This window comes from Mobula birostris, chromosome 6 (genome assembly GCF_030028105.1).
Source record: "Mobula birostris isolate sMobBir1 chromosome 6, sMobBir1.hap1, whole genome shotgun sequence".
Taxonomy (NCBI): Eukaryota; Metazoa; Chordata; class Chondrichthyes; order Myliobatiformes; family Myliobatidae; genus Mobula; species Mobula birostris.
In genome coordinates, this window is record NC_092375.1 from 45,986,550 (window position 1) to 46,563,265 (window position 576,716).

The following is a 576,716-nucleotide window of genomic DNA, read 5'->3' on the forward strand; positions in this document are numbered from 1 at the left end:
AAGTCCCCAGGGGCTGACGGAATATTCCCCAGGCTGCTCCAAGAGGTGAGGGAAGAGATTGCTAAGCCTCTGGCTAGGATCTTTATGTCCTCATTGTCCACGGGAATGGTACCGGAGGATTGGAGGGAGGTGAATGTTATCCCCTTGTTCAAAAAAGGTAGTAGGGATAGTCCAGGTAATTATAGAGCAGTGAGCCTTACGTCTGTGGTGGGAAAGCTGTTGGAAAAGATTCTTAGAGATAGGATCTCTGGGCATTTAGAGGATCATGGTCTAATCAGGGACAGTCAGCATGGCTTTGTGAAGGGCAGATTGTGTCTAACAAGCCTGATAGTGTTCTTTGAGGAGGTGACCAGGCATATAGATGAGGGTAGTGCAGTGGATGTGATCTATATGGATTTTCTTAAGGCATTTGACAAGGTTGCACATGGTAGGCTTATTCAGAAAGTCAGAAGGCATGAGATCCAGGGAAGTTTGGCCAGATGGATTCAGAATTGGCTTGCCTTCAGAAGGCAGAGGGTCATGGTGGAGGGAGTACATTCAGATTGGAGGATTGTGACTAGTGGTGTCCCACAAGGATCTGTTCTGGGGCCTCTACTTTTCGTGATTTTTATTAACAGCCTGGATGTTGGGGTAGAAGGGTGGGTTAGCAAGTTTGCAGATGACACAAAGGTTGGTGGTGTTGTAGATAGTGTAGAGGATTGTCAAAGATTGCAGAGAGACATTGATAGGATGCAGAAGTGGGCTGAGAAGTGGCAGATGGAGTTCAACCCGGAGAAGTGTGAGGTGGTACACTTTGGAAGGACAAACTCCAAGGCAGAGTACAAAGTAAACGACAGGATACTTGGTAGTGTGGAGGAGCAGAGGGATCTAGGGGTACATGTCCACAGATCCCTGAAAGTTGCCTCACAGGTGGATAGGGTAGTTAAGAAAGCTTATGGGGTGTTAGCTTTCATAAGTCAAGGGATAGAGTTTAGGAGTCGCGATGTAATGATGCAGCTCTATAAAACTCTGGTTAGGCCACACTTGGAGTACTGTGTCCAGTTCTGGTCGCCTCGCTATAGGAAGGATGTGGAAGCATTGGAAAGGGTACAGAGGAGATTTACCAGGATGCTGCCTGGTTTAGAGAGTATGCATTATGATCAGAGATTAAGGGAGCTAGGGTTTTACTCTTTGGAGAAAAGGAGGATGAGAGGAGACATAATATAGGTGTGCAAGATAATAAGAGGAATAGATAGAGTAGATAGCCAGCGCCTCTTCCCCAGGGCACCACTGCTCAATACAAGAGGACATGGCTTTAAGGTAAGGGGTGGGAAGTTCAAGGGGGATATTAGAGGAAGGTTTTTTACTCAGAGAGTGGTTGGTGCGTGGAATGCACTGCCTGAGTCAGTGGTGGGGGCAGATACACTAGTGAAGTTTAAGAGACTACTAGACAGGTATATGGAGGAATTTAAGGTGGGAGCTTATATGGGAGGCAGGGTTTGAGGGTCGGCACAACATTGTGGGCTGAAGGGCCTGTACTGCGCTGTACTATTCTATGTTCTATGTTTATGAAAGACATTGACCAAGCATTTTTTCAGGAGGAAGTACAAAATGGACAGGGCACCACAGGTTACTCCTAAATAACTATACCATCAGAACCAGTTCATTTGACTCATCCTGAGTTGTTCCAAGAATTAAGTGGAGATAACAAATTCACTAGGTTGGCTATAATGCTGATTTTAAAAAAACAATCCATCCGATTACTGCTCTATAAGTCTATCAACAAATAGATGGAAATATCTTTGAGCAGGGACGCCCTAACCATGTTCAATATCAACAGCACACAATGATTATGGGTAAAGATTGGACCAGACCATGCAGACCTGGAGCTGTTTCCTCATGCATCATCCTAAATCTCAGTCAGCTTTCCCATTTCTTTAATTTACATGATGTCCAAAAATATATTGATTGTAGTCTTGAATATGCCTTCCGAAAAGAACATCTTAAGGTAAATAATAACAAAGTGTACAACTTTACTTCATGTAAAGAAATTTCTTAATGGCTGATCATTAAACAGTTGACTCCTATCCAGCATATAGCCATTTTGCTTTAGTATCCAGTCTGGGGAAAGTAACTTCTAGCAATTAAATTTCCAATCCTCTTCAGAAGCTTATGCTTCAAATTGTTAAACTTGGCAAAAGGTCCCATTTAAATCAGATTAGCAATCTGCAGAGAGCTACTGAATATTGCCAGACAGGTGGATTTAAACATTGTACCATTTCATCATTGGCAGCAGAAAGCAGAGATAAAAGCAGCAATTTTCAGAAGGAGGTTGTTCAGAAGTGAGTATTATTTAAAAGGGATAAGTATTGGGAGAGTGGAAGCAATTGTGAAAAATTAGGTAATCAATAAGGAAGCACGAAAGGGTGAAAGAGAAGATAGAGAAAAGAAGTCAATCAGGAACAAGGGAGACAGTACAGTGGGTACCATATAAGTGGTGATGATGTCTCATGAACCAATGTGAATTTGATTATCTGGTGGCACAGGACATTGTCAACCATGAATAGATAGCACTGTTTTTTTTTCCTAACATGTATGATTATTAGAAACCCTAAAGGATAGATGAAGGCTTGGAAAGAAATGCTAATATTTAATTAACGCAACACACATCAAAGTTGCTGGTGAACGCAGCAGGCCAGGCAGCATCTGTAGGAAGAGGTGCAGTCGACGTTTCAGGCCGAGACCCTTCGTCAGGACTAACTGAAGGAAGAGTGAGTAAGGGATTTGAAAGTTGGAGGGGGATATTTAATTCTAGTTTTTATAAGACCATAAGACCATAAGATACAGGGGCAGAAGAAGGCCATTTGGCCCATCGAGTCTGCTCCGCCATTCAATCTTGGGCTGATCCAATTCTTCCAGTCATCCCCACTCCCCTGCCTTCTCCCCATACCTTTTGATGCCCTGGCTAATGAAAAACCTATCTATCTCTGCCTTAAGTGCACCCAATAACTTGGCCTCCACAGCCACTCATGGCAACAAATTCCACCCTCTGACTAAAGTAATTTCTCTGCATCTCTGTTCTAAATGGACGTCCTCCAATCCTGAAGTCATGCTCTCTTGTTCTAGATTCCCCTACCATGGGAAATAACTTTGCCATATCTAACCTGTTCAGGCCTTTTAACATTCGGAATGTTTCTATGAGTGCCCCCCTCCTTCTCCTGAACTGCACGGAATACAGCCCAAGAGCTGACGCACGTTCCTCATACGGTAACTCTTCCATTCCTGGAATCATTCTTGTAGATCTTCTCTGAACCCTCTCCAATGTCAGTATATCCTTTCTAAAATAAGGAGCCCAAAACTGCACATAATACTCCAAGTGTGGTCTCATGAGTGCCTTATTGAGTGTCAACATCACATCCCTGCTCTTATATTCATACCTCTATGCCCACATTGCATTTGCCTTATTCACCACCTACTCAACCTGGAGGTTAACATTTAGGGTATCTTGCACAAGGGCTCTCAAGACCCTTTGCATCTCTGCATTTTGAATTCTCTCCCAATCTAAATAATAGTCTGCCCGTTTATTTCATCCACCGAAGTGGATGACCATACACTTTCCAACATTGTATTTCATTCTTTGCCTATTCCCCTAAACTATTCCTATTCTCTGTTTTCTGCCAATCAGCCAATGCTCCACCCATGCTAGTAACTTCCCTGTAATTCCATGGGGTCTTACCTTGCTAAGCAGCCTCATGTGCGGCACCATATCAACGGCCTGAAAATCCAAGTACACCACATCTACTACATCTCCTTTGTCTACCCTGCTTGTAATTTCCTCAAAAAACTGCAGCAGGTTAGTCAGGCAGGATTCTCCTTTCAGGAAAACATACTGGCTTTGGCCTATCTTGTCATGTGCCTCCAGGTACTCCATAATCTCATCCCTAACAATCGATTCCAACAACTTCCCAACCAGTGATCTCAGGCTAACAGGTCTATAATTTCCTTTCTGCTGTCTCCCACCCTTCTTAAATAGTGGAGTAACATTTGCAATGTTCCAGTCATCCAGTACGACGCCAGAATCTATCGATTCTTGAAAGATCATTGTTAATGCCTCCGCAATCTCTCCAGCTACTTCCTTCAGAACCCAAGGGTACATTCCATCAGTTCCAGGAGATCTATCCACCCTCAGACCATTAAGCTTCCTGAGCACCTTCTCAGTCGTAATTTTCACTGCACGTACTTCACTTCCCTGGCGCTCTTGAATGTCTGGTATACTACAGATGTCTTTCACTGTGAAGACTGATGAAAAATATACATTCAGTTCCTCTGCCATCTCTGCGTCTCTCATTACAATATCTCCAGCGTCATTTTCTATTGGTCCTATATCTACCCTCAACTCTCTTTTACCCTTGGTATACTTAAAAAAGCTTTTAGTATCTTCTTTTGTATTAGTCACCAGCTTTTTTCATAATTCATCTTTTCCTTCCTAATGATGTTCTTAGTTTCCTTTCCGTAAGTTTTAAAAAGTTCCCAATCCTCTATCTTCCCACTAGCTTTGGCTTTCTTGTATGACCTCTCCTTTGTTTTTACTTTGGCTCTGACTTCACTTGTCAGCCATGGTAGTGTCCTTCTTCCACTTGAAAATTTCTTCTTATTTGGAATTTAATTTGTCTTCCACTTTGCTCATTTTTTTGCAGAAGCTCCCACCATTGCTGTTCTGCTGTCCTTCCTGCTAGTGTCCCTTTCCAGTCAACTTTAGCCAGTTCCCCTTTCATGCCATTGTAATTTCCTTTATTCCACTGAAATACCGACACATTGGAATTTAGTTTCTCTTTCTCAAGTTTCAAAAGTGAACTCAGTCATATTGTGATCACTGTTCCCTAAGGGTTCCTTAACCTTAAGCTCTATTATCACCTCTGGATCATTGCACAACACCCAATCCAGCACAGCCAATCCCCTAGTAGGCTTAACACCAAGCTGTTCTAAAAAGCCATCCATTAGACATTCTACAAATTCTCTCGAGGTCCAGTACTGACCTAGTTTTCCCAATCCATTCTCATGTCAAAATCCCCAATGATTATCATGACATTGCCCTTCTGATATGCCTTTTCTATCTCCTGCTGTAATTTGTAATCCACATCCCGGCTGCTGTTTGTATACAACTGCCATTAGGGTCCTTTTACCCTTGCCATTTCTTAACTCAACCCATAGAGAATCTACACCTTTCAATCCTATGTCATCACTTTCTAATGATTTAATATTGTTTCTTATACACAGAGCCACACCACCCCCTCAGCCTACTGACCTATCTTTCTGATACACTGTATATCCTTGGGCATTCCACTCACAATGGCAGCCATCCTTTAGCCAAGTTTCAGAGATGTCCACAATGTCATACTTGCTGATCTGTAGCTGAATTTCAAGATAGTCCATTTTATTTCTTATGCTGCATGCATTCAAATATAACTTCAGTCCAGTATTTGTTGCTTTCTGTTTTAACTGCGCCACGCCTCTATTGCCCTGTAAATCATCCCACTGGCTGTGATTATGCCTCATCTCCTGCCTGTCCTTTCTATTATCTCTGTTGCACACTGTCTTTGATTATTTCTGTTTCCTGCTTCTTCAGCCCTATCACTCTGGTTCCCATCCCCCTGCCAAATTAGTTTAAACCCTCCCTAACATCTCTATTAAACCTGCCTTCTAAGATATCGGACCCGTTTGGGTTCAGATGTAACCCATCCTTTTTGTACAGGTCGTATCTCCCCCAGAAGAGGCCCCAATGATCCAGGAACCTGAAGCCCTGCCCCCTACAACAGTCTCTCAGCCATGCATTAATATGCCTGATCATGCTATTCTTGCACTTGTTAGCACACGGCACAGTCAGCAATCCTGAGATTACTACCCTGGAGGTCCTGCTTTTCAGTTTCCTACCCAATTCCCTGAATTCTCTCTTCAGGACCTCCTCCCTTTTTCTATCTATGTCATTGGTACCAACATGTACCAAGACTTCTGGCTGTTCACCCTCTCCCTTCAGAATACTCTGCACCCGATCCGATACATCCCATACCCTGGCACCTGGGAGGCAACACACCATACGGGTATCTTCATCAGGCTGACAGAACCTCCTGCCTGTTCCTCTAACTGTGGAATCCACTATGACTACCGCATTCCTCATCATCTTCTCTCCATTCTGCACCATGGAACCAGACTCAGTGCTAGAGATCTGCTCACTGTAGTCATCCTCCGTCATGTCACCCCCCCCCCCCAACAGCATCCAAAACAAGATAATGATTACTGAAGGGGAAGGCTACAGCAGTGCTCTCTACTATCTGAGCTCTTCTCTTCCCTTCCTTGACTGTCACCCACTTATCTAACTCCTGCAGCCTCAGGGTGACCAACTCCCAGTAGCTCCTATCTACCTCCTGCTCGCTTTCCCTAGTAAGCTATAGGTCATCAAGCCACAGCTCCACACCCCTAACACAGTCTCTCAGAAGCTGCATCTCAGCGCACCTGGGGCAGATGTGGCCATCTGGAAGACTGGAAGATTCCCAGGATTCCCCCATTTTACACCCAGAACAAAGTACTAACCCTACAGACATGCTCTCTATTCCTCAAAAAATGCAAGGAACACATGAAGTCCACTTACCCACTTATCTCACTGAAGCCCAAATGAGCCAAAGCCCTACCACTCTGACTCAGACCACTCCAACGATGACGCTACTTTGACAACAGCTCAGCTAGGCAGTGTCTCCCTTTTATGCCTGAACCTTCCCTGCTCTCCAATACATGATTGGTGCTCCAGTTATAGCCGAGTTCCCACAAAGCATTCCCCTTTTAAACTTTGCTCCCAGACCTCTGCACTGCCTCTTCTCTCATAGCTCTCCGATTCATGATTGGTGCACCAGTTATAGCCATTGCTTTGTTGCTTCGACAGTCTTGTGGTCAATAAGTACACAAAGGCAAAAACAGATCTGTTCCAATTTGGTAAGAGAGGGTTAAAATGGGGGAAATTTGAATTTAGGTTTGTTAACTAGCAAGAAATAAAATCAGGTCAAATGTAAAATTACTTTTGGAAACCTAATTAACTCCAGACAATATCTTGAAGTGAAGTCCTGAAGTGTTTAAGATCTGGAAGGGAGCTGAAACCCATTATCTCCTGATTGAGAGAAAAGTGGAATCCTCGAGCTTAGGTAGCATTTAATTCATTGACTAAAAAAAAAGGACAAATTACATCTGAAGGTGGTCCAGCAAACTATTCTGTATATAAATGGGATGCGAGCCTTCCATAATTCTGGTTTTAGACTTTTATCTTAAAAAGGTTAACCACACTGAAACTGAATTGCAAAATTAACACTGCTTACAAATCAGATGGTCCTAAATGGAAGTAAGTTGCATTAAGATTTGGAATTCACTAAGATCACCGGCCCTGGATCCTAAATGAATGCACATAGAGAGGAGTGTCCTTCTGATTTAGAGAAGAAATGCATTGTCATTGCCGGAACTTTGATTCAGTTGTGCAGACTTACGTTTCTTCAGTTGGAAATATGAGACTACACAATCTCTCTTTATCAATGCAAAATCTGAATCAGATTTAATATCACTGGCATATGTCATGAAATCTGTTGCTTTACAACAGCAGTGCATTGCAATACATAATAAATATTATGAATTACATTAAGTATATATAAAAAGAAAATTAAATTAAATACATAATGCAAAAATAGAGGGAAAAAATTTGAGGGAGTATTCATAGGTTCATTTCCCCTTCAGAAATCTGATGGTGGAGGGGAAGAATCTGTTCCTGAAATGTTGAATGTGTGCCTTCAGGCTCCTGTACCTCCTCGTTGATAGTAGCAATGAGAAGAGGGCATGTCCTGGGTGATGGGGATCCCTGATGTTGGATAACACCATTTTGAGGCATTGCCTTTTGAAGGTGTCTTGGATGAATGCTCATAGAGAGGAGTGTCCTTCTGATTTAGAAAAGAAATGCTGGGGAGGCTAGTGCCCATGGTGGAACTGGCTGAGTTTACAACTTCTGCAGGTTCTTCAGATCCTGTGCAGTGGCTGCCCCTCACCGGACAGTGATGCAACCAGTTTGAATGCTCTCCACGGTACGTCTGTAGAAATTTTCAAGTGACATATCTCCCCAAACTCCTAATGAAATATAGCCGCTTTTGTGCCTTCTTTGTAATTGTATGAATAAGTTGGGCCCTCAGAGCTGTTAACACCCAGGAACCTGAAACTGCCCACCTTTTCCACAGCTGATCCCTCGATGAGGACTGGTATGTGTTCCCTCAACTTCTCCTTCCTGAAATCCACAATCAATTCCTTGGTCTTACTGACATTGAGTGTAAGCTTCCTGCTGCAACACCACTCAACCGGCTGATCTATCTCACTCCCGTATGTCTCCTCATCACCATCTGAAATTCTGCCAACAATAGTTATGTCATCAGCAAATTTATAGAATGTATAATATATAAAATGCTGTTATGATTTTGATATATACATAGAAAGAGTAACAGACAGAATGTTGGTGGAACTCAGTGGGTCAGGCAGCATCTAGGAAATGGACAGTTGGCATTTTGTACTGTAACTCTCCATCAGGACTGGAAAGAAAGAAGGTAGATAGCCAGTTTAAAAGAGAAGGGAAAGGAAGTGGGGCAAGAAGTGTCAGCTGATAGGTGAATCCAGGTCAGGTGGGGGCGTGGGAGAATGGGAATAATGGAAGAAGCTGGGAGGTGATGGGTGCAAGTGACAATGGAAGATGGAATCTGATAGGAGAGAATAGTGGACCTTGGAATATAGGGAACGAGGTGAGGAGTGGAACTGGAGTGAGGAATGTGTGGGTGACGGGCAAATTGAAAGGTCATGGAGAGAAGAGAGAGGGATAAAGAAAAACAAAGAGAGACAGAGGACAGTGGTTACCAGAAGTTAGAGAAATCAATGTTGGAGACTACCAAGGTGCAATATGAGGTTCTCTTCCTCTAATTTGCATCTAACCTCAGTTTGGCAGCAGAGGAAGCTATAGACAGACAAGTCTGTGTGGGAATGGGAAGTAGAATTAAAATGGATGTTGCGGCAGACAAAGCAAAGGTGCTTAATGAAATGATCTGTCAATCTGTATCGGGTCTCAAGAGTGTAGAGGAGGCCGCTCCAGGAGCACTGGATGCAATAAATGGGTTCACAGGTGAAGGACTGCCTCACCTCGATGGGCTCTTTAGGTCCCTGAATGGTGGTGAGGGTGCATCCAGTGCTCCCCGTGCTGCCAATCCATTGGTGTCATTTACCAGATTTCTATCTCCTATCAGACTCCATCTTTTTCGCCCTTTTTGGCTTCCACCTGTCACCTCACAGCTTCTTACTTCATTCCCACTAGTCTCTCCCCCACCTGTTTACCTTCTCCCTCTCACCTGGATTCACCTGTCACCTACCAGCTCTTGCTTCACTTTCCCCTGCCCTTTCATACTGGCTATCGCCCCTCTTTCTTTTCAGTTCTGATGAAGCCTCTTAGCCCAAGACATTGACTGTCCGTTTCTCTCCATAACTGCTGCCTGGCCTGCTGAGTTCTTCAGCATTTTGTGATTGCTCCAAATTTCCAGCACCTGCAGTCTTTCTTGAGTTTACATATAAAGAGTGACTACGTGTTTGAATCAGGACCAGGTCGAGCTTAGTACCGAGCAATTAAGACAATTGATGTGACCCCAGCACTATACACTAGGGGTGCATATGGGACAAGTAAAGAAACATAGACCACGGTGCAAGGCTGGAGCATGACGATGCTGCAGTTTGCACTGCTGCCTCAAAGTGCTAGGTGTCCTGGTTCAGTCTTGATTTTCAATATCGTCCCTCTGAACACATGGGTTCCCTCCATATGTTCTCATTTGCTCCCACATCCTAAGATCTGCTCATTTGTACATTAAAAGACCATTGCAAATTGCTCTTAATGTACTATAAGTGAGTGCGAGGTTTATTGGGAGAAGTTGTTGCAGAAGTGATAGAGAATGTGTTACCAAGAAGTAACTAGGAGAATGCTCTGAAAACAGACGTAGACATGAAAGACCAAGTGGATTCCTTTTATGCACTAAGAAAAGGGAATGAGATGTAATTATTTTCCTTTATTGCCATTTGTTGCACGATATCCCAGAAACATTGTTGAGGTCAGAGGACGTAGCATAAGACATCAACTTTTTCAGTGTTGCTCGATATCCTTGAAACAGAACTAACCTGAGAGAAGGTAGCAAATGAAAGCAGTGAGGAGATGAGAACTACTTCAGTTAGTTACACATTGCTTTTGGAGATCCAACTTCGGTACTGTGCAAAAGTCTTAGGCACACGTATTTATTAGTTTAGGTGCCTAAGATCTTTGTACAGTACTGCATTTATCAATGTGGAGCAAACAGTGAGTTTGTAAATCTGGCGAGAACAAAGGATGTTAGGAATGGTGAGGGTGGAGCACCACAGGAGGAATGTGGGACAGGTGGCAGACAGGGAGTCCCAGGGGTGGGGGTGGTGGCGCCTGGGCAGAGACACCCAGTCCTGAAACACCAGGCAAGGTCACTTCATTCCAAACAATTTGCCTATTGATCATTACAGAATGTCTCTCTGGTGCTTCCTGTTCCCTCCCTATGACTCCCCTCTCCCTAAACCCTTCCCACTCTCAGTCCACAATAGAGACCCATATCAGAATCAGGTTTATCATCACTCACATGTCATGAAATTTGTGTTTTTTTTTTGTGGCAGCTGTAGGGTGTAATACATAAAATTATCACACTACTGTGCAAAGGTCTTAAGCAGCCTAGCTCTATGTGCCTAAGACTTCTGCACAATACTGTACAAGAGGTCCTACCAAAAACATGCCTGCTGTGAAAATACAGGACAATTTATAATAAAAAGAGTGGTGCTACAGCAGCAAGAATGAAGATGGCAGAGTGTGCTGATTTATTTTTCTTAGTACATACTGGCAACAGGAGCCTCACCATTCAACAGCACTTATCAGAAAACGTAATGCATGGTGCCCGGATGAAAAATTACTGTTTCTGGTGATAGTCCCTGTTGCCAATGTCTGGCTTGGATTGAGTGAGAAGGAAATGTGTTGAGCCATGCACTATTTCCATCGAAATGTGTTGATGGGGAATCTGATTTTAAAATGTTGCTTTAATTATTTTATACAACTACAAACTTTGAATACTATCACAAGAGGGAGAAGGTGTGGCGTGTGGCCGATTGGTTAGAGCATTGGGCTCACGATCTGAAGGACATGGGTTCGAGTCTCGGCCAAGGCAGCGTGTTGTGTCTTTAAGCAAGGCACTTAACCACACACTGCTCCAGTCTACTCAGCTGAAAATGGGTACCGGCAAATGCTGGGGGTTAACCTCGTGATAGACTGGCGTCCTATCCGGGGGGGAAGTCTCGTACTCTCAGTTGCTTCACGCCACAGAAACTGGCATAAGCACTGGACTGATGGGCCACAAGGCTCGGGACAGGCTTTAACTTTTAACAAGAGGGGGAAGGCAATGAATTCTGTCAATTCCTGTTTTTTCCTTAATGCATGGGAATGCTCATGTTGCCCTGTGAAATTGCCACATCAGCATGCTCATTCTGCTAAAATCATCAAATGTCAATTATACAATTTTTTTAATTTGGAATATTATATTTGCACATACATGTCAAAAGTCAATATTGGCCTAAGCATTTCACTGATCTACATCTCTCATATTTCTCTTTCCAATGCAAATCCTTTCTTATTTGTTTTCAAGTTAAGGCAAAATAGAACAACAGACTCACTAAACCTGTGCCATTTGTTTCATTCTAAACACATCACCATCAAGATTATGGTTTTAGGTGCAAATGAGCCAGGAGGAAAGTGAATGAAGTTGAAGATGTCAGTGCTTTTGCCAAACTATATCCAGTTCCGGGCTCTCACCAAAGCAACGTATCTTCCCTACTTTGATAGTGTATCCTCTGTTGATGTGAGTATCTCCACATCACCCGTCACTTATGACATAAACTTTCATGAACATCTCTCCTCACATGTTTTATGGTGACTTTATATGAATGTGCAGCCTTCAATTAAGATGGCGTAGGTAGGTGGCGACACTTTGAGTGCAGCTTCAATGGGAGTCCTCAAATATTCCTGTTAGGACTATGACAGCTGAAATCCACAGTTACAGCCATGGGTACTTCAGTAAGCAACATTGTTTTAAGATGTTTTAAAAATCTATCGATGCTCAAAATTGACAAATCCCAGTCTGCAGATTCAGGTCATGAGTGCAGTTCACCTTTAAGAAAATGGAAGTGGAAACGCTGGTTTACAAGTACGACAGAAATGCAGAGGTCTTAGATTCCCACTTCCGACTATCTTGCTGGCAAACGTACAGCCCCTGGAAAATAAAATTGAAGACCTCAGAGCAAGATCGCTGTACTGGATGGACACCAGGGACTGCTTAATGGAAACGTGTCTCGCACCCACAATTTCAGACACAGTGCTGCAGCCCGATGTTTTCACCAACCTCGCAAAGACAAGAAAGCTCAGTCTTTTAAAGGCAGAGAAGGCTAGAGTATGTTTTATCATGGTGCACAGAAGTAGCAGTTCTGTCACAGTCCTGCTCACTGGACCTGGAACATCTAGTGGTCAAATGTCATCCTTTTTATCTGCTGAGGGAGTTTTCCACCATCATCCTGGTAGTGGTGTACATTCCACCTCAGGCCAATGTCAGGCAGCCACTGGAGTAGCTGGGCATCATAATCAGCAGGCACGAAACAGCATACCCTATCATTGCAGGTGATTTCAACCAGGCCAGCTTGAAGAAGTATCTGAATTACCACCAACATATCTCCTGTAGAACCAGAGGAGCCAACATACTTGGCCACTGTTATACCACCATCAAAAATGCTTGCTGTGCCATACCACACCTATGCTTTGGAAAGTCCGATCACTTGGCTATACTTATTTCCCCCCCAATTGGTACAGGCAGAGACTTAAGACCGCTGCATCAATGGTGAGAACTAAGAAAGTATGGTCAAGGCGGGGTGGAGGAGTGCCTACAGGATTGCTTTGAGTTGATGGACTGGACAATATTCAGAGATTTATCTTCAAATCTGAATGAATACACTAGGGTTCTCATCGACTTTATCAAGACCTGTGTGGATGAATGCATACCTTCGAGAACATTCCAGACATATCCAAACCACAAGCCTTTGATGAACCAGGAGACTCATAGTCTGCTGAGGGCTAGATCTGTGGCATTCAGATCCAGTCATCCAGAACTATACAGAAGGCACTTCAAGAGCAAATAAACAATTCTGATTGAGGTCATAGACAGAATCGGATGCATGTCAGCTCTGGCAGGAGTTGCAGTCCATTACTTTCTACAAAGCGAAACCTACAGTAACATCATGAATGGATGTGATTCTTCACTCACAGATGAGCTCAACATCTTTTCTGCACGCCTTGAAAGGGAAAATAAAACCACACGTGTGTGAACCCCTGCAGTATCCGGGTGATTTTAGGATCTCTGACCCAGAGGTCGACAAAAGAACATCTTTCAAGAGGGTGAACCCTCGCAAGGCGTCAGACCCTGATGGTGTACCAGGCCGGGGGCTGAAAACCCGTGCCAGCCAACTGGTGGGAGTGGTCAAGGACATCTTCAATCTCTCACTGCTGCAGTTGGAGCTCCCAAGTGCTTCAGAAGTGTGGCAATCATACCAAACCCAAGGAGACCGGGGTGGACTGCTTCAGCAACTATCACCCAGTGGCACTCACATCTAATGTACGGAGGTGCTTTGACTGGTTGGTCATGGCCAGAATCAACTCTTCCCTAAGCAAGGTCCTGGACTTGCTGCAATTTGCCTATCTCCACAGTAGACCTATAGCAGATGCAATCTCGCTGGCTCATCACTCAGCCTTGGATTACCTGGACAATAGTAATACCTACATCAGGCTGCTTTCTATTGATTTCAGACAGCTGTGTTTAACACCATCATACCCTCAGAACTAATCAACAAGCTCCAAAACCTGGGCCTCTGTACCTCCCTCTGTAACTGGATCCTTGATCTCCTCACCAGGACACCACAGCTTGTGCAGATCGAAAATAACGTCTGGTGAAAGCTCCTCTAGTGCATCCCAAGGATGTGTGATGAGCCCACTGCTCTACTCTCTCTACACCCACACCTGTGTGGCTAGGCACAGCTAAAACACCATCTATAAATTTGATGATAACACACTACTGTTGGCAGAATTTCAGATGATGCTGAGGAGGCATACAGGAGTGAGGTAGGTCAGCTGGTCGAGTGGTGTCACAACAAAATCCTTACACTCAATGACTATAAGACCAAGGAATTGATTGTGGACTTCAGAAGGGAAGTTGATAGAACACACACCAGTCCTCATCGAGGGATCAACTGTGTAAAGGCTGAGCAGTTTCAAGTTCCTGGGTGTCAACATCTGTTACCATCCAGGAAGCAGTACTACAGCATAAAAGCCAGGACCAACAAGCTCCGGGACAGCTTCTTCCACCAGGCCATCAGACTGATGAACTCACACTGATTTGAGTGTACTCTATATTACATTGACTGTTCTATTTATTATAAATTTTTATAAACCATCCCATGAAAAGAACGGAAAAGTAAGAAGAAATGGATAACTGAAGATATAATACAATTGATGCAACAAAAGCAGACCATCAAACTAAGAGACAATGAAGAATACAAACAACTTGATAAGACAATAAAAAGAAAATGCAGAGAAGCTAAAGACAGATGGCTAAATGAGAAATGCTCAGAGATAGAAATGCTACAAACCCATAACCCTGGAACAAAGTTGATTCACAATGAGAGTAAAGAACCAACAGGGAAATTACCTTGCTCAGCAAGTGGATGCATCAAGGCAAAAGATGGCAGCTTAATTATGAACAAAAAGGAAATCCTAAACAGATGGACAGAATATATAAAAGAACTTTTTGAAGACCAAAGAGGAGAAAAACCGAACATAAGGAAGAATCTTGAAGGACTTAGCATTCTAAAATCAGAAATTTGAGCAGCCGTAAATAAAAGAAAACATAACAGAGCAACTGGTCCAGACAACATCGCTGTTGAAATGATACTGGCCTTAGAAGATTTTGGAATAGAGAAAATAACAGAAATAGCAAATGAAATCTATGATCATGGGAGATACCTGATGATTTAAGTAAATCAGTGTTCATCACACTTCCAAAGAAAGAGGGAGCAACAGAATGTGAATTACATTGTACAATAAGCCCTGATGAGCCACGTGGCAAAAATTATTCTCAGAGTAATCATGATGACAGCAAAACGCTGTATAAAACCAGAAATCAGTAAAGAACAATGCGGCTTTGTGGAAAACACTGGAACCAGAAATGCAATTTTCATGCTACGGATGATCTGTGAACAAGCCATCCAGGTACAAAAAGACATCTACCAATGTCTTATTGACAATACAAAAGCTTTTGACACTGTCAGACAGCAAGATCTTCTGGAAATGCCTTAAGATCTTGACATAGATGGGAAAGATATATGTATCTTAAGAAACTTATACTGGGACCAGACAGCATCCATCAGAATAGAAGGAGAAGTGAGTGAGTATGTGAATATCGTGAGAGGAGTCAGGCAAGGTTGTGTCTTTTCGCCAGACTTATTCAACCTTTATAGTGAAAATATCTTGGGAAGTATCAAAGACATCAAAGGATTCACAATTGGAGGCCATAATATAAATAACGTCAGATATGCTGATGACATCGTACTAATAGCTGACTCAGAAACAAAACTTCAAGAACTACTCACTGTAGTGGCAGCAGAAAGTAATCACAGAGGCCTCTCAATCAACACCAACAAGACAGAAAGCATGGCTATCTCCAGAAAGACAAACATCCCACAATGTGTGATCAAGATCGGAAATACAAACATCAAACAAGTCAACAAATTCAAATATCTTGGCAGCCTAATAACAAGTAATGGCAGGTGCGACACAGATATCAAATACAGAATAGGAATGGCGAAAGAAGCTTTCCAAAAAATGAAGACCATATTAACAGACAGAAAGATGATCACGCACACTAAAAACAGAATACTGCAGTGCTACATTTATTCTATCCTGACTTATCGAAGTGAATGCTGGACCATTTCTCCAGCAATGGAAAAGAGACCAGAAGCAGCTGAATTATGGTTCTGCAGGAGAATGTTAAAAATATCATGGACCACACACACATCAAGTGAAGAAGTTCTCAGAAGAGCCCAAGCAGTTCGATCACTCATACCAACAATAAGAGAAAGACAACTCAGATTCCTAGGACACGTCATGCAGAAAGATGAACTAGAAAAACTCATACTCTCTGGAAAGATTGATGAGAGTAAACCTAGAGGAAGACCTCAGCTTATGTACATCAAAGGATAGCCAAGTGGCTACACATCGAGGAAATGGAAGTCATCCAAAAAACGAAGGATGGATCTATATGGAAAACCATGGTCACCAACTAGGGTATGGTACCTAGACAGACAGATTATAAATTACGATGATTGCACATGACACATTTAGATGGAGACGTAACATAAGGATTTTTACTCCTCATGTTTGTAAAGGATGTAAAAAATAAAGTCAATTCAATGTACCTCAAAGAGTATTCTAATTAGTTGTACCACCTTCTATTACGGAGGGGCCACTGAACAGGATCGGAAAAAGCTGCAGAGGGTTGTAAACTCAGCCAGTCCATCATGGGCACTTGCCTACCCAGCATTAAGGACACCTACGAAAGGTGATGTCTCAGAAAATCAGCATCTGTCGTTAAGTACCCCCATCACCCAGAACGTGCACACTTTCTCCTTGCTGCCATCAAGGAGGTACAGGAGCCAGAAGACACACAGTCAATGTTTCTGAAACAGCTTCTTCCTCTCTGCCATCAGATTTCTGAATGGACAATGAATCCATGAACACCACCTCACTATTTTTTCCTCTCTTTTTGCACTCCTTATTTCATTATTTTTGTAAATATTTCTTATTGTAATTTATAACTTATTATGATGTATTGCAGTATACTGCCGCTGCAAAACAGCAAATTTCAAAACATATACCAGTGATAGTAAACCCGATTCTGAGCCTCTTCATACTCTTCCCGACCAGATAAAATACAGTCTATCTAAGTGCTTCATGATTTTTAAATATCTTATATCTTATATTAATCTTTTTTCTCCACTTTTTTATGTCCAGTGGAAAAAATTCAGAAACTCAAATCTCTTCCTTTACCAATAGCTTGTTTTTTTCTGGAATCATTTGGTAATTTATGCCTTATATTCTCCCTGGCTTTTTTCCAGTTCGCCAGTACTGCCTGGTCAGATTCACGCCAGCAGATTTCGGGAAGGGGAAGTTTCAGTATCCACCATAATCTTATGACATCACCTCCCATAATAGATTCTGAGGTATTGTGTTGGCTCTAGTTATTGTCCTGCATTCAACATAATGTCATCTATCCTGGGACCTGGGTGTGCTCAGTGGGATCAATGAGATTAGGGGATCTGCATATAGTGTTACTCATGTCCATTTTATACTGCCGCAGATGTAAATACAGGCAGGAAAATCTAATTTAACAAGAGCAGATAAACAATTATAGTCAAAGCAGCTTATGAACGTTCTTCAGGAGTCAACATTTTTTCAACTTGGTATCAGCAATATTTACCAGGAGAATCGGAAAAGCATCCGAGAGACGTTCTCGTTACTTTTTTTTGGTTAGAAGGCAAAAGACCTGCCAAGCACGAACAAAGCTCGTGTTTGGGGGTCATAGATTGAAATGGATCACCCAAGACAAGCAAATCAAACAACTGCTATTCTGATCCTAGAAAAAGCTGTATATTGCTTTTATTGAAAAATTCATTCTAAACAAATTATTTCAACATCTTGACTTGCATTGCTGCCAGTCCAAGCAAAGAAACACGTGCCTTAAATGTACCAATATATTGAAAGATCATTACATGCAAAATGTAAATCTTAAGCATTCTTACCTTCTATACAAATGAAATTAAGAATTAAGAACAAAGTTAAGCCATTCAGTTCTTGAGTCTGCTCTGCCATTTAATAAGATCATAGCTGGTAATTGTACATGCAATTGTGCATTCTCATTTACTCACAATAACCTTTCATCCTCCTGATTATCAACAACTCATCTACCTCTGCCTTAAAAATATTCAAAAGCGATTCCACCTCCTTTGAAGAAGAAATTTTGAAAGATTCATGAAAGTCAGAGAGGAAATTTGTGCATTAAGCAAGCGATCCATGATTTTCAAACATTGACCCAAATTTCTAGATTCTCTCACAAGAGAAAACATCCTTTCTACATTCTTAACACACTGGAGGAACTCAGCAGATCGGGCAGCATCCGTGGAAAAAGATCAGTTGACGTTTCGGGCCGGAACCCTTCGTCAGGACGTTCTGGCCCAAAACGTCGACCGATCTTTTTCCACGGATGCTGCCCGACCTGTTGAGTTCCTCCAGCGTGTTGTGAGTGTTGCTTTGACCCCAGCATCTGCAGATTATTTTGTGTTTACTTTCTACATTCTTTCAGGATGTTATATGTTTCAATCAAGTTGCCTCTCACTCTTCTAAACTTCAGGAGATATAAATTTTCCTAATAAGACCACCTGCCCATTCTATTTATTACTCTAGTAAACCTGATCTGAACTGTTGTGTATGTGGCCTGGTTACACAACATTGCTATTAATAAAAATGCTGGAGGCGGGAACTAAGGTTCATGGTTCTTTACTGGCAGAAACCGAACTCGGCACACACGTACAGATCAATACGTGCCTAATAGTGCATGCTCAATATGCACCTAATAGCGCATTCAATGACGTGTTACTAAAACATAAAGTAGTCCCTTATTATACTGTAGGCTATATGGTACACTCCTCCCCTTTTATTTTAATAGTGTATCAACTGTTTTTTTTTAACTGGGGCACTATGCTAAACAAATATGTTTACCCTTAACATACAAACGCCTACCATTTACTTACTTAGTAACTTAGTAATATCAAATTATAACAAGCCTTTTTTTTTAACTTTTGGTCTAAGACCCATTTATAACTCAAGTCTCTGGGGGGGGGGGGTCTTCTCTGCCTCTCCGGGTAATGTCTGTCAATAAACTTGTTTGTTTTAATACAGATTTCCATATAAAAGTCATTAAAAGTTGACCTCTGAGCATAGGGAGTCAAGAGGATGTGCGCCTCCAACTTGCTAAGAGTTCTAGGCAGCAGATCACCTTCGCATAATGAAGACTCCTCTGTGCAGCTGTCCTAGATACATACGCATCTTTGTGCCATCACTTGTCTTCCTTACCCATACCTCATTTGTTCCAACTGAGCAAATTACACAGCCAGTCTTCGTATTCTCCTTAGATTCCAGATAGATAGCCTGACCTTGATGACACCATCTCTTATCGTAATATAACTTTCCATCTTCTATTCATGCTTCATACCTTTGTGCTGGTGATTCTGCAGGAGTACTGGGAAGATGCTCAGGAGAAGACAGAGATGCTGGTCTTTTCGGAGACTTAAGCTTATTGAGAGTTCACAGATCTTCCATTATCTGTTCATTTGTTAACAAATAATTTAACTCTGTAGGTGTAGGTTTTCGTCTTTTGTCTGTAATTGGAATGAGGTCCTCAGTTTCCTAGTCATTATTGGCTTTACCTCCTTAGAATCTCCTATGTTAGCCTCTCATTCTCAATCATCTTTTTCTTTTCTTCTAACTCAATCTTTTTATCTTCAAATTCCTTCACTGCTACTTTCTTCTCTTTAATTCCTTTCCACTTGTTCTGTCTCCATTTGCAGAAAAAGCTCTGCATTTCATATTCTTTCCTTGTATTGTTGATCTAGTTTCTTCATCCTTTTCTGATACTCCTGCAAAGTGCCTTCCTGTAACTGCTGTAGCTGTCTTTTGAGAGATGTCAATTTCTCCTAGTACATCTGCTCTTTTACTTCCAGGTAGTCTTCATCATCCTGCTTATTGGCAATATCTGTCTCCCTTGCATCCTCTGTATCTTCATCCCAGTCGCAGCCACGGATACTGCGTCCGTCCTCATCGTCGACACTGTCTAGCTCCTTCTCATCATTGGAATAGTCGACAATGGGTGAGAGGAGAGCTGCGGACATCTTCCTCACCGAGCTGCCCTCCCTTGTTGACACATCTAGTGCCTTGATGGAGTTTCCTGAGCCATTCCCATCCCAGCAAAGGTGGTCCTCCATTTTTCAGTACATAGAGGTTCAGTCACTGTGTTTTATCTCCATAGGTCACTGACACTTTAATTTTGCCTTCAGGATGCACTTTCTGTCCTGTGTAAGTCTTTAGTAGAAGTTTAGTTCATTTCAGAGGTATGTGCAAAAACAGTCGTTTGTAGTCGCATACAGAGATCACTGTTAAAGCTGAGCCTATGTCCAACTCCATTTTCAGTCTCACACCTGCAACTTGTGGAGCGATCCATATTATTCTTCGATCTCTTTGTCTACCATAAGCCTACGGACTCTCACAGCTACCTGGACTGTTCCTCTTCTCACCCTGTCTCTTGCAAAAATGCCATCCCCTTCTCGTAATTCCTCCGTCTCCACCGCATCTGCTCTCAGGATGAGGCTTTTCATTCCAGGACGAAGGAGATGTCTTCCTTTTTTAAAGAAAGGGGCTTCCCTTCCTCCACCATCAACTCTGCTCTCAAACACATCTCTCCCATTTCAGGCACATCTGTTCTCACCCCATCCTTCTGCCACCCCACTAGGAATAGGGTTCCCCTTGCCCTCACCTACCACCCCACCAGCCTCCAGGTCCAACATATAATTCTCCATAACTTCCGCCACCTCCAACGGGATCCTACCACTAAGCACATCTTTCCCTCCCCCACCTTCCTGCTTTCCACAGGGATTGCTCCCTACGCAACTTCTTTGTCCATTCGTCCCCCCCATCCCTCCCCACTGATCTCCCTCCTGGCACTTATCCTTGTAAGCGGAACAAGTGCTACACATGCCCTTACACTTCCTCCCTCATCACCATTCAGTGCCACAGACAGTCCTTCCAGGTGAGGCGACACTTCACCTGTGAGTCAGCTGGGGTGATATACTGTGTCTGGTGCTCCCGATGTGGCCTTCTATATATTGGCGAGACCCGACGCAGGCTGGGAGACCATTTTGCTGAACACCTACGCTCTGTCCACCAGAGAAAGCAGGATCTCCCAGTGGCCACATATTTTAATTTCATATCTCATTCCCATTCTGATATGTCTATCCACGGCCTCCTCCACTGTCAAGATGAAGTCACACTCAGGTTGGAGGAACAACACTTTATATTCCATCTGGGTATCCTCCAACCTGATGGCATGAACATTGACTTCTCTAACTTCTGTTAATGCCCCTCCTTCCCTTCTTACCCCATCCCTTATTTATTTATTTTTATTTTTTCCCTTTTTTTCTCTCTCTCTCTTTTTTCTCCCTCTGTCCCTCTCACTATAACTCCTTGCCTGCTCTCCATCTTCCTCTGGGCTCCCCTCCCCCTTTCTGTCTCCCTGGGCCTCCCATCCCATGATCCTCTCATATTCCTTTTGCCAATCAACTGTCCAGCTCTGGGCTCCATCCCTCCCTCTCCTGTCTTCTCCTATCATTTTGGATCTCCCCCTCCCCCTCCCACTTTCAAATCTCTTACTATCTCTTCTTTCAGTTAGTCTTGATGAAGGGTCTCGGCCCGAAACATCGATTGTACCTCTTCCTAGAGATGCTGCCTGGCTTGTTGCGTTTCACCAGCATTTTGTGTGTGTTGCTTTCTCTTCGATCATCTGTCTCTTTCACGCTGTGAAGTTGCTAACAAGATAATTCACCTTCATCGGAGTTGTTTTCACCAAAACTGCTTTCATCAGAACTCTCTTCTTTCATTTTGTGTACCTTGTTGTATTGTCCTTTCTGGGGCTTCTTGTTTCTCTGTATTTTGCCCTTTTTCTGCTGTTGACTAGCTTTGCATACTCTGCCAGTGTGGCCCTGTTTGCCACAGTTTCTGCATTCTTTGTCTTTAAACCAACAGTCATCTGGGTCATGTGACCTGTTTCCACATTGGTGACATTTCTTTCCTTCATTCCTGTTCGGTGACATTTCATTTGTGGCATATTCCAGAGATTTTTGTTGTATCTCGGAAGCACCCCATGCCGCTGTTTCTGTTGACATTGCAATGTTTAGAGCTTTCTCGAATGTAAGGTCTCCTTCACACAGAAGCTTCTGTGTGGTTTCACAGTGCATGCTACACACTAACCTGTCCCTCAATGTGTCTGATAGACCAGCTCCAAATTGACAATGTTCTGATAATTTGCGCAATTCAGCGCAATATTCAGAAATGCTTTCATTTTTGCTCTGATTCCGATTGTGAAATTTAAATCTTTCAGCAATGACCAGTGGTTTGGGGTTTAAATGCTGTTGGAGAGTGTCTACTGTTTGCTTAAACGTTTTGTCAGCTGGCTTTTCAGGGGTTAACAAGCTCCGTAGCAGCCCGTATGTTTTTGCTCCCATAATACTGAGTAAGACGCTGGCTTTCTTTTCATCATTAACAACGTTAGCATCACAATATAACTCCACTCTCTCAATGTAAGTTGCCCAGTCTTCAATGCCACTATCAAATGCTGTAATGGTTACAATCATCACCATCTTTGTTATGTTAATTTAGCCCCGTTTTCCCCTTGTTTTCTTTTTGACTCACGTGTCCTTTTTGCTAACGCCACGAGTGCACTCCGTCGAGATGCGTGTGTCGTTCCTGTTTATCTCCCTTCTGGGGCAGGCAAACCCTCAGCCCCTGGGGGTCAGCGCCAGCTGTGGTCTCGGCTGGACGTGCTGCGGCTCCGACTGTGTCTCTTGGTCTCCCGACGTTCCCGACCCCGGCTGCGCTCCTGCTTCCTTTCGGACTCGCAGCCTCACTCTGCCTCCTTCTCCCACTCCTTGGCTCATTCCTTGCGCTCTTCCTCCGAGTGTCATTATCAACTAAAACACGGTGTTTCCATAGGATGTAGGTTCATTAACCTCGTCGACAATTTGTTGTGTATGTGGCCTGGTTACACAACAATGCTATTAATAAAAACACTGGAGACAGGAGCTAAGGTTCATGGTTCTTTACTGGCAGAAACTGAACTCGGTACACACGTACAGATCAGTATGTGCCTAATAGCACGTGCTCAATATGTGCCTAAATTCTGCTACTAATAAATAATAACATCCAGTTAATCTTTTAACTACTTATTGTATCTGCACACTAACCTTTTATGAATCTTGCTCCAAGACATCCAGATCTCTCTGCATCAGAACTCTGCAATCTCTCACTATTGAGACAATGTAATTTTTTCTGCCAAAATGGACCACTTTACATTTTCCCATATTACACTTTATTTACCAAATCTTCAGCACTCCCTTCAACCCCTACATTTCCCTTTGAAGCTTCAGGGTGTTCTTTACACATCTTATTTTCTGTGTCATTAGTAAGTTTATCAAACATAGTTTTCGTGCCTTCATTCAAGTCACATACATGAATTATAAAATGTTGATGCCCTACCTGTGGTACACTGTACATTACATCCTGGCAACTAGAAATACGCCCACTTATGCCTACTACAAAGTGCTAATTCATGTTTTTAATCTTTCATAGGTTCTTTACCCACATGGTAGGACAGTGGAGCAATAAAAAAGACTCCAAGACTACCCTGAGGTGACATCATCACAGGATTGCTGAGTTGGTTAAGACAGATGGTGGGGGGGGGGGGGGGGTGTTTTCTCTTGGACTTTGATTTACCAGAAGTGAGCAAAAGCAAACGATAGAGTCAGGAGTAGCAGTAGTTGTCCTCCTCAGAGGACACTGGTCTCTCCAAGTCCTGCTTATCCTCAGACAGCAGGATACTTCTGGATCAGTAGCTAATGTGTAAGGTGTCCAAGCAAGCAGCACTGTGGTCTAGAGAAAAGTTTAGAGAAATTTGTCTGATACTTGAGAGACATTGCATTACAGGCCTATATAGTGCCATATTCATGGAGCAAAAGCTGTAAACCACTAAATGTAGATAGACTGTTGCCAAGAGGTGTTTCCTACAATTATTCATTGACAGGTACCCTGACCATGACTTATCAGCCATGCACAGACCTGCAACATGTTCAGGGTAGAGTAGGAGGTCATTAGAGGGATCATGGTAGTAGGTGGATAGAAGTGGAGACCCTGGTCAAAGTGTCTTCCTCTCTTACCTGTTGCCACTGTGACAAGGTTGAAATCTGTTCAATTTAGTTATAAATAATTGTTCCAATAATTTTTAAATGAGTTAAAATAATTTATTTAATGTGAATATCATTTCACATTGAGAAAAAAAGGGATATTATTTTTAAAATATCCAGATGTGTTTAATTGAAAATTCAGAGAATCTGCGTGCAAGGTATTCTTTTGTGGTATTGAGCACTGAATCTGCAATTGACTTGTAAGGGCTTGCACTCAATCTTAAGCATGCAATTGATTGCTCATGCCTGCCCGACTGCCTGAGGAGGAGCAGTACATGTTGTACTCATTCACCGTAAAGTGACCAGTGCATGAACATTACAGCATTTGTTTCATTTGTCTCCTCCTTTCAAGGGTACTACAAAATTTTGGAGGCACCGCAGGAATGGGTGAGCAAGTGGACCATCTCCTTGCCAGATTGGGTTCATCCAAGCCACACCCAGCCTATTCTTAGTTGCCTAGAGCAGCAGCAGAGTGAGGCAGTTGACTGAGACAAGGATGAGGCCAAGAGCTGATGGAGCAGTGCATGTACTTGAGGCACAGTGATTGCTTGAGGCTGTAGAATCCAGTCAGCATCAGGTAATCTTACAGTCACCACAATAACCCGCACCACTGCCAAGGGGGAAAGAAAATGGATGTGCTTAGGAATCTCCAGGAGGAAATTAGTGAGAAAGTGCTTGAATTACCTAACGACAAACTGGTGGAACTCTGTAGCTTCCTTCAGCTCCCAGGAGAGGACATTGCCAAGAAAACACATTTGTCTCGTGACCATCTGGGAAGAGAGGAGCTGGGAAACCTGGAGGACTGTGGCACGTCTGAACTTCTGCAGGTTAGAGACAAGTTAAATGAGTTAGTGATTGCTACAACTGCTGTGGCTGATGAAACAGAGAAAGAAAACAGAGAAATTGCAGCAACCCGTAGTTCGATATAAAGGTCAGCTCCTAACAGGATGAACTTGAATGGTCCACAGCGATTAGTTCAGAGGGAGATTGTCCCACCAGCATGGTGCAAAGACTTTAAAGTATGTGGTCAGGTGGTGAGCCCGGTCAGAAAGACAAGTTGTCATTTCCTAGCCTTGTTCGCCAGATAGAAAGCACCCTAAATAAAGGCCATCCAGAGGAGATAATTGATGCAGTGACCAGAGCAATTCTGCCTGGGCTCCAGTAGCGCAGTTATCCTGAGGGTAAGTCACACCTGAACTTGCCCACCCTTGGACGGATCCTTCGCTCACATTATCAGGAAAAAGGGGCAACTGAACTGTGTAAGCAGCTGACAGCAGAAGCCCAACACAGTACAGAGACGCCACAAGGTTTCTCAATACGTGTTCTTGATCTGAAGCAGAAGGTACTGTTTGCCTCACAGGAAGGGGAGCCTGGTCTGAAATATGATCCAGTATTAGCGCAGAGTATGTTTTTACAAACTGTACTCACCGGTTTACAAAGTGATCGTATTCCAGACATACCTTTTAGATCCCAAAACCTCAGATGAGGAACTATTAGAGAAGTTAAACGTTGCATGTGCAAACGAAGCGTTGAAAAAGAATAAACGGCAGCCATCTGGGTCAGCCCACACTGCCGCTGTCCACCCTGCACAGTCAGAGGAACACCCGGTTAAGTACAAATGTCGGGTGGAAAGGACTCATATAGACTTGGTGAAGACATTGCACAGGTCAAGGAGCAACTTCAATAGCCCTTACCTCTACGTCAACAATGCTTTTCAGTTTCAATTAAAAAACTGGTGAGAGCAGCTTCTCAGCCACAGGACTTCGCACAGAGTTACCAGCAACCACTAGAGAGGCCTGAGCAGTCCGCGGGGCAAAACGTTGTCAGGTCTGAACTCCAGAAAAGGCCAAGCATTGAACAAAAACAGCGGAGGGAAAGGCAAAAGCAGTTAATTGAACTGGGTCTGCCTGAACCATAAGTTTCCCCCATTTCAGCAGTATGCAACAGTATCACATGCATTGCCGTCTGAGGCTCAGCAGTCATGTCACGCAGCTCCACACAATTATTCACTTTTATCACAGCAGCATGGAGTTGCACAACAGCATCCAGTCCCAATATGTCCTTATCCGGGCCTGCCTCAGCAGAGTTGTTCACCGTGAACTAGAAAATGTTTCTACTGTCAGCAGAGAGGGCGTGAGGAACTTTGCACCCATTGTTGCAACTGTGGTAACGGCGAGTTCTACTTAGCAGGATGTAAAGAACCAGAAATAAGACCAGCGTTTTAGCTGCACAGTCTCAAATCAATCAACATTTGTCTGTAACTTCACAGGTGGGCAGACAGTGCCTCGTAGATTGCTGCTTACAGGGACGTCAAAGTGAAGCGATATGGGACACAGAGCAGTGGGAAACTAGGCATTTACCTGGAGTCAAACTGAGGGATGTTTCGGAGGCAGTAGAGACACCTGAGGCATTACAGTTGGTGGCAGCCAATGGTGCACGCATGCCATTTGTAGGATGGGTTGAGAGCACTTTCAAATTAGCTTCGCCTGGTACAAAAGAATTGATCATACCAGTTCTGGTTGTGAAAGAGGATGGGACCTCTACCCCATCCTATCATTGGATTCAATGTGATTGAACAGATTATAAAGGAAAGTGGCGAAAGAAGACCTAAAGACAGGAAGGGAAGACTTTTGTATGAAACTGTAAGAGCTGCATTCCTAGTCTTAAGAGAAGCAAAATCAAGGCGTTCATCAATCTGATTAGCTCTGAGAATCCCTGTGAGTATTGAATAAAGTCAACAAATGAGAGAGTAAACATATCAGAACATATAACGCAGGTTCAATGCTATATACAGTCTCCACTTGTGAGAGAAGACAAAATAATGCTCCTTGAGCTGTGTGAAACACTCGTAACACTCCAGAGGGGTGCACGTCCATGCATTGTTATTGATGTGCACAACAGAACAGACCACGACAGCATGCTTGCTGAGAAGACAGTGCGCAGGACGTTGCAACCAGTTAGGTCCATGTTCCCTGTCACTGCACAAGAAGGTGCCGTATTCGACCCAGCCACTAAACAACAAATAGAGGATGACGTGGATGAACTCAATTCTGACTTATGGGATCTCTCAGTCAATGTGAGGCCCCTAAATATACAACAGCAACAGACTGTGAAGCAGATGCTACAAGAAGAATGTCCCTCCTTTTCAAAATCAGACAATGACATTGGACGTATCAAAGGTTTACAGCTGAGAATCTCTCTCAAAGATGATGAACTGGGTGCCCACTCTTATATTTCAGTTGCAAAACCCCTCTACAGCAAAACGAAGGATTACTTGCATGATCTAATTGTCCACAAGTAGATCAAGAAATCTAACTCCCTTTACTCCTTGCTAGTTGTGCGTGTCAGAAAGAAAGACGGAAGCCTTTGTCTCTGTATTGGTTATAGGGACCTGAATAAGAAAATTATTCCTGACCACCAGCCCATTCCACAAGTGCAGAACATTATGGACAGCTCTGAGGGTAATGCTTGATTCTCATGACTTGATCAAGGGAAAGCTGACCACTCACAGCCTTCATATCCCCCTGGGGCTTGTATGAGTGGGTTTGAATTCCATTTGGACTCATGAATGCGCCCACAGCCCACCAACATTTCTTGGAGGAGTGCCTTGAAGGGTTAATAGACAAAGTCTGTGTACCATACCTGAATGACATGCTGGTGTTCACTAAGAGCTTCAACGAGCATGTTGATGCGGTGAGAAAAGTGATACAGTGAAGGCGGGAGCATGGAGTGAAACTTAAACCCAGCAAGTGTGAGTTCTTCAGGGCTGAGGTTTGCTGCCCGGGGAGAATCGTGTCGGCAGAGGGAAATCGGATGGATCCTGCGGCAGTAACAGCGCCAAAAGGGAGGAGGCCAGGCACACTGGGAGAACTGAGAAAGATACTATCAGCAGTACATTAAAGATTTCTTTCGAATCACAACCTCCCTCTATGACCTGTTAAAAAGCAGAGGTAACAGTGACCAAAATCAACTCAGTAGGGGTAGTGTTAGAAAGACAAATAAGAAGAGGAACTGTGTGCCCTCTTGCAAACCGATCACCTGGACAGAGACATATCAAGAAACTTTGGAGAAGCTGATTGACTGCCTAGTACAGCCACCTGTGCTGGGATCCCCAGGCTTTGCACAGCCATTCATTCTCCACATTGATACATCCAACCAGGGATTGGGAGCAGTCCTGGATCAAAAGCAAGCTGGCCAACTTGAGAGTAATAGCCTATGGTTCACGAACATTGATTAATGCAGGAAAAGTCTACCACCTACACAACAGCAAATTGGAATTCCTTACTGTGAATTGGCAATTACTGCAATTTTTTGGGATTAGCTGTACTATGCCCTGACATTCACAGTTTACAGTGATACCAACCACCTCATGTATCTTCTGTCTTCAGCAAAGTTGAATGCAACCGGATATAGATGGGTTTCTACTTCTCTATCCGTTATCACCCAGGAAAAGAAAATGTCGATGCTGCCTCCTCGTCCCGAATGCCAGCAGCCATCGAAATGACTATGAGTGAGCGCATGGAAGAAATCTCATCCCGTTCGTGGGAGCCACGGTCCAGGCCATTGAAGTGCAGACATACGCTGGTCCCTGGCAGTGTCTGTACAGTTAGACACAGTAAACGTCAACTTGGTGAATACGTCCATTCCACCACTGTCCAGGAGAGAGATTCCGCAAGCACAGGAGGAGTATGGTGACATCAAAATGGTAATCGACCTTGTACGCTCAGGTTCAAAACCTACTTTTCAACAAAGACAGACATTAAGTAAGCAAGTCAAGTGCTTTCTGCGAGAGTGGGATAAATTAGTATCGGATGAGGATGGCATCCTTCCTGGGAAAACTACCCAATGGACACAACTAGTGCTACCTGAGTTCATGTGTACAGTCCCGAAAGAGCTACACGATAAAATGGGGCACTATGGTGTGATCGCACAACAGCTCTGATGGGACCCCAATGTGTCACAACATACAGACTGTACACATCAGTATCAGGCCTTGCCTTAAAATTGGGTAACATCAATGACTTCATGGCTACCTGTGCCTCAACTCCATTTGCCTACTAGAAACCAAAGGAATGTTTCATACAAGGAAAGTAGTGATTGCAAGACGACATCTACTTTTGAGGGGGAGTGCGTGACAAGGTTAAAATCTGTTCAATTTAGTTATAAATAATTGTTCAAGTAATTTTAAAATGAGTTGAAATAATTTATTTACTGTGAATCTTCTGAGAAAAATGTATATTACTTTAAAACATGCAAATATATTTAATTGAAAATTCTGAGAATCTGTGTGCAAGGTATTCTTATATAGTACTGAGCACTGAATCTGCCATTGACTTGTAAAGGGTCGCATTCAATCCTAAGCATGCAATTGATTGCTTATGCCTGTCAGAATGCCTAGGAAGGGACAATACACATTGTACTCATTCACCATAAAGTGACAGATGCACCAACATTACAGTGTTTATGTTTCATCTGTCTCCCACCACATTAGGATAGAACCATACTTATTATCTCGTTCCCCAATGGCCAAGTCTACTCTCCAAAGGTTCTGGTAGAATAACACAATGGCTTCAAGACCAAAGAACATTGGCCAAAGCATCTCAGTCACAAAATAGAGACTCAAGTCTCATGCCTTTGCATGAATAATATACACAGAGAGGAAGTGGGGAGACGTGAATGGGACAAGGATAAGTTCTTTCTTAAGGATGACGGAGTTTCTGGATTGCTGACTCAGACTCACACTTAAGGGAGGGAGGAGAAGATGGCGGCACGACGCAGCACGTGCAGCTGTTCCGAATGAATGTCGATATGTGTAACTAGGGGTGCCGTGCACAATCCGGATTTGATGGGGACAGCCATGAGAAGCGCAGAGGAACATCTGGAGTAACTTCTGAAATGCCTGCTTCGCTGCCGCTGCTACTGTGCGATCGAGAATCTCCAGATTCTCGCCTGTTGCCGGGGCTGGGGTTGAAACGCTCGGCAGAGATGGTGCTCGGTGCTCGGTGTCAAAGAGGTGGTCGGAGGCTCGGAGTTTTCAGACAGTCTCAGAGTCGGACGCTTCCGGGATGCTGCATCGGCAAGTTGGCGGCACTGGAGGTTTACTGTCTGCGTGAGATGATGGGACTTTCGAGAGACCTTGAGACTTTTACTGTGCCGTGGTCTGTTCTTATCAAATTATGGTATTGCTTTGCACTGTTGTAACTATATGTTATAATTATGTGGTTTTCATTAGTTTTTAAGTCTGTTTGTCATGTGTTTTCATGATATCATTTTGGAAAAACATTTTTATCATTTCTTAATGCATGCATTACTAAATGACAATAAAAGGGGACTGCGTGGCCTCATAATTATAATCATAAATCCAGATGATGCTGGGCTTTTGTTGGGTTTTTGACCCAATTGACTTTTTTTTAGATATAATCAGACCTGCTACAAAACAAAACCCTCTTGGGGGATAAATTACTTACCGATATATATGGATTACAAGCTTGGAGAAGTACCTCATATTCCATTAGAGTAAATTTGATCAAATCCCAACAGTATTGCAGAGGCCTCTCTGAGTGACTCCAACATAACATTGCCTCAGTATCAAAAGGTGGTAAAGTTCATGTAGGAGGTGGTGCTTGGTAGGGTATTTCACAATTTTGATTTAATGGCAATAAAGTAACAGTGATATACAATATGCCTGTGCTTATATGGTAAACACTACAGTTGGTATACCGGTTCAAAGGTTTATTTTAATATCAGAGAATGTACAACCTGAAGTTCTTGCTCTTCACAGACATTCACGAAACAAGAACCTCATAGAATGAATGATAGAAACATCAGAACCCTGAAACCACGCCTCTCCCCTCCAAGTGGTGAAAGATTTGGATTTTGATCTTATGGGAAAAAATGTCCTTTAGTCAGACTGCCTTTGTTTCAAAACGTTAACTTTGCTGAAGATGGAACTGAGTTAACAATGTTACTGCAAATTGATGATGTTGAAATGGCTGTCATCATTTTAGATGTTTTTTTCCTAAACTAGTAGCCTGCTTCATCTTCTTTTAAAATGCAACAGTAGCTTCCCCAACGCGAGATGAAAACTCAGATGATCTAGTCATCCCACTTCTACCTGTAAGGAGTTTGTATGTTCTTCCCGTGACCACATGGGTTTCCTCTGGGTGCTTTGGTTTCCTCCCTCAATCCAAAGAGGTATTGGTTGCTCATCTAATTAGTCATTGTAAGTTGTCCCATGATTGGTCTGGGGTTTTATCAGAAGTTGCTTGGCAGCACGGCTCACAGGGCCAGAACAGCCTACTCCGTGCTGTATCTCAATAAATAAATAAATAAATAAATAAAAATATCTTGCACGTGGAAACTCCCAAAACCACCAGTCTGCAGCCTGACCCACCACTGAAAATGTATAATGACATGTTTGAAGGCAGCCCCATAACTGTGTTTAACTAGGCAGATCCTTTATCCTAGTAAAGTACCCTAGTACTGCTGGTGGTATTCGATCCAAGTGCAAGGACATCATAATGGGTGAAAAGATGGACAATCCACCTATCATAATGGAATTATACAACCAAATACTGGAGCAGAAATGTATTACTCTACTTGCATGACATTTAAGTCGTCTGCCTTTCAGTAGCTCGTTGTCCCAGTGCATCTAGTTCACTGGTATGCAGATTATTTATTTTGCCTTCCATATCTATTTCATGTCATCAGTGAACTTCCAGGCCACTGAATTGTGGCCATCGTCCCAGTCATTAATAAAGGTAGTCCAAACCAACTCAGCTGATGTTGATTTTGGTAAAAAGCAACTGATTCCCGAACGCAGATCAGTGACATTTAAAATCCGTCCTCTGAAAGCAACTATTTACACATCCAGCACACTTACCATTTGCATAATTGACTACATTATTTAACATTTTATGTGAAACTTATCAAAGACCTTTAGAAAACCAGGCTATCCAGCATAACACCCTTTAATATTTTTAAATGTACTTCAAGAAATTTAGTCTTGAGTGAGATAGGCCTTGCTATAATTACATAATAACCTCTGTTCTTCCTAACTGCATCACTAGTAGTGTTTTACAGTGGGGTTCAAATCCATACCTCCCTGAAAGTGGCAACACAGGCAGTAAAGAAGGGTACGGCATACTTGCCTTAATCAGTCAGGACTTTCAATATAGGCTCAAGAAATCATATTGCAGCAAAATAAAACTTAGGTTAGACCAATTTGGAATACTGCATGTCTGGTTGCCCCATTCCAGGAAGGATACAGAAGATTTGAAAAGGGTGCAAAAGAGGTTCGCCAGGATGCTGCCTGGATTAGAAAGTACTAGCTACAGAGAAAGGCAAGTCTAAAAGTATATTCAACACCAAATCACACGTGGGAATCACTCAAATCTACAAAATTATTCCCAAATTTTGCTTAATTCATTAACTGTGTGCATTGATATATTACCTGTATCTCAGTGTTGCTTTAAACAGACAAGGGGGCAGTGTGTAAAGTACCTCTAAGCAAGGAACATGATGTTTTTTCTTTAAAAAAGAGTGGAAACTGAAACAGGCTGGAATCACCCTGAACAAAAAGAAATGTGAATTTTCAAAGTTGGAGTTGAAATTCTTCGGACTGCAACTGTTTTCAGAGGAAGTGCAACTAGATTCAGATAAAGTGGCAGGAGTTCTGAACAAGGAACATCCTATGAACGTATCAGAGATCTACAGTTTCCTTGGCATGGTAAACCAGATGGGAAAGTTCACTGCAGATTTGGCAGGGAAAACAAAGCCACTATGTGACCTCCTATCAGAGAAATGCTTGGACCTGGACACACCATAGAAGTCATTCTCATCACTTAAAGTAGAGCTTATCTCCTCACCAACATTAGCATTCATTGATCTGAACAAATCAACCAAGATCTCAGCAGACGCCTCTTCCTTTGGCCTGGAGGGAGTGCTCATGCAACACTGCAGTGGTGTATGGAAACTGATGGCATATGCATCAAGAGCACTGACTCCTACTGAACAGCATTACGCCCAAATCGAAAAGGAAATGCTGGCTCTCATGTGGGCTTGTGAACGCCTCAGCTGCTATTTGATAGGCACTAGATTCCTATTTGAAACAACCATAAGCCACTTGGCAGCCTCCTCGGCTCGAAGCACTTGGATGACTTACCTCCACACCTGCTAAGATTCAGAATGAGTCCTATGCGATACTGTCATGACATTGAACTTGTACCTGGCAAAACTTTCACACCACTAGTCACTCTGTCGAGGATAGCATACAAAAGTGAGTGAACGGAAGCTGACTCTGCCCTCATGGAAGATATCAGCATCTACTTAGCTCAGGTACATGAAAGCTTTCCTGCATCACAGAGTGAACAGGATAAAGTTCATGCTGAGTTGCAAAAGGACCAAATCTACAGCAAGATCATGCAATACTGCAGGCATGGATGGCCAACTGTTTCAAAAGGAGCTCGTGAACTCAGACCTTACTGGTTTGAAAGAGACCCACTCACCATCCTTGATAGTTAGCTGCTAAAGGGCTCCAGACTCATCATTCCTGTTTCTATGCACACCAAAATCATCAGTCAGATCCACCAAAGACATCAAGATACCAACAAATATTGTCATGAGCAAGGCAATCCATGTGGTGGCCTGATCTGAGCACACAGGTGGGAGATTATTAAAGCAATGTGAAGCTTGCAGAAAACTGCACAAAAATTATGCTTAACCTCTCTGTCCCATAGAATTTCCAGACTTTCCGTGGCAAATTGCAGACACAGACATCTTCGAGCTGAAAGTAGACAAATATCTCCTCAGTGTGGATTATACTGACAGAATGTTGAGGTGTCCAAGCTGTCCTCTACATCCTCAGCAGCAGTTATACAGCATCTGAGAGCTGTATTCACTCATCAAGGAATACCTGACACTTGTGTCAGACAATGCTCCACAATTCAGCTGTTCAGAATTCAAAGCCTTTGCTGGGGACTATGAGGTCAAACACTAGACAAGTGGTCCACAGTAGCCACAGGCAAATGGAGAAGCAGAAGGAGCAATGCAAACTGTCAGGAGCCTCCTACTGAAGTCAAAAGACCTGTCCAAAGCACTGCAGCTTATCACTCCACACTTCTTGCGAATGGCTACAGTCCATCAGAGCTGTCAACGGGCCAGAGACTGAGAACAAACTTGCCCGATCTTCCTTCCCTTCTTCAATCTCACTTACCGGACTTAGACAAAGTGAGAAATTTTGAGACAACACAGCGTGAGAAAACGAAGAGCATGCATGATATCAGACATGGAGCAAGATCTTTGTTATCTCACCGCTCGGGAGTGGTGAAGCTGTTTGGGTTTCAGACCAATTCACCAAAGGAACAATCGTCCACCAGCAGCATCACGATCGATTGTGATCAGAACGTCACAAGGTGAAATCAGGCAGAACAGGCATGTGCTTATGTGTTTTCAAAGTCCACAAAAAGTTGAGAAAAAGATAGAGTGTCCTGATCCTTATGACGAGGACCACTTACCCGAGGTGATTGTGCCCATTCAAGAATCTTCAGCCATTCCAACACATCCAGGAACCTACACCATATTGGGTCATTTATCTGTTCCACCACAAACCAATCTGTCCATTGGTTTGCATTTAACTACAAATTTTGAAATACTGTAGGTTTGAAGTGTTAAACCACCCAAAATGACTACGAAGATTCTGTGCCGCTATCCCTCTTAGCCAAATTCCACCCAAACAAGTAAAAAAAACTAACCACAAATATTTAGTACGATGATATAAGTGGCAGTAAAAGCTATAGGAAGGTGTCAAGACACACACTATTTTAAGAATGAATTTTTTATGATGTTACTGAAGGTTGGTATTGGCTCACTTGCAAAATGTAGATTTTGTGTGCAGTTTTAATTCTAACTTTCTCAGCTCTAGAAATTACTGCAATGCTCCTTAATCAAGAATCATGAATGGGAATTTCTCTAAACTTTTGCTGCAGTGATATCCTTTTGATATGTAAAAGGGTAGATGGGATATTCTTAGACCATCCTCTTGCTACCCTATTTGGCTGTATAATAATTCTTACAGTTATTCCTCTTGAGGAAACAGATTTTGTATTCTGCCTTAAATTGGGTGTACAGTACTCATTGAGGTCAATTTTGCCAGGCTGCTCACAGTGAATAGCATTGCTAAACAGAGGCAAAGTGAAAGATGTTTGAAAACACGGACTTAACCCCAATTCTCTATCTGCATCCCATCAAGCAAAACTTCGTATAACATACTGTGTTTTTCAGTTTTATATGCACTCAGTGTGCTCTTTATTAGGTACACCTGAACACCTGCTCGTTAATGCAAATATCTAATCAGGCAGTCATATGGCAGTAACTCAACACATAAAAACATGCAGACGTGGTCAAGAGGTTCATTTGTTAATCAGACCAAGCATCAGAATGGAGAAGAAATGTGATCTAAGTGACCTTGACCGTGGAATGATTGTTCAAATAGTTTATTTTATTATCAGAGGATGTATACGGTATACAACCTGAAATACTTGGTCTTCGCAGACATCCACGAGAAACTGACGAACCCCAAAAGAACGAATGACAGAAAAGCATTAGAACCCCAAAGCTCCCTCTACCCCCATGAGCAGCAGCAAGCACCAATGCATCAGCCACCCCCTCCACCCCTGCCCGTTTCAGCAAAAAGCATCAGCCCCCACCACCAACCAAGCACTAGCAAAGCCCCCAAAGAGAGACCATCATCTGCAGTCAACAAAAACTATTGTTTACTGGACAGTTTGACATGCTACAGGCTCTCTCTCTCTCACTAACAAGGGACAGAGACAGAGAGATGTCACTTATTTCACAGTGAAGGGGGAGATTGACTGTCACAATATTACAGTCTGATGTGTTGCACTTTATTCCAAGGTTCTGCAACTCAAGATTCGGCAGCAAACTCTTCTCACCATCGAGAGGAAAGGAGACAGAGTGCGGTCGCTGGACTACAGAGACCTCTGTCCATACATCCACTGCAGCGAAATCCTGATGCTCCATCTCCTGCAGCGCCTCAGCTGGCAACACCAACCTGGAATCGTTTGTACACAGAGGTGCCACCTTCCAAGCCGTGCCTGGAGAATATCGGAAAATGGTAGCTCCAGGAACGGGAACTCGTCTGCCGTAAAAAAAAACACAGCTCGAGTGCCGTTGCAGATCAGGGCCTCAATAGAACCCCAACCACCTTGAAGAGGAGAAAAGTAGGGACATTAAAGAGAGGAATTTAAGCTGTTTCAGCGGATGAGCTTGAAGAGGCAGCCAGTTGGCAACATCTTAACTCCAATTGTTGATGCAGATGGGGTGGTTAGAGTATCTCAGAAGCTGCTGATCTCCTGGGATTTTCACACACAACAGTTCTCAAAAGCTAACAGAGAATGGTGCACAAAACAGAAACAGCCAGTGAGTGGTAGTTACATGGGCAAAAATGCGCCCTTGCTAATGAGAGAGGTCAGTGGAGAATGGACAGATTGTTTCAAGCTGACAGAAGGCAACAGTAACTCAAATAGCAACGCGTTACATCAGTGATCTGCAGAAGAGCACCTCTGAACACACAACACGTCAAACCTTGAAGTGGATGGGCTACATCAGCAGAAGACCACAAACGTACACTCAATGGCCACTTTATTAAGTACAGGAGATACCTAATATAGTGACCACTGAATGTATTTCCTGATTTCTTGATTTTGGCTTGTTGTAAGTCAAATTAGCAGGCACAAATCTGAGGGAAAGAAAATGATGTCAGAGATATATATTGACAGGTTACATTCTCTTACCGCTATTTATATTGTACATTAACTATGGCTTTATATGCACATAACAAAACCCACAACTGTAGACCATGGTGGGAACACACATTTCCAGTGACAATGCTCCAAATCCTAAAGTCTACTTAGATGAAAGGGCCTAAGACCAAGCCAAAAATAACACAATAGTAAGTAGACATATTTTGAAAGCTCTCAATGAGAACAGTAGCCGAATGAATTTTACAGTAGCCAGAGACCAGCTCCCTTCCCATTTCCACCCCACCACCTATGTTTTACTATCAGATGGTAACCCATGCCAGAGATGCACCCGACTTATTAAAATGATCCAAGAGACTAAAATAGGGCACAGAGGTGTCTTGAACGTGTAAATGACATTTGAGCACTCTCAGTTGGGAAGCAACTGGTCGCAGACCAAAAGGAAAATTGATCCTCTAGTGGTATTGGGTTCATTTAAAAGACAAAAAGGCAATCTAAGAGTAAATTTAATGATTTTTCACAGAGCTTCATGCAACAGAAGTGCACATCAGGAACTCGGGCATAAAGGTCAGCATGCCTGATTGATGGCCTATACAATTTTCCATCAATTAATTTCACTCATCAGACTATATTAGGTGCATTATTTTCAGGGATACAGATCATCTGATCACTATAGTGTTTAGGACAGTTGAATGGGCAGAGAAGAATTGGAAGAATACAGGAACCTGTATTTTGGGATAGGTAGATGGAGGGACAGACAACTCTAAACAAATGGATATCATTGTCGACAAGGAAAAAAAGAAAGATTATGAATAAATGATAAAATGACACAGACACTTTGATTGATTAACATACAACTAGATAGACAACAAACAAATATAAATATAGATAGACAAACATGAGAACAGTCAGAAAGTTAAACAGATAGATATTGACAAATAGACGGACATATAATCAATTAGATTACATTACATTTGATTGCATTAGATTAGATTTGATTATATTGTATTAAAGTAAATAATTCTTTAGTATAATGACATAACATTTTATGTAATATTTTCTAGCTAAGATCGAGGGAGATTCTATCTTTTTAAATTTTTTGTGAGATTTTTTTCTTGTCCTGGGGGAGGGAGCCAGGTGTTTCTCCATCCGAGCGAATGTAACTAAATTACACGCCGTCTGTCATCTCCTCTGGGAGAGAGGGAATGTTAAATCAGTAAAATACAGCCCTAAGAAATTCAGCAGCATTCACTCTGCAAAGGGATCACAAGGAGGAATGAAAACAGGCACCCCGTCCAACATTCACCAAGTTTGCTCTCTGTAACTGCTCTGCTACCGTGGGGTAGTGTTAGTGTAGCAGTGAGCATAGTGCTATTACAGCTCGGGGCGGTGCAATTCAGAGAGCAATTCTGCCATCCTCTATAAGCAAGTCTGTAACGTTCTTTCATGTGAGCACGTGGGTTTCCTCTGGGTGCTCTGGTTTCCTCCCACAGTCCAAAGGTGCACTGGTTAGCAGCTTAATTGTAGTGTGCCTCAGGGATCTTTACTGGGTCCAATGTTGTTTGTCATATACATTAATGATCTGGATGATGGGGTGGTAAATTGGATTAGTAAGTATGCAGATGATACTAAAATAGGTGGATTGTGGATAATGAAGTAGGTTTTCAAAGCTTGCAGAGAGATTTAAACCACTTAGAAGAGTGGGCTGAAAGATGGCAGATGGAGTTTAATGCTGATAAGTATGAGGTGCTACATTTTGGTAGGACTAATCAAAATGGGACATACATGGTAAATGGTAGGGCATTGAGGAATGCAGTAGAACAGAGGGATCTAGGAATAATGGTGCATAGTTCCCTGAAGGTGGAATCTCATGTGGATAGGGTGGTGAAGAAAGCTTTTGGTATGCTGGCCTTTATAAATCAGAACATTGAGTATAGGAGTTGGGATGTAATGTTAAAATTGTACAAGGCATTGGTGAAGCCAAATTTGGAGTATTGTGTACAGTTCTGATCACTGAATTATAGGAAAGATGTCAGCAAAATAGAGAGAGTACAGAGGAGATTTACTAGAATGTTACCTAGGCTTCAGCACCTAAGTTACAGAGAAAGGTTGAACAAGTTGGGTCTTTATTCTTTGGAGCGTAGAAGGTTAAGGGGGAACTTGATAGAGGTATTTAAAATTATGAAGGAGATAGATAGAGTTGATGTGGATAGGCTTTTTTCCAAAGAGAGTAGGGTAGGGGACATTCAAACAAGAGGACATGATTTGAGAGTTAAGGGGCAAAAGTTTAGGAGTAACACAAGGGGGATCTTCTTTCCTCAGAGAGAGGTAGCTGTGTGGAACGAGCTTCCAGTAGAAGTGGTAGAGGCAGGTTCGATTTTGTCATTTAAAGAAAAATTGGATAGGTATATGGACAGGAAAGGAATGGAGGGTTATGGGCTGAGTGCAGGTAGATGGGACTAGGTGAGAGTAAGTGTTCTGCAGGGACTAGAAGGGCCGAGATGGCCTGTTTCCATGCTGTAATTGTTATATGGTTATATGGTTAATTGGTCATTGTAAATTGCCCACGATTAGGCTTGGGTTGTTGGGCAGTGCAGCTCAAAGGCTGGAAGGAAGGGCCTATTCTGCTCTGTATCTCCAAATAAAAGATAATAAATAAATACATTGCAATTAGAAACTTTGGGCATTTGTTTTCCTAGGAAAATCCCAACAGCTGAGAAAACACTCCCCAGTTCGTATCTATACATGGGGATGCTGATGGTGTACAGCCTTTACCAATTTACCATCACAAAATAACTTCATTGTAGTTTTACACACAAAATGATGTTGGAACTCAGCAGGTTAAGCAGCATCCATGGAAATGAATAAACTGTCAATGACTTGGGCTGACACCCTTCTTCAGGACTGGAGAGGAAGGGGGAAGATGCCAGAATAAGAAAGTGGGAGAGGGGAAGGAGGATAGCTAGAAGACTATAGGTGAAGCCTGGTTGGCAGGAAAGGTAGAGGGCTGGGGAGGAAAGTATCTAATACAAGAGAAAAGTGGACCATGGGAGAAAGGGAAGAAGAAGGAGCAACGGGGGAGGTGATAGGCAGGTGAGAAGAGGTAAGAGGCCAAGGTGGGAAATAGAAGAAGAGGGGATGGGGAGTGAAGATTCCTTTACTGGATAGAAAAATTGACGTTCATGCCATCAGGTTGGAAGCTACCCAGACAGAACACGAGGTGTTGCTCCTCCATCCTGAGAATGGCTTCATCATGGCACAAGAGGAAGCCATGGACCAAAATTTTACAACGGGAATGGGCATAGAAATTAAAATGGTTGGCCACCAGGAAATTCTGCTTTTGGTGGTTGGAATGGACGTGCTTGACAAAACATCCCCCTGTTTACGACTGATCTCACCAATGTAGAGGAGACCATATCAGGACCATTGGACACAATAGACGACCCCAACAGATTCATAGGTGAAGTGTTGCCTCACCTGTAAGGACTGTTTGGGGCCCTGAATGGAGGTGAGGGAGAAAGTGAATGGAAAGTGCAGCACTTTAGCTGCTTGCAGGGATAAGTGCCAGAAGGGAGATTAGTGGGGAGGGATGGATGGACAAATCACGGAGGGAAGAATCCCTATGGAAAGCAGAGAGTGGGTAAAGATGTGTTTGGTGGTAGGATCCCTTTGGACACTGCAGGCATTGTGGAGAATGGTGTGTTGGATGCGGAGGTTCATGGGGTGGTAGGGTAGGACAAGAGGAACTCTATCCCTGTTAAGGCAGCGGGAAGATGGGGTGAGGGCGGGTGTCCGGGAAATGGAGGAGATGTAGTTGAGGGCAGCATCAATGATAGATACATTTTTCAATTTATCCTGTGTCTTCCCCCTTCCTTTCCAATCATGAAGAAGGTTCTCAACCTGAAACGTGACTGTTTATTCTTTTCCGAGATGCTACTTGACCTGCTGAGTTCCTCCAGCATTTTGGGTCTGGTGCTTTGGATTTCCAACATCTGTAGAATGGCTTGTGTTTATTATAGTTATGCCAGGTAAAGCCCAAAAGCTTCAGGGTATGCCAATGCACCTGATAACTTACATTTCTTTTGCAAAAGACTTGAAATGAACAGCAGCACTAAAAATATTGGGTTGTTGCACAATTCTGTTTTCCACAATTGTGTTTTTAATATTCAAAATGCTAACAACGTAATTGTGTTTATTAATGTAAATTCTATATTATCACTCTGAATTCAAAATTCACAAACTTGCTTTTAAGCCTCAGAACATATCCCATCACATCAATGAATCAGTTTAAGAGCTAAAACCACTCTTGAAATGCTTAAGATATTCATAGCTAGGAAATTTAGAAATGAAATTCTACTCTTACTGTGCATTTATTTGATTAGGAAAGAAATGGAAATTTTAAAACACATTTAAATATTAAGCTTTGCCTTAACAGGCATATTAATACCTGGAAGTAATTTCCCTTGATAGTGGCATTGCATCAATAGTTCTTTTGGATCTAAATTATTTTTAATTATTTTAAAAATGAATCATTAAACTAACATTAAATGTAAGCCACACTGCAGAATTTCGTGTATCCAAGCATCAGATGTAGTGCAATTATTCCTGAACAGCAAACATGTCATCCTCATTGCATAATTTCAGATCAGGGTAGGCCCAGTCAGATTTTCCATTGGTCTTCTAAACCTCTCAAAGTCATTTTCAGACGTCAGGTATATTTTTATAAAGTAGATCTAACTAGAAAACTTAGATTGAATTATTTTCTGATAACATTGCTATCTATTTCGCTATTTAACCTCATTTTTCCATTGAGCCAATATTATACCATATGAGGATATACGAAAGTGAAAATATTCAAAGGTTTCAAAGATACATTTAATGTCGGAGAAATGTATACAATAGACATCCTGAAGTTCTTTTTCTTTGCAACCATTCACGAAAACAAAGGAATGTCCCAAAGAATGAATGACAGCTAAATGTTAGAATCCCAAAGCACCCCCAGCTCCCCCTCCCACATGTGACAGCAGCAAAGCAACGATCCCCCCTCCCCCACCAGCAAAAAAAAGCATCTGCACCCCCCCCCCCCCACCGAGCACTCAAGGGTGCAGCAAAGCGTCAGTGTCAGTGTTTACTCCCAAAGCCTTCCCCATGAGTGGGTACAGCCACAAGGCAACAGAGCTTTGAGATCCAAGTTTTCCTTCTACTAAATGAGCTGACAAGCCCTATTAGCCAAAAGCGACTGGTTTTAAGGCACCAGTAACCCGCCTTTGCCCTTTCTCCTATCAGTAGAAACAATTCCACTGGGCTTGGTAGCTAAAGCCAAGAGTTGGACCTAGTTGTCAGAGGCTATTTGAGATCACACCATTGGGAGCACTTAACAGGTAGTGGGAGCTTATCTCAGCTACCACCCCCAGCTATACCATTGTTTCTTTTTGGATGCTAGTTAATCAGCTACATTTCTGCTTTTACTTCAGATCTGCCTGGTCTACATTTTTTTCTTCACCAATGTAAGTTCTTCAATGGTGTTTAGCTCAGGGAAAGGGGTGAAATATTTCAGTCCCTATTTGTTAATCCTTTCCCTTATGAAGTTCAGCAATTGTTCGGGACATCCATCATATAATCACAGGTAACAACATTGACTTGTGAGTGTGTTGCGAGTGTTCATCGCAGTTGCTCAAATAGGCTACCTTTACCACATTACCAAACCCACGGCCAAGCCACAGGGGCATGGGAACATTATTGCCTGCAGGTTCCCTTCCAGGTCAGCTATTTATACTGAGAACCTCTGGGTGGAGCTTAGGAGGACGAAGGCGCCTAACGACAATTCCTTTGCTTGCATCTTCGTGAACAGCTCTATTTCTATTCAGGGCTGTTTTTGAAGACCCTGACCTGGATTTACACGCTGACCTTGGTTATTTGCGCTAATAGGATCTGCTCTCAGGGTCTCACAACCGGCCACTATTCAACATATCAAGGACGCAGCCTAAAAGTCTAGCGTGCCTTCAGGGTTCCGGGTTTTCGTGGCTCTGGAGGTGGGTGGATTCGAGGTCGGTTCCTCTGCAGGAAATCGGTGTGTTGTGGGAGGCAGAAAATCCAAAGCAGCAAGCTGGCTGCTGGCTGTGTGCCCAGAGACCTGAGTTCTTTGGGCACAGACCTCAGAAAGAGCGACACAACAAACTTTTAACATTGCAAATCAGCGAGTTGTTTGTTATGTCTCTCCTCTCACTGTGAAACAGGTACACCTCTTTTTCCCTTATTAGGGAGAGAGAGAGCGCCTATGGTATGTCGAATTACGAGGTGAACAAGTAGACTTTAGGGTACCGTAAGTCTGTGTCTTAATTAATGCTTTGTTGCACACTTGAGTGCTCGGTGGTGGGTGCCGATGGGTTTTTTTACTGGTGGGGGAGGGAGGATTGTTGCTTTGCTGCTCCTTACACATGGGAGGGGAGAGCTGGGGGGGCTTTGGTGTTCTAACATTTAACTGTCATTCATTCTTTGGCGGCATTCCTTTTGTGGATGGTTGCAAAGAAAAAGAACTATAGAATGTTTATGGTATACATTTCTCTGACATTAAATGTACCTTTGAAATTGAAAATTGCTGTTACTTCTTCATCACTGGGTCTAAATGGCAGAACTCCTTACCCAAGAACATTATCGTTCAAGAAGGTGGTTCATCACGACATTCTCCAGGTCTGTTGTAAGTGTGCAGTAAACACCAGCCAGTGACACATCCTAAAAAACAAAGAAACAAAAAGGCTTTCAAAGGTGACTGAGCAGAGGGTAAAACTATAAATAGTAGGTGGTATTGATCAGGATATTTACATATAATCTCCCAATGAATTCAATAATACATTGGAGAAAAAATCAGAAAGCAAAAAACTTAACCTAAATTAACATAAGTGAATAATAATACGGTACATATTTTTCAATTTGGACTTGTTGAGGATTGTTTTTAAGATGAATGTTGGCTATTAGCTCTTATGTAGGAAATACAAGTATTTAAGTCTTTCTACAATGGTGCCCTCTAAAATAAACTGAAATGATAAAGTATTATTTGTTGTCATGAACTTTTTTAAAAGCTTGAAGCAGCAATGCAATGATATTAAGCACCCTGCTTCAGGGTTCATGAAGGAATGGAAGCATGTTTTCACATTCATAACACAATACAAGGCAATCCAAGGCAAGAATATTAGATAGCCAGAATATTAGCAGAGGATCTTAACATATACTCGACGTGGAGAAAGATATTATGATCTTCTAATTAAGAAAGAACAGGGAAACCAGGGCAGATAAATTTGAAGAATGTACTGCATGGTATTAATCACAAGTCCACAATGATGTTCAACCCACAACTTCCCAATATGCAGATGATACTAAGATAGGTGGCATTGTGGATAATGAAGTAGGTTTTCAAAGCTTGCAGAGAGACTTAGACCACTTAGAAGAGTGGGCTGAAAGATGGCAGATGGAATTTAATGCTGATAAATGTGAGGTGCTACATTTTGGTAGGACTAATCAAAATAGGACATACATGGTAAATGGTAGGGCATTGAAGAATGCTGTAGAACAGAGGGATCTAGGAATAATGGTGCATAGTTCCCTGAAGGCGGAATCTCATGTGGATAGGGTGGTGAAGAAAGTTTTTGGTATGCTGGCCTTTATAAATCAGAGCATTGAGTATAGGAGTTGGGATGTAATATTGAAATTATATAAGGCATTGGTGAGGCCAAATTTGGAGTATTGTGTACAGTTCTTGTCACCAAATTATAGGAAAGATGTCAATAAAATTGAGAGAGTACAGAGGAGATTTACTAGAATGTTGCCTGGGTTTCATCTCCTAAGTTACAGAGAAAGGTTGAACAAGTTGGGTCTTTATTCTCTGGAGCATAGAAGGTTGAGGGGGGGACTTGATAGAGGTATTTAAAATTATGAGGAGGATAGACAGAGTTGACGTGGATAGGCCTTTTCCATTGAGAGTGGGGGAGATTCAAACAAGAGGACATGAGTTGAGAGTTAAAGGGCAAAAGTTTAGGGGTAACATGAGGGGGAACTTCTTTACTCAGACTGGAAGTTGAGTGGAACAAGCTTCCAGCAGAAGTGGTTGAGGCAGGTTCGATGTTGTCATTTTAAGTTAAATTGGATAGATATATGGACAGGAAAGGAATGGAGGGTTATGGGCTGAGTGCAGGTCGGTGGGACTAGGTGAGAGTAAGAGTTCAGCACGGACTTGAAGGGCCGAGATGGCCTGTTTCCATGCTGTAATTGTTATATGGTTATTATTGGGCTGTTAATATTCGACAACTATGCTTTTGGTTATATTGGCTCGATAAGAGCCAAAAACCAGCTTGGATTGATTTAGAATTAAAAGCTATTAAACAATTTCATTTAACTTCATTATTAGGAGCTCCATTACCTTTACAACTTGCTAAAATTCCCAATTTAAATCTCTACCCTGTTATTAAACAGTCCTTACAGATTTGGTTTTAGTTTTGCAACTCTTTTAATTTTAAACAATTCAAATTGTCTAGCCCTGTGTTTCAAAATTTGCTATTTAAACCTTCAATTACTGATCCCATATTTCTTTTATGGAGAAATAAGGGGATCTGTTCTTTTGCAGATTTGTTTAGCGATGGTCGATTGATGACTTTTGAAGAGTTAATTAGCAAATATTCTCTCTCTCATACACATTTCTTGCAATATTTTCAGGTTAGACATTTCTTACAAAAATATGTTTCTACGTTTCCATATATGCAAGAATCTGATTTGTTGGATACTATTTCGAATATGAATCCTTTAGTGAGAAGTTCCATTGGTAGAATTTATAATTTATTTTTACTACAAAAAGATAACCTATCACTAAAAATTAAACAAGATTGGGAGAGAGAACTTAATATGACTTTTGTTAATGAAGATTGGTTGCGAGTTCTGAAAATGGTTAATTCTTCTTCGATATGTGCCAATCACTATTTAATTAAATTTAAAATTGTTCACCGTTATTATTTAACAAAGGAGAGGTTATCCAAAATATCTCCTAATATAGACAACTATTGTGATAGGTGTAAAAATGAAGTAGCTACTTTGTCACATATGTTTTGGTCATGTTCCTCATTGAAATCTTTTTGGAAATCTTTATTTTCTACAATTTCTAAAGCTTTGAAATTTAATTTACAAACTAATACATTGACTGTTCTATTTGGAATAGTTCCACATCATATTCAGGGTATTTCATTTTCAAACCAACATGTAATTGCATTTGTTACATTGTTGGCAAGAAGGGTTATTTTATTGAAGTGGAAAGATACTTCTGCTCCTGCACTAATTCAATGGTTTTCCCAAGTAATGTTATGCTTTAGTTTGGAAAAAATTAGAAGTAGAACTTCTGATCCCCGATTCGATTTTGAGAGAAAGTGGGGCTCTTTTGCCAAATATTACCATTTAATTTGAATTAAGTTATATGGTTTCCTTCCAATTTTGTTATATAAATGTGATTTGGCCGTTGTTGTTTTTTCTTCTTTTATATATATAGATGACTGTAAGACGTATTGATCCTGGAGTTAGTTCCTAATGGGGTTTTTTTCTTTTGTAGTTGGTGGGTTTTTTTAGTTAGTTGGGGTTATCTTTTTTTCCTTCTTTTTCTTATATAACTTTTTTTTTCATTAGCATATATAAGTTTTTTTCTTCAGCTTTATTAATTATATATACTAATTTGTTGAACTTTTGTATTTCATAGCTGTAGAAGATTATATATCAATAAAAAGATTTTAAAAATGAAATGAAATGGTTATATGTTATATGGTTACTACTACCTTAAAGCGTTTGACCTGACCTTTATCAATGACCATCAGGTACATTGATGCCCCTTACACCGAGAGCTTTATCTTGGAGTTCTCCACATAAAATCCCGGTGGGGAAGGACCACAGTATAGGTTTCTCCACCCGTGGGAGTGGGAGGGGTCGGTGGGCGAGGAGTATACCCCTCAACAATGAGATGCTAAGCTGAACTACTGGAGTGCCACGTGGGTGGCTATAAACACGGGTATTTTACTGAGTATAATGGAAACGTATGTAAAGGATGAAAAGTTATTGAATGGTTTATTGTATATATTTATTTTTGAATAAAGTATATTTTGAAATAAAAAAAAAAAAAAAATCTAGCTATGCTCTTTGGCAACTGGCCCGACCGATCCAGCGTCCCCTTCACCATCAGGTCTGACCACGTGAAGGTGTTGGGGATCTGGTTCGGAGGGGCTGAGGCGTGCAACAAGAACTGGCAGGAGCGGACTGCCAAGGTGAAACAGAAACTGGGACTGTGGGGAGGGCGCTCCCTGTCGATAACGGGCAAGAACCTGGTCATCAGGTGTGAGGTGCTCTCAGGGCTGCTGTACTTGGCGCAGGTCTGGCCCGTCCCCCGTTCCTACAGCTCGGAAATCACCCAAGCTGTCTTCAGATTCGTCTGGGGATCCAAGATGGAGCGGGTGAGACGGACCGCCATGCACAAGTCCCTGGACAACGGGGGCAAGAACGTCCCCAATGTCGCCCTCACCCTGATGGCCAGCTTCGTATGTGGCTGCATCAGGTTGTGTGTAGAGCCCAGGTATGTGGGCACCAAGTACCACTATGTGCCCAGGTTCTACTTGTCGCCCTGGCTACGAAGGATGGGTCTGGCCCCACTCCCGCGCAACGCCCCAGTCAGCTGGTCGTTGCCGGCATACCTATCCCACGTAGCAAAGTTCTTCCAGGAGAACGCCTTTGACCACAAGGCCATCAGGCAGTGGTCGGCACGAAGTGTCCTGCAGGCACTGCAGGAGAAGGACGTGATGGACACAGTGGGGTGGTTCCCTGAGCAGACTGTCCAGTTCATCTGGCAAAATGCCTCATCGCCAGATCTCACCAACAGGCACCAAGACCTCGCCTGGCTGGCGGTGAGAGGGGCCCTCCCAGTCAGAGCCCTCCTGTACGCCCGGAACGTCGTCTCCGCACCCCACTGCCCACGGGAGGACTGCAGTGAGGAGGAGTCTGTGACCCACCTCTTTGCACACTGCCAGTTCGCAAAGAGGGTGTGGAGGAGGATGGACGGGCTAGTGTCACGTTTCATCCCCAGCAGCTGCGTGACAGAGGACTCTCTGATCTACGGGCTGTTCCCGGGGACGCACACGGAGACCAACATCCGGTGCTGCTGGCAGATCATCAACTCGGTGAAAGACGCTCTTTGGTCAGCCCGAAACTTGATGATCTACCAGCACATGGAGATGTCCGTGGGAGAATGCTGCCGACTGGCACACTCTCGGCTGCAGGAGTACGTGCTGAGGGACGCACTGAAACTTGGTGCAGCCACCGCAAGGGCCCGGTGGGGAAGGACCACAGTATAGGTTTCTCCACCCGTGGGAGTGGGAGGGGTCGGTGGGCGAGGAGTATACCCCTCAACAATGAGATGCTAAGCTGAACTACTGGAGTGCCACGTGGGTGGCTATAAACACGGGTATTTTACTGAGTATAATGGAAACGTATGTAAAGGATGAAGAGTTATTGAATGGTTTATTGTATATATTTATTTTTGAATAAAGTATATTTTGAAATAAAATAAAAAAAAAAAAATCTTTGCAAATACCTAACTTCTCTTGTGCTCCCATTATTGGGCCTCAGATTGGGCCAACATAGCATGACATGAAACTAGTATAGCATTGACCAAATATGGTAAACTGATTGGGCCTGCCTTATTTACTCTCTTAAATGGGAGAAATCTCATCAAAATATCCAGCATAATATTTCTTGGAAACAGTGAAAAATAGCCATGACAAAGATTGCAAAGTAGTTTTATATAAATCTTTTCTGACCCCGATTTCCTTATGGTGTCATTGCTCGGAAATGTAATCATACTGCACATAAATTTTAAACCCAGAACTATATACATCACTTGCTGTAATGTGCACATATTGGAGAAAGCCTCTGTTGCTATCTCCACCTTTCCCTCCCCATCTTTACTCCATCTGCTTGGCAACTCTTCCTCACCTAGACCAATTATTTGTCAGCCTTGCCTCACCCTCACCACTCACCACTTTATACTGGCTATCTCCCCTTTCCACTGTGAATCCTAATGTAGGGTGTTGGCCTGAAACATCTGACCACCCCTTTGCCTCCACGGATGCTGTCTGGCCCGATGAGCTCCTTCAGCAGCTTACTGAAGCAGACTCATTCTAATTTTCAACTGTTCTTATGGAGGTCAACTTTCCCCACTTTACCAATATCACCAAAAGATCAGATCATTTATTTAACCTATGAATGCTACAAATTTACGTGCATTATAAAAAAAAATTGACCTTATCGGATACTTATGAATGCACATTTTCTGATCAGTTAAGAAAACATCCAAGAATAACTAACAAAAAGACTTCTTGATCAGTGGTTGAGTATTTGAAAAGAGTTTCCAACCAATTTTTTCACCTAATGGTGTTCAGCTCAGTATTTCCGTTTTAGTGATAAATCATTTATTCAGAAGTCTGGAAGAGACTGTAAATCTTTCTGAACTACGTGCCATTTGAAACGAACACTGTGCTAACAACACTTCCAACCACTGCTTCCTACTGTGATTGCTTGTTTCGAAAGTGATCGTGAGAAAACCTGTACTGAACATGCAAACATGTTAGAACTGCACTCCATTTTAAAATTGAATAAAACACCGATATGACAAATAAAACAACAGTACAATGCACTGATGTTGGAGAAACATGAACTCACATGCAGTTGATCAATTGTCTTATATGGGTAGGTTTAATAATAATAGTGCCATCACTCTCCAGGGGAGTTTATTTGTTTTATTTGTTCTTCTATTTGTTAACTTTTGTTGATTTATCTGCTTGATCTTTGCCTGTTACTTTATTTAATCGCAATCATTTATAAATGTCCCTTTATCCACATCTTCTTCCCTCTTTTTCACTAACTGCTGCTTATATCTCTTTCTCCATCAAATTCCTTGTGCAGCACCTCTCCTTGTTTTACTCCTGCTCACTGTCAGATTTTGTTCTACACAATCTCCAGGGTCTTTCTTCAGCAATGAGACAGAGTCCATTAAGAGCCCTATAATCCCAGCCAGTGACTGTGTGTGGCTGAATATCATTCTGTAAGACTGTATATTAATGGGGACTGATGTCTATAGCGGTGTATTGATGTGTATGGAGTCTATTGGCTTTCCACTTTCTGTTGTCTGTTAGTGGGGTGTGGTGAAATGCTGGTCCAGGATGGAGTTCATTAGGAAGCGCCTCTTGAGCAGCAGGGACCCAGCCCTCTGTCACTCTCAGCCTTTTGTTTGCACAGATGTTGCCGATTAGCAGAGAAAAAGAGAATCAGTCTCTTCTCATGCACTCTCTATCAGACAGTGAATGCAGGAGTATGTGGCCATCTGTACCCAGTCTGCAGAGAGTCAGAGAGACAGACAGTCAGATCATACAAAGAATGAGGAAAAGCGTAAGGCAAAGAGAACATGAACAGGTGATGCAGAAATAGAAAGGAAGAGACAGCAAGAGCTTTTACAGTGATGTAAAGCCAAAAATAGGAACTCAGATTAACATGGCCATCAACAGAAGAGTTAGGATCAAAGTTCCTGGCAAGGACAGAGATTAATTCACGCATAGTTAGAAAATGTCAGGGAGCAGAGAGTCGATGGACGGCCAAAGAAATATGGTTATTGGCATGTTAGTCTCCGGCTTATCTTTAAACTTACAGCTGGTATGCAGATCTAACCTTTAGAGTTTTTAGAAGTACTGATAATATCCAGAATACTTTTCATTTAATCTGGGTGATACAATGGTTGGCGGGAAATGCAGCCATCTGCAAGGTCTTGAGAATAAGAGGCAGAACTAGAGTGACAAAAAGGGAAGTGAGAGCAGGAGTATGTGGGCAATGGGTAAAAGCTTTAGAGAAATAAATGAGCTATCTGTTTTTAAAATCAGATCTGGTCAAAAAGATGTGGTATGAAAGCACATGCATGAGACTAGAAGTTGGATTAATAAAGATGAGCTCACTATGACAAAATAATGAGAGGAACACACACAAAATGCTGGAGGAACTTAGCAGGACAGGCAGCATCAATGGAAGTCAATAGATAGTTGACATTTCAGACTGAGACCCTTCTTCAGGACTGAGAAGGAAGGGGGAAGATGCCAGAATAAAAAGGTGGGTAGAGGGGAAGGAGGCTATCTGGAAGCTGATAGGTGAAGCCAGCTGAGTGGGAAAGGTCAAGGACTGGAGAGGAAGGAGTCTGCAGAATTTGTGGTGAACATGGAATTTCAAACTGAAGTAGAGTTATATCCCCAAGCTTTGCACTCCAGACTGCAAATAAAGTAGTGGAATCCAGGTCTTAACTCTAAAGTTTCAGCTTAGATTAACTGAAGGAAATCAGAAATATCAGGAACAAGTAGCATATTCTAAATGTTTTGATTGTATTTTCTATTATTGTGGATATGAAAAGAATCACTTTGTTTCGAGTTACAAAAATTGAAAAGGGGATAAAATTAAAGTGCTGAGGAACATTATATTACAATATTGCAGAATATGATGTTAATGAGGTCAATAAAAATAACCATTTAGATTGTATATTACTCTATCCACCACTTTTATGCTGATATTGTCCTAAATATAAATAAAACTATTTTGATGTTGATATCTGCTGTTTTCTAATTAGTCTTATTTTTCACTTTACTAGCACTATATTATTGTTTATCATGTAGATTTTCATATTTTTGTGAAAATGGAAATTAATGGTCTCAGCCTGAAACAACATTACAGGAAGTTCTCTGAGATCATTATGATGGATAATATACTTATATGATGTATGATTTGATACTTACCTCTGTGGAGAGGATGTTTCTTCTTGTGCAAGAATAGAATGAATGTGGGTACCTTGTTTAAAATTAAGAGGCCATCCCTTTAGGACAGAGTTGAGCGGATTCAGAATCAGAATCCGAATCCAAATCAGGTTTAATATCACTGGCATATTTTGTGAAATTTGTTGTTCTGCCGCAGCAATACATTGTAATACATAATAAAAACATTATAAATTACAATAAGGAATATACTTTTTTGAAAATAAATTAAATAAATAATGCAAAAAGGGAGCAAAAAGAATTATTAGGTAGTGTACATGGGTTCATTGCCCATTCAGAAATCTAATGGTGGAGGGGGAAAATCTGTTCCTAAAGCATTGAGTGTGTGTCTTCAGGCTCCTGTACCACCTCCTTGATGGTAATAATGAGAAGAGGACATGTCTTGAGTGATGGGCGTCCTGATTGATGGATGCCAGCTTTGTGAAGCATCACCTTTTGAAGATGCCCTTGATGCTAGGGAGGCTAGTGCCCATGATGGAGCTGGCTGAGCTCACAACTTCTTGCGGCTTTTTTTGATCCTGTGCAGTAGCCCCTCCCCCTCACCCCCATCCCAGATGATGATGCAACCAATTAGAATACTCTCCAAAGTACATCTATAGAAATTTGCAACTGTCTTTGGTACATATCAAATCTCCTCAAACTCCTAATGAAATATAGCCACTGTCAGGCCTTCTTTGTAACTGCATCGATATGTTGGACCCCAGGATAGATCTTCAGAGATGTTGACACCCAGGAACTTGAAACTGCTCACCCTTTCCACTGTTAATTGGGCCAAAGTCACCTCAGCCATAAGTTCTAGAAACCCACCGTGAACATCTTCAGCTCTCTTTCTTTAAGATGCTCCTTTGCCTAAGATTTTGCTCATCAGACTGTACTCTGTTGCTATGGCTCAAAGTCAATTTTTTGTTTCCTAACACTTTGATAAAGTGTCTGGGTCAGCCATCATCTGAGTAGCAGTATACATTCCACCTCAGGTCCGTGTTGAATAGGGTCTAGACAAAATGAGTGGCATAATCAATAGGTATGAAACAGCGTACCCTGATGTCTTCCCATTCATTTTCTGGTATTTTAACCAGGCCAGATGGAAAAAGTGTCTAATTAATTCTTACCAACATATCATTTGTGGAACTAGAGGAAAAAACACATTGGACCACTGTTATATCACCATCAAGAACTCTTACCATACCATCCCACATCCACACTTTGGAAAGTCTGGGTCACCTGGCTGTACTTCTACTTCCAGAGTACAGGCAGAGACTGAGGACCAGGAAGGCATGGACAAGGGAGGCAAAGTAGCTCTTACAAGACTGCTTTGAGTCAGTGAACTGGACAGTGTTCAGGGATTCATCTTTGAGTCTGAATGAATACACCATTGTTGTCAAGGATTCATTAAAACCTGTGTGCTTATGAGAACATACCATTCATACCTAAATCAAAAGCCATGGATAAAGTAGAAGATTCATGGTCTGCTGAGGGCTAGATCGGTGGCATTCAAATCTGGTGGTCCAGGACTTATGGAAGCCTATCCCAAAAGCAAAAGAACAACTCTAATTGATTTTAGAGGCAGAATTGGATACACATCAACTCTGTCAAGGTTTGTGGGCCATTACTTCCTACAAAGCGAAACCTAACATCATGAATGGCAGTGATGCTTCACGTTCAACACCTTTTATGCTCACTTTGAAAGGGAGAATAAAACTACAGCTATGAGGATCCCTGCAGCACCGGTGACCCTGTGACCTCTGTCTCGGAGGCTAACATCACAACATCTTTCAAGAGGGTGAACCCTCACAAGGTTATGGGCTCCGATGGTGTACCTGTTAGGGCTCTGAAAGCCTGCGCCACCCAACTGGCGGGTGCATTCAAAGACATTTTCAACCTCTCACCCGCTTCAAAAGGGCAACAATCATACCAGTGCCCAAGAAGAGCGGAGTGAGTGGTCTTAATGACCATCATCCAGTAGCACTCACATCTGTGGTTTATCGCTTGAATCAACTACTGCCTAAGCAAGGACCTGGACCCACTGCAATTTGCCTATCACCACAATAGATCTATAGTGGGTGAATCTCATTGGCTCTTCATACAGCCTTGGATCACCTGGATGATACCAATACTACGTCAGTTAGTTAGTTAGTTACTGCCTGTTACACTGCTGGCCTTTAGGACACTAATGAAGGTCCTTCATCTCTGTCTGTCCTTGGCCATCTTCTCTATTGTACCCCAGGTGTGGTTCATGGTCCTTATTTCTGCCTCTACGGTATGGCACAAAGTTGTCTTTGGTCTCCCACGTTCCCTCCCCCCTGCAGGGGTCCAATCAAATGCTGTCTTCATGATGAAGTTGGCCTTTCTTCTCATCACATGCCCAATTCATCTCCAATGCTTCCTCATCATGACTGTGGCCATGTTCTCTCGGTACCTCTGAAAGAGCAAGGCGTGGTTGGAGATCTTCCTTGGCCAGAGAATACAGAGGATCTTCCGTAGGGTAATGGTGTGGAATGATGACAGCATGGCAAGGTTGTCCTCTGTCATGTGCCAGCATTCTGACCCATACAAGAGTGTGGACAGAACGCAGCCCTAGTACAACTTCACCTTGGTGTGGATGCTGTATTTGGTTGATCCCCATATGTTGCTCATTGATCTGAAGACATTCCTAGTTCTGCTGAGTCTCCACTGGATGTTGTCCTTGGTCCCACCATCCTGCCAAGTGATGCGGCCCAAGTAGGTGAATCTGCAGGTGCTGGGTAAGGTGATGCCATATGCCTTGACAGGGGGAGGAGACTCTACGTTGAGGGTCATGGTCTCAGTCTTCCTCTGGCTGATTCTGAGTCCAACCTGTCCAGCAAAGGTACACAGGTGCTGAGTTTTCTCTTGCATGTTCTGGTGTGTACGTGATAGTAGTGTGAGGTCATCCACAGTCAAAGTCTTCCAGAGTAGAGAATAGAGTCCACCTAATGCCTCTCTGCTTATCTTTCATTGTTTGCCTCATAACTCAGTCAATCACCAGGTTAAACGATATCACTGACATCACACAGACTTGCCTGACTCCTGCCTTGACTTCAAATCTCAAATTTCCTTCCTCAACTGTGCAGGTGAAGTTAGCACAGAAACTCTGGATAAGCTGGACAGTTTTGGAAGGGATCCTGCATGATCTGAGAATTCACCAGAGGCTCTTCCTGTGGATGCTATCAAATGCCTCTTCAAAGAACACAGAATCACGTACAGTTGCCTCTGCCACTCTGTGCACTGTTCTATGATGTTACTCAGTGTGAAGATCTGGTCGACACAGCCTCTGTTTCTCCTGAAGCCAGCTTGCTCCTTCCTCAAGCACATATCGGCAGCACCTGTAATGACTTTGGCAAGAACCTTGCTGGGCACTGACAGAAGTGTAATGCTACACCAGTTGTTGCGATCACTTCAGCTCCTTTCTTGGGGATCCTAACAGTAACACATTGTGTCGATCCTGTCCACTGAGACATCCTTGTCAAGGTCTTGCAAGGCCTGGAATCTGTTCTTCAGCTGAATGGTGAAAGCAGACTTCACACGGGTGGCCTTGAGCTTTTCAGCAACAAATTATCTTTGTACATGTGTTCTTGTCCCAGCACTTCTTAGCTTGAGTTTCATCAGTGCTGCAACAAGGTGGTGATGACTTCCTGAATCTGCTCCTCTCTTCACCTTTACATCCTTCAAGGATCGTCTCCACATCCCATTGATCATTAAAAAGGTTAGTGACATGGTGCTCACTCTTGTCATATCCAGAGTGAGCACCATGTCAATTTGTTGGCTTTACACCATGGAATGAGGGTCCCTGCTATGACCAGATCATTCATGGCACAGAATTCAACCAGATTTTCCCCACTGTTATTTGTCATCCCGCATCCATGCATACTCCTGACTCTAGAGAAATGTGAGTTGTTATGCAATCACAAACAAGAGAAAATCTGCAGATGCTGTAAATCCAAGCAACACACACAAAATGTTGGAGGAAAAACTCAGTAGGCCAGGCAGTATCTATGCAAAAGAGTACAGTCAATGTTTTGGACCGAAACCTTCAACAGGACTGGAGAAAAAAAGTTGAGAAGTAGATTTAAAGGTGGGTGGAGGGGAGAGAGAAACACGAGGTGATAGGTGAAACCTGAAGGGGGAGGGATGAAGTAAAGAGCTGGGAAGATGATTGGTGAAAGAGATACAGGGCTGGAGAAGGGGGAGTTTGATAGAAGAGGACAGAAAGCCATGGAAGAAAGAAAAGGGGGAAGAAGCACCAGAGGGAGGTAACAGGCAGGCAAGGAGATAAAGTGAGAGAGGGAAAAGGTACGGGGCATGGTGAAGTTGGAGGGGAGGGGGAGGCATTACCACAAGTCCAAGAAATCGATGTTCATGCCATCAGGTTGGAGGCTACCCAGATGCAATTTAAGGTGTTATTCCTCCAACCTGAGCATGGCCTCATCACGACAGTGGAGGAGTCCATGGATGGACATATTGGAATGGGAATGGGAAGTGGAATTAAAATGGGTGGCCATTGGGAGATCCTGTTTTTTCTTACTGTAATTTACAGTTTTTATTTTTATATTTTGCAATGTATTGCTGCCACATAACAAACTTCCTGTCATATGCCAGTAATATTAAACCTGATTCTGATCTCTGAGTTAAAGGTACTGCATAAATTCACATTGTTAATATTTCAGTGCAGGGCTTGAGTTAGTGTCAATGGAGCAGGTGTGTGTTCTATTCAACTGGATTGGGAGTTGAAATAATGGGAAAAGAAAATAATTCTGTCATTGTCATGGCCACAACTAAAATAACTGGGACATAAGCAGAAATATAAAGTTTGGAAAAGGATATTGAAATGCACCCTTAATAAGCTTATTTTGAACTTCTGTCTCAAAAACGTAACTTTTATTGCCTATTCATCTCTTGGCTGCTGCTGCTGGCAGAATTCCATGCAATGTAACTGACAAACAATTAATGCACTTCCACAAATAATTCAATTAAACATCCAGCTACCTTCATGAAGTAAGTAATGGACAAGCTGTAACCTAATTTACTCAAGATGGGCAGCAAGGTGAAGAATCTTCATTGAGATCTACAGTGAACGCCATTTAACTGGGACACATCAGGACCAGTACATTTTGAGCCAATTAAGCAGCTGCCCCAATTAACCAAAGTTTCACGGAAATAGTTAAAGGTAAAAAAAAACTACTGTTTAACTGTAACAAATTATGTATTTGAATTAAACACTAGCAAAATTACTAAAGTATCATAAAACTGTGTATTGGTTCATAATAGTTATCAAAAGAGGAATTCATTCAGTGTACACTGATGTGTTCTTTGGATTGACTGTAAATGAACAAAATTAGTGAAGGCACCTAGATCAGATAGTGGACTGCCTTCAAACAGTGCTTTCGATGATTACAATTTCCAAATCATTTTAATTGTAATATTTAAGATGATTGTCAATACCTTCAAATTCTTCATAGTACCTAAATTGTTGAAGTAGAAAATCATTTCATTTTCACTTCTGGCTGTTTCTGGCATCTCCAAGCCTGAATGTTTGAAACCACAGTGTGTTTATTACTTGCCAACTACCAATGACAAAAATTGTTGCTTTTTGAACAGAAACACACAAGTGATGCTATTTTAAAACTGGTCACTCCAAGCACTGTGTAATGTTTGGTAATTGTTCCAAATAAATGAACGGGATCCCAGCTATGTTGTTGATTTGCTTTTGTTCTTTAAAACTTGCCCCAAATAAGTGGCTTCTGTAAGATGGTGCCAGTGACCAACAGCGACATCTTGCCAACAGCTTACAACACTACTGAATACTCTTATTCTAAATATACTACTTCTTCTGAACTGGGACTGATGCAGCCTGTAATTTCCCTGTTAAAAATGTATTTTTGGGTTGACTGAACGATCTGGCACTTCTGCGATCTCCTGGAGGATTTGGCATGGAGTGCAGCTATGGCCATTGCTGGGGGTATAAGCTGCACCAATTCCTAATGGTGGAATACAAACCTGTAGTTGGCTCCATTATTCCGTGTTGATTAAAGTAGCGTGCAAGATTAAAATCGACGAGGATGTAAATGGAAAATGAACGGGTGTTCATTGTCATCTGCCTGCATTTGACAAGTTTCCCTCTTGCTGCTGCCGGCGGAAGGTGCAGGAGTCTTGGTTCCCACATTGCAATGTTCAAATGTTTCAGCAGCTCGTGGTTTGTGGCTGTGGATTCCCTCTTGGCTGCAGTTTCATGTTTAATGTCCTCACACTGAATGCTTTACTACTTCCGCGATTTGATCAGGGTGATTCAGCGTGCAACTGGATCTGTGACTGTGGTCTGCAGCCATTGACACAGTGCTGATCTGACTGACGTGGTGACTACGGCTACGGCCACGGCCATTGGCTTTACTAGCCTTGGCAGCTCGTGACTGTAGACTCACTTCTGGGAACTCTATGGTTTGTTTAATGTTTTGTGTGATATTTGTTCACTTTTTGCTGTTTGCATGGTTTGTTCTTTTTTTTTTGCACATCTGATGGTCTTGTTGTGTGGGGTTTTACTTAAACGGGTTCTATGGCGTTTCTTTGTTTTTTGGCTGTCTGCAAGACAACGAATCACAAGGCTGTTTACTGTATACACACTTTGATAATAAATGTACTTTGAACCAGAATCCACTGTAATTAATGTATCAGGATTAGATGGCACAATAAAAGACAGAAATATGTTTTTAAGGTGATAAAGTGGCACCTTTCTCTGAAGCTACTTGGGTTATTAACAAGGCAACTTTAGTCAGTCTAAGCCTTGCATGCAACAAATTGAGTTTCCATCACGTGCCTATTTGTAAATGAGTGCTAAATCACATCCTTCATTCAAACATCCTGAACAAGGGAAACTGGCATCATGATCAGCGCAGATGTCATGGGCTGAAGCAACTGCTCCTGTGCTGTCCAGTTCTATGTTCTAAGGTGTTCTCGTGTGCCAGAAGCAGAGAAAGTGAGGGTTTAATTCATTATTATGCATTGATGAAGCTTAAGTATGCTGTCCTAGCTGTTGCTATGGGTGTCATGGTGGTGCAGTTAGAGCTGCTCTATAGCTCCAGTGACCTGGGTTCAATCCTGATCTGGAGTACCATTACATGCAGTGTGCATGTCTTCCATGTGACCTTGTTGGCTTCCCCTGGCTGACCAGATTCCGCTCACATCCCATAGGCAGGCTACGAAGTTAACTTGCAGCCGAATATTACCAATTAATACAAGTGAATGGCAAAAGATTCAACAGGGAATTGATGACTATGCGAGATAGATTAAGTTCAGGACTAGAAAGGAAATAAGGAGAGATCAAATGGAACCATGGGATTGTTCTGCTAGGAGCCAGTATAGAACCAAAGCACTGAATGGCCTTTGTCAGTTGCTTAATAAGAAAGTTAAACTATTAAAATTGTATGGACAAGCAACAATGAATGTTATTAGACCTCCTGCTGCTTGATCAATTAAGGGCAACACCACTGGGCTGTAGCTGATGGGAAAGTATCCCAGTCTATTGTCCTTCCAGGTCACATTAATGAGTGATTTAAACTAGCTGTTTTATCACCAACGATGGCCTAGTTTACTAGAGACTGTTATATTCACACATAGGCTTGCCGAGTTTCCAACTGAAAGATCCCATTATTTTAATCTTCATGTTATCATGAAACTAACTTGATTTCAAAGAGGCCTTAATTACATCTATCCCCACAATAATAACTGGGTGATCATTAGATAATTTAGAAATGTTGGTTTCAGTCCTCATGGATGCCATCAGACAATCTTGATCAGAAACACAATTTACCATAAAATGTGAACTACAAGGAATTCTGCAGGTGCTGGAAATCTTGAGCAACACACACAAAATGCAGGAGGAAGCGTCTCGGCCCAAAACGTTGACTGTTTATTTCCTTCCATATTGCACGTGTTACTATAAAATATGTTTTAACACCATAATTCTGACTAAATTTGTAGCACACAATACCTAATCAAATAGTGTATCCACCCCCAGCTGATGGAGATCTACTCGCCTCAATACAACCAATGATGGTGATCACTGAAACCCTGAACATGAAATTGAAATACTGTAAATGTGATGTTTCTACTAAGTATATTATGCAGTTCAGCATTACAGTAATTCATTCTTGGTTATCATGTACTGTATCCAAAAATTAGAAATATATTCTTACTGACACAAAGATAACAGTGTAATAATGGATCTCTCACTAGATGTACTGGATACAGGAATCTCACTCATGACCCCAAGTGTGTTTTTAATATTTTCCAAGGAGGAAGACTAATCAGCATTGTAGAGTGTAAAGCATTATGATGGCTAAATCAAGAATACAAAACTATTTTATGAAAAAGTGATTGATCAAAAGTTATTTTCTTTGTAGATCAATGCATTTTCTATAGCTTCCTACAAATAGAAATATTATACAAACTTTTCTCTTTTTATAAACAATCTCACCTTGTGACCAATTTTTACTGAACTAATTAATGATAGCTTTAGTTGATCTCTTTGCCCTGCTTAAGGCTGCAAATCCATAATTTGTTCCTAATTGACTAACTTTCACTGAAGGAAAATGGAAAGAGGCTAAATTTCAAAATGTCCCCTTCCCCGGCACTCTGAGGATCAGTTAATTCAGCTGATCAAAGTTGAAACCTTAGCTCATAAACATACACTTCTTACTTTAAGAACCATAGCAACAAAATTCCCAGTCATAGTATTGGATTTATTTAATTTATTAATGAATGAAACAAATCCAACATTATAGTTACAAACCTTTTTGAAATTAGCTGGCAATCACCCTGATTGCCTCAAATAGATATGGTATCATAAGATAAACAATTTTATTAACTGCTGTATTTGGACTTGCAATTGAACCAGGGCAATTGTGTCTAAATAGAAGTTAACCCTTTGGAGACCAAGTTCAATTTCTTGAACTATGATCTTTTCTAGGCCAAATAGGAAAGAAGTCATGAAATGTGACAGTAAACGTGCCTCAATCAGACCTCTGACAATCAGTGAGCCAAACAATGTTTATTCACCAGTTACACGATAAACATATAAAACTTCAATATGGAGAGAAACAGAAGACTGGCAACCTGTTTAGCTTGTCAAATGCTGTATCAAGGGTTATTTTAATCTAATTTACCTAACAGGAATCCTGCAGAAATGGGTGGAATACTGGTTTTACACTCTACCAAATGTTGCCACTCATTTGCTTTCCATGAAAAGTTGGGAACTTTCCAATCCCAAATCTAAACCTGATCCAGTCAGTTTCCTGATGGGGAATTAAGACAAAATTGCATATATCTTAGCCTTTTATTCTTTTTTCACTGGGTACATCCAAAGGTCAAAACTAATTTTCTAATGTTAATGTTGTTTCTCCAACTGTGTGTTTCCCTCTTTTTTTGTTTATTCTATTTTACCTCTTTTATTAAGTCAAGCTCTTAATCATTGCTCTTGAAGATCATATTTTGATTGCTTTACATACCACTTATGATCTTGTTCTCATTGTAATCCTGGGTCAGAAGCTCCTGGGCTAAATTCACCTTCACATACCTGGGGCAGATATGGAGGGTCTAGCTCACTGACCCTTTGCAGTCTAGAATCCATTGTTGGTCTGGTTGATGTATAGTCTTGCTCCCTGATGTCCCTTGACATTGAGAAACCTGGGATCAGTTATTTACTAACTATGAAAATACTGAATGATTTGAATAGCTTTCAAATGACTCTGACATACAAGTCATAAAAAGCTATTAAAATTGAAGTGGTAAAAATATTAGGAGGTATCTTATAAAGGTATTTTATGAAAACAAAAATCACAAATAAACAGACATAGCATACTTATAGATAACTAAAAACATTAAACTAAACCAAAGTATTTTTAGTAAGTAATTCGTCATTTTCTTTGCTTTGTCTTAGAATTCCTATTGAACTCTTAAGGTCTTGAATCCAGCACCAGGTTCCCACAAATGACAGTGTAGGATCTGTATGGTGATTCCCCTAGCATAAGGCTGGACATTTCTGCTGATTTCCACAGGGAGCCCAGTTATAGAGTGAAGTGACAGGTTTGGCCTTCCAAACCCTATGTATTTTTATCTGCCACTTTATATTTTTAAAATGTGACTCCTTGACTTTTGCATTTCATAGTCCAAGCACAAAAATTCGGGATCTTTGGCCTTCTAAGTCGCCGAGCTCACAATGATCCTGTTGATTTAATTTGAACCTCTGAAATGTCTTAAACAGTGCTCCATTCATACTCATTTTCATTTGCATTTATTTTCCTATTTGTTCTCTTTATCCTGACCAATGCAGACTCAGAATCAGCTCTCAAAAAACATGTGTTATTTGTTTCAGGTTCCCTTGCCATGATATTGAAGTTAATGAAATTATGATCACTCATGCTTAAGTGTTCCCTGGCATATGATCATTCCAATGTACAATGAATAGGTTTGTATAATGATATTAAATTATTTATATATATTTTTTGTTTGTTTGGATTTCTTTTTAGTTGTTTAACTGACAGAAGATGACTTTTTGGTCTAAGAAACCTTTTTGTAGTTTTAGAAAATGACTTTTGCTATCTGTAGCCTTGGCATTGATATGTACATAAATTTGAATTGATTATCAAAAGAGTCTGCTCTTGCATATGTCTGGTTGAGTAGCAGCTTTTCTTTTGCGACTTTTGAATACCAACTAGATAAGAGCTCTAAACCAAATTCAAGACTAGAAGAGAGCAAAACAAGTTTTGTTTAGAATCAGATATGTTAATACTGCAATGGATGAATAATGTTAATCATGCAACCATTCATAGCTTGCATTTCTAAAAGTTTGAAAAAACTGGAAACAATGGAAATGAACTGCATGTTATTCACAATGTGAAAGTTTTGACGCCAAAAAAATTATGATTCTAAAAAAAAAGGCCAAATATCAAAAGGGTCTTTGACCAGAAATGTTTATTCCACTTGTCTTTTCACAAATAATGACTGTCCTGCTGGGTGTTTCCAGCATTTAGTTTTCAGTTCAGATTTCCAGTATTTATCTCCATTTTCACACGATGATATTATGATGCTAATAGAGATATAAAATTACAAGTGTAAATAGAAATGTGAAAAGTATTTTTCACTACAGTCCAGCTAGTTATAAGATGACCAGATAGAAATTTTCTAAGTATTGAAACATTATCATGAGATAATCAATCATTAGTAATCAAAGATTAATAACATGAAATGAGTGAAAAAGGGGTTAAAATTTGGAATTCTTTTCCACAAGCTAACACTGAAGAAGAGTTAAAAATTTTAATGAAATGATAACCTGTCTTTCTCTATTAGAGACTGACTGACTTGATATGTTTTCCAGCAATTTTTGTTTTCCCAACAGATTTACAGCATTCAGTTTTCAATTTAATTTTTCTATGTAAAAGTTGAAGCTTTCTGTACATTTTTAGTTTATGTACTTATAGCTGCAATATATATGGCCTGAGGCTGACTCATTAAATGGCACCAAACTATTCTCTATGTGTGAGATGATGTAACCCGTAGGATATTTAAATCTTGTTTGATACAATCTGACTTTAACACCCGGCTCAACTGTATGGGAGATTCCGGGCATCAAAAGTGGAGACAGGATTGAGGGTGGAGAGATAGGATAGGTGGTTGACATTAAGTATCTGTATTGAAGGCTAAAAATGGGCTTCGTTACAGGAAGCTGGACTAAGCAGGTAGAGCCATGCTGCTGCATTCATTAATGATTTTGTCATTTCTGATAAAGTCAGGCCATTGATGATTCTCTGAGTATCATAAATTGTGCGTCTTAAAAATATCTAGTCTGCAGCTGATTAATTTAGATATTGGCTGGCTGTCACTACCATATAGTAGGATGCACCAGAATTATACACTTATAATTTAATAATCCTTGAGTTTAATACATAGAGAAAAATGGCTTGGAAAGCCAATGCATGGACCCCAGTGTCTGGTTGATGAGTGCTGTTTTGGAAAGCACACTTTCTACAGACTAGGCAAAACAAATCCATTGAAAATGGTTCAATCAGCATCATCCTCTCACTATCTGGTTCGACCTATCACTTGCCAGCCTCTGCCCACCCCTCCCCCCGGTGCTATCTGCTGGCAATCTTTCCTCTTCCCTCATCGACTTGATGCGGGGTCTCAACCTGAAAGGGTTTACATTTCTGATTCCAGAAATGCTGCTTGACCTGCTGAATCATTCCAGTTTTGCTTTTTATGTTCCTTCGAAAATGTGACTGCATATTTGGTATTTTTTAAACTTTCTCCTGCGCAGATCCTTCTGATGGTTAGCTGCTCAGCTTATTTTGGTTCTGCAATTAACTTCTTGCTCAATTGTCACTATGTACTTCAATGATATATCAACAATTGAACAAAGAGAAGTTAGCCACAGAACATAACTCTATATTTTGAGAAAAAAAATAACCTGCTTCTATTGTTGAGCCCAGATTCAGTTTGTACGGACACTGTATATCCCAGCTAGAAAATTCATCATTGGCCTGAATTTGTTACTTAGATATACTTTTCAATACACTGAATGAGTTACCCATCTTGCCTCTGTAGCCAGTTTACCCACCTGCCTCATTCGACGATTCCAAGAGAAAATTCCAGGATAGCTAGGAGGAGGGAAATCACAGGTGAGTCAAAATCAATTTGGATTGTTGCCAAACCTGGATAAGCGCCCTTTCTCCTCTTGGTTCCATTTTAAAAAACTAATTTTGGCTTCAATTCCTTGATTAGCTCCCAATGCATCACCTTAAATACTCCCTACACCCCTGACACAAGTACTGCTTCTCCAAAGTGCACTGTTGTAATTCACACCACAAAGCCAAGAATTTTTGTTATCTAGAAAGGCAAGAGCAACTGGTGCATGAGAACATCACCACCTACTGGTTCCCCTCCTGACTTGGAAGTAAATTACTCGTCCTTCATCACCACTGTTTCAAAATCCTGGAACTTTCAACCACCCCTTTTCCAAACAGACCAGAAATTCAGAAAGCTGCTTCACAAGGACATCTTCAATTGAGCCTCAAACGTTAATCTAGCCAGTGTAATCCACACCCAGGAAGGAACGTAGCCCACAATTTTGGAAAAGAACAAAATTAGGCATTTGGAATCTCATAGGCCCATTGTATTTGGTAATGCCTGGGGGAAAAAAATCTTCCTATGACACAACAACCATGGCTTTCAACAGTACTCTGGGATCATTGAGAACGATGAGTAATCCTGGAGAATATTTCAAATCTGCCCTTGTTTTCTCTGTTGTAAGCAGGCATAACAATTAATCATTTTACTCTTTAGAATTTGCCACCACTTGGTGCAGGCACCAATAATCAAATTTACAAAGCCTAAGGCAATCAACAAAACTGTTGTTCACTAGACTTTGTCATTAATCAAAATATATACACATACAACTTATTGTATTATAAAATTGAAGATTATAAATTCTAATGGGAAGTGAAGATGATGATCTTATCTGGAGCCAAGGCACATAAACATTTACAGGAATCTAGCTACTCATCATTTCATTAGTTCTGCCTAAGAAATTATACATTAATTTAAGCTGACCTTAAGTTAACCTCAGTAGCGTAGAAGATTGAGGGGATATACAGCATTGACATTTCATCTAATCAGGTAACATGCAATGGTGTGTGCACATGACAAGTTTAACTGTACGTAGAACCATACAGTGAAAATTATAATAGGATCAGTGGGTTACCACAAGTCTGTCAATCAGTTATTGCATTCCTGTCGTTGGATATTCTTTCAGAATGATTTGAGACAGGAGGTGTACTCATGAATGAATAAACAGTGCTTTGCATGATTTGATTATTTCAATGGAGTTAGTTTACACACTACATTTTTAACTGCATTTGAGAAGAATCTCTAAATAAACAAAAAAAATTTGTATGAAAATCTGCTAAATTCTCTTTTATGAGATCTAACCTATACTGCACTTAAACTGGAGATGGGTCATGTTAAAATGTTAAGTCATGAAGTAGGGAAAAACTTCAACAGATCGGCAAAGATCAAATGTGGTAAAAAGCACAAATGTGGAGACTGAAAGATAAATGTACTGACTAGACTGCTTTGATATCAAGCTTGGCAAAAATGGTGAATGGAAATTTCCCATCCTGGTTCAACATAAGCTGCATTGTTAAGACTTTGTCTTCCCTCCATTTGTAAGATGGCCTTCCTCTGACCGATATATTCCATAATGCCTGTTCTGCACTGTATCCTTTGCCTGAATTTGACTCTGACATCAATTGAATGCAATACATATAGGAGAAAACCTGAACAAAGCTCTGTAAAAACTGACCCTAATACAGGCAAAGAAGATGAAAGCTGCAATTTAATATAGAGGACTAAATTTTTATTTAAAGATGAGCTCCTGTGGATTATTTAAAGGCATACAAAATTATCATTGTGATAAACAAATAATTTTAGCTATGAATAAAAACTTTAATAGAATCTATTGACTGTTAACACTCAGGAACATATGCCACTTAGATTGCTCAATCAAATTCATTAATCCCCTTTCATTCCTATTCCATGGAAAAGAAAATTAAATGTAGTTTAAAATTACAGGGGAGTTACTAGCATGGGTAGAGCATTAGCTGAACGGCAGAAAACAGAGAGTGGGAATAAAGGGATCATATTCCGGCTGGCTTCCAGTTACCAGTGGAGTTCCACAGGGGTTGGTGTTGGGATCGCTGCTTTTTACGATGTATGTCAATGATTTGGACTATGGGATTAATGGATTTGTGGCTAAATTTGCTGATGATACAAAGATAGGTGGAGGAGTGGGTAGTGTTGAGGACACAGAGAGTCTGCAGAGAGACCATAGAACACTACAGCACAGAAAACAGGCCATTCGGCCCTTCTAGTCTGTGCCAAAACTTTATTCCGCTAGTCCCATTGACCTGCACCCAGTCCATAACCCTCCAGACCTCTCCCATCCACGTATCTATCCAATCTATTCTTAAGAGTGAGCCCGCATTTACCACGTCAGATGGCAGCTTATTCCACACTCCCACCACTCTCTAAGTGAAGTTCCCCCTAATGTTCCCCTAAACCTTTTCCCTTTCACCCTAAAGCCATTTCCTCTCATATTTATCTCCCCTAATCCAAGTAGAAAGAGCCTACTTGCATTTACTCTGTCTATAACCCTCATAATTTTGTAAACCTCTATCAAATCTCCCCTTATTCTTCTACGCTCCAAGGAATAAAGTCCTAACCTGTTCAATCTTTCCCTGTAACTCAACTCCTGAAGACCTGGCAACATCCTAGTAAATATTCCCTGCACTCTTTCAATCTTACTGATATCCTTCCTATAGTTAGGTGACCACAACTGCACACAATACTCCAAATTTGGCCTCACCAATGTCTTATACAACCTCACCACAACATCCCAACTCCTATACTCAGTACTTTGATTTATGAATGCCAGGATGCCAAAAGCCTTCTTTACGACCTTGTCTACCTGTGACGCCACTTTCAAAGAATTATGTATCTGAATTCCCAGATCCCTTTGTTCCTCCGCACTCCTCAGTGCCCTACCATTTACTGTGTAAGTCCTACTTTGATTTGTCCTTCCAAAATGCAACACCTCACACTTGTCTGCATTAAATTCCATCTGCCATTTTCTGGCCCATTTTTCCAGTTGGTCCAGGTCCCTCTGCAAGCTTTGAAAGCCTTCCTCGCTGTCTACAACGCCTCCAATCTTAGTGTCATGAGCAAACTTGCTGATCCAATTTACCACATTATCATCTAGATCATTGATGTAGACAACAAACAACAATGGTCCCAGCACAGATCCCTGAGGCACACCACTAGTCACAGGCTGCCAGTCTGAGAAGCAACCATCCACTACCACTCTCTGTCTTCTCCCACACAGCCAATTTCGAAACCAATTTACAACCTCTCCATGGATACCTAGTGCTTGAACCTTCCGAACTAACCTTCCATGTGGAACCTTGTCAAAGGCCTTACTAAAGTCCATGTAGACAACATCCACAGCCTTTCCTTCATCTACTTTCTTGGTAACCTCCTCGAAAAACTCTACAAGATTCATTAAACACGATCTACCATGCACAAAGCCATGCTGACTATCCTTAATCAGCCCTTGGCTGTCCAAATACTTGATTATCCGATCTCTGAGAACACCTTCCAATAATTTACCTACTACTGATGTCAGGCTCACCCGCCTGTAATTACCTGGTTTACTTTTGGAGCCTTCTTAAACAACGGAACAACATGAGCTACCCTCCAATCCTCCAGCACCGCACCCGTGGCTAAGGACATTTTAAATATTTCTGCTAGGGCCCCTGCAATTTCTACACTAGCCTCTCTCAAGGTCCGAGGAACTATCATGTCAGGCCCGGGGGATTTATCTACCTTTATTCGCTGTAAGGCAGCAAGCACCTCCTCCTCTTTAATCTCTATATGTTACATGACACTACTGCTTGTTTCCCTTCCTTCCATATATGCTATGCCAGTTTCCTGAGTAAAAACTGATGCAAAAAAACTATTTAAGATCTCCCCCATCTCGTGAGGCTCCACACATAGACGACCACTCTGATCTTCTAGGGTACCAATTTTGTCCCTTACGATCCTTTTACTCTTAATATACTTGTAGAAACCCTTCGGGTTTACCTTCACATTATATGCCAAAGCAACCTCATGTCTTCTTTTTGCCTTCCTGATTTCCTTCTTTAGTATTTTCTTACATTTTCTATACTCTTCAAGTACCTCATTTGTTCCTTGTTGCCTATACCTTCTATACACCTCCCTCTTTTTCTTTACCAGGTCGCCAATATCCCTTGAAAACCAAGGTTCCCTATGCCTGTTGACTTTGCCTTTAATCTTGGCAGGAACATGCAAACTCTGCACTCTCAAAATTTCGCCTTTGAAGGCCTTTCACTTACTGAACACATCCTTGCCAGAAAACAACTTATCCCGATCCACTCTTCCTTGATCCTTTCCCATTTCCACAAAATTTGCCCTTCTCCAATTTAGAACCTCAACTCGAGGACCAGACCTATCCTCATCCATAATTAACTTGAAACTAATGACATTATGGTCGCCTACACATACTTCTGTCACCTGATCTGTCTGGTTCCCTAATAGATCAAGTATTGCATCCTCTCTCATTGGTACCTCTATATATTGATTTAAAAAACTTTCCTGAACACATTTTACAAACTCCAAGCCATCCAGCCCTTTCACAGTGTGGGAGTCCCAGTCAATATATGGAAAGTTAAAATCCCCTACTATTACAACTTTCTGTTTCTCACATCAGTCTGCTATCTCTCTACAGATTTGCTCCTCCAATTCTCTCTGACTATTGGGCAGTCTATAATACAACCCTATTAGTGTGGTCACACCTTTCCCGTTCCTCAGCTCCACCCATATGGCCTCTGTAGACAAGCCCTCCGGGTTGTCCTGCCTACGCACAGCTGTGATATTTTCCCTGACTAGTAATGCCACTCCTCCCCCTTTCATCCCTCCCCCTCTATCACTTCTGAAACAACAGAACCCCAGAACATTAAGCTGCCAGTCCTGCCCCTCCTGCAACCAAGTCTCACTAATAGCAATAATGTCATAATCCCATGTGCCAATCCACGCCCTAAACTCATCTGCCTTACCTACAATACTCCTTGCCTTGAAATAGATGCACCTGAGAACATTTCTATCACGTACAAACCCTTGATTTCTGTCTGTACATGCAATCCTTGCATGACCTTTATCCTCCTCCACCTCATTATCTGCTCTAACACTCTGGCTCTCCTCTCCCTGCAAATCTAGTTTAAACCCCCTGGAGCAGCACTAGCAAATCTACCCGCAAGGATGTTAGTCCCCCTCCAGTTCAGGTGCAGATTGTCCCATTGGAATAGGTCCCATCTTCCCTGGAACAAAGCCCAATTGTACAGAAACATGAAGCCCTCCCTCCTGCATCATCTCCTTAGCCACGTATTTAGCTGCATTATCTTCCTATTTCTCGCCTCAATAGCACGTGGCACGGGTAGCAATCCTGAGATTGCAACCCTGGAGGTCCTGTCCCTAAACTCCTAACTCCCTAAACTCTCTTTGCAGGACCTCCTCCTCCTCCTTCCTATCCACGTCATTGGTCCCTACATGGACCACGACATCTGGCTGCTCACCTTCCCTCCTGAAAATACCGAGAACTTGATCCAAGATATCGTGAACTTTGGCACCAGCGAGGCAACAGACCATCCGGGATTCTCAATCTCTCCCACAGAACCTCTTATCTGTCCCCCTAACTATCGAATCCCCTATCACTACTGCTCTCCTCTTTTCCCTCCTTCCTTTCCAAGCTGAGTCTCAGAGCCAGAGATGCAACCATTACAACTTGTCCCTGGTAGGTTGTCCCCACCAACAGTATCCTTATTGTTGATGGGAACAGCCACAGGGGTGCTCTGCTCATTCTGTCTATTCCCCTTCCCTCTCCTGACAGTCATCCAGCTACCTGCCTCCTGACTTTTAGGGGTGACTATCTCCCTGAAATCCCTGTCTGTTTCTGCCTCTGCCTCACAAATGATCCAAAATTCATCCAGCTCCAGCTCCCTAACTCAGTTTGTCAGGAGCTGCAGCTGGATGCACCTTTTACAGCTGTAGTCATCAGGGACAATTGTGCTGTCCCTGACTTCCCACATACTGCATATGGAGCACTCAACTGCCGCCTCCATTACCTACTCTTAAGTTCATTAAATTAGTTAAAGGAACTTACCCAGCCTTACCTCATTGGGAGCAAGCTCGTCCTCAGACTCTGCTCACTGAAGCCTCTCGAGCCAAAGCCTGAAAGCTCCACCCCTACCCTCTCATACACAGGCCGCTCCTCTTTAGTTACCCCTCCTTTTATTTGTCTCTGACAATTATCTCAAGTACTCACTCCCTCTAATCAACACTCTGTTTAACCCTTCAGTTGCCCTCCACACTCCTTTTAAAGCACACTCACCACAGTTCCTCAGCTGCTTCCCAGCACTCAGCACTCTCCCAAGCCCCTCGCTCCTCCCCCTGCTGCGATGGTCCCACGATCACACTGTCCCGAGTTGCCGCTCCACGCTCCTTTTAAAGCACGCTCACCACAGCTCCTCAGCTGCTTCCCAACACTCAGCGCTCTCCCGAGCCCCTCGCTCCTCCCCCTGCTGCGACAGTCCCGCGATCACACTTAGATAGTTTAGGGGAATGGCCAAAGAAGTGGCAAATGAAATACAATGTTGGAAAGTGTATGGTCATGCACTTTGGTGAAAGAAATAAATGGGCAGACTATTATTTAGATGGGAACAGAATTCAAAATGCAGAGATGCAAAGGGACTTGGGAGTCCTTGTGCAAGATACCATAAAGGTTAACCTCCAGGTTGAGTCAGTGGTGAAGAAGGCAAATGCAATGTTGGCATTCATTTATAGAGGTATAGAATATAAGAGCAGGGATGTGATGTTGAGGCTCTAGAAGGGACTCGTAAGACCACAATTGGAGTATTGTGTGCAGTTTTGGGGTCCTTATTTTAGAAAGGATCTACTGACATTGGAGAGGGTTCAGAGAAGATTCATGAGAATGATTCCAGGAATGAAAGGGTTACTTTATGAGGAACGTCTGGCAGCTCTTGGGCTGTATTCCCTGGAGTTCAAGAGAATGAGGGAGGATCTCATAGAAACATTCCAAGTATGGAAAGGCCTGAACAGATTAGATATGGCAAAGTTATTTCCTATGGTAGGAGAGTCTAGGACAAGAAGGCATGACTTCAGGATTAAAAGACGTCCATTTAGAACAGGGATGCAGAGAAATTGCTGCATTCAGAGGGTGGTAAATCTGTAGAATTTGTTGCCACAAGTGGCTGTGGAAGCCAAGTCACTGGGTGTATTTAAGGCAGAGATAGATAGGTTATTGATTAGCCAGGGAATCAAGGGGTATGGGGAGAAGGCAGAGAGTGGGGATGACTGGAGAAGAATTGGATCAGCCCATGACTGAATGGCAGAGCAGACTCGATGGGCCAAATAGCCTACTTCTGCTCCTATATCTTATGGTCTTAAAAGAGACAGGATGTTTGTAAGTAGCCCATTTTACACTTCTGGACATTGACAAATCTCATTCCTTTCATCCTCTTGGAATGTTTGAAGATAATTTTCCCTGTAATTTAGCCAACATTATTGCTTCCATGAAAAAGGATCATTTAGGCAGTTATTTGCATTCTATGAATGAATTATGTATTTCAATATTTCAGTTCTAGCAAAGATATTCAATTAGCAGGACATATTTTTGTCTACATTGCAAAGTACATATTACATTTTAACACAACATTTTGTTCCATTTGTGAAGATAACAAAAAGATTAATGACTCACTTTTAGAACCTTCAGTTCCTATCAATCATCCTTTTTTACTTGTACCTTTTTATGCATTCAAAGGAGGTGGGTGGTGCAGGCAAAATAAGCACTTGTTGCCTATTTCTATTTGTGCCTGAATTTAGTATCTTGCTTGACCACTTCAGAGAGCAGTCAGTAATACTTATTTGTCTAGTCATATGTAGGCCATCCTGGTAAGGATAGCGGATTTCCTTCCCGAAAAGATTCCTAATGGTTCCCTAAATTAATGAAGCAGATGTACTTTCACAAGATCTCTTGGGTTTGCCTGTAACTGATGATGCTTCCAAATTGAGAAGGGTATCATAGGGCAACTCACCCTGCTGTTGCACACCCCCTGGTGGACAGGAATCAACTGCCACTGAGGAAAACATCGGAAGTACTACAGTATCATTAGACTTTCAATGTGAATGAACTTATTTTGTAGAACCAAAAGCCAGAGAGAAACATAATGAACAATCAAATTCTTTCCACTGTATAAAAAACTTGGCAATTACATACTTGATTTCAAATTTTTCAATGAGGATTTTATAGGTCAATAGTATTTCACTGCATTTCTTTTGATACACATACACAAAGCAGTACTTATTTTTTTATTTGTTTTAGTTGTTGTGTTATGCTTGTAAGAAATTTGTGCCAGAAGTGGTAATTAGGAACGTCATGGATCCTGAATGATCCACAGAAGGGTACTATTAACTTATGGTGCTGAAAAATGAGCACTGACAAATAATATTTCATTGCAGTTTACCAAAATTATGTTCAGTCAAAACTTATTAAAACATATATTAACATGCTGAATAACTGAATGTCAATTCGAGACTTCATTTCCTATAATGGGTTTTATTTCAATTTTCTTTCGTTAAGTTGGAAAATGTTGAATAATATTGAAATACCATGACAGAAGAAGTAAGTTGAATACTTTCTTCATATTGTCCTATGCACTATGTTTGTATAGTTTCTTCCTGCGTAAATAACCTGCAAATGAAAAACAGGACTAAATGTGACAGCAAGAGAATTAATTTTAACTTAATTCAAAATAAAAGAATGGTACAACAGATTTGTTCCTATCATACTTGCAGGTTATGCAATCTTTCTCAGTAATTGAATAAGAATTGAGATCATACTCCCTGTCATTGATTATCCTTTCAGCTGAACAGCAGCTGTGTCTCTTTCTGTCTCCAATGTTGAGCTCATACATCATCATCCTCTGACACCACCCCACCTGCTGGCAATCGTTTGATAATGCAATTTCCTATCCGTCAAATGATTGAATAAACAACTTGCAGTATACGTAATCTTAGAATACCTTATAGCTTCACAATCCATAAATCACCTCTTAAGTGAAAGCATTCGCTTTACTTTCCAAGTTGCAGAGTCTTTACAAACCCAAGAGGAGACAAAGGCCAAAGGTCTGCTTTTGGCAACGTTTAGCACACGGGAATGTTGGCCAGGTATCAACATTTATTTTTCTTCTTTGAATGACAGGATATTTTTTTCATTTACCTGAACGTGCAGATGGGGCCATGGTTTAATGGTATATTTCTAATAATGCAGCATCTCCCAACAATCAACTGTAATGTTATGTGGATACGATCTGTTGTGGACTTGAATCATAAACTTCTTGTTTTAAGGCTTCAAGAGAATGACAACAATCTGAGTACATAAATTAAGAAATGGAAATATGTTATGTAACCTCTCCTGATGAATATTTACTTGGCTGTTCCCTTTTGAATTCTAGCAAACAAACAGATATATGGTAATCAGTACAGGGTATGGGGACTTACTGATTTACTTGCTGGACGAATGATCTGGAGAAATGAGCTCAAACTCCACCATAGCATTTAGGGAATGGAAATTCAATTAAGTAAATAAATCTATAATATAGTAAGAATTGTGAAGATTTACTGTTGTGAAAACCCACCTGGTTTAATAATGTCCTTCAAAAGAGAAGAAACCTGTGTACAAATCTGATCTCACCTAAATGGGCATGTAGGCTAATATACTGTTGTTGACACATAATTGGATAAGACCCAGAACCCATTTAACATAGAATAGTACAGCACAGTACAGGCTCTTCGGCCCACAATGTTGTGCCGACCCTCAAACCCTGCCTCCCATATAAGCCCCCACCTTAAATTCCTCCATATACCTGTCTAGTAGTCTCTTAAACTTCACTAGTGTATCTGCCTCCACCACTGACTCAGGCATTATTTAATTCCACTATAGTAAAAAAACAATAAAAGAAGTTACATAAAAAGAATCCTTGGCTGGAACTAGGTGGATTCCTCAAGGACTGGAGAGGCTCATCAACTGGGCAAGGTTGGGATACCAGCACAGCATCCTACTGGGATGGCCATTGCGAGTATATGAAGTTCTAATTTCCACTGTCGAGAACCTAGAGAGAAAGATCAGCGGTTTTCTCCAGAGGCGGCTGGGACTCTCGGCAGCATTGCCCTCTACGGAAAGAGCACCAAGCTGCAGGTGCCCTTGAAATCCTTGGAGGAAGAGTTCAAGGTGACAAGAGTTAGAGAGGTGATGCAGTATAGGGAGTCCAGCCACCCAAAGGTAGCCCAGGCACGGGCCATTGTGAAGGCTGGGAGGAAGTGAAGAGTGGAAGAGGCTGTGCAGCAGGCTGAATCTCAGCTATGCCACAATGTCCTGGTGGGAGCAGTGGCCCAAGCAAGAGCTGGCCTGGAAAGCTTCCCAGTTCCCAGGTATGACACAGCTAAGGGGTGGGAGAAGCACAAGCTCATCCAGGAGGAAGTGAGAGCAGCTTTGGATGAAGAGAGATCTACAAAAGCAGCGGGCATGAAGCAGCAGGTAGCTTAGACCAAGTGGGAGCAGGCCCTGGAAAGGAGAGTGACAAGGACTGATGGCTGGCAAGCTCAAGTTCCACACCAAATCAAGTTCCTTGTCCAGGTGGTGTATGACATCTTGCCCAGTCCATCCAACCAGCATAGCTGGGGGAAGGTTGATGCCTCAGGCAGTCTGCTGTGTTCCAGGAGAGGAACCTTGGAGCACATCCTGAGCTGCCGCCCAAAAGCTCTTGGAAAAGGCTGATACCACTGGAGACATGACCAGGTATTGAAGACCCTTGCAGAAGCAATCTTCTTAAGAATCAGTACCAGCAAATTCAAGAAACTTTTGAAGTGTTTTACAAAACTCTATATTCCAAAGTTCCAGGGGGAAGCATAAACCAAACTGACACCTTCCTGAATTCTCTAGAGTTACCCACTTTAAGCGAAGAACAAAATAGAACGATGACTGCCAATATAACTGAAGTTGAGCTAAAAGCTGCAATTAGTAGGCTTAAATTAAGCAAGTCACCAGGATCAGATGGGTATATGGCAGAGTGGTACAAAGAATTTAAAAATGAGTTAATTCCTGTCTTACTCCCCACACTGAACTGGGCTCTTAAAAAAGCACAAATGCCACCCAGCTGGAAGGAAGCGATAATCTCAGCTATACCAAAAGAAGGCAAGGATAAAACGGACTGTTGGTCATTTAGACCAATATCCATTCTTAATTTAGATTATAGATGATTTACCTCCATCATGGCCAAACAATTAGAAGAGTTTCTACCCATACTGATACATAAGGATCAGACAGATTTTCTACAACAACGCCAAACACAAAACAATATACGAAGGACACTTCACATTCTGGATCATATACAAAAAAATTAAATTGAAGCAATAGTGAGAAGCATGGACCCTGAAAAGGCATTTAATTTGGTTAATTGGAATTTTCTTTGCAGAGTTTTACATAGATTTGGTTTCCATGACACAATTATTAAAACTATACAGGCACTATATGACAACCCTATTGCTAGGATTAAAATCAATGGATATTTATCAAATAGTTTTCCCCTAGAAAGGAGCACGAGACAGGGTTGTGCATGGTCACTGCTACTCTTCACATTATATCTGGAACCATTAGCTCAATACATCAGACAAAATGAAGATATCAGGGGAATTACTATTAAAGGGACAGAGCATAAATTGGCCTGTTACACGGATGCCATTTTGATCTATCTAGGGCAACCAACATACTCTTTACCTAAATTGATGCAATCCTTTGAACAATATGGTCAATTATCAGGATACAAGATCAACATAGATAAAACCCAATTACTTTCATATAACTATAGCCCACCAAGAGAAATTGAAAGTAGATATCCCTAGGCATGGCAAACAGAGTCCGTCAAATATTTGGGCATCATTATGCCAAAAGATTTGGCAAGATTATCAGAATGCAATTATCAGCCTATATATAAAAAAATTAAGGAAGATATAACAAGGTGGAACCTAATTCCTTTTTTTTTAGTCTATTGAATCTATTAAAATGAATATACTGCCCACACTATTATAGCTCTTTCAGACCCTACCAATAGAGATTAAACAAAATCAATTCAATGAATGGAACAAAATGTTATCACTAGACAATAGACAATAGGTGCAGGGGTAGGCTATTCGGCCCTTCGAGTCAGCGCCGCCATTCACTGTGATCACGGCTGATCATTCACAATCAGTACCCTGTTCCTGCCTTCTCCCCATATATCTTGACTCCACTATCACTAAGAGCTCTATCTAACTCTTTCTTGAAATAATCCAGAGAATTGGCCTCCACTGCCTTCTGAGGCAGAGCATTCCACAGAACCACAACCCTCTGTGTGAAAAAGTTTTTCCTCAACTCAGTTCTAAATGGTCTACCCCTTATTCTTAAACTGTGGCCTCTGGTTCTGGAATCCCCCAACATCGGGAACATGTTTCCTGCCTCTAGCGCGTCCAATCCCTTAATAATCTTCTATGTTTCAATCAGATCCCCTCTCATCCTTCTAAATTCCAGTGTATACAAGCCCAGTCGCTCCAATCTTTCAACATATAACATTCCTGCCATCCCTAGAATTAACCCGGTGAACCTACGCTGCACTCCCTCCATAGCAAGAACGCCCTTCCTCAAATTTGGAGACCAAAACTGCACACAATACTCCAGGTGGGGTCTCACCAGGGCCCTGTACAACTGCAGAAGAACCTCTTTGCTCCTATACTCAACTCCCCTTGTTATGAAGGCCAACATGCCATTAGCTTTCTTCACTGCCTGCTGTACCTGCATGCTTACTTTCAGTGACTGATGAACAAGGACACCCAGATCTCGTTATATTTCCCCTTTTCCTAACTTGCACCATTCAGGATATATATGGCAAGGTAAAAGGCCTAGCATTCGTATCAAAACTTTGCAATTAGCCAAGGGAAAGGGGGGACGGAGCCTACCTTCTCTTAGAGATTATTATTTTGCAACACAGTTGAGAGCTGTGATATGTTGGTGCAACTCATCATATGACGCTCAATGGAAAAACATTGAGGAGGAGATACTTTCCATCCCCATACAGGCAATTTTGACTGATAACAACCTACAAAGGTACATAAATACTATTGATAACCCATGGGTGAAATGGACTCTTAAAATATGGAAAACTATTATAAAAGAATATAAACTAGAGGGAGATATTGCAATTCTTAAATGGTGTGCATATGACTTGGATTTTACGCTGAATAAACTGGATGCTAGATTTAAGGACTGGACAGCTAAAGGAATAACAGTTCTTTGCAATATAATGAAAGAAGGAACACTGTTCAGTTTTGAAATGCTTAAAGAGAAACTCTTATTAGAAAAACAAGACTTTAATCGGTATTTACAGATGCAACAGTATGTTAATAGGATGGTTAAAAATGTAACCAAGGCAGGTACGTGTTTGATAGAGTTATTTAGAAAAGCATAAAATTCAGATAACGGTAGTAGAATCATTTCAAGTGTGTATAAGGGTTTGTCAAATCTTAAAACACATTTGACTTCATACATTAAAACAAAATGGGAGAAGGAAGGAGGGATAATTATATCTGAGGAAGAATGGACAATGATATGGAGGTATCAATGGAAGTGTACCAGTTCACAGAAATGGAAGAGTTTGGATGGAAAAACTTGATAAGATATTTTATTACACCCTCTCAGAAATCCCATTATGATAGTAACCTCCATGTTTGCTGGAGAAATTGTGGAAATCAAAATGAAAACTATTATCATATTTTCTGGGAATGCCCCGTTATCAAAGACTATTAGAGTGGGATACACAATGTCCTACAAGACATCTTTAAGTGTGAAATACCCTTACAGAGTAAGACCATATATTTTGGGTATATACCTCAAGAATGGTTGAAAAGAGATAAACATTTAATGAACATACTGCTGGTGGCTGATAAAAAGACTCTTACCAGGAAATGGTTATAAGAGGAGAGCCCAGCTTTAAATATATGGATGGAAATTACAATGGACATTTACAAAATGGAAAAGATAACAGCATCTGTTAATCATGTTGGAACAATTTGATTCATACTGGGAAAAATGGTTTAACTACATAACACCTAATAGCCCTGATTTTATTCTCACAAATCAATGGGTATATTGTAAAAAAATCACTCGCTACTTGTACATAGTTTTCTCCTTTTCCTTGTTCTTTCTTTTCTCTCTTTTCTATAAGTGTATACCTCAGATAAATATTACGTGGAGATTTGTGGCAAATATGTCTATATGATATGTATGTACAATACCTGAAATACATCTTATGGAAATGTTTGTTTAATGATGAACTTCAATAAAAAATAAATTACAAAAGGAAAAAATCAGTAACAGCAAACAAGCTCAACAGTACAGTTGAACCATCACCTTTTGAGAGCAGGAGAGCAATCAGAAGCAAGAGTAAAGCCATCCACAGGGATTCTGGCACCTGTTCACGACTGGTAGCTCATGACTGACTTGGAGAAACAACTAAAGTTCCCACAGCACATCGTCAAGACCACCGTGAGACTAGATATCCTCCTGGTCTCAGAAGCAGCAAAATACATTATCTGGCTACAGCTGACAGTGCTGTAGGAGAAGAGTCTGGAGGAGGCCCATGAGAGGAAGCTTGCCAGATATGAGGAGCTGGTCAAATACCCATCAGCAATATCAACAAGATGGCTCTGAATGAAGAGAACAAATCCATGGGGATTGACAGTATATGCTACCTGAACACGAGCCGTGGCTTGATGAACCATGGCTGAGGCGCCTGGGTGAGAGTGTTTGATGTTGAAAGACCTGGAACACCCATTGACCCCAGGTTACATCACTGATGATGTGTTCAGATTATCGTGAGATGTATTCTTCATCATTGCTTTATTTTTGTGACATCTTATACAAATATTTTCTTCACACTGTAGTTTATTTTCTGATCCCATGTAATTTATTCAGATAATAATAGTTAAATAGCAAATGTTCTGTTTTTATACAGGTATTTTCCACATAAAGAATAGCAGGAACCTATTTTCCCTGCATGTTTAATCCAGAAATTGAGGTTAAGCATGCAAAAGTTATAGCAGCTGCAACAATGAAGAAGTCAGACATACAGACAACTAAAAACCTATATGTCAGAAAAATCGCAGATGTGCCACTGTGTATGAACAAATGAATGACTCTCTTTTCTGTCTGACTGAAAGTGAGCAGCTTTCCTTCCTGTGTACATATACTGCTATATTAACTATACTTGAGCAAATAGGTCACAGGTGCAGAGAGTGCCTCAGTTACCCCTGGAGTCCCTGATAGTACAGCAATAGGAGATTTTTGTGCAAATTAAAAATAATCTGATGCCCTTTTTGCTTGAAAATATTAACTTTTAACAAACTGAAAGTAGCTGACACAGTCCATTTGTGATAATTAATTTCCTTGTGTTGACTTGCCATTGTTAGCTTTGGATGCTGTAATACACAAAGCAGAGAGTTTTAAAGAAATTGCTCAATGTAAGTTCACTATTTCTGGCAGGAAATGTTCAATTACCTCATAACAATAACTTAAGCTTATAGAAACATACAAAATGCTGGAAGAACTCAGCAGGTAGGAAAGCATCTATGGTAAGAAATAGAGTCAATCAGGACTCACTAATGAAAAATCTCATCTCGAAATGTTGAGATATTATTCCTTTCCATTGATGTTGTACAGCCTTTAAGGTTCTCCAGCTTCTTGTTTGTGTTACTTTGGATTTCCAGAATCTCTTGTGTTTATAACATGTTTATGGTGTGCATTGACATAACAAATGTCCCAAAGTGCATCACGGAAGGAAAGAAGGTCAAGATAAAGAGAATGGACCTTAAAACAAGGGTATTGGTGGAGAGAAAGTTTGTGAGGTTGAGATAATAATTGAATGTATTATTTTCTTTATTATCCTTCGCTGCCAAATAGAAATGCAATTTGCCAGGTATGGGGAGTACTTAGGTCTGAGTTAACCAATAGATGATTGCTTACAGTGAGCTTTCCTATAATATTTAGTTTCATTGTAATCTCTGTTGACTGTAAGTCGAAGCTTGAGTAGAGTGACCCCTGAGCACCATGGATGGATTCCACATGTTGTTTCAGTTCCATGGTGTTTCACTGCACAAAGAGGTAAGACAAAATAAGGCAGCAGCTGCCATAGCTGCCTATGTTTCAAGTCCCTGGTTTGGAAATTGCTTTAGATTGCTTTAATTTGCAGACTGCTTTAGAGAACATCTTCTATAAAAAGAGTGTAACTAATGCAATTTGATCAGCTGAAGAGTGATTACAGAATCCCAAAATTTACAACTGCCAGTAGCAGTATGTAATATAAAGGAGACTCCTACTCACCTCATCAACCCTCAATTCCAAACAACACGCACAAAATGCTGGAAGAACTCGGCAAGCCAGGCAGCATCTATGAATAAGAGTGAACAGTTGATGTTTTGGCCGAGACCCTTCATCAAGACAGGGAAAAAAAAAGTGAGAAGTTAGAGCAAGAAGATAGAGGGAGGGAAGGACAAGTACAAGGTGGTAGGTGATAGGTGAAACCAGGGGAGGGGGAGGGAAAGGTGAAAAGCTGGAAAGTTGATAGGTGAAAGAGATAAAGGACAGGAGAAGGAAGAATATGCAGTCAATTGAATGCCAGTACCAGATGTCCTCAGAGGGTCCAAATCAAGAAGCTAGTAAACTGATCTGGAAGCCATGTGGCACAGACATGTTCCCAGGAAGGATACATGGCCATGGTAGCAGGTTTGGTAGCGCACATGGTCAACCCCTCAATTCCAGCAATTTTGCGATGACCTACTATTGCTAAACCAAATTAATGACCCTCAGTTAAGAGGGTAAAACACTTTTCTGCTTAGCCAACTCAAGCCAACAGTTGTAGTAGTTAATAAACACACTGGTTTATCTTTATCTATGGCCTACAAAGCAGTTATAAACCTATATATTTAATGCAAGACTGTAACATATTCACACATTTCTCTTAATCTCCACCACCGTCACTAGATAATAATTCAGAAATAGTAGTACATAAGTTTTATGGTAGAAAATAATTTGAGCTATTCTTTGAGTAACTTGATTTTCACCTAATTGCAAAGATCATTGACAATCCACTGTCTTTTCTCATAAATTGCCATCATAACATTGTGTTGTGTGTTTAGCGATCATACTCATACTCTATCAAAATATTGTGAACTCAAGTCTCACACCAAAATTTTAAGCACAGTTGTTTAGTTTCATTTTCCATCTTCTTAGGCAGTTGCTCGGGATTGAGGATGATTTACTTTCACTCTGGTTTTGGGGTTTGTGCAGAAGCTAATGAGGCAAATGAGGGAGCCACAAACTTTCACAGATAGGGCAGTAGTGATCGTTTACACGGAGGGTAGGAGACTGTTATGAAAGCCATTGATACAATTGAGGTTTGTAATTCCATCCTGAATGCTCTTTCTCTTCTTTGAGTGGTCATGGGCCAGAGATTCCCTGGAATCAGTGGAGATGTTGCACTTTGTTAAGTACACTTTGAACACATCCTTGAACTTCTTTCCCTTTATTTTCCACCTGATAATGTCTTCCCATCATAGAGTTCAGTACAGGATGTCTGTTTTTAAAGCCAGGCATTTGGAATATGAATAACACGGCCTGCCCAGTAAAACTAAAGGTGTTTAACTAGGGACTTAATACTAGGCATGTTGGCCTGGAGGAGGAGGTTATTGGCTAAGACAGCACCGGCTCTCCAGAAGAAGTAATGCACTTTAAAAAGCTCTATCCTTTGGGTGGGATGCTAAACCGAGCTGCCCTCTGACCCTTGAGATGCACATAAAATATAAAACATGAAACATAAACATCACACAAAACATTCAAAGCATAAAAGTGGAGTGAACGTCTGACCAACCGATATATTCCTCAGTCAATATCAATAATACAGTGCCTATAAAAAGTATTCATCCCTCCCCCCCACCCCGTAAGTTTTCATGTTTTACAACATTGAACCACAGTAGATTTAATCTGGCTTTTTTGACACTGATCAACAGAAAAGATTCCTTTGTGTCAAAGTGAAAACAAATTTTTACTAATTAGTCTAAATTTATTACAATTATTAAACACAAAATAATTGATTGTTTAATTACTCACTCCCTTCAAGTCAGTATTTAGTAGATGCACTTTTGGCAGCAATTACAACCTTGAATCTGTGTGGCGAGGTCTCTACCTGCTTTGCAGATCTGGACACTGCAACTTTTCCCCATTCTTCTTTACAAAACTGTTCAGTGTGCATGGGGATCATGAGTGAACAGCCCTTTTCAAATCCAGCCACAAATTCCCAATTGTATTGAGGTCTGGACTCTCAATTGGCCACTCCAGGAAATTAATTTTGTTGTTTTTAAGCCATTCCTGTGTAGCTTTGACTTTATGTTTGAGATCATTGTCTTTGTGGAAAACAAATCTTCTCCCAAGTCATAGTTCTCTTGCAGACTGCATCAGGTTTTCCCCCAGGATTTCCCTGTATCTTGCTGCATTCATTTTACCTTCCATCTTCACAAACCTTCCAAGGCCTGCTGCAGTGAAGCATCCTCACAGCATGATGCAGCCACCACCATGTTTCATAATAGGGGATGGTGTGTTTTTGATGATGTACAGTGTTGGCACATGGCCAAGTGGCTAAGGCGTTGATCTGAAGGTTGTTGGTTCGAGCCTTGGCTGAGGCAGCGTATTGTGTCCTTGAGCAAGGCACTTAACCACACATTGCTCTGCGACGAAACCGGTGCCAAGCTGTATGGGTCCTAGTGCCCTTCCCTTGGACAACATCGGTGGCATGGAGAGGGGAGATTTGCAGCATGGGCAACGGCTGGTCTTCCATGGTAACCTTTTAAGGCGCAAATCCATGGTCTCACGAGACTAACGGATGCCTATAAAAACAGTGCTTGGCAAACACCAAACATAGCATTTAGTCTAATAGCCAAAAAGCTCAATTTTGGTTTCATCAGACTATAGAACCATCTAGCTGACTTCAGAGTCTCCTACATGCCTTCTGACAAAGATTTCTAGCCAAGATTTCATGGGAGCTTTTTTTCCTACAGTGGCTTTCTCTTTGCCACTTTCCCATAAAGCTGCAATTGGTAAAGCAACTGGGCAACAGTTGTTGTATGTGCAGTTTCTTCCATCTCAGCCACTGAAATTTCTAACTCCGCCGGAGTTGTCATAGGTCTCTTGGTAGCTTCCCTCACTAGTCCCCTTCTTGCACGGTCACTCGGTTTTTGAGGACGGCCTGCTCTAGGCAGATTTACAGCTGTGCCATATTCTTTCCATTTCTTGATGATTGACTTCACCGTACTCCAAAGGATATTCAATGACTTGGAAATTTTCTTGTATCCATCTCCTGACTTGTGCTTTTCAATAACCTTTTCACAGAGTTGCCTGGAGTGTTCTTTTATCTTCTTGGTGTAGTTTATGCAGGATACTGACTCACCAGCAGTTGGACCTTCCAGATACAGGTGTATTTTTACTACAATCAATTGGAACACCTTGACTGCACATAGGTCTCCAAAAACATATCTCCACTTAACTAAATATCTGACTTCTAAAACTAATTGGCTGCACCAGTGTGTCATATTAAAAAGGGAGAGGTGAATACCTATGCACAAAATAATCTGCAGATGCTGTGATCAAAGCAACACTTTCAGTACACTGGATGAACTCAGCAGGTCGGGCAGCATCAGTTAGAAATGCTGAGTCGACATTTCAGGCCGGAACCCTTCGTCAGGACTGAAGAATGAAAGATGGGGAAGGATCTGAAAAATGTTTGTAGCTTCAGTTGAAAGACCAGTAATTTGAAAGACAAAGGGGTGGGGAGGGGAAGCATTGACGTCATAGCCTTTGAAAACAATGGGTGGTAGAAGAAGGAGGCGGAACCATGAGGGAGCTGGGGGAGGGGGTAGAGTGAATAGGGATAGAGGAAGGGAGGGGGAGGGAATTACCGGAAGTTGGAGAATTCTATGTTCATACCAAGGGGCTGGAGACTACCTAGACGGTATATGAAGTGTTGCTCCTCCAACCTGAGTTTAGCCTCATCATGGCAGTAGAGGGGGCCATGTATGGACATATCTGAATGGGAATGGGAGCAGAGTTGAAGTGGGTGGCTATCGGGAGATCATGTCTATTGTGGTGGACGGAGTGGAGGTGCTCGACGAAGCGGTCCCCCAATCTGCGTCGGGTTTCACCAATGTAGAGGTTGCAGCACCGGGAGCACCGGATGCAATGGATGACCCCAACAGACTCACAAGTGAAGTGTTGTCTCACCTGGAAGGACTGTTTAGGGCCCCGAATGGTTGCAAGAGAAGAAGCGTAGGGACAGGTGTAGCACTTACGCTTACAGGGATAAGTGCCAGGTGGGAGATCAGTGGGGATGGACGTGCGGATAAGGGAGTTGTGGAGGGACCGATCCCTACGGAAAGCAGAGAGGGGTGGAAAGGGAAAGATGTGCTTAGTGGTGGGGTTCTGTTGAAGGTGGCGGAAGTTGCGGAGGATGATGTGCTGGATCCGGAGGCTGGTGGGGTGGTAGGTAAGGACAAGGGGAACTCTGTCCCTGTTGTGGTTGCGGGAGGATGGGGTGAGGACCAAAGTGCGGGAAATGGAGGAGATGCGGGTGAGGGCATCATTGATGACGGTAGAAGGGAAACCATGATCCTTAAAGAAAGAGGACATTTGAGATGTCCTGCAACGGAAAGCCTCATCCTCAGAGCAGATGCGGCGGAGACGGAGGAACTGGGAATAGGGAATGGTACTTTTACATGTGGCGGGGTGGGAAGAGGTATAGTCGAGGTAGTTATGAGAGTCAGTGGGCTTGTAGAAGATCTCAGTGGACAGTCTATCTCCGGAGATGGAGACCGAGACATCGGGAAAGGGGAGAGAAGTGTCCGAGATAGAGGGAGTGAATTTGAGGGCTGGGTGGAAGTTTTAAGTAAAGTCGATGAAATTGACGAGCTCAGCATGGGTGCAGGAAGCAGCACCAATGTAGTTGTCAATGTACCGAAGGAAAAGTTGGGGAGCAGTACCAGAATAGGCGGGCACGGAACTCACTGAGGTGTGGACGGAGGGGGACAAAAGTGAGGCCCTAGCTAAGGACAGAATGTTCTGCCTCAGAGAGAATACCTATGCAACCAATTATTTAGTGTTCTATATTTGTAATTAATTTTGATCACTTTGTAGAGTTCTGTTGTCACTTTGACACAAAAAAGTATTTTTCTGTTGACCAGTGTCAGAAAAGCCAAATTAAATCTACTGTGATTCAATGTTGTAAAACAATAAAACATGAAAACATCCAAGGGGAGGGGGTGAATACTTCTTACAGGCACTGTAGATAGTTGGCTCTTGTTACTTGGGAGACCAACTGACAGTTACATCTCTTAAAACAGTGAAGGCTTTTAAAGATAAACTCAACTGCAATTATTTAGCTTTAACAGACTTGGAAATATCCGAAAGTAATGGAACACACTTTCTTTGTTTGCTCATTTCAACAATGACCATATTTTTAAGAACAAAAGGTATTGCAGTGTACTTTGTTAGCAGTTACATAGAATGAAATAGAATGTACAGAACAATACAGGACAGGATATTGGACCCAGTCTGGCCAAATAAGTGATTCAGCTTCTGATTAATTATTTTATCACATGTACATCAAAACATACAGTGAAATGAGTTGTTTGCATTAACAACCAACAAAGCCTAAGATTGTACTGGGTGCAGACTGCATGGTGTCGCCAAATATATTGATGCCAATATAGCATGACCACAATGCTCAGCAGAATCAGAATCAGGTTTATCATCACCTACATGTGACGTGAAATTTGTTAACTTATCAGCAGCGGCTCAATGCAATATATAATCTAGCAGGAAAAAATAATAAATAAAATAATAATAAATAAACAAGTATTACAATTACAGTATACATATATTGAATGGATTTTTTTTAATGTGCAAAAATAGAAATACCATATATTAAAAAAGAGTGAGGTAGTGTCCAAAGATTCAATGTCCATTTTGGAATCAGATGGCAGATGGGAGGAAGCTGTTCCTGAATCGCTGAGTGTGTGCCCCCAGGCTTCTGTATCTCCTCCCTGATGATCACAGTGAGAAAAGGGCATGCCCTGGGTGCTGGAGGTCCTTAATAATGGACACTGCCTTTCTGAGACACCACTCCCTGAAGATGTCCTGGGTACTTTGTAGGCTAGTACCCAAGATGGTGCTGACTAGATTTACAACCTTGTGCAGCTTTTTTCGGTCCTGTGCAATAGCCCCTCTATACCAGACAGTGATGCAGCCTGTCAGAATGCTCCCACGGTACAACTATATAAGTTTTTGCATGTATTTGTTGACATGCCAAATCAAAACACTATACAACTAGCAAAAAAATCAACAGTAAAACAAGCGTTGTCCCCCTTCCCACCCACCCATTGACACACACACACACACAGTTCTCCAACCCCAAGACAGTTCACCTCCAGCCTCCAGTGGTCTTGCAGATTCACAAACATTCAGCTTCAACTTTCTCAGTGGGCTCAGAGACTCAGCACTCCAGTCATCAGGCCTCAAATTCCAGACTTCTGAATGACCTTCAGGCTTTGGTCTTCAGAATCTAATGATAATGCATGAGGACTTTAGTTGAAGATCATGAACTCCAGGCTTCAAATTGCAGTATTACCGAAGATGGAAACCCAAACACCAGGCCTTGAACTCCGGTCTTGTCAATTTGCACACCTTGGGGGGGGGGGGTCACCAGCCCTCGTACCCCTTGCCCACATAGAACTCCAATCATGGAACCTGCCAATAGCTCACTGACTGGGGTGGGAGCAGTACCAGCCCTTATCCTCATTGGTCTACTGACCCAACAAACGACTATGGATCCTATTTTCATGATGCTGACTCCAGTGTGACCTCTAACTCCTCCACATCCCTGTCCCTAATCTGTCCCTGACTCCCCTCTCTGTCCTCAAAACTATCCCTACAAACCTAAAAAACAATTAAGTCACAACCTCGAGGGAGTGGGCTGCTTTCAAACCCCCTTCAATCTTTCCATATCTAAATCTACCAACCTTAACCTTTACTCTCGCTCTCATATGCTTATCTCAGGTAGAGGAACAGTCTTGCAAATAAAAATCTACTTGAATTATTATCCTTCTTAATATATGTTGGAGATTAAATTATTTTATTTTCATTTAGCGATACAGCGTGGAATCAGCCTTTCAAGCTGCGCCACCAGCAACCTTGATTTAACCTTGCCTAGTCATGGGATAATTTATAATGACCAATTAACCTACTAACCAGTACATCTTTGGACTGTGGGAGGAAACTGGAGCGTCCGGAGAAAACCTACTCATTCCACAGGGAAGAAGTACAAACTCCTTACAGAGGATGCTGGGATAGAACTCTGAACTCCGACGACCCGAGCTGGAATAGCATTATGCTGACCACTACGCTATCTGAGGAAGGATTGATTACACCCAAAACATTAACACTTCACTGTTCCACATGATAGTTAACCTGTTCTCCATTTCTAATATGTCCTTTTATATATTTGCCTTTTAAAGATTTTAAGACTTTTGAGATTTAAAGATCATAATGCAGAATTAATGTGTGCTGCACATAAAAAGAAAAAACATGTGACCTAAAACAAGATATATGTAATTTTTAATCAACACTTAAATCACTCCCCTAATAACAAAAGACTTTTTCAAGTCATAAACAGATACAGACATGAAATGAATAATGAAAAAATAGACTTGACAAAGTGCAAGAGGTTCAATCAGCTTAACAGGGGGATATTGAATTACAAATGAAGAAAAATGCCAAGTATAAAGTGAATTGTATATGTCAAAAAAATAGAGTTTGTGTTAAAAGCACTGTAATACCATCTGGATTCAAGTAACACACTAACTTTGCATTATCCTGAAACATTAAATGTTTTTATCAAAATGACAAATGAAAACAATTCATCTAGATCTCCAGGGAGATTGAACAACTAGACAAAGCACCCAAAATAACAATCACATCTGCCACATGTTACTCATTGGGAGTAGTATTCACTTACTCAATTATTGTAATCAATTAAAACTAAACAATTCCACTTTTTAAATACTTGCAATTTGCCTTATACTCTGAGATAATATACTTTGCTCATATCTCCTCAATGTTTACATAGTCAAATTAATCCAGAAGCCTTTAAAATAGTTGACTGGGTCCTTTACTAACCACCATTATCTCACATTAGCCTTACCGTGGCTTTAAAAACTCAGAAAGAATATTTTCCTCTATCTTCTTCCAAGGAGTCTGAATGCAAATGGTTTGTCACATTTTTAATTTGCCATATGCTTTAGAAACAAGGCCTGTTTACCCCTTCACTTTTGCTATATTTGGCTAACAGACTCAGACTTTATAGCTAGTAATAATTTGTAGCTGAGGAACAGAACTAAATTTGCATTCCTTGTATTAGTGTTAATAACACATGCTCTAGATATGCTGCTTATCACCTGCCCAGAATAAAATAATGAATGGCCAATACTATGATATTTCATAACAAAAAACAGATATGAAGTCAAGAGTAGTGAAATGACATTGGAAGAACCAAAAAAAACACATTTCTTATTTCACCCTGCTTAGTGTTTATACTTCTCTGAAGAAAAATAATGAAAGCATTCACTAAACATGTTAAGATCCTTAATGAACCTTTATACAACTACAGACTCAAATTAAAAAAAGTTAAGTTTTACTTCAGGTTAGATTTCACTTGTATACATTGAGAACTGCATACATGTGCTCCTTCATGGAGATGTTGCCATCGCTCAGGAAGGAAAAGGGAGGAAAGGTTGATATAACATCACAGGAAACACCATCCCAAACAGTGAATGTGCAACAATCCAATCAAATCTGGGGATGGCAAAGGTGGTGAATGAAGAACCTCTTGTGTGACCAGTGCGAACTATTGGTTGTGAAAGCTCGTCTGCCGTACTGGTGATAGTCACCAGTACCTTGAACTTAACACTATCAAGTGGATTCCAGATCACTAAATGGACAACAAACATTGGCAATTTAACACTGGATAGTAATACTTCCATGTTCTCACCCGCTTCTCAAACAGATTTCACTGAGTAAACTTTACAGTCTTCTGAAGTGAATTGTGGCCAAGGATTTCTTCTGAATACACTCTGCCACTATAACTTCACTGGAAATATGGCAAAAATCCTGCTAACACATATGGCAATATTACATCAATGAAGCAGGAACAGCTCCAAGGAAATTCCAATCTGTAATACATTCTGCAGTGCCAATTGTAGATATAGTAGGCTGGAAAACATCTAAATTCTGCACTGCTTTCCACCCACAGAAAAATCACGAGTGCAACTGAGCTAACAGGATTCACGCTTCACTGGGATACTACCAACATGATAGGTCTGTTGCGTACAGCTGGCAGGTTTAATGAATCCTTCTCTATTTCATTGCTTCTGATTTTGAAATGATCCCAAAAAGCACTGAAGTAGATGTAGATAACTAACAAAGCTGACTAACAACTTCAATGAAAGTTGGCACAATTTCCAAATACTAACTGCTCAAGAATGGGCGCTGACTTTAAGCTTCTGATATCTCAAAACAAATAGTTGCATGGGCTTTGAAACTTAAGCTGTGATTAATATGAAAGCATAAGTACATAAAAGCCTAAAAGGGAAAATCCAAGTGTGAAGAGTCCAACATTATATTTCCCACACAAGCATGTTTCTATACATTAACATCTTGCATCTGGGGTCATTTGCTCACTTTTTTGTTTGATAGATTTTTAAGGCAAACAAATCAAACTATTATTGAGTGCAGTTTTGGAGAAGTAGTCTCTTTTCAAGTCCACATTCCAAACCAGTTCATGAGATACAGTAAACATTAACTTCTGAACTTCACAGAAACACAATACTCCTGCAGTTCAAGCTGGCATTTTTCTTCCCTCTCTCCAAACCTCTCATATACTGGTAGTTCTTTCTACCCCGTATTCAAGTTATATACCCATTCATCTTTGTTCAACTGGCACATTCTTCTACAGACCATCCCATTTGACAAGGCACTGTTCAAAATGAAATAGTCACAAACCTTTGGCAACTAACGCTAGCTGTTATTGCAGGTGCTTTTTTCATCTACAGGTAAAGCTCATATCTACCTTCACTCCTCATCTTCCCATTAAAGAAGTATCTTCAGCACCAGTCTCCTACCCTCACTCATTCTTCCCCTCTCTGCCTCCAATTTCTGAATGGACATTGAACCCATGAACAGTACCTCACTGTCTTTTTTAATTTCCTATTTTTTGCATTACTGATTTAATTTAACCATTTTATATATATTTCATGTAATTCACAGTTTTCTTTTTCTCTCTATTATCATGTCTTGCATTGTACTGGTACTGTAAAGTTAACAAATTTCACAGTACATACCGGTGAAATAAAGCCTAATACTGATTCATTGACCACCATCCATTTCTGCCAGTCCTTTTCCCACAATTACTGACACCTATCTGTTCAAGCCACCACACCACTTCTCTCCCCCCTACCCCACTTCTCATTTCTAAAATAAACCCACCCTTGCAGACCCCCTAACAAGGTGTCCTACTCAACTCCTCCTCTGTTCCTGTGAGCTGTTGGGCATGGGAGGGGGTGTGGTTTAGAGAGTTGCCGATTGTTGGCTGACAAAAATGGCAGAGCAGGAGAGGAAAAAGCAAGATGCTTTTGAAGATAACTTTGGGGAACGATCAGTAGCTCAAGTAATATATTAATTGACTTGCATAACACACGTTTCATTTTATAGAAAGACAGCATGATATTCCTGCACACACCTCCCCAACCCAGCACTCTGTCCAAAATGTTCAAAGAAGCTATGGCCTTAATATCTATTACATACACAAGGCTTATTTTTGTAAAGTATGTAAATAATCCTTATTAAATAAAACAATTACTTAAAAATCCAAAAATCTTTCCAATGAGAGCAACACCAAGATACCTAAAAAAAAGTTCTATATTGCAGCTGCTGAAAGAGTAACATAGGGCTACACGTGTAGACATCAAAAATAGGAGCAATAGGTAGAGTTAAGTCATTCCACAACCCCAATAAATCAGATCAAGTCTCCCACACCAAGTCTTAAAGGGCAGTGGACAATTAAACATCTAGCAGAAAGAGAAATCAGTGATGGCAAAGCCAAACATGATTGCTGAACACATGGCCGAACTCTCCAATGCGTCAGAGAAAGCAATCCAAGTAAGTCTAGCCTCTCCTTATAATTAATAGCTAATGTAGCTAGTGAAATGACCACAAATGAGACATTTCACTGTATGCTTCGATGTACATGTGACTAATAAACCTAATCTAAATACAAACATATTCTCTGATCCAATCAACATCCTGGGAAACTGCCTTTGTACCATCTCTTAAGACTCAATATCCTTATTTGGCAACCAAAACCGCATGTAACTCCAAATGTGGTATAACCGAAGTTTTATACCCAGGTTTTGTTCTCTGTCTGTTTACACATATTGACAACCATTAGGAAGCCTTAATCATACTTTCAGTTGACACCAATCATACATTTTCTCCGATCTCCATCCAACTATAATCCATCGTTTTGCTCTCAACACCTTCTCTACAACTTAAAACACTTTTTCTAAAAGTTTCTAGTTGCCTATAATGGTAACTATTTCCCTCTCTCCACAGATGTTGTTCATTTTTTGTAGTTATATTTAATTCCAACAATTGTAATTGTTTAATTTTCGAACATAACATGTAGGCTTTGTGTTGTCTGATTAAATCACCATCAAAGAGAAAGGAGTTGACAAGAAACCTCGGACAACGGGTAGAAAATTCTCACTATCTAGTTGGAGGACATTTTTTTTGCCCGGTCAGAGCAAAACAAAGCACTACAGGTGACTGTGAGCTTGAGATCTGGTGAAAGCTTTGTGCTCGGTGTACTTCCTTACAGAAAGTCTCTGCAGCCTGAAGAGTTCCACCGGTCGGGGGCAGCGACCCATCACCTGCACTGCTTAGGGACAACAGCGGCCAATGGCGCCGCGCTGCCAGGGAAACGCCGAGCGTGTCACGTGACGCGCGCTGGTAATCGGAGCGGCTCGCTCGTCGTGCGCATGCGCGAGTGGTGTACGGCGGCCTGAGTGGGCTGTCGCGTTTTCTCGGGATTGAATTTTTTCCCCGGTGGATGTGTTTCCATCTCGACGCCCCTCTCTGCCCCTCCCCCACTGAATCCGGGTTTTTTTGTGATTGCGAGCGTTCAGCAGCGAGATCGTTTCCACAGGACGCCAGGTCCAGGTCAGTGAGGCTGTAAAGCACTGTTTTTTTTTTCGCGATCCGGTTAAGGGAAGTACTCGGGCTTGGGAATTGTGAAGCGGTCTCTGGAATTAGTCTGCTGGGAGAGAAAGGAGAAGCGGTGGACGCTGCGGCCTAGTTCGCAGGCTCTTGATTTCCTTTCCCATTAGCAGGCCTTGCTTGCATTCCCATGCACAAGTGTAGGGACGGAAAAGAGCCGGTGCTACCGCCTGCACTGTTGTAGACCTGAGAAAGGACGCGCCAACGCCTGGCCTCCGTATCAGGGGCGGACACACAACAGGCGGAGAAGCAACCCTGGGCCCGCATCGCCACCAGCTCGACGCTTACATTGGTCCCGTGAAACAATGACGTTAAATCAAGGGAATGTTTCAAATTCGGCAAATCATACAAAATCTCGGGGGTTGGGAGGTAGACAACGATTTCCCAATGGGGATGGTGAAATGTGATGAATGATATTCCGGAGTAGAAGGAAGGAGTGGATGGAAGATGAAAGCAGGACGAATATGTCCCGGGCAAGGGTGGGGGGGGGGGTGGAATGGAAAGAGTGTTGCATTAGATCTTCATTTAGGAATTGAAAGCAAGTCACTCTTGGGGAGAGAAAGTGACAGAATGGATGTGATGGTTGGTGAATGATACATATCTGTATGTATATTGAGGTTGGAAAAGCAAGGTCCTCATGGTGATCGGCAGATGGAAATATACTGCTCAGTGTGGATGATTGATGGAGAGGAATATAAGAAGTTATCTTCTATCTTCTGTATATAGGCTAACGAGGTAGACAGATCAAAAACTATTGTTTGGTTGCATATACACAGATCGTGTTGAAAATTATTGTAAACTATGTAAGATGCTGTGGTACACAACTTTAATGCAAAGCTTATGTCACTTAAATTTTAATTTACTAATTTCTGAAATAGTGCCATCGCACTCCACTACATCAGGATTAAGTGTGTAAGCACAGGGCATTCTGCAGAAACGTGTATATCTCACTGATGGATTGTGCCATGAATTGGAAATTGTCTTGAATTTGAACTATTGCACACTCCATTACTATAATAAGTGTCTAATTAGTGGGTTGTCAATTCATTGTAGAGTAAAATAATAATCATGGGGGTTCATCAGTAGTGTTCAACCTACTATTGGCAAACATTTAAAAATGAATTGCCCTACCTCCTAGTTGAATTTGCATGCCATGCATAATTCAATTTCAAAGGAAAAATGAGCTTTTAAGAAGTGAGGTTAACAACATAAATACTTGAAAATTTTTGTGAATAATCTAAAGTAAAAGCAGCAAGAACCCAGTGGGTCAGACAGTACCTATGCTGATAAATTGATTCTGCTGCTTTTAAAGATTTTACACTGGCAAATAGTGTAAAAAAAAATTAGTGATGTAGAGCAGAAAGACACCCTGTGAAATTATAAGTGCGATTTATTTGTTCACACTGCTTAAAATTTCCAGTTCCGTTTGAAATATTGTCTTAATTTTTATTCTCCTTTGATTTAGGAAGCTTTTTGTTGGTTATTGTTTGCATTTTAGATGTAGCATATTTTTTGTTGAATGTAGAGAGGTTTTCCATGTTTACTCAGTTTTAAAAAATTGTTATTTAAGCAAGCAGTTGTCAAAAAAAGTTATGAACAATTTTTAAATTTTCTTATTACTTTCGAGTGAATCTTTATAAAAATGTAAATTGGTATTTTCAGATAATTATAACTCAAACTTGTAATTGAATGTTAACCTTGCATAATGGATATCATACATCAACTAAGTGGATTGAACATGATAACAAATTATTGGTGCCTGAACATTCCATTTATTTTTCAGACCTAAAATAAAATCAATTCCATAACTTGTATGGTGATTTTTTTTTAAATTGACTATGATGTCATGACTTGAGCTAAAATATCTTCATTTTGCTTCACTCCTGTAATTCTCATTGCTGGAATTTAGGAAAATGAGGAGGATGAGAGGTGACTTAAGGTGTACCAGGTGATTATGCATAGGTCAAAAGTATCGCCAAAGAGTTTTTCCCAGGGTGGAAATAGATTTTAAAAGTGACATAATTTTAAGGTGTTTGGAGGAAAATGTAGCGGTTATCAGAGGGAAGTTTCTTTTGAGAGTAGTGGATGTAGATAGGCATATTGATATATAGTCCCCCAATATTCTAATATATGTAGAAACATGTAGGAGGGAAAGGTTAGATTAGGCTAAAAGGTTGGCACATTATCATGGGATGAAGGGCCTGTACTGTGCTGTAATGTTCTCTAAGCTGCAAAACTTTGGTTAGGTAGTACCTGTAGTGACAAGAAACATGAAAAGTTTAAAATGTTGGGAAAGTGACTTGTCATGTATTATCAATGAGGTGTGTCTGTTGCACACATCCACTGTTTTAAGATGACAGTGTAGCAGTTGCTAGGACGCTATTACAACTGGGGCATCAAGGTGTTCAATTCCAGCACTATCTGTAAGGAGTCTGTACTGCATGGGTTTTCTCTGGGTGCTGTGGTTTCCTCCAACAGTCCTAAGATGTACTGGGGCTCAAAAGACCTGTTCCATGCTGTTATTCTAAAGAAATAAAAATATAGCTAAATATTTTGTTTTGCGCTGATCAATTACATACTATTCTTTAGTTGAAGTGATAATTATGTAGCACATAATTTTCTTATGACTGCAGGCGACCTTAATACTCTGTTCACAGATTGTATTTGGTATCAAAACTCGAAAGCCCCATAAAAGTGGTCATAATGTCAGAAAGTTTAAATTCTGTCATTTTATCTGAATGTATCTGACTTTAGAATCAGAAATACAATTTCTAATTTTGTGGATGGTACTAAATTTGTGATGAAGAGCCAATTCAGAGTAGAAATACAGTAGTTATCAAAGGAGGACCTTCGTAATAATGAAAGGTAGATCTTACTGGATGGACATTTGTTCTTTATGTTTGTTTATTGCTTTATATTGAAGTGGCTACTACTGACATGCTGTCCTTTGAATTTCTGGATTTGCTTTGAAGTGAAAGATTCAAGATATATGATCATAGTAAGCAAGGTGGGCTTGATTTTAAATTATAGTGATAATCATGTTAAAGCAATTAATCAAATGTGTAAAATGGTATTGTATGAGAGGCAGACTTCTGACATACTGTACCTTGGCTACATTAGAAATAACAAAAGATGGTTCTGTTTATAATGTTAACCATTGGCAGAGATCTGAATAGCTTGGGAAGGTACACTCGAGTGTCAGATAGCAATTACATTGTCAAATAATGGATCAAATGGAGGGAAGTCACAACGTGAGCTAAATGGCTCTGAATAATGCAAATAAATTTGGAAATATGTGGTAAGTGAGGTTGATACTAATGTCACAGATTTCTGAATGGAAATGACATTTAGTAACATTGGTGTTGATTTATTGGCATTGAATGTCTTTTGGGAGCACTTTGCAATGGATTTTTTTTGAAAAAATGATGGCTTTTGTAAAAGTGTTCATGGAAACCTCACTGAAAACAATAGCACAGTGTGCAGCAGCAGAAGGAAAACTCAGTGTATGCTGGAATAAAAACAATTTTGGTCACCGAATTACATTGAGAGTTTAAAAGCATAAAGGCAGAACAGAAAATTCAGTAGTTAGCTTTTAGCTCAAGAACCAAACTATCAAGAGAGTGAAGAGTGTTATTCTTGATACTAAAGGGAAAAGTTAAGGGAAATAATTAAATTTCTTGAGGGGATGGAAAATACAATCATAATGTATTGAGTTATAAATTATTTAGCAAGATCTTATTTTCATTGTCATAAACTGTGTAATCAGGAGAAATGGCTGATCTCCTGGAAGTTACAAAGTAAGTATGAGAAGGGTGAATATATAAAATGTATTGTATAAGGAGGTAGAGGGAGAAGATACTGAAGAAATTTTGAGGGGAGAATATCTAGGATAACTATTTTATGCGAATACATTACTACTTGTCATGTACTTTCCTGCATTTCTAAACCAAGCTGCATTTCTGAATCAGAACTGTTTATTTACAAAATGAGTAATTCCCCGAAATTCATGAAACTTGTTAAAAGGGTAGATTTAATTGATAATTACTCTATTGGTCCAAAAATATAGTGTAAAATTTTGCCAAGATTATTTTTGAAGCACTGCTCTTTATTTTGTATTATCTTTGGTGTTGTTTAAGTACAAGCAAAGCTTTCATGCAAATGCTAATCAGCTTCAATCCTTGAGTGAAGTAGTATAATTTTCATCAAAATCTGAATTTATCATTTAAACTGAATTTTTGAAACTACAAGAGATTTCCTGTTGTGTAAAACCTCGCAGTGAGGCTTGAATACTAAATTTCTAATCATCTTTCCAGTGCAGCCTGCAGATGATTAAGAAATTTGTTCCCTTTATTGAATTTATGAACAGCTTTTATTTAAGAGAAATCTGGGTTCCAAAGCAGATTCCTCCAAGGATGGGAATAGTAAATATTATTTTCAACAATTTTCAGCTCCAAATCTACAGCCAAAATAACAAATGTGGTCCGTTACTTTTTAAGCCAAAAGTGGGTCAGTAATACTCAAGCTAGGTAAATTGTTAGGCTTACTCAACAGAGGGAAAATACCACATAATGCTATTATCTTATTGGACAGAATAATTTTGTAGTGAATTGTAACATATTTAAGCATACAGAACAGAAAATCTGTCTACAAACATTTGTATAATGTGATTCCATCATTAGTTCTGATGAACCTTTATGGTTCATTGACTTCCACAATATGTGCCACAGTGAGATTAAATGCCAAAGTCTACCTCTGTAATGTTCTTTCTTTAGAGTATAAGTTAAGAATTTGTTGAGTTATTGTCTTCATAATGCAATGTAGAAACTAACTTATTTATAATTTTTATATCATTAATTATTTGTGGAAAAAATTGTTAATTGAATGCATGTGACACCATTAAAATTTGGTTGATTTGAAAATCCATTCCAGAGTTTAAAGTTGAACAATGAAGGTCATAATTCAAGAGGTCGATCCTACAGTCAGTCTTTGTCTATTGTGCTGATGCTCTAATAGTATAGCTATTATCAGGAGTCTTAAATAGAGCCTTCACAGATTTGGATTTCCCCCATATCTGAAACAACACATGGAAAGTTTTTTTGCAGTTCAAAATACATTTAATGTACAAAATGCCAACAAGCACAACTGTTGCTTTTGTGGCATAATATGGAAAGCATCTTTGACAAAAGCTTTATTGAACTTAAAGGCAAGCCCTCCCATCTCAGTTACCCCAGCTACAAATTCGAATGAGTAAGATTGAAGAGAATGTGCTAAATGAGGTTGTTGCTAATGCTACAGGCCTTTGAATGGAAATAAAGTTTAACAGTATTGGCCAAATTAGCCACCAGATTTCTTTTTGGAGATCATTGCAATGGATGCCTTAATATTCAATAACTTCTGTAAATTGTTTTTTGGATGTGAAGAAATGAAAGATTGCACAGAAATTAATGCAGCAAGTTTTCTGATGTCTACAGCGTAGCAACCAAAAGCTATTCCCATTATAAATGCTCCTTTGCACAGCTCTGTATTGAAGTGTTGGCTGTGTATTGATCATGGATAATACCAGAAATGTCGCAAGCACATTGGTTTTGTGATAACTCAATCCAGCAAGAATAGTACTGTCCTCCAATTGTATTTTTGAGGGGTTTTTTTTTGGTAATTTGATTATCTTGTGGCATAGGGCAGATGTGAAATAATTCGCTTCTTACAAAATTCTTATTAAGCTATTTCAGAACTTATTGGTACTCAGTCTATCATAGTTCACGTTATTCACAAAGAAATTACATTACATAGCATTAACAATAATGCCCAGCCAACAATCAGATATTGACTTGGGAAATGTTAGCAGAGACACTGGCACAAAATGAAGCAGTCTTTGAAGTTGGAACTCCTAAACTTTGTCTCCCATGAGGCTGAAATAGGGTCTGGAGGGAAAACTAGCTTTTGGAGCAATTAAAGTCAGAAGAGTAACAGCCCACTTAAGTGACAAGATTCACTTCTAATCTCCATGCATATTGACTGGCTTTGCATCTTCCTAAAATAAGAACAGCGACAGTTTGCATTGAAGCATCATGGGTTGAGATGATGCAATTTGATATCATTAGAATGGACATACAGCAATACAACATGGGTACAGATTCTTTGACCCAGTAAGTCTACACTGACCACGGTGCCTACCCATCTGGCCGGAATTTCCAGTGTTGAGCCTGCTCCCTCTAATCCTGACCCCCTGCGTGTATCTGTACAAGTGCTTCTTAAGTATTATAGTACCTGCCTCAGTCACTTCCACTGGTAGCTCATTCCAAATACTCACCATCCTTTGTGTGGAAAAAGTACCCTCAGGTCCCTTTTAAATCTTTTCCCTCCTGCCCTAAATCTATGCTGCCTAATTTTGAACTCCTGTACCCTGGGACAAAGACTGTTACCAGCCATCTTATCTATGCCCTCCTGATTTTATAAACCTCTATATGATAATCCCTCATTTTCCTGCATAGCAAGGAATAAAAAGCTAGCCTGGGCTACCTCTCCTCATAACTCAGACCTTTAATCCTGACAATATTCGCAAATCTTTTATTGTATTCTTTCCAATTTAATCACCCAACAAGATGACCAAAACTATACACAGTACTCCAAGTGCAGCCTCAGCAATGACTTGTACAACTGCAACATGATGTCCCAACTCCTATATTCAATGCCATGTCTGATGACGTGTTACAAATGCATTTTTCGCCACCTGTCTATCCGTGATGCTACTTTCAATGAGCTATGAATTGTATTGACTTTACTTGCATCCTACATATACACGAGGAGTAAAAATCTTTACGTTATGTCTTTGTTCAATTGTGCAATTATTGTAATTTATAATAAATATTATGTACAACAGGATAGTCAATATAACATAGAAATACAGTTGAGTCAGCATGAATTAAGCAGTCTGATGGCCTGGTGGAAGAAGCTGTCCCGGAGCCTGTAAGTCCTGGCTTTTATACTGCAGTACCACTTCCTGGATGGTAGCAGCTGGCACAGTTTGTGGTTGGGGTGACCCGGGTCCCTAATGATCCTTCGGGCCCTTTTTACATACCGGTCTTTGTAAATATCCTGAATCATGGGAAGTTCACATCTACAGATGCGCTGGGCTGTCCGCACCACTCTGTGCAGAATCCTGCAATTGAGGGAAGTACAGTTCCCATACCAGGCAGTGATGCAGCCAGTCAGGATGCTCTCAATTGTGCCCCTATAGAAAGTTCTAAGAATTTGGGGGGCCATACCAAACCTCTTCAACCGTTCGTGAGGTAAAGAAGGCGCTGTTGTGCCTTTTTCACCACAGAGCCGGTATGTACAGACCATGTGAGATCCTCGGTGATGTTTATGCCGAGGAACTTAACTTGTACTCTGTGCTCCCTCTGTTCCATTACACTCCCTTGTGCCTACGTAGCATAGTACAAGTCCTACACTGGTTTGACTTCTCATACTTACCTGTATTGAAATTCATTTGCCATTCCTCAGCTCAGGTGACAAGATTCATTTGTAACCTACAATAATCTTTGCTATCAGCAACCTCTAATTTTGTCATTTGCAAATTTACTGATCAAGTCTTGTGCATTCAGATCCAACCACTTATCTAAATTTCAAAGGTCCCTGTGGCACATCACTAGTCACAACTAGTCTCCATTCCAGAAAGCAACCTTCAACAACCACCATCAACTCTAGCCAATTTTGAGTTCACCTTAATGAGTGCTCCCTGGATTCCATGGGACCTAACCTTCCAGACCAGCCTATCATGTGGGAGCTTGTTGAAGACCTCATTTGTCAAAGTGGACAACATATATTGCCCTTATCTACCACTTTTGTTACTACTTCAAATCAAAAACCTGCTGAATTCTGAAGGGGTATACTCTCTCCTTAGCCATTCTTTTACTCTTAATATAGCTATAGAATCTCTTGGGATTTTCCTTAATCTTACCTGCTAGGTACAGTGGCATGCAAAAGTCTGGGCACCCTGGTCAAAATTTCTGTTACTGTGAATAGTTAGTGAGTAGAAGATGAACTGATCTCCAAAAGTCATAAAGTTAAAGATGAAGCATTCTTTTCAACATTTTAGCCAAGATTAGTGTATTATTTTTGTTTTGTACAATTTTAGAGTGAGAAAAAGGAAAGGAGCACCATGCAGAAATTTGGGCACCCCAAGAGATTTGAGCTCTCAGATTACTTTTACCAAGGTCTTAGACCTTAATTAGCTTGTTAGGGCTATGGCTTGTTCACAGTCATCATTAGGAAAGGCCAGGTGATGCAAATCTCAAAGCTTTATAAATGCCCTGACTCCTCGAACCTTGTCCCAACAATCAGCAGCCATGGGCTCCTCTAAGCCTGGCACTCTAAAAATTAAAATAAATGATGCCCACAAAACAGGAGAAGGCTATATGAAGATAGCAAAGTGTTTTCATGTAGCCGTTTCCTCAGTTCGTAATGTAAGAAATGGCAGTTAACAGGAACAGTGGAGGTCAAGTTGAGGTCGGGAAGACCAAGAAAACTTTCCAAGAGAACTGCTCGTAAGATTGCTAGAAAGGCAAATCAAAACCCCCGTTTAACTGCAAAAGATCTTCAGGAAGATTTAGCAGATTCTGGAGTGGTGGTGCACTGTTCTACTGTGCAGCAACACCTGCACAAATATGACCTTCATGGAAGAGTCATCAGAAGAAAACCTTCCCTGCGTCTTCACCACAAAATTCAGCATCAGAAGTTTACAAAGGAACATCTAAACAAGCCTGATGCATTTTGGAAACAAGTCCTGTGGACTGAAAAAATAGAGCTTTTTGGCCGCAATGAGCAAAGGTATGTTTGGAGAAAAAAGGGTGCAGAATTTCATGAAAAGAACATCTCTCCAACTGTTAAGCATGGGGGTGGATTGATCATGCTTTGGGCTTGTGTTGCAGCCAGTGACACGGGGAACATTTCACTGGTAGAGGGAAGAATGAATTCAGTTAAATACCAGCAAATTCTGGAAGCAAACATCACACCGTCTGTAAAAAAGCTGAAGCTGAAAAAAGGATGCGTTCTACAACAGGATAATGATCCTAAACACACCACAAAATCCACAATGGACTACCTCAAGAGGCTCAAGCTGAAGGTTTTGCCCTCACAGTCCCCCGACCTAAACATCATTGAAAGTCTGTGGATAGACCTCAAGAGCAGTGCATGTATATCAGCCCAAGAATCTCACAGAACTAGAAGCCTTTTGCAAGGAGGAATGGGCGAAAATTCCCCAAACAAGAATTGAAAGACTCTTAGCTGGCTACAGAAAGCGTTTGCAAGCTGTGATACTTGCCAAAGGGGGTGTTACTAAGTACTGCCATGCAGGGTGCCCAAACTTTTGCTTCATGCCCTTTTCCTTTTTTGTTATTTTGAAACTGTAAAAGATGGAAATAAAGAAGTAATCTTGCTTAAAATATTAAAGAAATGTGTCATCTTTAACTTTTTACCTTTTGGAAATCAGTTAATCTTTTACTCGCTTAGCTATTCACAGTAACAGAAATTTTGACCATGGGTATCCAAACATTTGCATGCCATTGTACATCTCAAACCCTCTCTTTCCCCTTAAGAGTATTCCTATTTATAGTCAAAGGATTCAATCATCCCTGATCTTCTGAACCAATGTATGCTTTTATTTTGACCAGAGTCTCAATTCCTTTCATCAGCCAAGGTTCTATAAACTTGACAGGTTTACACTTAACCCTAGCAGGAATATGCTGCTCCTGGTCTTCTGATATTGCACTCTTTTAAAAACTTCCCACTTGCCTATTGTTCCTTTCCCTTCAAACAGGCTGACCCATTTGACTTCTGCTAGATCCTGTCCAATTCCTCCATAATTAGCTTGCTTCTTTTTATTACCCTAACCTATGGATCTGCCCTATCCTTTTTTATCAGGGCCTTAAAACCAACAGAATTATGGTTGCTTGATTGAAGGTGCTCCCTTATTGCCACTTCAGTTACTTGCCCTGCCTTGTTTCTCCTAAGAAATGGTGCATATTGTACCCTCCTGAATTGACTCAGGAAACTTTATTGGACACATCTCAAAAATTCCACCCTTCCAGACCTTTAACATTCTGGATAGTTCAATTAATACTGGGGAATCTCTGAGTACTGCTGTTATGTTTTCCCTGATCAAAAAGGCAACATTTCCTCCTCGCTTATTTATACTTCAGTCAGGACTATAGCATTTGAATCCTGGAATACTGAGCTGCCACTCCTGCCCTTCTATTAACCATGGTTTTCTTGTGGCTGTAAAGTCCCAGTCTTCAAAGTGAATGCACACTAAGTTCATCCACCTTTGCCATTTTAAGCAAATGCAGCTTAACTAGGAATTCATTTTCCTGCTTTTACTGTGTCCCTGGCAATCCTGATTACTAAACTTGATCTTGCCAGATACTGGTTTATTCTTTGCCAATTTAATTTAAACCCTCACATGAAGCTTTAGCAAATTTCCACTGAAAGTTATTGGTCCCTTTCTCCTTCAAATGCAGTCCGCTGCTCTTGTACAAGTTGCCTCTACCCCAGAAGAGATCCCAGTGGTCCAAGAACCTGAATCACTGCCCCTGGCATCGGCTCCTCAGTCACAAATTCATCGTTCTTATCTTTATTTCTAGAAAGTATCGTATGTGTTAACTAGGGGGTCATGCGCAATCCTGATATGATGGAGACAGCCGTGAGAAGCACAGAGGAACACCTGGAGAAACTTCTGAAATGCCCGCTTCGCTGCTGCTGCTACTGTGCGATCGAGAATCTCTGGAGGGAAGGCCCCAAATCCTCGGCATTGCCTGTTGCTGGGGCCGGGGTCGAAGCGCTCGGCAGAGATGGTGCTCGGTGTCGGAGAGCTGGTCGGAGGCTCGGAGTTTTCGGATGGACTCTGAGTCAGACTGTGGTCGGATACTTCCAGGATGCTTCATCGGCAAGTTTGCGGCACTGGAGGTTCACCGTCTGCGTGAGATGATGGGACTTTGAGAGACTTTGAGACTTTTTACCGTGCCCATGGTCTGTTCCTTATCAAACTACGGTATTGCTTTGCACTGTTGTAACTATATGTTATAATTACGTGGTTTTTGTCAGTTTTTCAGTCAGTTTGTCATGTGTTTCTGTGATATCATTCTGGAGAAACATTATATCATTTCTTAATGCATGCACTATTAAATAACAATAAAAGAGGACTGCGTGTCCTCATAATCTAATAATCTAAATCTTTTGCCTATGACTAGATAGCTAAGAATGGAGTGAGGCAAGTAACATTAATCTGAACATGAACAAGCTGCAATTACTGTATCAAGGCATGGAAGTGCCCTCACCAGGACTGTAGCATTTCAAGAACACTGCTTACCAGTACCTTCTCAAGGGCAATAAGGGATGGGCCTGCCAGCAAAACTTAAGATCATGGAAAATGATTTATTAAAAAAGGCTACTAATCACAGACTACTAATACTACTACTACATCGACTCAGGCCTAGGGGGATGGCGTCGGGCACGATGACGGACTCTCCACTTCTCCCTCTCCCTCATCAGTGTGTTCAGTTCATCTACATTATCCGCGCCGCTGTCTTCTAGGAGCGTGTTGACCATAGTCTTGGGAAGGCGCCCAGGGTTCATCTTCCCATGCTTGGGCTTCCATATGATGACTAGGCTGGCAGGTAGCTCGGGGTGGCGTAGATAGTGCCCCGCTAGTTGCAGTCTTCTCGCCTCGATTTTAGTAGTGAGCATCGGTAGGTTGTTATACAGCTCGACGTTCATCATGTGCTGTTGCCAACTCACGTCAAGAGCCATCCGGAGCATTCGTGTATAGCAACCATCTAGAGACTTTCGCATAGTCTTGGTGAGTGTCCACATCTCGCATCTGTATATGAGAATGGACTCTTATGACTGCTGTGAAGATCGTCTTTTTAAACCTTCTGGTCAGGTTCGACTTCCAGATTTCCTTCATGTCGTTCATAGTCCTTCACGCCAGCGCCTTCCGTATCTTTATGTCCTTCTCCAAACTCATCATTCTTGACCTGAGGTACGTGTAGTCAAAGACTTCCTTAATGGTATCATTGTCTACAGTCTTGAGAGTACCTTCATCACAGTTAAATGCCATGTACGCTGTATTTTTAGCGTTTAGGTGAAGTCCAACTTTATTGCATTCAATTTCTACTTTTGTCAGTCGCTGCTGTGCTTCCTCCATCTGGTCAGAGAGCAGGACTATGTCATCTGCAAAATCGAGATCTATGAGCGTAACTGGTCTGACCCTTTTGGTTCGCCCTGGTCTTATAGTAAAACCAAGCTTGTCATGATCTTTGGTAGCTTGACGCAGAGCGTAATCAAGGACGATTATAAAGATGTAGGGTGCCAGAGTGTCTCCTTGCAGCACACCAGCTGGGAGCTCGAACACTGCTGTTTCTCCGTCTGGTAATACAGCTTTCGCCATGGTTTTGGTATAGCTGGACTCTATTGCTCTCAGTAGATGGTCTGACACTCCGTAAGCTTTCACGATCTTCAGCGTTTTACCTCGGTGAATGGAGTCAAAAGCTTTGCGGAAATTGATGTAAGTAAGCACGGCTGGTAGGTTGTTCTTCTTGACTTCCTCGATGATCCTATGGAGAGCAAGTATTTGCATTACTGTTGTGCGCTTCTGCCAAAAACCATTCTGATTGAATCTTAGCTTAGGGTCAATGGCAGTGCAAATCCTGTTCAAGATCATCCGATTGTATAATTTTGCTAAGATGCAGGTCAAGCTGATACTGCGGTATCACTAATCACAGAAGAGAAACAAAATTTGACATTCTAAAGTTAGGAGCTCTTGCAGTGAGGAACTTTGTATATCTGAATTATTGGTGGTGATGGGAGGAGAGATGGACACCATTAGTCGGAACATTTTTAAAAGTACTTCATTGTTTTGTGTGTACAGTGCAAGATAGGTGCAGAGGAAAGTTGAGGATATTGCCATGGCTGAGAGACAGGATAAGGTGGTGGTGTTTTCTTTGGAACAAAAGAGACAGGCAGTTTAATTTTTTTTCTAATGGTTACGATGGAATTACACAATAAAAAGCACTTTAGCGGAGAAGCCAGTAGTTAAATGAGCGTAGATCTAAATTAGTTGCTATGAGGAACTAATCTAGTCTCTTGAAAGAAAATTATTTTGTTCCGTGAACACCGTGGATCTGGAGTTCAATTGCCTGAAATTGTGGAGGCAGAAATGCGGACTTTTTTCCTAAAATAAATGTACTCATTAAGCACCTGAAGAGCTGTGGATCCAGAGCTCAAAGGTGAGATGAACCTGAAGTGCATTTCATGGGCTCTGATGCTGCAGATTTCAATGGTTCTGTAACACTTCCAACATACTTCATTGACTTGGCACCTCCTTGATCTGGTTGTGATCAGAAGTAAATTAATCAACTATTATAACAAAATCTTTGCAGTTAAATATTTCCCTGCATTATGTGTCTGATCACTTAATGTTTAGAGCTTATTTGGTAACTAAATGGCAAAATTGTCCAGTAAAGTGTGTTAAAATGAAAAATTTTGTGCAATTAACTGTAAAGACCATAAGTTCAATACATGCTTACAAATTCAATTTTGCTATTATTTTGGTTTTAGAGTGCTTAATTTGTAGAACTTTGCCGGGTCATCTAATATGGTCTTGTGCAATGTTTGTATTTTTTATAACAGAACTTCCTAACCATATGTACATGGAGTATGTAGAATGTATCATTTTTCCCATGCTTGTGTATTAATAGTGTGCTTTAAAATGTTTAAAGTGAATGAGTATCTAGGGAATTTGAGGAATTTCTAGTTAAAATCCCATAAACATATTTTTGTAAGCATTTTAAAAAAGTTACATAGACTCTTAAATAGCCACTTGTTTTGACAGTTTGTCTTCATTGTTTAATAGAGAAAAAACTGTTCATACTTATGAAACAAGAGTACCAAGTTATTGGTACTTAAGAAACCCATTAGGCTCACAGTAATTCTTCTGATGTCAAAGAAGAGCTGCCTTGAAAGATTAAGCAACTTGTGCACAACTTGAAATAACTAACAATATAATGTTGATTTAAATATAAATGCAGATTGCAATGTATCATTTTTTTTTAAACTATCAAGATTCTGGGTAGATAAGTTAATTTATTATCAAAGTACATATATGTCACCATATGCTACTTTGAGATGCATTTTCTTGAAGGCGTTCATGGTAGAACAAAGAAATAATAGAATACACAGACTGACAAACAACCACGTGAAAAAGACAGACTCTGCAAATACAAAAAAGTAACAATTAGTAAATAATGCTGAGAATGAGTTGTAGAGTCCATAGGTTGTGGAATCGGCACAAAGTTGAGGTTATTATCCTTCTACCATTAGGCTCCTGAACCAGTGTAATAACTGTTGCTGAATCTGGTGGCGTAGGATCCAAAGTTCCTGTATCCTTCCGACTGCAGCAGCGAGGAGAGGGCATGGCCTAAATGGTGGAGTTAAATATTAAAGAAGTGAATATGGTTGTATATTAATTTGCTATTTTGCTGAAGACTGTATTAATGATGCATGTTCATGATTACCCTCAGTGATAGTTTGCATATAATAGCATTGGCCTTATTGGAAAGCATTTTATACTTTGCAACAATTCCTTTACTTTTCAATCTTTTTATTAATTTCATAAAATGAAAACATAACATAGCAATAATACAAATAGTAGGAGATACATTGTTGTACTTAAAATGAGTAATTGTAAGACCAAATAGTATAAATTGACAAAAACTCCCAATCGTGTAGGAATAACAATGAATAATACAGGACAAAAAAAAAACTGAAGAAAAACCATGAAAAAGAAAAAAAATGAAAAGAAAAACAAACCCCATCCTAAAAAAAAAACTAAACTAAACAGAATTAGTCAATTAAACTAAAAGACTTGGGCAATTCTAGCAACTTAAAAATGGGGAAGATGAAAACCTTAGTGTCGATGACTCCATTCCTCTCAACCAACAGTACAGAGAAATAAAATAAGTTTGGAAATGGTCAAATTACATCATATGAAAATGCTGAATGAATGGCCTCCAGGTTTTTTCAAATTTAATGGAAGGGTCATAAACGGCACTTCTAATTTTTTCCAAATTCAAACACACCTTAGTTTGTGAAAACCAATGAAATACAGTAGGAGGGTTAATCTCTTTCCAATTCAGCAAAATAGATCTTTTAGCCATTAAAGTAAGAAATGCAATCATCTGGCGTGCTGAAGAGATTAAATAACTTGAATCTATCATTGGTAATCCAAAGATAGCAGTAATTGGATGAGGTTGTAAGTCTATATTCAAAACGGTTGAAATAATGTCAAAAATATCTTTCCAATATTTTTCCAACAAAGGACATGACCAAAACATGTGAGTTAAAGAAGCTATCTCGAAATGACATCTGTCACATATAGGATTAATATAAGAATAATAACGAGATAGTTCCTAATGCTCTATACTAATGTAACCCTCTTTGGAAGAGAATGTCCCAAATGTAGATATATTGTATGCAGTCCAACTCTGGCATGGTTTAAACTTACACAATTCAGTGAATTCCCAAATATATTTTGAACTGAAACTTGTATTTTAATCAAAATTTAGGTTAATGTAAATGTTTTAAATATTTTCATTTTAATCTCCATGTGAAAATCTGTAAATGCAAGAAAGCATGTGTCTAACCATGTTCACCCTTCTGTTGAATAGTCAATTATCAATCTAGTGATGTAATTGGGAGGTTGCCCCACTGGAAATAACTGTGCGAATGTTACTCCAATCCCTTGTGATTAAGTGAAAGCAGCATTTAATGGAAACAACCATTGAATCAAATCTTGTCAAGCGTGCTTATGCTTCATGTATGTAAAACATAATATATAAAACATAGGAGTGGACATAATGTGGACTGTTGGCATAGGCAATATAAATTCAGTCCATCGGTTTTCTGGTTTATATTCTGGTTGGGGAACATTTCCTCTTGTGCTTTTTGGATATTTTTTAATAGCTGGGTTTAAAGCTTCAATTTACAGAGGTAATGCGGTGGTTTCCTTGTGGCTGTTTGGAACAATGTATTGTAATTATGTTAGTGGGCCACCTGAGTGTAGTAACCATTAGATGTGTTGTTGTCTCTAAAATGTACTTCAGGGATATCTATTTATCTTTTATTGCTGCAGGTTAATGTTTCTTCACAAGAGGCCCCCGATTTGCTTCCAAAATAGACCATTTAAAGAGCCATGCTGCCAGCCTACTGACCATCCCATCTGGCTTGGACAAGAGCATTCACAAACCCCTGTTTGGCCCCCAGAAAACCAGAACAAAATCCATTAACTGTTGGAAATCTGCCTACCTTCCTATCAGCAAGGAAGCTGCAACAATGGACACAGAATCCACGTACTCGGGATATTCCTACTATTCGGGCCGCTCCAAGAGTTCTCACAGACATGGGTTGGTATTGTTTCTTTTAGAGTAGTTTTTAATGTTGGCAATATAATTAGGCTTCCATAGTAACTAAAGCAGACCTTTATATAAGCTCCTCTTGAAAAGAATTGGAGGAAGTTCTTTGGAACACTGCTGACTTTGTTTAACATTAAACAATAAGTAATTCTGTTACAAAGGAAATTTACACCCAGTTAAAATGATCACAAATTTAGGAAAGCAATCTTTTGGCCCACTGAACAACAAGTTTGTTTTTGTGAATTTCTTTATGAAGAAATTCTTATGCGGAATCAACAAATTAGAATATACACTAAAGTTATTAGAGCCACTGCAATCACCTTATGAACAGCCTTAATGAACAGTGCAGCTCTTAACACATTAATCACCTTAATCTTCAGGCTATGTTCTGTGGGAATTGTGGGAATGCTTGATGCAACAGCAAAAAAAATCATGATTTCCTATATAATTTTGGTATACAATTGTAGCCTTTTCTACCTTGCTGAGTGCAAACTGCACCATGCCTCCTTCATTATATAATCTAACAGGAGTTTAACTAAGCATTTGACATCCAGACACATTAGCCATATGTATTTCTATTGGACAATGTTGCGTATTACATTAATTTAGGAGTAATTGCATATTAGCATGGTAAATTAGCTTATCTTTTCCAGAGTTGGCTTTAGTACCACCATTAATGGTAGTTGATTGGCAGTGGTTTTGTCTATATTCTAATTTGCTTTTTTTCTTTAAAATATAAACTAAAGCATTCCAAGTGGCACAGTAAATTAGATCATCACAGTTCTGTGATGGTAAAATTTAGGTGCATCCAATAATTGCCGTTGTTAAGGATTCAGTCCACATGAGATGACCACAATAAAAATGTGGAAGAAAGGGGAGGTGAAATGCTTAAATGAGAGTGCTGTTTTGTCAGCTGATTACAAACCAGCTTTTCTGGGGGGCTAAAAAACTGATTTCCTCTGTATTCCTGTAGATGTTAGCGAGAAATAGGAGTTAGTACAGTGGATTCGAGTTAATTGAGCCATCAGTTGATTGGGGCAGCCCTGTACTGGGAACAACTCAATGAACAAAAACTAATTGAGAAAATAACTAGGATTCCCTTTGTTTATTTGGGACACCATGGCACTTAATTGGGACAGAAGACTGTTGCCAAACAGTTTCTGACTAACGTCATTTACATGCATTTAGACTTGACAATTGTTAAGACCCAAGAGTCTTTAAATAGTGTCAGTGCGTGTACTTGTGTTCAAAATCTAGTGATTTTTGTCAGTTGATAGTTGGCGATAAACTAGCAGCAAGACAATTCCAAACTGTTTTGCTCACTGTAGTTTCAGGCATTCAGTCTTGGAGATACCAGAAATGGCCTTTAGACATTGTGGAGCGAGCAATTTTTAAGTTGCGTGTGCTTTTGTTATGTTATCCATTTGGGTAATAAACACCAGTTCCAAAAGCAGTGATTTTTTTTTTGATAATTTTGTTTCTATTTCGACTTATGCAGGAAGGCAATGAAGGTTGTCTGCAACACACATCAAAGTTGCTGGTGAACACAGCAGGCCAGGCAGCATCTCTAAGAAGAGGTACAGTAAGGGTTTTGGCCCGAAACATCGACTGTACCGCTTCCTAGAGATGCTGCCTGGCCTGCTGTGTTCACCAGCAACTTTGATGTGTGTTGAATGAAGGTTGTCTATTATTTGCACTAGGTGATTGTGTTGATTTTGTTCATTTACAGCCAAGCAAAAAGAACACAGCAGCAATAATTATTAGGAACTGATACAGTTTTATATGATACAGTTTTATAATATTGTAGGAGTATTGGTAGTGCTCTAATTTGTTCTGTATTTCATTTAAGTACATGATTTGTTACCCAGTTAAACGGTAGCTTGTCTTTGGAATGCCTTTTAACTATTTCCATAAAATATCGGCTAACTGGAGCAGTCACGTCACTTGATTGGGCTAAAATGTACTGATCCTGGTGTGTCCCAATTAACCAGAGCCCACTGTAAGTCATTTAGGATTAACTTTGTACAATAATTCTTACTATCCATTAAGACATTTTGATTCTTCTCTTCCTCCCCCACCCCACACTGTTCTATTCCAATTATTTACATTTTCATTTATCCTTTGAAATGTTCCTAATTCATATATCTAAACATTCTGTTATGTTACATTTGAGGGAGTTTTTGAGTGAAGTTTGCTAGAGTTCATTCTGTTAAAATGAGAGAAGGGCTCAATGTCTGAGCATATTTGAGCTAAGCATGATACTATAAAATCAGGTTGGAAGGGCACAATTATTACTTTTGTGTAGTTAATGTTGAATTGTGGTATTCTGCTTTAAATTGCGGTATCGCTTTGTCGAGTATTAACTCTTGTGAGAGTTTAAATCCCTGCTTTTGCTTCATCAGTGAAAGGAATCGGGACCGGCAAAAATCCAGGAACAAAGATGGCAGTCGGTCTGAGAAATCTGTTACCATCCAGACACCTCCAGCAGAGCCACTACTGGGCAATGAGTCAACACGTGGAGATGAGACTGTACAGGTAAGAGGCTAAACATGTTTCAAAATTATGGCTGTGCGTGTAAAAGCTACTAAGATTTTGCTGCAGCTCTTTGAGTTGCTATATTGAAATGGGCATTGGCAATTATATATATATTTTGTGGTTTCAGAGTAAATTTATTAAAGTATATTATGTTACATGTACTACCCTGATATTTATTTTTTGCAGTCATTCATAGTAAACAGAAAGAAACACAATACAATCAATGAAAAACTACACATGGCAGAGATCGACAAATTATGCAAAAAACCAACTGTACAAATACATAAAAGATAAATGAACAATATATATTGAGAACATGAGTTGTACAGTCCTTAAAAGTGAATCCTTGGGTTGTGGAATCAATTCAATGTTGGGGTGATTGAAGTTACACCCTCTGGTTCAAAAGCCTGATGGTTAAGGGGTATTAACTATTCCTGAACCTGGTGATGTGGGATATGGAGCTTGTCTGCATTCTTGATGATGGATGCAGCTTTCCTGTGACATTGCTTCCTATAAATCTGCTCAATAGTGGGAGCACGTTTTGTCATGTTTTTCTATTCAAGGGCATTGATGTTCCCACATCAAGACGTAATACATATAGTCAGTATACTCCAAACCGCGCATCTGTAGAAGTTTACGCAAATTTTAGATGTCATGCCAAATCTGTGCAAAGTAGAGATGTGCTGTGCTGCCTTTGTAAAGCCTGTTACGTGTTGGACTCAGACAGATCCTCTGAAGTGATAGCACCGAGGCATTTAAAGTTGCTGACCCTCTCCATCTCTGAGGACTGGCTCATGGACCTCTGGTTTCTTTTTCCTGCAGTCACTCAGCTCTTTGATTAGAGTGAGAGGTTATTGCAACACTATTCAGCCAGATTCTTAATCTGACTCTTATGTGCTGACTCATCACCGCCTTTGATTCAGCCACAACAGTGGTGTCAGCAAACTTAAATATGGCATTGGAACTATACTTAGCCTCACAGTCACAAGTATATAGGGGGCTAGGCGCAGTCTTGCGGTGCACCTATATAGATGGTGCTTGTGGAGGAGATGTTGTTGCCAGTCCAAACTGACTGGGTCTGTAAGTGAGGAAATCAAGGATCCAGTTGCACAAGGAAGCATTGAGGCTTATTGATTAGTTTTGAGGGGATGATAGTATTGAATGCAAAGCTATAGTCAATGAAGAACATCCAAATGTATGCATCTTCATTGTTCAGTGTTAGAGAGCTGAGTGAAGAGCCAATGAAATGTCATCTGATGTTGACCTGTTGTGAAGGTAGGCAATTTGAAGCAGAACCAAGTTGTTTCAGTGGCAAGAGTCAGTGTACTTAGTCACGAACTTCTCAAAGCACTTCATCACTGTAGCTGTAAGTGCTACTGAACAATAGTCTTTGAGGCAGGTTACCACGTTCTTTTAGGGCGCCAGTATAATAGGAAGCCTGCTTGAAGCAGGTGGATAGATAGCTTAGATTGCTGAAGTGAGAGGTTAAAGATATCAGTAATCACACCAGCCAGTTGAATAGTACGGGTCTTTAATACTTGGCCAGGTACCCCGTCTGGGCCAGATGCTTTCCAAGGGTTCACCCTCCTGAAGAATGCTCTCACATCGGCCTCAGAGACTGAAGTCACAGGGTCATCAGCAGCTGTGGGAGTTGATGAAGGTGCCTCCATGTTTTGATGGTCAAAGAGAGCATACTTATTATCCCTTAATTTCCTTCATTGGATAGGTGTACAAACATAAACATCTCAATAAGTTAACTGGCCACCTTCCTTGAAATTTGTTTCACTTTTCTCTTCTTTGAGTTGCCTCCCATTTTTCTCTTTTTTGCGTTGCCCCTATCTCTGGAGGAAACTGAGGTGAATTGTTTCCAAATTTTCTATAATAATAAAATGTGTTTTCGGTCATGCGTGGGATAGTTGCACAAAAGTTTTGGCATTTTATTTTGTGACAAAATATCCCATGATACATTTTTATAATCGCTCTGTGGCTTTTTATCCTATTGACCCAGCAACCATTCTGGAGAGGATTCCAGGATTTCTTCACATATGCTTCTTGATTTCTCTCCCACTTTGACCCCACTACGCTATCCACACCTCCACAAATCCTTCTCTCAGTCCTAAGACTAAGGTGGGTTCTGAAGTCGCACAGCCTGGTTACCTAAACAAACTGATTGGTTTGGCTTGTATACTACTATGTAAAATATAAGTCACAGCAGTGTTATGCATTGTGCAACTATTATGGCGTGCTTAATAGCTTCAATATTCTCAATGGATAAAATTGTGGTTGCCCATTCATCTTGTGCTTGATGACTTGCCCATAATTTGCATTAACTTTTAACGAATGTTTACCATTTCAAATCTGTAAGTGATCTTGCACTCCCTTTTTTTTTAGTAATTTCCTTTTCCCTTTCTAATGCCCCTTTTAGATCTTCCATCTTATTGCCCTTCTGTGAATTACCTACTGGGAATTCAGCTGTATATGGCAAGCTATAATCAGTGAACTCAAATTTTCCTTTAAATTCCTCCATCCAAGTCTTTGATTGCCTGGTATCAATGCATACTGTGTTAACTGATCTTAAATAATTTTCCTTCCCTCTATTTAGACCGTGTCCTGAGATTTTCTAGATTACCAACCCACAGGTGGTTTGTATCAGTTGTCAAAGCAGGGTTTGTCAGGACAATCTGTTTATATTTGTACTGGAGGCTTGACTAATCTTTCCAACACCCAGTAATTATTTAGAATTTGTATTTGTTCAGTTTTATCAAATATCAGAGGATACCAAAAGTTTTTTTTCCAGATATACATAGAATAAAAGAAAAATGAAAGTAGGTAACGCACCACTGAAAAATGATGCTGGCAGGGTAATCATTTGGGACAAGGAAATGACGGACAAACTGAATAAGTATTTTGCATAAGTCTTCACTGTGGAAGACACTAGCAGTATGCTGGAGGTTCAATAGTGACAGAGCAGAAGTGAGTGTAGTTGCTACTACTATGGAGTGGGTGATTGGGAAAACTGAAAGTTCTAAAGGTAGTTAAGTTAACTGAACCAGGTGGACTACACCTTTGAGTCCTGAAAGAGGTAGCTGAAGAGACTGTAGAAGCATCTTTCAAGATACTAGATTCTGGCATGGTTCTGGAAAATTGCAAATGTCACACCACTCTTCAAGAAAGGAAGGAGGCAGAAGAAAGGAAATTATAGACCAGTTAGCCTGACCTCATTGGTTGGGAAGATATTGGATTTAATTGTTAAGGATGTGGTTTTGGGTACTTGGAAGCACGTGATAAAATAGTCTGTAATCAGCATGATTTCCAAGGGAAAATATTGCTTGACAAATCTGTTGGAATTCTTTGTAGAAATAACAAGCAGGATAGACAAAGGAGAATTGGTAGATGTTGTGTACTTGGATTTTCAGAAGGCTTTTGACAAGGTGCCACACATAAAGTAGATTAACAAGGTAAGAGCCCATGGTATTACAGGAAATATACTAGCATGGATATAGCATTTGCAGGAGGTAAAGAGTGGGAATAAAGGGAGCCTTTTCTTATTGGCTTCTAATGACTAGTGGTGTTCTGCAAGGTCACTTGTTTTTAATGTTGTATGTCAATGATTTGGATGACAGAATTGATGGCTTTGTGGCCAAGTATGCAGATGATACGAAGATCGGTGGAGGGGCAGGTAGTGTTGAGGAAGCAGGGACTTGGATAGATGGGGGAGTGGACAAAGAAGTGGCAGATGGAATACAGTGTTGGAAAGTGTATGGTCATGCATATTGGTAGAAGGAATAAACGTGTAGAGTATTTTCTAAATGGGGTTTAAAATTCAGATATCCAGTGTGCAAAGAGACTTGGGAGTCCTAAAGGTTAATTTGCAGGTTGAATAAGTGGTGAGGAAGGTAAGTGCAATGGTAGCATTCATTTCAAGAGGACTAGAATGTAAAAGCAAGGATGTAATTCTGAGGCTTTATAAGGCACTGGTGAGGCATCATTTGGAGTCTTGTGAGCAGTTTTGGGTCCTTTGAGAAAGCATGGGCTGAGATCGGAGAAGGTTCGCAGGGGGTTCAAGGAATGATTCCACGAATGAAAGGCCTATTGCATGAGGAGCGATTGCTGGCTCTGGGCCTTTAGTCGCTGGAATTTAGAATGAGGGAGTTCTCATTGAAATTAACGAAGATTGAAAGGCCTAGATAGAGTGGATATGGAGAGGATGCTTACCATGGTGGGACAGCCTCAGATGAGAATATCTTTAGAACAGAGATGAGGAATTTCTTCATTCAGAATGTGGTGAATCTGTGGAATTCCTTGCCGCAGGTGGCTGTGGAGGCCAGGTCATTGGATGTATTTAAGGTGGAGGTTGATGGGTTCTTCATTAGTCTGGTGTGAAAGGTTGCAGGAAGAAGGCAGGAGAATGGGGTTGAGAGGGAAGTAGATCAGCCATAATGAAATAGTGGAGCAGTCTCAATAGGCCAAATGGCCTAATTCTGGTCCTATTTTTGATTTGTGGGTGTTCATTTGGAATTGGAAATCATTTCTTAAAGTACATGGATTTTTAATTTTATTTTTAAAAATTGTTCTAGGTAAATGCAAGTGTTGAGCTTGTGTAATTTTTCTCAATGAATAACTAACAAAATACCCAACTGAAGTTGAATAATTTTTGTCTATTTGAAGAACATTAAAGTTGCTCCACCTACAGTAAATTGCACACCTCTTATATCACTGAACACTTGAAGTTCAATAAGCTGCATCCAATATCATACCAAACAATGCATTTTGGATGGGCATTTGAGGGTAGTTTGCTGTTGACTTAGAATGTAGATGTTTCCCAACGGTTTGCTCAAGAAAGTTTTTGTTAATATCTTGTGGGCAAGAGCTTTAGTGATTTTTTTTTTCCCCCCCAAGACAGGAAATGTGCTAGTGGAATGGTAGAATTTTTAATAAATGGATTAGACAGGATCCAGATCATCACTGCTGAAACTAAAGCATCCTTTTCATCTGTTTTGCATGATTTCCAACCACATGAGTAAAATAACTCTACAAGTTCAGGGACAGATGGCAGAGATTAAGTTCATAAGAAAGTTTTAGGTGCTCTTGCCGCATCACACAGAGGGCTTAAAATATTTCCAAAGGTTAAATGTAAATTATTAAGTTGCTTGCAGAGGCATTTGTGTTCAAGACCATCTGAGGAAAACAGTATTAAAAGTGGAAGTGTCCGAAGTGAAAGTTGTTGGAGTGGGGCAATGTTAGTGGTCGGGGTTTTGGCTCAACAGGCTTGGTCAAGCACAGATGCGGACTCGCTTAAGTGCTTTTTTTCTGTTAGTGCATAACTAGTATGCTCAGAAGGGACCCAGAGTTGGTGGTATATTCCTTGTATGAGATGTCCAATCTCCCTGGTAACTACATCTGCACAGTGCACCGAGATACACCTCCTTGGAGACCATGTTGAAGATCTGGAGCTGAAGATTGATGACCTTCAGCTCATGCAGGAGAATGACGAGGTGATTGATAGGAGTTAAAAGGAGATAGTCACCCTATGTTGCAGGAGGGAAGTAACTGGGTGACTGTCAGGAGAGGGAAAGGATACAAAGCAAAGTACCTCTGGGCCGTTCCCTCAATAATAAGTAACCACTTTGGATATTGTGGATGTGGGGAAACCTACCAAGGAGAAGCCACAATAAGCAGATCTCTGGAACTGAGTCTGGTTCTTGAGGCTCAGAAGGGAAGGAAGAAGCAGCAAGCTAATGGGGGAAATTCGTTGCTAGGGGAACAGAAAGGAGGTTCTGTGACAAGATTCCTGGGTGATTTCTTTTCTCCTGGATGCCAGGGCCGGGGACATCTTGGATCGAGTCCACAGCATTCTTAAATGGGAGGGTGAACAGCCAGAGGTCGTAGCTACGTTGGTGCCAATGACATGGGTAGGATAGGTGATGAGGTCCTGTAAAGTGAGTTCAGGGAGTTAGGTGCTAACTTAATGGACAGGACCTCCAGGATTGTGATCTTAGGATTGCATCCCATGTGACGTGCTAGTGAGTCCAAACAGGAAGATCATACAATTTAACGCTTGGATATGGAGTTGGTGCGGGAGGCAGGGCTTCAGATTTTTGGATCATTGGGTTCTTCCAGTGAAGGTAGAACTTGTATAGAAGGGACTGTTTGCATCCGAACCTGAGGAGGCTAGTATCCTATTGGGAACTATTGGTGTTGCATGGAGGAGTTAAACCAGAGTTGCAGGGATGTGGGAACCAGAGTACCAAAACAGATAGTAGAGTGATTTTGGAGAAAGATATTATTAAGCCTACATACAAGGTCAGAATTTATATGGTTGAGCATGGTGTAATTAATGCTCTCAGCTGCATATATTTCATTACAGGAGTATCGTAGGAAAGGCTGATGAGCTTAGGACACGGGTCAGCGTGTGGAATTATGATATTGTAGCCATTAATGAGACTTGTTTGCAGAAGGGGTAAGACTGGCAGCTCAGTGTTTTGAGGTTCTGTTGTTTTAGGCGTAATAGAGCAGGAGGGGTTGAAGAGGGAGGGGTGGCATAACTAGTCAGGGGAAAAATCACAGCAGTACTCAGAAGACAGACAGAAGAGCTTGTCCAGTGAGTCTTTATGGATAAGAAAGGTATGACCACATTAATGATATATTATGGACCACCCAACAATCCACAGGAATTAGAATAGCAAATTTGTAGAGAGATTGCAAATTTGTAGCATGAAACAAGGTTGTAATAGTAGATGATTTTCACTTTCCACATGTTGACTGGGACTCCCATAGTGTAGAAGGGCTGGATGGGAAAGAGTTTGTCAAATGTATTCAGGAACGTTTCCTTAATAGAAGTCCCAACTAGAGAGTGTGATACTAGACTCTTGTTAGGGAATGAGACAGCAGGTAACAAAAGTTTCTGTAAGGGAACACTTTGCGTCTAGTGATCATAATGCCTTTATGGAAGAAGGTAAGTCTAGTCCTCAAGTTGAGATTTTAAATTGGAGTTAGGCCAATTTTGGTATCAGAAAGGATCTGGCAAATGTGCATTGGGATAGGTTGTTTTCTGGCAAAGGTGAACTTAGTAAATGGGAGGCTTAAAAAAGTGAAATTTTACTATGGAGGCCAAACAGAAATTGGAAGAACATCTCGTATTCTGCCTGGATAGCATGCAACTTAAAGATTTAAATATTGAATTTTTCAATTCAGGTGACACACAGTCCCAATGCTTTCCTCCCACACATCCACAAGGGTCAGCAAATTTGAAGTCCTCGGTGTTATAATTTGAGAGGATTTGTCCTGCGTCCTGATGAAGAAAGCATGGTAGCACCTTTACTTCCTTTGAAGTTTGCGAAAATTCAACATGTCATCTAACAAAATTTCTCAAAGTTTTAGGTGTAGTGGAGAGTTTTCTGATTGGTTGCATCACGGCCTGGTACGGAAACATCAGTGTTCTTGAAAGCAAAATCCTGTTTTAAAAAAAAAAGTAGTAGATATGATCCAATCCATCACGGGTAAAGCCCTCCCTATCATTGAGTATCCACCATCAAGGACCCCCACCACCCAGGCCATGCTCTCTTCTCCCTGCTGCCATAAAGAAGAAAGTTCAGGAGTCTCAGGACATACACCACCAGGTTCAGGAACAGTTATTACACCTCAACCATCAGGCTCTTGAACCAGAGGGGATAACTTCACTCAGCCCATCAAATAAATTGTTCCCACAACCTACTCACTTAAAAGGATTCTTCATCTCATGTTCTTGATATTTATTACTTCTTTATTTTTATTTTTTCTCAGCTCAAGCTAGTAACACCTGAGGTACATGCATAGCCAAGCACTCTCATTCCTCAATGGCTAGGAACTTCCAGACTATTCTAGTCGTGTATAGTATTGTGGCTTTCTGTAGATTTGCATAAATATTGCTATATAGGCCTAACTGTTTAATGCTGTTGTATAGTGTCTTAGGGATGATACCAGCTGTAGATATTACTATCAGGACAATGTGTACTCTGTTCGTGTTCTATAGTCTTTCAATTTCCTTTTTTAATTCAGCATATTTCTGGTGTTTGTCACTTATTGATTCCTCTGTTATTTGTGTTTGGAATGGCTATATCTATTAAGTAGATGGTTAATATGGATTGTCGTACCTATAATAATGGATCAGTCATAATTTATAGGACTCTGACTGTAAAACTGGTTCAGGCTTGCATTTATAGTAAGGTGTGGTGTCTTTTGGGTTTGTATTTTAAAGCAAGATTTTGATGACTGTTTGCCACTTGATTGTGCCTGTATAAGAAATCAGATTTATTATTATTTATTTTTCCTTTATTTGCACAGTTTGTGTTTTTTTTGCACATTGGTTGTTTGTCCTGTTGGGTATGATCTTTCATTGGTTCTATTGTTTCTTGTATTTACTGTGTTTGCCCACAAGAAGTGGAATCTCAAGGTTGTATATGATGACATACTTTGATCATAAATTTACATTGAACTTATTTTTCTACTTTTGTCTGCTTTTCTCATTTCTGCCCCTACCTGGCTACATCAGTCCATCAATCCCTCCCCACTTAGTTACATGTATCACCTACCAGCCTGTACCAATATATTATGACATATTGGCAATTTATGCTGTGCTCTCTCTGTACTAATGCAAGGTCTCAACTCAAAATGTCAACTTGTACCTCGTTTTGCTCCCACAGGTTTTGCTTGAGCTTGTCCATCATTCTGTTGTTTTATAAAATATCCATTTACTTATAGTACATACTGAATTTTTTTTTGGGTGATTCTGTTCTTCATAATTCAGAACTGTACACCTAGTGCTGCTTTCAGGGGCTGTTTTTAAGATTTGTCACTTTAATGTGTGTCTACTGCAATATTTTTTTGTATATATTGGGGCAGTTTGGCCTATACTGTATCATTCTATGGCAGGTTATAAACAATGAGATTACTGAGTTTCTGGTTTTACTTGCAGAATTTCTGTAAGTTTATCAAATTAAAACTGATCATTGAAATTTATCTTGCAGGATGATAACTGGGGTGAAACCACAACAGCCATCACAGGGACTTCAGAGCACAGTATATCACAAGAAGACATTGCAAGGATCACAAAGGATGTGGATGATAGTGGGCTGGACTGCACTCGACATTTAGGGATAGCCATCGCTGCTGTGCTTGGGATACTGGTCTTTTTGTCTCCCATTGCCTTTATGGTGCTGCCTCAAGTACTGTGGCGGGAAAAGCTTGACCCATGTGGTACTGTATGTGAAGGGCTGTTCATCTCTGTCGCCTTCAAGCTACTCATCCTTCTCATCGGAACCTGGGCACTCTTCTTCCGCAAACCAAAGGCACAGATGCCACGGGTTTTTGTGTTCCGTGCACTCCTAATGGTGCTGATTTTTGTGTTTGTGGTTTCTTATTGGCTATTCTATGGTGTACGCATTCTGGATTCAAGAGATCCAAATTATCAGGGAATTGTTCAGTATGCAGTTTCACTGGTAGATGCCCTCTTGTTTATCCACTATCTGGCAATTGTGCTACTGGAATTGCGTCAACTGCAGCCTATGTTTACTGTGAAAGTCACTCGGTCAACTGATGGAGAATCCCACTTTTACAGTGTGGGCCTACTGAGGTACGTAATGGAAATGGCTCAAAGGAACTTTTTTTTTGTTGCCAGTAAAGTTTTACCCTTGCTGATTTTTTTCCCTTCAGTTGTACTTGCTTTTCAATGTGCCCAATAAGGCTATTTAAGAGCTTGAGTTAAAATTTAAATCCTCAAGTAAAAGTTAACATTGGACTGTTGTGTGAATCATAAGTTAATGTGTAAATGAATATTGAATATGGGTTTGTAATTGGTTGTTCAGTGTAAATATTATTAGTTAATACTTTTAACATGCTAAAATATAGTATAGTACTCTAAAGTTAGTGAGAATAGCATATTGAAGCGCTGCAACTAATTGGGGATTACCAAAGAAAGAAGAGGAAAAGAAAAATCATATTTCATAGAGACCACACAGCTGCCATGAATGGTTGAAAAGTTTGCATTGTTGACCTATAGATCCTCTTTTACGAATTTGATGAATGGTGTGCTGAAAATGGCAGTTTGCTTTTTTTCACTTTGCAGTAGATGCCAGTGTTAATTATCTGTGTTAAATCTCAGGAGTTTATTACTTTAGATTTATGGTCAAATTATAATAAAGTTAATAATCTTTAGACAATTGCTAGTTTTAAAAGGTTGTTTTGGAGTTTAACTATTCATGAATTTCTGCATTGTCCTCTTTGTAATCAGCATATATGAATTGTATCCCATTTCTACTTCCTTCACCTGCTAAATGAAAGTTGTTATAAATTGGAGCGACTGGGCTTGTATAGTCTGGAATTTAGAAGGCTGAGAGGGGATCTTATTGAAACATATAAGATTATTAAGGGATTGGACAGGCTGGAGGCAGGGAGCATGTTCCCGCTGATGGGTGAGTCCAGAACCAGAGGCCACAGTTTAAGAATAAGGGGTAGGCCATTTAGAATGGAGTTGAGGAAAAACTTTTTCACCCAGAGAGTGGTGGATATATGGAATGCTCTGCCCCAGAAGGCTGTGGAGGCCAAGTCTCTGGGTGCTTTCAAGAAGGAGATGGATAGAGCTCTTAAAGATAGCAGAATCAGAGGTTATGGGGATAAGGCAGGAACTGGATACTGATTGTGGATGATCAGCCATGATCACAGTGAATGGCGGTGCTGGCTCCAAGGGCCGAATAGCCTACTCCTGCACCTATTGTCTATTGTCTTTGTCTATAAATTATAGACTAATTTGGCATTATTTGATAGAATCAATCGTGTTAGCCATCAAAAAAGGAAGGGTAATGTAATCCTCTCCCTGAATGACTGACAGAGTAGTGCAACTGTATCAGAAGTAGAACCTGAATCCATTTTATTACCTTTATTTAATATTCCCAATTTCATTAACAAACTAGTTGAAATGTGATCTTTTCAGCTTTTACCTCCCCATTCTGTGATTGCTTTCTTAGTTTGTATAACTAAAGTGAATTCTTTTTCTTTAACTGCACACCCTACCACCAATTTACAAAATACAGAGAAAGTTGAATTAAATCTAGTAGTGATTATCTAATCTTTAATATAAAAACTGGAAGGTGTTAGGAAGACCATAATCATTCATAGTACTACATTGCATTTTTTTTAGATAGCAGTTCGCTATAAGGTAACCTATTGCAATTATACTTAGATTCCCAAGTCTTACTTCAGCACTGTCCCAGATATGATCGTTTAATAGCAATCTAATAACTTTCTTTTTCTGTCTAACTTAATGTACCAAGTGCTGAAAAGGTCTGAGGACATTAGAAATAGGTGCAGGAATAAGTTATTTGGCCCTTCAGACTTGTTCTACCAGTTCTCTTGTACTTCCATAATTTAGCATTATCTTCAGATCCTTTGAGTCCCTTATCAATAGATTTCTGGATGTTATCTGTTTCTATATTATTTCTTCTATCAGACTTCTGGGCTATTGGAACCTGCTTCCTCTTGCATGTTTATTATGCATCTCTTTAATTGTTCAGGTTTATGCCTTCCGTTTATTTGTTTTAGCAGCTTGTCTCCTTCTGGTCTCGTTTTCAGAAAGTTTTTCCATTTTTTTTGTTCCTTTATGAATGTTTATCAATAATATGTTCCATTCTTGATAGTTCTGAAGCATGGACTGGCTTCATTCTGCTTTTGGTTTCCAATGCATATACATTAGTTTCATGGAGATGAGAGAAAACACAGATGCTGGAACCTGGAGCAATATTCTGCTAAAGGATCAAGTAGTATCAATCTTGATGCAGAATTTCGGCCTGAATGATCAACAATTCCTTTTCCCCCACAAATGCTACTCAAAGCAGCCCCAAACCATGAAGTTCCTTCCTCCATACTTCACAGTTGGGATGAGATATTACTGTTCATGTTCAGTGCCCTTTTTTCCTCCAAACATGGTGGTGTGCATTTCTGCCAGAAAGTTCAATTTTTGTTTCATCTGTCCACAGAACATTGTCCCAGAAGCATCGTGAACATCTAGGTGGTCTTTTGCAAGCTTAAGACAGGCAGCAATGTTGTTGTTTTTTTTTGGAGAGCAGTAGTTTCCTCCCTGGTGTCCTTCCATGAATACCATTTTGTTCAGTGTTTTTCTTATAGTGGACATGTGAACAGAGACTTTAGCAAGTTGTATAGATTTTTGCAGGTCTTTTGCTGTTACCCTTTCTGTGTCTTTTTAAGGCATCTCAACAACTCACACCTCCAATCTATCTCATTGATTGGACCACATGACTCCAAATAACTTCTGTTGGATGGCATTATCCCAGAGGTTCAGATACTTTTTTGAACCTAGACTGTGAATGTTTAAATGGTGTACTTAGTAATGATGAGAAGTAGCACAATTGTTTGTGTGTTGTTAGTTTAGGCAGATTGTGTTTGTCTATTATTGTGACTTGGATGAAGATCAAACCACATTTTATGGGTAATGAATGCAGAAAACCAGAAAATTATAAAGGGTCCACAAACTTCCTTGCAACTGTAGGAGCAGAATTAGGCCATTAGTCCCATCGCGTCTGCTCTGCCATTCCATCATGTCCGATTTATTATCCCCCTCACCCCTCTTCTCAAGCCTTCTGTCTGTAACCTTTGATAAGCAACAGCCTATCCACCTCCACTTTAAATATATCCAAAGACTTGGCCTCCACAGATGTCTATGGCAATGAATTCCACAGATTCACTACCCTCTGTTGAAAGAAATTCCTTCTCTGTTCTAAATGGACATCCCTCTATTCTGAGGCTGTGCCTTCTGGTCCTCCACTACCGGAAGCATTCTCTTCACGTCCACTCTAGCCTTTCAATATTCAATATATTTCTACGAGAACGACCCCCTACCCCCTGCCCAATCTTCTAAAGTTCAGTGAATACAGGCCTGGAGCCATCAAATTCTTCTCGTATGTTAACCCTTTCAATCCCGGAATCATTCCCATGAACCTCCTGGAGCTTCTCCAAGGCCAGCGCATCTTTCCTTAGATGAGGGCCTAAAACTGCTCTCAATACTCAAGTGTGGTCTGATCAATGCCGTATAAAGCATTGCATCCTTGCTTTTATGTTCTAGTTCTTGTAATGAATGCTATCATTGCATTTGCATTCCTTGCACCAATTCAACCTACAAGTTAACCTTAGGAAATCCTGCACAAAGTCTCCCAAGTCCCTTTGCACCTGTAACTTTTTAGAATTTTTTTCCCCTTTTAGAAAATAGTCCACACCTTTATTCCTTCTACCAAAGTGCATGATCATATACTTCCCTATGCTATATTTAATCTGCCACTTCTTTACCCATTCTCCTAAGTCTTTCTGCAAAGTCACTACTTTCTCAACCCTACCTGCCCCTCCACCTATCTTCGTATCATCCGCAAACTTGGCCTCAAAGTCATCAATTCCGTTATCCAAACATTAACATTTAACATGAAAAACAGCAGCAATAGAATGGTTCTTATCTTGTTAAACTGCTTTATGTGTGGCATCTTGTCAAAGCCTTCTGAAAATCCAAGTAAGCAACACTGACTGACTCCTTGTCTATCCTACTTGTTATTTCTTCAAAGAACTCCGAACTAATTTGTCAGGCATGATTTCCACTATGCTGACCTTGGCTTATTTTATTATGTGCTTCCAAAATACCTCAGCATCTTCCCAACCACTGAAGTCGGTCTAGCTGGCTTATAATTTCCTTTTTCTGTTCCTTCCCTCCTTATAAGATTTTTCAGTCTTCCGGAACCATTCCAGAATGTAGTGATTCTTGGGAAATCACTACTAATGCCTCTTCAATCTTATCAGCTACCTCTTTCAAAACCCTGAGGTGTCTTCCATTTGGTCCAGTTGACTTGTCTATCTTCATATCTTTCAGCTTCCCAAATACCACCTTCTTAGTACTTAATACATATTAAGCTTGTCTGCCATTCCCACGTTACTACTTCTCCAACTTAATTTTCCAGTGGTCTGATATCCACTTCTGCCTCTTTTACTCTGTGTATACATCTGGGGAAAAAAACTTCATATATCCTCTTAGTGGCTAGCTTACCTTCAAATTTCATCTTATGACTTTTTATAAGAAAGAACAGACAGGTGAGCAGAGGGGGTGGGGTGGCTCTGTTGGTGAGGAATGAAATTCAGTCCCTTGTGAGGGGCGACATAGAATCAGGAGATGTAGAGTCAGTATGGATAGAACTGAGAAATTGTAAGGGCAAAAAGACCCTAATGGGAGTTATCTACAGGCCCCCAAACAGTAGCCTGGATATAGGGTGCAAGTTGAATCAAGAGTTAAAATTGGCATGTCGCAGAGGGAATGCTATGGTTGTTATGGGAAATTTCAACATGCAGGTAGACTGGGAAAATCAGGTTGGTACTGGACCCCAAGAAGGGGAGTTTGTGGGGTGCCTCCGAGTTGAATTTTTAGAGCAGCTTGTACTGGAACCTACCAGGGAGAAGGCAATTCTGGTTTTAGTGTTGTGTAATGAACCGGATTTGATCAGGGAACTCGAGGTAAAGGAGCCATTAGGAGGTAATGACCATAATATGATTAATCTACAATTTGAGAGGGAGAAGGGAAAATCAGAAGTGTCAGTATTGCAGTTGAACAGAGGGGACTATGGAGCCATGAGGGAGGAGCTGGCCAAAGTTGACTGGAAAGATACCCTAGCAGGGATGACAGTGGAGGAACAGCAATGGCAGGTATTTCTGGGAATAATATGGAAGGCGCAGGATCAGTTCATTCCAAAGAGGAAGAAAGATTCTAAGGGGAGTAAGAGGCGACCTTGGCTGACAAGGGAAGTCCAGGATAGTTTAAAAATAAAAGAAAAGAAGTATGACATAGTAAAGATGAGCAGGAAGCCAGAGGATTGGGAAACTTTTAAAGAGCAACAGAGGATAACTAAAAAGGCAATACAGAGAGAAAAGATGAGAGATGAAGGCAAGCTAGCCAAGAACATAAAGGAGGATAGTAAAAGCTTCTTTAGGTATGTGAAGAGGAAGAAATTAGTTAAGACCAAAGTTGGGCCCTTGAAGACAGAAATGGGTGAATTTATTATGGGGAATCAAGGAAATGGCAGATGAGTTGAACAGGTACTTTGGATCTGTCTTCACTAGGGAAGATACAAACAATCCCCCAGATGTAATAGTGGCCAGAGGACCAAGGGTAACGGAGGAACTGAAAGAGATTCACATTAGGCAGAAAATGGTGTTGGATAGACTGATGGGACTGAAGCCTGATAAATCCCCAGGGCCTGATGGTCTGCACCCCAGGGTACTTAAGGAGGTGGCTCTAGAAATCGTGGACGCATTGGTAATCATTTTCCAATGTTCTATAGATTCAGGATCAGTTCCTGAGAACTGGAGGGTAGCTAATATTATCCCACTTTTTAAGAAAGGAGGGAGAGAGAAAACGGAATTATAGATCAGTTAGCCTGACATCAGTGGTGGGGAAAATGCTGGAGTCAATTATAAAGGATGAAATAGCAGCACATTTGGATAGCAGTAACAGTATCGGTCCGAGTCAGCATGGATTTATGAAGGGTAAATCATGCTTGGCATTCTGGAATTTTTTGAGGATGTGACTACGAAAATGGACAAGGGAGAGCCAGTGGGTGTAGTGTACCTGGACTTTCAGAAAGCCTTTGATAAGGTCCCACATAGGAGATTAGTGGGGAAAATTAGAGCACATGGTATTGGGGGTAGGGTACTGAAATGGATAGAAAATTGGTTGGCAGACAGAAAATGAGTCCCTTTCAGAATGGCAGGCGGTGACTAGTGGGGTACTGCAAGGCTCGGTGCTGGGACCGCTGCTATTTACAATATACAGTAATGATTTAGATGAAGGGATTAAAAGTAACATTAGCAAATTGGCAAATGACACAAAGCTGGGTGGCAGTGTGAAATGTGCGGAGGATGTTGAGATAATGCAGGATGACTTGGACAGGTTGGGTGAGTGGGCAGATGCAGTTTAATGTGGATAAATGTGAGGTTATCCACTTTGGTGGCAAGAACAGGAACACAGATTACTATTTGAATGGTGTCAAGTTAGAAAAAGGAAGTACAATGAGATCTAGGTGTCCTTGTTCATCAGTCACTGAAAGTAAGCATGCAGGTACAGCAGGCAGTGAAGAAAGCTAATGGCATGTTGGCCTTCATAACAAGGGGAGTTGAGTATAGGAGCAAAGAGGTCCTTCTGCAGTTGTACAGGGCGCTGGTGAGACCACACCTGGAGTATTGTGTACAGTTTTGGTCTCCAAATTTGAGGAAGGACATTCTTGCTAGAGGGAGTGCAGCGGAGGTTCACGAGGTTAATTCCTGGGATGGCGGGACTGTCATATGTTGAAAGATTGGGGCGACTGGGCTTGTATACACTGGAATTTAGAAGGATGAGAGGGGATCTGATTGAAACATATAAGATTATTAAGGGATTGGACACGCTAGAGGCAGGAAACATGTTCCCGATGTTGGGGGAGTCCAGAACCAGAGGCCACAGTTTAAGAATAAGGGGTAGGCCATTTAGAATGGAGTTGAGGAAAAACTTTTTCACACAGGGAATTATGGATCTGTGGAATGTTCTGCATCAGAAGGCAGTGGAGGCCAATTCTCTGGATGCTTTCAAGAAAGAGTTAGATAGAGCTCTTAATGATAGCAGAGTCAAGGGATATGGGGAGAAGGTGGGAACGGGGTACTGATTGTGGATGATCAGCCATGATCCCAGTGAATGGCGGTGCTGGCTCGAAGGGCCGAATGGCCTACTCCTGCACCTATTGTCTATTGTCTATTTCCCAATCGTCTAACATCTCACTAGTTTTTGCAATATATGCCCTTGCTTTTGGTTTTATGCTCTTTGACTTCCCTTGTCAGCCATGGTTGCCTCAGTCTCCCTTTAGAATATTACTTGATCTTTGGGGTGTTTCTATCCAGCGTGTTTTGAATCACTCCCAGAAACTGTTCTATTACTCCTGCTAGTGCCCCCTTCCAATCAGTTTTGGACAGCTGTTCTCTCATGCCTCAGTATTCCCCTTTACTCCACTGTAATACTGATACATCTGACTTTATCTTCTCTCTCTCAAACTGCAAGGTGAATGCTATCATATTACGATCACTGCCTGCAAATGATTTTTTTTATCTTAAGCTCCCTTATCAAACCTGATTCATTACACAACACCCAATCTAGAACTGCCTGTTCCCTGGTGGGCTCGATCACAAACTGCTCTAAAAAGCCATCTCACAAGCTTCCTACAAATTCCCTTTCTTAAGATCCAGCACCAACCTGATTTTCCCAATCTACCTGCATATTGGCCATGAGTATCCCAACATTGTCCTTTTGATATGCCTTTTCTCTCTCCCATTGTAAGTTGTATCCCACATCCTGTCCACTGTTCAGAGACCTTTAACTCCCATTAGTGTGCTTTTTTACCCTTGCCATTTCTTAACTCTACCCACTAGGATTCTACATCTTCTGATCCTATGTCATCTCTTTCTAAGGATTTAACTTCATTTTTCACCTCTTGCCCACCTGCTTGACCTTTCAATACAATGTGTACCCTTGGATATTAAGCTCCTAACTATGATCTTCTTTCAGGGACAACTCACCAATGCCCACAATTTCATGCCTGTCGATCTTTACTGCACTTTAAGGTCACTACCTTATTTCATGTACTGCATGCATTCAAATATACTACCTTCAGTCTTGTATACATCACCCTTTTTGATTTGCCCCCATATTACACTCTGTCCCATCCCACTGATTGCAATTTTTATCATCTGCCTGTCCACCCTCACTGTCTCACTAGACATTGCATCTACTTGTATACCAACTGCTCCATCCTTAGCCCTATCACTTCAGCTCTTATCCGCCTGTTAAATTAGTTTAAACTGTCCCCAACAGCTCGAGCAATCCTGCCCACAAGGATATTGGTGCCCCAGAAGTTCAGGTGTAATCTGTCCTTTTTGTACAGATCATACCTTCCCCAGAAGAGATCCCAATGATCTAGAAATCTGCAACCCTGTCTCCTGCACCAGTTCTTCAGTCGCACTTTCATCTGCTAAATAATCCTATTCTTGCCCTCACTGGCATTTGGCACAGGCAGCAATCCACAGGTTACTGTGGAGGTCCTGCTTTTCAGCTTTCTACTTAACTCCCTATGTTCTCCCTTCAGTACCTCATCCCTTTTCCTGCCTATGTCATGGTACCAATATGAGCCATGACTTCCAGCCATTCACACTCCCCCTTGAAAATGCTGTGGATACGATTTGAGAGGCAGCATGCCAACTGGATGTCTGTCACATCCACAGAATCTCCTGTCTGCTCCTCTAATTCCCTGTCGCTATTGTACTTCTCCTCCCCCCGCCCCCGCCTCCTCTTTTGAGCCAGACTCAGTGCCAGAGACATGGTCACTGCGGCTTCTCCCTGGTAGATTGTTTTCTCTCCCCTCACCCACCTAATAATACTCAAAGTGGTATACTTATTAGTAAGGGGAGTGGCCACAGGGGTACTCTACACTGCTTGTCTATTCAATTTCCCTCTGACAGACAGTCACCCGGCTACCTGCCTCCTGCAACTTGGGTTAGCAACTTTCTGTAGTTCCTATCTGCTCCCTGTAGCTCCTGTCTGTTGCCTCTTCATTCTCCTATATGCACCGAAGGTAATTGAGCTGCAGCTCCAGTTCCTTAACATGGTCTCTAAGGAGCTGCAGCTTGATGTACCTCATGCAGATTTAGTTATCAAGGAGACTGGTGTTCTCCCTGAGTTCCTACATCTTGTACAAAGAACATACCACTAACTCTGGATCCATTCTTAGTGCGCTAGCTATGTACTGATATTCAAAGAGGGGAAGGTTACTTAAAACCACCTGTTTTCGCTGAAGCCTGTTGAGCCAAAGCCTCTCACTGTGACATACATCAGTCTTAAAGCTATACTGGTTTTAAGATGCAAAGGAGGCGGAGAGAGGAAAACTTACAAGCATAAGTTCATATGGAATAAATTGTGTATGTGAAAATGGTAAAAGTAATGATGCGAGGTGAAATGGTATACAAGCACCAGAACATGAGGTCTAGAGGATGTGTAAAGTCAAGCAACACTTACCTAAAATTGTAAAAGGAAAGATTTTAGAAATAAAGAAATAATGGAGTTGTTAAAGTCAAGCAGCATCCACAAATTTTGATTTTCATTTATTGCGAATGTTAAAAATCTGAAATCAAAACAAAATATTGCAAATGCTTAAGATGTGAAACTGTTGAATTGTATTCAGTCCAGATGTTGTGTGCTTAATTGGGATGAGATTTTACTCAAGTTTAGATTGAGCTTCATTAATATAGAATCAGGGAGTGATGAAGTGACACAGGGGAATTTATGTTCAGCAGCCAAGATGAAAAGCTGTCGTCTGACCTGGGTTTCACCTTTCCAGTGTAGAAAAGACATCACGAGCAGAATATACATGTACTAGGTTGAAAATAATACAAATAAACTCCTGCTTTGCCCAGGAAGAGTGCCTTGAGTCCCATATGATGGGAATGAAGGAGAGAAAGAGAGCAAGTATTCCCCCACACTTGCATGGACTGGTGCACTGGGAAAGGGAGTGTTTGGTGGTGGAGGACATGTGACTTAGAATTCCATGAAGAGAATTGTCTGGAATGCAGGAGGGAGGGGTTGGAGGTGGCTGTTGATTGAGAAGGCTGGGGATTGGAAAGTAAGGACAAGGGAAGCGTGGCTTCTGGGGAGAAGAGAGAAGGCATGAAAACAAAATTACAGGATATTGGGTATGGTGGAGAGCTTGACAACTCAGTGTGGGGGAATCATCCACTGGGGGAAATAGAAGGCAAATCAGAAGCAGTAGTGTTGGACACAAGGTGAAATCACGTGTATTTGAAAAATGGAGAGACGGGGATCATAATGATCTTCATAGAAGAAGATGAGCCACCTATATTGTGTTGGAATTGTAGTAGCTGAGGAAGGTGAGAAAAAGATAGAAATTGGCTGTATAAGTACTGGTGAGAACTGAAAGCTGCAACAATACAGTCATCGATGTACCATGGAAAAGGGGTAAGTGAAGGTAATGTAGGGTATTTTACCTATCTTCAAAGAAATTGAAAAGCTTTAGGCCCACATAGTTTCCAAATCAATGCCATTTATTTGGAAGAATAGTGTGGATCAGATTTTTCATTGTGACTAGTTCGGATATGTGGAGGAGGCAATGGAAAGGACCTACCTACAGGTCTTCAGGAACTGGTTAGCTTCTGTTATCTGTTTGACATCTTCAGGACTAAAGATTAAATGCTGGAAGGTGGATTTGGGGAAGGTAATTCATTTCTGTCAGTCATGATGGATCAAATGGCCTTGTCATAAATGTTTTGATTCTATAGGATAGGAAATTTAACACAGATTACACCAGCTGTTTGAGGTGGAAAAGAGCCAGATGGGGTTATAATTGGATGGATCCATATCGTCAGGAATGCTGAACGAGAGGAATGACTGAATTATGGCCCAAATAGTGGCTACATATTGTATGTTATTGAAAGACTTCAAAATTTGAAATTTAAAAAAAAACAAATATTAAAATACAGCTGTTTGGGCTGCATCTGTTAGAGGGGTTCCAGCCACCTCTTCAACCTGGGTGTTAACTTCTTCTCTTCCTATGTGTGTTGCCTGAGCTGGTGAATATTTACAGTATTTGCTGATCCTGCTGTAGATATACTGCATTTGTAGGTTATTTTCAGTGTCCTGTATTTAAGTAGTTGACTGGGGGCATCTGCTGGAAAAAATTCATCATTGCAGTGTTGTGGCAAATCGTATTTTAAAACCCAGGCATTGTAATACTGGTTCTCTCCAGGTTACAGCACAGTCTCATTCCTGTGAACTGTTTATAATCTGGACAGTTTGCAATATGAAATGGGGCTGTGAGCAAAGTCCCTGAGCAGCAGAAGGTACATGGAGCTTTGCAGCAGGTGGCCAATCCAGACTGTCAGTGCCCCAAAACATTGGTCTGTATGTACAGGATGCCCAAAAGATCATAAGATATAGGATCTCAATTAGGTCACTTGGCCCATCAAGCCTGCTCCACCATTCCATCATGGCTGATTTATTAGCCTTCTCAACCCCATTCTTCTGCCTTCTCCCTATAAGCTTTTACTCCCTGACTAATCAAGACCCTGTCGACCTCTGTCTTAAATATACCCTATTACTTAGCCTTCATAGCCAACTATGAAGGCTAACCTTTCAACTTCCCAAGAACCTTCTGCTTGGTAGTAGTAACAACACTCACTTCTGCCCCCTGACATCCTTGCATCTCTGGCATTCTGATGGTGTCTTCCACAGTGAAGAATGATGCAAAATACTTATTAAGTTCATCTGCTATTTCTTTGTCCCCCATTACTTCCTCTCCAGTGTCATTTTCCAATAGTCTAACATCCACTCTTGTTTCTCTTTTACTCTTCATATATCTGAGGAAAAAACCCTTTTGTACCCTTTTATACTATTGGCTAGCTTACCTTCATATTTCTCTGTTTCTCTCTTTATGGCTTTTTAAAATTGCCTTCTGATGGTTTTTAAATGCGTCCCAATCCTCTACTTCCCAGATAAGTGGTACATTCATAACCTGGGGAGGATCTGTACTATTGAGTGTTTCACTCAGTGGTAGACTAAAGCTATGGAATATCTATCAGAATCAGGTTTATTAGCACCGGGATGTGACCTGAAATTTGTTAACTTAGCAGCAGTTCAATGCAATATATAATCTAGCAGAGAAAACAAAATAATAATAATAAATTAAATAATAAATAAACAAGTAAATCAATTACGTATATTGAATAGATTTTTAAACAATGTGCAAAAACAGAGATACTGTATATTTAAAATAAAGTGAGGTAGTGTCCAAAGATTCAATGTCCATTTAGGAATCAGATGGCAGAGGAGAAGAAGCTGTTTCTGAGTCACTGAGTGTGTGCCTTCAGGCTTCTGTACCTCCTACCTGATGGAGGTCATGCCCTGGGTGCTGCAGGTCCTTAGTAATGGACGCTGTCTTTCTGAGACACCACTCATTGAAGATATTCTAGGTACTTTGTAGGTTAGTACCCAAAATGGAGCTGACTAGATTTACAACTTTATGAAGCCTGTCAGAATGCTCTCCACGGTATAACTAAAGAAATTTTTGAGTGTACTAGATTATAGAACTAGTGGCTAAAAACGTTTATTAAATCACTTCATTGTCCAACGTGGAATTAATTCCAAGTTTAATAAGAACAACAGATTTAATTTTGAGATTCCCATGATGTGACAAGATTTGGCCAGAAAATTGAAGCTATGAATTAGCATTTTGTATAAGTTTAATTATAGGAACATAGAAAATAGGTGCAGGAGTAGGCCATTTGGCCCTTTGAGCCTGCACCGCCATTCAGTATGATCATGGCTGATCATCCAACTCAGAACCCTGTACCAGCCTTCCCTCCATACCCCCGATCCCTTTAGCCACAAGGGCCATATCTAACTCCCTCTTAAATATAGCCAATGATTAATGAAGACATCTGATGTAAAACAATAATGCATCATCAGTGGGGATGGGAGAGGTTCCGGAGCATTGGAGCTACAGATGTTGTTCCCTTATTCAAGAAAGGGAGTAGAGATAGCCCAGGAAATTATAGACCAGCGAGTCTTACTTCAGTGGTTGGCAAGTTGATGGAGAAGATCCTGAGAGGCAGGAATTATGAACATTTGGAAAGGCATAATATGATTAGGAATAGTCAGCATGGCTTTGCCAAAGGCAGGTCGTGCCTTACAACACACATCAAAGTTGCTGGTGAACGCAGAAGGCCAGGCAGCATCTCTAGGAAGAGGTACAGTCAACGTTTCAGGCTGAGACCCTTCATCAGGGCTCCTCTTCCTAGAGATGCTGCCTGGCCTGCTGCATTCACCAGCAACTTTGATGTGTGTTGCTTGAATTTCCAGCATCTGCAGAATTCCTCGTGTTGTGCCTTACAAGCCTGATTAAATTTTTGAGGATGTGACTAAACACATTGATGAAGGTAGAACAGTAGATGTAGTGTATATGGATTTCAGCAAGCCATTTGATAAGGTACCCCATGCAAGGCTTATTGAGAAAGTAAGGAGGCATGGGGTCCAAGGGGACCTTGATTTGTGGACCCAGAACTAGTTTGCACACAGAAGGCAAAGAGTGGTTGTAGGCGGGTCATATTCTGCATGGAGGTTGGTGACCAGTTGTGTGCCTCAGGGATCTGTTCTAGGACCCCTTCTCCTCTTGATTTTTATAAATGATCTGGATGAGGAAGTGGAGGGATGGGTTAGTAAACTCGCTGATGACACAAAGGTTGAGGGTGTTGTGGACAGTGTGGAGGGATGTCAGTAGGATGCAAAACTGGGCTGAGAAGTGGCAGATGGAGTTCAACCCAGGTAAGTGTGAGGTGGTTCATTTTGGTAGGTCAAATATGGCAGAATATAGTATTAATGGTAAGACTCTTGGCAGTGTGGAGGATCAGAGGGATCTCGGGGTCCGAGTCCATAGGACACTCAAAGCTGCTGCACAGGTTGACTCTGGTTAAGAAGGCATATGGTGTTTTGGCCTTCTTCACCCATGGGATTGAGTTCAAGAACTGAGAGGTGAATGCTACAGCTATATAGGACCCTGTTCAGACCCCACTTGGAGTACTGTGCTCAGTTCTGATCACCTCACTACAGGAAGGATATGGAAACTATAGAAAGGGTGGAGAGGAGATTTACAAGGATGTTGCCTGGATTGGCGAGCATACCTTATGAGAATAAGTTGAGTGAACTTGGCCTTTTCTCATTGGAGCAATGGAGGATGAGAGGTGACCTAATTGAGGTATATAAGATGGTGAAAGGCATTGATCATGTGGATAGTCAGAGTCTTTTTCCCAGGGCTGAAATGGCTAACATCAGAGGACACAGTTTTAAGGTACTTGGAATTAGATACAGAGGAGATGTCAAGGGTAAGTTTGTTATGCAGAGAGTGGTGAGTGTGTGGAATGGGCGGGCTGCCGGCGATGGTGGTGGAGGTGGATACAATAGGGCCTTTTAAGAGGCTCCTGGATAGGTACATGGAGCTTAGAAAAATAGAGGGCTAAGGGTAACGAGAGGTAATTTCTAAAGTAGGTAAGTGCGTGTTCGGCACAGCTTGTAGGTTTTCTATGTCCTATTTTCTAAATATTAACCAGCAACTAAAAGCAGAAGCAACACACAAGATGCTGGAGGAACTCAGCAAGCCAGGCAGTATTAATGGAAAAAAAGTACAATTGATGTTTCGACCCGATGCTTAAACTGCTACCACTAGACAGGCTGATAGCAAACTTGGATCTTATCCATTTTTTGTGCCTGCCTGGTCACTGCTGCTGAGGATATTATAAACATGTTGGTGTCCCATCTGACTTTTGCACAGAACCTTCTAGTGGGAATTGTTTGATTGCAATCAGAAGCAAAGCTCTAACCCCAGAGAATCAAAGCAAATTGTTATACCTGTGGCGAGAATCTAGCATGTAATCTCGGGCTCTACATTTGAATTATTAACCATTGGCTTTTTTTTTACCTTTTTTTGTTTAAACATTACATTGTATTTCTTTATGGTCATTGTATGTCAATAACATGTAACATATCTTTATAATGGAACTTCTTCCAGATCCATGCTTATGTGTTTTTTTCTTTCTTTTTATATCTTTTTATTGAATAAGTATACAAAGGGTGAATCATAAAGGCACTAATACACTGTTAGAAATTACAGGAGATATTAATAAGAAAAAATTGATACAAACAGTGCAATTTAAACAAAAAATAATATGGTAAAATAATAGTATACTAATTTTTTTATATATCAATAGAGAAAAGGAAAAAACCCCGAAAAAAAAAAAACCCACCATGAAACTAAACTAAAAGCAAAGCAAAGCAATGGGCTAACCTGGAAACAGGTAGAGTTAAAGAACTTAAAATCACATCCTCAAACCCGACCTCCATTAAGAACAGTTTAAAAAAAAGCAAGAAGGGAATATGGAACAAAAAAGAAAAATATGGAACAAAAGAGAAAAAAAAATTACATTAAATGAAAATATTGAATAAGAGATCCCCAGGTCTGTTCAAATTTAAGTGAGGAATCATAAAGATTACTTCTAATTTTTTCCAAAATTAAGCATAATATCATCTGAGAAAACTAAAAAAAGGTAGTTGGAGCATTAGGCTCTTTCCAATGTTGTAAGATACATCTTTTCGCCATTAAAGTAAGAAATGCAAGCAGTCTATGGGCTGAAGGGGAAAGATTACTGGAAATTTTAGGTAATCCAAAGATAGCAGTAATAGGATGAGGAGAGATATCTATATTCAATACCTTTGAGATAATATTAAAAATGTCTCTCCAAAAAGTTTCCAGAGTAGGACAAGACCAAAACATATGAGTTAAAGAGGCTATCTGCCCCAAACATCTATCACAAAAAGGATTAATATGAGAATAAAAATGAGCTAATTTATCTTTGGACATATGTGCTCTATGAACAACTTTAAATTGAATTTGGGAATGTTTAGCACAGATAGAGGAAGTATTGACTAATTGTAAAATCTGCCCCCAGTCATCCACGGAAATAATAGAACCCAATTCTTGTTCCCAATCTGACCTAATCTTATCAAATGGAGCTTTCCTAAGTTTCATAATAATATTATAAATAATAACCGTTGCACCCTTCTGACATAGATTAAGGTTAATTATAGTATCTAAAATATTTGTAGGAGGAAGCATTGGAAAGGAAGAAAGTATAGTACTTAGGAAATTTCTAACTTGAAGATATCTAAAAAAATATATTCTTGGTAAATTATATTTATTAGATAATTGTTCAAAAGACATAAGGGAGCCATCTAAAAATAAATCCAAAAACCATGAAATACCCTTAGTCTTCCAAACTTGAAACACACGATCCGTGAAAGAGGGAGGAAAAAATATGTTACCTAAAATAGGGATCGCTAGCCCAAATTGGTTGAGATCAAAAAATTTTCTGAATTGAAACCAAATACGCAAGGTATATTTAACTATCGGGTTAGAGACCAGTTTGAGGCGTTTCAAATCAAAAGGAAGAGAGGAACCTAAAATAGAGCCAAGTGCATAGCCCTAAGCAGGTTGTAATTCCAATACTACCCATTTAGGAATGGATAGTGTATCTTGGTCAAGTAACCAAAATTTCGTATGTCGAATATTAATTGCCCAATAATAGAATCTAAAGTTAGGTAATGCTAGACCTCCATCTCTCTTGGCTTTCTGTAAATGTATTTTACCCAATCTCAGGTTTTTATTTTGCCAAATAAATGAAGAAATTTTAGAGTCAACTTTATCAAAAAAAGGATTTTGGAACAAAAATCGGTAATGCCTGAAATATTTATAAAAATTTTGGCAGAATAAACATCTTAACTGCATTAATACGACCAATCAAAGTTTAAATATAATGGAAACCATTTAGATGAAAGTTGAGTAATATGATCAATTAAGGGTAAAAAATTAGTCTTAAATAAATCTTTGTGTTTACAAGTAATTTTAATCCCAAGATACGAGAAATAATTATTAATCAATTTAAACGGAAAGTTATGATACAAGGAAAGTTGTTTATTAATCGGAAAAAGTTCACTCTTACTAAGATTTAATTTATAACCTGAAAAAAGACTAAATTGTGCTAATAAATCTAAAGCAGCAGGGATAGATTTTTGAGGATTAGAAATATATAAAAGTAAGTCATCAGCATAGAGTGATATTTTATGGGACTTTAAGCCCCGAGTTATCCCAATAATATTTGGAGATTCTCGAATGGCAATTGCAAGAGGTTCTAATGCAATATCAAATAATAAAGGACTAAGAGGACAACCTTGTCGAGTACCTCGAAAAAGAGGGAAAAAAGGTGAGCTTAAAGAGTTACTACGGACCGAGGCCATAGGAGAATGATATAACAGTTTGATCCAGGATGTAAATTTCGAACTAAAATTAAACATTTCAAGCACCTTAAATAAGTAAGGCCATTCTACTCTATCAAAGGCTTTTTCAGCATCTAAAGAGATAACGCACTCAGGAACATTTTGTGAGGGGGTATAAACAATATTTAACAGTGTGCGAATGTTATAGAAAGAGTAACGACCTTTGATAAAACCCGTTTGGTCTTCCAAAATAATAAAAGGGAGTACTTTTTCTAATCTGTTTGCTAATAATTTAGAAAAAATTTTAGAATCAACATTTAATAAAGATATTGGTCTATAAGATGCACATTGAGCAGGATCTTTATCCTTTAATATTAGAGAGATTGACGCTCTATAAAAGGACTCAGGAAGTTTACCAATTTTTAGTGAAGCCTCCAAAACCCTACAGAACCAAGGGATTAATGAAGGTGCAAAAAACTTATAAAATTCCACGGTAAACCCATCAGGGCCAGGCGCTTTCCCCAGGTTCATAGAGGAAATAACATTCTTAATCTCATCAGTAGTAATGGGAGTATCAAGCATAGAAGACATATCCTGTGAAATCTCAGGGAAATCTAGGTTATCTAAAAAGTCATTCATATATTTAGAGTCTCGTAAAGACTCAGATTGATATAAGGAAGAATAAAAATCAAAGAAGGTTTGATTAATCTCCGCATGATCAAGTATCAGTCGATCATTTTGATTATAAATCTGATTAATTTGAGATTTAGTATAATTAGATTTCAATTGGTTAGCCAACAGTTTACCAACTTTGTCACTGTGTACATAAAATTCACTTCTTGTTTTCTTTAATTGGTTTACAATCGAGGACAAAAGTAATAAACTGTGTTCCATTTGAAGTTCAGTTCTTTGTTTATACAACTCCTCAGAGGGAGCTGTAACATATTTCTTATCAATTTCCTTAATCTTGTCCACAATTACCAACTCCTCCTGCTTCAACTTCTTCCTCAAAGCAGCAGAATACGAGATAATCTGACCACGAATATAAGCTTTAAAAGTATCCCAAAGAATGTTCACAGAAATATTCTCTGTGTAGTTGATTGTAAAAAAGAGATCAATCTGTTCATTCATAAAGTTAACAAAATCCGAGTCCTGAAGCAGCAACGAGTTAAATCGTCATTGTCTATTACTTTGTGTATTAACCTGGATTTTAATAGAAAGCTTGAGTGGAGCATGGTCCGAAATGGTTATAGAATCATAATCACATTTAATAACTGAAGAGATAAGCCGAGAGTCAATAAAAAAATAATCAATTCTTGAATAGGAATGGTGAACATGTGGGGAAAAAAAGAAAAATCTTTTTCCCGAGGATGCAAAAAACGTCAAATTTCCGTTGACCCAGAATCAGAGAGGAATGAGTTAATCAAAGTTGCAGATTTATTGGGTAAGGTCCGTAGAGGAGCTGAATGGTCCAAAACTGGAGATAAGCAAGTATTAAAATCTCCGCCCCAGATCAATGAAAACTCATTCAAATTCGGGAACCGATTAAATAATGATTTATAAAATTCTGGACAGTCCATATTGGGAGCATAAACATTAACCAAAACTACCTTTTTATTGAATAGTAGACCACTAACCAGTAGAAATCTACCATTCGGATCAGAGATAATATCATGTTGTATAAAAGTAACTGAGGAGTCTATAAAAATAGAGACGCCTCAAATCTTAGCGTTAGAATTCGAATGAAACTGTTTACCCTTCCAGAATTTAAAGAAACGAAGTCTGTCCCCCCTTCGCACATCGGTCTCTTGTAAAAATAGAACATGTGCTTTAAGTCTCCGGAATACTTTAAAAACTTTTTTCCTTTTGATAGGATGATTAAGACCATTAGTATTCCAGGAGACAAAATTAATAATAGACTCCATAAACCCTAAAGTCAACCCGCAAAAAAGAGGATTGACGATAGGTTCGACCCACGAACCAGGAAAGGGAACAGAACAAACCAGAGATAACGGGAAGGAGAACGCAACCAATACTTCAGTAATGTAAATAGCCCAAGAAGAAAAAAACTAAAACGTGAAGCCCCTCCCACCACCCCCCACCCCATGACCCCAAGGCTAAATCTAAAGCAGACCTGCCAGAAAGAAGCAAGCACTAAAACTACCCCCATGACTTCCAATAGACGCTCCCTAAAAATAGTGTAAATATAAAAAAGATCAGCTGGTTATAAAACAGTAAAAGAATAAAAAAAGATCAGTTAAGACAAACACAATATAAAACAGAGAAAAAACAGAAAATATAAAGAAAACCGTAACAAACCACAGACCCTATTATAACCAAAAAAAGGAACGAAATTATTAATATAAACTAGTTAAGAAAACCTACAGAGAAGAGTACGATTAAAGACTACGAAACTTAAGGCCTCAAAGGAAATACACGAAATGATGCTGAGGGAATAACCACCCAGAATCCCCAAGGAAAAAGAAAGGGATGACGCAGTTAGAAAGAAAGTTTGGCAACCATATTAATTAATCAAAAATAAACTTTTCTGCCCATATAAAGCAACGAAAAATTAAACCCGACAGATTCACAACCTCCGATCAAACGGAGATAATTAAAAATTACAATTAAGATGTTGAAGGTGAAAATTGATCCAAATAACTCTGGGCATCCGATGGAGATTCAAAAAAACGGAGAGCTCCGTCAGGCATGCGGATCCTTAAACGCGCAGGGTAGAGCAGCGCTGGTTTTAAATCCATCTTGTAGAGTTCCGACATCACAGATCTGTAACGAACCCGTTGATCCCGAATCTGTTTGCTGAAGTCCTCCGCGAATCAGAACTGAAGATCCAAAAAATCAATGTAACCTTTAGATCGAACAAATCGAAGCAGTTTCTCCTTGTCTTGAAAGTAATGAAAACGTAAAATGACATGCCGAGGTTTATCTGACTTAGACGAATATGATGGAACTCTGTGAGCCCGATCCAATAACGGTGGTTGGTCAGGAAATACGGTAGGGAATACATCTTTTAAAAGTTGAGAAAAAACTTTATAGGGTTGTCAGATTCAACAGCTTCACGAACACCAATAATTCGAATATTCTGCTGTCGCATTCTGGATTCTAAGTCAGAGTTTTTAAAAGTCAGAAAGTCCAGTTTTTTCTTCATTGTAGTAATTGTTTCTTCAATTTTCTCCATCTTGAGTTCATTTTGTTGCGTGGATTTTGGAAGATTAGATATAGCCGACTGATGTTCCGTGATAGATGTTTGCATTTTATCGATTGAATCGGCAATTTTCTGGAAATTAATTGAAATTTCCGCACGAATCAGCTCCGTTATAGAGGTTGAAATTTCCCTTTGAATTAGATCCGAAATAGCTTTCAGAGTCAACGGCGGTTCAGTCGGAGGGAGATCGGTACCTTTCAGTCTAACCGGAGGTTTGCCGTCTTTCCCATTTTTTCCGTTCTTGGACATAGCGGACCTTAAAAGCATCCGAATATCAAAAGGCCCAATTTGTTTCAGATTATTGTAAAAGTCGATGCCTTAATGGTTAGTTAAAATATAGCTGATCATAGGGAAAAAAACTCAGAGGTAATGGTGCAAGTCAAGAGCACGACTTCACTCCATGAGCTCTACCGGAAGTCCCCCCATTTTATCTATGATTTTAAACCTCAAGTGTCTTTACTGAATGATCTTAACGAAAATTACAGATAATATTCTCTTTGACTGGCAATGGTATACTTTCTCTGTACCTTTCCTTTACTGTCTCCTGTGATGCTAACATGTCTGTTTACACCAAGCTCCTTCAGTGCCTCTCTCCATTATATATTTCATTGCGGTTGTACTCTGTTTGTTCTTAGTGTACCCGAACATTCCTGGCCAACATACATTAAATGGCAGTTTTTGAGTTCTGTGACATCTCAGGAAAACTTCAGCAATTTCCTCTTGTTTTCTTGGTCACCATCCCTAACATATCTTAATCAATATCCAACTCTTTCATGTTTCTCCCTCCCTAGGCTGTCTGCACTGTCAAGCTATGTCAAATCTCTAGCCTTTATTCTGTCAACCATTGCTGTACTAACCAGCGCAGGTTCTCTACCCAGCCACTGATTGTACACCTCAAATTGCTGTTCTTTTAGTTCAAAGTGCATTTATTATCAAAGTATGCATGCAGTATGCAACCCTGAAATTCGTTTTCCCCACAGATAGTCACGAAACAAAGAACCGTGGAACCAACCCATTCAAAGAAAAATATCAAACATCAAAACCCTGTCCCATGCCCTCCACGCAAAAAGAATTTGCACGAACGGCAACAAAAAAGATCAAAAGCACAGAATACAAAACACAAAAGTCATATTTCAGTACGGTTCAGCTCAGTGTTCATTATCTGCAGACCACCAGATTCAAAAAAAACTCACCCAATAGTAACAAAAAAAGCAACTAGAAATGGAACACATCATAGAAACTGAGTTAGAGTCCAAATCTACAATCTGCATTGATTTAAGGCCCATCCACTATCAAGGGAGAGGGATCGCTCAAACTGAAAGACCTTCCCTCAGGAGCAAAGAGACTGCTATGTGCAGACACCTTCGCAGCAGCGAACAAGAGGCCAGTAGGCAGCGCTGAGCACTTGGTCACCTTCCGCACTCACGTCTGATTTCAGTCTTCCTCAGTACTTTGATCGGCAAGAGATGGAGTCGGTCACTGGCCTGTCTCCTGGCTTCTTGGCCACCATGCAGCACACCTTGGTCACAGCCTCGTGGAACCCTCTCAGAGGCAGCAAAGCATCAGGTCAACCCAAAATCATACTGCTAGAATGAAGATTACAGGCTCCAACAGTAGCAGAACCATATCTAGTAAAAAGAACCTGTAAAAGAAGTGAAGAGAATTGCTTCATGGCCCATCTTGTAGACTACCTTTGGTAGTGTTCGCTGGTGCCGTCTTCTTCTGGTCCTTTACCTTGCTTTAGCTTCATCACCTCCATCACCTTACTTATCTATAACTTTGGTCATAAACGTTCCTTAAAAATTCTCCTCTGCCATGAGCCTGGACCATTACATACCATGTGTACCATTTTCTTGACGTGGCATTTGCAGAGGCACTGGCATTTTGGAAATCGTGCAGTATCCCTTAACTTCTCCAGACCTCCTGTTCCTATAACCCAGCTCTTCATCAAACTTTAGGTCTTCCTCACAGTAATGCAGTTTTATTTTTGGCACTAATAAGCACTGTTGATAATTCTAAATTAAATGCATTATCTGACTGTGATTTTGATGAAGGGTCTTCAATCGTAACAAAATGAATTCTTGCAGAATTTATTTTTGTTTCTGATTCCACCAAATGCAGTTCAGTTTGCTTTCAGACCATTAATCGTTTCCATCATATCAAGAAATAGGAGTTTAGATCAGTGATCCCCAACCTCTGGGCCGCGGACCGATACATTGCCGCGAAGAATGCAGTGGTACTGCAGTAGTCGGAACGCACCCAACACATCTTTAAGAAAAAAGCCGAAATAAACAAGCTAATTAATTAGGGCACATACTGGTTCACATACTGAAACAAAATTCCAGCACATTTAGGAACAAGCAGTAGCTGCCGCATTATATAGCAGTCTAATTATATTACTTAGCTTGTTTATTTCGGCTTTTTTCTTAAAGATGTGCTGGGTGCGTCCTGACTACCGCTGCACCACTGCATTCTTCACAGCGATGTAATTGTCTGTGGCCCGGAGATTGGGGACCACTGGTTTAGATGAAGGGTCATTGACCTGAATCATTAATTGTACTTGTCTCCATAGAAACTGCCTGACCTGCTGAATATTTCTATTGTATGCTGTTTTTATATCAGTAATCCCTAGCTGCTCAGTTACTGAAACAATTGCATTTGTCTGTCTTGGATTGGAGTAGAAAGTTGGCAGATAGAGCATGAGTAGTGGAGGGTCAGAATGCCAAGAATACTAAGTTTTAATATTTATCGTTGAACTAGAAATTAACAACAGCACTGATGCTTAAAAATGCAAATCTACCAAGCCTACCAATCATCCTCACAGATTTACGCAGAATAATTTGACTGCTGGTTGAGAAATTTGATTCCAAGCATCCTATCCAAGCTAATTGTATCCCAATGATGTCGTTTTAAACATTCATTTTAAATGCATTCAAGATAGAGCAGAGCATTACGCATAACTAAACCTCTATATAATGCGGCAGCTACTGCTTGTTACTAAAAGTTCTGGAATTTTATTTCAGTATGTGAACCATTTTCATCATTGGTTTATCATGACTGAAATTGAACTCCAGGCAAGTGCCTGGCATTCTTAATGTTCAAATTTCCTCTATGATCCATCAAAATGTTTTGCCATGTTTACTCTGAAATTCTCAAAAGGTGCTGAATCCATTCATCATGATTTAAGCTAAGTGCTTGGCAATGTAAGAACAAATTCTAAAATATTATGGTTACAGAATATTCTGTGTCTAAGGTAGGAACTAGTTAGTTGCTTGTGGGTTCTACATACTTCAGCTGCATCATCTTGTGTCTGCAGTATCCAGCGGGCCGCACTTGTCATACTGGAGAACTACTACAAGGATTTCACTGTCCATAACCCAGCACTCTTAACTGCTGCGAAGTCTCGTGCTGCCAAGCACATGGCAGGACTGAAAGTCTACAACGTGGATGGTAAGTCAGTACAGAAGTAATCCAACCAGAAAGTGACACTTGGCTTTAAAAGGACAGAAGCAGAAGTGGGCCATTCAGTTTCTTGTTTCTCTTGTGGCAATATGATTACGGCCATTCTTTTATCTCAGACACTTGGCTTAACTCTATATCTCACAATTTCTTACAAGCTCCAGATTTGGTTTCATCAGGACTCTATAAAATTGCACAGGAATTCCCTACTCTTATCGTCTTGTAATTAAGATAATATACAGTGCACTGTCCGAATTGCCTATTTTACCTGCATGCTCATTTTGAATATTCTTGCAGAAGACATACAGGTTGGTCTAAACACCAAAACTTCCAAACTCTCACAAGTTTTCAAAAAAAATTTTTTATTGAACTGAAAGAACTTTCTTTTCCTGAAAGAACCTTGCATTTCATTAATGGTCTTGCCTACTGTTATCTTCAGTAGACTGCTACTGATCAATATTAATGCTTAAGGATGGCCTGAATACGCAGAATTTATTTTATCCTGAGCAACTTAACTATTTCTAGGTCCAGGAAACAATGCCGCTGGGCAATCTCGTGCAATGATAGCTGCTGCAGCAAGGAGGCGCGATTCGAGTCATAATGAGCTGTACTATGAGGAAGCAGAACATGATCGGAGAGTGAGGAAGCGACGTGCAAGGTAATGTCAAAATTTTAGGCCATTTAGTCACTTGAACCTGTTCTATCATTTAGTGAGATCTAGTTTGACCTGACTTAATATTTGTCTTTGCCTCGTGTCTCAATAACTTTTAACAAAAAAAAATCAATTTCAATGGCCAGAGAAAGGAAGCCTAAATGAAAGGTGTGATTGGAGAAAGGCAAAGTCTTATAGGTTAAATCTGAAAATATTCCATCAATTTGATCTGAAGAACTAGAAAATGCAGCATCTTTTAGCCAGTATAACCTCTGTTACTTGGTACACCCAATACACTGGGTATAATGATGCCATTCTGTTAGCCAGAGCATGACGTAATCCATGCATGTGGTCCTTCTCAATCTCCCAGTTTCTATTGAGCTTCTACTTCCAGATTTTCAGTTTTGAATGTACCCATATCAAATTCCATTTGCCACAACTTTGCCCAATAATAACTCTTTCAATTAAGAGACTTCTGTCTATATTGCTTTGTGATATCAAGAAATGTGATTCTGTTTCTTTCTAACATATGTGTTCTGAAATTGTCAAAGGAGAGCTGAAAGGATACCCTGTGAGCTAGTTTTATGTTTTTTTCTATAAAGACCTAATCTGGTTCCCTTTTTATGTTACTTGCCTGTTTAAAACTTAGCCATTACTGATAATTACACTGTAACAAGTAAAGTTCAGTCTCATTGGGTAAATTAAAACAAGTACCAATGGATCAGAAGCCAGTGTGCAAACCGCATATTTCTTCACATCTATTTTACAACCTTGTCAGCATTAAGTGTTCACCCTCAAGAATCTCTTTCATTCTCATTATGGCTTCAAGGTAATTTTGATCACTGTTACAAACAATTACAATCAAAATGCTGCTTTAAGGAGGAAGGTTTGTAATTTTTCTGGAAAGATTTGGAATTGTATTCAAATTAACCAGTCTCGATGGGATCCAGTATTGCAGAATGATTTTATTTTTGCCTACAAGAGGTTACAAATCATTTAACTAAAAATATTTGTAAAATGCTTTTATTGTTTCTTTACCTGTTCATTACTGAGCAGCATGTAGCTGCTTATTTTAGCCAACATTCCTTTCAATCAGCCTGACATTCTGGTCATAATTTCTGATGCAAATATGGAAATTGCAGTATTGAAAATTGCTATTTGAAACAAACTGTGGAAGGAGAGAAACTTTGGAAAAACTAATTCTTGTTTTGCTAATGGTAATTCTTCAGGCTGGTGGTAGCAGTTGAAGAGGCTTTTACTCACATCAGGAGACTTCAGGATGATGAGCAACAGAAAGCTCCTGGAGAAGTGATGGATCCCTTGAATGCTGCACAGTCCATCTTTCCTTCGATGGCAAGAGCATTACAGAAATATCTACGTACTACGAGACAGCAGCACTACCACACCATGGAGAGCATCCTGCAGCATCTGGCATTTTGTGTTACCAACAACATGACTCCAAAGGTATGCTTCATGCAAGTGATTTGCTGATCTGCACAAAATCAGCATACTCTGAGCACTTTCCTTAAAATGTATACTGCTTAGTCAAAATTAGTATTTTCAGCACAGCTTAATTTAACTTTGTCAGAGCTGTCTGGATTTGACTCTGATTCATAGCTATAGTTAAGAACTGGGATTAGAGTGATGGGGAGAGTCCATCTAGTGAAAGATGAAAGGAGAAAGCACCTATTTGAAAACTTAATGTTTGTCTCATTTGCTGGAAATGTCAGGATATGAAAAGGATGACATTAAAAGTACAGACTTTAACATAAATTGATCTAAAACAATTACTTTGATATGTGAAGCTTCCCTCATCTAGAGACTAAGTAAGATATAGGAGCAGAAAGTTACCAGAATTAGTGTGAAAGAATTATCTGCTCATTTAAATTTGGTTTTTGCTGAAGCACGAAGCGCATGCTTCACATTTTATCTGATATATTCTTTACACTTTTTGTGTATTTCAGAACTTTCCTCACTGTTTTGTTTAACTTGTAGGCCTTTTTGGAGCGTTACCTGAACCCTGGACCCACCCTCCAGTACGATAAGAACAGATGGTTGGCCAGTCAGTGGACATTGAGTAGTGAAGAGGCGGTGACCAATGGGCTAAAGGATGGCTTGATTTTCACACTGAAATGTCTTGACTTCAGTCTGATAGTCGTAGTGAAAAAAATTCCTTTCATCAAACTCTCTGAGGAGTTCATCGACCCAAAATCTCATAAGTTTGTGTTGCGTCTTCAGTCTGAGACATCAGTGTAAGCTGTTAATGCCAAGGACACATGGCAGATCGGTCAGATAATCCAACTGCACTTTGGATGGGGAAGGGTGTTTATCTTTTGACCATGTTTAGATTTTTTTTTTCCTAAATACAGGACACGTATACTTTCCGGTCTAAATCTTCAAGAAAATGTGCTTCACCTATCACGGGCTTGCCTATTTTGCCCCAATTGATGAGAACTGTATCAGCCTGCTTCCAGACACCAGCATAATAGTAGTGGACCTCTAGAAACCTGAACATTTTCCACTTTGAGAAAAGTGCACTGTCTTTCCACTTGTTTCTAGAGAAACCTTTTTTTTTCCATATAGACCATCTCACCCTCTAGAGAAAGTACTTTGGAAATCCTAAGTGTGTGTTTCTTGAGATTTGGACCTTTCTTTTAGAAGATTGGTTACAATAGCTGTTAATGGCGAACTGTTCTGCAAATGAAGATGTAGATAGATTCCATCTATCGAGTCCTAGTGTTCTAGAGAACCAGCTTTTCCCAGATAATGTACTTGGAAAATTTGGTTCAGGAATGTAGACTTGCACAGTGTAAGCATTGTTACAGAGTAGATAGTGTTTTATCCAATACGTGGAGTTTTTGTAGATGTATTGCCTTAGGCAGGTAATGTAAAGATAGGGGAAAAATTTCCAGACCCACGATCAACCCTCCCCAATCTAAAATAAAAATTGGAAGTAATTTCAGCTAAATTGCTTTAAGAGGGCTTGAGAAGTGCTTGAGGAAGGAAACACTAAGACACATCCATCTGGGACACAAGAGCACACTTGTACAGCAAAGAACAAGCATTAATTTTGTCTTTTGTGTATCTTTAAATCATGCACACTAAAATCAGTGTCACATATTTCCAAAATTTTGAGGCATGTAAAATACTCCAAATTTAATTTTGTTTGATATCCTGGAATCTGCCCAGTTGGAACTGCATTCTTTAACCGAGGACTCTTAATCATTTTCTTCACACTTTTACCTCTTGTAGTGCAATGCAGAATGTGCCCTGCTGGCTCACCTCTTGCCCACAATGCACTGCACACCCACTTAAGGAATTTTTATACAGAAATGTTTGCTGTCTGAATTCTGTTTGAGAAATGATTTACTTTTTACTTTTTTTTAAATGGTTGTGGCCTTTGAATTTTCTATTTTATTTTTTAACAAAACTTTGTTTTTACCAATTTTTAAATTGACATTTCTTGTGTATAAAGAATGTTTTATCAGATCAGGAGCAGAGTACAGTATTTGGTCAACGTGTATATCAGATCGAGCCAAGCAACCATCTAAACATTTGTCAAATTACTGTTTGCAACAGAAAATGATTTTGGCTTGTTTTTCCCAAAGTCAAATATCATCTGACAATGAATTTACTAATTGATCTTACAGCAAGGCTTGATTTGTGGTTTCAATTTTAATATCCTTTTGATTTTGCCCTAAAGTTAAATTTTCATTAGAAGGCTTCACATATTGATTGATGGGATGTGTCAAGATATCTTTCTGTCTTCTTGTTCAGTTTACTTTAATGGTTTTAATTGACAAGTAATGCATAATGGCAATGGGTAGGGTAAATCCCACCAGAGCGGTAGCCCAGCAGCTCAAAGTGCACTCTCTAGCTTGAAGATATCAAAGCTGCCTAGCAATCTAAATGGTTCCTTTTGGTCGACCTGTGTCAGCTTGCAGTTTGACTGTTGGATGAAGTATCACGTAAAAGCTTGCTCCCTTTAGTTGGAAATGAGAACTGACAGGAACCAATTCATACTTCTATCATGTAGTTAACAACACAGTACTATTGAGAGTGCCCTTGGTGCGCATTTGGGGTACCAGTACATTGCTACTTTTATTCCAGTTGTGTCATGTACAGTGATGAAAAGACCTGAGCAAATGGACTAAGAAGTTAATGACTGTGAATTTCTTGTCTATGAAATATTATTGGATAATGTATATTTAAAAAGAATAAATTCTCTAGGGAGCTAGACATATTGACAAGGAAACAGGAACTGGCTAAACATAGAATAGCAGGAAAGGATTTGCCACCTAGATGTAGCCTTAATAGGTTGCTGAATAAGCTTTGGTTCTCTCTAATAGAAAACAATGACCGGAAGAACATTTGGATAGAGGTTCTTAACATTCTTTAAATACAGAAGTGGTATAATTATTGCCTCTTGAGTAGCTGCTTTAATACCATGCAGATGGAAAATACTTTCCTTTATGCATAATCTCTACTGTCACTACCTCAAATTTAATTACATTCCTTTAAACAAAAATATCAGAGATGCAAGGAAACTAACAACTAATGCTAGCTAAACATTTAATGCAAAAACTTTGGGTCCAATTATTTGAATTAAACTTTTCTTTTTCCCATATGTGTTTAAAGAGCATAAGCTTTAGTATTTAGATTCATGTGGTAAAATGTCCCTTGTTTCTGCTGGAAGTATTGAGGCATGCAGGTCCCGCTCTGAGCACTGTAAGTCCAGTGTATTCCCTGAGGGAACATGCCCATAGTACAGTCTGTGATGCCTGTGCCATGTTTTTCCCTTTTTGTTTCTGGTTTCGATATTCATATACTATTCATGGCTTCACCTCCTAAGAATTCTAGGGTGTCACTTGCTCAGAAACCACTGTACCATTGCCAAAGATAGTCCTACTGCATCCCACCCTTTGAATTAATGGTGAGGAGAGGTCATAATCTGATGATTTATTTCATTTCGAGAGATCTTATGAACAGAATATTTAATGGAAACACCCACTAAGATTTCTTGACAGTTTTAAGAGGAAGACGTCTATAGGAGTTTCCATCCTATTTAGTCTTCCTTTGAAAGTAAATGTCAATTTTGCATAGGAGTTTATTGACATTTCCGGATAGTTGGGTGAGCTCACCAGGGTTTTTCATTCTATGTCATATGAAGCTATTGCAATTAGATGATGTTACAGTTCTCTATTCTGTTTATAATCTGCAAGGGTCAGAATGTTTTAACCCTGTGTGGATGGCCTTGATGAACAGGGACATCACCACAAATGTTCATTTATATTATGCAACTTGATTCCATTGTGGTCTCAATATGAATGTAAAATGTATCAAGTACAGTTGTCACTGTAAAGCAAAAAAGAATTGTTGGCCACCATTTTTGGCAGCCAAAGTCATTGCTGTAAGATTGATTGGTAACTCACTTGAGATTTCTAGTCTTGTGAAAGTGTTATTGAATTGTCACTGTGTAACTACTGTTCACACCTAATTTTATACAAGAACTGATTTTTACACAATTTCTATTGTATATCCAAGGACTATAACTACAAGCTTCTGCACCTTGTACTGGAACAGAATTTGTGGATTTTAGGGACAATATTTGGAATTACAGAATTTTTAATCCAATTGAATAGGTGCATGATAGACACTAACAATTGTGTGTGTATTTAGCCTTAGTAATTTATTTCTTTTTGGAATCATTCTCTAAATTTTACATTTTTGTAACAAATTGCAAAATGTTTTTTCCACACCAGGTTTTGTACATGGAGTCTCCTGAAAATAAAGAGGAAAGCTAGAGCTGTTCTGCTTGGTTGTTGAATATAGTTTTTTTTTCTTTAACTTGTCCTTGGGTGTTGGCAATACTCTTGGGACACTGTTTCAAGCTGCATTTAAAGTCAATATATAATTGCCCTCAAAGTGCCTGTAATAGTTAAATAGTTGTGCAATAATGACAGTAAGCATTAACAAAAGGAATTAAAACAGTGGAGCATTGGTGTTCTAGTGCTTAATAATGTAATACATTGCTGGTCTGTCATGATTCTTAGCTAGTGAAACTTGAAATTCATGTTATCTTTGAAAGGTAACATCAAGCAAAGGTGAGATTTCCTCAGGATCCAATGTCCAGGGACAATTAAGCCAACTTCCTGATACAGCACTTTATTTTATAAATAGGGCTTGTAACTTATTGTATTCACATGCCTAGGAAAATATCAAGAATAATTCATGGTATGTGAAGTATAGTAATATGAAATGAAATTAAGTGATATGAAAGTAAAAGAGCAATACTGCAGCTTCACAGAAGAGGACAAATTTTGAAAATTACGATCCATTCTGACGCTGATATAATTAAAGGAATAATCTGTTATTTTAACACTATATGTTTCCCATAGAACTTCAATGCATTTTTATGCCTTTTGTTTAACAAAAGTCCATGCACAATAGTGAACTTGAAATTACAGCTATTTATTCAGTTTCTTGAACTGTTAGTAAGCCAGGAAGTTTTTCTGTCTTAGGAACTTTGAAACCTATATTTGTAAATTCACTTGCTAGCCTGAAAGTGAAGTTGTAATTGAGTCACAAACCTTTTTAAATTAGATCATCAAATGCACAATTCTTCTGTGGGGAAGTTGTTGGGAATGGGAGTGGAAACAAAATTTGCATGTGCTAGATGTTCATAACAAAGCGTGAGTCTAAGTTTAATTGGAGCTTATCCAGTCATAACTGATCAGTGAACTTTCAAACCCAGAGTAACATGCATTAAATCTATTTGAATAGCCACTCCATTTGAAAGAGTTTTAGATATGATCAGTAACAAATTGATTTCAAATTCACTATTTTATTTTATCATCTGCCTTATAGTATAATTTGGCTGTGACTCAATCATTGATGTGATTCTCCCATACAACTGAAGCCTCAATCCTGCTCTAGCAGCCAATCCTGACGTGAAACTAGAAACGCTTGGCCTCAAGGATTGGTTAAGGAATAGGCTGCATTTAAATAGGGAGCTTTTCTAATCCCCGTCTCAAAAGGTTTTATACAAGCACAACAGATTGGTTGTTGCTTTTTTTTGGGGGGGGGGAATGGGGGTGGAAATTCAACCTCTTTAATTATAGCACACGATACTGAACTGTCTGTAGATATGGAACAAGGATACAGAAGTTTGTGATGCATCAATAAATTTGGAAGCTTGATGCTATTATATGATCTGCCAGTTGCTCCTAAACATTTTCTGTTTAGAGAACTTCACTGGTATGGGAAAAGTTCCAAATTTTCAGAAGTGTGCAGTTGAATATTTGAACCTGTATGTAAACATCAGACTGCAGATGCTGGAGTTGGAGTGGGGGGGGTGTTGGTGATAAATACAGGTGGGGCAAGGTGTTGTCCCAGTGTTTCCTGCACTTGTGTAGAATTTGTCAATTTTCCCACCGTTAGTTACTACTCTCCATCCTGCTCATCTGGACTGTTGATGATCCTCTGTTTTCTGGATCTCTGTCTCGAGCTCAGGAGACAGACATCTGCTATAAACCTACAGGCTCCCACAGATATCTCAACCACAAGTGTAAGGATGCAATCCCATTCAGTTTCTCATTCTCCAGATGAGGCTTTTGACTCTAAGGCAACCAATATTTTCTATATATTCTTACCACTCATCCTTGCCAGACAAGAGTTCCCTGGTCCTCACATTTCACCCCACTAACTTCTGTATCCAGTATATCAACCTTCTATTTCTGCGAGGACCAACAGGACCCAGCCTCCTGCTTTCTGTGGTGGCTGAGCTCCATAATTCCTGCCCGCTGTTGGCTCCCCAGCTACTCCCAATACTGGACAATTCAGTGCAATAATTGTCCAATCTAAAGATCAAAACAATTCCTGCTACAGAACAACCCTGGACTGGAGCCATAAAAAAAGTTGTACTTCTGTAACTCTGGACATAAATTATCTGATTTTTCTGCTGTTTTTTTTCTTGTGTAACTGTGGCAGGAACCAGATTTCAATAAGGTTAGCGCTATTTCAACAAATAAATCATGACCTTGAATTATGTTTGCTGTTTTCATCTGCACCTCCCAATACTATTTTTCAAGCAGATGTGCTCAACACTACTAACTTGTGCACATTGCTTCTCCAAGTTCAGAAGAAGTTGGAAGGGTCGTAATTGTTGGCAATTCAATCAGTCCTCCCATATGTTATTGGGAGGGACTTATTTTTAGGGGCAACACCTTGTCCCACCTGTATTTATCACCAACACCCCCCCCCCTCAACTTTTAGGAAATGGAATTGCAATTTAATTCCATGTCATAATGTAATGACATTAGGATGTCTTTTGGCTTCTGCAATAATTTTATTGGGTCTAGCATGTTCATACACAGTACACTACAATTGTTAATACTATAGATAATCATCTTGGAACATGCTAAGAACAGTTAAAGCATCCTGCCATTGAGAGGGTAACAGTATAAATGGCAGGACATGCTGATATTGTAAAGCACAACATACAGTTGCAAGAAAAAGTTTGTAAACCGGCTGCCATTACCTGGTTTTCTGCATTAAATACTCATAAAATGTGATCTGATCTTCATCCAAGTCACAATAATAGACAAACACAATCTGCCTAAGCTACACACAAACAATTGTGCTACTTCTCATCATTACTAAGTACACAATTTAAACAATCCCAGTCTAGGGTCAAAACAGTATGTGAACCTCTGCGGTAATTGTGGGCCGAAGGACCTTTAGCGTGCTGTAAATTTCTATTTCTATGTAATGCCTTCTACAAAAGCCATTTGGATTCAGGTGTCCCAATCAATGAGATGAGATTGGAGATATGGGTTGTTGAGGTGTCCTGCCCTATTTTTAAAAAAACACAAAAAATCAGGATACTGACAGAGCCTGCTCTTTTCAAGAAAGATCTGTTTTTGTGCACCATGCCTCACTCAAGCAACTTAGAGGACCTTAGAAGAAGAATTGTAAAGATGCATGAAGCTGGAAAAGGCTGCAAAAGCATTTCTAAAGACTTGAGTGTTCATCAGACCACAATGAAAGAAATTGTCTACAATTGGAAATTCAGTACTGTTGCTACTCTCTCTAGGAATGGGTATCGTGCAAAGATCACATCAAGAGCACAAAATGCAATGCTGAAAGAGCTGAAAAAGAATCCAAGCATAACAGCAAAAGACCTGCAGAAATCTCTAGAACTTGCTGAAGTCTCTGTTCATATATCCACTATAAGAAAAACACTGAACAAGAATGGTCATGGAAGGACACCATGGAGGAAACCACTGCTCTCTAACAAAACATTGCTGCATGTCTCAAGCTTGCAAAAGACAACCTGGATGTTCTACAATGCTTCTGAGACAATGTTCTGTGGACAGTTAGGAGAAAAGTTGAACGTTTTGGTAGAAATCCACTACATTTGGAGGGAAAAGGGTACTGCACACCAACACCAAAATCTTATCCCAACTGTGAAGCATGGTGGAAGGAGTATCATGGTTTGGGGCTGTTCTGCTGCCTCAGGCCCTAGAGAGTTTGCAATCATTGAAGGAACAATGAATTCAAAATTGTATCGAGACATTTTACAGGGGATTGTCAGGGTAGCGGTCCATCACCTGAAGCTTAATAAAAGTTGGATGATTCAACAAGAGAATGATCCAAAGCACAAGGGTAAATCAAAAACAAAATGGATTAAGAGTAAGAAAATTTGTGCTTTAGAATGGTCCAGTCAAAATCCAGACCTTAACCCACAGATGCTGTGGCATGACCCAAAGAGGGCTGTTCGTGCAAGGTATCCCAGAAATATTGATGAACTGAAACAGTGTGGGGGAATGGTCTAACATTCCTTCTCGCCATTGTACAAGTCTGATCAGCAGCCACAAGAAATGTTTGGTGGAGGTTATTGCTAATAAAGGAAGTTCTACCAATTATTAAATACAAGGGTTCACATATTCTTCCAACAACACACATCAAAGTTGCTGGTGAACACAACAGGCCAGGCAGCATCTTTGGGAAGAGGTACAGTCGACGTTCCGGGCTGAGACCCTTCGTCAGGACTAACTGAAAGAAGAGCTAGTAAGAGATTTGGGAGGGGGAGGGATGGAGCCAAGAGTTGGACAGTTGATTGGCAAAAGGGATATGATAGGATCAATCTGATAGCCTCCAACCTGATGGCATGAACATTGACTTCTCAAACTTCTACTAATGCCCCACCTCCCCCTCGTAACCCATCCGTTATTTATTTATATACACACATTCTTTTTCTCTCTCTCCTTTTTCTCCCTCTGTCCCTCTCACTATACCCCTTGCCCATCCTTTGGGTTTCCCCCCCTCCCCCTTTTCTTTCTCCCTGGGCGTCCTGTCCCATGATCCTTTCATATCCCTTTTGCCAATCACCTGTCCAGCTCTTGGCTCCATCCCTCCCCCTCCTGTCTTCTCCTATCATTTTGGATCTCCCCCTCCCCCTCCCACTTTCAAATCTCTTGCTAGCTCTTCTTTCAGTTAGTCCTGACGAAGGGTCTCGGTCCGAAACATCGACTGTACCTCTTCCTAGAGATGCTGCCTGGCCTGCCGCGTTCACCAGCAACTTTCATGTGTGTTGCTTGAATTTCCAGCATCTGCAGGATTCCTAGTGTTTACATACTTCTTCCAGCCTGGACTGTGAATGTGAGAAAACAATGTAGTCAATAAAGATATGAAAAGTACATTTGTTTGTGTTATTAGTTTAAGCAAATTGTGTTTGTCTATTATTGTAACTTAGTTGAAGATCAGACCACATGTTATGAGTAATTAATGCAGAAACCCAGGGAATTGCAATGGGTTCACAAACCTTTTCTTGCAACTGTATAGAAGCGAGTGAAATTCCTAGATATATATTGTCATTCCTTTACATTTAACGTTGGCATAATAAAGTGGGCTTGAATAATCATCGAAGATATCTATGATAAACATATACATGCCCATATGTGTACTCGATGTCAGAATCAGGTTTATTACAGCACGGAAACAGGCCATCTTGGCTCTTCTAGTCCATGCCGAACGCTTACTCTCACCTAGTCCCACCGACCTGCACTCAGCCCATAACCCTCCATTCCTTTCCTGTCCATATAGCTATCCAATTTAACTTTAAATGACAACATCGAACCTGCCTCAACCACTTCTGCTGGAAGCTCGTTCCACACAGCTACCACTCTCTGAGTAAAAAAGTCCCCCCCCCATGTTACCCCTAAACTTTTGCCCCTAACTCTCAACTCATGTCTTCTTGTTTGAATCTCCTCTACTCTCAATAGAAAAAGCCTATCCGCGTCAACTCTATCTATCCCCCTCATAATTTTAAATACCTCTATCAAGTCCCCCCTCAACCTTCTACGCTCCAAAGAATGGAGACCCAACTTGTTCAACCTTTCTCTGTAACTTAGGAGATGAAACCCAGGTAACATTCTAGTAAATCTTCCCTGTACTCTCTCTATTTTGTTGACATCTTTCCTATAATTCGGTGACCAGAACTGTACACAATACTCCAAATTTGGCCTTACCAATTCCTTCTACAATTTTAACATTACATCCCAACTCCTATACTCAATGCTCTGATTTATAAAGGCCAGCATACCAAAAGCCTCCTTCACCACTCTATCCACATGAGATTCCACCTTCAGGGAACTATGCACCATTATTCCTAGATCCCTCTGTTCTACTGCATTCTTCAATGCCCTACCATTTACCATGTATGTCCCATTTTGATTAGACCTACTAAAATGTAGCACCTCAAATTTATCAGCATTAAACTTCATCTGCCATCTTCCAGCCCACTCTTCTAACTGGCCTAAATCTCTCTGCAAGCTTTGAAAATCTACTTCATTATCCACAACGCCACCTATCTTTAGTATCATCTGCAGACTTACTCATCCAATTTACCACCCCATCATCCAGATCATTAATGTATATGACAAACAACATTGGACCCAGTACAGATCCCTGAGGCACACCACTAGTCACCAGCCTCCAATCTGACAAACAGTTATCCACCACTGCTCTCTGGCGTCTCCCAACCAGCCACTGCTGAATCCATTTTACTACTTCAATATTAATACCTAACGATTGAACCTTCCTAACTAACCTTCCGTGTGGAACCTTGTCAAAGGCCTTACTGAAGTCCATATAGACAACATCCACCACTTTACCCTCGTCAACATTCCTAGTAACCTCATCAAAAAATTCAATAAGATCTGTCAAACATGACCTTCCACACACAAATCCATGTTGACTGTTCCTAATCAGACCCTGTCTATCCAGATAATTATATATACCATCTCTAAGAATACTTTCCATCAATTTACCCACCACTGACATCAAACTCACAGGCCGATAATTGCTAGGTTTGCTCTTAGAACCCTTTTTAAACAATGGAACAACATGATTAGATTAAAAATTGTGCAAAAAACCAGAAATAATATATATTTAAAAAGTGAGGTAGCGTTCACAGGTTCAATGTCCATTTAGGAATCAGATGGCAGAGGGAAAGAAGCTGTTCCTGAATCGCTGAGTGTGCGCCTTTAGGCTTCTGTACCTCCTACCTGATGGTAACAGTGAGAAAAGGGCATGCCTTGGCTGTTGGAGGTCCTTAATAATAGATGCTGCCTTTCTGACACACCGCTCCTGAAGGCGTCCTGGGTACTTTGTAGGCTAGTATCCAAGATGGAGCCGACTAAATTTGCAACCCTCTGCTGCTTCCTTCGGTCCTGTGCAGTAGTTCCCCCCACCCCATACCAGAGAGTGATGTAACCCATCAGAATGCTCTCCACGGTACATCCATAGAAGTTTTTGAGTGTATTTATTGAAACTCCTAATGAAGTATAGTCGCTCTTAAAACTCCTAATGAAGTATAGTCGGTCCAACAATTACAGTTAAATTTGTACTTTTATGCATATTCCGGCATTCAGGAAATATATCCACTTTATTTTTAAAATATGAGTATTATTTGATTCTAAGAACCACTACATAAAGAGTTTTTAATCATTTAATTTCATTTAGAATTCATTAGATGCAAAAGCTTATAAGAAGAGGAGAAATAGCGTTTCAGTTTAAAATGTAAATACTTGTTTCAGGAAGTGACTTCCAGTTATTCTTTGATTTCTTTTTCTGTATGTTACGTACCCCGTAACTGGGTTGCCAAACCAGCAGAAATGGAACGCTCGTTGGAGTCTGTGATTACCAGGAACTAATAAAGTTTTATTAAAGAAATAAGTAATACAGTACACTAATTGCAAGGATATAAATGTAACAGGTTAGCAATGATAATACACACATATACACAGAAATAGGGTAATAGGAATCAACTAAGCTCTATCGCAGTCTAGGGGTAAAATGATCAGTCTTAAGTGAAACAGAGTTCAGTTCAGTTTAGTGCAGTTCGAAGTAATCGCTGTTGTTTTACCGTTGGGGGAGAGAGAGAGAGAGTGAGAGATGCAGTTGGTTTCGGGCAGACCTTTTGATGTCTTCTGATTCCACTGCGGTGACCGACTGTGACCCCTCCATTCCGGATACGACAGTTCTTCCGCGGTGAACCTGGCACCCAGGCAAGGGCGGACACACACCCAAAGTTCCCACCGATCATACCCTTACACCCTGTGAGCCTCTGATCGATTCCCGCGAACCGGTCCTCCAAACTCACACCAACTTGTGGGGCACACTGCTCTTTCCAGGGTCCCGTGGCATGTCATGCCTTAGCAAACCCGCTCTTTTTATCTCCCTGCTGGGGTATCACCTGTCCATCAAACTTCAAACAGTTCAGGTTCAAAGCAAACGGTCTGTCAATATCTGAATTGTGTTGCTTTCTCGTTAATCTCTCTCTTCTCTCTTATTAGCATTTTGAATGTTTCTCCATTGTCTTCTGTTATCTCTCTCATTAGCATCATCCGTCCAGTAGCTTTGCTTGCCATCACACATGACATGTATTTCAGAACTTTCCTTACTGTGTCTTGTACAATAATGCTTCTATTTTTTTCCTTTGAATGTTATAGCACACTTTCAGTTTTTATAGAAAGTTGCTTAACTCTCAGTCAATCTTGAATAATTATTTTTTGCTAAAATAATTTAATGCTTTGTTTTTGCATTGCACTAGGTTATCATTTACTGGCAATGTACATAGTTCAATGGTTTGTGTTGGCTGGCATCCTGGTGGAAAGTAAAACAATGCCTATCATATAGAACTAATGTGGAAAAAGAATGTATGCCTAATGTTTAAAATTAAAATTATACACTTATCATATTTGAGATTAGAACTGCCCCCTAAAGTCAAAAATCTGACTATAGCAAATGTAGATTTTAGGTTTGCAGCTTTTAGTGGAGAATTGTCAGGCATTTAGGCTATTATCAAATAAACATTTGGTGGATTTGCGTTGGGAGCATTGAGCCGAACTTCTGTTTTACACAGTGTGGTACCAATATGCAAATCATCATATGTCATGTAATGTTGAACAGAAGTTGTCAGTCAAGTGTTGTGTGATATTGGACTGTGTCTACAAATTGAATATAGATAAGATTAAGTTGGTATTGGTTAAATGAGTGCAGTATCCACTGGAACAAATTAATCTTTATATGCTTGTCTTTTTATTCAACTAAAGAAAATACCTGAAATGTAATTTGCAGAGTCTGCCTCAGTTAAAAGGCAGAACGTTTATCTCTGAGGTAGAAGGATAAGTTTTATAACATGAGCACATAACTAGACTGATCCTTCCTGTGCAGTACCAAAAGAATGTTGGATAGTCATATGCACCCACTGAATATAAAAGTCTGTTTGTAAAAAGTTGATCATGTGACTTCAGGTTGACTACCACTTATCCAAGGTGGGAAGGTGGGAAGATGTGCCTGGAGGCTGTGGAAGTGAGCGAGGTCCTCAATGAATACTTCTCTTCCGTATTCACCAATGAGAAGGAACTTGATGACGGTGAGGACAATATGAGTGAGGGTGATGTTCTGGAGCATGTTGATATTAAGGCAGAGGAGGTGTTGGGAGTTGTTAAAATACATTAGGATGGATAAGTCCCCAGGGCCTGTCGGAATATTCTCCAGGCTGCTCCACGAGGCGAAGGAAGAGATTGCTGAGCTTCTGGCTAGGATCTTTATGTCCTCGTTGTCCACGGGAATGGTACCAGAGGATTGGAGGGAGGCGAATGTTGTCCCCTTGTTCAACAAAGGTAGTAGGGACAGTCCAGGTAATTATAGACCAATGAGCCTTACATCTGTGGTGGGAAAGCTGTTGGAAAAGATTCTTAGAGATAGGATCTATGGGTATTTAGAGAATCGTGGTCTGATCAGGGACAGTCAGCATAGCTTTGTGGATGGCAGATTGTGTCTAACAAGCCTGATAGAGTTCTTTGAGGAGGTGACAAGGCATATAGATGAGGGTAGTGCAGTGGATGTGATCTATATGGATTTTAGTAAGGCATTTGACAAGGTTCCACAAGGTAGGCTTATTCAGAAAGTCAGAAGGCATAGGGTCCAGGGAAGTTTGGCCAGGTGGATTCAGAATTGACTTGCCTGCAGAAGGCAGAGGGTCATGGTGAAGGGAGTGACTAGTGGTGTCCCACAGGGATCTGTTCTAGGACCTCTACTTTTTGTGATTTTTATTAACCACCTGGATATGGGGGTAGAAGGGTGGGTTGGCAAGTTTGCAGATGACACAAAGGTTGGTGGTGTTGTAGGTAGTGTAGAGGATTGTCGAAGATTGCAGAGAGACATTGATAGGATGCAGGAGTGGGCTGAGAAGTGGCAGATGGAGTTCAACCCGGAGAAGTGTGAGGTGGTACACTTTGGAAGGACAGACTCCAAGGCAGAGTACAAAGTAAATAGCAGGATAGCTGGTAGTGTGGAGGAGCAGAGGGATCTGGGGGTACATGTCCACAGATCCCTGAAAGTTGCCTCACAGGTAGATAGGGTAGTTAAGAAAGCTTATGGGGAATTGGCTTTCATAAGTTGAGGGATAGAGTTTAAGAGCTGCGATGTAATGATGCAGCTCTATAAAACTCTGGTTAGGCCACACTTGGAGTACTGTGTTCAGTTCTGGTTGTCTCACTATAGGAAGGATGTGGAAGCATTGGAAAGGGTACAGAGGAGATTTACCAGGATGCTGCCTGGTTTAGAGAGTATGCATTATGATCAGAGATTAAGGGAGCTAGGGCTTTACTCTTTGGAGAGAAGGAGGATGAGAGGAGACATAATAGAGGTGTACAAGATAATAAGAGGAATAGATAGAGTGGATAGCCAGTGCCTCTTCCCCATGGCACCACTGCTCAATACAAGAGGACATGGCTTTAAGGTAAGGGGTGGAAAGTTCAAGGGGGATATTAGAGGAAGGTTTTTTACTCAGAGAGTGGTTGGTGTGTGGAATGCACTGCCTGAGTCAGTGGTGGAGGCAGATACACTAGTGAAATTTAAGACACTACTAGACAGGTATATGGAGGAATTTAAGGTGGGGGATTATATGGGAGGCAGGGTTTGAGGGTTGGCACAACATTGTGGGCCGAAGGGCCTGTAATGTGCTGTATTATTCTATGTTCTATGTTCAAAAGGCTTGGGTCTGGAAGTGTTTCTGATTTTGGAATATATAATGAGGTAGCTTGGGATCGTCATCAGTTCAGACCCTGAAATCTTTGTCTTACACTTGTTCATCACACATATGTACTTAACAGTAAAAATTATTACATACTATTAATGTGATGAGAATATAATGTGCGCAGGGTAACAAAAGCAACACAACAGGATTAGGAAAATAACTGAATCAGCTGTTGAACAACAACAAACAACAGCAGGCTTTCAGTCTCCACTTACGATGCTGAGTTTTGATTAAAAGGTCACAGTTCACTGTATTTGTATTTTACTTTAGGTTTTATGACAGGTTTAAAACTAATCAGCATGTTAGACGTTCTGATGTTAGATTTTCATTAGCAGATGTTTTATCTTTAAAATATTTTTAAATCTTAAAAAATTTAAGGCCATGCATCTTCTGAAATATGAGGAACCAGCCTGCTGAATGTTCACACTTACAGTCAATTTCCAGTTCATCATGATAGACCTTGCTTGTTTCATGGTCAGCGTACCATTAAGCAGCGAATGTTCACTCTGCCAGCAACAGATCTACCCTTTCAATCCACAATTGAGATCTTCACTTTTTGCTTTATGCAGTGTTTTATCTATTTTTCATTAACTTCTGTTCATTACATATGTGAGATCACTTCTCAGAACCGTCTGTGGAGCGCAAAGACCTGTGCATCGCCTGGGGACCTTCCCAGTACCTTGTGGAATTTTCTATTTGTGATGTCATGTCAGCGCTCAAAAATATTTTGGATTTTGGAGTTCTTCAGATTTTGATTTTTTGGATTTATGGATAAGGGGCACTCAACCTGTATTACCTCAACTGTTTGTAGATTGTATGCAATTAGACTGACCTGTGACTTCCATATTACAATAACATTTAAATTATATTTCATTAACTGTAAAGAATGTCTAGTTGATCTTAGGTGCTGAAAGCCACGATGGAAATGATGAAACTTAGAATAAAAAAAGTCAACAGAGTAAGATTTATAAATCAGTAGCTTTTCATTTTAAAATCTGATCTTTTACTTTGATTGCTATGAGAATTTGAAGTTATTTCAAATATTTGTCTCAAATTACAAATACTGTCTTTTTGAAATACCTTTAAACATTTAGAATGATTTTATTCAAATTGTCGCTAATTGCTAATAAATGAAAAACATTAGTCATTGTCATCATCGTCATCATCGCCATCATCATCATCGTCGTCATCATCGTCGTCATCATCGTCATCATCATCGTCGTCATCATCATCATCATCATCATCATCTTCTGTATTAACTTTTCCTGAGAGAACGTCAAGAAGCCATTCTTCTAGTTCATCAGGTGATGGTAGATCATCATCGTCTTTAATGTCCATCCAAACACTGTCAGCCTTAAGGCACAAGATATTAACATCACAGTGTTAATACACAACTCATGGTGTATTGATAGCGCGTGTTACAAACTATCAGCTTCTTGTAACATGATAATGCTTCTAAATCAGCCAATGCATAAATCCACCAGATAAACTCATTACCAGAAGACAAAGTAATCTTGAAGTAATTCAGCAAAAGCCATTTTTTTTAACTAAAGTCACTGAATCCAACTAGAAAAAAAAACTGCCCAAATACTCAGGACTATTATTCCCTATTGCATCAGTGTAATAATATTTCTGCACCTACGTAGCACAGTTAAAGGCACCTTCTACATCATTGATGCAGAATGGCAAACCATCCATCTATTTTGTATTTCTCTGTGATAATAAACTCAAACTTCTTTGAACTGAGAAAAACTGAGTTAGAGAAGGTTAATACATCAGATACAGGTGTGAAAAATAAGGAGGAGCATTCATATATAACAAGCTGCTTACAATGGGAAGAAATCTGGCCAGCACATTAATGGTAATTAGCAAAACAACCAGAAAGAATCAGAGAAAATATATAATAGGTAGAAAGGTGAAACAGGATCTAACAGCAAGTTATTACTATTTGGAGTGTAAATGTATTTGTAGCAGATTTTGGTAATGGGACTGATACTTAAAGCGGCAAGATTTACAGGGCTGTTGTGGGGCGGGAGGAGTGTCCTTCAGAAAGTTAGCACAGACCTGGTAAGCCCCCTGGTTTCTTTCTCAGTCTCACATCATTCTTTCATTATATTACCTCTTTAGGAAGATGATTAATAACAAAATGCTCCTACGTCTTATGGTCTATGGTCTAAAATAATATTACACTTATCATTTTTAATAAAACATCCATGATGTTCTTCCTCCAAAGTGTCCCACAAATTCAAAACTTCTCTGACTGGGTTGTAAGAGAAGTCATATCCAAGACTCTAAATCAGCACATATGCTTAACTGTATATTTAAATTATTGTATCTACACAGGAATTGATTAAGGTCACACACATAATCAAATAGAGACTCACATATAACCGTAAGTGAATTTGTAGTAATGATCAAACGCAAACATGTTGCTATATAAAATCACAGTCAAATCTACCTGTGAACATGTACCCTAATCCACAGATCATGGCAAAATGTCAGTGTTAACAAAAGATTGGAAGAGAACTCTTAGAAGTTGATGGTTCAACTTACATCAGTGACGTTCACCACTCCAATCTGAGGTCTGTGAAGGTTGATCTTGAAGGTTTTCTCCCAGTAAGTAAACAACTAAAATAGTCAGAGAAGCTCAAATTACTGCCACAAAGCACTTGTTACATAATTTGTGTGAATACTGTATGACATTGGTACTCACCAGAGGGAAGTCATCAGGGTCGATCCACACAATGCTTAGGTCTGGATTGTTCGTGTTTTCTCTTGCTACTTCTTTCAAAATTGATAGAAATTCATAACCGTCTGTGAAGCCATAGAAATTTCCCAATTATCCTCATGGAAGAAACCTAGATTTTTTTTTAATAAAACAAATAGACCATGGAGACACAAGCCTGCTAATGCCAGAATCAGGAGCAGAAAGCCAGGTGCTAGAGAAACTCAGTGGGTCAGGCAGCATCAGTGGAGGAAAATGGACAATTTGTTGTTTTGGGTCAAGGCCCTTTATCTGGACTGCAAATTAGAGGGGGAAGTGCCAGTATAGAAAGTTGAGGGAAGGGGTGAAGCAGTAGTTGGATCCAGGTGAGAAGAGCTGATAGGCAGACAGAGGGAAGTTCCCACCTGATAGCAAAGCCACAAATTTTGTGGAGACAAGCACCAGCTTTGTGCTACGAACTTTGCACCTTATAATAAGTATTTTTAATATGATATTAATACATTTGCACTGCAGAGCAGGGCAGCACGGCCCTACAGAGCCAGGTCCATCCTGATGTCAGGTGCTGACTGAAGTTTGCACGCTCTCCCCGTGTCTGCTTTGGTTCTCCCATGTGTTCCAGGTGGTTAACTGGCTCTCTAAGCTGCCCTGAGTGGGGCATGTGAGGGAGAATGGGATATAAGGAATTAAGTGAGGGAATGGGTCTGACTGGAATGCTCTGAGAGCCCGTATGTGCTTGATGAGTTGAGTGGTTTCCTTATCTGTCTTAAGAAACATGAAAAAATATAAAATTCTGCTATATGAATTGCACACATGCATACATTCAGCCTTTCAACTCCTTTAACCTATAGATAACTGCTAATTTTTGGTTTGAACCTTATTTAACTGCCATTGATAGTGTACCCTTATTCAATAAAAAAACCTGTTGACCTTTGCCTTGTAAATTAACCCAATATCTATAGCCTTCTGTGGGAAGGGTTACTCTAAGTTAATTTTGCCTGCTGCCGATTCACCCATAACAGAGTACTTTTTACCACTGTAAGCTATTTTGTCAATACTATTATTCCTCCTCAATTCCCATTTTCTGTCCTTTCTGATCTTTTAACCATCGAACCACATCTAGCATTTTAATGTACAGAGACATGTCAAGGTACATATATCATGCATTCATGTTAAGACCAGCAGTTTTAAGGATACTGTGTAATAGAAGCCCAGATTCCCTCCCGCACAGCACCAAATTTGATGATCCTAACCTGGTAGAGGCTGAGGGAGTGAGATTTTTTTTTGTGTGGGGTGAAGGGGATAAGAGATGGGAGATAACAACCATCTATGATTCGACACATGACCCACTCCTGCTCTGTTTTCTTATGTTCTTATTACTTCGCTTGTGAATCTTTGGTATTTTCTGTTCTGTCACCAAGTATATTCAAGAAAGGGACAATTTTCCTTATGTTCGGTGGAAACAAACGATACAGGGGTTTGTGCAAGAAAGTGGTGCCAAGATAAAAGATTAGGCCTAATTCCCACTCCTAAACCTGATAAACCGGATTCTGATTCTTCTAATTGGTTTGCTCAAAGCGCAAACTATAAAGTTGAAACATTTCCATGTGTTTTGTGACTCATAGAAAAATCCTCTAGTATCATAAAGATAAGCTTTATTTGTCACATGTACTTTGAAACATATAGTGAAATACGTAGATTTGCATCGACAACTAACACAGTTCAAGGATTGCGATGGGGCGGCCTGCAGGTATTGCCATGGTTCCAGCACCATAACTGCATGCCCATGTTCCACCAACCGTAACTGTACGTCTTTGGAATGTGGCAGGAAACAGGAGCACCTAGAGGGAACCCAAGCAGTCAAGGGGAGAACGTGGGAATTCCTTACAGATGGTGGTGGGAATTGAACCCCAGTTGATGCTTGCAGGCACGGTAGAGCGATTGCACTATCTGCTATCTGTGCTACCACATCACCTCATTGAGTTAAATAGGGTAGATGGATTCTGATTATTTTTAACTTGGGTAAGATGTCATGTTTTTGAAATAGGGAATATGGTAACTCAGACTAGCAGACAGAATGATGCACAACCATAGATCATGAGAAATACAAGAAACAGAAGCAGAAATTTGTATTCAGATCCTCAGACTTGATATGCCATTGAGTAAAATCTGGCCAGAATTTTAATCTCAGCACCACTTTCCTGCACTAGCCTCCATCTTCAGCAAAGGGCAAACTGAGAGAAAATTATATGCAAGGCCAAACTTTGAATTAAGTTTATCAGAATCTAATGGACAGTTTGCTACTTGGGAGGATCCATGTGGTGAAATGTCCCCTTTCTTTCAACCTGCTGCTCTCAGCCACATCCAGTCAATTCAGAGCATGGCAGCTGAATGCCAAAGCACTTTTAAAACATTTTAAAACATACTGTGCAAAGAGAAATTCAATTATTACCCTTCCTTGTAGGAATAACAATATTTTTCAATTACTCCACAGAGCTGTTTGCCTGCGATACAATAGTGTTCTGTGGAACTCCTGCAGAAAATACCTTGGGTAATATGTTCCCCTCTTTAGTTCACTATTTGAATGTGTACTCTATTCTTAGATGAAAACATTCAACACCTGATTTTAAACTCTGGCAGAATGTCCCACAGTGAGATGCAGGAAGACAGCTGAACAACTCTCAGCCAGAATTTTCTCTGCCTGCCTGCCTGCCTGCTCCTGATCAAATTCGGAAAGGACAACAGTTCTTTTGCACAAATATGGATGTCCTTGGCATATTTAGTTAACCATTCAACACAGGAAGTGACTAAAGAGACAGTTCTGACAAAAAGTCTCAGACCTGAAATTTTAATTCTGTTTCCCTTTCCTACAGATGCTGCCTGACTTTACAGGTGTCTCCAGGATTTTCAGTTTTTATTTCAAATATCCAGCATCTGCACCATTTATCTTTAAAATTTTAACGTAACAGGTTTTTGGACTTCAAAGTAACGATTGAGATTGAAACATTTTGAGATATTTCAATATCATAAGTATACCTACCAGAATTTAAGAGGCCAAATGCACTAATGATCTGATCATTCACACCACTGCTTGAACTTTAAAGATATAGTAAATGTCAACCATCAATAACCACTAACTGTTGGCATAGCGTTTAACAGAGACAGAAGCAGACATTGTGGGAAAGTAGTTAATTGATGGAGGGCAAATTATGATGTTATTAGGAAGGAACATGTTAGTGTAAATTGGATACAGATGTTCTCAAGGAAATGTACTACGGAAATGTGGAGGTTGTTTAGGAAGCACTAGCATGAGGTTCCGATTGGTTTGTCCCATTGGAGCCGGGAAAGGATAGTAGAGTGAAGGAAGCAAGGTTGACAAGAGATGTGGAACGTTTAGTCAAGAGGAAGAAAGAAGCATACTTAAGATTTAGGAATCAAGGATCATTCAGGGCTCTTGAGACTTACAAGGTAGCAAGAAGAAGCTTAAGAAGAGACTTAGGAGATCTAGAAGGTGTCATGAGAAGACCTTGATGAATAGGATTAAGGAAAACCCCAAGGTTTCTTCCTGTACAGGAAGAAGGGGAGGATGACTAGAGTAAGGGCAAGATCAATCAGGGATAAAAGAGGAAATATACCTGGAGTCAGAGGAGGTAGGGAAGGTCCTTAAGGAATACTTTGCTATTCACTCATAACAGGGATCCAGATGAATATAAGGGCAATGTAGAACAGGCTAATACGCTGGAACACATCGATGTTAAGAAAGAGAATGTGCTGTAACTTTTGGAAAACATTAGCATAGATAAATCCCCAGGGCCGGTTGTGATCCACTCCAGGTTACTATGGGAAGCAAGGGAAGGCATTGCTGCAGTTTTGGTGATGATCTTTGTGTCCTCACTAGCCACAGGAGTAGTATCAGAAGACTGGAGAGTGGCAAATGTAATTCTTGTGTTCAAGAAAGGAATAGGGGTAATTCTGGGAATTATAGACCAGTGTGTCTTACATCAGTGGTGAGCAAACTATAGGAGATGATGCTTAGAGACAGAATCTATGAGCAGTTGGAAAAGCATAGTCTGATTTGGTGTAGTCAGCATGGCTTTCTGAGGTGCAGGCCATGCCTCGCAAACCTGCCCAAATTTTTTGAGGAAGTGATGAAATAAACACTCCAATCAAGAAGTGACCAAACCAGTTGTCCTTCCAGACATTCGAAGTACCTCGGAAATGACAGCCCAACTGCTCCAAGAACATTGAATTTCGGTCACACATAAACCGACAGCAACATTGAATACTTTGCAGACCTAAAGAACGAGCCAAGCTATTGGACATGACCAATGTGGTCTACAAATCCAATGCGGGGACTACAGCAAATATTACGTCAGCCAAACTGAGAAGAGAACTACCCACAAGGATCCATGAACATCAACTGGCTGTAAGGTGACAAGACCAACTCACCGTAGTCTCTATCCATGGAGATCGAGAGGAGCACAAATTCGACTGGGCTTCAATAAAAGTCATGGCGCAAGCAAACATGGGCATGCAAGAGAATTCCTAGAAGCATGGTTTTGCACAAACAATTCTGTATCAGACATGTAGACCTCCATCCCATTTATAAGCCAATGCGGGCAACATTCCAGAAGATGCAGAGTTTATCATGCAACCTATCACGTTACAATTGAGTGTCTGTAAATGACAACCAATCAACTGATTGATAAGTATATAAAGATCAAGCATTCAGAGAACACAAGTGATTGGTGCACTGATGATGTCTACTCACACGGTGACAAAACGTTTGCAAATGGATTGCCAAGATCGGAAAACAACTTAACTCAACTGAAAAAATAAATTGATGAAGATAGAGAGATAGATACTTTATTGATCGCAAAGGAAACTACAGTGACACGGTAGCATTACAAGTGCACAGATATTGGCAACAGGCTTTGGCTCATTCAGGCTTCAGCGAGGTAAGTGAACTTCGTTTTTGGTTTTTCTTTGCATTTTTTTTAAAGGAATAGAGAGCATGTCTGTAGAGTTAGTATTTTGCTCTGGGTGTCGGGTGTGGGAATCCTGGGAGACCTCCAGTCTCCCAGATGGCCAGTTCTGCGCCAGGTGCACCGAGATGCAGCTCCTGAGAGACTGTGTCATCTGGAGCTGCGGCTTGATGACCTACAGCTTATTAGGGAAAGTGAGCAAGAGATAGATAGGAGCTACAGGGAGTTAGTCACCCAGAGGCTGCAGGAGTTAGATAAGTGGGTGACAGTCACGGAAGGGAAGGGAAGAGTTCAGATAGTAGAGAGCACCCCTGTGGCCATCTCCCTCAGTAATCGTTAATTCATTTTGGTTGCGGTTGAGGGGGATGACCTGACAGAGGCTGACCACAGTGATCGGGTCTCTGGCACTGAGCCTGGATCCGTGGTGCAGAAGGGAAAGAGGAAGATGAGGAATGCGGTAGGCATAGGGGATTTCATAGTGAGGGGAACAGACAGGAGGTTCTGTCAGCCTGATAGAGATACATGAATGGTGTGTTGCCTCCCAAATGCTAGGGTACGGGATGTATCAGATCGGGTGCAGAGTATTCTGAAGGGAGACGGTGAACATTCAGAAGTCTTGGTACCTATTGGTACCAATGATATAGATAGGAAAAGGGAGGAGGTTCCTGAAGAGAGAACTCAGGGAGTTGGGTAGAAAGCTGAAAAGCAGGACCTCTAGGATAGTAATCTCAGGATTGCTGCCTGTGCCACGTGTTAGCAAGTGCAAGAATAGGATGATCAGGCATATTAATGTGTGGCTGAGAGACTGGTGCAGGGAGCAGGGCTTCAGATTCCTGGATCATTGGGCCCTCTTCTGGGGGAGGTATGACCTGTACAACCTGTTACACCTGAACCCAAAAGGGTTCAATATCCTAGTGGGCACATTTAATAGCGCTGTTAGGGAGGGTTTAAACTAATTTGGCAGGGGGATGGGAACTGGAGTGATAGGGTTGAGGAAGGGGAAAACAGAAATGAATCAAAGATAGCATGCAACAGAGATTACATAAAGAACAGGCAGGAGATGAGGCTTAATCAAAGCCAGTGGCATGAATTACAGGGCAATAGAGGCATGGTGCAGTTAAAACAGAAAGCAACAAATACTGGACTGAAAGTGTTATATTTGAATACACGCAGCATAAGGAATAAAATGGATGATCTTGAAATTGGTCTGCAGATTGACAAAATGACGTTGTGGCCATCTCTGAAACTTGACTAAAGGATAGCTGCCATTGGGAGCTGAACATCCAAAAATATACGGTGTATCGAAAAGATAGGTTAGTAGGCAGAGGGGGTGCTGTGGCTCTGTGTATAAGAAATAATATTGAATCATTAGAAAGAGATGACATAGGATTGAAGAAATGGTAAGTGTAAAAGGATTCTAATGGCAGTTGTATACAGGCCTCCAAACAGCAGCTGGGATGTGGATTACAAATTACAGCAGGAGATAGAAAATGCGTGTCAGAAAGGCAATGTCATGATAATCATTGGGGATTTTAACATGAAAGTGGATTGGGAAAACCAGGTCAGAACCAGACATCAAGAGAGAGAATTTGTAGATTGTCAAATGGATGGCATTTTAGAACAGCTTGTTGTTGAGCCCACGAGGGGAATCGGCTGTGCTGGATTGGGTGTTGTGCAATGATCCGGAGGTGATAAGAGAACTTAAGGTTAAGGAACCCTTAGGGAACAGTGATCACAATATGATCGAGTTCACATTGAAATTTGAGAGGGAAAAAATAAAATCCAATGTGTCGGTATTTCAGTGGAATAAAGGAAATTACAATGGTATGAGAGGGGAACTGGCCAAAGTTGACTGGAAAGGGACACTTGCAGGAAGGGCAGCAGAGCAGCAATGGCTGGAGTTTCTGCAAAAACATGAAGGAAGTGCAAGACAGATATATTTCAAATAAGAAGAAATTTTCGACTGGAAGAAGGACACTACCATGGCTGACAAGTGAAGTCAGAGCCAAAGTAAAAGCAAAAGAGAGGGCATACAAGGAAGCCAAAGCTAGTGGGAAGATAGAGGATTGGGAAGCTTTTAAAACTTTGCAGAAGGAAACTAAGAAGGTCATTAGGAAGGAAAAGGTGGGTTATGGAAGGAAGCTGGTGACTAATATCAAAGAAGCTACTAAAAGCTTTTTTAAGTATATAAAGGGTAAAAGAGAGTCGAGGTTAGAAACAGGACCAATACGAAATGATGCTGGAGATATTGTGATGAGAAATGCAGAGATGGCAGAGGAACTGGATGTGTATTTTGCATCAGTCTTCATAGTGAAAGATGTCTGGAGTATACTGGACATTCAAGAGCGACAGGGAAGTGAAGTATGTGCAATGAAAATTATCACTGAGAAAGTGCTCAGGAAGTTTAATGGTCTGAGGGTGAATAAATCTCCTGGACCCGATGGAATGCACCCTTGGGTTCAGAAGGAAGTAGCTGGAGAGATTGTGGAGGCATTAACGATGATCTTTCAAGAATCAATAGATTCTGGCATTTTACCAAATGACCAGAAAATTGTAAATGTTACTCTGCTATTTAAGAAGGGTGGGAGGCAGCAGAAAGGAAACTTTAGACCTGTTAGCCTGACATCAGTGTTTGGGAAGTTGTTGGAATCGATTGTTAGGGATGAGATTACGGGGTACCTGGAGGCACATGACAAGATAGGCCAAAGCCAGCATGGTTTCCTGAAAGGAAAATCCTCCCTGACAAACCTACTACAAGCAAGGTAGACAAAGGAGATGCAGTAGACGTGGTGTACTTGGATTTTCAGAAGGCATTTGACAAGGTGCTGCACATGAGGCTGCTTAGCAAGATAAGAGCCCATGGAATTACAGGGAAGTTACTAGCATGGGTGGAGCATTGGCTGGTCGGCAGAAAACAGAGAGTGGGAATAAAGGGATCCTATTCTGGCTGGCTGCTGGTTACCTGTGGAGTTCCACAGAGGTCGGTGTTCAGACTGCTGCTTTTTACTATGTATGTCAATGATTTGGACTATGGTATTAATGGATTTGTAGCTAAATTTGCCGATGATACAAAGATAGATGGAGCAGCAGGTAGTGTTGAGGAAACAAAGAGCCTGCAGAGAGACTTAGATAGTTTAGGGGAATGGGCTAAGAAGGGGCAAATGAAATACAATGTTGGAAAGTGTATGGTTATGCACTTTGGTGAAAGAAATAAACGGACAGACTATTATTTAGATGGGGAGAGAATTCAAAATGCAGGGATGCAAAGGGACTTGGGAGTCCTTGTGCAAGATACCATAAAGGTTAACCTCCAGTTTGAGTCGGTTGTGAAGAAGGCGAACGCAATGTTGGCACCCATTTCTAGAGATATAGAATATAAGAGCAGGGATGTGATGTTGAGGCTCTATAAGGCACTCATGAGACCACACTTGGAGTATTGTGTGCAGTTTTGGGCTCCTTATTTTAGAAAGGATATACTGACATTGGAGAGGGTTCAGAGAAGATTCATAAGAATGATTCCAGGAATGAAAGGGTTACTGTATGAGGAACATCTGGCAGCTCTTGGGCTGTATTCCCTGGAGTTCAGGAGAATAAGAGGGGATCTCATAGAAACATTCCAAATGTAAAAAGGCCTGAACAGATTAGATATGGCAAAGTTATTTCCCATGGTAGGGGATTCTAGGAAAAGAGGGCATGAATTCAGGATTGAAGGGCGTCCATTTAGAACAGAGATGCAAAATATTACCTCAGTCAGAGGTTGATAAATCTGTGGAATTTGTTGCTATGAGTAGCTGTGGAGGCCAAGTCATTGGGTGCATTTAAGGCAGAGATAGATAGGTTCTTCATTAGCCAGAGCATCAAAGGGTATGGGGAGAAGGCAGGGGAGTGGGGTTGACTGGAAGAATTGAATCAGCCCATGATTGAATGGTGGAGCAGACTCAATGGGCTGGATGGCCTGCTTCTGTTCCTATATCTTATGGTCTTATATACAAATATTAGAAGAGGTCTCTGGCCCTTCTTGTACACAGCCTCTGTGTTGGTGCTCCACTCAAGTCTGTCATCCAGGTGCACCACCAGGTACCTGTAGGTCCTCACCACATCCACGTCCTCAACATCAGTAGCAACAGGGAACAGTACAGGCTTAGACTTCCTAAAGTCCATCACCCTCTCCTTTGTCTTTCCGATGCTAAGCTGCAGATGATTCAGCTTGCATCATTTGAATAATTCTTCCACCAGGGCCCTGTATTCATCCTCTTGCCCTCCCTTTATACACCCAACTAATGCAGATGACATGACATAGAGCAGTGGATGTGGTGTATGTGTATTAGTAAGGCGTTCCCTATGGTAGACTCATTCAGAAAGTTAGGAGGCATGGGATCCAGGGAAATATGGCATAATGTACTGGTTGGGCACAGGAGTACATTCAGCCAGAGACTCATTCCACCGAGATGCAACACAGAGCATCATAGGAAGTCATTCCTGCCTGTGGCCATCAAACTTTACAACTCCTCCCTTGGAGGGTCAGACACCCTGAGCCAATAGGCTGGTCCTGGACTTATTTCCTGGCATAATTTACATATTAAATTATGTATTAATTTATTTAATTATGTGTGGTTTTATTACTATTTAATTATTTAACTGTAACGAAAACCAATTTCCCCCGGGATCAATAAAGTATGACTATGACTATGATTATGACTATGAATGCAGAGCTGGGCTGAGAGGTGTACATTTTGGAAGGCTAATCTTGAAGGCAGAGTGGAAGGATAATGACAGGATTCTTAGCAGTGTGAAGGAACAGAGTGATCTTGGGGTCCATATCACAAAGTTGCCACACAAGTAGATAGGATTGTTAAGAAGCCGTACAGTGTGTTGGTTTTCATCAGTCCAAGGATTGAGGTCAAGAGCCACAAGGTATTTTGCAACTCTATAAAACTCTTGTTAGACAATATTTGGAGTACTTTTTTCAGTTATGGTCGCCTCATTATAGGAGGAATGTGGAAGTTTTAGATAGAATGCAGAAGAGATTCATCAGATTGCTGGCTGGATTAGGGAGCATGTCTTATGAGGAAAGGTTGAACAAGCTAGAAATTTTCTATTTGAAGTAAAGCAAGATGAGAGGTGACTTGATAGAGGTGTATAAGATGATAAGAAGCATTGATAGAGCGTGCAGCCAGTGTCTTTTCCCAGGGCAGTAATGGTTAATATGAAAGTGCACAATTTTAAGGTGATTGGTGGAAAATATAGGAGGGATGTCAGAGGAAGTGGTAAGAACTTGGCATGCTCTGTTGGGGGTGATGGTAGAGACAGATACACTAGGGTCAGTTAAGGGACTCTTACATAACCACCTGGATGAAAGAAAAATGATGGCGATGCAGGAGGGAAGCTTCAGATTGATCTGGGAGTAGATTAAAAGGTCGGCACAAGAAGGGCTGCACTGTACTGTGCTATACTATTCTACAGTATGTTCCATGTTCGAATTAACTCGACTAGTCTTAAAACCAACTTCACGTACTTCATCAGCAACTTGCCTGGTACCTGTTAATAATGAAATACATATCATTCACCGAAATGACTGGTATGATTCTTTTTAAGGTTTGTGCCTTAAAAAGTCAAATAATTTATCATAATCTAGGTATCTAAATGACATATTTATTTATCTTGAGACACAGTATAGAACAGCCACACTGCCCAATAACCTAACTATTGAACACCTGCCTAATCACAGGACACTTTACAATGACCAATTAATCTACTAACTGGTACACCTCTGGACCGTGAGAGGAACCCGGAGCATCCGGAGAAGACCCACGTGGTCACGAGGAGAACGCACAGATGATGCTGGAATTGAACTTGAAGCTTCGGAATACCCTGAGCTGTAACAGCATCACACTAACTGCTACCCTACTATGGTGCACATGTCTTAAAACTATCTACATATGTAAAGATATCTTTATAAGTGTAGGTAGATTTAAGACATGTTTAATATGTATAGATTTTTTAAAAATATGCTATAGATTACACATATTTCAGTTTGTTAAACTGCTCTCATCTTTTTTTGAGTTGCTTTGAGTTCAGTTATGAGCGGAATGCATACCTATATATACATACTGCAATAATTACTTTGTATCTACTTGCTAATTCAGCAGAAAAATGAAAGGGAAAGTCAGAGAAAGTATTTATATAGATTGTAAATTAATTATTTATGTAGATTATAAATTATTAATAATTTATATGTATATTTATACGTTATAAATTATCAAACTGCAGAGGATTGCCAAGAGTAGTGGGAAACTGGAAGACTGGGGAAACTTTTAAAAAGTAACAAAGAACCACTAAGCAAGTGATAAAGAAAGAACGATTATGAAAGTAAGCTAGCACAAAATATAAAAACACTAAAAGTTTCTATAATTATATGAAGCAGAAGAAGGTGGCTAAAATGTAGGTCACTTGGAAGACGAGAATGGGGAATTAATATTGGGTAATGTGCAAATGGCCAAGGTCTTAAATGACTTTTTGTGTCAGTCTTCACAGTGGAAGAGACGTCTAACATGCTAAAGAGAGCCGTTATGGATGCAGGTCCTGGATACAATTGTTATCGTTAAAGAGTTGCTGCTGAGCAAACCGATGGGGCTAAAGGTAGGCAAGTCCCCTGGTTCCGACGGAAAGTATCAGGGATGGAAAGCATCCCAGGGTACTGAAAGAAATAGATATATTTCTAAGATATAGTAATGAGGCTTCTGTGACTGCAACTGTCATGCCACTGTTTAAAAATGGATGTAGGCAGAAGGCAGGTGACAATAGGCCTGTTAGCTTAACATCTATAGTTAGAAAATGCTTAAAGCTATCATTGAGGAAGAAATAGTGAGACATCTGGAAATAAATGGTTCCATCAGACAGACACAGCATGGATCTGCAGAATTCCTGTTGTTTATGAATCCATGAAGGGCAGGTCCCATCTGACAAACTTACTTTGAGGATATAATGAGTGCAGTGGATAAGGGGGAACAGCTAGCTGTTGTGCATTTTAATTTCCATAAAACATTCAAGAAGGTGCTGGATAAAAAGCTTATGTATAAGATAAGGATGCATTGATTTGGGGAGTAGTTTATTAGCACGAATAGGGAATTGGTTAACCAGCAGAAGATACAGAGTTGGGATAAATGCTTGTTTCTCTAGTTGGCAGTCAGTGTTGAACAGAGTACCACAGGGATCGATGCTGGGCTCACAACTAGTTGTAATATACATTAATGATTTGGAAGAAGGGGCTGAGTGTAGCTTATTTAAGTTTGCTGACGATCGGAATTGAATGGAAAAGCAAACACAAAATACTCTGCAGATGCTGGGGTCAAAGCAACACGCACAATGCGCTGGAGGAACTCCGCAGGTCGGGAAGCATCCATGGAAACGAACAGTCAACGTTTCGGGCTGAGACCCTTTGTCAGGTCCTGACGAAGGGTCTCGGCCCGAAACGTTGACTGTTCTTTTCCACGGATGCTGCCCGACCTGCTGAGTTCCTCCAGCATGTTGTGCGTGTTGAATGGAAAAGCAAAGTGCACAATGATGCAGTGAGTCTGCAGAGAGATACAGATAGGTTAAGAGAGTGGGCAAGTCTGTCTGGCACATTGAGTGCAATGTTGGTAAATGTGAGGTCATCTACCTTGGAAGGGAAAAAATAGAAGATCATGTTATTACTTTGAAGGTGAAGGTTGCAGCATGCTATTGTTCCAAGAGATTGGGAGTGATGGTGTATTAATTGTTAAAGTTTGGTTTGCAGGTGCAACAGGTTATCAAGAAGGTAAATAGCTTTCATTGCTAGACGGACTGAATTTAATAACAGGGAAGTTATGCTGTAACTATACAGGGTACTGGTGAGGCCACAACTGGAGTACTGAGTGCTAATCTGGTCTCCTTACTTGAAGAAAGATATACTGGCTATGGAGGTGGTGCAGAAGAGATTCACCAGGTTGATTCTAGAGATGACAGGCTTAGCACATGAGGTAAGATTTAGTCACCTAGGAATATATTCACTGGAATGAGAATCAGAAGAATGAGAGGGGACAAGAAACATATAAAATTATGAAACGGATAGATAAGATAAAGCTAGGAAGGTTGTTTCCACTGGTAATTGAGACTAGAATTAAGGGTCATAGCTGCAAGGTTCAGGAGAGTAGGTTCAGGATGGAGATGAGGAGGAACTGTTTTTCTCAGCGAGTTATGAATCTGTGGAATTCTCTGCTCAGGAAAGCAGTAGTGGCTACCCTATTAAATATATTTAAAACATAATTAGATAGATTTTGCATAGTGAGGGAAATAAGGGTTAAGGAGAAAAAGGAGACAGGTGGAGTTGAGTCCACAGGCAGGTCAGCCATGGTTTTATTGAATGACTGAGCCAGATGGTCTACTCCTGTTCCCCTCTCCTAAATGATAAAGCATATGGCAAACAGGCAGAGGCAAGGTGAGATTAAATCAAGAGTGTTGATGTCAGGAGAAAATATGCATTGGGGTAACCAGCCTTTACACATGCTAAGATTTTATTTTCAGCTTTCAATAAATTTACCTGGATCTTCTTCTTCAGCAAAAGCAACAATTTGGATTCCATCCATGTCATCCTCCTAAACATGAAATAAACCAAAAACAAAATGTTGTGCTGTATTTCCAATAAATTGCTCCAGTCTGTCTCTTCTATTTTCATCTACTTAATCTTATTTGTTGCCACTGCCAGTTTATTCCTCAGTGCACCTTGTGCCTGTTATTCTTCTCTTAAGATTTTTCTCTCAAACAAAATGAATTGAACTCTATTTATTTACTGAGATACAACGTGAAACGAGATCTTCCGGCCCTTCAAGCTACGCCACCCAGCAACCCCCGATTTAACCCCAGCCTAATCATGGGACAGTTTACAATGACCAGTTAACGTACTAGCCGGTATGTCTTTGGACTGTGGGAGGAAACCGGAGCACCCAGAGAAAGCCCACAGGAAAGATGTACAGACTCCATACGGATGACATCAGAATTGAACTCTGAACTCTGATGCCCCCAGCTGTACTGGCATCGCACTAACTGCTGCACTACCTTGGCATCCACATTTAGTTTCACACCTTTACTAATTACTAGAAAATCATTAGTTTCACAATTGCCTTACCCATGTCTCAAATACATCTTCTGGACGTAGTTTCCTGAGAGTTGATCTAAAAACAGAACAATTGCACTTTCAAAGACGGTTACTATGTTTCAGCGTTACTAATTGGTGAGGCAACATGTCCTTGTTTCTATTAGCAAGGATGGAGCTTCACCTGGTCTTGTTCATACACTACCTCAGCAATGCAGAATATAAGACTTCCAGTCAGTTAGAAAACAAATCCATTGTCAAATTGGGAACGCCTAGTTCTTCAGAACTACCTGAGAAGGACATTTATAAGCCCCACCAGAAGTAAACACTCCACTCCTGGCACGGTTGTCTTTAAGTGAAATTGCACACTGCAGCTTCTCAAATATCTACCTTTTATGCTCTTGGATAAACTCCACAATTTCTTCCTCTGAACAGGGTTTATCAGGAATAGTGACTGAGTCACCCATGAAAGGCTCGTAAAAATCCACCTCATTCATCTTCAGTGAAAGTTTCTTCGCAACCTACCCGGGAGAACACAACAAACAGATTAATGAGCTTAAATAAAAACCACATGAACAGATACTAAGCATCATGTTGACATAATGTAAGTGACAAAGGATTTCATAGGTCACCTAAGTAGAATCCCAAAGATACAAAGTACAATGTAAAATTATTTCACTTCTTCAAGAAGCAGCAGGTGTTTTGATTTCTTATATTTTGAAGTACTTCCAAGCAGAAGCATTCTTCAGAGAAAATGACTGTAAATTCACTACATTTATAAATACAAAATATGCTGAATAGACAGACTGTGGTTGTAAATCACTGTGTTGTAGACGGTTAAAATCACACAGTGAGATGCAAAAAGAACATTTTACAGCTGCTTTGGGGAAATTTTGGAAGATCTAATTATTACGTCAGTTGCACTTAATAATAATAGACGCTGCAACAGCATCCTCTGCTGTTATTATCTATGATTTCAGTCTCTGACGCCAACATGCAAGCTGTCTTCGGAGTGTGATGAACCCACAAAAAGCATCTGGCCTGGGAGGGGTACCTGGCCACAGACTAAAGATCTGCACTGGTCAACTGGCTGGTGTGTTCGTCAAGATCTTTAACCCCTCACTTTGGCAGTGTGTGTACCCACCCGCCTTAAGCAGACTTCAATTATACCAGTGCCCAAGAACAGCATAATGACCCATTAATGACCTCGCTATTACCCAGTAGCACTTACGTCCACTGTGATGAAGTGTTTGAGAGGTTGGAGATGAAACATATCAACTCCTGCCTGAAAAGCAACTTAGATCCGCTCCAATTTGCCTACCAAGTAACAGGTCCACAGCAGATGCCATCTCATTGGCTCTTCACACAACACTGGAACATCTGGACAGCAAAAGTATCTACATCAGGATGCTCTTTATTGATTACAGCTCAGCACTTAATACCATTATACCCTCAAAACTAATCAATAAGCTCCAAGACTTTGGCCTCAATACCTCCTTGTGTAATTGGATCCTAGGTTTCCTCACTTGCAGACCCCAGTCAGTTTGGATCGGCAACAACATCTCCTCCACAATCTCCATCATCACCAGTGCACCACAAGGCACTCATGAACGTGTGGCTAAGCGCAGCTGCAACGCCATATTCAAGTTTGTTGACAACACCATTGTCATAGGCCGAATCAAACGTGGTGGTGTAGAACCAGCCTATAGGAAGGAGATTGAAAATCTGGCTGAGTGGTGTCATCACAGCAACCTGTCACTCAGCGTCAGCAAGACCAAGGAGCTGATCATAGACTTCAGGGGAAGGAAATCAGAAGTCTATCAGCTTGTTCTCATTGGAGGATCAGAAATGGAGAGGGTTATTAACTTTATTATTTCAGAAGACCCGTCCTGGACCCAGCACCTAGATGCAATTACAAAGAAAGCACAGCAGCACTTCTACTTCCTTAGGAGCTTGCGGACATTTGGCATGGCATCTAAAACTTTGACAAACTTCTATAGATGTGTAGTGGAGGGTGTATTGACTGACTGCATCACTGCCCGGTATGGAAGCACCAATGCCCTTGAATGGAAAATTCTACAAAAAGTAGTGGATATGGTCAGTCCATCATGGTTAAAGTTCACCCAACCATTGAGCATATCTACATGAAACGCAGTCACAAGAAAGCAGCGTCCATTATCAGGGACACCTACCACTAGGATATGCTCACCTCCTGCTGCTGCCATCAAAAGAAAGTACAGGGGCCTCAGGACTCACACCACCACGTTCAGGAGGAGTTAACCATCAACCATCAGGCTCTTGAACAAAGGGGATAACTTCACTCAATTTCAGTTGCCCCACCAGTGAAATGTCGATATTTATTGTTTATTTATTTATATTATGTTTTTTCTTTTTGCATTTGCACAGTTTGTTGTCTACTGCACTCTGGTTAAATGCCCTGGCTGAACGGTCTTTCACTGATTCTGTTATAATTACTATTGTATGGATTTGCTGAGTTTGCCCACAGGAAAGTGAATCTCAGGGTTGAATATGGTGACATATATATACTCATTAAATGTTGAAACCGAACCCGCATCCACCACTTCTGCTTGCAGCTTCCCACACTCTCACCATTCTCTGAATGAAGAGGCTCCCCCTCATGTTCCCTTTAAATATTTCATCTTTCACCCTTAACTCATGACCTCTAGTTCCAGTCTCACCCAATCTCAGTGGAACGAGCCTGCTTGCATTTACCCTATCAATACCCTTCATAACTTTACAAACCTCTATCAAATCTCCCCTCATTCTCCTAGCTCCAGGGAATAAAGTACTAACCTATTCAACCTTTCCTATAACTCAGGTCCTCAAGTCCCAGAAACATTCTTGTAAATGTTCTCTGTACTCCTTCAATCTTCTTGATATTGTTCCTGTAGGTAGGTAATGAGAACTGTACACAATTGTCCAAATTAGGCTTCACCAACATTTTATACAACTTCAACATAATATCCCAACTCCTGTACTCAGTACGTTGATTTATGAAGGCCAACGTGCCTAAAGTTCTATCTACCTGTGATGCCACTTTCAAGGAATTATGGACCTGTATTCCCAGATCCCTCTGTTCTACAGCACTCCTCAACACCGACTGTTCACTGTGTAAGCTTTGCCCTGGTTTGTTATCCCAAGTGCAACAATTCACACATGTCGGCATTAAATTCCATCTGCCATTTTTCATCAGATTTTTCCAGCTGGTCCAGCTCCTGCTGCAGGCTTTGATAGCCTTTCTTGCTGTCCATTACATCCCCAATCCTGATGTCATCCACAAATTCGCTGATACAGTTTACCAAATTAACATCCAGATTGTTGATATCGATGACAAACAGAGGACCCAGCGCCACTCCCTGCGGCACTCCACTAGTCACAGGCCTCCAGTCAGAGATGCAACCATCCGCTCCCACTCTCTGGCTTCTCCTGTGAAGTAAATGTCTCATCCAATTTACTACTCTAACCCTAATGTCAAGCAATTGAACCTTCTTGACCAACATGCAGGACCTGGTCAAAAGCGTTGCTAAAATCTGTGCAGACAACATCCACTGCTTTTTCTTCATCAACTTTCCTAGCGACTTCCTCAGAAAATTCTATACCATTGGTTGGGCATTTAAGAGGCATTTGGATAAGTGCATGGGGGGCCGGGGCTTGGAGTGTTATGGGCTATACGCAGGGTCAGTTGTGCCAAAGGGCTTGTTTGCTCCGACCCTAATCAAATCTCATCAATGTTTGTAAATTAAATTTATCCTTATAAGTTAACTCTTAGAGCTCTTGTGAAAATCTGGCAAAAAATTGCCTTCCTCCTCACCAGCACATAATGTGCATTACTTGGGAATGTGCGCAGTAGAGCAGATGTGTTTTAACAACTCATTTGTACAGGGGTAGGAAAACTTCCTCTCTTACATCTTAGCCTCCTAGATAGATAGGCTAGCATCCTATTTGATTTTTTAAACTTAAATACATTGAACCTTAAACTTCTATGCATCTACACCATTCCTAACTTTTCACAATTTTAAAAGAATACTATTGTTTCTTTTGGCATAACATGAATGACCTCATCCTTAATTATGTTGAAATCCATCTGCCACAGTTTCAGCCATTCACCTAATCTATCAATGGGCCTTTGTAATGTTATGCTCCAGTCTGAGCTCCTCATTGTGACACCAATCTCTGTTTCACTGGTACATTTGGATATATGGCCCTCTATTGTGTTGTCTAAGTCATTAATAAATATAGTGAATAGTTGAAGCCCCAGTATATATTCTTGTGATACCTACTGAACCGCTTCCTTCTGTTTTGAATGCATATTCATTATCCTTGCTTCCTGACTTTCACTACTTGAAAAAATTCTGAACCAGGTCAATAATTTCCTCCTGTTCCACAAGCTTTTATTTTAAGTTTAATTACTCACCCCTTTATTGAAAGTTGCAAAGAACTTAATATAGGGATGGAAGTGTTCTGCTGCATCTTCAAAGGCTTTGTAATCTGCATGAGAAAGAGGAGAGGAACATGAGAAAAAGGAAAAGGCGAAGATGGAAACAAAAAATAGAAAATTTAAAATATTATCTGAAAAGATGTCATTATCAAAAACATCATTGCTCCAAATTTCCATGATGGGGAGTCAGGAAAATTTGAGAAAATTTGTACAAGTTCTGGAATAAACTTTTAAAAGAGCTCTGCTAATGAACAGATAACCATTCTTTGAGTCCCAGGTCATGATCCTGGCTTCTCCTTACACTAGGAAAGTGGAACTTCTCATGTGAGAATCCACAGCAGCCTATTCTCTTTTCCTTCAATAGCTGCTCTAAGGCAAGACAAAGGTTCCACTAGCTTCAGAACAGCACAGGAGACCAAAACTTTGAGTATTTCATTCTGACTACAGATTTACTGTTGGGAGTGGTCATCTGCTGAACTTACATATCGAGAAAGGCAAAAATGTGAAAATGCAGAGAATGTGCACTAATCATTTATGTTACAGTGCACCACTTTAAATGAGACATTAATCTGATTAATGTCTCAACTCTACTTTTAAAACAAGTCCAAATAATTTGTACAATTCTTTTTGTACAATCACTCCATCTCATCATTAACTGAATGCACTATATTAGCTCTTGCTAATTACAGTCCTCTTCTAGTTTAAAGATGTTTTGAATTTTGCTTGCATAAGAATTTTATGGAAGCCTACAGTGAGTTTTCTTGCGAATTTGAATATATTTGTACCCTTTGTATCCACTTGACGTGTGTATATTGTAATTCGTCATGTCCACTTCAATGCTTCCAGAATATGGTTTACAAGATTAACACAAGCTCAAGTATTATTAACGTAATGCAAACAATGGATAAATCTTTTATATTTGTTTATGGATATCTACTCTTAAATTGAAATAACAATGGCAAAGTCATATATTACAAACAAACTTACAAAGTATTAAAACAAGTACATTCTCAGTAACCAAACCAATTACCCAAACTAATATTACAAATTAAAAATTGTTGCTATTCTTTTCTGTTTCCATAAATAGAGAATGATATAAACCATGGCAGCTACAACTCTGCTGTCAGTGGATCTCCCTCTGTAACACAGGCTGATAATGGATGAAAGGTTGCACGCAATTAAAAGACAAGCTATCGTGTAACTTACAGCTGCTTAAAATATCGCTAGGGAATATTTCACCAATTTCAAGAATCCAAACAATGAGATTTTGGTTATAACTATTTTAAAATCAGGCAACCAGTCAAACCAGTACCTTTCCAGAACCTTCTTCCAAACTAAGAGATGTTGATTCTAGTTTTGAGATTGTTTTGTAGAGGTGTGAAAAGAGGCCCTAATGTTCCTTTTTAAAAATAAAGTTGTATTTGTTCTCTATATATTATGTTTTTGAAATGATCAAGTAGAAAACAAAATTGTACAGAGCTGTACACATTACAAAGCACTAGATCCTTTTTTGACTTATTTTAAAAGAATTGACACATTAATCAGATTAGTGTCTCAGTTAAAGCACTCTAATACAAATGATTAATGCACACTTCATGTCTCATTGTTACTGAATGCAGTAGATACGCCTTTTTAATTGCAGTTCTCTTTGAGTTTAAAGACGTTTCAAATTTTGCACAAAGAACAAGCTTATATACAGCACAGATTCAGCAGTCTCATGATTAGTTTTCTTATGAATGTTAATACATTCCCCGTACTCTGACAACCATCACTTTGTTTTTCTTTTCCAGAACTCAACATTTTGTATGAGTAACGTTAGAGAAGTTGGTGTTACAATGAAGCATTTTGTTTCAGGGCTCCGAGCACTGAAATCCTATCACACAGGTAAGGTGTCATCTGTGCAATGGACATGCTTTGTACACATCATTGTATAAACAAAGCTACTTCCTCCACTGGCTCTGCAACTGAGGCTGCAGTCACTGTGGTGACAAGATACAGATGGAACCAAAGCAGAAAGAGGGAGGGTACACCGGTACATAGAGCTTAGGTCAGGAGCTGGGAGTTGCATTATTGGTAAGAAACAGGAGCCTGCCAGGAGGTAGGTCACAAATGGGATTTTGAGTCTCGGTGTGTGATGGGGGTGGGCTCTTTGGACTCTAGTGGTGAGACTGATAGTAATGACTAGGGATCACAAGAGTGTCGGTAGTGAAAATCAGCTCATGCAAAATATTGTGGGGGTGAGCTATGTGAAAGAAGACCGCAGAGTCCTGAGCAGAGAGCCAAGTACACTTAGAACCTGTTCCACTATCAACAAGGCATGTCCCAGCTCTCCCATTAAGGCCTTCTGCATTCCTGGACCAAAGAGGCACTCAGGAATTTGTGCAAGTAATGTTTGCCGTTTGATATCAAGGTGTGAACCCAATGCTCTACTTTGACTTTGCCCGATGCGCCAGAACAAATTCCTGGAAATGAGCATTTTAAAGTGAAGCATTGCCACCCAAATTTACACTGGCACCACAGATCCAAGGGAAAGAGAAATGGTGTTGCTAACTCACGTTCAGAAGCTTCACTTTTAAAGTATCCAATCAATTTAATAACTTCATCTGTTCTTTCAAAAGAGCGAACCTCTCCGCGGGTCTCAATGATCTCCACAGGATCTTCAGTCACCTGTTGACAAAAGCCAGCTCTGTTTGGATTTCAGTGTTAAAACATCACATTGCCTGTATAAATTGAAGTGTATTATCATTATACTTGAGAAATTCTGAACAAAACATAGCTGTATGTCAATATGATCACCTTAATGCTGGATTTTATTACATCAGGGTATTGAGAATAAACAAGTGTTTATTTCCCATTATGAAAAAATACATCATTGGGAAGATTTCCAGCCTTAGTTAACTACCTGGTGGATTGTGATGTGAGAGCTTCTTCCATGGCCAATAACATCTTTATACCTGACAATGGGGTAGCTTGTTGATCTTTCATGAGGGAACCCATATGACCGAAAGGCCATGGCACCATAAGAGGCAGAATTAGGCCATTTGGTCTATCGACTGTGGCCGATTTATTTTCACTCTCAACCCCACTCTCCTGCCTTCTCCCTGTGATTTTTAACACCCTTACTAATCAAGAGCCAATGAACCTCTGCTTTAAATATACCCAATGACTTGGCCTCCACAACTGACAGTGGCAACAAATTCCACAGATTCACCACCCTTTGGCTCAAGAAATCCTGTTCTAAGGGATGTCCTTCTATTTTGAGGCTGTGCCCTCTGGTCCTACACGCTCCCATTATTGGAAACATCCTGCCCACGTCCAGGCCTTTCAATATTCAGTGACTAGATGGAATTTTTTTTGCTGGGCCACTAGTTCCAGCCTCGGCTTGGAAGAGGATTAAACCTCTTTGCTGAAGGAGGGCAAAGACTTTGCACGTGCCACAGTAAAGAGTCCCTAACTCAGAATCTGCCAGTCCTAACAGCTGCCTTGGAAATGCTTGTTCTGACACTAATGAAGAAAATATTTAACTCCTTGGTACGGACTACAGTACCGATTTAATTAACCATAATTAAAACAAAAAAGCATTACAAAGCAAAACAATATAAAATCAATTTTAAAAATATGTAGTATTAACACTGAAGTGCAACTTTACACAAAGGCCAGGGAAAATCTGTGACAATAATAGATTACAAATGTATACATATGGATATTGTGTAGGTCAAAAGTGGTAAATATATTTGGACAACACACAAAATGCTGGAGGAACTCACAACGTCAGCAGCATTTATAGGGGGAAATGAGCAATCGTCGACGTTTTGGGCTGAAACCTTTTCTCAGGACTAGAAAGGAAAGTGACAGGAGCCCAGAATTTAAAAAAAAACTAGTGGGAGGGGGAGGAGCACAAGCTGGCAGGAATTGGTGAGTTCAGGTGAGAGAGGGAAGGTAAGTAGGTGGGGAGCAGGATGAAGCTAGGGAGTGAAAGGTGGAAGAGGCAAAGGGCTGTTCATTTCCATCCATAAATGCTGTCTATCCTTCTGAGTTCTTCCAGTACTTCGTGTGCGTTTGCGTTGCTCAAGGTTGGCAGCATCTGCAGACTCTCCTGTATCTCTGGTTGTATCTTCAGCTGTACATTTGATTACCAATCTAATTGTTTATCACAACACAATGGGCAGAAGGGTCTGTTCCTGGACTGGACTGTTCTATAAATATAAACGCTTGCTCTTTTGGCTTTATAATATTTCCCCAACATAAATAATAAACACAATATTCTGATTCATCTGTAAATGTGTTCAGGTAAATCCCATGCTTATGCACCAGGGCATAAAGCACACTTATCCACTGAGCATAAAATCCAGTGCTGCAATGCTCAGTGAAATGTGAGCTTCTGGAGAAATTGTTCCCAGTGACACAACAGGCCAACATGTGAACAACATTGCTGTTCTGCTGAGGAAGGAGAGATGCTTCTGCAGGACGTCCTGGTGAAAGTGAAGATGAAAGGCATCTTCATCTAGAAGATGAATAAAAACAGTTTTTAAACCAACCAGACATTTGCTGGCTTCTAAAGGAAAGAAGGTTTGTATGTTCCTTGTTTTCCCCAAACATAAGGCAGCAAGCAGACAAGGTGTGAAAGTAAAGGGTGCTGTTCACAATCATTAGTTTCAGACACGTTCTCTTCCACTATGCTGGTAAGGACTCATAACTGAAGGTGACAGTAATGGATACCATATCTGAAGCATTCCTACATTTTTTAGGGTTTTTTCCCCACTTGTCAGATTAATTAAAGTTAGGCTGTTCACCTAACAGCCAGCCCATGTTGTTAATTGTGTATCTGTCTGGTGAAGGTAGAGGAGTGTCATATTTATTAACAAAATCACAGTCTTTAATCAGTAGGACAGAGATGAGTGAATTGAGGCATTTGTGGAGCTCAGTGGGAAATATAATAGCATCAAAATTGGGAGCCAGTCCAGCTATTCAATGTGATTATGATTGATCTTGAATTTCAATGCATTATCCCTGCTCTCTCCCTGTATCCTTTGATGTCTCTAAATCTATCTACCTCCTTAATAACATGTCGAACAGTACAGCACAGAAACAGGCCCTTCAGCCCAGTGTCGCAGCAAACTAATTAAATTAGTAATCAAATGTCCAACTAAAGTAACCACTCTGCCTGCACAATGTCCATATCCTTTCATTCCCTGCACTTCCATGTGCCTGTGTAAGAGCCTTGTGAATGTCTATATTGTATTTGAATGCACCACCTCCACAGACAGAGCATTTCAGGCACTTGCCCCACATATCTCCTTTGCACTCACCCCTCTCACCTTAAATATTAAACATTTCAATCCTTGGAGAGAAGTATTAGCTCTCTATGCCTTTCATAAATCTTAAAAACCTCTATCAGATCTCCTTCAACCTCTGCCACGCCAGAGAAGGCAAGCCAAGTTCACCCACCCTCTCATTGTACCACATGCTCTCTAATCCAGGCAGCATTCTGGAAAACTTCTGCATCGTCTCCAAAGCCTCAGCCCTATACGGGGGTGACAGGAACTAAATGCAGTACTCAATATGTGGCCTAACTAAAGTTTTATAAAGCTGCAACGTAATTTCCCAACTCTTGGACTCAATTCCTCAACTAATAAAGGCAAGCATGCCGTATGCCTTCTTAACCACCCTATCGACCTGAGTGTCCACTTGCAGGGAACTCTGAAGCCGGACCCCAAGATCCCTCTGTACATCAATACTGTTAAGGGTCTTGTCATTAACATTGTAACAGAGTGCTGTCTGCTTACATTTGAGCTCCCACAGTGTAACATTTTGTACTTGGCCGGGTTAAGATCTACCTGCCATTTCTCCGCCCATACCTGCAACTGATCTATATCCCACTGTATACTTTGCCAATCTTTTACACTATCCACTACACCTGCAATGTCATCTGCAAACCTACTAACCTACCCGTCTACATCTTACTAACCCACCCATCTACATTTTCATCTAGATACATACCACAAATAGCAGAAATCCCAGTACGGATCCCTGCGGAACACCGCTAGTCACAGAGCTCCATCTAGAATAAGTTCTATTGACCACTACCCTGTATGGACAAGCCAGCTCCGAAGTCAAATAGCCTATTCACTGTGGATCCCAAGTATCTTAATCATCTGGATGAGCCTTCCATGAGGGACCTTGTCAAACACCTATAACCCATGTAGATAAGTCCACAACTCTAACATCATCAAAAATCTCAATTAAGTTAGTAAGATACAACTCCCCCCACAAAAACAATGCTGACTGTCCCTAATTAGGCCGTGGTTTTTCAAATGCTCATAAATCGTATGGTTAAGAATCCTTTCCAGTAAGTAATCCTCCCCTACACTAATGAGAGATTCACTGGTTCTGTTTCCAGGGTTATTCCTGTTGCCTTCTTGAATAATAGAACTACATTAGCTACTTGCCAGTCTACTTGCAGAACCTCGCCTGTAGCTAGAGAGGACATACTGATATTGGTCAAGCCCGCAGAAATCTAATCTCTCGCCTCTCTGGGGAACTTATCCACCTTAATGGTCTTTAAGAGACACCCACATTACCTCCTTCTTTATCACAAAGTGCCCTAAAAATTAGCATGCTCCACACGAACTCCCTCTCCTCTAGATCCTTCTCCTTTGTAAATACTGATGCCATGTACTCATTTAGGACCTCACCTACATCCTCCACCTCCAAGTACATTCCCTCTTTTATCCTTGAGTGTTCCTATTCTCTCCTTGATTTGGTCTTCACCATCTTCTGTGACAGATGATTCCCCAAGCTCATTCTCTGTCTCTTTTGTCTCTCACAATCGTCCCCTCATCCCAAAAGTAAATGTCTTACCCCACATCTTGGAAGTGTGACCCTAAATACTATATTCTCCCCAACCAGTCTGTGGTTGCATGAGTGGCATGCTTCAAAAGCAATCAGAAAATTGAAATTAAAGAAAGGAGGAGTGAACTTGGAGGAACAATATTAGTTATTGGGGAAATGAGGTGGGAGCCCAGGAGAGTGAGAGTGATTGGAGAGACCGCAGTTGAGATGGAGATCACCAAGAGACAAAATTGCTTGGCCACATTTAGAATTGGCCTGATGCCTCAGGGGACACCAAACAAGACACCAGTGATGTGATGAGGGTCCTCAAGCAGGTATTAATCATCCCTTATTTTAAAGATAAACCATTTAGGGCCTGAATATATTTGGATCCTCTAATCTTATGTTGTGCAGCCTTGGTATTATAATCTTGGACATTGTAATCTGTTCTTTAATCGTAATTCCCAATGTAATTTGTAACCACAAATTCATCAAGCTCTTTTTAGCACAGGGTATTAATTGATTTATTGCAATGTCCGGCCATGAATCTAAGTGTAGATGCTTTTTTGGGAAGGCTGAACAGGTGCAAAGAGGCCAGTCCCATGCCTGATGTCCCTGAACCTTATTTCAATGATGCAATTTGTTTATAAAATGACTAGATAATCTGCTGATTTTTTCCTTCCACTTGTTTGTGCAACAAAAGATAGTAATATAAAATATGGCTGAAAACAGAGCTATCTCCATCTGCGTAGATAAAAAAAGGAACATATGCTAGCATTAAAGTTTCCATTGCAGATAGCAGAGTTCTTTTCAAAATGCTGGCAAGAAATGCTGCTTCTACGGAGTACTAAGACTCCGATTTTCGTGAATGGGGGAGTTTGCTGCATTGAGGGGAAGGGAGGTCATTGGAACAACATTCTTTCAGTTGTGACAATAATTCGAGTATAGTTAGCAAGACTTATGGAATGAGGAGGATATAAAAAAGGAGAAAAGGCTAAACTTTAGGATAAGGCTGATTTCATATTACTTTAGAGAAATGATTAGCAAAAGCAGACCGGCAACAGGTAGAAGGCAGCAAAAACAGAAAAGGACAGAAGTAACCAGCAGTTCAGACTGATCCTGAAACATCTCAGGCCAAAGACCCTTCATTAGATCTGCAGTTTTTTGCTTCATTTGTTAGGTAAATCAGTCTCAGAGAAGTTGGATGTAAATAAAGAGATTCAAGTGGTTCAGGGTACAGTAAATGCTTTTTCAATAAAGGAAGAGGTTGGGATGACCATAACTAGAGCTCAGAACAACAAGACAGGCAGAGGGTGGAAGAAGGCAAAAAGGGCAGTTTATGTCAGACACTGTCAGCTTAATATAAGAAGAGCGGGGGGTGAAACTGAAAGGGCAATTAAGGAAGTAAAGAAGGGCGTGAAAAAATGCCAGCAAGTAAAATCAAGAAATATATAATGATATTTCCTAGTGTAAGGGTTCAAAAATGTACCCAATGTCTAGTAGAGGCAGAAATCCTCACCATTATATAACCAGTATTTGGATTTGAGGGGCTGTGACCAGGTGGGCTCTGTCCAAATTCTAGAGGGTGATAGTTTTTCTTTCAGCAACACAAACACAATCAACTAAATGGCCTGTTTCTATGTCATTAATTTTCCATAATCTATGAGTCAGATTATTAATTACTCTCCTGGATGGAGACAGGTGCAATATCACTTACAAAACTCAATTCTTATCAAGAATTGGTACTTTACTTGATCACTGCCTCTGCCACTAGACTCAACACTTACCCCATCCACCACCAGCATGTTATGACTACATTATGCATTATCTATTAGTCTCTCACCAACATCGCTTCAGCAACGCTTTCCTTTCCTACATATCGACCCCGACTTCTGTTACAGCCAAGGTCAGAAATGGCAACTAATCACCACGTTATCCCATATCTCAGTAAGATCATATCTATAAAATCCATAATGTATGTTTATTTGGGTATAATGCATGCTGAATGCAATTCTATGAATACTTGGTAAAGGTATGTTGAAAACATTTGCAACATCTTCAGTGAAATGTGGGGAGAGGATGTTTCAACCTGATGCCCCCATCTTCACAATGTCCATATTTATTTAGACCCTTTGGCTCACTCCTAGTGACAAATCTCAACAATGGTTATAACAGCTGCTACTAACATGTACACTTCAGATGGTGAAACCAAAGTACATAGTGACATGCAAAACAGATGAATTTTGAGAATCCAGCCATGCTGTGAATGGTAGTAGCGTCAAAGTTCTACTCACATCCAGGAGAAATGATACCAGTACTTCAGCAGATAGTTCACCATCAAACTCTATCAGGTGATCACCTTTAAAAATGTACACACTCCCAACCTCTATCAGACCTGTGAAAAGCAAGAACTGTAAGTTAAGGTGGACAAAAAAAAAACGACATTACAACAAACTACTTTTTGCAAGGTCTGATACAACCACCTGCAAAAAATATAGCAAATTTCAATGTGTATTTGGAGTGCTCTTAAAAGTTTAAAATAATATAAGAGTAAAATATAATTGAGTAGCACGAGCTGCAGTGTGTGTGAAACAGGAAACCCTTTGTATGTGGAAGGGTTATCTGTGAGATACAGTACGTGGCCAGATACCAACTCCATTGTTTTCTAAGAGCATCAAAACCTTTGTAGAAAAGAACAGAAGTGGAGTTAAAAAAAAAGGGAGACACAAGAGATTGGAAATGATGGGCAAGGAGCAAAATGAGATAAAGTTGCCAGAATGTGAATGAAGAGCAGATACAGCGTTCCCGCACGGGTAGAAGTTGTTAAGTATCTCATAGAGTGTAACTTCACTCCACTTCACTTGCCCCATCTTTGAAATGTTCCCACAACCTATGGACCCACTTTCAAGGACTCTCCATCTCATGTTCTTGATGTTTATTGTTTATTTATTTATTATTATAATTTCTTTCTTTTTGTACTTGCATAGCCTGTTGTATTTTGCATGCTGGTTGAACGCCCAAGTAGGTGTGGTCTTTCCTTCTAGCTATTACCCTATTATGGATTTATTGTGTATGCCTGCAAGAAAATGAATCTCCGGGTTGTATATGGGGTCAAATATATACTTTGATAATAAATTTATTTTGAACTTTTATATAAATAATCAGAATATAATCTATAATTTACTGCACATAAGTATAAATAATCATTTTTCTTCCACAATGGGTATTTTTCAAATAGTGTGAGGATTCAGTAACCTCATGCTTCCACTGGTTCCAAAGCACCTCCTTTCTCCTCTGTCTTTGTCAGGCTGTATAAATGTATGTAGAGATTCTTATCATGGTCCAGTCTACTCCGGTATTCCCTGGCGAGGACACTCTGAAGTACCAAATTTGGCAAACTGCTTCACCACCTAGTTTACGGGGAGGGATCCCATTCCTCAAAAAGGGAGCCAGGAGCTAAGAGCATAGGTAGGTGAATACCTAGTCTGGCCAGTGTAGTCAGTTTGTAAACTACATAAACCATTCTCCCCCATCATACAAACTGTTGGCAGAGAGATTAAAAAGAAATGAGAGAAAACAGCTTTACAAACATATTTACTTAAGTGTTATTTTAAATCTCCAGCAACACTAAGGTAAGGGTAAAGAATGAAGCATCATATATGTTTTAAATCACCTCCCATTTACCCTTTACATCTTGAACACCACCACCCCCACCCCCCATTTGCTCATATATATCAGGTCAACACTTACTTTCCTTCCCTTCTTAAATCACTTTTGCAAACCTGAAATTAAGCCTCAAATGCTGAAATGAGCACTTATCCCATCCTTTGGTTTCCTCTCATGTAAGAGTGATTGTGAGAATATTTATTTGCCACACTGGTAGCACAATGTGTAAGAGGAAAGTTCTATTTGCAGCCACAACTAATCCATTACATGTTGGAATGACTGAAAAATCAATGCAGACAGTATTTATCAAAGGTAGCGTTTCTGTTTACAAAACATACTGACTTCACTCCAGATGGATTTTGTAGAGTTTAGGAATAGTTAAGCCGGTTTACAATAACAATTATAAAACTGTATAAGAGCAATACCAAATGTTCTTCCTTTCAAATAAGATAAGAACATACTCTTACACTTCTCGTATTCTGGGAAATTTCTCATAATAAATGCACAGTATTGCTCTTGTAACTACATTTTTACACCCCTCATTCTCGTTAACTTGTGCAACTTGGCCCCTCATTCCAACAGGAATCACACTTCAGTTAATACATATTACTCATTCTCAAAACTCGTGCAAGATCCTTTAGTACAGCACAGCAACTTCAAACAAAACTGTGGTTCTAAATATTCTCCTCTTTCAATGGCTTTTATTTTAAAAAGCCGGGAAATGTCATTTTGAGGATTTTTTTTAATGAGCAACTAACCGTTTTGAAGCCATTGATATGATTTGTACCTGGTACTGAAATGTCGTGATACAAGTATAGATATTTAAGGAAACATTTCAAATGCAACTCTTCAATAAAATTGTGTTAATGATTGAGGTGAGGACCTCTGTCGGTCAGAGTTGACAATGGATATTGTGTCCTATTGTGTCTAGATACTCAGGCCTGGGCAGTATGACATCGAAGAGCAAGCTGTTGCCCATGTAGCAAGCTCCCCCTCTCCACGCATCTGACGAACCCAAAGAAACAGCAGGGACTGATACAACACACTCAAAGACTCTCTTCCTAGGTGCTGCCTGGCCTGCTGAGTTCCTCTAGCATTTTGAGTGTGTTGCTCGGATTTCCAGTGTTTGCAGACTTGCTCTCGTTTTGGAGACCGATAGTTTGGTACAAGAGTTGCCAGTCAGCATTGAACTCTATGTAGGACTGCCTTAGTGACTCCAGATTTTTCCCTCAGGGTTTACTCCCGAAGCCGTCCCCATGAGTGGGTATAGCCACAAGGCAGTGGCGGCTTCCTTCTTCTGGATGAGCTGCCAATCACGGCTAACGAGTCCCATCTGCCCGAAGCAACTGGTTTTCAGGCGACAGTAACCTGCCTTTGCCTCACCTCCTGTCAATAGAAACGGCTCCACCAGGCTTACCACACATGAAGGCCAGGATCTGGACTTGGTTATCAGTGGGTACTTGAGGTGCATGCCTTTGGGAGTATTTAATAGGTAGTGGGAGTTTGTCCCCATTATCACCCCAGGCTATAGCAACCAAAGAGTAAGCATGTTAAAAAAAAACAGTTTAATTCATCAGCATCTACCTACTTTGAAGTGTTGGCTTGAGAAAGACTTTCAATAATGTGCAATTATACTGTAGCACCACAGCAATGGGCAAGAGAATAAAGCTCAAAGTAAATTTATTATCAAAGTACATATATGCCACCAAATACGATCCTGAGATTCATTATCGTGCGGGCATTCGCAGTAAGTATATATATAAAAAAACACGAAGGAAGCAACAACAGAGCACACCCAACAGGGTGGACAAACAGCCAATGTGGAAAGGACAACAAAACCGTGCGAGTACAATCTGCATTGAAACATACAGTGAAATGTGGTTGTGCCGTTAATGACCAACACAGTCTGAGTGTGCTGGGGGCAAGTGTCCCCATGCTTCCGGCAGCAACATAGCATGCCTGCGAACTTATTAACTCTAATTCATCTTTGGAATGTGGGGGGAAACCCACACGGTCACAGAGAGAACATACAAACACCTTACAGATAGCGGGGGCAGGGGATTGAACCAGCTGACACTGTGAAGCCTTACACTAACCATTTCATTACCATGCTGCCCTAAACAGCAGATTCTTCATTGCTCTTAAAATCAAAACACAAATGACATTTGGATTTTGGGAGGTGTAAAACAGTAAACCGGCTATCAGGTTCTTTCATCTTGGTTCTTCAGAGGCACCAATTTAGTAGTTTCTCTAAAATGAGCAGCAAGTTGTAAACAGAAGAGATTCTGCAGATGCTGGAATCCAGAGTGACACAGGCAAAATGCTGAAGGACTCAGTAGATCAGGCAGCATCTATAGAAAGGAATAAATAGTTGACATTTCAGGCTGAGACCCTCATCAGGACTTCCATTGAAAGATATTGGCCTGAACCATCGGCTCTTTTCCTTTCCATAGAGGCTGCCTTACTTTGTATGTGTTTACTCTAAAATGAGCTGAAGGCATGAGTTCATGGAGATTTGCTTTTTATATTAAAATTAATCACTGGAAAATACTGCAAGTTGGGTAATAGTATTCCCTCTTCTATAAAACAGCCTGTAACATTTTGAAGTAGAAAGCAAAAATGATTTTAATGTAAATGGAAATTCTTAAATTAGAATAGGGCGTAGTAGAGGAAATTCTGCATATCCAATTTTCCATCATTTCCACTTGATTTATATTTCTTCTTATTCTATTCATATGCACGTGTTAGCTATCGTTCCAAATTTGCTCTCTATATTCTATTCTCTTGGTTCCTCTCTTTCCTGTCACCCTCCATTATAATATTCACTTCAATCCTCTCAGATACCCGAACTTGTCACGGCTGATGAGCACGTGTGCCTTACAAATGGCCTCACTGTTACCACTGAGGTGATGATGAAGCACTTATCAGCTAGTTACCTCTCAACTGACTTCTGTGGCATTATTCTACCCTTTGAGCAATTTACCTTAAGCAACACACATCAAAGTTGCTGGTGAACGCCAGGCAGCGTCTCTAGGAAGAGGTACAGTCAGCGTTTCAGGCCGAGACCCTTCGTCAGGACTAACTGAAAGAAGAGCTAGTAAGAGAACCTATAGATGCTGCCTGGCCTGCTGCGTTCACCAGCAACCTTAATGTGTGTTGCTTGAAATTCCAGCATCTGCAGATTTCCTCGGGTTTGAGCAATTTACCTTGCTCCATCCCTATCATCATACTTTTAAAAGAAGCATCGTCTACTAGTTCCTTAGATCCACTCGGGTTTCTCCCCAGAAAAACCCCAACATTCTTCATACTTCTTGATTTCGGTTTCCATCTTGCTTCAACTCTGAATTCACCACTCCATGGTCGTGAAACTTTTTAACTTTGCATTACAATGCAACGCATGATAATTACAGGAAAAAAACCTGAATTACAGTAATCATATGTGTATATATTAAATAGTTACATTAAAATAAGTAGTACAAAACCCAGAACTAAGTTTTAAAAGGTAGTGAGGTACTGTTCATGGGTTCAGGAACAAGCTGTTCCCAAATTGCTGAGTGTGTGCCTTGAAGTTTTTGTACCTCCTTCCTGTTGATGGAGGTACTCACCTGATAGCCTGCTTATAGCTTAATGGCCTTAGTAAAATTAAATTAGTTCAGAGTGCTACCACATAAATCTTAACAATGGTAGCAGACTAGCTGTTTGTTGAGGGAGTTGAATTCCTTTCAATAAATGCATCATACTGATAATGGGGAGGGTCCAGAGGAGGTTCATGAGAATGAAAGGGTTAATATATGAGGAGCGTTTGATGGCTCTAGGCCTGTACTCGCTGGAATTTAAAACTATTAGATGGGTTCTCATTGAAACATATCGAATGTTAAAAAGTCTAGATAGAGTGGATGTGGAGAGGATGTTTCCTGTAGTGGGGAGTCTAGGACCAGAGAACAGAGACTCAGAATATAGGCACATCCATTTAGAACAGAAATAAAGAAGAATTTCTTTAGCAAGAGGGTGGAGAATTTGTCAAACTTATTCCCACAGGCAGTTGTGGAGGCTACATCACTGGGTGTATTTAAAGCAGAGGTTAATATGTTATTGATCCGTTAGGGCATGAAAGGTTATGAGCAGAAAGTAAGCGAATGGGATTGAGAGGGAAAATGGTACAGCGATGATGAAACGGCAGAACTGATTCGATGGGCTGAATGGCCCAATTCTGGTCTTATATCTTATGGTCTTATAGTCTGACTGTATCTACTCCTGCTTTCCTTACCAGTCATCCATGAAGACAGCCACGCCTGAATATCATAACTGTTGTCAAAGTATTTTTAATGCAAGCATTATCAACATAATAAAATCTTAAAAGCAGTCCATTTCACTTTACAGATAGGAAAACAGGCCCAGAAAAGCACAGAAGTTATACAGCAGCCGAAACTGACAACCCAGCAAAATGAAAGGACTATATGACCTATTTACACAGAATTAATAAAGATCCTGCCTCCCCATTACTTCCAGATTGCTGACAAATTATCTTATAAAATCAGAATAATGTCTTCAACAAGCCTAAGATTCTTATTGACATCCATTCATTAATAATTGAGAAAGATACTCTGGACAACTGGGAGTTGGAGGAGGTGGAGAACCTAACAAATGTCGTGATCAGCATGCTCCTGGGATGAGTTAACTCCTGTCATTTTCAAGCTTCATCTGTCCATTGGGTTTCCAGTTAACAGTTGTGCAGCGATCAATAATACAATCACTAAGTGAGCAATAATAGTATTTTCTTATATAGCTTCACTAGTAAGTCCTCCTCAAAATAATTACAGTATTTGCTGGCCAAGACCTAGAATTGTGGCAAAACAATCCTTTTACATTATTCAGATAATGATGTAGCTGGTTGTGGATTACAGGAGGAACAGAGATGGGCTCACCCCAATTGACATCAATGGATCTGGGGTTGAGAGGGTGAACAGCCTGAAGTTTCTCGGTGTACGCGACACCAAGGAACCCACTTGGTCTGTACGTACCAGCTGTGTGGTGATAAAAGCTCAACAGCGCCTCTTTCACCTCAGACGGCTGAAGAAGTTCGGCATGAGTCCCCAGATCCTCAGGACTTTCTACGGGGGCACAATTGAGAGCATCCTGATTGGCTGTACTTCCCTCAGTCGCAGGAATCTGCAGTGGGTGGTGCGGACAGCCCAGCGCACCTGTAGTGTGAACTTCCCACCATTCAGAACATTTACAGCGACAGGTATGCAAAAAGGGCCCAAAGGATCATTAGGGACACTAGTCACCTTAACCACAAGCTGCTCCAGCTGCTACCATCCAGGAAACGGTACCGCACCATTAAAGCCAGGACCAACAGGCTCTGGGACAGCTTCTTCCACCAGGCCATCAGACTGATTAATTCACGCTGACACTATTTCTATGCTACATTGACTATTCTGTTTTATATCTTACTGTACATGCTATTTATTACAAATTACTATAAATTGCACATTGCACATTCAGACGGAGACATAACGTCAAGATTTTTACTCCTCACGTATATGAAGAATGTAAGAAATAAAGTCAATTTAATTCAAATTACATCCCAGACAGCAAGCCTAAAGCGATGCCAATGTGCAAAAAGTAGATTGAAGCTTTGCTAGGAACAAGGATGGAGAAATTGATGCCTATATAAAGCAGCTACAACCTGTTCCTGCTGGCGGTGGGGGGGGGGGGGTGGATAAAGGAATGGAATGAATGATATAAATAAAATCACCAAGTTGATTGATGGAGTGCAGATAGAAAATTCCATGCCAGGTAGATGGCGGGGAATTTTGATTAAATTATTAGGTAAGGAAAATATTTATTAAATGAAATTCAAGTAATAAAAATTAATTCTTTAAAGAGTACATCTGGTACAAGAAACGTGGTTTTCAATTAGCAATTTGGAAAGGAGATGGAATTTTTGCTCCCGTTGTTGCTCACTGACAAGTCTTGTAAATAACAATGCTTCTTGCCTATGGTCGATTTTGCACTCAGATGTGTCAGTAGGGTCTGGTCACCAGCAGAAGTTGCTATAAAATACCGATTTATTGAAATAACGACATTTTAAAGACATTGGATATTCACAAAACATGGGGAAATGGGACTAGCTGACCATATGGGCATATTGAATGAGGTGATCTGAGGGGCTGATTTTAATAACTCTATGACTTATTCAATATTTTGTTTCTCACCCAGTTTCTTGGCCACCTTGGCATCTTTCTTCTCATCTACAAGTGCGAATCCAACGTTTTTGTCCTGCAAAACCTGAGCTGCCAACTGCCTCAGAAGACAAAAAAAACAATAGTATGTTGGAGGCTTGAAACCTTTGGATGTAATGGACATCGCGTACTCTTTACTATGCATGCACTTTACCTAAGTTCCCGTGATTGACATTGCCCTCTGTTATTGACCGCTTAATCATCATCAGTTAAACATGCTGCAGCTTTTAACCAACGCTTCAGTTGTCCAGTCACCACCGCGGTAACTTTATTGTTCCGAGTATTTTCTGCTGAAGTTTGCTGACCACCCCACAGCCCCGTCTCCTATCTCGAAACAAGCACACCTCACCTCCAGCACCATCTCCGCCCGGTCAAACCGTTTCTGAGCAACTTTGTCTCCAGCAGGGACTGCCTCATGATACAACAAGCACAGGATATCGTACTTTTCAAAAAGCTTCTGGTAGTTCTTCATGTCGACGGTGCCAACTCTGTCTTTTCCATCATACCTGGGAAACTGAAGTCCGTCCTCCGCTTTACTACTGAGACAGGCCAGGGACAAAGTAGCGAAACAGAGCCAAGCACCCTTCATTGGAAAAGTTAAGGTTATCTATTGTTCACTCAGCAAGAGGAGCGGCAGGGATCACCGACAATATTTTGCTTTCCTCCTCCAGTTCTGGTTAAAATCCCTGATCAGAAAAACATGGAGAGAGAAAGAGAGCGAAGTTAGAATAGGCTTGAAGAAAGAATCGGAGAGAGGTGGAGCCTGCTGCACAGATATCGCCTCCTACTATTTAAATCCCCATTTTAAGAAGCCCAGTTGTTTCCTGCTAAAAATACATTAGATAGAAAGAGCAAAGGCACGAGCGGAGGTGCGATTCGCCATCCTCACGCTGATGGTTTTTTAGCGGAGGAGAGGGGAGGGGAAGACTGACCTTTGCGATAAGAGAGACCACTCATCGGGCTGACATGGCTATCTCCATCTCCCCGAACAACTGTCGCCGCGCGCAGATTGTTTCCATTTTGTCACGTTGACGCTGTTTGGAAAGGTTGTGGAACGAGGAGAGAATTCTTTACAGACAGGCGGAGGGGGATGATTGTATCGCTCTGCTTTATTTAGAAGTCATACCCTGGAGGCCAGCGAGAGAATTCATTGTTGGATAAGTAAGCCTGTAACACTATCTGGCTGTCACTGAGAGATATAAAATGCTGTCTCATTTCGTTTAAATTACACCCGAGGTTGATTTGAGGATTTATTCGTGGCAACATGAAGTGTAAAAACACATGAAATTAGCTGCAGTATTTTTGCCAGAACATTGAGTATTAATGCAATTCAGTGCAATATCTTGCAAAGGCACTATATTTCACGGATGCGTCTTAAAATATCTTTCTTTTAAAATTGTGCAGCAACGATGCGAATGCAGGAGTTCTTAACAATGCGTGGCTTTATTTGATTTGTGACACCGTAGCTGACTCGCTTTGCCAATTAGTGGCCGAGTGGACGTCTGCAGTATATAGTCACAATGCACAAGGGATAACCATGCACTGTGCAGAACGCGGCACGCTCCGGAGTGTGCATTTATAAATAATATGATCTGTCTGACGGATAAAAAAACAATCTTCTGTTCTCCTGTGAGGACCAGCAGCAGGTGGCCTGACCCGCCGCAGGACACAGCGCCATCCACTGAACTGAATGGCGGCCATTCGACATTCGGGGTGGTTATGTCATGTGAACAGACGCTTATTTAGATTCAGAGAAGCACTGCATATATTGCTAAGGCTGACAATGGGTTTCAAGTAAGACTACGAGAGTAAAACTGACCTAAAACCATGAGTTCTAGGAGATTATTTTTTATTATGTTATTAGGTATAGCGGGGATGAGGTTCTTGCTTTCCAGTTCTTTGACTTCTGAGGACACTGATGTCTGAATTCACTAAGAGATGGTTCTCCAAAGGTAGCCCATGTCTCGTAGCGAACCTTACTGTTGGGGATAGTGTTGATTGTTTGATGAAGACCTTTGTTTTGAAGATGTTCTGTGTAAAGCCAATTCTCTTGCATATGTCAGTGTACAAATGAGTGACAGTTTGAATCACAAGCAAGAGAAAATCTACAGATGCTGTGACAGTTTGGAGCCCCGCCTCTGATGTCAGTAGATGGGATTACTGCAGATGAGTGAAAAGATCGTTATGAATAACGTGGGTCCTTTCTGCACCCAACAACTAGGTCTCTATCACAACCCAATGTACATAAAACGTAGAATGGTACAACACAGGGTCAGGCTGTTTGGCCCATGACCTTCTGTCAAACTAACAACGTTAGCAATGCCCAATTACATTAATCCCTTCTGCCTGGTGATAGTGCATATCCCTCCATTCCCTGCATGTTTATGTGTCTAAGAGCCTTTTAAAAGCCCCTGTTGTATCTGCTGCTATCGGTGGATTCCAGACGCCCACCATTCTGTGTGAAAAAAATCTTGCCCTGAACATCCCTTCTCCCACATTAAATGACACCTTTTAGTATCAGATATTTCAAGCCTGCGGAATAGATACTGGCTGTCTAATCTATCTATGCTTATCATAATCTGATAAACTTCTGGCAGGTCTGTCCTCAGTCTCTGCTGCTCTGGACAAAGCAACCCCAGCTTGTCAAACCACTCCTTACGGAAGACTAATGCAGGCACTACTAAACCAGACAACATCCCACCAAACCTTTTCTCACCCTTTCCAAAGCCTGCACATCCTTTCTATGATGGGGTGGCCAGAACTGAATGCATTACTGCAGATGAAGCTTAACCAGAGATTTATAAAATAGCAATACAATTTTCTGACTCATGAAATCAAATGCATTGACAATTAAAATCAAACATGCCATGCGCCCTCTTTACCTTCTAACTTGTGCAGCCTCTTTCAGGGAGCTATGGACTTGGATTCCAAGATACCTCTGTACATCAATACCCTGTCATTAGCTGTGTAATCCCCTTTACACTTGATCTCAAGTGCAACACCTCATACTTGCCTGAATTAAGCTCTATCGGGCACTTATGTGCACCTGATCTATATCTGGGGCCGCTTCTTTTTACATTGTACATCAACGATTTGGATTATGGAATAGATGGCTTTGTGGCTAAGTTTGCTGTGATATGAAGATAGATGGAGGGGCCGGTAGTGCTGAGGAAACAGAGAGTCTGCAGGGAGACTTGGATAGATTGGAAGAATGGGCAAAGAAGTGGCAAATGAAATACAATGTTGGAAAGTGTATGGTTATGCACTTTGGCAGAAGAAATAAATGGGCAGACTATTATTTAAATGGGGAGAGAATTCAAAGTTCTGAGATGTAACGGGACTTGGGAGTCCTCGTACAGGATACCCTTAAGGTTAACTTCCAGGTTGAGTCAGTGGTGAAGAAGGCGAATGCAATGTTGGCATTCATTTCTAGAGGAATAGAGTATAGGAGCAGGGATGTGATTTTGAGGCTCTATAAGGCGCTGGTGAGACCTCCTTTGGAGTACTGTGGGCAGTTTTGGTCTCCTTATTTAAGAAAGGATGTGCTGACGTTGGAGAGGGTACAGAGAAGATTCACTAGAATGATTCCAGGAATGAGAGGGTTAACATATGAGGAATGTTTGTCCACTCTTGGACTGTATTCCTTGGAGTTTAGAAGAATGAGGGGAGACCTCATAGAAACATTTCGAATGTTGAAAGGCATGGACAGAGTGGATGTGGCAAAGTTGTTTCCCATAATGGGGGGTCTAGTATGAGAGGGCATGACTTAAGGATTGAAGGGCCCCTATTCAGAACAGAAATGCGAAGAAATTTTTTAGCCAGAGGGTGGTGAATCTATGGCATTTGTTGCCACAGGTGTATTTAAGGCAGAGATTGATAGGTATCTGAGTAGCCAGGGCATCAAAGGTTATGGTGAGAAGGCGGGGGAGTGGGACTAAATGGGAGAATGGATCAGCTCATGATAAAATGGCGGAGCAGACTCGATGGGCCAAATGGCTGACTTCTGCTCCTTTGTCTTATGGTCTTATGGTCTGTATCGTTCTACACCATCCCCAATGCCACTAATCTTTGTGCCATCTATCAGTTTCCTAACTCACCCTTCTCTTTTCATTGTTGTGCTGAAACTAAAATGATGCACCTACTTCTTTGGTCATCAGATCCACCTTGCTCTTAGCTTTCACCAGCACATGCAACATTGTTTATGACAATGGAACCAAAGGAAACCAAGTCAGGGCTTTAACTCGGTTACAATGCCTCTCCTGAAAATGGTCACAGGCTGTTCACATCAAGGAAAATCATTGCTGGTGTCTTACTTATCTACCTCTTCTTCGTGGCCTAAGAGCTGCTCTCTGAATCAATGCATAGATTCTGTGCACCCAGGGCACAGTGAACATGCCCTGCGACAACTTCATAAAAAATGCAAGGAATGGTACCAGCCTCTCTATATGGCCTTTCTTATCCTCACCAAAGCTTTGACTCCATCATTTGCAAGGGGCTATTTAACACCCTCTTCAAATTTTGCTGCCCACAGTGATTCACGTCCTGATAATAATTTGTATCCATCCACAAGGGCATGCAAGCCAGGACATTAACAAACTGATCAACAAGAGAAAGAATGTTCTCAGTGAAAACTGGTGTGAAACAAGGTTTGTCATTTCCCAAACACTTTTCTCAGTCTTTAGTAAAGTCCTCTATCAACCTGCCCCTGCTGCACCACATTGTCCTCTGTACATGAGGATTCACGGCGAAAACTTGGACATTTTGATCAACTTTACACATCCCAGGAACCACCTCTTGATGAAGACCGATATTAAAGGTAAAACTCAACATACCATCAATACAACAGTACAGCCTTTGAATAATTGTGGAAAAGAATACTCGAAGATCAAGACCTCAGACTGGACAAAACTCATGGTCTATTAATATCTATGAATGCTGTTCAGCCACGTGCTTCTGAGAACCAAACTCACTTTCAGCAGGCATCTCTAACCACAAGAAGAAATATCAATGCGTTTTCCATAGAACTCTCCAAGTTCACAAACAATGTCTGTGCCCTCTCTCAGGCCACTATCTGTGACATTGAGGACCTGGTTACATTCAGTCAGGTTATACCATTGTCCTGACCAACACTTGCTCATGAAATAGATATTCCACTTTTTGCTGTTTTACAGAAAAAAAAAACGTGCCAGGCACAAAGAGGAAAAGATTAAATAATGTGCTCAAAGCCATCTTGAAGAATTACAACATTCCCATTGACTGCCGGGTATCTCTGGTTCATGAAAAGTCAGAGGGAAGTAGGAGGGAAAGGAAGTGAGAATCTCATAGTGAAGCATTTTGAGCGTGTGGAGGTCTCACATAGGCAGCAGAAAGAGTCCAGTGCCTCAGATACTGCCCACCCACCTTCCCTTCCACCACCACTTGCCCCATCTATGGAAGAACATGCAGTTTCAAATTGACATCGGTCACCTAAGAACCCAGAAAACTAGAGGGGAAGTTTATTTCAATTCTCAAGAAGAAAAATATATTTTATATTTAACAAGGGCTTTAGCTACCTGAAGCAAGCTGACGGAAGCTGTGAAAACTGAGCAGATATAATATTAAATGAAAGCGAGGCAAAATCTCCCATACCTCTAATTTTTACCTACAATCTTAAATGACATTTTCGTCAGCCTGGGAGTTAAAACCTACACATTGGAAATTTCTGAATGAGTTCACCCTATCATCATGCATGGAAGGGAAATCGATGGAAATATTGAAGAACAACTCCCTTCCTGGAATCTTACTGACTTTCTGCTGAGGCTACAGATACGTAATTCAGTTTCCACTTAAATATCATTCATTCTATACTTAGCTTTATAAATTTTCATCAAAAGTGCCATTTACATAAGACCATAAGACCATAAGACAAAGGAGCAGAAGTCGGCCATTCGGCCCATCGAGTCTGCTCTGCCATTTTATCATGAGCTGATCCATTTTCCATCTAGTCCCACTCCCCTGCCTTCTCACCATAACCTTTGATGCCCTGGCTACTCAGATACCTATCAATCTCTGCCTTAAATACACCCAATGACTTGGCCTCCACTGCTGCCCATGGCAACAAATTCACCACTCTCTGACTAAAAAATTTCTTCGCATTTCTGTTCTGAATGGGCGCCCTTCAATCCTTAAGTCATGCCCTCTCGTACTAGACTCCCCCATCATGGGAAACAACTTTGCCACATCCACTCTGACCATGCCTTTCAACATTCGAAATGTTTCTATGAGGTCTCCCCTCGTTCTTCTAAACTCCAAGGAATACAGTCCAAGAGCGGACAAACATTCCTCATATGTTAACCCTCTCATTCCCGGAATCATTCTAGTGAATCTTCTCTGTACCCTCTCCAACATCAGCACATCCTTTCTTAAATATGGAGACCAAAACTGCCCACAGTACTCCAAGTGAGGTCTCACCAGCACCTGATAGAGCCTCAACGTCACATCCCTGCTCCTATACTCTATTCCTCTAGAAATGAATGCCAACATTGCATTCGCCTTCTTCACCACTGACTCAACCTGGAGGTTAACTTTAAGGGTATCCTGTACGAGGACTCCCAAGTCCCGTTGCATCTCAGAACTTGAATTCTTTCCCCATTTAAATAATAGTCTGCTCATTTATTTCTTCTGCCAAAGTGCATAACCATACACTTTCCAACATTGTACTTCATTTGCCACTTCTCTGCCCATTCTTCCAATCTATCCAAGTCTCTCTGCAGACTCTCTGTTTCCTCAGCACTACCGGCCCCTCCACTTATCTTCATATCGTCAGCAAACTTAGCCACAAAGCCATCTATTCCATAATCCAAATCGTTGATGTACGATGTAAAAAGAAGCAGCCCCAACACGGACCCCTGTGGAACACCACTGGTAACCGGCAGCCAACCAGAATAGGATCCCTTTATTCCCACTCTCTATTTCCTGCCAATCAGCCAACGCTCTATCCACGTATGTAACTTTCCCATAATTCCATGGGCTCTTGTTAAGTAGCCTCATGTGTGGCACCTTGTCAAAGGCCTTCTGAAAATCCAAATATACAACATCCACTGCATCTCCCTTGTCTAGCCTACTGGTAATTTCCTCAAAAAATTGTAATAGGTTTGTTAGGCAGGATTTTCCTTTAAGGAATCCATGCTGAGTTCTGCCTATCTTGTCATATGCCTCCAGGTACTCTGTAACCTCACCCTTGACAATCGACTCCAACAACTTCCCGACCACCGATGTCAAGCTAACAGGTCTATAATTTCCTTTTTGCTTCCTTGCCCTCTTCTTAAATAGCGGAGTGACATTTGCAATCTTCCAGTCCTCCGGAACCATGCCAGAATCTATCGACTTTTGAAAGATCATTGCTAATGCCTCCGCAATCTCCACAGCTACTTCCTTCAGAACACGCGGGTGCATTCCATCTGGTCCAGAAGATTTATCTACCCTTAGGCTATTCAGCTTCCTGAGTACTTTCTCTGTCATAATTGTGACTGCGCACACTTCTCCTCCCTGCCACCCTTGAGTATCCGGTATACTGCTGATGTCTTCCTCAGTGAAGACTGATGCAAAATACTCGTTCAGTTCCTCTGCCATCTCCTTATCTCCCATTACAATTTCTCCAGCATCAATTTCTATCGGTCCTATATCTACTCTCACCTGTCTTTTACTCTTTATATACTTGAAAAAGCTTTTAGTATCCTCTTTGATATTATTTGCTAGCTTCCTTTCATAGTTAATCTTCGCCCTCTTAATCACCTTCTTGGTTTCCTTTTGTAAGGTTTTAAAAACTTCCCAATCCTCTGAATTCCCATCAATTTTTGCTTCCTTGTATGCCCTCTCCTTTGCTTTAACTTTGGCTTTGACTTCTCTTGTCAACCACGGTTGCATCCTTTTTCCACTCGAAAATTTCTTCTTTTTTGGAACATACCAGTCTTGCACCTTCCTCATTTCTTGCATGAACTCCAGCCACTGCTGCTCTGCTGTCTTTCCCGCCAGTGTCCCTTTCCAGTCAACTTTGACCAGTTCCTCTCTCATGCCACAGTAATTTCCTTTACTCCACTGAAATACCGACACATCAGATTTTGGCTTCTCTTTTTCAAATTTCACAGTGAACTCAATCATGTTATGATCACTGCCTCCTAAGGGTTCCTTCACCTCAATCTCTCTAACCACCTCCGGTTCATTACACAATACCCAATCCAGTACAGCCGATCCCCTAGTAGGCTCAACAACAAGCTGTTCTAAAAAGCCATCTCGCAGACATTCTACAAATTCTCTCTCTTGAGATCCAGTGCCGACCTGATTTTCCCAATCCACTCGCATGTTAAAATCCCCCACAATTATCATAACACTGCCCTTCTGACAAGCCTTTTCTATTTCCAGTTGTAATTTGTAGTCCACATCCCTGCAGCTGTTCAGAGGCCTATAAATAACTGCCATCAGGGTCCTTTTACCCCTGCTATTTCTTAGCTCAACCCATAAAGATTCTGCACCTTCCGATCCTATATCACCTCTTTCTAATGATTTAATATCATTTCTTACCAATAAAGCCACACCTCCCCCTCTGCCTACCTTCCTATCCTTCCGATACACCGTGTATCCTTGGACGTTCAGCTCCCAGAGACATGCATCCTTTAGCCGCGTCTCAGTGATGGCCACAATATCATACCTGCCACTCTGTAGCTGTACGACAAGATCATCCACCTTATTCCTTATGCTGCGTGCATTTAAGTACAACACCCGAAGACATACATATGTTTTGCAGATAATGGACATACCAGTATTGGTTCTGCTGTTTCGCCTGTTTTGAATAATGAGCAATATTACACTGTGGCTTGTATACATATACAAATTCCATTATACATGCAGGCGTTATCCTTCAATGACAATTTAAAAATGAATGATATTAGATTAATAAAAATGTGCTAATGATATGTGCTTTCAGTGGTACCATCACTGGCATTTTTCCAATGCAACTATTTGATCCGCACCAAAATTTCCCATGACAATTAATCATGATAATGCCTGAGAAAGGAAAACAGAACAGTGCTTGAATTTGAACGGCATTCTTCCACACCTTGCAAATATAATAAGAACTGAATAAACAAATCATTTTAAGAACCGAGTGCTTAAAAAGTTTCGAGCTTGTGTCACATCAGTTTCACCACTCCATTGATTCCTTAAGCCTTAAACCCGAAGCTGAACAAATAAATGTTTTATTTCCCCCTCTGGTTATATTGCTAAGTAGAATGATTTTGCATAAGTGTCTTATTGTGTTCCTACATTTTGTAACGTAGGAATCACTTTGACAAAGTTATGAAATACTTCTAGGAGGTATTTATTTTCTTTTATAGTTCTGGCCATTCTGTGTATATTTCTGGTCCACTGTCAAAGCTAAAGTTAAACTGCACTTTTGTGTGTCATTGGGTACCTGATTTTTTAAAAGGCTTGTCAGTGAATGATTGTGATAGTAAGAAAAAGTTCTATAATTATAATATTAATATTATTAAAATACTTCAATATTAAAATATTATAATTATAAAGCAATACAGTACAAAAGAAACCATTTGGTCCATATGTCTGTGCTGACTTCTGAAAGTGACCTAATTTGTCTCAATTATCTGTTCTTTCTGCAAGTTATTATAAAATACCTCACCAAGTTCTTATCTAATCTTATTTGAATGTTATTGCTGATTCTGTTTCCATCGTCCTTTCACGGTTCTTACAATTAACTACATCTAGTAAGTTTTCAGTTTGCCTTTGGATCTTTAGCCACTGACTTCAAGTAACCAGAGAAAACAGGCATGTGTTTTATCCAACCAAAAGTGTTGAACACAGCTAATAAGACTCCCTGTAATTCTCTAATTTTACCATGTAAATTAAACCCTTATTTTTAATACCATTCTAGCAAAATCATTTATAATTTCTGAAGCCTTTGAATTTGATTTTGCATAGTGAGCTTCATTGCTGCTTTCTGATTCCCAAAGACTGTAATATTTTCTCTCTAACAAAATGAGGGGAAAAATTCCAGAAATGTGTATGAATGGTCAGTATAATTTTAGACCTGTGAGGAAGGATGTAGTACAGCTTCTGGACAAGTGGCAAATGGGACTGGTTTCAGTAGTTAAAAGACTAGGTTTAGCATCATTATGGAAAAACAGGGAAGGTAATGATATTGAGTCGAAGAAGGATCAGGTTCATATGGATTGGAACCAAAAGTTGGTAGATAAAAAGGGAAAAAAGGTTTTAAAAGCAAGGATAGTACAATAAAGTCTTTGCTTTTATTTACAGGAAAACCTGATTTCATCAAAACTTGACATAATTGTATCTGTATTTTTTCTGCAGAATGCTATATAGGCATTTATGTGAGCATGAGCAACGTTTTATATATCAATACCTTCACAAGATTAAAGCACCATATAGGCCATGTCTTTCACACTGGACAGACTGACATTACACAGCAAATCTCACTCTGTCAGTACCCAACACAAGTCATACTTTGCTTTAGCCTGACTCACAGAACATACTCCTTGGAGTGTGCCAGTCATCTATACTCAATCTTGCAGAGTTCTTTTTGTTGGAAGACCAGCACATTTTCATGTTATAGATGGACCACATTATCTCTTTCACTGAGCTGGTCATCCTGCTGCAACTTAGATCTGTTTAGGTCAGCATCCCAGCATTTGGTCTTTAGCATTCTATGACTGGCTGATCTAAATGCTCGTCTAAACACTTCTTAAATGTTACCAGTAATTCTGCCTCGAATATTCTCCCCAGCAATGCATTCCAAGTGTTCACCACACTCTTGGTGAAAAACATCCCCCACAGATTATTTGGCCCTTTATCGGAAATCTATATCCTCTAGTTTTATTCATCTCTGATAAAACGAAAAGTTTCCTGATGTTTACTAAATCTATACCTCCCATTATATCTCCCCCTTAACCTTCGACAATACAGGGAAATCAGACCTAACCTCTCCAGCCCCTACGCTTAACCAAAATGCTCCAATCCAGGTACTTTCTAGTAAACCTCCAGCACTATCTTATCTTTAGCATAGTGTACCGAACAGACTGACTGCAATAAACCAGCTGAGGTCCAACCAGTCTTTGGTAAAGTTGGAACATAATCTCCAAGTTCTTGTATTCATTGCCCCAATAAATGAAGGCCAGTATCCCACGTACCTTCAAAACCATGTTTTCTATCTGTGCTGCAACCTACAAGTTTCTTTGGACTTGCACTCCAAGGCCCCTCTTACTCAGCACTTCCTAGGACCATAATATTCATGATGTATGGTACTCCTGTCACTTCTCATTTATCAGGATCAACTTCCATCTGCCATTTCTCAGACCATTTTATCAATATATTAATACCATCCTGTAGCTAAGACACAATTCCACCAATCTGCAAATTTGATCATTTCTTCTATATGCAGAACCAAAATAGCTGAAGTATACTACAAACAGCAAGAGTCCCAGTGTTAATCAGCGTGGAACTCTACTCATCACAGGCATCCAATCACAAAAACAACCCTGTACTATCACCCTCTTCCAAGCAATTATGGATTTAACTTTCCCTGGATCCCATGGGCCTGAGCCTTTTGAATTAGTCTCCTTTTTGGGGCCTTGTTGAAGGCCTTACCGAAGTCCATGTGAACCATGTCTACTGCACTCATCAATGTACTTTGTTACTCCCAAAAACTTCAAGCAGCTCAATCAGGCAAGATCTGCCTGGACAATGCCAAGTTCGCTATCCTTGAATAGTCTCTGCCTCTCATGACACTCAGGTAACTGCCCCAGTACTGATGCCAGGCTCAGAGGATCGTAATTGTCAATCTTGTTTCCCTGCTGCCCTTTTTGAAAAGGGGGAACCACATTTGCCATCTTCCAGTCATCCCATACCTCACTTGTGACTCGTAAAGATTTAAAAATCTCAGCCAGAGTCCCAGCAATCTTTTCCCTTAACAGGCTGGAAAAAAATCTCATCAAGATCTAGGGATTTGGCCATTTTTACCTCTGCTAAGGCTTACACTTGAATTTCTCTTACTGCTTCACTGAGTTCTCTAGCTACAAAGTTTGATTCCTTAGTGAAGACAGATGAGACATATTCATTTAGGATCTTACCTAGACCTTCTAGCTCCATGTACAGGTTGCACCTATTGTTCTTCACGGGTCTTACTCTTTCCCTGCTTATTTATTTTCATCCTTAATGCACTTATGCAAAGCCTTTGGATTTACCTCAATCCTGTCTGCCAGCAATATTTCATGACCTCTCTTTGTCTTCTTAATTTCCTTTTTAAGCGTCACCCAACACTTTATGCCTCCCTCAACTTTTTTTTCTCGTTATCCAATACTTTATATCCATCAACATCCAGAGTTCTCTGTACTTGTTATTCACCATTACAGGAACATATTGTTCCGGAACTTTTACTATTGCTCCTTTAATTTCTTTCCCATTGTGCAGAGGTAGCTGGGCAACATAGAAGCATAGCAGTTAGTGCATCATTTTAGAGCAGACATCTGTGAGATGTCCTTACTGTGCTGTCTGTAAGGAGTTTGTACATTCTCCCCGTGACCATGTGGGTTTCCTCCAGGTGCTCCGCTTTCTTTCCATACTTCAAAGATCTCTGGGTTAGGGACGTTGTGTGCATGCTATGTTGGCGTTGGAAGCATGGTGACACATGGTGGCCCAGCACAATCACCACTGATTTGATTATTGTAAAAAATAGATTTCACTGTCTTTTTCTGTGTACTTGTGACAAATAAAACTAACCGTTTCTCTAAATCTTTAAGTGCTCTGAATCTACCTTTTCTAGGTTTTACTTTAATGAGATTTGCCTTAACCCAAATTAAGACCTTTATTCCTGGTCTATTCCTATCTTTCTTCACAACCATTTTGAAATATACGGATTAATGGCCACTTTCTCCAAAATGCTCTATCCATTGATATTCTCTACATTTGACCCAAGATATTCAGTAATACCCCCTTCCCATGTTGGTTTGTCTTCATAGCTCTTCAATCACAAAACCTTCTTGGGCATACGTCAACAATTCTGACCCCTCTGAGCCTTTTATGATCAGGCATTCCCAGTTATTATAGGGGTAATTGTGGGCAAGGGTCTGGCGGATGGAGTACAATGTTGGTAAATGCGAGTTCATCCACTTTGGAAGGAAAAATGGAAGATTAGATTATTATTTAAATAGTAAAAGATTGCAGTGTGCTGCTGTGCAGAGGGACTTGGGAGTGCTTGTGCTTGAATCACAAAAGGTTGGTTTGCAGGTGCAGCAGGTTATTAAGAAGGCAAATGGAATGTTGGCCTTCATTGCTAGAAGGATTGGTTTTAAGAGCAGGGAGGTTATGCTGCAACTGTATAGGGTACTGGCAAGGCCGCATCTGGAGTACCGCGTGCGGTTCTGGTCTCCTTACTTGAGGAAGGATATACTGCCTTTGGAGGCAGTGCAGAGGAGGTTGATTCCAGAGATGAGGGGGTTAGAATGTGAGGAGATATTGAGTCCAGTGTAAACACTGGAATTCAGAAGAATGAGAGGAAGTCTTATAGAAACATATAAAATTATGAAAGGGATAGATAGAGGCAGGAAGGTTGTTTCCACTGGTAGGTGAGACTAGGACTAGGGAATATAGCCTCAAGATTCGGGGGAGTAAATTAAGATGGAGGTGAAGAGGAACTGCTTTTCCCAAGGAGTGGTGAATCTGTGGAATTCTCAGCCCAATGAAGCAGTGGAGGCTACCCCTGTAAATATATTTAAGGCAAGGTTGGATAGTTTTTTGCATAGTAGGGAATTAAGAGATATGGGGAAAAGGCAGGTAGGTGGAGATGACTGAATGGTCAGATCAGCCATGATCTTATTGAATGGTGGAGGATGCTTGATGGGCCTATTTCTTATGTTTTTAGTACTATAACCCTATTTTTAATCACGTCAATTCACCTCTTTCTGCATATCTGTTTCTCTATCTTCTGTTGATTGTTAGAAGGACTGTATTACAGCCACAGCAAAATAACATATTTTTGTTCATATTTGAAGAGCCTTCTATAATATTCTCACTCAATTATGAGGTAATAGATTCCTTGACTAAAAGTACCATGCACCCATGTCATTTATACCCCCTTGTGTCTTGCCTGAAAGGTTATACCCCATGATATTGAGTTTCCAGTCCTGCCCACTTGTCAACCCTGTGATGGCATCATCATTGTATTTCTATTTGTTAATAAAAGCTTTTTCAATTCATCTACTTTATTGGATAGGCTCCTTACATTAAAATATAACATCTTTAATAATAGCGTCTAGCACTGGCCTGTAATTCCCTATTCTGTTTCCCACCACCAACTCCGATCCCTTTTTGAGTAACAGAGCTCCTTTCATTATTTTTTTTTTGTAATGGAACCTCCTTCAACCTCGGGAACTTTCCAAAATTAAAACCGTCACATTTAATATCTCACTAGCCACTTCTGTTAAGACCCAAAGATGACGTCCACAAGGACCAGACAGCTTATCTGTCATGACCTCAGGTCATCGGTCGAGTATTCTGAGGGCTCTGAGTTTTTTGCTGTTGGTTTCTTTCTGTATTCTCTGCATTTTAGTAATTATAATTATCTGTATTGTTGCACTTAGGTTTTTTCATGTGTTATTGTTTGGTCTTCTCTAGTTTAGATTTAAGTTGCAATTGTCCTTGAATACTTCCAGTTAATTCTCCGAGACTTTGCAGGTATCTAATTAAGTATCCTTGAACTTTTGACTTAGAATAATTACTTGTAACCTTGTTATTAGTCTGGGGTTTTAACAGCTGGACACAGAGTCTTTCGTGCCATGAAGTGTATTTAAAGGGGCAGTGCTAACTCCTTCATTGGCTTGGTTGTTTTAAACCTTGCCTAGTGAACCTTGCCTCTGGTCAGGTCACTCGTCTGAGTGCTACTGGTACCATGTAACCCAGTACTACCTGTCGCATGGTCGGGCGGTCGGCGACTAAACGGGCTCCCCCACCAGACTTGCCTGGTGAGGAGGGCGACTAGACACCCTGCAGGACGAAAAACAAGACCTGTCAAAGGGCGGATGAACCCTCTCGTAGGGTCAACGGCCATCTAGCAAATACGTGCTGTGAAACGCAGAAAGAGCATCCCTTGCATCGAAGCTTGGTCTGGCCATTCACTGCAACAGAACTTCCTCCAGCCGTCTTGGACCCCACCATGCCACTGGATCTGGGAGGGGATGTTGAGAGGGTGGGGGTCTGGACCCGTGCAACCCCCTACTCACCTAAAATCCATTCACACACATGCTGTTCCTTTCTGAGGAGTGGGGTATCATCCCACTAACTGACTGAAAGGAACCATCATGATCCTCTGGGATGGATGGCGAGAGAGAGAGAGAGAGAGAGAGAGAGGGGGGGGAGGGAAAGGGAGAGAGAGAGAGAGACACACACACACTAGTGAAGTGCTGGCTGAATTGTCCAAGATCTTGTGGTTCAACTATTTTGTTAATAAAGTTCTTGGTTTTGTTTAACCCTTTTGAGTCTCTGTGTGATCCTATGTTTGGGATACAGCATGACATTAGCAGCCTGCAGCTTCAATAATTTGCTTAGTACCACCTCTGTCTTCCCGTGTGGAGACTGCCAGGGGTTCTGCACAAGAGAGTTCTTACTTTTGTTATATTCTGTCTCCATCTAAACCACTTCCATAGCTTGCTTTTCTCAATTTAGACAATCCTTCTCTTTTCTGTTAAGACCATCATTAACCAACAGGGCCATTTCCTTCACTATTTCCTTGCTTTCCAGGCTTCAGAATATCTTGGTGAAGTTTCTTGGCCTGAAACATTGACTTTTGATTTTGCTCCATAGACGCTGCCTGAACTGCTGAAATCCACTAGCATTTTGTGTGTGTTACTCTGGATTTCCGACATCTACAGAATCTCTGCTGCTTATGCCTTCAATACAGTATATTGTGTACTCTTCAATATTCAGATTCCACTGTATTTTATCATGAAGCCATTTCTCTACAATACTTATCATACTTATTTATTTTGTGCTTCTTTTCATTGCTTTTGTTTTAAATGTTTTGCACTTTCAGAAACTGAGCCTTTAGGTTTAGTCATTTTTTGTTGTAATCCCAGCCTTACCTGCCGAATTATTATGGGATTAACACTTTCTATCCTTTTTAAATCACTTTATCATTTCCCACATGATTCGTTTCTCTTCAATCTTGTTGTTGCTCATTGATACATCATATACCATACCCTCTCTATTGAAAATTACCTAATTAATGTTTCAGCTCCTTAAAATCTTCTGCAAAAGGTGTTCCATCTGAAACATTAACTCTGTTTCTCTTTCCTCAGATGCTGCATGACCTGGTCAGTGTTTCCAGATCTTCTGTTATTTTGGAGATTGTGGAGAAGCATACCATAGTGAACTGAGAGGGTGCTGGAAACAAGGTAATATTTGAAATTGAGGTGAAATTACAGAATATCCATAATCTATCTTAATTACAGAAAAGGGTTGTCTATTGTAGTTGCTGTTTCTTCTTGCCTCTTCTCATCAGTGTCTTTACATCTTCCATTGTCCTCACCTTTTGACCTTGCTTGACTTGCCTATTTAATGCTATTGCAAATGGGACCACTTTATATTAAAGCAACACACAAAATGCTGGAGGAATTCAGCAGACCAGGCAGCATCTATGGAAAAACGTAGAGTCAAGGTGTTGGGCCGAGGCTCTTCTGCTTACTCTTTTCCACAGATGCTGCCTGGCCTGCTGAGGTCCTTCGGTATTTTGTGTGTGTTGATTTGGATTTCCAGTATCTGTGGATTTTCTCGTGTTTGTTACTTTACGTTAATTTCTGGCTAGAAAGCATTGATTTAAAGGGGGGGGGGCTTGAAGGGGAGTTTTTATTTACACGAGAGGGGTAGCTGCCAAGATAGTAGGTGTGACGCTTAAAATGCTTTTAGATAAGCATATGTAAAGTCGGGAAAAAGGAGGGATATGAATTATGTGAAGGCATTATGTTAATTTGGCATCCTGCTCAGCACAGACACCGTGAGCCGACGGGCATGTCCCTGTGTTATATGTACTATCCGATGTTCGTAAGGGTTTGCATTTAAGGCTGCTATAACTTTACATAGGCAGACCTTATTTCCTCATATATTACCCCGATAAGGAACTATGGCATGGTTGTTTTACAGCTGAATTAATTCAGTGCGCATCACTCATTTTTTACAACACGTAACCAAGTTTCTGCCGTTGTCCAAATCAGTCCCCACGGAGACATGAGACGCGCTATGAAGGGCAGGGACCAGCGCTCCACTCCGCGGCGCTGGGCAAACCACGCGTCACATGACTCGGTAAATTGTTTCCGTTGCCTAGCGATGGTCGTTATGGCGATCGGGGCGGCCAAGCCGTTGCAGCGTGAACTCGGCTTGGAAGGAGTGGTGGCGACGGACAGAGCTGGGCCGGGCAGGGCCGGGCCGGGCCGGGTCGCTATGAACAGGTAGGGGGAGGAGCTCGGCTATCTGGGGCTTTGCGCGGCCTGTGGCCGACAACACGGGTGTCCCAGTACAGTACTGTATTGGGAATAAAATAGATAACACTCTGCGGAGAGGTCAGAACTGTCCGCCGGCTTCGTCAGCACCAGACGCACAAAGCAATGGATTTAAATCTAACGACGCAGCGGTGTAACAAAGAACAAAATCAGTGTCGCATACAAAAGAGCGATCCTGTTTGAATTTTTAAAGGACTATTTAACTATTAATAAGCTTCGTCGGCTTCGCTTTGATCGTTGACTGCTTTAAAACAGGTGATACTGTTGGGTGTTTGATAATCTTCAAACTACGTGGAAGAAGAATATTGTGTGGTTATCAAATATAAGGACTGTTGAGTTGATATTTATATTTTTTAGATGTTATTGAAGTCAAATGAGATGGGATTAATACAAAACGGTGCAATGGATGCGGGAGACTGGGGTACTTCCTATCGTAATTTTAGGGAATAGAATATTTCACATTTTTGAATTTACACTTTTAGGGAATAACGTAGTTCTCACTATAACAATTTACAATAATTATAAGCAAACATATATAGGTATTATGTTTGAGAAGTAGATAATTGCCGGCGAAATCGTTTGAAAGTTTAAACAAATATCCATCCGTTTACCGCATAATTAATCATCGATAGTTATAATCACATGAACATCTAAGAAGCTAAATTTAGATGGAACTACCATGTGTCATTATTTAGTTTCTAAATGTTTTTTTTAATCTTCCTCTGTCTGATCCTTCACCATTCCTTCCCAATAATCGCTGTCTTAATTTGCTGTTGTTAGCTTGTTACATTGGTCCATCCGACAAGAGTACTGCGTCAAAATCCTTTTTGAAGAGGATTCAGATTTTTACATTAATCACAATGACAGCTTTGCTTTTCAAAAATTATTTTCATCACTTCGGTTCTTTTGTACCTTTCAAATGTATGTACATTCTATAATATGTCTTTCTAGTACAGATTGTTTAAGTTTTTAATAGATGTTATTGAAGGTGGAAATTGCCATTGTGACTTGAACACAAAACTGAGAGAGAGCTGCACTTTTGGAGATGAGATGTTGAACTATGGCTCTGTGTCCTTTCTCAATTGGACAGAGAAGATCCCACACCACCACTTTGATTAAGTGTGATGAATTATTCCTTGGCTCCTGGTCAGTATTTATACCTCAATCAACATCAGTACAGGAATAGCATGCATAGGAGAATGACCAGTTACCATCTAGAGATGTATAAGATCATGAGGAACATGAGGTACGTGCAGTCTTTTCCCCAGGACTGGGGAATCCAGAACTAGAGGCCAAGGTTTAAGCTGAGAAGGGAGAAATTCAATAGGGACCCAAGGGGCAATGTTTTCACCAAGAGTGTGGTCAGTATATGGAATGAGCTGACAGAGGAAGAGACAGGTACATCAATAATATTAAAAAAGTTCTTGGACAGGTACATGAATAGGAAAGGTTCAGAGGTATTACCAAACACAGGCAAATGGAACTACCTTATATGGGAATCATGGTTGTTATAGACTGTTTGGGCTGAATGGCCTGTTTCTATGTGACAAGACACTCTGATTCCATAACAGTTACCTAGTCATTACATTGTTGTCTAGGATTGTTTGTTTGTCTAGTTGGCAGTTGCACTTTTTCAATTCCAACTTTTCAAAATCAAGTTATTTTGGGATATCTTGAAGGTGCAGAAAAGATCATGAAATTGTGTATTTTTTTCCTGTATTATTTGGCAGTTTGACCTGTTGACTTAAATGTTCTCGGTGCCTTTTTCATCAAAATGGTATTGTCCTTTCCTTGCCCCTCATGACAAACAGACCAGTCAGTAAGGACAGGCAGCAACACCATCACCATGATTATTCTCAATACTGGTGCACCCACAAGTTGCATGACCAGATTCTGCTCTTGCTCCACTTACAAATTTACAGATGAGTTATATCTCAAATATCAGTGAGACTGAGTACAGGAAGGAGATAGAGCATGGTGTCATGACTACAACCTGTCTCTCTATGTCAACAAAACAAAAGAGCTGGTCATTGACCTCAGGAAGGGAGATGGTACGCATTCTCCCGTCTACATCAGTGGTGCTGGGATTGAGAGGGCTGAGAGCTTCAAGTTCCTAAGAGTGAACATTGTCAATTGCTACAAGAAAGCTTGCCGGCGACTCTACATCCTCAGGAACCTATAGCAATTTGGCTTATTCCTGTTGATACTTGCCAATTTTTATCAGTATTCTATAGAAATCATCCTATCTGGATGCATCAGTACGGCAACTGCTCTGCCGTGATCACAAGAAACTGAAGAGAGTTGTGGACACAGCTCAACACCATGGAAACCTGCCTCTCCTCCATGATCGTGAGATGACAAGAGTCCTTGAAGGTGAGTCTACAGGTTATGGGAACTGTTCAGTGATGGGGCGAGCGAAAATACCCCTCTGGTTCAAGAGACTGATGGTTGAGGGATAATAACTGTTCCTGAACCTGGTGGTGTGTATGTGAGGCTCCTGTACATTCTTCCTGATGGTAGCAGTGAGAAGACAGCATGGCCTAGATGGTTAAGGTCCCCGAAGGATTCTGCTTTCCTTTTCCTATGCTCTGTGTAGATGTGGTTAGTGATGGGGAGGGTTTTACCCGCGATGGGCTGTGTCCACCACTTTTTGTAGGATTTTCTGTACAAAAGCATTGGTGTTTCCATACCAGGCCAGGATACAACCAGTCATTATACTGTACTTTCCACGACACATCTATAAAGGTTTGTCAGAATTGTAGGAAGTACTACACTTGTTCCTAAATTCTGTCATCACCATCCAGGATCTAAACAGACTTTCCAGGTGAAGCAAAAATTCATGTGCACCTCCTCCAAACTTGTCTATTGCATTTGATGGTCTTGATGTGGCCTCCTTTATATCTGTGAGACCAAATGCGGGCTAGGTTGAACAGCTTTGCTCTGTCCACAGTGGTCATCTTGATTTCCCAGTTACACTCACTTCAGTTCTCCTCCTTATTCCCACCTCAGTCTGTTTGTCTTCAGCCTCCTCCACTGCCAAATGTAAACATGAGGTCAACCACGTTATATTCTGAGTAGACTACAACTCAATGTCATGAACATTGAACTCTCCAATTTCATGTAACCCACACCCATCTGCTGCTGTGATCAATCCACCCAGGTCCCATCACATTCATCCTTCTCCCAACTCACCCAGTTCTGTGTTGCCTTTCCCTTAACCTGTCCCCACTTGGTCCTCTCTCCCTATCGCTCCCCCCCCCCATCTCCACACACAATCCACTAGGCCCCCTATTCCTAGCCCAACTGTTCCCACCTGCTCACCATCCTTCCAATATCTGTTTCCACTCATTACCTTCCTTTCTGCTGTCCTTTGTGGTCTCCGTTTAATCATCTCACAACCTCTGTTAATATCTTCATCCTTCCCTACCCCCCACTTCATTCCATCTGCACACCAACCTCTGCTTACTTGGTGCTACCTATTACTTGCCTGCTCCTGCCTCACCCGTTTCCTTCCCTCATTGTAGTGGCAATCTCCTCTTTACATTTTCAGTCCTGATGCAGGGTGTTGATTATCACTTTGACTCTGCCGGTGTGCTTAACCTGCTGAGTTTGCCAAACAGCTTGCTTTTCGCTCTAGGTTCCAGCATCTGCAGTCTCTATCATCTGCATTTTGTAGGAATTATGGCTGCCTTCAGTTTTGTTCTATTTCATATCTTCTTTAGCAACCATTGTTAATAAAGTTTTTGGCAGTTATTGAAATATTCTTCTTGTCAGGTCTTTGTAAGCAGGTTGTGATGTCAAGACTCAGCCTAGACTCAATTTAGGTTTGAGAGAGTTCTCTGCTAGTGTTAGGCACACAAAATGCTCGAGAAACTCAGCAAGTCAGGCAGCATCTATGACGGTGAATGAAAAAGTTGACAATTCGGGCCAAGGCCCTGCTGTCCTTCAGCTGAGACAGTTAAGAGGTTCTGTTTACTTCTCAAGTACCTACAATGAAGAACTTGAAAGCTCACGCAATACTCTTTGAAATAACTTGTCACTTAGTAACGTTACTAAAACTGAATGCTGTTTATGTGACCCTGGTATGTAAATATTCTAATTTTAAAATGCTGGAACTTTTTTTTTTAAGTTCTTACTTACTGAAGCATTTTACAAGTATCTGAGATTATGAAAGTTACAATATACTGGTCCCCATCCGTCCCATCAGGATCTTCTCAATCAAGTCCTTCTCAAATTCAGATCAAGAAGACAGCGGTAAGAGGCTAAGGATTTCCAGCGAGAAGACATTTTATTTCTCCGAGTAGGAGAGAGGCCAGACTGCGCAGGCACATGACGTCATCCAGTTGAGCGCGAACAGTTTAAAAAGAAAACCGCCATATCCAGTGGGCAGTGTCGGAGCGGGCTGAGGAGTGAGAGGGTGCAGAGTGAAAGGGCTTTGGCTCAACGGGCTTCGGCGGAGACGGGAAGAGGCTTCCTGCAACCGTTGAGTCTCATAGTAACAGAGTAAGTTACAGTTTTTTGGTATTTAGTACGAACAATAGCACTAGAGGTACGCATTTAGGATTAGTGTTGTGCTTGGAGTGCCAGATGTGGGGACCCTGGGAGACTCCCAGCCTCCCCAAGGATTACATCAGCACCAGGTGCACTGAGATGAGGCTCCTGAAGGACTGTGTTAAGGAGCTGGAGATGGAAATTGATGACCTTCGGCTAATTAGGGAAGGTGAGGAGGTGATAGATACTACTTATAGAGAGGTAGTGGATAGCACCCCTGTGACAGTCCCCCTCAGAAATCGATATATCATTTTGGATACTGTTGAAGAGGCAGACCTGACAGAGGACCACAGTGAATGAGACTCTGGCATTCTGCCCAGTGCCGAAATCAAGAGAGCAAGAAGAAATGCGATAGTTATAGGGGATTCCATCGGAAAGGGGACGGACAAGAGATTCTGCGAGCCGGACAAGGATACCCGGATGGTGTGTTGCCTCCCTGGTGCCCAGGTACGGGATGTCTCAGATCAAGTCCAGAGTATTCTGAGGAGAGAGGGCGAGCAGCCGGAAGTCTTGGTACATGTTGGTACCAATGACATAGACAGAAAAAGAGAGGAGGTCCTGAAGAATGATTACTGGGAGCTAGGAAGAAAATTGAAAAGGCGGACCTCCAGAGTAATAATATCAGGATTGCTACCTGAGCTGCGCGCTAATGAATAGCAGAATTAAGCAGGTGAATGTGTGACTAAGTAACTGGTGCAGGGGGCAGGGCTTCAAATTCTTGAATCATTGGGATCTATTTTGGGGAAGGTATGACTTATACAAAAAAGATGGATTACACCTAAACCCAAAAGGTACTAATATCCTGGTGGGATTGTTTAATATAGCTGTTAGGGAGGGTTTAAACTAAGTTGGCAAGGGGAAGGAAACCAAGGTGTTAGGGTCGAGGAAGAGAAAAATAGAAATAAGTCAAAAATACTGTGCAGCGAAGATCACAAGAAGGACAGGCTGGTGAATATACAGGATAATTTGAAGCAAAATAGAAATGAAGCAAAATCAACAACAGATACTAATCTAAATGTACTGTACTTAAATGCACACAGTGTTAGAAATAAAGTGGATGACCTTGCTGCACAGCTGCAGGTTAAAAGATATGACATTGTGGCCATCACCGAGTCATGGCTAAATGATGGATGTGATTGGGAGCTGAATATCCAAGGATACACAGTGTATAGGAAAGATAGGAAGGTAGGTAAAGGGGGTGGCGTGGCCCTGATGGTAAGTAACGATATCAAATCAATAGAAAGAAGGGACATAGGATCAGAAGAGATAGAATCCTTATGGGTAGAATTAAGAAATGGCAAGGGTAAAAAGACACTAATAGCAGTTGTATACAGGCCTCTAAACAGCAGCCGGGATGTGGACTACAAGTTGCAGCTGGAAATAGAAAAAGCGTGTCAGAAGGAAAATGTCAAGATAATTATGGGCGATTTTAATATGAAAGTGGATTGGGAAAGTCAGGAAGGTAATGGATCTCAGGAGATGGAGTTGGTAGAATGCCTACAGGATGGCTTTTTGGAGCAGCTTGTCCGGAAGCCCACCAGGGGACCGGCTGTTTTGGATTGGGTGCTGTGTAACGAAGCTGAGGCGATTAGGGAGCTGGAGGTAAAGGAACCCCTTGGAAGTAGTGATCATAATATGATTGAGTTCAGTTTCAAATTTGAAAAGGAGAAGCTGGTATCAGGTGTATCGATATTTCAGTGGAACAGGGGAAATTACAGTGGTATGAGAGAGGAACTGGCCCATGTCGATTGGAAAAGTAAGCTAAATGGAGGGACGGCAGAGCAGAATTGGTTGAAATTCCTGCAAGAAATAAGGAAAATGCAGGAAAAATATATTCCAAGAAAAAAGAAAATCATGAATGGAAAAATGGCACAAATGTGGCTAACGAGAGAGGTTAAGGGAAAAATAAAAGCAAAAGAAACGGCGTACAAGGAAGCAAAAATTAGTAGGAAAAATGAGGACTGGAAGACTTTTTAAAAACTTACAGAAGGAAACTAAGAAAGTCATTAGGAAAGAAAAGATGAATTATGAAAGGAAGTTGGCGATTAACATAAAAAAGGATACTAAGAGTTTTTTTAAATATATGAAGAGTAAAAGAGTGACAAGGGTAGATACGGGACCGATTGAAAATGATGCTGGAGAAATTATAATGGATAACAAAGAGATGGCAGAGGAACTGAATGAGTATTTTGCATCAGTCTTCACAGTGGAAGACATGAGCAATATACCTGATAGCCAGAGGTATCAGGGAGTAGAATTAGGTACAGTCAAGATTACTAGAGAGAAAGTGGGAAGCTAAGTGGACTAAGAATAGATAAGTCTCCCGGTCCGGATGAGGTGCACCCAAGGGTTCTGAAGGAGGTGGCTTTGGAGATTGTGGAAGCATTGGAAATGATCTTCCAGGAATCAATAGAGTCTGGCATGGTTCCGGAGGACTGGAAGGTCACAAATGTAGTTCTGTTATTTAAGAAAGGAAGGAGGCAGCAAAAAGAAAATTACAGACCTATTAGTCTGACATCGGTAGTTGGAAAGATATTGAAGTCAATCCTCAAGGACGAGGTTATGAAATATCTCGAGGTGCATGACAAGATAGGCCGAAGCCAGCATGGTTTCATGAAGGGAAGATCCTGTCTCACCAACCTATTGGAATTTTTTGAGGTAATCTCGAATAGGATTGACAAGGGAGAGGCTGTGGATGTTGTGTATTTGGATTTTCAAAAGGCCTTCAATAAGGTGCCGCATATGAGGCTGCTTAATAGGATGAGAGCCCATGGAATTATAGGAAAGTTATTGAAATGGGTGGAGCATTGGCTGATAGGCAGAAAGCAAAGGGTGGGAATAAAGGGATCCTATTCTGATTGGTTGCCGGTTACTAGTGGTGTTCCGCAGGGGTCGGTGTTGGGGCTGCTTCTTTTTACAATGTATATCGATGCTTTGGATTATGGATTAAATGGTTTTGTGGCTAAGTTTGCGGATGACACCAAGACAGATGGAGGAGCAGGAAATGTTGAAGAAACGGAAAGGTTGCAGAGAGACTTAGTCAGTTTAGGAGAGTGGGCAAAGAAATGGCAGATGAGATACAACGTTGACAAATGTACGGTTGTACATTTTGGAAGAAGAAATAATCAGGTAGATGGGGAGAAAATTCAAAAATCGGAAGTGCAAAGGGACTTGGGGGTCCTCGTGCAGGATACCCTAAAGGTTAACCACCAAGTTGGATCGGCAGTAAGGAAAGTGAATGCTATGTTGGCATTCATTTCAAGAGGAATAGTGTATCAGAGTAAGGAGGTGTTGATGAGGCTCTATGGGGCATTAGTCAGACCTCATTTGGAATACTGTGTGCAGTTTTGGGCCTCCTGTCTTAGAAAGGATGTACTGATGTTGGAGAGAGTTCAGAGAAGATTTACGAGGATGATTCCTGGAATGCAGGGGCTAACATATGAGGAGCGTTTGTCGGCTCTTGGATTGTATTCATTAGAGTATAGGAGAATGAGAGGGGATCTCATAGAAACATTTCGAATGTTGAAAGGGTTGGACAGAGTAGATGTGGAAAGGTTGTTTCCCTTGGTGGGTGAGTCCAGGACAAGAGGCCATAGTCTTAGAATTAGAGGGTACCCAGTTAAAACAGATGAGGAGAAATTTTTTTAGCCAGAGGGTCGTGGATTTGTGGAATTCATTGCCACATACAGCTGTGGAGGCCCAATCATTGAGGGTGTTTAAGGAGGAGATTGACAGGTATCTAATTAGTCAGGGTATCAAGGAATATGGGGAAAAAGCCAGAAATTGGAACTAGATGGGTGAATAGTTTAGCTCATGGGGGAGCTGCGGAGCAGACTCGATGGGCCGAATGGCCTACTTCTGCTCCTTTGTCTTGTGATCATCCATCCCATCAGAATCTTCTCAATCAAGTCCTTCTCAAATTCAAAATTCAGAGCATACAAACTTAGTCAGCTCACCCCTTCCTTTTATCTCACCCAAACCAGCATTAAAGAAAGTTCTAAGTAAATTTATTATCAAAGTGCACCCTGTACATGTTACCATATACAGCCCTGAGGTTCGTCGTCTTGTGGGCACACACAGTTAATCCAAGAAATACAATGAAAGACCTCCCCCAACAGGATAGACACACAGTCAATGTGCAAAGGACAACAATTGCAAATACAAAAAATAATAAATAAATGAGCAATAAATATTGAGGACATGAGTTTTTGAAACCCCCCTGTCCCATGCATTAACATCCTTAATGAAGGAGACCTGAACTGTATACATTTGGTCTCACCAATGTCATGTATAAGTGAAGTATAATCTCCCTAGTTAGGTATTCAGTTCACCTGACAATAAACAATAACATTCTGTTAGTCTGCAAAATTATCTACACATCTACTGTACTCAGACAGCAGGTCTGATTGCTTTGCAGATTTCCACTGTCTCTCATCATTGGAATAATGTGCTTCACTTTCTTACCAAAATTGAGAATTCATCAACTATGGATCTATGTATCTTTGTAACCTTCTTATATCCTTCTCCCACCTTCCTTGCCCACCTATCTTTGTCCCATCAGCCATCAGCAATTGAAAACCGTACTTTTGCATTCAAGTGGCTTGTATAAACTGTAAAAAAAAAAGTCAATGTCTCTACAGCACATCACTTATCATTCATTTCATGAGGTCTAGAATACAAGAGCAGGGATGTGATGCTGAGGCTTTATCAGGCACTGGTGAGGCCTCTCCTTGAGTATTGTGAACAGTTTTGGGCCCCTCATCACAGAAAAGATGTGCCTGAGGAGGTTCACAAGGATGATTCCAAGAATAAAAAGGTTATCATACGAGGAACGTTTGATTGATCTGTACTCACTGGAATTCAGAAGGATGAGGGGGATCTCATTGAGACCTTTCGAATGCTGAAAGTCCTAGATCGATGTGGAAAATATGTTTCCCATGGTGGGAGAGTCTAGCACAAGAGGGCACAGCCTCAGGATAGAGGGGCACCCTTTCAAAACAGAGATGCGGAGAAATTTCTTTAGCCAAAGGGTGGTGAATTTGTGGAATTTATTGCCACATGCAGCTGTGGAGGCCGGGTCGTTGGGTGTATTTAAGGCAGAGATTGATAGGTTCTTGATTGGACATGGCATCAAAGGTTACGGGGAGAAGGCTGGGAACTGGGGTTGAGGAGGAGATAAAAAAAAAGGATCAGCCATGATTGAATGGCAGAGCACACTCGATGGGCCAGGTGGCCTAATTCTGTTCCTATGTCTTATGGTCTTATGACATATGCTTTCATGAACGTAGTTTTTTTCTGCCACATATTTCTTAAATGTTATAGGTAGAGTGTATATGGTCTTGCTAGTGGGATTTTAGAACGTAGAACAGTACCGCACAGAAACAGGCTCTTCAGCCCAAGATGTTAAATTGGTAAACAGATACCCAATGGAACTAATCCCTTCTACCTACACAATGTCCATCCATATCCTTCCATTTTCTGCAAAGTCATGATCCTCTGGAATGCCTCTGTTGTATTTGTATCCACCACCGCCCCTGGTGGTGTGTTCCAGGCACCTACCATTATATTGATAGATCAGACACTTAAATATTTTCTAGCTTTACACTAGCTAACCACATTTGATTCACAAACTCTCACAGTTGGTAGTCTTTTCATATCATGTGCATATTTACTTATAAGGATCACTAGTTCAGTTAGTTGATAATACATTTCTTGCTATTTTATCAAAATAATGGAGAAAGGGAACATAATCAAAGGATTATTTACTTTTAAGATAGTTTGACATGCCTACTTCACGGAGCTAAGACTTCTGGTAATGCTTGAGAAAGCCAGTTCTATTAATTGTATATTTTAGTGATCTATTTTGTTGACATTGTAACATTCTCAAATCCAGATAACAGAACTACTGACAATGTATTGTAGAGTTCAGCTTCTTATGCTTGTGCAAATGCATTAAAACTCTTGCTTTAAATAATAGATAATTAGGCACTTGGCAAGGGTCAATTAAAATAAATTGGGTTTAAGTGGAGTGGCCATTGTGGGAGTAGCCATAGTGTGAGTGGGCCAGTGTTAAAGTGGAAAACTTGATGCTTTGGCTGAAGAGGTGTCAGTGAGGAGAGACTGAAGCTCAGGTAAATTTCTTTCCTCATTGTGCAATTAAGAGCAGTAGGAATGCTAGGCAGGACAGTGGAATGCTTCTCTTGCAGGATGTGGGAAGGCAGGGAGACCTCCAGTGACCCTGATGACTACCTCCACAAGAAGTGCATCCTGGCTGCAGCTTCCTGCAGATCACATGAGGGAACTGGAGTTGGGTGAACTTGGGAGTCTGAGGGATTGATTGACAGGAGATACAGGGACGTACCTACCAAAAGTGCGGGACACAGGTAGGTAGGTAGGTGACCGTCAGGAGAGGGAAATGGAGTAGGCAAAAGGGAAGGGTACCCCTGTGGCCATACCCCTTCACAACAGGTGTTCTGCTTTGTATATTGTTGGGGAGGATGTCCTAGCAGAGGAAAGTCACACCGGTCAGGTCTCTGGCACTGAGTCTGGCTCTGTGACTCAGGAGGGAACGGGGGAGAAGAGGTGAGGAGTGGTAATAGGGGATTCATTGATTAGGGAAACAGACAGGAGGTTCTGTGGATAAGAATGAGATTCCCACAAGGTATGTTGCTCCCCAGGTGCTCGGGTCAGGGGCATCTCAGATCGAGTCCATAATATTCCTGTGTGGGAGGGTGAGCAGCCAGATGTCATGGTCCACATTGGTACCAGTGACATAGTTAGAAAGGGTGATGAGGAAGTTAGGTGTTAAGTGAAAGGACAGGACCTCCAGGAATCTGATTTCAGGATTGCTACCCATGCCACGTGCTAGTGAGGCCAGAAATAGGAAATGTCATACAGTTCAACATGTGGCTAAGGAGATGGCACATGAGGGAGGGCTTCAGATTTTTGGACCATTGTACTCTCTTCCAGGGAAGGTGGGACCTGCACAGACAGGATGGTTTGCACCTGAACTGAGGGGGACTAATATCCTTGTTGGAAGATTTACTACTGCTGATTTGGGGGATGGGGTGTGTTTAAGCTAGAGTTGCGGGGGGGATGGGAACCAGAGTGCCAGGGCAGATAGATGGAGTGATTGTGGGGAAAGACGTTGATAAGCCTGCATGAATGGAAAGGTTAAACATGGTGGGAATAATGTTCTCAGTTGCATCCATTTCAATGCAAGGAGTATTGTAGGTAAGGCGGATGAGCTTAGATCATGGCTCTGTATGTGGCACTATGACATTGTAGCCATTAGTGGGACTTCGTTGCAGAGACAGAACTGGCAGCTCCGTAATCTGGAATTTCATTGTTTTTAGACATGGCAGTACAGGAAGAATTTAAGTGGGGAGGGGTGGTATTACCACTCAGGGAAAATGTCACTGCAGTGCTCATACAGGATGGACTAGGGCACATCTACTGAGGCTGTATGGATAAAACTGAGGAATAAGAAAGAGATGACTACGTAGTGGCCTCTGTGCCAAGGAGAACAAGTAGCAGCTACAAAAGGAGAGAATGAGCAACCAAAAAACACAGCCACCAGTTACTCAGGCCCGCACTGCACCAGAATATGTGGATCTCAGATCGGCCCCTACAACCACCTGAGGACTCACCAAGGGATAACTCCAATGATTGGACATCAAAGGGTATGAGGAGAAGACAGAGGAGTGGGGATGACTGGAAGAATTGGATCAGCCCATGATTGAATGGTGGAGCAGACTCGATGGGTTGAATGGCCTACTGCTTCTGTATCTTATGGTCTTATGTTTATGGGATTATATTATAGAGCACCCATTAGTCAGCAGGATTTTGAGCAGCAAATTTGTAGATGTAGACAGTTGCAAGGACCATAAGGCTGTGATAATAGATAATTTAATTTTCCACATATTGACTGGGATTCCCATACTGTAAAAGGGCTGGATAGGATAGAGTTAATTTGAGTGATCAATATAATGGTGGGCAATACTGGATCTCCTATTAGGGGACGTGACAGCAGGTGCCAAAAGTGTGTGTACAGGAATACTTTGGATTTACTGATCATAATTCCATTAATTTCAAAATAATTATGGAGAAGGATAGGTCTGATCCTCGGGTTGAGATTCTAAAATGGAGTAAGGCCAAGTTTAATAGTATCAAATGATCTGGCAAGTGTGGATTTGAATAGGTTGCTTTTTGATAGAGGGATACTTAGTAAGTAGGAGACCTTCAAAAGTGAAATTTTGAGAGTACGGAGTGTGTACAATCCCGTCAGAATAAAAAGTTATTGATCTAGGGCGGAGATCTTAATACCTGTTTATCTCCAACTTTGGACCATTGGGCTCCTCTACAGACCTTACCTAATAAATCTGCAACTTTGATTAATTCATTCCTCTCTGATTCTGGGTCGATGGACATTTGGCATTTTTTGCATCCCCAGGAAAAAGATTTTTCTTTTTTTTCACATGTTCACCATTCCTATTCAAGAATTGATTATTTCTTTATTGACTCTCGTCTTATTTCTTCAGTGATTAAATGTGATTATGACTCTATAACCATTTCGGATCATGCTGCACTTAAGCTTTCTATTAAAATTCGGGCCAATACACAAAATAATAGACAATGACGTTTTAATTCGCTGTTGCTTCAGGACTCGGACTTTGTTAACTTTATGAATGAACAGATTGATCTTTTTTTTACAATCAACTATACAGAGGATATTTCTGTGAACATTCTTTGGGATACTTTTAAAGCTTATATTCGTGGTCAGATTATCTTGTATTCTGCTGCTTTGAGGAAGAAGTTGAAGCAGGAGGAGTTGGTAATTGTGGACAAGATTAAGGAAATTGATAAGAAATATGTTACAGCTCCCTCTGAGGAGTTATATAAACAAAGAACTGAACTTCAAATGGAACACAGTTTATTACTTTCATCCTCGATTGTAAACCAATTAAAGAAAACAAGAAGTGAATTTTATGTACACAGTGACAAAATTGGCAAACTGTTGGCTAACCAATTGAAGTCTAATTATGCTAAATCTCAAATTAATCAGATTTATAATCAAAATGATCGACTGATACTTGATCATGCGGGGATTAATCAAACCTTCTTTGATTTTTATTCTTCCTTATATCAATCAGAGTCTTCTCGAGACTCTAAATATATGAATGATTTTTTAGATAACCTAGATTTCCCTGAGATTTCACAGGATATGTCTTCTATGCTAGATACTCCCATTACCACTGATGAGATTAAGAATGTTATTTCCTCTATGAACCTGGGGAAAGCTCCTGGCCCTGATGGATTTACCGCAGAATTTTATAAATGTTTTGCACCTTCATTAATCCCTTGGTTCTGTAGGGTTTTCGAGGCTTCATTAAAACTTGGTAAACTTCCCGAATCTTTCAATAGAGCGTCAATCTCTCTAATATTAAAGAAGGATAAAGATCCTGCTCAATGTGCATCTTATAGACCAATATCTTTATTAAATGTTGATTCTAAAATTTTTTCTAAATTATTAGCAAACATATTAGAAAAAGTACTTCCTTTTATTATTTCGGAAGACCAAACGGGTTTTATTAAAGGTCATTACTCTTTTTATAACATTTACACACTGTTAAATATTGTTTATACCCCCTTACAAAATGTTCCTGAGTGTGTTATCTCTTTAGATGCTGAGAAAGCTTTTGATAGAGTAGAATGGCCTTACTTATTTAAGGTGCTTGAAATGTTTAATTTTAGCTTGAAATTTATATCCTGGATCAAACTGTTATATCATTCTCCTGTGGCCTCGGTCCATACTAACTCTTTAAGCTCACCTTTTTTCCCTCTTTTTCGAGGTACTCGACAAGGTTGTCCTCTTAGTCCTTTATTATTTGATATTGCATTAGAACCTCTTGCAATTGCCATTCGAGAATCTCCAAATATTACTGGGTAACTCGGGGCTTAAAATCCCATAAAATATCACTCTGTGCTGATGACTTACTTTTATATATTTCTAATCCTCAAAAATCCATCCCTGCTGTTTTAGATTTATTAGCACAATTTAGTCTTTTTTCAGGTTATAAATTAAATCTTAGTAAGAGTGAACTTTTCCCGATTAATAAACAACTTCCCTTATATCATAACTTTCTGTTTAAATTGATTAATAATTATTTTTCATATCTTGGGATTAAAATTACTTGTAAACAGAAAGATTTATTTAAGATTAATTTTTTACCCTTAATTGACCATATTATTCAACTTTCATCTAAATGGTTTCCATTATATTTAACTTTGGTCGTATTAATGCAGTTAAGATGTTTTTTCTGCCAAAATTTTTATATATATTTCAGGCATTACCAATTTTTGTTCCAAAATCTTTTTTTGATAAAGTTGACTCAAAAATTTCTTCATTTATTTGGCAAAATAAAAACCCGAGACTGGGTAAAATACATTTACAGAAAGCTAAGAGAGATGGAGGTTTAGCATTACCTAACTTTAGATTCTATTATTGGGCAATTAATATTCGACATATGAAATTTTGGTTACTTGACCAGGATATACTATCGATTCCTAAATGGGTAGCAATGGAATTACAACCTGCTTAGGGCTATGCACTTGGCTCTATTTTAGGTTCCTTTCTTCCTTTTGATTTGGAACACCTCAAACAGGTCTCTAACCCGGTAGCTAAATATACCTTATGTATTTGGTTTCAAATCAGAAAATTTTTTGATCTTAACCAATTTGGGCTAGCAATTCCTATTTTAGGTAACATATTTTTTCCTCCCTCTTTCACAGATCGTGCTTTTCAAATTTGGAAGACTAAGGGTATTTCACGGTTTTTGGATTTATTTTTAGATGGTTCCCTTATGTCTTTTGAACAATTATGTAATAAATATAATTTATCAAGAATACATTTTTTTTAGATATCTACAAGTTAGAAATTTCCTAAGTACTGTACTTTCTTCCTTTCCAATGCTTCCTCCTACATATATTTTAGATACTATAATTAACTTTAATTCATGTCAGAAAGGTGCATCGGCTATGATTTATAATATTATTATGAAACTTAGGAAAGCTTCATTTGATAAGATTAGGGCAGATTGGGAACAGGAATTGGGTTCTATCATTTCCGTGGATGACTGAGGGCAGATTTTACAATTAGTCAATACTTCCTCTATCTGTGCTAAACATTCCCTAATTCAATTTAAAGTTGTTCATATAGCACATATGTCCAAAGATAAATTAGCTCGTTTTTATTCTCATATTAATCCTTTTTGTGATAGATGTCCAGGGCAGATAGCCTCTTTAACTCATATGTTTTGGTCTTGTCCTACTCTGGAAACTTTTTGGAGAGACATTTTTAATATTATCTCAAAGGTATTGAATATAGATATCTCTCCTCATCCTATTACTGCTATCTTTGGATTACCTAAAATTTCCAGTAATCTTTCTCCTTCAGCCTGTAGAATGATTGCATTTCTTACTTTAATGGTGAAAAGATGTATCTTACAACATTGGAAAGAGCTTAATGCTCCAACTACCTTTTTTTGGTTTTCTCAGACGATATTATGCTTGAATTTGGAGAAAATTTGAAGCAATCTTTATGATTCCTCACTTAAATTTGAACAGACCTGGAGATCTTTTATTCAATATTTTCATTTAATGTAATTTTTTTTCTTCTCTTTTTTGCTCCATATTTATATTCCTTTCTTGTTTTTTTTTACTGTTTTTAATGGAGGTCGGGTTTGAGGACGTGATTTTAAGTTCTTTAACTCTACTTGGTTCCAAGTTAGCCCATTGCTTTGCTTTGCTTTTAGTTTAGTTGCACGGTGGTTTTTTTGGGGTTTTTTTTTTCCTTTTCTCTATTGGTATATATATATATATATAAAAATTAGTATAATATTATGTTACCTTATGTTATGTTTAAATTACATTGTATCATTTTTTTCTGTATTAATATCTCCTGTAATTTTATTATATTCTAACAGTGTATTAGTGCCTATATGGTTTACCTTTTTGTATACTTGTTCAATAAAAAGATTTAAAAAGAAAGAAAGGCTTCATGGTCATGGTAGTCTTTCTCGGGGTAAACGCAAGTGTCCCGTATTTGACTGCTACTTTTGTCCCTTATTTGGGAGTGAGAAAGTTGGCAACCCTAGTGGTGTGCCACAGAATTGGTGCTGGGTCCATTGTTGTTTATTATCTGTATTAACAATATGAATGATAATGTGGGAAACTGGATCAGCAAATTTGTGGATAACACAGAGATCCAGGCCTAGTAGACAGTGAAGAGGGCTGTCAAATTTTGCAGTAGGATCTGGACCAGCTGGAAAAATGAGCTGAAAAATGGCAGATGGAATTCAATGTAGACAAGTGTGAGGTTTGCACTTTGGCAGTATAAACCAGAGTAGGACAGTGAATGGTAAGATACTGAGGAGTCCTGTAGAATATAGGGATCTGGGAATAGAGATCCATAATTCCTTGAGGCCTAATTTGGAGTACTGTGTGCAGTTCTGGTCACTTACCTACAGGAATGAAGTAAATACGATTGAAAGAGTACAGAGAAAACTTACAAGGATGATGAAACTTGAGGACCTGAGTTATGGGGAAAGGTTGAAAGCTTTGATTTTCAAATGTTACTTAATTTGAATTATTTTATAGCACATTTTTACCTCTCCCTCTTCCTTTAAGGTAGCACTCCCCCAAATATCATATCATTTTGACCAAGACCACTCGTCCAGAAATTTCTTCCTTAAGTTGAAGTTAGTTTTCTTTTATTTTAAAGTATTTAAGATATTTATTTATGTTTAAACATCCATGTAAGTCACAAAATAAATTACGTTTCCTTTCCACCTGACTCCATTTTCTTCCAGCCTTTCTTGATTCACTTTTAAGTTTAGCACTAAGATTGTTACATCACCACTACAAATGAATTTGCATTAGATATTATTGTTTCAATATAACAGAAGCTTTAAAATAAAAACATTTCAAGAAACTAAGTAATAGTCCTTATGTGTAAAGAATAAAAAAACAGTTTGGTGTAAGCATGAGATTGCAGTTATCCACAAAATGCTGGAGGAACTTAGCAGGTCAGAGAGCATCTGTGGAAAGAAGTAAAGAGTTGATGTTTTGGGCCAATACCCTTCTTCAGGACTGGAATGGAAGGGGGAAGAAGCCAGAATAAGAAGGTGGGGAAGGGGAAGACTCTTTATTCCTTTCCATAGATGCTGGCTGACCTGTTAAGCTCCTCCAGCATTTTGTGTATGCTATTCTGGATTTCCAGCATCTAGAGATTCTTTTGTGCTTATGTTTCTTTCCAATTATCCATATGTAATAACCAAATAACCTTACGTAATTGATGATATTCTGTGAAATCTAAGATGTTGCTTGTTTTACTATTCTACAGTTTTAATCTTCAATAAATTATTTGATATTATCAGAATCCTAAGTGTGTCTTTGATTTTAAAAAGTCATTGACTTTGTAATATATAGTAAGCAGATAGCTTGTAATATAAATACCATATATCCAGAATATTTTGATATTGAATATTTTCTTTTGGTTTGTAATTTTTTTGTGATTGTTTGGCATTAATAAACTCTCAGATAAATAATGAATTAGATGAATGGGTACTGGATGAACTTTGTAATTTTTTTGATCTTGGTTGTGAATGATAATTGCACGGCATTCAACAAGACATAAATTGTGCCGAGGGCATTATTTGAAAAGTCTTGGGATTGCATTATAGTGAGGTCTAGTAGTAATAATGTGTATATATTTCACAAAAAAGCCAATTGGGCAATGTATCAACATACATGAAAAACAACTGGCAGCTGAAGAAGATATCAGCAAGACAAAGTGGGACCCAAGGACATGGTAACTTTGCATGATGTTTTGCTTAGGAGTGGCCAGACTAGTAATTACTACTTTTCAATAGAGATTTTGGAACAACACAATTAAAATTAACTTCCACATGCCTTGTCAGTGCGATGCAGTTCTCTATATAAAAATATGGACTTTACATTTAAAAACAACAACCCTTGAGCAGTGATTTCATTGTCATTATTTAATATTTCATTGTTCTTATTCTAGCCATCTTGCTGTTCATTTAAATACTAGGGTTTCTGACCCAAAGTTATCAGTATATTAACTATGTAGGGAGTGTAAATGCTACTAAGAAAAGTCTACCAGTACTTAGGAAGAACTGTTTTGAATAGAGAATTCTCATCTTCTGAAGCATTGTTTTTCTTTTAAATGTTGATTAAGTGGAGAGAGTGTGCACACTCAGCCTGATCTTCCTGAATGAAGAATGATTATTGTTTCCTGAATGTGCATAAAGTTTGTTTTTATTAACTTGCTAGTCACTAGTCAAAGGGCTGGTTGAGAATGTTAGAGAAATACTCCTGTAAACCAAAATATCTGGCACTACTCAGAGCAGCTCCTAGATTTCCTATAGGAGTTTCAGTAGTCTCTTGATGAGTGTTGAAGTTGGTCTTGGTCAGAGCAAGTCTTTCTGTTACAGCTGTGCTCATAGAGATTGAAAATGTGTTGCTGGTCTGAACGCATGATAATATCTGTGACTAGTTGGCCTATGTTATTGTATATTTGTATCATGACATCCTCCTGCATATCTTGTTTTTAAAAAGAAGTGATAATAGTGGTTTAAATTGTACTCTTATTCTCATTGTCTTCCTTCTACTATCTTAAAGGAATTGCTAAACAAAAATGAGTGAAGAGAATAGTGTTTCTTCACCAGTTGAAGAATATGAAGATGACTTTGAGAAAGATCTTGATTGGCTAATCAATGAAGAAACAAAAAATAGTGATGAAGATCCAGAGGTAATAAATGCAAGTAGTTGGGTATTCTAGGCATATGCAGTGATACTAATAAGACAGAAATACTTCTATACAACATGTATGTTAACTTTTATATCATGAACCCCAATTAGACTGTTACTTTAATCTAAGTAGAGTAAAATTGACAGATAGACAACTTGAAATACAATGAAAATTTACATGAATTTCAGCCTATTCTGTTGCCAATGTTCTTAAGTTTTTTAGCATGCGCAAAAGTAATAAAAATAAAATTTAAAATGGGAAAACATCTCAGTCTCAGTTAATCATGATTAAATTAAACTGCTGTTTGAAGTTAGGTTTTATAATATATTTCCCTTTGTATCCTATTTTTTATGCAATCCTATATCTTTGCGTATATTATATTTTAATGTATTTTAACTTGTTTTTAATTATCGTTGTTATAGTGATTATTCATCTTGAAATTTCTTTAGTTTCTCCTAAGCTTTGAATACACAAGCCTCTACCAGTACTCTGCTTAATATTTTTGTCGGTATCTCAAAACTGTGGAAGGCTACCTCATGAAGAAAGGTCCTTTGGCCCATTGTGTCTGCGCCAGACATTAAGCCCTAATGAGCATTCTCCATCAAGAACCAACCTACACTTATCCCACTCTTCCTGTACACCACAGGCAACTCCTCTCCATGCCCCTCACCGTCATTCTCCTGTCACCCACCTAAACTAGGGGTAATTTACAGCAGCCAATTAACCTGTCAATTAGCAAATTAACTCACTGTGTATTCTATTGCCCTACGGAATACTGCATAATTATGGCATTTACACACTTCATTTCCCAGCTTTCTGGCTTACTCCCTTCTCCTTCCTCCCCTTCCTTCCATGTATTTATCCTCCAACCCATTTTTCCTTCTTTTTCAGTTACAAGATTATTTCCAATGATATTGTTTAAATAAAAGACAGTTATCCTTTATTCCATTCATTAATCCTTTTCCTTTCTTGTATTTGAATCACTCCTAATATTACCCGGAATTTCACTGGTTTTAGTTTTCATACCACTTTGTGACTATTTAAAATTCAATCTGCACTGAATTTTCTGCTTTTGGCAATGAATAGAGTAGACAGTTTATTCTTATGATCAATGTGAATTCTAACACCATAAGACATGGAAGCAGAATTAGGCCATTCAGCCCATTGAGTCTGCTCTGCCATTTGATCATGGCTGATCCCTTTCCCTCTCGACCCCATCTCCTGTCTACTCCCTGTAACCTTTTTATATCCTGACTAATCACGAACCTATCAACCTCTGACTTAAATGCACCCAGTGATCCGGTCTCCACAGCTGTCTATTGCAATGAATTCCACAGATTCACCACCCTCTGGCCGAAGAAAACCCTCCTCATCTCTGTTGTAAATTATGTCTTTCAATTCTGAGGTTGTGCTCTGTGGTCCTAGATGCCTGTAACTTTGGAAGCATCCTTACCACACCCACTGTATCTAGGCCTTTCAACATTTAATAGGTTTCAATAAGATCTCCACCTCCCTCCCCACCATTCTTCTAAATTACAGTGAGTACAGGCCCAGAACCGTCAAACACTCCTCATGTGATGAGCCTTTCATTTCTGGATTCATTAATGTGAATTTCCTTTGAACTCTTTGCAATGTCAGCACATCCTTTCTCAGATAAGGGGCCTAAATCTGCTCTCAATACTCCAAGTAAGGCCTCATTAGTGCCTTATGAAGCTTCAGCGTTACATCCATGTTTTTATATTCTGGTCCTCTCAAAATGGATTTTGACATTGCATTTGCCTTCCTCACCACTGAATCAACCTGCAAGTTAACCTTTAGGGAATTCTCCCAAGTCCCTTTGCACTTTGGGTTTTTGAATATTCTCCTCATTTAGAAAATAGTCTATGTTTTTGTTTCTCCTACCAAAATGCAGGACCATTCACTTCTTTGTCCATTCTCCTAATCTGTCTAATTCCATCAGCAGCCTTACTGCTTTCTCAACGCTACCTGCCTCTGCACCTATCTTCATATTGTCCACAAACTTGTTCACAAAGCCATCAATTCCGTCTTCCAAATAATTGACATACAATGTTAAAAGAAGTGGTCCCAAAACCAGTAGTCACTGGCAGCCAGTCAGAAAAGGCTCCTTTTATTACCTCTCTTTGCCACCTGCCAATCATTAGCCAATGCTCTATCCATGCTAGTATACCATGGGCTGTTATCTAGCTAAGCAGCCTTACGTGCAGCACATTGTCAAAAGCTTTCTGAAAATCTAAGTACACAGTATCCACTGATTCTCCCTCGTCTATACTGCTTGTAATATCCTCTAAGAATTCCAACAGATTTGTCAGGCATGATTTTTGCTTAAGGAAACCATGCTAACTTTGGCCTATTATGTCCTTGCAAGTATCCTGAAAGTTCATCCTTAACAATTGACTCCAACATCTTCCCATCCACTGAGGTCAGGCTAACTGGTCTATAGTTTCCTTTCTTCTACTTCTTTCCCTTCTTAGAGTGGAGTGGCATTTGCAAATTTCCAGTCCTTCGGAACCATGCAGAACTAGTGATTCTTGAATGATCATTACTAATTCCCCCACAATCACTTCAGCTACCTCTATCAGAACCCTGGGATGTAGTCCATCTAGTCCAGGTGACTTACTGACCTTCAGACCTTTCAGTTCCCAAGCTCCTTCTCCTTGGTAATATCAACTGCACACACTTATGCTCCTGACACTCTTGAACTTCCGGTATACTCCTCGTGTCTTCCACAACGAAGACTGATGCAAAATACTTACTCATTCAGTTTGCCATTTCCCTTGTCCCCCATTACTAATTCTCCAACGTCATTTTCCAGTGGTCCAATATTACTCTTGTCTCTCTTTTACTCTTTGTATATTTGAGAAAACATTTGGTATCCTCTTTAATATTATTAGCTAGCTTTTCTTCATATTTCATCTTTTACCTCCTTATGGCTTTTTAAATTGCCTGCTGTTGGTTTTTAAAACTTTCCCAATCCTCTACCTTCCCACTATTTTTTGCTCTGTTATATGTCCTCTATTTTACTTTATGTTGGCTTTACTTCGCTTGTCAGCCATGGCTGTGTTATCCTGCCTTCAGAATACTTCTTTGGGATGTATCTATCCTGCATCTTCCAAGTTGTTCCCAGAAACTCCAACCATTGTTGCTTTGCCACCATACCTGCTACAGCCCCCTTCCAATCAGCTTAGGCCAGCTTCTCTCTCATGTCTCTATAATTCCATATACTCCACTGTAAAAAATAATACATTTGACTTTAGCTTCTCCCTTTCAAATTACAGGGTGAATTTTATCATATCATGATCACTGCCTCTAGAGTTTTTTTTTCACATTAAGTTCCCTAATCAAATCTGGTTCATTACACAACACCCAATCCAGAATAGTTGATCACCTAGTGGGCTCAACCACAAGCTGCTCTAAAAAGCTATCTTATAGACATTCTGCAAATTGTCTCTCTTGGGATCCAAAATCAGCACCAACCAGACTTTCACAATCTACCTGCATGTTGAAATCCCCCAACACTATTGTAACATTGCCCTCTTGACATGCATTTACTATCTCCTGTTGTAATTTTTAGCCCACATCCTGCCTCCTGTTTGGAGGCCTGTATATAACTCCCAGCAGGGTTTTTTTTTTAAATCTTTGTAATTCCTTAACTCTACCCACAATGATTCTACATCTTCCAATCCTATGTCACCTCTTTCTAAGAATTTGTTTTTTTTTAACCAACAGAGCCACCCACTCCCTCAGCCTACCAGCCTGTCCTTTCAATACAATGTGTAATCTTGGATGTTAAGCTCCCAAATATGATCTTCTTTCACAGTTGACTCAGTGATGCCCACAATGTCATATGTACAATCTCTAACTGCACTAAAAGATCATCTACCTTATTCCATATACTGTGTGTATTCAAATACAGTATAACACCTTAAGTCCTGCATTCATCACCTTTTCAATTTTGTCCCCCGTTACACTGCAACCTATCCTACTGACTGCAATCTTGTCCTATCGTCTTCCCCTATCCTTTTTGCCTGTCCTTCCCAACAGTGACACTACACATTGCCTCTACTTGTATGCCGCCTACCCCATCCTCAGCCCTATCACTCAGTTTCCAACACCCTTGTCGAATTAGTTTAAACCCTCCCCAACAGTTCTAGTAAACCTGCCTGCAAGGATATTAGTCCTCCTCTGGTTCAGTATTTGACTTGATAAGATATAATTTATATTAGTTGCAGATAGTTTAAATAGCCACCAAATTTTAACGAATCATCTTCTGACATTGTCAAGAACATTGTATGAATAAAAATAAAGGTATACTTGGGTGAATGATTTGGTTCTCCACAGGATTATGGAGAAGATGAAAACATTGAAGCCAAAATTGATAAAGAACTAGATGATAATGAGGAAGAAGAAGCAAAGGAAAGCATAGATGATGAAAAACATTCTGGGAATGTAATAGAACAATCATGTGAATTGAATGAAGATTTGCATAATGATATGGAAAAGGCTAATGAAGGGGAAAATGTTACCACCATTACTTTTGCTCCCATATCAGAGGCAGTCAGTGAAAGCTCATTCCAAGAATTAAAGCAGGAGGAACAGCAAGACAAGGAACAGAATGAGGAGGTAAAGCGCTACATAATGGAAAAGATTGAACAGGCCAACAAGGAACTGAAGGATGAAGATCCTGTGGATCAAAATCGAGAGCGCAGATTGAAGTTCAAAGACAATTTAGTTGACTTGGTGGTCCCACCTGCAGAGTTTGCTGAAATAGAAAGAGACAATGAAGAGATCACAGGTCCAAAGTCTATAAATCCTATTTCAAATGATGTTAAAAACGACAATGACACAGAGGTCATAGATCATTTGTCTGTAAAGTATATTGCAAATGATGTTCAAAAAGATGATGATGAAGAGGTCATAGGTCAGATGTCTGTAAAGTATGTTGCAAATGATGTTCAAAAAGATGATGAAGAGGTCATAGGTCAGATGTCTGTAAAGTATATTGCAAATGATGTTCAAAAAGACAATGAAGAAGAGGTAATAGATAAGATGTCTCAAATGTACATTTCAAATGATGCTCAAAAAGATAATAATGAAGAGGTCATAGATAAGATGTCTGAAATGCACATCCCAAATGATGCTCATAAAGATGATACAGGCAAACAGTGGGATGAGGATAAAAACAAGGACAAAGAAGTGTTGATGGAAAAAGATGGAAAATTTGAACTACTGAGTTTACAGGATTTTGAAAGTCAAGGTTCTCTACCTCAGATTTGTGTTGCATTCAGTGAAAATGCATGGGAACAATTGGAAAATTCTAAAGGAAAAAACTTCTCAAGCATCCGGAGCAGTTTATCTCCCTCTCCAACAGAAATACTTAATACACCAAAACCAACAGATGAACGAAAAGATAAAGTAACTTCTTCATCCAATGCACAGAAGAATAGAACTAAAAAGACATCATCTCGAAGAGTGCAATCTGCAACAGTTTTCTCAAAACCATCTGCTGATGTTATTACCCCAGAACGTAAAGAGCTTAACTGGAGAACTGAACAAAAGAAGATGCAGTCAAAGACAGAGGTATTCTTTGTTTATTAAACTATATAAATCAAGTTCATCTGCTTTCTTATAGTATCTATATAATTTTCATGGCGAGCAATATGTTGGGAATAGGGATATTCTTTAGTTTCATTTTATGTAATACAAATAAAGTTGTGCATATATTATAAGTGGAAGTATAGTGGATTCTAGTTAATTGAGACACATCAGCACCTGTGCATTTTGGCCTAATTAAGCAACTATCACAATTAGCCAAAGTTTCATCGAAACTTGTGGCTTAGCTACTCAGCCCAGTTGAACCATTTCTACTGATAGGAGAAGGGGAAAAGGTGGCTTACTAGCACCTTAAAACACTTGATTCGGACAGATGGAGCTCGTCAGCTGAGGTTGGCAGCTCTCCTAGGAGAAGGAAAATTCTGATCTCAAACTTCCGTTGCCTTGCAGCTGCACCCACTCATGGAAGAGGCTTTGGGAGCAAACCCTGAGGGAAAAACCTAGAGCTTGAGTCACTAAGGCAGTCGGACATTGAGTTCAACTTTGACTGGCAGCTTCTGTGACACTGCTGGTGCCAAACTGTATGGGTCTCTGCTGTTTCTTTGGATTCATCAGCTGTGTAGAGATGGGGAGCCTGTTGCATGGGCAACAGTTTGCTCTCCATATTGTATAGCCCTGGCTTGCGAATCACAGCTGGGGTGCTAGTGTGCAGTATCCATGGTTGACCCAGACCAATGGAGGGCTTCCTCCTCCAAGGAAATAGTTTAAAAGGTATAATGAAGACAAACTACATGATTACTAAACCAACTACAGAAATTAATACAAATTATGTATTGAAATGAGATACAGAACAAATTAGAACACTACCAGTACTACTACAGTACTATAAAACTGCATTAGTTCCTAATGTTTATCACATAGAGGAATTCATCCAGTGTATGCTGCCTTCTATGGAGAGTAGCACGTATAGTGAATGGGTTTATCATGTCCATTCGGGGGGCAGCTCACTCACTTTTGGTCCCCACTGGACACTCAGCTCACTGCAACACTTCATGGAGAGCAGAAGTCAAGATAAGGTACTCGTACCTCTGCACCTGAACTTCTGAGGTCGAGAAAGTGGAACAGTTCCAGTGCAACGACTTTTCACTTCAAAACCACTCCAGCGCAGATTTCATTGTCATGACAGACAACCAAGATGCTGCTGAGTTCTTTTGATTGACTGTAAATGATTGACAAAATTAGCTTAGACATTTAGTGCAGATAATGGACTGCTTTCACATGAAGCTTTCAGAAATTGTACCCTCCAAATTTTAATTTGTATTGTAACATTCAAGATAATTGTTGATACCTTCCAATGCTTTGTAGGTCCTAACTTGTTGAAGAAGTGAAATCATTTTGCTCTCACTCCCAATGGTTTCTGGCATCTCCAAGCCTGAGTGCTTGACACCACAGTGAGCACAGTAACTCTAAATTGTCTCACTGCTTATTTCTCGCCAACTACCATTGACAAAAATCTGCTTTTTGAACACAAACACATGCAAATGGTGCTATTTAAAAACTGTTTGCTCTAAGCACAGTTTAGTGTCTAACGTCTGCACAAGCTCATGTGACTGTCGCTAGTTAGAAACTGTTCAGCAACAGTCTCCTGTCCCAATTAAACAGCATACTGTCCCAAATATATGAAGGGAATCCCAGCTAGTTTCTTCATTACTCTTTGTTCTTTAAGAGTGTCCCAAATAAGCAGCTGCCCAATGAAGCAATTAACTGGAATCCATTGTATAACATTTTATTACTCAGGAGAGGGATTTAAGCTTAACTTTGATAGAAGGATTTACTATTTTCACTAATGTTCTTATCCTTTGCACATATTTTTGATGTTATAAATGCTTGTCCAATTTTCCCTTGTTAAGGGAGTGAAAAAATCTGTTTCATATCAGACGAAGTATTTAATGTTCCAACAGCAAAAATAGAAAAATACATCATGGAATATGAATACATTGGGTTAGTAAAGTTATGTATATATAGTGAGGTCTAGTATACTTTGCCTTTGTAAAACCATAAATCTAAGCATGTATTTGGTTACGCCAGTGGCCACTTATTTATAGAAGTTGGACCTGGGTGTGTAACAATTACATTAAAAACATGCAGCTTTTAGTCATATTGAAGTAAAGCACACTGTAACTTAGAAAAAATCATTGAACTGTTACCTGAAAATCAAATTTAATGTAAATTTAAACATTCTGGCTTAAAAAAATCGAATACCTATACGTAAACCTGAGAGAAATTAGATAGATGAATCAAGGATTCAATCTGAGACAATCCCACATAATTCACTATTTCTTAAATTATTTGAGATTTTTTTGGTCTCCCTTTCTGGAAGATTATTGCATCTGTGACATGGTTTTCTGCAAAGAATCAGCAGGAAGTTAGAGTAGAAATTTATCCTCAGTCACATAACCTCATTGTACAATTTAGTAGTATGCACATTGTACTACTTTTTCCTCAGTATTAACTGATGGCTCATTTCTTATAGACTTGATTATGCCCTTGATTTCTTGATTGTGCTCTGGTTATTGCTTTTGTGAATTTTCATCACTGATTTCACCTAGGTTTTAAATAAGCTACCAAACATGCCATTTCTGTTCTTCTATTTGTTTTTAATTCCATTGTTGGATTTTTGAAACAGCAAATATGTTTATGTATCAGCTTTAAGGGACAATATAATTTATAAGTAATGTTGGTGTTGTATTCACTAAAACCAAGTGCTCTGAGACAATATCATGCTGATAAAATCTTGTATTATAATTGATTTTAAAAATTCCTCACCAGCTTTTAATCTGTGTTTCACTGATAACATTCTAATTAAAACTTGATCTGAATAGAATAGGAGGTATGCACTTGAATATTTGCCCTCTTCCAAATGTATGAGACTCAAATCTGCAGTATCATGGCAATTCAAGGCTTTTAATGTAAAAATTCTGTGCCTGGATTTCATAAACGTGGGACTAATACTTCTTGTCACCCTTGGACTTTCTTTGCTCTTAGATACAAAACTGAGTGTTAGCAACAAGGAGTCAAAAATTGAAGATTCTGCACATCTGAAATAGAAGCAGAAAATGCCGGAAACACTCAGCAGCTCAGGATGCATCATTGGAGGGAGAAGAGCATTAACATTTCTGATAAAAAACAATCTACTTGAAACTTGAATTCTTTCTCTCTCTGCAGATGCTGCCAGTTCTTCTTAACATCGCCAGCATTTTTTTGAAGTTTTATTTTGGGTATCCATGCCAGCTTATGATTTGCATCTCCTCTTGTTTTTAATGTTGCCTTTCAATATGAGCTTCCGCCTTTCACATAAATTTCTCAGTTTAAGGAAAATATAAGCTTATTGTTAAATATTTAAAAAATGAAGAAAATATTCCAATTCAAAATGTGGTAAGGTAACAATTTGGTAGTTTCTAAGCAAGTATTCTGTTGAAACTGTTGTACCTAAGGAGAGAAAAGCTGGTTTGAAAACTGCTTGGATTTGGGGTTAATGATAATCTGGTTTGATAAGAATAAATACATGTTGTACATTATTATGGCTTAATTTAGTATGATAATTTATTATCTATGATACAGGGCAGAAAAATTGATGAAGAGGAGCGGAAGAAAGAGGAGAACAAGATAGCTTTTGCGATTTGGCTTCAAAAAAAGAAACAACAGCACCAAAAAGAAAAGAGAATTCAATGTGCAAAGGAAATAGAAAAAAAGAATAGTAAGGTAATTAGAATTATTCTTTGTTCGAAATATGAAATCTAACCTGCCTATTTAATCAAATTACACTGCAGAAAATATTGGCTCTGATTACAATCTTAACCATTATCAACTTTGCATTTTCTTCATGAGTTAAAGCTATCTATTTGTTTCTTTACTTCCTTTGTTAATTTTACTATTATGTAATTGATGGTTTCAGTTCTGGCCTCCAGAGGCACAGTTTGTTTTATATGAGCATCACTTCCTGTATGTAAGCTTTTTGTGTGTGTGTGTGTGTGTGTATATGTATGTATGTGTATATATATATATATATATATATATATATATTATAATTTTTTTTTCCTGTGTGAGTTAATTTGAATTTTAATTTGAAGCACATAAAGGAAAGACATCCATCTCCATCCTTCCTTTATTTGCCCTTGAAACAGCATTATCTTTTCACAAGTAAGATCTCATTGAAAAGCTCTGAAGGAAGCTTCATCTCGGGTGATTTTTGAGAAGGTATTTAACTCACTGCATAGCTTTGTACATATGCACTGCAAGGGTAGTACAGTGAAAAGGTAACTTGTCTTCAAAGGCATCGTCTACGGACTGAAGATGTGCCTGAACACCATAGTCGACAATGTCAGTTTCCAACCCAGGCAACCTCGATCGCCTAGACCTGGAAGTGAGGTCAGAATGTGGTACATCTATTGTGTCTTCCCAATGCTTGAATTAATCCACGATTAGCATAGCTGCAGCATGAGCCCGCACCAGAGCTGAAGTGGCAAGAATGAGGGTGGTTTCTGTTACATGCGAGTTGAGGTGCAAATGGAGAAAGCATGTGTAGAGGCTACATTAAGTGCGCCCAAGGAAGAGCATGAAGCTGAGGCTGCTTTGGCAGAGGAAAAGGTGTATGAAACAACAGTTGACTTAGTGGGGAGTCTGTAACCAAAATCAGTCATGCTTTGCTCTCACAACAGCCAATGCATCTACTAAATATGTCCAAGCATATTTTAACTATAAAAACTACAGTGCTCCTTCCCTACAAGAAGCTGTCCACACCACATAGCACACATGTCTTTCACATAGTCCAGTCATTGACAGTAAAGATTTACAGCAGCAAAGACCCATAACACTCCCTTCCACAGTTCGACCACAGGAAAGGCCTCAGTCAAACGCCAACCAATCTGCACAAACATGGACAGACTGAACACATTTAGCAAACCAGTCTCCACAATGCCCTCATTTAGGAGCCACTGGCGCATTAGATTTGGCTTGGTGTCTGGCTCATTGAGACCTAGTCAGAGAAGGACTAAAAGTGTTCAACAACCAGCCTGCCAGTTATCTATCCTGGAAGTCAAACTTTCACAATGCCGTGGAAGGACTGATCTCAAACCTAGCGAAGAGCTAGAGCTTCTCTGTAAGTAGTTTGGTGGGGAGTCACTGCAAGAAGGGTTAGGGTAGTGCACATTAGCTTCCTGACGAAGGGTCTCGGCCCAAAACGTCGACTGTACTCCTTCCTATTGATGCTGCTTGGCCTGCTGCATTCCACCAGCATTTTGTGTGTGTTGCTTGAATTTCCAGTATCTGCAGGGTTTCTCGTCAGGGTTACAAATGCTGTGGCAGAGGCTGGACAAATGCTAAGACTCTTCAGAACAAATTGAATCTCTCTTCAACGGTCTTGATTATTTTCCAAAGCGCCACACAAAACTGAAGAAACTACTGAAGCTTGCAGATCTCTTGCTGCAAAAAAAATGAGGATTTCTTACCAGGACTGAGTTACTTGGACACATGAGGCCTCCTGTTAGCCCTCTGATCGACCATGGATGTTGTGTCCCAGCTGTCTACATGATACACAAGCCAGGGCAGTACGATATGGAGAGCAAGCTATTGCCAATGTAGCAGGCTCCCCCTCTCCACGTAGCTGATGAGTGCAAAGGAATGGCAGAGACTGATACAGTTTGGCATCAGCAGCGTTGTATGAGTTGCCACTTAGCATTGAACTCAACATAGGACTGCTTTAAGGATTCTACCTCTGTATTTTTCCTCTGGGTTTACTCCCAAATCCTTCCCCATGACTGGGGATAGCCTCAAGGCAGTGGAGGTGTGAGATCAGAGTTTTGCTTCTCCTGGATGAGCTGCCAACCACGACTGATGAGCCCCATCTGCCCAGAGTGACTGGCTTTAAAGCACCAGTAACCCACCTTTGCCCTGCTCCTGTCATTAGAAATGGTTCTACTGGGCTTAGTAGCTAAGCCACACAAGAAGGCCAGGAGCCAGACTTGGTTGTCAGAGGCTATTTAAGATGTATACCTTTGGTAGTATTTAATAAGTACTGGCAATTTATCCCTACTAGAACCTCTGGCTATGGCAACTTTAAATAACGTAGTAGGTCCCAGCAAGAGGAATAAACCCTATAGTGGAGAAACTGCCAAACAATATACAAAATGACTGGATAACTGAAGGATTCAGGTATAAAATGAAGCATCATGCCCACACTATCCGCAATTTTCATTCTTTGTGGAATTCGTCTGCTGCCATGCAGAAATGTGAAATGACCCTAGTTTTGTGCTCTCAACTTCCAGCAACACCTCATTCAAAGAGAGGTCTCTAGCAAAAGCATAGAAAACCAAAACCCCTATCAGGGACAACAAAACTGAAGTAGAAAACTCTATCATGAACCCCAGTAGACAATGCTTAGTCCATAAGACACCTCACCCCTTAAGGAAAGGCAGAAGTTTCAGAAAAAAAACACTTGTAGACTGGAAGCGCTTTCTAAAAAGGGCATTAAATATGTTTCAAATGTTGTGCTTCAACAGCACACCAAGCAAGACTGTAAAGCTATCAAACACTGCACTGACTGCAACAGTGACCAGCACATATTAGCACTTCATTCAAGACCAGCACCTAGGGCTACTACTGGTTCCAGCATACCCGTAGCAGAGTACAGCGGGGAGCCATCAGATTAGCTGCTTCCTCATGCACAGAGGTATGTGGGAAAGGCTTCCAAGGCAAATCCTGCTCTAAAATGTGTCTAGCCTACATTTACCTGAAAAGATATCCTGAGCAAAAAATTTAAAAAAATCTGTGATATTGGATGATCAGAGCAATGTATCATTGGCAAAATCAGTATTCTTTGGCATAGTCAGTATTCAAAGTTCTATTTCCTCATACAGTCTAAAGACATGTTCTGGACCATCCAAAGATGCCGGAAGAAGAGCCAGTGGATTTGTCATAGAGTCCATAGGAGGGGAGATCTTATCCTTACCAACCGTCATTGTGTGTGACCATATTCCTAACAACAGGGATAACAGAGATGAAATCCTAACTCCTGAAGCTGCATGCAGCCATTCAGATCTCAAGGCCATAGCTGACAAGATTCCCCCAATTGGCTATTCTGCTGAGATTCTCCTGTTGCTTGGCAGATACTCCATCCGTGCACAAAAGGTATGTAAATAGTTCAATTGTCGGCACAAAGCAACTGATGCCCAATGACTGGACCTGGGTTGGGTCATAGTGGGTGAAGCCTGCCTCAATGGTGTTCATCAGCCCACTGTCAACATTTTTAAGACTAATGTCCTGGAGAATGGGGGTCCAAGTAATTTCAGACTCTGTGAAAGTGGAATCTGTATGAAAGAGAAGATTGTAGGTAAGAAAACCAAGCAACCTGACATGCTTACCTCTGCTCAACCAGATTGAGGCAAGCTGATCTTCTGTCACTTGGAAGATGATTATAACCTTCCATCGAATATGAGGCCTTCCTTCAAATCATGAACAAATAGTTTAGTGAAGACAAATCAAACAGTTAGATATCTCCCCTTCCTTTTCACTCTTATCATGATAACTCTTAACAAAAGGCAGAGAGCAGGTCTTCAGTTGACTTTGTCCCTTAGTCACTCATTGAAAAGGAAACCAGAAATGAAAGACCATTAGGCAGTCTTCATGGAAAGACTTTTCAGGAACAATCATGCGGAGTTAGCACCTCCACCATATTCCAACAAAGAAAACTGGTATTTGCCTAACTTTGCTATACCATCCTCAGAAATTTGCACAAGTACGAATAGTCTTTGATGCAAGTGCACATGTGGGGTCCAGAACTCAATGACAGACTGTTCGGGGTCCTCATGTGTTCCAGAATTTGAGTCTGTTGCAGTGATGGCAGACATCAAACAAATGTTCTGTAGCTATGTAGTGAGAGAGGATCATCAAGTCTACCTCAGATTGTTGTGGTTCGTGACCACCAACTGGACAATGAAATCCTGGAGTACTGCAGCTATGACCTTAAGGGGACAGCTACTGAGGGAAAGAAGGAATTCGGGACTGATGCACAGAAATACATAGGCATGACGTGATGATGGTCTCGGGTCATTTTCTAGTGCGAAAGAAGCATGCTGAAAACAGTGCAAGACATGTTGGCACAGTCTAATCTCAGACTTCATTAAAATCTCATCCAACAGTGCTGATGTCATCCGACGTTTCACATCTGCAGATCTGGCCAAAGGTCTACAGAGTCTTGATCTTGGACAGGAGGACTGTGCAATGTAGTCTGGGCCTTGGATGGAACCTTGTTACCGACACCCTTACTTTCTGGGTTGCTAATACCAAAAACCCTTTTCTTGTCTTGGTTTGCCATCAACCATCAACAGCCTATTTGACCTTCTTGGATTTGCTGCTCCAGTCAGTATTCAGGGATGCTTCATGTTAAGAGAATTGACCCCAGACACTTGTGGATGGGATGTCCTACTCCCTAAGGGAAACGTGAGCAGTGGCAGCATTAGTGTTCTTCCCTCCAGGATCTAAAATGTTTGAAAATTCCAAGAACCTACACAATTCCACGTCTACAGCTCAAAAGAAAGAGGCCTGCATCAACTAAAGCTATTGCTGCTGTTGCATATCTGAAGTTTACACACTCTGCTAGATGTAGTGAAGTTGGAGTCATCCTGAACAAGGTAAAACTTGCTCCTAAACCATATCTCACCATACCAGGCTTGAACTCGGTGCTGTTGCTCTAGCAGTTGGGACGGCAGAGATGATAACTGAGGAACTGGATACATATTAAGATCATATCAAGTTCTTTACTGACAGCAAGTTTGTGCTTGGTAATATATTTAATGAAACAAGGTGATTCTATGTTTATGTACATAATAGGATCCAACTTGTTAGGCAATCAACTCAGAAGTGCCAATGAAACTATGTTCCTACTGATTTCAACCTGGCTGATCATGCCACAAGAGGCTCCAAGGTAATCAGCTCATCCTCTCCTCAAGGTTAACTGGCCCAGCATTTCTTGCTAATCCCCACCAGGAACATTATCAAGGCCAGTATTTTTGAAGTGAGAATGGTTAAAGACTGTCTAGTAAGACTGTTTTCAAGACCAGTCTCCTTGTCTATCCTTTTTTTGCCAAAGACTTAATGAAAGGATTATTTGACTTTTAGTTTCTGTAATTAAGTTTGACATCCTGTGGATGCTAGGCGGGGAGTATTCTGGCCTCTAGGGGGGACAGTTTGTTTTGCATGAACCTCACTTCCTGTATGTAAGCTGCTTTTGTGTATCATTTCCTGCATGGATTAATTTTGATAGTGGAAAGACGTCCATCTCTATCCTCTCCTATTGAAAAATGAGCTGCAGGAGAAGGATGAGGAAGGCAGCAGACTATAGTGAAGAGGAATATTTTTTGTATGTACCGTTAGGCTATACCTTTTAGTTTTATATCATTACCATACCCAAGCAGAAGGGCAGTCCAATCCATAGCATGACAAGACATTGCAACGATACTGTCTTGGAAATTTAGGCGGCAGGTTTCTGTTGCGCTATCTTTGTGCCAGGCAATAATCATCTGTATCAAGTTGAAATCCACTTTTCTATAATCCTAGATATTTGATTACTATGGACACTATTCACTACAGTTGGTAAATTGATTTATTAGTGTCACATGTATTGAGGCACGGTGGAAAAACTTGCCTTGCATACTGTTCATACAGATCAGTTCATCACAATGTAATGCATAATATCATTATATATTGAGCAATAAGAATGCAGAATAAAATGTTAAATTACAGAGAAAATGCAGTGGAGGTGGACATAAAGTGCAAGGTTATAACAAGGTAGATTATGATTTCAAGAGTCCATCTTATTGTAGTAGGGAATCATTCAGTAATCTTAAAACAGTGGGATAGAAGCTGTCCTTGAGGTTGGTAATAGGTGCTTTCAGGCATTGCTATCTTCTATCCAGTGGGAGGTGGGTGGGGACTTTGATTATGCTGGCTGCTTTACTGAAGCTGTGAAAAGTGTAGACAGAGTCCATAGAGGGGAGCCTGGTTTTTGTGACCCGCTGAGCTGTTTCCAAAACTCTCTGCAGTTTCTTGTCGTATCAAACTGTGATTCGTCCAGGTAGGATGTTTGCTATGGTGCTTCATTAAAAATAGATAATGGTCAATGGGACATGCCAAATTTCTTTAGCCTCCTGAGGAGTGAGGGCACTAGTGAGCTTCCTTGGCATCACATCAATGTAGTTGGAAAAGGACAGGCTATTGGTGATAGATAGGATCTTGAAGTTCTGAACTATTCAACCTCAGTACCCCTTCCCCTTCTTGAAGTCGATGACCAGCTTGATTGTTTTTGCTGGCCCTGAGGGAAAGATTGTTGTGATTACACAATGTCACTAGGCTTTGTATTTCCTTCCTTTACTACAACTCATTGTTATTTGAAACATGGCCCATTACAGTGGTAATATCTGCAAAGACAGACAGAGTTAGAGCATTATCTGGCCACACAATCATGAGTGTACAGGGGGTAGAGCAGGAGCTAAGGAAGCATCCTTGAGGGCACCAGTGTTGAGAATAATCATGGCACGGGTATTGCTACCTATTCTTACTGCTTGCAGTCTGTTGGTCAGAAAGTCAAGGATTCTGTTGCAAAGGAAGTTCTAGAGGCTTGGTGATGAGTTCAATTGGAATTATAGCATTGAAGGTTGAGCTGTATGCAATAAACAACTATCTGTCCGGTACGGGTTTCTTTAGAAGCTAATTCTGTTAATAAATTTTCTATTATTTCTCTTCTTGGATCCTCACTTCCTTTATTTGTAAGTAACCTAACTGATAATTTAATACTTAAACATACTCTGAGGATCTGGATGCAATTTAGAAAACATTTTGGTTTATTGAGATTTTCCCTTTATAGTCCCATTTATTCTAATTTTTTTAAAACCCTCCATGACTGATTTAGTTTTTAAAGAATAGGACAGGTTGGGTATTAAATGTTTTTGGGATCTGTTTGTTGGAGGAAATCTTTTTTTCATTTGAGCAATTGTCAGCTAAATATAGCCTACCCAAAACTCACTTTTTTAGATATCTAGAAATTAGAGACGTTCTAAGATCTCAATTATGTACATTTCCTATAAGCTCAGATAAGAACTTACTAGATGTAATTTTTAATTTGACACCTTTTTATAATGGTTCAATATCTAATATTTATGGTATGTTATTGGAGACGAGGAATGTTCCTTTAGACAAAATTAAGAATCTCTGGGAATAATGCTTACAGACATCAATATCTGAGGAAACTTGGAATGAAATTTTTAAACTGGTTAATACGTCATTGCTATGTGCTCGCCATTCCTTCATACAATTTAAGGTGGTACATAGAGTCCATATGACTAAAGATAAGCTATCTCGCTTTTATTCGGATATATCTCCTGACTGTGACAGATGCAATAATGGAGAAGCTTCATTAATTCATATGTTTTGGACTTATCCATGTCTTGAAAAATATTGGAAAAAAGTTTTTCAAACTTTTTCTCTGCTATTCAAAGTCAATGTTAAGCCTAATCCTCTGACAGCCCTATTCGGTATTGTTGCTGGACAAAATATCAAGTTGAAAACATCTGATTTACATATTTTGGCCTTTAGCTCTCGTATAGCTAGGAGGGCGCTTTTGTTTAAATGGAAAGATGTTTCTCCTCCTACTCATGCTCAATGGTTATGCAACGTTATGTCATGCTTAGATTTAGAGAAGATTCGTCGTTCAATTTCTGAATCTCGTCAAGACTTTCAAACATTGTGGGGACCCTTTCTGAATTATTTTCAAAACTTTCAAAACCCTCAATTCGTTGTTTAAATTTAGACGTTGGCTATTATTAATTTTTATTATATGAGAAGTTATTTTACCTTTTTTTTCTCGTTAATAAACAGCTTCAGTCTTGGTAGGGGTTAGATTTTTTTTGTAATAAATTAGTATATTTCAATATAACTGACTAACCTACATGAATACAGGGTAATGAGATTGTTATTATGAATAGATATAATGTAATTGGTAGTTGTGTTTTTCAACCTTTATATATACTTTCTTGTACTCTGTATTCTTTTATGTAGAAACTAATAAAAATATTGAAAAGAATAAACAACTGTTTAACATGGCTGCCTTTACTGTCCAGATGTTCCAGAGATGAGTGCAGGGCCAGCGAGATGGCATCTGCCATGAACTTGTTTTGCTGGTCGGCAAATTGCGGAGGGTTGAGGTTGTTTAGGAGACTGGAGTTAATGTGTGCCATGACCAACCTCTTGATGCACTTCATGATGGTGAATGTCAGAGCCACTCAGCGATGGTCATTAAGGAATGTTACCTTTTCTTCTTAGTTACTGCGATGATAGTGATCTTTTTAAAATGGGTGGGAATCTCGGATTGAAGTAGCAAGAGGTTAAAAAATGCTTGTAAATGCCCCTGCCAACCATCTGTACAGGATCTTAGGATGTGGCCAGGGACACCATCAGGGCCAGATGATTTCCATGGGTTTACTCTCTGGAAGGTGATCTTACATCTGCAATGGTGATTGTGGGGTCAGGAGCATTGGAGGTTGCCGTGGTGGGTGGTAACTTCCAATCCCCTTCTGTTAAAAACATGCATAGAAATCATTAAGCTCATTGGGAAAGGATGTGCTGTTGTTTGCAATGCTGTCTGACTTCATCTTCTAGCTTATTACAGCAAGTAAACCCTGCCTCAATTGATGGCTGGTCTGGAACTTGACTTTGGATTGTTATTGTCATGTAGCATCCCTGAGAGCTTAATGGAGGCCATATCACAATGTTTTGATTATGGTGAGGGTTTTTTTTTTTGTTCCTATCTAACCCGTTCTGCCATCTAAAAAAGCACTGGAGTGGGTTACGAGATGAACATACTAATGCTCCTAAGCTCAGAAAAATGTTCTCATTTGGGCTTAATATATGCACCCCTGAACATACATAAAATGTTTTGCTTCTTTAAGCATGAGACAGCTCAATGTTGATGCAGAGCTGCAGCGGGTGCAATTATGAAAGCTTCTTCTCTATCACAAATAAACGCCTCAGTTGCTATCACCAAATAAGCCAAGGCCAGCTGCAAAGATCCATAACATCCTTATTTGGAAATGTATCTATTCTGCCCTAAGTCGAGAGTTTTCCCGTTTCCTTAAGCTAGGCAGTCCCGCATAGTTGTAGTTTGGAGACGCTTTTATTATTCACCTACGCGTTACAGGATGCAAGGAGCTGAGTAAAAAGACAGTATTTCTTGATGATCTCACAAAAGATAGATTCAAATATTCATTAAAATTCCTTTGATTTCTAACTAATAGCAGCTAAATGAAATGTACAAACATTATAAAAGTGGTCAACTGATGATGAAAGTTAATTGCTTAACAATGCAGTAATAAGTAATCGACCACAGCTGTGAACTTACAAGTAAGTAGTGAGATCAAGTAATTAGGAATGAAATAACAAATCAAATCAGGAAGGACATAACACTTTCCACCTGGTATCTGTAAAAGACGCCAACAACTGAACTCAGGACTTCCATAAAAAAAATTAAACGGAATTGGAGTCAGTGCTCCTGATCAATTGAATAGCACAGTCAAGCACTGAAAAGTAATAAGACCATCAATTAGATTTGAAATAGAGGAGTAAAACTCTGTCCTTCAGGAAAGATCACTACCCACAGGTAGTGAAAATACATACATTTTAAAACATAGCCATAACATAATGGTTTGAACAGGTCTTTCACTAAACTGACTATTGTGTACCAGACATACATTTGACAACATTTCAGAAAATCATGTGTACAATAGACTGACAGAAAGCATTTCAACATATTGATTTTTTTAAAAAAAAGGAAAATCACATTCCCAAATCACACCCATTTTATCACAAAGTGTAGCGAATACACCTCCTCTACCTGCTTATAATTTTGGTCCAGATTACACATGTAGAAAATATGGCTGGGGAAGGACTTGTATAAAACATGAATGAAACTTATTTCTAACTTTCTGCAAAGGCAGATACTAAAAAATGTAAAAAGGGGAAGAAAAGAGGTTGTCCCAACCCAAACTTCAAAAACAGCCAATTAGATCGTGTCAAATAAAGAATTCAAATCAAATCTAGAATCTGTGTAGACTAAAAATATTGACTTCATTTTTACAGATTTGTAACCCGAATTCAAGTTTCAATCATTTTCCGACAGTCTATTTTTCCGTTTATACTGATCGTTTTCTTCTGAAGACATCATATTGCAAACTGTGGAAGATATATGTATCCCTGAACATAAAGAAAAATGTTTTGCTTCATTAAACATGAGGCAGCTCAATGTTGATGCAGAGCTGCAGTGGGTAGAATTATGAAACTTTCTTCTATATCACCAAAAAAAACGGCTCAGTTGTTATCACCAAATAAGCTAAGGCCATTTGCAAAGTGTACTTCAAGAGCCATAATATCCTTATTTGGAAATGCATCTAACTTCTTTTGCTTAAGAGTCTTCCCATTAACCATGTCCTATTAACCTGGCATTGATCTCGTTGCATGATCAACAGTGTTCTGGTTGATAGGGACAAATTTCTACTGCTTTGGACTAATTGATCTCCTTATGCACTGCACCCTGTTGTTCACCTACACATAGAATACTGGAGTAGAGAATCCAAGTGGATCAAACAGGCTATTCACTGCAGACAAAACCCCATGTCTGGTGTACGGCTCCTCCACTGATGACACCTGGAAAGTGAATGCATTTCTGGTAACATCCCAACTTGTGCCTAGAATTCTCTGAATGGAAGGGAAGTCAACACCTAAGTCCAGGTCTTTCAAACCTTTCACAAGGTTGTCTGGAGGAAATGTGCTCATGACTTCCAGCTTGTTGGAGGCGATCTTGTGCAATCACAATTTCGAAAGGGCAAGCATGTCTTGGGTGTTTCGGAGGAGAATAATTGCTTTTTTCTGTAAGTGTTTCTTGAGTATGCATGTATGGGAAGCAAGGCAGTTGCTCATGGTTGTTTGGGAAGTGCTGTTGGGGGCTGCAGAAGTGGAGTGGTGCCACCCAGCTGTTTGAGCTGTCCTGATGGAATCCATCAGGAAAGTAAGGTCATCCATCGAAGGAGCTTGTTTGTAGTCATCCTTTGTATGGACAAAGATTCACCCATGCTTGCTACGTTGCTCGTCAAACCTCTGTTGTGAGGTCAAAGGAGAGGCGGCAGGACTGGCGAAGCTCTTCATGATGTGGATGTTGCTGAGGCAAGAGGTCATGAGACTGAGGTCCCCGTTTTCTAGATTGCTAGTTCTGAAGACGTTCACAGGTGAGGGTTTGTGTGCACTCTCTAGGAAGGCGTTTCTTACTGTGACCCACCCAAGTGCTAACCTCTGCATAAAGGGAGCATTTGGAGGCCCACTGCATTGCTCAAGTGCCTTATGTACGTGTATGATATCTTTTCCTAGCAGGAGCAGAATCTCAACCTTTGACTTGAGCGACGGCATCTTGCTGGCTAGGGACTTGAGGTGAGGGTAGTGAGTCGCTGCTCCGAGAGTAGGGATTTCCTTCCTGATGTTCGGAGGTTTGTCACACTCTACAAGCATGGGGAGAGCTAAACGAGTCTTTTCATCAACAGATTTGTCAATGAAATCTCTTGATCTTTGCCTGCCTGTGACACTCCTGCACGTTTTAAGAGTGTAAGCAATGTGCTGTTGGTTATGTTGAAGACATTGAAAACAGATGATTTAGCTGGAGACTTATTGTTCTGATCATCCAAGACAACATGCTTGCTCATCCTCTTCTCAATGTGGCTTTCAGGGTAAGTATTGACGAGGCAGATCCTTGAACATGGCACTGATGGAGTTTTCTCCACAGACCTCAGTACAGGAAGAGATGGCAACAAGAGAGAAAGGGGATTCATCTTCCTCCCCGCCATGCTGTAAGGAGGTACTTAAAGTTGTTCTTCACAGACGAGGGAGGTGGGCCACCGTGAAGAGCTGCACTGTGTTTGTTGCTGTTGGATTCAGAGCACTGGATGACAGCATTACAATCCCTTCCCTGGTGGCTGGTTGAAGAACAGCAGTGCTCTTTAAGAAGGCCCTTCGCTCCTCGAAAGATTTTCCCTGAAGTCTGTACACTTCCGGAGAAGGTGTGGTTTCTGACATCGGGGGCACTGTTTGTTAGGACCTTCTGCCATTCTAGAGTCATCCTTTTGTCCACATTGTCCATCTTAGATTTGTGCACTATGACAGGGCCTCAAACGGGTTTCTCTGATTTGCTGCAGGTGGTCATGATAAAGCTGGGGACATTCTGGCTTCAGCCCAGATGAAACTAGAAGAAGGGTGGGAAGCTAACTTTGTTTTCCAGTTTGTATCTGGTTTCCTGTGATATCCATTTCTCCTGTAGGCTAAAGGTGAGTTTCTCCTAGATGGGGCTAATGCCTCATGTGGTGTCTAGGTAAAACAAGCCAGGTAAGTACAAACCGTAGTTTTCAGCTTTGGCTGTCTCCAACTCCAATGGCAGGTCTCCTTACTCTCACAGATGTTGGGACTTCCTGCTAGAAATCTTGGGAAAGGGCTCGAGTTTAATGAAGAGAGCAGCCTCCATTGCCTCTGCAGATTTGTAGCGCTCTTTCAGTCTTTGGCAAACTAAACTGAGAGCAGCACTGGGGTGTTTCAACTGAACTGACCTTACTCTGTACGTGTGCTCGGTAGACTAGGGTCCATTGGGTCCAAGCCACTTCAGCAGGTCAAGTTCTTCACTAAGTTTGAGGTTGAGGTCTTCAGCGGTGTCTCAGAATGTGGACTTCCAAGTCCAGTAATTTTCTGGCTTATCATCAAATCTGGTGAGTCCAGCCATCAGCAGGTCACGATGGACTAGGAATCTCGCAAGATCTGACACATCATGATTAGGCTGGGGTTCACTGGGGGTGTGCTGCACCTTACCAGGAAGTTTACTAATGTCACCGCCCATGTTATGCCATGGTACTTATGAGCCTTGGAGTCTACCGCTACATGGCTGCATGTCTCTTTCATATCTATGGGTGTGAGTAGCCAGTCATTGGATTTTCTGAGATATCGGCCTGTTCAGTGAAAGTATGAGCATGTGAGGGAGGCAGTCTCTGTTCTGAAGTCTGAACTGTCCTGTTTCGATTTTTTTCAAAAGTGTTGAGTTGTGGGGTATTATAATGAAGAAAAGGAGCTCTCCCCCGCCCCCCAATCTCGAATGGCTTGTCTGAGCCTTCAGTGTTTACTGGTGGGTGGGTATAAGCATAAGCAGACTGGTCTGGAACATACATCTTGGTCCTCTCAGCTGAATGACATGGTGAGTTTGATCTGACATCAGTATTGTCAGCTAGCTGCTCCGTGCCCACCTCAAAGACTTTGGCTTCGGCTAAAGCCGCCTCCACCTCTTTTTCATGCTGCAGTGCCTTTAATGTGGCTTCCAGGTGAGACTTTTACATTAATTTTACATTAATTTCTCTTTGTGCAAGTAACACACTGGCAAGTGCTGCTTCAGCCCAGCTCGGGTTTCCAGCGCAGCAGATCTGCCAAACTGTCTACGTAATCTAGATGAACGCAACAAACACACTGACCTGGTTTCAAGGCTTCTCTTTTCCGTTGCTGACATTTTAACTCACTGTCATACAGGAGCCTGCAGAATCAGTATCTGATGCAGCGTGGTTGAAATCACCATTGAGAATGTCATTTTACTATTCTGCCCTCGCTCAAGAGTTTCCCTGTTTTCTTAAGCTAGGCAGATAGGTAAACTCCAGTCCTGCATAGTTGTGGTTTTATTATTCACCAATGTGTCACAGTAGGCAAGGGGCTAAGTAAAAAGACAGTGTTTCTCTTCATTCTCACAAAAGATAGATTTAAATATTGATTAAAATTCCTTTGACTCAAACAATAGCGACTAAATGAAATGTACAAACAATATAAAAATGGTTGACCTGATGACAAAAGTTATTTGTTTATCAACGCAATAATAAGTAATCAATAAAAGCTGTGAATTTACAAGTAAGCAGTGAGATCTAGTACTTAGAAATAAAATAACAAACCAAATCAGGAAAGACATAACAGCATCTTTGCTTTCCTATATGATTGATTATTCACAATGACGTAACTGCTCTATAAGCCCATTGCTGGATTTACCCTCAATTACAACCTCTCTACAACTTTCAAAGGTAATAAAGGACGAGTAATGAAAGCTGATCGCTGTGATACTCCACATCCAGGAGCAATGAATTGAAGAAATCGTTCCCCTTTGTGACATAGTTCCCATTTTGCCAGCCTTATACATTAATCATTTAATTATCACACTTAAATTATGAAAGTAGAATCATTTCAAAATACCCAATATTTTTGACACACAAAACCAAGAGCAAAAGTGTAGGATTATTGATTAATCATACATACGACTACTTTGTGTCTTTATGCCATGTACCTTTGCTTCTTGCTGCTTCTAAATAGTGTCCTCCTAATGTAGTTGGTTACTCCTGAGTTCAGATGTGGTTGGAAATGACTGCGTAAGGTAGCTGTGATTAGATTTGGATATAAGTGGCTGACTTTGGATTGCACCATTATGCCATGAACAGTAGCAGTCTGGGATAGCTTGTAGATAGGCAACTGCAAGGTTATGAGTCAGACAAACAGTGAGGAAGCAAGAAAATTCTCATCACAAGAGAGCTTGAGGATAGAAGAGTGAGTAACAGAGTTACAGAGAGCAATGAAAGCAGGTCCTTTGGCCCACTCAGTCCACACTATCAAGCACAGTTTTTTAAACAAAGAAGGGGATGTGAGATTGCAAATACTGGAATCAGGCGAAAACAGCAAGTTGCTGGAGGAATTCAGCAGGTCAAGCAGCATCTTGAAAGCAAATGCTGTAGATATTTAAAATTTTGGGTCCGAGTATGCACCTTTGCCTCCACAGATACTCTGTGACCTGTTGAGTTTCTGCAATAGTTCATCTTTTACACACTAATCCCATTATAATCCAAGTTATTCTCAGATTTCAACATCCCCCCCCCCTCCCGCCCATTCTCCCCCAGATTCTGTCTCTTGTTTAGACAGCAGGGGCAATTTACATCCTGATGATATACCAGCCTGCATATTTTTGGGAGGAAAACATGCAGCCAGAGGAAAACCAAGGCACTGAGAAAATGTGTAAATTCCATACAGACAACCACAACACTGAATGCTTCACTATCTGGCAGCGTTGACACTACGTAATTTCACACAGGAAAACATGAGGAGCACACATTTATAAGGATTGCCCAAGGTTGGAGCTGAACTCTCCCTGTGGTCCTTCACTTCTCTTGCAAGCTGGACATATCCAGCATATCTCTATGTATGGTTTCATTAACCTTGGTTGATTGAATGCCAGATGAAAGCCTTTGAACTATCTAGGACAAAACCAGATTACAACATAATCTTTTGTGAGATTGGCACACGATTTACCCTGTTGTCCTGGCCATGACAGCCTGGCAACTTGTCATCTGCTGATCCTACTACTTTGCTTTCTGTATTGTATGTAAAGTGCTATTTTCAGAGTTGATGAATGCAAGTATCAAAAGTGTTTGTGCAATATCATCTTTATTTCTGCTATAACCTTGCAGCTTCTTGCAGGGGCCTGAACCTTGTTATTTTTATATCTGAAAGGAGAAAGGCGCAAGGCTTGTACCGATGCTGAGGGGAGGAAAACTGACAATCAATGTGCTAAAGAAGACAAACTGTGCAAATACAAAAAAAAATAAGTAAATAAGTAATACCGGGACATGAGTTATAGAATCCTTGATAGCGAGTCCATATGTTATGGAATTATTTCAGTGTTGAGGTGAGTGAAGTTATCCACGCTGGTTCAGGACCCTGATGATTGAAGGGTAATAACTGTTCCTGAACCTGGTGCCATGATGCCTAAGCTCTATCCTGATGCTATATGGCAAAAGAGTGTTAAAAAGGAGTAAATAGGATGTGAGGAGACCGATTGGTAATGGGCGTAACACCAACAAATTTCACGACATGAGATATGTCAGTAATAATAAATCTGATTCTGATAATCTTCAATGAATTGTTCTTTGAATATGTACACCAGCATCTCTAACTCTAAACAGCTGATTCTTAGGGCATAGTCTGTCCAGTCTGCTGTTGCTGATTGCAAGGGTCTGTGTTTCCCTTGGTCCTCTGAGGTCTTGTTACAAAATGATTTCCAGCAATAGTTGCATTAATTGGTCAACTCCCCTCTGTGAGCTATTCAAGACGCTAGTCTGCTGGTACTTGGATCTACTGAAATTACTTAAGTGTAACATTGCAATTGCATTGCCTGATGAAGGGTCTCTGTCTGAAACATTTCTGTGGCTGTCCCCCTCAGCAACAAATATCTTGTTCTGGATACTGTTGAGGGGGATGACCTGACGGGGGACGCCCACGGTGACCGGGTCTCTGGCACTGAGCCTGTCGCTGTTGTGCAGGAGAGAAGGAGGGTGAAGAGAAATGTGGTAGTCGTGGGGGATTCCATAGTCAGGGGAACAGACAGGAGATTCTGTGAGCCTGACAGAGATACCCGCATGGTGCGTTGCCTCCCAGGTGCCAGGGTAAGGGATGTCTTGGATCGGGTCCTGAATATTCTAAAGGGGGAGGGTGAGCAGCCAGTTATCTTGGTACATGTTGGTACCAATGACATAGATAGGACAAAGGAGGAGGTCCTGAAGAGAGATTTCCAGGAGTTAGGAAGGAAGCTGAGAAGCAGGACCTCCAGGGTAGTAATCTCGGGATTGATACCTGTGCCACGTGCTAGTGAGGGCAAGAATAGTAGGATCAGGCAGATGAATACCTGGCTGAGAGACTGGTGTAGGGGGCAGGGCTTCAGATTCTTGGATCATTGGGATCCCTTCTGGGGAAAGTATGACCTGTTCAAAAAGGACAGGTTACACCTGAACCCGAAGGGGACCAATATCCTGGTGGGAAAGTTTAATAGAGCTGTTAGGGAGGGTTTAAACTAATTTGGCAGGGGGATGGGAACCGGAATGATAGAGCGGAGGAAGAGGAAAACAGAAATAAATCTAAGATAGTGAGCAGTAAAGATGTCAGGAAAGACAGGCAGGTGATGGGGCAAATGTGTAGCCATTGGGATGAGTTGCAGTGCAATAAAGTTGCAGTGAAATTAAAGCAAAAAGTATCAAATACTGGTCTTAAGGTGTTGTACTTAAATGCACGCAGCATAAGAAATAAGGTGGATGATCTTGTTGTACAGCTACAGAGTGGCAGGTATGATATTGTGGCCATCACTGAGACCTGGCTAAAGGATGCATGTCTCTGGGAGCTGAACGTCCAAGGATACACGGTGTATCGGAAGGATAGGAAGGTAGGGAGAGGGGGAGACGTGGCTTTATTGGTAAGAAATGATATTAAATCATTAGAAAGAGGTGATAAAGGATCGGAAGGTGCAGAATCTTTATGGGTTGAGCTAAGGAATAGCAGGGGTAAAAGGAACCTGATGGCAGTTATTTATAGGCCTCCAAACAGCTGCAGGGATGTGGACTACAAATTACAACTGGAAATAGAAAAGGCTTGTCAGAAGGGCAGTGTTATGATAATTGTGGGGGATTTTAACATGCGAGTAGATTGGAAAAATCAGGTCGGCACTGGATCTCAAGAGAGAGAATTTGTAGAATGTCTGCGAGATGGCTTTTTAGAATAGCTTGTTGTTGAGCCCACTAGGGGATCGGCTGTACTGGATTGGGTATTGTGTAATGAACTGGGGGTGATTGGAGAGATTGAGGTGAAGGAACCCTTAGGAGGCAGTGATCATAACATGATTGAGTTCACTGTGAAATTAGAAAAAGAGAAGCCGAAATCTGATGTGTCGGTGTTTCAGTGGAGTAAAGGAAACTACAGTGGCATGAGAGAGGAACTGGCCAAAGTTGACTGGAAAGGGACACTGGCAGGAAGGACGGCAGAGCAGCAGTGGCTGGAGTTTATGCGAGAAATGAGGAATGTGCAAGACAGGTATATTCCAAAAAAGAAGAAATTTTCGAGTGGAAAAAGGATGCCACCGTGGTTGACAAGAGAAGTCAAAGCCAAAGTTAAAGCTAAGGAGAGGGCATACAAGGAAGCAAACATTAGTGGGAAGACAGAGGATTGGGAAGTCTTTAAAACCTTACAAAAGGAAACCAAGAAGGTCATTAAGAGAGAAAAGATTAACTATGAAAGGAAACTAGCAAATAATATCAAAGAGGATACTAAAAGCTTTTTCAAGTATATAAAGAGTAAAAGACAGGTGAGAGTAGATATGGGACCGATAGAAAATGATACTGGAGAAATTGTAATGGGAGATGAGGAGATGGCAGAGGAACTGAGCAAGTATTTTGCATCAGTCTTCACTGAGGAAGACAGCAGGATACCGGACACTCAAGGGTGGCAGGGAAGAGAAGTGTGCGCAGTCACAATTACGACAGAGAAAGTACTCAGGAAGCTGAATAGGCTAAAGGTCGATAAATCTCCTGGACCAGATGGAATGCACCCTCGTGTTCTGAAGGAAATAGCTGTGGAGATTGCGGAGGCATTAGCGATGATCTTTCAAAAGTCGATAGATTCTGGCATGGTTCCAGAGGACTGGAAGATTGCAAATGTCACTCCGCTATTTAAGAAGGGGGCAAGAAAGCAAAAAGGAAATTATAGACCTGTTAGCTTGACGTTGGTGGTTGGGAAGTTGTTGGAGTCGATTGTCAAGGATGAGGTTACAGAGTACCTGGAGGCATATGACAAGATAGGCAGAACTCAGCATGGATTCCTTAAGAGAAAATCCTGCCTAACAAACCTATTACAATTTTTTGACGGAATTACCAGTAGGCTAGACAAGGGAGATGCAGTGGATGTTGTATATTTGGATTTTCAGAAGGCCTTTGACAAGGTGCCACACATGAGGCTGCTTAACAAGATAAGAGCCCATGGAATTACAGGAAAGTTACATACGTGGATAGAGCGTTGGCTGATTGGCAGGAAACAGAGAGTGGGAATAAAGGGATCCTATTCTGGTTGGCTGCCGGTTACCAGTGGTGTTCCACAGGGATCAGTGTTGGGGCTGCTTCTTTTTACATTGTACATCAATGATTTGGATTATGGAATAGATGGCTTTGTGGCTAAGTTTGCTGACAATACGAAGATAGGTGGAGGGGCCAGTAGTGCTGAGGAAACGGAGAGTATTGCAGAGAGACTTGGATAGATTGGAAGAATGGGCAGAGAAGTGGCAAATGAAGTACAATGTTGGAAAGTGTATGGTTATGCACTTTGGCAGAAAAAATAAACGGGCAGACTATTATTTAAATGGGGAAAGAATTCAAAGTTCTGAGATGCAACGGGACTTGGGAGTCCTCGTACAGGATTCCCTTAAAGTTAACCTCCAGGTTGAGTCGGTAGTGAAGAAGGCGAATGCAATGTTGGCATTCATTTCTAGAGAAATAGAGTATAGGAGCAGAGATGTGATGTTGAGGCTCTATAAGGCGCTGGTGAGACCTCACTTGGAGTACTGTGGGCAGTTTTGGTCTTCTTATTTAAGAAAGGATGTGCTGACGTTGGAGAGAGTACAGAGAAGATTCACTAGAATGATTCCGGGAATGAGAGGGTTAACATATGAGGAACGTTTGTCCGCTCTTGGACTGTATTCCTTGGAGTTTAGAAGAATGAGGGGAGACCTCATAGAAACATTTCGAATGTTAAAAGGCATGGACAGAGTGGATGTGGCAAAGTTGTTTCCCATGATGGGGGAGTCAAGTACGAAAGGGCATGACTTCAGGATTGAAGGGCGCCCTTTCAGAACAGAAATGCGAAAAAATTTTTTTAGTCAGAGGGTGGTGAATCTATGGAATTTGTTGCCACGGGCAGCAGTGGAGGCCAAGTCATTGGGTGTATTTAAGGCAGAGATTAATAGGTATCTGAGTAGCCAGGGGCATCAAAGGTTATGGTGAGAAGGCGGGGCAGTGGGACTAAATAGGATAAAATGGATCAGCTCATGATAAAATGGCAGAGCAGACTCGACGGGCCGAATGGCCTACTTCTGCTCCTTTGTCTTATGGTCTTATTTCCTATTTCCCTACATATTTGCTGTCTGACCTGCTGAGCTCCTCTAGCATTTTGTGTGTGTTGCTTAAGATTTCCAGCATCTCCAGAATTTCTTGTGTTTATGAGTTGCAATGACTCATCTTTGTCAGGGGGTGAAAGAAATTTGGCATATCCCCATTGACCATATCAATTTTTAATTGATACACCACAGAAATCATATCTGGACACACAATGGATTAGTGCGGCAACTGGTCTGCATGTGACCACAAGCAACTACAGAGTGTATGGACGGATATACGTCAATCGTAGAAACCAGCATCCCCTCTATGGACTCTTTCTATACTTCTCACTGTCTCAGTGAAGCAGTCAGTATAATCAAAAACCTATCCTGCCTGGATATTCTCTCTTTTTTGCTCTTCCATTGGGCAGAAATTACAAATCTCTGCAAGTGTGTACCATCAGGCTCAAAGAGAGCTTCTATGCCACTATTATAAGACTATTAAGTGGTTCCATACGACAATAAGATGGACTCTTGACCTCAGTATCTACCTCGTTATGATCTTGGATTTTATTGTTTACCAGACTGCACTTTCTCCATAGCTGTTACATTTTATTCTGAATTGTTATTATTTTACCTCAGTTACTGTGTAATGATTTGATCTGTATGAACAGTATGCACTGTATCTCGGTATATGTGATGATAATAAACCAATTCCATTTTGGCTCCCCCCAAAGTGTGCATATACTGTTTTGCTTGAGATATGCAGAGAAGAATCCTGGGCCATACACAAACTGTTTTGGGCCTCTTGTTGAATGTCATTTCAGTGTATGTTCTCAGTGTTTGCAATTTCTAGCCCAGTATGTCCAAAGTAAAGCAGTAAAATTGGGATTCCTCTCAAACATGATAACTGTTACTTTAAAGAAACTACTGTATATTCAAATATTTGTTATTAACATAATTAATATAGCAAAGTATAAAGACACTTGAGGAACAACACTTCTTTTTGTGCCAAAATGCTGAATTCTCTAATTTTAGATGGCACTTTTTTCTTTGTATCAGAACTAAGCATTTTTGCCTGCTCTCCCTTTATTTTCCTTTGTTTGTGTAAATTTTGTGTGCTAGACTATAATATTTAACAACACACTACCTAGACAAAGAAGCTTAACTGCTCCTTAACAGCCAAAATCTTTTTGATTTACAGAGATCTTTCCCCTCTTTTCCAGCAATTTTGTGGTTTTATTTTAAAAAGAAACTTTGCTCTCAGTTATACTTATATCAATACAAAATGTTACTTCACTATATTTATTGCATGAAATTTTATGAAGAAATATTATCTGATTAAATTTCCCTCCAATTTTCCCATAAACCAGTGCATATAGGGATACAAGTCAAGTAATTTTGGTAAGGTTCCACATCACAGAAATTAGAGTTCCTTTTTTTCCAAAGTTTTGAACGTCGTTGTGCATCCTTTACAAACCAACACTTAAGTATTTCTAATGAGCTTTTAGGTGTGAGTTCCACAAAATATGACATTTGAGTCAGAATCATAGAAAAGTGGAACGCAGAACAGGCCTTTTGGCCCATCTAGTCCATGCTGAACCATTTAAACTATATAGTCTCTTAAATGTTGAAAGCGAGATGGCATGCACCACTTGTGCTGGCAGCTCATTCCACACTCTCAGGACCTTTGAGTGAAGAAGTTTCTCCTCCTGTTCCCCTTAAAGCTTTCACTTTTCACTTGCACCCTCAACCCATGATCTTTAGTCGTAGTCCCACCCAACTTCAGTGGAAAAAGCCTGCTTACATTTACCCTATCTGTATGTCTTATAATTTTGTATACCTCTACCAAATCACCCCTCTGTTTTCTACATACCAAGGAATAAAGTCCTAACTATTCAATCTTTCCTTATAATCCGGGTCCTCCAGTCCTGGCGACATTCTTGTAAATTTTCTCTGTACTTTTTCAACCTTATATTTTTCCTGTAGCTGGGTGACCAAAACCGCACATAATACTTAAGATGTAGGCCACACTAATGCCTTGAACAACTTCAACATAACATCCCACCTCCTGTACTCAATACTTTGAATTATGAAGGCCAATGTGCCAAAAGCTTTATAATGCTATCTACCTGTGCCACCACTTTCAATGAATTAAGGACCTGTATTCCCAGATCCCTTTGTTCTACCACACCTCTCAGTCCCCTACCATTCACTGTGTAAGACCTACCTGGGTTGGTCCTACTGAAGTGCAACACCTTGCACTTGTCTACATTAAATTCTATCCACCATTTTTCAACCAATTCTTCCTATAAAAAATTAAATTAACCATTTCAAAAGAGTTAATAGAGTGAAAGTAACTTAATTTATAAATAAAAACACTACAGTGAACAAATTAACAAATTTACCTGCTCATGCCATTCTTAGTCATGGTAAAAAGAATTTTTATTTGGTTAAATAGGTACATAGTTCCTGCACCAGGTCTCATCACATTTAAGTTTTGTGATTTCACACAGATTTCATCAAGTATGTGATGATGAACTCACTGGTTGGGACTTTTTAGCAAGTCAGTGCTTTGCCCTTTGGACATGCATGCATTAAGTCTTAAGCTTAATTGCATTTATGGGGTTAATGCTCATAGTTTGCCATGGGACTGCTGGTATTTACAGCAAGAAAGAGTCCTATCTCTTTGTTACTTAAACTCCCAGTGGTAGGCTGGGAAAGAAATGTTTGAACTAACAAGAATAAAATAATATTTGATCAATATGGTTTAATTTTGTTTCTTCAGAAATTAATAGGGATTGGGTATATAATCTTAGTGGATCAAAGTTACCAAAGGGCACCTACGCCAAAGGGTCATCTTACATGAAAATTAACCTGAATAATAAAACTGTTGCATAGATTTAATCTGGGGTTATAGTATCTTTTTGTGAAAACATTTTTGAAAGGAATTTCGAGACCCAAATGAAGCCTTCAATCTCTGGCTAAAGAAAAAACGGGAACAACAAATCAAAGAACAGCAACTAGAAGCTATGCGAAAAAGGGAACAAGATTATAACTCCAGAATCTACACAAGAGAAGATTCTGAAAAAGCCTTTAAACAGTAAGGAAATTTTAATCATTTCAGTTTGTTTAATTTTGTTTTGCACTAAGATAATACTAACCATAAACTCTTCTTGGGCTTCTAGCTGGGTACAGGTATCGATTTTAACTGAAGTTTCAATGACAAACTCTGCCATCTTCATCAGGGATGATGCCCGGCGAAGGAAGCCACTGAAATAAAACTAGAGAAAAAGTTTTTTTAACAAAGATGGAAGTCTCAGTCTCTAAGTAAGAACTGGAATTCGGTTGTAAACAAGGTGGCCCAGCGGGAACCTGATTGGATGAGGACTTGACCAATCATGAGGGATGGATGACGGGGTATAAATACCTCTGGACTAGACATGCCTAGGCATCATCCCTGATGAAGATGGCAGAGTTCGTCATTGAAACGCAGGGTAAAATCGGTACCTGTACGGGCTGGAAGCCTGACAAGTTTATTTGTCATATACGTAGGAAAGCACTAGATCCTTTATTTTAAACACTAACCATATTTACAAAAGTAAACTGAGATGGGCTGACATTTACAGCTCTATGCTGTGACCTGCATTTTAATCATTAGTATCAACAGACAGATTTTGGAGATTCTTAAAGTACATATTTTCTTTAAACATAATTAGTTCCATCACAAAGTCTGAGAAATATGAACAAAGAGTGTTTTACTTTCAAATTGTTAACTTGTAATCTTTATGGACATGAAATTTTAGTAGCAGTTAATTGTTTATTTCAGTCACTTTTAAAGCATTTGATTATGTAGAAATCATCAAGTTAAAATAATTCACTGCATAATTTATCTTGTGTTAATACAAAATTGATAATTGAATAGAGAATCAGTAATTTATTAGCCCCAAGTTAAGCCTTAACGTAAGGAAGTAAGTCTTAATAATAAGTATTTAAAAGAAAACTTTGCCTACTTGTTCATTGGATGCTGAAGACCAAAGATAAATTTGCTGATGACACAAAGGTTGGGGCTGTTGTGGATAGTGTGGAGGGCTATCAGAGGTTACAGCGGGACATCGATAGGATGCAAAACTGGGCTGAGAAGTGGCAGATGGAGTTCAACCCAGATAAGTAAACACAAAGTAATCTGCAGATGCTGGGGTCAAAGCAACACTCACAACACGCTGGAGGAACTCAGCAGGTCGGGCAGCGTCTGTGGAAAAGATCGGTCGACGTTTTGGGCCGGAACCCTTCGTCAGGACTGTAGGGGCAAGGGGCAGAGGCCCTATAAAGAAGGTGGGGGGAGGGTGGGAAGGAGAAGGCTGGTAGGTTCCAGGTGAAGAACCAGTAAGGGGAAAGATAAAGAGGTGGGGGAAGGGAGGCAGGGAGGGGATAGGCAGGAAAGGTGAAGAAAGAATAAGGGAAAACACAATGGATAGTAGAAGGAGGCGGAACCAAGAGGGAGGTGGTAGGCAGCTGGGGGAGGGGACAGAGTGACATAGGGATAGGGAGGGGGAGGGAATTACCAGAAGTTAGAGAATTCTATGTTCATACCAAGGGGCTGGAGAAGACAGTCTCCAGCCCCTTGGTATGAACATAGAATTCTCCAACTTCCGGTAATTCCCTCCCCCTCCCTTCCCTTATCCCTACTCACTCTGCCCCCTCCCCCAGCTGCCTACCACCTCCCTCTTGGTTCCGCCTCCTTCTACTACCCATTGTGTTTTCCCCTATTCTTTCTTCACCTTTCCTGCCTATCACCTCCCTGCCTCCCTTCCCCCACCTCTTTATCTTTCCCCTTACTGGTTCTTCACCTGGAACCTACCGGCCTTCTCCTTCCCACCCTCCCCCCACCTTCTTTATAGGGCCTCTGCCCCTTCCCTCTACAGTCCTGACAAAGGGTTCCGGCCCAAAACGTCGACCGATCTTTTCCACAGACGCTGCCCGACCTGCTGAGTTCCTCCAGCGTGTTGTGAGTGTTGCTTCAACCTAGATAAGTGTGAGGTGGTTCATTTTGGTAGGTCAAATATGATGGCAGAATATAGTATTAATGGTACGACTCTTGGCAGTGTGTTGGATCAGAGGGATCTTGGGGTCTGAGTCCATAGGACGCTCAAAGGTGCTGCGCAGATTGACTCTGTGGTTAAGAAGGCATACAGTGCATTGACCATCAGCCTTGGGATTGAGCTTAAGAGCTGAGAGGTAATATTACAGCTGTACAGAACCCTGGTCAGACCCCACTTGGAGTACTGTGCTCAGTTCTGGTCACCTCACTACAGGAAGGATGTGGAAACCATAAAAAGGGTGCAGAGGAGATTTACAAGGATGTTGCCTGGATTGGGGAGCATGCCCTATGAGAATAGGTTGAGTGAACTTGGCCTTTTCTCCTTGGAGCGACGGAGAATGAGAGGTGACCTGATAGAGGTGTATAAGATAATGAGAGGCATTGATTGTGTGGGTAGTCAGAGGCTTTTTCCCAGGGCTGAAATGGCTAACTCAAGACACAGTTTTAAGGTGCTTGGAAGTAGGTACAGAGGAGATGTCAGAAGTAGGTTTTTTTTATGCAGAGAGTGGTGAATGTGTGGAATGCGCTGCCAGTGACGGTGGTGGAGGCAGATATGATACGGTCTTTTAAGAGACTCCTGGATAGGTACATGGAGCTTAGAAAAATAGAGGGCTATGGGTAACCCTAGGTAATTTCTAAAGTAAGTACATGTTCGGCACAGCATTGTGGACTGAAGGGACTGTATTGTGCTGTAGGTTTTCTATGTTTCTATCTTGACATATTTCAGTTGCTCAAGCTAAATGACATCCTTCAAGTGACAATAAAGTAAGCTTGTACACCGTATACCTGCCAAGTGTTTGGAGAATTGATGCAATTAACAACCTGAAAATGAAGGTCCCATGGCTTGTTTTGAACAGATGCGGTAAAACACCATAAATACAGTCCATGTTTAAATACTAAAAGATATTGAACATTTTGTGTAATGGATGGACTCATAGTTTTTTTATTCTGCTGAGTTCAGTAAGCATTTGATACAATGTCTGTCTGTGTATCTTTACAGATGGCTAAAACGAAAAAAAGCTGAGAAACGTGCTGAGCAGCTGGCTGCCAAGGAGAGATGCAAGAAGTTTCTATTAGAGGCTAGAAGAGTAAAAAGAATGCAAACTCTGCTGTGCTCTCTTAATGAATCAAAATCATTTCACTTTGACAATTATGGGTACAGGTTCTAGAAAACACTGTTCATCCTATTTGTCTTTTCATTTAGAATGCCTCAGAATAAGTTTCAGATGAAGCAGAATCCTTTAGTGATGTGCATATTGCGCTTTCACTAGCACAGCTTAACAGATCGCAACAATACTGTCTGATTTTTCAGTATGCTTCTGCATCAGCGCCAATACTAGTGAGCACTGCATATAGCATGATTATGTTGTAATAAATTATCTACATTGTCTGTATGCTACTGTTTTTCATATTGCATTTTTAATAGGTTAAAGTAGACAGGCATTTGTGTTTGAACTTTCCAGAAAAGTTTCTCAGAGCTATGAAATATAAATCAATGGTATTTCAGATTTTAATGAGCTTTTCTATACAAGGGGTGATTGATAAATTCATGGCCTAAGGTAGAAGGAGTCAATTTTAGAAAACCTAGCACATACATTTTTCAACATAGACCCCTCCTACATTTACACACTTAGTCCAGCGGTCATGGAGCATATGGATCCCTTCTTTGTAGAAGTCGGCGTCTTGGATCTCCAGAAGTGGTCCACAGCAGTGTTGATTGATAAGTTTGTGGCCTAAGGTAGATGGAAATTAGTTATACAGCTGTCATTACATGCACATGCAGTTCAACTCTTTGAGTGATTATGCAGAAAGTTTGAAGTTAATACCTCATCCCCTTCTACCTTAAGCCACAAACTTATCAATCACCCCTGCTGTGGACCACTTCTGGAGGTCCAAGACACCGACTTCTACAAAAAAGGGATCCATATGCTCTATGACTGCTGGACTAAGTGTGTAAATGTAGGAAAAATAAATGTGCTGGGTTTTCTAAAATTGAATCCTTCTACCTTGGGCCACGAACTTATCAGTCACTTCTCAAACTCTATCATGGTTCAATGTCTAAGGTTGAGTGTCAATTAACATTTGTACCTACAACGAAATGCATATGTTTCTCTCCATCTCCTCCACACCCCTCTAATCAAACATACACACGACATCCTACCAATGAATAGACAGATGATCTGCCTTTTCTCTGGCAATGGCAGTATTGTTGAGTGACCAAAATTGCTTTGTATTGCTGTTATGCTGTTTATCATTTAGGAATAGCTTATATTATTGTGCTCATAATAACTTGGCTTGTGAAATCCATTCCATAAGCCTCTATTTCAATTTATAAGTTCCCCTTTCCAGCCACAAGCATTCTGCTTGGAGCTTCCAGTCCTCTGTGCACCTTGGAATGGAACTCCCATTTTTGCCAAAGTTATAAAAGTGTAATAGAAAAGTTCCATGGAACTTCCCAGTGATAATTTTCTAATTACCCTCTTTAGAACTACATATTAATAACAATGCTGTCATGAAGGTTGCCAGATATTTAAGGTTTACGTTAGGTTGACTATATTAAACTGATAAAGTTTAAACAGAAAATTCCAACAGTATATGTCTAATTATTTTGAAACATTATCCATTATAATTTCTGTTAAACAGGTTTAGACAGTCACTAAAGCCATACAAGAGTAGTATTCGTAAGATGTGTAATTTATGTTCAATTAAAAAAATTGAGATGAATTAATAATTGAAAAATGTAGATGCTAACAATCCAAAACAAAAACAGAAAATTCTGTTAGCTCAGTGTTTAGAAAGTCAGAAAGCATTCTTGGTGAGAAAAACAAAATTCACATTATGTGTGAAGGATTCTTTTTCAGAAATGACAGAAGAAACAAGAATGTTTTCAGTTGTTGAGAAGGAAAAAATTGTAGAGAACTGAGGGGAGTGTCTATGATAGGGTATAGACCAAAGTTGTCCAGGTAACAATAATTTTAAAAATCAGCAGTTGGAAGCAGTATGAAAAATGAAACAAATTGAAATAGCCACATCTGTGTTTGACATTCTACATGATGAAATTAGTAATGTTTACATGTAATGACAATTTGTAATATAGTGTTCTGGTATCTCTGTATCTGTAAGAGTACAGATATTATGAATAAGTTTCATAACAATAAAAAGGAAGTATTTACCAAATGTTTGGATGTGCACTTTCCAAGGATCAAACTTACTCTTGATACCATTGAGCAATAATGCACACAATTCCTTTACGCAGTTTGTCATGGAGTAGCAAGTGGTCAGATGTTTAAATAAAAATTTGCTACATTCTTAAAATGCAAAACTTTAAATTTCTTAGTCACTTTATAAAATACCCACGTATTTCTTTCTGACATGCATTATAAAAAAAAAATCACAGTTAATTTCAAGACATGCTAATTTCCACTCAGTGAGTCTTGCTGGCAGTGTTCAGGTAAGATTAAAGAATTAGCTTAGAAAATCAGTCACATAAATCAAAACAAAACAATTTCCCATCATAATTAGCCAATTTGGATGTGCACATTGGGAATTAAGTACTTTCCTGGAAGAAATACTACAAGATGCTCTTTAACTCTATTAATTAATTTACACATGGCTGACTCATAAAATGCCTTATTAATTTCATTCTAAAGGAAAGGAGGAATAGATGAAGACTAGCAAAAGAAAAATGTCTATTGTATTTTACACACAGCTAAGGCAGGAGGCTTGCTTTCAACCTCTAACCTTACCTGAATGCCACACAGTCTGAAATTTGCACTATCTGGCTAGACTCATCTCAAGGGTAACTTGATGAGCTGAACTATTAGCATAGACTGATTTGCACTCTATTTCCTTCCCGGAACTTCATGTTGGAAATTTGAGATACTATGAAAAGCTCAAAGTCACATTGTGAAACACATAGCCACGTGACAAATTCGAAATGTTTCCATGTTCAAAGTTTGGGGAATCCTGGTCGGTAACATTATGTGATGCTCAATTTACCTTTTAAATTCTTCAATCAAATGGATATCACAGTGGAAAACAAAGCAGAAAAATATGGTGGAAAAAGAAGGAACTATATAGTCTTTACACCACAGAAACAGAAGTTCCATAAAAATTAGGTCCATTTTTGGGTACCTAAAGGAGAGGGGTCAGGAACTTGAAGACGTTTTGGCAAATGTTTATTAAGTAGTGCCAAAAATGGAGGACTTGGTACACAATATTTCTATTTGCATTTAGTAATGTTCGGACTCCACTTCTTAAATAATGTGGAATGATTCAGCAACCTTATGTGGCGTTCCCTAGGACACAATGGCCACCTTCTACAGTGATTATGTTTATTATACTATTTTCGTCATGTATTGCAGTTTCTCCACATCAATGTTATAACGTACAAATTAGTACTTTGTGTGGCTTTCTAAGAAACAAAAGGCTACTACCTCATTTCTGAGTTCTGAATATGCATTGTTGCTAGTTTGGATGTTCTCATTCCATAGATAGAAGTTTGCACAAGCCTCAGATCAAGACACTGTAATTTCTGAGCATTTTATCTGGCAACCTTACATTTTCTGGACAGAGCTTCAATGATATCCAAAATAAAAACAGAAAATACTGGAAATACACAGCAGGCCATTCAGTAATTGTGGAGATCAGAATATTAATGCTTCAAATTGATGACTTTTATCAGAATTTTAAAGTTCCTTTTCGGTTGCCAAGGAGAGAGTGGAGTAATTAAAGGGAATGTCTGTAAAAGATCAATAGAACCTCTTGCTCTTAAGTTTATTATTTGTCCAGAAAAGCATAGTCTTTCTGAGGCAAAATGTTTAAGAAAGCTTACCAAGATGCGAACATAAAATCTAGACTGATATTACAATAGTGGAAGTGATGAATTTTGGCGGTATCATTATTTGAAATGAGATATTAAAATAAAGGCTGTAACATTACAGTATCCATTGGTGATCCAAGTGTGGATAAAGAACAGGAGGCTCCTGTGATTAACCACCACAGGTAAACAAGTGGAGGAATAGGAGTGATAGGATAGATGCAATGGGCTGAATGGGATGAGAAAATAAAATATGATGTTGTTTGGATTGTGCTGGTTGGCTGCCACATTGGCAAAAGTCATTTCTTACAAGCACCTTGCTTCATAAACTATCTTGTTCCATTCTCTTTCATACTGAAGTGCCTATGTTTGGTGAGTGACTGAGTGACCATCCTCTCAACTTAATTTTTTTTTAATCCAGTGATGATTCTTTATGATAGATTATGAATCTGATAACTAAATCAAGTTAGTGAAATCCTTAATGGGATCCACAGAGAGATCAGTCAACAAATATTCTGTCTCTTAAATCTAGAAAATCCAAGCAGATAGTGTGATCCCAAATGGAGAACAAAGAAGCAACTGACATGGGCACTGCGGTAGTTGTGTTTAACATTGACTAAACGTCAGCAACAATTTAAGACAATCACAACACTAACTTCTCTTTAATTTGCTTTGCCAGAAAATGCAGTAATCACATGCACACACATCCTATGACCAGGCAAACAGCAACTATTTGTGTAATTTTAATAACCTAGTTGTTGTCTTAAAACATATGCTTTGCCAGATTCAAGCTTTCAAAAGAGGGGTCAAAATTGTTTTCTAGAAAACGATTTGTAAAATATGACTTTCTTAATGTAGGCTTCCATCGAATTTTTTGAAATGTCAACAGCATCAAAACAGTGTAACACTTGACTGCTATTTTTTTTCAATTGTAAGATATGAAGGGTAAATAGAAATAGTTTTGGGAAAGATGTTGTTTCTTACTAAACTATCACAACATCCCCCAATTTTAATGTATAAATAAGAAATATCCTTTGGGCAATCAGTTACTCAATTACAGAGTTATTAGTGACTTGATCCACTGTCTAATCTGTTTCTTCTGGTCAGCACCTGACTCTTAAAATGCACAAAATTTACTTTCTGTTTTGGTTTCTAATGCCAAGAATCTAGAATAAGAAATCAGAAATCATTCAGATAGATCACTCATAATCTCAAAATTTATACATCAGTCCTGGGCTGTTAAAAGAAATTAAAGGTATCAGAGTACTTTAAAAAACAGTATCTATTCAGTAGGTTCCAAATACTGTGCTCTAGTATTGGTTAACACATTCTTTGGCAAAAGGCCAAATTACCTCAGCCTGTTTTACTTGACACTATTTTGTTCAATACAATAAATGGCTGGAGTTTGTGGGAGCAACATCCCAAAGAATAAGTACTCTAAACACGAGAAAGTCTACATGTGTTGGAAATCCAAACCAACACACAGGAACACAAAATGCTGTAAGAACTCAGCAGGTCAGGCAGCATCTATGGAAATGAATAAACAGTCAATGTTTTGGGCCGAGACCCTTCATCAGGACTATTTTTCCAGACATAAAGAGTAAAATATAGGCTAGAGTGGATATCAGACTGCTGGGAAACAATGCTAGAGAGGGAGTAATGGGGGAAAAAGAAATGGTGGATGAACTTGATAAGTATTTTGCGTCAGTCTTCCCTGTGGAAAACATCAGCAGTGTGCCAGAAATTCGTGAGTGTCAGGGGCAGCAATGAGCATAGTTGCTATTACTACAGAGAAAGAGCTTGAGAAGCCAAAAGGTCTGAAATAATTCATTTGAACCAAATGGACTATACCCCAGGGTTCTGAGAGGTAACTGAAGAGATTGTAGAGGTATTAGTAGTGATCTTTCAAGAATCACTAGATTCTGGAATGGTTTTGGAGAACTGGAAAATTGCAAATGTCACTCCACTTTTTAAGAAGGGAGCGAGAAGCAAAAGACAGGAAATTATAGGCCAGTTAGCCTGTCTTCAGTGGCTGAGAAGATATTAGAGTTCATTATTAAGGATGAGGTTTTTATTAACGACCTGGATGTGGGGGTAGAATGGTGGGTTGGCAAGTTTGCAGACGATAGAAAGGTTGGTGGTGTTGTAGATAGTGTAGAGGATTGTCAAAGATTGCAGAGAGACATTGATAGGATGCAGAAGTGGGCTGAGAAGTGGCAGATGGAGTTCAACCTGGAGAAGTGTGAGGTGGTACACTTTGAAAGGACAAACTCCAAGGCAGAGTACAAAGTAAATGGCAGGATACTTGGTAGTGTGGAGGAGCAGAGGGATCTCGGGGTACATGTCCACAGATCCCTGAAAGTTGCCTCACAGGCGGATAGGGCAGTTAAGAAAGCTTATGGGGTGTTAGCTTTCATAAATCGAGGGATAGAGTTTAAGAGTTGCGATGTAATGATGCAGCTCTATAAAACTCTGGTTAGGCCACACTTGGAGTATTGTGTCCGGTTCTGGTCACCTCACTATAGGAAGGATGTGGAAGCATTGGAAAGGGTACAGAGGAGATTTACCAGGATGCTGCCTGGTTTAGAAAGTATGCATTATGATCAGAGATTAAGGGAGCTAGGGCTTTACTCTTTGGAGAGAAGGAGGTTGAGAGGAGACATAGAGGTGTACAAGATAATAAGAGGAATAGATAGAGTGGATAGCCAGCACCTCTTCCCCAGGGCACCACTGCTCAATACAAGAGGACATGGCTTTAAGATAAGGGGTGGGAAGTTCAAGGGGGATATTAGAGGAAGGTTTTTTACTCAGAGAGTGGTTGGTGCGTGGAATGCACTGCCTGAGTCAGTGGTGGAGGCAGATACACTAGTGAAGTTTAAGAGACTACTAGACGGGTATATGGAGGAATCTAAGGTGGGGGCTTATATGGGAGGCAGAGTTTGAGGGTCGGCACAACATTATGGGCCGAAGGGCCTGTACTGTGCGGTACTATTCTATGTTCTATGGTACATGGAGGCAAATGATATAATAGGCCAAAGTCAGCATGGTTTCTTTAAGGGAAATCTTGCCTGATAAATCTGTTGGATAGACAAAGTAGAGTCAGTGAATATTGCTCACTTGGATTTTCTGAAGATTTTTGATAAGGTGCCTCACATGAGGCTGCCAAACAAAATAAAAGCCTATGGTATTACTAGCATGGATAGAAGATTAGCTGACTGGCAGGAAGCAAAGAATAAAGGGGGCCTTTTCTGGTTGGCTGCTGGTGGCTAGTGGTGTTCTGCAGATGTCTGTGTTGGGACCACTTCTTTTCACATTATATGTCAAGGATTTGGATGACGAAATTGTGGCCAAGTTTGTGAACGGTATGAAAATAGATGGAGGGGTAGGTAGTGTTGAGGAAGCAGGGAGTCTGCAGAAAGGTCATAAGCAGCATTTAAATGCTCTGGGCCTGTACTCATTGGAGTTTAGAGAATGAGGGATCTCATTGAATCCTATTGGATTGAGAAAGGCCTAGATGGAGTGGCCATGGAGAGGATGTTTCCTATGGTGGTGGAGTCCAGGACCAGAGGGCACAGCCTCATATTGAAAGACATCTATTTAGAATGGAGATGAGGAAACATTTCTTTAGCCAAAGTGTGGTGAATCTGTGGAATTTGTTGCCGCAGATGGCTGTATCATTGTAGGCTGGGTCATTGGGTATATTTTAAATGGAGATTGATAGGCTCTTGATTAGTAACAGCGTCAAAGGTTACAGGGAAAAGGGCAAGAGAATGGGTTGAGAGGGATAATAACTTACCCATGATAAAAAGGTGGAGCAGGTTCAAAGGGGCGAATGGTCTAATTCTGCTCCATGTCTAATGGTCTGACTACAATTTACTATGATTTTCTACTAGTAAGTAAATCTTACTAGCATGATTTTCAGGGTGAAAAATAAAAATAAAGTAGAGCACAGTAAGAGGATAATCAACTCCATTTATCCCAGCGAAGTTCGAGAGATAAACAGCTGAAGATGAAAGCTGAAATGAACAGATTAATGCCAATTGCATTCACTGCACAGCAGACTATTTTCCATGTTAATAGAAGAGCAACTCATTCAATTCTTAGCTTGTCTAATCCCAGAGAACATTTAACTGGAACAAAATCAAGGGTTATTTCTTTTTAGGTCAGAGGGCAGAGGATCCTGCAGTGAGTGATTCACTGTCACTAACCATCTTCCTACTTCCTCTCCAACAATATTCAAGCAATCCAACACAAAGCAGTCATTTGAGAAGTAGACCATACAGAACCTTCAAAAAAACATTTCCTTCATGTGCAGCCCTTTGTATACAGGGAGTACTATTTCCAGGAGTAACCACAGCTTGCCAAGCCCAAACACGGGTTACCAGCTAGACACCAAGTCACCGCAATCGTAAACTGTTTCAGCTGCCAGGAACAACAGGCTACAGGACAGCTTCTTTCAACAAACCAATAGACTTATAAATTCACGTTTGTACATTACGACAGTTATAATGCAAAGATTTTTAATCTGTCACATTGTGGAACTGATGTAATTAGAGCAGGTGCATGGAAACACATTCAGCATCACCCACACTCCATATCCCTTTAACAAAGCTAGGTCAAATTATGGAATCCCTATCAATTGTGGAAATAACTTCAGTATATGGACTTAAGTGTTCACGATGGCAAATGATCACCACCTTTGCAAGCTTATGTAGTGACAAAAATGTAGGCCTTGCTGCCAGTGGCATTTCCTTGAAATTAATAGAACATGATTCAATTCCATACATTTTACGTATATTATCTTCTGTATGCAACATGTTGTGAATGGTGGTCTATATTCAGCTAATTATTTCTTTTAAGCACAATAAAGCCAATTATGCTGATTATCTACTTATTATTCAGAATCTAAAAGATAATTCTATTGAATTGATTTTAATTATCAGGGGTACTGATTTGTGACAATTAGCAAACTAAAAAACTTTTTGTTTATTAGTTCCCTCAAAAACTAACTTGCTAAAACATCCTTTAAAGTAGTAATAATTATATGATCATTGAGTAATAGCAAACACTGAAGTCAAACAACTTCTTAAGCCTCTCTGCAGCTACTCCTGTTGTTTTGCTCTTTAGTTTTTATATCACGCCATGCTCCTTGTGGTGAAGTAATGCACGTCCCAATGCACAAAAACAAGTCTTCTCTTTGTACTGTAATAATGAACCTGCAAAGGCTCAAGTTAATCAACCTTTGCTTACAGCATTACTAATTGGGGCATAAATGTTTATCGTTTGTAGATTCCAAAAATGAAATGGCACATTTCATGAAAAAGAACAGATGGACACAAGTTATAAAGCAGATTGTAAGAATTTATCAGAAACATACACACATTTCACTACAAAAACAGAAACTCGCTTCAATCATAAGCAAATTCATAGAAAACACACTGACCTAATTGGACTTTAAGTAACAGTTTCCTAGATGTGAATTATGGAAACCTCTGCTACATCTGTATTAGGAACATGTGCAGATAAATACTGTGTGTACTTTCATTCTTTTGAAGATACAGAAACAGACATTAAAAATAAATACATTATAATTTTCATTGTAATTAAATGATCCTCAAGATAAAGGTTCTGGTAATATGGAGAAAAACAAGAACGGGAGAATACTTTGTATTTTTTAAAAGTGAATGTAAACATGATTTCAATATGCAACTAATTATTTTTAAAGAAGCATATTTTAAACAAATATATATGTTTGATAGCTTCAAAGTACTTAAATAGTTGACAAGAAATTGAAGGGGGAGCATTTGCTAACAATACAATATTTTCATTAAAAAAGCTATTTCACAGGACTATCAATTCCCCTGTGCAATGGTTACAACAATTAAATGTGATATTTTCATATCTGGTGTATGGATGAAATCGTCCAATGCTCTTTTTATTAGAGAGAAATGAGGCTGGAGATGTATCACAGAATTGTATCTCTGCTGTTCCTTTACCACATAGTGTCGGATCCGGCATCTTTAAAACCTACAAACAGAAAAGGAACATATTATAATGTGAAGTCGACTAATGTCTTAAATTAATTCAGTCAATATTGCTCCAGAAACCTATTCTTTACCCCAATCATTAGAGGCCTGCAGAGAGAAGATATACGGATTTGTTTACTTACCCATTTCTTTGGCTGATGGCTTAAATTGTTTCATCAATTTCAGTAACTGGAGTTTACAACAACTGAATGAATGGCTTAGGTACAAACCATCTTCTGGGGAATATCATATATTTGCAGGTAAGATTATTAATCTACAATTAAATAGGAATTCAGTGCAAAACATAAACTTCTGCCTGCCAATCAGGCAGCATCTGTGGTGGGGAATGGACAATCTGCGTATCAGGTTCAGACCCTGCACCTGAGCTGAATTTAGTAGAGGTGGAAGTAGAAGTAGAAATTTAGTTTAAATCTATTGTTCTTTGAGCTTATTTATTACAGGTCCACAGTTACAAAATTTGCAATATAGTTTGTTAATTATGCACTCACTAAAACGCTCAAGGCACTTGTAGATCTTGACCTTTCAAGAGCAGCTAAAGAGGCCATATTTATCTTTTGTTTAAAAAAAACTATGGTGGATGGAATAACAGAACCATTAATAAGTGGACACTGTTTCCATCATAAATCAAATGGAAGTAAAGTCTGGGCAAAGGGTTTGGCTGTAGGGCCGTTGATTCTGCAGATGCTGGAAATCTTGATGTAGGAGGAACTCAGTAAGCCAGGGTACATCTATGGAGGGCAATAAGCAGTTGACATTTCGGGATGAGACCCTTCATCAGCTGTAATATTACCTGACATATTTCTAAATTAGTACTAAATTTAGTTAATATTAAGCTAACATTTAGTTGGTGTATTTTCTTCTGTTTATGTGCAAGTATAAAGCAGAGTCTTTCCATGATGTAATCATGCTCTTTAAAGTAACAGAAAAAAAATTGTATTATCATGGGAAACGTGTGTCCTTTTGCTTTGGTGACCATGGTGCTCAAGCAATTTTTTTTAGTAAAAATACCAGAAAACTCAGCACAATCCTGTTAATGATGATACTTTGAGCAAAACGAAGAAGAGGACAAATAAAAATTTAGAACAAGACAGTCCTATCACACATACCCGGAATACTTGTAAGGTTATTTCTATGCTGTCTAATTGTTCGTAGACATAACCTTTAGATAATTATGCCTGAGACTTTTGGAATTTACCAAAGTTATGAGCTTCATATTGGTATTTAATGGTTTAATCCAAGGTCTATACCACTTCAAACAAAAAAATTGGGTAGGTAGCAGAGGATGATCAAAACCGGTAAGCAAGCCTTAATTATGGAAATGAATCTGCTAAGAAGACAGGTAAGATTGTTGCATGTGGATTACGAATTTGGAGAAACTCATTTATTCAATTAATCTAGATAGGATGGTCAAGAAGAAACAATTAAATTTTAATACCATTTCTAAAGAGGAATGATTCTGGATAAATTATTAACATGCAGGTTACCAGGCAAATGAGAGATGAATACAAACTTCTATTGCACAACTGTACTTTGGATGAGCATTGCCTTTCCTACACCCATCCTTTCAAAGCTATCCATTCCTGGGTAACAATACAGTCAAAAAAGTGAACAAATTCCATTATACTTCATTAATGGCTGGAATATTCAACAACAATTTATATTTCTACGGGAATTTTAGTGCTGAAAAGAAAGTGCCTGGAATTTCTTGGAAGGATAGTCAGACAAACATGGAAAGAGCCAAGAGGAATTGAAGGCACAATACTTGAAATATTAAGTTCAAAATGATAAGTAGCAAAATAAGTTTTGTGAAAGATATACAAGGAGATGAAGCAGTATAATGGTCCAATGCCTAGATGGAAGAATGCAGAGCATAAATGATTCATTGAAGGGGAAGGGAACAGAGCTAGAAGAATACAAAATAATCCAGGGGCTGAAGGCTAGAAACAAATTGAAAGATGAGGGTACAGTTTGGAAAATAAGGATTAGGAATTGACAAAAAAGGAGCCAGATCAAACATATTCAGGACAGGAGAATGGAATGGATTGTATATGTGCAACATGATTTTAAATCAGCAGATGCACTGAGTAAATGGGAAGGCATAAAATATTAGAAGGCAGATTGTTTTTGTATTTGAAATCTGAACCTTGGATCTAAACAGTATAATCAGTCTGGGTCAACCTTAGCACATTTAATTATGTACCTCAAAAAACACCTTGCTGGAGACCATTGCCCCATCCTGACCCTGAGATCACAGCACTGGGGCCCATTTGACAGAGGTCTCACAAGCCACTGTGTATATGATTCCCACCTCTTTGAGGCCCACACACCCCAGTGTCAGAAAGCAAACGAAGGCAGTCTAGATATATGTAAAATTGAAAAGAGGTATTAGAGCATAGTGTGATTGTCAATGCCAAATGCTGCAGTAAGGAAATGAAAAAAAATAATTGTGCATTAGCAGAAGCTTATGACTTTTATGATTCTTACGAAATTCATGACTTCCATCACAGTCTTTTCAATAACAAGATATGGAAAAAACCCAAGTGGAGAAATGTAAAATTGAATTTCTATAAAGGAGGGCAGGGAGATGACAAGAGATTCTAAGAAGATTAGGAAGATTAGAGATTGGAAAGAGATTGCAAGGATGGGGTAGATTTTTATAAAATGGAGATGGTGATGTTAGATTTGTAAGGAATGGTGTTTTGGGACATGACATTTGGATATTTCAGCACTTGAAAATGAACAGCTTGTATTGTAACACACATCAAAGTTGCTGGTGAACGCAGCAGGCCAAGCAGCATCTGTAGGAAGAGGTGCAGCCGGCGTTTCAGGCCGAGACCCTTCGTCAGGACTAACTGAAGGAAGAGGCTAACTGTCTCTTCCTTCAGTTAGTCCTGACGAAGGGTCTCGGCCTGAAACGTCGACTGCACCTCTTCCTACAGATGCTGCTTGGCCTGCTGCGTTCACCAGCAACTTTGATGTGTGTTGCTTGAATTTCCAGCATCTGCAGAATTCCTGTTGTTTTAGCTTGTATTGTATTAGCGTGAGGCTTGAGAGGCACTTTTCATGAAGTTGGAGTTTGGAGAGGCCATAAAGGGAAACCAATGATAAACTAGAGGTTATGATAATTTGGCGCAGGTTTTGATTCAATTTCATCACCAAGTAATGTGTTAAAATCATTGTTTTGCCATGTACAGTTATCTTCAGAGACACCACGTCTCAACTTTCTCATGCATTATACCTTTTCAGCCATTTTTTCCGCAGGTGTGCTGCAGAATTCAATTTGCTGGCTGGTCTTTGATGGATCACTAATACTTAGTTTTCCAAGAAGGTGACAATTTATAGCCTCAGCTAACTTATGATTGGCAGATGCAAGTTCTGCTGTTGTGAATGGTTGGGCAATAGGGTAGTAGGTTTGTTGCCGACCCCACTGCAGCGATACCAGGAGCTCCTCGAGGAATCTGAGAAGGATAATAAAAATGGATTACTCGATGCAGAACTAACCTATATAATTTGAACACTTTAAATAGCTGTAATGTTTATATAAGTGATCAACACTTAGTGAATCAGAATTTCTGGTACAAAAAATATATCTTAGAACTGATCTTCTTGGGTCACAAAAATGCCCAAAGATTACAGTTGTTATAACTATAATCAACCACATCAATCTTCAGTGATCTGGCACACTGCTAAACTAGAACCAAATGTTTATTTTAATAACTTGGTATCATTTCTACAACAAACATTACAAGTGCTTGGAAAATACATACTGGGCAAAACAATAATAATTGAGATATAGCTGTTAAAATAAGATCAGAAAAAAGGGAGCCATGGTATTCAATCGAAACCCAGGGTTCCCAACCTTTTATATAGTCATAGTCATAGTCGTAGTTATACTTTATTGATCCCGGGGGCAATTGGTTATGCCATGGACCAATACCATTGATCAAGGGGTCCATGGACCCCAGCTTGGGAAACCCCGATATAAACAAATGTTAATCAATCATAAAATAGGAGGTACTCCTGTGATTTAAGTACCTATCAATATTAGGGCATCACTCAGTGATAATTTCTTAGTTGGTTTAAGTCAATTGCTTCCCTCTGAATGTTGGACTTATCTGTAACTGTTGACAGCTTAAGAGTTGAGAGATTATTGATCAATTGATAAAATGTGATCTGATGCTCCAGGATAAAAGCGTACCTATGAGCGTCAACCATATCCTGACGAAACTGTTCACGCTCCATGAGCAGATCCTGAATAGCACTTTGAGTTTCTCTAATTTGACGCTGTAATAATGTCCTGGAATGGGACAACTCATCAGCCATTACTCTGAGTGGGAAGATGATCAAAATAACATTTTATTCATAAAATTACAACATATTAACTCAAATTGTAAAAACTAATAAGTATTTAAGAAATAAGAACAAGTGCAAACTTTGTATCAAATGTTATGAAAATAAACTGAATTTTTTAACATGAATAAATATTTTTTGACAATAAAAATGAATGCAATTTCTTGAAAACATTGAATTGCTTGTCTAAATATTAAGGAATACAATTCAATCAGCAATCCAAAAATATACCTAGTTTTACTTACTTCAAGTATATTAACATACTGTGCACAAATTATTTTGAACCATTAAAAAATGCCAAGTTTCGTTACATGTTGTTGAATTATTACAGTGTTCTTATACACAGAAGATACTGTATAGAAATAAGCTACATGCCCCAATTAGTCCAAGTTGATAGTTACACACTACTTGAACCTCTCATCCTTCATCACTAAATGGTGGTAGCATTTATCAACTTCCACTTAAAAGCATCTATGTTATTTGTTTCAATATTCCATGTACTCTTAATGAAGGAAATTTATTCTAAATTTCCATTTAAGTTCTTGATATTTATTTTATGTTATCGGTTTTACTTCTGCTCCTTCCCAACAGAAAAAATACACTCTCTAATTCTTCTGTTTAGTGACCCCCTCAGCCTCCTTTGTTCAAGAGAAATGAGACCTGAACATTTTCACCCTGCAGAATTCCATGAATTAGGAAGAGGTTCCTGACACTTAGAACAGAGATGCAGAGAAATTACTTTAGTCAGATGGTAAATCTGTGGAATTTGTTGCCACAAGTGGCTGTGGAGTCCAAGTCATTGGGTGTATTTAAGGCAGAGATAGATAAGTTCTTGATTAGCCATGGCATCAAAGGGTATGGGGAGAAACCAGGGGAGTGGGGATGACTGGAAGAATTGGATCAGCCCATGATCACCAAAGACTCTCGCAAATATCTATAGATATACATTCGAGAGCATTTCACTGAACATCTATAGAAATTTGTATTCATAGCCAGGTATGGAAGCTCCAATGCACAGGACTGAAAGAGGCTTCAGAAGGTTTGCAGACTCAACCAGCTCCATTATGGGCACAACTCTTTCCACAACCAAGGATGTCGTCAAGAGCCATCGACCATTAAGGACCCTCACTATGCAGGTTATGGCCTCTAATCAGTACTACTATCAGGGAGGTGGTATAGGAGCCTGAAGGCCAACATTCAATTATTCAGAAAATGCTCATCTTACTCTGCTATCAGATTTCTGAATATTCCATGAACATTATCTCATTATTCAGAATCAGAATCAGGTTTATTATCACTGGCATGTGACGTGAAATGTGTTAACTTAGCAGCAGCAGTTCAATGCAATACATCTAATCTAGCAGAGAGAGAAAAAATAAATACATAAATAAATAATAAACAAGTAAATCAATTATGTATATTGAATAGATTATTAAAAAATGTGCAAAACCAGAAATACTGTGTATTAAAAAAGTGAGGTAGTGTCCAAAGCTTCAAAGTCCATTCAGGAATCGGATGGCAGAGGGGAAGAAGCTGTTCCTGAATCGCTGAGTGTGTGCCTTCAGGCTTCTGTACCTCCTACCTGATGGTAACAGTGAGAAAAGAACATGGCCTGGGCGCTGGGGGTCTTTAATAATGGACGCTGCCTTTCTGAGACACCGCTTCCTAAAGATGTCCTGGGTACTTTGTAGACTAGTACCAGGATGGAGCTGACTAGATTTACAAGCTTCTGCAGCTTCTTTCGGTCCTGTGCAGTAGACCCTCCATACCAGACAGTGATGCAGCCTGTCAGAATGTTCTCCATGGTACAACTATAGAAGCTTTTGAGTGTATTTGTTGATATGCCAAATCGCTTTAAACTCGTAATAAAGTATAGCCACTGTCTTGCCTTCTTTATAACTACAGCAGTGTGTTGGGACCAGGTTAGATTCTCAGAGATCTTGATACCCAGGAACTTGAAGCTGCTCACTCACTCCACTTCTGATCCCTCTATGAGGATTGGTATGTGTTCCTTCATCCTACCCTTCCTGAAGTCCACAATCAGTTCTTTTGTCTTACTGATGTTGAGTGCCAGGTTGTTGCTGCGGCACCACTCCACCAGTTAGCATATCTCACTCCTGTGTGCCCTCTTGTCATCACTTGAGATTCTACCAACAATGGTCAGCAAATTTGTAGATGGTATTTGAGCTATGCCTAGCCACACAGTCATGTGTACACAGAGAGTAGAGCAGTGGGCTAAGAACACACCCCTGAGGTGTGCCAGTGTTGATCGTCAGCGAGGAGGATATGTTATCATCAATCTGCACAGACTGTGGTCTTCCGGTTAGGAAGTCGAGGATCCAATTACAGAGGGAGGTACAGAGGCCCAGGTTCTGCAACTTCTCAATCAGGATAGTGGGAATTATAGTATTAAGTGTTGAGCTATAGTCGATGAACAGCATCCTGACGTAGGTATTTGTGTTGTCTAGGTGGTCTAAAGCCGGGTGAAGAGCCATGGAGATTGCATCTGCCGTTGACCTATTGTGACGATAGGCAAATTGCAATGGGTCCAGGTCCTTGCTGAGGCAGGAGATCAGTCTAGTCATAACTCTCAAAGCATTTCAGCACTGTCGATGTGAGTGCTACCGGGCGATAATCGTTAAGGCGGCTCACATTATTCTTCTTTGGCACTGGTATAATTGTTGCCTTTTTGAAGTAAGTGAGAACCTCTGCCCGTAGCAGTGAGAAGTTGAAAATGTCCTCGAATACTCCCGCTAGTTGGTTGGCACAGGTTTTCAGAGCCTCACCAGGTACTCCATCGGGACCTTCTGCCGTGCGGGGGTTCACTCTCTTTAAAGATAGTCTAATATCGGCCTCTGAGACAGAGATCACAGAGTCATCAGGTGCAGCAGGAAACTTCACAGCTGTAGTTGTGTTTTCCCTTTCAAAGTGTGCATAGAAGGCATTGAGTTCATCTGGTAATGAAGCATCGCCGCCATTCATACTATTGGGTTTCACTTTGTAGGAAGTAATGTCTTGCTGTCCCTGCCAGAGTTGCCGTACATTTGATATCACCTCCAACCTCGTTCAAAATTGTCCACTTGCCCTTGAAATAGCCCTCCGCAGATCATACCTGGTTTTCTGGTACAGACCTGGGTTGCTAGACTTGAATGCCACAGATCTAGCTTTCAGCAGACGACGTACCTCCTGGTTCATCCACGGCTTTTGGTTTCGGAATGTACTTTGTAGGCATACACTCATCCATACAGTCCCAGAATACAGTCCAGTCCACCGATTCAAAGCAGTCCTGTAGGCGCTCCTGTGCTTCCCTTGTCCAAACCTTCTTGGTCCTCACTACTGGTGCTGCAGTCTTCAGTCTCTGCCTATGCTCAGGGAGTAGAAGCACAGCTAGGTGATCAGACTTCCCGAAGTGAGGGTATGGAATAGCACGGTAGGCATTCTTGATGGTGGCGTAACAATGGTCCAGTGTGTTGTTTCCTCTGGTATTATAAGTGATCTGTTGATGGTAATTGCTTAGTGATTTTTTCCAGACTGGCCTTGTTAAAATCTCCTAAAATGATGGTGAAGGCTTTAGGGTGCACTGTTTCGTACTAATCTGTACTATTTATTTGGTAATTTATAGTAATTTTATGTCTTTGAAATGTACTTCTGCTGCTAAGCAACAAAATTTACATAATATAAGAGAGTGATAATAAACCTGACTGATTTTATATCCCTTTTATAAAATTGTAAAAAGTATTTCAATTGTGTTTTAATAATGGTTTAGAATAACTTGACTTTCTTCAGTTCAGTTCCTCTAGAAATCAACTGCAGTGTCAGATTTGCCTTTGTTTTGGTCCCATTAAATTCCACTCTGAGATCCATTTCCAAGCAATACGTGGTCTCCTTATTTTTCCTCACTAAAATCTAATAGCACAAATACATCTATATTCAAATTCATTTTCAATTTATGAGCACAATTTATTAATGCTTACTTGTAACTGCAGTCCACTTCAGGACTGACTACTGCACCTAATTTTACACCAAATACAAATCTGCCTTTGATTCAAGCAGCTGAATGGTCAATATAAATTATGGAAAGCAGTCACAGCAGTAAATTATATGAAACTGTATTTCCCACTTTTTGCTTAATCACCCGTTTTTTTCCCTTGCCAGAATAGTCTTTTTAACGGAACACAAGCAGATATGTGTTGTACTTTTTATACACAGTAAATATAAAAAGAAAATTAAAAAGCACAGGATAAGATGTTAATATCCCTCGTGCCAATGGGTCGTGAGCATTTGCTTGAGACTGCCTTGATGTTGGGAGTGGCATAGGGTTGACATGCACGGGTTTTCGAGTGGGCACCCTCCTTCCTTGATGTTTCATCGATTAGCCCACTAAATCTCCAGAGGGCTCGACGATGACTTTTTGGCATCCCAAAGTCACCCCTCCCCCGCCCCGCCCCATCCGTTGTGTCTTCCCACTCGCTAATGCTATCTGGGAGCCCAGATTGATCTGAAGCTAGTGACTGCTTCTTTCCATCGCCTCTGATGGTTTGCCACAGAGTCTGATCATGGATCCCTAGCTCCATAATCAAGTTGACGGTGGCTGTGGCTATAACTCCCCTACAACCCACTTCCAAAGGACAAACTTTTTCCAGGCCTTTCACTGAACTTCAGCTGCTAGATCTGCATACCTTAGCCCCTTGCACTCACTGAATGCTCCCACAGAACTGTGAGTTCCACAATGTAGACGATCTGTAATGAATTGGACTAGATAACCAAGTCTGGCCTGACGTTGATGGTAGCAATTTCTGGTGGAAAGGTAAGTTGTTTATTGACATCCACCAGTGTTCTCCAGTCACGGGCTATGTTCAACTGTCCTGTTTCTGGTTTAGTTGATCTTTTCACTCCCTCCCGGCCGAAGGCTGCTGGTGTCAGAGCGTTAGTCATTCTAAGGGGCAAGGGGTTGGTTGCTATCCTCTTGGTGTCAATTGTAGCTGCCAGAATCTTCAAGACCTTGCTGTGATGCCACGTGTGAGGCTGGTTTTGTAGCTTGCTAAGATATACTTGAGGGTTGCTGGAATTGGGCACAGGACACAAGTTGGGTCCTCACCATATCACTGGGGGAGGTTTTTTTTTGTGAGGGAAGCTCATCATGTGTAGCCCTAATGAGAAAGCTAAGTCGGTTTGCTTCCATCTCTCATTTGTCCTTCCAGCTGATATTCCTCCTCAATACTTTCCCACCGCATCCATTGCCCCTGCTTAGCCAGGGAGACTATAAGACATAGGAGCAGAATTAGGCCATTTGGCCCATCGAATCATTCAATCATGGCTGATTCTTTTATCCCCCTCCTCAGCTCCACTCCCCAGCCTTCTCCCTGTAATCTTTGCTGATAAGACCACAGGACACAGCCTTTGCACTTCTGACTGACTCTTCTTGTCACCGTACTTCCTCGACAATCATCTTCCTTTGCTCTGGAGTTATGGCCTTGTGCTAGGTGGATCCACTTGCTGCCAGACCAAAGCCACCCCTGCCCTGTTGGACTTGCCCCACAATGTCTCTATGCCTAAGGGCTGCCACTGCTTGCTGCACTGCATCAGCTGGGGTCTACTTCCACCCAGTTGATAAGATCCATGCAGTGTTACTGATGGTCTTGTCATGAGAGTCTTTGTAGCTGCATCTTCGAACACTTGAATTCCTCTGTAAGGCCAGTGAAAGGTAGTTCAAGGACTCCTTTATGATGTAAAATAAATTAGCAGTTTAAATACAGGAATTTCCTTTGAATAATAAGTTAAATGCTTGTGAATAATAAAAGCTGATTGTGGACTTCAGGAAGTGTAAGATGAAGGCACACATACCAATCCTCACAGAGGGATCAGAAGTGGAGAGAGTGAGCATCTTCAAGTTCCTGGGTGTCAAGATCTCTGAGGATCTAACCTGGTCCCAACATATCGATGTAGTCATAAAGAAGGCAAGACAGCGGCTATACTTATTAGGAGTTTGAAGAGATTTGGCATGTCAACAAATACACTCAAAAACTGCTATAGTTGTACCTTGGAGAGGATTCTGACAGGCTGCATCACTGTCTGGTATGGAGGGGCTACTGCACAGGACTGAAAGAAACTGCAGAAGGTTGTAAATCTAGTCAGCTCCATCTTGGGCACTAGCCTACAAAGTACCAGGACATCTTTAAGGAGCAGTGTCTCAGAAAGGCAGCACCCATTATCAAGAACCTCCAGCACCCAGGACATGCCCTTTTCTCACTGTTACCATCAGGTAGGAGATACAGAAGCCTGAAGGCACACACTCAGCGATTCAGGAACAGCTTCTTCCCCTCTGCTATCCGATCCCTAAGTGGACATTGAAGCTGTGGACACTACCTCACTTTTTTTTTAATATACTGTATTTCTGTTTTTGCACGTTTTAAAAATTTATTCCATATATGTAATTGATTTACTTGTTTATTTGTTATGTTTATTTTATTTATTATTATTATTTTTCTCTCTCTGCTATATTATGTATTGCATTGAACTTCTGCTGCTAAGTTAACAAAGTTCACGTCACATGCCGGTGATAATAAACCTGATTCTGATTCTGAATCAGTTGCTGCACCAACACAACCAAGATTTGGAAGTAAATGATGCAGTTGGGACTACATAGCATCTTCAGTGTCACTAATCAGAAAAGAATTTCTAGGCACAGAGGTGGAAGTGGCAAGAGGAATTAGAAAATGTGGAGGTAAAACTACATTGCTGATTTTAGACAATGTTAGAAAATAATGTTGTAGGCTGGTAACCTGCTGGCCAGAAACTTGCTGCGCCACACATCGCACTGTATGGTCATCCTCTCCAGCTGCTCAGAGAGCTGAGCCAGGTTTTGACTCAGAGCTTCATTCTCCAGGATCAGCTGATTTTTTTCACGAGCCATGCGCTCAAAATGATACTGAAGATCATCGCCAACAGACGCCACAAGCAATTTTTTCAGCTCACGATTCACCTAGAATAGAAAAAAATATATAGAGAGAACTGCAAAGATTTTACGTACTCGTCATCCTCCAGGGTCGATTACATTGATTTCAATCAACCTGTTGTTCCCCCAGACCCCAAACCATATAACACAGAACTTTCTGTGTACTTCTAACAATTTGCTTCAATTTTCTGCTCAGAGAAAATTGACAGGCTTGAAAGATTCATACAAATCCAAACCTAGAGAAGGTAAAAATTATGTTATCTCACCTCAGTCTGTACTCGGATTTGATTAGCAAGCCCTTCCTTATCCTGAAGGAGTTTTCTTTCTGAACATTGAGATTTTTCAATGGCAACTTTAAGTTCAGTCACCTCTCTCTTGAGTTCAATAGTATTTTCTAATTGATTTGACAATTCACCTTTATAGGAACCTGCAGAATCAGTTAGCTTTATGCTCTTTGCAGGAAGATCATGAATTACAGCAGCTTTGGGCACCAAAATCCTCATGGCTTCTACTTCAATTGCTTGGCTTGGTTGAATTTTCCCAAGCTGAAGAATACCAGGCTTAGTTCGTAAAGGATGATGTTCTTTTTTATTTATTCCTGATGTATTTTCCATTGGTTTGGCTGGTTCCTCTGTTTCCATTCCATCTCCAGGTCCACGGATGGATCGTACAATAGGAACTAAAATATTAAGTGAAGGAACTTTAATATCGTTGCATATAAAATGAATATATTAAAAAGTGGTAATAAAGTATCATTGCAGCTATATAGGACCCTGGTCAGACCCCATTTGGAGTACTGTGCTCAGTTCTGGTCGCCTCACTACAGGAAGGATGTGGAAGCCATAGAAAGGGTGCAGAGGAGATTTACAAGGGTGTTGCCTGGATTGGGGGGTATGCCTTATGAAAACAGGTTGAGTGAACTTGGCCTTTTCTCCTTGGAGTGGAGGAGGATGAGAGGTGACCTGATAGAGGTGTATGAGATGATGAGAGGCATTGATTGTGTGGATAGTCGGAGGCTTTTTCCCAGGGCTGAAATGGTTGCCACAAGAGGACAAAGGTTTAAGGTGCTGAGGAGTAGGTACAGAGGAGATGTCAGGGGTAAGTTTTTTTTTTACACAGAGAGTGGTGAGTGCGTGGAATGGGCTGCCAGCAATGGTGGTGGAGGCGGATACGATAGGGTCTTTTAAGAGACTTTTGGATAGGTACATGGAGCTTAGAAAAATAGAGGGCTATGGGTAAGCCTAGTAATTTCTAAGGTAGGGACATGTTCGGCACAACTTTGTGGGCTGAAGGGCCTGTATTGTGCTGTAGGTTTTCTATGTTTCTATATTTCTATTATTTGAACATAATCATCTGTAAACTGTGGCAACATTCAATATAGGCATCAAATTATAAGCATTAGATTTGAACTACTGCTTTAAAACCATGACCCAGTAACATTCTTCACTGGTACAAATATATCTATATGTACACAAAGCCCATGACTATATCCCTATATTTACTTTTTTCCTGGATAATTATAAACTTATTGTTTAACTAGGCCAATCTCTATGGGTTTTCAAGATGGCTTGTTACCCAGACAATACTTTTTTTGTTTGCTTCAGTTTTACAATAACTAGAAGATGGCTTCTATACCACACGTTCACTACTAAATAAGACTGATTACTGCGTTAATAATGATAATAACAATAATTCAGTATATTCTGCATCTGAATCATAAGGCCCAGCTAAACAAAATTTCTATGTCCTACAAGATACTGCACCTTCGAAGTATTTTGTTGATTTATTTTTGATGAATATGCAGTATTCTTTATGTATGTGCAATGCTAAATACAATGATGCGCTTTTTCACCTTTTTCTATCTGAAAAATCAGAGTATTTTTTGAAACACTAGTTTTAAACAATTATTATGCTTAAACCAGATTTATGGTAGATTGGAATCACAATGCAAGTCTTACTTCATAAGAAAGAATTGTCTATACCTCAGGCCTCTAATATCAATGGAATTTTTTTAAAATTAAAAAGCAAATCTTAGTTACTTTTGGGGTTAGCAACTGAGGCAACAGATTCAATAAACAGGGGTGACAAGATATGTCTAAGTAATATTTTTTGAACTTTAATTATGGTCTGATGAAAATCTTAGTCCATAGTCTTCTGACTCAATAAGTACTGAGCCAAAGCAAACACATGGCAGAAGACTATTTGAAAAAGAAATCATGGGTTTCTGAATATTCTTATCCTATCTTGTGTGAAACAGTTCTGATCCAGTTTGTCACTACATTTAAAGAAGCTTTGCTCCACAAGATTACATATCATGTTATAATGTAAACTGTATTAAAAAGTAGATTGTGCTTCTAATACAAAATAAATGAAGACCAGGAGATGAAAATATGGATATCGTGGACTAAATATGTACATATTTCAGGCCTAATTCAGTGCTACAATTTATTACACAAATAAGTGAACTAAACAGATTTGGAAAAAAAATTCAAAATCAAGTAATTATTAAAATACCTTTATTGTCCATTTTGACATCTGTTGTCATATTTTCAAAACTGTATTGGATTTTAATTTGTCATAACTTTTCATCTGGGAAAAGAATGAGAATTAATTACCACACTGCCAGATGAACACAAACCAAGTTATTTAGTAAATCATTGTACATAATCAAAATGTACTGCAACTACATAGCAGGAAATAAATAGAACTATTGTACGTACCAGATGGACAATAAAAATTAATGCAGAGAAATTCAAGGTACAAAATTCTGGTTAGAAAACTAAGGAAGAAATATTCACCAGATGTTCATCTTTAAAAGGATCAATAGTTCTATTACACAAATCTTATATAACAGAAAATTGAAAACATAAGTGTATACAGTTGAAAAAGTAAATGCACCACCAGGCCATAAATTATTAAAAATAAAATTACATTTCAAGTCACAGAGGCTCAGCTAGTCAATGTGTTGGCTCACATCTCCTGTTGTCTTACTTCGAGTTCTGGCGCTGTCTGTGCACAACTTTTACATTCACTCTATGACAGCAAGCCATTCCTCCCACGTGTCAAAGAGAAGCAGGTTCCATGAGAGTTGTGATCTGCAGGCAGATGACATGAACATGGGGAGGACCGAATAATTACACACTTGTGGGTTGCCACAGACATGGAAATAGGCCAACGTTATGATTCTACGACTAACTACATAGAAAACTAGTTAAATCATAGTTAGAATATGACTCATATTGTGTCACACTACTATCGGAAGGATTTTCAGCTCATTAGAAAATAGTTCATTTCACTATCAAGAATAAGGTTCTTTGGGTATGAAGAAAAACTAAAAAAATTGGCCCATTCCCTTGGGGTGGCCAAATGGATCTTTTTCCAAATTATGTTTCGTTTTCCAGCATCTGTAGATTTTCTCCTTTGTGTTTTGATTAAGTAACTTAGAAAGAACTATTTCAATTGTATAGCAGGATTTTAGTTATTACCAAAAGGAGGGAGGTTTAGAAATATTTTAACAAAAACTATTGCTCAGAAAAGATCGTCCTTTCAGGTTGCAGATACAAAACTTAAAGAGTATTTAGAAAGGAAGAAAATAAAGATTTGAAAAATAGGTCATAATAGTTTCTTTCAGAAAGCTGTAGTTAAAGTAATGGACCAAATAGAGGTAAATTATGCTAGAGCTTATGATTATCTAGAACTTTATTTTCTTCTAAAGTAAGAGGCAGAAACAATTCAACTAATAGAAGAAGAATGTAAACACAGATGACAAAATCCACTGGGGCTGACTGTATGAACCTTCAGACTTTGTGGGAGGCTGGAGAGGAAACTGCAGATACTTGCTTCATTATTAGCGACTGGCTCATGAAGATCCTGAAGACTAGAAAGTGGCTTTTGCTATTTTGTTCTTTAAGAAGGGGAACAATGACAAAACAAGGGACTAGAGGCCAGTCAGCCTGACTTTAGTGGTGAGGGGATTACTAGACAGAATTCTGACAGACATGATCTACAGCATTTGGATAGGCAGATCCTGATTAGGAGTCATTATACATTGGAAGTCACAATTAACAAACCTTTTAGAATCTTTTGAAGAAGTAACAATAGAGGAGTAGGAGTAGGAGTAGGCCATTTGGCCATTCGGCCCTTTGAGCCAGCACCGCCATTCACTGTGATCATGGCTGATCATCCACAATCAGTACCCCGTTCCTGCCTTCTCCCCATATCCCTTGGCTCCACCATCTTTAAGAGCTCTATCTAACTCTTTCTTGAGAGAAAGAGAATTGGCCTCCACTGCCTTCTGAGGCAGAGCATTCCACAGTAACGAAAAAGATAGATAACAGTAGGACACTGGACGTTGTCTATTTGGACTTTAGCAAGATATTTGACAAAATCCGGCATGGTTTTGGAAGGCAAGGTCTTATGGAATAAAGGGAGAGCTAGTAAGCTGAATTCAAAATTGGCTCGGAGATGGGAAGGAAAGTGTGGTTGAAGGTTTGTCATGGAATGGAGGCTGATGATGTGTGCATGCACCGCGCGTGCATGCAGCCTGTTACAGTTGCTCCGTAGTTTCTATGACTATGATGACTGATGTGTTGTGGGGATCAGTATTGCGACCTTTGTTACTGATTATTTATATAAACGATTTGGATGCAAGCACACAAGAAAGACTTGATTAGTAAGTTTGTGAATGATACAAAATTAGATATTATTGATGGTGAAGAAGGTCATTATAGATTGGGGGGGATTTTAAGTTAGTGAAGTGGGCTGAGGAGCAGCAAATGGATTTCAAAATAGATAAGTCTGGGATAATGCATTTTGGAAAGTTGAACAAGCGTAGGATTTACACTGAATTTTAGGGCACTATAGAGTGTAATGGAACACAAGAATACAAATGCATAGTTCATTGAAGGTGGCATCACAGGTGGACAGGGTGGTAATAAAGGCATTTAGCATGCTGGTCTTCATCAGTCAGGGCAGTGTAGGAGTAGGGACATTATGCTGCAGTTGTGCAAGTCATTGGTGAGGTCACACGGATTACAGTTTACAGCTTAGATCGCTCCACTTGGGGAAAGATGAAGTTAAAATGGAAAGGTTGCAGAAAAGATTGATGGGGATGCTGGCAAGATAAGAGACTGCAGAGTTATGGGAAAGATTGGACAAGATAAGTCTTTATTCTTTGGAATGTATAAGGATGAGGGGTGACCCTTATAGAAATGTTTAAAATGATGACAGGAGAACGGTAATTCTTTTCCCCGGCAGAGTCCAGTTCTAGGGAGAATCTGCTTAAGCTGAAAGATTGAAAGAGATCTGAGGGGCAACTGTTTCCATTGAGAGTGGTGAGTAAATGGAATCAGCTGCCAGAAGTGGCTGAGGCAGGTACAATAACAACATACAATAAGCTCTTCAGTTAAGTACATGGTGAGGCGGGTTAGAAAGATACTGAAAATTGGTAGTACCATAATCAGCATGGACTAGTTGAGCCAAAGCGGCTGAATTCGTTATCCACGCTCTACTACCCTACAACTCTACATGCATTTTGAAGCAACTGTTTACAATTAACTCCTAAAACACCATTTATCCAGTCACCTCCCTCAGCCATTCAACTAACAGAATCAGGAAACATCATTCTGTTTCTATAGGATTTCTTTAAGACTATCTTCAAACAATGACATCTTGTTATGCTATTCCACATAAATGAACGTATTTTCTTTCTCCATCCACTCTATAAAAACTCTTCAAAATTTTAAATATCTCTATTAGGTCACCCCTAGACATTTTAAAAAAGAGGAGGCCTCACCTATATACATTCTTTCTTGTCCAAATGCCCTCACAGTTCTGCACAGTCCTTGGTGTCTTACCTCCTCTTAGTACTACAGCAACAGAATGATATGCAAGTGCGATCTCTCCAAATCCTTAGGAAATTTCTCAGGATTGAGGATGACTTACCTTCATTTCAGTTCTGTGTGTAAATTATTTTAACGTGGGTTGGCCAATGTATACATCCATCACAAAGACTTGACAGAGCAAGTCTTGGTTGAACACCAGAGGTCCAGCATGACTGGAAGCCAGCTTTTCACAAAGCTCAGCACATGTGCACAATGGGTACACAATCTACACGTGCAATAAAACATACTCACTCCTTTCTCCTGTGCCCCATCCCTTGCATGTGTCCCACCCCAATTCACCCTTCCTTCATTCCCTTTCCCCAAATCAGTTCTCTCACCTCCCTCTCCTTTCACCCACTTTATTTCTGCCCGTTTCAAAGAAGGTTATACTGCAAATTTTAGGGGTCCTTTCTGCTTGCTCAGGAAGGTAGAATTCATCCTAAGTATAGAACACAAGTCCATGGTAGCTTGAAAATATTGTAATTTACCAGAGATTCTGAATCAAATTAATGAGTCCCTGGGTATGCCTATTACTCAAACCAAAGTCTGGCACAGATCTAGCATAATCCCCTACTTTTACTTCTACCCTTCTAGAAATATACCACGGTATTTGCTTTACTTTTTAATTTGTGTGACAATTTTTAGAGATTAACGCATCATTGTAGACCCATCACACCCTGGACATCACCTGTTCCAACTCCTTCCTACTGGTAGGCGCTTTAGATCACTGTATGCCAGGACAAATAGGTACAAGAACAGTTTCTTTCCGTATGCCATCAGTCTTACGAACACTTGAATTTTAGTCTATTATAAACCGAGTCCACCTGTAAATACACAGGTATACCTCATTGTATATAGTTCACGATTATTTGCACTATTGTTTTGTTTGCTTTTTGATTCTGTACAGCGAGAGCTCAGGGAAACCGGCATCAAATTCCCCATACGTGTCCACATACTTGGCGATAATAAAGGATTCTGATTCTGTATTCCATGATCCCTTTGTTCCTTCACCCACCTAGGCTTTCAAGAGTAGATATAGTAAGTGGAATATAATATTAAAAGAGAGGGTCCGCTGTGATCATATTGACTGATACTTCCCCTCTGATTTCTATGTTTCCCTGTTTTCCAGATGATAACCTTTCTTTCCTAATAAAATGTATTGTTCTCACTTCTATACACAAACTTCACTTTTCAATAATTCTCCTGTTCTACAAGTGTATTAATGTGTTCCTGAATATATATGGAAATACTAGATTACAAAGAATTATTAATAGATTGTGTCAGAGTTAAAACAGAGTCTATGCCCAATAACCTGAAACATTGATAACCTGGAAATGGAGACCCAAGAGCACTTAGAGGACCATCCAGAGAGTTCAATAAATGTCATAGGTAACAAGAAAAATAACGAAGATCATTAAACTCTTGGCCTTACTCACCAATAGTTACTGTACAGAGCTGGCAGGTTCAGTTATAGCTACACAACGCACTGACAGGCTCTAAAATTACGTATTTTTTTTATAAAGTAAGATTTTTTTAAAAACTCAGTAGACTTAAATGGAAATCTGGTCTGACTCTTACACTTCCCACAACTCACTTATAATGTTTACAAATTCTGAAGTTAGTTTGCCCTTTTAGAGAAGCGAAATCATAGACGCCCTGGGTCGAATTTACAATTAAATGCAGACAGGAATACTTAGAATACTTTACATTGTATTACGTGCAGAAAACTAATATTTATATTTCAAACAGACTTTATAACAGAAGCCTTTCCGGTTAAGTCCTCACGTACCTGAAGTGACAGCCCCGTTCCTGCGTGGACCCAGCCACCCGCCGACAGCAACAAGAAGAACTTCCGGTGACACATAAAGTAACCTATGACCTCGCCACCTCCCCTTAATAAAATTTAATTTATAAGTTTCTAAATTACGATATAACGTTATGAACAATTTTAAATAACAAAATAAAATGAAAGCAAAGTATTTTTCCCACTTGAAGAAAATAATGTGTTCGAATCAATCCGTTGCTAAGGGACGGGAAGAGACGCGAGAAATTGAAGGGATTAGAAGCGCGGGGTCGGAGGTGGCGAAGACGAAGGTGGATGGCAGAGGGGGTTTTGGAGTGGGGAGTGCTCAGTGATCATGGTGAGGGTGAGACAACTAGACGTTGTTTGTTTGCTTGTATGCCTGGTGAATTATAATGTCTCAGTAACTGACAAAAGTTGGCACGTCTCGTGATATAGGGGATAACTCTGGCCTCAAGCTGGGCTCTGGTTTACTTTAATGTGCAACAGTAGGGAGGGATTGTGTTTTTTTTTCTCTCTCTCTATCTGTCTCTGTTTTCGGTACTTTATTTAGGGTTGGTTTTCTCTTCTGGAAGTGCCGCGGGAATTTGTAATGTGCTCCTTAGATCTAGTCGACGTCAAATGCTTTCTGTCTGAATAGTGTACGGAGCCTTTATTGCAGAGAGTGTTTGTTCTCTGTTTATTTTGTGTCGCTACTTTGGCAAATAGTACTTTTAGTATAGATAACATAAACGTTGCATTGTGTAAGCGGCGGTCTTTCAGCGGTCGAGCGAGTCTTGCAGATTTCTAACATGGCAACTTTAGAGCGGGTAAATGAGCATTTATTTAACCATTTTGTGCATTATCCCCGCCAGTTTCCAACTCCGGATATGATGTTTACAGATTTGAAACAGTACGTGATTGTAGAACACACATTTGGTCTATTATCTCTTTGCTGGATCATTGCTGTAACTATTTGCTTGATTTAACATTTCTGATGTTTCCCACTGAGTAGTGTTTGGTTTTCCTAGGTTATGGTTATAGTTTTATCATTGTTATTAATGGTTCGGTTCCATTCTCTTCCAGAATTTATAAATCTCTGCAACTTGGTGTTTTTTTTTAAAAATTCTTTCTTATTGACTTTTTATTTTGCCACTTGTAAATTAAAACTTTCCCTCTTTGCACAATGGGGTTCAGTGCCACTTAAAATAAAAACAGAAAATGCTTGAAATAGTAGGTGACCCAGTATCTGTGGGAAGTGGGTATCATTTTTATCAGAGCAGCTTACTGTAACCCTTTCTGTTAAGATTTCTAATCTTGTCATCCATGGTAACTTTATCATTCCTTGTCTACTCTTAAGTAAGAAACCATTTAAGAGAGTTATTTTGGAAATTGACAAGCATCACTTCTATTGATAATTGCAACAATATTAAGCTATGTTTAATATTGCTACAACTAGCAGGAGTATTCAAGGACACTTTCAACTTCTCACTGCTACAGGTGGAAGTTCCCATTTGCTTCAGAAAGGCAACAATTATAGTAGTGCCTAAGAAGAAAAAATGTGAGCTGTTTTAATGACTATCTCTTGGTAGGACTCCTATCTACAGGGATGAAATGCCTTGAGTGGTTGGTCATAACTAGACTGAACTCCTGCCTCAGCAAGGACCTGGACCTATTGCAATTTGCCTATCACCACAATAGGTCCATGGCAGATGCAATCTCAATGGCTCTCCACATGGCTTTAGACCACCTGGACAACACAAACACCTACGTCAGGATGCTGTTCATCAACTTTAGCTCACCATTTAATACCATCATTCCCACAATCCTGATTGAGAAGTTGCAGAACCTGGGTCTTTGTACCGCCCTCTGCAATTGGATCCTTGACTTCCTAACCAGAAGACCACAATCTGTGCAGATTAGTGATGACATATCCTTCTTGCTGACGATCAACTCTGGCACACTTCAGGGGTGTGTGCTTAGCCCACTGCTGTAGTCTCTATATATGCATGATGCAATCTCAGGTGGTGACAAGAGGGCGTACAGGAGTGAGGTGTGCCAACTAGTGGAGTGGTGTCATAGCAACAACCTGGCACTCAATGGTCAGTAAGACAAAAGAGCTAATTGCGGACTTTAGGAAGGGTAAGACGAAGGAACACATACCAATCCTCATAGAGGGGTCAGAAATAGAGTGAGCAGTTTCAAGTTCCTGGGTTTCAGGATCTCTGAGGATCTCACCAGGTCCCAACATATTGATGTAGTTATAACCATATAACAATTACAGCACAGAAACAGGCCATATCGGCCCTTCTAGTCCGTGCCGAACTCCTACTCTTACCTCGTCCCACCGACCTGCACTTGGTCCAGAGAAGACAAGGTAGCGGCTATACTTCACTAGGAATTTGAAGAGACTTGGCATATCAGCAAGTACACTCAAAAACCTGGAACCTACCAGCCTTCTCCTTCCCACCCTCCCCCCCCCACCTTCTTTATAGGGCCTCTGCCCCTTCCCTCCTCAGTCCTGACGAAGGGTTCCGGCCCGAAACGTCGACCGATCTTTTCCACGGATGCTGCCCGACCTGCTGAGTTCCTCCAGCGTGGTGTTGTGAGTGTCACTCAAAAACTTCTATAGATGTACTGTGGAGAGCATTCTGACAGGCTGCATCACTGTCTGGTATGGGGGGGGGGGGGGGGAGTGTGCTACTGCACAGGACCGAAAGAAGCTGCAGAAGGTTGTAAATCTAGTCAGCTCCATCTTGGGTACTAGCCTACAAAGTACCTGGGACATCTTCAGGAAGCGGTGTCTCTATTATCAATGACTCCCAGCACCTAGGGGCATGCCCTTTTCTCACTGTTACCATCAGGTAGGAGGTACAGAAGCCTGAAGGCACACACTCAGCGATTCAGGAACAGCTTCTTGCCCTCTGCCATCTGATTCCTAAATGGACATTGAACACTTGGACACTACCTCACTTTTTTTTTTAATATACAGTATTTCTGTTTTTTGCACATTTTGAAAATCTATTTAATATATGTATACTGTAATTGATTTACTTATTTATTTTTCATTTTGTTTATTTTTTTCTTCTAGATTGTGTATTGCATTGAACTGCTACTGCTAAGTTAACAAATTTCACGGCAAATGCCGGTGATCATAAACCTGATTCTGATTCTAATTCTGATTCTGGAACATGGGATATTTTTATTCTGTGTCACCGTAACTAGACAGGGAAAGACTAAAGCAACACACATCAAAGTTGCTGGTGATCACAGCAGGCCAGGCAGCATCTCTAGGAAGAGGTACAGTGGACGTTTCAGGCCGAGACTCTTCGTCAGGACTAACTGAAGGAAGAGTGAGTAAGGGATTTGAAAGTGGGAGGGGGAGTGGGAGATCCAAAATGATAGGAGAAGACAGGAGGGGGAGGGATGGAGCCAAGAGCTGGACAGGTGATTGGCAAAAGGGATATGAGAGGATCATGGGACAGGAGGCCCAGGGAGAAGGAAAGGGGGGGGACCCAGAGGATGGGCAAGGGGTATAGTCAGAGGGACAGAGGGAGAAGAAGGAGAGAGAGAGAAAGAATGTGTATATATAAATAAATAACGGATGGGGTGAGGGGGAGGTGAGGCATTAGCGGAAGTTAGAGAAGTCAATGTTCATGCCATCAGGTTGGAGGCTACCCAGACGGAATATAAGGTGTTGTTCCTCCAACCTGAGTATGGCTTCATCTTTACAGTAGAGGAGGCCGTGGATAGACCTGTCAGAATGGGAATGGGATGTGGAATTAAAATGTGTGGCCACTGGGAGATCCTGCTTTCTCTGGCGGACAGAGTGTAGGTGTTCAGCAAAACGGTCTCCCAGTCTGCGTCGGGTCTCGCCAATATATAGAAGGCTGCATCAGGAGCAGCGGATGCAGTATATCACCCCAGCCGACTCACAGGTGAAGTAGAGGTTCGATTTCAACATTTAAGAAACATTTGGATAGGCACGTGGATGAGAGAGGTATGGAGGACTGTGGTCCAGGTGTAGGTTGATGGTACTAGGCAGGTTAATGGTTCAGCGCAAACTAGATGGGCTGAAGGGTCTGAAGTTGTGCTGTAGTACTCAATGACTGTAACAGAGATGAGGAGGATATCTTGAGCCAGAGGGTGATAAATCTGTGGAATTCATTGCCACAGATAGCTGTGGAGCTAAATCATTGGATATATTTAAAGCAGAGGTTGATAAGTTCCTGATTAGTAAGGGCATCAAAAGTTATGGGGAGAAGGCAAGAGAATAGGGTTAAGAGGGGAAATAAATCAGCCATGATGGAATGGCAGAGCAGACTCGGTGTGCCAAATGGCCTAATTCTGCTCCTATGTCTTAACACTTAATGCTAGAGGGCATGTGTTTAAGGTGAGAGTGGGAAAGTTCAAAAGGAGTGTCTGTAGTAGGATTTTACACGGAGAATGGTGGGTGCCTGGAATGCCCTACCATGGATGGTGGTGGAGGCGGATACAATGGAGGAATGCAGGAATATGGATCTTGTGCAGGCAACGGGGATTAGGTGTAAGTAGCTTCCATTAGTTCAGCACACTATCGTGGGCTGAAGTGCCTGTTCCTGTGTTCTACTGTTGTATATTATAGAAGATAAATTTGCATTATACAGTACATAACTTGCACATGCATAAAATAAGCATTACAGTACTTTTTATTTTTCCTGCCAAAATAGAAATTTCACATTGTCCCAATTTTTACTTCATTTACCAAGTCTTTGTCCACTCGATTAATTGGTTGAGTATTAAGGCCTGTGCTGATCAACTGGCTGCAGTGTTCACTGATATCTTTAACCTCTCCCTTCAGCAGTCTGAGGTATTCCCTGCTTCAAGCAGGCTTCAATTATACCGGTGCTCAACGAGAACGTGGTAACCTGCCTCAAAGGCTATTGTCCAGTAGCACTACATCCACTGTGATGAAGTGCTTTGGGAGGTTGTTGATGAAACATTATCAACTCCTGCCTGAGGAGTGACTTGGATCTGCTCCAAATTGCCTACTGTCACAACAGGTCAACAGCATATGTCATTTTATAGGCTCTTCACTGGACCCTGGAACATCTGGACAGTGATGATGCATACATCAGGATGCTCGTCATTGACTACAGCTCTGCATTCAATACCATCAATCCCTCAAAACTAATGAATAACCTCCAAGACCTAGGCCTCAATACCTCCACGAAACACTGGATCCTCAATTTTCTAACTTACGGACTCTGTTCAGTTTGGATTGGCTACATTTCCTCCACAATCACCGTCAGCACAGGTGCACCACAAGGCTGTGTGCTTAGCCCCCTGCTCTACTCTCTTTATACTTGTGGCTGCGGGGCTAAACAGAGTTCCAATGCCATATTTGTTTGGTGATGACACCACTGTCGTTGGCTGAATCAAAGGTGGTGATGAATCAGCATATTGGAGGAAGATTGAAAAGCTGGCTGAGTGGTGTCACAACAATCTCTCACTCAATGTCAGCACATTACAGGAGGAGGAAATTGGAGGTCCATAAGCCAGACCTCACCTCATCAGGGATCAAAGGTGGAGACGGTCAGGAAATTGAAGTAGTTCGATGTTATTTCAAAGGATCTGTCCTGGTCCAACACTTAAGTGCCATTACAAAGAAAGTTTGGCAGCACCTCTACTTTCATAAAAGTTTGCAAAGATTTGTTATGGCATCTAAAACTTTGACAAACTTCTAAAGCTGCACAGTGGAGAGTATACTGACTGGTTGCATCGTGGCCTGGTATGGAAACAGCAATGCCCTTGAATGGAAAAGCCTCCAAAAAGTAGGGGATACAACCCAGTCCATCATGGGAAAAGCCCCTCTCTATCATTGATCATATCTAGAAGGAGTGTTGTCGCAGGAAAACAGCATCTGTCAATAAAGGATCTCCTACCATCCAGGCCATGCTGTTTTTGTCATTGCTACCATGAAGGAGGTAAGAGGAGCCTCAGGACCCACACCACCAGATTCAGGAACAGTTATTACCCCTTAATCATCACACCCCAATACTGAACTGTTTTCACAACCTATGGACTCACTTTCAAGGACTTTTCATCTCATGTTCTTGCTATCTATTGCTTATTTATTTATTATTAGTTTCTTGTTTGTTTTTTTCTTTTTGTAATTGCAGTTTGTTTGTCTTTTGCATTTTGGTTGCTTGTCTGTCTTGTGTGCAGATTTACATTGATTCTATTGTGTTGCTTTGTATTTACCGTGCACTCAAGAAAATAAATCTCAGGTTAGTATATTGACATATATGTACTTTGATAACAAATTTACAAACGTTTGTACTTTGAACTTTGAAAACTTTGGATAATATTCTTGCAGCAATTTAATGATGACTGCCAGCTCTAATTGCTTTAAGAGATCTAAAATTGATTGTAGGTAAATGAGCATATTTTATCAAATATTTAGAGCAAGATAACTGTGTAATTTCTAACTGAGTTATTATTACTATCTTTTTAGACCCCTTTACTACTCCAATAAGTAAGATTTTGTATTTAAAAAACACTTAGTCTGGTTACGGAGTTGTTTTCAGTACCTTTTTTTCCTTCTCCTTGACCATCATTATCCTCAGTGTAAATCTGTTGTTTCAGTGCTTTTCCACAAGTGGTGCTGTTTAATGTTATGTTATTTGCACAGGTGTTGTAATTGTCAGCAATGCCAGCATTGCTGCTCGTACTCAGTTCCCTTGTGAAGATGGTGGTACACTATCACCTAAAAGTCCTACAGTCCATAAAGTGCCATTAAAAGTAAACTTGGCCCTTTTTGGGTAAAGTGCCCGGGGTTTTATTTATTTTTAAATTTAATTTTGTGATACAGCATGGTAACAATCCTTTCTGCCCCAACAAGCCTGTGCTGTCCAGTTCCACCCATGTGACCAAATAATCTGCTAACTGGAATGTTTTTGAAATGTGGGAGGAAACTGGAGCACCTGGAGGAAACCCATACAGCCACAGGGATAAAGTACAAAATCCTCACAGACAGTGGTGTAGTTGAACTGGGGTTGCTCGTGCTGTAATAATATTGTGTTAACCTCTACACTACCGTAAAGGATGACTAATCATGTATTTCCAAATTGGTGAATGTGTGAACTGGAGGTGATGGTGTTTTCATTTGCCAAACGCCTGTGCTCTTTCATCTCCTAACAACTATAGGTTTGGGAGGAACTATTGAAGAAACCTTGGCAGGTTTCCATTCAGCTTTTTGTAAGTGATATGAAATGCTCTGGTTGTGAAGGGAGGGAATGTTAAAAGTGATTCATGGTGTGTCCTGGATAGTGTTGAGCTTCTCGTTCTCGACTGTCATTGGAACTGTCCTCCTCCAGGCAAGTATTCAGTCCTACTTCTGATCTGCCTTTAAATGGGAGATGAGTCAGTTACTGCTGAATGCTTAGCTGCTGACCTGCTCTCTCTTAGCCAGAGTATTTATGTGACTGGTCCATTTCAGTTTCTTATAAATGCTAAACCCCAGCATGTTGATGGGCAGGAATTTGTGACCTTAAATGTCAAAGGGAGATACTCTCCAGTAACTATTAAGTGGCAATTTATTTTCAGGTTTGAGCTTAGATAGTGAAAGTTGAAGCTTCTTAATCGCCCATAACGATTTCAGTGGATAGTGATCAAGAGTAGTGTGCCAACTTTGTTCCACTCATTCTTCCTCCCCTTGTCATTCTTCAACTAAAATTAATGAACTCAGTAGAGGGCAGGGATTGATCTAACTCCGCAAATATGTTATTTTAAGAGCATTTCCTATGCCACAATACTTCAGTGTTGAGCAAAAGGCTATATTACAGGCAACCCTGGTGTTACAGCTATTCAGGTAATGAAAATTTGTCCTTAAAGAATTAACAAATCACTACCCCAAAAAACTGAGATATGGAATGAAGTTTCCTCTTAGAGAATTTATGTGAAATAAAGTAAATAAAGAAACACAATTTATTATTTTCAACTCCCATTTCTGATGCAGGTGACACAGCATTGTGTTGTGGAAAATTAGCAACATCTTAACTCCTCTACACCTATCCTCAGCATTGCAGGCATTGTATGTAGTAGTTTTCTATTTGAGCTTGGATTCAAATTACAGAGGTAGACATGAAGCTGATATTTAAATGTGATTGTAAGGAAAAAGAAGATTAGATTCGTTTTGGTAGTAAGGACAAGGGTTGAATCATTGTTTCTTTTAGCTAACAGGTGATTAAGGTGGGTTTGTAAAAGAGGTTAGTAGCGTCTATCCTGTGTTCTTTTACCTCCTCATCTGTGCATTACAGGGGAATATGCAAAAGCTCTACAGTTAGATGCAGGCAGACTTGACCTTTTGCTATGCTCCTGGACTGGCATAGAGACTAGAACATAGAACAGGATAGGTCCTTTGGCCCATGATGTCATGCTGACCTTTTAACTTTCTGTAAGATCAATCTAACCCTTCCCTTCCACATAGCCTTCCATTTTTATTTCATCCATGTGCCTTTCTAAGGGTTTCTTAAACATCACTAATGTATCTGCCTCTGCCATCACCCCGGCAGCACATTCCACGTACTCACCACTCTCTGTATGTTTTCTTAAATAAAAGCTACCTGTGACATCTTTTCTATGCTTTCCACCAATCACCTTAAAATTATGCCCCCTCATATATGCTCTTTCCACCTTGCGAAAAGGTATCTGGTTGTCCGCTCTCTCTATGTCTCTCATTCATCTTGCACGCCTGTATCAAGTCACCTCTCATCCTCCTTAACTCCAAAGAGAAAAGCTCTAGCTCACTCAGCCTATCCTCATAAAACATGCTCTTTAATCCAGGCAGCATCATGTAAAACTCATCTGTACCCTCCCTAAAACTTCTACATCCTTCCTATAATTTGTTTGGATTGAGTTTCTGTGCTCTGAATTTCCAGTGTTCTGTTTCTCATTTTTGACCATTTTACTTGTCTGTCTTTTCTTTTGTCAGACAGCTCAGACCTCTATCTCCAGTACAATTAATTTTACATATCGTACAAATAAACAACTTTGCATTTGCAGCACAATAAAAATTTCAGTAGGTTTTCTCTTGCTCAGTATTGTTAATTGACTCTGCTGGTAATGTGTGTAAATACGAGATGGAATGCGCTGACTTTAGGTAAGGAAAAGATTTGGCTCAATTCTGATAGCTTGTCAATACTCATTTCCAGGTTATACTAGGAACACCTACCAGAGAACTTAAGAAATCAGTGCGTGATGGTAGCATATTATAGCTCGAAACATCAGAGTTCGGGGTTCATTCTGTAAGGAGTTTTTATGTCCTCCACTTGAATGCATTGGTGCCCTCCAGGTGCTCCGATTTCCTCCCATAATCCAAAGATGTCCTGGTCAGTAGGTTAATTGGTTACAGTATTGTAAGTTGTTCTGGGATTAGGCTATGATTAAATAGCTGGGTTGCTGGGTGGTGTGGGTCAATGGATTGGAAGTGCCTGTTCTGAACTGTATCTCTAAAGTTCAATAAAAACAAAAAAAATGTACTGGCAGCATGTATCTTTCCCTGTGGTGGAAAAGTAAGCTGCTATTGAAAGAGTTTATTCACAATTTTTTAAATTAATTCTTATTTTATAAGTGGGTCAATAAGCCTGAACATAATTGGTTTTTAAAAATACTTAAAAAGAATATTCTTGTGTATTTTAAATTGAAGACCATCGTTTCTGTCACTGGATGGCAGCACCTGCTCATTTTATTGGAATTCCAATTTCTTACTTTGCTGTACATTTCTACCGTTACCCTGAAGGTCATTTGAAAATGGCTGATTGCTGTAAAGTGCACTGTTTCTGTTCCTGTGATGTTGTAAGACCCGAATGAAAATGATTGAAATTAAAAGTAGTGGCTGTTTGTGTGAAAATCACTTTTAACACCATTTTATAGGTACTAAACTTTTTCCATTTTGAGTAGTAAAAGTAGTAAACTTTTTAAAATTGGGTTGACTAGGAATTCTATTGCATATTGCACATTAGAATGGGCTGAGCAACGTCATTTAGTTTGAAAATTATCTGTAGATTCTAAAATAGCTGTGAATCCAAGCATTATTAAGTCTGATTTTTTTTCTCTCTCTTTCCTGGATCTCCAGACCTCTAATGTTTTGGAAGCAGTTAAGCCTGAACAGTGCATCTAAGTGTGTACAACACATGCCTTTTGATATCATATACTCTATCATGCATTGCCTGAAGTGTCGAGGGGCACTTGTACAGAAGTTGGCCTGTAAAACATGTTAGACTTGTTCTTTCTGATTAAAGAATACTTACTTGAGTGAATTTCAGATCATAGAGAATGATATTAACAACTTTGTTTCTAATTAAATTGGACCTACTTAAACTAACTTGTGGTGATTCTTCCCTCAATCATAGCACCTTCCCTATAAACCTGGTAACCAATAAGTCACAGTAATGGATTTGCATATGAAAGGCCTTTTTGATCTTATTGTGTAAGTTGTGAATGGCGCAATGCTGCATGAGACTTTGGCCAAGGAATTCTGCAATGCCAGATCCTCAAAAAGACATAGTCTGCTGTGCAGCAACCATTTAATACCTCTTTCTAAGTCCTGAAGATTTTCTAGGCTAATATCATTTAGTACTGAGACTTTAATGGAGGTCCTATCTGAATTCAGCTATAAGATTCCCATGGTACTATTTGAAAAAAGGCTGGAGGAATTGCTGCTTGTTATCCTACCCTATATTTAGAAGCATAGAAAACATACAGCACAATACAGGCCCTTCGACCCACAAAGCTGTGCCGAACATGTCCCTACCTTAGAACTACCTAGGCTTTACCCATAGCCCCCTATTTTTCTCAGCTCCATATAGCCATCCAGGAGTCTCTTAAAAGACCCTATCGTTTCCGCCTCCACCACTGCCGCCGGCAGCCCATTCCATGCGCTCACCACTCGTGTGTGTGTGTGTGTGTGTGTGTGTGTGTGTGTGTGTGTTAGTTAAAAACAACAACAACTTACCCCTGACATCTCCTTTGTACGTACTTCCAAGCACCTTAAAACTATGCCCTCTCGTGCTAACCATTTCAGCCCTGGGAAAAAGCCTCTGACTATCCACACGATCAGTGCCTCTCATTATCTTGTACACCTCTATATTTCAATGTTTCATTTGGTTAGCATCATGAAAATAAATTAATAAATTATTTGTCCAAAATAGATCAGAATCAGAATGAGGTTTATTATCACTGGCATGTGTCGTGAAATTTGTTAACTTAACAACAACAGTTCAATGCAATACATAATCTAGAAGAAGAAGAAAATAATAAATCAATTACAGTATATGTATATTGAATAGATTAAAAATAGTGCAAAAAACAGAAGTATTATATATTTTAAAAACTGAGGTAGTGTTCATGGGTTCAATGCCCATTTAGGAATTAGATGCCAGAGGGGAAGAAGCTGTTCCTGAATCGCTGAGTGTGTGCCTTCAGGCTTTTAGATCTCCTACCTGATGGTAACAGTGAGAAAAGAGCATGCTCTGGGTGCTGGGGGTCCTTAATAATGGACGCTGCCTTTCTGAAACACCATTCTTGAAGATGTCCTAGGTACTTTGTAGGCTAGTACCCAAGGTGGAACTAACTAAATTTACGACCCTCTGTAGCTTCTTCCAGTCCTGTGCAGTAGCCCCCTGCCTCCATACCAGACAGTGATGCAGCCTGTCAGAATGTTCTCTGTGGTACAGTTATAGAAGTTTTTGACTGTTTTGTTGACATACCAAATCTCTTCAAACACCTAATGGAGTATAGTTGCTGCCTTGCCTTTATAGCTGCCTCGATATTTTGGGACAAGATTAGGTCCTCCAACATCTCGACAGCCAGGAACTTGAAATTGCTCACTCTCTCCACTCCTAATCTCTCTATGAAGGCTGGCAGGTGTTCCTTCGTATTAACCCTTCCTGAAGTCGACAATCACTTCTTTCATCTTACCAATGTTGAGTGCGAGGTTATTGCTGCGACACCCCACTCCACTAGTTGGTTTATTTCACTCCTGTACACCCTCTCATCTCCATCTGAGATTCCACCAACAATGGTCTACCAACAGGATTGTGAGAATAATGGTGTTAAATGCTGAGCTATATTCGATGAACAGCATCCTGATATGGGTGTTTGTATTATCCATGTGAAGAGGCATTGAGATTGTGCCTGCCGTTGACCTATTGTGGTGATAGGCAAATTGCAGTGGGTCCAGGTCCTTGCTGAGGCAGGAGTTCAGTCAAGTCATGACCAACCTCTCAAAGCATTTCATCACTGTCGATGTGAGTCCTACTGGGTGATGGTCATTAACACAGCTCACATTTTTCTTCCTGGGCACTGGTATAATTGTTGCCTTTTTGAAACATAGAAACATAGAAAATAGGTGCAGGAGTAGGCCATTCGGCCCTTCAAGCCTGCACTGCCATTTATTATGATCATGGCTGATCATCCAACTCAGAACCCTGCCCCAGCCTTCCCTCCATACCCCCTGATCCCCGTAGCCACAAGGGCCATATCTAACTCCCTCTTAAATATAGCCAATGAACTGGCCTCAACTGTTTCCTGTGGCAGAGAATTCCACAGATTCACCACTCTCTGTGTGAAGCAGTTTTCCCTAATCTCGGTCCTAAAAGGCTTCCCCTTTATCCTCAAACTGTGACCCCTTGTTCTGGACTTCCCCAACATCGGGAACAATCTTCCTGCATCTAGCCTGTCCAATCCCTTTCGGATTTTATACGTTTCAATCAGATCCCCCCTCAATCTTCTAAATTCCAACGAGTACAAGCCCAGTTCATCCAGTCTTTCTTCATATGAAAGTCCTGCCATCCCAGGAATCAATCTGGTGAACCTTCTTTGTACTCCCTCTATGGCAAGGATGTCTTTCCTCAGATTAGGAGACCAAAACTGCACACAATACTCCAGGTGTGGTCTCACCAAGGCCTTGTACAACTGCAGTAGTACCTCCCTGCTCCTGTCCTCGAATTCTCTCGCTATAAATGCCAGCATACCATTTGCCTTTTTCACCGCCTGCTGTACCTGCATGCCCACTTTCAATGACTGGTGTATAATGACACCCAGGTCTCGTTGCACCTCCCCTTTTCCTAATCGGCCACCATTCAGATAATAATCTGTTTTCCTATTTTTGCCACCAAAGTGGATAACTTCACATTTATCCACATTAAATTGCATCTGCCATGAATTTGCCCACTCACCCAACCTATCCAAGTCACTCTGCATCCTCTTAGCATCCTCCTCACAGCTAACACTGCCACCCAGCTTCGTGTCATCCGCAAACTTGGAGATGCTGCATTTAATTCCCTCATCCAAGTCATTAATATATATTGTAAACAACTGGGGTCCCAGCACTGAGCCTTGCGGTACCCCACTAGTCACCGCCTGCCATTCTGAAAAGGTCCCGTTTATTCCCACTCTTTGCTTCCTGTCTGCTAACCAATTCTCCATCCACATCAATACCTTACCCCCAATACCGTGTGCTTTAAGTTTGCACACTAATCTCCTGTGTGGGACCTTGTCAAAAGCCTTTTGAAAATCCAAATATACCACATCCACTGGTTCTCCCCTATTCACTCTACTGGTTACATCCTCAAAAAATTCTATGAGATTCGTCAGACATGATTTTCCTTTCACAAATCCATGCTGACTTTGTCCGATGATTTCACCGCTTTCCAAATGTGCTGTTATCATATCTTTGATAACTGACTCCAGCAGTTTCCCCACCACCGACGTTAGACTAACCGGTCTATAATTCCCCGGTTTCTCTCTCCCTCCTTTTTTAAAAAATGGGGTTACATTAGCCACCTTCCAATCCTCAGGAACTAGTCCAGAATCTAACGAGTTTTGAAAAATTATCACTAATGCATCCACTATTTCTTGGGCTACTTCCTTAAGCACTCTAGGATGCAGACCATCTGGCCCTGGGGATTTATCTGCCTTCAATCCCTTCAATTTACCTAACACCACTTCTCTACTAACAAGTATTTCGCTCAGTTCCTCCATCTCACTGGACCCTCTGTCCCCTACTATTTCTGGAAGATTATTTATGTCCTCCTTAGTGAAGACAGAACCAAAGTAATTATTCAATTGGTCTGCCATGTCCTTGCTCCCCATAATCAATTCACCTGTTTCTGTCTGTAGGGGACCTACATTTGTCTTTACCAGTCTTTTCCTTTTTACATATCTATAAAAGCTTTTACAGTTAGTTTTTATGTTCCCTGCCAGTTTTCTCTCATAATCTTTTTTCCCCTTCCTAATTAAGCCCTTTGTCCTCCTCTGCTGAACTCTGAATTTCTCCCAGTCCTCAGGTGAGCCACTTTCTCTGGCTAATTTGTATGCTTCTTCTTTGGAATTGATACTATCCCTAATTTCTCTTGTCAGCCACGGGTGCACTGCCTTCCTTGATTTATTCTTTTGCCAAACTGGGATGAACAATTGTTGTAGTTCATCCATGCAACTTTTAAATGCTTGCCATTGCATATCCACCGTCAATCCTTTAAGTGTCATTTGCCAGCCTATCTTAGCTAATTCACGTCTCATACCTTCAAAGTTACCCCACTTTAAGTTCAGAACCTTTGTTTCTGAATTAACTATGTCACTCTCCATCTTAATGAAGAATTCCACCATATTATGGTCACTCTTACCCAAGGGGCCTCTCACGACAAGATTGCTAATTAACCCTTCCTCATTGCTCAAAACCCAGTCCAGAATAGCCTGCTCTCTAGTTGGTTCCTCGACATGTTGGTTCAAAAAACCATCCCGCATACATTCCAAGAAATCCTCTTCCTCAGCACCTTTACCAATTTGGTTCACCCAATCTACATGTAGATTGAAGTCACCCATTATAACTGCTGTTCCTTTATTGCACACATTTCTAATTTCCTGTTTAATACCATCTCTGACCTCAGTACTACTGTTAGGTGGCCTGTACACAACTCCCACCAGCGTCTTCTGCCCCTTAGTGTTACGCAGCTCTACCCATATCGATTCCACATCTTCACGGCTTATGTCTTTCCTTTCTATTGCGTTAATCTCTTCTTTAACCAGCAATGCCACCCCACCTCCCCTTCCTTCATGTCTATCCCTCCTGAATATTGAATATCCCTGAACGTTGAGCTCCCATCCTTGGTCACCCTGGAGCCATGTCTCTGTGATCCCAACTATATCATAATCATTAATAACAACCTGCACTTTCAATTCATGCACCTTATTACGAATGCTCCTTGCATTGACACACAAAGCTTCAGGCGCTCTTTTACAACTCTCTTAGCCCTTATACAATTATGTTGAAAAGTGGCCCTTTTTAATGCTTGCCCTGGATTTGTCGGCCTGCCACTTTTACTCTTCTCCTTAGTACTTTTTGCTTCTACCCTCACTTTACACCCCTCTGTCTCTCTGCACTGGTTCCCATCCCCCTGTTGTGAACTAACCTCCTCACGCCTAGCCTCTTTAATTTGATTCCCACCCCCTAACCATTCTAGTTTAAAGTCACCTCAGTAGCCCTCGCTAATCTCCCTGCCAGGATATTGGTCCCCCTAGGATTCAAGTGTAACCCGTCCTTTTTGTACAGGTCACGCCTGCGCCAAAAGAGGTCCCAATGATCCAAAAACTTGAATCCCTGCCCCCTGCTCCAATCCCTCAGCCACGCATTTATCCTCCACCTCATCGCATTCCTACTCTCACTGTCGCGTGGCACAGGCAGTAATCCCGAGATTACTACCTTTGCGGTCCCTTTTCTCAACTCCCTTCCTAGCTCCCTATATTCTCCTTTCAGGACCTCATCCCTTTTCCTACCTATGTCATTGGTACCTATATGTACCACGACCTCTGGCTCCTCACCCTCCCACTTCAGGATATCTTGGACACGATCAGAAATATCCCGGACCCTGGCACCAGGGAGGCAAACTACCATCCGGGTCTCTGGACTGCGTCCACCGAATCGCCTATCTGACCCCCTTACTATCGAGTCCCCTATCACAACTGCCCTCCTCTTCCTTGCCCTACCCTTCTGAGCTACAGGGCCAGACTCTGTGCTGGAGGCACGGCCACTGTCGCTTCCCCCGCGTAAGCTGTCCCCTCCAACAGTACTCAAACAGGAGTACCTATTGTTAAGGGGCACAGCCACCGGGGTACTCCCTATTACCTGACTCTTCCCCTTCCCCCTCCTAACCGTGACCCACTTGTCTGCCTCCCGTGGCCCCGGCGTGACCACCTGCCTGCAACTCCTCTCTATCAACTCCTCACTCTCCCTGACCAGACGAAGGTTATCGAGCTTCAGCTCCAGTTCCGTAACGCGGTCCCTTAGGAGCTGCATCTCGATGCACTTGGCGCAGATGTAGACGTCCGGGAGGCTTGGAGACTCCAGGGCCTCCCACATCCGACACAGAGAACAGCAAACTGCCCTCACACTCATACTGCCTCCTCCTCAAATAGCAACAGAAAATGAATGCCAAACCTTCCTCGCCTCGCCCGTTTCCGCCTAAGCCCGTTGAGCCGAAGCCCTTAAGCCTTCACTCTGCTCCCGGCTCACTCCGCCGCCCACAAACTACGCTGCCCGCTCTGAGGCTCTGTTCCTTTTAAATCTGACACTCAGACTCCTTCTTTGAATCAAACCCGAAGCAGGATTTCTGCCCTTTTAAATCTGCAGCGCTACACTGCCCGACGTCACACGCCTGCGCAGTCCCGCCTCTCAGAACGCCGTTGGAGGAAAAAAAAATAACGAAAATTTCAAAAATATCTTTCTCGGCACTCCCACTCGGACTCTCAGACTCCTTCATTGAAACAAGTAGGAATTTCCACCGTAGCAGTGAGAGGTTGTAAATGCCCTTGAATACTCCTGCCAGTTGGTTGGCACAGGTTAGTTTTGTGAGGGTTCGCTCTCTTTAAAGACAGCCTAACATCGGCCTCTGAGACAGAGATCACAGGGTCACCAGGTACAGCAGGGATGTTCACAGCTGCAGTTATATTCTCCCTTTCGAAGTAGGTGTAGAAGGTGTTGTTCATCTGGTGGTGAAGTGTCGCTGCCATTCATGTTATTGGGTTTCACTTTGTGGGAAGTAATGTCTTACAAACCCTGCCAGAGTTGTCATGCATCCAATGTCATCTCCAAGCTTGTTCAAAATTGTCTCTTTGCCTTTGAAATAGTCCTTTGCAAGTTATATTTGCTTTTCTGGTACAGACCTGGGTCGCCAGACTTGAATGCTACAGATATAGCCTTCAGCAAACGATGTACCTCCTGGTTTATCCATCACTTTTGGTTTGGGAATGTACAGCAAGTCTTTGCAGGTACTTACCTTCTTGATCTTCACTACTGGTGCTGCAGTCATCAGTCTCTGCCTACACTCAGAGAAGAAGTACAGCCAGGTGATCAAACTTCCCAAAGTGAGGGTGTGGAATAGCATGGTAGGCATTCTCGATGGTGGTGTAACAATGGTCCAGTGTGTTGTTTCCTCTGGTATTGTAAGTGATCTGTTGATGGTAATTGTTTAGTGATTTTTTTTTCCAGACTGGCCTGATTAAAATCCCCCAAAACAATGGTGAAGGTGTTTTGGGTGCGCTGATTCATGCATATTGATCCCATTGCTCAGATCACCTAAAGCCTGATTGACATTGGCCTGAGGTGGAATGCCTATCTCTACCAAAATGATCATGGAAATCTCCCGTGGTAATAGCTGTGTTTTTCTCCCTTGTTACAAATGTAAGTTGATATCATAACTTCACATCAAAATTGAGATTGTTACTGTTTTAATAAGGAAACAGCAGCAGCCACTTTGGATCATCCTTAAGTTGGGAAAGGTACTACATTTGTGAAAACTTTTAACACTCTCGACATACTTGGACATTTTGGATGTGGGATAATAGAAGTCACACACTGCAAGTGTACTTGTGCAATTGTTCTGTTGTCTGGATTGAACATGATTCAGCAATCAAGCAAGCAACCCGAGCTGGGAGAGAATATTCAAGATTAATCCTGTCACAAACAAGAGAAAATCTGCAGATGCTGGAAATCCAGCCAACACACGGAAAATGCTGGAGGAATTCTGCATGCCAGACAGCATCTATGGAAAAGATTATAGATGACATCTTGGGCCGAGACCCTTCAGCAGGTGGGTCTTAGCCTGAAACATCGACTGTACTCTTTTCCATAGATGTTGCCTGGCCTGCTGAGTTCCTCCAGCATTTTGTGTGTGTTCAAGATTAATCTCCCTATTTATTCTTTGTGACACCCCAGCATTTCTTTTGACTTGGTTCTGATTACATCAATCTCCAGACTATGTTATGCCACCGTTAAGGTTGTGGAGACCAATGCATCTGCCAAGTTAATTTATATTTACTTCTCCAAAGGACTACATTCATTAAGAACTATTTACTTGCTTGATATCTGTTAGTGTTTAATGTATTTCTTGATGCTTGTTTATGTTTAAAACTGAATGAATCTAAACAACAATAACTTTGAAATGATTGGATTCCTGTAAAAGCCCATTTGGTTTACTAATATCCTTTAAGAAGTGAATCTGCTATCTTTTCCCAGCCTGGTCTGTTTCTCCAGACACACCATTGCTGCAGTTCATGGGCAGTTGTGAATGTGGAATAAATGGCAGCATTACCAATCATGGTCTTATTACATGAATACATTTTCTAAAATGTGCATCAAGGTAATTTTGGATGTTCTCTCCATCATCTCACTTCTCTACAATTTAGGTTATGTTGGACTTGCAATTTTTCCTACTTGTGATGAACATTTGTAACTCTGAATGGTATCTCTCCCTTACACAAATGCTTCTTGATCTGTTAAGTATTTAAGGCATTTTTTTTTAATCTTAAATGCAAGAGGTTCTGCAGATATTGAAATACACACAAAATGCTGGAGGAACTCAGCTGGGCAGGCATTATCTATGGGGAGGTAATTGGCTGAGGAAGAAGGGATCTTAATAGAAAGGGAGAGTGATGATGGGAGAAAGGGAGGACACCATAAGGACGTAATAGGCAGGTGAGGAGAAGGGGTTGGGGGTGGGGAAGAAATCGATGTTTATGCCATTAGACGGAATGTGAGGCGTTGTTCCTCCATCCTGAGAGTGGCCTCATCATGACAGTGGAGAAGGCCATGGACCAAAATGCCAGAATGGGGAGTGGAATTAAACTGGTCGACCATCAGGAAATCCTGTATGGATGAAATGAAAGTGTGCGATGAAGTGGTATCCCAATCCATATCTGGTCTCAGCAGTGTAGAGGAAGCCACACCATAAGCACTGGATACAACAGGAATCCCTGACAGGCTCACAAGTGAAGTATTGCCTCACTTTGAAGGAGTGTTTGTGGGTCCTGAATAGTGGTGAGGGAGGAGGTGAATGAGCAGATGTAGCACTCCTGCTTGCAGGGATAAGTGCCAGGAGGGAGATCATTGGGGAAGGAAGAAAGAACAAAGGTGGTCATGGAGAGAGCGATCTCTGCAAAAAGTGGAGAGAAGGTAAAGATGCGTTTAGTTGTAGGATGGCAGAAGTTGCAGAGAATGATGCGCTGGATGCGAAGCCTCTTGAGTGGAAGGTAAAGGCAATGGGCACTCTTTCCCTGTTATGGCTGTGGGAAGATGAGGTGAGAGTGGATGTCTGGGAAATTGAAGAGATGGATGTCAGGGTAGTGTCAATATTAGAGAAAGGGGAAAACCTGTTCTTTGAAAAAGAAGGTAATCTCAGATCTTCTGGAATGAAAAGCCTCATACTGAGAACAGATGTGACAGAGATGAGGGAACCTGAGAAAAGACAATGGCATTTTTACAAGTGACTGAGTGGGAAGAATGGCATTTTTACAATGTTCCCTCTAAGTTGCGCACGTGTGCACACCCACACATCTTTTGCTATTAGCACACAAAGGAATTTAAACTGCACACAAAGGTTTGTCACCCTCTACCTTGTTGGCGTGTTAAGCATATTTCACGATTGTGCACAATCTCATTTCTTTTCCTGGCTTCTAATGTGGACAGTTTTTACAATGTGGAGTTTGCGATGATTTCGCTGCAGATTTTAGAACTGTCTTATTTATCCTGTTTTTATTGAAGAAGTTATACAGTGCGCACATGTTGTTATCACTGGGCAAAAAGTTTCACAGCATAAGATTTTTGTGTACACTGGTCATTACTAATTAGAGAAGATTGGAAAAGGTATAGTCAAGATAGCTGTGATTGAAAAAGGGAAGAAGGGTGTCAGAGATAGACTAAGTAAATTTAAGGGTAGATTGTAAGTTGGGAAGTTGATGAAATTGAAGAGCTTGGCATTGGTGCTTGAAGTTGCAGAAAAACTTGTAGAACAGAAAGATTTGGGGAAGTCTTGGAACATAGACTGTGCCATGCAGCCAGTGAAAAAGCAGGCATAGCTGGGGCCCATGCGAGTGCCCGTGTTACACTTTTGGTTTGGAAAAAGTGAGAGGCCATGGAGAAAATTTGGAGGAGTATTTTTATTTTGCATTTTTTTAATGAACCAGAATGTAATTGCCAAAGATGAAACACAGTATTTCTTGGTATATTGTCTTTAGGTGTCACTTAACTTGGATTTTTAAAAGGCCATTGACAAGGTGCTGCACATGAAGGTGTTTAACAAGATGAGAACCCATGGTATTACAAGAAAGATACTAGCATGGACAGAAGATTGACTGACTGGCAGGAGGCAAAGAGTGGGAATAAAGGAGGAATTTTCTGTTTGGCTTCCAGTACTAGTGGTGTTGTGCAGAGGTCAGTTTTGGGACCGCTTCTTTTCGATTTGAATGATGAAATTCAGGACTTTGTGGCCAAGTTTACAGATGATATAAAGAGAGGTGGAGAGGAAGGTCATGTTGAAGAGCAGGGAGTCTGCAGAAGGGCTTAGACAGATTGGGAGAATGGGCAAAGAAGTGGCAGATGGAACATATTGTAGGGAAGTGTATGGTCCTGCACTTTGGTAGAAGGAATAAAGGTGTAGACTATATTCCAAATGGAGTGAAAGTTCCAAAGTCAGGGGTGTAAAGGGACTTGGGAATTCTCGTGCAGGATTCCCAACCTAAAGGTTAATTTGCAGGTTGAGTCTGTGATAACGAAGGCAAATGCAATGCTGGCATTCATTTCAAGAGAACCAGTATATAAGAGGAAAAAGTGTAATGCCGAGGCTTTATAAGGCATTGGTCTCCCCACACTAGGAGTATAATGAGCAGTTTTGGGCCCCTAATCTAAGAAAAGATATACTGACTTTGGAGGAGGTCCAGAGGAGGTTCATGAGAATGATTCTGGGAATGTAGGCTTAATGTACGAGGAGTGTTTTACGGCACTGGGCTTGTACTTGCTGGAGGTTAGGAATGAGGGGAGATCTCATTGAAACATTAAATACTGAAAGGCCTGGCTAGAGTAGATGTGGAGGGGATGTTTCTGATAGTGGAGGAATCTAGTACCGGAGGGCACAGCCTCGGAATAGAGCTGGAGTCCACAGATCCCTTGTTTAATGGTGGTGGTCCATAGCATGAAAAAGGTTGGGAACCCCTGAAATAGAGGAATGTCCATGCGGTGGAATTTCTTTAACCAGAGGCTAGTGAATCTATGGAATTTATTTCCACAGACTGTAGTGGAGGTCAAGTCATTGAGTATATTTAAAATGGAGGTTGTTGGGTTCTTGCTCAGTCAGGGCATCAAGTGAAAGCAGGAGAATGGGGTTGAGAAGGATAATAAATCAGCCATTGTCATTCCATCATGAGCAAACTTGATGGGCTGAATGGACTAATTCTGCTCCCGTGTTTTATGTCTTAAAATGGCTACTTAGGGCTGAAAACTTTCTGAAACAAGGCTACGGAATCTGCTTGACCAAGGGTATTTTTAACTTGAAAGAGAAGGTGATGACAAGACTCAGAATCAGGTTTAATATTGCTGGCATATGAATAATAGAATACTGTAACTGGTTTGTGCACCATTGTTTTCCCCTTTCCTGAGTTCCTGCTTGGTTAAGCTGATTAGGAATTAAGCAACATGACTTGAATTACTAACCTTTCAGTTTGGGTGTTGATTGCTCCAGTGCCCATCACCACCATTATTTCTCATATGAATTCAAGTACAGTACACCAGGTCAACAACTGCTTCATATTTTAAGGGAGAAATAATAAATTCATATTTCTTTGTTTTGTTTTTAAGTCAAATTATGAATTAAAGTATTGCAGCAAGCTTAGTAACATATGTGCAGTTTGTATTTTTGTTTATAGTGTACCGAATTTGTATTCAGTGAACAAAATTGATTATTTCAATTTCCTTTCTTGATTGTTACAATTACCCATATATTTCCTCTGGCTTGACATTTTCTTGCGGGAATAGATTCATAGAGCAAAATAGTCTTTATTTTGTCAAAGGCTAAATCATAAAACATAAGGAAACATGCCTGTTGCCTTTCAATCTTTGCTTTCCTGCAAACAAATGAAAAGCTTATACATACTTAAAAATCAAGGCCAAAAATTACTCTGGTCCCTGTGAGTTATATGAAGTGCTGACTTTGTCTGTAAGATTGTGGTTGATTTGCTCTATAGATAGAAGAGACCATGGGTGAATACATCATATTTAAAAAAAAAAAAAAAAAAATAAGGTTACCCTTCGAATACGAGTAGCAGGAACTCTCCTCCAGACTCTTGATGGGGCCACACTGTTATTTCCCTGATGTTATGTGGAGCTCCCTCTCAAAAGGCATGTGAATTTTTCTTTACATTGCCTCGAGTTCCCTTTATGATGTCTTTTTCCTGCCTTTGTGATAGTTTTGCTTGCATTCAAGCTGCAGTCAGCGGTAGAACCTTGTAATGTCCTGTAATTTAAGCTATCCTGGACCTCGTTCCATGACCTGCCTTTGATGCCTTCTGGTCCTTGTCTGTTCAGTAATTCTCGAGGTTAATATTGTAAATGTTTAAATACTATGTTGTGAGCTGGAGTTGTTGTACTATGAATTAGATTGTGGGAGTCTTTGACATTTGTTTTTTTTGGTGGTAGAGGTTGCAAAGTCAGCATTATAAGTAGTCCATTTATGTTGCTGATGACTGCAAATACTGTTTCTGCCAATAATTTTGTTTTGCACTTACTTATTCAGGCCCTTCAGCTAGGATAGATAGCTAGAATCTGTTTCTCATGTTGGAGGTGTCTGTTATATTTTGTAACTTAAAAATATTAAACTAATTACAATTAAAAGATGGGATTCTACAATGACGTGAGTCTTAAGTTAGTTGTTAACTTTAAACAACTGTGTGCACAGATCATGGGTAGTGTCATGACGTATATAATTCACATTTTTAAATATAACCTGCATTGAATTATTTAAATGAACAAAAATGCTTTATCAAACTAGTATATATACAACCAAAATTACTCAATATTAAATACATAGTCTCTGCTTAACTATAAACTCCAACTCAATAGAGAATGTATCTCCTTCTCCACTATATACGTAGTATACTTTCAAACACAACTACAATATATAGGTGTCTGCAGCATTTTAAATTTTAAATTGTCCATTCAATCCTAAGGATTTAATCACTGTGGAGGATTGCTTACTCTTGTGGGATATTACCTTTTCTAACAAGGGAGATCACTCTGCTTGGCAGGTGAGAATCGTGGCTGTGAAACAATCTTGGGTTCTGGGGCTGTGGTGGTTATAGGAGTTGACTCTGGGACTGCTGAAAGTGGTTCTGACAGTGGTAGCCACCTTTTACCTCTAACAATGGTCTCTGCCCTCCTCATCTGATGAATGTGTCATCTCCTGATGATATCAGATGCAATCTCCACTGTGTAGGAGAGTGGTCCAGTTCTGTCCTTAATCTTTCTGAGTACCCACTTTTGATCAGCCCTGTAGTCCCTTGCCAGGACTACTTGTCCAGGAGTGAAAGATCGAACCTCCTAGTTTGAAGAGCCTTCAATTTGGCTCAGCTGTTGACGTGCATACTTCTTCTGAGAAGCATGAATGGAACACCGACCCATGAACAGCATAGCTGGTGAGTTGTTGGTTGTGGAGTTTACTGCATTACGATATGCAGGGAGGAAATTGGCGAGCTTCTGGTTCAGTGTTAGTGTAGTGTGTTCTACTGACATTACTTACAGTTTATTTCTTTAGTAAGCCTTTCATCCAAGCCATTGTAGCTGGGCGGCAAGGTGCAGCTGTAATATGTCTTATTCCATTCATTCTTAGGAATGGCTGAAACTGTTTCACCACAGGCTGTGGTCCATTGTTACTGATTAAGTGTTCTGGAACACTAGTCTTTGTGAAGAGACTTCTCAACACATCAAAAGTTTGTGAGGCTGTAGTGGAAGCTAATGGGAACACTTTGAGCTGCATCCACTACTACCAAAAAATTTGTGCTCATGAGTGGTTCAGCAAAATTCACATCAATCCTCTGCCAGGGCAACACTGGTTATTCCCAGGGATGGAGTGGTGCTGCTCTTGGCACCTTCTGGATGTGTTGGCATCTCATACAGTGGACGGCAAACTGCTTGATCTGATCTATCCTAAGCTGCCAGACAAAGCGCCAAGCCAATGCTTTCATTTTAACCATGCTTATATGACCAGCATTTAGCTCCTTCAACACTTCAGCTTTCAGCTTGGATGGTACAACAACTCTCAATCTCCACATAAGGCAACTCCGTCAAGGGCAAGTTCATCTCAGCACTGATAAAAATGGGGCAACTGGAGTTTCTGCTGTATACGCCAGCCATTTTGGGTGGCCATGTAGACCTGAGACAGTGTGGAGTCTTTTCTGGTTTTCCTTTGGATCACCTCTGCCATAATAAGGAGACTTTCCATTTGCGTTAGGGAGAATATGTCAAGAGAAGTATCTTCATTTTGTTAAAGTTCCTTTTCCAAGGGCAAACGGGTCAGTCCATCAGCGTTTCCTTGATCAGTCATCCTCTTGAATTCAATCTTGTGAGATACAGAACCCACCTCTGCATTTGTGCTGTTGCTGTTAGTGGAACATCTTTTGTGGATTGAAAATGGACACCAGTGCTTGATGATTAGGAATGAGGGTAAACCTTCTCCCATACCAGTATTGGTTAAAACGTTTTGCACCCCAAACCAGACTCAAGCCTCTGTGTCAATCTGTGTGTAATTTTCTCTGCAGTGGTAAGGGAACACGATGCAAAAGCGATGAGGCATTCACTTCCATCACTTGTAAAATGTGACATGATTTGCATTTATACCACAAGGCAAGGCATTACAGGCAAGTTTCACTGAATAATGAGGACTATAGTATGTCAGTACAGTGCCTGATGTCACCATTTCCTTTACCTTTTTGAAAGGCAACTCGTACTGCTTTGTCCCTTGCCATTTCTTCCCAATGTGCAGTAATGAGTTCAAGGGGTGGAAAGAGCACAGTAGCCAGGTTTGGTAGGGATCTGTTATATTAGTTGTCATAGTTGCAGTCTTTTTTAGGTTTTGTCATACCCTTTGGCCTTGGGGCATCCACCACTGTTTGAATTCTCTCAGCACACTTGTGCATGAATGGTGTGACAACAGTAAGTGATGCTTGGTTTTAAGAATTCACATTTATTGCGTCTTGCTCTGAGCCCATAATAGAACATTACAGCACAGAAATAGGCCTTTTGGCCCTTCTTGGCTGTGCCAAACTATTTTACTGCCTGGTCCCACTGACCTGCACCTGGACCATATCCTTCCATAAACCTCTCAGCCATGTACCTGTGCAAGTTTTTCTTAAATGTTAAAAGTGAGCCTGCATTTACCACTTCATCTGGCAGTTCATTCCACACTCCCACCACTCTCTGTGTGAAGAAGCTCCCTCCATGTTCCCTTTAAACTTTTTCCCCTTCACCCTTAACCAATGTCCTCTGGGTTTTTTTCTCCCCTAGCCTCAGTGGAAAAAATCTGCTTGCATTGACTCTACCTATACCAGCGGTCCCCAACTACCGGGCTGCGAGGAAATGATATGATTTGGCGATAGGAGTCAGCTGCACCTTTCCTCATTCCTTGTCATGCCCACTGTTGAGCGGTTACGCATGCGAGGTCATTACCCTGCGTCATCCATGTCAGCGCGGGAAAAAGATCAACTCCTGGAGCCTGCAGATGACGGCGGGCTGAAAAGTATGTTTGACATAGCATCTCTGCTGGCATTCTGGATCTCAAAGTCAAGGCTAAATATCCTGAGATAGCCACAAAAGCACTGAAAACGTTTCTTCCATTTCCAACATATCTCTGCAATGAATGCAATGGAAACCAAATTGCGTAATAGACTGGACATAAGGAACCCCATTCGAGTATCGCTGTCTCCCATCACCCCTCGATAGGATCGTGTTGTTGCAGGGAAACAAGCCCAGGGTTCCCACTCATTCAGCGACATTGGTGTGTTGCAATGATTTTATATGTTCATACGGGGAAAATATGTGCTGTGTGTTTAATATCCAAACGTTACTTAAAATTTTATGATGCTATTGACTTACTTATATACCCATATAACAATTACAGCACAGAAACAGGCCATCTCTACCCTTCTAGTCCGTGGTGAGTGCTACTCTCACCTAGTTCCACCATCTTGCACTCAGCCCATAACCCTCCATTCCTTTCCTGTCCATATACCTATCCAATTTTTCTTTAAATGATAATATCGAACCTGCCTCTACCACTTCTACTCGAAGCTCGTTCAACACTTACTTCAAGCTCCCCTGTCCTCCCCTGATAATTGACTTATCACTATATTCATGCGAGGAAAATATGCGCTGCGTGTTTAATATTAAATTCGTTAGATAAACCCTTTTAGAAATGAAATTGTGTGTATTAGTCACTTATCACCTATATTCCGGTCATGATAAACACCCCCCCCCCCCCCCCGCTCAACAGAATCGCCAAAAACATAGAAAATAGGAGCAGGAGTAGGCCATTCGGCCCTTCAAGCCTGCACCGCCATTCAGTATGATCATTGCTGATCATCCAACTCAGAACCCTGTACCTGCCTTCTCTCCATACCCCCGATCCCTTTAGCCACAAGGGCCATATCTAACTCCCTCTTAAATATAGCCAATGAACTGGCCTCAACTGTTTCCTGTGGCAGAGAATTCCACAGATTCACCACTCTCTGTGTGAAGAAGTTTTTCCTCATCTTGGTCCTAAAAGACTTCCCCTTTATCCTCAAACTGTGACCCCTCGTTCTGGACTTCCCCAACATCGGGAACAATCTTCCTGCATCTAGCCTGTCCAATCCCTTTAGAATTTCATACGTTTCAATAAGATCCCCCCTCAATCTTCTAAATTCCAACAAGTATAAGCCTAGTCGATCCAGTGTTTCATCATATGAAAGTCCTGCCATCCCAGGAATCAATCTGGTGAACCTTCTTTGTACTCTCTCTATGGCAAGAATGTCTTTCCTCAGATTAGGGGACCAAACCTCCACACAATACTCCAGGTGTGGTCTCACCAAGGCCTTGTACAACTGCAGTAGAACCTCCCTGCTCCTGTACTCAAATCCTCTTGCTATGAATGCCAGCATACCATTCGCCTTTTTCACCGCCTGCTGTACCTGCATACCCACTTTCAATGACTGGTGTATAATGACACCCAGGTCTCGTTGCACCTCCCTTTTTCTAATCGGCCACCATTCAGATAATAATCTGTTTTCCTGTTTTTGCCACCAAAGTGGATAGCCTCACATTTATCCACATTAAATTGCATCTGCCATGAATTTGCCTACTCACCTAACCTATCCAAGTCACCCTGCATCCTCCTCACAGCTAACACTGCTGCCCAGCTTCGTGTCATCCGCAAACTTGGAGATGCTGCATTTAATTCCCTCATCTAAGTCATTAATATATATTGTAAACAACTGGGGTCCCAGCACTGAGCCTTGTGGTACCCCACTAGTCACTGCCTGCCATTCTGAAAAGGTCCCGTTTATTCCCACTCTTTGCTTCCTGTCTGCCAAGCAATTCTCTATCCACATCAATACCTTACCCCCAAACCGTGTGCTTTAAGTTTGCACACTAATCTCCTGTGTGGGACCTTGTCAAAAGCCTTTTGAAAATCCAAATATACCACATCCACTGGTTCTCCCCTATCCACTCTACTAGTCACATCCTCAAAAAATTCTATGAGATTCGTCAGACATGATTTTCGTTTCACAAATCCATGCTGACTTTGTCTGATGATTTCACCGCTTTCCAAATGTGCTGTTATCACGTCTTTGATAACTGACTCCAGCAGTTTCCCCACCACCGACGTTAGGTTAACTGGTCTATAATTCCCTGGTTTCTCTCTCCCTCCTTTTTTAAAAAGCTGGGTTACATTAGCCTCCCTCCAACCCTCAGGAACTAGTCCAGAATCTAAAGAGTTTTGAAAAATTATTACTAATGCATCCACTATTTCTTGGGCTACTTCTTTAAGCGCTCTGGGATGCAGACCATCTGGCCCTGGGGATTTATCTGCCTTTAATCCCTTCAGTTTACCTAACACCACTTCCCTACTAACATGTATTTCCCTCAGTTCCTCCATCTCACTAGACCCTCTGTCCCCTACTGTTTCTGGAAGATTATTTATGTCCTCCTCAGTGAAGACAGAACCAAAATAGTTATTCAATTGGTCTGCCATGTCCTTGTTCCCCATAATCAATTCACCTGTTTCTGTCTGTAAGGGACCTACATTTGTCTTAACCAATCTTTTTCTTTTCACATATCTATAAAAGCTTTTACAGTTAGTTTTTATGTTCCCTGCCAGTTTTCTCTCATAATCTTTTTTCCTTTTCCTAATTAAGCCCTTTGTCCTCCTCTGCTGGACTCTGAATTTCTCCCAGTCCTCAGGTGAGCTGCTTTTTCTAGCTAATTTGTATGTTTCTTCTTTGGAATTGATACTATCCCTGATTTCCCTTGTCAGCCACGGGTGCACTACCTTCTCTGATTTATTCTTTTGCCAAACTGGGATGAAAGAGACCTGACGCAGACTGGGAGACCGCTTTGCTGAACACCTACGCTCTGTCTGCCAGAGAAAGCAGGATCTCCCAGTGGCCACACATTTTAATTCCACATCCCATTCCCATTCTGACATGTCTATCCACGGCCTCCTCTACTGTAAAGATGAAGCCACACTCAGGTTGGAGGAACAACACCTTATATTCCGTCTGGGTAGTCTCCAACCTGATGGCATGAACATCGACTTCTCTAACTTCCGCTAATGCCCCACCTCCTCCTTGTACCCCATCTGTTACTTATTTTTATACACACATTCTTTCTCTCACTGTCCTTTTTCTCCCTCTGTCCCTCTGAATATACCCCTTGCCCATCCTCTTGGCGCCCCCCCCCCTTGTCTTTCTTCCCGGACCTCCTGTCCCATGATCCTCTCGTATTCCTTTTGCCTATCCCCTGTCCAGCTCTTGGCTCCATCCCTCCCCCTCCTGTATTCTCCTATCATTTTGGATCTCCACCTCCCCCTCCAACTTTCAAATCCCTTACTCACTCTTCCTTCAGTTAGTCCTGACGAAGGGTCTCGGCCTGAAACGTCGACTGCACCTCTTCCTAGAGATGCTGCCTGGCCTGCTGCGTTCACCAGCAACTTTTATGTGTGTTGCATGAACAATCGTTGTCCATGCAATCTCTAAATGCTTTAAATGCTTTGTAGAAAAAATTGGCACGTACACGCATGCACACTGGTGCCCGCGCAAGGTTTCATGGTCATTGTAGTCTCTCGGGGCAAACTACGTATTTGACTGCTACTCTTGTCCGTTGGCAACCCCGCAACCCTATCTCCCCCCCCCCCCAATCTCCCCTCATTCTTCTACGCTCCAGGGAATAAAGTCCTAACCTATTCAACCTTTCTCTGTAACTCACTTTCTCAAGTCCTGGCAACATCCTCGTAAACCTTCTCTGCGCTCTTTCAACCTTATTAATATCCTTCCTGTAATTTGGTGGCCAAAACTGCACACAATTGTAATTTGTAATCTTCTAATCTTTTTAACACAGTCCTGAGGTTTTGGAGATGTTCCTCATCATCCTTATCAGTTACAATGTCTTCCAGGTAACACTTGAGTGCCTGGGCAGCCTTGCAGCACCTGATCCATAAATTACTGCCAGAGTGCAGGTGCAGATACTACACCAAAAAGGAACCTATTATAGTGATAAAGTCCCTCATGAGTGTTTATGGTGAGAAACACTTTGGATTCTTCTTCCATCTCCATTTGTAAGTAGGCCTCAGCTAAGTCCACTTTGCTGAAGTGCTTTCCTCCAGAAAGGTTTGCAGAGATATCCTCTATCCTGGGCAGCGGGTTTTGATTTACTTGATGGTAACCTTAAAGTCACCACAGATCCTGAAGACCCATTCTTCTTGGCTACTGGGACCACTGGTGTTACCCATGGGCTCCATTCAACCTTTGAAAGAACTCCTTCAGCCCCTATACGGTCTAGCGTACTGGCTACTTTGTAAGGAACCGGATAAGCTTTGCAAAACTTGGGTGGGGCATTTTCATTTAACACAATTGGCAATCGCCTCTGATCTGGGCTGACGTTTACATGCTGGGCGGCACCTAATTAATTAGCATGTTTATTTAGGCTTTTTTCTTAAAGATGTACTGGGTGAGTCCCAGCTACCGCTGCACCCCTGCATGCTTCGCCGCAATGTATCGGTCCACGGCCCGGAGATTGGGGACCACTGATTAAGCCTATTACTGAACTGATAATGGTCACACAATCTCTTAATTTCAGCCACATACGATGAAATGGAAACCCTTCCTTATGATTCTGCTTATGAAACATAAAGTATTCTGCAATCAACAATGGCTTCAGTTCTAAGTGTTTCGGCATTACTTTTACAATTATAGCAAAGCTCAATTCAGCTGATTTGGCTGGGGCAGTCAAACTTCAAAACAATCTCTATGCCTTTAAACCCAATGCACTCAGCAAAATTTGTACTTGCTTCTCATTGGCTATTTCATTTACTTGAAAATGCATTGCAATTAGCTCAGTATACAGGATCCAGTTACCCAGGGAGTAATTGAACACATCAATCATTCCAAAGTAGCCAGCCATTCCTGATTTTTTAAAAAAAATATATCACTGGGTACTCACTGTATATGAACCCTGAATTCTTGCGTTTACTGACTTTCTTTTAATTTGACTTGTCTGTGCATCTGCTGAGCTGTGTTTTCTTTTTACTTGCTGCACCTCAACAGGTTGGTAGCCGTGTTTGGTTCCTTTTAAAAATACCTTGTCACCACTGTTATGTTTTGTAGCTTCAAAACATTAAACTAATACAATAAAAAGGCGGGGGTCTGAAATTATGTGAATTTTAAATTTATTGCTCACTTTAAGTGAGGTGCTCATTATCGTGTGGTAGCATGATTACATAAACAATTTATGTATTTTTACATATAACCTGTAATGAATTATTTAAACAAGCAAGAATGCTTAAACAATATATGTATCAAGAATGAAATGTTAGAGAAGGTGGTGGAGGAAAGAACAGTAACAACATTTGAGGCGTCTAGGTACTTGAAAAAGCAAGGCATTGAGGGATATTGGAATTAATGTGGTGAAGTGGGATGGGTGTAGATAGATAAGTAAGTTGGCTTAAATGTGTTAAGCCAACACATTTAAATGTGTTGGCTTAGATGTGTTAAGCCAACACATTTAAATGTGTTGGGCTGTTTTTATTTTGTACAACTCTAATATAATAAAATACTGAATTCTTGTTTTGCCCAAAAGTGCCTGTGTAGTAGATAGTGAAATTAATACTTAGTTTACTAAAGTAACAAATTTTAATGCAAAATAAAACTATATAATTTCTCCTTATCTGATGTTTGTCCTTCACTGTACTCTAGGCTCTCTTGCTCCCCCTCAGTTCTCACGGGCTGGCATTCTTAGCTGTTTTTTCAGTCTCTGTCTTTATTTTGGTTTTGTCAGCCTTTTAACTTGTATTTTATTTTGATTTTTAAAATTACTTTTCAACTGCTCTGGTGATCATGACAAAGTATATTATGTTTTTGAGTGCTGTAATTTGATGGAAGTCTTTAAATCTTGAGCAGCGGTCCCCAACCACCGGGCCGCAAAGCATGTGCTACCGGGCCGCGAAGAAACGATATGATTTGGCGATAGGAGTCAGCTTCACCTTTCCTCATCCCCTGTTACGCCCACTGTTGAGCTTGAACGCATGCGAGGTCATTACACACGTGAGGTCATTACGCATGCGTCATCCATGTCAGCACAGGAAGAAGATCAACTCCTCGAGCTTGCAAGTGACGGTGGGCTGAAAAGTACGTTTGACATAACATCTCTGCCGCATTCTGGACCAAAGTCCAGGCTGAATATCCTGAGATAGCCTCGAAAGCACTGAAAACATTGCTTCCATTTCCAACATCATATCGCTGTGAAGCAGAGTTTTCTGCGATAAATGCAATGAAAATTAAATTGTGGAATAGACTGGACATAAGGAACCCCCTTCGGGTATCGCTGCCTCCCATCACCCCTCAATAGGATCGTGTTGTTGCAGGGAAACAAGCCCAGGGCTCCCGCTGATTCAGCGATATTGGTGTGTTGCAATGATTTTATGTGTTCATATGGGGAAAATATGTGCTGTGTATTCAATATCCAAACATTACTTAAAATGTTATGATGCTATTGACTTATAAGTGACTTATATAACCATATAACAATTACAGCACAGGAACAGGCAATCTCGGCCCTTCTAGTTCGTGCCGAACGCTACTCTCACCTAGTCCCACCGAACTGCACTCAGCCCATAACCCTCCATTCCTTTCCTGTCCATATATCTATCCAATTTTTCTTTAAATGATAATATCGAACCTGCCTCTACCACTTCTACTGGAAGTTCGTTCAACACTTACTTCAAGCTCCCCTGATAATTGACTTATCACTATATTCATGCGAGGGAAATATGCACTGTATTTAATATTAAATTTGTTAGATAAACTGTTTTAGAAATGAAATTGTGTGTATTAGTCACTTATCACCTATATTCCGGTCATGATTAACACTCCCCCCAGACAGAATCGCCAAAAACGATTTGTAGAAAAGAATGAGCACATACACACATACGCAAGTCACGCATGCGCACTGGTGCCCGCGCAAGGCTTCATGGTCATTGTAGACTTTCTCGGGGTAAACACATCGTAATTGACTGCTACTCTTGTCTGTCAGCAACCCTACCCCCCCGCCCCCCCCCCCCCCCCGGGTTCAGCCAACCCACAAGAATATTGTCAATAAGAAACCAGTCCGCGTTGCAAAAAAGGTTGGGGACCCCTGATCTTGAGTAACTCCTGCTGGTATTCTTTATAACTGATTTTGGTGATGCGGTGGTTTGCAATGATATTTTAACAGACAAAATAATAAAAATATTCTTAAAATTAACATTTTATTTCCATATAAAACTAGCTAAGTGTGTTGCACGACAAAATGAGAAGTGTTTGTTTTAAACAAAATGTAATTTTGGGAACGGTATGGCGGGCTTTGGTTCACTTGGGACGAGGTAGAATAGCAGTTCAGTATGGGCTAGATGGCTAAGCAGCCTGCTTCTGTGCTGTAGTACTCTCTCACTCCATTAATTGTGAAGTATTTTAAATAGAACTTTGAAGTTGCAGTATTAAGAGTTTTTTGTGCTTAGTGACAGCAGATCTGGTAGTTACACTTTCAAAATTTTAATCGCAGATATTTTGGAACCAGTTTCAATCACAGACATCCCACCCTGCAAAAACTCATTTCAAGGAGGTAGCACCCACGCCCCCCCCTCGCAACACCATATCCCCCCTCCCCCTACGGTCAACCTCCAAGGGTGTATGTAATACTTTGTTTAGTGATTTTGTCTAATCTGTAAATCAAGTTGAGTATATGCAGAAAATGTGACATTAATATTATCATGTTTATTCTATTACAACTTTAAGCAAGTCTACAGGGAGTTTGGCCTCCTCAAGTAGAACATCAATAGCGTAGCTCCTCAGCAGCCAGCTAGCTAGTTTAAATAACGTTAACTATGCTAATGAACGAATGACACCTGTTAAACTCACCTCAACATGTCTTTTACATTTTAACCCACCATGGGCAATAGAAAAGTCACTGTTGCAAACAGAGCAGCGAGCAACACTGTCATTATTTTTGAGGTCGACTGTAAAGCCCGCCCACAGAGAAAACTGATAGGTCTACTTGGCAGGAGTCCGCAATCGTTTTCGCACTGCAGACCGGTTTAAGATTGACAATATTCTTGCGGACCGGCCAACCGGGGGTGGAGGTGTTAATCACAACCGGAATATAGGTGATAAGTTAATCACATCATAACATTTTAAGTAACATTTGGATATTAAACACACAGCGCATATTTTCCCCGTATGAACATACAAAATCATTGCAACACAGCAATATCGCTGAATCAGTGGGAGCCCTGGGCTTGTTTTCCTGCAACAACACGGTCCTATCGAGGGGTGATGGGAGACAGCGATACTCGAAGAGGGTTCCTTATGTCCAGTCTATTCTGCAATTTAGTTTTCGTTGCATTCATTGCAGAAAACTCCGCTTCACAGAGATATGTTGGAAATGGAAGCAACGTTTTCTGTGCTTCCATGGCTATCTCAGGATATTCAGCCTTGTCTTTGATCCAGAATACCGGCAGAGATGTTATGTCAAACATACTTTTCAGCCCACAGTCATTTGCAAGCTCAAGGAGTTGATCTTTTCTCCCGAGCTGACATGGATGATTCACCGGGGACATTCACAGATGGGTCACGGACCCATTCCTTTGCACATCTCGGGTCACTGATGACCTCACGTGCGTTAAAATTCAACAGTACATGACAGGGAATGAGGAAAGGTGCAGCTGACTCATATTGTTTCATATCGCCAAATCATATCGTTTCCTCATGGCCTGGTGGTTGGGAACCACCCTTAGCACGAAGAGGGACCAATCAGGATGCTTGCTCTCCCTCTCGCTCTCCAAAAAATCTATTTTCCGGAATATTGTATATAATTTCCGGGCATCAGGGAGCCACTATCGATATGCGGGAGACTCCTGGAGCTTCTGGGGGAGGTGGGATGTCTGCAATCAGATTATTGTAGATTGTATTTGAATGCAAAATGCATCAATAGTTGTATCTTTTTGAGATTGCTGAAAGTTTTAAATTCTCAATACAGATTTTTGACTGACATTCTGGAGAAATTATTTGTTGCATTCATATTTCTCAAGTGACGAACGATAAGGGGAATATTGCCACAATAAATCTAAATACAGAGTCTCCCTAATTAATGCTGAAATGAGTTGCTAATATTGTACTATCAGCGATTATCTTCAGAATATAGTGCTGCTTATTTTCCTGAAGAAAAATATGTTGAACAAATTTATGGTAGAAATACATGGTACTTCACCAAATTTTCAAGTCAAATTTGAAACATTTACTGGTGGGATAGATTTCAAGATTGAATTATTTTTGTTCTAAATTGAACAGAATCAGAATCAGGTTTATTATCACTGGCATATGTTGTGAAATTTGTTAACTTAGCAGCAGTAGTTCAATGCAATACATAATCTAGAAAAAAAAACTAATAATAAATAAATCATTTACAGTATACATATAACAAATAGGTTAAAATTTGTGCAAAAAAGCAGAAATAATATGTACTAAAACGGTGAGGTAGTGTTCAAGGGTTCAAAGTCCATTTAAGAATGGGATAGCAGAGGGGAAGAACCTGTTCCTGAATCGCTGAGTGTGTGCCTTCAGGTTTTTGTGCCTTCAGGTTTTTGTACCTCCTGCTTGATGGTAACAGTGAGAAAAGGGCATGCCCTGGGTGCTGGAGGTCCTTAATATAGGACACTGCCTTTCTGAGACACTACTCCTTGAAGATGACCTGGGTACTTTGTAGGCTAGTACCCAAGATGGAGCTGACTAAACTTACAACCTCTGCAGCTTCTTTCGGTCCTGTGCAGTAGACCCCTCATCCCAGACTGTGATGCAGCCTGTCAGTATGCTCTCTATGGTACATCTATAAAAGTTTTTGAGTATATTTGTTGACATACCAAATCTCTTCAAACTCGTAATAAAGTATAGTCGCTATCTTGCCTCCTTTATAACTGCATTGATATGTTGGGACCAGGTTAGATCCTCAGAGATCTTGACAGCCTGGACTTGAAACTGCTCACTCACTCCACTTCTGATCTCTCTGTGAGGATTGGTATGTGTTCCTTCGTCTTACCCTTCCTGAAGTCCACAATCAGCTCTTTTCGTCTTACTGATGTTGACTGCAAGGTTGTTGCTGCGGCACCACTTCACTAGTTGGCATATCTCTCTCCTGTACGCCCTCTCATCTCCATTTGAGATTCTACCAACAATGGTTGTATCATCAGCAAATTTATAGATGATACTTGAGATGTGCTTAGCCCCATAGTCACGGGTATGGAGTGAGTAGAGCAGTGGACTAAGTACACACTTCTGAGGTGCATCAGTGTTGATCGTCAACGAGGAGAAGATGTTATCACAAACAACTTGTGATACCTTTGGTTCTATGTGTGATATTTGTGTTGCTCTGGATCTCCAACATCTGCAGATTTTCTCAATTGTTATACCTTAATCTGGAGTAAGTTGCCAATTCATCTGAGAATATAATATATGTTTACAATGGCTATTCTTTTAAGCGTCCTGGAATATCTCAATCAGGGGAAAAATTCCTTCAATCACACAGTTTAGTCTGAGCTCCGGAACTGAGATTGTGTGTATTCTTTTCTCCCCCACAAGCTTTTTAAAGAGAAAATAATGAAATTTGCCAAAAAAAATCCATCTTTAATGTGCTTGTGTAAGATTGTCATTTCCTTTTTCACAGGTTTTTGGCTTGGTACTGTGCAGTAAATGAAATTTAACATTTTTCTTTATCTGCTATTTAGAAACCATAGAAAAACTACAGCACAGAAACAGGCCTTTTGGCCCTTCTTGGCTGTGCCAGACCATTTTCTACCTAGTCCCATTGACCTGCACACGGACCATATCCCTCCATACACCTCCCATCCATGTATCTGTCCAACTTATTCTTAAATGTTAAAAAAGAACCCACATTTACCACCTCGTCTGGCAGCTCATTCCACACTCCCACCACTCTCTGTGTGGAGAAGCCCCCCACTAATGTTCCCTTTAAACTTTTCCCCCTTCACCCTTAACCCATGTCCTCTGGTTTTTTTTCTCCCCTTGCCTCAGTGGAAAAAGCCTGCTTGCATTCACACTATCCATACCCATCATAATTTTATATACCTCTATCAAATCTCCCCTCGTTCTTCTACGCTCCAGGGAATAAAGTCCTAACCTATTCAACCTTTCTCTGTAACTGAGTTTCTCAAGTCCTGGCAACATCCTTGTAAACCTTCTCTGCACTCTTTCAACCTTATAAATATCCTTCCTGTAATTTGGTGACCTAAACTGAACACGATACTCCAGATTCGGCCTCACCAATGCCTGATACAACCTCATCATAACATTCCAGCTCTTATACTCAATACTTTGATTAATAAAGGCCAATGTACCAAAAGCTCTCTTTACGACCCTATCTATCTGTGATGCCACTTTTAGGGAATTTTGTATCTGTATTCCCAGATCCCTCTTCTACTGCACTCCTCACTGCCTTACCATTAACCCTGTATGTTCTACCTTGGTTTGTCCTTCCAAAGTGCAATACCTCACAGTTGTCTGTATTAAACTCCATCTGCCTTTTTCCAGCTGGTCCAAGTCCCTCTGCAAGCTTTGAAAACCTTCCTCACTGTCCACTACACCTCCAATCTTTGTATCATCAGCAAATTTGCTGATCCAATTTACCACATTATCATCCAGATCATTGATATAGATGACAAATAACAATGGACCCAGCACTGATCCCTGTGGCACACCACTAGTCACAGGCCTCCATTCTGAGAAGCAATCCTCTACTACCACTCTGGCTTCTTCCATTGAGCCAACGTCTAATCCAATTTACCACCTCTCCACGTATACCTAGCGACTGAATTTTCCTAACTAACCTCCCATGCGGTACCTTGTCAAAGGCCTTACTGAAGTCCATGTAGACAACATCCACTGCCTTCCCTTCATCCACTTTCTTGGTAACCTCCTCGAAAAACTCCAATAGATTGGTCAAACACACACAAAGCCATGTTGACTCTCCCTAATAAGTCCCTGTTTATCCAAATGCTTGTAGCTTCTGTCTCTTAGTACTCCCTCCAATAACTTACCCACTACCAACGTCAAATTTACCGGCCTATAATTTCCCAGATTACTTTTCGATCCTTTTTTAAACAACGGAACAACATGAGCCATTCTCCAATCCGGCACCTCACCCGTAGACACCGACATTTTAAATATATCTGCCAGGGCCCCTGCAATTTCAGCACTAGTTTCCTTCAAGGTCCGAGAGAATACCCTGTCAAGTCCTGGGGATTTATCCACTTTAATTTGCCTCAAGGTAGCAAGCACCTTAGAAGTAATTTACTTAGAAGTAATAGATTATTTCCAGAATTAGAGGACACAGTCTCAAAAATGAGGGACAAACCTTTAGAAAAGAGGAAAGGACGAGTTTTTTTAGCCAGAGAGTAGTGAATCTGTGGAATGCTCCCTCCATAGACTGTGGTGGAGGCCAAGTCCGTGTGTATGTTTATAGTGGAAATTGATTGTTTCCTGATCAGTCAGGGCGTCAAAGCATATGGCGAGAAGGTAAATGTGTGGAATTGAGTGGGATTCGGGATCAGCCATGATGGAATGGCGGAGCAGGGTCGATGGGCTGAGTGGCCTAATTCTGCTCCTATGTCTTATGGTCTTGTCTTATTGCAAATTTAAAATACTAAAAAATTATCTTTTGAGCATTTAGCCAATTTGTTATAAAAGCTGAATTCTGAAGTAGAAAATGCTATAAACAAGCTCAAGCAACATCTGAAAGGAGAGATATAGTTAGTTTCAGGTTAATGATCTTTGATCAGAATTAAAATTAACTTTATAAATTATCATATTTAATACTCAACTATTCTGTACAATAACTGACAACATTTGATTTTCTCAAAGTAAGCATTAAAATTATTGTTAATTGTTAAGCAATTTATTTTTCTGTCATTTTAATTATACTGTTTTGGAGTTCATTCACCTAAAAAGGGCTTTATTTCTGAATGATTTAATTTGTCTTATTTTGAATTTCCTGAATGAAATGCAGTATTTGCGTGTAAACTCTAATCTTTTGCATCCTATTTCCTTGATGGACTTTGGTCTTGAACATCAAAAGCCATTGACCTGAAGTGCTAAAGCACTTTCTCTCTGCAGATCTTTCTGATTTGCAGCACTTGCTGTCTATTTTGCTTGAATAACAAAAAGTAGTTCCTCCTTATACATTTGTTTGTTATAAGCACCTGTTAGGGTGCATTCTCCAGTTACCTTATAACATAACTGTAGCCTTCAGCCAGGATCAGATGTCATCAGGTGGTTCCCAACCTTCACCGAGTGTTTCGGCCGTTAACCACGACACTCTCCAGTTGGTGGGCCAGCAGGCTCCTGGGTTCCAGCTTCCCTCCTCTTGCCTACTCCAACTCCAACAAGAGGCTTGTTCTGCCTCTTCCCCTATCCTACGAGCTGCTTGTTTTTTGCTCCTTTCATCCAGGCCCAGATCTGACAACAACCGCCATGCTGATTTGGCTGGGAAACCTCTGCAGCCGATCTCCACAGGGAACAACCATGCCTGCCATCCCTTGCCACTCCTGCACTAAGGGCTGGTACTTCAAGGCCTTTCTCTCGTGGGCCTCTTCCCATCCCTCCTCCCACTGCACAGTCAGCTCAACCAGAATTATTTTCCGGTTTTTGGTTGACCACAGTACAATGTCCGGGCGTAGGGTTATGTGCACCACATCCGGGAACTGCAACTTCCTTCCCACATTGACCCTCATCTCCCAGGACCTGGCCATTAGCAGCAGATTGGGCTTTGGTTGTTTGGTTACAAAAGGCCTAGCTCCCTCTTTGATGAAGGTGATGGCCTTCCTCAAATCTGTGCCAGCCATCCTCTCCTTGCATCTCTCCCGCTCTAGTGTGTCAGCAAGCGCGAGAAGCACCTTATCATGGCGCCACCTATACCGTCCTTGAGTTAGAACTGTTTTACACCCGGACAGTATATGAGCCACTGTCCCCTTTTGACCACAGAGCTTACAGTTCGGGTCCTCTCTCATCCCCCATGTGTACAGATGTAATGGTGAAGGAAGGGTGTCATACACGGATTGCAAGAGGAAGGAAATACGGAAGGGCTCCAGTCTCCATAATTCTGCCCATGAGATCTTGCATCTTGTCCAGGCACCCTGGGACCCTTGTTCCACTGCTTTTGAAATATGCTTCTCTTCCTCACTGATCCATACTTCTGCCTGTATCATGTCTCGCCAGTTCCTTATGCTTGCGTTTCTCCACTTCTGGAAGTGAACTGAGCCGAGGCCTTGCCGCCCGACACAGGGGTTGCCGATGATATCTCGCACCTTCAGAGAGCACACTGCCTCCTCCACAGCTGCGTTGGCTGCCCACTTGTGCCCAGATCTGGTTGTAACGCCTGCTTGCTTTACCAAGACATCATTGGAATCTCTCAAGCTTAATAAAGCTCTGCATTTTGCCACCTTGAATTCCTCCACAACAGATGACAGTTGCCCAGAACGAATGTAGAGGCCCATTGAAGAGAAGCTTGGAGGAACTCCCAACCATCTCCGCAGGTGCTTGTTGGTTTTCCTCTCGATGCCCTCTACAGCAGACATGGGGAACTCATAAAGTGTGAAGAGCCAGAGAAGCCTGGGCAGAATGCCGGATTGGTACAGCCAGGTCTTGAATTTGCCCGGAAGTCTGGAATTGCCGACCTTCTTCAGCAATTCGTCTGTCTGCTTCACAGCATTGGTGACATTGGCCCCATCTGTCAGTGACATATTAAACCACTTCTCCAAGCACCTTATCGGGTTATCTTCGATGGAAGAGATGACCTCACCCTGAACTTGGAGGCTAAACTTGCTAGTAACTTTGCCCTTTCTGATCACCATACACCTGGACTTCTTGGCCTTGAAGGACATCCTCGCCCAAGTGGCTACATTACCTGGGGTTTCCAATGCCCATCTTGCTTGGACATGTGACACAGTTGTTATAGTGATGTTGTCCATGAACCCTCGTAGAGCCGGCTGAACAATACCTGACTCCAGCGTCGGGCTGCGGGTTACATCTTCTGCTGCTGATAATAGGAGGTTCATTCCCATAACAAATAGGATGGGGGAGATGGTGCACCCTGTTGGAATCCCCTTCTGGAGGTCCTGCCAACTAGTTGTGAAATGGGCTGTACAGAATTAAACAGGGGTAACTCTCCTAAGAAAGCCTTCTCATTCCTGTGCTTGCTGATGCGGAATAATTTTGATAGGACGGCACTTGGCCTTGTATTTATAACCATGGTTAGTGCACTTTCAAGTTTTTTTTAATCTTGCTTTGGCTAAATATTCTTTTGTATGTTTTGATTTACTTCCTGGATAATAATTAATGTTTATAGATTTTAAATTTTGTATAGAAGTGTCAGAATTGCAATGGGATTCAGAAATTACGAACTATGTCTTCCATATCTTGGTAATGTCTAGATGCTTTAATTTGTCATCTTTGCCATTTTAAAAATCTGCTGCTTTATGGCTAAAGATGAAAAAAGATAGTAAGAATTAAGGTAGTTAACTGTTGGTTCTCTGATTTTTGTTGTGGCATTTATTTTTCTCAATTTTGCTGTAGCTTATCTTGGACCATCAACAATCTCCATAAATACCATTTTAATTTAGGACTAACAAGACTAATCCACGTTGTAGAGAGGTGGAATTCATGGCTATCTGTAGGAATTGCTGGAAACTTTAAGCAGGTCAGGCAGAATTGGTGGACTGATTCATCTAGCAATGTTGAATCAATAGCTAAACTATAACAAAAGAAATCAAACCACAAAACCCCGGAGTTGTCGTATAACACTGGATATTCCAGAAGTGGGGCACACTGCCACCCATCAAGTCAACCATTCTCAAAATCACCTGATCTGGTATCGGTGTATTAAGATAAAAGCAGAAATCAAAGACTGTTAAAAGCACGAGGTTAATGATTTACAACTGAAGATGGTATGAAGATCAGCGTTAATTGTTTGCAAAGGATCTTCTTCAGCACAGTTGATGCTCATTAATTATAGCTACTGCTAGGATAAGATGACAGTTTATGACTATGACAGTTGCGCAAGTGTGAGTCTTAAGTCTTCATATGATTTTTTTTTTACTACCCATTGAAGATTTTTAAAAAGACCATTTTGTTCCAAAGAATGGTAGATACTATGTGAATTATCTCAACTTATTTCTTTGTACTTTTCTAAAGCATCAGGTGGTCTAGGATGGAATTGTTAACTATTCCTCAGTCACCAAATTGATCCATAGCTTCTTTGTTAATACAGTAAAACTCCAGAAATCTGGCATGCTTGCAAATATCATCTGCTGATCCAGATGCTGAGTGGTTGGGTCCTAGATTATCAGAATTTTTCTGATGGGTCGGTATTCTTTGGATGTTTCTCAAGGTTCAAAATAAAGTTGTTATCAAAGTACATGTGTGGCATTGTATTCTAACCTGAGATTCATTTTCTTGCTGGCATTCACAGTAAATAAAAAGAAACACAATAGAATCAGTGAGACACACAAGACAGCCAACAACCAGTGTGCAAAAGACAACAAACTTCAAATGCAAAAAGAATAAAAATAACAATAATATAAATAGGCAGTAAATATTGAGAATATGAAATGAAGAGTCCTTGAAAGTCTGTCCATTTATTGTGAGGAAAATTTCAGAATTGGGATGTGAAATTATCCCCTCTGGTTAAAGAGCTTGATGGTTGAGGGGTAATGACTGTTCTTGAATCTGGTGGTGTGAGTCCTGAGGCTCTTGTACCTCCTTCCTGATGGTAGCAGTGAGAAGAGACCATGGCCTGAATGGTGGATGCTGCTCTCCTGTAACAGTGCTCCTTGTGGATGTGCAAAATGGTGGAGAAGGCTTTATCTGTGATGGAGTGGGCTGTATCCACTACTTTTCAAGATCATTGATATTTCCATATCAGGCTGTGAGGCAACCAGTTAGCATACTCTTCACTGCAATTTTATAGAAGTTTGTCAAAGTTTTAGATGACCTGCTGAATCTTCACAAACTTCTAAGAAAGTCGCAGTGCTGCTGTGCCTAAGAAGAGTAATGTGAGCTGCCTTAATGACTGTCGCCTGGTAGGACTCTCATCTATAGTGATGAAATGCTTTGAGAGGTTGGTCATGACTAGACTGAACTCCTGCTCAGCAATGTAACGCCACAGTAGGTCAACGGCAGATGCAATCTCAATGGCTCTTCATGTGGCCTTAGACCACCCGGATAATACAAACACCTATGCCAGGATACTGTTCCTCGACTATAGCTCAGCATTTAATACCATAATTCCCACAATCCTGATTGAGAAGTTACAGAACCTGGGCCTCTGTACATCCCTCTGCAACTGGATCCTCAACTTCCTAATTGGAAGACCACAATCTGTGTGGATTGGTGATAATATCTCCTCCTTGCTGACGATCAACACTGGTGCACTGCAGGAGTGTGTGCTTAGTCCACTGCTCTACTCTCTCTATACCCATGACTGTGTGGCTAGGCATAGCTCAAATACCATCTATAAATTTGCTGGGATAATACAACCAATGTTGGTAGAATCTCAGATGGAAATGAGAAGGCGTACAGGATCGAGATATGCTAACTAGTGGAGTGATGTCGTAGCAGCAAAATGGCACTCAATTCAGTAAGACAAAAGAGCTGATTGTGGACTTCAGGAGAGGTAAGGCGAAGGAACACACACCAATCTTCATAGGAGGATCAGAAGTGGGGAGAGTGAGCATTTTCAAGCTCCTGGGTGTCAAGATCTCTGAGGATCTAACCTAGTCCCAACATATCGATGCAGTTATAAGGTAGGTAAGATAGTGACTATACTTCATTAGGAGTTTGAAGAGATTTGGAATGTCAACAAATGCACTCAAGAACTTCTATAGTTGTACCGTGGAGAGCATTCTGACAGGCTGCATCACTGTCTGGTATGGAGGGGCTACGGCACAGGACAGAAAGAAGCTGCAGAGGGTTGCAAGTCAAGTCAGCTCCATCTTGGGTACTAGCCTACAAAGTACCTAGGACATCTTCAAGGAGCGGTGTCTCAGAAAGGCAGTGTCTGTTAATAAGGACCTCCAGCACCCAGAGCATGCCCTTTTCTCACTGTTAACATCAGGTAGGAGATACAGAAGCCTGAAGGCACACACTCAGCGATTCAGGAACAGCTTCTTCCCCTCTGCCATCTGATTCCTAAATGGACATTGAACCCGTTTACACTACCTCACTTTTTTAATATATATTATTTCTGTTTTTTTGCACGATTTTTAATCTATTCAATATATGTATACTGTAATTGATTTACTTTTACTTTTTCTACATTAGGTATTGCATTGAACTGCTGCTGCTAAGTTAACAAATTTCACGACACATGTCTGTGATAATAGACCTGATTCTGATTCTGATAATAGCACTTCTGTGCTGGTCCTAGGACAGATCTTCTGAAATTAAATTTAATGCTTTACATATGTACTTTTACTTTTTTAATCGGGTGATGTCAAGTAGCTGGCCTATTGAAAGTTCTATTTGGTAGTCACTGTCTTTCTTTCTTCCTTGTACTTCCTTATTTCCCTGTGAATTTTTATCTAACTCTTTTTCATCTGCCACCATCTGCATGCACGATTAGTGTTCTTTTATAAGATCTGTGTTTTTGGTTCTTTTAATAGTTACCTTTTAATCTTCGTGTGCCTTTTACTAATCTCTCACTGAGAAGTTAATTTACTTGCTCAACCTGTCCATTGTTTTGAGCATGACTTTTAAATTTCCAGTTAAGCATTTCTGCAGTCAGGAGAACAGCCGCAGCTTCTCCCTGGTATTATTCTAATCAATCTATTAAGTGTTATTTTTGAATGGAAACAGTCTTCTTATAATATGCTGCTCAGAACTGGACTGGTTGTGGCTGACCCATTGTTTTCAGATGTTTTAACATGGCTTTCTTTCTTTTATAATCTGTGTCTCTTTGTTGAAAAGCATGTTTTTTTTAAAATCTGCCTTTTCAACTTGCCCTGCCAGTCTTGGGTGCACTTACAACAGGTTCTTGCATTTTTTAAGAGGGAATACTGAATAGGATATCAGTCAAGCAGCCTGCTTTGTTCTGGATAGTAAAAGAAAAAATTAAAAAACTGCAGATGCCAGAAATCTGAAATGCTAAACCTGTGCCCTAAACAACTCCACTCATTCACTTCCTTCATTCGGATTTCACGATGGGAAAGTAAATAGTTCATAGCCATGTTAAATATTCTTTTGTTTTGGTCTTCTCTCTAATCTCCTCCAGTTACATAAATGTTGGTGTTTATTGCGAGGATCTACCACTTCTAAGTACATAGGGTAACCTGATGTGGGAATATGATCTGGGGAAGTGGGACAGTGCCTTGTGCTCCCAGTGGCCAAGCAAAAGTGGCATGGATGGTTGGAATTAAGCAAACCATCTGCTCTTTTGTTGAAAAGTTAGAATATTTTATACCTACTAAAAGTTGGAATATTCAGTGTAATATTGGTTGTCATTTGTTTGCTACTGGCAAACTTTAAATTGCAATGTAGCCTACTTAAATTCAATTTAAGTTATGATTTAATATGTTTATATGTTTGCATAATTTTAGAGATCACTCATTGCATTGCTCACAGGTTTATCTAGATATATCTTATTTTTTTTTACTATTTATGATGCTCCTGAAATGTGAAATCATGGAATGAAACACACATCAAAGTTGCTGGTGAACACAGCAGGTCAGGCAGCATCTCTAGGAAGAGGTACAGTCGACGTTTCGGGCTGAGACCCTTCGTCAGGACTAACTGAAGGAAGAGCTAGTAAGAGATTTGAAAGGGGGAGGGGGAGATCCAAAATGATAGGAGAAGACAGGAGCTAATGCCCCACCTCCCCCTCGTACTCCATCTGTTATTTATTTATATACACACATTCTTTCTCTCACTCTCCTTTTTCTCCCTCTGTCCCTCTGACTATACCCCTTGCCCATCCTCTGGGTTTTTCCTCCCCCCCGCTCCTTTTCCTTCTCCCTGGGCTTCCTGCCCCATGATCCTCTCATACCCCTTTTGCCAATCACCTGTCCAGCTCTTGGCTCCATCCCTCCCCCTCCTGTCTTCTCCTATCATTTTGGATCTCCCCCTCCCCCTCCCACTTTCAAATCTCTTACTAGCTCTTCTTTCAGTTAGTCCTGATGAAGGGTCTCGGCCTGAAACGTCGACTGTACCTCTTCCTAGAGATGCTGCCTGGCCTGCTGCGTTCACCAGCAACTTTGATGTGTGTTGCTTGAATTTCCAGCATCTGCAGAATTCCTTGTGTTCATGGAATGAAGATGGTTTTCATTCATCATATAGTGTTAATCTCCTATACAGCATGCAGAATCATTTACATAGGACCATAATTATGTGAGCCTTACTGTTAAGTGATTTGTTAGTTAAACTTGCTGTATGTAGAATGCTATTGCATTTCAGTATTAAATATTTTAAACAATTTAAATTTTACTTTATCAGCTTGAGAAATTAATTTTGAAAATAACCATTTGTAAATGATTTATTTATTTTTAAACTGTCAAATTTTAAAATTTGTTATCTTTGTATGATTCCTTTTTAGAATCAAGAAGAACAATTATCATTCATTGCAGAATGGTATGATCCCAATGCAAGTCTAATTCGCCGTTATACGTTCCTGTATTATCCAAAAGATGGATCTATTGAAATGGTAAAGGATATTTTTAAATGGTTTTTACTTCTATTTGAATTGTTGCATTGGACTCCAATTCAAAGTGGCTATAATTGGTTATAAGTTTTTTTTTAATGCAATTGAATAAAAAGTTGCAACATTACTACATGCATCAAAATATTCTTATGGACCTAAAATTAAATTTCACAAGAAAAGTAAAAACTAATCAGTGCTATAATTATTTGTTTATTTTTGTAACCTTCCAGAGCCTCCTCCAGAAAATCTATGTGCAAAGCATCATCTTAGTGCATTTCTCATCCTAGTTATATGTAGTTGTTTTTTCTGCTCTTGTTCAAACATAATACTTGTATTAAATGATTATGCCCAAGAATTATTATTAAATGTTATTTTTTGATCATCAATTTACTTATAATGAGTAATGAAGTTTCCAATATATTTTGACATCAATAGTTTCCTTGCTGCAATGGGAAGAAATGATTATGTAAGTTATAGGATTCCTAAGTTTTGTGTTTTTAAAAACTGCAATATTTAGAACTCTTTCCTAACTTCATTGTAGTCTCAGCTTTAATTACATTATAGCCCCTTGTTATTTACTTCCTAACCAATCAAAATAATTGTTCCATATCAACCTATTATCTTGTTTTATTATTTTTAAGTTGCAGCTTCTAATCTGCGGAATACAATCCTATTTTTTTAAGTATTTTCTTGTTATCTATTGATTCTTCCTCTAAAGCCTATATCTTTCCTGTGTTGGAATATCTAGATCTCCACAATACTTGTAGACTTTTTTGATTAAAGGGTAGTCTTTATCTTTTTGTGTCCAAGCCCTTTGAGTATCCACTAACCTTTGTGATTTAGTTTTGCTTGTCCATGACACAAATCTGTGTATGGACCTTTTAGGATCTTTGAACCTCTGTTTCTAACTTTTCATCACTTTAGGAAGTTTTTTTTCTTTACAGTCCTAATTGATACCCTGTTTTTTTTTTGCTTCTGCTGATTCATTTTATTTCTTTTTATCAATGGTCTTTCTGCCTTGCTATCTATGTAATTATGTAAACAGCTTGCAGCTTCATTTCTTAGATTTAAGCAATCGGGGAACCTGCGCGTTTCTCCTTTTGTGCCTTGCTGCTCAGACAATGGCCTAGCCAAATTAATAATGTGAACTTCAACTTGTGTATGTATCTGTTTTGAAGGACATGATAAAATGTCTTTTATGTACATATAAATAACTTGTAGAGATATGTCCTGTCCACCTATATCAGCTCTTCAATAAAACCAACAACATGCTGTATTTGAAGCAAGTCTTTCACTGATCAACTGTAAAACTTTCAATGTGTTCAGTCATTTTGGTAATTTGAGTCTCTGGTGATTTCCTGGCTAGTGGTTTTTGAGGTTTTTCTGCAGTACGCTATATGTGATCCACATGCTACATCTGAAAACCAAGATGTTTCTTTCTGACCTACTACGGGATTTCAAGTCTCCCTGTCTTTGACCCTAGCTTTATCCATTTAACAAATAATATATTGTGAAGATACATCATAGATAAAGCCCGTTGCTTGCCTGTGATTTCTTTCATTACAACTCATATGCAAGGGAGGGATGGATTATATTGATGTAAGTATTGCTTGGCATTTATATATTAAAGACATTTTAAAAATAGTAATCTCCCATGAACTGGATAATAGTGTACTTTAATTTTTTTCCATCTTGAAACATGTTTTGATCCACAGCATCTGGTATCTCTGTCATGGAGGCTGGGGTCAAAAAATTCTTCAAGAAGATGAACCCTTGCAAGGCATACTAGTGTGTGCTGAGTACCAGCTGGGTACTAAAAACTTGTGGCAACAACTGTCTGGTATGTTCAAGGACATCTTCAACTTCTTTTTGCTGCGGTCTGAGGTTCCCATCTACTTCAAAAGGGCAGCCATCATACTGGTGCCCAGGAAGAACAGGGTGAAGTGCCCTAATGACTGTAAACTGGTAGCACTCATACCTACCATAATGAAGTGCTTTGTGATGTTGATGATGGCTAAAATTAACTCCTACCTGAACAACAACCTGAACCTGTTGCCATTTGCCTACTGCCGCAACAGGTCTACAGCAGACGCAATCTCACTGGGTCTTCAGTCTGTGTTGGAACACCTAGAAAACAGCAAAATATACTGTACATCAGGTTGCTGTTTATGAATACCATTATCCCCTCAGTATTCACCACCAAGCTTCAAAACCTAAGCCTCTGTACCACCATCTGCAACTGGATCCTTGGCTTCACCACTGAGAGATCAGTTTGGATTATTGATAACACACTGTGATGATAGGGGATTCGTTAAGGGAATGGACAGTAGGTTCTGTGCGTGAGAAAGAGATTCCCAGATGGTCCGTGCCTCCCAGGTGCCAGGGTCCAGGATATCTCAGCTAGAGTCCTCAGCATTCTTAAGTGAGATGGTGAACAGCCAGAAGTCGTGGTCCATGTAGGTACCAGTGACATGGGTAAGATTGAGGGACGAGGTTCTGCATAGGGAGTTAAGGGAATTATGTACTAAGTTAAAGGGCAGGACCTCCAGGGTTGTGATCTCAGGATTGCTCCCCATGCCATGTGCTAGTGACTCTAGAACTAGGAAGATGATACAGTTTAATATGTGGCTAAGGAGTTGGTGTAGGAGGGAGGGCATAAGATTTTTGGATCATTGATCTTTCTTCCAGGGATGGAGGGGCCTGTACAGAAGGGATGGTTTACACTTGAACAGGAGGGGGACTAATATCCTAGTGGGAAGGTTTGTTAATGCTGCATGGTGGGGCTTAAACTAAGATTGACAGGGGAATGGGAACCAGAGTGCCAGAACAGTTATTGGAAGATTGTGGAGGCAGATGTTGGTAAGACCCCAGACGATGTTATGAATCAAATGGTTGAGCATGGTGTGACAAAATTGAAAAGGGTGAATACAAGACTGAGTGTGCGCAGTATAGAGAATAAAGTAGATCAACTTGCAGCACGGTTGCAGATTAGCAGGTATGATCTTACAGGCATTACGGAATCATGGCTGGAAAATTATAGCTGGGAGCTTAATATACAAGGATACATCATATCAAAAAGATGGGCAGGAAACCAGAGAGGGTGGCATTGCTCTGTTGGTTAAAAAAAGAAATAAAATCATTAGAGAGGGGTGACAGGCTTGGAAAGTGTTGAATCATTGTGGATAGAGCTAAGGAACTGCAAGTGTGAAAAGACCCTAGTGAAAGTTGTATACAGCCCTCCAAACAGCAAAAGAATGTTACCTCCAAATTACAATGGGAGATAGAAAATGCATGCCGCAAGGGCACGGGGAACTTCAATATGCAGGTACATTGGGAAAATCAGGTTGGTGCTAGATTGCAGGACAGGAAGTTTCTAGAGTACTGACAAGATGGCTTTTTAGAGCAGTGCATGGTTGAGTCCACTAAAAGATCAGTTATTCTGGATTGGGTGTTATGCAATGAGCCAGAATTGATTAGAGAACTTCAGGTAAAAGAACCCATTGGGGCAAGTGATCTTAACATTATCAAGTTCACCCTAAAATTTGAGGAGAAGCTAAAGTCAGATGTATCAGTATTACAGTGGAGTAAATGGAATTACAGAGGCATGAGAGAGGAGTTGGCCAGAATTGATTGGAAAAGAACACTGGCAGGGATGACGGCAGGGCAGCAATGGCTGGAATTTGTGGAAGCAATTCAGAAGGCACAGGATGTATACATCCCAAAGAGGAAGAAGTATTCTAAAGGCAAGATGACACAACCATGGAATACAAAAGGAGTCAAAGCCAACATAAGAGCCAAAGAGAGGGCATATAGTAGAACAAAGATTCAAAGATTAGTGGGAAGTTAGAGGATTGGGAAGCTTTTAAAAACCAACAGAAGATAACTTTAAAAAAAAAGTCATGAAGGAGGTAATGACGGAATACAAAAGTAGAGTTAGCCAATAATATTAAAGAGGATATCAGAAGTTTCTTCAGATACATAAAGTATAAAAGAGAGATGAGAGGAGATGTTGGATTGCTGGAAAGATAGTAATGGGGACAACAAAATAGCAGCTGAACAGAATAAGTATTTTGGACCAGTCTTCACTGTGGAAGACACTAGCCAAATGGTGGAAGTTTCAGGTGTCAGTGGCATGAAGTATGTAAAGTTACCATTACTAAAGAGAACGTTCTTGGGAAACTGGAAGGCCTGAAGGTAGATAAGTCACCTGAACCAGATGGTGTATGCCCCAGGATTTTGAAAGAAGTGGTTGAAGAGATCATGGAGGTATTAGTAATGATTTCTCAAGAATCACTAGATTCTGGAATGGTTCTGGAAGACTGGATAATTGCCAATGTCACTTCACCCTTCAATAAGGGAGAGAGGCAGATGAAAGGAAACTATTGTCAGACCTCATTGGTTAGATTCAATTATTGAGAATGAGGTCTCAGGGTACTTGGAAGCACATGGTAAAATAGGCCGTAGTCAGCATGGTTTCCTCAAGGGAAAATCTTGCCTGACAAATCTGTTGGAATTCTTTAAGAAGTAGCAAGCAGGATAGACAAAGAAGATCAGTTGATGTTGTGTACTTGGATTTTCCGAAGGCGTTTGACAAGATGCCACACATGAGGCTGCTTCACAAGCTACAAGCCCATGGGATCACAAGGGAGATTCTAGCATTGATAAAGCAGTGGCCGAATGGCAGGAGACAAAGAGTGGGAATAAAAGGAGCCTTTTCTGACTGGCTGCCAGGGACTGGTGATGTTCCTTAGGGATGTGTGTTAGGACCTATTCTTCTTACGTTATATGTCAATGATTTGGATGACAGAATTGATGGCTTTGTTGCAAAGATTGCAGACTGTATGAAGATGGATGAAGAGGCAGGTAGTTTTGAGGAAGTAGAGAGGCCACCGAAGGACTCAGACAGATTAGGGGAATGGACAAGAAATGACAGATGAAATACATTGTTGGGAAGTGTATGACCATGCACTTTGGTAGAAGAAATGGAAAGGTTGACTATTTTCTAAATGGAGAGAAAATACAAATAACTGAGGTGCAAAGGGATTTGGGAGTCCTTGTGCAGGGTTCCATAGACATAGACATACTTTATTGATCCTGAGGGAAATTGAGTTTCGTTACAGCTGAACCAACCAAGAATAGAGCATAAATATAGAAATACAAAAACCACAAACAATCAAACCACAATGTGCAAGCTGTGCCAGATGGAAATAGGTCCAGGACCAGCCTTTTGGCTCAGGGTGTCTGACCCTCCACGGGAGGAGCTGCAAAGTTCGATGGCCACAAGCAGGAACAACCTCCCATGATGCCCAGTGTTGTATCTCAGTGGAATATGGCTGGAGTCCAACAGCAAAAAGTTCAATATTGGGGCTACAAACACGTTCCTGGATCGTAATTTGACCAGGATTGCACCATCCATTGTTAACCAGAACAGCAAGCCCACCACCTTTATGCTTACCGCTCTCAGTGCACTTCCGGTCAGCCCGAACAGTCTGGAAGCCCTCCATGGAAAAGTTTTGGTTGGGTATGTCCATGTGCAGTCCAAATGGAGAACTCCTCTTCTCCAGAAGTCTCTGTTGTCTCGACCTGGTCCTCTTTCCTCGCCTTTTTGATCCCCCTCTGCATCCTCTGTGTGTTTTCCTCCAGATTTCAGCCGGGGTTTCCACCGCTCTGTTCGCTAAACCGGCCGGCAGAAGCGCAATCAACTGGTCCCTGGAATAAACAATGCGACCATATTGCTGCCCCGCTAATGAGACCTGTCCGAATGTAACTATTTCCAGCGCTAAAAACCCAGATAAAATTCTCTCCACCAGCATGTTAGAGAGGGTGAAGCTTCAACGTATTACCGTGGAAAAAAAAATACAACAGATAAAAAAGTAAGAAAACTAATCAGAACAGCTGTAACAGGCTGCATGCACGACCAGTGCATGTGCACCTAAGGGTTAATTTGCAGGTTGAGTCTGTGGTGAGGAAGGCAAATGCAATGTTAGCATTCATTTCAAAAGGATTAGAATATAAATGTAAGGATGTGATGTTGAGACTTTGTAAAGCATTGGTGAGGCTTCACCTGGAGTATTGTGAGCAGGTATAGTCATAGTCATACTTTATTGATCCTGAGGGAAATTGGTTTTTGTTACAGTTGCACCTTAAATAATTAAATAGTGATAAAACCATAAATAATTAAATAGTAATATGTAAATTATGCCAGGAAATAAGTCCAGGACCAGCCTATTGGCTCAGGGTGTCTGACTCTCCAAGGGAGGAGTTGTAAAGTTTGATGGCCACAGACAGGAATGACTTCCTATGACGCTCTGTGTTGCATCTCGGTGGAATGAGTCTCTGGCTGAATGTACTCCTGTGCCCAACCAGTCCATTATGTAGTGGATGGGAGACATTGTCCAAGATGGCATACAACTTTGACAGCATCCTTATCTGAGTCCCCTTATCTAAGAAAGAATGTGTTGAAACTGGAGAGGATTCAAAGGAGCTTCACAAAAATGATTCCAGGATTGAATGGCTTGTCATATGAAAAGCATCTGATGGCTCTGATGCTGTATTCACTAGAATTCAGAAGAACGAGGGGTGACCTCATTAAAACCTATCAAATGGTGAAAGAGCTTAATAGAGTGGATGTAGAGAGGATGTTTCTTATGGTGGAAGATTCTAAGTCCAGAGGACACAGCCTCAGAATAGAGGGGCATCCTTTTAGAATCTTTAGCCAGAGGGTGGTGAATCTGTGAAATTCTTTGGCACAGGTAGTTATGGAGGCCAAGTCTTTATGTATATTAAAGCAGAGGTTTATAGATTCTTGATTGATTGTGGTATGAAGGGATATGGGGAGAAAGCAGGAGATAGGGACTGAGAGGAAAATTGGATCAGCCTTGATGAAATGGCAGAGCAGACCTAAGGAGCCAAATGGCCTAATTCTGCTCCTATATTGATGGTCTTATAACATCTCTTCCTAGCTGATAGTCAACACATGCATACTTCAAGGATGCATGCTTAGCTCACTGCTCTACTCTTTCCAGACTCTTGACTGTGTGGTTAGGGACAGCTCAAATGTCATTCATACATTTGCAGATGATACCCCTGTTGTTGATAAAATCTCAGATGGCAATGAAAAGATATACAGGATTCAGAAAGGTTGGCTGTTTGAGTATTATCACAGTAACAACCTCTCACTGAATGTCAGCAGGACTCAGGAAATGATTGTGGACTTCAGGAACGGGAAGTTGGGAGAAACCACATCAGTCGTCTTTGAGAGGTTAGCAGTGGAAAGGGTATGCAGCTTGAAGTTCCTGGATGTCAACACTAATGCAATCACAAAGTAAGCATGCTAGCAGCTCCACTCCATTAGGAGTTTGTAGAGATTTGGTATGTCACCAAAGACTCTTGCAAATTTCTGTAGCTTTATAGTGGAGAACATTTTGTCTGGTGGCATCACAGTCTGGTGTGGAGGTTCTAATGCATAGAATCACAAGAAGTTGTAGACTTAGTCAGTTCCATCACAGACGCAACCTTTCCCACCATCAAGGACATCTTCAAAAGCTGGTGCCTCAAGAAGGCAGCGTTCCTCAGTTGAAGTCCCTCACTATCCAGAACATTCCGTCTTGTTACTGCCCTCCGAGAAGTACAGGAGCCTGAAGACCTATATTCAGCAATTCAGGAACAGCTTCCTTCGCTCTGCCATCAGATTTCTGAATGGCATGTGAGCATTATCTCATCAATCTTTCTGTACTATTTATTTTGTAATTTACAGTAATTTTATTTCTTTGGACAGTACTGCTACCGCAAAACGACAAATTTTACATCATGTACAGTAAGACTGATTTATAAACCTGTTCTGAAATTAAATTGCTTGATTGTTTCTTAACAAAGGTAAAACAGAAAGGAAGTAAATTTGTATGATAACTGAGAGTGGCATTTTGCAATAAGACACTTGCATTGTCGCTCCTAATTTTCATCATGGTTAGTTAATACTGATACCAACTACTAATACTGACACTTCCACTAATGTGATTTATCTCATTGGAGTGGGATATAGCAACTGCCATAGGATTGACAGGAAATGCTGAATAGCCTCTTACTGTATTCAGGGTTTCTATGTAAAAATATGTGCACACTATTGGGATGATTGATCCATAATTTCCTGTTCATTTATCACTTTTTAAAAACTTTTAGGAGATTGATCGACGCACAGGTTCAAAGTTTGAAGTAAATTTATTATCAAAGTACTAACTTGAAATTCATTTTCTTGCAGGCATTTACAGGGGAAAATGAAGTAATACAGTAAGATTTTATAAATAATATATATTTGTAAACCCTTTGCAATAACCTGGTTTTCTTCATTAATTTTTCAAAAAATGTGGTCTGGTCTTCATCCAAGTCACAATAATAGACAAACACATTCTGCCTAAACTAATGACACACAAACAATTGTACTTCTCGTCAGTACTGAGTACACCATTTAAACAATTACAGTCTAGGTTCAAAAAAGAATTTGAACCTGTGATGTAATGCTTTGTACAAAAGTTATTTGGAGTCAGATGTTCCAATCGATGAGATGAGATTGGAGGTGTGGGTCGGAGAGGTGCCCTGCCAATTTAAAAATAAAGACACACAAAGTCAGGTTACTTTCTTTCTCAAGAAAGATCTGTTTGTGTGCACCCATGCCTCACTCAAACAACTTGTCAGAGGGCCTTAGAAGAAGAATTGTAGAGGTGCATGAAGCTGAAAAATGCTACAAAAGCATTTCCAAAGACCTGTGTATTGTCAGTCCATAGTAAGAGAAATGGTCTACAAATGGAGGAAATTCATTGCTATTTCTACTCTGCCTAGGAATGGGCATCCTGCAAAGATCACACCAGGAATACAATATGCAATGCTGAAGAAGGTGAAAGAGAACCCAGTGGTACAGGTGCACATTCCTTTATCTGAAATTCTGAAATCCAAAGTGCTCCGAAAACCGAAGTTTCTTTTTTCACCAACAGCTGACGTCACTCAGGTGTGACGTGGCAGCACTGGCAGAAGTCGCCAGACATCAGTTGTGGCTTAGCGCTCGTACTGGTTACACGTGCATTTGCCGTTCGCTGATATTTTGTGTTCACTGTTGACTTTGTGTTTAATTTCACTGTGAAAATGTCAAAAAGAGCTGCAGATACCCCTATGGGTAACAATGAGAAAAAGAGAAGGAAGCATCTATCATTATCAATAACGCAGAAAGTGGAGTTATTACAGAAGCTTGATCGTGGTGTGTCTGCGCGGCATCTTACTATAGAAAATAGTGTCGGAACTACCACTGTATATGATTTAAATAAACAGAAAGACAAGTTACTGAAGTTTTATAGTGACAGTGGCGTTCTACATTTATTCCAATAAGTCATTTACCATGTGTTTGATTCAGTTCATTTGAAGCTGTATATTTTTATGTTTTATTGAATGTTTTTGTTTGAAATAAAATTTCTTCTTGTCATTATTCCCTGAACAATACAGTATAACAATTACTTACATTGTGTTAGGTAATGTAAGTAATCTAGAGATGATTTAAAGTATATGGGAGGATGTGCGTAGGTTTGGTGCGCTGCTGGGTCCTAAAGTCCACCGCACTGAGGCAGGTTAAATAAGGGACTTGAGCATACGTGTTTTTTGGTATTGGTGGGGGAGGGGGAGTTCTGAAATCCAAAAAATTCTGAATTCCGAAATGCAACTGGCCCCAAGGATTTCGGATAAGGGATTGTGGACCTGTAACAGCAAAAGACCTGCAGGAATTGCTAAAGTCTCTGTTCATGTGTCCACTATAAGAAAAAAACTGAACAAAAATGGTGTTCATGGAAGGACACCAGGGAGGAAGCCACTGCTCTCAAAAGACATTGCTGCATGTCTCAAATTTGTAAAAGACTACCTGGATGCTCCATAATACTTCTGGGACAATGTTCTGTGGATAGATGTTTGGAGGAAAATAAGGCACTGCACACCAACAACAAAACCTCATCCCAACCGTGAAGCATGGTGGAAGGAGCATCACGGAGGATGTCAGGGTAGCGGTCCGCCACCTGAAACTTAACAGAAGTTGGATGATGCATCAAGACAATGATCTGAAACACAAGAGTAAATCAACATCAGAGTGGGTTTAAAAAGAGAAAAAAAAATTGTATTTTGGAATGACCAAGTCAGAGTCCAGACCTTAACCGATTTGAGATGCTATGGCATGACCTGAACAGGGCTGTTCATGCAATGTATCCCAGAAATATTGATGGATTGAAACAGTTTTGCATGGAAGAATGATCAAAAATTTCACCTCGCCAATGTGCAAGTCTGATCAGCAGCTACAGGAAATGTTTGGTGGAGATTATTGCTGCTAAAGTAAATTCTACCAGTTATTAAATACAAGGGTTCACATACATTTTTCAGCCTGGACTGTAAATAATTAAATAATGTGTTCAATAAAGACATGAAAAGTACAATTGTTTGTGCGTTATTAGTTTAGGCAGATTGTGTTTGTCTATTGTGTCTTAGATGAGCATCAGACCACATTTTATTGAGTAAATAATGCAGAAAACCAGGTAAATGCAAAGGGTTCACAAACTTTTTCTTACAACTGCACAAATGTTTGTTTGTGTGTGTCTGTATGTATATGTGTATTTGTTTTCTGACACTTCTATGCATTTGAAATTTCTTTCTATTTCTCATAAACTAGGAAGAACTGAGGAAGGCCATCAACCTCAAACATTAACTCTGTTATTTGTCTATACAAATACTCTGATTGTCATTTGAGCAAGTCGTGTTTATACTAGTTCCTTGGAAACCCTAGGATGGAAGCCTTTAGCATCTGGAGATTTGTTGGTCCTTAATTTTTCCATTAGTTGTAGGACTCTTGTCTCTGAATCATCAATATTCTAAATCTGTGGATATCCATAATGTTTTCCTCTTCCTCCACCAAGTATGACACAATATCATTATTTTAATTTACAGTAGCACTATCACTTTTATCAGGTTAAGATTGCTAATGTGACTGTAAACATTTTGATTTGATTCTGCTACCTGGTGCCTGTTTCCAACTTAAGAATTTCTGTGGAATTACAAACTTAGATATTTCTTTAATTGGTTGAGATAATGTTTCATTAAAGTAAACATTGTTTATCAGGATGCCCCTTTCCCTTACCAACCCATTTCTGATCTAAGATCGTTGGGATGGGTAAGAATTGAATAATTTAATTGAAAACATCTTTTGATCTGGTCTTGTACTTGTCCAGTATATTTCTGGTTTAATGTTATTTTGCATATAAGATAACACAATGAAATAGAGATGACAGTTTTGAGTTTTGTCAATAGCATGCTACTGTATTTACCTACAGGGGTTCCCTACCCGGGGCCCATGGACACTTTGCTTAATGGTATTGGTCAATTCCATTTAAAAAAAAAGGTTGGGAGCTCCTGCTAATCTAGCATTTTATGGTACTTAATCATCATTGTAATATCAATGTTTTGCTTACTATGGATATTCATTTTCTTTGCCCTTAAAACCAATATTGGATTTAGAGCAACTTGTTGTATTCACAGAGGGGGTAAGGAGCTTAAAATAATCTGCTAAAAGGATGGAACCTTTAATCACTCTTTAATCTGCTGGAAAATAGGATAATACAAATAGACTTTGAAATTGGATTTTCATCATAAATTACTCCAATGCAATGTAGTCTCCAGCTGCAACAGTGATTGTTAACTATAATTTTCATTGGTTCGTATACTAAATTGCTATAGCCTTCAGTTTATTCCATGTTTTTCAGTGGCAATATCTATTAATTTGAATAAATTTATGAATTTATGGCCATAATGCTATAATATTTGCTATAACCAGCACATTATATTTTGAATTTATCATTTGAATCAGGGCTACCTTCCTGTTGGATTTCTGATTTTTCTTTCAGTTATTTCCCAGTCTCACCTTGCTGTTCATGTCATGCTTGGTACCTCAATCATACTTTGATATCATGTCAAGTTATGTGTTATTGCAAACTGCCTGCTCGTCTTTGCAAGATTAGCAGACTGGTAGTTGTAAGGTACTGTGTTACCACTGCTGTAAACTATCATTGGGTGCCAATCCCATTTAACCTGTGCTCTTAGAATAATGCTTAACTACTAATTTATTGTTTCACTAATTTCTAGAAAAATTTGCTTCATATAGGCAAAGGAATTGCTCTCCTAGACTCTTGGGCAATGGTGCTGACTTTGGTTAAAATAGTGTCATGTGAGGAAATCTGGAATGTAGAAATATGAGGTGGTGGTGATTGTGCCAACAAGCGTACTGATTGCTTCAAGGTTAATTTTGACATCCTGGACTTATGCATTTCTTGTCGTTCGTGGAATGAAGCATGCAAATAATGCTAACTGATATGAAATATTTAAAGCAATGTGTAAGCTTATGAAATCCAGTCTAGGTCACCAGGCTGTCTAAAACTTTGACAATCCTCCATAGATGTGTGGTGGAGAGTGTATTGATCGGCTGCATCACAGCCTGGTATGGAAACACCAATGCCTTTGAAGAGAAAATCTTTCAAACTGTAATGGATGCGACCCAGTCCATCATGGGTAAAGCCCTCCCCATCGTTGAGCACATCTACATTTGGTGTTGTCACAGGAAAGCAGCATCCATCATCGGGAACCCCCATCACTCAGGTCATGCTCTCTTCTTGCTGCTGCGATCAGGATGAAGGTACAGGAATCTTTTGACTCTCACCACCAGGTTCAGGAACAGTTATTATCCTTGGGGCCAAGGTCCAAAACACAGAACATACAGTCACAAAAATAATATTGGCACAAGTCTCTAAACTGGCATGGCCTGAAGATTGATAGTGCTTGGGATGTTGTGCGGGAGCTACATATCTGTAAGAACAAGTACACAAAAGTTCTTCAACTTGTGCTAGGTCAGCGGAAGCTGAAAGCAAACCAGTTTGTCTTCCAGGGAGTGAACACTGGAGAGCAGCACCAACAGGAAAGCCAGCCTGCAGGGGCCAGACCCCAACCATCTGGATTTCAGAGCCCACAGAGCATCTGTTCTCTCCCACACCACCTCTGGCACCTCCTCCCTGGATAGCTGTAACAGGTAACACCAGGGCATGAAGGCCTGGTACGTGCAACAACTGAGGCCACACAGCTTCCCTGCCATCAGTCTTTCCAATGAACTGAGCTTGCAGTTTTTTCCATTACCAATATCCAACAGAGCCTTATTCTTAGAAGAAAAGCGTTTTCACCTTTTGTTGGACCTGGAGAAGCCATTACGACCAAGCGTGCCTCCATCGTTATCTCTTCTCCATCCACTCATCATCAATTAGCAGTGTTTCAACATTCGGGTACCTGGGTATTATTAGTTCACAAGACCTCATCTAGGGGAACCATAACTCATCCTTTAACAAGGGCTCAGCAAAAGATGTATTCTGACACCAGCTGGTAACATTCTGTCTTCCCCAAAGCATACTGGTGCAATTCTACAGTGCCATCCTGGAGAGCATCCTCACGTCAGTCATAATTACCTGGTTTGGTGTAGCATCCTCTCACAATATATGAAAACTACAGTGAACTGTCAGGTCAACAGAAAAGGTCATTGGCTACACAGGAAAAATGATTGTGGATGCTAAAAATCCTGCAAAAGCCTCTTTTACGCTAACTTTAGAAGTTTCTTCCCCAGGCAGTTAATCTGATCAACAATTCTAATTACACCGCCCCTCCCCCCCCCCATTTATTACCTCTGTCACTACACTGAACCATACACACGTTAAACCACTTTTTATAATGCTGTTTAAATTGTAAATACACGCTGATGTTAATTATGCACATTTTATTCTATATCTGTACTTTAACTTCTAACTTTAGTTTTTACATAATTCTTTATAATTGTTGAATGCAGCTTTTTGTTACATTCACACCCTGACCAATGCACCATAGCAAATTGCTAATACGTGTACAGTACATGGCAAATAAAATTGGTCCTTGATCCTCCATCTTTGATTTATTTCTTTTTTTTAAGAATGCCACATAATTTAAGGGTGTTAAGGATGATCTGATGTAGATCCCTGCATTTTAATTAATCTCAAACTTATTTTATCCTCCCCTCCCCGATTAACATAAATTATTCAATTGAAGACGTGTGCAATTTCATGTTTCTGCTTTAGCTTTTGAGATTTGCTTTTATGTTATGATTAACGATGCTGCTTTTGACATTTTGCAGTTTGACATTAAAAACCATCGTACCTTTCTGAAACGAACTAAATATGATGAATTACGATCAGAAGACTTGTTTGTTGGCAGCATGATTACTGTATACGCTCGTCAGCTGCGATTGGTGGACTATGGGGACCAATATACAGCACGCAGACTGGGAAGTAAGAAGCAAAAGTAAGAAGTTAATTCCTAAGTATGTTTACAGATCCAGTTAATTACTGATGAGAATTAGACCTAGTACTGTGTTGCAGCATTTTTCGATTTGCCATTTTGAATTTTAAGCTGAGTGCTTAATTGCTGTCATAAATGTTGTAAATATTTGAATTATTTCTTTGTATTCCGTTTACAGATGTTAGATCCTAGATAGTTGATTTGAGTTGCATATAACCAGATTGATGCTAGTACTCTTACTGGTATTTTCCAGTAAATTGAAGATGTTTTAATGCCCAGTATGTCTGACTATGGCAGTTGTGAAATATCCACCACATGTTTACTGATTCCTGTAGCAATTTCAATACTACTCACTCCCACCCTCCCTTCTTTAAGGATTCCATTCCATTCTCCCAGTTCCAATGTGTCTGGTGTATCCAGTCCAATGAAAAGACTGTATACATGCACTCAGTGGTCACTGTATTAGGTACACCTGCAATCAGCCAGTCATGTGGCAACAACTCAATGCATCAAAGCATGCAAACAGGGTCAAGAGGTTCAGTTGTTCAGACCAAACATCAGAATGGGGAAGAAATGTGATCTAAGTGACTTTGACTGTGAAATGACTGTTGGCAATAGACAGGGTGATTTGAGTATCTCAGAAACTGCTGATCTCCTGGGATTTTCATGCAGAATAGTTCCTAGGTTTTACAGAGAATGATGGGAAAAACAAAAAAACATCTAGTGAGAGACAGTTCTGTGGGCAAAAATGCTTTGACAATCAGGGAAGTCAGAGGAGAATAGCCAGATTGATTGAAGCTGAGAATAAGGCAACAGTACTCAAATAACCATGTGTTACGACAGTGGTGTGCAGAAGAGCATCTCTAAAGGCACAACATGTTGAATCTTGAAATAGATGGGCTACAGCAGTGGAAGATCACAGGCATACACTAAGTGACCACTTCATTAGAAACAGGGGCACCTAATAATTGGCCATTGAGTGTATTTGCCACCGTGGCTTTCTGAGCGGTGGCTTCTCTCTCTGCCACATCTGACTACATGCCACCTATATTCTGCATTTCTATTCTCCCACCCTCTTCTGGAAAGTGCAGGGATTGTGCTCCTCTACTAGTCATATCCCACCAGTTTCTGTAAAAAATGGATTATCCTTTGCAATTTCCATCACCAGGCTTATCTTCCCTCCCTCCTTCTTTCAGCATTCTGAAGGGATTTTTCCGTTTGATTCCCTGGTCCATTTTTGTTCACTTCAAACATTCTCCTTATCAAAGCCTTCTCCCATATAACCAACGATACATCATGTACTATTTGTGCTATTTCACCTCATGTCTTCTCATTGTCCAGGTGCTTAAGCAGTCTTTCCAAGTGAAGCATTGATTCAGTTACATTCCTATCCAATTCTATTGCATTTGGTGCTCGCAATATGGCCTCCTGTTCACTGGAGAAAGCAAATGCAGATTAAGTGACTACTTCGTGCAGCACCTGTCTTCAGTTCTAAGGGCTGGCCCTAAGCTGCTGGTTGCCCTTCCACCCTGTCCTCCTCCATCTGTCTGTGAATCTCTACACTGTTGTTATGTGGTTCATCATAAGCTTGCTCTTTTGTCAGGATATTTTCTAGCCTTCTGGACTTGATATCTAATTGTTTAATTTCAGGTAACTCATTTATTCTGCCCGGTTCTGCAGTGGGTCTTCGATCTGTAATATTGTTTCAATTTTTATTTCTTTGGAACACAACCTAACTTTCCTACAGCTGTCATTTCATAGCTGTTGCATTCTGCTGTTCATGTTTCTTTTCTGTCACTCTCACTCGCAACCAGATGCCTTCAGCAGCTTATCCTAGCAAAACGCTGTCCTTGCCATGTCACAACTACAGGTTTCCCCCGCCATCCAAAGGTAGAGCGTTCCTATGAAACGGTTTGTCAGCTGGAGTGTCGTAAAGCGAAGAAGCAATTACCATTTGTTTATATGGGAAAATTTTGTGAGCATTCGCAGACCCAAAAATAACCTACCAAATCATGCCAAATAACACATAAAACCTAAAATAACAGTAACATATAGTAAAAGCAGGAATGATATGATAAATACACAGCCTATATAAAGTAGAAATACTTTTCCACAATCATTACTGAACTGTTCGCCGAAGCGAAAATCTCACACGAGCGCCGTCAGCAGAAAATCTCACACAAGCGCTGTTGGCAAGAACACTAACTCCAGTAACCGTTAAGCTATGAAGCTGCCAAATCATACCAAATAACACACAAAAATACACAGCCTATATAAAGTAGAAATAATGTATGTACAGTGTAGTATCACTTACCGGAATCGGGACAGCGCCGAGCACACTGATGATGGTGTGTTAGACTGAGTCGGAGTTTGGGTGGTGCAGTGGCCCTCACCCTCCAGGCCGCCGAGTGATACATTGCCACGAAGCATTCAGGAATGCAGCGGTAGCCGGGAGGCACACAGCACATCTTTAAGAAAAAAGCCGAAATAAGCATGCTAATTAATTAGGTGCCACCCGACTCGTAATTGTCGACCCAGATCAGAGGGGATTGCCAACTGCGTCGTCTCTGATCTGGGCTGACAATTACGTGTCGGTGGCACCTAATTAATTAGCATGTTTATTTCAGCTTTTTTCTTAAAGATGTGCTGTGTGCCTCCTGGCTACTGTTGCATTCTCCGTGAATCGGTATCTGTCCGTGGCCTGGGTGTTGGGGTGGTGGGACACTGGGGTGTCATCTCGTCGTCTGTTTCCATTAGAGCAGGCGGCTCATCTTCTCCTATGACTGCCCGCCTCGATGTCGAAGGTCAAGGTTCATCGTCTGATGTGGAAGGCTTGCTTGACTGCTGAGCCTCGCGCGTTTTTCTATCACAGTTCTTTGTAAGGACTCAAACCATCCTGCAAATATCTCCTAAACCGACGTACCCTTTCAAAATTAAAGTCGTACTTTATCATTACTCATTCGGTTTCGATTGTTATCCTTTTTTCTTCCAATTGCATCAGCTCTTCATCTATCAGTTCTTGGTCATGGGATGCCAAAACCTCTTCAACATCATCTTCGTCAGCTTCTACAAGCCAAACTCACTTTGTCCTTACTTCATTCACCACGATCAAAACACTTAATTATGTCTAGTTTTATGCCAAGTGTAACACCCTTACGAGCTCTTTTAGGCTTTTCCGATACCATAGAACTCATCTTGCAAACAGGCATGTGTTTAAGCAATGCCGGCGAGAATACCATTCCAAATCCGGGGAGAGCGGTAACTCGGGGCGCACGCTGCCTTTCATTGCGCGCTGATTTTTTTTTTCGTAACAGTGAAAATACCTTCTGAAAACGAAAACAGGGTACTAATGTAGGTCTTTCATAACAGTGAGGTTTCGTAAAGCGAACGTTTGAAAAGCAGGGGACACCTGTACTCCTTTTTGTTCTATTTCCTTTCCCTACCACCTCCATGTAAATTAAAGCTAACTTGTTTTCTTTCCATTTGTGACAATGTACATTCGCCCTGAATCATTTACTCTTTCTCTTTCTGTAGAAGCTGCTTAACTTGCTTTGTGCTTCCAGCATTTCATGTTTTTAACCTTAGATTTTCAGCATCTGCAATGTTTTCATTGCTAGTTCTGAAATGCCCCCTTTGAAGGCAGGGTGCCTGCTGTGTGGTTTATCACTGCATATATCATGAAATTTGTGGTTTTTCAGCAGCAGTATAGTGCAATACATAAAAAATATTATAAATTACAATAAGAAATATATGTAAACTTAATTAAGTCATCCAAAAAATGAAGCAGTTTTCATGGGTTGCTTCATTGTCCGTTTGGGAATCTGATTGTGGAGGGGAAGAAGCTGTTCCTAAAACATTGAGTGTGTACCTTCCGGCTACTGTACCTCCTCTCTGATAGTAGTAATAAGAAAAGAGCGTGGGGGTCTTTAATGATGCATGACACCTTTCTGAGGCATCACCTTTTGATTATCTCAGTATTTTGGTGAGACAGTACTTTTTTCACTATAAATTAATTGTTGGAGTCAGACCAATAACAGGCTCATATTCAGCTGTTTTCAATTGCACCCTCCCCATTGTAACTGGAGAGCTGTCAAGCATTGTGTCCTTCAGTACTCTTCGGCTGTCCACATTGCAAACCTGAGTACTGCCCGTGTTATGTTGTTAGTAATTTTTTTGGCAGTAAGCTCATAAATGTCTTCTGCATTTCAATAGCTTGGATTGAACAACATACCTAGCCAAATTGAAATGGAATTAGTATTCACTAACAGAACCCAGCATCATCATTACTCTAAAGTATATTTTCTAATAATTGTTATGATTAAGGTAATAAATTTGTGATGAGTGTTGTATGGCAATAAACACTACTAAATGGAAGCCTCCAAAGTATTAGTACATCACCAGCAGTTTCCCTGTGCTTTTGCTAGTATATTGAAACTTTCGAAGAAGGAAATCATTACACAAATTTGTCTTATCCAGGAACTTGCCATCAATTCAGGGTTTGTATGTTTTGTAATTTGGAGGAGACTCGTTACATTTGGTAGCACTAGGAGAAAAATTCTTGATTTTGGATGAGGCTAAGGGTGCTATCCTGATATTAATCTAGAGTCTAGTAATTTCAATGCTTGTGATCTGCTGGTTTCACTTCGGGAATCGGGAGTAGCCTGAAAGAATAATTTTAACAAACACTGCTCCCTTCCAATCCATCAGACCTCGAGCCCCTTCAAGGTATTCGTGCTGGTCAGCCACTTTCCTTGATCTATTCTCGACATGATTTCCTTTCTTAACATATTTTCTCTTCTCTTTTTCCCTAATGTTCCATTGATTTCTGGTTTTATACAGTATATATAGTAATACAAGAAAAAATGTGAATGAGGAAGGCTAATGCTAGATATTAAACGTGGTGTTAACTTTGTAGCAAGAAAGAATAGTTTATAATTTCTAACAGCACATTTCCAGTAGACTTTAATTTCTATATTTATCAGTTCACCAAGAATATTGTTGCCTTTTAAGTAATAGTTGTTTATTTTGTCTTCTACTGAGCTTTGTACCCATCAAATTGAAACATAGGACATAAGTTTGTGAATATCAATTTTCTGTTACCACTAGTACCAGTAATGTCACAGTTGGAACTTTAGTAATTATTCAGTTGGAATATCTTGTTATTTACCGTGACTAGAGTTCAAAATGTTTTGTTCAAGGTATTTAATAACTTTTTAATCCTGTTTGTCTCTTTTCAGGACCCTGGGTGTAATAAAGCCAAGTACTGATGCTAAACTAGGAAAACTGATTGACCTGATCTACAGTTCAGGATTGGTAATAACCAGAGCAAAAATGATTAACTTAACTGCGTAAGTAGTCAGTTCTGATTCAAATGGATTTTGTTTTGCGCTATCTTGATCTGTTGAATTTTCAAAATGTCTTTTGCAATATAGTGCCACTGCATTAAGAGCATCATGTTCCTATTTGTTTAAAAATAAAGTTGTACTTTGTGGCATTATTGTTCTTCTGGAGTCACTATAGCATATAAAGAGGCCATCTGATAACTTGAGTTCGCAGTGGCTGTTTACAACAATCTAGCCTGTAAACACATGTCAACCACTGTAGACCATCCTCAGGTCTTACAAACAACTACTCATCACTATTGGCTGTTTTCTGTCTCTTAGTCCCATGCCTCCATTTAACTAGACTATGTATGCCTCTTAAAAATAACCATACACATCAGCTTTAGTATCTTAATCAGCTTCTGATTTATTTTAATTGAAACATCCCTTGCTCTATCTCCAGCTCTGTCATCTGCAAACTATATTTACATAGCCCCTTTAACCCTGTTCACTGTGAGATCAAAAAGGACCTGAAAGCAGCTGCTATTTACTTGTTAAGTAATCAGGTGCATTTTAATTTTATCATTTAAAAAGATTATGACACTAACCTGTGGTTTTTTTTGAAGACCAAATCTGTTTTGATATTTGGTCTACCATTAGAGAGCCATAGAGCAATACAACATGGATACAGGCCCTTCAGCCCAATGAGTCATTTGCTAACTACTCAACTAGTCCCAATATCCTCCTTTGGCCCACATCCTTCCAAGCCCTGACGCTCCATGTACCTATCTAAGTCTTCTTATTGCATATGCCTCAACCTCTTTCTCTGGCAACTCGGTCTTTATACTCTTCACCCTCTGCATGGAAAAAGTTGCCATTCAAGTCCCTTTTAAATCTTTACCCCTCACCTTAGACCTATGCCCTTTAGTTTTAGTCTTCTTTACCCTGGAAAAAAGGCTGTTACCATCTATGCTATGTATGCCTCTCATAATCTTAACCATTTCTGTAAGGTTGCCTCATTGTCTTAGGTCTCAAGGAATAAAGAACTAGCCTGGTCAGTGTCCTACTCAGATCCTCTAGTCCTGGCAGCATCCTTACGAATATTTATTGCACCCTTTCTAGTTTCCCATAACAGCGACCAAAACTGTACACAGTCCTCACAGTGTGCTTGTACAGTTGCAGCATAACACCCCAACCAATGAAGGCCAGTGTGGACAAGTGCCCCTTTCACTAACCTGTATAGCATTGACGCTACTTTCAATGAGCTATGCACTTGTATTCTTTGGTTCCTTTGTTCAGTTACACTCCCTTGTGCCCTACTGCTCATAGTATAAGTCTTGCTTTGATTTTCCAAACTGTATCACCTCACACTTACCTGTATTAAAGTCTATTTGCCACTCCTCAGGCCATTTCCCTAACTGATTAAGATCCCCCTGTAATCTATGGTAACCACCTTTACTATCAACAATACCTCTCAATTTTGCTTCATCCGTAAACTTACTGATGCCTTGCGCATTTTTATCCAAGTCATTTATATAAACAACATATAACAAGGGTCCCAAAACTGACCCCTGCAGCAACCACTAAGTTACTGGCCTCCATTCCAAGAAACATGGTTAATAAAGATTGTAGATAACACCAAAATCTGATGTATGGAGAACAATGAAGATAAACCAAGACTGCAACAGGATCTGGATAAACTGGGGAAGTGGGCCAACAAATGGCAGATGGAATTCAACTCAGATGAGTGTGATGTGTTGTATTTTGAGAAGTTAAATTAGTATAGGACTTGTACGGTGAAGTGTAGGTCTGTAGGAGTGCTGTAGAACAGACAGACGCAGAAATATAGGTACACTGTTGAAATTGATGACACAGGTGGACAGGGTGCTGAAGAAGGCCCCTGGCATATCTGCCTGAATCACTCAGTTGGGACGTTATGTTGCATATGCACAAGTCATTGGTGAGACCACAGAGCAGTTCCAGACACTGAGCAATAGAAACGATGTCAAGGGTGCAGCAAAGATTCACAAGACTGTTACCAGGACCAGAGGGCCTGAGATACAAGAGACTAAATGGGTTGTATCTATAGTTCCCTGGAGGATATGAGGCTGTAGAACCTTACAGAAATCTATAAGTAGAACTAAACTTAATACAATGTTTTAGGATATACATTCCAGCATTAATGCAAATCACTTTTAAAATCTTCTTTCTTAATCTTGTGTTGCTGTTGTCTTAATAGCTAGATCAGACAAAATGTCATTTGAACTCTGTGAGCACACTGCGTAGGTACTGTGTAAATTCCCGTTATCTGATATTCCCCTTATTTGAAATTGAATGGAGGGATTCATTTTGCCAATCATAACAATATCTGAAAGATGGGTATAATCACAATAATCTTTCTGGACAGCAGATGTTTTCTGGTCTATCACTACTTCAAACAAAAGGAAAACATCTGGAAAAGAAAGAAATTAATTGTAAGAGCTAATATTCTGTGAATTTTGTTGCTGGAATGCATGACTGTGACTGAGCAAAACTGTCATGCTGTTTTATATTCATGGTGTTTTATTTCAGCCTAATTTGTTTCCACAATTTATTGTAACATAAAACTGAATGTACATGTTTTATTCATTAACATGAGTTTAGTCAAGCCAAAATTTTCAGGAAATAAAACTGCACAGTGTCCCCCTTCTATGTATGTTTGTGCTAAAGGTTTAAAAGAATCAAATCTGTGCCTGAGTGCAGAATAATGAGATATCCTTGCTCTATTTCAGGGATCTCCTTCAGTATTTAAGCTGTGGTCCTGCAGTTGCACTGGAAATTTTGGGAGATGAGGCAGTATCTGCTTGGAAGAAGTTAATTGAGTCTGGAGGTACAAACAGAGCACAAAGTGAAGCTAATTTCCGGGCACTTTACAGAGATGCTGATATCCAGAGTAATATTTATGGCTCTGAATGTGCCACAACTGCAGCTCGAGTAAGTTTTTGTGTGAGGTGGAAGGGAAGGTTGAAAGAAAATGGTATTATCATGGATCTTTTCTCCTTGCTAAATTATTTAATAGCGTAGTTAATGTGTTTGCAGGTAACCTGGTGAAATTTAACTTTTTTTCTTCTTTTTTATTGCATAGTTCTTTATGCTTAGACATGCATTAGTCCATTAAAACCATGTTAACAAATGCTGGTTCAGTTATTTAATAATTCTGTTTGTGTTTTAATTTTATCATATAATACGGTGGTGTAGTGGTTAGCGCAAGCGATCCAGGTTTAATTCCTGTTGCTGCCTGCAAGGAGTTTGTACGTACTCTCCATGACGGGATTTTCTCTAGGTGCTCCAGTTTCCTCCCACAGTCCAAAGATGTACCGGTTGATAGGTTAATTGGTCATTGTAAATTCTCTCGTGATTAGGCTAGGATTAAATCGGTGGATTGCTGGGCAGCATGGTCAAAGGGCCGGAAGGGCCTATTCTGCACTGTATCTCAATAAATTTAAAAAATACAGTTTATATTTTCATATTGGTCAGTTAATATTTCTTAATGAGTAGTTTATTCTCCTGAAATATTAAAAGCCTTTATTTTCAAAACTTCTAATTTTTCTCATATTATAAATAGGTTTAATTAGAAAGTCCCATTAATTTAAAAGGAATCCTTGAACTCACTCTCTTCATGTGTTGATTAGTGCAAATTTTTATTTTGTGTGTGAAAATCTGATCCACAAGAACAGAGGAAAAAGAAGCAGATGTAGGCTATTCGGCTGTTTGTGCTCTCCTCCGCCATTCAATAAGATCATGGCTGATCTTTCATCTCCTTATTTTGCATTAACACTTTGGGGTGTTGAGGGATCTTTTCATGTGCTGTTCCATTTTATCCCATGATTTCTTTAATACTTAAAAATGATATGTGTTTGAATATACTGTACTTGGCAACTGAACATCTGCGGGTCTCGTGGATAAAGTAATTCTGAAATCACTGCTATGATGTATCTCCTCCTTCATGTGCATTGTCTTTCCTTGGGAAGATGAGAACTGCACACAGTATTCTAGGTGCAATCTTGCTGGTACTCTATGTAATTAGGGCAAAATGTATCCACACTTCACAAGATTCCATGGTCATTGTCTTCCATCCTACTACTTTTTTTTGTGACTAGTGAAACTTTTGAGCGCACTAGAATGCAGGTGTATCAAATGATTAAGAAAGTTGACAGAATATTGTTGTCTATTTCTAGTGGAATTGAATACAAAAGTATCCGTCTGTGCTTCAGTTACAGAGACAGTTGGTGAGACCGCAAAGTATTGCTGTGTACAATACTGAGATCCTTGTTTAGGGAGGGCCGGGTTGAAAGGGGTTCAGAGAAAGCTTATCAGACCAATATCTGAAGTGGGTGGGTTATAACGAAAGATTAGACGAGAGGCTGGAATTTAATAGAGTGAAATTTACGTTGGCTGAAACAAAGTGGATCCCAAGTGGTCTTGACAGGATGAATGGAGATTGTTGCTTATTGTAAAAAAGCCTTCAATTAGGGGTCACGCAATTGAAACTAAGATGAGATGAATTTCTTTATTGAAGATTAGGAATTCTTCCTTTAAAGCACAATAGAGGTAAAACCTATCAAGAAAGATTTTTGATGAGCAGGTGGTGAAAGGTGGTAGGTAGAAGAACAGAGCTGAGGCTACAGTCAGATCTGCCATCTTATTATATGGTGGATTGAGCTTGATGCCCAAGTGGATAACTTCTTTTCATAATACATATTTGTTGTACAGCATCAATTGATACAATTTGCAAGGATATCAGTAAAATAGATGAGCAAATAGCTGAGACACCTAAATATTTAATTTTGGAATTTTTTTGTACATTTGAGTAAATGCAGTTATAATGTACTGAATAAGAAGTTATTTCAAATTTCAGGACATCAGAAGATTAATCCTCAATTTTTTTGTTCCTGTTGCTTGAAAGACTACCTAGTTGAGAAAGAAAGGAAAGTACAGCACAGAAACAGGCCCTTTGGCCCATCTAGTCCCTGCCTACTCCCATTGACCTGCTCTGGGACCATAATCTTCCATATCTCTATTATACACATAGCTTCTCTTAAATGTTGAAATTGAGCTCATGTGCACCACTTGTGCTGGCAGCTCATTCCACATTCTCATGACCCTCTGAGTGAAGAAGTTTCCCCTCATGTTCCCCTTAAAACTTTTCACCTTTTGCCCTTAACCCATGATCTTTATTTGTAGTCCCACCAAACCTCAGTGGAAAAAGCCTGCTTGCTTTTACCCTATCTAAACCCCTCATAAGTTTGCATACAAATGCCATTTGTTTATGGTTGAGCAAGTTCTTACTAGAGCTTTACAAAAATAAGCATGCAATCTACGGTATAATGTGGGCAAATAATGGTGATCTCATTGAATTGCTGGATTCCAAAATGAGGTCAGTGCTGGCAGTTGCTTTTCTTGGGCTATGGAACAGAAGTTTTCTCTTTAAGTAAAAACAATGTGTCAATTTATTGATGTGTTTAGTTATTTATTTTTATTTTTATAGGAATTAGACATTTTCTTCCCATCAGTTGGCAGAGGACCATTAAATACAGCAAAATGTATTGATTGCACTCTGTGTGTTATCAAGCCACATGCTATTGCAGAAGGTAAGGTTTGGATTTCAAAAAAAGTATTTCATTGAAAAGAAAAGTAAAGCTACAAGTATCTCTTAAAATTGAGGTGCATAATATTATAGTTTCCTTTTTTTATAGACGTATTTCCAAACTTTTTCTATTACGCATATTATTACCAGTTAAACATCATAGACATCATAAATTATTAAATAATTTTGCATCCAACAGAAATGAATTACATGTACCGTATACAGTGCACTACATACAAGTCAAAAATTCTGTTCTTCCTTTTTTTTTAAAAAAAAAAGTAATTTCATTATCAAAGCTATGTTGAAATTGATCTTTTCATTGTCCACCTGAAGGATTGCAGGCAGTGCAAGGTACTTCATTTTATTTGTGTATTTTAAGAACATCTGGGGAAATTGGAAGGGAACTTGTCCATTTTTTGGTAATGTGTTTATTAGGACATGCAGATTAGGGGCAGAAGTTGGTTATTTGACCCCTCGAGCCTGCTCTGCCATTAATAAATTCACAATTAATCAATTTTGTAATCTCAGCTCTGTATTGCTCTTTATCTGTGGTAACCATTCACTATCTTGCTTATTAAGAATCTCTCTATCTTTGCCTAGAAAATGCTCAAAGTCTTTTTCCGTTGCCTTTGAGCAAGAGAGATCTGAAGGTTTGCATGGTCTCTAGAGGAAAAGAAAAGGATGAAAAGGAATATGTCCACTATCTCATTTTTCTGAACTCCAGTGGATATAAACCTAGTCTGGCCTGTCCATCTTGTAAGATAATCCTCCCATTCTGAATACTGGAATAGGAGTACTTCTTGAGCAACTGTTTATGTATGTGTTCACAAATAGTTTTCTACTCCTCAGAGATGAATACTAAGCAGTCTGTGATGTATTAGGCAATAAAATATGTATAAATAATCAACATATTGGGGCATAATAGATGTAAGAATTGATGATGAGCATGCTATAGATTTATTAAAGATTAAAATATTAAGCAAATCATTTTCTCATTAAAATTCCAGTATAGGCTTGAGGGGAACTTAAATCTTGATAAGGCAGCCATTTTAATAAAAAGATAAAATGTCTGTCTGATTTGTTGTTCTTGATAATGGAAGTTTGTAGTATTAAGAAATGATAGCTCAAGGTATAAGATCACTTTGGGCAAGAATAATAGGAGGAATAGTAAGGGTAAGAAGTTATTGGTAAAACTATATACTCAAGTCTCCAATATTTGCCAGGCTTGAAGTTGTCTGCTTTGAAAGGAAGAATGAAAAAGCAAATTATTAGTGCTATAATGAGACTATAATGTTATGATAACACAACACAAACACCTATGTCAGGATGCTGCTCATCGACTATAGCTCAGCATTTAATACCATCATTCCCACTATCCTGATTGAGAAGTTACAGAGCCTGGACTTCTGTACCTCCCTCTCCATTGGATCCTCGACTTCCTAACCGGAAGACCACAATCTGTGCAGATTGGTAGTAATATACCCTCCTCGCTGACGATCAACACTGGTGCATCTCAGGGGTGTGTGCTTAACCCACTGCTCTACTCTCTCTATACCAATGACTGTGTGGCCAAGCATAGCTCAAATACTATCTATAAATTTGCTGATGATACAACCATTGTTGGTAGAGTCTCAGATGGTGACGAGAGGGCATACAGGAGCGAGATAGACCAACTAGTGGAGCAGTGTCACAGCAACAACCTGGCATTCAACATCAGTAAGACAAAAAAGCTGATTGTGGACTTCAGGAAGGGTAAGATGAAGGGATCAGAAGTGGGGAGAGTGAGCAGTTTCAAGTTCCTGAGTGTCAAGATCTCTGAGAATCTACCAGGTCTCAACATATTGATGCAGTTATAAAGAAGGCAAGACAGCAACTATACTTCATTAGGAGTTTGAAAAGATTTGGTATGTCAACAAATACATTCAAAAACTTCTATAGATGTATCATGGAGAGCATTCTGACAAGCTGCATCACTGTCTGGTAAGGGGGTACTACTGCACAGGACCAAAAGAAGCTGCAGAGGGTTGTGAATTTAGTCGCCTCCATCTTGGGTACTAGCCTACAAAGTACCCAGGACATCTTCAAAGAGCGATGTCTCAGAAAGGCAGCGGCCATTATTAAGGACCGTCAGCACGCAGTACATGCCCTTTTCTCACTGTTACCATCAGGTAGGAGGTACAGAAGCCTGAAGGTGCACACTCAGCAATTCAGAAACTGCTGCTTCTCCTCTGCCATCTGATTCCGATTCCTAAAGGGACATTGAACCCATGAACACTACCTCACTTTTTAATATATAGTATTTCTGTTTCTTGCTCAAATGTTAATCTATTGAGTATATGTATACTGTAATTTATTAATTATTTTTCTTATATATTATGTATTGCATTGAAACGTAAGGGTTCGCATGCAGGTACAGCATTTAATTGGGAAAATTAATAAAATATTGTCTTTATTGTATGGCGTTGAGCGTGTAAGTGATGTTTTGATGAACCCTTTGCAGGTAGTGGGCAAGACATCTGAAATCCTACAGTTAAGTACACAGTTTTAATTTGTATATTGAAGGAAGCATTTACCTGCATTGGCCATAGCACAGTAAATGTTTACTAGATTGATTCTTAGAATGTACAGATTGTCATGGAAGAGAGGTTGAGTTGGGGATAGATTAATTATAAGGGATTGCCTATTTAAGATGGAGATGAGGAGAAATTTCATACTGGAGTGCTTTGGCTATTCAGAATTCATTAGAGAAGATTTTAGTGACATAGATATGTGTTGCATTTTAATCCATACTTTTCTGAATTGCTAAATCCAAAGAATTAATTTAGTAGGCTGTTAGTGGAATAATGCTAAGTAGATCAAAATTGAATTCACCATTATGGAATTGATGGCTTTTCTTGCAAAGCTTGTAGGTGATACGAAGATAGGTGGAAGAGCAACTAGGTTTGAGGAAGTAGGGAGGCTAGGAGAATGGGCAAAGTGGCAGTGTCAGGAATTGTATGGTTATGCATTTTATTAGAAGAAATTAAAGGGTTGACTATTTTCTAAATGAAGAGAAAATACAAAAAACTGAGAAACAAAGGGATTTGGGAGTGCTTACGCAAGATTCTCTAAAGGTTCATTTGCAGGTTGAGCCTGTGGTGCAGAAGGCATATGCGATGTTGGCATTCATTTCAAGAGGACCAGAATATAAAAGTAAGAATGTAATGTTGAGACTTTATAATGCACTGTTGAGGCCTTACTTGGAGTATTGTCAGCAGTTTTAGGCCCCTTATCCTAGAAAGGATGTGCTGAAACTGGAGAAGGTTCAAAGGAGGTTCACAAAAATGATTCCAGGATGGAATGGCTTGTCATATGAACAGTGTCTAATGGCTCTGGGCCTGTATCCACTGGAATTCAGAAGAATATTGGGTGACCTCATTGAAATCTATCGAATGGTGAAAGGCCTTGATAGAGTGGATGTGGAGAGGATGTTTCCTATAGTGGGACAGTCTAAGACCAGAGGACACAGCCTTAGAATAGAGGGGTGTTCTTTTAGAACGGAGATGAGGAAGAATTTCTTTAGCCAGAGAGTGGTGAATCTGTGGAATTTGTTGCCACAGGCAGCTGTGGAGGCCAAGTCTGTATGTATGTATTTACAAGAAGGGTCAGAGCCATCTCTATTTCCTGAGGAGACTGAGGCCCTTTAACATCTGCTGGACGGTGCTGAGGATGTTCTACGAGTCTGCGGTGGCCAGTGCTATCATGTTTGCTGTTGTGTGCTGGGGCAGCAGGCTGAGGGTAGCAGACACCAACAAAATCAACAAACTTATTCGTAAGGCCAGTGATGTTGTGGGGATGGAACTGGACTCTCTCACAGTGGTGTTGAAAAGAGGATGCTGTCTAAGTTGCATGCCATCTTGGTCAATATCTCCCATCCACTACATAATGTACTGGGTGGGCACAGGAGTACATTCAGCCAGAGACTCATTCCTCCAAGATGCAGCACAAAGCGTCATAGGAAGTCATTCCTGCCTGTGGCCATCAAACTTTACAACTCCTCCCTTGGAGGGTCAGACACCCTGTGCCGATAGGCTGGTCCTGGACTTATTTCTTAATTTCCTGGCATAATTTACATATTACTATTTATGGTTCTATTACTATTTATTATTTATGGTGCAACTGTAATGAAAACCAATTTCCCCCTGGGATCAATAAAGTATGACTATATTTAAGGCAGAGGTTGATAGATTCTTGATTTGTCAGGGAATGAAGGGATATGGGGAGAAGTCACTAGATTGGGGCTGAGAGGAAAAATAGATCAGCCATGATTAAATGGCTGAGCCGACTCAATGGGCCAAATAGCCTACCTCTGTTCCTATGCCCTAGGGTCTTATGGTCTTATGCTGTGGAGGAATTATTTTTGCAGAGACCTAATCAGAAAATGTTGCTGAATGTAATGATACTCATTAGAAAAAGAAGAGTGGGTTTGCATATTAATGACATTGGTCATTCTGAGGAAGATTCTTCATCGCTGATTGAGAATGTACTGAATTAGCTTGAAAATCTGTGAATTCAAAGATAATGCCTATGCTGTAATTTGAGATAATTTTGTTAGGAACCCATGTGGTTGAAATATCCTAAATTATGGCAAATGTGGAAGAGAAAAGAATTAAAAAGTGTGAGAAGATCTAAATCAAAAGCTGATACTTTTCAATTTGTTGTAATAATATGCATTTGCAAGGAAGAAGATATTTGCAGCATTGAAGTGCATTAAGGTTGGCTAATCCCTAGGACCTGACCAAGTGCACTCCTGGATCTTATGAGAGACCAGGGAAGAAGTTGCAAAAGCCCTTGTAGAGATAATTGCTGTGTCATTAGCCACTGGTGAAGTTTCAAAAGACTAGAGTGTGGCTAATGTCCATTGTTCAAAAAAGATTGTTAAGACAGGCCAGGGAACCACAGGTCAGTAAGCCTGACTTCAGTTGTACAGAATTTACTGGAGGGATTTCTGAAGGACAAGATCTTTTGTTACTTGGGTGGTCAAGGATTGATCAGCAATAGTCTGCATGGTTTTGTGTCTGGGCAGTCAAGAGGTAACTGCAGGGATAAGTGAAGTTGTCTATCTGAATTTAAGGCCTTTGACCAGGTCCTGCATGGCAGATTGATCTGGAAGGTTAGGTTGCATGGGATTCAGGAGCAGCCAGCAAGATGATAGAAAGCAGAGGGTGATTTGTGAAGGTTGGTATTCTGACTATTGGGGTGCGCATGGGGTCAGTGTTGGGATTGCTGTAATCACTATTTATATAATTGATTTGGAAAGAATTTGTATTGCACAATTAGCAGGTTTGCCTGTGAGCCAACCTTAGAAGCTCTTGTTGATAGTGAAGCAGGGTACAATGAATTGAAAAGAGATCTTGATCAGTTGGGGAGATGGGCTGAGGAGTGACAAGTGTATGTCAAACTGCCCAAGTGTGAGGTGGTACATTTTGGGCAGTCAAGCCTGGGTAGGACTTGTCAGTGCCCTTCTGCTCACTGTGCAAGTGTTGTGGAACAGGGACCTGGGAGTACATGTGCACAATTCGTTGCAGGTGGCTGCGCAAGTAGACGGTGGTGAAGAAGCCACTTCATCAGTTAGGAGGGTATTGAGTTAGTGATAAGGACATCACGATGCAGTTATATAAGTTGTTGGTGAGGCTGCACTTTGAGTATTGTGTATGGTTTTACTCACTCTATCACAGGAAATACTTTGTCAAGCAGAGGACGGTGATGAAGTTATTTACAAGGATGCTGTTTGGACTAGAGGACCTGAGTTATAAAGAGAGATAAGTCAGTCTAGATCTCTTTTTTTCTTAGAGCATGAAGAGTGACCTATAGAAGTTTAATACGTCATGATGGTCATTGGTAAGGTGGATGATTATAGTCTTTTCCCCAAAGTGGGGGAGTCTAAAACTAGAGGATATAGATACTAGATAAGAATGGGAGAGATTTAAGAGACCTGAGAGGTAATTGCTTAATACAGAGGGTATCAAGTGCCTGGAATGAGCTGGCAGTGGAAGTAATCACATTGGGTACAAGTGGGCCTGTTTTCATGCTGTATTACACAATGACTCTAATGTGAGGGGACATTTGTCCAGTGCATTATGTAAGGTGTAATTTTGAGCACTAATCTAGGAAAATTACTTAACCATGCATACAAAACTGAAAATTACTTGCACTTCATGTGTAAAGAAAGTAAACTGATTTTTTTAAAGGCTGCTAATAAATCATCTTGCTCTATTTCTTTCCTAAGATGACCTGAATTTGAATTATCTACCAAGTTATCATGTGATTTCACAATCAGAATCGGGTTTAATATCACTAGCATTTGGTTCTTTTTGGCAGCCGTACATTACAATACATAATAAGAAACTATAAGTTACAACAAGAAATAGATCTCTTAAATTAAATATGTAGTGCAAAAAGAGAACAAAATAAAAATAGTGAGATCATGTATGTGAGTTCATTATCCATTCAGAAATCTGATGGCAGGGCAGAAGAAGCTGTTCCTGAAACATTGTGTGTGTCTTCAGGCTCCTTCACCATCTCCCTAAAGGTAACAATGAGAAGGCATGTCCTGAGTGAAGGAGGTTTTTAATAATGGATGCCAGTTTTTGTTTTGAAGCATCGCCTTTTGAAGGTGCCATCGATGTTGGGGAGGCTAGTGCCCATGAGGATGCTGGCTGAGTTTACAACTTTCTGCAGTTTTTTTCTATCCCTTCGTACCAGATGGAGATGAAAACAGTAAGAATATTCTCCATGATGCATCTGTTTTTAAAAAAAAAAAATTGCAAGCGTCTTTGGTGATGTACCAAGTTTCTTCAAACTCCTAATGAAATATAGCCACTGTCGTGCATACTTGTACATTGAACGCAGGATAGGTGTTTAGAGATGTTGTCACCCAGGAACTTGAAACTTCTCACCCTTTCCATTGCTGATCCCTCTAGGGTCACGAAGGGTCCCGGCCTGAAACGTCGTCTGTACCTCTTCCTGGAGATGCTGCTTGGCCTGCTGCGTTCATCAGCAACTTTGATGTGTGTTGCTTGAATTTCCAGCATCTGCAGAATTCGTGTTGTTTGCTGCTTTATGCTCTGCTTTCTTTAGTCTTGATATCTGACCTGCACTGAACATTGTCCAATATCCTTCCTGTGGTGCAGACCCAGATCAAAAATTCTCCAGGTGCAAAGTAACTGGAACTTGATGAAATTGAGGCATAATTCTCTCTTCTGTTCTGTTCTCTAGTCCCTTTGAGATATTTTTTAACCTCCGCACTGGAGTTGCATTTACGTCTGTATAAGCCACTCTCATCAAACAAAATAATTGTGTCAACTAATTATTGAGCTAATGAAGGACAGAGTTCTATATTTAATTGATCTGCATGCAAAAACCACCATTATGCATTAATTCAAAGATATTCTGATATCTTCTTTCACAATAAAAGCACTGTCTGGCTTCCTTAGGAAATCAGAAGAGGTGGACTTTGATATCCCCGTAGAAGAGATGTTTCCAGACCTAAATTTGTTTCATACTTCCTCTGAAGCCACAAAATCTGAACATTAGGAAAATGTAGCCAATTTACTGATTGCTATAGGATAACTTTCAAGCAATATGTAAGCATAGTTTCAGCTTCTCTGCAATAACTTTTTGAATGTCTCAACTTACTGAGCAGAAATATCCTGTAGGTCAAAGCTATAAATAAGCCTTGAAACTTTCTTCTCGTTAGTAGTGTAATAGTGGTGAAATTGTAACCTGCGGACTAAGCATTTGATTTAAACAGATATGGCTTTTTCAGGATTGCTGACCATTGGAAGAGGTTCTTAACAAAATGGTTCTCTGGACTTGTCATCTATGTAGTCCTAGCTCACTCTCAAACTTCCACCTGTCAAACCATCTCATAAAATTGAAAAATGTTGTGATATCTATTTGTACATGCTCTCCCCAGCTTTCAAACACCAGGTTTATTACAGCCCATACATACAAATGAGTATCTCAGAGACTGGTGGAGTGGATTTGCTGGCTATTGCAGCCTCTCAGGCATCTTCTGCCAAATGGCAGCTCAGCTTGTGGCAGCATTTCCAACTTGCAAACTGTTCTTGTTACAAGCAGATGACAAGAACTGAATACTGTCAAAACCATGGGAGGATCTGTATTAAAACCGGGGCTTAGCGATTTTTGGATCCAGTGACTATTCCTCTGTATATGCAGTTGCCAGCAGTAAATGCTGCAGGTTGAATGTGCTGACTGGGTGTTTGTTTTTTTTTTATTCTGTCAGTTAGTGCTTGCTTCAATCTGCTCTGCTTTACTGTGATGATGCATTGGGTACATTCTACTGTATTACCAATTTGTTGCACAATTTTGGAAAGATTTTGCAGGGTATTCATTGACTCCTTTTTAAAACATTCGCCTTTAAATGCGCTGAGCTCATTTACCAAATGTCCTATGATCAGACATGACATTTTCTACCAGTCTATCTTTATATATCATGCAAAACTTCATCTGAACTTCTCAAAAACTCCAAATTAACTTTCTGAGCCAATGAATATAATTGAAAGTGGAGAATCTTTAACTGCTACAAGAGCAAAAGTTTTCTCCAGCCATTAAAGACAAAAGCAATTTTATTTTGTTCCAGCCACAAAAATCCGTTCCCTTGTTCCCAATTCTGTCCCCCTTGCAAAGCAAGGAATATCCTGGAACCAATTCAATTTACCTACTATCACAAATCATCAGCAGATGCTATTTCATTGGCTCTTCATTCAGCTTCTGAAATACCTGGACAATGAAGATGCATATGTCAGGATGCTCTTCACTAATTACAGCTCACCATTCAACACTTTCACATCTGTCATCCTATTGAAATTTATTGCTAAGCTGCAAGATCTGGGCCTTAGTACCTCCTGGTGCACAATGATTCTTGATTTCCTCAGTGGCAGACCCAGTCAGTACAGATTGGCAACGACATCTCCTCCACACTCGACATCAGCGCGGGTGCACCACTGCCCCTTGCTCTACTCACTTTATACCTCTGATTGTGTGGTTAAATACAGCTCCAATGCTGTATTTATGTTTGCTGACAACACCACTGTTGTTGGCTGAATCAAATAGGTCGACGAATCGGCAAATAGGAATATTTTGTTGAGTGGTGGAGAGGGTCAGTAGCTTTAAATTCCTTGGTGTCAATATATCAGAGGATCTGTCCTGGGACCAAGACAGTGCCTCTACTTTATTAGGAGTTCACATTGATTCTGTATGTCACTAAAAACTTTGACCAACTTCTATAGATGCACAGTGGAGAGTATCCTAACTGGTTGCATAGAATGCTGGAGGAACTCAGCAGACCAGGCAGCATCTGAGGGAAAAAGTACAGTTGTCGTTTTGGGCCAAAACCCTTCGGCAGGACTAGACAAAAAAAGCTGAGAAATAGATTTGAAAAGTGGGGGAAGGGGAGAGAGAACTGCCAGGCGATAGGTGAAACTTGGAGGGGGAGGGACGAAGCAAAGAGCTAGGAAGTTGATTGGTGAAAGATATCGAAGGCCATGGAAGAAAGAGGGTGAGGGGTGGGGGAGAACAAGCACCAGTGGGAGGTGTGGGTGAACAAGGAGATAACATAAGGGAGGGACAAGGGGATGGGAAATGGTGAAGAGGTGTGTGGAGGTATTACTGGAAGTTTGAGAAATCAATGTTCGTGTCATCAGGTTGGAGTCTACCCAAACTGAGTAAAGTTTCTGCTTGTCCAGGTAGACCCATTGTTTCAGCTTGTTCCTGCCCCACTGAACTCGTATCTACATACCTTGACTCTGTTTTATCCCTCCTGGTTCAGTCCCTTCCCGCCTACATATGTGACACATCATGCTCTTGTTCTTTTCAAGGATTTCAGCTTCCCTGGCTCCCATTATATCTTGATTATGGATGTCCAGTCTCTATACACCTCCATCCCCCACCAGGAAGGCCTCAAAGCTCTGTTTCTTTCTGGACACCAGTCCCAACCAGTTCCCCTCCGCCACCACTCTTCTCTGCCTCATGGAACTTGTCCTCACTCTAAATCATTTCTCCTTTGATCCTCCCATTTCCTTCAAACAAAAGGGGTAGCCATGGGCATTCACATGGCTCCCAGCTATGCCTGGCTGTTTGTCGCCTATGTGGAACAGTCTACGTTCCATGCCTACACTGGTGACTGTCCCGCACTTTTCCTACGCTACATTGATGACTGCATTGGTGCTGCTTCCTACACCTGTGCTGAACTCATCGATTTCATCTACTTTGCCTCCAACTTCCACCTGGTCCTCAAATTCACCTGGTCCATTTCTGACACTTTCCCTCATTTCTCTATCTCACTGTCTCTATCTCCAGAAACAGCTTATTCACTGATGTCTATTATAGGCAGGAAGAGGGATGAGGTCCTGAAGTGTGAGTTTCGGGAACTAGGCAGAAGGCTGAAGAGCAGGACCTCAAGGGTGGCGTTCTCAGGATTGCTGCCAGTGCTACGTGACAGTGATGGTAAGAATTGGAGGAGATGGCAGTTGAATGCGTGGCTGAGGAGTTGGTGCAGGGAGCAGGGTTTTGGATTTTTAGATCATTGGGATCTCTTCTGGGGAAGGTGGGACCTGTACAGATTGGATGGGTTGCACCTGAACTGGAGGGGGAGCAATATCCTTGCAGGTAGATTCGCTGGCATGGTTCGGGAGGGTTTAAACTAATTTGCAAGGGGGATGGGACCCAGAGCGATAGAATAGTGAAAGAAGTGCATGGAGTAAAGCCAGATCTAACATATAGAGAGGCTTTGAGGAAAGAGAAGCAGAATAAATGGTGTAAAGACAGTAAGGTAGAAGAGCTGAAATGTGTGTACCTCAATGCAAGAAGCATCAGGAACAAAGGTGATGAACTGAGAGCTTGGATACATTCATGGAATTATGATGTAGTGGCCGTTACAGAGACTTGGCTGGCACCAGGGCAGGAATGGATTCTCAATATCCCTGGATTTCAGTACTTTAAAAGGGATAGAGAGGGCGGAAAAAGGGGAGGAGGAGTGGCATTACTGGTCAGGAATACTATTACAGCTACAGAAAGGGTGGGTAAAGTTAGGGATAAGTTTGTCCTGGTGAGGAAGATAAAGAATGGTAGGATGAAGGAACCACGGGTGACAAGTGAGGTGGAAAATCTAGTCAGGTGGAAGAAGGCAGCATACATGAAGTTTAGGAAGCAGGGATCAGATGTGTCTACCAAGGAATACAGGGAAGCAAGAAAGGAGCTTAAGAAGGGGCTGAGAAGAGCAAGAAGGGGGCATGAGAAGGCATTGGCGAGTAGGGTAAAGGAAAACCCCAAGGCATTCTTCAATTATGTGAAGAAAAAATGGATGACAAGAGTGAAGGTAGGACCGATTAGAGATAAAGGTGGGAAGATGTGCCTGGAGGCTATGGAAGTGAGCGAGGTCTTCAATGAATAATTCTCTTCAGTATTCACCAATGAGAGGGAACTTGATGATGGTGAGGACAATATGAGTGAGGTTGATGTTCTGGAGCATGTTGATATTAAGGGAGAGGAGGTGTTGGAGTTGTTAAAATACATTAGGACGGATAAGTCCCCAGGGCCTGATGGAATATTCCCCAGGCTGCTCCATGAGGCAAGGGAAGAGATTGCTGAGCCTCTGGCTAGGATCTTTATGTCCTTGTTGTCCACGGGAATGGTTCCGGAGGATTGGAGGGAGGCGAATGTTGTCCCCTTGTTCAAAAAAGATAGTGAGGATAGTCCAGGTAATTATAGACCAGTGAGCGTTACATCTGTGGTGGGAAAGCTGTTGGAAAAGATTCTTAGAGATAGGATCTCTGGGCATTTGGAGAATCATGGTCTGATCAGGGACAGTCAGCATGGCTTTGTGAAGGGCAGATCATGTCTAACAAGTCTGACAGAGTTCTTTGAGGAGGTGACCAGGCATATAGATGAGGGTAGTGCAGTGGATGTGATCTATATGGATTTTAGTAAGGCATTTGACAAGGTTCCGCATGGTAGGCTTATTCAGAAAGTCAGAAGGCATGGGATCCAGGGAAGTTTGGCCAGGTGGATTCAGAATTGGCTTGCCTGCAAAAGGCAGAGGGTGGTGGTGGAGGGAGTACATTCAGAGTGGAGGATTGTGACTAGTGGTATCCCACAAGGATCTGTGCTGGGACCTCTACTTTTCATGATTTTTATTAACGACCTGGATGTTGGAGTAGAAGGGTGGGTTGGCAAGTTTGCAGACAACAGAAAGGTTGGTAGTGTTGTAGGTAGTGTAGAGGATTGTCAAAGATTGCAGAGAGACATTGATAGGATGCAGAAGTGGGCTGAGAAGTGGCAGATGGAGTTCAACCCGGAGAAGTGTGAGGTGGTACACTTTGGAAGGACAAACTCCAAGGCAGAGTACAAAGTAAATGGCAGGATACTTGGCAGTGTGGAGGAGCAGAGGGATCTCGGGGTACATGTCCACAGATCCCTGAAAGTTGCCTCACAGGTGGATAGGGTAGTTAAGAAAGCTTATGGGGTATTAGCTTTCATAAGTCGAGGGATAGAGTTTAAGAGTCGCGACATAATGGTGCAGCTCTATAAAACTCTGGTTAGGCCACACTTGGAGTACTGTGTCCAGTTCCGGTTGTCTCACTATAGGAAGGATGTGGAAGCATTGGAAAGGGTACAGAGGAGATTTACCAGGATGCTGCCTGGTTTAGAGAGTGTGCATTATGATCAGAGATTAAGGGAGCTGGGGCTTTACTCTTCGGAGAGAAGGAGGATGAGAGAGACATGATAGAGGTGTACAAGATATTAAGAGGAATAGATAGAGTGGATAGCCAGCGCCTCTTCCCCAGGGCACCACTGCTCAATACAAGAGGACATGGCTTTACGGTAAGGGGTGGGAAGTTCAAGGGGGATATTAGAGGAAGGTTTTTTACTCAGAGAGTGGTTGGTGCGTGGAATGCACTGCCTGAGTCAATGGTGGAGGCAGATACACTAGTGAAGTTTAAGAGACTACCAGACAGGTATATGGAGGAACTTAAGGTGGGAGCTTATATGGGAGGCAGAGTTTGAGGGTTGGCACAACATTGTGGGCCGAAGGGCCTGTACTGTGCTGTACTATTCTATGTTCTATAAGCCAACGTACTGTCACAGCTACTTGGACTATACCTTGTCCCACCCTGCTACTTGTAAAACTGCCATCCCCTTCTCTCAATTCCTCTGTCTCCACCACATCTGCTCTCAGGATGAGGCTTTTCATTCTAGAATGAAGGAGATGTCTTCCTTTTTCAAACAAAGGGGATTCCCTTCATCCACCATCAACACTGCCCTCAACTGCATCTCTTCTCATTCACACACACCTGCTCTTACCCCATCCTCCCACCATGCTACCAGGGATAGGATTCCTCTTGTCCCCACCTATCACCCCACCAGCCTCCGCATCCAGCACATAATTCTCGGAAACTTCTGCCACCTCCAACTGAATCCCACCACCAAACACATCTTTCCTTCTTTTTCCCCCATCCCCCAACGTTCTGCTTTCTGCAGGGATCGCTCCTTATGTGACTCCTTTGTCCATTCGTCCCTCCCCACTACTCTCCCTCCTGCCACTTGTCCTTGGAGGCGGAACAAGTGCTTCACCTGCCCCTACATCTCCTCCCTCGCTAAAAGAACAAGCAGGATCTCCTGGTCACCACTCATTTTAATTCCATTCCCATTCCCATTGCCATATGTCCATCCACGGCCTCCTCCACTGTCGGGATAAGGCCACACTTAGGCTGGGGGAACACCTTGTATTCCATTTGGGTAGCCTCCCACTTGATAGCATGAACATCGATTTCTCAGACCTTCAGTAATGCCTCCACCCCTGACCCCATTCACCATTTCCCATTCCTTTGTCCCTCTCTCATGTTATCTCCTTGCCTGCCCATCATCTCCTCCGGTGCTCCTCCCACCCCCCCCCCCAATTTTCTTCTTTCTTCCATGGCCTTCTGTCTCTTTCACCAATCAACTTCCTAGCTCTTTGCTTGATCCCTCCCCCTCCAAGTTTCACCTGTCGCCTAGTGTTTCTCTTTCCCCTCCCCCCCGCCTTTCAAACCTACTACTCAGTTTTATTTCTCCAGTCCTGCTGAAATGTTTCGGCCCCAAACATTGACTGTGCTTCTTTCCAAAGATGCTGCCTGGCCTGCTGAGTTCCTCCAGCATTTTGTGTGTGTTGCTCGGATTTCCAGCATCTGCAGATTTTCTCTTGTTTGTAACTGGTTGCATCATGGCCTGGTGTGAGAGCACCATTGCCCAGGAACAGAAAAGGCTAAAGAAAATGATGGGTATATTCAGTACATCATAGGCGAAGCCCTCCCCACCATTGAGTAAATTTACATGGAGTGCTGTCACAACAAAGTAGCATTAATCATCAAAGACCTCTACTACAAGGCCATGCCATCTTCTCACTACCACAATGGGGTAGATACAGAAACCTTAAGTCTCATACAACCATGTTCAAGAGCAGTTATCACCATTCAACATCAGGCTCCTGAACTGGCGTGGATAACTTCATTCACCACTGCTCTGAACTGATTCTATGATTTATAAACTCGCCTTGAAGGACTCTTTAGAACTCGTGTTCTTGGTTTTATTTTTATTTGAACATTTCTTTTGCATATTCGCATTTGTCAATTTTTTTGTCTGTTTTATGTTTTTTATAAAATTCTGTAGTTTCTTTTTTACTTGTAAATGCCTGCAAGAAAATGAATCTAAGGGTAGTAAATAGTAACATATGCAAGCTTTGATAATAAACTTAGTATGAGCTGTCAGAAATTTTGATGTCATTTTTACTAGGAAATGAGTTTTGGGTCCACATCTGGTCTTTCACCACCTACTTATGCCTCTGTACTCTGCTTATGTCTGAATGCATTTGTTATCTCTACCTTCAACTCTTGACTCAATTCTTATGCACTTCTATCCAGCTTCTTCCATAAACATGAGATTATCTAAATTTCTGTAATTTATGTCATAATTTGTACTAAACCCTGTTCAACTATATTCCCTCAGGTTGCTGATCATTAGTTCTTGCTTAACTAAAGCCTTGTTTTTTTTCTTGGAGTTCAAAATCTTCCATGGCCTTTCCCTTGCTACCTCTCCAATCTCCTTTGGTCAACTGTGATCTCTGTGTGATGTCATAAACAACCCAAAATTTAGATCCTCCATCATTAACAGCTAATCCTTTGGCTCCAAATTCTGAAACTGAAGATTTTCCTTTGAAATCTTCTGTGCATCTATATCTCATTTTTTCCTTTTAAAATATTTAGCTAGTTGGCAATCACCTTGTTCCAGTACTTCACTAAAAGTAGTATTCACTTCCCTGACATTCTAATCTGGTCAGTTTCTTCAATTGAAGTCATTGAAATTTAATTTCTATTTCAATTTAAAATTTTTCCCATACTTCAATAAATGGAAAAAATTCTGCTTTAGTAGGATACTACTCAAGAAAGTAGACAAAAATAAGATAGCAGCCTTAAAGTATGAAATCACAACCCAGAGTACACTGTATCCTCTAATTTTACCTCATTGCGCTGGGATTTTTTTCCTATCCTGGGACTTAACCATGCTATTTTATGCACATTAAGAGTACACAGAGAAACTGGAAAAAGGAGGTTTTGTTTTAATGATTGATATGGGGAAAGTAGGAAGCGAAGGCTCTCGTGGTAGAATTGAGGAATAAAACTGAACTGGCTATAGCTCTAATACAGAAATAATTATGTAACAATATATTATTCAGATGATTGGATGTACCAAAAGTGGAGTTGGTTATAAGGATTAGCTCAAATTAGCCATTAGCTTTGTTGTAATACTGTAGCTCAAATCCAAGATAGCTTCCTGGAAAGTTGAGGTTTTTTTAACATGGTGAAAATCCAGGAACGGTAAAAGCATTTTGGGGATGGACCCATCTATAAAGAATTGCTAAAATACAGAAAATGCTTGCAAATAAGATCAGAAATGAGCATCCAAAATCTTCCTTTTGAACCTAAGACAAATGGACGTTGCAAAGTTGGAGGCAGATATTTGAGAGGATTTCAGGAGAAAAAATGGGTTAAGATTGTGATACTCTCTTGCACAAAATGCAATACATGCTGGATCAATTAATAATTGAAAATTTAACATTAATAGATTTTTGTTTGATGAACACAGAGATTATGGAGCCCTGGCAAATGGATAGAAATGTAATATAAATCTCATTCGTTTTTCAAAAAAGTAAAAAAAGGCTATTCTTACAAGAGATAAGTAAATTTAAATTTGGTGTATGTTTCAACTCATTGTTACATTTGTGGCAATAATTAGTCAATTTGTCTCAAGGTAGTTACAGGAGTCAGGTCCTTTTCTGTTTATTACACTACTTGTGTTTCAAATATTAACGTGTAACTATGATTCATTATACTCTACTTGGCTCTGATCTTTTTTTTTTGCAGTTACTTATCCATTCATTATATTTGTCTGATATATTGGGAGTGAGGGAGTGAGATACTGCTACTGGTTGCTTGATCCATTACTGTTTAGTAAGTTTATTAATGTCTAAATCTAATACAAAACAAAGAACAGAAAATCTTGGGAATACAAGTGATTCAATAAGTGGTGAATTACACTTTTGTAGCTTTTCTGAGTAAATTCCAAATCAACAAAAATATTCAGGTAGTTATAACACTTGGGGTTTGGAAGCCAGAACTTGCACATTCATGTTTACTCCAGAAGTAGTTGGAGTAAAGGGGTGGGGGGAAATTTGCTACTCAGCCCTCCACACAATTTTGCTAATGCAGTTACTGCTTTGGCAGTTATATGAACTTTCAGTGGCAGAAATTGTGACAGTAATTCTGCATGCTGAACAGCTCCCTTAATGTACATTTGCAACTGCTGTCCTAATTTAAAAAGGGGAGTGCCACAATGAAAGCTGACTCTTGCTGAGGTGTGCCAACTGGTTCAGAGTCTCCTTCCATAATGGACCCAACTTTCTCTACTAGATCACCACCAATATTGATGCTAGGGAACTAACAATGCCTGTTTTTCCCTTGTGGAGAGGGAATGTTGCTCCAAAGAATAGTGTATGTAAAGAAAGATATCCCTCATCCATTCTCCTGGTAATTCTATTGCACCCCGTACAATTGGCCAGGATCTTTATGAACAATCATGGGATCACTGATGTCCAGTGTGTTGACATTTTTGCCACCAAAAGGTGGCTTGATAAGAACTATCAATCTAGATGAATATTATTTTTAAATCATGAACATTTTAATGGTTTAAAAGTAATTCATGTAATTTATTTTAAACATAATGTTATTAAATTATTGATTATGTCTAAATAACTTCAGTTCTCTATGGACAGGTTATCTGTAGCTAGCTTTGGAACTTTTTCTATCCTGAGAAGGCAAGGAACAGAGAACTTTTTTTTGTTTTAAAACTTAATGATACATTGTTTGCCAGATGGATATAAATACTTAAGGAGACCTTGAACTGATTTAAGATTTGAAACTAACCATTAATTTTTGCTTCAGGCTTCCCATTTGAAAAGTCATTCCATAGTTTGTGATGAGGAGAAATGGAGATATAACACTGTCAGCATCAAGTTACCTGAGGTTCCTTCCCTTGGGTACCCTAACTTCATTACTAAATGGTGGAAAATAATGTTTCTACTGAAAAGTCGCTATGCTAGTTTGTCTATAGCAGAACCAGCAGCCTCAGAACTTGTACTAAGTGGAAATATAACATATGCAAATTAGCTTGCCTATTCCTTGATTGTTACATTTTCTCTTGAATGTTCCTGATTAATCTCCATGATAGACTTGGTGTTCCTGAAAGAAACTGACCCATTTGCAGGCTATTTTCAAAACCACCTGTGCTGGTTTGAGACAGGTGCTGACAACTGTCTATCTCTTTAATAATTATACAGTTTGGAGGGCATTGAAATTCTGACTCAAGATACTGTAGTACCACAACTTTGTATGCAGAAATATTTGCATCTCACCTGAAGTTTGAGGTTTCTTTAAAAGAGTCATAATAACTTGCAGTTATAGTGCCAAGGGAGACTACTAATTTAAGATAAGCAATGCAATTAATGGAGTAAAAATTTAGTGGTTAACAATGCAAATGAATGTATTCAAATTAAAGAATGCAAACTTATCTATACGAGGTAAAGAAGCTCTCAGAAAAAAATCAGTAGAATTGAAGTATACTATGATATTACTTACAGTATATTTCAAGGTTTATTTAGATATATCTCGCTGTTACCTTTGGATGTAGTAAAAGAAAAGATGTAGATTAACTACAGCTGAGTGAGCCAATGTTAGCAGCTCTTTTGTCATGGTCTATGTAATTATTTTCTAGCTTATCTTGTTGCTGATGCCTATAAAGTGATTTTCACTGGGCAAAGACTATTGTACTAAAATTAATTTGGGAGTTAGAGGAAGGAAGTGAAATCCTCTCAGTATTGATTGGAGCTTTAAGAATGGAATAGCAAGATCTTGAGATGACATACATAGTTGTTGGGTGTCCAAGCTAAACTGTGGTCAAAGAGCATAGTGGATATTCATTGGAGTAACTAGAGTCTTATCTGACACAAAGGGTAATGAAACTTGGGCCTCTACAACTAGATCTTCGACTTCATTATCAGGAAACCACAGTCATGGCAGATCAGAAATAACATCTCCCTGCTTGCAGTCAACCCAGGTGCACTTCAAGGATATATTCTTAGCCCACTGCTAATAGTAACTCAAAGTACTTTTATGGAGAGAGTGAAACACCTCATGTTTCAAATTAATAGTTTTCATTTGAACCTTTCATCAAGATCATCGACGTGAAACTATAATAATTTCACATTCCATGGGTGCTGCCTGATCTACTGAATTTTCCTTTTTTATTTCCAGCATATTCAGTATGTTTTTTGTTCATTTGCCATGCCTGGTATTATAAAGGGTTGTACCTGCTATCTACTCTATCTGCTGTCCATAGAGAAATTAATGTTTTTACTTATTACTGTAATGAATATTTCATGGGGGTGAGTGGAATTAGAGCAAATATCTTTGAAGTGGGGTTCATCATAATCATTAGTTTGCAGCCATTGATATAAAGTCAATGCAAACATTGATTTAAAATGACTTGAGGGGGCACCCAAGATCCTATTAGACGAGTGACATTGCAGCAAAATGCCTTTTAGTGAGCAATTCCCCTTCATGTACAGAAATTGCATGTTCATGTAAAGTGATCTTGTATTTCCAGATAAATATCAGGTGGGAGTACTGAAAGAACATTCATATTTAATTACTATTTACTGAGTCAACTTTTTCAGTTGCAGTTAGTGTAGCATCATAAAGAAAATGCTATCAGGAGAAGCTTGTACAAGAATTCAAATTTCAACATGTGGTATCTGTAATCAATGTATAATTACTCTTAGCAAATCAAAGTAACAAAACTGTAAAGATAAACCATAGTTCCTTTTTATTCCAACATCAAAGTATTTACCACAACTTATATACTCCTTGCCACGTTTTGTCTTTTTTTAAAAAAAATCTTTGAAGGGTGCTTTAGTCTGCTAATTTTTAATGAAAAGTTTTATGTGCATTCTACTTTGTGCTCACTATTAATACATGAACTCCAAAGTCCCAACCTTTTAGTTTTATGCTTATGAGCAATTTTCAAGGTCATAGTCTTTTCCTCGGAGATTTTTATTTTTTAATTGCAGTGGATCATTTACAGATTACCTAAAGACAGCAATGGAAAAACACAGTACAGTTTATCTCTGGCAGCTTGTGTATGCTGATCAGCCAGTGACTAGAAGAAAGGAACAGCTGTTGCCTAGGCAGTAGGAGCAATGTATCCTAGCAACAGATATACTTACAATGGAAACATAAGGAACATGAAGTGATCTGGGGCATGTGGCTGGTTATGGTTGAGACAGTTTAATGATGGAGGGTCAGGAAGTGGGAAATGTAGAACTGAAGGAGTAGAAATGGTGAAATAAATTTTAAATGCACCAAAGTTTTGAAATGTAGTTTATTTGAGAAAATTGTTTAGGTTGCTGATCTCTTCTGCTTGCTGTGAAGCCAAAAAAAGCAAGGGTTTTCTTCTTTAATTAAATAGCTTTTGTTTCAATAATGACATCAAATTTTAAAATAAAATGTTGAGTATTGAAAATTTGAAATACAATCAGACATGATGAAGCAGCAATGCTATAGCCTTGTCAGAGGGTGCTGACTGGACAATTTTCTTGTCAATCAAGTCTGGTGCTCACAGTGTTGCATGTGGCTGAGACTGATTTCGTGCACCTAAGTTATAAGTAGCTGTCCTCTACTCACTGCATTTCTAAAGCAAACTTCATTGGCTTTTACTGAGAGAGATAGTATTATTTCTGTTTGTCTGCTCTTTAAACAGATTCTGTTTCCTGGGTAAATTAACTTTGTGTATGGTACAATAGACCATCTGCAGAGACTTAGACACACCAATCCGAATAAGTACTCTGAAACATAAAACGATGCCAACAAATTGATCATCAGTAAGAGAGGGATGAGTTAACATCTCGGGTGTAAATATTACATCAGAAGTGTTGACATCTTACTTTTCAGGTGCATATTGATCGACAGGATGCCTTTTTTTTAACTAATTGAATCAATGCATTGTAAACTGTAAATTAATTCTCTTATAACATAAATTATGTGTGATAATGTACAGTGCCGTAATGTACATTTATTGAAATGTATCAAAACTTTAGTTCCTCAGGTGATCTTTCATCTTGACAAATGACATTGCCACTTGTGCTATGTTGTGAGTTTTGGAGTCTAGGAAATTAATTGACAATGGAGCTCAATGGTAGCCAGTACAGAAAGAAACAGCAATGTTACAGAATTTACATAATAAAGTAAATATAGGGTATTTGACAGAAAGTTGTTTCAATAAATCTAAAGGAACACCTTTGGGGAGGAAGAAGGGTAGATGATAGATGGTTTAAACTTGGAGTGAACAAGTTTAGTCCATATGTGGCAAAATAATTTTAACAAGTTCATAGGATCAATTCACAGAGATGAGTACAAAGGGTTATTATTACTTTTGCATCCAAACTAAGCATTTCTATATATATTTTGTAATTGTATCTGGCTGGTGTAATTTTCTTTGTTTATTAACTGTCGTCATTTTAGTTGAATACTTGGTGTTTAGGCCCAACTTCCATTCTTTGATGCAACACATACAAAATGCTGGAGGAACTCAACAGGCCTTGTAGCATTTGTGGAAAGGAACAAACAGTCGATGTTTTGAGACAATGCCCTTCATCAGTCTCAACCTGAAACATAAACTGTTTATTCATTTCCATGGGTGCTTCCTGACCTGCTGTGTTCCTCCAACATTTTGTGTGTGTGTTGCTTTGGATTTCCATCATCTGCAGAATCTCTTATGCCCACTCTTTGCTGCTTTTTTGTGTAAATTCTTTTTGTGCAGTCACATGTGGCAAGTAAATTTTATAATACAGGATATCAACTAATTTTTGAATCGTAAGAATGGAACAGAAATATATCCAGGTTGGTCAAGAAACATATAATGTGACAAGTTAAATTTTGAGGATTCCTTCTTTCCCCCACCATTCCGTCTGTGTTTCCATTCTCTATGTGGAACTAAGTCCTCTCCAATGCTATAGGTTGAATACCCTTATCCAAAATTCCAAAATCTGACATTTTTTGAATGCCGACATGACATCAGAAATGGAAAATTTCACAAGGCGCAGGGAAGGTTCCCATGTGATGCATAGGTCTCTGCTCACCACAAGCAGTTCTGGGAAGTGACTTCACATATGTAATGAACAGAAGTTGATGAAAAACAGAAAAACACTGGATAAAGCAAAAAATGAAGATCTTGATAGTGTATTGAAAGAGTGGATTTATCTGTGTTGGAGTGAACATACGCTGCTTAATGGTATCCTGATCATGAAACAAGCAAAACTCAAAGTTCAAAGTAAAATTTATTATTAGATTACATACATGTCAGCACATACAACCCTGAGATTCTTCTTCCTGTCGGCATACTCAGCAAATGTAAAGAATAGTAACTATAAACAGGATCAATGAAAGAGCGAGAGCATAAAAGACAACAACCTATGAAAATATAAATAACATGAACATGAAATAACATGATAGAGTCTTTAAAGTGAGATCATTGGTTGTGGGAACATCTCAACAGATGATTTTTGTTATCCTCTTTTGTTCAAGTGTGGGCACATGACCAAGTGGTTAAGGCATTCGTCTAGTGATCTCAAGGTCGCTAGTTCAAGCCTGAGCTGTGGCAGCGTGTTTGTGTCCTTGAGCAAGGCACTTAACCACACATTGCTCTAGTGCCTGTGCGAGGAGTGGTGCCCCACACAGACTTCCAATCTGCACCTTGTAAGGCATGAAAATGCCCGACGCAGGCCTCTCATGGTCTGAGTCAACATTCCCTCCCTTTGTTCAAGAGCCAGATGGTTGAGGGGTAGTAACTGTTCTTGAACCTGGTAGTGTGAGTCCTGAGGCTCTTGTATCTCCTACCTAATGGTAGCAGCGAGAAAAGAGCATGGCCTGGCCTGGGTGTTGAGGATCTTTGATTATACTGTAGATGCTGCTTTCCTGCTACAATATTTCTTGTAGATGTGCTCAATTGTTGGAAGGGTTTTACCCTTGATGTACAGGGCTGAATCCACTACCTTTTGTAGGATTTTCCATTCAAAAGCATTGGTGTTCTCATACCAGCCGGTAATGCAGCCGAGTCAATACACTTGCCACTATACATCTATTGAAGTTTGACAAGGTTTTTAATGTCATGCTGAATCTCTGCAGACTCCTAAGGAAGTAGTGGTGCTATCGTGCTTTCTTTGCAATTACATTTATTGCAGGTCCAGGCAGGTCCTCTGAGATAGTGACACACAGGAACTTAAAGTTACTGACTCTCTCGCCCTCTGATCCTCTGATGAGGACCGGCTCAGGGACTTCTGGTTTTCCTCTCCTGAAGTCTATATTCAGTTCCTTGGTATTGCTGACATTGAGTAAAAGGTTGTTATAATGACACCACTCGGCCAAATTTTCAATCTCCCTCCTGTATGCTGATTCATCACCTTTGATACGGCACCTTTTTCATGACGAATTGCAGATAATTGTGAATATTCAGCAGACTGGTTGTAGAAATTCAAGAAAAGACATGACACTAAATTTTTAAAGATTGGTGGTGATAAAACATCTGCTGATCACGAAACAGCAGAGAAGTTCATTGAGATTGCCAAGGTATTTGATGAAGATCTAACACGCTGAATGGCTGCGTCAGTACATATGCGAAACAAACAAGTTTAAGACAAAGACTGCTTGCACACATTGAAATCCATAACACTTCTGGTCCAAGCACTTCGAATAAGGGGTACTCAATTCTGTATTAAATCTATGAATGATGAGCAGATTATTAGTAAGTAAGTGCTGCCCAGTAGTAATACTGATGACATCTTACTATATCAGTAAATAGGTTAAATTTGTATATAAAAAAACTTTGGCAATTTTTCATATTCTGTTTGAAGCAAGTATTATAAATGTGCTGTAAAGATCGTTCTGGAAAACAATTCTTCAATAGTATTACTGAATGTTTCTAAAGGCATTGACCTTTTAAAGTTCCCACTATATATAGCTGTTTCTTGATAATCGTGTAGTACAATTGAATTCACTGAAGACTGGAAGGGAGAAAAAATCATTTTCTTGGTGCTCCAGGTAGAAGATAGTTATAAACATTTCAGACTTTCATGGGTGTTTGCTGAGATCCTTAATCATTCAGCATGCAGATTTTCATTGCATTATTTTAGTTATCCACGACCATTCATGTCAGGATATGAGATGATTGAACTGCATTAAAAGAATGATTGGATGTTGAATCACATGTCTAATTGACCACGAAGCTATCATATACATTGGTAAGATATGCTGCTGCAAGAGTGATGTGTGAGGTTAATGGTTTGTAAAACATGAAATTGTGGTAGCGAAGTCTAATTGTGTTTTACTTTATGATAGCCATGAGTGTGCATAACCATCAGGGAAACTGTACAGTTCACAATCAGTATGATTACAATTTTCCTAGCCGGATATTGCGATGAAAAACCTATCATCACAAACTTAAGACTCTGATAGAATTTTAAATTTAAATTTAACATTGAGTTAATCTTTATAAGAGTTAGGAATATTCTTGTTCAGATGTACAATGCCTCCAGTATCTTAGGTAGAACAATGGTAAAGGAAACATAGACTTATTGTACATAAATTGATGAATATAACCTGCTTTCCTGTCAAGTGTTTTCCACCTCCATCTCCCACAAATGTGCATATGTTGAGAGGAACTAGGAGGAAAAATGTATTTCAAAGAGAATAGTAAGGCGCCTTTCATTATGCTGCTGTGCCCTTGAGTTAGGGAATGGAATGATAACCCAGGTTCCCGTCCTATTGCTGCTCAGCCACACTGAAACCAACATGTGCTTGTATGTAAAAATAGGGAAAGGTAGGACTGGATTCAGCTATAATATTGTTACTAAAGAAGTTTGCTGTTGAAATTAGTAATTTATAGATACACATTAAGGAACTTGGCTGTGAGGACCTATGAAACAGAATGTTTTTGATGAAGAGCATCAAACATGGAGGTGGAGGTTAATCATCACGTCAGATGATATGTGTTTTTTTGGATAAGTATTAGTATTGAAAGTTCTTATTGTTTCTTATATATTTACAGGTCTGGCTGGAAAGATTTTGAGTACCATTGAAGAGATGGGATTTAATTACAGTGCACTTCAAATGGTAAGTTGAATAATATATAATGAAAATATTCACTAGAAGTTACAGAGCTCATAAAATATGTGCTAAAGTAATACTGTGCTTCTTTATCCTTGTGTTAGTGTGTGATATATTTTTGCATCTAATGCTCAAATATGTTTGGAGGTTCTACCCTCATTTTTCCCTTCAGCGCTCAAAAGAAAAGAAATCAAGTGAAGTTATTGCAAGAAATTTTACATATCTTCCACATCTGTGAAACTGCCCAATGTCATTCTTGTGCCTTTTTAAAAGGAATTGAGTATTGAATTTTACCACTGTTAAAGCCTTCACATCTTGAGCACTTTAAAGAAGAATGGCAACATAGATATGGGAATAGATGCCCTGTTTTATTGCAGACACAGGTATCTTGGAAAAAAGTAATGCAGCAGAGATATCCCGAACAACAGGGGATCTACGTAGACCCTATGGGCCTAAGATAAAGCATATGTCCAATTGAGTTTAGAGTGAAGCTTTGAGGAATTATTCCAGTGTCAAAGCAAACTTGTTGGAGTGTTCATCTTTCACCCCACTTTTACCTCATTCTACAGTCTTTCTCAGAGCAGCTGTGCACTTTTGCCTTTCTTATTTCAGGTATAGGATAAATATCACTCTGCTTGATTTTAGCCAATTAAATCTTCCACAACTAGGCACATAATGATTTAAAAAAAAAAGATACAGTGCTAAAGTCAATAATAAAATAGAAAATGAATGAAATCAAGTAAGGCACCATCTATAGATGGAGATAAAGAATTAACTTGTCAAGACCTGTCTGAACTGAGTGTTTTATTCCAGAATGGTTAGGCATTAATCTGATCTGTGGTAATGACTGTATCTAAAGCAAATGAAGCCTGATATTTTACAGGGGCTTAATGGTACCCAACAGAAAGTAGTCTGATTCATGTAATTCAGCAGTTCTTAGATCAGAGATATAATCTTGACTGAATTCACCTGCCATCAGTCCTGAACACTTGACCTGGCTCAAACTTAGACTGTGTATCAAGAGTGGACCTTCTGAAATTCTGTCCTCTTCTTTTTCAAGCTAAATATGCTCTGTGATTTCAAACCCCAGGCAGAATTGTTTTATAGTATTCTTTCTTGGAATCCTCTTTTGCTTTCTTAATCAAGTGAAGGTTGTGGAACATTGGTTGGTCCATTCATGGCTTAACTTAAGTTACTGTTTCTACTGATCAGGAGGAGCCATGGTCAATGACATTTATGAGTCATTGATTAATTCATCACCATTCTAGGATGTCCACGGATGGATTATACGTAAGCAAAGATCATTAGATCCAATAAGTGAATTTACCTGTTTCTGTAAAGGTGGTAAAAGCAAAAGAAATTATTGCATTTGAAATGTACCTGCAAAAACATGTAAACTGCATGGGTATAGATTGAGAACCAGGTAAGTAGCATACCAAGGTTCTCCTATATAGGGGTAAACTAAGTTGTTCGATATTTGGCAGGCTTGGAAGTACTGTTTGGAAGGTGCAGACCAGATAAACATGTATGGAAAATAGGCAATAAGCAAATGCACAAATACAATTACATAATCATTACATGGTTTTGGTCCAATTTGGATGCATTAAAGTATGTTTGGCCTGTTTATTTGCTTTATCTTACTTTTATTATTTATGCATAAGAGCCCCATGAGAAAACCAAAGATAGAGAGATGGTTTTAAAAGAAAGGCACTGTCGTGCTATGGGGTTTCAACATTGGTTGTTGGTGGGGTGGCTGGGAGTGAGTAATGCATATTGAGGCTTTTCATTATGATAATGAAATCTTTCATAGGTTGCTGCCATCTAGTTGAAAAATGGCATGTGTTCTGGGCAATGAATCATTGTTGTGATTCATGGGTTTGGCAATGTAATAACTGTTGCAAACTATTTGCAACAGATTTGTCAGTGACTTTGAGGTTGCACTAATGGAAGGAATTACTGAAATTTCTCTAGTGACTGGGGTTGCACTAGTGGCAAGTAAGAACCTTGTGCAGTGTCTTTGGGACATTTTTTTCTCAATCCAGACTTGAGCCTTCGAGATGGTGCAAAGGTGTTACAAGATAATAGATTTGAGTTCTCACTGAACCACTGACAACTTTTGACAATGCATTGCATTTGGCGTATTGTTCAAGTTAGGATCTGCTAACTGGTAATTTTAGGATCATTCCCCTGGAAAATGTGTGGAAGTAATGCCATTACATGTCATGTGGAAATGGTGGTAATTAATGGAGATTTTTATTGCTGAGCACTTACCACTGGATTGTAAACTGTGCTTAAACTTTCAAATTAACATACTGATGAGATTTTTGTTTGCAATAAGATGTGAATCTTTACTATTTACGTATGGAACTCGGGGGGTGAGAACTCAAGTGAATCCCAGAACAAAAAGAAAACAACAGTTTCATAATACATTAAAAAGTGTCTTTGTTGATATCTGCTGCCATAGTTTTAGACTTTCTCCTCTTGCTGCAGTTAGGTTATGCTGTATGTGTATCTGGTCAGATCACTCGTCTGAGTGCTACTGGTACCATGTAACCCAGTACTACCTGTCGCATGGTCGGGTGGTTGGCGTCTAAACCGGCTCCCCCACCAGGCTTGCCTGGTGAGGAGGGTGGCTAGACACCCTGCAGGACAAAAAACAAGACCTGTCAATGGGTGGATGAACCCTCTTGTAGGGTCAACGGCCATCTAGCAAACACGTGCCATGAAGCGTGGAAGGAGCATTCCTTGCATCAAAGCTTGCTCTGGCCATTCACCCAGCCAGAGAGAGAGAGAGTGAGTGATGCTGAATGTGTTAAAACCTCTCTCAAGAGTACCAAAGCAATAATGTAATATTGAGGCTTTATAAAGCACTGGTGAGGCCTCACTTACAGTATCGTGAGAAGTTTTGGTCCCCTTATCTTAGAAAGGATGTGCTGAAACTGGAGAGGGTTCAAAGGAGGTTCATGAAAATGATTCCAGGATTGAATGGCATGTCATATGAAGAACATTTGATGGCTCTGGGCTTGTACTCACTGGAATTCAGTGATGGGTGACCTCATTGAAACCTATCGAATGGTGAAAGGCCTTGATAGAGTAGATATGGAGAGGATGCTTCCTATGGTGAAAGGGTCTAAGACCAGAGGACACTGCCTCAGAATTGAGGGGCATCCTTTCAAAACGGAGACAACTTGAAAGTTAATGCCGCTTATCTTTAAGGATTTTTTTCTTGATTGTAATGCTTTATTTGCATATTTGGAGACTGCCCATTGTCTGTGATTCTTGGGATCCTGTTTTACTGTATGTACTATAAACGTAGACTGTCACTCTTACTGGTATGATTGTATCGCTAATATTGTTAATTTAAACCATATGTACTGATTGTATTGGTCACTTTTGTAATGGCACTCTGTACTGGCCTATTTTCACCTTTATAATTTCCTAACCTTCAAGTGGCTGTGAAGTTTGCTCAAACTTGGTCTCAGACAAAAATGACAACTGTACACTTCCCTCCATAGATGCTACCTGACCTGCTGAGTTCCTCCAGCATTTTGTGTGTTAAAGATTTACAGCATCTGCAGTCTCTCTTGTGATTCTGTCAAAACTTGGAGTGATTCTCCCTATCTCATCTATGTTCAGAAATGTGTTATCTCTATTTCCAGACTTAATCATTCTCTCTTACCGTCTTGCACAACTCAAAACTTCTGATGTTCACATAACTATGTATTAACGGTTTGATCATTAAAGCACTGCATTCTGTAGTATAGATCTTGTCCAAAGATGTGTAGTGTACTTTCTTCAGGTTATTTAGATCGACAGGTAACAGGCTATAAACCCATGTGGTTATTTATGCGTACAAATAGTGATAACAGATAACAGGCTATAAACCCATGTGGTTATTTATGTATACAAATAGTGATAACAGAAGTCTTAAATAACCTACTTGCCTTCTCGTGTTTTTCTGGAAATGATCTGTTTACTTGTGGTCTCTTTCAGAGACAGTATTTATTTTTGGTTATTATTTGCAGAAGATTATCTCACTATGATTACAAATAGATTACCATTTCACTAGATAAGGTTAACCTGACACACTAATGGCATGTTTGATTTTGCTTATTTACAACATTACCATTAGATTGCCCTGCATTATTAGGGAACTTTTGGTCTAAGCTAACATTACAGATGATCCTTGATTTACAAACAATCAATTTAAAAATTTTTACTATAATGTTCATTTTAGGTTCCATGCCTTGTTTTGCTTTTTAGGGTAAATGCCTTGGTTTGAGTTTTTTTTGTTATAATACTTTTTCAACCTTTTGGAGCCGGACAAGATTAGTTTCAAATGCATTGAAATGTTTGCAAAGTTCATGTATTTCTGTTCTACCTGTATTGCTCTGTGAGAGTGTTGAAATAACTGGGCTGCTCTGGGATGGTCATGTTAACACAATGTAGTCAGTCAAACTAATACTATTGAAGGTGTAGTAAGTCTTGGTGTAGGGGGCTCATTTCATACTGAGATATATTGCTGCTTGATTTTGGCATTGGCATTGCCACTGGTGGAGAATATTTACTCAGTTTATTAAAACTGGCAGGATTACCCAGTAGTTATTGGGCACCAGTGGATAGGTAAGTGAAGCATCATAATTCATCTGTGGGCACTGAGACCATTCCTAGATCCTTTGCCATTGTCTTTGAGTTCTCTTGGAAGCGTTAAATATCTGTAGATCACCAGTACAACTAATGTCAATGTGACATCCTTATTGCTTCCAGCAAGTTTGCTTTAAATTTGGAGATAGAAAGATATGGTCAGTAGTTCTACTTAGTAGGAACCCATTAATAATAATGAACAAGCATTAGCCTTCAACCTCTGTCCCATATTGACACTCTAAGAGCTTCCAGTCTACCTTTAGTGATATTATAAGTAGTAAATGGCAATTGAAATTACACGTGCAGCTGTGTCAATAAGATTGCTATCCATTAGGTTGACAGACTGCAGCCACTTGATATAATGGATTCCACTTGACATAATCGGCCCTTGAAACTAACCACAGTATTGACTTGGACCACATTTGAAGCAATACAACAATTGAATTAGACCCCTATAGAATATAGAGGTATAACAGAGGAAATCTTGAATGTCATAAGTAAATGTACGTACAGTATATTTCCGATGTTTGTAGTGCTATAAGACAGAATACAACATTAGTTTGATTGCTTTATGACACCGGAAAAAGTGAATCTGCATACCAGTATAAAACTATACCATCTCTGACCTCTTCTTTGTATCCTTCTCACTCTCACCCTCCTTTCCTTCCACAAATACTTTTTCTGCACCCCAGAATAAAGTTATCCTCAAAACACTTGCAACAATAATTTCAAATTTTCAACACTGGGTATTTGTTTAATATTTTTAAAGTTTAATGATTTGCCTCTTAGTTTGATGCCATGGTCTGAAACAAAACTAATACTCTATTGATGCCCCTGACATGGATCTCATTTCAACTTTAAGTCAAAGGGATATTCTCTTAAAAATTAATAGCAGTAAGCAGGTTTAACCATTTATCATTACATCTTTTGGAACCAAATTAAATGTTGGGCTCCGCATTCCTGTGCTAAAAATGGATTCTATTGCAGAATCATCTTGGGCTGAAAGAACAAATCTTGGCTTCTCTTATCTGCTAGAAGCATCTTGCATCCCTCTCCTCCCACACCGTTTTTTAAAAAAAAACTAGCATCAAGTACTTTGTCACTAACATTGAGTTCAGCAGTTCAATTATGAATGCTGCTTTTCTTCCTTTCCCAAGAACTCTAAGGCAAACTTCTTCAGAATCCTCTCTTCCCTAATCTTTGGATATTTTATCTCCCGTTTTTCCCCATTTTTTAAAAATCTTCCTGTCCAGGAGTCCTAACTCCTATAGTTTAGTGTATTCTCAAGTTGTCGTATATTAACTGTTATTGTTAATTGTCCCATCCTCCCACCCTCAGAATCTCCTATATTTTGCTTTGTAAAAAGGTAGAAGCTTGTCTACATCATAGCAGGCTATTGTCCAGAGGGTTTGAATATATCATAACCCTCTTTTTCTGAAAACCATGTTTGAAGCTTTTCATTAGGGAAATGGCTCAGAAAATCACTAATTGATCGTGATTCTTGATAATACTAATCTATTCTCTTGTTCATTTTAACTTACCACCATTTATATGGTTGACCACTCCATCATCCTCTGTTACTTCTTTTTGGTACGGACCCTACTACCTAGATTCTAACTTTATCTGTCTAGTTGGAGTCTGAGAATTGGCTACAATGGCTTTTCCCCAAGTCTGCATTATTAACCCTGGTATTATCAATAATATTTCTTGGTTCTCACTGTTTACTATCTAAACTTGCTCTTTGTCAGCAAACCTGTTTTCACATTTATAGTATGTTCATGATCCATGGTGATCTAAGTCATTTACCCCTCCCTTGACCCTCCACACACACATTAAATTGTCAACTGCTCATCCATTATGTGTGGTGAACCTCAGCTCCATATTCTCATTTTCCATTGATAAACATGGAAGTAAAATGTTACCAAGTTTCAGGAAATTTAACTAGTCCATTTGAAAGCTCCAAACTTTGAACCACATATCTGTGACATCCATAAGACCACTAACTTCCATCTCCTAAACACTACCAATTCAACCCCTTTAGCTCCTCTGGTGTTGAAACTTTGATCAATGCCTCTTTCACCTCTGATCTTTGCTATTCCAGTATAATTGTGCCTTTATAAATTGAAGGTAATCCAAAACCTTGCTGCTTATGACTGCACTCATAGAGTTAAGAATCAAAGGAACCTACAACACAAAAACAGGCTCTTTTACCCATCTAGTCTATGCCAGCCTGGTCTTCTACCTAGTCCTATCTACCTGCATCCAGACCATAGCCCTCCATACCTCTCTCATTCAGTTGCCATCCAAACCTGTTGTGTCAAGACCCTTTCAATCATTGCACTAACTAGCCTACATAATCTCTTGATTAAACAAAAATTCAGTTTTAAAATGACTACACACAAAATGCTGGAGGAACTCAGCAAGCCAGGCAGCATCTATGGGGGGCAAAAAAAGTACAGTTGTCCCTTCAAGATCCTGAGTTGAAAAATGTTAGATTGAATTTAATGCAGATAAGTTTCAGGACACACCACAAATTAACAGTGCATTGATGATGTCTCCTCGTATGGTGACAAAACGTTTGCAGATTAATTGCAAAGGTCAGAGAACAATCAACCACCCGAGCTACATATTTTCTGAATTTTTTCCATTGAGTGTGGGTGAGGCTTGAACTAGAGGTCTTGGGTTAAGGTGAAAGCGAAATATTTAAGGGGAACTTGAGGGAAACTTCTTCACACAGAGGGTGCGTGAGTGTGGAATGAGCAGCCAGTGGAAGTTGCAGGGAGGGGGGATGTGGGTTTGATTTCAACATCTAAGAGAAGTTTGAATAAGTATATGGATGGAGGGGTCGGAGTATATGGAGGGCTATGGTCCATGTGCGGGTTGAAGGGACGAGGTAGAATAACGGTTTGACACAGACTAAATATGCCAAAGGGCTTGGTTTCTGTGCTATAGTGCTCTGTGACTCTTATCTACCCTGTCGTACCCCTTAAGGCCATGTCAATTAGGAGTAAAGAGAATCCCAAGAATATTTAATGGCCCCTGTTAGCCCTCTCATTCCTTGTTGGCAAGTTCTTTCTTGCTTCCTTGATATTCCTAAAGGGCCTTGTCTGATTTCAGCTTCCTAAACCTCACATACTTACTTTATTATTTTTGACTGAACTTGTACGATCTCTCATAATCCTAGGTTCCTGACCTTTACCATCCTTTTCATTTATCATCAGGAACATGCTGATCCTGAACTCGAACCAGCTGCTCCTTAAAAACTCAATGTCAGGTGTAGACTTTATACCCCCAAACAACCCTCAATCTACATTCCCTAGGTCCTGTCTAATAGTGTTGTCATTAGCCTTCCCCTAATTTAGAACTTCCAAATGAGGGCCAGTCTTATCCACAACTATCATAACACATATAGAATTTCGATCACAGTACTTAAAATGCTCCCCCACTGAAACTTGGATCACCTGGCCAGTCTCATTCTCTAATGCAAGGTCTGGTATGAACCTTTCCCTGGTTGGACTATCCATTTGCTATTTCAAGAAACCCTTCTGGGTGCACTTAACAAATTCTGATACCCAGGCAAACAGAATCCTGGTTAATAATAAGATTGAACTTTCCCTCTACAGTTGTTTTTGCATTTTTCTATGATTTGCTTGCACATCTATCCTTCTAGCTCCTGCTAGCCCCTGCTAGCCCATCAGTAGGAAGTGCACCTAGTTATTCCTGAGTCGTACTTGTATGACCTTGCTGAATGAGCCTTCCATAATGTGTTCTACATTCAACTGTTAAATTCTCTCTGACATATTGTTCTATACAACAGTCTCTAATTCACTCTATGTACTTGTCCTGAAAGTTGCTTCTTAATTTACCCACTCTATATGAAGATTGAAGCTGCCCATAGATATTGCATTACCTTACAATCTTGAATTATTTCTTATTTACTAGTCAAGCAAGCTACAGTGAACTCTGCTTAATTGGTCCATTGGTAAATCGGGGCAGTCATTTATCAAGAAAACTCTTAAAGATCAAAAACTAATTGAGAAAATAGCTGAGATTCCCTTTGTTTCTTTGGGACACTATGTCGCAAAATTGCGCCAAGACACTGTTGCTGAACAGTTTCTAATTCGTGTCAGCCACGTGAGCTTGTGTGGCCACTGTGCATAGAGAGAACAATTTTTAATTAGCGTCAGCTGCATGTGTTCCTGTTCAAAAAGCGGCGATTTTTGACACTGATGGTTGTGGAGAAATAAGCTTGGAGAATGGCCAAGAGTGAAAATGAAACTATTTCGCTACTTCAACAAGCTAGGCACTATGAAGAATTTGAAGGTGTCAACAGTTATCTTGAATGTTATAATGCAAATGAAGATTTGGAGGTTGCAATCATTGAAAGCATTATATGAAGGCACTAGGTGTCTGAGCTAATTTTGTTCATTTGCAGTCAAACAAAAGAACACACCGGTGTGTTGGTTGTCCATTTTATCCAATTATGACAGGAAACCTGTATGAGAGAGTTCTTAAAAAGTAGAAAAGCCATTGCACTTCGACAGTTCCACTCTCTCGACCTCGGAAATCTGGGTCCAGTGGTATGACTAGTCATCACAAACTGAGGTGCAGTGGATAATTATGACTTCTTCTGTGCTTTATCGTGTCCTTCAATCTCCATGAAACGTTGCTGAACCACCTTCTTGGCTGTTGGATCATGCTGTTGATCTCGTTCGCCCAGTCCACCTGAGCTGACTTCTCATGTTGGGACAAGCATGTCCCTATTTCACCAGGATATGAAGCCTCCCACCCACCAGCTATGCTCACCTGCCTATTGAAGCAGTGTACTGGGGTGTGGCCGCTGTCACATGCAAACAGCTACTTGGAGCCACAGCTGAGAGATGAGTGTCTGGAGGGACAAAAGGTGTGGAAGCTGCCCAGAATGGACACAATCTGCCCCTTCGCCAATGATGTTGCCCCTCCCTAGTCACCCCATACACGGCAGTGTACACTGGATGAATTCCTCCGTCAATCACGATTGGAACTAATACACAGTTTTACAGTACTGTGTAGCATTGGTGGTGTTGTAATTTGTTCTGTATTTCATTTACTCAGTTAACTGTAGTTTGCCTTTCTTTTTTTCCAAACACACATCTTTTTAACTCTCTCCATGAAACTTAAGCTGATTGGGGCAGCCGCTTAATTCGGTCAAAATCTACTCACCCAGATGTGTCCCAGTTAACTGGAATCCACTGTATATTGCTATGGTTAGAAAAGCCTATAGACCATTACTACTGTTTCGACACTGAACTGAAGCTTCGAAGGTGCAGGACGGTTGCAGCGTGGCGTGTACGGGCCAAATTGAGGCAGCAGGGCCCGAGCCCAAGAGCGGATTGAAGTGGCAGGTGATGGGTCCAAGAGCAAGGAATGACATGTGATTTGACTGGTTTAATCACCAGGCAGAATTGGAAAGGTTGGGTACGAGCTGAATCAAGGCAGTGGGGGTCTGGGCCCAAGAGCTTATCAAAGTGTCAGGGTCTGAGTCCGAGAGTGAGGAGTGATCCAAAGTTTGGATGATTTAAGCGCCAGGACAGGGACTAGGGGCAGAGGGAAGGGACAGGCCGGTTCAGCTCACTGTTCTGTGGGGTTTACTTGTGTCTGCACAGAATTGAGGCTGTGGCCTGCAATTAATGGGTACTGGATTGGCTGCAGTGACAACTGACTTCGTGGCTATGGACTCAGTTTTGTGAACTTCAGTTATTTGTTTGCGTTTGTTGTTTTCACTTTTTTTTCCCCTGCACATTGGGTGTTTGATGGTTTTTTTTTAATGGGTTCTATTAGGTTTCTTTGTTTGGGGCGGCCTGTAAAGAGACTAATCTCAAGATTGTATATAGTATACATTGATTATAAATGTACTTTGAATTAGTTCTCCAAGTAACATAGAACCCAAATGCTATGGGAAATGAAGAGTGAATATAATTGGGGAATTGTAATATAGTTTATGAAGTAATCTGCCATATTATTAAAATTTTAGCTGGTCTCTTGGGTTTAAGAATGACCTGCTACTATAGTTCAGTAGGCATTGAAATGGTTGATGAGGCCAGTATACGACGTACACTCCACCACAGGTGATGCTTCAGGGAACAGGCATGTGAGTAATTTGTAAAGTGGTGCAATCCTACTGCTGTTGATACTGGGCCTGTGTGGTTCCCTATGCAGACTACAAGATCACAGTGCCACCATGCTCTTTCTTCACTTTTGAGTGGTCATGGGTTAGGGATTGCCAAGAATTAATCGAGACATTGCACTTTTTTAAATGGAGGCTTTCCACATATCCTTGAATCTTTTCCCACCATAAAAGAATTCAGAATAGCATGTCTGCTTCAGAGTCCTATGTCAAATGTGTGAGTGATATCCTTTCCTAAGCAGCTAACCAAAGTTAACTAGAGTTTCAATGGTGAACGACACACACAAAATGCTAGAAGAGTTCAGCAGGTCAGGCGGCATCTATAGAAATGAATAAACAGTTGACGTTGTGAACCGAGACCCTTCTTCAGGTCTGGAAAAGAAGGAGGAAAATGCCAGAATAACAAAGTGGGGGAGAGGGGAAGGAGGATAGATAGAAAGTGATAGGCAAAGCTAGGTAGGTAGGAAAGGTAGAGGGCTGGAGAAGAAGGAATTTGATAGAAGTGAACCATGGGAGAAAGAGAAGAAGGACGGGTTCCTGGGGAGGTGATAGGCAGGTGAGAAGGAGTAAGAGGCTAGAATACGAAGTAGAAGAAGGTAGGGGGAGAGGAAATAATTACTGGAAAGAAAAATTGATGTTCATGCCATCAGGTTGGAGGCTACCTAGTTGGAATATGAGGTATTGTTTTTCCAACTTGAGAGTGGCCTCATCCTGGCAAAAGACAAGGCCATGGACTGACATGTCAGATGGGGATAGGAATTAGAATTGTCGGCCATCAGGAAATTTTGCTTTTGGCAGATGCAGGGGAGGTGCTCGACAAAGCAGTCCCCTAATTTATGTTGCATCTCACCAATGTAGAGGCCACATCTTGAGCACCAAATACAATGGACAACCCAACAGATTTGTAGGTGAAGTGATACCTTACTGGAAAGACTGTTTGGTACTCTGAATGGTAGTAAGGGAGGAGGTGAATGGGCAGGTGTAGCTGCTTTCTGTTGCTTGCCAGGACGGAGATTAGTGGAGAGGGATGATTGGTAAAGGGAATCACAGGGGGAGCAATCCCTGTGGAAACCGAAGAGTGGGGTTGGGTAGAGGTAAAGATGTGTTTGGTGGTAGAATCTCATTGAAGATGGTGGATGTTATGGAGAATGGTTTGTTGGATGCAGAGGCTAGGTGAGGACTCTATCCCTGTTAAGGCAGCGGGAACATGGATGATCGTGTACGTCTGAGAAATGGAGGAAATGCAGGTGAGGGCAACATCAATGGTGGAGGAAGGGAAATCTCATTCTTTCAAGAAGGAGGACATCTCTGATGTCCAGGAAAAGAGAGCCTCATCCTAGGAACAGATGTGGCAGAGACGAAGGAACTGAGAAAAGGGAATAGCATTTTTTCAGAAGACAGAAGCAAGAGTCAAAAAGGCCATGAGAATTGGTAGGTTTATAAAAGATGTCGGTAGACAGTTTGTCTCCAGAGGTGGAGACAGGGAAATCGAGAAAGGAGAGAGGTGTCAGAAATGACCCAAGTGAATATAAGAGCCAAGTGGAAGTTGGATACAAAGTTTGTGTAGTTGACGAGTTCAGCATAGGTGCATGAAGCAGCACCAATGCCGTCGTTAACATAGCACATGAAGAGTCGAGGAGAATTACCAGGGAAGGCTTGGAACAAGCAGGCATAGCTGGCAACCATGAAGATGCCCATGCCTAACCCTTGAGTTTGGACAAAGTGGGAGGAGCCAAAGGAGAAATTCTTGAGGATGAATGCTGAAGCTGTTTGCTTGAGACGGGACTAGCATTGCTTATTCAGCCAGCATATTTGGAAGATGTTGTCGAGGGGTAATTAGTGGCATCTTTTCATTAACTTGAAGTATCTGCTATGGGCAGTCAAGCCTTGGATTTGAATTGGAAGACAGCAATACGACACCCTAGTAAACTTTAAAGTAATTATATAATAAATTGCACAAAGGACCGTGGACATGAGCAGTGGTGTCTATGACTGGAAAGTACATTTGGGGCTTTCATTCTCATTGGAACAATATGCTCTGGAAACCAGCCACTTCTGAAGAAGCAGACTTTCACATCCCCTGTGAAGACTACAACCACTTGATTTAAAAGGGACCACATTGAGTGACCCTCTCTTTTGTGGTGAGTAATACCTGTCAAAGTTGAGTCACCAGAAGATGGAGGGAAATACTGATTGTGTTTTTTTTGTGTGTAGTTAAGTGAATCTTGTGTTACATAAACTGCATCTTCATATGGGAGAGGTAATTTGAGTACATAGAAGAGAATGCACAAATGTTTGTTAAGTGGTGGAAATCAACTCTTGTTTACTTTTTTTCTTTTTCTACTACCCACAGTTCAATATGGAACGAGCCAATGCAGAGGAGTTCTTAGAAGTATACAAAGGAGTTGTTTCTGAATACAACGTAAGTAGGAAGTAGGTGAAGGCGGATGAAGAACATTTTAAAATAATCAGTGAGGGTGGGAAGAGCTTAATGTAGATCACAAAATGTACAAGTTATCTGATTTTTAACAATGAACAATGAAATGGTCTGGACAATCTAACGTAATTTGGTAATTGTTATGATGACTGCTTTCAGAAAACAAAAGTAAATAAAATGTTTGATTCTTTTTACAGCTATAATTTATTTTAAGCATCCATTAGCTTTTACTCATAAATATTTCAGAGAATGGTTATTAATTGTCTGACCATCATGTGCATCTAAGGAATATAGATTACACCATCTTGAATCCAGCCACTCAGTAGGTTGATGAGGATTGATTTCAGTCAGGATTGCTGTTAAGGTCCATCATTTGCCTAAAGTTTGTCCGCTTGAATAAGCCAGGTCTTGTTTTCTCTTGCCTACAGTTCAACAATTCACTGTATCTATTGGACAACATTTTGTATACTTTCAAACATAAGTTATGAAAAATTACAGGGGGATCATAGCAACACTCACAACATGCTGGAGGAACTCAGCAGGTCGGGCAGCATCCGTGGAAACGATCAGTCAACGTTTCAGGCCGGAACCCTTCGTCAGGACTGTAGAGGGAAGGGGCAGAGGCCCTATAAAGAAGGTGGGGGGAGGGTGAGAAGGAGAAGGCTGGTAGGTTCCAGGTGAAAAACCAGTAAGGGGAAAGATAAAGGGGTGGGGGAGGGGAAGCAGGGAGGGGATTGGCAGGAAAGGTGAGGAAGGAATCGGGGAAAACACAATGGGTAGTAGAAGGAGGCGGAACCATGAGGGAGGTAGTAGGCAGCTGGGGGAGGGGGCAGAGTGAATAGGGATAGAGGAAGGGAGGGGGAGGGACTTACCAGAAGTTGGAGAATTCTATGTTTATACCAAGGGGCTGGAGACTACCTAGGCGGTATATGAGGTGTTGCTCCTCCAACCTGAGTTTAGCCTCATCCTGGCAGTAGAGGAGGCCATGTATGGACATATCCGAATGGGAATGGGAAGCAGAGTTGAAGTGGGTGGCAACCAGGAGATCCTGTCTGTTGTGGCGGACGGAGCAGAGGTGCTTGACGAAGCGGTCCCCCAGTCTGCGTCGGGTTTCACCGATGTAGAGGAGGCCGCACCAGGAGCACCATATGTAATAGATGACCCCAACAGACTCGCAAGTGAAGTGTTGCCTCACCTGGAGGGACTGTTTGGGACCCTGAATAGTGGCAAGAGAGGAGGTGTAGGGACAGGTGTAGCACTTATGCTTACATGGATAAATGCCGGGTGGGAGATCCGTGGGGAGGGACGTGTGGACCAGGGAGTCACAAAGGGAGCGATCCCTGCGGAAAGCGGAGAGGGGTGGAGAGGGAAAGATGTGCTTAGTGGTGGGGTCCTGTTGAAGGTGGCGGAAGTTGCGGAGGATAATGTGCTAGATCTGGAGGCTGGTGGGGTGGTAGGTGAGGACAAGGGGAACTCTGTCCCTGTTGTGGCAGGAGGATGGGGTGAGGGCCGAGGGGGATCATATTTAGCTAAGTACAGCGAAGGGCTGCAGATTGGCAAAAGGCTTTCAGTCCAGATAAATGTGGAGTATTGCATTTTGGAAGATCAGATTAGGGTAGAATTTTTGGATTAGATTATGAGGACACTCAGTCCTCGTTTATTGTCATTTAGAAATGCATGCATTAAAAAATGATACAATGTTCCTCCGGTATGATATCACAGAAACACAAGACAGACCAAGACTAAAACTGACAAAAACCACATAATTATAACGTATAGTTACAACAGTGCAAAGCAATACCGTAATTTGATAAGAGCAGACCATGGGCACAGTAAAAAAAGAAAGTCTCAAAGTCCCGATAGCCCCAACATCTCACGCAGACGGTAGAAAGCCGAAACTCTCCCTGCCATGAGCTTCCAGCGCCGCAAACTTGCCGATGTAGTATCCTGGAAGCACCCGACCACAGTCCGACTCTGAGTCCGTCCGAAAACTTCGAGCCTCCGACCATCCCTCTGAGAGCGAGCACTGAGCACCATCTCTGCCGAGCACTTTGACCCCGGTCCCGGCCGCCAAGCAACAGGCAAAGCCGAGGATTCAGGGCCTTCCCCTCCGGAGATTTCCGATCACACAGTAGCAGCGGCAGCGAAGCAAGCATTTCAGAAGTTTCACCAGATGTTCCTCCGTGCTCTCACATCTGCCTCCATCAAATCAGAATTGTGCACAGCCTCCTACTTGACAGATAACAGATATCATCACCGGAGAGGCTGGCACGCTGTGTTGCGCCGCCATCTTCTCCTCCTGCAGAATTTATGCAGTAAATGGTAGGGCCCTGGGAAGTGTATTGGAACAAAGGGATTAAGGAGTGCAAGTGCATAGCTTACTGAAAGTAGTGTCACAGATACTAATGATTCTAAGGATAGATTACATAGACTAGGAATTTAGTGCCTGGAATGTAGGAGATTGAAGAGTGGCCTGATAGAGGTATTTTAAGGTTATGAGGGACATAGGGTAAAAGCATGGTGTTTTTTTCCAGGGAGGTAGTGCTAAAAACAAGAGGATGTAGATTTGAGAGAGATATCAGAAGCAATGTTTTCACATGTCTGTATTTGGAATGAGCTGCCTGAAATAAGGGTTGAATCAGGCACATCTAGATAAGTGCATGGATGGGAGAGGTTTTAGAGGGCTATGGGCCAAATCCAGGTAGATGGGACTAGCTTGGTGGGCAATAGAGTTGGTATGCACTAGTCAGGTCAAAGGTCCACACTGCATGACTCTATCTCTAAGTCTGGGACCTACTAATGAATTTATTAGCCAAATCTCTCAGTTTTCACAAAGATCAAATGTTAAAAAAATCAATCACAACTTTCATAGCCGGAAGGTGTTAGTCCCTGGTTTTACTGAAGATCAATGGATCCAGAGGATGCACAAAAGAAAATTTTTTGAATGTGTCCTTAGATCAGAAATTAGCAATTGATAATTGCTTGGTTTTCCATCCAAAAAAACACGATAAAGCATAAAAAAGTATAAAGTAATCATTAGAAGATGTTAGAAGAAACCACATCTTTCCTTACTAATGACTTGACATACCTTCTACAGAGTATGGTAATGGAACTATGTTCAGGACCTTGCCTTGCCTTGGAATTGCAGGGGAAGGAGATTCAGAAGTCATTTAGAGAATGCTGTGGACCGTTGGACCCTGTAAGTTATGATCAAGTTTCAAGTTACTATAAGTTATTGTATCTTGCCAACTTCTGAGGTGCTTCAGAAACTGAGAACACTGTCAAAAAACTTTCCAAGAGAATGGAAAGAGGGCACTAAAAATGTATTATTTCATAGCACTGTTACATGCTTCCAAGTGGCTCTGACATTCATTACAAAATGTTGCAAAAATAAATAAGTGGTCTACCTTTTCAGAAAATGGCAGAAATTAGCAAGGTTGTGATTAAGGAATTAGGTTGGTATTTTGAAATCCTGCAGAGTGATTAGACCATAAGACATAGGAGCAGAATTAGGCCATCTGGCCCAACGAGTCTGCTCCGCCACTCAATCACGGCTGATCCTTTTTTCTTATCTCCTACTTAACCCCAGTTCCCGGCCTTCTTCCCGTAACCTTTGATGCCATGTCCAATCAAGAACCTATCAATCTCTGCCTTAAATACACCCAACAACCTGGCCTCCACAGCTGCATGTGGCAATAAATTCCACAAATTCACCACCCTTTGGCTAAAGAAATTTTTCCACATCTCTGTTTTGAAAGGGTGCCCCTCTAACCTAAGGCTGTGCCCTCTTGTCCTCGACTCTCCCACCATGGAAAACATCCTTTCCACATCTACTCTGTCTAGGGCTTTCAATATTTGAAAGGTTTCAATGAGATCCTCCCTTATCCTTCTGAATTCCAGCGAGTACAGACCCAGAGCCATCAAACATTCCTCGTATGATAACCCTTTCATTCCTGGACTCATCCTTGTGAACCTCCTCTGGACCCTCTCCAATGCCAGCACATCTTTTCTAAGATGAGGGGCCCAAAACTGTTCAAAATACTCAAGGTGGGACCTCTCCAGTGCTTTATAAAGCCTCAGCATCACATCCCTGCTCTTGTATTCTAGACCTCTGGAAACGAATGCTAACATGGCATTTGCCTTCCTCACCACTGACTCAACCTGCAAGTCAACCTTCAGGATGTTCTGCACAAGGACTCCCAAGTCCCTCTGCGCCTCAGATTCCTGGATTTTCTCCCCGTTTAGAAAATAGTCCACACATTTATTTCTACTACCAAAGTGCATGACCATGCATTTTCCAACATTGTATTTCATTTGCCACTTTCTTGCCCATTCTCCTAATCTGTCTAAGTCCTTCTGCATCCTACCTGTTTCCTCAACACTACCTGTCCCTCCACCAATCTTTGTATCATCTGCAAACTTGGAAACAAAGCCATCTACTCCATCATCTAAATCATAAACAGAAGTGGTCCCAACATCGACCGCTGCGGAACACCACCAGTCACTGGCAGCCAACCAGAAAAGGATCCTTTTATTCCCACTCACTGCCTCCTACCAATCAGCCATTTCTCTAACCATGTTAGTAACTTTCCTGTAATACCATGGTAAACAGCTTCATATGTGGCACCTTCTGAAAGTCCAAGTATACAACATTCACTGCATCCCCTTTATCTATCCTACTTGTAACCTCCTCAAAGAATTCCAACAGGTTCGTCAGGCAGGATTTTCCCTGAAGGAAACAATGCTGACTTTGTACTATCTTGTCCTGTGTCACCAAGTACTCCATCACCTCATCCTTAACAATTGACTCTAACATCTTTCCAACCACTGAGGTGAGGCTAACTGGTCTATAATTTCCTTTCTGCTACCTTCTTCCTTTCTTAAAGAATGGAGTAATATTTGTAATTTTCCAGCCCTCTGGCACCATGCCAGAGTTCAATGTTTTTTGAAAATTCATTTCTAATGCCAGCACAATTTCCAATGCGCCCTCTTTCAGGACCCCTTTGAGAAGGTGACTTATGTACCTTTGGGTCTTTCAGCTTTTTGAGTACCTTCTCTCTTGTAACAGTAACTGCATCCACTTCTCTTTCTTCACACACTACAACATTAGGCATACTGCTAGGGTCTTTCACAGTGAAGACAGATGCAAAATACTCAGTTAGTTCATCAGCCATCCCCTTGTCCCCTGTTATCATTTCTACTGCCTCATTTTCTAGCTGTCCTATATCCAATCTCTTTTTTTATTTTTAACATACTTGAGAAAACTTTTACTATCCAATTTGATATTATTTGCTAGCTTGCTTTCGTATTTCATCTTTTCCCTTCTAATGATCTTTTAGTTTCTCTCTGTAGGTTTTTAAAAACCTCCCAATCCTCCATCTTCCCACTAATTTTTGCTTTGTTGTATGCCCTTTCTTTTCCATTTACAATAGCTTTGACTTCCCTTGTCAGCCGTGGTTATACTATTTTACCATTTGAGTATTTCTTCAGTTTTGGAATACACATGGCCTGCACCTTCCTCATTTCTCCCAGAAATGCGCGCCATTGCTGCTCTGCTGACATCCCTGCCAGCAGCTCCTTCCAATCTACTTTGGCCAACTCCTCTCTCATACCACTGAAATTTTCCTTGCTCCACTGAAATACTGCTACATCAGAATTTACTTTCTCCCTATCAGATTTCAAGTTGAACATAATCATATTGTGATCACTAGTTCCTAAGGGTTCTTTTACCTTAAGCTCCCTAATCGCCTCCGGTTCATTACATAACACCCAATCCAGTATAGCTGATCCCCTAGTAGGCTCAACGACAAACTGCTCTAAAAAGCTATCTCTTAGGCATTCAACAAACTCACTCTCTTGAGATCCATTACCAACCTGATTTTCCCATCGACCTGCATGTTAAAATCTCCCATGATGACCATGACATTGCCCTTTTGACTCACCTTTTCTATTTCCTGTTGTAACCTGTGGTCCACCTCCCAGCCACTGTTGGAAGGCCTGCATATAACTGCCATCAACGTCCTTTTACCCTTGCAGTTTCTTAACTCAACCCACAAGGATTCAACATCTTCGATCCTATGTCACATCTTTCTACTGATTTGATACCACTCTTTACCAGTAGAGCCACACCACCCCCTCTGCCTACCTTCCTTTCCCTCCGATATAACGTGTAACCTTAGACATTTAGCTCCCAACTACAACCATCCTTCAGCCATGATTCAGTGATGGCCATAACATCATACCTGGCAATCTGTATCATTGCAACAAGATCAACCACCTTATTTCTTACACTACACGCATTTAGGCACAACACCTTGAGTACCGTATCTGCTACCCTTTCTGATTCTGCATCCCTAATGATGAGTGCAACTAAATCCCATTACCTGCCTGCCCTTCCTGACAATCTGACTTTACCTTTTTACCATTCATCCTATCCTGACTCCCTTCACTCTGGTTCCCACCTCCCTGCTAAGTTAGTTTACACCTTCCCCAACAGCTCTAATAAGCCTGCCCGCAAGAATATTGGTCCCCCTCGGGTTCAGGTGCAACCCATCACTTTTGAACAGGTCATACCTCCCCCAGAAGAGATCCCAATGATCCAAGAACCTGAAGCCCTGCTCCCTGCATTAGCTTCTCAGCCACGGATTTATCTGCCAAATCATCCCGTTTCTAATCTCACTGGCGCGTGGCACAGGCAGCAATCCAGAAATTACGACCCAGGAGTCCTGCTTCTCAGCTTTCTACCTAGCTCTCTAAATTCTCTTTTCAGGACCTCATTATTTTTCCTTCCTACGTCATTGGTTCCAATATGTACCAAGGCACCTGGCTGCTCCCTTCCCTCTCCAAAATGTTGTGGATGTGATCTGAGACATCCCTGACCCTGGCACCTGGGAGGCAACATACCATCTGGGTGTCCCATTCAAGTCCACAGAATCTGCTGTCTGTTCCCCTCACTATTGAGTCCCCTATCACTACTACTGTCTTCTATCCTTTTTTCCCTTCTGCACCATGGACCCATGCTTGGTGCCTGTAACCTGGTCGCTGTGGCATTCTCTTGGGAGGTCATCTCCCTCAAAAGTATCCAAAGCGGTATACTTGTTATTGAGGGGAATAGCCACGGGGTGCTCTGCTCTAACTGCCTATTTCCATTTCTCCTGACAGTCACCCAGCTACTCGGCTCTTGCAACTTCAGGGTGACTACTTACCTGTAACTTTGATCAATTATATCCTCGCTCTGGCGTTCAAGCCGAAGGTCATCCAGTTGCTGCTCCAGATCCCTAACACGGTCTTCAAGGAGCTGTAGCCGGATGCACTTCACGCAGATGAAATTCCCTGGGAGACTCTGGGTCTTCCAAGACTCCAACCTCCCGACCGAAGAACACACCACAGTCATTTAAGTGGCACAGTAAGAGAGGGGTAAAAAGAGATAAAAAGGAAATCTCAACAGATGCTTTACGCAGAGCCGATGCCTCCTCTGAGCCTCTTTTGAGCCAATGCCTTTTGTTTCTGCTCTTGCCACTGGCCTACTCCCGACAAAGGCCGCTCCGCTTATCCCTTCTGTACTCTTATTTAGTTCGTAGAGCTCTGTGTGTGGTTGCACATACAACTTGCTGATATGAAATATGGCACCTTAGAATAATATAGGGGGTCAGCTTGATGAAGTCCGTGTGTTGGAAATGTGGTGATTAAGAAAATGTAAAATAATGAAATAAACACAAAACTTTGGAGAATTTAATGTATTATAGATCAAGAATCATATTAAAATTATACCATGTGTTTTGAAAGTGTAGCTTTCTGATATTTAAGGAACGCTTAAATATTTTAGTTGTTGGTTCACATGCATTCTATCTTTGGCCAATATTGTGTCATACTTAGTAACATTCTGAGGCATCGCTCCTTGAAGGTGTCTTGGATACCACGGAGACTAGTGCTCAAGATGGAGCTGACTAATTTTACAACTTTCTGTAGCTTCTTTCACTCCTGTGCAGTAGTGCCTCCCCCCACACCATACCAATGATACAGCCTGTCAGAATGCTCTCCAGAGTACATCCCTCCTTAAACTTAAAGTAGTATAGTCGTTGTCTTGCCTTCTTCATTATAGCTGCATCGATATGTTGGGACCAGGTTAGATCCCCAGAGAGCTTGACACCCAGGAACTTGAAGTTGCACACTCTCTGCACTTCTGATCCCTCTATAAGGATTGGTTCATGTTCCCTCGTCTTAACCTTCCTGAAGTCCACAATCTGCTCTTTAGTCTTACTGACATTGAGTATAAGGTTGTTACTGTGACACCACTCAACTAGCTGGTATATCTCTCTCCTGTACGCCCTCTCATCGCCGTCTGAGATTCCCAACCATGGTTGTATCATCAGCAAATTTATAGTTGGCATTTGAGCTATACCTAGCCACAGTCATGAGTATAGAGGGAGAAGAGCACACATCCCTGGGGTGTGCCATTGTTGATCATCAGCAAGAAGGAGATATTATTACCAATCCACAGAGATTGTGGTTTTCCAGTTAGGAAGTCGAGGATTCAATTGCAGAAGGAGGTACAGAGGCCCTAGTTCTGTAGCTTATTGATTAGGACTGTGGGAATGATGGTGTTAAACACTGAGCTGTAGTCAATGAACAGCATCCTGACATAGGTATTTGTATTGTCAGGGTGATCTCAGGCTGTGTGAAGAGCCATTGAGATTGCATCTGCCTTAGACCTATTCTGACAATAGGTAAATTGCAGTGGGTCTAGGTCCTTGCTGAGGCAGGAGTTGGTTCTAGCCATGACAAACCTCTCAAAGCATTTCTTTGTCATAGATGTGAGTGCTTCTGGATGATAGTCATTAAGGCAGCCCACACTACTCTTCTTGGGCACTAGTATAATTGTTGCCCTTTTGAAGCAGGTGGGAACTTCCGACCATAGCAGTGAGAGATTGAAAATGTCCTTGAATATTCCTGCCATTTGGTTGGCAGAAATTTTCAGAGCCTTATCAGGTATTCCATCAGCGCCTGCGGCCTTGCGAGGATTCATCCTCCTGAAAGACAGCCTGACATTGACCTCCAAGACAGAGATCACAGGGTCACTGGGTGCAGCAGGGATCTTCACAGGTGTAGTTGTATTCTCCCTTTCAAAGTGGGCATAGAAGGAGTTGAGCTCATCTGGTAGTGAAGCAACGCCGCCATTCGTGCTTCTGGGTTTCACTTTGTAGGAAGTAATGTCCTGCAAACCCTGCCAGAGTTAACATGCATCCGATGTCACCTCCAACCTCACTAGGAATTGTTTCTTCACTCTTGAAATAGCCTTTTACAAGACATACCTGGTTTTCTTGTACAGATCTGAGTCACCAGACTGAAATGTCATAGATCTAGCCCTCAGCAGAGGATGAACCTCCTGGTTCACCCATGGCTTTTGGTTTGGGAATGTACAAGCAAGCTTTTGTAGGCACACACTCATCCACACAGGTTTTAATGAAGTCTGTTACAACTGTGGCATTCTCATCCAGATTCAAAGATGAATCCCCAATTCAAAGGAGTCTTCTGTGCTTCCCTTGTCTGTACCTTCTTGGTCCTCACTACTGGTGCCGCAGTGTTCAGTCTCTGCCTATACTCAGGGAGTACAGCCAGGTGATCAGACTTTCCAAAGTGTAGACGTGGAGTAGTATGGTAAGCACCCTTGATGATAGTGTAACCATGGTCCAGTGTGTTGTTTCCTCTGGTACAACTATCCACAACTATCACCTATGCCACCACGTTCTCTTCTAGTCCTGAAATCTAAATCCTCCTCCTAAATCTCCTAGCCTTTTAATAATTTTAATTTCTCTCTTCTACCATGTAAGATCATTTTAACCTCCTTTCAGAACACTAAACTCCAGGGGTGTCCTGTAGCATTGCAGTTAGCACAACGCTTTTACATCTTGGAGCATTAGAGATCATTCCAGCATCCTCAGTAAGAAATATTGTGCTTTCTTCCCTTGTGTGCATGGGTTTCCTCCTGGTGTTGTGGTTTCCTACCACAGTGCAAAGACATACTGGTTAATTGGTCATTGTAATTTGTCGTGTGATTAGGCTAGGTTTAATCGGTGGGTTTCTTCCGGGTGTTGTGGTTTCCTACCACAGTGCAAAGATATACTGGTTAATTGGTTATTGTAATTCGTCCTGTGATTAGGCTAGGTTTAATCGGTGGGTTTCTTCCGGGTGTTGTGGTTTCCTACCACAGTGCAAAGACATACTGGTTAATTGGTTATTATAATTCGTCCTGTGATTAGGCTAGGTTTAATCGGTGGGTTTCTTCCGGGTGTTGTGGTTTCCTACCACAGTGCAAAGACATACTGGTTAATTGGTTATTGTAATTTGTCCTGTGATTAGGCTAGGGATAATTGGTGGGTTTCTTCTGGGTGTTGTGGTTTCCTACCGCAGTGCAAAGACATACTGGTTAATTGGTTATTGTAATTCGTACTGTGATTAGGCTAGGGGTAATCGGTGGGTTGCTGCACGGCGCAGCTCAGTGGGCTGGAAGGGTCTATTCCGCTCTCTATCTCTAAATAAATAAAATAAACTTCAGCTTCCCCACCTTCACTCTCATGTTCATTGATATTGTTCAGCAGTCTCTTCTTTAACTCTCCTGTATGATCATTACCCTAAATTCAAAATAAAACTTGGCCCCACCTGTCCAAACAAACTGTAACTTTTACTCTTAACTGTTTGATATCTCTCAAAGAAAGTAAACTCTCAATGAAAAGTGCAATAGATGTATTTTATTGTACGATAGTATCATAAAACGTGGAAGAGACATGCATGATAATCAAAATATTATATGAAAATGTAGGTGCTACACTAGAAATGCAGGGTGCAATATCCCAGTGTTTTCAAGTGTTTACTGTGAGTAGTGAAATGAATTTCTTCAACAATTGTTCATTCTAAATTAGAAGTTTATTTACTCAGAATTAACAATCATCCGAGCATGTGATGCTGTTACTGTACAGCAAAAAAACATTGTTAGTTGCATCAACAATTGCCCATTCTACTCCCACCTTTTGCTAGCTAACAATTATTGCCTTGAGAAGTCAGTACTTGGATAATATTGCTGTAACAGTAGATGTGGATATTTGAAGTCCAAAAGAATTCACTGTTATCGAAAATTAATTCTGTGGTGAATACTTTTCTTGCAATAAACAAAGATCAAGAATGTTGTTTTGAAGAAGCAATTGAAATGAAAAATACTAAGCTGTTCAGTATCGTACAACATTGCTCTAAAATAATTAAGTTGTCTTGCCAAATCTCTTTTCCTCCGTGAAACATTTTTTTCCAAATTGTGATATCAAACCGGACAATTTATCAGCAGAGATTTAAAATATGGTTGGATGAGTGAGATGCGTCTCTACCAAAGGAGGAGGCGTCTCTACCACTCCTTCCCTCCACTAGCCTGCGGGTCACCCTTGGCAAGGAGTAGCACCTGCTTAGACCCCACCCCCCACGCCAATCAGGGTCACATGAAGCCATGGGAGCAAGTGGTGGATGGCTGTATGATTGCATGAGCAGCCAGTGCATGTCAGAAGTCCTGATTATGCGACTATTGACGCCAGGCAGACAATTACTGAAGAGTACTGTATTGATAATGGCTGGGGTCATCTGTCTTGTGAAGATACTACCCAGAAGTAGGCAATGGCAAGCCACTTCTGTAGAAAAATTTCTGTAGAGCAATCATGTGATTCCAGGATTGAATGTCTTGTCATATAAACAGCATCTAATGGCTCTGGGCCTGTGTTCACTGGTATTCAGAAGAATGAGGGGCAACTTCATTGAAACCTACCACTATTTGGAAAGCGGTGAAATCATCGGACAAAGTCAGCATGGATTTGTGAAAGGAAAATCATGTCTGACGAACCTCATAGAATATTTTGAGGATGTAACTGGTAGAGTGGATAGAGAAGAACCAGTGGATGTGGTATATTTGGATTTTCAAAAGGCTTTTGACAAGGACCCACACAGGAGATTAGTGTGCAAACTTAAAGCACACGGTATTGGGGGTAAGGTATTGATGTGGATAGAGAATTGCTTGGCAGACAGGAAGCAAACAGTGGGAATAAACAGGACCTTTTCAGAATGGCTGGCAGTGACTAGTGGGGTACCGCAAGGCTCAGTGCTGGGACCCCAGTTGTTTACAATATATATTAATGACTTAGACGAGGGAATTAAATGCAGCATCTCCAAGTTTGCGGATGACACGAAGCTGGGCGGCAGTGTTAGCTGTGAGGAGGATGCTAAGAGGACGCAGGGTGACTTGGATAAGTTAGGTGAGTGGGCAAATTCATGACAGATGCAATTTAATGTGGATAAATGTGAGATTATCCACTTTGGTGGCAAGAACAGGAAAACAGATTATTATCTGAATGGTGGCCGATTAGGAAAAGGGGAGGTGTAACGAGACCTGGGTGTCATTGTACACCAGTCATTGAAAGTGGGCATGCAGGTACAGCAGGTGGTGAAAAAAGCGAATGGTATGCTGGCATTCATAGCAAGAGGATTCGAGTACAGGAGCAGGGAGGTTCTACTGCAGCTGTACAAGGCCTTGGTGAGACCACACCTGGAATATAGTGTGCAGTTTTGGTCCCCTAATCTGAGGAAAGACATTCTTGCCATAGAGGGAGTACAAAGAAGGTTCACCAGATTGAATCCTGGGATGGCAGGACTTTCATATGAAGAAAGACTGGATCGACTAGGCTTATACTCGCTGGAATTTAGAAGATTGAGGGGGGATCTTATTGAAACGTATAAAATTCTAAAGGGATTGGACAGGCTAGATGCAGGAAGATTGTTCCTGATGTTGGGGAAGTCCAGAACGAGGGGTCACAGTTTAAGGATAAAGGGGAAGCCTTTTAGGACCGAGATGAGGAAAAACTTCTTCACACAGAGAGTTGTGAATCTGTGGAATTCTCTGCCACAGGAAACAGTTGAGGCCAGTTCATTGGCTATATTTAAGAGGGAGTTAGATATGGCCCTTGTGGCTAACGGGATCAGGGGGTATGGAGAGAAGGCAGGTACAGGGTTCTAAGTTGGATGATCAGCGATGATCATACTGAATGGCGGTGCAGGCTCGAAGGGCCGAATGGCCTACTCCTGCACCTATTTTCTATGTTTCTATGTTTATCGAATGATGAAAGGCCTTGATAGAGTGTATATGGACAGGATGTTTCCTATGGTGGAACACAACCACAGAATAGAGGGCATCCTTTTAGAATGGAGTTGAGGAGGAATTTCTTTAGCTAGGGAGTGGTGAATCTATGGAATTTGTTACCACAGGCAGCTGTGGAGGCCAAGTCTGTATGTATATTGAAGACAGAGGTTGATAGATTCTTAATTGGTAAAGCCATGAAGGGATATGGGGAGAAGTCACTAGGCTGGGTCTGAGAGGGAAAATAGATCAGCCATGATGAAATGGTGGAGCAGACTCAATGGGCCAAATGACCTAATTCTGCTCCTATGTCTTATGGTTTTATGGTTGTGATACCATGATCAGCTCCATCATATAACACTGCACATGTTGATGATGGTGATGATGGCTGGATATTTGATCAGGTGATGAACTACCTAAAATTATGTTTATCATATGGTGGCTGTCTTGATAACTCCCACAAAAGTGGGGAAATTGTTAGGGGGTTAAAGGTGACAAGATATATTAGAACTTTAATCCTCTTCCTCTTACGTCATTCATTGAAGATAATGTAGAAGAGAAGTAAAGTGTGGTCGAAGAGCCTGAGGTGGGTATAATAAGAAATGCATCTGCTGAATTTCAAATGCTTTTAACCAAGGTGGCTGTGCTAATACCAGAAGAGAAGGTGGAATCAGATGCAATAAGCAAAACCTCACTCCAATTCGTCGCTCCTTAGCATACACAAATGGTCAAAATAGCAATAGCTATCGATACCGGAAGAAACTATTAGCAGAAACCTAGTCTGACACATACATTTTAGTCTCTAATTAGACCTAAACCGACACATACATTTTTACCATCTCTAATTAGTTTTGTTCAGTTAGTTCCTTTTTTTTAAATGAACTTGTGCTTCATTTGAAGAAGAAGAATTAGCAGAAACAAGAATGAACAATGAAGAGTGGGCTCTCTCACCTCTGCCCCCTGACCCTCAACACAGATGCCCCTCAGCATTGTGTATTAAGCCCCCAGCTTTACTCTCTGTATACACATGACTGTGTCACCACCCACAGCTCCAATCTGCTAATTAAATTTGCTGACGACACTACACTGAATGGCCTAATCTCAAATAATATTGAGGCAGCATACAGAGAAGAAGTCATCACCCTGACACAGTGGTGTCAAGAAAACAACCTCTCCCTCAATGTCGAAAAAACAAAGGAGCTGGTTGTGGACTACAGGAGGAATGGCGACAGGCTAACCCTATGGATATCAATGGATCTGGGGTTGAGAGGATAAACAGCTTTAAGTTCCTCAGCATAAACATCATCTAGGATGTCACGTGGTCTGTACATACTAGTTGTGTGGTGAAAAAGGAAGAACAGCACCTCTTTCACCTCAGACAGTTGAAGAAGTTTGGTATCCCCCCCCCCCACCCCCCAAATTCTAAGAACTTTCTATAGGAGCACGATTGAGAGCATCTTGACTGCTACCATCTGGGAAACAGTCTCGCAGTATAAAAGTCAGGACCAGGACCAGCAGGCTCTGGGACAGCTTCTTCCAGCAGGCCACCAGACTGCTTAACTCATGCTGACACTACTGTATTTCTGTTATATTGACTATCCTGTTGTACATGATATTTATTATAAATTACTGTAATTACACACTTGAATGGAGACGTAACAAAGATTTTTACTCCTCGTGTATTTCAAAGATGTAAGTAATAAAGTCAATTCAATTCAATAGAAGTTAATTCTGCTGAATAGTAACAGAACTTTTGGAAAATAGCTTTTTAAATGTATTTTCTACAAACATTTTATAAGTATGCATTTTCTAGCTTTTTGGAATAAGTTATCCATATGCGCCACTGTAAGCAACTTTATTTCCTCAGAAGTTCAGATTATTTGAATTATTTAACATCCAATTGTGTTCATATAAACAGTTTCAGTAGTTTGGAACATGATGACAAAAACAAAATGAAAACAAAACACTAGTCTTTCTGACTCTTTCCTTGCTTTAGTTTGCTTATTTACTTAGCATACATCATTTCCTCATGAGGCACAAAAGATAAATAAAGCTTTGTACTGACCCTCGTGTCAAAATCGCAATGTGACTTGAATAATAAGGAAGTTGAGACAAAGGGTTAGATTTTCTTCAACAATACAGTGGTCTACTTCAGGACTGCAGAAGCTCGTCATATCTATGCTTGGCACCTCACAGCATGAGTCAGAGACAGATGTGATGTCTTGACGCATTGATAAAGCATCAAGTACAATAATCATATAGTAACAGCAATTCCGGATCAGCCCTATTTACTTCCAACTTTACGGTTTACACCTTCATTTCTGGAGTTACCTGGGCCACTATCTTTATGAAACTTGACTTTCAATAACAGCATATGATAATAGATTCAGTAATGAAATATTTTATTTATAGAACATATGAAATGGTCTCTACATTTTTTCAAACTGATTAAATCTAACCACAGAAATTTCAAGTTGGTTAAATGCAAAATGTACATAATTTACTTTTATTTTGTTACTAGGCTGTTTTTATTAAGGTAGTATCTGTAATTTGTTTCCTCAGTGGTAGAAATTCTTGTATTGTTACTAATTATTTCAATTCATTGTGCCACTTGAATAATCTAATTGTTATAAAATATTTAAAATGTTTTTAAAAGGTGGAACTTGATGTGATTAAAGTTTAGACTGAAGATACTCTGGTCTGTTTTAGCACCATTAGATGGAGTCATGGACTGCATATTACAAAGCAGTGATGAATAATTTATCAAATTCAGCCTTCACCTGAATGTTGTATGGTCTCTCTTAACTGGTGGAGTCAAAGGGTTTAATCAGGTTAAACTTGGAGTGTTCCTCTGTGTAGTTTTCTTCAAATTGTCATGGAGCAAAAGACAACCTGGAGCATCCAGTCTCCAGAACCAAGATCACTTGAACCTGGTAATTTTTTTACCCAGAAAGTAGTAAAACATTAACAATTCTCCACCCAAGGAGAACACCATGATTGCTCTGGCTGCATATTCAAAACTGAAGTTGATGGGATTCTTGATATTTGGGGCAACAAAAAAAATGGGGTAGTTTGGAAAAGGTGGAAGTTCAGCCATGATTTTCCTGAATGGTGGAGCAGGCATTGTGGGGGGTGTGGGTTACTGAATGCTATGCTTCTGTTTCTGTAGTGTTCTAGAAATTAATGACTGAGGCTTCTCCAGCCTGTCCAAGTAATTTGATGACATTGTGCAACAAGTGCTTTATCAGTTGGGTTCAGGTTACTTTCAGCTGGCAGAGGATGTATGACTATGGGAACACACGGGTCCAATGTGGGCAGCAGCTCCTGTGGGTTCAACTAAATCAGCTCTTCTTTTCAAAAAGAATGGCTGTCTGAAAGTTAGAAATCAGCATATTATACCTTAAGTTGTAGGTCTTGTAAACAATTCCAATAGTTGCTGCAACAAGTATTCCTTGCTGTTAATTAATGTAATTAAACAACAGCCATTGCATCTTTTTCTTTGTAGCTTAAAGCACTATTTAGAAGTTTTCATGAAGTTAACTGTCGAAATTATTAAATATTGAAAAATTGCGTTAGTAGAGAAGTATGATTGTGACATCCTGCATTTTAAAAACGCAGACCCATTGACTTCGTGTTTCTTTCTAGGTTTTTCCTTAACCTATTATTTCAATGAAAAAGGATCTAGTGCTTTCCCAGCATATATGACAAATAAACACTTCTTTGGCTTCCAGCCAGATACGGGTATTGATTTTAACTGATGTCTCAATGACAAACGCTGCCATCTGTACTGTGCTGTACTATTCTATGTTCTATGTTCATGTCTAGGCATGTTTAGTCCGGTGGTATTTATACTCTCTCCACCCCCCCCCCCACCAAGTGATTGGTTCATCCTCATCCAATCAGGTTTCCACTATCCCACCTTGTTTACAGTTGAGTTCCAGTTCTTACTTCGTCTTTGTTAAGTTTTTTTTCCCCTGTAGTTTTATTTCTAGAGGAAATACGAGATTAATACCATCCACAAACTCATAAGGACGCTCAAATCACGGCTTATACGGGTCAAAGATGACCTGGAATTCAGGATGGCTGGCACTTACAGGATTCCTTGTGAATATGGAGCAATGTATATCAGCCAGGCGGGATGCACAGAGAGTCCACATGAAGGAGCACAGGAGGTGTATCCGTTTGAGTTACTGGAGAAATTGGTGGTAGCAGAACATTGCATTCGCAATTGCCTTAGGATACTCTTAGACAGCACAAAACTACTGTGCCGCACCAATGGCTTTTGGGATCTCCTGCTGATGGAAACCATTGAAATAAAACTAGTGAAAAAGAATCTTAACAAAGATGAAGAGCTGGCTCTAAGAACTGGAATGTGATTGTAAACAAGATGGCACAGCAGAAACCTGATTGGTTAGTTCTCATCCAATCAGGAGGGACAGATGATGGAAGTATGAATACCACTGGACTAGAAAAGCTCAGTCATTATCCTTGATGAGGGTGGCAGAGTTTGTCATTGAAATACTGGTTAAAATTAATACTTTTACCCGGCTGGAGGCTCGAGATGAGTTTATTTGGCTATTTTTTCATGTTATAAAAATTGTATTTCCTCTTTAAAAATTGTCATCCACTCACTGTGATAAAGCAATTGTGCTCTTTATAACTGTACATCCATAAAATTTCTCCTAAGATCTCTGCTGCCTTCTTGGTGATAAGTTAAAGACCAATTCTCATTCTTGTTGACAAAAGAGTCATTTGGCCTATCAGATGCCTTCTATGTTTAAAATGTCTCCGGAATATTAATTGATGTTAATCTGCTCCAGTGAAATCATTTCAAATATATATAGATGCTACTCATATCTACTCGATTTCTGAGATCTAATTTGTTTCTCCCCATTTTGTATAACTCTTGACAATCCTTGTGCTGCTCATTTCTTGAATATATTTAATCAATTATTCTTTCCATGAGCCAATCCCTATTGTGTTTGTTTTTTTTAAGCTATGGTACAACAGTATTATATTGATCATCACAAAGATATAGACCTGTGAAACAAAAATCTGACTAATGTGCAATCTGATCTGTTAGGATTTTAAATAAAATTTAAGACAAATGAGAAAATGGATTATATTAGAAGAAAATTTATGCAGCATTGACTGTAACTTGTATAATTATTGAATTATGCTTTGTGTATTTCTTGTTACTAATATGCTGTTGTACATTGATAACTTAAAGGGAGACCCAATGAGCATTGAAGCAGAATCTTAATTGCTATTTAGATTAACCATGTGAATGGTTCAATTATTCACGCTTCATCTGATGAGCAGAAGCTTCATTTGGAGATAATTGTTGTGCAGGTCATCATTAATCACTTTCTCCCATTCTTTCTCATGCTGCATCGAAACCTGACCAGAATTTTTAACAGTCCGTGTTAGATTTGCATTTGGCTAACTTATTTTTGCCAACCTACTTAAAACTCCATAAAACTCCAAAATGAGCATTTTTATATTTAGAAATTATTATTTCAATTAACACCTTTAATAAATACCAAAGAATTAATATTTTAAGACTTTTTCCTGGTGTTTTATCCACCAAAGAATTTTATTGTTTCATGTAACTGTTGCAGTAATCAGTTCTAAGCCAGTCTGACATCTTTGAACTAAATCTGTATTTCTTTCATTTTATGTTTGCGGTTATAATCTGTTTGCCAGTTGACATTTGTGAATCGATATTGACTACTGGCATTCTTGCAGAAATCTACATAGAACATTAACCAAAATTCATTCATTGCAGGTCCAATAGTATGTGATCTGTAGGAAAACCGAACGATGAACTGCATTCCTATCTTTTTCCCATGCCTTTTTCTTAATAATAATAATATTAATAATAAGTACTTTATTGATCCTGAGTGGGAAATTCTTTCATTACAGCAGCAGCATTTAAAAACACACTAAACAGTGTGTAGACTTAACTAGTAGTAAAGTACAGAATAATAATATACACAATAATTTACCAATGTGCAATGATAATTATGCTCCAATTTCTTCCGTGGGAGCTCACCAAATACCCATCACCTCCCCAGACATGTTGCTTGTGAATTTTCCTATGTTGCACAGGGGTATTTTCCAGATGAGATGCAACTATCATCATTGAAGACAAATGAGACTGAAGATTCTGGAATTGCGAATTTTTTTTAAAAATGCATGTTTCCACAGATACTGAGTTCTTTCAGCATTCTGTTCATTTTGATCAAAGTGCTTTGATTTCTAGCTGAGAATACAGATGTAATAATCATGCCTCCCCACAATCAAACTTTGTAAGGAAAATGCATATTTGTTGGGCATGGAATTGCTTTTTCCTAGATATGGCTTCCAAGTTCATGATATGCCTTCCAATATTTTATCCTGTGAAAACATTTCAGATTGAAAAGGAAAGAAAATGAAAAACATATTTTTAGATTTGAGTTGTCCTCTGTTAATATTTAAGCTAACATTAAATAATTGTTAAAAATTCTGTGGTCAGTACTTGAAACAGGCTGATGGCCTTGAATATTGTGTGTGTAACCTTTTTGATCCATTGTCAACAATATATGACAATAGGGGTGTTACTGAATACTGTATTGTTGTGTTTCTTTTACATAGTACGTCCGATTGTATACTTCAAGTTAAATGCTTCCTTTGTCTAAAGGAAAGCTTTACTGTCATCAATTAGAATTCCAGCTAGAATATTCAAACAAATAACTAGAGGTATTTCCAAGACAAAGTTGTTCTTCCAATTTGTACATTCTTTAACCCAGGGGTTATCCTTCAGAGTACCCAGTGGGAATTTAAACAAGTTGAACCAATAGCAAATGTAATAACCAGACCATAGGACATTGGAGCAGAATTAGGCTATTCGGCCTTGTTACCCTGCCTTCTTCCAGTAACCTTTGATGGCTTTTCTAATCAAGAACCTATCAACCACTGCTTTAAATATGGCGATGACTTGGCTTCCACAGCCATCTGTAGCAATGAATTCCATAGATTCATCATCCTCTGGCAAAAGAAATTCCTCCTTATCTGTTCTAAACGAATGTCCTTATATTTTGAGACTCTGCCCTCTGATACTAAACTCCCCAGCTTATCAGCTTTGATGTCAGAATCTTTGCAACGTCTGTTTGCTGTGTAGTTGAATTTAATGTTTCTCAATTACATTTTTATATTGGTAGCAAATTGTATATTTTAAAGACTGCTCTTGGACTCTAATACATTTTAAGTGTATTCCTTCTGCTCCAGTCATGATCTACATTTCATTGTTAAATAGAAAAATATTCTATTGGCACGTCAGTTCTAAATAAAATACACATTTTAGGTGTCCTATCTGCAGCCTCTGGCCCCACAACCATCCAGCTTTACCCGCTCAGTTTTCAGGTTCTGGCAAGGGCAACAAAGATAGTCTGTGTCTAATTGCTGCTGAGGAGGTAGTGGTGACCTACCTTCTTGGTTTTCTGGTGAAGATACTACCACTGTACTGCTGTCCCATGTCTTGAGTATACAACACAGAAATCAGTCCTGCCCACTGAGCCAATGCTGACCATCAGGCAACTATTTATTCCCAACATATCTATCACCACCACCCTCCCCCAGATTCTATCAGCAAAAGAGATAATCTATATGGGCTATTTAATCTATTGATCCACGCATCTTTGGGGTATGGGAAGAAATCATACAGACATTGAGGGAATGTGCAAGCTCCATATACGGGATTGACTATGGATCATTGAAGCTATAAGGCAGCAGCTGTAATAACTGCACCATTCTGTTGCCTCTGTTGTCCAAGCATTTTAAACCCGTCAACAAAGGTGGAGTGATGATCCATTTCCATGGTAGTATGGTGCATGATCTGAAGGGAAAACTGCAGATAGTGGTATTTCAATGTACTTGTGTTTCTTAATGGTGGAAGTCACTGATTTCCACCATTAACTGTTCAACTATTCTAGCTGAAACTGTACTTGTGTTTCTTAATAGTGGAAGTCACAGATTTGAGAGATACTGTGGTTGGAACATGGACCAGTAACTACAGTGCATTTTTTAGATGGTACACACTGTGGCCATTATGTGCTAGTGGCAAAGAGAATGGTTAATGGTGTGCCTAACAGTCAGAGCACTTTGCCCTGGATAGTATCAAGCTTTTTACAAATATTTGGAACTTCATTAATCTGTGTAAGTGGAAAATATTCCAATGTGTTCCTGATGTATGCTGGAAGTAGATTCTTGGTAGAGTCAGGAGATGGGTTATTTAACAGCATATATCCAGTTTCTATTTTGCAGACACAATAAATGTGACTGATATAGTTGAATTTCTGATCAATATTAATACCCTAGATATTGACCCTAGTGAACCTAGCATTGGTAATCAGATTGAATGCCAATGGTGGGTGGGTAGACTCTCTTCTTCGGACAGCCATTGCTTGATGTTTTCGTGGTTTGAATGTTACTTGGCAAGCCATGAGTAGTTTCATGTCCTGAATGTTGCAAAGCAAACTGAATATTATTGAATATCACCACTTGTGATTTAAGGTGAAATAAAAACCATTGATATAGCAGCTGAAGATGGTTGGACCTAAGAAGCTGTCCTGAGGAACTCCAGTTGTAATGTTGTGGGGGTAGGATATTGACCTACAATAACTGCGGTCACCTACCTTTTGTGTGAGGTATGATTCTACCCTTGGGATTATTTTTCTTTTGATTCCAATTGAGTTCACTTTTACAAGCACTTTGTGATACAAAGTATGTTCAAATTCTGCCTTGTAACAGTGAGTCACTCTTGCCCCACCTCTAGATTTCAGATTCTTGTCCATATTTGTGCCAAAGCCATGATAATGTCTGGAGCTGAATGGCCCAAGTGAAACCTAAATTGAGCACTGGCGAGTGGTTTATTGATATAACTGTCAACATTTTGCTGATGATTGAGAGTGAACTGATTGAACAGAAACTTGATAGTATTTGTCCTGCTTTATATGAGTGGGACATGGACAACTTTTCCCCATTGTCAATGGATGCCAGTGCCATAATTGTACTGGAAGAGCTTGGCAAGAGGTGCAGCTAGTTCTGGAGTGTCAATCTTCAGTCCCTCAGCTGAAAGGTTGTTTGGTCTTGTAGCTACTGTATCCAGTGCTGTCAGCTGCTGCTTCATACTATGTGAGGTGAATGGAGTTAACTGGAGACTGGCTGAAATGGTGGTGATCTCAGAAAAAAGCCAAGATAGATCCTCTCTCTATTGGATCAACGTGCCTACACAAATCTGAAAAGAAACAGTTTTAACTGCTCCCTGCTTCACTCTAAATCACATTACATATAAAAAATCCAAACTTTAAGCTGAATTTTCAATCTAGGCATCAAAGATGATTATGGTAAAGCAGTGAATGTTGGAATACTCTATATTGCTCAACATCTAAAACAACTTTGCTTGACTTTTTTCCCTTTTTAGATATTGTGCAACTCTGTCATGTACTATTTTTATCTATTTTACTTCTGAAATAAATGCAAGGCTAGGATTCTATAATTGCTGCTTTTAAAAAAAAAACATTCAAAGAAGGTTTTCACGTTTATCTTTTACAATACTCTTTTTGTTTGCTTTTTGCAATGTTTTGCACCTTATGCTCTACTCCAGATATTGCTAGGTGTTTATATCCCATGGTTCATTTAGTACATTTATCCTCCATGTGGTTGTCTCTTGAATCATCCTCAGCAAAAGAGTAATTGAGCAGCTGGCTGCTTTATAGTTCTGGCACGATATAGTATGAATATTTTTCCACTACTGTTTTAGTGGGCATATCTAACACAAAAATGTAAATCTTAGAGTTGTTTAGCATAGAAGTAGGCCCTTTGGATTGAACTCTTCATGCCAAAAGAATTGCCTTTCACAGCCAATACCATTTCTTGCACTGGGCCCATATCCTATTCCTTTCCTGTTCAGATACCTGCTATTACCACCTCTGCTGGCAGCTTACATATATCTACCAAATTCTGTGGGGGGGGGAATGTGCTCCTCAAACCTCCTTTAAATATTTCCCCTCTTGCCTTAAAATTAATTGATAAGTACAGCCTCGGGGCAGCCCACAGTGCTTCACATCAAAGGGAAACATTAATTCTGCATCTAGTCTGGACGTGGCATCAAAGGTTATGGGGAAAAGGCTGGGGAGTGGGGCTGAGGAAGGGAAAAAAGGATCAGCCATGATTGAATGGCGAAGCAGACTTGATGGGTCAAATGGCCTAATTCTGCTCCTATGTCTTATGGTCTTGTAAGCTTTGCAATGAGCTCAGTACTAATTCTTCTAATCACAGCTCTGCTTAATTAGATTTCTATCTCTCAAGTTGTTTTGGGGAAAGTTTACTGCACACCCCTTGTTACTTACATATCCTTCCTTGGATATTTTTGCCGCATCTTTGCATGATATTCCAGATGCAGTCTAATCAGGGGTATGTATCATTGAAATAAGGTGTCTACTATTGTGCACAAATCCTCATGTGAAAGGTTACCATATCTTTCTATTTTATCTTCCACATTGCTTGCTGAACCTGATTATAACTTTCAGTGTGTGTGTGTGTGTGTGTGTACAAGAATACCCAAGTTCATCTGAGCATCAACAGCATTTAATCTCATAACATGTAAAAAAAACCTATTTTTTGTACCACAGTAGAAAACCTTTTTTTTTTTTTTGCACATGATATACCATCAACCATTTCCTTGCCCCTTCGTCTAAGTTGTGTTTCTATCCTCTGAATCCCTCTGTATTCCTTATTACAGTGGTTCCCAACCTCCGGGCCGCAGACCGATACATTGCCGCAAAGAATGCAGAGGTGCAGGGGTGGACGGAACACACCCAGCACATCTTTAAGAAAAAAGCCGAAATAAACAAGCTAATTAGTTAATTAATTAGCTTGTTTATTTTGGCTCTTTTCTTAAAGATGTGCTGGGTGCATTACGGCCACCGCTGCATTCTTCGCAGCAATGTATTGGTCCGCGGAGCAGAGGTTGGGGACCACTGCCTTATTACAATGCCATCCATGCTTTGTATCCTTAACAAACTTGGAAATATTGCATTTGATCCTCTCACTTAACTATCTGATGCACCCATTCATGCAGCATCCCACTGGTCAGTCGTCCAACCAAAATGTTATTCATTTACACCTATCTATTCTCTGTTAACCAATCCTCAACCCATGGTTGTATATTACACCCAAAACTACGCATTCTAATTTTGATTAATAATTCCTTTATGGGGCATCTGAAAGTTCACCTTAGATCACTTGTGCCTTAACATTCTGGATCAGCTTACCATGTAGAACCTTTTCAAAACCCTATTTAAAGTTCTTGTAAACTAGGTCTACCGCTCTTCCTTCATCAATTTTCTTTGTTACCCTCTTTTTTTTGGGAAAAAAAAGGGATCAATTACATGAAGCATGATCTCCCTTGCACAAAACCATATTGACACCTGTTTAGTTCCTGTCTTTCCAAGTGAACATAAATCCTGACCTCTGAATCTCCTCTAAGTTTTCTACTGCTGATATAAAGCTCACTAGCCTACAATATTGAGGCTTTTCCAAACTGCCCTTTTTGAACAAAGGGATGATGTTACCTATCCTCCAGTCTTGTGGTTTTTCATGTGTAGCTAGTAAAAGTCCAACTATCTTCATCAGAGCCACAGCAATCACCTTCTTTGCTTCCCTTATAATCCTGGGGAAAGTCCCATCAGGCCTTGGGGACTCATTCACCCTGATGCTCCAATATATATATATTTTCTTTAAATGCTTCCCACTTATCAGATGTTGTTTTCCTCTCTAATTGTTGCTCCCAATCTGCCTCTCCCAGGCCCTGTTTTAGACATCAAAATTTTAGGGCCCTAATTTGAGAACCGACTTCATTTTTCTCCATGGCTACCTTGAAGCTTACTGAACTGTGGTTACTGTTCCCAAAGGGTTTCTCCTCAGACAGTTCAATCACTTGCCTGTAATCCCCTAAGAATTAGCATCCTTCCTATTAAGACTATCAACGGACTGTTTAAGAAAATCCTCTTAACATACACTTTATAAATTTCTCTTCATCTGAGCCCTTTGCACTAATGTAATTTTTCTTTCAGTCTGCAGACGATCCATATGAAAATTTGTTGTTATTTTTTGTAATCCATGAAAATTCTTACAATCTGTTTGTTTCTTGTCTCATTCAGATTTTCCTTAACATTGCCTTGGTTCATATTTTCTGAATCTGAAAAGTTCCCAATCCTCAGGCTTAATGCTTTTTTGACAAAGTCTTAAGCCTTTCCCTTTGACCTAATAATTTAACATCTCTTGATGGCCAGGACTGGAACTTCTTTTGAATTTTGAATCCTGCCTTAAAGGGATTACTTTTAAAGAATTAATACACAGTTTGGAAGTTAACTATTGCCTGTTTATGAGCATTCACTTTAAAGCTGGAAATTGGAACTAGATGGGAAAATAGTTTAGCTCAAGGTGGACTGGCGGAGCAGACTTGATGGGCCAAATGGCCTGCTTCTGCTCCTTTGTCTTGTGATCTTGTGATGTAGTTTCCCAGTTTTACATAGAAAACTTGTGTCTTGTACCTTCGTAATGAAAACAGAATATTGGAGGTGTGCAGTGGGTTAAACAACACCTGAGGAGGGAGGTTAAAAATTTAGGTTGATAACTTCATATCAGAAAACACTTTTGTGGTTTATTTTATTCAGACTTTGGCTTCACATTGAACCAACACACTTTCAATGTTTATATAAAATTGTGTAAAGGTATGACTACAGTTCCTTAAAGGCCCTTTCACTACCAAATCATCATTAAACATTTTCCCAGGATAGCATGCTTGATCTAAAAAAGACTTCTTGTTTTTTCGGCAGTGCTGATTTAGAAAATCAACACTTTCACAACATATGATTTCATCCTCCAGACTGCTAATTTCGCTTATCCAGTCTGCATAAACATTTAGCTAATAGAGGTCATAATGTTATAATTATAGTACAATGGTTGAAATGAGGAAAAATGAAATGGACATGAACATTCATCCATTAAATGGGATTGACTTCCATGTGATGAGCTCATCCGTGGTAAACAGGGCAGATCTTGAAGCAGAGTATTGGGAGGTGTTCAAAAATGATCTTAGTATACAGAGCCATTTCATATTTCTAAAATGAAAGAACTTTGCATGATATAAAAAGGGCTAAAGACCAAGAGACAAGGGACAACATCAAAAGAGAGGCAGAAATTACAATTAAATGAGATGAATGGGAGAGACTCAATGAACAATAAAAGATTACAGTAAAATGTACATAAAAGGGAGTAAGAATAAAAGAAACTACATTCAATATCAAAATAATTTAAGCTTTTCTAATTATATTACAAAAACAAAACATTAGAAATGAATAATGAATTGAGCACAGAGACTTGCTAAATTAATGTTAGTGAAGTAATATTGACATAAAATTTTATGTCTGTAAGACTTTACAACTACTCTAGGACCAGAAAGATTGCACTCAGCTTTTGAATAAAATATTTTCAGAAATCATTCCTTCTAATTGGAACATGATCTCATTAATTGGCCAAACAGTTTAGGTGGTTAAATGGTCCACTTTTAATATTGTGCTATAATATGGGAAATGCAGTAGCCAGTTAGTACGTGTAGCAAACGTCACAGGCAGCAGTATGATATCGCCCAGGTATTCTACTTCTCTATGTGTTAGTTAAAGAATAGATATTGTCCAAGATTCCTAGAAAATGTTCCTCTGATACTCTTTGACATAATTCTGTGAGATCCTTTTTTACCAGAAATGCTGTCAGTGATTTTGAAGTATCGGACTTCTCAGAGCTGATTCTATCAGGTGTCTTACCTGGTATATGTCCCCACATTTTGTTGTCTTTGGTGGTTCTGAGCACTTTCATCCTTTCTTTCCCCAACCTACATGTAATTGCTTTATCCAGCTCCCCGTGCTATCACTCTGACTTTTTCCTAGTGTCCCCACCCCCACGATGTTGACCCTTCCTCAGTGTTAGCCATTCTCAACACCTAGCTGTGACCTATTGTCACATAGTTTGCTCTCAATTTTTTTGCAACTATCATCGAGTCACTTACATGTTGATTTCCCTTAACTTGAACAGCACTAGAGAAGGAAAGGCCTTTGTCCATTTTTTCACAGTTAAGACTTGTACTTCCTTAAAACATATCCATCGAGAATTTGGGGGACGTCCATGTGCAGATTTCGCACAGACAGCACCAGAGATCAAAATCAAACCTGGGTCACTGAAACTGTGATATAGTTGCACAGTCTGCAAATCAGCTGTGCTGCCCATAAAGCTGATTCATTTGCATTTACTTGGGTCTAGTGTATAACAGAACATTGCTGTCACGGACCTTGACCAAACAGGTGCTGGTCCACCTTACAATGCTGGTTTAATGTATCATATAGCCATGGCAAAACTTCCAGGCCTGGACTCTCCATCTTATACCAGCTGTGCAATCACAGACCCCATCTGGTTTTATGTAAACCCTTTTCTTCTCTTGCAATTTCAAAATGAGCCCCCCCCCCATGTTAGTAGATGATCTGTCTAACAAGTTTACCTGATTTTTATTTTTTTTTTTCAGATGCATAATTTCCGTAACTATCATTGAGTCACTTAAATGTTTTGAATTGAATTGACTTTATTTCTTACATCCTTCACATACATGAAGAGTAAAAATCTTTACGTTATGTCTCCGTCTAAATGTGCAATCATAGTAATTTATGATAATTTATAATAAATAGAGCAGACAATGTACTACAGAAATACACTCAAATCAGCATGAGTTAGTCAGTCTGATGGCCAGGTGGTAGAAGCTGTCCCAGAGCCTGTTGGTCCTGGCTTTTATGCTGCGGTACCGTTTGCCGGTTGGTAGCAGCTGGCATAGATTGTGGTTGGGGTGACTCGGATCCCCAATAATCCTACGGGCCTTTTTTACACACCTGTCTCTGCAGAGTCCTGCGATTAAGGGAGGTACAGTTCCCATATCAGGCAGTGATACAGCCAGTCAGGATGCTCGCAACTGTGTCCCTGTAGAAAGTTCTTAGGATATGGGGGCCCATACCAAACTTCCTCAACCGTCTGAGATGAAACAGGCGCTGTTGTATCTTTTTCACCACACAGCTGGTGTGTACAGACCATGTGAGGTTCTCAGCAATATGGATGCCAAGGAACTTAAAGCAGTTTACCCCTGGGCCGGCTGGTGGCACAATAACATTGGTGCCAGACCCGGGAGCGGAGGTTCCTGGGTTCGAAACCAGTCGGGTCTGCTCCGGAGTACGTTTTCCATCTGTGCCGGGTTGAGTGTCGAGATCGCAACTTGACCTCGTAAAATAAAGGGGAAATACTGTGGAAATGTCTGTCTGAGGAGTGGCGCGCCACACAGTCTCTCTCTGGCTGTAAAAGGCATGAAAAAAACATCATCACGGATGCATACACGCACGCACACGCACAGACTCGCATACACGCAGGCACACGCCCAAAAAAAAGCTGTTTACCCTCTATGTTTCTCTCAACCCCAGATCCACTGATGTCAATAGGGGTTAACCCATCTCCATGCCTCCTGTAATCCACAACCAGCTCCTTTGTTTTTGCGATATTGAGGGAAAGGTTGTTTTCTTGATACCGCTATGTGTTTTCTGAGCAGAACAATCTTAAGATTTTCCATCTCTCCATCCATCAGGTGTTTCTTAAACAACAGAAAATCTGCAGATGCTGGAAATCCAAGCAACACACACAAAATGCTGGAGGAACTCAGCAGGCCAGACAGCATTTATGGGAAAGAGTACAGTTGACATTTCGGGCTGAGACCCTTCAGGAGGACTGGAGAAAGAAGATGAGGACCCAGAGTTAGAAGGTGGAGGGAGGGGAGGGAGAAACATAAGATAACAGGTTGGAGGCTACCCAGATGGAATATAAGGTGTTGTTCCTCCAAGCTAAATGTGGCATCATTGCAACAATAGAGGAGGCCATGGATTGACATTTCAGAATGGGAATGGGAAGTGGAATTAAAAGGAGTGGCCACTGGGAGATCCTGATTTTTCTGGCGGATGGAGCGTACGTGCTTGACAAAGCAGTCTTCCAATCTATGATGGGTCTCACCGATATACAGGAGGCTACATCGGTACCATCGGATACAGTAGATGATCCCAACAGACTCACAGGGAAGTGACTCACCTGGAAGAACTGAATGGTAGTGAGGGAGAAGGTGTGGGAGAAGATGATCCCAACAGACTCACAGGGAAGTGACTCACCTGGAAGAACTGAATGGTAGTGAGGGAGAAGGTGTGGGAGCAGGTGTAGTACTTGTTATGCTTGCAAGGATAACTGCCAGGTATCTGATGTTCCCAATGTAGATTAGGGGACCACCTTCGCCGAGCACCTACGCTCTGTACTCCAGAAAAAGTGGGATTTCCCTTTGGCCACCTATTTTAATTCCACTTCCCATTTCCATTCTGACATGTCAATTCATGGCCTCCTCTACTGTTGCTATGAGACCACACTCAGGTTGGAGGAGCAACACGTTATATTCCGTCTGGGTAGCCTCCAACCTGATGGCATGAACATTGACTTCTCTAACTTCCGATAATGGCCAACACTACCCCCCACCATTCCCATCCCCTTTCCCCTTTCTCGTGTACTTCCCTGACCCCCTTCCCCTTTCTTTCATCCATGCCTTCTGTCCTCTCCTATTTTCTATGTTTCTATTAGATTCGCCCTTCCCCAGCCCCGTATCTCTTTCACCAATCAACTTCCCAGCTCTTTACTTCACCCTTCACCCCCACTTTCTGGTTTCACCTATCACCTTATGCTTCTCCCTCCCCTCCCCCCCACTTCTAACTCTGACTGCTCATTTTCTCCAGTCCTGCTGAAGGGTTTCAGCCTGAAATGTCGACTGTACTCTTTTCCATAGATGCTACCTGGCCTGCTGAGTTTCTCCAGCATTTTGTGTGTGTTGCAGGTGTTTCTTAAAGACATTTTCAACCCAACTGAATTGAGGATAGATTTAATACCTATATCTTTTACTTTCTTCCCTAGCTACTAAATGCCACTTTAATGGTATTATCTCCTAACGCTATTAAGGAATATCCTTTATATAAATAAACCTTCATGGTTTTAATTATCTTAAGAGCTTAATGAGCCCATCCTGCTCTGCAGTATTTCCCATGCTATGATAAGTTATGAATGTATTTTGCTAGAGATATGAAATAGAAAAATAGAACATAGAAACATAGATAACTTGCAGCACAATACAGGCCCTTAGGCCCACAAAGTTGTGCCGAACATGTCCCTACCTTAGAAATTACTAGGCTTACCCATAGCCCTCTATTTTTCTAAGCTCCATGTACCTATCCAAAAGTCTCTTAAAAGACCCTATCGTATCTGCCTCCACCACCGTTGCCGGCAGCCCATTCCACGCACTCACCACTCTCTGCGTAAAACACTTAACCTTGATATCTCCTCTGTACCTACTCCCCAGCACCTTAAACCTGTGTCCTCTTGTGGCAACTATTTCAGCCCTGGGAAAAAGCCTCTGACTATCCACATGATCAATGTCTCTCATCATCTTATACACCTCTATCAGGTCACCTCTCATCCTCCACCGCTCCAAGGAGAAAAGGCCAAGTTCACTCAACCTATTCTCATAAGGCATGCTACCCAATCCAGGCAACATCCTTGTAAATCTCCTCTACACCCTTTCTATAGTTTCCACATCCTTCCTGTAGTGAGGGGACCAGAACTGAGCATAGTACTCCAAGTGGGGTCTGACCAGGGTCCTATATAGCTGCAATATTACCTCTCGGCTCCTAAATTCAATTCCACGATTGATGAAGGCCAATGCACCGTATGCCTTCTTAACCACAGAGTCAACCTGCACAACTGCTTTGAGAGTCCTATGGACTTGTACCCCAAGATCCCTCTGATCCTCCACACTGCCAAGAGTCTTACCATTAATACTATATTCTGCCATCATATTTGACCTACCAAAATGAACCACTTCACACATGTCTGGGTTGAATTCCGCCTGCCACTTCTCAGCCCAGTTTTGCTTCCTATCAATGTCCTGCTGTAACCTCTGACAGCCCTTCACACTATCCACAACACCTCCAACCTTTGTGTCATCAGCAAACTTACTAACCCATCCCTCTACTTCCTCATCCAGGTCATTTATAAAAATCACGAAGAGTAAGGGTCCCAGAACAGATCCCTGAGGCACACCACTGGTCACCGAACTCCATGCAGAATATGACCCGTCTACAACCACTCTTTGCCTTCTGTGGGCAAGCCAGTTCTGGATCCACAAAGCAATGTCCCCTTGGATCCCATGTCTCCCTACTTTCTCAATAAGCCCTGCATGGGGTACCTTATCAAATGCTTTGTTGAAATCCATATACATCTACTGCTCTTCCTTCATCAATGTGTTGAGTCACATCCTCAAAAAATTCAATCAGGCTCATAATGCACGACCTGCCCTTGACAAAGCCATGCTGACTATTCCTAATCAAATTATACCTCTCCAAATGTTCATAAATCCTGCCTCTCAGGATCTTCTCCATCAACTTACCAACCACTGAAGTAAGACTCACTGGTCTATAATTTCCTGGGCTATCTCTACCCCCTTTCTTGAGTAAAGGAACAACATCTGCAACCCTCCAATCCTCCAGAACCTCTCCCGTCCCCATTGATGATGCAAAGATCATCGCCAAAGGCTCAGCAATCTCCTCCCTCATCTCCCACAGTAGCCTGGGGTACATCTCATCTGGTCCCGGCGACTTATCCAACTTGATGCTTTCCAAAAGCTCCAGCATATCCTCTTTCTTAATATCTACATGCTCAAGCTTTTCATTCTGCTGCAGGTCATCTCTACAATCACCAAGATCCTTTTCCATAGTGAATACTGAAGTAAAGTATTCATTAAGTACCTCTGCTATTTCCTCTGGTTCCATACACACTTTACTACTGTCACACTTGATAGGTCCTATTCTTTCATGTCTTATCCTCTTGGTCTTCACATACTTGTGGAATGCCTTGGGGTTTTTCTTAATCCTACCCGCCAAGGCCTTCTCATGGCCCCTTCTGGCTCTCCTAACTATACAGTCCCCTATCACTACTGCCTTCCTCTTCCTTTCCCTACCCTTCTGAGCCACAGGCCCGGACTCTGTGCCAGAGGCACGGCCACTGTTACTTCCCCCAGGTAGGCTGTTACCCCCCAACAACAGTACTCAAACAGGAGTACTTATTGTCAAGGGGTACAGCCCCAGAGGTACTCTCTAGTACCTGACTCTTGCCCTTCCCGCTCCTGTTACCCACTTGTCTGTCTCCCATGGCCCCGGTGTGACCACCTGCTTATAACTCCTTTCTATCACCTCCTCGCTCTCCCTGACCAGACGAAGGTCATCGAGCTGCATCTCCAGTTCCCTAACGCGGTCCCTTAGGAGCTGCAGCTCGACATACCAGGTGCAGATATGGCCATCCAGGAGGCTGAGAGACTCCAGGACCTCCCACATCTGATACCGAGCACAGAAAACCGGCCTCACACGCATACTTCCTTTCCGCAATTAACAGGCTACCTCGCCTCGTTACTGCCTAAGCCCATTGAGCCAAAGCCCTATCACTCTGCTACCCTCTCACTCCGCTGCCCGCTGGATATGGCGGTCTTTTTAAACTTTTCCCGCTCTACTGGCTGATGTCACGTGCCTGTGCAGTCTTGCCTCTCTTTTACCCCGAGTAGTAAAATATCTTCGCTCCGGAAATCCTTAGCTGTTCCACACGCAGTCTTCTTGCTCCGAATCAAAAAAAACATTTTTTAGATATGAAATGTTTGTCAAGATTGCATTTGAAATGCAAAGAACATATTACCCACATCAAGAATGTGCCAAGGGCACTAATGTAGGAGCCTTTATGGTGGAATGTGCAAAAAGGTACCTTGTTAGATGCTTGGATGCCTATTCTACACTTGAAAAATGAAGCCAAATGAAGAGAAGCACAGACAGATTTCAGCCTGTTCTTCCCTTTCTCAGGTAGTGAATACAATGTACTAATTTGGAGAAGCTATATGTGAATTACTATGCAAGTTGAGAAGTTTGTTTTTGAAGCAGTGGACACTGAAGTTTAAGGAAATAAATAGAAAGGCATTTTTTATATTGGAGCTTTACAAGAGAATAATACTCAGCAAATGGGATAGTAGAATAAGGAAGAATGGGCCTGTTGGTCAAGAACGGTGAAACATTTGATTGGAAGTGCATTATATAGTAGCTTGTTGGAAGGGTGAATCATTGGTGGCTAGGTAAAAGCTGAGGATAAACGAGAATAATTGATGTAGAAGTAAAAGTCTGATAAATAAGATCTGGGTGTTATTTGCCTGTAAAAATATATCACTACAATTTTCATTCTTTTCAATCCATGAAATAATTTTTTTAAGTAAAACGTAACTAACTTTAGATATATGCCTTGGTCAGAGGGTTGATTTTCAAACCCTATACCAGAAACACAGTCTTGTCTTACCCCTTAATGTAATATAGATAAATTGTCTCAGTGTTAGAACTTGTCTTAATCATGATCCATTCTTTTCTTAGGTGTATTGTATTATATATACCATCCTGGTCAATATTTCTTGCAAGTGCAGAACCAAATTTGGTAAAGCTAATGAAAATAAACAAAATTGCAGGTTCTGGAAATCTGAAGCATAAATAGAAAATGCTGGGACAACATTTATGGAGAGAAAAACAGTCAATATTTTGTATCTGTGACCCTTCACCAAAACTGGGATGTATAGCCAAGATGTAGCATGGAGCAGAAAGCACTAAGGGTAATTTGTAGACTCCCAACGTTAATAATAGTATGCACAGAGCATGGGGCAGGAAGCAGAAGAGCACCTGACAAGAGTAAATGTTCACATGGAGGATTTTGATCTTCATGTCAAATGAGTTAACTGACTGGCAAATAATGGGTTTGAGGATAAGTCCATGGAATCGGTTCAGCATGTTGATGGATGTGGATAAATCTAAAACAAGGACTTCAGGCTTAAACGAAGTCTGATATAAAATTATGAAATTTGCATAGGACAATATAGAATGTAAAGTTGATAATAAATGTGATTGAGGATAATAGTAAATATTTAAAGAACTAACCCATTATTCTCCAGAGGTTAGAGGTTACCAAGAAGGGTAGCTTTCAATGTAGCATTAATTATGAGACCTGCTCTTTTATACAAAGATGAAAAAAACTGCAGATGCTGGAAATTGGAACAAGAAACAAAATACTAAAAGAACTCAATGAGTAAACAACATCTGTGGAGACAAAAGGTGTAAATTAACTTTTTGGTTTGAGACTTAGCATCATGACTGAGAGAGAAGTGGAAAGACTGTCCATTTGTTAGTAATAGGGGTTGGGATAGAAGCTGGTAGGTGATAGGTGGAAATAATGGGGTTTGGGATGGGGAAGATGAACAAAGGGAGAAGGAGAATAGGTGGATATGTTAAATATATGTGGGAGGACAACACTGGGGGAGTGAGTTATCTGAAATTGGAAAATTCAGTGTCTTCCTCAATTTCTTTATCATTGTTTCAAGATAAGATCTTATGCTCATAGGCTACTGCAATGTCCACTTTTTTCCAGAAGCAGACTTTTCCTTCTGTCACAGATAATAGGGTCCTCGCACATACATTTCCCCTATGTCAGCTCTTAACCAATATTAGATTTCATAATCTGCAATCCTTTGTTGCCTCCACCTCTTAGACTCTTTCCCCATCTCCATATGTACTTCTGCACCTGACTCCATTCTTCCAAACATGTCACATCTGTATCCAATTCTTACCCCAGCCCCATCCTCACCTCTTTTTATTAGCTACGTACCCTCTACTCTTTCAGTCCAGATTAAGTGTTTCAACATTCAATGGCCTAAAATATCAACTGTCTATTTCCCCGCACAGATGCTATTCACCTCTTGAATTCCTTCAGAAGCTGCTCTTTTTTGTCATTCCAGATTTCAGTGTCTGCATACCCTGAGTAGAGTTCCCTTGGTCCTTGCTTTTCATCACACAATTCTCTGCTACTTTTGCCATTTCCAGTGTGATTCCAACAATTGATAAAACCTTCCCCTTTCTACAACCTTTGTTATTTCACATTGATCAATCTATATGTAACTCCTAGTCCACTTATACTGTCTCCACCCACTCTAATCTGTTATCCAGCACCTTCTTTCAATCAAGTTAATCATTAATATGTATCATGAAATTAGTTTTTTAACAATATTAAAATTACTGTATGTTGCAGTAATAAATAGAGTGCGAAAAAAGGAATAGCAAGGTAGTCCTATGGTAGAGCAAGAAGCTGTCCCTAAAATATTTGAATGTGGGTCTTCACGCTTTTGTACTTTCTCCCTGATGATGATAATGAGAAAGGGGATGGCAAGGGTCCTTAATGATGGATGCCTTGCAAGCGTAGTAGGTTTAACATTTACCTCTTTCTTCATCTTCCAAGAACCTTAGCAGCCTTTCTAAGTGAGGCAGAAGTTTGTCTGCAACTTATTTGTTTATTTTATTTCACTTAGAGACAGTGTGGAAGAGGCTTTTCTGGCCCAGTGAACCACACTGCCCAGCAACCTACCTATTCAACACTAGCCTAAGTCACAGGGCACTTTACAATGACCAATTAACCTACTAGCTAATGTGTCTTTGGACTTTGGGAGGAAGCCCACATGGTCATGGAGAGAACGTACAAACTCCTTACAGATGGCACTGGAATTGAACTCCGAACTCCAAGTTGTATTAGTGTTGCACGAACCGCTATTCTACTGTGGCATCCAACTCTTCAACCTGAATCTGCTGCATTCATTGCTCATGATGTGGCCTCCTCGATGTTAGTAAAACCAAGTGTAGACTAGGTGACTGTTTTGCAGAGCACCTGCACTGTGTCTACAGTGGCCATCTTGCATTCTCCTTCCAACTCCTATAACAGCCAGTGCGTCATTTTCTGCTTGGGTGGCTTACAACTCAATCATATGAACATTGATTTTTCCAGTTTCAGGTAATCTAGACATCCAGTGTTCTTCTCCCACACACACTCAACAATTTTCTTCTTCCTTTGATCATCTTCTTCATCCCCCTGCTCCCATATGATTCCATTACCCCTTCATTCTCACTCACCCACCCCTCCACTATTCTACTTACCAGCTATAGTCCCTTAACTCAGGTTGTTCTATTCTGCCAATCTTTCCTCGTCCCTCTCAACTCTGAACTATAGGTTCTTGACCTGAAAAGCCAAATTACATTTTTTGCCTCCACAGATGCTGCTTGGCCTGCTGAACTCTTACAGCGTTTTGCTCTATTGCAATTTGTTTCAAGGTCCCTGAATGGCGTTGAAGCAGAGCCCGTCTATTGCACTCCAGAATTAATATATAGATGTGATAAGTTTAAAGAAGTTGTGAGTGCAATATTCAGATGTCTATTTGCTGCCATGATGTTGATTTGGTTAGTTGTGTTGGGTTTCCATCCAAAGTTGTTTCTATGTTATGATGTAGACAATGGATTTGCACGTTGATTCGCAGTCTGCCAAGTATGATGTATTTTTTCCTTCTAAACTATTCTTTGTGCATAAGTTTTACAAATATTTATAATACATTCATGTCACTATTCACAATACAAGATGTATCACTTAATTTGTTTTCAGTATTAGCATTACAGCAGTTTCTCTCCACATGAAATAGAAAGGCAGTAAGGGTGAGATTTTTTTTTACACTGGTTCCAGGCCCATAATATGCATTTGTTGTGGAGCCTGGGCCATAGCTGCAGTAAGACCAAAGGTGCCTTCCTTAAGTTATTTTCTGTGATAGGAGCACTGCTGCCACAATCCCAACTTCTGCTTCATCATGGCCAGTGTTCTACACTGTGAAATTCATGCAACTAGTCTGCAAGTTGATGAGCTTTCGGCATACCCTAGCTTCTTTGAACCACATTCCCAGTGCCCTTAAGAAATGAACCATCTATCAGTCAACTTTTACCGAAAACATAACATTCTGAAATTCACTCTGGCACTTGAGAGGGTTCAGATAGTTCACAGATCCTTATTAATCTGCAGACTGACAATGGATCCAAACAAAAGGTGGTGACAGCATCTATGCAGATGGAAGCTTCAACTTGAATCTCTGCATAATATCTTCACCCCTTATCCCCACATTCTCCAGATTTAGTCAGAAAGGTTACTGTTTCCCACTGTTGTATTGTGTTTATTCCACAGTATTAAGAATATTTTACTCCATAGCACACAAAATGGGGAATCTTTATAACCTATTGTATCCTAATCTTCCAGGTTAGAATTCAGAGTTGAGCTTTGTTTTCCATACATCACTGGAGTGGCATTTTGACCCAGAAAGTGTACTATTTGGCCAAGATCTATAGTGGACCTCCAGTTGGCTAATGGTGAGGGATTCAGTGATGATGCCATTTAATGTAGCTGGTTGGAGCTTCTCTCACTATTGGAGCCCACTGTTTGACATTTATGTGATATATGTTATTTATCACATGAACCCCACCCAAGTCAGGAAATAGGTTTCATTTTTCCAAGAGTTGGAGAAAAGAACTAAATGTTAGAGATGTCAGCAAACAGCCATATGAATGGATTAAGATTAGATTGAGGCTGAAGGAATGGATATTTAGGCCAAGACTCCTTCGATGAAGATATCCTGCATTCTGTACTACTGCTATAATGACCAGCTGGCAACAACTAAAACCATCGTTTTTGTATCCATTATCATTACAGATCCCAGAGAGTGTTTCATTGATGCATGTTACTAAAGCCTCTTGTCATTCACAACTAAATAGCAATTCCTTTTCATTCATTGGTATTCACCTCCTGTGCATGTCTTTTCAACCAATGTGTGGGAAGGTCTAAAGCTAAATCTCTAAAACCTGAAGAAGTATAGAGTTTTTAACTCAATTTAGAAATGTAAATAGTATTAGATTCCAAAACTGCAGAGTCCATGTCAGTAAATGCAGTTGCAATGTTGGAAATAGGTAAATATGGAGAGTAGAAATTAATGTAGTATTCAGGGAAATATACTATATTGTGAAAACAAGAATTAAGTATGGACGAAAAGCTGTTACCCCATTGAAAAGCAGTGATTCAAAAAGGCTCCCTTCTAATATCTACAGCACTATTAGGGTTGTACAATAAAATCTGGCCTTGCCAACTCTGGTTCACTGGAAGTTGCACTTATAAGCAGCTTATGCATACAAAGTGTTAGGATGCATAGAGTGATGGAGTTGCTGTTATTAGAACTATTTACTACAGAAAACAAATTAAGAATGAATACTAATTATCCTGCAACAGTATCCTTCAGAGAAATCTGAATGGTTACATTAAACTGATTATAACAACTTTGCCCTTGGTTGTTCAATGTATTTCTGACTTGTGAACTGTTGGGGTTAAAATTCTCAGGAATGGAATTCCATCTTAAACTGGGAGAATCTGTATGCTAAAATTTAAGTGCTAACCCGTAGAAGCCAAAAAGACTATATTAACATACAGTAGATCTGTGGCATCAACTTTGTGGACCCTATAGAGATTACAAAGGAGGTGTCTGCTGTTCTGAGGTAAATTAGGGTGGATAAATCCCCAGGGTCTGACAAGGTGTTCCCTCAGGCCCAGTGGGAGGCAAGTGCAAAAATTGCCGAGGTCCTTGCAGAGATATTTAAATCATCCTTAGTGGAAAGTGAGGTACCAGAGAATAGGGATAGCCAATGTTGTTCTGCTATTCAAGAAAGGCTCTAAAAATAAACCAGAAAATTATAGGTCGGTGGGTCTGACGTTGGTAGTGGGGAAGTTATTCTGGGGACTGAATATATGAGTAGTTGGACAGACATGGACTGATTAAAGATAGTTACCACAGCTTCATGCATGGTAGGTCGTGTCCAACCCATTTTATAGAATTTTTCAGGTTACCAGGAAAGTTGATGAAGACAAGGCAGTGTATGTTGTCTACATGTACTATAGTAAGGCACTAGACAAACTCCTGCATGAGAGGTTGGTCAAGGTTCAGTTGCTTGGCATTCGAGATGAGGTATTAAATTAGGTTAGACATTGGCTTTGTGGGGAAAGTGCAAGTGTGGTAGGATATAGCTGCATCTCTAACTGGAAGCCTGTGACTAGTGGAGTGCCACATGGGTAAGAGCAGAGTCCATTGTTGTTCATCATCTACAGCAATGATCTGGATAATGATGTGCTTAACTGCAGATGGCACTTATGGAAAGTGTAGTGGACAGCCAGGAAAACTATCATGGCATGCAGTGGAATCTGGACCAGCTGGAAAAATGGCAGATGGAATTTAATGCAGACAAGTGTGAGGTGTTGCATTTCGGTAGGACCAACCAGGGTAGGTCTTATGCAGTGAAAGGTAGGGCACTGAGGAGTGCCGTAGAACAAAGAGATCTGGGAATATAGGTCTATAAATTCATTCAAAGTGGTCACAGGTTGCAGGGTTGCAAAGGCGGCTTTTGGCACATTAGCCTTCATAAATCAAAATATTCAGTAACAGGATTTGGGATGTTATATTTAAGTTGTACAAGACCTTGGTAAGGCCTAATTTGGAGTATTGTGTGCAGTTTTGGTTACCTACCTACAGCAAAGATGTAAATAAGGCTGGAAGAGTACAAACAACATTTAGAAGGACGTTTCTAGGTCTGGAGGACCTGAGCTATAAGGAAAGATTGAATAGGTTAAGACTTTATTCCTTGGAAGGTAAAAGACTTAGACGAGATTTGATAGAGATACACTAAATTGAGGGGTAATTACAAGGTAAATGTAAGCAGGTTTTTTCCACAACTAGAGGGCATGGCTTAAGGATGAAAGGCGAAAAGTTTTAAAACACGAGGGGAAATTTCTTCACTAAGAGGGGTGTAAGAGTGTAGAATGAGCTGCCAGCACAAGTGGTGCATGCAAGTCTAATTTCAACATTTAGGAGAAGTTTGGAGGGCTATGATCCTGGTGCAGGTTGATGGGAGTCGACAGTTTAAATGGTTTGGCATGAACCAGATGGGCCAATTTCAGTCCTGTACTTTTTCTATGACTCTAACAGCAAAAGCAGTATGTAATAAAATTCCACAAACACTGGATCAGATAGGTCTGCGGTCCCGACATTACCATGAATGGTGGGCCATTAAATGGCCAATAGACTATCCAGCACAGGAGTGTTTTTGGGGGTAATGTCAGAAGTCAATTTCTGAATGCCCAAGACTAGGCAAACCATTCATAGCCATCCTCCTGAAGTTCCTATTTTTAAAATGCCATTTTCATACCAAGAATTGGATTTCTACTTGATTTCACAGAAAGAATGGATGATTTATTTTTCTAACACATCAACTCTTAATCCCTCAAGTAGGGTTTTCAATACCAATGTTATGCTTCAATACAATGGATTTGACAAGCATAGAAACTTAAAACTATAGGCTGCAATATTGGAAAAAGGCAATTAGTTGTCTGGCTTCTTAAAGTCTATTTAAATCACTCTTACTTTTGTAGGAAATAGCTCGTCACCTACGGCCTCGCAGCTTACGTGCTCTGTATGGAAAAACTAAAGTTCAAAATGCGGTACATTGTACAGACCTTCCTGAAGATGGAGTTCTGGAGGTAGGGGGGGGGGGGGGGGGAGTAATTTACGGATGGCATCTATGAACAAAATGGTTGATATATCAACTAACTTCTACCCAACTATAGTCTTGCTCAATGACCTAAAAATCCCACTAAAATCAACACAGCCAAATTGAAAGGTTGTTATTGAAGAGCCTCAACTAAAATGGAGAGAGGTTAAAAGTGATGTGAACTATAATTACATTGTTTTAATTGCTCCTCAGTGTTATCAAACTTATCTTTCAGCTCTCTCAGCTGTTTTCATCTCTGTATAACCAACTAGAGACTGCATTTCCCTAACCCAGCATCTGGAACCCAAAACCAAAATAATTTCACAAAACAAATTCTTAACTATGACAATTCATAGATTATTACCATTTAAAGCTGTTAGGAAATCCTAAGAATAACTTTTATATTAATTACATCCAAATAGATGTTTGCCCAATCTATAAAGCTACACCCAGTGTACTACAGCTGGAGTAACAGTCCAATGTAGCACAGGGAGCTTTCTCAGCATAGCTACACTCAACTACTGGCAGATTAAACCCCTCCCCTCCAACCCAGTCAATTCTGCATAGGATCGTAGCTGTCAGTGAGACAGGGAGCACATGTTTAGCCCAAGTTTAAATTATACACCAAAACCAATTTAAAATAGGAACTCAAATTACTTAGCTTTTTATCCAGGACCTGACATCACCTGTCCTTTTGAATGGGGTCTACTGTAGTTTGACTAAATGTTAAATAGGACAGACTCAGCCTTCCACCCTGCACCAATTGCCAGACTAATGCATTTGTTGTTATTTTGTAATGGCTAGATTTAACTGCATAAATGTCAAAGTTAATGCCAAAGTATTTCATCTGCAGTAAAGAACTGTTTGATATTTGTTTGGCTTTATTAGTGCAATTGAGGAATAAGTACAGTATACTGTCATGTACTTAGTTAAACCTTTGTCCTTTACAGGTCCAGTATTTTTTCAAGATTTTGGACAAATGACAAGTCTTAAGTATTAACATCCAGAAAAGTTCACAACAATGGGTTCTTAAATTTTATTTTTCTGATGCTTTAAATCAGGTGTGGAGCACTATTCTCCAAACAAGTTTACAGATGTTACATTGCACTTGCATTTTAACATGAACATCCTACTGCATTGGTTTACTTCAAATAAAGGTGATTTTACCAGTGACTTTGGTATCTTTTATACATTACACTTTGCAGAAAAATTGTACAACTGCATAAATATAAAATCTTTCACCATAACTGGTTAAAGCATTCAAAGACAATGACGTGATGGCTCCAGAAAGTAGCTTGACAACCAGACCAAGATCTCAACATAATTCTGTTTCAGCTTCCAATCTAAGTGTAATAAAACCCACCCTGCACTAATGTTGCCAAAAGAAAAAAAAAGCATGTTCTCCTAACCACCCACCCTCCTGACAAAAAAAAGAGTGCAGTATGTTCATACACATGGGTATAACAGAAATGAAGTACCATTGCAATTTTCAGAGTATTTACAACTTGGAAAGCGGTTTGCTTAAAAAACTGCAACATAGCTTGAAAGACCAGTGAATGCACTACAGTACTGTACACTCAAACCCACACGAGGCACAAGGCAGCAATACCCAAAGGACAAACACTGCTACAACATTAGTGGAATTATAATTTACAGTAATGGGCAAACCCATGGCTCAAGTAGTATCATTTACAGTAGAATAAATATGTACTACTATTGCTTTTATTTTACATACCTAGATGCAGAAAGCTAGTGTAAAGCATACAGATTAAGTGTCGGTCCCATATGTATGACAGTTTGTTCAAGACTAATTTGTAATAAGGGGCAAATTCAATTACAGTTATCAGCTTTTAATAACCTCAATTTTTACTTCAAAGCGCCCCAGGGAGCGATCTTTTTCACTATAACCGATGTTCTCACCAAACACTTTACACTCAATGCGCAACGGTATATTGTATGTGAGGTTGGTAAACTGAATACCAACCAAGGGTTGAAGGTAATATTTCTGCAGATGCTTGCCATAGTATGGATAGTACTGTAAAGGAAAGCCACCAATTCCTCCAAGGCCTGAATATTCCACATTTCCAATTCTGTTTTTGTCTTCGTCTTTCTAAAGAAAGAAAGAAAAAAATTCAGTACTTCCTCTTGGGTAAATTAGCATACAGGTAGTCAAAATTAATTATTCTAAACTTAAAGTTAGGAAAGGCAGAGCACTGAAATAAGATGGAAACAAAATGCGTGGATGAGTTTTTCTTTGACAAATAATGCTCTTCCCTCTGATATCTATAGAAAATCAGATAAAACACCATGAACGTCGATTTGCTAGCTCAACAAAGCACTGCCTGCTATACAGACTAGTACTATATTCAGCCAGGTTTTTACATTAAAAGATACAATCTAATATTCCACAAGAGTACACTCATAATTGTTAGTTGCACGTTATGGCTGTAGGCATACCTATGAATATCATAGCCATTCAAACTTTCCACAGACCTGGCAACTACTTTTATCAGCCCAGAGATGGTGAACTCAATGGCTCTCAGAAATAATCGAAATCTGGCTAGTACAACTGCATACTTTCAGCAAGCCAACTGCTGAACTGTGGAAGGCAGGTTCCTTCCACTCAGTTCACCATAGGTCACAGAACAATGAAAGACTGCCTTCATCATTTCTATCACTGGGTATATCAGCAGTCATTCGCAACAGATATGCACACATCAGAACAGAAAATTTTCATCATCATGCCAGCATTTTGAGCAAGTTCCTCTAAGGATTTCTTTGTAAGCAATGTGAAATTATCAAATATTGCAACCAGAAAGTGAAGGACATGTTAACCATTCACAACTACATTATCAATTTCAGTGCAGCAGGCATCTTCAAAGGCAGCAAGTTCAATAGTCAAATGGATTTAAGGGTGCTGCATCAGATAAAAGTGGCATAATTTCAGTCTACAAAGTCAAAAAAAACTTTACAATGGCCTTTAGTCTTCAGCATCATTCACAACCCAAAGAACCTTTGCCCGAGAGACTAGATATTTAAATACTAGCAGACTCATTGAAATGATTAATTAGATTATGTTCTGAAGCATGTTTGTGCCTGGATTTGTACAACTAAATAGTAATTACAGAAACAGCAACAGAGCATGAACTGATGAATTTTGAAAAAACAATGTTCCTTCTCATTAAAGGAAATGCCTGTAAAAATCCAAAGTTTCCATTCCCAGTATAAGAACATTGTTTGACTTGTCTTAGTCATGTGGTTTAGTCTACATGTTGGGGCAAATCAGCAGAAGACGAGATTACATCCCTCAGTAAAACCCTGAATGTCTTTGATAGTTTGACATCTTGTCCTTCAGCTCAATGAAATCTGGAAGCATTACTGCACTTGTGGCCGGCTGAGAAGTAGACAAACCGGCATCAATTGTTTTTCCAAGGACAGAATAGCAACAGTCTATCTGGCTTACTAAAAAAAACATCAACATTCTGATGCTGGGGAGGCAATGGAAAAAAAATGTGATAATATGTGGCAGAAAAGTAGCATGAACTTCCAAGGTATGGAGAGTGCATTATTCAATAAAATGAGGTTAACAGGGTCACCTCTCAATCTATCAAACTGATCTACACTACATTCCTCAGAAAACACATTTCCTCAGTAACAATCCTAGTGATTCTCCTCCAAGTTATTCATCCTCAAAAAAGAGCAAATAATACTTAAGGCGTGCCTTTAAAGCTCTGTAAAGTTGCAGCATAACCTATTTGTACTCTTTGTTTTACGAAGGAGCAACAGTCCCTGCCCCTTTATAATTACAGCTTTAACTGCATCTAGCTGTTTTCTTTTGAATACAAAATGCCATTTTGTCATTTTTTTAACAATGTTCTGCTTTCCAGTTATATTGAAGTAAATAACCAGATAATTCCTAACTTCACACTTCTATTTTTTCATTTACTTAATTATTAATTAAAAGCTTACACAATACAGACTTCCTACCAACTTTGTACCTTCATCATAAAATTGAAAACAGAGGTCGCAGGGGTAGAGCTTGCAGGGCTGCTGCCTCATACCAGTGATCTGGATTCAATTTTAATACCAGTTTTCTTTTTTGTAGAGTATACATCTTCTCTGACCTCATGGGTTTCCTGCAGGTGATCTGGTTTCCTATATTCCAGGCTGTTAGGTTAGTTAACTACTGCATATCACCCCAGTGTATAGTTGAGTGGTCGAATAGGGAGCAGCTGATGAGAGTGTTAATGTAAATGGGTGGTTGATGGTCTGTGTAGATCCCATGGGGCCAAAGGCTCAGCACTGATCCCCGTGGTACCCCACTAGATACAGCTTGCAACCTGGAAACTGTTCTCAGTTTACTAACAATCCCTGACCCAATGCTAGAAGCCTCAAAATCGTGCAAAAACTTTGTCACTTTATCAAACGTCCTTGAAATACAAATATATACATATATCTATCCACCCACATCTCTTCATATTTGTCAAACATGCAGTTCTTTTCAGAAAACCTGAATATATTATGTTTTTCTTATACATTAACAGATTCCAGCACTTCCCTAATATCAGGGATATTGTACTAATTGCCTATAGTTTCCCAGTCTTTCTTTCTTGAAATAGGGATGTCATTTTACAGTTTTTAAGGTGTAGACTATCAAATCAAGGGAACATTAATGCCCAGTCCCATTAGCTAGTCTAGTACTTTTCCTCCTCTGATAATTTCTTACCTCGCTGTTTCCATCACCACCCTGATTTTCTACTAATCCTTCCAGGAAATATCTGATAGAGGAAGAATTTCATTTTATGGAACAAAACTCTAAGTTTATTCCAAAGAGATGTGAATGATGAGTCAATTAATATATTAACAAAGATGAACTTTAAAATGGAAATAAAAATAGGGGTTACAATGATTGGATAGAAAATCTGATTTGCCATGAAAATGCACAGTAGTACAGGTAAAAAGGGGCAGTGACACAAGAAGCTGCAGATGCTGGACATCTTGAGCAACACAAAATGCTGCAGGAACTCAGCTCACACAGCATCTGTGGAGGGAAATTAACAGTTAACATTTCAGGACAAGACACTTCATCAGAACTGGAAGGGGACAGAAGCCAAAATAAAGTGTAGTGAGTGGGGAGAGAAGGAGTACAAGCTGGCAGGTAACAGGTGAGTTCAATAGAAGGTATGTAGGTGGGTGGGTGGCAGAGGAGTTGAGAAGGAATGACGTGGGAAGTGGCAGAAGAGGCGAAGGGCTGAAGGAACCTGACTGATAACAATTGAGTATGGAAGGAGGCGAGGAACCAGACAGGGGTAATGGGCAGGTCACGATAGCGGAGGAAGGTAAGGGAAGGGGGTGAGAGTGCCACCAGAATGAGGACAAACGTAGGTAGGAGAGTACCACCTACTCCATGTGGGTGTTCTCCAAACCTGATGGCAATAATTTCAATTTCTCTTCCAGCAAACCCACACCCCAGCTTCCCCCCCCCCCATACTGGCAGCTCTCACCCCTTCTCTTCCCACTCTCCTGACCCCATAACCTGTCCATCACTTCCCTCTGGTTCCCCACCTTCTCCTTATTCCAGTCTACTATCACAGATTTCTTGTTCTTCAGCCTTTTACCTCTTCCACCTACACATTACAGTTTCTCACATCATTCTATTTCATTCCACTCTCTCCCTCATGTCAGCTTATATTCCCCCACCACCACCTTATTCTGGCTTCTACCCCCTTGCTTTTCAATCTTGATGAAGGATCTCAGACCAAAACATCAACTGTTCATTTCCTGTCATTGATGCTGCCTGACCTGCTGAGTTTCTCCAGCATTTTCTGTCATTGGAAGGGCAGCTCACTCCTGTTCCTATTTCTTTCAGTCCTCCAGAGGATGACAGTGGAAGATGAGGACAAATCAAAAGAATTAATCAAGGAGGCAAAAACAGAAATTCCTAATCAAGAGTTACAAATATTGGCATGTGTTTGTGATTTAAATTGTCAAACAATGGCAAAAGTGCTAATTTGTATTTATCCTGTCCTTTCAAAAACCCCTGAACACTCCAAATTGCTTTGTAGCCCATTATGTACTTTTTAAAAACACACTAATACAGTTGTGAATAATGGCATCCAATTTGCCCAATAAAATCTCATAAGGATAATACAATTTTAAGTGAAACTAATTGAAAGAAACAAAGAACAAGGTCTGTTAGTTGTAAGATGCTTATTAGATATATTAGCTGACTAGCAGTTTGAAATCCAATTATTCAATAAGAACCATAAAGTACTTATGTAAATAGCAACTAATCAAACCAGATTTACTGTGCTTTTCATTTTGATGTAAGGAACACTGATATATCCAAGAGCTTACTGCACTGTTGCCTCTCCAGAAATACACGTTGAGAAGATAACAATGCTTGTTAGCCAGTGGTTACTATAGAGATTTGTATACTTAAATAGCATCCGTAGAAAAACTGCTTCGAAATTATCACGTACCTTTGCTGCACAATGAATAGGAAGAACAAATGGATTATAATTTGCTTGCAGTGTTCCAGGAAGATCGGTGTCATTTTTTGGAGGCTAAAAGAAAGAATTCAGTAACCAATTGCATCCACTTAATATTTCACAATTTCATACTGTTAAAATTGTTCACTGGTATAAATAATGATTATGAAAGTTTATTTTAATGCAATGTTAATGAAAAGACCAGCAATATTACATGACCAGAAAATGCAGGTTGATCCACACTACTGTGCATGTACAACACTGTGCCTTTATATTCTTCGTTGAAATTAAGAACCTTTATTTGCATACAAACTTATAGAAGCTTCAATCCACTAAAATATATTTGATACTGTTCAGCAATAAAAATCCCGAATAATCAGAATTTGAATACCAAATTTTTTTTTACCTTGCCAAATTGAGATAAAATGGAGTATCATAAGTAAGCTTCCCTAGCAAAAGCAATAGAAACTTCATTATTTTTTTTTGGTAATGTAGCTTGCAATTATAATTTTGGATTACTAAAAATATATAATGTTGAATTGTATGTGCTATTTGAAACCCATTCTAAATGCTAGTGCAAAAAAAAATCCCACAAATCATGCAGCAAGTTTATGAATTTTGTTTTTATTTAAAGGACTGGTACCTTAGGATAGAAACCAACGATCCTGTTGAGCTTTGCAATGATGCAGGGTTTTCCTCCTCCATAGCCGTAAGTAGGATCATCAATCCCAGAACAATTTTTAAGCCACTGGCGCAAAAATCTGCAAACACTTTTCTGCCCTTCTGAATCATCTATTTGGCCTCTGGTTTTGTATTCTTTAGGAGATACTAAAGGAACAGATATTGTACAATTACGAATGCACTTTACAACATTAACAAGTCACACTACCAAAATACATTAAAACAAAACTCAAAACTTAAAAAACACTTAACTGCAGACTATATTTGAATGCCCCCTTTTCCCTACCCAAATAGTTTAAAACCATCATGAAGCATTGACGTTAAGGACATCTTCAAGCAGCTGTACTTCAAGGTGGCACCATTCATCAATAAGGACCTTCACCACCCATGACATACCCTCTTCTCCTTACTATCAGGGAGAAGGTACAGGAGCCTGAAGACCCACACTCTACAATTCAGGAACACCTTCCTTCTCTGTCCCATCAGATTTCTGAATGGTCCCCAGACACTTTTTTAAAAAACTTTAGCTGTTGCTTTTGTAATTTATGGTAATTTTGTGTCTTTACACTGTACTTGTGTCACAAATATGTTTCACATTACAAAAGACATTTATTATCTTATTCAAAAAAAATTGTGTTATACTTAAGTGTAGTAAAAGAATTTATTCCTCTGCCTTAGAGGGGGAAAAAAAAATCAAACTGAGAAACTAAAGCTGCCTAAAAACAGCAAGCAACCTATAATGAAGTTAAAAATCTTTGGCTCAGGAAACAAAAATATTGAGTTGATTATGGTGACTGACATTTAGTAGAAATCATTACCATTTCATTATTTGGAAATTAGGGACTGGGAAGAGGGTTATGGATGATAAAACCTGTAGAGACAAATTTACTAAATATTTGGATCCTGTGAACAGCAAATATCAATGTGCTTTACTTGCTGGCATTTATGTTTAGTTACACTTCACAGCTAATTAGTAAACCATTGGAGAAGCTAGAACTAAACAAATCACAAAATGCAACACAATAAGTATCAGAATCAAGTTGTCTGAACTTAATGATGAAAGTCACAATTGTAACTAATTTTTTGGAAAAAATGGCACAGCAATTTCTCCTTAAAGTTACTGTGTACCATGTGTTGCAATTATCAATTAAACTTGCCATATTAGGCTTCTCATCTATGTAAAGTTTTTCCCTTGGTTATCTGTAAAATTTCAATTCTACAAACAAAAAACTTAATTCTTAATTTTAAAAAGTTACTTTTTACTCTACTCCATTCAATCTTTCCTGCAGTTAGATTTGATTAATACACTATTTCCACATTTCAGTTTTGCCTCAATCTTTTGGCTAAGAGGCGATGGCCTAAAGTGTCACCTAAACACCTTTTAACATCTTCCTCTTCCATGACAAGATTTTACATACTCTTCCTTCAGTATAGGAAAGGTATGCTGCATCCGGAGAGTCTCCGGTTAGCGGACGATTTCTCTTCACGCCTCTCTGACGTAGTGGGGAACCGCGTACGAGGCAAGTTACAGCAGTGGTTTGCCATTGCCTTCTGCCAGGTGAGTTTCCAAAGAGACCACCAGCTCGTAACCCAACACGGATGGAAAGTGTGCAGGGGAGCCAGCTGGATTCAAACTCGGAACCTTTCGTACCAAAGTCCGGCACTGATGCCACTATGCCACCAGCCAGGTCCTTCAGTATATACAAGCCAAAATACGATATGCCCCGCTTTAGTAAATAACAGGCCAAAGAGAGATTTAAACAAAAAAATCCCTTTCCTCCAATATGTTCTACAGGATAAAGCATGAGATAACTGCAAGGAAATAACTACTGCAGGTGTCCACCAGAACAATTCTTCGGTATTCAAAAGCTCTCAATTACACTTAATTCTTGGTGGTATATAATAACACCGTTCAGAGGGAATGAACAATTCTAACACAAGATCACCTTACTTAAAACTAGAAGGCAAACAGGTTTTCAGTCCATTCTTCTGATAAACAGGACTGGAAGGCTGGCACACTTCCAGTAACTGTGTAAGTGAATATATGTTCACCCAGATTCTGATTTGTGGGCAGATCCTGCCAAAATACTCTGCCCACAAAAAGGATGCCTGTTTCCATTGAATGTTGTCAGATTCTTGCTAGTAGGAGATGTGGTTGGAGTGACAGGGTAAAGATGATAAGGGCAAGCAAGCTCATTAAAAAGTTCTAAGTACAAATTTTTATCCAAGTACGTATACTATACGCAACCTTAAGATTCATCTCCTACAGGCAGCCGCAATACAAAAACCAATAAAACCCATTCCAAAGAAGTCAACCACTAGGTCATGCTTTTAGGACTATTTTTGCGTCAGAAGTGATACATGCATACTCGACAGTTTAAGACTACTAGCAAAGAATATCAGAATATGAAAAACAGTTATTGTCAAAGCACAGGCCTGCATGATATTGGGTATCATTTGGTAAATTTTTGTTTTGATTGACAGTAATTAGATGTTTCTGGTAGATCTTAAAGAAATATCACTAAACACCAATTAAACTCATTTGAAAACTGAAATAAATACAAAAGGATCATATTAATACTTAATGGACAAAAGTACAAATTCCAAAAATTAAAAGCAATTCAGATTTCTGTTGCCTTCATGATCTGTCATCCAAAACTGCTCTATTGCTTCCAAAAACAGCAATCACCAAATTAAACTTTACCTTTATGATACAAGGATTAAATGTTGACAAGAGACAATCGTGTCAAAAGTAGATCAAACAGGATCTCAGTTTAAAAACCAAAAAGCTTTTAATTTGAATTAAACTGTAATAATGAAACTGGTCACATAAATTGCTGTGATTTTGCCATCAACAGTTGTTTATTATCCCACACTAGGGATTTTGTACTTAACACTTGGAGCAAGCACATCTCCCTCTACAGACATTGTGGAAAATGTAACAGGACAATTCTGCACACCCTATGGAACCAATAAGCACTGACTAAAACAGCACGGATTCTAAAGTACAGGTGCCAATTAGTTATTTTTTTTTAAATCCCAAATTAGCAAAGTTAGAAGGATTGATGTGTATGAGAAAGAATCCCCACCCCTAAAATCTCCAGCAATAATTGAAATCTTAATAAATTATACACTTGAAATAGCTAATTTTCAGTACTGAAGGTTAATCATGTAATTACTGTAGAATAGAAATTCAATAGTTTTTCTGGGAATGTAGTGCCACCATTACCCTGCTTTTAAAACTCTAGCTGGTGAAGTTGTCTTTCTATTAAGTGGTTTCAAATTGATAGGACTTAAACACCATGAGAATTTCATTGAGCTTAGGGTGACTATACAATCCTAAAATTCACGAAGTTAATCAAAACCAAATGGGCTAACTTAAGAAAAAAAACCTCAACAATTCTCCAGGCTTATTCTGAGACAATGCTAAATGCTATTAGAGTGTACAGGTAAAACATTGATATGATTCAGAGCTCATGTGGGAATGCAGTTGTGCACATGAAATACAAGAGAAAACTTCACCCCCGCCACACATTTATTTTGACAACACAGTGGATGAAGTGGGGTTAGAAGGGAAATGGAGAGGGCTAAAGACATTATATGCTGATGTTGTCACGATAAATGCAGCCCATCACCAATATTCAGTTGCATTAAAGTGACTGGGCAAATTATATTTTGTTAAATAAACTAAAGGCTTTGTTTTCATAAAAAAACTCCATAAGTAAGAAACATCAGGAAAGTCTTGCTCATGCTCCAGAAATACCAAAATAAAATTCATACTTAATTGAAACTTTAAAAGACAATTAATATTTATAATTAATTTGCTATGATAAAGGTAAACAGTCACCTAAGTAAAAAGCTGCTGTTTAGACTGAACTGGCATTAAAATAATCAATCCTCTTACCAGCAAGTTTGAGGCTACTTAATTTAGTACTGAATTAGTTATCCAGAACACCATGCTTTTGGTGTTCATATTATTTCTCTGTACATTGTCAGGACAAATTATTTTCAATGCTGTCATACACTGCTCCTAAACTTACCGCCACAGTCTTCAAAAGGATTGACGCCACCTTGACTTGTTTCGTTGTAATTCTCCAAAAGCTTGTTCAGACCAATCACATATTTTTGATAGGAGCTGGGCTTTGAAATATTAAAGGAAATTTCTGTTTTTGGAGAATATGGAGTATGCGATAGACCTAAAAATGAAAATGAGATTTAAAGATAATAAATTTACTGAATCAACCATGCATTCACTTTTTAAAGTAATTAAGTTAAGCAATGGTTATACATGTTACTAACATTGGTTGGGATTGCAACTGCAAAACTCAAGTCACTTAAAACAGCTGGATACAAGAGCTATCAGAATTTGTAATATTCCAAAGTATGCAAACCTTAGTAACAATAAAGCTGAATCTTGTTTTCCTGTTCCTGTTTTATAAAAAAATCTATTTACAGAGAAGATCTGCAATTATATTGTGTGTGCAAACATCAGAAATAACTTTGTGGCTCAAAATAATGCACTGTTTGCATAACAACGCAGAGCATCTAGGGCAATTACACCTCAGGACTGCTGGACTTTTGAAAACTAAGTGGTGCTTTATGCAATAAAGCAAATACATTGTGGTGCAGATTACACAAGTAGACTGCAAGCAACACAAGAGCCTCTTTATGGACTTCAATATCAATAAAAATATAGTACAGTACAAACCATGGTGGCATAGCAGCATGTTACAAGCCCAGATAAACATGAATGAATATGATGTTCTTTTAAGCAGCTATTAGTTTTTAATGCAATCCTGTTAAATAGAACAATTCAAACAAGTGGGGAAAAAAATCTCAAATTTATACCGCCAGATTTGAGCGGAACGATATTAAAGTTGTATTGCATACAGTTAAGTGACCTTCCTAGTTGCCTCTTATAATGTGGTGCTGTAACACAACCTTCTCAAAAAAAATTCCAACGTACGAGTAAGCGCTTGAATGCGTTTAAATAATTCGCACAATTAAATCCCAATCACACTATAATCAATGCCCATTACACTTAAAACACATCTTCTACCCCTTTACAGGTTTAAAAGTACAAAATCAATATACCTGGCGGTGCAACTCTATCCTGATATTTTGGTTCGAAATCACTGATAGTAAGTAGCATTACTTGAATGGTTCCGATGAAGATTCCAGCCAGGCAGCCGTAAAAGATCAAGTAGAATAAAAGTATCTTGACTAGAGGATGAATGATACAGAAAACGATGTTATTCTTTATAGTTGCAGAACGGTTAGTGGCATCAAATGGCTAAAGGCGATTCGTTGTCCATATGACAACTAAGCTCGGCCTCAGGTTGTTCCACTTTTTCTGTGGATACGGTCTTATCGCGATGCGATGTGGAGTTTTTACTCAAGGGTGGGACGGATTAGGAGGACAGGATAATATTAGCCAATGCTGATTTCTTCCTCTAAATTTTACGCGGCCTATTTTTGAGCATCAAGATTCAACGACTCCGTTTCAAAAATTGAGAGAAATTTCAAAGAACGGGGGAGAGGACTTGGGCACGACTGCGTAATGCCCATTAGTATATAAAAATGAAAGCTCGAAAACAGGAATTAATTTTAAAACTACCGTACTACTAAGATGGTGTTTCCTTACCCCCCCCCCACCCCATGCTGTATTATTTATGACTCCACGGGAGTGTCGGAGGGTTAGCGACTCCCCCCCTGGGTGGATCCAGTACACCAGTTAACCATTGGTTGCTAAGAGACGAAATCCCTCCCGACCCTTTACCTCCTCCCTCCCCCCCCCACCACCCCCATCTCCTTTCGGGGATGGGAATTCCCCCGCTACCCGGCGTGTTCGCACCAATTTCGGGTTGCAGCTGCCATGTGGGGTTCGGCCGAGCCCGCCACCTTGAATAACCTTGGGACCGTGAAACTGGCGGCGCTGAAACTTTTCGCTCTCCCCACCGGGCTTCTATTCCCAGCGCCCCCGGCCCCCGATCACATGCCGGCGCCAACCACCATGGCCCCAGACCCCCAGCTTTTATTTAAACGGCGACCACGTACTCCTGACGCGCCCGCGGCCGGGCTCCTCGTCCCCTGCACACAATGTCCTTCACATTGACTTCTATTTGCTTCTGAAACACACGCCCGGCAGTCACGCATGTTACAGGAAGGCGGAAGCCGGTGCCATTAACCGCTTCTCGCTCATACGCACCATTTTACACCCACGCTTTTGTCTAAAATCGGCCCAAGTCACCCTCGCACCATGGAGGCTTTTTTTTAAAAAATTGATCACTCGCAGACTACCCACAAGCAGCGTTTAACAACTATCCGAATACGCATTTTCTTACGGGGAAGGGGCGAGGAATAAAAACAGGACCGATTGTCGGCGAGAGAGAGAGAGAAGCGAGCCGAGCCGGCGGCTACTTACACCAGCTAGCACCGGTCCTGCCCAAAAACTGCTTCTTCTCGGAATCCCAGAGGAATTTCTTCCATCCTCCACCGTCGTCCGTGGACTTTTCCCTGGCCATCTTCGCTCGGTTCGCTAGGCGGTCGTGGAGAGATCAGAAGCCGAGTTTCTCTTTGAAAGAGTATTTACAACCAATCTCCCTCCCGGTGCAGGTCGGCCCGCGCCCGCGCCCTCGCCCTCGCCTCGAGCAGCGTCGGTGAGGTAAAAGCAGAAAGCGGCGGTTGGAAGGCGCTCTCTCGAGGCGTCGTCTCCGGCGGGCACGGCTGCTGCCGCTGCTGCCCAGGTATATCGTTGATCTGTTTTACAGAGGGGACTGGAAAAACAAACGTCCCTCTATCCGGAGAGGTGGTAGCCAGGTAGAGGGAGTGGAAAGGGGGAGGGGGGAGGTCTGAGGAAGCGTAATGAAGGGCAGAGTGGAAGCTCCAGGTGTGAGGAGTTTCGAGGAAGGTAAAGGACTCAACGGCCCTGGATTTTATCGGCTGCAGCTCCGCCTCGCCGCGTTAATGAGTTACTCGGCGAGGGAGGCCGGGCGCCAGCCAATCAGCAGCGAGCCGCTCCGGTGACGTCGCCGAGCTCCCCGAGGTGAGAGCGCCGCGCCGGGCCGGACCGGGCTGGGTCCGCCCTCCGGAGAGGGGCTGAATGGGGGATTGAGCGCTGGTGCCGCAAGGACACCTCGCCAAAGTGCTGATCTATTGCAGTTTTTTTTTAAATGCACAGACTGGCAAAAGGGGGGAGAAAAACAAGTCTTGAGTCTAAACTTGCAAAAATGGCCATAACGACTTAACATTAAAATTCCCTTTTGGCGAACGACTGTAATATAGTGGAATCTTATCATTCAGTCAGCGTCCTTTAATAATGCGAACTGAGAAGGTGATTTATGTATCTCCTTATCACATCTTCCAGAATCGTACTCCCGTTGTTAACTATGTGCCTAAATGAGTATAAGACTCCACTCTCCCTTTTGTTACGGAAAGGTTAATGTACTCGTCTCGGCCATGAAGCCCTTTAAGTTTAGTCTCAGCGTAATTATAACGCAAATATTCAAGGTACATTTTTCCCTAATAAAGCTGAACTTGAAATGCTGACATTAATTTCTTATATAATTTAATCAGCAGTGGATAATTTATAGGAAACCTATTTTTCTCCATTCAGTGTTGTTTGATCCTCTCGAATACGAACTAAAAATATCGATCTTCCTAGAGATTAGATTAAATTGCCAGCGAGGTAAACAGACCAGCCAGCACAAGTCACGACTTTTCAGACGAAGAGAAAACGCTCTAAAATCACACGATAGGAAAAAAGAGTCACGCTTCCTGATCAGCTTTGGTGCTGCCCTTTCGTGTTTGCCCTTCAAAAAACTTACAGACCGGGAGCACGTGATTGATGCAGCTTCCGGGGGAAAAATACACGTAAAAATTACTTTCATATTCATGCTCGGCTTATGGGCCTATCAAACGGTTTATAGATCCTTAAAGTAACACAACTGGGGAGAAACTAATGTGCCCTTCAGATTGATTTAACTTGGGCAAAACACTTTTCCGTTACCCTTAGCAGATAGAAAAGGAAAAGTATCTTTAACTGTAATAGAGTCCAAAGTAAAGGCTGCCATCATATAGACAACGTGATTCTAATAACCTTCATTGAGAGTTATTAAACCAAAATATTTTGTTATGTTGGAGCTAATTACAGGGGCAGTATGAATGGACGGTATAAATGCAGCTTCGGGTTTAGTGATTAAATTATATAAACAACAGCACCAAGCACCAAGATTTTCTGTTTATTTATAAAATATACCAGCATATGAGCAACCTCCTATGATGACGCATTTATGCTGCAACAGTATTTCGAAGCACAAGCACAACTATAGACAAAGGGTAACAATTTAAACAGCAGTCAAATGTAAAAGTTTGATTTTAAAGATAGTACAACATTTGGAGTATAGGTCTTTTGACCGTACTGTAAGTTTTACATTGTAGCGTGGACTTTTTTTAATCACACTATTCACAGTGAAGCAGTTCACTTTCTTGTCTGTCCATTTCCTCATTAAATAATAGTTATCAGAGCTGGGAGTTGGGGGTTGGAGTATGTAGTGGTAAAGTGATAAATTCAGACCATGGAGGTTAGATGTCTGTAGGCAACTGGGGATGCCAGTGCTTGCTGCCACTGCAGTTTCAGTTTTGCTCCTTGCCTCTCCAGCTAGATCTTGATGCCTGCAGCAATGTGTCAGAATGCAGGTCAATGGATTGTCACCAATAATCGTTTTGAAAAAGATCAAAATATGTGAAGCTAGACGTGACAATAAATGACTGAACAAATCAAGTTTATCTGAAATCATTTTGTTAGATCTGATGAACATGAGTGAACATTCCACATAATGTAGGCAATGTGACTGCAGTATCCTTAAGCATCTGTGGCAAGTTATATAAGACCATAAGATTTAGGAGCAGAATTAGGCCATTTGGCCCATCGAGTCTGCTCCGCCTTTTCATCATGGCTCCTCCATTTTTCCTCTCAGCCCCAATTTCCTACCTTCCCCCCTCCGTATCCCTTCATGCCCTGACCAATTCAGAATCTATCAACCTCTGCCTTAAATATGCATAACGACTTGGCCTCCACAGCCAACTGCAGCAACAGATTCACGGCTCTCAGGCTAAAGAAATTCCTCCTCACCTCCGTTCTGAAAGGACACCCCTCTATTCTGAGGCTGTGTCCTCTGGTCTTAGACACTCCTACCACAGGAAGCATCCTCTCCACTCTGTCAAGGCGTTTCACCATTCAATATAATAGTTTCCAATTATGTCACTCCTCATTCCTCTGAATTCCAGTGAATATAGGCACCTCTTTAGAACCCTTGTGGTCTTATGGCCTCTCCAGTTTCAGCACATCCTTTCTAAGATAAGGGGCCCAAAACTGCACACAATACTCCAAGTGAGGCCTCACTAATGCTTTATAAAGTCTCAACATTACATAATTTTCCTACAGTATTTCAATATTGTGAATATATTATTTGATTAGAGAAAGATTTAATTGTGCAATTTTTCATCTGTATCACAAACAACATGAGCACCCATAGATCATAAAGACACTGGAAGAAATTCCCTGAAATTTACCTTCCAGAGTCCTTTTAGTTTAATTGTAAAAGTTACACACACTTCAGTTTATTCTATATTTTGCAACAGGTTAAGGGTATTTCTGTAATACAATAGGGTAGCTCTTTGATGATTTCAACATTAAGATCAAGTCAGTTTAGCACTTCCTTATTTCAATGGACAACAACGTATAAGAAATGAATCAGGGACTCTAACCATTAAACTAATTCTTGTTAAACTTGGCGTCAGGAACACAAATTTGTAAAATAAAACATAAAAAAACTTATGAATGGGCTTGCTTGTAACCCTGTTTAAGGAGAATGTGTAGCCATATGTCTGACAAAATAAGATTTTCCGTTTTCACATTTTACAGTTTTCTTTCAGACCGCAGAGGTTAATGCTCAGGAATTACTCATGCGTACTTTGTATCTTATTTGGATTATGATTGCTTTCAAGATTAAAAACACGCTTATCATTGTCTGCATTTCAAGGCCCATCATAGGGGTGCCATCATTGACATCAGCCATTGAAGCAGTTTTAGAGGAGTTGGCTTAAGTTTAATTGAAAGACGTGTTAAGGAGCACCTTGATGAAGAACAAAAGGAAGAGAGGGAAGCTGTTTGAAGCAAGGAATCCTAGAAATTAGGGCCTTTGCAGATTAAAGGATGATTACCAGTGGTGGAGCCATTAAATTTGGAATACATAAGAGTCCAGAAATGAAGGAGCATGGATATCTTGTAGGATTATACAACTAAGGAGGGGTGAAGTCAAGGGAGCATTGGAAAACATTTTAAAATTAAGGGCTGCTTAATCTGAAATCATTGCAGATCATGGATCATAAACACATTGGAGGGACAGTATTTAATGTGAGCATGGACATAACAGCACTTTCAATAGCATCTGCTTTTATAACAATAGATTGTAAGGTCAAAATAGGCTAGGGATGGATTAGAATAGCCTTCTAGTGGTAACAAAGGCATGGACAAATATTTCAACAGTATATAATCTGAGACCAGGACATACATGGCCTATGTTAGGGATGTAGAAATAAACTGTCCTAGTGATGATGTGAACATGCATTTAAGAGCACAGCTGTGTGTCAAATAGTTACAGGGCTTGTGGCATTGAAACATGTCAAAAGGTTTCTTTTACATTTGGAACATTTGAAAATAATGGAATTTTAGTTGAATAATCAAAGTGAAAGCCAATTTTATTGTCACATGCATAAATGCAGATATGCCCTGATGGAATGAAAAAAAATTGCAGTAGCGTCACAGGCACATCGCATCATATAATCAGCATTCAGCTAGAAAAATGTAAACTAAACATAATTCATACAGAAGTTTAACAGGAAAAGCAACAGTCTATTCACATTAAACAACAGGAATTCTGCAGATGCTGGAAATTCAAGCAACACACATCAAAGTTGCTGGTGAATGCAGCAGGCCAGGCAGCATCTCTAGGAAGAGGTACAGTCGACGTTTCAGGCCGAGACCCTTCATCAGACCCTGAGTCCTGACGAAGGGTCTGGGCCTGAAACGTCGACTGTACCTCTTCCTAGAGATGCTGCCTGGCCTGCTGCGTTCACCAGCAACTTTGATGTGTATTACCTGAGTCTATTCACATTACTGTTTAACATTTCCTGCCTTTTTCAAATCATTTCATTTCCATTTTTCACAACTATCCCAGCCCTAGCAATTTTATAAAAATGTTGGGATTACAATAAACTCTTTTTCTGGGATTTCTTAACCCAGGCATTTATGGTTGCAAGTTCAAGTTTGCTTGCCAATCAAGATGGCCTGATAACTCAAGCTGGAAAATTGATCAGTTTTTTATCTCAGCCACTAGATGGAGGATCTTTCCAGAGTGGAATGTTGAACATGTAACTTAACAAAAGCAGGCATAAGTTATTTGTCCTTTTTTTTTAAAAAAAGCATTTCTATCAGCTGATCAGGCAGAAGATTATAGGACAATAATTTATAGAATACTCTAAAGTTCAGCTGCTCTTCTTACTTCTCAAAGAAGCTTGTAGAACACTAAAAACATTATGGGGGAACTGAGAATAAAAATAAAGGAAAAAAAATTAGTTGTGGCAATGGAAATAAAAGACCATAAGATATAGGAGCAGAAATAGGCAATTTGGCCCATCAAGTCTGCTCTGCCATGTCATCATGGCTGATCCATTATTCCTCTCAACCCCTATCTCCTTCCTTCTCCCTGCATCCCTACATTCTTTGACCTATCAAGGGAATATGGAGAGAAGGCAGGTGATTGGGACTGAGAGGAACAATGGATCAGCCATGATGAAATGGCGGGGCAGACTCGATGGGCCAAATAGTCCACTTCTGCTTCTATATCTTATGGTCTTATATTTCCATTGTCACATCTAAGTTAGTTCTTTTTTCTTTACTTTGTTTCTGAGTTCCCCCATAATGCTTTTAGTGTTCTGCAAGCTTCCTTGAGAAATAAGGAGAGCAGCTGAACTTTAGAGTATTCTATAAATGTATATATGAAGATTCTGGAATCTTCCTAGCCCAGATATAAAATTCAGAATGGCTGCCAAGTTCAGAACAAAAAATAACCACCTTGATCCCCAAAGTTGACTATCTAAAAAAACCTAACACACTTGAACAAAGGCTTGTGACAAACATTGATTCAAGTTGACTGGATAAGTTAAACTTTTTTTTTCACTTATATCTACAGAAATTTATGTATGTGATTGACAATCACCTTCTGCCTTGTTTTTGTTTACTTAAAAATTAAACCAGTGATTGAAGGATGCTACACAAAAGGAATAACAGGTAACTTGCGATAACTGAGGTAAAATTATTTTGAATATTCCCTCAAAATATAATGTTTGAAAGTGAATTTATAAAATTATAAATCATTTTAAATCATTTTAAATTTTATTTTCCATGGATCATAGACATTAGTAGAATTTATTGTCCATTAGGCTACTTCTGTAGAAAGTTAATGAGTCCGGAGTTATACATAGGCCAGATCAGTTGAACAAAATAGATTTCCTTCTCAAGGGACATTTATGTGCCAGAGCTTTTATTTATAGACTCTATTTTGCTATCGGGAAAGACGATATTGCTTTTTGTAGGCACATAAGAGCCTACAAAAAGCAAAAAGAAAAATGATTAGTTATAGAAACATAGAAAACCTACAGCACAATACAGGCCCTTCGGCCCACAAAATTGTACCGAACATGTCCCTACCTTAGAAATTACTAGGGTTACCCATAGCCCTCTAGTATAGACTCCACACAGACAGGACCCACGATCAGGACAGAACAACATTATATGGCTCAGAAATAGCACTTCCACGTTTCACCATGCTGAGACTGCTATATAGTAAAATAACATGTAAGCATTTGTGTCTTTGAATATAATCACTAATATTAATATTGCAAAATTAACAATGAAACATTTTGACAACTTTTAAGTTAACAACACTATTGTAGACATTCAGAATTTGCTTTTCAAAGTGTCAGATGTCAGAACGATGATTAATTCACAGAAACCATAAATATGCTCCATTCACCTCACCCTCAAGTGGACAACTCATAACTTTTAAAAAATGTTTCTTAATATTACTCCTACAACATGTCGGCATAATAGAAGGCTTCGCTTGGGATCTTTGAGAGTGAAATACTTGTGGCTGGAATTCTGGGTCCTTGAACCTTTAGGAATCAACCGCAGAACACTGTTTTTGATGCTAGCAGGACGGTCTAGGACAAACAAAAAAGGAGACATTTATTTTTTCTATCATTCCTCCAGGGCATATGTGGACTGGACTCATTTTTTTCACTGCTTTGAAGAAGCATAGTCTGGAGATGATGAATTTTTCCGTGAAAACCTCTATCCCTTTATTCCATCAGACTGTCCAAGGTGAACAGTTTGACATTGCAAAGCAGTCAATTGAACTTCCAAAATTGTTTGCAAAGACTGGTAATAATGAAACAGTACACCAGGCAATTCAGAGAACACTTGAGTAAAGAGTTAAAAAAAAATCATAGTAGGGGTGAAATCATCTTCATCTACAGCTGCAAAGACCAACTCAAGAGCCTAGCTTTTAAATGAATCTGCTTTTAGTTCGTCAGACCTTATTGAAGTTCCAAGGAACTCCACACAAACACAGCAGGAAAGCACTGAATCAAAATACAGATTTTACTTATTTGGTTTATTTAGACCCTTCGTGGCTGACCACTTGTCTATCAAATCACTTCACAACCTGCTCTATTGTAACTGAGACAATCCCAGTTTGTCCACGCTCACTAATGTAACTACAGTCTCTTCTGCACCTCTCTATGGTATTTGAAAAATGTTGCCTAGAATTGTAGTTGAACCAGTGTTTTACGGGGTTTCAATATAACTACTTTTCCATCTGTCTATTTTCAAAGACAAAGATCAGGTATACATTTTAGCTGTCTTCAGTTTGTCCTAATCACTTTAATAATATGCAGATTTATGCCATTGAATGTTTCTGTTCCTATCCCTACTTGGAATAGCAACCTTTAGATTATATTACTTCTTGTTGTCCTTCCCATGAAAATGTACTAAGTTGTTCTTCTCAGCATTACATTTCCTCTAGTTTGTTTGCTCATTTCACCACAGATGTGGTCTGGGTTAGAACAGAAAAGAGATGAACCTATTGGATCAGTATTCAGGAGCACGAACGTAAATATCATCATGGTAGTGGTCTTTCTTTCAACTACCCCTATGGTTTTCAGTAGTTTATGGCCAGCTAGAGAAGACAAATCTCAGAGTTGTATTCTACATACATACTTTGAGAATAAAATGAATCTTTGAACTTTTGAGGGGTTCTGACCTCTTTACCTAGTCTAACCCACAAATACTGTACCTTCAGATTCACCATTTTGACTGACTCTGAAATAGTCAGTAAATTCAGTAACAAAGCACTAATTAATTAGGGACCTATAGCATTGGACAATAAATGCCAGTATTGCTAGTAGCATTCATATCCTGTGAATGAATATATAAAATCTCATCAAATGTTGTTCATTATCCTCAGGTTTACCACATGTACAAATTTTTAAATTGTGCCGTATATACCCAAGATGCAAATAATTATTTCTTAAGTAAACTAACTGCATACTGCCATCCAATTTGGAGCACAATCATTCACCACTATTACCTACCCATCTTCAAATGAAATTGATATGCTACTACTGCCCTTCATGGTCTTCAATTTTGAATGCAAGCCTATTATGGTGTTCCACAGGGATCAGTGTTGGGGCCGCTTCTTTTTACATTGTACATCAACGATTTGGATTATGGAATAGATAGCTTTGTGGCTAAGTTTGCTGACGATATGAAGAATGGAGGGGCCTGTAGTGCTGAGGAAATGGAGAGTCTGCAGAGAGACTTGGATAGATTGGAAGAATGGGCAGAGAAGTGGCAAATGAAGTACAATGTTGGAAAGTGTATGGTTATGCACTTTGGCAGAAAAAATAAATGGGCAGACTATTATTTAAATGGGGAAAGAATTCAAAGTTCTGAGATGCAACGGGACTTGGGAGCCCTCGTACAGGATTCCCTTAAGGTTAACCTCCAGGTTGAGTCGGTAGTGAAGAAGGCGAATGCAATGTTGGCATTCATTTCTAGAGGAATAGAGTATAGGAGCAGGGATGTGATGTTGAGGCTCTATAAGGCACTGGTGAGACCTCACTTGGAGTACTGTGGGCAGTTTTGGTCTCCTTATTTAAGAAAGGATGTGCTGACGTTGGAGAGGGTACAGAGAAGATTCACTAGAATGATTCCGGGAATGAGAGGGTTAACATATGAGGAACGTTTGTCCGCTCTTAGACTGTATTCCTTAGAGTTTAGAAGAAAGAGGGGAGACCTCATAGAAACATTTCGAATGTTAAAAGGCATGGACAGAGTGGATGTGGCAAAGTTGTTTCCCATGATGGGGGAGTCTAGTACGAGAGGGCATGACTTCAGGATTGAAGGGCGCCCTTTCAGAACAGAAATGCGAAAAATTTTTTTTAGTCAGAGGGTGGTGAATCTATGGAATTTGTTGCCACAGGCAGCAGTGGAGGCCAAGTCATTGAGTGTATTTAAGGCAGAGATTGATAGGTATCTGAGTAGCCAGGGCATCAAAGGTTATGGTGAGAAGGCGGGGCAGTGGGACTAAATAGGATAAAATGGATCAGCTCATGATAAAATGGCGGAGCAGACTCGATGGGCCGAATGGCCTACTTCTGCTCCTTTGTCTTATGGTCTAACTTATCAATCATTGTCCTCTTTGTTATCTTATCAAAAACTCAGATGAGTTAAGCTTTAAACAGTCATTGTTGTTTCCTTTATTAATCTACCCTTGTCCAAGTAGCTATTAACTTGGTTCCAGAATATATTTTCCAGTAGTTCCCCACTCTCAAAATTAATTAAACGAACTAGCCTGTAGCTGCCCGGTTTCATCTGCCAGCATTCTTTAAGCTTTCTCCTACTTATAATGTATTTGGCAGCAGCAGCATTTTTATTAAGGACTGATACAAGGTACTTATTTAGTATCCCTTGCCATACCTCAGGCTTCCATGTTTAAATATAAAACTCTATTTTGTTCCCATATCTGCCCTTACTACCTACTGACAATTTATATGTCTATAGGTTTTGTTTTTTCTTATGTGAACTAGTATGTATTTATATACTGTCTTTTCCATATTTTTCTTTTTCTTTTCACTTTCCATTTGATCTTTCCAAATACAGCCTGATTCTTATTAGTACATGTTGAGCTCCCCTTTTTCTGAAATGTTCAGGGCTGGAAGTGTTTTGGATTTCAGATTTTTTCAGATTTTGTAATATTTGCATCTATATAAAGAGACACCTTGGGAATGGGACACAAATCCGAACACAAAATCCATTTACGTTACATTTACAGCTCATTCGTATACCTTGAAGGTAGTTTATACAATACAGGGTATTTCTGATAATTTTGTGCCTGAAACAATAATGTGTACACTGAACCATCAAAAAGGTAAACTATCACTACCTCAGCCACCTAGGTAGACAGTCAGTGGCATTGCTATCATTCCCAACTCTGAATTTATGTGATACCAGTAAGCAGTCTTTATCTTACATTTGTTCATAACACATATGTACTGATACAGCCACTCAGTGTGTTACATGTTCATCAGCAACAATCTTGGCAAACTCAATGAATTTCTCTGTAGACACTTTATCACCACAAATCTTATCACCACAAATCTTAATCAAGTTTAATCAAGTGTCTTTTTTTAAATTTCTGCAACCAGCCTGGTGAATGTTCACAGTTACCTTCAATATTTCAGTTTGTCATGAGAGATCTTTGCTTGTCTATTGATCAGCATACCATTAAGCGGCATATGTTCACTCTAACGCTGCCGAATCCACTCTTCCAATATACGATTGAGACCTTCATTTTTCACTTTATGCAGAGTTTTTCTATTTTTCATTACCTTCTGTTCAATACACACGTAAACTCACTTCTCAGAATTGCCTGTGGTGCGCAGAGACCTGCACATTGCCTGGGAACCTTCCCAGCACCTTGTGGAATTTTCCATTTGTGACGTCATGTCAGTACTCAAAAAAAGATCAGATTTCCTAGGTTTTTGAATAAGGGGTACCCAACCTGTATTAACAAAATAACATCTTTCAAAGATCAGATTTTTCTTTTTCATCCTACCTCATTTATTTCAAGTGCCCTGACTTTGGTCTTTTGTAGTCATAGAAATATATCCAGACAGTATACATGTCTTCGCTTTAAGGACAATTTGTTGTTCACTCACATTTTTGCCTGTAGTCTTTGATTCCAGATGGCCTAATCTTTATTGAAATTGACTTTTCTTCAATTGAGTATTTTTACTCTAAATTACATCTTGTGGTTTTTTATAGTGAATTTAAACCTAAATTCTTCCTCACTGACAATTGCATCACTTGATCCATCACATTACTTGTAAGTAGATCCAGCAAAACCTCCTTTCTCATTGGATCAGAAGCAAACTATTAAACAAACATACAGTACTCTGCGAGGGATTTAAAGGCATACAAGATTTTGAGAGCAAAACACTTGAGATTGATTTGGCAGATGTTGAGAGGGTTTTTGGTTTATCTGCAGAATCTGGGACGAAGAAATATTACATCAAGAAATTATATCAATTATTAAAGACAGAAATTTCTTTGGAATTCATCACTTCAGAGGGCCATATTTGTTAGTAGTTGAATATATTAAATAGCAAGATTCGTGTTTGGCACTTTGGAGAACTGGACAGAAGAGTGGCCATGAAAAGTGGAGCAGGATTAAAAGGCCCTTTGTACTACTCCAAGTAATTCTTATGTTTTTATTTGCTTACAGAAAACTTTCTGAACTCACTTTACATAATCCTCTCTATCTTATCCTTCACCATATTGTGACTGCAATATTTATTAGACTAGTTGAACTCCACTTACAGTTCTTGAAAATCTGTAATTTTCTCATTTTTGTCTATAAATCTTCCATCATGTAGCCTGTATTGTTTCTTAACATTAATCTTAAAGTTTCTGCCCCTTACACTCAAATATATACACTTTCCAGCAATAGAATATTGTGCTTTATCGAAGTTGCCAAATTTTTCACATCTTTCCTACCTTTCTTGAACACACTAATGCCTTTTTGTGGTTGCATTTGTGAAACCAAGCTTCTTGGGAACTTACATTCACTGTAAGGCTATCTTCTTTTGCTTTTCTTGTATTCCCTTTCAGTCTAATTCCATTGACAAAATCACACTGTAGCTCATTTTAGTCCTTCTCAGTCCCCCATGCATCTTGTTTCTCCCTTAAGTACAAATACTAGAAATCTGAACCAAATGAGTCAAGCAGCATCCATTGGATAAAAGAAGTTAACAATTTAGGCTGACCTGAAATATTAGCTCAGTTTCTCTACGCACAGATGCTGTCAGATCTGGTGAGTATTTCTAGTATCTTCTGTTGTTTCGCCCTTTTCGCTGCTACATCCTGGCACTCATCCTCCTTTTAGCTGAGGATAAATACTCCACTGAGTATTAGTGAGTCTGTCTCTAAGGCCGTCGATACCAACCCTGTTGTAAAACTACTTGTTCAACCTCAATAGGTTCTATCTTTCAGAAATCATGCCTAATGCCTTGTCTAAAGCCTTTCCTCCCATAATGCCTCTTTGTTTATTTGTTTAAAGCAACACACACAAAATGCTGGAGGAACTCAGCAGGCCAGGCTGCATGTATCTAGAGGAATAAACAGTTGACGTTTTGAGCCGAGACCCTTCATCAAGACTTTGACCCAAAATATCGACTGTTTATTCCTCTCCATAGATGCAGCCTGGCCTGCTGAGTTCTCCAGCATTTTGTGTGTGTTACTCCGGATTTCCAGCATCTGCAGACTCGCTTGTGCTTTTGTTTGTTTGTTTTATCCTATTTCTGTGTTTGCTATCACATGACTCCAGAGCCCATATTCCATAAATTACTACTTTTGAATTCCTGCTTCTTAATCTTTCTCCTGGTTCCCTTATATATGTGTACTTGATTTAATTTCTCTTTTTGCCACTGCTGCTGATAGCATTAAGGACTGTTATCTCAGGGTTACAGAGCTGAGCTGTGTATTGTCACTCCGGTTGGGAGGGTAGCGGGGAACTTTCCCAACGAGACAAAATATATGCCTGCTTCAATAATATCATTAGTGCAATGTCATGTGTTTACTCAGAGATTAGGAAGCACCATATAATGGAAGCCAGCAGAGGTGATAACTAAAAGTGATCGGTTTCTCTGGAAAGGAAGTTACGGAAAATTCAATGGTGGAGATATGTATATCCAGATAAGGAGAGTGACAACTAACGTAGAGTTTAGCAGATGCCAGAGCTGTCATACTGTCACATGTATGAAATTTTAATAAGGCAGCCTTGGTTCTCAGGATATCCTGTTCATCCTTATCATCATTCGTCAAATAAGGCAAATGCAGTTTTATCCTAAAAGGAACTCCAGTTTTACTGGAGGTGGTTATACATCTCCAAACACCCCAAATCCTCAAGCTATTGGTGTCACACAATGGATTATAATTTTTGAAAAAGGATTGCAGTACTGCACTTACAGTCTCTCATTTCAAAATAGCATTATCTTTCTTATACCCACCTTTTAATGGATAATCAGTATTTGATGTGCTCAGCTAAAATAGAGAGCTGGATGTTGACTGAATTAATATTATGTCAATATATCATAATGTAAATGGCACACATCTGATTAGTTCAGGCATTGGTAGTTGCATGCAAGTAGTTACACCTGATCTATGGGTCCACATCTATTTCTTCACAACGTGACCCTCTAGAAATTAGACAATTTAGAAATAATGAAAAAATGAATAACTTTGTGATTTACATCAAATGGTGAATTAATTCATATAGAATAGTAACCATAATCAAAGTTTGACTGAGAAGTAAGAGCCTTACCTTACAGTAGAACTGTCTACTAAAAATCAGCATTCATTTCTTATTCTAGACAGGTATTGGTGCAGTGGTAACATATGATTATATATTCAAAGTGGGGAGCTAACAATTTTCAAAGCATCTCACCGGTTAAAGTCTATTTCTTAGTGTTTTTCCAGGCATATCTTTTATCAGTATTACACTTATGTGTGTGATGCATGAATCTGTTGTATTACTTGCATCTAAAGCTGACAATCTCAAAGACAAGTAGACCTTCTGAGGGAAGTTAATGCGACGAAGATTGCCATCTCTCTGCAGTATAATGCATGTGTGGAGGAGCGTAGCTAATTTTCTGAGAGACTACATCATTTATTAGTACTGGCAAGAGCCACTGTGCTTCATAATGTGAAGATCTATTAATTTCAGTATCATGTTTATTTCCAGAACATTCTTTTCAGACTAAATCAAGGTCAATATTAAATACTTAATTTAAGTCAGGCATTGCTTCATTTGAATTCAGCAATATTTCTGTTAATAGCTAAAACTGCTATTTCTTCTGTGATAATATCTTTAAATTATGTGTTTCATGACCTTTACAATCCAAAACATTCATTGCACATTTATCATTGCACATTTTTTTGGCTTGGAAATTCTACTGAGTAATATAATATTTTATGCAGTAAAGGGCAGTTCCTTAAAATGAAGTCCTACTTATGGGGCATCTATTCACAGAAGTTGATGGGCACATGCACATAAGTCATTCTGCTACAGAAATTTGTTTTCTCTTTTTCTGAGTTGAGATTAAAGCCTAGACCTGAAGCATTAACTCTGTTTCACTTTTCACAGGCATCTCATGATGAATGTTTCTTACATTTTCTGTTTTTATGTCAGATATGTTTCTCTTTTGATTTTAGTCATGGTATTAAATTCTCATTTTGACATCATTTGCATAAATTCTCCCACACATGAGGTCCAAGCCATACTCAGCCAGTCCTGACCATACCAGGGCTGCAGCAGGGGTACCTGAGATCACCATCTTCCTCCAGTTAGGTTATTTCTGTAAAGGTTAGCTTTATTTGTCACATATACATTGAAACATACAGTGAAATGCAACATTTGTGTTAACGACCAGCACAGTCCAAGATATGCCAGGGGAGTCCACAAGTGTCGCCATGCTTCTGGTGCCAAAATAGCATGCCTACAACTTCCTAACCCTAACTCAAAAGCTTTTGGAATGTGGGAGGAAACTGGAGTACACAGAAAAAACCCACATCGTCACGGGGAGAATGTTAAGCTCCTTGCAGACAGTGGCAGGAGTTAAATCCCAATCTTAGATCTTGCACTGTAAAGCATTATGCCAACTGCTCTTCATTGTTAATGTTTCACCCAACACCTTCACACTTTTCCATCCCCTAAATGGATGTTTACACATGTCCCAACAGACCTTCCCACACTACAATTATTTCTAGAGAAAAAATACCCTACTCCATCCCTGCATTACTTGTGAGAAGCGGAACCTGTTGGGACTTTATGTTCAGTTTTAAACAGATCTGGATAATTATGCAATTGGCAAGGGCAAATGAAAAAGAATTTAAGTTTAGGCAGAATGGCCATTGTGGGAGTGGACAGGGTTAGAGTGGCTTAGGCTCAAGAGACTTTGATGAGAAGAGGCAGAGGTTAGGTTGAAATTTCTGAAAAGTATATATTTATTTATTATTGCATAAGTAGAGCAGCGAGAATGGATCCCAGGGCAGTACTGTGCTCCTGTTGCATGATGTGGGAAGTCTGGGAGACTTACAGGGTCTCTGATGCCTACATCTGCGAGAAGTGCATCTGGCTGCAGCTGTTTACGGTGACTGTGTTAGGGAATTGAAGCTAGAGCTGGATAGTCTACGGCTCATTTGGGAGAAAGAGGAATTTATGGATAGGAGCTACAGAATGGCAGCCACACTCAAGCTGCAAGAGGCAGACAGCTGGGTGACTGTCAGGAGAGGGAATAGGCAGAAAATGCAAAAAATCCCTGTGGCCATTCCCCTCAATAACAGGTATAATGCTTTGGATGCAGAAGAAAGTCACAGCATCGGGGTCGCTGGCACTGAGTCTGGCTCTGTGACTCAGAAGGGAAGAGGAAGAAGAGGAGAGCAGTGGTGATAGGAGATTCGATAGTTAGGGGAACAGACAGGAGATTCTATGGACATGAAAGAGACTCCTGGATGGTGTGTTGCCTCCCAGGTACCAGGGACAGGGACGTCTCGGATCGGGTTCAAGGCATTCTAAAGGAGGAGGGTGAACAGCTGGGAGTAATGGTACATATTGGTGAAGGAATGAGGTCCTGAAGAGCAAATATGGAGCTAAGTAGGAGGCTAAAAAGCAGAACATTGAGTAGTAATCTCTCGATTGTTACCAGTGACAAGTGCCAGTGAGGGTAGAATATGATGACATGCCAGAAGAACTGGTGCAGGAGGCAGGGTTTCAGATTTATGAATTATTGGGATCTCTCTTGAGGAAGTTATGACCTGCACAAAGGGGGAACATGAGGAGGAACCAATATATTTGCGGTCAGGTTTGCTAGAGTTTTTTTGGGGGGGTGGTTAAATTAGATTGGCAGGGAAATGGGATCAGTGATAGTTCAGAGAATGGAGCAGTTAGTGTAAAGGTAGCTGCAATGTGTAAAGAGACTGTGAGGAAGGACAGGCAGAGGGCAGGGCATAAGTGAAATCAGTTGGAAGTCTTGTGTCTAATGCGAGAAGTATTGGAACAATGGTGATAACTAGAGCTTGGATCAGTACACACAACTACAATATTATGTTCATTACAGAGACTATCTGTCACAAGAACAGGGATGACTGCTAGATATTCTGGGATTTAGAAGCTCCAAAAGGACAGGGAGGGAGGAAAAGAGGTGGGGCATCGTATTGCTAATCAGGGATGGGTGTAAGATCATTCACCTGTCACAGTCTTCCAATTTCATCTCCTCCCTCCTCCCCTACCTGGCACCTCCTACCACTACCTGCTTGTTATCTTATACCCTTCTGCAGCCCACCAATTGTTTTGGAATCCTACCTTGTTGCTCCCCTTCTCCTCTCTACTCTAGCCATATCACCTATCCACTCTCAGCCTTGATACAGGGTTAAGACCTGATACATTAACAATTCCTTTCTTCCCACAGATGCTGTTCAACCTGCTGTGTTTCTCCAGCAGACTGTTGTTACTCCATTAATATTACACCACTTATGGCAGGACACCAGTCAAATTCCTGTGGACATTTTGATATTCTGATGGCTTAATGGATCATTATCTCTCCTGGAAATATGTAGTCTCTATGATAACATCTCATTTATGGCAGCAGATGGATCTTGATGATTGTCCTCATTAATTTCAGTCTAAGGAAATTCAACAAAACTTTCTAGCCCTAATTTCTGTCTAGTGGTTCTTAAACATCAAATGAAGACACAATCGGGCTCTGCTACAATGCCTGTTGTTTTCAACTGCCTGCTTAAAACTTAAATTTCAGGAGACTCATCATTGTTTTCATTTCAACCATCCATATCCTTTCACTAAACATATGATCGCTTAAGAATGCTTAAACTTCTTGAAACAATTGCAATGAAATGCATGATGGAGATGGCTGGATCCAGCTCCAAACTGTTTTCAGTTGTTGATTTGTGGTCTTACTGAGTCTTCCAGGATCAGTGTACAAAATAACATAGCATCCAAGTCACTTCACTCACTGAAAGGACAATCAGAATCTGGGTCACTGCTTCTCAGTGGCTCATTAGAAACGGGGTTCAAGATTCAAACTCAGGAGTAACTCAAGAACCATAATGGCCATGTGGCCAAATTTCCAAGCCTAAGTCAGGATTTCTGCCACTGCAAAACTATACTGATTCATTGTTTGGAAATCTCAAGAATTCAGAATCTGGATCACTGGGTAATATTTCCTGCACTTTTTCAAATGCACCACAGCCCTGTTTTCTGCATGCCTTTTAAACACCAATGTCCCAGTACTCCCTTTGAATTCAGTTGGGCCCCTTTTGTCAAGCTTCCTTTATCTGTCATTGATGCCCCGCTTCGCATGCTCCTTTAAGCTCATAGGACCCTGTTTCCCATGCTCCCTTTAAGCATATCAGGGCCGTTTTTCCCCGGTTGTTCCTTTAAGCTTACTAGGTTCACTGGATAATACATTGCTGTGTAAAATCTAAAAGTGACTCTACCTTCTTAGAAGTTTGCAAAGATTCAGCATGTAATCTTAAACTTTGACAAGCTTATACAGATGTGTAGTGGAGAGTATATTGACAGGTTGCATCAGGGCATGGAATGGAAACACCAATGCCCTTGAATGAAAAAGCCTAAAAACAGTGGATACAGTCCAGTCCATCACGGGTAAAGCCCTCCCCACCATTCAACACATCTACATGGAATATAGTCACAGGAAAGTGGCATCCATCATCAGGGACCTTCATCATCCAGGCCATGCTTTCTTCTCACTACTGCCATCAGGAAGGAGGTACTGGAGCCTGGGGACCCACACCACACCATTCAGGAACAATTATTACCACTCAACCATCAGATTCTTAAACCAGACGATATAACTTCACTCTCCCCATCACTGAACCTTTCCCACAACCTATGGACTCACTTTCAAGGAAGGACTCTTCATCTCATGTTCTTGATAGTTATTGCTTATTTATTATATTATTATTTCTTTTTTCTCTCTTATGTATTTGCACATTGGTTGTCTGTCCCTGCTGTTGGGTGCTATCTTTCATTGATTCTATTGTGTTTCTTGTATTTACAGTGAATGCCTGCAAGAAAATAAACCTCAGGGTTGTGCTGTATATGGTGACATATATGTACTTTGATAATAAATTTATTTTGAACTTTGAAGTGTAATTAGTGCAGCAGTGTATTAATAGGAGTGATATCAAACCTGATGGTTGAGTGGTTGAGTCTACAAAATCTGCCAATCCAACACCATTAAAAGTTTTTATTATTTAGTTTTACTGTACTTTGCAGGATTGGTGTTGAATGCATCATCCTCTGCTTCTTATCTAGACTATAATTAATCTGATGCAACATTTGATAAAATGGGAAATTTACAACCTTCTGCATTAATGGGCTGTTATTACTGTCTACCACACAAAGGTAACTCTTTTTCAGGCAACACCCTACAGACAACTGGTAACTCCAGCCTACAGGAGCTATAACTCTCCATAGTTTATGGGTTGCCCTGTAATTTGCCAGGTTGCAAAGCAACGCTTGTCTTCTTCACCTAAGATATTACTGCATTGGAAGTGCCACCATTCCTCTAGAGAGAAGTAACTACTGTGACATATGTGGGTTCTTCAGCAATGTCGTACTTATATTTGCATCAACAAAATGATCCAAATGTTCAGGAAGGATAGGCCTCACCATTAGCACCCTCTCCCTAGCCAATATTCACAGCACTGAGGCCCTAATACATAGCTTAGGGCATTTGGCAGGCTAGGTTGTTTGCATATCTGACTCCAGGCTCCAAAGCAGATATTTGATTCTGAGTTCTGTCATGGGTGAAGGTTACCAGGCAAAGAGAGGAAAAGTTTTTCAAAGCCTCATTGAAGAAATGTAATGTCCCCACTGGTTTCTCTTGCTCATGATCCCTCAAAGTGGAGATGAAGCTTCAAGGATGGTACTGAGAATCTCAAGGCCACACAGAAGTCCTGCATAAATTGTGTATACCTCATAAATTACACCCCATGCCTATCCCATCAGGTGCCTCCTACCCCACCTGTGAAAGATAAGCCTACAGTTCCCACATTGGCTTCATCAGCCACCTCTGATCTCACAAAACAAGTCTGTCAGCCAGTTATTCTTGATTCCAAAGGATTGCCAAAGAGAAGACCATTACTTAGATGTGTGGTTTGGTAAAACTCAATTATCCAAATATTACTTCCAACTTATACCATTCCATTATTAGAATAATTGATAAATAGCTTGTAGTTCCCTTATAGTTCCAAAAATAACAAGTCTTTTGAAAAAAAGACATTGAACTTTTGCAGGATAATAGGAAAAAAGATCATTATTTTAGATGTTGCTGATTCCGGTTCTTTGGGAAAAATTTTCCCCTGCCTTACTACAAGTTCTGTCAATAAGCAGCTGCTGCCCTGTGTTGTTTGTGATGTGTTTCAGATAACTCACAGAACAGTACTATAAGAGAATTGATGGCAAAAATCCTTGTGGAATTGCAAATGTAAACATCTCAGCACTATGATGAACATCTTAAATCTACTAAGAAAATAATACGGTTATACTCAGAATATTAGAATTTGCAAAATCTGTATAAGACTTGCACACACATTTCATGAGAATAAAAATGCTTTTTATGTGAAATTATGTAAATGAAGATGAATTCTGTCATCCTGGTTATATGTTTTGCTTTGGGTTAATATAATTTCCTATTAAATTCTTTTAATTTATCTATTCTTCTTTAAGAGGGTCAAAACTCAAAATGATTTTACCAACCACATCAATAATGAGGGGAGAGCTCATAGAAACATTTCGAATGTTAAAAGGCATGGACAGAGTGGATGTGGCAAAGTTGTTTCCCATGATGGGGGAATCTAGTACGAGAGGGCATGACTTAAGGATTGAAGGGCGCCCTTTCAGAACAGAAATGCGAAGAAATTTTTTTAGTCAGAGGGTGGTGAATCTATGGAATTTGTTGCCACGGGCAGCGGTGGAGGCCAAGTCATTGGGTGTATTTAAGGCAGAGATTGATAGGTATCTGAGTAGCCAGGGCATCAAAGGTTATGGTGAGAAGGCAGGGGAGTGGGACTAAATAGGAGAAAATGGATCAGCTCATGATAAAATGGCAGAGCAGACTCGATGGACCGAATGGCCTACTTCTGCTCCTTTGTCTTATGGTCTTATGGCCTAATACATTTTCTCAGCCCAATGTTTTAAATTGAGATTTCATTGAGGATTGGTTCCTTGGTGCTTTGAAGATACTAAATCAGAATTAGAATCAGGTTTATTATCATCAGCATGTGACGTGAAATTTGTTAACTTAGCAGCAGCAGTTCAATGCAAAATATAATCTAGAAAAAAAAAGAAAATAAAAATAATTATAAATAAACAAGTAAATCAATTACAGTATACATATATTGAATAGATCTTTTAAAAACATGCAAAAAACAGAAAATACTGTATATTAAAAAAGTGAGGCAGTGTCGAAGGATTCAATGTCCGTATAGGAATCAGGTGGCAGAGGGGAAGAAGCTGTTCCTGAATCACTGAGTGTGTGTTTAAAAGGAGACTTTCACTTTTAAAATATATCTTTTTCAATCATACCTCATTTAAAATAGTTTGAATCTATTATTAACTGGATAAGAAATACAATTTCTAGCATTAAAATATTGCTGACATTGAGACATTTCCCACAGTTTATGCACTGATGATGTGAAAAGTGTTCATACGTAACTGCATTAAAATTAATCCATAATCTTTGGTGTCCAGGCACATCTGCACATGTGGTGATGCTTCCCCATTTTATGCACTGCTGCCTGGGAGTTGCTAAGAGGTCAGTGTATATCACAGCATGGCAGAGAAATTAGCCAAAAATGTGAAATAAAAACAGAAAATGCTCGAAATACACAGCAGGTTAGTCAGTATCTGTGGGGACATAAATAATTAACATTGTAGATTGCGCTATGTTGGATATACAGCATGAACAGGCCTTTTGACAGAACCTGTCACTTGGACCTCCTTCTATATTTCCATTTCAGAATCTATCAGTATGACCCAGAATTCCCTTCTCCCTCAAATATTTGTTCAGTCTCTCCTTTGTATCTGCACTATTCACTTCAATGACTCCCGGTGGCAGTGTGTTCCATATTCAGGTAGATGACTATTGGAACTAGGGAAAATTGCAGAGAAAGGGGACAGGTAAAGAGAAGTAAAAAGAAGAATATCAGTCAGATGGTCAAGAGAGATTAAATAACACAAGAAGTAGTGGTGTCAGCTGCAAGAAGGTGGTGTAGGCTAGTATAAACTAACAGAAGTGTCTGGAGAAGATGTAATTGAGAGGTGTATGAAATCCAAAGTATCTGAACAGAGGAGAGACAGCGAGAGAGAGAGAAAAAAAGAGAAGAACTGCTAGAAATGTGAAATTAAAAACTGGAAAGGTGGATTATCTAAAATTGTTGAATTCAATGTTGGGTCCTTTTATTTTATTAAGTGCAATTGTGAACAATAGCTAGATCAGAAATGCTGATCAAGTCAACTAGTTCCCAAAGAGAACTCTGATAGGCCAATCAGATAGTTCACTGCTGCTCAGCGATAGAACACAAAAGTGGCACAAGGGTCACTAGCCCCTGTACCCCAGAAACTCACCTGAGCGGTGTGGCGGAGGTACTTGCTATGCATGACCCGATCTGAAAGCATCACGTTGACTCATCAGATCATGCTCATGGTGGATCAGCTTAGTCAAGGATGGGGTGATCAACATAGATGGACAAATTATACCTCCACTACCCTTGAGTCTGATATGTATCAGGTAGGAAGATTAAATGCATTTCCTTGAGATTGCATAGAATTTTATCGAAACAGTGTATGAGGGCTGAGTGGTCAGGTAGGAGAATTCAAGTGAAAGGAAACTGCAAACTTAGGGTCATCCTTGAAGTGATCTTCCAAATGGTCACCCAATCTGCATTTGGTTTTCCTAAGGTAGAGAATGTCATATTATGTCCATCAAATCAATTAAAAAGTAAATCAGTGCTGCATTTGAAGCCTTCTTTGTTCAAATAATTCAGCCCCAACTATTTATTAATTAAAGAATGTTTCCATAATCTATTAGAAATACCTGTGTAGTACTTCAGATGCCAGTGCCAATATAAAAAATGTTTGGGATGCTTACTTATTTGAGCTTAGTCAATACTGTAGAAGGTAAAAGGGATTTTTTCATTCCCTAGTTAGCTCCTCGTCATTCATTACTTAACTGTAGTTGTTGTGGCAGGAAGAGAATCAGTGAAACTTAATGGTGCTTGCTGATGGCTGTATAATTCCTATATCTGTTTTCAGAAATACCTACTGAAGATTTTACTGCTGTCTTACAGCTCCAATGTCTCAAGTTCCTTCTGATCGACTGTCAATTTAGAGTTCGTATATTCTCTCAGTGACCATGTGAGTTCTCCCAGGTGCTCCTATTTCCTTCTGCATCCCAATGCCATATTGGTTGATAGGTTACTTACCTTCTATAAATTTCCCAGAGTGTAAATGGGTAGTGGGAAATCAGGAGAATTAACAGGCACAAGGGAGAGGTAATGTGGAAAATGTGAGATAACATATATTTGGTGAACCAAATGGCCTCCCTCTGTGTCATAAGGAAATGCAATACGAAATTTTCAGGATTTGGAAGAAGGACAGTATTGGTAATACGGTGTAAATGTGCAATTAAAAGTTTTTTGAAGTTGAATATTAAACAATTGAGTGCCAATGCTTGCTCCAGATCTTGCACCTCACAGTTTTGTTCCAAACTATTCATGTGACATTAACACATCTGTAGTTTGCTATTAGTTTGCTTTGTTGTGGGGTCCTGAGTGTGCAAAGGAACGTCATAATCAAAGCTAAGGAAGTGACAGGTATCATTATTTTAAATGTTATCACTGTTATTCCAATTATTTTCTGATAATTTTTATAATCTTGGAATTTTATATGATTATTTTAACAAGATGTCCCTTGCCACTTTCTGTATTTAAATTATTCATGTCAGATTTCATTTATAGGCATATTCTGAAGACTGTTATATTAAGAACAATTCCAATTCACTTTTATGATTTTATTTCAAACATATCATAAGTTTGCATATATCACATAAACAGGTTTTGCTTGTTCCATGCACATTTTCATACACATTTTCATACACAATGTGCAACCTGAAGTAATTGTGAGGCATTGTGGCAACTGGGCTCCGTTGCTTTAAGTTCTTGATTTCAACTGAACAAGCATGAGGAATTTTTAAATGGATAAGAGGGACTTTTCTACATGGATGGTTATCATCCCTTCTAAAGGAATCATACCTTCTAAGGTGTTCTTCGACTTACTGGTGAAAGAATTCTACTTACAGAGAGATCATAAGAATTTACTAGCATCTCCTTCCATTAGAAAATATTTAGGAGAAGAGGACATAAAAGAGTGAAATATTAAAAAAGCAAAGATAATCCAAAACATTGGATTATCTCCTGTCACAGCAACTAGTCTGCAATAATAGGTTTATAAAGCTTGAGATATGAGAGAAACATTAAAATTATGATCAATTGTTCTTGGAATATATCTGCAGTTCACACAGTCACCTGTGGTCAATATAACAAATAAGTCAAAAGTTATGTTTGCTATAGATAACATCTTATGCAGAAAGGCGACATTAGCTACAAATAGTGTATTTTCCGGTCAGTGACCTTTCAAAAGGTCACCAACTTATGTATCTCGCAACAGGTACCAAATAAACTGTTGATAATCTACACCAATTTTGTTCTTATATGTGAAGGCTGGTTGCATAGACATTAATTCCTGCTAAGTAACATCAAATATACTATACAGTCTGTCAACATGTTATAATCTTCCTCTAACATTTATTCCATTATTGTCATTGAAAGTCAACACCAAGGATTAATTTCTGGGTAGAATACCATAAGACATGGACATGGTGGAGGATTATAAATACCTGGGGATATGAATTGACAATAAACTGGACTGGTCAAAGAACACTGAGGCTGTCTACAAGAAGAGTCAGAGCCGTCTCTATTTCCTGAGGAGACTGAGGTCCTTTAACATCTGCCGGACGATGCTGAGGATGTTCTACGAGTCTGTGGTGGCCAGTACTATCATGTTTGCTGTTGTGTGCTGGGGCAGCAGGCTGAGGGTAGCAGACACCAACAGAATCAACAAACTCATTCGTAAGGCCAGTGATGTTGTGGGGATGGAACTGGACTCTCTGACGGTGGTGTCTGAAAAGAGGATGCTGTCCAAGTTGCATGCCATCTTGGACAATGTCTCCCATCCACTACATAATGTACTGGTTGGGCACAGGAGTACATTCAGCCAGAGACTCATTCCACTGAGATGCAGCACTGAGCGTCATAGGAAGTCATTCCTGCCTGTAGCCATCAAACTTTACAACTCCTCCCTTGAAGGGTCAGACAACCTGAGCCAATAGGCTGGCCCTGGACTTATTTTCCTGGCATAATTTACATATTACTATTTAACTATTTATGGTTTTATTACTATTTATTATTTATGGTGCAACTGTAACGAAAAACCAATTTCCCCCTGGGATCAATAAAGTATGACTATGACTATGACTGTGACTAAGGCCATACAGTATGACCTAGGAGCAGAATTAGGCTCCTCGGCCCTTTGAGTCTGCTCCACCATCCCATCATGGCTGATTTATTATCCCTCTCAACTCTGTTGTTCTGCCTTCTCCCCTTAACCTTTGGCACCCTGATTAATCAAGAACCTATCAACCTCCACCTTATACTCAATGTCTTGGCTTGCATAGCTGTCTGTGCCACAGATCCACCACCTTCTGGTGAAATAAAATTTTCCACATCTCTGTTCTAAATGGACTCAATTCTGAGACCCCCCCCCCAACTACAGGGAACATCCTTTCCACATCCACTTTATCCAGACCTTTCAATATTTGGTAGGTTTCAATGAGATCATCCCCTCATTCTTCTAGCCGCCAGCGAGTACAGGCCTAGAGCCATCAAATGCTCTTCAAATGTTAATGCTTTCACTCCTGGGATAATTCTTGTGAACCTCCTCTGGACCCTCTCCAATGCCAGCACATCCTTCTTAGATAAGGGGTCCAAAACTGCTACAGTACCCCAAGTGTGGTCTGACCAATGCTTGTAAATCCTCAACATTACATCCTTGTTGTTGTATTCTAGTCCTCTCACAAAATGAATACTAACATTACATTTGCCTTCCTCACCACCAATGCAACCTGCAAGTTAACCTTAAGGGAATCCTGCATGACAACTCCCAATCCCTTGGTACCAATGATTTTTGAATTTTCTCCCCATTCACAAACTTATCCATGCTTTTATTCCTTCTGCCAAAGTGCATAACCATGCTCTTCCCTACATTATACTCCATCTGCCCATACCCCCAATCTGTCTAAGTCCTTCTGCAGACACCCCGCTTTCTCAACACTACCTGCCCTTCCAACTATCTTTGTATCATCTGCAAACTTGGCTACAAAACCATTAATTCCTTCATCCAAATCATTGACATACAACATGAAAAGAAACAGTCCCAACACTGATCCCTGTGGCACAACACTAGTCACCGACATCCAACCAGAAAAGGCTCTTTATGCCCACTTGTTGCTTCCTGTCAGCCAGCTAATTTTATATCCATTCCAGTACCTTCCCGTAATGATCTTATTTTGTTAAGCAAACTCATGTGCGACATCTTGTCAAAGGGCTTCTGAAAATCCAAATAAACAACATCCACTGACTCTCCTTTGTTGATCCTGTCTGTTATTTCCTCAATGAATTCCAACGGATTTGTCAGGCAAGATTTAGAAAAGCATAATAACTTCCACATACACTATTTTATCATGTGCCTCCAAGTACCCCAAAACATCATCCTTAAAAATAGACTGCAACATCTTTTTAACCATTGAAGTCAGGCTAACAGGCCTATAATTTCCTTCATTCTGCTTCCCTCCCTTCTTAAAGAGTGGAGTGATATTTGCCATTTTCTAGTCTTCAGGAACCGTGCCAGAATCTAGTGATTCTTGAAAGATCATTACTAATGCTTCCACAGTCTCTTCAGTGACCTCTTTCAGAATGCTGGAGTGTAGTCCATCTGGTTCAGGTGACTTATCCACCAACAGACTTTTCAGCTTTCCAAGCGTCTTTTCCTTAGTAATAGTAATGACACTCACTTTTGTCCCTGACACTCTCACATTTCTGGCATTCTGCTCATGTCTTCCACAGTGTAGACTGACACAAAATGCTTATTAATTTTGTCCACCATTTCTTTGTTCCCCCATTACTACCTCCCCATCATCATTTTCCAGTGGGTCAATCTATTACTCCTTATATACCTGAAAAAAGTTTGATATCCTGTTTTATATTATTGGCTAGCTTACGCTCATGTTTCATCTTTCCTCCCTAGTGGCCTTCTGTTGGTTTTTAAAAGCTTCCCAATCCTCTACCTTCCCACTAATTTTTGCTACATTATATGCACTTTCTTTTGTTTTTATGTTGTTCTTGACTTCCCTTGTTAGCCACAGTTGTCTCATCCTCCCATTAAAATACTTCTTCAACTTTGGGATATACAGTATCTTTCCTGCACCATCCAAATTTCCCCCCGAAACACTAGTCATTGCTGTTCTGCCATCATCCCTGCTCATGTCTCCCTCCAGTCAATTTTGGCCAGCTCATCTCTCATGCCTCTGTAATTTCCTTTATTCCACTGTAATACTGATACATCCAATTTTAGTTTCTCCTTCTCAAATTGCTGGGTGATTTCCATCATATTATGATCACTACTTCCTAAGGATTCCTTTACCTTGTTTTCTAATTTAACCCGGGTCATTACATAACACCCAATCCAGAATTGCCTTCCCCTAGTGGGCTCGACTAGAGGCTGCTCTAAAAAGCCATTTTGTAGACATTCAACAAATTCCCTCTCTTGGGTTTCAGCACCAACTGTATTTTCCCAATCTAATTGCATATTGAAATTCCCCCATGGCTATTGCGACATTACCGCTTTTACATGCCTTTTCTATCTCCCGTTGTAATTTGTAGACAACATCAGAGGCCTGCATATAACTCCCATCAGGGTCTTTTTACCCTTACAGTTTCTTAACTCTACCCGCACCAATTCTAAATCTTCCGATCCTATGTTACCTCTTTCCTAAGGATTTAATTTGATTTTTTTACCAATAGAACCTCCCTACCTCCTCTGCCTATTTGCCTGTCCTTTCTATACAATGAGCATCCTTGGATGTTAAGCTCCCAACTATGATCTTCTTTCAGCCACAACTAGGAGTTGCCCACAACATCATACCTGCCTATCTCTAACTGCACTACAAAGTCATCCGTCTTATTCCGTATACCTATTCTCTTACATGAAGATACTTTGTTGCAAAGGAAGAAGAGGTCTTATATTTATAAATCAGTTTGATTTTGGAGCATTTTTTTCTTGAAGTAACAAATCCAGTGTTAGAAATGTGCAGACTAGACATTAGTTCCTATATGCAAGAGTGGTAGAAAGAACTAAGTAGGAATCTTGGTTGAGAGATAAATATTGGCCTAGTCAACAGAGATTGCTGTTTGAGACTAATGCTGTGGCTTGCATCTATTTGAAAAGCAAATGTTAGTTCGATTTAACATCTTATTTGAAAGATGCTTTAGCATCATAGATACTAAATATAGTTTAGGTATCAGATGCTGTACAGTGTACAAACCACAAAGATTATGTTGTAATTTTATGTTCTTCTGTAGCAAATCTGAAATATATCTGTCACTACTACCTTTAAAAAGAATGGAAGTCTGTGTACTAAAAGGCAACAATTGTGTATAATATTTCATCTGATTTATGGTTATTTTACTTTTTTATTGCTTTTGCAAGAAATGTCTCAAAAAATAACAAGTAAATTCACCTTTGCTCCATCTTTCATACCAGTAAAATAGAATTTCCTTCCTGCCCAGGATGAAAGGATTTGGATGATTGCATTAGCTCGAAGGACAGCATAGCTCCATACAACTGGTTTGTATTTATGCTGGAGAATGGCTATCTACCACATCCGTATTTTAGAACATTTTACAGTATTAGTTCTAACATAAAGAAATTAAAAAGCATTGCAACGGGCGCTTGTCACTGCAGTACCATTGTCTACTTTCTAAGAAAACCCTTATCTTTTATTTTGAAGTGTAATTGCTTAATTCTTACTGGATCAGTCACTCAGGGATCATGTGTTCATTATTATAAACTGGCAGTGAGATTGAAAAAACATTGTCACTTAAGAGCTGGAACTTGGAAAAAGTAATCATGAAAATTGCTGTTTCTCATTAAAACTCAATCGGTTTATCAATGCCCTTCACAGTAAGGAACCCAAAACTCCTACCTGCCTTAATCTCCTGGGGCTCTAGTCAAACACAAATCTATTCACCCCAAAGTAAAATTCTGACAAGCTGGATTAGCTGAATAACAAACTTAAATGAAGTAATTACATTCTCCATGATTCACACCATAGCAGGTGGACTTATGGCGATATTCAGAATGCTGAAAGAGGATAGAACAATAGGTATAATCTTACTGAATGTGGCAGAAGTAAAGAAAAATAATCTGTTGAATATAAGGGTGGTAGGATGGAAGATGTTTTAGACTCAGAATGGTTGAGATTAGAAATGTGGGAAGTAGAGATGCATGTGAGAGCTTTTGAGAGCTATTGAGTTATAATAGAAGGGATTCCATAGTTAAGGAAATACAAAATCATTTCAGAGGCATTGTTGTGGAAAGTCACATTATCAGAACTAATATGACCCGGATTAGGATGCTGGAACAATGGAATGGAGGAGTCCTTACAGTAAGCAAGGTGGAAAAAGCTGTCATCAAGATAGTTGTGGAAATTGATGGGTTTATAATGAATATAAGCCACAAGCCGATTTCCTGAGAGGTCAAAAAGGGTAGTGAAGAGCAAAATATGTACCATCGGAAAGTGAGAGCAAGACATAAACTGTAAGTAATGAAAAATTCCAGTTCTTTGTAAGTGCAATTATCAGTGTACCAAAGGGTAAGGAGTCAGAATAGAAATGAAACAAGGACTGTTCAACAACATATTCTACAGGCAAAGTTTGGAACACGCAAGTTCCCAAATCCAGACCATTAATATGGAGGAAATGAGGTGAAATATATTGCTCTCTTTATGGCTATGCCTGAGGTATTGAATGCAATCAAACCATACAAATTGTTTGTAAAGAGGAAATGGACACTCTGTTATTAAAAGATAAATGCAATTATGTTCCAAACCTTTACTCTGTCTAATATTTTCAACCGTTCTCTGTTACCACATATTGCGAATTTAATATTTAAATTATTTTAAAGTAAGCAAAATCAGACTGGGACATACAAATGAAAATGAAGGCTAGATAAGAAAAAGCAAAGCAGTGCAAGAATTTTTTTATTTTCAAGAAATATCTGCAGCAGTATATTTTCTCACATTTGTCAATACAAGTAAGTTTGTTCAGTAGGATTTATCACTTGGTATTCAACAGCTCATTTACTCCTGATTGAGCAGCTTTAATTGTTTTTTTTTCGCCCATCTTGGACTACAAGTAATGGGTAAATAGCCTGTTAAATGCATTCACAGCAATCTTTACATAGCTGCAATTGGCAAATACAACAAAAGTTCAGTCTATGACACATCATTCAATACAACAGAAAAAATCCACTTCTCTTCTACACTATTTCTCTGTAGCTACAACTGTGCCATGTACAAAACTGACAGCTTTATGTGCCCAGAGAACACGTGTGAATTGTACTGTTAAAAAGGACCAGGGAAATAAACAAATGGGAATGCTGCAAACTGCAGATTCCCCTCCAATCACATCCCTCTCCTGATTTAAAAATGCAGTAAATCTTAGAACTACATTTAACATTGCAATAACATTGTGGAAGCTCCTTCAATAAAATAATTCAGGAACTCACAACCATCTTGTTGAGGGCAGTAAGAGTCAGATTTGAACTAATGACTCCTGATCAATATTCTAGTTTTACAGTAAAACACATCTCTATTTTAGAACCCGATTTCCATTTCTTCCTGACAACTACTTTTGATAGTTTTAGAGCAAGCCCTGTGACCAAATGGACTGCCTGGTAAATTTTAGATGTAGTTGGAGTATGAAACTTTTCTATGCAACTGTATCCTTTCATAGTAACTATCAGATAGGCAGCTTGCTTTTATTTTCTGTGGAAAACAAGATGCAGGAAATGCAATTTTTTAATTTCCCAGTGGAATAAGATTAGCAGGATTAAGTATCAGTGGTGATAATTAGCTGGTGATGATGGTGAGGGACTTTGATTAGTGATTGGTGATGTGGGGTAGAAGGGATTTAAATAAGAAGAGCTTTGAATCATTGCTCAGATCGGATTAATTCAGTTTCTTGGTTCCTTTGTTTTCATTTTATCACTGAGCATCAATGCCACTAGGGATATATTTTGAATTCTCCATTGGGTTTTCCAAGAATTCAACAGTATAAAATGCAGTTTTATAAAGTATAGTTGACTAATCCCTGACGTGTTTGTTATTTGTTTTTTTGCAAAACGCATGAAGAATTTTCATGTTAGAGTGGGTTTACTGGAGGAAAGATTTAATTCATCGAAGATATTGGATTATGTGGAGGTGATTGTTAGATTTGGAAGCTTGAGTCACTTAAGTAAAAATATTGATCTGTTAGATCCTATTTAATGTTTCTGGCTGACTTAGTGATTATTGATAACTTACCTTTTATCATTTTTGTAGGCTGAATTATATAATGCACAGCAGGCAATAATAAGTTTGGAGATCCTATCTAAAACATGTGATCTGTCCAGTCATTGAAAGGAATAGATGAGAATGCTTATTATGAGATCACTTGAAATCATCCTGGAAGTATGAGCTACACTAAATTTTTCCTTAGTTCCTTACATATAGTAGCATGGTGGCTGATCATTTTGGCAGCAAAGTCTATTCTTAGTTCCCTGAAAGCCAAATAATGCTGCCATTATTTCATAGATTGAATGAATCATATCTCCATCACAAGATTTGACTGGGATAATTCACACTCTGTTGTGTCACTTCTGGCCAAATTACTCAGTTTGTGACAATCACACCAGAGAAGTGGAGTGCTCTTTCTTGTTTTTGTTTGCTTTTCGTAGCAGAATTAGTGGTATTACTAATGGCAATGAATAATCATTGTAGGATACTGACATGAATCTCATTAAAGCTTTGTTGGATGAATGATCCTTTCAAAAGCAGTACTTTTCTCTTCAGTTTTAATTTGAATCATGATGTAATGTAAACCCCCCTGTTACTGTTTTATAACATTGTCTCGCCTCTATTTTATCTATATTTAGTGCTGGCACTTGTTGCATAAATAGTACAAGCAACACCACTCAAGTAGATTATAAATAATAAACCACTTTGATGTTGTGCAACGTAATAGAATTTCCAACAATGAATAGGTTGTGTGGATGAATACAGCTGATTTTTCTTTTGCAAAAATAATTTATTCGACAAATAGATGCACCATCATCTTCTAAGACCATTTTCACATACTAACATGTTGAAAATATTATAATTTATAAGCAGCCCCTTTGTTATGGAAAAGAGTGAGTAATATAACTTTGTTTTGAGTGTGATTGAAATAGTATGGCAAATGAAAGGACCCTCTTCTGCACCACGAACTTCAGTAAGTTCAGGAACGATTGTCTGTTATAGGGGTATATTGTCCTCCAGCACTTGCCATCACTTTGCTAACTTTATAAACAACTTGTTATTAATTATGTATGTTTCTCTTTTCTTCTCTTTAATTTGTTTTTTATATCAATTCATCAATGTCAGTTTGCCATACCATGTAAAGTTGTCTAAGTTTGATTCAAGATTCAAGATTGTTTAATTAATGTCATTTCCAGTAAATAAGTGTAAAGGAGAACAAAATAATTATTACTTCGGATCTGATGCCATGCAAAAAAAAAACAAAAATAAGATAAATAACACCATAATAAAATACATCAAATATAACTACATAAGATAGCTTCTATACAGATTGATTGTATGTCTTTAAAGTGATGCTAGGCACAGGAGTGTCTGTACATAAGGTGACTTTGACAGGAGATAATAAAGTAGTGGTGATTGGGGGTGTGGAGGGGTGGGTTAGTGGGTAGAGATGTTGATCAGCCTTACTGCCTGGGGAAAGTAACTGTTTTTGAGTCTGGGGGTGTGGATGCTGCATAGCCTCCTCCCTGACTGGACTGGGAAACTCAGTCCAGGAGCAGGGTGGGTGGCCCTCATGATGTCACTGACCCTGTTCTGTCTATATGTCTTTGATGGCGGGTAAGCTGGTGCTGGTGATGTGTTAGGCAGTCTTGACTACACATTGTAGCACTTACCTGTCTGCCACAGTGCAGTTTCCATACCTTGCAGAGATGTAGGATAGGTTTATTTCCAGTTCTTTTCCTTTCTATCTTTGATTGGCATTGTATATATAGGAATATTCACTATTGACCCATCTTTGGGGTGCACTTTGCATCTCCAACATTTTGTTTTCCTTAACGCAGTTCTGCAAACCTATTACACCTCTGCAAACTTGTTAAATTAGATATGTATGGAGAAATGTATTAAGTTAAAAGAATAAAATTTGTGCTGTCATTATGTTTCATGCCTCATCTTTAATGTGTCTTTAAAAGCCATATTCTATCATAATGTTAATGAAGTTCCTCTTAAGTTCTTCTTAATGAGGTTCCAGAGGACTGGAATATTGCAAATGTCACTCTATTCTTTAAGAAGGGAGGGAGGCAAAAGACAGGAAATTATTAATCCAATTAGCTTGACTTCAGTACTTAGTAATATGTTGGAGTCTATCATTAAGGATGAGGTTTCTGGGTACTTGGGGGCACATGATAAAATAGGCCAAAGTTAGCATAGTTTCCTTAAGAGGATATCTTGCCGGATAAATCTGTAGGAAATCATTGAGGAAATAGTTGACAGGAGAGATGAAAGAGAGTAGTGGATGTTGTTTACTTGGATCTTCATAAGGCCTTTGACAAGGTACTGCACACAAGGCCTCTAAACAGGTAAGAGCCCATGGTATTACAGGAAAGATACTAACATGAATAGAAGATAGGCTAACAGGCAGGATGCAAAGAGTGGGAATAAAGGGGCCTTTTCTGGTTGGCTACCAGTGACTAGTGGTGTTCTGCAGTAAGCAATGTTCTACATTCTACATCAATAATTTGGATGAAAAAATTGATGGCTTTGTGGCCAAGTTTGTGAATGATATGAGGATAGCTGGAGGAGCAGGTAGTGTTGAGGAAGCAAGAAGTCTACAGAAGGATTTAGACAGATTGGGAGAAAGGGCAAAGAAGTGGCAGATGGAGTATAGTGTAGGGAAGTGTATGGCTATGCACTTCATAAATAAAGGAATACATGTGTAGACTATTTTATAAATGGGGAGAAAATTCAGAAATCAGAGATGCAAAGGGACTTGGGTGTCCTCATGTAGGATTACCTAAAGGTTAACTAGCGGTTGAGTCGGTATTTAAGGAAGGCAAAAGCAACATTTGCATGTCTCTGTGAAGACCAGAATACAGACTGTACTTCAAGTTCAAGTTTAATTGTCATTCAACCATGCAGGTAAATTCCTGCTCCAGAGAAAACAATCCAGGTTTGTCCAATCTCTCGTAGTAGCACATCTCCTGTAATCCAGGCCGCGTTCCTGTAAATCTCTTTTGCATCCTCTCTAAATTCTTGACATCCTTCCTATAATGGGGCAACTCCCGGGAGGGGGGAGAAGATGGCGCGATGGCAGCACGCGCGGCCACTTCGGTGATGAGTATCTGTTATTTGTCAAGTAGGGGACCATGCACAATCCTGATTTGATGGAGACAGACGTGAGAGCACAGTGGAACATCTGGAAAACTTCTGAAATGACTGCTTTGCTACCGCTGCTACTGTGTGGTAACCAGAATCTCCGGAGCTGAAGGCCCCGAAATCCTCGGCTTTGCGTGTTTCAGCGGCTGGGGAGAGGTCAAAGGCGCTCGGTAGAGGATGGCGCTCGGGAGGCTGTATCGGAGAGGCTGCTCGGTAGCTCAGAGTTTTCGGACGGATGGACTCAGGGTTGGCTGGGGTCGGCTGCTTCCAAGGTATCGGCAAGTTGACGGTACCTGAAGGTTTATGGCAGGGAGTTTCTCCCTTTTGCCGCCTGCTATCAGGACTCGGGAGTCGATCGACTCGGGACTTTGAGACTTTTTTTTACTGTGCCTATGGTCCGTTCTTTATCAAATTATGGTATTGCTTTGCACTGATGTAACTATATGTTATAATTATGTGGTTCTGTCAGTGTTAGTCTTTAGTCTGTCTTGTTTTCTGTGATACCACTCCAGAGAAACATTGTATCATTTCTTAATGCATGTATGCATTTCTAAATGCCAATAAAAGAGGACTGAGTGTTCTCATAATCTAACTAGGACTGTATTCAAAACTCCAGATGTGGCCTAACTAGGGTTTAATAAAGCTGCAACATAATTTCATGATTTTTGGACTCAGTGCCACAACTGATTAAGACAGGCATGCCATATACCTTCTTAGCCACCCTATTAAACTGTGTAGTCACTTTCAGGGAGCTATGGACTTAGATCCCAAGAACCCTCTACTCATCAACACTGTTAAGGGTCTTGCCTCAGATTGAGAACGCAAGGACATCCCTCTAAAACAGACACGAGGAATATCCTTAGCCAAAGAGTGGTGAATCTGTGGAATTCATTGCCACAGATGAGTGCCGAGGCCAAGTCATTGGGTATACAGCATTTAAAGTGGAGATTAATAGGTTCCTGATTAGTAAGGGCATTAAAGATATGGGGAGGCAGCAGGAGAATAGGGTTGAGAGGGATAATAAATCAGCTGTGATAGAATGGTGGAACAGACTCAATGGGTCAAATGGCCTCATTCTGCTGCTACATCTTATTGTCCTAAGCATACGATCTAGGGTCCGTTTTACATTCCGCATTCAGGATTGGGCTGGTGACGCCTTAGGTACGTGTGTCAGTGAGGCTGGAATTTGGGGTACTGTCATCGCTGAGGTTAGAGTTCAAGGCCTGGAGTTCAGGATCCTGTCATCGGTGAGTCTTGGGATTGATACTAGAGGTTGAAGCCTGAAAGTTTAATGAATTCTGGAAGTCCAAGCCCCCTAGCTGTAGCCATGGGTCTGTTTGCAGATCCACTGGGAGAGTTGGATGTCTTTGAGTTTGTACGTCCAATGGAGGCTGGAGGCCTGGAGCCACCTGTCCTGAGGTTGGAGGATTTTGTGTGTGTGGCTGGATGGAAGGACAGAAAGGAATTTTTTCGCTCTTATTGTTTTGATGCTGCTGTTCTGCTGAATGTTGTGGGCATGTTATGTTCGTTCCAGAATGTCAGGTGACACTTGCGAGCTGCCCCAACACATCCTTGTTGTGTTGGTGGTTAACATAAACAATGCACTTCACTGTATGTTTCAATAAATAAATTAATCTGTATCTTATTCTGACTAGTTGTAGCAGCTCAAGATGAATATAACAGGATTGTAAAAATGTTTTCATTGCTATCCGTCATCTTCAAAACCCATTGCTTAGCTTGCATAGGCAAATATTGTCGAATTCTGCAAGGATCTGTGGAGAATTTACTTTCTTTACTTCATAGATTTCCTTCATCTATGACTGGATGTTGCTTCAAAAAGGTAGGGTCTAAGAAGAGTAGTGTGAGCTACACTCATATCTACGGTGATGAAAGGCTTTGAGAGGTTGGTCATGGTTAGGATTAACTCCTGCCTCAGCCGTCGTGGCTATCCCCCGAGGTCGAAGATGATGGTCTTCATTCTGTTGATCTACTTATGGGCTCTCAAGTGGCTTATAAGTCCAATCTTGACTTTGAAAGTTCTTCCGCATTCAGGACAGGTAGTTCCAGATGGCAGATCGGGCTTTGGTTGTTGCTGCCTCTCTTTCCATTTTCTTCTCTTTTCTTCTAATTCTGCACATCTGTTGGCTTCGAAAGTTGCTGTTCCTTCTCAGATGATGGCTTTCCAGAGTTTCCTGTCCTTGGCATTGGTTTTCCAATTGTTGATGTCGATGTTACATTTCTTCATGTTGGCTTTTAAGACGTCTTTGAATCTCTTCTGTTGTCCGCCTCTTTTACGTTTGCCTTCTTTAAGCAGGGAGTAGAAGATTTGTTTCGGCAGACGTTCGTCTTTCATCCGAACAATATGACTGTTCCATCTTAGTTGGTCCTGCCTCAGCAAGGTGTGTGTAGACTCACTATGCAATTTGCCAATCGTCACACTAGGTCTACGGCAGACACAATCTCAATTGCTCTTCACATGTTCTTAGATCACCTGGACAATGTCAGGATGCTGTTCGTTGACCATAGCTCAGCGTTTAACACCATCATTCCCACAGTCCTGATCGATATGCTACAGAACCTTGGCCTCTGTACCTCCCTCGGCAATTGGATCCTCGATTTCCTAACTGGAAGATCACAATCTATGCTGATTGGTGATAATATCTCCTCCTCGCTGATGATCAACACTGGCAATGCTCAGGGGTGTGTGCTTAGTCCACTGCTCTAATCCATCCATACCCATGACTGTGTAGCTAGGTATAGTTCAAATGCCATCTGTAAATTTGCTGATGATACAACTATTGTTGGTAGAATCACAGATTGTAATGAGAGGGCATACAGGAGCGAGATATACCAGCTAGTTAAGTGGTGTCGCAGCTGCAACCTTGCACTTCTTGTCAGTAAGATGAAAGAGTTGATTGTGGACTTCAGGAAGGGTAAGATGAAGGAACACATACCAATCCTCACAGAGGGATCAGAAGTGGAGAGTGTGAGCAATTTCAAGTTCCTGGATGTCAAGATCTCTGAGCATCTAACCTGATCCCAACATATTGATGCAGTTATAAAGAAGGCAAGACAGTGGCTATATCTCATTTGGAGTTTGAAGAGATTTGAGATTTGGTTTGTCACCTAAAACACTCAAAACCTCTATAGATGTACTAAGGAGAGCAGTCTGATAAACTGCATCGCTGTCTGATATGGGGGGGAGAGGTTACTCCACAGGATCGAGAAAAGCTACAGAAAGTTGCAAAATTAGTCAGCTCCATCTTGAGCACTATCCTCTGTAGTATCCAAGACATCTTCAAGGAGCAGTGTTTCAGAAAGATGGCGTCCATTATTAAGGATCCCACCACCCAGAACATGCCCTCTTCACATTCTTACTGTCACAAAGGAGATACAGAAACCTGAAGGAACACATTCAGTGATTTAGGAACAGCTTCTTCCCCTCTACCATCCGATTCCTAAATGGACATTGAACCCATGAACGCTATCTCACTTTATATATATATTATTTCTGTTTTGCACTATTGTTAATTTAACTATTTAATGTACATATATTTATTTACTGTTATTTATTTACTTTAATTTATTTACTAATTTATTTTTTTCTTTCTATATTATCATGTATTGCATTGTACTGCTGCTAAGTTAACAAATTTCACTACTCATGCTGGTGATAATAAACCTGATTCAGAATTGGGTCTCTTTGCCAGGAGCAGTCTAAAAGTTAAACTTCTTGAAAAGACGTTATTTTGAGTTACTATGGAGCAAGTTGAACCTCCTGCTCTTCTTGGATATACACCAATAATATTTTCATGTAAAATCACAGGTGTCAGTGGCTCAAGATTCCTAAGAAATCTGCCTTTTGCTTTATTTTACAGTACAGTATATCATCTTACAGAAGTTAGCTGAAACAGGTACTGGACTCCTCTTTAAATGAGTCCAACACATGCATTATCCAGCAAAAATCCCTGAAAAAAATTACCCAATTCAATATATGTTGATAACATTTGGTTTCTGAACATGGACAACACTGGTGCCATTTAAGGTCCATTGAACAGGCTGAATAAAATTCAATTTTTACACTTGTCAGATTTAACAGGGAGAAAAATATAGATGAAGTTATTGGATTGAAATGGGGCAGGTAATATTACTTTTGAAAATAAATAGATTTGGTAGCAATTTGAAACTGCACTCTTATCTAAGAAAACTGATGCTTTGCACACTAGATTGAAACTGAGGCCTGTGAAGCAATATGAATACTTCCCAATTTGTTTTTCATACTTGTGGACCCATGGACTCTGGAGGAACTCAGCAGGTCAAGCAGCATTCATGGAAAGGAATAAAGAGTTGATGTTTTGGATTGGGTCTTAGCCTGTAACATCAACACTTCATAGAGATGCTGCTTGAAGTGCTCAGTTCCTCCAGCATTCTGTGTGAGCTACTCCGCATTTTCAGCATCTGAGGAATCCCTTTTGTTTCTGATCGATGGACCTCACAGTGTCAACACTTGTGGCATGAGCTTCAGATGTCAAGTCCTGATGAAGTGTCTTGGCCCGGAATGTTGACCATTTATTCATTTTCATAGATGCCGCCTGACCTGCTGAGTTCCTCCAGCATTTTATATGTGTTGCTCTGGGTTTTCAGTATATGCAGACTTTCTAATGTTTATAAAACTCATCTCCATCACAGTTTCATGGAAACAAGTACTGTTGTCTACCTTGATAATAGCAGAAAATGCTGGAAATATTTAGCAGGTGAGTCAGCATCAATGGAAAGGTAAACAGAGTTAATATTCCAGGTTGGATGGTTGATTTTTATGAAGCGTCCTCAACCTGAAACATTAACTCGGTTTCTCTTTCCACACCTGCTGAGTAATTCCAACATTTTCTGTTTAATTTTAGATTTCCAGATTTTGCAGGTATGTTTTACTTTCAGACTGTGGTGATTTTTTTTCAAGCTCAAGTCCAAGTTGCTCCACAGAAAACTTCTAGCATTCTGTAGGTCAATATTTTCTAGCAGTTTTGCTGTTAAAAGGTTAAATTGAGAATATCAATATACTACATGCATGAAATTTTATCATGGTGCAGCAAACCAATTCTGAACAACAACTCTGAAACATAAAGTAGGGGTGCTAAGGCTCCCAAGATGAAACATGCTCTTAGCACTTACTGTTTGATGGGAAATAAAGAGGGACCCCAAGTACTTCTCAGGGTTAGAATCCTGAAAATTCTCAATCCATTTGTGTCATCATTCATCTGATTTAATGATGGTTCCAGACTCATTGGGAAGAAGACTTTAGAAGAAAATATAAATCAGTGTTTATTCAAATTAAAAGATGTGTGCGTGCACGCGCGTACACACACACACACACACACACACACACACACACACACACACACACACACACATTATTTCTAACTATTACAGTTCCCATGAGAAATGAGTGAGGATCACATGGCTAGGAGGCGGTCATCTGAAACACAGACCATCCCCACTGAAGACAAAACAGTTGGGTAATGGTAATGCTTATATTAACAATGAATTCGTGCATACTGAACTTCGTAAAGCTAGGGGGATACGATCAAGAAAAGTCTATTTAGCCCCTCAGGCATCTCCTGGAGTTGCATGTAAATTTAAAAGCTGAATTGAACTAGCATTTGCTAATCTACCATCAAGCAATAAACAGACTGGCACATCCCTAATTGCCCTGAGCCTCCCAAAACTCTGCATTGTGGCACAACAGTTTTCTTTAATTTAAAGGAAGGTCTTATAGAAAATGAGTGAAGAAATGTGCTGTCAAAGGGGGATAAAAGACCTTGCAACTGCTGGAAAGTCTGTGTGTGGGCACATTGGGTATTTGCACAGACAATGTATTTTTCTTGGTTTATTTTTAACCTCAGAATATTTCAGTGGTCTTCAGCTATTTAGGGATGTGAGTAAGAAAGGTAGGCCCTGAAAAATGAGACCTATTCCTTTGGTTATAAAAATGTTGAATCAAACCTTGTTAACCAGTGCTTTACATGAAAATCACCTCTCATGGTTACCGTAGTTTCCAGAACAAGATCTGAGATGACCTTAATTGGTTAGTCACCCTGACAAGGACTTGGAGTTTCAAGAAGTTGTGAATATGCATGTCGTATTCTGAACAGAACAGTAATTGCATTTGGTATTTGTCAGGACTATTAAACATATGAAATGTTTCATCTAAATATGAATTTAGTTGCTTGAGGCCAGTATGCATGAAATTATCTCAAAGTTTATAGCAAAGATACAATCAATTCTTTGTTCAGTTCTTTGTATCTGTGCCAGTAACATCAGAACTATCCAATTGTTTCTAGTGCCCTGTTTTTACTCGGAGTACTGATGATTCCACTTTTTCCTGTATTTACAGGTGCTCTTCACTTGCTTTTGCAGTTGCTAAATTACAGTATAATGGCTTATTAAGGAAAAGAAAATCTTTCACATCTTCCTTCGTTCTTTTGCCTTTATCTTGAATCTGTACCTTCTGGTTATTGACATTCCTGCCAATGCAAATAATTCCTTCAGAATGTCTTGATGATTTGGAACAATGTTCCTGTAGTATTTGAAGAGTGTACTGGTGAAAATCCTATCACTATATATAATGCTATTCTTTTTTCAGCTTTTTTAATCACACCTTCACCAATTTCCTTACATAGGAAATTTGATTTTAATTCCAAGTTAGGTGAAGTGACTATGTTATATGACAGCATCAGGGAGAAGTTCCACTCGCCACAATATGGCGCAATCAAGGTCAATTTAGAGTGAGGCATTTTTTTTCAAGTTGGACTCTGCCCAGAGCCAATGGGAATTTTGCAATGATCAGTGGATAAGGGTAAAATGGCTGACATCAAAGACTTAAGGTTAAAGACTTTTGATTAACCATAATCATGTAATTGGAAATTAGTGATAACTGCATTCACTTATAATTAACTGAAATCCCTCTTGGAAAAGCGATTTGTTTATTTATACATTCCAAGCATGAAGCTTTTCTAGCAATGCCAGCTTTTACTATTTATCCCATTTGACTCTGGAATGACATTTGAGGGAACATAGAATATTGCAGCACAGTACAGGCCCTTCAGCCCATGATGTTGTGCCAGACTTGTAATCTACTTTAAGATGAATCTAACCCTTTCCTCCCAAATAGCTCCCCATTTATCTTTCATCTGTGTATCTAAGAATCCCTTATATGTCCCAGGTGTATCTACCTCCAACACCACCCTAGTAGTGTGTTCCACATACTCATCAATCTCTATGTAAAAACTCTCCTCTGACATCCCCTGTCTGCTTGACTCTAATCACCTTAAATGCCCCCTCATATAATCCAGTACCGTCCTGTGACAAAGTCTCTGGCTGTCCACTCTCTCTATGTCTCTTATCATGTTATACACCATTCCTGTCCTTACGACAGCCTTTGTAATGGCCACAATGTTGTAGTGTATTGGTCAGGACATGGAACTAAGTTCATCACCCTTATTCCTGATACCTCCCACATTAAAATCAACATATTTTAACTCATCCAGCTGACTATAATTATGCCTTATTTATTGCCTGTCCTTCCTCATAATCTCTCCACACATTGCATCTACCTGTACAGCCACTGCTGCATCCTCTGATCTATCACTCTGGTTCCCACCCCTCTGCCAAACAAGACTAAATGCTCAGCGAAGCTACCTGCAAGGATATTGGTCTTCCTCAAGTTCAGGTGTAATCTGTCCCTTTCGTGCAGGCCATATCTTCCCCCGAAGAGATCACAATGATCCACGAGTCTGAAACCCTGTCCCCTGCCCCACTTTCAACTGCCATATCATCCTATTCTTATCTTCACTCACCTGTGTCACAAGCAGCAATCGAGGGATTACTACCCTCCAGGTTTTGTATTTCAGCTTCCTACCTAGCTCCCTATACTACCTCTTCAGGACCTCATATACCATAAGTTCTGACAGCTTAGATAGATAGATATACTTATTGATCCCGAGGGAAATTGGGTTTCATTACGGTCGCTGCAACTTTCTGCTGGTAGTCCACCCCCATCCCACTACATCAGTATCCAAAGCGGGATATTGAGGGGAGCAAGCACAGAGGTACTCTGCACTATATGCCTGTTCTCTTTCCCTCTCCTGACGGTCACCAACTACCAGCCTCCTGCAATTTAGCCCTGATCTATCATCTCCTCATTCTCCCAAATGAGCTGTAGATCATCCAGCTCCGGTGCCAGTTCCCCAACATGTAAGGAGCTGCACCCAGATGCATTTCTCGCAGGCATACGTAACAATCAGGGAGACTGGATATCTCCCAGGTCTCCCAAATCTTGCATGAGGAGCACACTACTGACCTAGAATCCATTCTCACCCTTCTAGCTAGGCACTAATAAGGTCAGAAAGAGAAACTACAGAAATATTAACCTTGTCTCAGCCTCTCCTCATCAAAGCCTTAGTTTCCCATTCTACCTCCACATGAAGAGGCAACTACAATCTTGTTATTTAGACAAATAACTGAGCTGTAGCTACCTGCTTTCTTTTGTTCTCTCTCTCTTTCTCTCTCTCTCTTTCTCTCTCTCTCTTTCTCTCTCTCTCTCTCTCTCTCTCTCTTTCTCTCTTCTGTCTCTTTCTGTCTTGCCCTCTCCGTCTCCTTCTATTAAACACACTTTTTAAGTGGTTTATTCATTAAAAACACAACTATACTAGGAACTAAGAAAAAAACAACCAACTATCAGCTAAACATAACTTTTTAATGACAGTGAAGCTATTGACATGTATGGTCAATGCTAGATATGCCAACTATGTATACTAGGAACATCTTCCTCCTTGGCAAGGTAAATGAGGGAATATCCTTGACTTCAATCAGACATCAAGTGTGTTATTTACTTCTGCATGTGTGAAAATCCTACATGCGCTGACATGCATGCTCCAGCTGGCTGGTAGCCCTCCTTGAAACTATCATCTGTTGTCAAGGTGATCTGGCCCACTGAGGTTTGGCATCACTTCTATTCAACCACCCCCACCCCCCTGAACCCTCCCCACACCCTAACCCTCTGACTACCATGTAAGCTCGTGAGAACATGCACACACAGCTTCTCTGGCTCTGACTAAACTGGAAGTGGAAATTTTGACTAAGAAGCCAATACCTGGGCATCTGTGCAGTGTCCAGCTGAACGGAATGTGTGACATATTCGGGCTGAAACCTAGGTGGTCTTCAGAAAGCAAACAAAGAAATCCAAAGGCAAATGGATTTAATTCTCCACTTAACAACCATCTGTCTTTCAAAGTTCAGACTTGGCCATACTGTGACCTAGCTGCTGACCTCTTTTCTAGATTTTATCAGGATTTTCATCAGAAAGTCAAATCCTATTTCTTTCAAAAAGTCTGCCCCTATCTCACAAAATATGTGTGATTTTATTGAAGTAGATTGAAGATTTTGACTTCAAGCTATGAAATTCTATGTATGTTTTTCTTCTTCCAGTGAGAACTCAAAGTGAATATCAAAATGAAAATTGCATTTATGATTTGCCTTCTGCATGCAATGCTTTTGGCTTTGTCTGCTGCAGTAGATATTCAAAGCATGGTTGAATCCCATAAAATAGCTGGTGATCACTACTTAACTGCCTTTGAATTAGCTCAACAAAGAATAAGGCTGTTGTACTAATCATTTTGTGGCTTCCACTGCATAAATGTGATATTATTTGCTAAAGCTGCAGCATTAATGGACCATATTGTGAATCTCCAACATCTAGTAATCTTTTTTATAAGATAATTCCAGTGAGGTAAATAGAAAACACCTTTTGAACACTTTATATAAAATCCTTCACAGTCCTTCCCTGTTGCATAAATTTGTGTAATTTCACACTCGCGGTTATTTTTGATGTTTGCAGCTATTATAGAAATAAACTCTATTGACGTTTAACTTGTTCCAAAAGTAAAAATGTTTCATCATCACATTAATATAAGTTGTAGAATAATTGACAACTTACAGAAGTTGAACCTATTTGAATAGTAAGCTTATTCATATTTCAAACATGTAAATATGTTTTATTTTAATTTAAAATATTGAAATAATTATTTACATATTACATAATAGATTGTGAAAATAATGTTTTCAAGTGATAATGAAGCATCTATCAATAAGTTTCAAAAGTTTACTTAATTATATGCCCCTGTGATATGTAAACATCTGGAGACTATGTCACTCTTCAGGAGTGTCTTTAGCATAATAAATCCACAACGATCATTTACAGGAAACGATGTTCTTACAAGTAGCTAATATATTGAAGCAGTAATTTAGCAATAAGAGCCTTAAGGAATAGAGAATTAATAAAGGGTTTTCAAGACATTGTACAATTCAGATTGTTAAGGCCTCTGTCCATCTCATTTCTTTTGCTGGTTCATATGAAAAGGCACAGCCAAAAAGCTGCAAAAAGCAAGATCTCTCAACAAATACCTATTTCAATTCGGCTTCCCATTCCCGTTCTGTCCATGGCCTCCTCCTGCCAAGAAGAAGCCAAACTCGGTTTGGAGAAGCAGCATTTCATAATCCATCTGTGTAGCTCCCAACCTGATGGAGCGAACGTTGATTTCTCTAACTTCAGGTAATTTCTCCCCTCTCCCTCCTCTCTTTTAACATTCCCATTCTGGTTACCATCTCACCCCTTCTCTTCTCCTCAGTTGCTCATCTCACCCCCTTCTCTCTCTTCCATGGTCCAGTGTCCTCTTCTATTAGATTCCTTCTTCTTCAGCACTTTACTGCTTCCACCTATCCTCTCCCAGCTTCTTACTTCATCCACCCTCCTCTACTCACTCACCTTTCCCCTCTCCCAATCTCACCTACTACCTGGCAGATTGTACTCCTTCCCCACTGCCTTATTCTGGCTTCTGCTCCCTTCCTTTGCCGTCCTGATGAAGCGTCTTGGCCCAAAACATCAACTGTTTATTCTCTCCATAGATACTGTCCGAGTTAACTTGCTGAGGTATTCCAGCATTTTGTCTACATTGCTCAAGATTTCCAACATTTGTAGAATCTTTTCTGCTTAATCTCCAAGATGAAGTTTAATTTGGAGGTCAACCTGACTCAGCTGATAGCATCTCACCTCCAAGACAGAAAGTTATATAATCAGACCCAGTCCAGAAAGTCAAGGACAAAATCAGTTCAATGATTTATGCTGCAAGATCAAAGGTATTGCCTTTTGGATTAAGTTTAAACCTTCGGGTAAACCTGACCTCTCAGGTGGACATGAAATATTTTGCTTAAAGAAGAGCTAATGCCCCAGCCAATGTTTCACCCCAAAAATCATCATCATGAAACAAAAGATGTTCTGCTTGTTATTTCATTCATTATAATTTGGACCTGGGTGTGCATAAATTAATTGCTGTATTTCCAGAACAAAACACTGCCTACATTTCTGAAGAACAAAAGTGGTTTAAAAGCCCCTAGCGCTCTCCTGATGTGCAGTTTTCATGGCCTTTTACCTGGAGAGAAATTTTCCAAGCTACCAATCCAATATTACTCTCCAAATTATTCAGTATTTATATATAAGAAAGTGGTTAAAATATGCATTACTGGCCTTTAGAGGCAAAGATGTTACACTGAAACAGTTGAAGCAGTGGTTTGGCTCCAAATATGTAATTACATAGTTCTGATCATCTAATATGATGATATTAAATATCATCTAATATTTAGGAGCATGAAGATCCTAGACAAGGTGCAGAAGAAAGCTTAGTTCGGTGGATGAAGAATTTCAGTTATGTGGCAAGATTGGACAAGATGAAATTGTTCTCCTAAAACAGAGAAGGCAGAAAAGTCATTTTCAAAATGTAAAGGTCTTATTGGCGGGAGGAGAAGATGGCGGCGTGACTCAGCTCGCAGCGGCCACTCCGCTGGTGATGTCTGTTATTTGTCAAGTAGGGTGCCGTGCACAATCCTGATTTGATGGAGACGGACATGGCAGCACGGAGGAACATCTGGTGAAACTTCTGAAATGCCTGCTTCGCTGCTGCTGCTACTGTGTGGTCCAGAATCTCCGGAGGAGAAGGCCCCGAGTTCTCGGCTTTGCTTATTGCTCAGCGGCCAGAGTGGGGTCAAAGCGCTTGGCAGAGGATGGTGCTCGGAGAGGCTGTGTCGGAGGGGCTGGTCAGAGGCTCGAAGTTTTTGTACGGACTCAGAGTCCGCTGTGGTCGGGTGCTTCCAATGGTGCTGCATCGGCAAGTTGGTGGCGCTTGGAGGTTCATGGCGGGGAGAGTTTCTCCCTTCTGCCGCCTGTGTGAGATGATGAGTCTATCGGGACTTTGAGACTTTTTTTTACTGTGCCCATGGTCTGCTCTTAATCAAATTATGGTACTGCTTTGCACTGTTGTAACTACATGTTATAATTATGTGGTTTTGTCAGTTTTAGTCTTGGTTTGTCCTGTGTTTTTCTTGTGATATCATTCTGGAGGAATGTTGTATCCTTTTTTAATGCATGCATTTCTAAATGACAATAAACGAGTGCTGAGTGTCCTCATAATCTAATCTAATCTTAGATAAAGAGAGTAAAGAGAAATTATATCCATTATAGTAGGACAGAGGACTGGAGGACCCAAGCTTGTGAGTGGGGAGAAGATTTGACGTGATACAATTTTACACAGAAAGTAGTGATAATCTGGATTACACTGCTTGCAAAGGTTGTGGAAGCAGATTCAATTATCATTTTGAAGAAGAAATCCGATATATATCTGAGGAATAAAATGTTGAAGGGGCATGAGAAAGACCAGGAGATTACGATTGACTGCATTGCCCTTAAAGAAAGCCATTGTGATCTCAGTGGATTACTACAACGTTATAGCTTTATGAAATGTATTACCAGGGCTAGCAGACCAAACAGAAATTGTATCTGCATTCAAGTTTAGATTACTTGGGTGGATGAAGAAAAATGGTACAGAGTTATGAAACAGAATAGATAAAACATGATACGGACAATTGGTCCATTGGAAGCCGTGTGCTGACATGGATCTGAGTAACCTGGTACTGTACAATAAACTTTCTTATTTCTGTATGTCCAGATTCTGGAAGTGGAAGGAACTGCAGGATTAGAATGCATAATAGAAAGTGTCCCTTAACATCCTTTACATCCAGCCTTGCTGCAGATGCGTTGTGTAGAAAACAAGCCCAGGCAGCTGCCACCACAATACTTCAGTCACCAGTACTAGAGAAAACAAAAAAAGAGAAACATCAGGAAAGAACTCCTTTAATGTTATTAGGTTGTCCCAGATCACTGCATGATCAATGAAATATTCACTGTTGTGATGTTGGTAACATAGCAGCCAATTTGTCCATTAGAAGCCTCCTTAACAAGTAAAATGATAATCAACAGCTAATCTTCTTGGTAAATAAAAACAGAAAGTCCCTGGTATGCTCAGCAGGCCAGGAAGCATTTGTGGAGAGTGAAACTGAATTAACATTTCAAATCAATGACTTCCATCAGGAACATTATATGTTTTTGATTGACAACACACCTTCAGCATCTTAACTGAAAGGATAACTATGAGGTTTTCGCTGTTCCTGTGATAACGAGCAGATATCAATACCCAAATTTCTCCTTTCATTGCGGTTTCAATTTATATCTGATATACTTGCACAAAGAGAGTGCTCTAAGAAAAGCAAACCGAGCACACCATAAACCCATAGTTATCATTCAAACAATCTAATGTAGGAGGCATATCAATATTTCTATAAAATTTTGTAAAATGATATTTAGATTACTCACTGGACAGAAATAGTTCTGGCTACAATGAATGCTGATGACAAACTATAAGAAGAAATATGTGTATTTTTAGTGGTCAGAAGAGAAAGCATATACATTTTTATTGTGTTCTGACATATACATTTGTTCGTGTTCCTTTTGACATTTTATGCAGATTAAGAATGTATGCAGTTTTGCTTCTTTTCAGAAAGAATTTACTGTTCTTTATGAAAGGAAAATCAAATCAAATTGAAAATTTATGATGGAAATACAATTATTAAATGCGATTTAATTTTAACAGAATGGATAGTCACATAAATTGCATATTTTTGAACTCTGCAATTTCTGACACCCCAGTTAAATTAAGTGCAGTTTGACATTTTTTATATTGACTGTTTTACTTCTTTTATTAATATATTATTTGACTTAATGATAATTAAAGGTAATAAGTAAGACCATTCTGGGTATGGAATTGTGATCTAAGTGAACTGTAGAGAGTGCTGGATGAGATAAAAGATTTTTTTTAATGTAGTGACTGTTTCTGATTAACCTAATGGATGTAGACAAAAAGCCAATTAGTTGTCTTGAATAAGGCAAAGAATGTGATTCTTTGAGGTGTATGATGATACTATCTCTTGAAATAATTTTGTATTACTGAAGCTTTGGTCTTGATACAAGCAGCTGATTTGAGTTTATGCCTCAAAGACTAGTGCATTGAGGATCACCTAAAATTAGGCTTATCAGCAATTCGTGGTTTCACAGTAACAGAATTTAGTTGAATGCCTTGCCTGCAGTGCCCCTGGCCAGGTATAGGAACATTTAGAAAATAATACGATGACTTAATATTTGCAGAACATCTGAGTAACCCATTGTTATGGGTTATCCAGCTGGAACTTTTGCTGCCTTCCACTCCCTCCTTGACCTCTCATAAATACTGTGTCATGCTAAATAGACAACCTTACCCTAGATCCTAGGCAAGCTGATTTCCTCGGATAACAAAATATAGAACAGTATTATAGGCCTGTGAATTTTGCTTGCAGCACCTTTTGCTCCTTCTATTTGAATTCTCTCTTAACAATAATAGTTTACCTTTATATTCTGCAGTATGGTTACTTAAAACTTAGGTACTATCCATTTGACTCCAGACAAATGCTTATAGACGGGAGACTGGAACAAGAAAGGCTCTATGTGAGACATGTAGAAACACATTTGTTCTTCTTGGCCCATCCTGGGCTTTTACAGAGCTAAGGGAAATTTTCATCAGTTAAAATTCCAGTCTGCACCAAATGACTTCTTGCGTTGTTTATGCATTTAAGGAATGATCACACTGTCTATAGACAAGTTTCTTTAACACCTTCTCAGAAATAATAATAAGTTATGGTGTATATATATTGCTCACACGAAGTTAGCTGTCTGCCAGTGTGAGTAATGTTGGAATTCCTCCTCTGAATCAATAACTACAGTGAGATCAGATGAGGTATAATTATTTATCCATGGAAACTTTTAAATATTTGAGTATTTGAAGGGCATCAGTTGTATTTGCAGCTTAAGTATATACACATGTATAATAAATAATGAAATGGGTACAAGATTATGTAAGTTCTTGACAAGAGCCAATAATACAAGTGGAAGAGGTTCAACAGCTGCTCTCCAAGTCTAGCTTACTCAGATCATGTACGTTGTAAATGATACTGTCATAGATACTTCCACATATCCCTCACTCCTGTTAGCAGATAGAAATTTATACTGGTACAGATTACTAAAACAAAAGCTAAATACTGTGAATGCTCAACATCTCATTAACAAATAGAGGTGGAACTGTTCTGACGTCAAGCAGCCTTAGAGAGACAAGCCTGCTATTTAACCTTTCATGCTCTCTATTTTATCAGTTCCTTGCCTTTTGATTATGGTCTTTCTGCTCCCCACATTTTCTTCTCTGCCTTTATAATTGCTTATTAATTGTGACATTTCTGAAGAAATGTCAACAGCTTTAAATGTTTAACCCAAATGTTTACAGGGAAACAAGGAGGGAATGGAAGGGAGATGGATATCTCATAGCAATGGGCTTAGCAGATGTACTGTAGATATCAAGAATAGGATATTCCTCCCCTAGATTCAACCAATCTAAACAAGTGGTTGTGGTTTTGGAACAAAATGGGAGAAATTGTGATTGGAGATGTTTTCTAGATGTCTTTAAAGATATACATACAGTGTGATTTAACCCAGTAGATATAGTGAATTTCGATTTCTGGAAGGCATAAGATAAAGTTATGAAAGGTTACTACACAAGACAAGTAATATTGGAGTAAGATTTAGGTATGAATAGGGGATTGACACTCTGTAGCTAGAGGGGTCCCACAAGGGCTCTACTCAGGCCCCAAATATTTAAAATTCGAATTCATGCCTTAGATAAAAGGACAGAATAGCCAAATCTGCTGATGGTAAAAACATATTTGATTAATAAGATACGAGGAGAACACAAAGAGCTTGCAAGGGGATATAGATAGGTTAAGTATATGGGTAATTTGGCAGATGGAATATCATGTGAAGAAATATATTTGAGAACTATATGTGGAGAAATATAATGGAGGATCATTGTGGAAGGAAGAATGAAAAGGGAAATTGATGCTTGAATGGAGTGAGATTACAAAATGTTGCAGGATAGAGACATCATGGGGTCACAAAATGTTAGAACATAAGTGAGATTGCATCAGGTGCAGACTGCATCCTTTAGCCTATGAAGTTTATGTTAACTATCAAGCAACCATTTTTACACTCATCCTACTATAACTATTTTGTGCTTTCAATGTTTCAATTAGATTTGCTGTCTGGGAATCAGTTCTTGAACAATGGGATTTTGAAGATGATAAACAGTGCTTTTACTATTTCCATTGCCACCAATGTCAAAACCCTCCAATACAGATCATCAGCTCCAGGAGATGTATTGGCTTCCAATACAGGAGATATAATATCTCCAAGATTATTCTTTTTACTAATACTAATTTATTCTAAATTCTCATTCAGTCCCAAATTGTTCAGTATTATTTTCCAGGAAAAGCGCTTTTTCTGTCCTGGGCCCAGATCGTAAGTGTAATTACAAAGAAAGCATGGTTGCACCTCTGCTTCCTTCGAAGTTTGTGAAGATCCAGCATAACATCTACAATTTTGACAAAATTCTATAGATGTGTGGTGGAGAGTATATGGACTGGTTGCATCACAGCCTGGTATGGAAACACCAATGCCCTTGAATGGAAAATCGTACAGAACGGTAGTGAATATGGCCCAGTCCATCAGGGGTAAAGCCCTCCCCATCATTGAGCACAGCTACACAGAGGGCTGTCACAGCAACACAGCATCCATCAGCAAGAACCCTTACCATCCAGACCATGCTCTCTTCTTGCAGCTGCCATCAGGAAGAAGGTACAGGAACTTAAGGACTCTCACCACCAGGTTCAGGAATAGTCATTAATCTTCAACCATCAGGTTCTTGAACCAGCGGAAGCAACTTCATTCAACTTCACTCGCTGCATCATTGAATTGTTCCCACAACTTATGGATTTACTTTCAAGGAGTCTTCATCTCATGTTCTTAGTTATTTATTGTTTAGTTATTTATTATTATTATTTCTTTTTTTCTTTTGTATCTGCACAGTTTGTTGTCGTTTGCATATTGGCTGTGCGTCCACCCTGTTGGATGCAGTCTTTCATTGATTCTGTTATGGTTCTTGGATTTACTAAGTATGTGCACAAGAAAATGAATCTCAGGGTTGTATATGGTAGCATATATGTACTTTGATAATAAAATTACTTTGAACTTTTCTTTCCATGAAGATAGACATAAAGTATGTATTTAATTTCTCTGCCACTTCCTTTCTCCCTAATGCCATTTCTCCTGAATCAGTCCACAAGGAAATCTTGTTAGCACTTGCTAATCTTTTCATTTTTACATTTTAATGGAACATCAGTCAGTTTGTACATTTCTCTTCAAATTAATTCTCTTTCCCTATCAATATATTGGCCCTTTTATTGCTGAATTCTGATGTTTCCAATCCAATGTTTACTCCTCTTTTTGACAATGCTATTCCTGGGAAAAATAAATCACTTCATTATTGAAATAAATAAATTTTTACTTATTTTGAATTACCTGTTTAGATATCTTCTAAACAATTCCAGTTACATTAGATCTTTCACAACCCTAAAGATGATTTCATTTGGTCCAGGATGGGAAGGTTAGTGAATGATGTCAAAGGTGAGACAGATTAAATAGTTAGTGATGATGTTGGGGTTTAGCTGGTAGGATGAATTCCATCAGATTTTTTTTATGACACCAAGGAGGTTTCAGAAGGATGTCAAAACCTTTGAGGAAATTAACAGGTCTCTGATGGAGAATGGTCTCCAAGAGGACCACAGCCTGTCATAGTTTGGAGGCTTGTGTGCCTCAGTGATCTGGAGAGCTATTTTGGCTGGAGTCAGGGCTTTGTGCATTGGCTCTTGGTAGGGTCACCCATGACAAACAGGTCTAAGGGTAAAAGCAAGACTAGGAGTGGTCCAATAGTGCTCCAGGTTTGGGGGTTCAGCTCAGGGCTAACAACCTTGATTAATAAAACAAAATTGTCACAGGAACAGTGATGAAGAGTCCTTCTACATCTGAGTGTGATGGTATTTATGGTCTCCATCCAGGATTTGCATAGCTGACAGTAGTGAAAACTGAGAGGAAACTACTGGCATGATGAAGTAAGTCCAAACATGGAGGACCTTCATTGGCTGCCGTAAACACCAATGGCATGATGCAGTGCTAGGAGGAGGATGGAGAATGAGGGAGACAAGCCAGACAGAAACTGGTGTTGTCAAAACCAGGGTTATGGGATTAGAGGAAGAAAGTACCAAATAGCCTTTAATGACACAAGAGTAGAATACAAATAAGCTAGTGTTTTTTTGGGATGTCAAGATGGAATAGAAATTGAACAGATGGACTTGAAACCACAGTTTGCTTATCTAGACAGCCTCCACTTTATTTGGATGTCTGGGATCTACTTACTTTAAAATTGCATCAAACTAACACTGGGTGTTCAGCCACATTTGCTTTAATGGCAACTTGTTCATCACACAAAAATGGCTAGCCAATAGCTGAAGTCTTTTCCAGGGTATTTACATTTCATACCACTAACTTCAGGGTGGGACGGGGTGAGCATCACATAAATACTTAACCTTAACCTTCATACCTGATAGCAAGGGCCTTGCTTCTGAATTTCTAAAATCAACACAAAATTCACATCTATAGCCTCATTATTGCTGAAATACCCCGAGCTGCTAATGGCATGGAACATGAAGCTGTGATTCAGATCTGTCCACCAATGTGGCAATAACACTAAGAACAATCTTGTCCTATCCAGGCCAAGCCTACAAAAATGAAACATGACAAACTAACAAGTAAAAAATATAAACCCAATAAAGATTAAATTGTCTCTGTTTGAAGAATTGGACTTTTACGCTGTGCATGGATATACAGAAATAGATCATAAGACAATCCTAAAAAATTTTGTTAGTACAACTTAGCTGCTTTTTCGTCATTTCGGTTGGGATTGTTATATTGAAGTTAGGAGTATCATCTCTCTTCTAAAGTTAAAATGCAACAAAATTAGTTCACAGTGCTACTTTTTTATAAGTCCTTTATTTTAGATTTCTTTTGCAATAACCTTAAGGTCAAAATAGAGTTAGTTGTCATATGTATGTAACGCTCAGGACTATCGTAATTAATAGAGATACAATATAAAAGGAAAGTAAAAGGCGCTAAACTTATCAGAGTTCAACCACTTCGTGCACAACTGTCGGAGCTCAATTAATGGGGTCTTCGTTCCGCCAACCCTCGACACGCCACCTGGGACCAATCACGGTGGTTGACCACAGCGCGTGCCGCACGTCCTTCCTCCCTGCTCGCCTCCCGAAAAGCCCACAATCCTCAGCTCAGCACACCCATACAAGATAGCATAACATGACTTCCATTGGCTAGCAAACGAATACAATTTCCGTTATCACCAAGTATAACCCAAACATGATGCCACAGAGAACTCCTTACTCAGCAGTTAACAGTACGAGAAACCATTTTATTTTAACACTTCAGAGAAGCCATTTTGTAATAGGCAATTTACAGGTAACAGTCCATCTAATATTACTGAGAACCCTACATGTACAAATACATATATGCACAGATGGAATGAAAACTTACTTGCAGCAACATCACAGGCACATCACATTATGTAAGCAGTATTCATGAGAAAAACATAAATTACACCCTATTTCTTACAAGAAAGCCACATCAAAAAAGACTATTTTAGTGCAAAGTGGTTAAAGTTCCTAAACTCACAAACACGAGGAATTCTGCAGACGCTGGAAATTCAAGCAACACACATCAAAGTTGCTGGTGAACGCAGCAGGCCAGGCAGCATCTCTAGGAAGAGGTACAGTTGACATTTCAGGCCAAGACCCTTCGTCAGGACTAACTGAAGGAAGAGTTAGTAAGAGATTTGAAAGTGGGAGGGGGAGTGGGAGATCCAAAATGATAGGAGAAGACAGGAGGGGGAGGGATGGAGCCAAGAGCTGGACAGTTGATTGGCAAAAGGGATATGAGAGGATCGTGGGACAGGAGGCCCAGGGAGAAGGAACAGGGGGAGGGGGGGGAAAACCCAGAGAATGGGCAAGGGGTATAGTCAGAGGAACAGAGGGAGAAAAAGGAGAGAGAGAGAGAAAGAATGTGTGTATATAAATAAATAATGAATGGGGCTAGTGGCCGCACATTTTAATTCCACATCCCATTCCCATTCTGATATGTCTATCCACGGCCTCCTCTACTGTAAAGATGAAGCCACACTCAGGTTGGAGGAACAACACCTTATATTCCGTCTGGATAGCCTCCAACCTGATGGCATGAACATTGACTTCTCTAACTTCCGCTAATGCCCCACTTCCCCCTTGTGCCCCATCCGTTATTTATTTATATATACACATTCTTTCTCTCTCTCTCCTTTTTCTCCCTCTGTCCCTCTGACTATACCCCTTGCCCATCCTCTGGGTTTTTTCCCCTCCTCCCCCTTTTCCTTCTCCCTGGGCCTCCTGTCCCATGATCCTCTCATATCCCCTTTGCCAATAAACTGTCCAGCTCTTGGTTCCATCTCTCCCCCTCCTGTCTTCTCCTATCATTTTGGATCTCCCCCTCCCCCTCCCACTTTCAAATCTCTTACTAGCTCTTCCTTCAGTTAGTCCTGACGAAGGGTCTCGGCCTGAAACATCGACTGTACCTCTTCCTAGAGATGCTGCCTGGCCTGCTGCGTTCACCAACAACTTTGATATGTGTTGCTTAAAGTTCCTAAACTGTAGTGATTATGGTTTTGCCGGTAGGTTCAAGAACCAGTTGGTTGAAGGGAAGTGGCTGTTCTTGAACCGGTTAGCGTGGGACTTCAGGCTTCTATATCTCCTGCTTGATGGTAGCTGTGAAAAGTGGTGTCATGTGGACGGTGGGGATCTTTGATGATGAGTGTTGCCTCCTTGAGGCAGAACTTCCTGTAGATACTACCAGTGATGGGGAAGCGTATGCCCCTGATGTATTGGGTAGAGTGCACTACTCTCTACAGCTTCTTACTTCCCTTCATGTTCCAATTGCTATACCAAATCATGTTGCAGCCAGTCAGGAGCTATCAACAGGGATTTGACCTGCGCTTGGCCTGACATACGAGTTCTTGTTGTCCAGATGATCCCGGGCAGAGAGAAGAGCCATAAAAATCACATAAACTTTTGACCTGTTGTGACGCTAAGCACATTGAAGCAAACCCAGGTCGTCTCCATGGCCAGAGTTGATTCGTTTTATAACCAAACTCTCAAAGGACTTCATTACAATTGATTTAAGTGCCACTGGATGGAGGTCACCATGCTCATCTTGGGAACCTGCACAATAGATGCCTTTTTGGAGCAGGCGGGCACTTCAGATCGCAGAAGTGAAATGTTGACTATGTTCATAAATACTCCAGTCAGTTAGTCTGCACAAATCTTTAGTACTTCGCCAGGTATGGCATCTGGACCAGACGCCTTTTGTGGATTTGCCCCCTTGAAGGATGCTTGGAGGTCGACCTCAGAGATTGAAAATGGAGTGTCAGCTGGAGATGTGGGCGTATCCTTGCTCCCCCATCAAGGTTTGCATAAAAGGCACTGAGCTCAACCAGGACTGATGGCTGTTGCCACTTCTGCCTCCTGATCTCGCCTTATAGGAAGCTGCATTGTACAAGCCCTGGCGCAGCTGTCAAGCGTCCATCTGTGATTTCAGTTTAGTCCATAATTCCCTCACTACAGTCACAATGGCCTTCTGGAGGTTGTGTCTGAATTTCTTACATAATTCTGGATCAATAGCCCTAAACTCCACAAATCTAGCTCTCAACAGATTACAAATCTTCTGAATTTGTCCACTAATGACAGGAATATAAATACAGACAGGGAGAGACAGTACTGAAACAGGACCTTTGTCCCATGGAGTATACACCAATCCAGTCTCCATTTAGAGTAATACTGAACTAATCCCATTTTATCCTCCTCACTCTCCCATCATTCTATCCATCGCCTACACGTTAGGGACGATTTGCAGTGGCTAGTTAATGACTTTGGGATGGGGGAGGAAAAGCCTGGGGAAAGTTTATTTATTTATTTATTGAGCTACTGAGCAGAACAACCCCTCCTGGCCCTTCGAGCTGCACCATCCAGTGATCCCTGATATAACCCTAGCCCAATCACAGGACAATTTACAACGATCAATTAACCTAGCTACCGGTACTACTTTGGATTGTGGGAAGAAGCTGGAGCACCGGAAGGAAACCCACGCGGTCACAGGGAGAATGTACACACTCCATGCAGACAGCGGTGGGAATTGAATCTGGTCACTGGTACTGTAAAGCGTCGTGCTAACCACTTTGCTAACGTGCCGTGTGCAGAGAAAACATGCAAATTCCACACAGGCTGCACTGGGGGTTCAAGAGTACTATCTATGTCATTGCACTGATCAAACCAGAAGCAGGCCATTCAGCCCATTGAGGTTGTGCTGTATTTCAATTAGAAGCCGACACCCATAGCTCTTAGATTTTAAGGTGCTAACAAGCTGGCATCTCTGCCAGCCTTTACAGCAATAATTTCTAATTAGAATCTACTTCTAGATCTTTCCTTTTCATTGGCAACATCTGGATCGACCAGAGATCAAAAGGGCCTGAGTTTAACATGGCTTCAAAACACAGCACCTCTGATAATGCAATGCCTTTTCGGTTCTGTTACACTGGCAACAATATTTATGCTCATAGGCTGGAGTGTTCTCCTGTTAAATAAAAGCCAAACGTTATTCAATTATTGATTAAAATGACAAAAAAGTTCAAAGATTGTAAGCACTGCTTTGTCAGGAATTAACACCAAATAAATGATTTAAAAGTCATATCAAATGGTATTAATATATTATTACAAAGACTTGTGCTTAAAGGTACAGCAATTAAAAGGAACACTTTATCTTTCTCTAGTGTATCTGATACAGAGTGGATGATGTCAGACATTATTTTTTCCCTGAAAGACATTACAGTAAGTAACTGTAAAGCAGTGGATATCTCCGTGTACATAGTATTGACAATGTGATCCACCATGTGCTATAAATATAAAACTAATTGATGGTTCACACTTTGTTCTCTGAAGCTGTATCTATTAGTTAATGGCAGCCAGGGATCTTTAGGTCCCTGACCATACATGAAATAAGTCAGTCACTTTCTCTTTGGACTAAAACCTCAATGCCCACAATTAATAAACAGCCTAAACCATCAAGTAAAATAACATCAATGCAAATTGGACTAAGTTCAAGAGTGGGGTTTACAATCTGAAATAGGACAAACTGTACAGCACTGCTCCAATGGAAACATATTTACTTAATATCTGACTGTGTGCAATGTGTGAATGTTACACTTTGACTTAATCAAAGAGACAAAGATTGGTCCTGATAACCACCAAGGATCCACCAACACAATAGCTGAAACCTCCCTTGCATTAAGATGGTTTGATTTTTATTCAATAGAGTAAAACAAATTGAATCAGCAGCTCATTTATTTCTCATGACGTCAATGCCCCAGACAGGGATCCCATGATGAACCCTCCTGCCACTTTCTCCAGGTGTCAGCCAGCAGCATCAATTTCTGACCTTTCTCATCAGCCGGCCTCCACTTATTGCTTGAAAATAAAATCACCATGACATTATAATTAGCAATAAAAATGTGCCCCATCCCATCCTCACTTCCATACAACATTATTTGTCTTCACTGATTTGCCTTTGAATTAAAAATGGACCATTCGTATTGCCAGTTCCTCTTGATTTATCTTCAGCTGTGCTATCTTGCTTCAACTTGATTTGAAAACTATGATTCACTCACATACTGTAGATGAGGGAAAGGTACTGGGTGAACTGATGCTTTATAGACCCCATTTCACCTCATGCCAGCTTCTGCCAAGCTCAGCTTATCACAGTATATCACTAGTATACATTGTAAGAAAAGAAACAGTCCGTTTTTTAAAACAGACAAATACAACAAGCCTGGTTTTAGTGATAGGGGGCAACAAGAATCAAAGGGCTCAATAATGATCAGTTTTGGTTGGTGTGGGTTACAGGGAGCAGCGACAGTACTTTGAATTACGGAAGATATTTTAGTGTCTCCATGAGCTTTTGATCAGGTGTGTTGCACACTATTATGTCCTTGATCTAAACTTTAAAGGGACATTGATATTTATGAATCAACAGTCTGTACAGGGTTGCTGGGTTTATAAAAATGGCTGTCTATGACGTAGATGTGCTTTACTCATACACATATGATAGTAAATATATTTCTGTATCTTAATATAAATACAGCCCATCACCATAAACTGTTTATCACAATGCAGTTTCAATCACTTTGCATCGCTGAATTTGCCTTTGTAATTACCACAGAAAGTTATCAATAAAGACGAAATGGTTCTTTATGACAAAAGTTGTGGGAGCAGGGACTGATCCCTGAACCTGAAAGAAACAGCTCAAAACATGTCAGATGTCGGGCTTCTTTATTATTAACAATCAATAGGCAATGCCAAGCACCTTCCTGGAGAAGGAATTTCAAAGATTAGGCCACCATTTCACAGATTGTGAAGTTCAGGTAAATTCTTGAATGAAGAAGGGTCTGCATATAAAATAGGTTGATTAGAAGAAGTGAAGTGTTGATAGAATTGAGATGGTTTGCTTCTTCCCATCATCCATAAACACATAAGACATAAGATATAGGAACGAGACTGGGCCATTTGGCCCGTCAATTCTGCTCCACCATTCAATCATGGCTGATTTATTTACCTACTCAATTCCTTTCTCCTACCTTCTCCTGGTTATCTTTAAACTCTTTACAAATCAAGAACATATCAAACTCCACTTTAAATATTAATTCCCAACTACTTGGCCTCTGTTGCAATAAATTCCACAGATTTACTGCCCTCTGACTAACCAAGTTCCTCCTCATCTCTGTTCTAAAGGCACATCCTTGTATTTTGAGGCTGTGCCCTCTGGTCTTAACTCTCCCCACAGACGGAAACATCCTCTCCACATCAGCATTATATCCTTGCTTTTATATTCTAATCCTCTTGAAATGAATGCTAACCTACAAGTTAATCTTTAGGGAATCCTGCACTTCCAATTTCTGAATTCACTCCCCATTTACAAAATAGTCTATGCCTTTATTCATTCTTCCAAAGTGCATGATGATATACTTCGATATGTTTCTCGAAGTGTATCGAACTCTATTCCATCTTCCACTTCTTTATCCTTCCTCCTAATCTGTCTGTCCTTCTACAGACACGTTGCTTCCTCAACACTGCCTGCAGCTCCGCCTATCTTTATATCATCACAAACCTGGCAAAAAACCATCAATTCTATTATTCAGGTCATTAACATGTAACATGAAAGTAGCAGACCCAACACTGACCCGTATGGAACACTGCGGGCCACCCGCAGCCAATGTGAACAAGCCTCATTATTCCTACTCTTTGCCTTCTGCCAATCAGCCAATCTTCAATCCATGCCACTATCTTTTCTATTGTATCTTAGGCTCTTACCTTGTTCAGTAGCCTCATGTGCAGCACCTTGTCAAAGGCCTTCTAAGAATCCAAGGAATCAATATCCGCTGACTCTCCTTTCTCTATAATGCCAGTTATTTTCTCAAAGAATTCCAACAGATTTATCTAGTAAGATTTCCCTGATGAAACAAGGCTGTTTTCTACCTATTTTGTCAAGTACGCTGAAACCTCATCCTTAATAATGGACTCTAACATCTTGCCAATCACTGAAGTCAGGCTAACTGGCCTATAACTTTCTTTCTTCTGCCTCTTTCCCTTAAAGAGTGGGTGACATTTGCATTTTCCAGTCATCTGGAACTATTCCAAAATCTAGTGATTCGTGGAAGTTCATTACTAATGCCTCGACAATTTCTTCAGCTTTTCTTTCAGAACCCTAGGGTCCCTCTGGTACAGGTGACTTGTCCACCTTCACAGCTTTTAGCTTTCCAAGATCCTTCTCCTTAGTAATAGTGGCTATGCTTACTTCTGTTCCCTGACACTCTCAGATTTCTGCCATACTGCTCGCATCTTACACGATGAAGACTGACTCAAAATACTTATTAATTTCATCCACCATTTCATTGTCTCACATTGCTGTCACTCCAGCATCATTATTAGAGTGTTCTGATATCTACTCTTGCCTCTCCTTTATTATTTTGGTATCTTCTTTTATTATTAGCTGGCCTACATTAATGTCTTTACTCTCCTCATTGATTTTTTTAATTGCCTTCTGTTGGTTTTTAAAAACTTCTCAATTGTCTTGTTCCCCACTAATTTTTTTCTAGATTTTGTGCTTCCTCTTTTGCTTTTATGCATTCTTTGATTTCCCTTGTCATCAACGATTGCCTCAGGCTTCTTTTAGAATGCTTCTTCTTCTTTGGGATGAATTGATTCTGAATTACTCCCAGAAAATCCAACTGCTCTACCATCATCCCCACTAATTTCCCCTTCCAATTAACTTTGGCCATCTCCTTTCTCATGCCGCCGTAGTTCCCTTTACTCCACTGTAATAGTGATACATCAAATTGTAGCTTCTCTCTCTCAAAGTGCAGGGTGAATTCCATCGTATCATAGTCACTTCCCCATAAGGTTCCTTTACCTTAAGTTCCCTAATCAGGGCATGCTTCATTAGGACCACATCCAATCCAGAATTGCCTTTTCCATTGTGGACTTGACTGCAAGATCTCAGCATGCTTCAAACAGAGCTGGATACATCAGAATAGCTCCCTCCTTCCCCAGTTGGTTCCTATGTCCCACAAATTCAAATCCACTCCTCCCACCCCAATCTTTGAGCCGTGCATTTAGTTCTCTGATCATATTAATCTGTGGCAATTTGCACGTGACTCAGGCAACAATCCAGGGATTATCGCAGCTGCCTGGCCTGCTGCGTTCACCAGCAACTTTGACGTGTGTTGCTTGAATTTCCAGCATCTACAGATCTCCTCGTGTTTGCGTTTTTAGATCCAGGGATTATTACCTTTTTGCTTCTGCATTTGAATTTAGTCTCTAGCTGCTGAAAATTCCTTCAGCAGAACCTCCTTCCTTGTTCTTCCTATGTCATTGGTGCCCACATGGACTATGATAACTGGATCTCTTCCCCCCAAGTTCAATTTCCTCTGCTGGTCTGATGAGATGTCCCAAACCCAGGCATTCGGCTTCCCTCCCAAACTTGCATCTCTTTGATCACTAGTTGATATGAGGAGACTGGCAACAGCTTAATGTTGGAATGAAGAATGATGCTCTTGGCTTCAGATTAAAATTAAAATGTGAAAGTTTGAATTTAATATTTGAATATTAATATTGAATATTCATATCCACTTGGTGCTATAAGTATCTCTTATCAAACAATGTATTACTGTTGATCCTGAAAGCATTATTAAGGTAATTCAATCAGAGTATAATCACGCTGGTGTTATACAATATGGCTGCTCTTGACCTTGGTCGGAAGTGTTATTGATCGACAATGCATCTCATAGCCATGTTAGTGGTGTAGTGAACAGGTGGGGAATCTGATAGCAGGAGCACAAACCAAAACTTGACCTAGATGGTGATGGGTTCCCTGAGCGTTGTTGCAATCAGTATAAATAAGTGGTGAGTTTCCTATCTCATTCTTGCATGTTTCAGCCTTGGAGAGGATTTCAGGGCTTTGCAAGTGCCACAGATTTATATGATCAGAGAAATAAATGCATGGCTCAAAGATTAGAGTGGGAGAAGTGGATTTGAATTTGTGGGATATTCATACCAATTGGGGAAGGAGGGAACTATTCTGATGGGACCGGCTCTATTTAAAGCATGATGGGATCAGGTTCTTTAGAGCATCTTGTGGTCAAGTCCACTAGGGAAAAGGCAATTTTGGGTAATGTCCACATAGTCAACATCTGTGTTTCTCTGTAACCAATTTTTTAGCTTCTGGATGGTGATGATCCTCCAAATGTGTTGGTACTGATGACAGTGGCACTGCTAAAGGTCAAAAAGAAAACGATTAATTATTTTACTGCTCTAACTTCTAAAACCATTTCCCAAAGAAATAGTTCTTAATTAGATTTAATAATCAATGGAAATGGCAAAGTTAAGGACAGCAGTTGGTCTTAGGAAATTTATGTAGCATTTTTAAACTTCATAAATATATTTCATTGAGAATTTTGTCTTCAACCTCTGAATTCCGCTGTCCTATCCTCCAGAAAATGGTAGAAATGGGGGAAATTGCTAGGAAACCTCATAAGTTCCTTCAAATTGCATCTTAAAAGGCAGCCTGTTATGATAAATTTAGAAAAATCTGCTATTCATAAAATGGAATTAATTGTCTCAAGTAAAATTGTCATAATGCTATCACTGATTATCTGTTAACTCCCTACATGATATTTTATAACCCGATATTTCAAAAGTGTTAGCCTTTGTCATTTGGGTTATTACAATGCCTAACCTCTGAATTTTTGACTTAAAATGTTTCTTTTCATTTAAAATCTATCAGTGATGGAATTTTAAAAAATGTCTCAGAATGTAATTTTTTTGATAATTTTTATTCTCTGAAGAGGATTTGCTCTGATATAACAGAAATAAAACAAACCTATGCTATCGACAGAAAGGGGGCAGCATCTGGAAAGCAAGTGCATTATTTTAAATTTTCTGACAACAATCCTGTGTAGATTTGAAATGCTGTTCACATAGCGCCAGAGGAAATTATCCCCAGTGATGAGACAGTGAAGGAAAATGAGGCAGGTTCACTGAACCGTTGTTTGCAGTACATCTTCCTTTTTAGAATAATTCAGAAGGAAGAACATATCCAAAGCACCCAATTAGGGGAGGGAGCTGCAGAGTTTTAGCACTTGGAGAGGTTTTTGGAACAGAAAGAGAAATTGAAACAGAACACTTACATGCTCATTTTATGGTCGTGAAAAATTATATAAATATCTTATCAATCAATTAAGTCTTTCATTGGCTATTTAGACAAGACCATAAGACAAATGAGCAGAAGTCGGCCATTCGGCCCATCGAGTCTGCCCCACCATTTTATCATGAGCTGATCCATTCTCCCATTTAGTCCCACTCCCCCGCCTTCTCACCATAACCTTTGATGCCCTGGCTATCAATCTCTGCCTTAAATACACCCAATGACTTGGCCTCCACTGCCACCCGTGGCAACAAATTCCATAGATTCACCACCCTCTGGCTAAAAAAATTTCTTCGCATCTCTGTTCTGAATGGGTGCCCTTCAATCCTTAAGTCATGCCCTCTCGTACTAGACTCCCCCATCATGGGAAACAACTTTGCCACATCCACTCTGTCCATGCCTTTCAACATTCGAAATGTTTCTATGAGGTCTCCCCTCATTCTTCTAAACTCCAAGGAATACAGTCCAAGAGCGGACAAACGTTCCTCATATGTTAACCCTCTCATTCCCGGAATCATTCTAGTGAATCTTCTCTGTACCCTCTCCAACGTCAGCACATCCTTTCTTAAATAAGGAGACCAAAACTGCCCACAGTACTCCAAGTGAGGTCTTGCCAACACCTTATAGAGCCTCAACATCACATCCCTGCTCCCATACCCTATTCCTCTAGAAATAAATGCCAACATTGCATTCGACTTCTTCACCACCAACTCAACCTGGAAGTTAACCTTAAGGGTATCCTGCACGAGGACTCCCACATCAGATTTCAGCTTCTCTTTTTCAAATACAGTGAACTCAGTCATGTTATGATCACTGCCTCCTAAGGGTTCCTTCACCTCAATCTCTCTAATCACCTCTGGTTCATGACACCATACCCAATCCAGTACAGCCGATCCCCTAGTGGGCTCAACAACAAGCAGTTCTAAAAAGCTATCTCACAGACATTCTACAAATTCTCCCTCTTGAGATCCAGTGGTGACCTAATTTTTGCAATCCACTCGCATGTTAAAATCTCCCACAATTATCATAACACTGCCCTTCTGACAAGCCTTTTCTATTTCTTGTTATAGTTTGTAGTCCACATCCCTGCAGCTGTTTGGAGGTCTGTATATACTGCCATCAGGGTCCTTTTACCCCTGCGATTTCTTAGCTCAACCCATAAAGATTCTGCACCTTCTGATCCTATGTCACCTCTTTCTAATGATCTGATATAATTTCTTACCAATAAAGCCACGCCACCCCCTCTGCCTACCTGCCTATCCTTCTGATACACCGTGTATCCTTGGACATTCATCTCCCAGAGACATGCATCCTTTAGCCACGTCTCAGTGATGGCCACAGTATCATACCTGCCAATCTGTAGCTGTACGACAAGATCATCCACCTTATTCCTTATGCTGCGTGCATTTATGATACATTGTAGAAAGAATACCTGTTTTTCAAACTAACTGTTCCATTTGACCAATTAAATAATGCATTGAAATAACTAACGTTGCATTCCAAAATCATTTTGTACAAGTTCCTGTTGCTTACCCCTTGGTTCATAATGAGGACTTTTTGCTTGAGTGAGTACAGAAGTTCATAATTATGCTTTATTGCCCTATTGCAATAAGCTGATCCTTAATTAATACAACTTTCATGTAGCTAGCAGTTTTCTTTCTTCTAGTTTTCAAGTTCAATTATTTCCTTCTACCATTCTAGTCACAGATATTTTCTATGATTTGAGATATTTTTACATTTAACTTTAGATGGGACCTGAATTGTGCCCTGCCTTCAGCCTACGGTCACAGTAACCTTTTGCAGCCACAATTAAGTCCCACGCCCTTCTACTGAAGCTGTCCAAGAAACTATCTGATCCACAAATGGTAACTAGGTGTCAGGTGATGGATCCTGTGGGCCTGTTCCCAGAATGGTGTGAAAGCCTCTCAACGCTATGCGCTGTCAAAGGACATTTTAACTGTTCTTAAATGTCTTGGAAATTAAGTGATATTTTGGAACATGATATATTTACGTACTTTTACAATTTACAAAAAAAGTTTAGAAGGCAAATAATCCAAAAATAAGAATTTATTTAAAACTCACTGTATGATATAATTAAGATATCAGCTTTAATTAAAATAAAAGCGATTAGCAATAACATTAATTACAATTACAAAAGAATTACCTGCATGTAACTTTTCAATTCAAGGTGGCAACACATTCAAATAAGGTCACGCTAAATATGCCAACCGAGTGGACCCAGCTCTCAGTTCAGCATAATTGACATCCACTCATGGAGTTACTGCTGAGTCTGGTGATTGAGCAGCAGGTTAGTTGTGCTGGTACATGACCCCCCAACACATTCCTAACTTTCATGCTACCTTGCACAAGTATGGAAGCCTAGAACTCACTGACCCACAAAGAGAATTCTGCAGGCATTTCTCTTTTGAACTGCTAGCACTCAGTGAATATGTTCCACCCTGGTGAGAACGCAGCAAAGCTGCAAGACAGTAAACTTATTGTAAGCCATATTCTAAAGCAAAAACTACCTAATTTATCAGTAGAACCCATGATACCAAGCACATTTTAGCATTAAAATAGTTTGCAAAGTATTAAATTTACACAAATGACTTGAATTACAAAGTAAACCAAACAGAATTAATGAATTGAACAACATGATCTCCAATGAGGTGAAATTAATTCTATAAACTATGCATAAAGAACATAAGCAGGGATGAAAAGATTAATTTAACGGTTAGTGATTGTTCTGTTAACATTTTTCTGAATTAGTCGCATGGTCAGGAAAGCTTTAAGGCTGTTTACATTAGATTCATGTTATACTTCAAACAGGGGACCGCATTTTGCTGCAAGACCAGCATTATTTACCCACCTTAGTTTCTCTTGAGAAGTTGCTGGTGAGGTACCTTTATGAATATTGTGGTCTGGGTTTTGACCCGATGATCAGGAAGAAATGATGATACATTTCCAATAAGAGTTGCATCTAATTTGAAAGGGAATTTAAATTTCATTGATATTCATTTCTTTCCTGCTACTTCTATCCTTTTGGGAAGAAGGATTGTTGGTTTGGGAGGTGCTGTCAAACAAACCAATGAGTTACTCATATTCATTGTAGTTCATATTCATTGTTACTGAGGTGTTTAGACAGGCAGAGAATGATTGCTTAGTGTGGTGAATGGGTTACCAATCTAGCAGACTGCTTTATCCTGAACAGCGTTTCTTCAGTTTTAGAGTCTGCAAGAGGAATGCTCCAGATATGCAACTCTTGGTGTTAGTGGACGATGGTTTTTCAGCCTGGAGGCCCATGACCAGTGTATTCTCAAGAGTAGATGCTCGGCCTATTGTCATCTATATCAGGATTTGGATGAGAATGTGCAAAGCGTTGATAGTAAGCTTGAAGGTTATACTAAAGCAGGTGGTGTTGAGACAGCAAAGGGTTATCAGGAATTATAGAGGGATCTTGAACAGCTGGGTAAATGGATCATGGAATAGCAAGTGGAATTTAATATGAATATGTGTGAGGAGTTGCATTTTAGAAAGACAATTCTGGTTAAGACTTTCATGGTGAACTGTAGGGCCCTTGTGAATGTTGTAGTACAAGTATACGGTTCCCTGAACACAGTGACAGAGTGGTGAATAAGGCTTTTAGTACTTGGCCTTCATCATTTAAAGCACTGAGTATAGAAGTTGGGCTGTTATGTTGCACCTGTGCAAGACATTAATGTATCCCTATTTGGAATATTGTGCTCAGTTTTAGTCACCTTGCCATAGGAAAGTTTCCATTAAGCAGGAAAGAGATTGGAGCAGATTTTCGAGAATTTTGCTGGGACTTGAGGAATGGAGTTTTGGGCAAGGTTGGACAGGCTAGGGCTTGTTCCCTTGGTGCCTAGGAGAATGAGGGGTGATTTTATAGAGATGCCTAAAATCTCTATAAAATAGGGGACTAAATGAGGGAATCAAGAACTAGATGACATAGGTTTAGGGTGAGAAGGGAGAGATTAGATTAGACCCGAGAAGTAATTTCTTCATCCATACAGTCCGTGTATGGAATGAGGTGCCAGAGGAAGTGGTTGAGGCACATCTATCAAAGGCTTTTGAACATGTACACGGATAGGAAACGTTTAGAGGGGAACAGGCCAAACATAGTTAAATGGGAATAGTTGTCTGTCTTTTACCTGCTCTGCTATCTAGAGCAGCCTTTCTCAACATTTTTGCCCTGGTGGAACCCTTGACATAATGTTCAGGTCTCAGGGAACCCCTGCATAAAAATTATTATATCAACAGCTCATGGTACGTTAGCATAATCAGTAAGTTTAGATATAATAACCCAAAAATAATTGTCAATGCTCTTTTGAGTAGAGAATAAATTTTTAGCGAACATTTCTAGAAAGAAAACAGATAATTCAGCTTAGCTTAACTTTCTTGAAATTATTCTCTTTCTTTCCCATTCATAAATTTCAAAAACTCAGGCAAATATAATAAATTTTCTGTTAAATAAGTTGCTTAAGTCAAAATGGGATTTTATTTTTCTAAAGGTGGGCTCAGTAGTTTTAATTTAAATAAAGGTTGTAAATTGATTTTAATTGATGCTATTTACAACATGAAAATTTATGGACAACGTTGAATAGTAAAGTTCCTAAAACCATAAACCAGAGCAATATGGATGAAAATACAGCCTAAAACACAATTTTATACAGTATTTTATTGAAAAAATACTTTCTGACTAAGTGACATGATCAGATTCAAATATAGGCCTGGTGTGTGAAAACTGTGCTGTTTTTTGCTGCACAAATACTCAATTCTGGGTCAAACTTGAGATAAGCACACACAGATTTCACCTTCAACTGAAATGAGGCAATTTCTATACTTGCTCTTGATGCCTGTTAAACAAGAAAAAGCTTGCTCGCACATGTAAGAAGTTGAAAACTGTGGCAAAATGTTCGTTGCTTTCCTATGAATGACGTATACTCTTCTTTCACTGAAATCCAGAACTTGTCCAGGGGCAGGTCAGTAAATCCCATCTTGAGGACACTATCAGACTGCAGCTCACTAAGTTCTTCCTCTTCTCCCAAGGTCAAGTTCTCAGGCTGAGCAGACGATTCAGAGAAGGGCTCCCTCACCTAGTCACACTCTTGTGTTGAAAGGGAGGAAAAATTGTTCTACAGTTCTTCCAGGTGGTTTTCAATAAGACTCGAGACTTTCTGATATCCTGCCATACTGGGCTGAGGGACCCTTTAATGAGATTGCTAACAGGGCTGCTCAGTCACTGCCCACCACTGTGAGTGCCATTATCGCGCATTGTGTGAAGTTAAACAACATGTTTATTTTTAATCATGAGCTCACATGAACCCCTAGTGACCTCGTGCGGAACCCTGGGGTTCTGTGGAATCCCAGTTGAGAAACCCTGATCGAGAGTATTTATGTGGTTCATCCAGCCAGGTGGCTGCTGATGAGAGTTTGACAATATTGCCATTGAATGTCATTGGGAGCTGATCAAACTTTTCCTTGTTGGAGGTGGTTAATGGGGCAAATGTTGCATACCATTTATCTGTTTGTGCCTGCATGCTGTGTACGTTTTGCTATGCATAGGATGGATTGTTTCATTATCTGTAAGCCTGTGAATGGAATTGAACGTATTTCTGTGTTTATTTGTAAATATCCTCATTTTGTTATGATGGGAGCAAGGTCCTGGAAAGAAGGTGGTTGGACCTTGGAAAATGATCTGAGAAATTTCAGCCGTGATGTTTGAGTCTGAGCTGATTGGCCTTCAAAGACCATTAGCATCCCTTGTACGACTCCAGCCAATGCAAAGCTTTATCCCTGATTCCCATTGATTTTTGTTTTTCCACAGCTACTTGATGTCAGATTTGATCAATTGCAGATTGGTTCTTCTGATCACTGTTACTTACATTAGCTTTATATCAATGATTTATTCAGATGACTATTGTTAAATCCCCTGACTGCTATGATGAATTTAAATTCTGATCTCCACATCCTTAATATGCTATTCCATAAGATCATAAGACATAGGATCAGAAATAGGCCATTCAGCCCATCTTGTCTGCTCTGCCATTCCATCATGGCTGATTTATCATCCCTCTCAACCCCATTCATCCACCTTCTCCCCATGACTTCCTAAGTTACAGAGAAAGGTTGAACAAATTGGGTCTTTATTCTTTGGAGCGTAGAAGGTTGAGGGGAGACTTGATAGAGGTATTTAAAATTATGAGGGGGATAGATAGAATTGACGTGGATAGGCTTTTTCCATTGAGATTGGGGGAGATTCAAACAAGAGGACATGAGTTGAGAGTTAAAGAGCAAAAGTTTAGGGGTAACATGAGGGGGAACTTCTTTATTCAGAGAGTGGTAGCTGTGTGGAACGAGCTTTCAGCAGAAGAGTTTGAGGCATGTTTGATGTTGTTGTTTAAAGTTAAATTGGATAGATATATGGACAGGAAGGGAATGGAGGGTTATGGGCTGAGTGCAGGTTGGTGGGACTAGGTGAGAGTAAGAGTTCGGCATGGACTAGAAGGGCCGAGATGGCCTGTTTCCGTGCTGTAATTGTTATATGGTTATATGACCTTTGACAACTTCAATAATAATGAACCTATCAACTTTCACTTTAAATATACCCAATGACTGGGCCTCCACAGCCATCTGTAGCAATGAGTTCCACAGTTTCACCACCCTCTGGCTAAAGAAATTCCTCCTCATCTCTGTTCTAAAGTGATGTCCTTGTATTCTGAGGCTGTGCCCTCCGGTCTTAGACTCCCCCACTGTAGGAAACATCGTCTCCACGTCCATTCTATCTAGGCCTTTCAATATTCAATGGATTTCAATGAGATCTCCCTTGTTCTTCTAAACTCCAGTGAGTACAGGCCCAGAGCCATCAAGCGCTCCTCATATGTTAACCCTTTCATTCCTAGAATCATTCTCATAAATCTCCACTGGACCCTCTCCAATGCCTGCACATCTTTTCTTAGATAAAGGGCCCAAAACTGCTCACAATGCTCCAAATGCACTGACCAATCAGCTTCAGCATTACATTCTTGCTTTTGTATTCTAGTCCTCTTGAAATGAATGAACATAAAACATAGAGCATAGAACAGTACAGCACAGGAACAGGCCATTTGGCCCACAACGTTGTGCTGAACCAACTACAAAGAAAATCAAATACACCCTCCTACCTACACCATGTCCATATCTCTCCATCTTCCTTACATGTATGTGCCTATCCAAATGTCTCCTAACAGCCACTAAAGTACTTGCCTCTACCACCATGCAAGGCAGTGCATTCCATGCATCCATGACTCACTCAGTAAAAAACTTATCCCTCACATCCCCTTTGAACCTATCCCCTCTCACCTTCAGTGCATGTCCTCTGGTATTAGACATTTCAACACTGGGAAACAAATACTCCCTGTCTACACTATCTATGCCTCTCATAGTCTTATAAACCTCAATCAGACCTCCCCTCCAGCACTCCAGAGAAAACAACCCAAGTTTATCCAGCCTCTCATTAAAGCACATGCCCTCTAAACCAGACAGCATCCTGGTAAATCTTCCTCCTCCTTGACCTCTAATACTGTATTTGCCTTCCTTACCACCGACTCTACCTGCAGGTTAACCCTTAGGGAATACTGCACAAGGTCTCCCAACTCCCTTTGCACCAAATTTTTGAATTTTCCTCCATTTAGAAAGTAGTCTACTCCTTTATTCCCTCTACCAAAGTGCATGACCACTACACTATATTCCGTCAGTCACTTCTTTGCCCATTCTCCTAATTTATCCAAGTCCTCCTGCAAATTCCCTGCTTCATCAACACTACCTGCCCCTCCAGCTGTCTTTATATTGTCCACAAACATGGCCACAAAGCCATCAATTCCATTATCCAAATCAATGACAAATAATGTGAAAAGAAGTGGTCCCAACACTGATCCCTGCTGAACACCACTAGTCACCGGCAGTCAAACAGAAAAAGTCTCCTTTGTTCCCACTCTTTGCCTCCTGCCAGTCAGCCAATCTTCTGTCTATGCTAGTATCTTTCCCGTAATACCATGGGCTCTTATCTTGTTAAGTAGCTTCATGTGCGGCAACTTGTCAAAGGCCTTTTGAACATCCAAGTTAACAAATCCACTGACTCTTCTTTGTCTATCCTGCCTTCCAACAGATATGTCAAGCAAGATTTTCTCTTCAGGAAACCACGCTGACTTTGGCCTATTTTATTTTCTGCCTCCAAGTACCCTAAAACTTCATCCTTAATAATGGAGTCCAACATCTTTCCAACCACTGAAGTCAGGCTAACTGGCCTATAACTTCCTATCTTTTGCCTCCTTCCCTTCTTAAAGAGTGGAGTGACATTAGCAATTTTCCCGTCCTCAGGAACCGTTCCAGAATTTTGTGATTCTTGAAAGATCATTACTAATCTCTTCAGCCACCTCTTTCAGAACTATTGTGTGTAGTCCATCTGGTTCAGGTGACTTCCCTACCTTTGGATCTTTCAGCTTTTGCCGAGCAGTTTCTCCTTAGTAATAACAACTACACTCACTTCAGCCCCCTGACACACTTGAATTTCTGGCATACTGCTAGTGTCTTCCACAGTGAAGAGTGATGCAAAATACTTTGTAGGTTTATCCGCCATTTCTTTGTCCTCCATTACTACTTTTACATTCATCCCATTTTTAAAATTTTATTCTACACAATCAAATAAGATACTAATCAGAAAAAACTTGTTTGATATGTATGGCAAAATAGCATCAGGAATGAAGCTCTTGGAATAAAATTAATTTGTGAAGAGTTGTTTTTCAGAATGGATTGAATTATAGATTTGACTTCCCTGGGGTTGGTTGGTATTATAGAGAATTTAATCAATAATTGAGGATATGTGGGCCTGTAAACTGGGTTACATCAGAACCAGGTAAAATTCGTGCTTACACGGAGGCCAGCAGTGTGCAAAATCATGGGCTCTACAAAAAAGACTGCAGATACTGAAAATGAGGAGCAACACACAAAATGCTGGATAAAGTGTCTCAGCCCAAAAAATTGACTGTCCACATCCCTCCATAGCTGCTGGCTGATCTGCTGAATTCCTCCTGCATTTTGTGTGTTATTTCACTGGTCTAATGTGATAGTTACCTGTGTACTCAGGTCATAATCATGGCCTTTGCGACAATGAGACTTAAAGTAGGCTTTTACTGAGGAAGAAATAATTGCTGGAGTGTCAGCAAAGGAAAATTTGGTTGATGTACTGGATAGGCTATAAGTAGAAGCAGTGGAAAAAAAGTTGTACTTCAACCTACAGTAATCACTTGGTAGAGATAAGATCTATCCTTTGTTGCCGAGAATAAGGGTAGAAGTTCCAGAAACATTGGTCATAAACTTCCAAACAGCTGTGGATATATTCGACTACAGCTGGAGAAATAGAGAAATTCAAAAGTTGCAATTATTTACGAAAAGGATTGCATAGAAAGAACTAACAACCACAAGCCACTTGGTTTAACCTTGGTGGAAGGGAAATCTTTATTAGAGACTATAAAGGATAGATTTAGCAGACAGTTGGATAGGTGAGGATGAATTAGGAAAAGCTGGAATATACATACAATAGGCAAGTCACATTTCAATAACTTTACTGAGTTTTGATGATTTAACAAACATAGTCAAAGAAAAAAAAAGATTGATGAAGTGTATATTAACCTTCAAAATGTGTTTGATATGTGTGGCAAAATAGCATTAGGAATGAAGCTCTTGGAACAAAATTAATTTGTGACTCTGTTACAAGAAACAGAGTCACAAAGAAGAGTTGTTTTTCAGACTGGATTGAATTATCGATTGGACTTCCCTGGAGTTGGTACTAGGACTACGAGTATATCTTAGACTTGGGAGAGCAGTGCATAGTTTCAGATTTGCAGATTAAACAAAACTTGAAAGTGCAGTTAACTGTAATAAGGATAGTTATAGTCTTCAAGAGAGTATGAATAGGTTGGTGGATAAAGCAGATTGGTGGCAGATAAAATTTAACATAGAAAAATGTAAGTGTTATATTTTGGTAGGAGAAATAATAGAAGATAATATAAACTAGAGTGTACAAATCTAAATGGGTAACAGGAACCAAAGATATTAGAAGGTTAGATGTGCATAAGCTGAGACCTGTTGAAGGGCCTCAGCTAAAATATGGACTGTTTATTGCTTTTCATAGACTGTGCCTGATCTGCCATGTTTTGTTGTGTTACTCTGGACTTACAGTATCTGCAGCATCTCTTGTATTTATGCATAAATTGTTAATGCATTTCAAACCATGAAATGTCTAGATAGAATAGGTAGATAGAAACTGTTCCGTTTGATAGAAAAGATGAGAATATCGAATGAAGATATTTGACGTGAGGACCAGAAGTAGCAGAAGGAAGAGCTTTTTCTTACATAACAATACACGACCAGGGAAAGAAGATGAGGAAGCTCAAAAAAGTGGCAATCAAAAGGGAATCAAATATAGGGTTGAAAGGGGTTAAAATGTGGGAGTATGAAGAGAAGGGGGGAGTTGGACTGGTTGATTTGCTATTGGATGGGGCTGGCATGGTTTCTTTTCTTGCTGGAACCTTTTTGTGATTCGTTGAAAATCTTTCCGCTTGGATAGAAGTTGAAGTCATAGGAAGGTTTCTGAGATGATTGGGACAATCAAGAAGAGAAAGTGAAAAAGTTAGAGGCAATCTGAAGAAGACTCCCAATAATGTAAAAACAATGTTATACTTTCCTTGGGACCAATGGTTTGATTTCCAAATGCCTGATCAAGTTGTGGATAGCAGATCGTGCATAATCTCATTGTGTAAAGAGGACCTCAGTTTGCATTTACAACAAAACTGATGCCTGTTTGGAGGAACTCAGCAAGACAAACAGCATTTGTGGGGGAGAGAAATCTTCTGTGTTTCAGACTGAGACAGTGCACGTGTTGTTTTTGCCTCAGATTCCAGCAACTGGCTCTTGTGTCTCCTAATGGCTGCTTTTGCCTCATTCCTTAAAGACACATGGAAAGGTACAGCTAAAATTGAATACTTTGTTGTCTCATCAGTGTGTCACCCTATCCTCAGCATTGGACATTAGTTCCCTGCTCTATGCCTCTAGTAGGATTCCATTATATGACTACAATGCTTATTTTAAATCTCAATAGTGATCTGTTGGAACAGATGGATCTAAGTGTGGAACTGTGAAAAAACAAGATACTAATATTGCATTGATTTTTAATTTGGAAAAATGAACCAAGCCAGCAAAACACAGAAAAAATCTATTTCTTGCTTAGTTCTTATGTTGTTGTAACAAATGTAATCATGAATTTTTTTTTTGCAAATTTTGAGCACTTAGTAAAGAAATAGAAAATTGTAAAATATTGGCAATGCTAGAAATCAGAACGTAATTGGCAATGAAATATTCAATCTTCAACATCAGACAGAAGAAATTCATCCTCATCTCCTTTGTAAAGGATAAAAGTTTTGCCTCAAAGTTTAGATTCCCCTAGAGGGAGCAACATATATTCTCAGCATCAATAAGTAGAGTTGTCTTCTTCTCATGACGGATAGCTGGCTCGTACAATTTTCAAGTTATGTGCAATCTGGAAATCCGCCACTTCATGAGTTTCTGATTAAAATAAGATAAATACTTCAGAAAATTGAAGATAGCAACATGCATAAAATGGCTTAAATCCCGTGCTTATCTTTGCCTTTCCATTGAATATTGCCTTCTCTAATACAACATAGAGTTTAAAAATGCAAAATAGTCAGGGTCTTCCCAAAATATATTTATGTTGTCCTGGATTCCTCCAGAATCTACTTCCAGTCAGTAATATGAAGGCATTCAGCCCATACTAGTGACTGCAAGCAGATTCTGACCAGTCCCCTCAGGCTGAAGCTGACGTTTTTTTCCTGAGGGACATAGTCAGTTAACCACTTTGTACTATTAGGGAGTATTCAGGCTATAGTTGCTATTACTGAAACAAATGCAATTTCACAAGATCTAAAACTCTTCCAGTTTGAATCAGCTCAAGTTAAGCAGCATTAAAATACCAGCCTAGTAATTGCCCTTTATTTTTCTGTGCAGTAAGAGTTTATAGATTTCCAGTGAGCTGTTTGAGTTAACTTAAAAAGTCACCTGATTTTAAATCAGATTCCAAATATTAACAAACAGCTTTAATTTTTAAAGTCTTTGCTGCTTGGTAATAAATTTAAAGCAGCTCATGTGAACATTTCACTTCTTTATTATTTTTAGCTTTGTACGGAAGTTAAAAACGTTGAACACTTTAGTATGGAAAATCTTTCGCAATAGTAGTTCTTACAAGTTGGGTGGATGTTATTGTGCAATCTGTGCTTCGTGATTCATATTGAGTACAAAACAATGGGTTTGGTTTGCCATTTGATTTAAAAAAATTAAAGTAAAAAAACTGCAGATGCTGGAAATCTGAAATAAAATTAAACTACTGAAAACTTGCTGAATGTTTCCAGTACTTTCTGTTTTTATTTATAATTGATAAAATTACTTGCATTGCTTTAATAATTATGTTATCATATTATATGATAACATAATGGAATATGCTATATTCCATTTGGATCTTTTACTGAGTTGATAGTCTCACTGTGCGAATCTGGAATTAGACACAGAACACGGAGTCCTAAATTACACAGATGAATGTCACCATGTCATCAGTTCATTGACCACAAGGGAACACATGAGTATGAAGTGTTAAATTCTGATTTAGAGAGAGGGAGAGTGACAATCAGCCATTCAATTCAATTATTGTACTCTCAACCCAGGACCACAGAATAAACAATTGAGATTTACACTGCTAATTCAGACTATTCTGCAACGGGCAATAGTTTAATCCTTACCCATTGTAATCGGAGGTAGTTTTAACAGTGATGCTTATCCTAGAAGAATTAACTTTAAATTGGACAGCTATATGGACAGGAAAGGAATGGAGGGTTATGGGCTGAGTGCAAGTCGGTGGGACTAGGTGAGAGAAGAGTTCGGCACGGACTGGAAGGGCCGAGATGGCCTGTTTCCATGCTGTAATTGTTATATGGTTATATGAACAAGCTGATGATATGTAGTCACATATAGATGAGTCCAAGTAAGGACAACAGATTTGTTTCCATAAAGGATATTGATTAACTTTAAAAAAATTCCAAACTTAACTTTAAATTTCCCAGCTGCCAAGATGAGATCAACATCAGTATCTCCATATCAATGGTCCAGAACTCCGGCTGCTAGTTCACTTTAACCTCTCTCTTGTTGGAGATGTCCATGAGATGGAACTGGAACAAACATTACCTGCAAAATTACAACCCACTTCTGAATGTAGTCCGGTCCTACTGTAAGATCTGAGAACATTGCAAATGGGAGTAAAAATATTGTTAAAGAGGTATGGTTCAAGGGCAACTTAAAGAAGAGTGAGAGGTAGTGAAGCTTAGATGGGGAATACAAGATCTTGAAGCCTCAACCATCTGTGGATGATCAAGAGCCCAGATTTAGGGAAGCATAGATAAAGTGGAGGGGTATAGGCTTTGAGGAAGAATGGAAGGATGACACAATGGTAGTAGTTCAAAAGAAATGAGATATTGCCTAACTGGGCATCAAGGAAGTGAATCATTCACACAGCACATCTCAGTGAAAATAGTTACAAAATCTTCAGAATTGAGGAATTATTCAAAGCAAGTTCCTATAAGTCTTAAAGTTCAAAGTTCAAAGTACATTTATTCTCAAACTATGTATAAATTATACAACCTTGAGATTCATCTGCACACAGGCAGCCGCAAAACAAGAAACTCAGAAGAACACATTAGAATAACAACCAACTCCCAATGTGCAGACAGAGAAAGAGACACAAATCCCATAAACAATAAAAGCAAGCAACAGCATTCAGAATGAAAATGAGTCCACAGAGCCAAAACCTAGAACAGCTGACATAGTTTGCATTCTCTTAAATTATGTTATAGCAAGAACTATGTAATTTCTTTAAATTTTCATAAAATTAATGGTTAATTATTTTTGCTGATGATTACAATTCAGAGTGTTGGAGTTCTGAGTTCAATTCCGAAGCCCTCTGTAAGAAAGTTTGTTCATTCCAGGTGCTCTGGTTTCCTCCCACAGTCAAAAGATGTACTGGTTCGTAGGTTAGTTGGTCATTGTAAATTGCTTTCTGATTAGGCTGGGGCTAAACAGGTGGCTTGCTGGGGGCACAACTCATTGGGCTGGAAGGGCCTGTTCTGCGCTGTATCTCTAAAATAAAAGACAATGCAGTTCACTAATGATGCACATGTTCTGAAAAGTTATCTTTGGTGCATTTTGATTCACAACAATTTGCATTGGCATAAAACTTTTAGAATAGAAAAATGAAGAAAGCACCTCACAGAGGTTTGATTGGACAATAATAGCCTCTCAACCAAAGAAGGTGAATAAATGCTTGATCAAGAGGTTGATGTCATGGAGGGAGAGAGAGGGGAAGGAACAAGGAGATCACCTCATGTTCCAACCATTTGTGATTGGTAGCCAATAAGATGTCAATATGTATCTGTAAGCACTGTTCCGCAAAACAGATAGGTGCTCTACAGAGTGACTATTTAGACTTTTGCCTGAAAATTGCACCAGAAAGACATTGGCTTTCTAAAGGGTGCCCAAAGTTTCATTCTGGTTTTCAGCACCTGTGTTTCAGCTGGGAGGCAGGCAGCAGGCAGTTGAAATTAACTCTTGTTGCATCCTCAAGCTTCTGGTTGACATCACCCTGCACTGGCAGGCCTTCTGTTTTCTGTAAATAAAATGCGGCTTCTGATAAAATGATTCTTTCTGTGAGAGTTCCCTGTGTGTGTTTGATTTGATTAATCACTGGCTCACAGATACAAAATCTGCTGACTCCTGATACAGGTGAGTAATTACTGTAAACTGAGAGGAGGTCCAATCCAAGTCATGGTGGAGGAGGCCAAGATCTTATGCTCTATAAAGCAAAACCTGTACTATATTTCAAAGATTAAAGACAACTTAAATGTTTGGGTACATATCGGTAAATATGTTATGCCTTTCTTTGTACACAATGAAGTACAGTAAATGAAACTTGAGTCCTAGTTGTAGTATGGAAAGAATAATCTCAATGGCAGTTCTCCCTTTCCTGATATCTTTTATCATGAGCTAGAGCCATAATATTTAAAGCAGTTTGATAAGTTCTTGATTAGGTTGGGTGTCAAAGGCTACAGAGGATGGAGAATGGGGTTGGGAGAGAAGATCAACCATGATTGAACGGCAGAGCAGACTCAATGGGCCAAATGGTTTAATTCTGTCTTAATATAGTTCTACAATAGAACAATGTTGATATGTTTTGTTGCTAAAATTCAACACATTATTATTCGGTATTGTTGCATGGGTTTCAAACAATACAGCTAGATACTGAAAGATCAAAACTAATTTCCAGCAACTTAACATCAAATAATTCAATTAAAGTAATATAATAGCAAAGTCATAAGCCATCTTGATGGAGGGAATATGAGAAAGTGAATTATTTTCCATTACACATAACTGTTATACACACAGCTTGAGTTGTAAATAATGGAAATCTTATTTGGCTTTGTGAGGGAAGGTCATCTATAAACCAAAGTTTTACTCATAATAACGGACAAATGAATGACTCTTTGGAAGTTCAAGCCAAGAATAATGGCAGAATGGGTGACATTTGGAAAGTAGGAAGGTGTAGTGACGTGTTGGAGCAGGGACATGGATGGGTCAGGTGAGAACCCAAGAGAATTGTAAGAAAACATTGTATGAAGAGTACCAAGACTTAATGTACATGATATGCTTTAAAAATATTTCTTTACTTAGAATCATAACAAATCTTGAGAAACGTATTTTGGTTACTAACGCTAAACATGTACTAGAGGCCTGATTTAGCGTATTGGCCCAAAACATCAATTGTTCATTTCTCGCCATAGAATCTCTATAGTTCCTCCAGAATATTGTGTGTGTCACCAAGATTTGCATTATCGGCAGAATCTCCTGTGACTCTGCACAGTTTATTAAACCTTCTCATAATCATATTGGAAATATTTTATTCATTTTGTATGGGACCTTGCAAGAATACTCATATGTCAAAAGGTGTAATGAACAAAGAGGCTGGGATTTCATATTACTCTATTTCTATTAATTCAATACTGTAGGTGGGTAGTCATCTGATAATTATCAATTGGTTACAACAAATTCTGACCCAATTAAGTCAGGAATTCTCAAAGTGGTGTTTCCGCAGCTTCCTGGGGCAGTTTATTGTTGATATAGCAACTAAAAGCAATGAAGGTCAATAGCTAAACTAAGGCCTTTATCTGTAGCTTTGAGTCAGGATGAATACCAATGTATATATCAATATTACAGGATGAGTTTATGACCTTCTTGTGTAAAACTGTCTGCATTATTCCATATGCCCCAACTCCTTAAACTGTATCTTCCCTCTCTATCGCTTGCTTAAATGAGGACTTCAGACATTTACTCAGTCACATTTCATTGTGACCAGGAATTTTGTTTCTGACCCTTTTTTTTGCTTTTTTTTCACTTTTCATATTTACGTATTATATTTTTGTTTTGTAGACAGCCTTCTAAGGCAAACTGACCTTCTGGGTTTTGCTTCACAGCACAATGTCTGAAAGATTTGTCCAAATAATATTTCTGCAGTCATCAGCCACACTGCAAGGTCATTCTCAGTGATTCTGAACACAGAATAAGAGTACTGCAGCTAGTCATATCATTATCACCCGAGCCTGACCATTAAAGCAGCAATATCAAAAATCAAGCTAGTCTATGAGCTAGATTTGTGCCTCTTCTAGATGATTTTGACATTCAAGGATCACAAAATACTTTGGATGGCATCAAAAAAAAAGGTAGCATTCCACCCAATTAGATTTTTAAGCTCTGTTTTAACCTTTGTATCTGATGACAAAAGGTCAAGTTTAATACCAGAAATCGGCTAGATATAAACCGATGTACAAACTGAACAAACCTCATTTGCACCAGTGGGTTCATTCGAAGTTGAGGCATTGTTCTGTGTGTGTTTTTTTAAACATTCAGAGGTTGTCACAGCAGCTGTTTCAGTTTGTAACTCTCTACTCAAAATTGTGAGCTTTATGGTTGAAGTTAGTGCAGCAATTTATGCGTTTTATAGAGAATTTCCTGCTACACCTCCGCCTCCAAGGGTCACCAGATGCAAGGATACCCTTTTCTGGTCAACTCAAGCTGGATAACAAGGCAGTAGTAAGCCTTCTTGTCGAGACGTTTCTTATGGAAATGGTACTTCTTTCATATTATTAGGAAAGCATTATAATGGAATTGACAGTGCACCCACAGAGTCTGGAAATACTGTCTTTCCTCAGAATTCAAGATGCCACTTTCTAAAACTAGCCATTTAGGTACTATTGCTGTTCTATACAGACTGCTACAGTGATGAAATATTAATGAGAGGGTAAATAATGTATCCTGTACCTAAGCTACTGGTTCAGCCAGCTGCTCTGAACTCATCAGCTTTTGGAGGACTGGTACATGACCAACCATCTAGGCAAGTGGTACAATCCTTTGACATGAGGGTTTATAGTTGGTGGAGAAGCTTTAACTGAAGTGAACAATTGACCTCAGAGAAAACCATTTCTCTCTCCACCTGAGTCCAAAGTTTTGATATAGTCAGTCCATTAGAGTTGACCCTGAAAATATTGATGGTGGTCGATCCATCTACAATGGTACAGTTTGAGCTCAGTGGAGATATTTTGCAAAGCAGGGATAAGCTAGGGTGTTGATGTCTGCATGGCTTCCTGACAACCAGGCCAAAATTATCTCCTCGTATTGCAGCAGGTTGATCTGGTCTGTTTCATTTTTGGATGAGTTTGGAATGAATCCCATAAAATCATGAGCAAAATGGTCACAGTTGTTCATTTATAACCTTGATCTCTCAAAACCGTGAACATCTGTAATGAGAGTGAATTCTCCCTCACTCCCTTTTCCACAAACCAAGTTTATAAGTAGTGCTGTAACCCGGTCTGTGCTGAATAAGTTGTTATGGAAACAGAACAAAAATACAGACTACTTCTGGATACAGACGCCTGAATTATGGACATCTGTACACATGTATGCCCCCCCAATATATTATTAATTAAAGCCAGGACCAACAGGCTTCGGAACAACTTCTTCCACCAGGCCATCAGATTGATCAACTCATGTTGATACAATTGTATTTCTATGCTGTATTGACTGTCCTGTTGTGCATACTATTTATTACAAATTACTATAAATTGCACATTGCACATTCAGACGGAGACGTAACACAAAGATTTTTACTTATATACATGAAGGATGTAAGAAATAAAACTAATTCAATTCAATTCAGAAGTCTGATGTACTGTGCATATATTCTTTTGTTCCTGCAAATGGCAGTAGTTCCTCTTTCTCTCCTGTTTTAGTAATTTTCTTTCTTATCAGTTTATATGCTTTGATCAGAGTGAGAATCAGATTTATTATTGCTGATATTCTATGTGTTACGAAATCTGTTGCTCTGTGGCAGCAGTACAGTGCAATATGTAAAAATTACTATAGATAACAATAAGAATATATAGCAAAATAAATAGTGCAAAAAAGATCAAAATAGTGAGGTAGTATTCATGGGTCCATGGGCCATTCAGAAATCTGAAGGTGGAAGGGAAGATATTGTTCTTAAAACGTTCAACACTGTGGAGGTATGGAGACCATATTGAATATATTTTCTGCCTTATGGATAAAATCAACCCAAATACATCTTTAAATCAGAACCTATTCATTATCCGGGGATGACCTTAACTAGAAATATGAAACAAAATCAGTATGTATTGAAAATACTCAGCAGGCCAGTTAGTGCTTGTGGAGAGGGAAACATATCTGATCAATAACCTGTTGCTGACACTGATAAATTAAAATAGTGGCAGCCACCAAATAAACTTAAGTTAATGATTCTTTCTCCAACTTTTGTCAGTTTGGATGCCGAGACCAACCACACAAAATCAGGTCTGCAGCATTAGTGTCAGCAAAATGTAATTGAAAATGTCATATCATGTATTTAGCTTTCAGCCTGAAACCTTAACACTTGGCTGCACAACTGTATTTGAATGGCTCAAAGAAGGTGAACTAATGGAACAAATGAGATATACTTTAACTCAGCAAACATGTATGCAAGATATCAAGTCAATGGTCCATATTCCAGATCCTGCCCTGAGCTTGCTTGTCACAGAGAGACTGAAGCCATCCAATCTGTTGGCTTGCAATTCATCAACAACCATTCACAACTCAATATGTGTTTGTAATGTGCACATTTCCTGTCATTTATTGTCCTAGTGACACAAAAACAACAAAAAAAATATACAGAATCACTTTGTTGATGATTGACCAGAGGCTGTTACATAGATACAGTAAATGCCTATTTTATGCATGACCTGCCTGGTCAATTTTTAATATTACTGTAAAGTTGCCCAAGAGATAGTTGTCTTTGGTTAGCTTCATTGAGGATAAGGAGAGACAATTAGTTTTGGTGCATAGACCATAAGATCACACACATCAATAATGCGATCCAGTTTTTTCTTTCTGGGTCCTCAATGCAAAATATACTTAAAAACATGGAGCTGCCAGACGTGACGATATTCTCAAACAGTATGCATTACACTTTTGACATGACTTGTGAAAAGTTGCTTTACTTGTTCAAGGCTATCCAGCAGGCCATGGACACCAAGCTCGAAGGCATTATTTAAACGAGATTGCCTTTGGAGGTCACATATTCATTATTTATATAAATGATTTGGAAGCAAATGCACAAGGCTTGATAAGTAAGTTTGTGCATATCATAAAATTAGGCTGTTAATAGTGAAGAAGGTAAAGAAATAGAGTACAGGGGGATCCTGATCAGTTGGGGAAGTGTAAAATAGATTTCAAAACAGGTGTGTATGAAGTGATGCATTTTGGAAAATAAAATCAGCACAGGCCTCACACTATGAATAGTAGGGCACTGGGGAGTGTAATGAAACACAGGGACGTAGGAGTACATGTGCATATTTCATTGAAAGCAGCATCACGATAGACAGCATTGCGATGAAAAAACGTGTTTAGTTTGTTGGTCTTCATCAGTCAGGGCACTGAGTATGGGAGTTGGGACATTATGTTGCAGTTGTACAAGTCATTGGGGAGGCCACACTTGGAGTACTGTGCACAGTTTGGTCACCCTGTTATAGGAAAGATGTGGTTAAACTGGAAAGTGTGTAGAAAAGGCTTATGAGGATGTGGCCAGTATTAGAAGCCTGGGTTATATAGAGAGGTTGGCCAGACTACTCCTTCATTCCTTGGAACAAAAGGGAATGAGGGGTGTTTAAAATTATGAGAGGCTTAGAGAAGGTGGTTGGTAATAGTTTTTTTTCCCCAGGGTAGGGAGGTACAAAACAAGGGGACATCGGTTTAGGCTGGTGGGGGAGGAAAATTTAAAAGGGAACTGTGGAACAATTTTTTCATGCAGAAGGTATTGAGTATGTGGAATGAGCTTTTAAAGGAAGTGGTTGATGCAGGTACAGTAGTATTATTTAAGAAGCACTTGGTTAAGTATTGTACATGGTGGTTTGGGGTTAGAGGGATATGGACCAAACACAGGACATTGGGATTAGCTGGGCGGGCACTATCGTCAGCATAGCCTGGTTGAGCTGAAGGCCTAGTATCCGTGTTGTATTTTTCTATGACTCTATCCTTTGCTTTTTATTCCTAGTTGATAATTAAGCACATCTATGGCTACGTTAGCCTGATGCTATGGGCTCCATTGCATAAGCTGGAATGCTGAGGCGTGCCCTGGCTTTGGCAGATCAGTCCACTCCATGGGTTTCCAAGGTCTCCATGCAGATTCTCATTCACTCTAACTCACTGATATTATCCTCAGGCATCTCCACCACCAGCTCTCAACATCTCTCCAAATACCCATGTCTTTTCTGCATCTATTAATCTTCTGAACCAATCCCAATCTCACACAAGTCCGAGTGTAATCATATCTCAGACTGATGGAGAACTCCTACTGCCACATTTCCTGTCTGACCAAAGCCCCTTGGCCTCACCACAACCATACCCCCTCTCAATCCTGTATCTGCATGCCCAGTCTGCTTTCTACCCCAGTTCAAACTTTGTTTCTGTGATCCTGCTTCGAATCGCAACTAAATTCTTTATGGGTTCTTCAGTTCTGACAACTGGCAGATGGAAGGCTTTCTAAGTTTAAACTTCAAGGTAAATTTATTATCGAAGTGCATATATGTCACTATATACAATCCTGAGATTCATTTTCTAATGGGCATTCACAGTAAACACTTTCAGAGGATCTGTCATGGATCCAGAACATAAATGCCATTATGAAGAAAGCATGGCAGTGCCTCTACTTAGAAGTTTGCGAAGATTCAGTGTGTCAGCTAAAATCTTCGACAATCTTCTAAAGCTGTATGATGGAGAGTACATTAACTACTGTAGTTGCATCAAGGCCTGGCATAAAAACATCAATACCTTTGTATGGAAAAACCTATAAAAATTAGTGAATATGGCTCGGTTCATCAGAGGAAAAGCCCTCCCCACCATTGAGCACATCTACATGAGGTGCTGTTGCAGGAAAGCAGCATCCATCATCAGGGACTCCCACTATCCAGGTCATGCTCTCTTCTCGCTGCTGCCATCAGGAAGAAGGTACAGGAGCCTCAGGACCGACACCACCAGGTTCAGAAACAGTTATTAGTCCTCAACCAACAGGCTCTTGAACCAGTGGGGTTAACTTCATTCAACTTTACTTGTCCCATTACTTAGCTGTTCCCACAACCTATGGACTCACTTTCAAGGACTCTTCATTTCAAGTTCTTGATATTATTGCTCCACACGTCCTCATCCAGGTTGACCTGGACCACTACCATATCCCACCAGTAACGTGAGACATGATCACCAGCTACCTAGGAGGATTCAAGCTATGCTTCATTTCAGCCCACTTTACAACCAGGTGGCAAGACCCCCAAAAAGGGATTCAAATCTGCTGTACCATCTCCCCCATCTTGTTTATCGTGGGTATGAACCTCCTCATATCAGCAGCAGCAGACGTAACCCAAGGCCCAGCGCTGGAGCCTGCATCTGACAGCCTGCAATACGGGGATTCATGGATGACATCACAGGAACCACTATAACCCACGTCCAAGCAAGATGGGCATTGGAAATCCTGGACAATGTAGCCACTTGGGCTAGGATGACCTGCAAGGCCAGGAAGTCCAGTTGCATGCTGATCAAAAAGGGCAAGGTTACCAGCAAGTTCAGTCTTCAAGTACAGGGAGAAGTCATTCCATCCATAGAGGACAACCCAGGAAAGTGTCTTGGACAGTGGTCAATTACAGCAATGGCGGACAGCACCAGTATCAACGAGACTGTAAAGCAGACTGAAGAGTGGCTGAAGAAGTTCAACAAAACCAGACTCCTTGGTAAGTTTAAGACATGTTTGTACCAACTTGGTCTTCTACCAAGGCTGCTCTGGCTTTTCACAGTGTACGACTTCCCCATGACCACTGTAGAAATACTGAGAGGAGAATCAACAAGCACCTGCGGAGGTGGCTAGGGATCCGCTCAAGTTTTTCTTCAGTGGGCTCTACATAAGATCAGGCTAGCTACAGCTCCCGTTGTCATCGGTAGTGGAGAAGTTCAAGGTGGCAAAGCATAGAGCTGTGTTAACTCTGAGGAGTTCCAATGACAAGCTAATAAACCAAGCAGGGGTCACAACAAGATCGAGTTGAAAGTGAGCCACCAGCTTGGCCACAGACCAGGCAGTGAGCTCCCTGCAATTGAGAGACATCATTGACAACCCATGCCTGGGATGGCAAGGCCACTTCCAATGATGGGGGAGTGCAAGTGCAAGGTGCAGGCAGAGGTACGGAGCTGCAAGGACGAAATGCGGTTATCGAAGGCAGTGCAGTTGGGGTTACAGGGCACCTGGATGAAATGGGATCTTCCAAACACGAGATCACTTGGATAGAGCTTTGGAGACTGGAGCTCTTCCACACTTCTTTCCTCCTGCAGTCTGTGTATGACACTCTCCCTACAGCACCACAGCTGCACGCAAGAGGGCTGAGAGAGGACCCTAAATGCAAGCTTTGTGGTCAGTGGGGTTCACCAGCACACGTACTGTCAGGATACAAAGCAGCTTTAACACAAGGATGGTATAGGTGGTCCCATGGCAAGGTCTTGCTGACACACTGGAGTGGGAAAGCTGTAAAAAGAGACCAGCTGGCAGAGAAGTAAACAGGCAGTCATTTTCATCAAGGACAGGGCCTAAATCCAATTGTCTGCAAACTGCCACATCATGGGAGATGAGGCTCGATGTGGGAAGGAAGCTGCAGTTCCCGAGGTGGTACAAGCCATACTTCCACCAGACATCATACCGTAGTCCACCAAAGACAAGAAAATCATTCTGGTGGCGCTCACAGTACCATGGGAGGAAGGATATGAGGAGGCTCACGAGAGGAAAGCCCTGAAGTACCAGTTCTTAGTCCAGGAGTGCAGGGACAAATGATGGCAAACGTTTCTATTCCCCGTGGAGATCGGCGATAGAGGGTTCCCGGGAAGGCCAGCATGGAGGTTGCTGTCTGCGCTGGGCCTTGGTGAAAACTGCAAGAAGGAAGCAGCTCGCAGGATGGGGTAGGAAGCAGAAAGAGCCTCTTGCTGGATGTGGAGCAGGCGAGAGGAGTTGAGCTGGAAGTCAGGAGCAGATGGGCAGTGACTTGGTCACCACTACTGACCCACCAGGTGGAGGGTGTAGTGATTAAGGGTTGAAACACTCTCTGAAGATTGGGCACCACCTGACAACATCAGCTGCTGGCCAACTTACCTCATCAATTAATTACCCAGCTGTATAATGCAAGCAAATTTATTTATTTACTTTCTCTTTATTTTCTCCACCTATCTTTGTATCATCCCAATCTTGACACAAAGCTATTAATTCCGTCATCCAGGTTATTGACATAAAATGTAAGAAGTATTGGACTCAACACTATTCTCTGCAGAACACCACTAGTCACTGGCAGCCAACCAGAAAAGGCCCCCTTTATTCCCACACTTTTACATCTGCCAATTAGCCGATGCTCTATTCATGTCAGTACCTTTCCTGTAGTACCATAGGCTCTTACCTTGTTTAGCGGCAATATGCATGGCACTTTGTCAAAGGTCGTTTGAAATTCAAGCGAACAACATCCACTGACAAACAAGTGAAAATCTGCAGATGCTGGAAATCTGAGTAACACACACAAAATGCTGGAGGAACTCAGCAGGCCAGGCAGCATCTATGGGATCTATGGATGGACATATGGGAATGGGAATGAGAAGTCCATGGCCACCTCCACTGTCAGGATAAGGCCACACTTAGGTTGGAGGGACAACACCTTATATACCGTTTGAACAGCCTCCAGCCTGATGGCATGAACATCGATTTCTCAAACTTGTGCCCCTTCACCATTTTCCATCCCCTTTTCTCTCTTTTATGTTATCTCCTTGGCTGCCCCCTCCTCCCTCTCGTGCTTCTCTCCCCTTTTTTCTTTCTTCCATGGCCTTCTATCTCTTTCACCAATCAACTTCCTAGCTCTTTGCTTCATTCCTCCCCTCCAAGTTTCACCTATTGTCTGGCGTTTCTCTCTCCCCTCCCCTGACCTCAGCTTTTTTTCTCCAGTCCAGCTGAAGGTTTTTGGCCTGAAACGTCGACTGTACTTTTTTCCATAGGTGCTGCCTGGCCTGCTGAGAACATCCACTGACTCTCCTTTGTCTATGCTGCCTGTTTTTTTTCCTGAAAGGATTCTATCAGATTTCTTAGTCAAGATTTCTCCTTAAGGAAACCATGCTGACTTTTTAATATGTGCCTCCAAGTATCCCAAAACCTCAACCTTAGCAATAGACTCAAACATCCTGCTTACCACTGAAGCCAGCCATAACTGGCCAACAATTTCCAGTCTTTTGCCCTCCTTTTTTCTTAGAGAGTGGAGTAACATTTGTAATTTCTCAGTCCTCTTGAATCATTCTAGAATGTAGTGTTTTTAAAAAGATCACTACTAATACCTCCATAATCTCTTCAGCAGCCTCCTTAAGAACTCTGGGATGTAGTCCAGGTGACTTATCCACCTTTAGACCTTTCAGCTTCCTAGGCACCTTCTCCTTCCTATCCATCAAATAGCCATTTACTCTTTCCTCTTTTATCTCTTTCTTCCACATTTTCATTAACTCCTTCCTGGATTCTGCCTTCACAATAGGCACAATGTGCAGTGGCTAAATAACCTCCCAACCTTCCTGTGGTTGGGATGAGGGACAAAACCCAGAGGGAAGCCTATGAAAACCCACAAGACCATATGCAAACACTACTCAGACATCTCCCAAGGTCAGGATTGAGCCCAGGTCTCCAGCACTGTGAGGCAGAGGCCCTATCAGCTGCACCACTCTGCTGAGCTATAATGTTGTGGCTGAAGGTCAGGCCAACATCAGGCAACAGTTCGCTTTGATAATCATTGAGGGTCTAAAACTAGTTTTTTTTTGGTTGAGAAAGGGCAAATTGACTAAAGTTCTTCAGGCTGCAGTTCATGATCAGTTAACTGAAGGAAGAAAGGAACTGTGGAAATGTGTATATACCTTCAGACAACGACAAAAAAACAGTGATGTCCTTTAAGTAAAATAGGCAATAAATGACAGCTATGCAAACTACACTTAGCCCATAAATGAATAAAGTAGCTGAAAAGGAATGTCAGAAAGGCGGCTTATTGCACAACAACTGACATTGTTTTAATCTCCTGACTCAAAAATGATTGCCACATGTTAATGTTTAAATCAAACAAATGCCAATTATGTACAAATGCTGGTAACTCATTCAGCTAGTGATCTACTTTCCCCTTCTTTCAGACCTTCGAATCAGTGGAACATGCATCGTTTGGACAATATTACGGGGTGCTGTAGCATTATGGTTGGGCAAGTAACCCAGTGGGATGGTCTAAATATATAAAGCCTACAATAATATATTGAAAATGAATATGCTGCTACTTGTAGTAAATAAATGATTCAGCACTCTTTCAAATAAAACAAATTGCTACCAGTGATAGCTTCATCAATAGATTAACTTGCAATAAATATACATGAAAGGAAGCAGAGAGTTACAGGCAAGGCAGGACACCATATACATATGAATGCGTGCTTTTAAGTTCTTCCTACAGGTTGCATCCCTCAATCAATGTTACTTTGTTGTCCTGTGCAACTGGATTAAAATATATCTACACTCATAGATACATAGAATGTACTGCCCTCATCCGCATCTCCTCCATTCCCCAAACACCTATGCTCACCCCATCTTCCCGCAGCCTTAGTAATGATAGAATTCCTCTTGTCCTTACCTACCACCTCATGAGCCTCCACAACCAACACATCATTCTCTGCAGCTTCCACCGTCTCCAAAGGGATCCTACCACCAAACATATCTTTACCTCCCCTTCTCTTTGCTTTCCACAGGGATCGCTCTCTCCATAATTCCTTTGTCCATTTGCCCCATCCCACCAATCTCCCTTGCAGCAGTCATCCCAGCAAGCAGCCAAAGTGCTACGCCTTCTCATTCACCTCCTCCCTCACCTCTATTCATGGCCCCAAACAGTCCTTCCGTGTGAGGCAACACTTCACCTGTGGTCCTGATGTGGCCAACTCTACATTGGTGAGACCCGTTGTAAATTGGATGACCACTTCATTGAGCACCTCCTCTCCATCCGCCAAAAGGGGAACATCCCAGGTGGCCAAATACTTTAATTCCAGTTTCTATTCCAATTCCAACATGTTGGTCCATGTCCTCCTCTTGTGCCACGATAAGGCCACTCACAGGGTGGTGGCACAACACCTTATATTCTGTCTGGGTAGCCTCCAGCCTAATGGCATGAATATAGATTTCTCCTTCTGGTAAGAAAATATTTTTCCTCCACTTCTCCTCTTCTCTTCCCCACTCTGGTTGCTTACCACTTCTCACCTGCCTATCTCCTCCCCTGGATTCCCTCCTCCTTCTATTTCTCCTGTGGTCCACTCTCCTCTCGTATCCGATTCCTTCCTCTCCAGCCTTTTACCTTTCTTAACCACCTGGCTTCACCTATCAGCTCTCAGCTATCCTTCTTCCCCTCCCCCTACCTTTTTATTCTGGCATCTTCCCCCTTCCTTTTCAGTTCTGAAGGAGGGTCTCAGCCCGAAACATCAACAGTTAATTCATTTCTATAGATGCTGCCTGACCTGCTGAGTTCCTCCAGCAGTTGAGTGTGTTGAAGGTCTGCAGACCTTCTTTTGTTTACAACACTATCCTTGTCAGTCTGACCTGTACATTACTCCAGATCAGTGGTAATGTGATTGATCATTAACTCTCTCTAAAATGGCCAGACAAACCACTGAGTTCAAAAGCAGTTAGTGGTAGGATTAAATCAAAATCAAATTGAATCAGGTTTAATTATCATTCCAACCATACATAGATACAACTGAATGAGACAGCCTTCTTTAAATACTTGTCATGCCAGTGGTGTCCATATAATTCAGTTTTTATAAAAAATGGATTGTCATGGAAACAGACAATTCGATCCACCACTGCCATGCAGACCAATGGATACCCATCCGTATTAATCCCATTTTTCAGCTCTTGGCCCATAGTTTTCTGTGCCAAGGTGAGTCAAGAACTTGTCTAGATACTTCTCAAATCCTGTCAGCACTACACTGCGCATTCAGGCAGTTCATTTCATATCTTTATCACTCTTTGAGTGAAAAATGACCATCTCAAATCCCCTCTAAATCTCTTACCCCTTAATCTATATCCTTGAGATTTATCTGCCTGTCTTTACTGTAGCTCAATGATTTGCTATTATTGCATTTAACATCAATTCAGAAATCTGTTCTCCAGTGGGTAGCTAAGATTGATGATGTGCTGTTCCCAAGTGAATGCTAGTGGCTCTGGGGTCCACTAACCTTTTGTCCTCCTTCAGGATGACAGCATTTGTCTGCTTGTCCTTCAATACATCTGCTTTTTGCCTCCACCAGCAGACCCAGAGAGTGCAGTTGAACATAAATATCCCCAGGCCATGCGTTGCTGGAGGTTATTTGTCGTGGCTTGTTAGTAGTCTTCTGCCAACCACCCCAGAGCCAATCGGGGAACTACTGCATAGGAACAGTAGATTAATTGACTTATTTTTACAGTGTTTGTTTTCTTTTGACATTATTGTTGGATTCTTATACTTTTTTTCATCCACTTTCTGAGAGCAAAGCTATCAGCATTTTCAGAACAGGATATTTCGCCACTTACTGTGCTAAGTCCTCCATGGTGCGTCCCCCCTTTTAAGAGATGAAGGCTGCCTTTTAGTAGTGTTGACTAATTGCAATTTTTGGCAAACTGTTAAAGCATAAACACACAAAATTCTGCAGATGCTGGCTATCCAGAAGCACACACTAAATGCATGAAGAGTTCAGGCAGTATTTATGGAAATGAATAAACAGTTGATGTCTCGGCCGTGGTTCTTCATCATGATTGAATCGTGAAATATTTATTCTTCTCCGTAGATGCTGCCTGACCTTCTGAGTTCCTCCAATGCTTTGAGTGAACTGCTAAATCATTTAGTCAACAAACTACATGAATAATATTACCTTAACATAGGAATACCTGAAATCAGCCAGAAGCATCAATATAGATCTAGCATGGTGAATGTGCATGGGTTAACTATTGATCTCAAATCCCAAGTCAGTTATCAGATCTTTATTAAATTTAACCCTTTTTTGACACACTTGATTGTGATCTTTAGTGCAGGAATAGAGGAAGCTGATGAAGATGGTGCATGTTGTTTTATGTACTGTGACTTATAGAAAGAGTTTGAAGAGGTAGGTTGTAGTGTTCCAAAGCTGGCCAAGTGACAGTTCGCTGAAGTGAGATGAGCCATACAGCAACGTTCCTAGGGCTGAGCATAAGGGCCAGTGCTCTTTCTAATGAACTGCACTTGGGTATGGGGGACATAATTGCAATTTGCAGTTGTCATGAAATCTAAAAATGTAACAAACCCATGGATGGTTGCATATCTTTAAAAGGAATCACTGGACTGGCAAAACAGAAGAAACAACCAGTTGCGGAAAAGGTGAATTGATTAATTTTGGGTAAAAAAAATATTCAGGAGTATCATAACAACTAAAGATGCACATACAGATGGAGGGGAGGAGAGAGAACGATCAGGACGGGAGGGGTCATGATCCATTCTCTCTTGTTTACGCTGTCCGCTTTTCCAAGTCGGCGGGAAGTGGACCCAAGTCATCCATGTCAACCAAGGTTCCATTTAAGCCCATCCCCTTGTCTGCATTCAGACCGCATCCATCTAGACCTCTCCTATCCATACACTTATCCAAATGTCAGTGGAGGGGAGGCGAGTTATAAACACAGTGGTAGTAATATCTGTTGTATTCTACTTCAACCAGACAAGATCCAAACTGGGGACTGACAGATTAGGACTAAAAAGACCTATTTGTCCTAAATCATCATTATTACAGATCTTGACTTGGTTTAAGCACCTGGCTTATCCAGCTTCCACATTCCTAACATTTCATTGTGATGGCTTCATTTGCCAAAAGTGCAGGCTCAAGTAGAATGCTGATTCCCACCTGGATTAATCTCCAGTGTCTGGTATAGACAATCAAGCTTCATATATACAATTTTCTGTAGTACCATGGGCTCTTAACTGGTTTAGCAGCATTATGCACAACACCTTGCCCGAAACGTCGACTGTACTTTTCTCCATAGATGCTGCCTGGCTTGCCGGGTTTCTTCAGCATTCTCTGTGTGTTGCTTGGATTTCCAGCGTCTGCAGATTTTCTCTTGTTTTAGATTTATAATCTGTTAGGTAATCACTAGTGGTTGTTTTAATTGAATTTTGAAGTCCTGTTGACGAGGCACCGTGAGAACTGAAGGTTTCAAGGAGATTAAAGTGTTAAACTTTCTGCTTTTAATACAGCTGTGCCTTTAAAAAATATTGGCACTTCCCAGTTTCAGAGAATGGAAGGAGCTTGCGAACTGTTTGTAGATGGAGGCAGTTAAACAATTTTCCCTGCGGTTTTGTTTCCTATTGCTGCATCCTGTATATAATTACTGTGTTATGCTATTACAATATTAGGGTTAACAGTGGGACACTGTGATTATGACTTTACTCAGCTACCTCAGACTTCGTCTGAAGTGAAAGCAGCATGAATTGGAAGATGAGACTCAGGGTCCCTCTGGTTAAAATGTGTTGTAGACAGAGTCCCTGTACATTTATGGTCTGCATGTGCTGAGTGATGGTCAGGCCTAGTGAGGAGCTCACACACCATCCTCCAGATTGACCAAGTTTCAGACCACCACAGACCACCAGCCAGGTTACAGTTGAAGGTTTCCCGCAATATTCTCTGAAAGCTGCCGAAGCTCTTGTCAAGGCCATGGGCACCGAGTGGCATGGCAGTGGATTTCTGGAAGGGTGATCTGCAACCAGGGAGCGGTTGATTGGCATGAGGGCCTGGATGGCCTCATTCTTGGAGACAGCAGATAGCCAGCTTCTGAGAGCTGGAGAACAAAAGGGCATATGTAGGGAGGCTGTGTGTGTGTCTGTGTGTGTGTGTGTGTGTGTGTGTGTGCGTATACCCTTGTGTGATTTGTGTCTAGGCTGCTCAGTATATTTTTTGTGTGCTTGTGAATGTGTGTATCCACATTTGTGTTGGTTCTGTGTATGTGTATGTGTATTTGTATTTACTCTATGTGTGTGTGTGTGTGCATTTGTGTTTACTCTGTGTGTGTATGTGTTCTTGTGTTTACTCTGTGTGTGTGTGTGTGTGTGTGTGTGTGTGTGTGTGTATTTGTATTTGTGTTTCCTCTGTGTGTGTGTATGTGTGTTTATGTCGGCTCTGTGTGTGTGTGTATATGTGTATGTATATTTGTATTTGTGTTTACTCTGTATATGTGTGTATGTGTATTTGTGTTTGCTCTATGTGTGTGTATGTTTATTTTTGTTTGTGAATGTATATTTGTGGTTCAGTGTGTATATTTGTCTCTGTGTTTTTCTGTGTTCCTGGGTGTATATTTGTGTTGGTGTGTGTATATATTTGTATTTGTGTGTGTATGCGTGTGTGTGTGTGTGTGTGTGTGTGTGTGTGTGTGTGTGTGTGTGTGTGTATTTGTGAATGTGAGTGTTTATTTGGGTTTGCGTGTGTATATTTATGTTCATGTGCTTATTTTTGTTTATGTGTTTATATTGGTATTCCTGTGTGTATTTTCTTGTGTGTATATTTGTATTTGTGTGTGTATAGTTGTGTTTCTATTTGTATATTTGCATTTGTGTGTGTTTTCAGAGTTTGTGTGTGTGTGTGTGTATATATATCTTTATGTGCGTATACTTGTGTTTGTGTGTATATATCTGTTTGTGTGCATATATTTGTGCTTGTTTGTCCATATTTCTGCTTGTTTGTAAAGATTTGTATTTGTGTGGCTATTTGCATTTCTACTTGTATATTTGTGATTGTGTTTGTACATTTGCTTTGTATGTGTTCACTGTGCTTGTCTGTGTATATTTGTGTTTGTGAGTGTATATTTAGGTCTGTCTGTGTTATCTGTGTTTGTGTGTTACATTTGTGTTGCTGGGTGCATGTATATGTTTGTGACTGTATATTTAGATTAGATTAGATTACTACTACTACTACTACTACATAGTAGTAGCAGTAGGAGTAGATTAGATTATGAGGACACTCAGTCCTCTTTTATTGTCATTTAGTAATGCATGCATTAAGAAATGATACAATGTTCCTCCAGAATGATATCACAGAAACACAAGACAAACCAGGACTAAAAAACTGACAAAAACCACGTAATTATAACATATAGTTACAACAGTGCAAAGCAATGCCGTAATTTGATAAAGAACAGACCATGGGCACGGTAAAAAAAAGTCTCAAAGTCTCTGGAAAGTCCCATCATCTCACGCAGACGGTAGAAGGAAGAAAAACTCTCCCTGCCACGAGCTTCCAGCGCCGCAAACTTGCTGATGCATCACCCTGGAAACACCCGACCACAGCCGATTCTTGAGTCCGTCCGAAAGCTTCGAGCCTCTGACCAGCCCTCCGACACTGAGCATCAAGCACCATCTCTGCCAAGCGCTTCGACCCCGGTCCCAACAACAGGCAATAGGCAAAGCCCAGGATTTGGGGCCTTCCCCTCCGGAGATTCTGGATCGCACAGCAGCGAAGCAGGCATTTCAGAAGTTTCTCCAGATGTTCCTCCGTGCTTCTCACGTCTTTCTCCATCAAATCAGGATTTTGCATGGCTCCTACTTAAATACGATATCATTTTGGAGCAGCCGTGCACGCTGCTTCGCACCGCCATCATCTCCTCCCCTCTGTTTATGTTTTTTGTGTGTGCATTTGTGTTTGTGTGGGTATATTTTTGGTGTGTGTTTATTTATGTTTGCATGTGGATATTTGTGTTTGAGTATATTTGTATCTGCATATGTATACTTGTGTCTGTGTGTATATTTGTTTTTACGTGTGTATATTTTGTATTTGTGTGTGGGTTGGTATTTGTTTCTTACTGTTGTTGTGTGCGTTAATTGTGTTTGTTTCTGTTTATGTATGTTTTCTGCATTTGTGTGTGTATATCTGTGTTTTGTGTGTACTTGAGTATGTAGGTGTACATTGGTATTTACATCCAACCAAGACGTCAACGGTGGAACAGGCGGATGAAGTTACTTCAAACTCAACGGCTGTAAAGGCGGATGAAGGCTGCGACAAATCCATCAGCTCCAATCGTCATGGTTTCCATGCCATTGGAATCAGTTGGTTGATTTGTGAAGTATCGTGTGCTTCTTGGAGTGCAACATCAAGTACACGTTAAACAAATACACGCACAGGCGTCTTCACTCTGTGGGCCACTTCTTCAGAACGAAGACCATCATCCTCGACCTCGAGGGATAGCCATGGCGACGATATGTGTATATTTCTGTTCGTGTGTGTGTATTTATGTTTGTGCATGATTTCCCTGTTTCTGTGTGTTTTGTCTGTATATTGGTGTTAGTGTGTGTATATTTGTGTGTGTGTGTGTGTGTGTGTGTGTGTGTGTGTGTGTGTGTGTGTAGTTTTGTGTTTCTATGTCTGTGTGAATAGTTGTGTTTGTGTGTATATTAGTATTTATGTGTATATTTGTTCTTCTGTGTGTATATTTGTGTAGGTGTGTGTGTATTCGTGTTTGAGTGTATATATTTGTGTTTGTATGTACATAAGTGTTTGTGTGTGTATACCTTTTATCTGTGTGTGTATAATTGTGTTAGTGTGTGTATTTGTGTTTGTGAGTGTATGTGTATGTTTCTGTGTGTATATGTGTGTTTATGGGCATATAGTTGTGCTATTGTGTGTAGAGCAATGTTTGTGCGTATAGTTGTATTTACCTTTGTGTTTGTTTTCCGTGCTTGTGTGTGTAGATTGTTGTTGGTATGTGTATAATTTTGTTTGTTTGTGTATATTTTTGCTTGTGTGTGTATATATCTGTCAGTGTGTATATTTGTCTTAGTGTGTATATTTGTGTTTGAGCATGTAGATTTATTTTGGTGTGTTTATATTTGTTTTTCTGTGTGTATATTTGTGTTTATCTGTGTATAATTTTGTTTGTGTGTGTATATTTCTATCAGTGTGCTCTTTGTGTTTGTGTGTGCATATCTTTTGTTTCTGTGTATATATTTATGTTTGTGCCTAAACATATATATTTGTGTTTGTGTATATATTTGGCGATTGTGTATATATTTAGGTCTGTGTGTGGTTTCTGTGCTTGTGTGTGTATATTTGAGTTTCAGTCTGTATGTATGTGTTTCTGTGTGTATATTTGTGTTAATGCTTACACATTTGTGCTTGTGCGTGTGCTCTGTGCTTGTCTGTGTATATTGGTATTTCAGTGTGTATGTATGTGTTTGTGTGTGTTTTCTGTTTTTGTGTGTATGTATTTGAGCTTGTCTGTGTACATTTGTGTAGATGTTGTGTATTCTTTGTGTGTGTGTATAACTGTGTTTGTGTTTTCTCTGTGTGAGTATTTTTGTGGTTTGTGTATATACATATGTTGGTATGTGTATATTTGTGTTTCTGTGTATAATACTGCTTGTGTGTGCATATCTATGTGTTTATATTTCTATTTGTATCTGTTGCCAGTGTTTATCTGTGTATATATTTATACTTGAGTGTATATTTATATATACGTGTGTATATAGTGTTTGTGCATGCCTGTTTGTGTGTGTATGTGTTTGTGTGTATGTTTATGCTTGTGTGTGTATAGATGTATTCGTAAGGCCAGTGATGTTGTGGGGTTGGAACTGGACTCTCTCACGGTGGTGTCTGAAAAGAGGATGCTGTCTAAGTTGCATGCCATCTTGGTCAATGTCTCCCATCCACTACATAATGTACTGGGTGGGCACAGGAGTACATTCAGCCAGAGACTCATTCCACCGAGATGCAGCACTGAGCGTCATAGGACGTCATTACTGCCTGTGGCCATCAAACTTTACAACTCCTCCCTTGGAGGGTCAGACACCCTGTGCCGATAGGCTGGTCCTGGACTCATTTCATAATTTACTGGCATAATTTACGTATTACTATTTAACTATTTATGGTTCTATTACTATTTATTATTTATGGAGCAACTGTAACGAAAACCAATTTCCCCCGGGATTAATAAAGTATGACTATGACTATGACTATGAGATGTGTATGTGTATATTAGTGTTTCTCTGTCTATAATTTGTTGTGTGCCTATTTGTGTTTGTGTGTGTATATTTATGTTTTTTCTGCATATTTATGTATGATTGTGTATTTTTGGTTTCTGTCCATATATTGTGTTCGTGTGTGTATATTTGTGCTTGTATTTGTATGTTACCTCCGCTGCCTTGCGGGCATACCCGCCCATGGGAAAAGCTTCAGGAGCAAACCCAAAGGCAGTTTGATGTTGTTTACAACTTCACTTTGGCAACCTCTGCGACAACACTGATGCCAAACTGTATCAGCGCTTGCCCTTCCCTTGGACTACATCAGTGACATGGAGAGGAGGAACCTGCTGCATGGTCATCAGCCGGTTCTTCAAATCTTCCCTCACCGGCTTTCACCCTGGAGAGGATACAGTCCACCAGAGGCGCAAACCCATAATCTCCTGGGATTGACGGCTGCCTGCTATGCTTGTGTGTTTGTATTTGTGTGCATATTTGTGTATGTTCATATATATTTGAGTTTCTGTGTATATATTGCGTTTGTGTGTGCATATTTTTATTTGTGTGTTTTCTGTATTTGTGTGTGCATATTTTTATTTGTGTGTGCATATTTGTGCTTGTGCTTGTATATTTGTGTTTGTGTGTATATTTTTGCTTGTGTGCACATATTTGTTTTGGTGTGTATATTTGTTTTTCTAGTGTATACTTGTTTCTGTGTGTTCTCTGTATTTGTCTGCATATTTGTGTTTGTGTGTATACATTGTTGTTTGTGTGTGCATAATTTTGATTGTACGTGTATATTTTTGCCTGTGTGTATATACCTGTGTTTGTGCAGCTGTGTTTGATTGCGAATATATATGGTTGTATGTGCATCTGTGTGTTTCTGTATGTATATTTGTGTTTCTGTGTATATGTTTTTGTGCTTGCATGTGTATATTTGCATATGTGTGTGTATATTTGTGTCTTTCTGTTTATATTTATTTTTATGGGTATATTTGTGTTTGAGTGTGTATATTTGTGTTTCTGTGTGTATATTTGTGTTTTTGTGCTTATATTTGTTTTTGTGTGGATATATTTGTGTTTGTGTGTGTATAGTTTGGTTTGTGTGTGGCATACCTGTGTTTATGTGTGGATGCTTTTGTTTGCTTGTGCATGTGTGTGCTTCTGCATGCATATTTGTACTTGCATGTGTATAGTGGTGTTTCTGTTTGTATACATGTTGGTGTGTGTATACTTATGCTAGTGTATTTATTTTGTGTTTCTGTGTGTATATATTGTCTTTTGTGTATGAATATTTGTGCTTTTGAATTTATGTTTGTGTGTGTATCAGTATATTTCAATTTGCCTGTGTATATTTCATACTGTGTGTCTATATATGTGTTCCTGTGTTATATTTGTGTTTGTGTGTATATCAGATTCAGAATCAGAATCGGGTTTATTATCACTGGCATGTGTCATGAAATTTGTTAACTTAGCAGCAGCTGTTCAATGCAATACATAATCTAGAAGAAAAAGAAGAGGAAGAAGAAGAAGAAGAAAATAAACAGTAAGTAAATAAATAAATACATAAATAACAGTGTACGTATATTGAATAGGTCAAAAATCATGCAAAAACCAAAATAATATATATTTAAAAAGTGAGATAGTGTTCATGGGTTCAAAGTCCATTCAGGAATCGGATAGCAGAGGGGAAGAAGCTATTCCTGAATCGCTGAGTGTGTGCCTTCAGACTTCTGTATCTCCTACCTGATGGTAACAGTGAGAAAAGGGCATGCCCTGGGTGCTGGAGGTCCTTATTAACGGACACTGTCTTTCTGAGACACCACTCCTTAAAGATGTCCTGGGTACCTTGTAGGCTAGTACCCAAGATGGAGCCGACTAAATTTACAACCCTCTGCAGCTTCTTTCAGTCCTGTGTAGTAGCCTCCCCACCCCCCCATACCAGACAGTGATGCAGCCTGTCAGAATGCTCTCCACAGTACCTCTATAGGTTTTTGAGTGTCTTTGTTGACATACCAAATCTCTTCAAACTCTGAATGAAGTATAGTCGCTGTCTTGCCTTCTATATAACTACATTGATATGTTGGGACCAGGTTAGATCCTCAGAGATCTTGACACCCAGGAACTTGAAGCTGCTCACTCTCTCCACTTCTGATCCCTCTATGAAGATTGGTATGTGTTCCTTTGTCTTACCCTTCCCGAAGTCAGCTCTTTGGTCTTATGGCTGTTGAGTGCAAGGTTGTTGCTGTGGCACCACTCCACTAGTTGGCATATCTATTTGTATTTGTGCGTGTATGATTGTGTATCAGTGAATATAGTTGTGTTTCTGTGTGTAACTTGGTGTTGGTTAGATTCAAATTAGATTAGATTCAACTTTATTGTCATTGTGCTGAGTTCAGATACAAAGCCTATGAAACGCATTTAACATTTGACCAGAAATGCAAAGAATAGTGTTATTTACAAAATAACTGTGAATAAAAAGTAAGTGCTACAGCATACAAATATAAAAGTACTGAGACAGTACAATATGGGTGCAATACTGCTTAGCGCTGTGATGTGAGGTTCAGCAGGGTCACAGCCTCAGGGAAGAAGCTCTTCCTGTGCCTGCTGGTGTGGGAGCAGAGGCTCCTGTAGTGCCTACCGGATGGGAGGAGAGTAAAAAGTCCATGGTTAGGGTGAGATGCATCCCTGATAATGCTTTTCGCCCTGCCCAGGCAGCATTTATGGTAGATGTTCTCAATGGTGGGTAATTTGGTGCCGGTAATCCGCTGGGCAGTTTTCACCACCCGCTGGAGTGCTTTGCGGTCTGATATAGGACAATTGCTATACCACACTGAGATGCAGTTGGTGAGTATGCTCTCAATGGTACAGCAGTAAAAGTCCATCAGTATCCTGGGACAGAGGTGAGCTTTCTTCATGCTCCACAGGAAATAAAGGCGCTGTTGCACCTTTTTGATCAGGATGGAGGAGTTCAGGGACCAGGTGAGATCCTCGGAAATGTGGACACCAAGGAATTCGAAGCTTGATACACGCTCCGCTACAGTTCTGTTGATGCAGACGGGGATGTGAGTGTGACTCCTGGCATGCCTGAAGTCCACAATGATCTCCTTGGTCTTCTGGGTGTTAAGGGCCAGATAGTTGTCGGCACACCACGCAGCCAGGTGCTGGACCTTGTCCCTGTGGGCCGTCTCGTCATCCCCTCTGATCAGACCAACCACCATGGTATCATCTGCAAACTTGATTATGGAGTTAGAACCATGTATAGGAATGCAGTCATAGGTGAAAAGGGTATACAGAAGAGGGCTCAGCACACAGCCTTGAGACATGCCGGTGTTCAGGGTGAGAGTGGAGGAGGAGAGGTTGTCTAACTTAACTGATTGGGGTCTGTTAGTCAGAAAGTCTGAGGTCCAATTGCAGGGGGATACGCTGATACCAAGCTGGCGAAGTTTGGCGATCAGCTTGGAGGGGATCACAGTACTGAATGCCAAACTAAAGTCAATGAACAGCATTCTGATGTAAGAGTTGGGGCTGTCCAGGTGGGTCAGGACAGAGTGAAGTGCCGTGGAGATGGCGTCCTCTGTTGACCTGTTGGTGCGATAGGCAAATTGATGGGGGTCCAGGGTAGAGGGCAGACAGGATTTCAGATGTGATAGAACCGGTCTCTCAAAGCACTTTGCAATGATGGGGGTTAGTGCAACTGGGCGGACGTCATTCAGGCCCGTGGCAGTGGAATGCTTCGGCACTGGCACAATGGTGGCGATCTTGAAGCTTGTGGGGACAACTGCCTGGACCAGGGACAGGATAAAAATGTCCGTGAAGACCCCAGCCAACTGCTCTGCACAGACTCTGAGCACATGGCCAGGTATTCCATCCGGACCAGCTGCCTTCCGTACATTCACCCTGCTCAGGGTGGCGTAAACATCGGAGGTGGAAAGTGAGAGAGGCAGTTCACCAGGTGGGAGATCCACTTTGAGGGTGACCTCCTTGTTCCCTCGGTCAAAGCGAGCATAGAAGTAATTCAGCTCATCGGGGAGGGAAGCAGAGCTGGAAGGGGCACAGTACTAGGTGGTTTGAAGTCTGTAATGACCACATGAAGTATGTCATGCCACATGTGCCGGGGGTCCTAGGAGTTGAAATGCTCCGAGATTCTCTGTTTGTATATGTGTTTAGTCTGAGAGATTCCCCTCCTCAGGTTGGCCCTGGCTGAGCTGTAAGCCTCCCGGTCTCCAGACCTGAGGGCTGAATCTCTGGCTTTGAGCAGGAGGCGAACTTCTCTGTTCATCCATGGTTTCTGACTGGGGAAAGCTTTTATTTGTCTTTGTGATGTCACTACCTACACACTTGTTGATGTGCTCAAAGACAGAGTTGGTGTATAAATCAATGTTAATCTGAGAGTCTGTGGTGGCATGGGCAGCAAATGCACTCCAGTCTGTGTGCTGGAATTGGTGCTGAAGAGCAGAGTCAGCAACCTCCAGCCAGATCTGAATAGTCTTCATTGTGGACTTCACACGTTTAATGACCGGGCTATACTTGGGAAGCAGAAACAATGAAAGATGGTCAGACTGTCCCAGGTGGGGGAGGGTAGTGGCTTTGTAAGCGTCAGCCACATTTGTGTAGACATGATCTAAGGTTTTATTTCCCCTTGTGGTACATGATACATTTTGGTAAAATCTTGGAAGCACGGTATGTAGGTTACAATGATTAAAGTCCCCAGCGACAATAAAGGCTCCATCTGGACGCAATGTTTGCAGCTTGCTAATAGCAGCACTGAGGTATTTCATGGCTACTTTAGCATTAGCATCCGGTGGAACATAAACTGCGACAGCAATGGTGCATGTAAACTCTCGTGGTTGATAAAAGGTCTGCACTTAATAATCAGGTATTCCAGATCAGCAGAGCAATAAGTGTCAGCAATGGTAGAGTTAGTACACCATAATCGATTCACGTAGATGCATAAACCACCTCCCCTACTTTTACCTGTCGCTGTTGCAGCTCTGTCAACCCTGAAGACCGAGTTCCCTTCCAGTTCCACCAACAGAGTTTTGTGAGAGGTGTGTGTGTATCTGTGTTTTTGTGTTTATATTTGTATTTGTGTGTGTAAATTTATGTTTGTCCATGTATAATTGTATGTGTGTGCCTGTGTATGTGTGTAGCATATTTGTGTTTATGTGTCTGTATTAGTTTTTATGTGTGTATATTTGTATTGGTGTGTGTATAGTTGTATTTGTATGCGTAAAGTTGTGTTTCTGTTTGTATACTTGTGTTGGTGTCTGTGTACTTATGTTTGTGTATTTATGTTGTATTTCTGTGTGTATATTAGCACTTCTGTATGTATATTTGTCTTTTGTGTTTGAGTATTTGAGTTTTTGTGTGTAAGTTTGTGTTTATATCTGTATATTAGTGCTTGTGTGTATACCTCTGTTTCTATGTGTATACTTGTGTTTGCGTCTGTATATTCGTCCTTGGTTGTGTATATTTGTATTTTTGTGTGCATATTTGTGTGTGTATATTTATGTTCGTGTGTGTATTTGTGTGTATATTTTGTTGGTGTGTGTATATTCGTGTTTGTGTGTTTATAATTGTATTTGTGTGGATACATTAGACCATAAGACCATGAGATATAGGAGCAAAAGTAAGCCATTCAACCCATCGAGTCTTCTCCGCCGTTCAATCATGACTGATCCAATTCTTCCAGTCATCCCCACTTCCCTGCCTTCTCCCCATACCCTTTGATGCTCTGGCTAATCAAGAACCTATCTATCTCTTCTTTAAATGCCCTCAATGACTTGGCCTCCACAGCTGCTTGTGGCAACAAATTCCACAGATTTACCACCCTCTGACTAAAGTAATTTCTCTGCATCCCTTTTCTAAATGGATGTCCTTCAATCCTGAAGTCATGCCCTCTTGTCCTAGACTCCCCTACTATGGGAAATAACTTTGCCATATCTAATCTGTTCAGACCTTTTAACATTCGGAATGTTTCTATGAGATCCCTCCTCATTCTCCTGAACTCCAGGGAATACAGCCCAAGAGCTGCCAGAAGTTCTTCATATAGTAACCCTTTCACTCTTGGAATCATTCTTGTGAACTTTCTCTGAACCCTCGCCAATGTCAGTATATCCTTTCCAAAATAAGGAACCCAAAACTGCACACAATACTTCAAGTGTGGTTTCACAAGTGCCTTACATCACATCCCTGCTCTTATTTTTGATACCTGTAGAAATGAATGCCAAGATTGCATTCGCCTTCTTCACCACCGACTCAACCTGGAGGTTAAGCTTTAGGGTATCCTGCACAAGGACCCCCAAGTCCCTTTGCATCTCTGCATTTTGAATTCTCTCCCCATCTAAAGTCTCTCTCCATCTGATAGTCTTCCCATGTATCTCTTACACCAAAGTGCATGGCCATACACTTTCCAACATTGTATTTCATTTGCCATTTCTTTGTCCATTCCCCTAAACTATCTAAGTCTCTCTGCAGGCTCTCTGTTTCCTCAATGCTACCCGCTCCTCCATCTATCTTTGTATCATCGGCAAATTTAGCCACAAATCCATTAATCCCATAGTCCAAATCATTGACATACATCGTAAAAAGCAGCGGTTCCAACACAGACCCCTGTGGAACTCCACAGGTAATTGGCAGCCAGAATAGGATCCCTTTATTCCCACTCTCTGTTTTCTGCCAAAAAACCAATGCTCCACTCATGTACACCACAATCCAAATACATAACATCCACTACATCTCCTTTGTCTACCCTGCTTGTAATTTCCTCAAAAAAATTGTAGTAGGTTTGTCAGGGAGGATTTTCCTTTCAGGAAACCATGCTGACTTTGGCCTATCTTGACATGTGCCTCCAGGTATTCCGTAATCTCATCCTTAACTATTGATTCCAACAACTTCCCAACCACTGATGTCAGCTAACAGGTCTATAGTTTCCTTTCTGCTGCCTCCCACCCTTCTTAAATCTTAGAGTAACATTTGCAATTTTCTAGTCATCTGGTACAATGCCCAGACTCTAGCGATTCTTGAAAGATCATTGTTATTGCCTCCATGATCTCTCCAACTACTTCCTTTAGAACCCGAGGGTGCATTCCATCAGGCCTAGGAGATTTATCCACCCTCAGACCTTCCTGAGTCAGTCATTATTTTCACTGCACAAACTTCACTTCCCTGGCACACTTGAATGTCTGGAATATTGCTGATGTCTACCACTGTGACTTATGCAAAATATGCATTCAGTTCCTCTGCCATCCCTGTGTCTCTCATTACAGTATCTCCATCGTCATTTCCTATTGGTCCTATATCTACCCTCAACCCTCTTTTACCCTTTATATACTTAAAAAAGCTTTTAGTATCTTCTTTGATATTAGTCGTCAGCTTCCTTTCATAATTCATTTTTTCCTTCTTCGGTCCTTCCAAGCACATTAGTGTTTGTGTGTGTGTGTGTTTGTGCTTGTGTATATATATTTGTGTTTGTGTGTGTATGGATTTGTGTTTGCCTGTGTATATCGCTGTTTGTGTATATATATTTGTGTCTGAGTGTGTATATTTCTGTTTGTGTGTGTATTTGTGATTCTGAGTGTATATTTGTGTTTGTGTGTGTCTATGATTGAGTGTAACTTTGTGCTTGTGTGCATATACTTGTGTTTTGTGTGTGTATATTCGTGTTTCTGTATGCATATTTGTGTTTGTGCATATTTGTGTTGGTGTGTATATATTTGTGTTTGCATTTATGTAATTGTACTTATCCTCATAATTGTGTGTATATTTGAGTTTGTGTGTGTTTTCTGTGTTTGCGGGTTTATATTTGTGTTTGTGTGTATATATTTCTGTTTGTGTGTATATTTGTGTTTCTGTGCATATATTTGTGATTGTGTATGTCTATTTACGTTTACGTGTGTGTATTTGTGCTTCTGTGTGTCTATTTGTGTTCCTGTGTGTATACTCGTACTTGTGTGTGTATTCTGTGTTTGTGTAGTTTTTCTGAGTCTGTTTGTGCTTGTGTGTGCATATTTGTGCTTCTCTGTATATTTGTGTTTCAATGTGTATACTTATGTTTTTGCATATATATGTATTTGTCTGTATATTAGTGTTTATGTGTGTATATTTAAGCTTGTCTGTGCACATTTGGGTTTGCATGTGTTTATTTCAGACTGTGTGTGTAATTGTGTTTGTGTGTGCATATTTGTGTGTGTGTATATTTTGTTTCTTTCTGTATGCTTGTGCTTCTGTGTGTATATTTGTATTTGCATGTATATAGTTTTGTTTGTTTGCGTATATTGTTGGTGTGTGTATATTTGTGCTTGTGTGTGTATATTTGTATTTCTATGTGTATATTTATCTTTGTGTCTGTATACTCATGTTTGAGCGTGTGTATTTCAGTTTGTGCGTGCATATTTGTTTTTGTGCATGCATATTTGTTTTTGTGTGCGTATTTTGTATTTGTGTGTGTATTTTGTGTTTGTGTGTGTATAGTTGTGTTTGTGTGTATAGTTGTGCTGGTGTGCATACTTGTTGCTGTGTGTGTATACATTTTTGTATTTGTGTGTGTATAACACACAATACTGGCACTTACCTTTGCAGTGGAACAAGTGCTACACCTGCCTCTACACCTCCTCCCTCACTACCATTCAGGGTCCTAAACAGTCCTTCCAGGTGAGGCGACACTTCACCTGTGAGTCTGCTGGGGTCATATACTCTGATCGGTGCTCCCAGTGTAGCCTCCTGTATATCGGTGAGACCTGACATAGATTGGGAGACTGCTTCACCGAGCATCTATGCTCTGTCTGCCAGAACAAGTGGGATCTCCCAGTGGCGACCCATTTTAATTCCACTTTCCATTCCCATACCGATATGTCCATCCATGGACTCCTCCACTGTCATGATGAGGCCACACTCAGGTTGGAGGAACAACACTTTATATTCCATTTGGGTAGCCTCCAAACTGATGGCATGAACATTGATTTCACAAACTTCTGGTAATGCCTCCCACCAACATTGCCCCCCACCCACCGCCTTCTTCATTTCCCATCCCCTTTTCCCTCCCTCACCTTATCTTCTTGCCCACCCATCACCTCCTCTGGTGCTCCTCCTCCCCCACTTTTTCTTCCTTCCTTGGCCTTCTATCTCTTTCACCCGTCAACTTCTTAGCTCTTTACTTCATCCCTACCTCTCTAAGTTTCACCTATCACCTGGTTTTTCTTTCTCCCCCCCCACCACCTTTTAAATCTACTCCTCAGCTTTTTTTCTTCAGTCCTGTCGAAGAAAAGTATATATGCTGGTGTGTGTATATTCGTGTGTCTGTGTACATTTGTTTGCGTGTGTATATTTGTGTGTCTGTGTATTTTTGTGATTGTGTGCTAAATCTGTGCCGAATCTCAATTCTCTTGGAGCTTTTTGCTGTTGGAGCAAGACCCCACTCAGTCAGGCCTGTGTGGCAGCTGGGATGCAGCCTCGACCCACTGTAATAGAATTCATTCAGTCCTCTTAACCAAACTGGAAGGAAGTCTTCCTCGATCTCAAGGAACTGTCTGGAAAGAGGGAGGATTACTTGGTAGAAACAGAATACATGATCCTTATCATATTAGCAAATGGTGACAAAATATTTCATTTTAAAATTAAATAATTCTTTAAGTGATGAAAAATTACTTAATTATGAATGTAATCCCATGGAAAAGTATATTTCAGAGCTAGCAGAGACAATGAAAGCATATAATGCCTATCATAATGATGATAATCAGTATCAACATACACTGAAAACAAACACCAGTTATGTTTCTTTAATTAAGCAGAAGCAAGCAAATATTAGAGAACCATATTAGATATACATATATAAACTACAGTCAGAAATAGGTTTGAACAGTTATAATCTTGTTGTTCGTGTAGACATTCATTTAAAGGAGAATGCTAGATGACTAACTACTCTGTGTATTTTATGTCACTGCCAGCTGTGTAAAGAGTTCAGAAAATGTGCTGTGGAATCAGAGATGTTTCTCCGATGCCATTCCCATTACATGCTCCACCAGGTGAAGTTGAACAAGATGAGACTAAAGTGGACCAATCCATGTCCTGAATCCCACCCTATAATGCAAGGATAATTAATCTAAGTAATATCTGTTCACCACTAAATCTTGTAAGTGATATGCCAAGATGATCAGCAGGTGCCAGAGTGACTGAAATCTTTTATGTCTGAGACCTACACGAAGGCCTAGATCTAAAATTTCTCCAAAAGATGTTTAAGATAACTGATTCCCACTAGAACTTATTATCTTTGCATGTTAAAGATTTTGTTCCTTTAGGATGCTTCAGAAAAACTCATGTCAGTGCTGGGGATACAGTGGCATGCAAAAGTTTGGGCACCCCGGTCAAAATTTCTATTACTGTGAATAGCTACGCGAGTAAAAGATGAACTGATTTCCGAAAGGTATAAAATTAAAGATGACACATTTCTTTAATATCTTAAGCAAGAAAACATTTTTATTTCCATCTTTTACAGTCTCAAAATAACAAAAAAGGAAAAGGGCCGGAAGCAAAAGTTTGGGCACCCTGCATGGTCAGTACTTAGTAACACCCACTTTGGCAAGCATCACAGCTTGTAAACGCTTTTTGTAGCCAGCTAAGAGTCTTTCAATTCTTGTTTGGGGGATTTTTGCCCATTCTTCCTTGCAAAATACTTCTAGTTCTGTGATATTCTTGGGCTGTCTTGCATGCACTGATCTTTTGAGGTCTATCCACAGATTCTCGATGATGTTTAGGTCGGGGGACTGTGAGGGCCATGGCAAAACCTTCAGTTTGCACCTCTTGAGGTCGTCCATTGTGGATTTTGAGGTGTGTTTAGGATCATTATCCTGTTGTAGAAGCCATCCTCTTTTCATCTTCGGCTTTTTTACAGACGGTGTGATATTTGCTTCCAGAATTTGCTGGTATTTAATGGAATTCTTTCTTCCCTCTACCAGTAAATGTTCCCCGTGCCACCGGCTGCAACACAAGCCTAAAGCATGATCGATCCATCCCCGTGCTTAACAGTTGGAGAGGTGTTCTTTTCATGAAATTTTGCACCCTTTTTTCTCCAAACATACCTTTGCTCATTGCGGCCAAAAAGTTCTATTCAAGATGTTCAAAGGAACATCTAAACAAGCCTGATGCATTTTGGAAACAAGTCCTGTGGACTGATGAAGTTAAAATAGAACTTTTTGGCCACAATGAGCAAAGGTATGTTTGGAGAAAAAAGGGTGCAGAATTTCATGAAAAGAACACCTCTCCAACTGTTAAACACGGGGGTGGATCGACCATGCTTTAGGCTTGTGTTGCAGCCAGTGGCACGGGGAACATTTCACTGGTAGAGGGAAGAATGAATTCCATTAAATAC

At 40.3% G+C, this 576,716-nt stretch overlaps 5 protein-coding genes and 1 long non-coding RNA gene across 12 annotated transcripts; 2 read left to right on the forward strand and 4 right to left on the reverse strand.

The window, feature by feature from the left end:
• Positions 1-35,955: 35,955 nt before the first annotated feature.
• Positions 35,956-92,762, reverse strand: LOC140199775 (uncharacterized). Its single transcript, XR_011886486.1, has 4 exons — positions 92,675-92,762; positions 87,173-87,309; positions 43,671-43,760; positions 35,956-37,006 (listed from the first exon to the last, which is right to left on the reverse strand). It is a non-coding gene; the product is annotated as an uncharacterized lncRNA (long non-coding RNA).
• A 96-nt stretch (positions 92,763-92,858) lies between these two features.
• On the forward strand, positions 92,859-152,148 carry LOC140199016 (vang-like protein 1). Of its 3 annotated transcripts, none has more exons than XM_072260398.1 (9): positions 92,859-93,017; positions 107,451-107,575; positions 109,261-109,531; positions 111,943-112,075; positions 121,081-121,685; positions 145,544-145,677; positions 146,212-146,344; positions 147,568-147,802; positions 148,334-152,148. In XM_072260398.1, the coding sequence occupies exons 3-9, from the start codon at positions 109,461-109,463 to the stop codon at positions 148,592-148,594; spliced, it is 1,572 nt and encodes a 523-aa protein (XP_072116499.1). In that variant the 5' UTR covers positions 92,859-93,017; positions 107,451-107,575; positions 109,261-109,460; the 3' UTR covers positions 148,595-152,148. The 3 variants fall into 3 exon arrangements, with proteins under 3 accessions (XP_072116499.1, XP_072116500.1, XP_072116497.1); XM_072260399.1 differs by having other exon boundaries at positions 107,451-107,554; XM_072260396.1 differs by lacking the exon at positions 107,451-107,575.
• Positions 152,149-164,028: 11,880 nt separating this feature from the next.
• Positions 164,029-201,985, reverse strand: casq2 (calsequestrin 2). The gene is made up of 12 exons (XM_072262263.1): positions 201,900-201,985; positions 201,317-201,653; positions 200,941-201,025; positions 193,351-193,451; positions 186,781-186,892; positions 184,202-184,275; positions 180,157-180,287; positions 179,800-179,845; positions 179,215-179,269; positions 165,661-165,761; positions 165,501-165,575; positions 164,029-164,300 (listed from the first exon to the last, which is right to left on the reverse strand). The coding sequence occupies exons 2-12, from the start codon at positions 201,554-201,556 to the stop codon at positions 164,088-164,090; spliced, it is 1,233 nt and encodes a 410-aa protein (XP_072118364.1). The 5' UTR covers positions 201,557-201,653; positions 201,900-201,985; the 3' UTR covers positions 164,029-164,087.
• A 16,402-nt stretch (positions 201,986-218,387) lies between these two features.
• Positions 218,388-454,700, forward strand: nme7 (NME/NM23 family member 7). Of its 3 annotated transcripts, XM_072260419.1 has the most exons (15): positions 218,424-218,471; positions 220,747-220,895; positions 237,777-237,906; positions 242,266-243,504; positions 247,099-247,239; positions 349,202-349,309; positions 363,525-363,691; positions 368,926-369,036; positions 371,781-371,982; positions 374,537-374,639; positions 399,386-399,450; positions 412,608-412,676; positions 415,789-415,890; positions 453,409-453,516; positions 454,478-454,700. In XM_072260419.1, exons 3-15 carry the CDS (start codon positions 237,793-237,795, stop codon positions 454,508-454,510), a joined length of 2,562 nt encoding a protein of 853 aa, XP_072116520.1. In that variant the 5' UTR covers positions 218,424-218,471; positions 220,747-220,895; positions 237,777-237,792; the 3' UTR covers positions 454,511-454,700. The 3 variants fall into 3 exon arrangements, with proteins under 3 accessions (XP_072116519.1, XP_072116520.1, XP_072116521.1); XM_072260418.1 differs by lacking the exon at positions 220,747-220,895 and having other exon boundaries at positions 218,388-218,471; XM_072260420.1 differs by lacking the exons at positions 218,424-218,471; positions 220,747-220,895 and adding an exon at positions 218,634-218,777.
• On the reverse strand, positions 282,793-302,541 carry blzf1 (basic leucine zipper nuclear factor 1). 3 transcript variants are annotated; one of them, XM_072260402.1, is made up of 8 exons: positions 302,476-302,519; positions 297,796-297,899; positions 297,319-297,393; positions 295,071-295,483; positions 294,632-294,831; positions 287,698-287,826; positions 286,738-286,957; positions 282,793-283,479 (listed from the first exon to the last, which is right to left on the reverse strand). In XM_072260402.1, the coding sequence occupies exons 3-8, from the start codon at positions 297,347-297,349 to the stop codon at positions 283,294-283,296; spliced, it is 1,179 nt and encodes a 392-aa protein (XP_072116503.1). In that variant the 5' UTR covers positions 297,350-297,393; positions 297,796-297,899; positions 302,476-302,519; the 3' UTR covers positions 282,793-283,293. The 3 variants fall into 3 exon arrangements, with proteins under 3 accessions (XP_072116503.1, XP_072116502.1, XP_072116501.1); XM_072260401.1 differs by having other exon boundaries at positions 297,736-297,899; XM_072260400.1 differs by lacking the exon at positions 297,796-297,899 and having other exon boundaries at positions 302,476-302,541.
• Positions 454,550-467,651, reverse strand: LOC140199023 (sodium/potassium-transporting ATPase subunit beta-1-like). Its single transcript, XM_072260424.1, has 6 exons — positions 467,124-467,651; positions 465,794-465,922; positions 464,740-464,895; positions 460,662-460,846; positions 460,010-460,093; positions 454,550-455,637 (listed from the first exon to the last, which is right to left on the reverse strand). Exons 1-6 carry the CDS (start codon positions 467,221-467,223, stop codon positions 455,371-455,373), a joined length of 921 nt encoding a protein of 306 aa, XP_072116525.1. The 5' UTR covers positions 467,224-467,651; the 3' UTR covers positions 454,550-455,370.
• Between the last annotated feature and the right edge of the window lie 109,065 nt (positions 467,652-576,716).

Bases quoted from the DNA above. Each gene is read 5' to 3' on its own strand.
- blzf1 (XM_072260400.1), bottom strand. From the start codon at position 297,349: ATGACAACAGATGTCAAAATGGACAATAAAG. The intron at 287,827-294,631 runs GTTACCAGCCTA...CTTCCCACTCAG, and splicing joins AGCAAGTTTCTGGCCAGCAG to AGTAATGGCTGATGAGTTGT. The intron at 286,958-287,697 runs GTACGCTTTTAT...TATCCTTCTCAG, and splicing joins GATATGGTTGACGCTCATAG to ATTCCTCGAGGAGCTCCTGG.
- nme7 (XM_072260418.1), top strand. From the start codon at position 237,793: ATGAGTGAAGAGAATAGTGTTTCTTCACCAGTTGAAGAATATGAAGAT. The intron at 363,692-368,925 runs GTAAGAAGTTAA...GTCTCTTTTCAG, and splicing joins CTGGGAAGTAAGAAGCAAAA to GACCCTGGGTGTAATAAAGC. The intron at 399,451-412,607 runs GTAAGTTGAATA...TACTACCCACAG, and splicing joins ATTACAGTGCACTTCAAATG to TTCAATATGGAACGAGCCAA.
- LOC140199023 (XM_072260424.1), bottom strand. From the start codon at position 467,223: ATGGCCAGGGAAAAGTCCACGGACGACGGTGGAGGATGGAAGAAATTC. The intron at 464,896-465,793 runs GTATATTGATTT...TTTCATTTTTAG, and splicing joins GGATAGAGTTGCACCGCCAG to GTCTATCGCATACTCCATAT. The intron at 460,847-464,739 runs GTAAGTTTAGGA...CTGTTCCTTTAG, and splicing joins TCCTTTTGAAGACTGTGGCG to TATCTCCTAAAGAATACAAA.
- casq2 (XM_072262263.1), bottom strand. From the start codon at position 201,556: ATGAAGGGTGCTTGGCTCTGTTTCGCTACTTTGTCCCTGGCCTGTCTC. The intron at 180,288-184,201 runs GTGAGTAATTAA...TCTCCCGGGTAG, and splicing joins TTGCAACTTTCAATAAAGGG to GTTGCGAAGAAACTTTCACT. The intron at 165,762-179,214 runs GTAAATTTATTG...ATGGCTTCACAG, and splicing joins TGCTGAAGAAGAAGATCCAG to ACGGTTATGAATTTCTATCA.
- LOC140199016 (XM_072260398.1), top strand. From the start codon at position 109,461: ATGGACACAGAATCCACGTACTCGGGATATTCCTACTATTCGGGCCGC. The intron at 145,678-146,211 runs GTAAGTCAGTAC...AACTATTTCTAG, and splicing joins GAAAGTCTACAACGTGGATG to GTCCAGGAAACAATGCCGCT. The intron at 146,345-147,567 runs GTAATGTCAAAA...GTAATTCTTCAG, and splicing joins GTGAGGAAGCGACGTGCAAG to GCTGGTGGTAGCAGTTGAAG.